Source organism: Nomascus leucogenys, chromosome 13, assembly GCF_006542625.1.
Source record: "Nomascus leucogenys isolate Asia chromosome 13, Asia_NLE_v1, whole genome shotgun sequence".
Taxonomy (NCBI): domain Eukaryota; kingdom Metazoa; phylum Chordata; class Mammalia; order Primates; family Hylobatidae; genus Nomascus; species Nomascus leucogenys.
The window spans coordinates 16,696,796-17,273,511 of record NC_044393.1 but is presented as its reverse complement, the minus strand read 5'-3'; the positions used below and the strand labels follow the sequence as shown (position 1 = coordinate 17,273,511).

Here is a 576,716-nt window from a genome sequence, read left to right as displayed (position 1 = left end):
AACAGAGAAGGAAACCAAGGCACAGAGTGATTCAGTGTCTGCCCAGGGTCCCATGGATAGCAAGTGGGGGAGCTGAGAGCTGAAGCCCAGTATTCCCAGTTGGGTATTGGTCCCAGGTCCGCATGAGACCAAACCCAATGTCCTTCCCTTTACGCAAAGCACCATCAGTGTGCTCTGGAGCCAAGAGAAATGAAGCACTTGCATTCGATCCTCCAGCATGGCTCTGCCAGGGACAGCGGCCGGGAGAGGACACTTACCTCTGGGGAAAGGAGAGGAACTGAGGCTCACAGACTAATGAATGTATAAGAGTCTTAGGTCTCTGCCAACCTCAGTGGTCAGAGTCCACGCTACCTCCCCTTACCAGATTACTGCCCTCTGTTAGAGTCATTCTTCGGGGGAGCTGCCAGGAGGCCTGTGTATTCCCACTAGGGTTCCCTCCCTGAGAGAAGCCAAACGTATAAACAACTCGTGATTTATGTGAATTTCCCATGATGTACCCAATCCAAGTTTGGCTATACCAGATAGATGAAAGCAGAGACTTCTAGAAATCCAACTCTGAGGTCAGGCGTGGTGGCTCACGCCTGTAATCCCCGAGGTAGGCAGATCACTTGAGGTCAGGAGTTCGAGACCAGCCTGGCCAACATGGTGAAACCCCGTCTCTACTAAAAACACAAAAATTAGCTAGGCATGGTGGCAGGCGCCTGTAATCCAAGCTACTGGGGAGGCTGTGGCAGGAGAATCGCTTGAACCTGGGAGGCGGGGGTTGCAGTGAGCCGAGATCGCACTGCACTCCAGCCTGGGCGACAGAGCAAGACTCCATCTCAAAGTAAATAAATAAATAAAATAAATCCAGCCCTGCAAGGCACTTGGAACCCATTTACCCACTCTCCCTTTCTCTCCCTCCATTCCACTCTCACTGCTGTTCCCATCACACCAGGTACGGACGTACCCTCCAGGCCTGTGCGCTTGCCCAGCCACCTACCCAGAACATGACTGCCCCCCCTCCTGCCCTGGCTCACACATCACCTTCTCAGTAAGGCCTTTCTTCACCTGTCACATCCTGACATAACAGGTGCTGCACTTATTTTCGCGTTTAATATTTGCTTCCACCTTCTGGGACGTCACCTTCACAGGGGTAGGGATTTCTGTTTCCTCGGGTTCCTGCAGTGTGTCAAATGCCAGGTGCCAGGAGATGCCTAACACACATTTGTTAATAAATTGATGTCCAAGAGCCTCTCCTTTTACAGGTGAGCAAATCAAGGACCAGCAGAGGGAGGGACTTGCCCATGTCCATCCAACAAACTAGAGCCTATAGTCATTGCTTAGGGCTGTCATGACAAATTGCCACAATCTTGGTGCCATAAATTCCTGCTAAAACAATAGAAATTTCTCCTCTCACAGTTCTGAAGGTCAGGAATCCCAGATCAAGCTATGGGCAGGGCCACACTCCCCTGCAAGGCTCTAGGGGAGAATTCATTGCTTGCCTCTTCCAGCGGCAGGTGATCCCTGGCTTGTGGCTGCACCTCTCTTAAGCTCTGCCTCTGTCTTCACAGGGCCTTCTCTGTGTCTCTGCGTCCCTCTCCCTCCTCTTATAAAGGCATCAGTCATTGGATTTAGGACCCATCCTATCTTCAGGCTGACTTCATTTCAAGATCCTTAGATAAATATGCCTGCAAAGATCCCATTTCCAAATAAGCTCACTTTCTGAATTTTGGGGGACAGTAGGCACCCTCCTACAGAGGCAGAGCTGGCAAGATTCCAGGTCTTCTCCCAACCGCAGCCCCTGTGGGGACTTCACAAGGAACTCTGCTTTCAGTGGGGGAGTTGGCGGCCGGCGGCTGTGGCTGTCAGTCTCCCACGTACTTGTCAAGAAGGAGATGAAAAAAATAAACTATAGGGTTAATGAAAGCGGCAAGATGACCTCAGCTGATCCCCGTAATCCCTTGCTCTAAGCCTGGCTTTCTATCACCAGTCAAGGGTTCTTTTTTATCTCCTTCTTCAGAAAGTTTCTCCAGAGAAGCAGCCCTTCCCAATTTAATAAATCTCCCCACCCTCAGCTTTTCCTGAAATAATGAACCGGCAGGATGATTTTCAAATGTCTGTCTCAACGCTGTGACGAAGAATCCCCAGGAAAAAACTGCAGGGGAGGGGGAGGTGTGGAGACTGGGGCTGTTTGTGTCTGAAGATGTGCACAGATGCCTGGAAGTGTGTGTGATGGTGTGTGCAGCGTGTGTGTGTGTGTGTGTGTGTGTAAGGAGCATCAGGCCCGTGGGAGGGGGATCTGACAGGGACTGCCTACATTGAAAGTGTGTGCATGTAGGTGGACACATGTGTGTGAACATGTGAGTGAAGAAATGAGCACGTGCGAATGTGCAGGTGTGTGTTTGCGACTGTGCATGTGTGTGTGCATGTGTGCGTGAGTATATGTCAGAGAGAACATGGGTATTGGAGTTTATGTGTCAGGCAAAGGTTTGGAGGTCCATGTGCAGTGTGAGGAAATGCCTGGATGCCTGGATGTGAGTGTGTGGGTGTGCAGGTGTGTTTATTGGATGTGAGTGTGTGGGTGTGCAGGTGTGTGTTTATTGGATGTGAGTGTGTGGGTGTGCAGGTGTGTGTTTATTGGAGGTGAGTGTGTGGGTGTGCAGGTGTGCGTTTATTGGAGGTGAGTGTGTGGGTGTGCAGGTGTGTGTTTATTGGATGTGAGTGTGTGGGTGTGCAGGTGTGTGTTTATTGGATGTGAGTGTGTGGGTGTGCAAGTGTGTGTTTATTGGATGTGAGTGTGTGGGTGTGCAGGTGTGTGTTTATTGGAGGTGAGTGTGTGGGTGTGCAGGTGTGTGTTTATTGGATGTGAGTGTGTGGGTGTGCCGGTGTGTGTTTATTGGAGATGAGTGTGTGGGTGTGCGGGTGTGTGTTTATTGGATGTGGGTGTGTGGGTGTGCAAGTGTGTGTTTATTGGATGTGAGTGTGTGGGTGTGCAGGTGTGTGTTTATTGGATGTGAGTGTGTGGGTGTGCAGGTGTGTGTTTATTGGATGTGAGTGTGTGGGTGTGCCGGCGTGTGTTTATTGGATGTGAGTGTGTGGGTGTGCAGGTGTGTGTTGATTGGATGTGGGTGTGTGGGTGTGCAAGTGTGTGTTTATTGGATGTGAGTGTGTGGGCGTGCAGGTGTGTGTTTATTGGAGGTGAGTGTGTGGGTGTGCAGGTGTGTGTTTATTGGATGTGAGTGTGTGGGTGTGCAGGTGTGTGTTTATTGGATGTGAGTGTGTGGGTGTGCAGGTGTGTGTTTATTGGATGTGAGTGTGTGGGTGTGCCGGCGTGTGTTTATTGGAGGTGAGTGTGTGGGTGTGCAGGTGTGTGTTTATTGGAGGTGAGTGTGTGGGTGTGCAGGTGTGTGTTTATTGGATGTGAGTGTGTGGGTATGCAGGTGTGTGTTTATTGGAGGTGAGTGTGTGGGTGTGCAGGTGTGTGTTTATTGGAGGTGAGTGTGTGGGTGTGCAGGTGTGTGTTTATTGGAGGTGAGTGTGTGGGTGTGCAGGTGTGTGTTTATTGGATGTGAGTGTGTGGGTGTGCAGGTGTGTGTTTATTGGATGTGGGTGTGTGGGTGTGCAGGTGTGTGTTTATTGGATGTGGGTGTGTGGGTGTGCAGGTGTGTGTTTATTGGAGGTGAGTGTGTGGGTGTGCAGGTGTGTGTTTATTGGATGTGAGTGGGTGTGCAGGTGTGTGTTTATTGGAGGTGAGTGTGTGGGTGTGCAGGTGTGTGTTTATTGGAGGTGAGTGTGTGGGTGTGCAGGTGTGTGTTTATTGGATGTGTGTGGGTGTGCAAGTGTGTGTTTATTGGATGTGAGTGGGTGTGCAGGTGTGTGTTTATTGGATGTGAGTGTGTGGGTGTGCAGGTGTGTGTTTATTGGATGTGGGTGTGTGGGTGTGCAGGTGTGTGTTTATTGGATGTGAGTGTGTGGGTGTGCGGGTGTGTGTTTATTGGAGGTGAGTGTGTGGGTGTGCAGGTGTGTGTTTATTGGATGTGTGTGGGTGTGCAGGTGTGTGTTTATTGGATGTGAGTGTGTGGGTGTGCAGGTGTGTGTTTATTGGATGTGAGTGTGTGGGTGTGCAGGTGTGTGTTTATTGGAGGTGAGTGTGTGGGTGTGCAGGTGTGTGTTTATTGGAGGTGAGTGTGTGGGTGTGCAGGTGTGTGTTTATTGGATGTGAGTGTGTGGGTGTGCAGGTGTGTGTTTATTGGATGTGAGTGTGTGGGTGTGCTGGTGTGTGTTTATTGGAGATGAGTGTCTGGGTGTGCAGGTGTGTGTTTATTGGATGTGAGTGTGTGGGTGTGCAGGTGTGTGTTTATTGGATGTGAGTGTGTGAGTGTGCAGGTGTGTGTTTATTGGATGTGAGTGTGTGGGTGTGCAGGTGTGTGTTTATTGGATGTGAGTGTGTGGGTGTGCAGGTGTGTGTTTATTGGATGTGAGTGGGTGTGCAGGTGTGTGTTTATTGGATGTGAGTGTGTGGGTGTGCAGGTGTGTGTTTATTGGATGTGAGTGTGTGGGTGTGCAGGTGTGTGTTTATTGGATGTGAGTGTGTGGGTGTGCAGGTGTGTGTTTATTGGATGTGAGTGTGTGGGTGTGCAGGTGTGTGTTTATTGGATGTGTGTGGGTGTGCAGGTGTGTGTTTATTGGATGTGAGTGTGTGGGTGTGCAGGTGTGTGTTTATTGGAGGTGAGTGTGTGGGTGTGCCGGCATGTGTTTATTGGATGTGAGTGTGTGGGTGTGCAGGTGTGTGTTTATTGGAGGTGAGTGTGTGGGTGTGCAAGTGTGTGTTTATTGGATGTGAGTGTGTGGGTGTGCAGGTGTGTGTTTATTGGATGTGAGTGTGTGGGTGTGCAGGTGTGTGTTTATTGGATGTGAGTGTGTGGGTGTGCCGGCGTGTGTTTATTGGAGGTGAGTGTGTGGGTGTGCAGGTGTGTGTTTATTGGAGGTGAGTGTGTGGGTGTGCAGGTGTGTGTTTATTGGATGTGAGTGTGTGGGTGTGCAGGTGTGTGTTTATTGGATGTGAGTGTGTGGGTGTGCTGGTGTGTGTTTATTGGAGATGAGTGTGTGGGTGTGCAGGTGTGTGTTTATTGGATGTGAGTGTGTGGGTGTGCAGGTGTGTGTTTATTGGATGTGAGTGTGTGAGTGTGCAGGTGTGTGTTTATTGGATGTGAGTGTGTGGGTGTGCAGGTGTGTGTTTATTGGAGGTGAGTGTGTGGGTGTGCGGGTGTGTGTTTATTGGATGTGAGTGTGTGGGTGTGCAGGTGTGTGTTTATTGGATGTGAGTGTGTGGGTGTGCAGGTGTGTGTTTATTGGATGTGAGTGTGTGGGTGTGCAGGTGTGTGTTTATTGGATGTGAGTGTGTGGGTGTGCGGGTGTGTGTTTATTGGAGGTGAGTGTGTGGGTGTGCAGGTGTGTGTTTATTGGATGTGTGTGGGTGTGCAGGTGTGTGTTTATTGGATGTGAGTGTGTGGGTGTGCAGGTGTGTGTTTATTGGATGTGAGTGTGTGGGTGTGCAGGTGTGTGTTTATTGGATGTGAGTGTGTGGGTGTGCAGGTGTGTGTTTATTGGAGGTGAGTGTGTGGGTGTGCAGGTGTGTGTTTATTGGATGTGAGTGTGTGGGTGTGCAGGTGTGTGTTTATTGGATGTGAGTGTGTGGGTGTGCAGGTGTGTGTTTATTGGATGTGAGTGTGTGGGTGTGCCGGCGTGTGTTTATTGGAGGTGAGTGTGTGGGTGTGCAGGTGTGTGTTTATTGGAGGTGAGTGTGTGGGTGTGCCGGCGTGTTTTTATTGGAGGTGAGTGTGTGGGTGTGCAGGTGTGTGTTTGTTGGATGTGAGTGTGTGGGTGTGCAGGTGTGTGTTTATTGGAGGTGAGAGTGTGGGTGTGCCAGTGTGTGTGTTGGATGTGAGTGTGTGAGTGTGCAGGTGTGTTTATTGGATGTGAGTGTGTGAGTGTGCAGGTGTGTTTATTGGATGTGAGTGTGTGAGTGTGCAGGTGTGTGTTTATTGGATGTGAGTGTGTGGGTGTGCCGGTGTGTGTTTATTGGATGTGAGTGTGTGGGTGTGCCAGTGTGTGTGTTGGATGTGAGTGTGTGAGTGTGCAGGTGTGTGTTTATTGGATGTGAGTGTGTGAGTGTGCAGGTGTGTGTTTATTGGATGTGAGTGTGTGAGTGTGCAGGTGTGTGTTTATTGGATGTGAGTGTGTGGGTGTGCCGGCGTGTGTTTATTGGATGTGGGTGTGTGGGTGTGCAGGTGTGTGTTTATTGGAGGTGAGTGTGTGGGTGTGCACGTGTGTGTTTATTGGATGTGAGTGTGTGGGTGTGCCGGTGTGTGTGTTGGATGTGAGTGTGTGAGTGTGCAGGTGTGTGTTTATTGGATGTGAGTGTGTGGGTGTGCCGGTGTGTGTGTTGGATGTGAGTGTGTGGGTGTGCAGGTGTGTGTTTATTGGAGGTGAGAGTGTGGGTGTGCCAGTGTGTGTGTTGGATGTGAGTGTGTGGGTGTGCAGGTGTGTGTTTATTGGATGTGAGTGTGTGGGTGTGCAGGTGTGTGTTTATTGGATGTGAGTGTGTGGGTGTGCAGGTGTGTGTTTATTGGATGTGGGTGTGTGGGTGTGCAGGTGTGTGTTTATTGGAGGTGAGTGTGTGGGTGTGCAGGTGTGTGTTTATTGGATGTGAGTGTGTGGGTGTGCAGGTGTGTTTATTGGATGTGAGTGTGTGAGTGTGCAGGTGTGTTTATTGGATGTGAGTGTGTGGGTGTGCAGGTGTGTGTTTATTGGATGTGAGTGTGTGGGTGTGCAGGTGTGTGTTTATTGGAGGTGAGTGTGTGGGTGTGCAAGTGTGTGTTTATTGGAGGTGAGTGTGTGGGTGTGCAGGTGTGTGTTTATTGGATGTGAGTGTTTTAGTTTGCAGGTGTGTGTTTATTGGAGGTGAGTGTGTGGGTGTGCAGGTGTGTGTTTATTGGAGGTGAGTGTGTGGGTGTGCAGGTGTGTGTTTATTGGATGTGAGTGTGTGGGTGTGCAGGTGTGTGTTTATTGGATGTATGTGGGTGTGTATGTGTGTGTTTATTGGATGTGAGTGTGTGGGTGTGCAGGTGTGTGTTTATTGGATGTGTGTGGGTGTGCAGGTGTGTGTTTATTGGATGTGTGTGTGGGTGTGCAGGTGTGTGTTTATTGGATGTGAGTGTGTGGGTGTGCAGGTGTGTGTTTATTGGATGTGGGTGTGTGGGTGTGCAGGTGTGTGTTTATTGGATGTGTGTGGGTGTGCAAGTGTGTGTTTATTGTATGTGAGTGTGTGGGTGTGCAGGTGTGTGTTTGTTGGATGTGGGTGTGTGGGTGTGCAGGTGTGTGTTTATTGAAGGTGAGTGTGTGGGTGTGCAGGTGTGTATTTGTTGGATGTGGGTGTGTGGGTGTGCCGGTGTGTGTTTATTGAATGTGAGTGTGTGGGTGTGCAGGTGTGTGTTTATTGGATGTGGGTGTGTGGGTGTGCAGGTGTGTGTTTATTGGAGGTGAGTGTGTGGGTGTGCAGGTGTGTGTTTATTGGATGTGAGTGTGTGGGTGTGCAGGTGTGTGTTTATTGGATGTGGGTGTGTGGGTGTGCTGGCGTGTGTTTATTGGATGTGAGTGAGTGGGTGTGCAGGTGTGTTTATTGGATGTGAGTGTGTGGGTGTGCAGGTGTGTGTTTGTTGGATGTGGGTGTGTGGGTGTGCAGGTGTGTGTTTATTGGATGTGAGTGTGTGGGTGTGCAGGTGTGTGTTTATTGGATGTGGGTGTGTGGGTGTGCTGGCGTGTGTTTATTGGATGTGAGTGAGTGGGTGTGCAGGTGTGTGTTTATTGGATGTGAGTGTGTCAGTGTGCAAGTGTGTGTTTCTGTGCATACAGGACAATGTGGGTGTAATGTGCATATATGGACCTGTGGGAGTTTGGGTATGTGAGTGTTTGGTGAGGGGGGAATATAACTCTGAACATTACATTAATATGAATCATTACAATACCCAAAGCCTTTCCAGTGGTCCAGGGTCCCTCACAGTCTGCGGCTTCCCTACTTCCCTTCTGACCTTATGGTACCACCTTCCCCTTCATCCTCTCTCCTCCAGCCGCACGGGCTCCCTAGTGCTCCTTGAACACAGCAGGTTCATCCCTGCCTGAGAGCCTCTCATGGCTTCCTCTCTCACCTTTTCCTGGCTCTGCTGCGTGTCATCTTACCAGAGCACCCTGCTGCAGCCACCGCTGCCCTCCTCCGGAATCCCCCATCCTCCTTCCCTGGGGTGTGGCAGGACAGAAAGGCAGACCAGGAGGTGGGAGTGCGGGTGCTGACCAAAGTTGGTAACTTCAGTAGAATCTCACTAGCTTGACAAGATAACCCAGGTCACATAAAATTATTTGCTGTTGAGAAGTCTTTTTAAAACGCTTGGCTAGAGAGGAGTTTAGAAATCATCTAGTTTCGTGCTTCTTTGCTGATTCATGGTCATGAGCTAGCATTCTTCTTCTTTGGGTAGCAAGTAACAAAAATATAAAACCTTAAACTGGCTGAAGCCAAAAAGTGTATTTGTTGGCTTATATAACTTCTGGGTAATGCATTTCCAGAAGTAGAACTAGCTTCAAGCTTGGCTGGACTCAGTGACTTAAACTGAATGCATGTCCATCAGGACGGGTCCTTCTCTATCTCTCAACTGTCTGCCTTTGTGTTGGCTTTAGACCTCTGGAGACCCTCTTTGCATGGTGGCCTTGAGTAGCATTGGGCATTTATCCAATTAGCTTAGCAACCCGAGTTCATATCACTGCAGCAAGAATTCTGAGACGACACTCATTGGCCTGGCTTGAGTCATCTGCTCACACCAGAAAGATGGCTCCAGGCACAGGGTGTAGTGAGCAGCTGCTATTTTTGGAATCCAGCACACTTTCACCATATAGGAGAGCCCTGAGTTTCCTGCAGCAATTCACCTCCCCAACTCGCAGTCCACAAACTGACCAGACAATCAGTGTCCCTGGCCCTAGCGACTGCTTCAGGGGAGTCCTATGGCTTCAGCCAAGCCAGACAAGCCAATTCAGGGGAACCCATGGCTTTTTCTTTCCACACGGCCAAAGGTGTTACAGTCTCTTCCTCTCTGGACTTGATGTTGCGAGGGTGTCAGGCCGAAGGTCAGTGCATTAGGCCATTCTTGCATTGTTATAAAGGAATACCTAAGGTGGGTAATTTATAAGAAAAGAAGTTTAATTGTCTCATGGTTCTGCAGACTGTACGGGGCACATAGTGCCAGCATTTGCTTCTGGTGGGGCCTCAGGAAACTTCCAATCATGGTGGAAGGTGAAGGGGGAGCAGGCATCTCACATGGCCAGACAGGGAACAAGAGAGAGAGCAAGAGGAGGGCCTGCATTCTTTCAAACAGTCAGATCTTTCGAGAACTCACTCACTACTGCAAGGACAGCACCAAGGGGATGGTGCTAAACCATTCGTGAGAAAACCCCCACCCCATGATCCAATCACCTCCCACCAGGCCCCACCTCCAACACTGGGGATTACATTGCAACATGAGATTTGGGTGGGACAGACATCCAAATCTTATCAGTGAGTCAGTCATCTTGACATCACAAAGGAAAAATCCCATGAGGGTCCCAGGGGAGGCGGCCCTGAAAGATGAAATCATGTGAGCATTTGCAACAAGTGGTACCTGGAGCCGGCCAATCCTTCTCGGCTTTTGCACTATAAAACCCAATCAATCCCTACGGGGATGGAGAGTGCTTGTTGAATGGGTACAGCATTTTTGTGTGGGATGATGAAACTGTTCTGGAGATGGATGGTGGTGATGGCTACACAATACCATAGATGCACTTAGTGCCATTGAAATAATTGTACATTGAAAAATGGTTAAAATGGTAAATTTTGTTATGTATTTCTTACCACATTTTTAAAAACTACAGAAAACTCTTAATAAATTCCTCTTTTGTTTAAGTCTGTTTGAATTGTGGTTTTACTCTTACAACCACAAATCCAGGTAACACTAAAGACATGACTTCAGCTTATTTATTTATTTTTTTTTAAATACCCAAGAATATTTAAATATATCTGCCCTGTGTCCTATCCCCTCATGGGTTCCACTGGCAACTAAAGAAACATCTGGACTAAGGTTTTGGCAGGCACCAATGCGCTACTCTTTTCTGGGTATCACTTTTGTGTATTTGTAGAGACTTCTGGAAGGAGTGCTTCGAATCCTGAAGCGTGCCTCTAGTGGTAGGTGCTGAGGCCCAGGCACACAGGAGACTTTCCCACAAATCCAGATAGATTCACTCAACAAACAAGCCCTCCCTGACACCCCACCTGCACCTGGGGGTGGCGGGGCTCCTGCACACTGGCCAGCAACCTCTAGGCATTCCCCATCCCATAGTAGAGGCTTCTCTTCCCCCTACAAGGAACCTGAGTGTGGCAGGGCCAGCCAGGCAAGTCCTACCCACCCACCCACTCTGCTTGGCCCTAAGCACCTAAAAATCCAACAAGAGTTTTATCCCTCTGCCAATCTCATGTGATTTCCCAGTGACAGGTGCTGTCAGATCCTGAGGCCACGGTGGGGCAGGCAGTCTGGGCTCCCCTCCCTCCTCACCTTATCTGGCTCCCTTCCCCACCTTCCAACCTCTAAATGGTTATTAACGTCACAAGCAGCATTCCTGAGCCAGCTGTAGCCTTTCTGATGGGTCACTGGTGCCATGAGAGACAGAGGATCCTCCTCTCCCTTCAGGGGCTGGGACATATCTGCCCACGATTCCCCCTCTCCAATGACCAAAGCTTTATGTTATCTGCTAATTCACTCATTCATTTATTTGTTCATTCATTTATTCATTGTGGCCCCTGCAACCTCTCTAACCTCACTGGGCCCTGTCACCTCCCTCCTTCCTGCACCTGCAAGCCCGCCCCCAGCCTTTGCCCTTGCTGTTCCCTCTGCCTGGAGCACCCTTCCTTCAGAGCTTCTCATGGCTACCTGCTTCCTGTCCTTCAGCTCTGGGTCAGACGTCACCACCTCAGAGAAGGCCTTGTTGACCACCTTGTCTAAGATGCACTTTGCCCCTCAGACATCTTCTAAATTTTCACTCTACTCATTTCCTCCATGGCATCAGCATTATCTGATCATTTTCTTGTCAGTTGCATCTGGCGTGCTTGTTCATGATCTGTCCACCCCAACCAGAGGAAAAAAAGTAAGAGGGGCCTGGATACTTCTATGTTTCTGGAGGTCAGAACCAGGTCCAGCTCCAAACTGGTGTTTAGAAAATAATTGTTGAGCGTCTTTGGTTGGGTCTCCCCAGAAGCAGACCCTGAGACCAGGATTAAGGCTCAGTAAGTTTATTTGGGAGGTGCAGGAAATATCAGCATAGGAGAGGGCAAGTGACATGGGGAAGGAAGGAAGCCCATGCAGGATGCCATCAAGCAGCTGGAGCTTAGTCCCACTGGGGCCCTCTGGGTGACTGTGTAGCTGGGTGACACATCTTGAAGCTACCCCATTTGGGCAGTGAAATAGCTGGCGTATTTATTTTCAAACTCCCTCAATCATCAGTGACCACTCTGGGTTGCTCCCTGGAAGGGAGGAGGCATTCTTTCCAGGTGCTTCCTGCCCTCCATAGGCACAGCAGGCTCATCTCAGAGGCCTGTGAAAGCCTGCGGGCAAAGGGATGCAGATGCTGCTGGCTGGAAGTCAGGCTGGGGTGCACTGGGGTAAAGACCAAGGGGGCACAGGTGGGAGCTGACAAGATCTGCCAGGTGAATAAACAAATGAATGAACAAATGCAGTCATTCATTCATTCCATCAGCCTGAACACCTACAACATAATGTGTTGCCAATGGAGTGATGATTTAGACACACACAGTTCTTGTCTTTGTGGAGCTGGAAGTCTGAGAAGGGGAACGGGAGGAACAAGCAAGAAACAGAATCACAAATGTAATTGTTTAATTTCAGTTGTGGCACGGGCTCGGGCTCCGAGATGAACAGGAGCTCTGAGTGTTTGCAAGGTGGGTGCCTGAGGCTGGCCAGGATGGTAGGAGCTCCCTGAGAAGCCCACATTGATCCTGAGCCGTGGTGAATAACTTGGAGGGACAGCACCACAGACAGAAGGAACAGCATTATGGAGGCTCTGGGGAGAGAGAAGTGATCTGTTGGTGAATCACTGCAGGAGAGTACATGTCTCTGCAGACTTCCGTTTCCAACTGCCTGCTCCACATCTCTACAAGACGTCTAATAAACGTCTCAAATTAACACAGCTGAAAATAAATTATTAGTTTTCCACTTGCAGACTTGCTTCCCTTCCACATTTTCCCTGTCCCAGTCCATGGCACCTGCACTCTTCCCAGCTTCTCAAATGTCACCCTGTCGAGAAGATCCCCCTGGCCACCCATAAGAACATGCAGTAATGCCCCACCGCAGCCTTCCATCTCCCCATCCTACTTTGCTTCTTCATGGCACTATCACCCCCTGACCAGTTGTCTGCTGTATTTATTGTTTGCCTCACTGAGATGGAAGGCCCCTGAGAGATCAAATGGTGCTCTGTTCCCTATGACATCCCCAGCCCCTAGAACAGCCAGTAGGACATAATTAATGTTCCATAAATGTTAGAATAAATGAACACATGAACAAAAATATGAATGAGTGAATGAATGACTCCGTCTCTGCCAGATGTGAGCAAAGGAAGATGAGGGCTCCGTGTGATTCTGGAGCTTGGACCTAGGCGTTGGAGGCCCGATGACCTTGGCCTGCCCTTGAGTTCTCGCCTCCCAGCACACTGCCCAGCCTGCCTTCTCCAGCTGCTCCCATGCCATCAGCCTCCTTCCATTTATTCCCTGAACGCCTACACCTGCAATGATGCCTCCTCACCACACAGGAAGTTCTCTCCTTCCTCCTTGGCCCAGCTTACATGCATGCCACCCAGCACAGGGACAAGGGAGGTAACACCAGCTCTACATCAGACAGGCCACGGCTGCATCTGAACTCTACCACTCGGGCACTGCACGGCCTTTAGCCCTGCGTGGACTGGTGGTTAAGGGGCTTCTCTTGGTGCTCATGGCCCTTGCCATCCCTTTTTCTGCAGCGAGGGTGCAACCTGCAACCCTGCTTCTAGGCAGTAGAATGCACCAAGTTGGTGGGACGTGTGTGACTGAGGGTTACGGAGGTGCTTACATGATGACGGTGCAGGAGAGGTTGCACTGCACCTACTTTATGGGTCTCCCTCTCCCTGGCTGGTTTTGAAGAGATGAGCTGCAGTAAGGAGGCAGTTGTGCTGGGGAAGCCCAGTTAGCAAGGAACCGTGCACCAACTCCTGACCAACAGAAACTGTGAGATCGTAGACAAGCGTTGTTCCAAGCTGCTAAATTTGTGGTGATTTGTTTGCAGCAGTCGATAACTAATATGGCTAACCACTTTTCAGAGTTGTCCTGAGGACGGAGGTAATATACGTATATACGTATGCATACGGACATACACGCATTACATTACATATATAATATACATGTAGGGCTAGGCGCCGTGACTGCAATCCCAGCACTTTGGGAGGCTGAGGTGGGAGAATCACAGGAGCCCTGGAGTTCAAGATGAATCTGGGCAACACAGCAAAACCCCGTCTCTACAAAAAATACAGAAATTAGCTGGATGACACATGCCTATAGTCCCAGCTACCCAGGGGGTTGAGGCAGGAGGATCACTGGAGCCCAGGAGTTGGAGGCTACAGTGAGCTATGATGACACCACTGCACTCCAGCCTAGGAAACAGAGCAAAATCCTGTCTCAAAATAAATAAATAAATAATAAAAATATACATGTACATACACATACACATGTACTGTATATACCATGATGCTTGGCTCAGTGCTTGGGATGTAACAAGTGTGTGTTGTCTCCCCCTCCCTTATCTTGCTTTTGGTTGCCATGATGAGTGGTGGCCGTAACTGAAATTCAGTGGGCACTGACCAGAGATGGTCAATGTCCTGCAATGCATGGACTGTCAGCGCACTAACAAATTGTTTCATCCAAAAGGCCAATGACGGCCCCATTGAGAAACCTATTGGTGGTTATAGTTAGATGCTGTAACCTGTAAATCCTCGTAACTGGGCACATGTACGGTGCAGGGTCTGAAAACAAACACACACGAGTGGACACCACTGCCAACCTCCCATGAGGTGTGATGTTTCTCTGAGCCTCAGATGCCTTGGGTAGGTTTGTGTTGCGTAGATTCTGACAAAGTGAGGGTGCCCCTGACGATCTATTATTAATAAATATAAATTAGGCTTAATTTCTTATTTATTAGACAAGAAATGTAAATCGAATTTTTAATATTTTCTTCCTGTGCCCCCAATGGACTATCTTGTGCTTCCCAGTTTGGGGGCCACAACTTTGGTACAGAAGTTATTGATCATAGCAGTTAGTAGAGACACAATTATATCATTTAACAAGATTTCTAGAGCAGTGGTCCCCAACCAGGCATGATTTGCCATACCAGGGGATGTTTGACAAAGTCTGGAGATATTTTTGTTACTGTCATGAGTGAAATGTGGGTGCTACTGGCATCTAGTCGGTAGAAACCAGAGATACTGCTCAACATTCTACGATGAAGAAAACAGCTTCCCACAACAATTATCTGGTCCGAAATGTCAATAGTGCTGAGGCTGGGAAAACTTGGTCTAAATGGAAGCAGTTTCAGGGTTGATTCAGCAGCTCAGGAATGTGTAGACTCTGAGTGCCCCTTTTTTGTTTTTGTTTTTGAGACAGAGTCTCACTCTTTTGCCCAGGCTAGAGTGCAGTGGCACTATCTCAGCTCACTGCAAGCTCCACCTCCCAGGTTCACGCCATTCTCCTGCCTCTGCCTCCCAAGTAGCTGGGACTACAGGCGCCCGCCACTGCTCCCGGCTAATTTTTTGTATTTTTAGTAGAGATGGGGTTTCACCGTGTTAGCCAGGATGGTCTCATTAGCCAGGATGGTCTCGGTCTCCTGACCTCGTGATCTGCCTGCCTCAGCCTCCCAAAGTGCTGGGATTACAGGCGTGACTGAGGGCCTCTTTGATTCTTTTGGGGTTTCCCCTCCTGTTGCAACATGGTTGTCATAGCTCCAGACATCACACTCATCATTCCAAAGAAAAACAAATATCTGGCTTTCTGTCTCCTTTTTCCTCCCCTTCTCCTTCTCCCTTTCCCTCTTTCTCTGTCAGAGAAAAATATGGCGAGTGACACATGCTGGGTCACATATTCACCCCTAGTCTAATCACTGTCTAAGAAAGACTGAGTGGCTCAGATTGGCTTGGATTGAGTGACTCACCTCAAGGGTCTAGACTCAGTACCTGGGAATAAAATCAGGATTATATGAGCAAAGAAGAGGGAGTGGCTGTTGGGTAGTCAACTTGACCAACAGTGTCTGACATTGAGAATTATTTCCTTTTTCTCTTCTTATGGTTTCTACCACCAAAACAAATCAGATGAATAAAAAAATTCCTTGCTCTTCCAATTTCTTCCCACCCCAAAATCCACCTTTGCTGATCTGACTCCACTTCTTCATCTTGCTGGAGAAAAGAGGGAAAGTCTTTCCACTGTCCCCCATCAGATTGCACTGGGTCCTAGGTGTGCTTTGGAACCCAGGTCCATAGGATTCCCCTTCCAGTGTCCCTTTAACAAACTGAGGCCCCCTCTCCTTCCCACCAGAAGTCTCTTGCTGGCCCTGCAGACCTAAGCTGCTTGTAGCAGCAGCGAACATCCAAGTTCAGTAAAGGGGCCTGACCCCAGCAAGGCAGGTGGGAGTTAAGCAACCTGAGCTGGTCCACAAATGCCAGACAGCTGTGCACATCTTTGGGGTGGAGACGAAAAACAGATACTTAATGTATCTGGTTAGAAATGAGGATTTTCTGGTTTGGTTATGCCTGTCATTTCGAATGTGTCTCTTCTAATATTTACAGCATCTATGCACCTGACCTTGTCAGTTTCACCGCTGAGAAGCAACATGGTAAACCATCCTCAGAGTATGACCCGGAGGCTTGGGGGTGTTCTCTGCCCAGCCTCAATCCCTCTTAAGCCTTTGTCGGGGGACAAGTCTGGGTGAAGATGTTTCTGCAGATAAAGGTTTGCCAAGCTGCAGATAACCCTTCCCATTTAGAGAAACTGCTCTCTTGATTCAGCCTTCCTCTGTATTCACCCCCAAACCTAGGACATCTGAGCAGTACCCAGTTCCATAATCTCAAGGCGATTCTTATTTCCTTTCTTTCTCTCATACCTCACATCTTTCTAGCAGTAAACCCTGTTGGCTCTTAATTAAAAATATATCAACTGGGCACGGTGGCCCTTGCCTGTAATCCCAGCACTTTCGGAGGCCAAGGTGAGAGGATCACTTGAATCTGGGGGTTCGAGACCAGCCTAGGCCACATAGCAAAACCCCATCTCTACAAAAAATATTTTAAAATTAAGCAGGCGGGGTAGTGCACACCCGTAGTCCCACCTACTTGGGAGGCTGAGGTGGGAGGATCACTTGGATCCAGAGGTCAAGGCTGCAGTGAGCTATGATTGCCACTGCCCTCCATCCTGGGCAACAGAGCAAGACCCTGTCTCAAAAAAATAAAAAAAAGAAAGAAAAATAAAATTAAAAAAATAAAATATATCTATCTCATCCACTTCTCAGTACCTTCATGGCCACTGCTCTTATCTAAGCCACCATCATCTCTAAATTAGTGCAATTGCCTCTTCGCTGGTCTTGTTTCTGTTCTTGCTTCCTTTTCAAGCCACTCTCCATACAGCAGCCAGAGGGATCTTCTAAAATAGAAATCAGATCAGGGCCCTAACTTGCTTCAAATCCACCAATGATGAATCATTGTGTTTAGGATAAAATCCGAATTCCTGGCAATGGCCTCTGGAGCCCTGTACTGCCTCGTTCCAGGGGATCTTACTAACCTCATCTCCTGCCCCCGCCTCTCTCTCAGCCCACTCCAGTCACATGGGCTCCCCCCTCCTCTCCCTAATCGCTGCAAACTCAGTCCCACCTCACAGCTGCAGAATTTGCCACCTCCTCCCTCACCCAGGGACCCTCTGTCCTCAGACCTTGTCATGGCTCACTCCTTGCCATTCACATCTTTGCTCAAATGCCACCTTCTCAAGGGCTTCCTGATCACCCCTGTCAAAGTAGCCAGCCCACCCCATCAGCCACCCTGGCACCATCCTGTTCTATTTTCTTCATTTCTTTACTTGATTACCACTTTCCTCCCCTCACACAATGTTTTGTGTGTGAGAACAGGCACCATTTCTAACTTATTTGATGCTGTATTCTCAGCACCTAGAATGATACTCGGCACATAGCAGGTGCTCAATAAATTGTCCTCAAATTAATGAAGCTCATTAGTGGCCCCTTCACCCAGGAGTCATCCCAACCTCCCCAGCCTCTGGGACTTCTGTCCTCTCTGGGTTCCCATCACCCTGACTGTCCCTGAGCCAGCTCTGAGGGGAGGAGAATGCTCTGGGAATGCCTGCCTCGTCAGCTAGACGCCAGACTCATCAAGGATGGAGCCTGACCTAGATCCTGCTGTCTCCCCCACAGCATGAGTGCTGGACATGCAGCAGATGGAGAACCCTGCCTCAGCATCAAAACACACCTGGCACAAAGGAAGACTCAGCTCTTCACTCCATGTGAACTCAAAGACATCACAGCGTCTATCAAACAGTGCAGCATCTCTGACACTGTCCTTCCATTTCTAGGACTTCATCCCATGGAAATATTAGCTCAAGTGTGAGGAAAAGATGCATATACAGAGTGTTTCCTGCTGCATTGTCTGTCCTGGGGGAAAATTGGAACCTACCTAAAAGCTAAATTTTAAGGGAATGGCTACATGTGCCATAGTCCTCCCAGTATTGTGAAATACTATGTGGCAATTTAAAATCATCAGAGGGCTGTGTGGGCTGACTTTCATGTTCTTGGATACTTTGTTATTTATTGAGCACCTACTATGTGCCAGGCAGTGTTCTAAATATTTGGGATTTAACAGGGAACAAAGAAGACAAAAATATCTGCTAGAGTCAAGGAAGACAAACAAAAAACTTAAAGAAACAACATGCCAGATGGTTGATAAGTGCTGTGGAGAAAAGGAAAACAGGAAAGGTATCAGGTGGAGATGAGGGTCTGGGAAGAGTTGGGAGCAGGGTTTGGGCTTCCAGGAGTGATGGATGTCACCGCATCAAAGAGCATGCTGAGATTAGTCCTGCTGGTCTCCATGCAGATCAAGTAGAGAAGAAGGGTCTCACTGCGACCTAGGCGGGGCTTACAGTGCAATATGGCTGTCTTCTGCTGCCTCCTCCAAGTCCAGCCTGGAAACTGGCTCATGGAAGTTAAGCTCCCCCTCCTCCAGCTTCCTGTAGGTTCAACTAGGGGGAGGCCCCAGCAGGAGACAGGTGCACAGTGAAGGCTTTATCCCCCTTTGCTGGCTCCCTGCCAGGCACCGAGGCTTCACCATGTCTCCAAGGAAGGCTCTCTCCACTCTGCACCCTTGTTGGTTCCCCAGGCCCACTGCACCATTCTTAGGGCCTTCCCACCAGCTACCCACAGCCCTGTAAATATTACATTCATTAAACTCCCTGTATTACCCGGGCTGACTGTGCCATCTGTTTCCTGAGGGGTCCTGTCACACACACAGAGTGTGATCTCATTAGCTAGAAAAAGTCAAATTACCCATGGATATACAGGCGTGGAGACTTGTTTAGAAGCAAACATCAAACTGTCAATAATCAGTACCCAAGGGAGGTAAAAGGGATGTCCTTGAAAGACAGTCTTATAGAAAAAGAGAAAGAGAGAGAGACAGAAGGGATGGAGGGAACTTCATTTGTACCTTCTACTTCTCCATGGGCTTTGTTGTATGTTTGGTTTTTTATAATGAATGTGTACTGGTTTTCTAATTTAGAAAATGCAGAACTGGAAACAAAATGCCACTAATCCCGCTGGCTCTGCAGTAGCCTGGACGGTGTATACACTCTCTGGACTGGCAGAGTTGACAGGTGTCCTTCTTGGGGAGTCTGTGTGGAGCCCAGGGACAGCTGACTCTGGACAGTGCTTGGGTCCCTCACCGTCCCCTCCCCAGTGCCTGGTGCAGACCAAACTCTACCCAAAAAGTCACCTAAATTTTGGTTGTTTTTTTTTGCAATAAACATATATTGTCTTTGTTCTCTCTACATATATATGTAGATATACACATACACATATACAATTAACATTATTATATATACAATTAACAAGTAATTAACACAGTTAACAACTTTGTGGTTGTGTGTGTTTACTCCTTGGTAAGGAAGAACAGGGGACACAGCACGAACCACAGACTGGACACTGTTCTCAGTGCTTTACACGTCTTAGCCCAATTCCTTTTTGCAACCGCTCTAAAGATGAGCCCCGTTACTGTTTGCGTGGATAGGTTGAGGGGTGGAGGCATATACACATATATGTAATGATCCAGCGTGTTAATTGTGCTACACAAGTCCCTCATATCTTCTCCTGTTGGTCACTTTTGAGCTTGTCATTTCTCGGATGCGGAGGGCACAGTGTGCTGTGCGCCTGCAGCCTAGGGGTTCTGAGCAGCAGCTCTGGTGCCATGCTGCCTACGCTTGAGCCCTGGGTTGACATTTGCGAGCTGTGTGCCCTTGGGGAAGACACTGACTTATCTCAATCCCTCAGTACCCCCAGCTTACAATGGGATCAATAATGGGGACCACCTTTAAAATTGTAAAAAGTAAACAGGGCAATGTGTAAGGTGCTTAGAATAGTGTCCAGTCTGCAGTGTGAGCTATGCCCCCCATTCTTCCTTGCTGATGGATCTTGTTAGTTGAGCAATGTTCCCCACTCTGAGTGACAGCTGGCTAGCTCATTACTCATCTGGGCCTGTCTTTGCAGTCTGTTGCTTCACTCCTACCTGAAAGTCACAGAGTGAGTCACTAGTCAATGGGTCCTTCAGGGAAAGTCAGATGGGGGAGGACTGGAAAAACATGTGCTTTCCTGACAAATGGTTTATATACAACTGTCCTTACTCTTCATTTCCTCCTGCTTTCTTTCTGCCTTGACATCAGGTGTGATGTTTGGAGTTGTAGCAGCCGCCTTATAACCATGAGGCAAGAAGCTGGAAAGACAAGCCAAGAGACTAAAACACTGTGACATCACATCGGACAACACTGAGCCACTGAACCAATGCCAGTAGCTGTCTCCTCCAGCTTTCCTCTTATGTGGGGCATGACCTTTATTATTTAAGCCACCAGTGGTCAGATAGTGTTACCTGAGGCCAAACGCACTCCTGATTGAAACGGTGTGTTTGTTTCCCACTTATCATTGAAGATTTGTCAATGTCTCCCTCTCTTTCTCTCTCTTTTTTTTATTATTATTATACTTTAGGTTTTAGGGTACATGTGCACAATGTGCAGGTTTGTTACGTATGTATCCATGTGCCATGTTGTTTTGCTTTTTAATCTCCAGGGCAGAATGACGAGTTAATCCTACTCTTCAGGTCCTGGCACATCATCATTGGTCCAATCTTGAGAGATTGATTAATTGGTTGATTCCCTTTTATTCCCTTTCCCTACTTTCTTTCCTTTCCCATTCATAGGCAGCCATTCTAATGCATGTAATATATTACATATTTCTGACTTGCAGACATTCATATGTGATTTGCATTGTCTTGTGTGAACATATATTTTTATCTTATGTAAATGGTATTGTGCTGTATATCTTTTGCTTCTTGCACTCTGCACTGTGTTCTTAGAATCCACTCATGTTGCAATGTGCGTGTCTCATCCATTGTTCTAACTGCTGCTCAGAGCTCCCAGACTGCATCCTCCTTATGGTGGACTCCCACGTAACTTCTCTCCCCTCACCACCACCACTAATGCTGGAATGATCATCATTGTACAAGTCTTCTTATGCACTCTAATGAGAACCCGTCTGGGGTTGATATCCAGAAGAGGAATTGTGGGGTCCCATACTTTTACATGTACTTAATTAGATTCAACTGTTCCTGCTGTTCTTTAGAATGGCTGCATCAGACTATCCTCCCATCAGAAAATTTTTCATCCGTTTTTTTATTACCTTTTGCATTTTGAGTTTCCCTTGTTAGGTAGACTAATATTCAAGGCTTTCTTTCGTGGGGTTTTCCTGCTGTTAACATGCAGTTTCTCTCTTTGTCCATTTCAAAGCTCTTCACCTTGAATTCCATTTAGTTAGGCCTCAGAGCCTGAGCGTTTCCCAATTTTTCATGCAGCCTTTCTGACTCAAAGCTCGTGCCTGCTAATCCTGTATGATCAAGATTTATGTCAATGCTTGCAGTTCACGCATGCCCATTGTTAAGATGGGATAATGCCTCATGATGGATTCTTCAAAACAACCGCCTTTGCCAGCAAAGAAAAAGAAATGGACTGTCCAAAAGGTAAAGTGAACATCTGTTGTTTACGTCTGCCCAGAATCCTTTCCTTCTTCTGCCCATGGCACCATAGTTTATTTCTGGGGATCCACCCCTCCCCCACTTCTACTCTGTGAAGCTCCGTCTCTCCACAAGTCCAGTCCTGGCTGATCAGAGTATCCACACTCCCAGCCACAGCAACTGGTTCAGCAGTGGAAAGTTGACCCAGGCCATTTGATAAAATGTTGAACCAGCATATTAGCTGTAACTCTTCATGAAGAGGTGTTCTCTTTTGCTAAGATTTCTAAGCTTGCAGAGTATAGCCTGGAACTCCCTGAAATGGGAGACAAGAGTTGAGAGAGAGAGCTAAAGGGAAAGAGTCAAAATTCCATTACATCATCATTGAGCTACTGGATTCAGCCATGGCTGAAGCCCAATTACCTGTTTGTTTCAACTACGTGGCTCAATAAAATCCCCTATTTGAATGAGACAGCTTGAGTTGGATTTCCATCCCATACCGCTGAACATGCAGCATGCATCGGTGAGTGGGTGGTAGAGAGCTTCAGTGATAATACAGTGAGTGATAGAAAGCTTCTCCCAGGGCCTGTGGGGAAAAAAAAAAAAATCCCTGTCCATCAATCATCTGTTAGGCAACTGCCCACTTCTTCAAACTCATATCCTACCATGCTTCCCCTCCCTGACTGTGTTCCAGCCACACCAGCCTCCTGGCTATTCTGGGAGCACACTAGCTTGTCCTGTGCACTTGCCATTGTTCCCTCTGCCTGGAGTGTCCCTCTGCCGAATTGCCGGATCATTTCCTTCTCATGCCTCAGGACTCAGCTCAAGTGTTACCCCCTCACAGGGACCTCCTTGGCAAGCCCCTCTCGACGCGACCATCAGTCTGCTCTGCAGCTCAGCACAGCAGCCACCTGGGCGATGCCTCCTTGTGCATTTGGTCCTTTACTTGGCTGTCGCTTGTCTCCTCTGCCAGAATTAAGCTGTTTTGTCACCACTGCAACCCCAGTGTTTACGCGGATGCCCGGTTCACGGAAGATACTCCATAAATATATGTGAAATAAATGAAGGAATGAAGAGGTTAGGAGGAAGAAAGAAAAGAAAGGAAGGCAGGAAGGAGGGCAGAAGGAAGAGAAGGAGGGGGAGAAAGGCAAAGGAGGAAGGGAGGAAAGTCGGGGACAGGGAAGGGAGGAGGAGGAGGACAGACTCACTTAAATGCTTCAGGTTTAAGGGTCACTTTTTTTTATTCGTACCCTCAGACTTGGTCCAAAAACAAACTCAGAAACAAGAGTCCTTGAAATCTCATCTCAAATGTCCCTCTGGCCTGCTACTTAATTAAGTGACCCCATAATGAAATTTCTTCCCATTGAGTCTGTATTTAATAATTAATTGACCTCTTCAGCCCAGCCAGGCTTGGAGGCTCATCAATTATACATCTTTCCCGTCTGCACTCAACACTCACCTCCCAGGAAAACACAGTCCAAAGGGGAGAGGCTGGGAATGACTGGAGGCGAGCACTGGCTCCTCTGCGGGGTGAAGTTACTCTCAGGATGGTGACCTGCTAGGGAGAGACGAAGAGGAATGAAAGGGGCTAGATTCAATCTTGGGCCTGAAGTTTATTCTATCTGAGGCATCATCTTGCAAAAGACAAAATTAGTAATAAAAAGTTAGGCATGAAAGTAAACATTTATCTAGAAAAACTAAATAAAAACCCATTTCTTTGTTATGACAAAAACCACAAAATCCCACAAAAATAACACAATATTTTTATTAATTAACTAACTGCCTGGCATACTTGAAGTGTCATCAATTTAGTGAGTATTTAAGACTAGTTATTCACACCTATAATCTCAGAACATTGGGAGGCCAAGGTAGGCAGATCACCTGAGGTCAGGAGTTCGAGAGCAGCCTGGACAACATGGTGAAACCCCATCACTACTAGAAATAGAAAAATTAGCTGGGTATGGTGGCACGTGCCTGTAATCCCAACTACTTGGGAGGCTGAGGCAAGAGCGAATCTCTTGAACCCAAGAGGTGGAAGTTGCAGTGAGCCGAGATTGCACCACTGCACTCGAGCCTGGGCAACAGAGCAAGACTCCGTCTCAAAAAACAAAAGAAAAAAAAAAAAACTAGTTACTTACTTCACACGAAAATTTGAAATGCCCTGAATGTGTTAGCTCCTGTAGGAAAAAACTTGATAGTCATTTTCCCTTTTTGGCCAGACTCTTTCATTGGCTTTTCTCATCAATATCATTTTCTACAGAGAGCAGAGAGAAAAGAAAGGTAATTCATTCTTTTCTTTAGAAAGATTGATCAGAAAAAAGAAAGAAAAGAAAAGCCTGACCATTTAGAAGTTTCTTTTGGCGTTGTAACCTGTCAGGGCTGTCACTATGAAGTACCACAGCCTGGGTGGCTTAAGAAATAGGAATTTATTTTCTTACAGTGCTGGAGGCTGGAGGCCTATGATCACGGTGCTGGCAGAGTTGGTTTCTTCTGAGGCCCCCTCCTTGGTCTGTAGATGGCCGCCTCCTCTTCACACAGTCTTCCCTCTGTGCATTTCTGTGTCCTGATTTCCTCTTCTTAAGGACACTGGTCATATTGGATTAGGGCCCGCCAATATGACCTGATTTACACTTAATCTTTAAAGACTCCCCCTATCTCCAAATACAGTCACATTCTAAGACACTAACTAGGGTTAGGACTTCAACATATAAATTTGGGGGAGGAACACATAATTCAGCTGACAGCACACATATTTACAGGACAGTTGTCAAATTTGGGGGAAACCACTATCAAGTTTCTTTCCTACATGAGCTAAAACATTTTAAGGCATTTCGAGTCTTCTAAGCACAGCAACTAACCTAAGATACCCGATGCGTTGGTAACTCTTCTCAACCAGTTTGTCAGTGACATCATTGTGCTGTGATGATGCATCGGGATCAGAGCAGGAAGGTGGCGTTTTCTAGACATCCATTCTCACACTTGAAGGACAGCAATGATTTACCCATAGAGACAACTGCAAGCCACATACAGTATGTCATGGTAGCCAAAGTGAATGCAATCCCAACCAAATCCCAACTTGACTAGCCCCCAACAGTGCCCGCGGCCACCCCAGCACCACTCCACACAAGGGAATGTGCAGGGAAAGTCAAAAGACAAAATTAGAAATAAAAGTTAGGTGGGGAAAGTCAAAAGACAAAATTCATTTTATTCAGCTTTGACTCCATAGTGCCCATTGCCATCTAACATAGTACATATTGGTTTGTTTGTGTTAGCAGAAAGAAACAGTGGTCTTAATGGGCTGCAGTTCAAATATCTTTCTTTTACAAATTTCACAAACATGTGCCTCATGAACATAGCGTTAGGGCCCTTCCCAGGGCTTTGGAATGTCCCTGGGCAGGCGATAGGCCCTGAAGCTTAAACTTTATAAACTTCCCAGGAAATCTGCCTCCAGGTGGGTCCAGATTATAAGCTTCCTCTCCTCCAACCCCATGCAACCCCTGGCCAGGCCAGAGTTCCAAAAAGAGAGAGGACAAACAAGGCTTTTTTGGCGGTGTGTTTCTTAAGGCCACTGCCCACCTGAACTGCAGCAAATAACCACAAAGTTGATGGGTTAAAACAACAGAAATGTATTATCTCACAGTTCTGGTGGCCAGAACTCCAAAATTAAGGTTTCATCAGGGCCGCACCCTCCAATGTTTCTAGAGGAGGCTGCTTTCTGGCCTCTTCCAGCTGCTGGGAGCTTTTGGTGTTCCTTGGCTGTGACCACATCACTCCCATCTCTGCCTCCATCTGCACGTGGCCTTCTCTCCGTGTCTCTGTGCGTCTTCTTCTCGTTCCTCTTATAAGGAGGCTGGTCATTGGATTTAGGGCCCACACTAATCCAGGATGATCTCATCTTGAGATCCTTACCTTAATTATATCTGCAAAGACCCTTATTCCAATTACGGGGTTAGGACCTCGGCATATCTTTTGGGGAAGACACTATTTAACCCACCACAGGGGAGTTAACAATATTCTCATCATTCGTGGCCATTAAGGAGAGCAGGCCTAGGCCTCAGTGGTTTAATAAAGGAAAGATCACCCCGTCATGCCTAAAAATCCCACCATTATGACTCCCCTCAAGGCTGCTTTTATCCATCACTTGCAGGCTCTGGAAGCAAATGCTCTGCAGACAGGTTTTTCTCCCACCCAGGAGTTGCCCAAACTTCAATCTATTTCTCAACTTCGTGGTGATTTTCATATCCACAAACCACTTCATTAATGTTTTACCATCCACTTAATGTTCTCCTTCCAATGGATTTATTTTTAAAAATTCAGCCTCATCCTAAGCAGTAATGCCCTTGAAATCAGGGCATTGATGTGTCACTTCTATTTTTTCCAATACAAACTTGAACAATTGGAGTTTGCACGTATTGATCTCTGCCTTTGTGTCATAGCTAAGTCCTGGTGATTTCATCCTCACGTAAACCCTGCAAGGAAGGAACTGTTTTTATCACCCCCATTTTACAGTTGAGAAAATGGAGGTAGAGAAAGGGTCGGTAACTTGAGCCAGGTAAGAAGGGACAAAATGCAGAGCCCCGGGGGAAGGGACAGAGGAAGGAGAAAACAGACTGCAGGCTGGTTCTTGGTGTGTAAGGGTGGATGGGGAAGCGGGAGGGAGACAACAGGCGGAGGAGAAGGGAACGGGGCAAGGAGAGAAGGGAAGTGGAGTTTCAAGGGATGAAATAAATCCTCAGCCCAGAAGTGGAGAAAGGTCACCAGGTCCTCACTTTGCAGAAGCCTTGACGTTTCCAGGCACTGTATTCCATCCATCACGATGAGACAGAGGTCTGTCCTATAGATCAGAGCTCCACTCCATTGTTTAACATAGAGATTAAAGATGAAGATGAAGGGATTTTATTGAGGGCAGAGGGGGTCACAGCCACCCTCTATTGCCCTGGGAAAGAACTCCTTTAGAGGCTGGTCCCTTAGCCCCTCCCCATCAGTGCTGACACAGCCTAGGTTGCCGCTGGCTGCCCACCTGAAATTCCCCTATCACCAACTTAGCTTCTCCCTGCCCCCATCCAAATTTCCCCTGCAGATCCCTCAGGCTCAATCGGATGCTACAGGTTGGCCCAGAAACTGAGTGGAACTGGAGCGTTCCTCACTCACCTCTTTCATCACAGCTGCTATGAACTGAGTGCCAGGCTCTGCGCTAGGCCCTGGGGATATGACAATGAACAAGCCAAAGTCCTAGCCTCCGAGAGGTGACATTCTCTGGAAAGTATTAGGGTGAGCCAGCTGCTGCCATCAACAAGCCTTGAATCTCAGCTGTTTAATTTTAAAAGGAAGAAAAAGTTTATTTCTCATTCACATCACAGCCCACTGCAGGTTGGCAGGTAAGGGCCTGAGGGACCCTACGAGTTCTTCCATTCAATGGCTCTGCCATCGTGAGCCTGGCATTCTTAACCCGTTGTGTGCTTCTGGACCTCTTTGTGGGATAGTATTTTAAAATCCTTCAATTGTCATTAAAAAATAAAACACCTAGGACTATGAAGAATACCAATTATATTGAAACATAATTATCCAGTATTTTTTCAATTCATCACTTAGTAATATGAATTCTTCTTTTTAACACGTTAAGTAACAAGACCTAGTGGCAGATCTGATAATTACTGTAATTTCAAAGTAGTAATGAGTGTAAATCTATGGTCAGCAAACTACTACAGATGGGCCAAATTGGGTAGACATGCCACCTGTTTTTGTAAAGTTTTATTGGCACACAACCATAGTCATTTATTTGTATAATGTTTGTGGCTGTGTTTGTTCTACAACAGCAGAATCAAATAGTTCCAACAGAAACTGTATGGCCTGAAATATTTACTATCTATGTCTTTACAGGAAAAGTTTGCAGTTAACAGTATTTTTGAGACATTTGCAGCAACTGTCATGTAATATGAAGGCATTTATGATTTCTAGGGAAAATGTCACAGGCCTCGCTGCCACCATTGTGGCTTGCTGGCTACATTCATTATTGAAGAAAACGATAATTTTCAGTTCAAGGTGAGTAAAAATAAAGACGCAATTTTTTAAAAATCCAAATTCAGAGATTCCTCCTCTGCCTTTTAGCCACAGATCTCTTGGGGGTCTCAGGACTGATCCCAGGTTAGAAAGTCCAGGTTAAAAAACCCTAATCTGGCCGCGTGCGGTGGCTCACACTTGTAATCCCAGCATTTTGGGAGGCTGAGCCAGGTGGATCACCTGAATTCAGGAGTTCGAGACCAGCCTGGCCAACAGGGTGAAACCCCGTCTCTACTAAAAATACAAAAATTAGCCACGTGTGGTGGTGCACGCTTATAGTCCCAGCTACTCGGGAGGCTGAGGCAGGAGAATTGCTTGAAGCTGGGAGACGGAGGTTGCAGTGAGCCAAGATCACACCATTGCACTCCAGCCTGGGTAACAGAGCAAGATTCTGTCAAAAAACAAACAAACAACAACGACAACAAAAACAAAAACAAAAAAACACCCTAATCCAGGGCCTCAGGGGTTCTCTCCCAGATCCTCTGCACCCATAAGTGACGAGGGAGGAGAGCAAGTATGGAGGATCCTGCAGGAGGTTTTCTAGCCCAGGACAAAAGGTGGCTTCCATCACTTCTACCGTTTTCAGAACTCAGTGACAGGGTCACGCCCACTTTCAAGGGATGCTGGAAAATGCAGTTAAGCGGTGTACTTAACACAAATACTTCGTAGAGCTAACAGAAACAAACCAATACGTACTATATTAGATGGGAATGGGCACTGTGGCGTCAAAGCTGAATAAAATGAATAGCTAATTCTAGCATGAACCATGATTTTAAATAGCATGGCCAGGAAAGTCACCCCTGAGAAGGCAACATTGAACAACGACCTGAAGATTCCAAGCCTGGGGGTTTCTGGGGAATGATGTCGCCGGCAGCAGGAATAGCATGTGGGAAGGGCCTGAGGGACAAAGCAACTATGATGATTTTGAAGGCCCGAGATTCAGCCACAGTATATATTTTAATTGTTTGTCTGTTTCTTGTCTGTCTCCCCCACGAGAATGCCAGCCCATGAAGAAGAAATTTTTGTCTATTTTGTTCACTGCTCTCTCCTAAGAGCCTAGAGACGTGTCTGGTACATAGTTCGCACCTGTTTGTCAAATGCTGCCGGAACATGGCAAGATCTGCCTGCTCTAGGGAGACAGGAGTATGGAATGAGAGCAGAGAAGTCTCCCTCCAGGGAGGTCGCTTAGGGCCATAGGCCATGGTGGGGATTTACATTTTATTCTTTAGGAATAGGAAATTATTGGAGAGTTTGCACCACCGAGGGATGAGCTCCAATTTTGATTTTGTGAAGATTATTCTGGCTGCTACAGTGGATGCTGCAGCAGGTGAAAGCTTGGCAAAGTGTCTGACACTAAGAAGGGGAGTTCAGTCCAACAGCCTCTGGGGCAGTGAGTGAGAAGGTGTTTTGAGAGGGGAAGGATGGGACCTGGAAGACCCCTTATCCTGGAGGTTCACTGCTGAGAAAGGCCTCACATTGGGCCTTTGGAAATTACATCTCAATGAGCTCTCTTCTCAGTCTCAAGGACTGAGGAGCTGCTGAGACACAGTAGGTTCGCCATGTACAGAGAGGAGAGGAGACTGATGGCCCCCCCTGCAGCCACACACTCTTTCCTCAGGGCTCTAGGCAGCTCTAATTGCACGAACTTGTCCTATAAACATCTTAGGCAAAAGCACAGTTTTATTGCGCCTTGATTTTTTTTTTTTTTTTGGGTGGAGAGTTGTTGAGAGGTCGATGCAGTCCACCTAAACATGTAAAACAGCCTAACATTTCAAAACCCCGCTATGTTTTGTTAGGTTGGTGCAAAAGTAATTGCGGGTTTTGCCATGAAAAGTAATGGCAAAAACCGCATATTACTTTTGCACCAACCTGATATATCCCTAACTGGAGCAGCGGAAAACAAACAGACAAACAAAATAGGTGGAAGGACTGGCTCCCCACAACTGAGAGCCTCGTGGGGACAGCCCTGGACTGGGAGTCGCTGGCGGAGCTGCCTCTAGCTGGTGTTCCTGGGTGCGGGGCTGGTCTTGCCTGGCCACAGTCTTCTCCAGTGAGAGCGATGACAGGAGCTAAGGGGCCCCCTGGCGCTCTAAGGTCCTGGCCAGTGGAGATCCTGGGGTGCGACAAAGGGGTGAGGGGGCTCCCCCCTCCCCGCCCCTCGCCCCCACCTTTCCCCTCTCGCTCTCTCTCCAACCCCACCCCAGCCCCAGGCTGGAAAGCCCTAGGGAGGCCGCCACGGTAATGACCCCTCGACAGCTGCGGTCCCCGCGAAGCAGCCGCCCCCACCCCCCGGGCCCCCGCCCTCCGCCCCGCCGCCTCGGGAGACAGGTTCGCACCTGCTCGGGGCCATTTCTCATCAATTAGGCCTTGGCAGCGCTTGAATGGGGCCCAGCTAGGGCGCGTCCCGGCTCCTCCCCGCGCCGCCCCCCGGTCTCCCCCCGCAGAGCCGCGCTCGCAGATGGCAGCTCGGGCGCAGCTGCCCGCCGGGCTAGCGGGGGCCACAATCAGCCCAGTGTTCGCAGCCCCCAGGTTGGACAGGGGGCCGGGCACACCTGCGCGGCGCAGATGGCGCGGGTGGCGGGGGCGGACATCAGGCACCAAAGGCTCCTGCGGGGACGCGGAGGCGGGAAGACAGCGGGGCCCCCTCACCGCAAGGCGGTTCCTGTTGGAACTTGGAACCTGTAGGGAAGGGGCCATCGAGAAAATGACCAGGGGCAGCGGGACCCAGCCATACCCTAGTCCTTCTCGTTTCGAAAGGAGGGAGTCCTTTTTGGATAGTAGCTTGGTAACCTAAATGCCCAACGATAGGGGATTGACTAGAAAACGTGTGCTGCGATTCTGCAGGGCACTGACTCAACCATTAAAAATATACTAAAGAAAAGCAAGTCGGGAAGAGGGATGTGTTGAGTGTAACTTTTTGTTGTTGTTGTTAAGTAGGGTCTCCCTCTGTCACCCAGGCTGGAATGCAGTGGCGCAATCACAGCTCACTGCAGCCTCTACCTCCCAGGCTCAAGTGATCCTCCCACCTCAGCCTCCCAAGTAGCTGGGTTTTTTATTTTTGTAGGCACGGGATCTCTCTATGTTGCCCAGGCTGGTCTTGAACTCCTGGACTCAAGCAATCCTCCTGCCTGGGCCTCCCAAAGTGCTGGAATTACAGCTATGAGCCACTGCGACACATCCAGTGTAATCTTAATTTGGGGAATCTGAGTTTGAGCTCTGGTGCCATCTCTTTTGAGCTTGATCAGGTCACTTCACCCTTGCCAACATCAGTTTTCTCATCTGTAGAATGGTGTAATAAGAGAGCTGTTGCAGGAGTTAAATGAGACAATGCGTGAAACTGCCTAGCCTAGGCGCTGCTGGCAAACAGGAAACACCTAGTAAGTATTTTTTCTTATTTCTTATTATACAAGTAATACATACTACTCACTGTTAAGAATCCACATTTTATCCAATTATGGAAGATTAAAAGCTAAATTGCTCTATAATTTCACCTCTACCTGAGATCACCATTGATAACAGTTTTGTGTCTTGCCCCATGATTTTTTTTTCTTTTTTTCTTTTTTTTTTTTTTGAGACAGGGTCTCACTCTGTCACCCAGGCTGGAGTGCAGCGGCACGATCTCGGCTCACTGCAACCTCCACCTCCTGGGTTCAAGCGGTTCTCCTGCCTCAGCCTCTTGAGTAGCTGAGATTACAGGCTCCTGCCACCACACCCGGCTAATTTTTATATTTTTAGTAGAGACGGGTTTTCACCATGTTGGCCAGGGTGGTCTCGAACTCCTGGCTGCAAGTGATCCACTCGCCTTGGCCTCCCAAAGTGCTGAGATTACAGGTGTGGGCCACCGCACCCAGCTGCCCCATGATTTTTTCTACACTATATGTATAATAAATAAATACAGATAGATCCATGCATAAATGTAGATTCCAGAATCAAATAGAAGCAGTTTCACTTACAGGCTGAAACCTTGGACTCTGGAGCTAGACTTCCTGCACTAAAAAACCTGACTCTTGTTTCCCTGCTGTGTGTCCCTGGGAAAACTACTTAACTTCTCTGGACCCCAGTTTCCTCATCTATAGCCTTGTAGGAAAGTTGTGAGATTAACATAAAACATTTCCAACAGTGCAAATAGAAATATGAGCTTTATTGTAGGTGTGGTTTTGTAACTTTCTTCCTTAATGTTTCTTAGATGTTTTTATGTGTTGGAAAATTTGAAATAATACTCTTTTTAACGGCTGTAGGATATGCCAACCTATGGCTCCATTTAAGCAGCCCTCTTCTAAGAAGGACTGGAGCTGGTTTCCCATGCTGCAGTGAGCACTCTTGAACACACTCTTTTGAGTGACAGTTCCCCTAGCGTCAAGCCCCAGGGATGGTATTTGCTGGATAAGGCCCCTTATGGTCTGGCACAAGCAGGATCAGGAGTAGGGTGAGGTGAGTGTAGCATTCAGGCACAAAATTTAAGAGGATGCCCCAAAAACTCAGTAATCAAGATAAATTGTATCTTAATGCAATATTTTTAAAAATCAAAATTAATGCTAAAAACTGTCCATAATGAGCAAAATATCAACATTTTAAAGACAGCATCTGACAGTGTCATACTGGCGTTGCTGAGCCTGTGGCCAAAGGAAAAATGTGCCTTCATCCTCATATTTTAATGTATTCTTTAATGGTAATTTTCTCCCAGATCATTGAAGTAGTTGAAAAATACACACTGAAAAGTTAAAAGTAAGTGTATTAAAACTCACAGCATTACTTATGTTTTATTTATACCCCAAACAGAATTTGTATCAATTTCACTTTGCTGGCTTTAATGGAAGCAAACTCATCGCTAATATTTTCAAGATCTACTCCTAGAAAGAATTTAACTGTGAAAAAATAGATTATTTATATATATGAGGCTAGCCGGGCGTGGTTGCGAATGTCTGTAGTCCCAGCTACTCAGGAGGCTGAGGCAGGAGGATCGCTTGAGCCTGGGAGCTTGAGGCTGCAGTGAGCGAAGATCGAGCCACTGCACTCCAGCCTACGTGGCACAGTGAGATCCTGTCTTAATAATAATAATAATAATAATAAGGCCGGGCGCGGTGGCTCATGCCTATAATCCTAGAACTTTAGGAGGCCAAGGAGGGCAGATCATGAAGTCAGGAGCCCAGGACGAGTCTGACCAACATGGTGAAACCCCGTCTCTACTAAAAAAAAAAAAAAAGTTAGCCAAGCATGGTGGTGAGTGCCTGTAATCTCAGCTACTCAGGAGGCAGAGGCAGGAGAATCACTTGAACTCGGGTGGCAGAGGTTGCAGTGAGCCGAGATCGCGCCACTGCACTCCAGCCTGGGCGACAGACTGAGACTCCGGCTCAAATAATAATAATAATAATAATAATAATAATTTTTTAAAGTCATATATATGAAGGCTGCACATTTTCCCTTGGACCTCAGGCTCCGAAATGACTCAACGAGGTGCTGGTATCGTTAATTTGCCTTTGCAGAGGGTGGCACCAATTGATGCTTCCACTGATAGCAGGCTCCTTTTTTTCAAGCACCTTTTGGGATTAAGCTGCTTTCAGCAGAGGGTCATTATCCCCACATTTGGGCCCTCATCTGGAAGGAGCCAGGAGCTGGTATGCCTACCTGGGCTGGCTTTCTGTCCTCCCTTTCTTATGAGAGCTTCCCAGATGCCTCTGCCAAGCCTGGGCAGCTCAGGTTACTGCAGACTCTGAGAGCTGCCTTATCTCAGATCTGCAAAGCCCCAGCACTTCATTCTCAGGAAAACCTTTTAACTCTGGGGTATAAAAACTCTAAAAACTCTAGAGCCGCCTTGGGGGCAATGACAGCAGCTCCTCGATGGACTAGATCTGGGACCCCTGCAGAAATAATCTCATGAATGTTCCCTTACCTGTGGCCAGCAAGACTTGCTCCATTCCTTCCTTTATTTACATCCTCAGTGGCTACCCTGAGTCACTGCTCTGAGCAGCCTTGAGTCAAACCCTGGGACCGACGCGAGTTAGTCATGGTCTCTGGAGCTCAAGGGGGCAGACAGACAGGTAAACAAAGAGTTTCCAAGACTCTTTCATGTCTGTTATTATCTCACCACATTGTCCCCAGAGACTTGGGAGCACTTGGGCCAGATATAATTGGATGTCAATGGGCATCTCAATCTTAACATGTCTAAAGCAGTAATACTAATAACAAAACTACTAGTAGTAATAATAACAGTGTTTACTGCACAAGGCACTGTTATAGGTGCTTTACGTATTGTAACTCACTCAGTCCTCATCAGGACCCTCTGAAGTACAGCTTTTAGTTCCATTTTACAGATGAAGAAATCGAGGCATTAAGGGATTCAGTGGCTTGCCTAAGTTCCTGCAGATGTTAAATGTGCTGGGATATGTACCCAAGGGTCTGGCTCCAGAGTCGTGCTCTTAACAATGACCCTGTGATCTTCAGTTCCTTCCCATTCCCCCTCCATCTTCCACATCTCAGAAAATGGCACCACACACAAAAAAAATAAATAAATAAAAACATCTATGCACCATTTTTATTCCACTCTTACCCAATTCTTTTCATACCTGACTTCTCGTCATCACTCAAATATCAGAGATATCTCACATTTCAGTTTTCCTGAAAGTAATCACTGAGAAAGGGATTTGAGGGTATGTAGTTTATTTAAGAGATGAGAGGTGAAGATTCAAGGAGAAGCAGTGAAGAAGACAGAGGAGAAAAGTCAGCAGATACAGTGTGCCTTATCCAGTCAGCCACCGCAACAGGTGACCACGACAGCTTCGTCCCTCCAACAAACTCTGGGAAAGAGTGCAAAGCACACAGCTCAGAATTATTCTGTCCACACTTCGAGGGAGCTAGGATATTGATACACTAACTCCTGAGAGTCATTGGTTGAGATGTACTGGGGAGGGGTGTGCAGTGTTAAATCGTGGGCACTTCTTCCAGCCAGCAGCAAGTCCTTCCAGTTTCAGGGAAAGAAACCCAGGTAAAGATGCAGATACTGGCAATTAGAAGTCACTAGAGCTTCTAGGGACAATTTCCTCATCCCTCACCTACTCCTCCTCATCTCTTTCTTCTTGTACATAAGACGCAGAAGAAAAGGAAACCAATACAGAGTATATTACCAAACAGGTTTTCACTGTGAGCAAATAGAGCTTAATCTCACTGGGGTGCTTGGGGAGGCAGCACAAAATATGTGCCTCAGAGTGATCCCACCTGTGGGAGAGGGAGTGGAGGTATTTATCCTCCACCTTCAATCTGAGATTGGTTGAGGGCTGTTTCTGGGGCATTAACCCAACAGCACTTCTGGCTTGCTCTGAACATGGGCCAAGCATGCTCCCAGGGCCAGAAAAAGAGCCTCAGGTAGAGAAGTGCAGGTGTTTGCAGTAAGCGTTTTCAGTGAGAGGAAGACGTACAAGAGGATGGAGAAGGAGCAGCACCAGTGGCTGCTTCAACTAGCTTACTCATCAGAAGGAGAACCAGATGACAGTGACCATTTAGTAAGCACCCACTGTTTGCCTGGCTTCACGCTGAGTGATTTCCTTATATAATTTCACTGCAAAACTTGCTTTTATATCATTATATTGAAAAAAAAAAAAAGAAGGCAAAGTTTAGAGAAAGTAGGACTTTACCTAAAGCCACATATCCAGCTAAACACGGTGGACTCAAGATTATAACCAGATCTGTCTGACTTGAAAGACCCAATATTTTTTGCCTCATGCTATTTCTCTGGATTTCTCTGCATCTCTTGAGATTCACGATTCCCACCAATCTGGCCTATCGGGTACATATTACCCAAGGCTATTATGAGCACCGAAGTGAATAAAATGCTAATCCTCATCAATAGATTAAACTGAGAAATGCTTAAACCAGAGATCTGCCTGCAATAAAAGCAATTGGGTTACTTCTTTGTAATTTGACTGCTCACATGAGCCCAGGAACCTGCGTTATAGCTTTACAAATCTGCGATAATTTCCTTCAACTTTTCCATTTTATTGCCGCCATTAAAATCCCATTGTGTTCTTTAAACAGGAAAAAAATGATTAAAACAGATGTGGCTCTTAAGGTTACAATATGAATTTTACAACCCCAGGTTTTATGATACTGAGAGAAACTTCAGCCACCAGGGTCAGAGGCAAGAAAAATGGGACCGGATTTCTGAAATGGGTCTGGGGAGGGGGGAAGGAGTAGGGTGAGAGGTTCAGAATGACAAAGACAGCCAACAGAGCCAATTTCCTGACATTTACTTTTCTCCCCAAACTCTGGGGATCAACTGCAGAATGTCACATTTGCAGCCGTCCCTCTGCACCATAGAGCCTGGTCCCCATAGCTACTGAGGTTTGACTCAACTGCTTTCCGTCCCTCCAACCTCACTTCCAACCCACTCCCACACCCCCACCAAATCATAATTTTCCAGTTAAGTAGTCCACAGTGATCATTGTTTTGTTTTTTGAAGCAGTGTTTTATAGTAAAGAGAGCGTTGAGATCCAAGTCCCAGATCTTCAACTAATTCACTATGTGACTTGGGCAAATCACTGGACTCTGGGCTTCCATTTTTTCATCTGCAAAACTAAGGAGTTGTACCAGATCTCTCCATTCTCCATTCTCTCTTAGCACTGCAAGTCTATGACCCCATCTGCGGGAACACAATGCCAGGCACAAAGGAAGCTCTGAATATTTGTTGCCAGAAGAAAGAAATGATTTCCTAAATTTGTCTGTATTTTTCTTTTGCAGGGAATGAAGGGGTTATTAACTTCTACAAATAACCAAAGAAAGAAGGAAAGCAACCATAAAGTTTGTTTCCTTTTTTATGTAAAAACAGTAATGGTGAGAATGACAAAAATTTTAAAGAGCCCATACACAGTGTTGGCAAAAATGTGCAGAAATAGGAAGTCTTCTATACTGCTGGTGGGAAGGTAAAATAGTACAATATTTCTGGAGGGTCACTATTAAAATGTTAAAAGGGCATGTCCTTTGAATCTGCAATGTCACTCTCAGGAAATCATCCTAAGGAAATAATCAGATATATTTAGAGCACAAAAAATATAATATAAAGTCCAAGGGAAGGAGAGAAAAAATATAAAAATTTATATACTGCATTATTGTAATTTTAAGTTTTTTTAAAAAAATAACTGCATAGAAAATAACTGAAAAGAAAACATCAAAATGTTGCATAGAAGTGGCCGGGCGTGGTGGCTCACGCCTGTAATCCCAACACTTTGAGAGGCCGAGGCAGGTGGATCACCTGAGGTCAGGAGTTTGAGACCAGCCTGGCCCACACAGTGAAACCCCATCGCTACTAAAAATACAAAAATTAGCCAGGCATGATGGTGGGCGCCTGTAATCCCAGCTACTCGGGAGGCTGAGGCAGAGAATCTGAACCCCTGAGGCAGAGGTTGCATTCACTGAGCCGAGACCACGCCGCTGCACTCCAGCCTGAGTGACAGAGCAAGACTCTGTCTCAAAAAAACAAACAAAAAAAACAAACAATTATCTCTGGTTAGTAAGACTATGGACTATTTCTATTTTCTTCTTTAGGTATTTGAACACTGCTCTCACTCCCTGTCTTCCTTCAGGTCTCTGCTCCAATGTCACCTTGTCATCAAGGTTTTCCTTGACCAGCTTATCTAAAAGAGCAAACTCCTGCTCCTTCTCTCCCATCACCCTCTTTTTCTTACCCACTTTTATTATTCTTCACTGCAGGACATAGTATTTATAAATATTTAGTTATATATTAAATTGTGCCTCACAGCATGAATGGCAATCCGTTGGGGGCTGTCTTCCCCTCACCTGGTATATAACAGGAACAAAATTGAATGATGATTTGAATGGATAGATGACATATGCAAAGATATATGGGCAAAGATAATCTAATGCACTATTGTTTATAAAAGTAAAAATTTGCAAATCAATTAAATGTCTAACAGTAGAAAATTGGCTAAATGCAATATACTACATTTACACATTGGAAGTTTATGCAACACTTATTTCAAGTTTTTTTTTTAACATATGTATGTGTGTAAGCATGTCTGTACGTATAACTGTATTTTTCTTCCTAGCAGCAAAAGAAATCCACATTGTTTGAAACAAATCAATCAACAGAGATTAGTTAAAACAACAATTCACACCTGAAGCTTTAATAGTTGGGTCAGAATCTTCCCATACACTTTTTTCCTTCCATGCTTATACAAATAAATGCCAACAAATAGTCACATAAATAAGTTTCTCACCCTTTCCAAAATCTGATTAATCATATACATTGTAGACATATATTGATCTAATTCAAACTACAACGGAGAAGTCATGATATGAATACAATATAATTTCTCAAATTGTTACACTATGTCCACCATGACATTCAGATGGTCCTCAATTTTTGTCTATATAATCAATGCTGCAATAAGTATCTTTGGTGATATATCCCATATTGATCATTTTATTTATGTAGGATGGATTTCCAAATGCGAGACTTCTGGGTCAAATGTTCCAAGCATTTATTTATTTATTTATTTATCCTTGAGGCAAAGTCTCACTCTGTCGTCCAGGCTGGAGTGCGGGCAGATCACTTGAGGTCAGGAGTTTGAGACTAGCATGGCCAGTATGGTGAAACTCCTTCTCAGCTGGGCGCTGTGGCTCACGCCTGTAATCCCAGCACTTTGGGAGGCAGAGGCGGGTGGATAACGAGGTCAGGAGTTTGAGACCAGCCTGACCAACATGGTGAAACCCCGTCTCTACTAAAAATACAAAAATTAGCCGGGCATGGTGGCATGCGCCTGTAATCTCAGCTACTCAGGAGGCTGAGGCAGGAGAATCGCTTGAACCCGGGTGGCGGAGTTTGCAGTGAGCCGAGATCGCGCCATTGCACTCCAGCCTGGGCGACAGAGCAAGACTCTGTCTCAAAAAAAAGAAAAAAAAGAAAGAAAGAAAAAGAAACTCTGTCTCTACTAAAAATACAAAAATTAGCCAAGCATTTTAAATTTAATAACACTTTCACAACACTTTTAATTTAACAATACTTTTTAACAATACATCAAGAATCATTGTAGCAATTCGCATTTCATCAGGAATGTATGACAGTTCCTTCCCGTCTTCACCAACCTGGGTTATGGTTAATCTTCTCAATTTTTATCAACAAAGGAGTATAAAATACTCTATTACCATGTAGATTTTTTTGACTATGAACAAGGTTACAAATATTTTCATGCGTATAGGTCATTCTGTGAATACACTTTGTCCATTTTGCTATTTAAATGTTTATCTTTTTCTTGTTAATTTCTAGGAGCTCTCTGTAGATTAGGGGCATTATATCTTTGCCTATCATTTTTTGTTCCAAATGCCCCCCGAGGTGATCCTGAGTACATATAAATATTCTATGAAGTATTATTCAAATGTTATAGTTGTATTTCTACATTTAGATATTGATCTATCTAGAATTATTTTGGTATATACAATAGTATGAGGTAGAGTTTAACCTACCTTCTTATTAATGATACCATTGTTAATGAAGCATTCTGTTTCTGTTGAATTTAAATGCCACCTATATATATTAAAAATATATATACATACATAAATTTATACATATAAATATGTATACATAAATTTCCCAAATATACTCAGATAAATTTATGGAGTGCCTATAATGTCCTATTAATCTATTTGTTCTTCTGTCTTTTTCTTTGAACTAACTTTCTAGTAATTCATCAGCTAGGGTCCTAGCAGGAAGCAAACCGTCTACTCAAGCGGTACAACAGAGAAGGGATGGATAAGCTTTATGGAAGTGAACAAGGAGTAGGGCAGTACACCAGGGCCAGTGACAAGGGGAGCTGTCCCTAGGGTGTGCTGAAGGTGGCTCACACTAGCTGGCAGGAGCCAGTTGTTAGCGACACGCAACTTCACATTAGTAGCTTGAAATCAGCCGTGGTGGGAATACTTACACCAAGGAAATGGGCAAATGCTGTACGTCAGAGCTTCATGCCCCCCTTTTTTCAGAGCTTGCCATTCAGCTGTTACCAGCACACCTCTGGGAGGAAGTGTTTTCTGGAATCTGGGGAGCAGAGTTCTATGGAGAGGGCTGTCTGCAAGGAACTGTGGTCTTCAGTAGGAAACAGGCAATTCACTGGAACCCCCCAAGGGAAGGAGCTGGGGAGGAAACATTCTGACTTGATCTGCCCCTCTATTCCTTACAGTACCTCCCACTGCCCAAATCCAACCAGGTATAAGAGGACGAGAGAGCTGGGGACGCAGTCACTGGGGTCAGCTTCGGAGCAGGGTAGAGAAGGGCAGAGATAGATGGAAACGTCCAGCCCAAGACCATTTTCCACCCCACCACCCAAGGCTTCATTTTTAAAATTTTCTTGGTGATTTTTATCCACATCCAGAAAAAAACCTCATTGAGGTAAGGATTGGAATTTTATACAATTGAAAAATTAATTTGGGAAAGATAGAAATTTTATGAAACTCCAAATTTCACAAATTTCAAACGATATAAAATTTTAAAAATCTAATGTCTTTTTCAAATTTCAAATTGGAAAGTACATGTCTTTCCACATATTCCTTTTATTTAGGCTTTTGTTTTTTATTCTCTAATTAAATCTTACAGTCATTTCCATATGGGTCTTGTACTTTTCTTGTTAAATTCCTTTGTATTTTATAGTGTTGATCACTGTTATAAATGAAATATTTTTCTGTGTTCATGCCTAACTGACTATTCCTAATAAAAAGAAAGCTATTGGTGTCTTCATATTTAGTACATATTCAAGCAATCTATAAATTGCCATTTACAAAGATCAAAAACTCATGTGAATACTATTTTGTAAGTAGGTTCTTTTGAATTTTCTATGTTTACAGTTATATCATCTGCAAAAAAGAATAATTTTGAATATTTATACTAATTTTATTTCCTTATATAATTGTATTAGCTATAAACTTTGAAAGGACAGTGTAGACGGCAGCCATCCTGTCTTACTTCTTATTTTATTGGGCCTGATTCATGTTTCATAGTAAAATATTAGGTTGGTGCAAAAGTAATTGCGATCTTTTCCATTAAAAGTAAGGACAAGAACTGCAATTACTTTTGCACCAATCTAACAGTATGTCTATGGTTAGCTTGTACTACATATTTTTATTTTATTCAAGTAGTTTCTTCCTAGAAACAGCTGTAGAATTTTATTAAATGCTGCTCCAGCATTTTTCAAATATAAAATCTGGCTTTTCTCACTCACTTTGCTGATGTAATGAATTCTGCCAGCTTTTGAAATGATGAGCCATTCTTGCCTCCCTGAAACACATGTTATTTGCTCATAATATATTATTCTTTTAATATGCCGCTGAAATATATTTGCTGACACTTTATTGAGATTTTTAGTATCTTTATTCATAAATGAACATGATCTTTATTCATAAGTGAACAATTAGTTTTCCTAATTGTATTAGGAATGACAAACCTTAGCATTAAGGTTGTTCTTTGTTTTGGATAAATGATGTGAGGAACTTTGCATCAAGTTTTGTAGACGAAAGCACTTTAAATAATATTTTCGTAAATTTTGTTTGTCAGTTTGTTTGTTGTTATTGTCTTGTTTTGGAGACAGAGCCTTGCTCTGTTGCCCAGGCTGGAGTTCAGTGGTATGAGCATAGTTCATGACAGCCTAAAACTCCCGAGCTCAAGCAATCCTTCCCACTCAGCCTCCCAAGTAGCTAGGACTACAGGCACACACCTCTATGCCCAGTTTGTTTATTTTGTTTGTTTGTTTTATGGAGACAGAGTCCCCTTATATTGCTCAGGCTGGTCTCAAACTCCTGGCCTCAAACAATCCTCCTGCCTCGGCCTCCCAAAGTGCTGGGATTATAGGCACGAGCCATCATGCCCAGCCCACTTTGGTAAATGTTTAATAAGGTTTTGCTGCTTCTTCTGGTTAGCTGTCTTTTTCTATTTCTCACTTCTTCTTGAGTCAACTCTGACCATTTATGCTTTGCTTAAAGATCGCTTATATTCCCTACATTTTCCATGGTTTTGTGTTGAAGTTCTGCAACTATTTTCTTATAATTACGTTACTCCTTTCTATATTTGTAATTATGTATCCTCTCACACACTGACGCACATGATTTCCTTTATTTTTCCTCACAAGGGATTTATCTAGGTCATTTTCCCCCTGCAAAGAACCGACTTTGGTTTCTCACTCCCAGAGTTTGGCTTTTTGCTTCCAGTATGGCAAGTTAGGAAGGGAATTTGGAGTCAAATATCAGTTCTGCTGCTCACCAGTCAGGGACATCGGCAAATCATTTACTGACCTTGGTGAGCCTCCAGTTCTTATCTATGAATAAGAACATGCCTCACTCCCAGGGTAGTGATGTAGTACAAAATAGGAAAAAGCCTATAAAGCACCCAGTACAACTCCTGACACACAGTAAGACCTCAGTGGTGTTAGTGGTGTTACTCAGGGCTCTCCAGAGGAACAGAACCAATAGGAGATATAAATATAGGCTCCTGTGATTATAAAGGCTGGCAAGTCCCCAGAGCTGCAAATTGAGTTACAAGCTACAGGCCCAAGAGGAGAGAGCCAATGGTGTAGTTCCAGTCCAAAGGCCGGCAGGCTCGTGATCCAGGAGGAGCCGACACTTCAGTTCAAGTCCAAAGGCAGGAAAAAGCCAATGTCCAAGTTCAAACGCAGTCAGGCATGACGAATTCTCTCTTATTTCAGAGAGAGTCAGTCTTTTTTATTCTATTGAGGCCCTCCACTGATTGGATGGGGCCCACCCACAATAGGGAGGACCATCTGCTTTGCTCAGTCTATAGAATTAAATGTAACTTCATTCAAAACTTCCTCACAGAAACACCCAGAATAATGTTTGATCAAATATCTAGGCACCCCTGGCCCAGTCAAGTTGGCACGTAAAATGAGCCATTACAATATTCACCACACACGTCACCCAGCCTGGACTGTGTGCCCCACAGGCACATGTGCCTCTCTACCTGAGCACCGCACATACTTTGTTTATTTTATTTGTATTCAATTTGTCTTATGTTATTATATTTGCTAGTTTGTTGTTAGTCTTCTCCCCTATAAATGCCCTAGTGGAAGCACATGGCTTGAGATAAGAAACTGAGAGACGGCCCAAAACTCCTCCAGCTGATAAACAACTTCAGCAAAGTTGAAGGATACAAAATAAATGTACAAAAATCACTAGCATTCTTATACACCAACAACAGCTAAACTGAGAGCCAAATCAGAAAGGCAATCTCATTCACAAATGCCACAAAAAGAATAAAATACTTGTGAATACAGCTAACCAGGGAGGTGAGAGATCTCTACAATAAGAAGGATAAAACACTACTCAAAGAAATTAAAGAAGACACAAACAAATGGAAAAACATCTATGCTCATGGATAGGAAGAATCAATATCATTAAAATGGCTATACTGCCCAAAGTGATTTACAGATTCAGTGCTATTCCTATCAAACTACCAATGACATTCTTCACAGAACTAGAAAAAACTATTTTAAAATTCATATGGAACCAAAAAAGAGCCTGAATAGCCAAGGCAATCCTAAGCAAAAAGAACAAAACTGGAGGCATCATGTGATTTCAAACTATACTACAGGGCTACAGCAAATAAACCAGCATGGCACTGGTACAAAAACAGATACATAGACCAATGGAACAGAATAGAGTACAGAAATAAGGCTTCACAAAGCTGATAAAAACAATGTGGAAAAGACTCCCTATTCAATAAATGGTGCTGGGTAACTGGCTAGCCATATACAGAAGATTGAACCTGGACCCCTTCTTTATGCCACACACAAAAATCAACTCAAGATGGATTAAAGACTTAAATGTAAAACCCAAAACTATAAAAAACCCTGGAAGAAACCAAGGCAATACCATCCTGGACATAGGAATGGGCAAAGATTTCATAACAAAGATACCAAAAGCAATCATGACAAAAGCAAAAATTGACAAGTGGGATCTAATTAAACTTAAGAGCCTCTGCACAGCAAAAGAAATTATCAACAGGATAAACAGACAACCTACAGAACGGGAGAAAATATTTGCAAATTATGCATCTGATAAAGTTCTAATATATAGCATCTACAAGGAACTTAAATTTACAAGAGAAAAACAAACAATCCCATTAAAAAGTGGGCAAAGGACATGAACAGACATTTCTCAAAAGAAGACATACAGGTGGCCAACAAGCATATGAAAAAAAGCTCAATATCTCTGATCATTAGAAAAATGCAAATCAAAACTACCATGAGATACCATCTCACACCAGTCAAAATGGCTATTATTAAAAAATCAAAAAATAACAGACACTGGCGAGGTTGCAGAGAAAAGGGAACACTTGTACACTGTTGGCAGGAGTGTAAATTAGTTCAACTCTTGTGTAAAACAGTATGGTGATTCCTCAAAGAGCAAAGAGTAGAACTACCATTCAATCCAGCAATGCCATTATTGGGTATACACCCAGAAGAATATAAAGCATTCTACCATAAAGACACAGCACGTGAATGTTCATTGCAGCACTGTTCACAATAGTGAAGACATGAAATCAACCTAAATGCTCATCAATGACAGACTGGATAAAGGAAATGTGGTACATATATGCCATGAAATACTCTGCAGCCATAAAAAATAACAAGATTATATCTTTGGTGGAAACATAGCTGGTGCTGGAGGCTATTATCCTTAGCAAACTAATGCAGGAACAGAAAACCAAATACCACATGTTCTCACTCATAAGTGGGAGCTAAATGGTAAGAAATTATGCACACAGAAAAGGAAACAACAGACACTGGGGTCTACTCGACGGGGGAAGATGGGAGGAGGGACAGGAGCAGAAAAGAAACTATCGGGTACTGGGCTTAATACCTGGGTGTTGAAGTAATAGGTACAACAAACCCCTGTGACATGTGTTCACGTATGTGACAAGTACATATACCCAGAACAAAAAAGTTAAAAAAAAGAAACTGAGAGAAGAATTTTAAATTTATATGTAACTCATACACGTCCAGGAGCCCCTGTATTTAACAATCAATGTTTCATTTAAAGAAGCATAACCCAAGCAGAAATATCAATCTTCCCTCATAACTCTAACAAATATTGGATGTGTGGAGGCAGTATTTAGCCACTGATAACTCTTACTACCAATTTCTTGTATTCTTCTATACTTCGGCACCCTGAAACTCTACCTCTCAGTTACTTTGTGCTGTTCCTACTATTGGTGTATGTGCCCCTCCACCACTCTGATAAATCACTCAAGCAGCACTGTCTTTTCTCCTCTTTGGAAAGCAGAAGAACAAACAGGAGGGTATATTTGCCACCTTTTGGTGGCAGCATCCTTCAGTGTAAAACTAACAGAGGATAGCAGAGCCATGTGATTTTGTGGGCCTGAACCCTGCCCAGATGCCCTCCTACTCTGGCTCTAAGGCTGAGCATGTGACTCAGGCAGGTCCAATCAGCATAGTTTATTCCCCTGGCCCCAGGGAGCATTTCAAGGATGGACACATGACTCAGCCAATGCAATGAGACTCAATGCTTGGAATTTGTCTGGATTTATTAAGGAAATAAAAGCTCTCTTTCCACTGGAGGGGTTCGGCTGGCAGGAAATAAGTCTGGAGCTTCTGGAGGCATCTTCCCACCACAAGCCTACCTGAGAATAAAGTCAATGAAGAGGTAAACAGATCAGAGAGATAGAGTGAGAGCAAGTCCTTAGGATTAAGCACCTAGATCCACGCAGGCCTGAAGCCCTTACCTCTGGATTTATCTGTTGTATGAACCACTACATGTCAGTTTTAGTTGAGTTTCTATCACTTATAACTCAAAGGGACCCAAGTAACTCTGAAGAGTAACCTATGAATTCATTGGTAGTTGATTTTTTGACCCAGAGATCCCCTCTCTGTTTCCATAGCCTGCAATGTTTCCATTACAGGGTCCCTAATCCTGGTGTACAGAAATTATCTCTTCTCTTGTCTGTCTTCTCCCAAATACTGCAGCTACTTGAGGCCAGAAACCTGGCTTTTTCATTTCCATGTCCTCTAAGTCTAGTCTAGAATCCAGAACATACAGTTCCTGGGATCTTACAATGTGGTAAGTTCCTTCTCAACATTAATGCTTCCCACCCCCTTAGGTATTGGAGATGGTAGGTATTGCCATCCCCAAGTTACAGGTTGGGAAACTGAGGCACATAGTAAACATTTCTTAGGAACTTAATAGGTGACAGACTCCAGATTTGAACCCAGGCCTCTCTGACTTTAAAGCAGCATTTGATAAACACTTGTTGAATAAATGAATAAACCCACAAGCTGACTTTGACATTGATCCTAATGAAATTTTAGCTTTAGTTCTTTCCCACAGATCTTGACGTTGGGGAGCCTTCAGAATTTTTCCAGAATGTACCGCATGCAGAACCTGGAACACCTTGGGTAGCTGGTCCAAAGCTGACCAGGGGCCTCCTTCTCATTTCTTCTTCCAGGACTTCAATCTGCAGCTGCCTGGCCTGCTGTTCTGAATAGCTGCCCCCTGCCCTAAACTCTGGGATGTCTTCCTAAAGCAGCTCTCAAGTTTTATTGTGTTTCGGGAGGTCTTCTTCCCAAATCCTCAGGGTCTTAATGCTACATTCTCCCCATCAAGGGCCCAGAAGACCTCAGCCTCTTTTCTCTGTCCCCACTCTTAACACTCCCTTGTCCCGAGTCCCATGCTCTCAGCTCCTGTTGGACGTCTTCCTCCTTCAGGTTACTCAGGACACACTAAACCTGCTTCAATCCCCACCTCAGGGTACATCGCCTCTCGCGCCAAAGTCTGCACGTGTCCTGTCATCCACCCAAAGTTCTCCTCCTCACCCCAAAGCTCTTGACCCTTGTAACCCCTACTCATCATGCAGATGGCTGGCCAAATACATCTCCACGGGGAATTCCCTGGGTACCCCCCACCTGGTACACCAGAATCCTCCGTTTTGTCTGCTCTTACTGTTCTGTACTTCTCTTTCATATCACCCAACACGCCTGTAATGACCCACCTTTTGAGTGCCTGAACACCTCTAGACTGTGCACACCACAAGGACAAAGACATGTCATGCTGGCTTCCAGCCATATCCTCACCCTACCCTGAACAGGCCTGACACACAGTAGAACTCCACAAATACTTACTGACCTACTGAATGAATAACATAAACTAATCTGTGCTCAGATTTGGAGGATTCTGATGGGTTGATGATCAGCCCCTCTCAGATTACAAATTCATTTGCACTTCTCTGAGCAAAGCCCACACTTCCTGTTTGTCCAAAAATCCATATGTAACCTTCGTTCTTTCTCCACTGAAAATCTCATCCTCTCCATGCCTTTAAAAGAATAATGAGGATAATAAAAGCCAAGATAATAATAACACATACCTGTGACTGCCAAGCACTGTGCTAAGCATTTAGCACATTTCAGCCCATGTAATGTTCCCGTAAACCCTAGAAAGTGGGCTACAGTTGTTATCTCCATTTTACAGACAAGGAGACTGAGGCTCAGAAAGATTAAGTCAGTTATTCAAGGTCATACAGCCAGTAAGCGATGGAGCCAGACAGTCTAACCCCAGAAAAACCTCATATAACCACTAAACTATATAATAATAACTTCCCAACATTTTTTACTGTGACTCATAGTAAAAAATACTTTTTATATCATGACGCAGTTCACACATATGCACTCACCCACAAAAGACTGAAACAAAAGTTTCATGAAGCAATACTTAGTTTTATTATGTGCTATGCATTCTATTTCCTTAGAAATAAATAATGGTCATGATCCAAGGCAGTTAATAGGCTATACATTCCAGTAGGTTAAAATTAGGTATGTATCACATTTGAGTTTACAGTACTGCTTTTTGTTAGGGTTTAAATGAAAATACATACTTGTACGTATAGATTGTCTCTTGAAAGATATGATGCAGGCAGAATAACAGCCCCCTAAAGATATCCATGTCCTGACCCCTGGAGCCTTCAAAAATGTTAGATTGTATGGCAAGGAGGAATTAAGGTTGCAGACGGAATTAAGGTTGGTAATCAGTTGACCTGCAGATCAGGAGATTATCCTGGGTTATGTAGGTGGGCTCAGTGTAATCACAAGGGTAACTGGAAGGATATATGGAAAACGGAGGTAGAAGAGAATGTCAGAGGGAGGCAACGTGAAGAAGACTCAATTGGCCAGGGCTGGCTTTGAAGATGGAAGCAGGTTATGAGCCCAGAAACGCCGGTGGACTCTAGAGACAGGGAAAGAGAAGGAAACGGGTCCTTCGCCGGGCTTCCACAGAGGAGCACAGCTCCGATGACACTTTGATTTTAGTCGGTGAGACCCAAGTCAGACATCTAATCTACAGAACTGAAAAATAATAGTCTGGGTGGCGTAGCTCATGCCTATAATCCTAGCACTTTGGGAGGCTGAGGCGGGTGGATTACCTGAGGTCAGGAGTTTGAGACCAGCCTGGCCAACATGGCGAAACCCCATCTCTACTAAACATACAAAAATTAACTGGGCATGGTGGCAAGTGCCTTTAATCCCAGCTACTTGGGAGGCTGAGGCGGGAGAATCACTTGAACCCAGGCAGTGGAGGCTGCAGTGAGCCGAGATGGTGCCACTGCAGTCCAGCCTGGGCGAAACAGCAAGACTCGTCTCAAGAAAAAAAAGAAAAAGAAAAATATATGTGGGTTGTTTTAAGCTACTAAATTTGTGGCAGTTTGTTACAGCAACAACAGAAAAATAACAGATTCCCAAGAAACTGGTAACAATATTGTCTCTGGGGAGGCGGAATAGTTACTTAGTTGGGGGATGGGGTAGGATGATAGAGAATAAAAAGAGCCTACTGTTTGAATTTTGAACCACTTGAATGTATTATTTTTAACATAAATAGAATGCTTTGAATATTTGGGGCTTCCTTTTTTTTTAGATGAAGTCTCACTCTGTCGCCCAGGCTGGAGTGCAGTGGTGCCATCTCAGCTCACTGCAACCTCCACCTGCTGGGTTCAAGCAATTCTCCTGCCTCAGCCTCCGAGTAGCTGGGACTACAGACATGCGCCACCATGCCCTGCTAATTTTTGTGTTTTTATTAGAGACAGGGTGTCACCATGTTAGCCAGGCGGGTCTCAAACTCCTGGCCTCAAGCGATACTTCTGCCTCAGTCTCCCAAAGTGCTGGGATTACAGGGGTGAACTACCATGCCCAGCCTAAGAAGTCTTTTAAGACTGTTTTTCCCCTAGTTTCACCTCCTCCCCCATGAAACTTTAATACCACAGATATACTGTATCTCATTTTATGAAATATATATCTGTGTTTTATACATAAAAAGAATATGTGTGTTTTTATGGCCCCAAGAATCAGCTTTTAACCCCTTGGGGGCCATACTCCCTTCCTGCCCCCACCCCCACACACACACCCCGAGTATGCGCAACTGGGGTAAAAAAAAATCACATCCTTTTATGTCTGAAGTACAGATATACATTCAGTACCTAAAGAGATATAAAAAATATTGGTGGATTAAGATTTCATGGTGGGAGGTGATTAAGAAAAAAAAAGCCTAAAAAACCTCCTTAGGAGAGCAATAAATTTTAAAAGATTATAGAAGGCTGAGAAACTGTGATCTAAACAGGTGGTTTGGAATTGCCCAGTGGGGCCCACATAGGATTGGAAGTGTGGCAAATGTCACGGCAGGGATGGGTAGTGTCTTAGAGGGGCATTAGTGGGAAACAGGGACCTTGTCTCCCACTGGCCCTGAACATAGCGGGTAACCCAGAACCACACTGTCACTAAAGCTGACACCTCAAAGTGGCTCACTGACTGCTTATTTGAAACACTAAACATTTTTTTTAAGAATTTGGAAACTTCACATAAAATATGGACTTATGGCTCTCTTGAAAAATCGGAAGACCTAACAACACAGGGGCCACATTTCTGCATATTAACAATTAAAATAGCCCCGTATGGTGGCCCACACCTGTAATCCCAGCACTTTGGGAGGCTGAGGCAGAGGGATCGCCTGAGGCCAGGAGTTTGAGACCAGCCTGGCCAATATGGTGAGGCCCTATCTCTAAAAAATATTTTAAAAATTAGCAGGGTGTGGTGGTGCATGCCTGTGGTCCCAGCTACTAGGGAGACAGAGGTGAGAGGATCACTTCAGTCCAGGAGTTGGAGGTTATAGTGAGCCATCACACCATTGCACTCCAGCCTGGGTGACAGAGCAAGACTGAGGAAGAAAGAGAGAGAGAGAGAGAGAGAAGGAAAGAAGGAAAGAAAGAAAAGAAGGAACGAAAGAAAGAAGGAAGGAAGGAAGGAAGGAAGGAAGGAAGGAAGGAAGGAAGGAAGGAAGGAAGGAAAGAAAGAAAGGAAAGAAGGAGAAAGAAAGAAAAAGAAAGAAAGAAAGAAAAAGAAAGAAGGAAGAAAGAAAGAAAGAAAGAAACAAGAAAGAAAGAAACAAGAAAGAAAGAAAGAAAGAAAGAAAGAAAGAAAGAAAGAAAGAAAGAAAGAAAGAAAAAGAAAGAAAGAAGAAAGAAAGAAGAAAGAAAGAAAGTGAAAGAAAGAAAGAAAGAAGAAAGAAAGAAAGAAAGAAAGAAGAAAGAAAGAAAGAAAGAAAGAAAGAAAGAAAGAAAGAAAGAAAGAAAGAAAGAAAGAGGCATATTTCACTTATTTACCTTCCCTGTCTGGGCCCAGCACTGGAGCAGAGCAGAAGGAAGGAACTATGGGATAGAATGCAATTTCTTTCCTATCCTTGTATCTATTTATCAAGGAGACTTCAACAAATAACAATAAAAACTTTATTGAACACTTGACTATGCACCAGTTACTGTACTGAGTTTCGTTGTCTAATCTAACTGTCCCCAGATCTCTCTGGAGTATACATAATCATCTTCATTTTCCTGATCAGCAACCCCAGACTCAGAAAGGTAAAGTAACTCACCCAAGGTCACACAGTGGCACACTTTAGTTATTATTTCTGTATAAAAACTACACCAAACTTAGTGACATAAAACAACCATTCCATTGTCCTCAAGTTTACTGTGAGTTGGGAATTCAGAAGGGACATAGTGGGGATGGCTTCTCTGTGCTCTGCAGTGTCTGGGACCTCACATGAGAAGACTTGAAAGCTAGAGATGAGCCAACAGCAAGAATCTAAAAATCACTCACAATTCTGGCACCTGAATAAAGATGACTCTAACACTAAACTCAACTGGGACTGCCAACCGACCAGATCACCTATATATGGCCTCCCCATATAGCCACAGCCTTTCCATGTGCTTGGGCTTCCTCACAGCATGGAAGCCTCAGGATACTTCTTACATGATGGCTCAAACTCCAGCAAGAATGTTCCAACAAACAAAGGGGAACAGCACTGCCTTTTCTGACCTAGCCTTGGAAGTCCCATAGTTCACTTCTGCCACATTCCATTGGTTACAAGCAAGTCTTCCAGATTCAAAAGAAGGGGACATAGACCCCAACTCTAGATGGAAGGAGGTTCCATTGCAGAAGAGCACATGGAATGGAAGATACTGTTGCAGCCATCCTGCAAAGTATGATCTGCCACATGGGAGAACCAGGACACAAACTCAGGCAGATGGCTCCGGAGACACTGTTGTTAACCACTAACTACATTCTACAGGTGGTTATGAGAATTAAGTGAGATAATACATGCAAAGTGCTCAGGACAGGGAATGGCACATCGTATCGATTCAATACATGTTGCTTTCCTGATTTCATGCACTCTCTTTGCCTCTACACCTGTGCATAACCTCACCTATGAAGTGCTTGGCTACGTGCATCTGGAAACCTGGCATCCAGTGAGCTAACTCAGGAGAAAGACTGAACTCAGCCTACCCCACACCATAGCTCTGGGTGAGAATTTCTCTGAGGACTCCATGGAGGAGGCCTTGTCTCGCCCACTCTGTGGCTTGGCCATGTCTCTAAAACCTAGGCAGGGCCAGAGAGCTGTGCCCCAGCCCCAGCAGACAACCCAGGGGACTGAAGTTCAGAGTTGAAGAGTTCAAGCCCTGCACAGTTCATGAATGTTCCTGGGCCCCAAAGAGTAACTGGAGAAATTGTTTGTATCAGTGAGGAATGACTTAACTCTTGGCAAATCCTAGAAAACAGCCTTTCTTCCTGTTTCTAGAGGCCTTCCAAAGAAAAGAAACAGTTTAGATTTTGCTCAGCTCTGTGGTTGACTACGGACTCCCACCCCATGGAGGACCCCTGGGTGAGGTCCCAGCTCCCAGGAGCAGGGGAGGGAGCATTCAAGGAGTGCAAACCAAACTATTTGGTTCTCTGGCCAATGGGGCCTCTAAGTTGGCTTCAGAGACCACTGAGGGATGGGAGTGTCATCAACACAGATCCCAGAATCTCTCCTCTAAGCTTTACCTTCCATTCAAGCTGGGCTGGGATCCTCACTACCCCAATTCACCTCACCCCATTCCCTCCCACCGCCTGCCCTTTGCAAGTGTTGAGCCGCCCTCCTGGAACACCTTCCTTCCCATGGCCAAGCAAACTCATCTGCACTTTCAATAGCCAGGTGGAGCTCTACCTCAACCATGAGAAACCTTCCCCGAAAACCACAGCTCAATAAAAGTTTTATTTCTCTCCCTGAACTTGCAACCCAATTTACTTCTTCATTCACGAATGCAATAGGTCATTTTCAGGGAAGGCATTCTTGAGGCCTTTGGCCTCATTACCCACCTGACGCTCTTAAAAATTATAGAAGACCTCAAAGAGTTTTTGTTTATGTGGCTTTTATCTGTTGCTTTTTACCATACTAGGAATTTACCCTGAGAAATTTTAAAACTATTTATTCATTCATTCACGTGAAAAGAACAAGAACAAACTCATTACATGTTAATATCGGGGGAATGACATCACCACATGTCATGAAGCCTCTGGAAAACCCCACTGCACACTTGTGAGAGATGAGAGTTTGAAAAGGCAAATCACATCTTGTGTTATATCAAAACAAAAATAGTTTTGATCTTGTGGATTCCCTGAAGGGTCACACAGCATATTTTGAGAATTACTGTCTCAGACTATTTAGAAGCATCAGGTTTTCTCTGTCTCCCTCTCATCTCTATCTCTTTCTCTCCCTTTTTTGATAACTTACTATCTCTGTCTCTATCTCTATCTTTGTCTGTCTCCACATAAGCTTTCTTCTCTTTCATCCATCATTGATTTTTTGGTATAACTTTAGTATTTACTTTACTGATACTTGTTAACATTTTTAAAAATTAAATAGATAAGGATAGGAAAGGAAAAGAAATTAGGAGGTCAAGGCAGGAGGTCTTGAGCCCAGCAGTTCAAGATCAGTCTGGGCAACACAGTAAGACCCTGTCTCTACAAAACAGAAAACAAAAATTTGGCGAGGCAAGGCGGTGGCGTGTGCCTGTAGTGCCAGCTACTCAGGAGGCTGAGGTGGGAGCATCGCTTGAACGTGGTAGGTCGAGGTTGCAGTGAGCCACAATTGTACCACTGCACTCCAGCCTAGGCAAAGGAGTAACACCCTGTCTCTAAAAAACATAAAGAAAAAAAGAAAGAAAAGGAAAGGAAAAATCAGTGTGCAAAGCACAGACTCTTAGTAAAGACTGTGCATATCACCATAAATATTTTTGTTATACATTGTTCCAGATACAGAGAAGGATGTAGATATAGGTGTAGATATAATTATGAATGTGAATGTGGGTATGTATTTGTTATTATAGGCTGTGGTCAGAAGATTTTGAAAACAGTATAATAGAAGACCTTTTATGGAGATTTCTCAGGGTAAGGCAATGTTTAGCAAAATGTGGGGCATTCTCTCCTAGTGGTATGGGAAACAATGTTTTGGTTGCATATGGCATATGCATATGATATTAAACAACAGTAGTATATTAACTTTAACATTAAATAACATCAATAATCCCTGTTCAGCTGTCTTTCAGCTACTCTGATTACATCCAGGAGGAAGTCTCGCTTGGTGAATAGGGTCTCTTTAACATTCTCTAATATTTGCTAATCTCCCTTGGTATTTGGGACAGACAAAGCCTGAAGTTCAGAGCTCTCAGCAGTCAGCAACATCTCGGTGGGCTCCAAAAACACTGTTTTGGATTTATATATATATATTATATATAGAGAGAGAGACGATTTATATATATATGAGTATATATGTATAAATCCAATACATAGATATCCAAATTCATATATATTGGATTTAGATATCATATATATTTGATATGTATACTCATATACAAATTCAAATATATATTTGATATGTAAATTCAAATGTATATACACATATATAAAAACACTGTTTTGGATTCATACATATATACATATATGTTTTCTTAAGTATTATATATACTTAAGTATCATATATACATATTTATGAATATATACGTATATATACAGAATCCAAATCAGGATTTTTTTATGTGTGTATATATATATACATATATATTTATGGGTTTATATATCATATATACGAACAAGAATAAGGATTATAAGAATATGAAATAAGAATATGGATTCATATATATGAATCAATACATATTTATACATACGTACATTTATAAAATGTTAGTTGCTATTTATGTGTCGCAATAATGCTATACGTCATCTTAAGTAGAGATGTAACATTTCTTATTTAAGTAAGTTTATTGCAATAATCAAATGAGTTGCTTTAAAGAAATACTTAAGAAAATAATATCACAGGTGGTGTGTGTATCTGGCAAAAAGTGTGAGATGAAGGTAGTTCCCAAGGGGTTAAGTTCCAGAAATACTCATGTTCTGGAATGAACACTCAATGGAGTCAAGCAAATGTGGATTCAAATTGCCGCTCTGCCACCCACTGTCTTTGTGACCTTGGGCAAGTGACTCAGCCAGTGTTGAGGACTCACTGCTCCTTGGGCTCTGAGAGTTTTCAAGGATCAAAGACATCTGAGGTAACACCAGATGACCTCAGGAGAAAGACCCCAATAACTCTGTCCCACACTCTCTGCTAAATAAACACATTGTGGGCATGATCTCATTTTAGGCTCACAACAATCTTGAAATAAGGACCTTTTTTTTTTTTTCTACAGATGAGGTAAGAAAGGCTGAGAGAAAGGGCAATGACCTGGTCTTCCTCTTAATAAATGTCAACTTCTTTTTTTTTGAGATAAGGTCTCACTTTCCATATTTGGAAAGTGCAGGAGCAGGGATTTGAACCCAGGTCCATCTGGGTGTGAATCTATTTTGTTTCTGGCTGCATTTACCCATCTTCATGAGGACAGGAAGGGAAGGAGTGGCCACTCGGACACCACTCCCATCATCTCACCTCCTCTTTGTAACTCCTCTGCTGATACTACTAAGCATGGTAGGAGAAATTGAGATTGTTTTAATTACTCATGTTTTAGCCATAATTTATTTTTACTAGCTTTGTAATTAACACATGGGAAAAAAGCAGGTTTCCCCTGCTAAGTCCAAGAGACTAAGAAGATCAATAAGTCATTGTCATTGAGTTAAACATTAAGAGGCTGATTTGTAAATTCAAACTCAAGTTTGCATTTTAAAAACATACCGTTGAATTTAATTTTATGAGAACAAGTTGTAGAAGATGCATAATTCTTTTCTGATAGAAAAAATCCATCTACCCAGCTTATGTTTATATTTTAGTTTTCAAAGTCTGACTTGTAAACACTCAACAGTTTTCACCCATATTTCGATAATCAAATGTAATGGTTGGCACAGGGCTTTGTAGTTTGAAATACTTGGGTCAACAATTCTACATTTCTTTCTCTTAACATGCTATTAAAATGCATGGCTTCTGATCACAAATTTACTTTCATTCAAGACTGAATTGAACAATTTCAGAATCATAATTTTAATTGCTCCCAATTGATCAATGGTCTTAGTTTCAAATTCAAATTCCCTCAAGGGATGATCATCGCTGGACATAGCTTTTATGCAGGGTCGTCCTATGGGGGAGGAGCATTCAGGCAGAGGGGACAGCAAGGATGAGGATGTAGAGATGAAAGTGACCCTCCTTAAGTGTCTGAGGGGCAGCAAGGAGGGAGCAGAACAAGATGAGTTCAGGGAGGTGATGGGAGTAGGGAAAGAAAGATCATTTGAGGCTCGTTCTCCATTGTCAGAACTTTGGATTTTTATTCTGTATAAGACCAGAAGCAGTTGGGGGGTTCCGGGCAAAGAAACAGCATGTTCTTTCTCACCTTGAATAGGATCCCTCATAAAGCTGAGTTGAAAATGGATAATAGTGGGGGAAGAGTGAGGACTGTATCCGATAAGCCATGTGAGTGATTATGCTGGCTTGGGTCAGGGTGGGGGTCCTGGGAGTGGTAAGAAGGCCAGGATTGGATGGTGGATTAAAGTGATGTGAGCGTGGGGAGAAGAGAGGAGCCAGGAATGATGGCAAAGTGTTTAGTCTGAGTGACTGAAAGAGTTGGCATTTATTAAGAGGAAGACCAAGGGAGGACTGTGTGTGTGTGTGCATGCATGCACGTGTGTGTGTGCACGTATGCACGTGTGAGTGTGCGTGTGTGTGAGTGTGTGTATGAGTGTGAAAGTATGTGTTTATGTGAGTGTGTGTATGAGTATGTGTGAGTGTGTGTGTGCGCGTGTGTGTGAGCCCATGAGTTAACTTGAGCTGTGTGGAGTTTGAAATGCCCATTTGGACACCCAATGGGAGATGTTAACTAGATGACAGGGATGCAGTGCGGAATGCAGGGAAAGTAAACCCTGAGAGCCGTTGTAGTAGAAATTATATTCAAAGTTCCAAAAGTGATTGCTCAATGACTAAAGGTTGCTGAGGGAAGGAAAACTTTTCACTAAAGGGCAATTTGAACATTAACACGTTAGAGTTTCTCAAGAAATTAAACGAGGCCGGGCACAGTGGCTCACGCCTGTAATCCCAACACTTTGGGAGGCCGAGGCAGGCGGATCACTTGAGGTAAGGAGTTCGAGACCAGCCTGGGCAACATGGAAAAACCCTGGCTCTACAAAAAATACAGAAATTAGCGGGGTGGGTGGGGTGGGGCACACGCCTGTAGTCCCAGCTACTCGGGAGGCTGAAGCAGAATAGCTTGGACCCAGGAGATGGAGTTTGCAGTGAGCCAAGATTGTGCCACTGCACTCTAGCCTGGGCAACAGAGCGACACTCTGTCTCAAAAGAAAAAAAAAAAGAAGAAAGAAAGGAATTCAAGGGGTCTTCTCAGGCCAGGCAAAGACAAAGTGGAGCCCAGGGGATATCACCCCACTCCACTGGGACCCTAGCCTGAGAGCAGGGATTGTGCACAGGCATCTAAACCAGGGCAAAACACCTGTTCTGGTTACAAAATTACACCCGATATGTCTTTCAGAACTGTAACCCAGGCACAAGCCTCTGCCTCTTCTGTAAAGTATTTTCCCCTGACTCTGCCTGCTTCCTGCTTTTATGTTCCTCTCTAAGTCTTTGTTGCAGGGGGCCCCAGTCAAAAGAGCTCACCTCACCTCTCCTGATAGATTGCTTAATGAGTGCACATCCCTCCCATCCAGTAGGCACGCCCCTTTGCGAGGTGACCCTGAGGCTCCTCCCCTCCAGAGGTGGGTTCTATTCCTCCAAACTTTTGATTCTGGGCTTGATCTCGTGACTTGATTTAACCAATATTATGTGGTAGAAATGCCAGTGTGTGAGTTCCAGAGCTTGAGTCTTAAAGGTTTGAAGCTTCTGCTTTCACCTTCTTGGAAACTCCAGACTACCATAGAAGGCAGCTGGTGCAGCCTCCTGGGGAATGAGACATTCCATGGAGGAGAATGGAAGCAACCCCTAGTCAACAACCAGCCAGACATAAGAGGCAGGCTATTAGGGCCTTTTCAGCCCCAAAAGCCATATTCCATTTGCAGAAGACTGGGGTTTTCCTACACGAAGAAGAAATGTCCCTGAATTGGGTAAAGAGAAGTGAGTTCTGTGGGTTCTGGAGCCCCGAAGCAGGCAGGGCTGGGGGGTGCAGTTGTTACTCCCTGTTCTCTGGCAGGATGTATTAGGGCTCATTGCAGGCTGCACCCCACCACCTTGCCCCAGTCACTTTAGTTTCTTGTCTCAGCCACGGTTTCCTGCCCCAGGCATGGAAGGGAACATCAGAGCTACCACATCTGAAGGGGCCCTGTGGACTGGGACAATGGGCTTCTCCTGGGTCACCGGTGAGTACCATTGACTGGTACTGCCTAAAACTGCAGAACTGAAAATCTTGGTACAGCCCAAAAGTAGGGCCCCAATGAGCCCTGAACCACGACAGTGGTTTGGGGCTCAGACTGGTAAGAAGGTAGATTTAGTAGAGCATTTCCAAATTTCCATTTTTTGCAAACTCCCTGCAAGTAGAGTGGCCAGATAAATGCAAAATACCCAGCTGTTCAGCCTGTCTTTTCTCCTGACCACCCCCACCTTTCCAGTATTTTGGACATTCTTATACTAAAAAATTATTTGTTGTTTATCTACAATTCAGATTTAACAGGATGTCTTGTATTTTTTATTTGCCAAGTCTGGCAGCCCTAGCTTCAAGATTTTTACCATAACCATACACTACCTCATATACTTGAGACTTTATGAGAACAAAACCAACTGTTCTAACATTTAGTTCATATTTTCTTTAAATCCATATGACTTTTTCATTTAGGTAAAGTTATTTTTAAGGAAATTTGATTCCACTAATAAAAATGGAAAACTGGCATTAATTGCCTTAAACAGAAGTAACTGTAAAAATGATATTTGATGAGAGCCAAGCAATGTTTTGAAGCTCTAGCTATGTTCTTTTGTCTCCCTGAGGCCCACACTCTCTCTTACAAAAAGATGGGAGTGTTAGAGAGATGCTAAAGAGAGGCTAGCAGTCTAGGGAGACTTTTTCTTTGAAGGACTGAAGGAGGATGGAAGTGGAAAGAATTTCTGTCGGTGTGAGTCAATGCTATATAACCTCAGGTCCATGTACTGCTCTCACCTAAAATCTTTTTTACTTTTTGTTTTTTAATTTTTAATATAGAGACAGGGTCTTGCTGTCCTGCCCAGGCTGGTCTTGAACTCCTGGCCTTAAGTGATCCTCCTACCTTGGCCTCTAAAATCATTTTAGCATCCTATGCTTTAGGACACCCTGATTTACAGAACATTAAGGAATGTGGCATTTGTTGCTCACCTCAGTTTGCAACTGGAGATTGGTATCAAAGTTCAAAATTGATAAAAAGAAATATCTGCACCAGACTTTGTTCTGGGCATCTTACCCATATGACCCTACTTATTTCTCCTGACCAACTAAGCAAAAAAATCCTATCATTTCCCCCACCCTTTTTTTTTTTTTTTAATGCAGCAATGGAGACATCACTTCCCATCAGGAGTGCAATCTGTGTTCTCAAGAACTTTGCTTATGTTGATCTCTCTGTACATACCTACAACTCCTCCCAAGCTCCAGAGATAGAGGTGAAGAAGGAAGCATCCAAAAAAAGCCTTTGGGGCTGTCTTGCCTGTCTGTCCTCCTGAACCTTCATGCTGCAGCCCTGCTCCCAGGTTATACTTGGGAAACTCAAATAACCTAATTTCAAGGCAATAAAAGTTTCCAAATTTCCCAGAGGACAGAAGATTTTGCCCTGACTGTTTCTCACAATTTGTAATAACTTTTCCTTTGAATTGCCCCGAATTCTTCTCTATCTTAACAAGTTAGTAAGATCTGGCTTGAAGTGCTGGTCCATGTTTTGCCTTTTGATCTACCTTCTGCTTAGACGGGTGTGTTACCCGAAAGACAATTTATTAAGCTGTACGCTTATGATCTGGGTACCATTCTGTATATTTTGACAAAGAGTTTTAAAAATTAAAAAATATCACTCTTGGGTTTATACCTAAAAGGATTGAAAGGAAAGATTCCAGCAGATATTGGTATACCCATGTTACTACAGCATTACTTACAAGAGCCAAAAGATGGAAACAACCAAAAGGACCACTGAATGGATGTTTAAAATGTAGCACACACAGACACTAGAATGTTCTTGAGCCTTACTAAGAAACCAAATTCCGGTATATGCTACATTATGGATGAACCTTGAAGATATTCTGTTAAGCCAGACACAAAAAGACAAATATTGTGTGATTCCACTTACATGAGGTACGTAGAATAGTCAAATTCATAGAGACAGAAAGTAGGGTGGCAGTTACTAGGGGCTGGGGAAGAGGAAAATGAGGAGTTATTACTTAATAATTGTGGAGTTTCAGTTTGGGAAGATGAAAAAGTTCTGAAGATAGATAGTAGTGATGGTTGTGCAACAATGTGGATATACTTAATACCGCTGAATTCTACATCAAGAAATTATTAAAATGGCAATTATATATAAAATAAATATATATATATATTTTTTTTTGATACAGAGTCTTGCTCTGTCATCCAGGCTAGAGTGATCTCGATCTCGAAGTGGCACAATCTCGGCTACTGCAACCTCCCTCTTCTAGGTTCAAGCAATTCTCTCGCCTCAGCCTCCTGAGTAGCTGGGATTACAGGCATGCACCACAAAGCTGGATTAATTTGTGTATTTTTAGTAGAGACGGGGTTTCACCATGTTGGCCAGGCTGGTCTCGAACTCCTGGCTTCAAATGATCTGCCCACCTTGGCTTCCCGAAGTGCTGGGATTACAGGCGTGAGCCACCACACCTGGCCTATTATATTTATTTTACCATAATAAAAAATTCTAAAAACAACAACAACACAAAAAAGAGCTGGCTGATCTCTCAGAATGGCTGGGTTTCAGTGTCCGGTAAACACCATTCAAATCACAGATGTTCTGATTTTGATTGCGGTTTTTAAAATATTCAATCAATTAACTTTTTAATTTAGAGTTTTGTTTATTATTAGAACAACTTTAGAACAACTCCCCATCCTTCAGAAAAAAAATCACATCTTTAATCTATTTGCTTAAACATATGCATATTTCTTTCTAGTCTTGTTTAACCATTAGCAGTGTTATGTTATTTTTAGGGAGGGTAGAGGGATACAATATAGTTACAGTTTTGGAGTTTGCTTTTTTACACTTCATAAAATATTGCATGTACCAGGGGTCAGCAAACTTTTCCTGTGGATGGCCAAATAGTAAATATTTGAGGCTTTGCAGGCTATATGGTTTCTGTTGCACTGCTTGTCTGTCACTGTAGCACAACAGCATCCAGAGATAGTATATTAATGAATGGGTGTGGCTGCGGACAAAGGAAAATTCTTACAAAAACAGGTGGCCCAGGGTCACAGTTTGCAGGCCTCTGGTATCCTATACCTGTATGCAACATAGCCCTGTGGTGAGGGGTTGAGGGCTTAGTATCAGGGGAGCCTTGGTTCCAATTTTGGACATTCCAGCACTAGTTGTAGGGTCTATTTGTGCAAATTGTAGAACATCTTTCTGCCTCAGTTTCCTCATCTGTATAATAGGACTAATAATAACCAGATCCCAGTGTTGGGATTAGATGAGCTAAGGTGTGTAACAAACACAGCCCAGGTCCTGTGCACGGCAGAATCTGTAAAAACAGTGGATGCTACGTTACTTGCTATCATGAGCCAAGTTTCTTGTTTGTCTTTCATCCTTCTGCATGTTAGTTGCTTGAGTAAATACACTTTAATCTGCTTCATTATTTCTCCCAGACTGTCTACTTTATAAATCATTCAACACCCTTGAAGAACTGAGGATGAAGAAAAGAAGCTGATTTTCATTTTTGGACTGTCTGAGTAAATGTATGTGTGTTTGGGGAGGGGAGGGTGTTTAAAGACATAATCAACAGTGAAATACTTGCTTGGGAAGAATTTTTCTCTCCTCCCCCAACCAAGAAGCCTACTCAAAGACATGAATGTATTTCAGAATTCTTTGAGAGCTGGGCTGGATTAGGTAGGCTCTTCACTGAAGGTAAGAGAAACTTAAAATTGCAATGGGGCACCTCTAAACAAAACAAAGGGATTTGTTACAGGGAAGTCAAGGGTGTTTTATGGAATGTAAAATCCAAAAATGCAGCCCGGCCTCAGCAGGTACAGAATAATGAATGAAAAGTGATTGGGATCACATGAAGTCAGGAGTTCAAGACCAGCCTGGCCAACATGGTGAAACCCCGTCTCTACAAAAATACAAAAATTAGTCGGGCATGATGGCGGGTGCCTGTAATCCCAGCTACTCGGGAGGCTAAGTGGGGAAATCACTTGAACCCAGGAGGCAGAGCTTGCAGTGAGCCGAGATAGCACCACTGCACTCCAGCTTGGGCAACAGAGCAAGACTCCGTCTCAAAAAAAAAGTGATTGGGGCAAGAGGTCAAGGTTCTACTGGGCCAAGACAATGGTATCTCTCATTTTCGTACAACACAGTCTCTCTCGTCTACAATTCCCTGCAGAAACAGGTTGATATAGTTTGGCTATTTGTCCCTGCCCAAATCTCATGTTGAATTTTAATCCCCAATGCTGGAGGTGGGGCCTGGTAGGAGGCATTTGCGCCTTGGGGATGGATTTCTCATGGCTTGGTGCTGTCTTCGTGATAGTGAGTTCTCATGGGATCTGGTCATTTAAAAGTGTCCTGTACCTCCCCCCAACTCTTTCTCTGGCTCCTTCATTTGCCATGTGACATGCCTTCTTGCCCTTTGCCTTCTGTTATGATTGGGGGCTTCCTGAGGCCTCCCCAGAAGATGAAGCTGCTACACTTCCTGTACAGCCTGCAGAACTGTGCATCAGTTAAACCTCTTTTTTGTGTATGAATTGCCCAGTATCAGATATTTCTTTGTAGCAATGCAAGAACAATGCAAGAACAAGGTCTAATACACAGGTACATTTTAATTTCACCCTTTAAATCTTGTTCTATGTGCAGCTTCCTTCCTTGGATCCCCGCCTTGAGACTTATTGTCACATGGTGGTGGCAAGCACTTACCTGACTGAGAGGAGGAAAGAAAAGCAGGCATGTGTTTGTGTCTTAACTTCCCACCTTGGCTATTGCCAGGAGATGGGGGTTTTGGCCAGGAGATGTGGCGATTGCATCAGACAGAGGTGGGGGAGCCCGAGGAAAGAGGAGTTCTCCACACCTTCATCACCACTGAAGGCTCTGGATCCTTCTCTCTGGCTGATTTGACCACACCCAGGAGCAGTGACATGGAAGTGAACTTGGAGTGGCAAGTTGATGAGACCAAGGGTGGCCTTGGCTTCCTGCTTTCCCCTGCTATTCCTGGTTCCTGTGCTGTAAGGATGCCACCTGACAGTTCCCATGGCTTCAGAAGGTGGGACTCAGAAGATGGCTAAATTGAAATCTAGTAGTGTCTAGCATGGGGCCTGCATTAATCCGTTCTCACACTACTATAAAGAAATACCTGGCCGGGCACAGTGGCTCACGCCTGTAATCCCAGCACTTTGGGAGGCCGAGGTGGGCAGATCACAAGGTCAGGAGATCGAGACCATCCTGGTTAACACGGTGAAACCCCGTGTCTACTAAAAATACAAACAATTAGCCAGGCGCAGTGGTGGGTGCCTGTAGTCCCAGCTACTCGGGAGGCTGAGGCAGGAGAATGGCATGAACCTGGGAGGCGGAGCTTGCAGTGAGCCGAGATCGCACCACTGCACTCCAGCCTGGGTGACAGAGCGAGACTCTGTCTCAAAAAAAAAAAAGAAATACCTGAGACCAGGTAATACATAAAGAAAAGAGGTTTAATTGGTTCACAGTTCTGCAGGTTATAGAGGAAGCATGAGGCTGGCATCTGCTCGGCTTTTGGGGAGGCCTCAGGAAGCTTACAGTGATGGTAGAAGGTGAAGGAAAAGCAGGCATGTCTTACACGGCTGGAGCAGGAGAGAAGGAGGAGGTACTACACACTTTTAAACAACCAGATCTCATGAGAACTCACTCACTATCATGAGAACAGCACCAAGAGGGAAATCCAGGCTTGTGATCCAATCACCTCCCACCAGGCCCCACCTTCAACACTGGGGATTACAATTCAACATGAGATTTGGGTGGGACACAGATTCAAACCGTATCAGGGCCCGTGGTGGTGAGGGCAGCATGACCTTTTGCAGAACCTGTGGTGGAAGATAGACTGCCCAGGCCAGAGGCTGGTGGAGGGTGTAGCAGCCACTTGGGGGAAGAGGGTTGGCTCAAAGAGTCCCAAAGCTAAGGAGAGAGGGAGCCAGTGGTCAAGTTCTGGCTGAGCTGAAGAGCAGAAGTCCAGTTAGCCATCAGCTTCCACCACAGGGGTGAGCAGCAACTCGAGGATCCATGATAGCAGGACAAGCTGCAGGTGCAAAGATACCTTCCCTTCAGGCCACCCAGGTCGCCCGAGCTCAACCACCCCCAAACCCACGGAGGTCATTTTGGCAGAGCAGACACAGAAATAGGAGACCCAATTGACCCACAGGCTGAGCATCACCCGGAAGAACTATTTGAATCACTAGATTAGACTTTTTTTTTTTTTTTTTTTAGACGGAGCCTCGCTCTGTCACCCAGGCTGGAGTGCAGTGGCACAATCTCAGCTCACTGCAAGCTCCACCTCCCAGGTTCACACCATTGTCCTGCCTCAGCCTCCCGAGTAGCTGGGACTACAGGCGCCCGCCACCAAGGCCGGCTAATGTTTTGTATTTTTAGTAGAGCCGGGGTTTCACCGTATTAGCCAGGCTGGCCTCAATCTCCTGACCTCGTGATCCACCCACCTCGGCCTTCCAAAGTGCTGGGATTACAGGCATGAGCCACCGCATCCTGCCAGACTCATTTTTAAAGATAGTTTAAAAAAAAAATTATTCAATGTAATAGTGAAAGGGTCAGTACGTTTTTCCATAAAGGGCCAAATTGTAAATGTTTTATGTTTTCCAGGCTATAGGGTTTCTGTTGTGAAAACTCAGTTGTGCTGCGATGGTGCAAAAACAGCTATAGACATTTGTAAACAAATGAGTGTGTTCTAGTAAGACTTTATTGACAGTGAAATTTGAATTTCATATTATGTTTATGCATCATGAAATGTCTTTTTATTTTTTTCAACCATTTCAAAATGTAAAAACCATTGTTAGTTCGTGGGTTGTACAAACATGGGCTACAGGCTCGATTTGGCCAATGAACTGCAGTTTGCTGGCCCCTAAAATATTTGATTCATACAAAAATTATGTCAGATATGTTATAAATCACAATAATAAATCAAAAACCTGTGAACCCAGCACCCAGCTTAAACTCCCAAATATTAATACCACTGACTCCATCCTCTCTCTCCCATCACTCTGCCTCCCCCATCACCCTGCCCCAAGGGGACCATGATTCTCAATTTTGTGCTTTCAGTTCAGCTTTTTCTTTTATAGTTTTGTCAAATACATATGCATCCCTAAGCAATATTTGGTAAAATTTTGCTTCTGTGGGGGCTTCGTAAAAATGGTATCATATTGTACACAATTTAAAGAGACAGGTGCTTTTTACACTCGGCATCATATTTCTAAGATTTCTCCATGTTGTTTCATGCAGCTGTGGTTCATTAATTCTCACTAGACATAGTTTTTGAGGTGACTCCACAGGTACGCTGCCTCTGAGGGTGCTGCTGATGGGAACAAGCTTTCTGAACAGGATTGGAAGCCACACGCCACTCCCCCAGCACCACCCGCCCCGCCTTGCCACCACTGCTGGTGCTGCTGTCATACTGTCAGAAGCATCACCAGGAGCTGAAGAAATGGCTTCTCCTTTCTTTTTTTTTTTTTTTTTTTTGAGACGGAGTCTCGCTCTGTCGCCCAGGCTGGAGTGCAGTGGCGCAATCTCGGCTCACTGCAAGCTCCGCCTCCCGGGTTCACGCCATTCTCCTGCCTCAGCCTCTCCGAGTAGCTGGGACTACAGGCGCCCGCCACCACGCCCGGCTAATTTTTTTGTATTTTTAGTAGAGACGGGGTTTCACCATGGTCTCGATCTCCTGACCTCGTGATCCGCCCGCCTCGGCCTCCCAAAGTGCTGGGATTACAAGCGTGAGCCACTGCGCCCGGCCAGCTTCTCCTTTCTTGCACCTTCCGTTATCCTACTAATGTCTCCCATTGGTAGAACCTACAGAATGTCAGTGCACAGGTATCTGGGAAATGTGGTTAGCAGCTTTCCAAAAGCCCTAGCAGTAAAGAAGAGTTGAGTGTGGGTAAGTAGAGCTGAGAGCCAGCCTACATTATCCAGCTCACTCACTGATGTCATTCCCAGGAATTCTTGAAGCCTGTTGTTTACTTCATGCTTAGGGAACTTTGCGACTCTTGATTGGAAGAGTTGTGCTGCTGAATGCCATAAAATAGCATGAACATTAAGTGGAAAAAGTAGGGAAAGGTGGCTATGCCTCTTTGTCTTTCCTAATACAGAAAATGAAAGGAGCAAATCCTGGCTCTTCCCTCACCGGGCCATGGAGAAATGGTGAGGCTGATTGGAAGGTTACAGCTGTGAAGTCTCCAGTTTTTCACTTTGAAGGAACATAGCCCTGTCTGCCAGCAAATGTTTACTGAGCACTTGGGTATCTGATGCAGAGAAAGTAGTAATGCTTGAAAAGTCAAAGATCTGGTCCATGCCTTCAAGGAGATTACAATCTAATTGAAGAGATAAGATAGTCACTCATGGAACAAACACAGAACAAAGAATTCAGTGGTAATAGACACCAAAGATGGTGAGCATGTGGCACACATACCACAACTCTCCATTCCCAGACCCATAGCGGGCATTACTAATCAATCAGAGCTTTTTTTTTTCTTGATGAATCTGGATTCAATCACAGAATTCTTAACACAGTGATTCAGACATTTACTCTTAATTTCTCAAAACTGATAGATGTAGCCCACTATATAGAGGTTCAGTAATTTTCGTTAACTAATTGGTCTAATCAATGAAAATTACTAACAGCCTACTATGCACCGTTCACAGACATCGGCACAGTGGTAATTACCACAGGAAGACTTGTGCTTGTGGCTCAGAGTATAGGCAGAGAATCAAAGAAGCAAACAGAAAATGACAGTGCAGTGGTTTAAGTGCTAATATGTGGAAAACAGAGGGTTCTGTGAACGCACAGAGGAGGGACCCAACCCAGATTTGGGAATCAGGGAGGACTCTAGGCTGATACCTGAAGGATAAACAAAAGTTAACCAAATAAAAGGGAAAGTGTATTCCTGAGGAAACTTTCAGTTGCAATTGACAGAAACCTAGCTCAAGTTGCCTTAAACAAACAGAGAGATACACGTGTTCATGTAACTGAAATACATTGGCTCATGTAACTGGAAAGTCCCAGCGTTGTTTGCTTCAGGAATGGCTGGATCTAGGCACTTGAGTGATGTCATTAGGAATCCATCTCTATCTCTTGAGTCTGTATGCCTCTCTGCAGCTTCATTTCAATCAGGGTGCACATTCATGGTGGCAAAGACATTCCTGTGCAGTTCCAGGCTGACATCCTGTCTGCTTAAAACCTCCACAGAAAGGCACCTCACAATAATGCCAGCAAAAGTCCTGAGGTTGACTCTACTTTGCCCAGGCTTGATCCTGTTCGACCCCATAGCTTGGTCATACCCACCCACAGTATGCGGAAACAGGAGACTCCCAAGGAGACCGAGGTGCTTTTACCAGGAAAAGAGGGAACTACGCCAGGCCAGGAAAAGGGAGATGAAAAACCTTGATCTCTGCTTGGAAGAAGGAATCAAAGGAGAGTTCCAGGCAGAGAAGCTGTGATGCATCCGAGGAAAAGTTTAGGATGTGATGTGCAGCATCTGAGTGTGGAGTAGAGAGATGAATCTGGAAGGCGGCAGGAGGCAGGTCAGATGGGGCCTCTTAACCACGTTAGGGATCAGCCTTTATCCCAAACACAGTGAGAAGCCATTTCAGGGCTTTAAGAAGGAGACTGAAGATTCTAAATTGCCTTCACTTTTGATGAGTTAACAGCATTATGGGAAGTGGGGAGAGAGGGAAGAGGCGTTAATTTTCAAGATCAGTCCTTAAAGTAACCCTGTCAAAGCAAACCATGTAATTTGGCAAATCAGTTTCCACTGAAACTCGTTCAGGTAATACGTGCTCCTCCAATTAGTATAACAGCCCAGAGATTCTTTTCCAGGACAAGATGGCCTTCGAGTCACCATGTTCTTTGCTGCAATTCACTCAAGTGATTTCATTCCTTAGTTGAAAGAAGTCGCTGCCTGTACCAAGGACCACGGAACACCAGCGGCTACAATTTTTTTAAATAGGGTTCTTGTAGCACTTACTGACCAACAGCCTCAAGCCTGAGGCTTTGAGAGAATGGGCAGAGTTAACCCTTCAGCAGCCTCAGCCCTCACCCAGCAGGAAGGCCACAGCCATCCTCCAGGGCAAGACGAATCCTGCCCTGGAAAAAAAACATACGGGGCAAGCCTTAGTTCCGCTCATAAATCAATGTCTGCAAGTCTGTTTCTACGTGTAGTTAAGTTACACGGAAAGTACAACTGGATTTGTCCCCGGTTTTCCCATTAGGGATAATATAAAGTGGAGGCGGAAGTTAATTGAGTTCAGAGTTCGCTGTGTGATGTCAGGGAAGCGGGGCTCTGGCAAGCAGGTCGTGTGTAGCATGTGTTCTGAGGGTGGTGTTTTCACACAACCTCCCTGGGGCAGAAAAGTGTTCTTTCACCAGGAGTGTGATCTTCAGAAAACAGGCTTCTGGGGTTCCAGAGGGGCTTTCACCTACGTTACAGGATAAAGGTCTCATTTTCCTTACAGAGACTTTCATGGAATGAGCATGCTTGTGATATTCAAGAAAGGGTAATAAAAACCCCTGCCTTTCAACAGGAGTCGTAAAGGTCGGTGGTTCAGAACAGAGACCCTGGAGCCAGACTGCCAGACCAGCCACAGGTAGGGAGACACGGCAAGGATCACTTCACTCTCTGGGCCTTGATTTTCTAATCTGTGAAATGGAGCATTCAATTAGAGCCTCTACCTCATAAATTCACTGTGAGGATTAAATACGTTACTGTACATAAAGTGCTTTAAACAGTGCCTGGCTTTCAGAAATTACTACCTATGGTAGGGCACGGCACTTAGTTCTTTACATGCATGATTGCATTGCATAATTTAAAAAATAAAGAAAAATGCTGTGAGTTGGCGGAGATGGATTTACCATGAGGCTGCTGAAATTTAAGTGTCAGGGTCTTCATTTTCACCACCTCTTCCAAAGCTCTGGAAGGGTCCCAGAAATAAGCTCACAAAGGCATGTGTTGTAATAATTGCAAAAGTAAGGTCCATTTCTTCTTTTTTTTTTTCAAGACAGAGTCTCACTCTATCACCCAGGCTAGAGTGCAGTGGCACAGTCTCTGCTCACCGCAACCTCAGCCTCCAGGATCAAGCAATTCTCCTGCCTCAGCCTCCAGAGTAGCTGGGACTACAGGTGTGCACCACCATGCCTGGCTAATTTTTGTATTTTTGTAGAGATGGGGTTTCACCATGCTGTCCATCCTGGTCTTGAACTCCTGACCTCAGATAATCTGCCCATCCTGGCCTCCCAAAGTGCTGGGATTACAAGTGTGAGCCACCGTGTCCGGCCAGTAAGACCTATTCCTATCTTTATTCTTATAAGGGACTCTAAAGTTGTGTAAGCCTCAGCCCCCACAAAAAATGGATTCTCTCTGGGAAGAAAGGCTTCTTATTCCCATCTTGAAGATGAGAAAACAGGCTCAGAGAGGCCCAAAGTCACACAGCTAGAGAGGAGCGGAGCCGGGACTCCAGCCCAAGTCTGTCTGTCTGGCATCCACTGCATTCCTCTGCCAGCCTTGAGGTGGGGACAAACTGAGACACAGGTCCTCAGCAGCTAGGGCTTGTCTCTTCTTGCCTTTCCTACCTGAGTCTGGCCAGTTGGCCATCACAAAGCGTGGCTTCCGGGAGGCACAAATATAAACATTTTTCTGGATGAATAATGAATGAATGAATGATTTTCCACCCTCTCCTCCCACATTCAATTCAAGAATTCCAGAACTTCTTTCCCCTATTGCATGCATCTTAGGGACCGCAGGGGGTTGTTACTGAGGTGGGACCTTCCTCTGGGCTGGGAGAGGACATGGGAGTGACCCAAGCTAGGATGACCTGGGGCTTCCTCTGTGGAATTTGAGCTCGGAGTGACCAAAAGACTGAAACACAGGTGAGCTCATTCCTCAGGGCTGCCTGTTTCTCTCCCTGGCTCTACAGCCTTCCTGACAATTCCGTGAGTCCTGATGTCCTACAAAGTCTCCTTTTCTGGAGACGGCCAAGAGTGGGTTTCCATGGCCCACAGTCAAAACTGCAATCAAATGACATGTGGCTCTCCCTGAGGCTTTATCGCTCACTCTGGCCACACATCTGAAAAAGTGATGATTCAGCTGTTCAGGGGGACGTTGGTGAAAGGGATCTTAAGCATTCTTTAGCTCAGGCACCTTTTGAGGACTCTTTCTCTCAACATCCCCCAACCAAATGGTCACCCAGCTTCTGTTTAAAACCTTTCAAGGAGGTTCATTTCGGCTTTGAATAATTCTCTTAGAATGGCTCCTCCTATTAGACGAAAATCCATATTCCTCCCTCTCACTGTCCTTTTTCTTCCTTCATTTCTTCCTTCCACCTTTCTTCCAAGTTTTCTTCCCTCTCTCCTCTCACTTCAGGAAGATTTCACTTGTCTACCCACCAGAGGCCAGGCACGTCCTGTGCCAGGCCATGCAACTACTAGGATAGATGTTACAAAGTCCTCGTTTTAAACACACCTCTCCCTGATGACGCAGCAATTTTGTTTCTAAATATTTACCCAAAAGAAACGAAAACATACATCCACCCAAAGACTTGCCCATGAAATATTCATAGCAGCATGATTCATAGTAATCAAAAAGTAGAACAAGCCCGATGTCCATCATCTAGTCAATGGACCAGCTCACCCTCACCATGGCAAAGGAGTCCCATCTTATCCCTGCGGGATACATTCCAAGATCCTCAGCAGATGCCTGAAACCTCAGTCAGTCCTGAACCCTATATACACTGTGTTTTCCTATACACGCCTATGATAAAGTTTAATTTACAAATTAGGCACAGTAAGATAACAATAACGGATAATCAAATAGAACAATTATAATAATATAATGTTCACCATTTCACATATCGAAGATCCATCCTTATCATAGATCTTAGCAATCTCGGCACACAATTTTTTTTTCTTTTCTTCCTAAGTCAAGAACTTTCGCATTTTTACTTAAAGGAAGCACTTTCTGGCTTCTCTTCTGCCTATCTGAATTGTTGTCATCACTACTACCCCTTATGCTTTGCGGCCATCATGAAGTAAAATGAGGGTTCTTTGAAAATAAGCACTGCGTTACTGCCACAGTTGAGCTCATAATCAACACAACTGCTAAGTGATTAACGTGCAGGGAGTGTCTACGGCGTGGACATGTTGGACAAAGGGATCATTCGCAACCTGGACGGGAAGGAGCAGGGCGGCGTGAGATTTCTATCACACTACACAAAGCAACGTGCAATTTAAAACTTAGAAACTGTTTATTTCTGGGATCTTCCATTTAGTATTTTTGGACCTCAGTTGGCCTCAGGTAACTGAGACTGCAGATAAAGGGGAACAGCTGTATATCCACACAATGGAATACCACTCAGCCATGAAAAGGAAAGAACTTCGGATCCATGCAATAACATGGGTGAATCTCAAAAGCATCCTGAACTGAAAAAGTCAGGCCCACGAGAGTAGATACTGTGTGATTCCTTTTCTATGAAGCTCTAGAAACGACAAACCCACGCCGTAGTGACAGAACCCAGACCATGATTTCTGTGGACCAGGAATGGCAGTAAGGATTGGCTGGGAGAGGCGCAGGTCACTTCTTGAGCTAAGGCAAACGTTCTGTATCTTAAGTGTGGTGGTGTTTTCACAGATGTAGGCATTTGTCAAAACTCATCGAACTGGCTGGGCGTGGTGGCCCACGCCTGTTAATTCCAGCACTTTGGGAGGCCGAGGCAGGCAGGTCACCTGAGGCCAGGAGTTTGAGACCACCCGCGCCATTGTGCTCCACCCTGGGCAACAAGAGTAAAACTCTGCCTCAAAAAAAAAAAAAAAAAAAAAAAAAAAAAGAAAAGAAAAAAGAAAACAAAGGCCAGGCACCATGGCTCATGCCTGTAATCCCAGCACTTTGGGCAGCGAAGGCAGGTGAATTGCCTGAGGTCAGGAGTTCAAGACCAACCTGGCGAACGTGGTGAAACCTCATCTCTATTAAAAATACACACAAAAAAATGAGCCGGGCTTGGTGGTGCCGCCTGTAGTCCCAGCTACTTGGGATGCTGAGGAAGGATATCTATTCAACCTGGGAGGTGGAGGTTGCAGTGAGCCAAGACCATGCCACTGTACTCCAGCCTGAGTGACAGAGCAAGACTCTGTCTCAAAACAAACAAACCTCATTGAACTATAACTTTAAATGTGCACATTTTATTATATGTAAGATTTTCAAAAACTGCCTACTTCGACAAGCTCTCAGCCTGATTAGGAGCATCATTCAATGACGTAATAAGCCCCGAATATTTTTAAAGGTAAGAATTTTGTGGGTTTTTTTAAACTTTAAGATTATCTTTTAATTCTAAAGTTATTCAATAATATAAAATAATCTATTTGACAATACCAAATATTCACAAGCATGTGGACTAAGAGCAGTTGTCACAAGCCACTGGTAGAAGATCAGCCTGTCATTATCTTATATCCAGGACCCAGCAGCTCCATTCCTAGTTCTGTCTTCTACGTGGGTCCCAGGATACCTGCATGAAGATGTTCATTGCAGTGTTGTTTATAATCGCAAAAAACTGAGGGTGGGAGGAGACTCTGAATGTCCAGGAGAATGGAAAAAATATACCACTGTATGTAAATGAACATTAACTGGCAGGGAAGGACCGTGTATCAAGAGAGACACGTCTCAAAATCAGTGGCAAATATAAAAAGCAAGTTTCAAAAGATACGTATTGGATAATATCATTTATAAAGTGTTTCTGAAACATGGAACATAGTATTATACATTCTGTACACTTGCATATTTAAGTAGTAAAATTATAAAAAAAAACAGGAATGGGAATAAGGAAGTTACCAGTATAAAGATTACATTATGGGACAGTGCTGTGATTTGGAGTTCAGGCTTTGGAATCAGATGGACTGGTTTGAATCCTGGCTTGGACTTAACTTCTCTGAGCTTTTGTTTCCTTATATGAAAAATGGGACCAATAATGGTATCAACCTCATAAGGTTTTTGTGAGGATTAAAGGAAATAATATGTATAAAACCCTGCACTCAGCAGTGTATTTATAATAAGATTTAGATGTACAGGATGTATAAAGAGGTGACAGTAAAACCACCAATCTCAGGACTGTCTTAAATTAATATTTTTTTCTAATGAAAAAATTAATTTTGGAATTATGCTTTATCATAGAGACCTTGAAAATTACAGATGTATATATATATATAGATATATATATTACAGATGTATATATATATAGCGAGAGAGAGAAAAGAAAATTAACATGTCCCCAAATCTCCCTACCCTGGAAAACACTATAACATTTTAATGACTTTCCTTCCAGTCTTCTTTTGGCAATACGCATTCACACATACTTGGGTGAGGGAGTTCAGAGGTGGGGCATGAATCTACACATCTCTCTGTCTCTCTGTCTATCTATGAGAAACATCTCCCAGCTTACTATTTGTATTCTGCCCTTTTCATTATCACTTGGGGCAGACTCTGTAAGTGTCTGAAGCAATTCCTTCTCCTTCTCTACCAACATAACCCATTTTTGTTTATGTATTGGCCAGAATTCTCCTGATCTCAGGGAAGATGTATAGGGTAGTCATGTGATCTAGCTATGGCCAATTAAAAGTAAAAATAGGCTGGACACGGTGGCTCACGCCTATAATCCCAACACTGAGAGGCTGAGGTGGGTGGATCACTTGAGGTCAGGAGTTCGAGACCAGCCTGGCCAACATGGTTAAACGCTGTCTCTAATGAAAACACAAAAATTAACCAGCATGGTGGTGCATGCCTGTAATTCCAGCTACTTGGGAGGCTGAGGCATGAGAATCGCTTGAACCTGGGAGGTTGCAGTGAGCTGAGATCTCGCCACTGCACTCCAGCCTGGGTGACAGAACGACACTGCATCTCAAAAATAAAAATTTAAAAAAAAAGGAAAATAAGTTTGATGTGGAAAGTTTTAGGACGGAGTTTTTGTATCCTGATAAAAAGCAAGACTGAAGTTCTGCCCCAGCCCTGGTCGCACATATCCTTCTTGTCTTTGAATGAGACCATGATGCCAGGAGCTGTGGCAGCCATTCCATGTTCATGAGACAAGCAGCCTGACGACAACTGCCAACACAATGAAGAGGATGGAGCAGAAAGACAGAAGAGCCTGGGTCCTTGATGACACTGTTGAGGGGCCAGACCAGCCCTGAGGCCACTAACCTTCAGATTCTTATAAATGAACAAAAATAGCCTCATGCTTGAAGGCACCAATGGTCTGACTTTCCATTACCTTGAGGCCAAGAGTATTGCAAATGCAGACTTATTGTAGAATTCTTGGAAATTACACAATGTTTCAAAGAAGAAAATTGACATCATCTAAAATCTCACTACCTGGAGATAAACACTATTAAATATTTTGATATATTTTCTTATTTTCTTCTAACCATAGAGAGAAGTCTTTCTTTTTTTAAAAGTGTATTGCTTGCTGTTTGGCTTACTATTAAATTAAGTGTTTCTTTCCTTGTTATTAAAGAGTCTTTGAAAAGTTTATTTTTAATATCTATTGCTTGGATGTATTGTTGCAACTGACACGTTTGGTTTGACTTCTGTCATGGAGATAAAACAAGAGGCTTTCTGTTTGTGGGTGTTTGTGCGTTTTCTTTTCCTGCTTCCTTTGTTGCCAGCTTTTGCTATGTGGATTTTTCACTGTGCCTGAAAAAGTTCCCTTCCTCTAGCATTGTGGAAGGTAATTCACTCTTCACAGGACTCTGGATTTCAGATTTATAGTTTAAGGCGCGTTTCCTTGATCCTTTTGAGAATCTCACATTGCTGAGTCCTGAATTTCAGCTCTTATAGGGGCGTTTCTTACCATTTGATGAGTAAATCTCACAAATGCCAGCTGTTGCTAGCTTATGAGGAATCAAGTACCGGAAGTTCTTTCTCCAAACTGGAGTGTGTTCCCAGCACATCCTATGGGGTCCAAATCCCCCCGTTTCATAATCTTTGTCAGGGAGAAGTGGTATAGAGAGGACAAAAGGAAAGAAGTTTTCTTTGCTAGATCATAAACATGCTAAAGGGCAAAATTAATACAGGTGGTACCCTTTTAGCAACACCTAAGGGAGTGAGCGAGGATAATTTCTGTGTGTTGCATCTTTGTGTCTAAAACATCATGTACAATTGTTTTATTTGGTTCTCTCTGAACAATTCTTCCTGGACGCACAGGAGCCAGATGTGGAAAGGTGAAGCCAGAGAAGGCATAACAGATCGGTTGGCAGACTCTGGACTCAGCCAAGGGTTATGTCTGAGTGCATTCAGCTCAAGTTGGGAGCCATCTGGTTTGATATTCCAAAAGTATTGGTGGCTGCTTTGCTAGAAATAGTTTTGTTTTGTTTCTGGTCCCCCTGTTGGAGTTCTGATGGCTAAATGTGCACTTTTCCTTCAGTTACAAACGTTTAGAAATTAAGCTTATTAGAATAAAATGCATCAAAATATAGGGCCTGTAAAGTCCATGTAATTTCCCCTGAGATCAATCTCGATGCACGTTATAGCCAAATGCAGATATATTAAAGACCCTTGGAGGCTAGATGTGGTGGTTTATGCTTGGAATCTCAGCACTTTGGGGCCTACCTAGGCAGGAGGATCACTTGAACCCAGGAGTTTGAGACCAGCTTGGGCAACACAGAGAGATCTTCTCTCCAAAACAAAATTAAAAATTTGACTGGGAATGCTGGTGTAGTCCCAGCTATTTGGGAGGCTGAGGCAGGAGGATCGCTTGAACCCGGGAGTTTGAGGATGCAGTGAGTTAAGGTCGTGTCACTGCACTGCAGCCTGGGTGACAGAGTGAGACCTCATCTTAAAAAAATAAAATAAAATAGTAAAATAAAATAAACCTACCCTTGGATTTAAGGGATTTGGCCACTTATTTATGCTTTTATTTATGCTGGAAGGGAGAAGCGGCAGGAAACATAAGTACATGGGCGGTGGTTTGGGTTTCAGGAAAGTTAGGATTTGTGTCCCACCCTTACCACTTCCTAACCGTGGGATCTTGGGCAAATTACCTAAACTCTCTAAGCCTCAGTTTCTTCACCTTGAAAATGATATATAATGCTACCTGTTTTATAGGTTTTAAACTTTAAGGCATGATTTATGTTGGTATATATTTATGTAATCAAATGCACAGTTCTTAAATGTTCTGTTCAACAAATTTTTACATTTATATACACATAACAAACCAGCACCTAAATAAGATATAGAACATTTCCAAGGCCCCACCTGGAAAGTTCTCCCATGCTTCTTTCAGTCAACGTCCCCCGGCCCCAGCCAACCACTATTTCTATCATCAAAGATGAGTTTTGCCTATTCTAGAATTTCACATAAATGTAATCATACAGATTACTATTTTGTATCTGGCATCTTTTACTCCACCTAATTTCAACCACGTGTGTGTCAATAGTTCATTCCTTTGTGCTGAATAGCATTCCACTTCATGGGCGTACCACCATTTTTTATCCATTAATCTGTTGATGGCCATTTGAAGTTGTTTCTAGTTTGGGGGTATTACAAATAAACATAAATTTTAAATTTTGATGTATTTCAATGTTTTTTTTTTTTTTTTTTTTTTGAGACGAGTCTCACTCTGTTGCCCAGGCTGGAGTGCAGTGGCACTATCTCGGCTCACTGCAAGCTCCGCCTCCCGGGTTCACACCATTCTCCAGCCTCAGCCTCCCGAGTTGCTGGGACTATAGGCACCCGCCACCACGCCCAGCTAATTTTTTGTATTTTTAGTAGAGACAGGGTTTCACTGTGTTAGCCAAGATGGTCTCGATCTCCTGACCTTGTGATCCGCCCACCTCGGCCTCCCAAAGTGCTGGGATTACAGGCGTGAGCCACCGCGCCCGGCTTCAATGTATCTATTTTTAAAATACAATTAGCACTTTTCATGTCCTGCACAAGAAATTAGTTTCCCAGATGTGAGGGTGATCTGGCTGTGAAATCTGTCACCTCATTGATTGGCAGGGTTGATTCGGCTGATCTGGCTGGCTAGGCAAGTGTCCCTTCCTCCCTCACCACTCCATGTGTGTCACTCCTAAAGCTGCACATTCAGTCGAAGAGGACGGCCATCCCTCATAGAGGAGGACCAGTCTTCGGTCAAGGGTATACGAGTAATTGTGCTCCTCTGCTAAAGCCTCCAAACAAGCTCTCAAGAAATCATTTTCCCTCCTCCCCAAGGTTTTCTTCCAGAAGCATTACGGTTATAAGTTTTGCATTGAGGTCTATGATGTAGGTGGAATTCAGTTTTGTGTATGGAGTGAGATAGAGCTCAAGGTTCCATTTGTTTCTTCCATACAGATGTTCAATTGTTCTGGCATCATTTGTCAAAAAGATGTTATTTTCCTCCATTGAATTGACTTGACAACTTGGTAAAAAGTTGATTGACCGTAAAAGTGTGAATCTATTTCTGGATTTTCTATTTTGTTTCATTAATCTATTTAGCCATCCTTGTGCCAATACTATACTGTCTTGATTACCACAGCTTTCTTTAAATTAAATCTTGAAACCCGTGTAAGTTCTCCAGCATTCTTCCTCCAGATTGTCTTAGTTATTCTAGAGCCTTTGTATTCCCATGTAAGTTGTAGAATCAGTCTCTCAGTTTCTCCAAAAAGGACTGTTGCAATTTTGTGTCTCAGTTTCTCCAAAAAGGACTGTTGCAATTTTGATAAGAATTGTGTTTACTCTACAGATCAATTTAGGAAGAATAAACAACTTAACAATATAGAGTGTTCCAATCCATGAATATTGTATATTTCTCTCCATTTAATTAGATATTCTTTAAGTTCTTTACAGTTTTAAGGGTAGACCTCTCACAAATCTGTTAGGCTTATTTCTAGATACTTTATGTTTTTTCATACTATTATAAATAGTATTTTAAATTTTTATTTTTCAGTTGTTGGTTGCTAGTATATTTTTCTATATTGACTTTTATCCTTTAAGCTTGCTAAGTTTACATTTTAGTCTTAGTAGCTCCTTTATAGATTCCATAAAGGTTTCCATGTAAACAATTGTTACTTATAAAGACAACAGTTTCCCTTCTTCCTTTCCAATCTCTATGCCTTTTTTTTCCTCTTCTTTTTATTGTCTTATTCCATTGCTTAGGGCATCTGATATGATGCCGATTAGAAGCAGTGAGAAGGGATATCTTTGCCTTGTTCCCAATCACAGAAGAAAGCATTCACTCTTTCACCACAAAGTGTGGTGAGTGTTGTAGGTTTTACATAGATAAATGCCCTTTATTAGACTGAGGAGTTTCCTTCTATTCGTAGTTTGCTGAGAGTTTTTATCATGGATGAGTATTGAATTAGCCAGATGATTTTTACATATATTGAGGTGATCATATGAATTTTCTCCTTGATTCTGTTAATGTGGCAAATTACACTGATTTTTCTAATGTGAAATCTACTTTTACATTCCCAAGTCAATCCCCATTTAGGCATGCTATGTCATCTTTTTTGTATATTACTTGATTTAATTTGAAAAATTTTATTAAGGATTTGCATCTTTATGAGGAATACTGTTCTGTAAGTTTCTTTTCTTGTGATATAATTTTCTCCTTTGGGATCAGGTAATACTAGCCCCATAAAATGAGTTGGGAGGTATTTTCTCCTCCTGTTTTCTGAAAGACTTTGTGAATCATGTGTATTATTTCTTCCTTAATTGTTTGATGAAATTCACCTGTGAAACCATCTGGGCCTAGAGTTTTCTTTAAAGAAGTGCTTTTGACTATGAATCCAATTTTCTGGTAGCTTGGAGCTATTTAGATTTTCTAGTTTTCTTGTGTCATTTTTGTTAACTTGCATTTTACAATAAATTTTTCCATTTCATATAAGTTGTCAAATGTATTAACATAAAGTTGATCAAATATCACATTAATATCTGCCAGATAATTCTGATGTCCTTGCTTTCATTTCTAATATTGACAATTTGTGTTTTCTTTTAAGATTTCTTGATCAGTCTTGCTAGAGGTTTGTCTCTTTATAAACTTTTGATTATGTCCATTTTCTCAATTATTTGTTTACTACTTCATTTATTTCTGCTCTTATTTTTAAATTTTCTTGTATTTTCTTTGATTTTATTGGCTCCTATTTTATTAGTTTCTTAAGTTAGGTGTTTAAATGACTGATTTTATCCCTTTTATAATATAATTTCTAATACATTTCAAGCTATAAATTTCTCTGTAAACATTTTTTAGCAAATCTCAGAAGTATGGTGTTTATTATCACTCATTTAAGAATATTTTCAAATATCTCTTGTTATTATTTATCTCATGACTAATTTAAAAGTGTGTTTCTTAATTTTGGAATATTTTGGTGTTTTGTGGATATCTTTTTGTAATTGATTAGTAATTTAATGCCTTGGTGGTTAAGAGAATATATTCTATGTAAACCAATCTTTTGATATTTATTGAGGCTTTTGTTTTATGGCCCAGGTTATAGTTCATTTTTGTGAATGTTCTGTGTGCACTTGAAAAGATACATAGTCTGCAGTTGTTGAGTGTTTGTTCTATAAATGTCAGGTCAAATTGGTTGATGTTTTTGACATCATCTACTTCCTTATTGACTTTTTTGCCCAGTTTTTCTATCGATTACTGAATGACTGTGTTAAAATATCTGCCATGATTGTGGATTTGTCTATTTCTCCCTTTCATTCTGTCAATTTTTGTTCCATGTATTTCACAGCTCTATTGTCAGGTGCCTACTCATTTGGAATTGTTATATCTTCTTCACTTGATCTCAGCCAATGGGCTAAGAAGTGATTGTTATATCTTCTTGATTAATTTGCCCTTTTATTGTGAAATATTCACTCAAGACTACAGCACTCTCATTGTGCTCTTTGTCTTCAAGTATATTTTGTGTGATACTAATATTGCCATATCAGCTTTCATTATCTTATGTTAGTATATGTCCTTTCCTACTTGTCTGTCTGTCTTCATAATTAAAGTGTGTCTTGTGAACAAATTATATTGAATCTTGTTTTCTGAATCCAGTATAACAATCTCTACCTTTTAATTGGAGTGGTTAGTTCATTTACTTTTAATGTAGTTATTGATATGATGGGGTTTAAATCTGCTACCTTGGTATTTGTTTTCTATTCATCTCATTTGTTCTTTGTTCCTCCTTCTCTACATTCTTTTGGGTAAATCACATATTTTTTGGCTTTCTCTTTTATTTCTACTATTGACTTTAATTATATTTCTTTGTGCTATTTTCAGTGACTGATCCACAATATACATTTTAAGGTATCTCAATCTATTTTTTAATAATATTAAACTATTTTGCTATTAGTATAATAAATTTACACCATAATTCCTTTTATACATGTGTGTTACTTGTATATATGATATCAACTCCACAATATCTTGCTATTTTTTAAATATTCAATTAACTTTTAAAAAATTATATAAAATAAGGACATTTATAAAGATATTTTACGTTTATCTGAATATTGAAACTTTCTGGTGCTCCATCATGTATCACTTTCCCTCAGCCTGAAAAGATTTTCTTTTAGTGTTTCTTTTGGCTAGTGCAGATATTTTGGAGATACATTATCTCAGCTTTTTTCTCTCTGAAAATGTCTTTATTTGACCTTCTTTTTTGAAACCTATTTTTACTGGACGTAGAATTCTAGGTTGGTAAACTTTCTTTTTAACTTTAAGCACTTTTAAGATGATCCACTTTTAACATTTCGCTGACTTTTGTTCTCCAGTGGTACAGTATTAGGTATTATTTGTGTTATTTTTCTCCTGTATGCAATGTGTCCTTTTTTCTCTAGTTGCTTTGAAGATTTGCTCTTTATCTTTGGTTTTTAGCAATTTGACTCTGATGGACCTACATGTAGTTTTCTTTGTGTTCATTTTGCTGGGGGCTCACTAAGCTTCTTAAACCTTTGGGTTAATGTCTTTCATTAATATGGGGAGAAAATTAGCTATTTCCTCTTTAAATATTTCTTCTGACACATTCACTCTCTTCTCATCTTCTGGGGTCTCTAGGGTCTCTACGTTTTTCTGTCTTTGTGTTTCAGTTTAGATATTTTTTCTTTACCTATCTTCAAGTTCACTTGGCTTTACCTTGGCTCTGCTCAGCTTTCAGTTAAGTATATCTGACAAATCTCTTCATTGCTGATATTGTATTTTTTTAATTTCCAGCATTTTCATTTGGGCATTGGTGTGGGCCATGTGAAGATTGGCAAATACTATGAAGTTCTTCTCTTCCTCAAAGATGGCTCTGGTTTTCTCCTTCTTGTAGACGTTCTGTATGGGCCTTAGTGTTCTTTTCAGTTGGGTGGCCAATTTGAACTCTTCACAGAACTGTCTCCCTTCTTGGGGCCCAAGGACTTCCTGGCAAAGAGGATAAGCTTACAGCAGTACTCCTTCAGCCATTGCACATTGGATACCGGGGACCCAGTGGACTTGTTCCACCTTCTTGGATCCATAGAGATGCCAATGGTCCAGTCTACCTTCTTATGGATGCCAGCCACCCTTAACTCTTCCAAGCTCAACGCCCTGCCAGCTCATACTTCAATGTGATACCTTATCGTGGGGCATCTTACTATGGGCTGGATGGGTCCAGATGCAGGGCATGCTTTTGCTTGCCTGGCTTTGAGTCTGCAGATCTTCTAGGCCAGCTGGTTGAACCAAGTAGCCACACACTGTGCCAATCCTTATGGAAGTGAGTCTTCAGGATCATGCCATCCAGCTGGGCATGATGGCTGCCTACAACCCTCCTCCACAGGAGACCTGCTGAGCAGAAACAATTCTTTTTGCTTCTTTTTAGAGTTTATATGTCTTAACCATCTCTTCATGCATACTGTCCACCTTTTCTGCTGTAACCTTCAGCATTTTTGTGTGATAATGCTCACTTCTGAGACATTGCTGGATCTGTTTTCATGTAATGTGTTATGTTTTAACTTTTTTTCCCTTGCTTTTTCATATGTCATATAATTTTCTTCTATATATCAGACATTTTGTATAAAAGAACAGTAGAGAAAAAAATAACCAATATTTGCCTCTAGAAAAGGGCATGTTTTTTTCTTCTATCCACTGCTGGAGTGGAAAGGGGTCTTAGTCTCTCTGATGCTAGTTGAACCATGTCTGGGCTTTATTGCAGTCTTAGCTTCATTCAGTTCACCATTGGTTTTAAATATGTTGAGGATAGGTCAGGACTTTGGGCTCTGAGCCCTGTTGAGATTCAGGAGATCTTATTATCATTTCAACAACATTCTACACTATGGGAGATTTCGGGTTTTTGTTTGTTTCTTTCTTTTTGTTTTTTTTTTGTTAGGCAGAGTCTCACTCTGTTGCCCAGGCTGGAATGCAGTGGTGTCATCTCGGCTCACTGCAACCTCCACTTCCTGGGTTCAAACGATTCTCTTGCCTCAGCCTCCCTAATAGCTGGGATTACAGGCACACACCACCATGTCTGGCTAATTTTTGTATTTTTCGTAGAGACGTGGTTTCACCACGTTGGCCAGGCTGGTCTCGAACTCCTGACCTCAAATGATCCACCCATCTCGGCCTCCCAAAGTGCTGGGATAACAGGCTTGAGTCACTGCACCCGACCAAGATTCGTCTTCTTTACAGCCCTCGTACAAGGTTTTCAGTTGCTGGGGAGTTCTCTTCACATTCCAGGACCTTTCCTGGGTTTCTGAGCCTCTAGAGCTGTCTCTCTGCCATGCCACCCACCCTTAAGACTTGGAGAGCTACTGCCTTACACACTCACTAAGGTCCAGAATGCCTTGGGAGAGTCTCTCTTAGCGCTCCTATCCAATTCTTAGCTTCGGGTGGCTAAATTACCTAATTTTTAAATACAAAATAATTAGTGTTTAATTAGCTTACATAGAAAGGGAAGTTTTTAAAGTTTTTCTTTTTTATTGTTGATGTATATTTTACATACAACAAAATTCACCCATTTTACATGTATATTTTCGTGAGTTTTGGCAATGATCTGTAGTCATGTAATTACTACCATAATTAAAAAACCTTTTTGGTCAGGCGCAGTGGCTCACGCCTGTAAACCCGGCACTTTGGGAGGCCGAAATGGGCGGATCATGAGGTCAGGAGATCAAGACCATCCTGGCTAACACAGTGAAACCCCGTCTCTACTAAAAATACAAAAAATTAGCCGGGCGTGGTGGCGGGCGCCTATAGTCCCAGCTACTCGGGAGGCTGAAGCAGGAGAATGGTGTGAACCCAGGAGGCACAACTTGCAGTGAGCTGAGATAGTGCCACTGCACTCCAGCCTGGGCAACAAAGTGAGACTCTGTCTCAAAAAAAAAAAAAAATAAATAAAAAAACAATAAAAAAACCTTTTTATCCCCCTAAAAATTTCTGTCATATCCCGCCTTTGCATTCAGTCCTTCCTGTAACCTCCAGACCCAGGCAGCTCTGATCTCTTTGTCACTATGATTTTATTTTTCCTAGAATTTCATATTCATTGGATCATAGTATTTGTCTTTTATGTTTGTCTTCTTTCACTTAGCATATTGTTCTTGAAACATACCCATGCTGGCGATATATCCCTGCTATTCATTTTTATTGCTGAGTAGTACTCAATGGTACATTTATCACAAAATGTCCAAAGGTTGATGGACATTTTGTGATATCCGTACCATAGAATACTACTCAGCAATAAAAATGAATAACATTTCAGTTGCTTCTGGTTTGGAGCTCTTATGAACAAGGCTGCAAAGAACATTTGAGGAGGAGTCTTTGTGCGGATATAGTTTTTCTTTCTCTTGGATAAATTCCTAGGAGTAGAATGATGGGGTTGTATGATAAGTGTCTGTTTGACTTTACGAGAAACTGTCAAATTTTTCCGTCTATAGTGGCTGGACCACTTTGCAGCTGTCTCAGAATTGTGTGTGAGCTCTCATAGCTCGATATTCTTGCCAATACTTGGTATTGTCAGTCTTTTTCATTTTAGCCATCCTAGTGTGTTATCTCATTGTGGTGTTAATTTGCATTTCCCTGGTGACTACAGACAGCATTATTTTACATCCTTAAAAAGAATTGGTATGTCTGTGTTTCCCGTTTTTAGTTGGTTTGTCCTCACGTTATTGATTTGTAAGATTTTTTTTTTTTTTTTTTTTTTTTGAGAGAGGATCTCGCTTTGTCACCCAGGCTGAGTGCAGTGGCATGAACTTGGCTCACTGCAGCCTCAACTTCCTCGGGCTCTAGCGATCTTCTCACCTCAGCCTCCCGAGTAGCTGGGACTTCAGGCGACTGCCACTAAACCCAGCTAATTTTTGTATTTTCGGTAGAGACGGGGTTTCACCATGTTGCCAAGGTTGGTCTCAAACTTCCTGGGCTCAAGCAGTCCTCCCACCTCCGCCTCCCAAAGTGCTGAGATTACAGGTGTGAGCCACTGCAGCCAGCCTCTATAACAATTCTTTATATATTCTAAATACATTTTGTCATATATGTTTTGAAAATATTGTCTTCCAGGATACAGGTTACCATTTCATTTTCTTTGTGATTCAAAGAGCAAAAGTTTTTAATTTTTATGAAGTCCATTTCATTAATTTGTTCCTTTCTGATTTGCACTTTTTAATGAGCTAAGTCCTCTTTGCTTAACTCCAGATCACAAAGATTTTTACCTATGATTTCTCCCAGAAGTTTTATCATTTCAGCTCTTACATTTAGATCTATGATTCACCTTGAGTTATTTTTATGCATAATGTGTGTGGTTTTGTTTGGTTTTGCTTTTGTTTTCTCATATACATACCCAGATCTTCCAGCACCATTTGTTGAAGTTGCTATCCTTTCCCATTGCATTTCCTTGGTACCTGTGTCAAAAATCCATTTACTACAAGTGTGAATCTACTGTTATATGCTGAATAGAAGTGGTGAAAGCAAAACGCCTTACTTTGTTCCTAATATGTGGGAAAAGTTTTTAGGATATGACCATAAAGTGATAATCTTAGCCAAAGCTTATCTTTTTTTTTAATTTTACTTTAAGTTCTGGGATACATGTACAGAATGTGCAGGTTTGTTACATAGGTATATATGTGCCATGGTGGTTTGCTGCACCTATCAACCCATCATCTAGGTTTTAAGCCCCCCATGCATTAGGTATTTGTCCTGATGCTCTCCTCCCTTTACCCCTCACCCACCGACAGGCCCCGGCGTGTGATGTTACCCTCCCTGTGTCCATGTGTTCCCATTGTTCAACTCCCACTTATGAGCGAGAACATGAGGTGTTTGGTTTTCTGTTCCTGTGTTAGTTTGCTGAAAATGATGGCTTCCAGCTCCATCCATGTCCCTGCAAAGACATGAACTCATTCTGTCAAATTTCACTCCATTTATTTTTCACTCCATTTACTTTGAAGCTCTGTTATTAGACACTTACACATTTATGATTGTCATATCTTTCTATTGAAGTCATCTTTCTATCATTTTGAAATGTTCCTCTTTTTTTTACTTGAAATCTATTTTATCTCATGTTAGTATAGTCAGTCCTGCTTTCTTATGCTTATGTTTTTTCCATCCTTTTATGCTCAACTTATTTGTGTCTTTATTTGTAAAGTGCATCTCTTATAGATAGGGCATCTTGGTTCTTGGTTTTTTATCTGAAAATCTCTGCCTTTTAATTAGAGCATTTACTTCATTACCATTTAATGTAATTAGTTATATGATTTGGTTTCAGCCTGCCCTGCCGTATTATTGTTTGTTTTCAATTAATCTCCTCTCAATTTTTGTTATTCTATTCCCTTCTCTTGCCTTTATAAAAGTATCAATTAATGTATTTGTTTGCTAGGGCTGCCATAACAAACTATCATGGACTGGGGTGGCTTAAACAATGAAAGTTTATTTTCTCATAATTCTGGAGGCTAGAAGTACAAGATCAAGGTGTCAGCAAGGCTGTTTTTTTCTGAGGCATCTCTCTTTGGATGGCCATGTTCTCCCTGTGTCTTTACATGGTCTTTCTTCTGTCTCCATCTGTGTCCAAATTTCTTTTTCTTATAAGGACACAAGTCATAATGTGAGGTACTGGAGTTTAGGACTTCAACAAATGAATTTTGAAGGAGGGGGCGGGATAATCCAGCCCATAACTATTGGTTTTATAATTGCATTTAAATTTTTCTATTAACCTTTAGCTATACTTCTTTGCACTTTTTTAGTGGTTGCTTTAGGAATTACAATATATATATCCCCAGCTTTCCATAGTCCACTTACAATTAGTCTTGTACTACTTCATGTAAAATATAGAAATATCATGTAAAATGTAGAAATACTGTATAGGTCCACACTCTCCCATATTTTATGTTATAATTGTTATATGTTTTCAGTCAACATACATTATAAACTGAAGAGTTACAGTTCTTTTAAACAGTCATATGTATTTTTTTAAAAAAAGGGAAAAAGTAAAAACATAGTCTTTCTTATTTATCCAGCTATTTAACATTTGCAGTGATTTTCATTCTTTTCTGAGGCATTAAGTTTTCATTTAGTGTCATTTCTCTTTAGCTTCCTTTAGTATTTCTCATAGTACAGGTCTGCTAAAACAAATTCGCTTTGTTTTCTTTTATCTGATAATATCCTTCACCCTTGAAGAATATTTTCATTGGATATAGAATTCTGGGTTGACAGGCTTTTTTTTTCTTCCAACATTTTAAAGATGTTCTGCTTTCTTCTGTCCTCTGTAGTTTCTCATGAGGTATCAGCCATTAACCAAATTATTGTTCCCTTATATGTAATATGTTGTTTTTTTCTTGTTGTTTTCAAGATGTTTTCTTGAGTCCAACTTCAGCATGACCTTTGCCATCTTTATTCTTCTTGGTGTTCATGGAGCATCCTGCGTCTGTGAATTTGTGTCTTTCATAAAATTTGAGACATGTTCAGCTATTAGTTCTTCAAAGTTTTTTTCTGCCTCATTTTTGCTCCCCTCTTATTCTGCCCTTTTCTCCTGCAAGATCAACTTCAAAGTGTCTTTTGAATTACTTGCAAGGGGAGGGCTAGGGAAGGCTTATCAAAGCCCAGATTCTTGGGCTCTGCCTCAGACTTATTGACTCAATGTCTGGAACTGAGACTCAGAACTCTGTGCTGTAGTAAGTTCCCCAGGTGACTTTTATGCACCACAAGTTTGAGAGCTCCTGCACAGGACTTTATGGGCTTCCAGAGCAAAGACCATATCTTATCTGTTGGATGCTCCTAAATTGCTCTGTAGTACCTCACTCCATGTCTTATACATGGAAGGTACTCAATATACATGTTGATATGCATGTGATATTTGCACTAATGCATAGGATTGTTTATCTTCCCTACTTCAAAAGCATCTTTTATGCTAGTCTTTACCTCATCAACAGGTCTTAAAGTTGAGGTGGTTGTAGTTCACATTCAAGTTAATTAGGACTCCTCTGGTTTCTTATTATAGAAATACAACTCAATGACTTAAACAAAACTAAGAAAATGTGTTGACCCATGCAACTGAAAAGTCCAATGATTGTACCAGCCTGGGTCACAGCTGAATCCAGGGCACCAACACAACATCCTAGTACCATCTCTCGCCATCTCTAAGCTCTGCTTTCCTTTAGGTTGGTTTTATTGTCAGGCAGGCATCTTCCCACTTTGAGATAAGCCCTGTTGTCAATAGTTCTGAGCTCACATGGTTCTTACACTTGTGTTCTCAAAGTAAATAGAGCAACACCTCCTGGGCAGCTCTAGCCAAAGCCCCAGAAAGGACCCTTATTGGCCTGGCTTTAGTCATGTGTCTATTCTTCAACCAATCACTATAACCAGGGAGATGACTTGCTCTGATTAGCCTTCTGGAGTCACGTGGTCAGCCCTGAGGTAGGAGAGGCAGGGCCATGAAATTGACAGCCCCTATGGATAAGGAAGGAAGGATTGCCAAGCACACAAAGCAACAGATGACTTCTACCACAATCTTCAACATAATGGATGTGAACTCCTTGTTCATGCCTTTCAACAGAGAAACTTTAGAACCATGTTTGTGAAATGGACCCTTTTTTACTCCAGGGAGGTTAGAGCAAATTCCATAAAGCCAGTCACTCCCAATCTTGGCTGTAAATCAAAATCCCCTTGGCGTGCTTCCTAAAAATACAGATGCCTGGACCCGTCCTAAGACCTAAAGAAGTAGAATCTGAGTGGTTGTGACTAGGGAGGGTGTATAAAATTTTAGGTGTAGAATGGTAATAATTTTGCCCAGTCAGCATATTTGCCCCCTTTCCATTTCCCACTCTTCCTTCTGAAACTCCTTTCACCAGGTTTCAATCCATGTGGTTGGGAGATAATACTATCCCCCTACCAAGAGTGAGCGCATAACCCAGACCTGATTGATCAGAGAATTTGATCCCTCTGTCCATAGCAATTGGTTCAGGGATGGGCATTCAGTGCAACCTGAGCCAGTGAGACCGAGACCCAGCATTTTGTTGGAAATTTTGGGAAACAGAAGCCCTCTTTTTTGTTGGAAGCACTAGCCATGAGGGTAATATGAGCCTACGGTGGCCCAGGGGCCACCACATGGTGATGGCCCTCCTAAGAGTAAAGCTCAGTAGGCAAGGTAGAGCCCAAGGGGAAAGAGATGATTCTAGAGATTCTTGAGGAAGAAGCCCAAGAATGGGCCATCAGACAGAAGACCCAGAAGGCAGACAGGACCACAGAGAAAGCAAGCCAGAGTCCTGAAAACATCCTCCGATAGCCTGACCCTCCTCTGGCCTTGCAGTTAGTTAGGAGACCCTCTAACCTCCCTCAAGAGAAAAGTCAGTTCGAGTTGTGTTTTTCTGTTCCTTACAAAGGTGGTGAGGCTTGCTAAGTCTTTCATGTGGTTGAACATGTTCCAAAATTTATTCATTCATTCAACAACAGTTAATTGAGTGTCTACTATGTGCTCAGCACTATCCTATACACTGAGGATACAGCAACGAACAAAACACACAAACTCCCTGTTCTCTTCATAGCCCACGTTTCTTTTAAAAAGCAATCATGTTCTCTCATTTTTAAAAGTATCACCTTTACTTTGAAGGCCCTGAGTAAGTATGTGGCTGACCAAGCCCTTGCACTTAGAGGAACATTAATGGCGCCTTCTTCCTGACCTGTGCATTATTCCTCCCAAGGAATCTCTTTGGCCACTTGTCCATTTCCATTTGGGAAGGCCTTTCCCTTGAGGGAGATGAGAGCCATGGCCAGATTCTGAGTAGAGGAGGGACGTGGAATTGGACCCTGGACAAGTCACTTCAGCTCCGTGAGCCTCATTTACCTCATCTATGAAATAGTGGTGAATCCTAGTAGGCAAACACCACAGTAATAATTGCTGCAGGCAAGATCCACCTATGAATGCTAAGATTAGTGAGTGAAAGTTTGTGTAAAAACAGGATATTCATGTAGTCTCAAAGTATCACCTCCAAGATATTTATTAATTACAAAAGACAACCAAGTAACTTTACACAAGAGACACCCAGTCGATGCCACCTTAACCAAGTGATCAAGGTTAACACTACCAGTAATAAGAAATATTGGCATCATGTAGCCCTCGATGTGATTTCCTGAGGATACAACATCACTTCTTGCCAAAAAATGCTCAACCCCAATCTAATCATGAGAAAACATCAGACTAGCCCAAATTGCAAGACATTCTATAAGATGACTGACCGCTACTTATCATAAGAGTCAAGGTCATGAAAAACAAAGAAGGCAGATAAGTTGTCACAGACTAGGGGACACTAAGGGACAAAACATCTCAACGCAAAGTGGAATCCAGGATTGGATTATGGTACAGAAAAAGGACATGAGTGGAAAAGCTGATGAAATATGAATAATGTCTGTAGTTTAGTTAATAGTATTGCACCAATGTTGATTTTCTTGGATTAATGTTTGTGCCATGGTTATATAAGTTGTTAAGACTGGGGAAGCTGAGTGAAGGGTAAATAAGAAAGCTCTGTACTATTCCTGCAACTTTTCTGAAAGTCTGAAATTATTTCAAAATACAAAATTGAAAATTGGACTGAATACCAGTTCTTACTGTGTAAGGATGGTGTGCAGATTAAGCATCCATCAAGTCCTCAGCGCAGTGCTGGATAAGTGTTCTGTAAACAATAGCAAGCATTGCTGAGAGCTTCATAGCAAGCATTGCTGAGAGCTTCATAGCAAGCATTGCTGCAAGCTTCTTTACATCTGTTATCAAACACTTACTTATGGAGCACCCACATGCTCACCGCTGCCCAGTGGCTTTCTCTGTCTCTTGCCCTCATCAGTGAGGTCTCTATTTGGGACGGAATAAACAGGATTCTGCAAATCAGTCCTGAAAACAAGAGTTTAAACAAAAGCAAATCGTACTACTCTGATTACAAAACAGAAACCAAGAGTGCTCTTGAGTGCTGAATGGAACAGACTCACGACCCCACCCCTCCACCCCCGGAAGCAGATGGCAGAATTTATTTGAACTGACTGCTGAATGGAACAGAATCACGACCCCGCCCCTCCACCCCCGGAAACAGATGGCAGAATTTACTTGAAAAGGTCTTAGAGGAAAACGAAGAAGGCATCTATTCTTGGATTGACCAGCCAAAGTGTCGATGTCAAAGGCGCCATTTTTGATTTTATCCAGGATCTCATTCTCCCCTAAATCAATGGTCTGCAAACTTCTGATCAGGCACACATATTAGGAAAATATTTTGAAACAATTCCTCTAAGGTTTATGCATTTACTTGCTAATTATATACATTTACCATGATATTAACCTATTATGTAGGTGTTAAAGCATATAAAAGGACAGCTATAAAGAGGAAGTGATAAAGAAGAAATAAGTGATACTTTGAAAAAATTTACTCAGTGATGTAAAAAATTTCCTTACTGTCACTTAAGGATTATTGCTATTTGGATATCGAATATCCTTTATTATTTTTAAATTCTTGGTTTATTTTATATGATTTGAAATTGTGCAGTATGGTTTACATCAATACTTGATTTTTATGATTGTCATAAATGAAAAACTAACCTCATAGAGATGTATCTTCCAACTGGATGAAGGGTATCATTTGCTATACCTATTTTTAAAAATGCTGTTTATCTTCCAATTCCATATACCAATTTTGCAAAGGTTTTTGTTGAAATTTGTCTAGTTATTTTTATCTTCCCTGAGGTTAAGCTGTTGTTAAAAACTAATTAAAAAGTGTTGAATTTTTGTACTTTTAGCATGAGTTTAAAATTCACTGACACTGAAATGCTAGGTTGAGATAATTTTAAGTTATATTAGAAAATTTGGTTTCCAGGACTTCAAAGTGTGTGCATATTAAAGTATTTATATAGGGAATTTACATAATTTTGAATAATGTAAATATGTCAACAATAATTCCTTAACAAGAATATTTCCAAACATTTGTTTTTAAAGTGTTTTCTCCAGGCTGGGCGCGGTGGCTCATGCCTGCAGTCTCAGCACTTTGGGAGGCCAAGGCAGGCAGATCACCTGAGGTCAGGAGTTCAAGATCAGCCTGGCCAACGTGGTAAAACACCGTCTCTACTAAAAATACAAAAATTATCTGGGCATGGTGGTGGGCGCCTGTAATCCCAGCTACTCGGGAGGCTGAGGCAGGAGAATCACTTGAACCCAGGAGGCGGAGGTTGCAGTGAGCTGAGATCATGCCATTGATCTCTGGCCTGGGTGACAAGAACAAAACTCTGTCTCAAAGAAAAGAAAAGAAAAGAAAAGAAAAGAAGAAAAGAAAAGAAAGAGAAAGGAAGGAAGGAAGGAAGGAAGGAAGAAATGTTCTCTCCATAGCCCAAGTTTCTTTTAAAAAGCAATCATGTTCTCTCATTTTTAAAAGTGTCACCTTTACTTTGAAGGCCCTGAGTGAGTATGTGGCTGACCAAGCATTTGAACTTAGAGGAACATTAATGGCGCCTTCTTCCTGACCTGTGCATTATTCTTGCCACCTCCTCCCAAGGAGTCTCTTTGGCCACTTGTCCATTACCATTTGGGAAGGGTTGGTTCTATTCAATGTAGCATGGCCACAAAGTTGTCATCTGGTCCTCCCTGGCTGCGCCCTCTCCATGGAGTCAGAGTCAGCAAGGCTAAGGGATTGTGCACATCCACAGCCCACATCCAATCTCCCAGACCATGCACCCTAAGATCCTGGAATTTTCTCCCAGAGCTGTGGGAGCCTCTTCCCCAAGGCTATTCTCTGTCCTCCCAAGAGCAGATTACATCCCCCACGTACACACCCTGCAGTCCAAGGAGAGGCCAAAGGGTGGTAAGAAGGCTTGGACATGAGCTGGCAAGTACAAACACTTGTGCACAAGACCTTCATGGTGTAGGATGGAGCTGGAGATGGAATAAAAAAGGGAAGTGGGCTATGGGCAAGATTCTAAAGAATTCTGAATCTGAGCCTGGCTCACCAGATCACTATGAAGCCATATTTGCAAAAGGAGAAGGCTAGCACATGTTTTATTGAATATTTAGATATTTAATCATATGGTAAGTGGACCTTTTGTACTCTTGCCCTGGGTCCTGCAAATTGATTGGGACAGGCTTGTCACCTGCTACTGTCTTTCAATTGCCTCCTCTCCGTGTGCAGCCACCTCTGAAGGTCATTTGATGAGCCTCTTCTTATCTCATGGAAGTGTCCAGCAAACTGTCATTTGAACTCTTCTTGCAAAGTCTCTAGGCAGCTCCTAGCTTGCAATAAGATGGTGCACCAGGATTTACACTCTCCCCGGTAGAGGCCACGGTGCTGACTGATCCAGTGAATGCTCAGCTGGGTGTGAATCTGAAAGTTCAGATCTACCAATAGGAGTTGATTTGCTCTGGGGAACTGGGAAAGGGAAACATTCTCAGCTCCTTCCAAAATCTAAAAACCCATTTCAAGGGCTGCTCTACTGACTTCCGCCTGCCAATGTGAAAGGTATTCCAAAAATGTGGAGGGGAAATGAAAAGCTGTCCTTAGAATGGAGAGGGTAGACCAGTCATTTCTAAGTAACATCAGTTAACTGATGTAAGTTCAGCGCATCACAGAAGTAAATTAATGAGGTAAAATGTTTTGTTTACAACCTCTCACCGTTGGAAAACTCCAGCTCTTCCTTCTGGATGTCTCAAACACCTTGAAAGCCCCAAGACTTGTGACACACAATCAGAGGGGGCCCCACTGCCAACTGGAATAGTAAATCTTAGTAAAGCTTAGTAAAGCTTAATGTCTTTTGTATTATTTTAGATTAACATAATACTCAGAAGTAAAAGTGCTTATGTTGTCTTCTTCGGTGTCAGTGGATAATCTGACTTACTCTACCTTGGCAATACTCCCCTAAATTATGAATTCCAATTAGGGGTAGCTAAAAAGCCTCGGAAAAGACTTTCTGCTAAAATAGATGCCAGACAATCAAGATTTTTCCAGGAAAAGAATAAAAGTTAATAGTACATGTTGGTCACATAGTTGAAATGAAATTTAGAGAAATTCAACTTCTGATAATAAATGTGGGGAAATAGAGGTAGGCTCACAGAAGAAAGAGGGATTGCTTAGAAGTCAGGAGACTGAGAGCCAGCTTCCCCCTCCATTCATTCCCTTCCTCCTCCGTTCATCCCCTTCCTAATTGTATGATTGCCTCAGTTTCCCTATTTGTAAAATCAGAGGGTTAGACTTGATTCTCTCCAAGTTGAAAACTCAGATATGCAACAAATTTAGGGCTGTACACTCAAATTCTTATCGGGGCTAGCGAGTAAAGATAAATGAGTGACAGGGGCCAGGTGTGACACAATAAGGAGTAGTGGAGACTGGGGCGAACTAGAGATATAGCCCCTACTCAGCTGCAGCCAGCTGATGCCATTTAGGCAGAAATATAAGCCTAGTGTTGTAGTGTTGACAGTTCTCCCACATTTTTTAGAAGTCAGGAATCCAGATATTATATAAAATTTCCATATTATTAATGATGGCATTTATTTTTTAAAAATCATTTTTGAAACACTATGCTAGACAAACAAAATCTCCCACGAAACCAGTTTGTGACCCATTGCTTCGGAAGACTTCAACGCATTAACTACATTTCAACTTCATTGGCAACGATTGCTGGAAAGTTCTTCATTTTGCCCTGTCCTCACACCTTTACATTTACTTCTGCCGAAGATGTTTATTTGCCTGGAAAGTGGTTCCCTAACAGAAACATTTGTTTTAACTGCTGTGGCAAATCATCCATTTGCTGGGAGAGGTGGAAAAGAACAGCTAAGCCTTTTCTCCCCCCACGAACCTTTCTTTAGGCCAGCTTATGAAAGCCTTTGCAGATCGGTTTTTCTCTGTAACAGGACCCAGCATTGTCTTGGGATGGGAAGATGCCCATCTGTGTGGATGGGGTACAAATTTCCATCCCAACACTGCAGATCCAGCACCTGATGAGGAGCCCTGGATAATCAGAGTGGAAGTTCCACTCAATACTAACACTTAGCAGCCATGTGAAGACTCATAACCCTCTCTTCCTCTTTCTCTCACTCATCTCCATTAGCTGGGCCTGCGTCTTGGTTGACTTTGCCATATTTATGAAGCAATATCAGGTTAATTCTTATCCTCTTTCCTTCACATGATTTCATGCAAATAATCGCTGCCTACGTGCACATTTCAAAAGGGACCCTTTTAAAAATTTGATCCTTCAAACTTGACTTTGCCCTCCAAGCATTCCAGACTCACCCAGGGCCTCAATTTTTAATATATTTGCACAGAAAATTATGAAAAAAATGGAATCTAAACAATGGACTTGACTTTTAAAAATAATCAGGGCGGAATTAATGTTTCAAAATAATTGTCTAGAGGTGATTCAATTTCACACGCTCTTTAAATATGTATTTTTCAGTGCACTATGGCTTGAAGGGATGATTTAAAATTAGTGTATATAGCAGGCTGTGAATCATAAAAACTCTTACAGTTAAGTTTTTCATTTCTTTGCTGCAAAACTTCATTTCAAAATTGAAATTCTACCTTCCTGGTAAATCTCCTTTCCTCCCCTGCCAAAATAATTTTATCAATACAAAAATAAAGGATTGGCTTTTAATAAGTACAACTTAGAGATTTTGTGGCAGGCAGCATTCAAAGATGCTGGTATTGGCCAGGCGTATAGCTCACAACCGTAATCTCAACACTTTGGCAGGCTGAGGTAGGAGGATCGCTTAAGCCCAAGAATTCAAGATCAGCCTGGGCAACATAGTGAGATCCCATCTCTACAAAAATTTTTAAAAATTAGCTGGATGTGCTGGTGTGCCCCTGTAGTCCCAGCTACTCAGGAGGGTGAGGTGGAAGACAGGAGGCTGATGTGGGAGGATCGCTTGAACCCGGGACGCAGAGACAGCAGTGAGCCACAATCACGCCACTGCCCTCCAGACTGGGTGACAAAGCAAGACCTTGTCTCAAAACAACAAAAACAAAAACAAAACATGTTAATATTAATGTCCTGGATAATTCCTTCTTCTCAAGTGTGGGTGACACTTCTGACTTGCTTCTGGCCAATAGAATTTGGCAAAGACGATAGGATGTCACACCTATGAGTATATGTATATACAATGTAAAACATTATATATGTGATTTTTTTTAATATTTAGGGACACGGTCTCACTATGTTGCCCAGGTTGGACTCCAACTCCTGGGCTCAAGCAGTCCTCCCACCTCAGCCTCTTGAGTAGCTGGGACTACAGGTGTCAGGCTTTTTAATATATAAACTTACGTGTGTGTGTGTGTGTGTGTGTGTGTGTGTGTGTGTATGAAATAATCTTGCACTAGAGTAAGAGAGAGAGTCTGGCCTTGAAAAAGCAACCAGCCATGTTATGAGTTGCTTCTAGGGAGGACCACGTGGCATTGGCAGGTGGCATCCAGGATCTGAGGGTAGCCTCCAGCTGATGGCCATGAAGAAGCAGGGCCCTCAGTCATACAACCACCTTTTGTACCTGCAGATTGGTAAACAGGAAAAGGTGAAACAAGGAAGCAAAGTATGCCAGCAACCTAAATGAGCTTCGAAATGGGTTCTTCCCTAGAGAATTCAGCCTGGCCGTACCCCGATTGCATTCTGGTGAGACCCCGAAGAGAAGGACCCAGTTAAGCCATGCGGGTGCTCCTGACCCATGACAACTGTGAGATACTCAATGTGTGTTGTTTTAAGCTACTTAGTTTGTGGTGATTTGCCACAACAGAAAATTAATACAAAATTTATTTGGAAGGACTATTGCAAAATTTATCAAATTATAGAATTTTAACAGAGAGAGACTTTTTAGCTCAACCCTTTTGTTTTACATGTGAACAACTGAGAATCAGAAATGGAAATAGTCACAGAGCAAGTTAGTGATAAAGCCAGGAACAAGTTTCTTTTGGCCCTTTCTCTAATATCAAGCTTCTTCCCTGTAAGGAACCACTGGTATTGACTTTTTCCCTTTTTCTCTCTCTTTCTCCATATATATATAACGATCACGCTGTCTCTTTTTCATACGAATACATTTATAAATATATAAATTTAAAATATAATATATGTAAATACATACATATATTATTATTGTTGAATCTTCCCATAAAAAAAGGTTGAACAATTTACATATCTCCCAATACTTGATGAGCAAATCCATTTCCTCACAATTTCACACAAATCGGTTATTATTCACCTTTTCCTGTTTACCAATCTGCAGGTACAAAAGGCTGTTTTGGTGTGTTTTGTTTTAGCCATTCCTAATATTTAAGCAGGCTGAACACCTTGCTTAATGTTTATTGGCCAATTCTATTTCATGGTTTATTAACTGCATGTTCATACTCCATTCACTGTTATACTGGGTTGTCTGTTTTCCCTATTGATTTGTAAGAATTCCTGATAAATGTGTCCTGAATTATTAGTAGTTTATGTGGAGTTAGGTGTCGTGGTTTATGCCTGTAGTCTCAGCACTTTGGGAGGCTGAAGTGGGAGGATCGTTTGAGGCCAGGAGTGGGAGGCTGCAGTGAGCGATGATCCTGCCACTGCACTCTAGCCTGGATGACAGATTGACATCCCATATGTTAAAAAAAAAAAAAAAACCTAATAAAGAAATAGTTTAGCTGTTTAAATTTAGCAACTGCTTCTTCTAAGTTGTTCCTTGCCTTTTTTTTTTTTTTTTTTTTTTGGTAGGATTCACTTGGACATGCAGGCCAGAGTGCAGTGGCGCAATCACAATCACAGCTCACTGCACACTTGATTTCCTGGGCTCAAGCCATCCTCTTACCTCAGCCTCCCAAGTAGCTGGGACTACTGGTGCACCACCATGCCCAGCTAAATTTTGTATTTTTGGTAGAGATAGGGCTTCACCATGTTGCCCAGGCTGGTCTCGAACTCCTGGGCTAGAGCAATGCACCTGCCTCGGCCTCCCAAAGTGCTGGGATTACAGCATGAGCCACTGCACCTGGTCTCCCTTGTCTTTTAATTTAGTTTCTGAGATTTTTTGCCATGGAAAAAGTTTTAAACCTTTTATAGTCACACTTATCAATCTCTTTCATTATGGATTTGGGTTTTTTGGTTGTCTGTTTCATTTCAGTTGTTGCTGCTTGATCTTGCTCAGAGGAGGCCTCCCTACCCTCGTGTTACAGAAATAGTTCCATGCTTTCTCCTAGTATATTTAGGTCTTCTTTCTTTTTTAAAATGTGTGCTGTTTATTCCACATGGAGTTTGTTTTTATGACTGAGGCGGGGTAAGAATTAACCTTTTCCAGGAGAGCCAATTGTTCCAACAGCATCGAATAATCCATGCCTTCCCCAACTAAGCAAAACAGATGTGCATAAAAACGTGCATACTCCTGGACTCATATTCTAGTACATTGCTCTATTCGTCTCTTTTTTTTTTTTTTTCCTCGAGATGGAGTCTCACTCTGTTGCCCAGGCTGGAGTGCAGTGGCACAATCTTGGCTCACTGCAACCTCTGCCTTCTGGGTTCAAGTGGTTCTCCTGCCCCAGCCTCCCGAGTAACTGGGACTACAGGCATGCGCCACCACACCCAGCTAATTTTTGTATCTTTAGTAGAGATGGGGTTTCGCCATGTTGACCAGGCTGGTCTCCAACTCCTAACCTCAGGTGACCCATCCGCCTCAGCCTCCCAAAGTGCTGAGATTACAGGAGTGAGCCACCATGCCCGGCCTATTTGTCTCTTTATGCCAACACTTTTCCATTTTAATTATCATAGCTCCCCTATCCATCTTGATATCTGGTCAGGTAATTTGTTATTCATTTTTAAAATGTCCTTGTCAGATATTTCCTCCTTCGGATAAATTATAGAATCAGCTTGTCACCCTTGAAAAATCATTTGGGGCTCTTCCTCTGCCATTTTTTTCCTTTTCCCCTTTGCCTTTCTTCTTTTCTCTTCCATTCCTGATCAATTCAACGCAAAAGCCATTCAAAAAATGATAGGCACCCATGGGGGGCAGTGTCCAACACAGAAAACCTGACGCCCCAGGCAGGAGGTGGCTTCCCCACAGGAGAAGCAGGAGTGGAGCCTGGCAGGGGAGTCAGAGTCCTAGGGAGTGAGGAGGGTGGCTTTGCAGGGATGGTACCCTGCGCAGGGTGGGTGCCCATTGCCTGAGAGTGAGGAGGTGGGTATGGCTGCTGGTGGGTGGCAGCTCCTGGACAAGGTGCCAGAACCCTGGCAGGGTGAGGTCAGCTTCTGAATGGAGGGTGGATTGCAAACAGGGGCAATGAGCAAATTAGTAAATATCTCAAGGATCCAGCTTTCTCACGTCTGGAAAAAGCAGTACTAATTACGTAAAGGGAGAAAACAGTGAACCCTGAAGCGTTGGATTGGTATTGAACTATCGGTCTAAGCCAGGGCTGACTTCATGGATGTGTGATCAGTGCATTTGCATAAGGCCCCGTGTCACGTCATACACTTGGGTGTTTATGCTGCACCATCACTGTCTTGAAATTCTTAATAACTTAATCTTTGAATTTGTATTTCATAAGTCAAGTCTAATGGGACAGTGGAGCATGCACAAGGACTTGGAGCCTGAGCTCAGCAGCGGCCCCATGTCCCACCATCGCCCTGCCTCCCCAGGATCAGGGTCTCAGCCACTTTTCTCAATTCCCGTGGTTCCTCAGACCCCTCTCAGCCTCCTTGTTCCCCTCCCCACCCAGCAACCACTGTCATCTTCTGCCTTCAGTGCCTACAGCGAGCACATCTATACCACCCCCACCCACAATCCAGGTACTTAGCCGTGTCCTGGCTCAGAAGTTGCAACACCCCTGGGGATGCCCACCTGCTATGGGTTAGAGAAGTAGGTCTAGGAGAAGAGTGGATGCTTTGCTTAATTTTCTTGCCCCAGCAGGGACACAGCACATCAGTCTGGTGACTGGCAGGAGAGACTGCAGCTGGTAGGCTGCACTTGCTCTGAGTCCCAGCGTGGGGTCCCTGGGCACCTGTGAGTGTCTGCCTTCACCCCAGGAGTATCCTCATGCACGATGTGAAATAGCAAATAAAAACCACCGTGACAAATCCAGAGAGAGACCATGAAAGTAAGTGAAGAGCTTGTATTTTATTACCTTTATTGGCTCTTCGTTCCTGCTTTTTGAACAAGGTCCCCCATATTTTCATTTTGCACTGGACCCTGGAAATTATGTGCCAGGCCTGGTATAAACTCATGATTTTCAATATATTTAAATTGATTCAGAAATAAATATTGATGTAGGTGTACGCATGCGTATATGTGTCTGTACATCTGCATGCATCTAGCTCTGTCCACGGAGAGATCCTGAGAGCAGCCGCACAGAAGGAACAATGAACACACTTAGCACCTGGACCTTGGCTTCTAAAAATTATTTTATTTATTTATTTATTTATTTAGACAAGGTTTCACTCTGTCACTCAGGCTGGAGTGCAGAGGCGCAAACACAGCTCACTGTAGCCTCAATCTCCTGGACTCAAGCAATCTTCCTACCTCAGCTTCCCATGTAGCTGGGACTACAGGTGTGCACCATCACACCCAGCTAATTATTTTTTGTAAAGATGGAGACTTGTTTTGTTGCCTAGGCTGGTCTCGAACTCCTGGGCTCAAGCGATCCTCTCATCTTGGCCTCCCAAAGTGCTGGGATTACAGGTATGAGCCGCCACACCTGGCCAGTTTCTAAAAATTATTTTCTGCTAAAAAGAACTGGAGATTTTTGGAGAAATGGCTAATTCCAGATCCGGGACAAGATGAGTAGAAGATAAACCTGAGTACCTGTTCAGCCAAAAAAGAAGGAAGTACTCAAAGAATGATGGGGACATGTCAAGAGGACACGGAAGCCGGCAGGAAGAGGCTCCTACTGGCCACACAAAACACTTTTTAATTACAAAGGAAGAAAGAGTAACTTGATAGTGGAGAAGGCTGGCAGACACCACCTTAACTAGAATCAGAGTTAATGTCACCATTAAGGGAACAAATTGAAAGCATGTGCTCTGAAGAACACAGCATCACTTCAATGGTCTTCCTGCCAAAGACGCATAACCTGAATCTAATCATGAGAGAATGTCAGATTAATCTAAATGAGGGGCATTCTGCAAAATAACTGGTATATCAATAATATATCATGTAATATGTAATACTATATAGTATACACATATATACTATACCAATACTATACTATAAACTACTGTAATAGTATAGTATTTAATAGTATAATAGTATAGTATTATATAGTATAATATACTATATAACTATATAATACTATAATAGTATAGTATTACATAGCATAATATGCTGTATAATTATATAGTTATACAGCATATTATGCTATGTGATACTATATATATTATAGTATTATATAGTATATACTATATAACAGTATAGCAGGATATTATACTTTATAGTATTATATATACTATATATTGAATATATAATTGTTTTCTTTTGAAATATGTATTTTATATGTATATATGTTTTCTTTTCTAAAATATATGTTTTTCCAGATATTTTTAATGTATAATTTATTTCAAATAGTCCTCTGAATTTTTTTTTTTTTAAGAGATAAGGTCTGGCTCTGTTGCCCAGGCTGCAGTACAGTAGGCTCGAGTGATCGTCCCTCCTCGGTCTCCCAAGTAGCTGGTACTACACACAGGCAACACGATACTTGGCTAATTGTTTTTATTATTTTTTGGAGAGGCAGGGTCTTGCTATGTTCCCCAGGCTGGTCTCAAACTCCTGGGCTCAAGTGATCCTCCCACCTTGGTCTCCCAAAGTGTTGGGATTATAGGCATGAGCCACTGCCCCCAGCCTAGTCTTCTGAATATTTACATGGGATCAAGTTTCAACATGAGTTTTGGAGGAGACAAACACTCAAACCAGAGCAATATAAAAGCCACTTTTTAAAGATGTCTTTCTGTCACAGTGGCCAAACTGATACCTTCATTAATTCAGTCACTGAATGCTGAAAGAGAATTCTAGGTAAAGAAAGAAATCATTCCGATTCGGGAGATCATAAAAAGATTATTTTGTTTGATCTTCCCAATAATCTTGCACGAAGGTAAATTTGCATGTTGGTATTTAACTGCCATTAATGTTGTAGGTTGCTAAAAAATGCTTACGGTACAGCTATTTTCCCCCCTTTGGGATTTGTCTGCGCTGTTGTAGAGGGCAGGCCAAGGGATTCAGTTCTGCTGAAGGAACCAGGGAAAAAATGCTGTGCAAACCAACTGGGGTTTTGGCAATGAATGCACATTTGTTCACCAGTTGAACATTTGTTTAGATTCCTCTGTTTTGAAAAATTAAGTGGTTCAGTATTTTAAATTTGTTCCTAAGCCCAGTATAATGAATGACCTTTCGTCTTCTTAGGTCACTGAAAAGAATTTTCTTGTGTTTGTGGCTAATTCCTCACTGGCAGAGGCCCAGAGAGGGGACAGGAGGGACGCTCAGGCTGCTTAGGTCAAAAATAAACACAGGAGGAGGGAAGGACCCCGAATGTCCCCTGTTTGTTCATTTTCAACCATCCACACTGTCATGTGTGAGTCTGGGTGGTTTTGTATGCAGAATAAGCTGCACACACATTCTAGGAAATAATTTTGAATGACTAAAGTTGCAATTTACCAAACCTAGTTTTCCTCTTGAGTTTTAATGTTTCCTTTTCAAATCTGTGGTTCCATTTATAAGAATAGAATAACAAAAATCAGTCACTGTGTTTGAGAACGTCATTGATTAATATTTGGTCTCATTTATAAACGTAGCCTTCAAACATTTAACATTTAAATGCTTTCAAATGCTTTAAACTGCATTTCTAAATTTGATATTCTGAACTTTGTTTTCAAGTACTTCAACTGTCCAACACTTCTGCTTTCTCAAGTAAGTACTTATAAGTCTAATAAATCACATTTCTACAAATCTTTTATTTTATTTTATTTTATTTTTTTGAGACGGAGTCTCGCTCTGTCGCCCAGGCTGGAGTGCAGTGGCGCAATCTCAGCTCACTGCAAGCTCCGCCTCCCGGGTTCACGCCATTCTCCCGCCTCAGCCTCCCGAGTAGCTGGGACTACAGGCGCCCGCCACTGCGCCCAGCTAATTTTTTGTATTTTTAGTAGAGACGGGGTTTCACCATGGTCTCGATCTCCTGACCTCGTGATCCGCCCGCCTCGGCCTCCCAAAGTGCTGGGATTACAGGCTTGAGCCACCGCACCCGGCACATTTCTACAAATCTTAAACTCTTAAATGTTCCAGTGGTTACATGTTAGCTTAGTACGATTTCTGTTTTAAAATGGCACATTTAAGCAATGGTTTGATTCCATTTTAAGTTACGATTAACAAGTTTGACCAACATTTTGTTCTTATAGACCGAAGCCTCCTAAACATAAGGCTCTTAAAGTATGTAAATTATTAAATATAAATTATTCCCTTTTAACAAAAAGAATAGTAATTCAGTGATGCTGAATTTGTCAAATATGTCCATGTTTATTTCTTAATCTTATCTCTGTTACACATGCTTACTAATAAAATCACTTTCCCATGTAGGACATTCCTATAAATAACTTTAAATATTCCTGGAGTTTAAAGATGCTTCCCTCCTGGGAGATTTTCATATTTCTGGGTACTCAAGTTTGCTTCCAACTAGACTTTTTAACCTGGGGTTTGTGAATAGAATTAAGGGGGTTCATGAACTTGGATGGAAAAAAAGTATCTCTATTCTCACCAACCTCTAACTGAAATTTGGCATTCTCTTCACATATGAACACAAACAACAAACCACAATTCTGTTAGCAGGACCTGTGACTCTGTCACCAATAGAAGTGATAGGTTTTTGTTTTGTTTTGTTTGTTTGTTTGTTTGTTTGTTTGTTTGTTTGTTTTTGAGACGGAATCTTGCTCTGTCCCCCAGGCTGGAGTGCAGGGGTGCAATCTTGACTCGCTGCAACCTCCACCTCCCAGGTTCAAGCGATTCTCCTGCCTCAGCTTCCCGAGTAGCTGGAATTACAGGTGTTTGCCACCATGTCCAGCTATTTTTTGTGTGTGTGTTTTTTGTAGAGCTAGAGTTTTGCCACATTGGCCAGGCTGTCCTCCAACTCCTGACCGCAGGTGATCCACCCGCCTCGGCCTCTCAAAGTGCTGGGATTACAGGTGATTTTTATATCACATCATGGTTGTTGTATCTCAAAATACCTTTTCTAGGCCGCACTAACTTTAAAATTAGCTTGCTGCTAGATCCTGTTATTTAATGCATTAATGAAGAAACTCATATGGCCATATCACGATATTTTCATATTTGTATTCATCATATAATGGAAGTACAATAAACTGGAAATACTTAAAGTGTTAAATTTTTTATCATTTTTGACACATACACCATGAAACCATCACCACAATCAAGACACTGGACTTTTCCATTACCCCCACCGGTTTCTCTGTGGCCCTCTGTAATCCATTCTTCCCTCCACTCCCACCCACAGGTGACCATTGATTTGCTTTGTGTCACTATACATTAGTTTACATGTTTAAGAAGTTTACATAAATGGGCCAGGCGTGGTGGCTCACACATGTAATCCCAGCACTTTGGGAGGCTGAGATGAACAGATCTCCTGATGTCAGAAGTTCAAGACCAGCCTGGCCAACATAGTGAAACCTGTCTCTACAAAACATACAAAAATTAGCCGGGTGTGGTGGCGCAAGCCTGTAGCCCCTGCTACTCGGGAGGCTGAGGTGGGAGAATTGTTGGAACCCAAAAGGCAGAGGTTGCAGTGAGCTCAGATCCTGAGATCACGCCACTGCACTCCAGCCTGGGTGACACAGTGAGACCTTGTCTCAAAAAAAAAAAAAAAAATTACATAAATGGAATCATGATTTTTTTTGGTAGGGAAGGTTCTGCCTTTTTCACTAAACATCATGGTTTTGACATCCATCCGTGTTATATGTGTATCGATAGTTCATTCTTTTTTATAATTTAATAGTCATCTATTGCGTGGATATACCACGATTTGTTTATTCATTTACCTGCTGATGGACATTTAGGCTGTTTCTAGATTTGGGCTGTTACAAACAAACTTGCTATTAACAATCGTGTACAAGTCAAGTCTTTGTGCGGATTTGTGTTTTCTTTCCTCTTGGGTGTCAAATAGGTGTGTCAGATGACAGAGGGATGTGTAACTTTTTAAGAAACTGCCAAACTGTTTTGCAAAGTGGTTACACCATTTGACATTCCCACCAGCAATGAATGAGAGTTCTAGTTACTCTACATTTTGCCAGCACTTGGTCTGGTCGATCTTTTTGTTAGCCAATATATTGAATACATGGTGGCATTTTATTAGTGTTTAATTTGCATTTCCTTGATTATTAATGTTGAGCATTTCTTTATGTGCCTATTGACCATTTGTATATCATCTTTTTGAAGTGCTGGTTTGAAATCTTTGCCCATTTTAAAAATTGAATTAATTGTCTTGTTAACTGTTGAGTTGTAAAAGTTCCTCATAGATCTGTTATAGATTCCTTATAGATTCAGAAGATATGTCTGATACATCACATGTCTTTGATACTCAGAACATGTACAACACATGTATCAGACACATCTTCATATATCTGTTATAGATTCTGTTATATGGATAGATTCCTTATAATATAGATTCCTTATATGTGTGTATATAATATATGTAGGTGTAATCTCAGCTACTCAGGAGGCTGAGGCAGGAGAATCGCTTGAACCCGGGAGCCCCGGAGGCAGAGATTGCAGTGAGCCAAGATTGCGCCACTGCACTCCAGCCTGGGCAAAAGAGCCAGACTCTGTCTTAAAAAAAAAAAAAATTATAAAACTTCTAGAAGAAAACATAAGAAGAAATCATTGCAACCTCGGGGTAGACAAAGGTTTCTTCAAACACAAAAAGTACAAACCATGAAAGAAAATATTGATAAGCTGGACGACATCAAAATTTAAAACTTTTGTTCTTCAGAAGACAAAATTGGGAAAATAAAAGGCAAGCCATAGATTGGCAGAAATCCACCACATATATCAGACACATTTTCTTATATCTGTTACAGATTCTGTTATAAGGATAGATTCCTTATAATAGAGATTCTTTATAACAGAATTGGAGGTTAGAAGCAAGATGGTTAGGTTAGATCTCTTTCACTGTCTCAGTCATAATTTTGCAAAGGTGGTTCCAGGCAGAGAGGCCATTTGTCCCAGTTTGCTGGGGACAATCTTAGTTTATGCTTTGTTATTAATGCTCCTTTCGCTCTCAAAAGTGTCCCACTCTCAAAAGGTCTCTAGACCTCTGACCTTGAGGGACTCCTATAGTCTCCTTCAGGTACTCCTTCAGGACCACAAAATCTTCTAGAATTTAGAACAATACCTGTTTGGGTTCTGGGGATCTCTGATGTCTCTCAGTCCTTGCTTCCGAGAGAATTCCACTGATGCACGCTGAGATCAGTTGACTCCATTCACCATCCAAGACATTATATCCAGCTAAAAAGTCAGCAAAAAGACAAGTCAAATATATTAAAAAGGCTTCTGGCTTCATTCTATTTGCTTTTACTCTCCTGGGAAAAGAGAATGCAAAAAGTGACAGATCTTGGAAGGAAATGGCCAGAAGGTGTAGAGATTCTTGTGCTTAGCTGAGAGGGCCAGCGTGCAGCTGGGTGAGGAGGACGCCAAGGAAGAACAGTTAGACGAGAATGCTGTTTTAAACAGGGTGGTCAGGGCCTCTCTGGGGTAGAGGCATTTCAGCAGAGACCTGAATGGAGTGAGGGTGAAAACCACAGGACTATGTCAGGAAGGGGTGGTGCAGGCAGAAGGAGCAGCATGCCTGGGTGTCTCAAAGGTCGCTCTTCACACGAGTGAATAAACCTCTCCCACCGAACACTGGTGATCCTGAAATTCTGATGCTCTGCCAGAAAATGCACCCAAGAGTTGATTTCCCATTGTTTTAAATGGGAAACATTATAATACATGACAGGTCAACCCGAGCCCCCAACACCCCAATCCTCACGGCCTAATCACCTCTTCAAGATCCTGGGATCAAGAGATCCTTCCGCCTTGGCCTCCCCAAGTGCTGGCCCACTTTTTTTTTTTTTTTTGAGACGGAGTCTTGCTCTGTCACCCAGGCTGGAGTGCAGTGACGCAATCTCGCTCACTGCAAGCTCCGCCTCCCGAGTTCATGCCATTCTCCTGCCTCAGCCTCCCAAGTAGCTGGGACTACAGGTGCCCGCCACCACGCCCGGCTGATTTTTTGTATTTTCAGTAGAGACGAGGTTTCACCATGTTAGCTGGGATGGTCTCGATCTCCTGACCTCGTGATCCACCTGCCTTGGCCTCCCAAAGTGCTAGGATTACAGGCATGAGCCACTGCGCCTGGCCCCCACTTTCTTGATAATGTTCTCTGCAGCAAAAAAGTTTTTAACTTTGATGAAGTCTAATTTATCTTTTTTCTTTTTTTTTTTTTTTTTTGAGACAGAATCTCACTCTGTTGCCCAGGCTGGAGTGCAGTGGCAAGATCTCAGCTCACTCTCTTAAAATAGAACTAAGCACTTAAAATGCTGTCTTAGTCTGTTTGCTCTGCCATAACAAAACACCTGAGATTCTGGTATTTTATAAAGAACAGAAACTTATTTCTTACGGTTCTGGAGGATGAAAAGTTCAAGATCAAGCTGCCAGCAGGTTTGGTAGTCTGGTGAGAGCTGCTGTTTGCTTGCAACATGGCGCCTTGTTGGTGTGTCCTCCAAAGGAGAAGAGGAAGCAAGCCTCTATTTAAGAAGGACCTGAATCTCATTCATAAGGGAGGAACCCTCATGACCTAATCACCTCTTCAAGGACTCACTTTTTTTTTTTTTGAGACAGAGTCTTGCTCTGACGCCCAAGCTGGAGTGCAGTGGCACAATCTCGGCTCACTGCAAGCTCTGCCTCCCAGGTTCATCCCATTCTCCTGCCTCAGCCTCTCGAGTAGCTGAGACTACAGGTGCCCACCACCACCCCTGGCTAATTTTTTGTATTTTTTAGTAGAGATGGGGTTTCACCGTATTAGCCAGGATGGTCTCGATCTCCTGACCTTGTGATCTGCCCACCTTGGCCTCCCAAAGTGCTGGGATTACAGGTATGAGCCACCATGCCCAGCCAGGACTCACTTCTTAATTCCATCACATTGGCCATTAAGTTTCAACTCCTGAATTTTGGAGGGGACACATTCAAACCACAGCAAATGTCTACCAGTAAGTATCAAAGCAGTGCGTTAGGATGTAAAATGTTTCAAACACAGCTTCCTGATCACCAAATCATCAGGAAAGTTTTCAACAAAAAATTGGTTTGTCTGTGGCAACACAGCCACATCTGATTGCAAGTCCCTTTCATTGCTTCTTAGTGCACTTTTCTAAATGTGATTCTGATGTTCTCTCAATGGTAGTTGACATGCTGCTTTTCCTGCATGATGTTTTGATGGAGATGCTGACTCTAATTTGGGGGATACAAATATCAGTTCTTCTTTGTAAATATTCATCTGATAATTGTGAGAAATGTGCCTTCTATGAAGTTTGAGTGTTAAAAACAAAGTCATTTTATTGGGAAACTACTTACTGAAGAGACACTTGAAGCATCCCTGTATTTGTTTTCTTGGGTTAGGAAGGATGTGAGATTTCTCTCTCTCTGTCTCTCTTTTTTTTTTTTAATGTTTGCAAAAAGCCCCTGCCCATCCCCACATACACACAGTATCATATACTGCCTTTATTGTAAAGACCCATGAGAAAATTTCTCTCCTGTATCAGTATCAGGCAAAACTCTGATTTGCCTAAGTCATTTGGTTTCTTTCTCATATAGGAATTAAGAATCATGAACACTGGCTGGGCACAGTGGCTCATGCCTGTAATCCCAGCACTTTGGGAGGCCAAAGCAGGCGGATCACCTGAGGTCGGGAGTTCAAGACCAGCCTGACCAACATGGAGAAACCCCGCCTCTACTAAAAATACAAAACTTAACTGGGCATGGTGGTACATGCCTGTAATCCCAGGTACTCGGGAAGCTGAGGCAGGAGAATCGCTTGAACCCAGGAGGCGGAGGTTGTGGTGAGCCGAGATTGCGTCACTGCACTCCAGCCTGGGCAACAAGAGTGAAACTCTGCCTCAGAAAAAATAAATAAATAAAAAGAACCATGAACACTATGGAGCACTTTGAAATCCATGATTCTTAATCTTGACTCTGCAGAGCTTTGGGGGTTCCTTCAAGACCTTTTCACATACCTACAGGAGAAAGGGGTGAGGCATAAAGCTATGGCTCGGATCCTTCACCTCCTTTTTCCATAGTGAACTTCTATACATGCTAGATTTTAAACAAAGGAAAGTTTGAAAGCCACTGATGTAATTGATCACATTTTTGTCCTTGCACTGGCTGCCTGGAAGCTCAGCATCTAATTCTCAGTTCTCCACTGACAAGTGTCCAGGACCTTCTAGCTCACATTTTGTGTGCAAACCTTACCTTGACTTTCTTTTGTTTTCTTTCCTGTTTCCCTGTTATCTGCTTTTCTGGTTTTCTTTATTCTGCTGCCATATATATGGTTTTATATGTTGCCTCAAATCCTTTTTGGAAAGAGCCAAGGTTTAAGTGAATGTATTTTTAAAAATTGAATGATTTTTCTGTAGAGGTGATCTTTGCAGGTGGGAAAGGAATACGTTTAGAAAAAAGGCATGATTTGTCACGTAGAATTCACATGTGTGTTTGTAGGATATGTATATACATATCCTACAGTGAATAGACACACATTGGATATATTGTGAGGTTCATAGTTTTCAAAATTAATGTGTTTTTCTGGCTTTAGAGGGCATTTACTTGGAAGACTGGAGGGGGGGAAATGTGTTTTACTCCAAGGTAGGCATGACTGTGGACTACACCACAAAGAATCTGCTTTATGGCTTAGCACTTTCAAATTTTGTTTGGGATTATTTTGCTGGTTGTTTTCAAATGAGGACAAATACTTAACAAGGAGATAGCAAGGGAAGAAAGAGACAGAAAGGGGGTGCTTCTACATAGGAAGGTGGCTGAATTTTCAGGGTCTTGAATAAGGATTGGGGGCCTTAAGTCCTATCAGCTTCTGCTCAACTGCTATGACTCTGTGGTCAAGGTCTCACTCTTCCAAAGATGGGGATTCTCTTCCTCTGCTGTATATTGGAATCACCTAGGGAGCTTTAAAAAAGGATGATGCCGGCCAAGTGCAGTGGCTCACGCCTGTAATCCTAGCACTTTGGGAGGCCAGGATGGGTGGGTCACCTGAGGTCAGGAGTTCAAAAGCAGCCTGGCCAACATGAAGAAACCTTGTCTCCACTAAAAATATAAAACTTAGCCGGGCGTGGTGGCACATGCCTGTAATCCCAGCTACTTGGGAGGCTGAGGCAGGAGAATTGCTTGAACCCAGGAGGCGAAGGTTGCAGTGAGCCAAGATCACACCATTGCACTCCAGCCTGGGTGACAGAGTAAGGCTCCTTCTCAAAAAAAAAAAAAAAAGGCAGATGCCACAGTTCCACCCCAGAGTCTGGTTTAATTGGTCTAGGATGGGGCCTTAGCATGGGGATTTTTAAGAGCTCTGCCTGGAGATTTTGTACACCCAGAGTTGAGAATCACAGCACTAAGAGAAGGAAAAATAAAATTAATAAGCACCTGCCTCCTGCTTATCTCTCAGGGGCATTGGGGTGTGTCTGCAATTTATGAAATAATGGGCCAGATTCTGGGGAAGGAATACAATGGTATGAAGGAAATAGACTAACCCTTTGCATTCTATAGGGTACCTTTGGTTAACAAGTGTTCAAGATTTTTCCCCATGAGCCACAGGAAGAAACATTTCACATCCCGGCCAAAGATATAGATATAGATATGGATATAGATATAGATACAGATATATGCGTGTATATATATGTATATATGATATATGTATACATATTTACGTATATATCTCTCCATTGTAAATTGAAAATATCCTAAGTTCAAAATGCATTTAATACGCCTAACCTACTGAACATCATAGCTCAGCCTAACCTACCTTAAATGCACTCAGAACACTTGCATTACCTTGCAATTGGGCAAAATCATCTCACACAAAGCCCTATTTTATAATACAGTTTTGAATATCTCACGAAATTTGTCAAATATTTTGCTGAAAGTGAAAAATAGAATGGTTGTATGGGTATCTCAATTGTGGTTTCTACTGAACACACATCACTTTCACATCATCATAAAGTCAAAAAAATCATTAAGTGAAACCATCATAAATTGGGGACCATATGTATACATGCAACTATATATAGGGGATCATATGTATATATATGACTATATATGTATAGGTATGTGTATATATGTATATTCTTACTGCATACAATTCACTTGATAGTTCCTATTCCAGTCTATTCCTTTAGGAAAAAAAAATTAAGGTCCACAGGCCAAGACAAATTAAACACCTCTGGAGATCATTAAGATGCTCAATTTATAACGGCTTGGAGCACTTAGCAAAGATACTATGGGAAGTGAAGCTGTGTGTACAGTAATAATATTTGTTGAGCAATTGCTAGTGCCAACTGCAGTCATAATAGAAAGTGTTTTATGAGCATGAGCTCAGTGAATTTTCACAATAACAGTATAAGATGAGTACTGTTATTTTCACTTTAGTGATGAGAAAATCAAGGCCAAGTACACATGTTCTAGAAGCCAGAAGCAGAGCCATCTCCAAGCCTACTGAGGCAGGCCCAAGGAAAAGAACTACTGTTTACTGAATACATTTGCTTCTGTCTGAAGTTTGAGGAGTAGAAAGCAGAGTACGCTATGACCAGAGGTGGGTCCAGGAATAGTGAGGCCTGATACATGTACAATTTGCAGCCCCTATTCAAGAAAAAGAGTACAAAATTATGAGTCCAAGATTAGATAAGAAAATGATTTCTTTAAATTAAGAAAAGAAATCACACCAAATTCAAATTTTAAGAAGCTGAAAATTACCACAAACATCACAAAATTCCCAACTCAACTTTCCTCCGAAATGCCAGCGGCCACCCGACACCACTCTACTCAAGGGCAAGTTGGGGATGGGGAATCGGAGTGGAAAGAGAGCAATCTCCACCGCCTGCAGCCAAATGTCCAAAGCAAAGGACTTTTGTAAACTTTACATCAGCAAGCAACCTTCTGAACACTTTTCGAAGTCCCCTTAGAAAGGGGTCCAAGCAAGTCAGGGGCCTAAGAACTTAACCTTCATCAGCTTCCCTGTAACCTTACAAATGGAATTGAAGACTGTTACAGCTCGAGAGCAAGGGCTTTGGAGTCAGCCAGGCCTGAATTTCATTCCTGGCTCAGCCACTTTCTGCCTTCTTTGAGCTTGGATCTGCTCGGTTGTGAAATGAGTGTGCCGACAGCAGTACCTTGGGGTCTATCTTGGGGATTACATGAGATAAGGAGGAGTTGGGCATTGGATGAGCTCAAGGTTGCAAATAAGGCCGGGAGCGGTGGCTCACGCTTGTAATCCCAGCACTTTGGGAGGCCAAGGCGGGCGGATCACGAGGTCAGGAGATCGAGACCACGGTGAAACCCCGTCTCGACTAAAAATACAAAAAAAATTAACCGGGCGTGGTGGCGGGCGCCTGTAGTCTCAGCTACTCGGAGAGGCTGAGGCAGGAGAATGGCGTGAACCCGGGAGGGGGAGCTTGCAGTGAGCCGAGATTGCGCCACTGCACTCCAGCCTGGGCCACAGAGCGAGCCTCCGTCTCAAAAAAAAAAAAAAAAAAAAAAAAAAAAAAAAAGGTTGCAAATAAAAATATAGGACACCCGGTTAAATTGGAATTTCAGAGAAACAAGAAATACTTTTTAAATATAAGTACGTACGACCTATCGCATAAGACATATACTGCGACTGATTCCTCGTTTCTCTGAAATTCAAATTCACCTGGGTGCCTGTCTTTTACTGCACTTAAGAAATGACAGTGGTTGATATTGCTTTTGGATTGAGGCATCCTGGGTGTCCCACAGTGGAATTCATAGACATTAGAGAGTGGGTGACGGGGTAGAAAAGGCTGCATAGACTCCAATTAACACAGTTCATTGCCAGGGAGACTAAAAGGGGGGTGGCTATGAGAGGATGGAGTAAGTGGGATGACTTGATTTGGGCATGTAGGTGGAGGGGGCTATACCTCTCACTTTCACTAAGTCAGTTAAGCTCTTGAGACCTGAGTTTCCTTAGCTGTAAAATGGGTGAAACATAGGGGAGACCCCTGAACCGTTCTCACCTAAATACCACACCAATGGCACTTCCTCATAATTCAGATGTCACCTCCTCAGAGAGGTCTTCCCTGACTGCTCTACCTAAAATTACCGCCTCTCCTCCACTCCCCAACAGCAGATATATATATATTTTTTCTCCCTGTAACTGTAACTTTCGGCAACTGTCTTGCTTCTTTACTTGGTTATTTGTTTATGGTTTGTCTCTCCATGAGAATGCAAGTTCCGGGAGGGCAGAAAACTAGTCTGTCTTGTTCTAGCTGAGTGTCTCAGGAGTGGTACCTGGCACAGTAGATGCTCAATATATTTTGAATGAATGAATGGGTGGTTGAGTGAATGAATGTTAGTGTCACTATTGAGGTCCTCTCCGAGCCGTCGTTCCTTTCACAGGGGTCATGCCTGGGTTGCAGGGAGGATGTGCTGCCCCGGGGAGGGAGGAGGTGCGGGGTGTCGGTGGGTGGGGAGGAGGCTGGGCCCTGGCCTCCAGGACCGGCGAGAGCGAGCGCGCTCTGCTCGGCTGCAGGCTCAGGAAGCGGCGCGGCGGCAGCTGCAGGGCCAGAGCCCCGCGCCCCGCGTCCAGCCGCCGGGTGTGTGCGCCCGCGGAGCCCAGCGTCGCGCCTCGGCGCCCCCACGCGCCCACGCAGCGGCGCGGGGACCCGGGCGGGGGCAGAGGGAGGGCCCGGCCCAGGGAGGGGAAGGGGCCGGTCCTCCCCGCGCAGGCAGCAGCCGCGGCAGCCCAGGAGGCGGAGGCAGCGGCAGCGGCAGAGACAGCAACGTGCCCGCCGCAGTCAGCCCGGCCTCGTCGGACCCGCACCGGCCCGCCCGCCCGCACCGCGTCGGGGCGCTCTCTCCACTGCGCGCGGTGAGTACCGCCCGCGGCGCCCACCCCAGGCCGCCCGCCGGGATTCGCCGGGCGCGGGGAGTTGTTCACCGGGACCCCCTCGCCCTGCGTCTCTTTCCGGCACTCGCCGAGCGGGGCCTCCGCAGCTGTCGGGACATTCTGGGGCGCACGGGCCTCCCAGGGCCACGCAGGCATAAGGGCAGAGGGGACAGCAGCAGAGCCGCCCTCGGGAAAGGCTCTCCCAGGCTCGGGGCCCCAGTTTCCCCATGCGCTTTGGGGCAACGACCCTGAAGTTTGCTCTCCCGCGCGCGGGACAAGTGCATGGCGCGCAGGCGGTGTAGACGCGGCTGGGTCCTTGGCGTTTTGTTCGATTTCTGGTCCCGGAGGTTCGCGATAAGGGGCGCTCCCCCAGTCCGCAACCTCAAGCCCTCAGGTAGTGTTTATGGAGTAACCAAGAAGCAGAGACAACCGCTGGAATCCCGGGATGGGGCTGGAACGGCCCGCTGAGCCTTTGCCTTCTAGCTATTGATACATTTCTTTTCAAAAGTCCGTTTGCGCTCGGCCCGCTCTGGTTCAGGTCTGGGGCTTTGAACCGGGGCAGGGAATCCTGGCGCCTGCTGCGGGTAGAGTTGAAACTTGGAAAAGTTTACATCCGAAGGGTGTTTAGAAGGCGGCAAGGGTTTCGTTGTAATGGGAGAAAGTGGGAAATGGAATTGTTTTTTAGACATGAAGTCTGGAGGTTAAATGGCCGTGCTGGCCCAAGCTCCTTCAATGTATTCCTGTCTCCCTCGCCACCCCCCACCCCCAGTAAATAGTTTATAAGCTCAAAGAATACTAGGAAAGCGTGACTGGTGAACGTACTCCTATCGCAAAATCCTCAGTGCGCTTTTTTCAGCTATTGAACTGGAAGCGCCTTTTGCAGTGCGAGGTTCCTGCTTCCCCGAAGCCGAGGCTGAGAGTTGACAGCGTGCACCCTGCCGCGGTCTGAATTCTTTTTAAAAAGCAAGACCGATGCTGCGTTTTTGTGGGTACCCTTTTCTTTTCTTTCCCCTTCCCCGAAATGCTATGTAATCTTTAATTACTTTTTTAAAATACAACGTGGAGGTATAAATCACCCCGGTAAGAGCTACCTTTTAATTACGAGGTGCAGTGTGAAGAGGTGAACATCGGAGTCTAGCTGTTAGCGAGGGCGGAGGCGCAGGAGGATGATTTACAAACATCATGTAAGAATTTGAGCACTGAATTATGTTTGAGTTAGGGAGATCCCTTACAAAGTAAATTATAACCAGTGGACAATTGTACTTCAAGCCGAATCTATTAATTTCATGAGCCGTTTCTTGATTGAGTGAAATGTTTGTGACCATAATAGATACAGAACTAGTAAGCATCTTACCAGACTATGACCCATTTGTTACCAAATAAGATACACATATAACCATCCTGCTTACGAAAAAAAAAAGGTACACAAAGAAAGAGAGGGAGGCGAGAGAGAACCTCTTTTTCAAAATAATCTTTGTGAAAGAATCTTTCACAGTTTTACTCGATAAATAAATGTTATCGAGTTCATTTTTTCCACTTTTCTTTCTTCATCACCTTAAGCCCCTTCATCCTTTACATATCTTTGCATTTAGACACTCTCAAACTTGGGCAAGTTCTTCTATAATTTATATAACAAATAACAAATGATAGTGGTTTGAATCTTGCTTTTGACTAAGCAAAGATGTTTGTATTTAAAAAATCTCCTTGCCTTCGTAGGAAACTCTTGACTTTTGCCATTGTGAAAAGACGAATGTGGTTAGATCCAAAAGAGCCTGAACTTTTTTTTACTTTAAAGCAGTTTATATGTCCCCATTCTCTTGTAACTTTAGCTTCACAATATTATTCACTATTTTATCTGAAAGGAATTGGCATTTTTCTTTTCTGTCTTAAAATAGCTCACCTGGTGTAGTCACCATGTGTATAAGAATATTCTATAAACACATAAATCACTTCCCCAATATCAAAAAAACTAAAGGAAGCATAAAATAAAATAAAAAGATGTGTATCTCAATACTTTAGGATTTTTTTAAAAGTTTTCATCGCGTAAGTTTTAGAATCTTCTTTTCATGTCTTTTGTGTTGCATTAAACACATCATAAAGAGGTATGATTTGTTGACTTGTTATAGGATTACCATTTGGCAAAAAACGCCCAAGACACGCTGTTTCAAATATGTGGTATTCTGCTTTAAATTGCATGTAAGAGAGTGCAAGCCTTGTTCCAGATGGATAAATTGATAAAATGCTAGCTGCTGTTGGGAGAATGAAAAAGCCCTCAGCAAAAAGGCTCTGTGGTGTAGCTAAGTACATTCTGAATTAGGGTGAGCAAGCTGTGGAGACCCCAGCCGTTTGTGAAAAAATATACACAGTCCAAGCACGTCCACTTTAAGACGTTGTTGGATCCTCCGTGACAAGATGACTCCTTTCCCACAAAGAAGAAACCGTTTCCTTATTTTTTCAGTTACTTTTCCAAAGACAACTTGCGTTGGGCGCAAGAGACCAGAGTTATGCAGAAATCCAACCGTAACCAGCTCAGAGCGAGGACTCATTCTCGCTCCTTCCACCAGATGTTTTTTAGGTGTCCTCAGCTGGAATGCCCAGTTTGAAACTAATTAGGCCAGCAGTAAACTCCTTGTATAATAAAATCGCAGGCCGTAATGGTGAATAAGTGAGGTTCCCACCCGCTTATGACAGATGCCTTTCTGGGCAGAGAAAGAAGAGAGCCTGTGGCTGTCAGGAGAAAATGAAGGGAGTGGAGGTGGCTTCTTTAGACACATGCCTTTCCTAAATATCCACACACATGATCTCAGTGTGGAGGAGTGGAAGTTACGACTGGGGTAGAGTTTTGTCTTTGCTGGGCAGGCCTCCTTCACACAAAGATGCTTGGGGGAGAATAAATTATAAGTATTAGGCAGTGTCTTCAGGTCTTAGGTGTATGCTGTGTGTGTGTGTGCAAAGGCTTGGGGAGAAGGATTGGTATCATGTGCGGGGCAGCCTAAAAAACTTAACTGCTTCCCACCTGGGCACAAGATGAAAAGAAAGACTGCCTGGCCTAACATAAATTCCTTGGGAGAGAGGAGAACCTGCTCCCCCAGAGACTTTTGATAAAGGGAGAATTCGCCTAATGATGTGCTTCTCCTAATCTGTGAGGCTTGTGAGGGTGAAGGAGTTGGTTAGTCCGTTACCTCCAAAGGCTGCACTTTCTGTTACTAAGCCTGGGTTTTGTTGGTGGAAGGAACCGGGATTTTGGGGGGTTTTTTGTTGTTGTTGTTTTTGTTTTTGTTTTTTTAGCTAACTGTTCTGAAAAAGGAGTTGGTAGACTCTGCTCAAAAGGAATCTCTTTACAAAGAATTAATCCCAGAGTTAAGAAAACACAGCCTGTTGACAGAAAACACACACATGCACACACACCACAATTCCTCACTCACTCCCAACCCTCTTCCCTGATCTCCATCCCCCAATATCATAACAGCTTCCTGAATGGCCCACTTCTCCCCACTATCATTTGTGGCAGTTCAAACACTCCTTAACGTACAAAACAAAAAGAAGATTCTGGTAAGAAAACAATTAGCAGAGAATTCGCTGGAGACAATGCTTCATTTTCACTGTTTGAAGATCGTAACTGGCCTAATGGTGTTTGACTAACACCCTCTTCTAGTCCGAGGAGGATAAACACCCCCTCCGTCAGGTGGTAAATACTTGAAGTGACAGTAACTGGGGCTGCAGACCCACTTGTGTTACTGTAAATGAATTAGAGGGGCAGGACCTTTTCTTTACGGCGTGTGATTTAAAATCAGTTTCAAGGTAACCGCCAGGTGTATTTAGAGGAAAAGGCATGAAGGAAGCCACAGGCTTATACATCTATTTTTAGTGCATATTTCTTTTTGTTCATTTTCATCCTGTTGGGTTCCTTTGTCATTTCTCTGGCTTGCAAATTATATCCTTCTGTTTAATAGTAATGATGAAAATAGCTGCTGTTTATTGAGAACTGGTATACCAGGCCTACAGTCAGCTCTTCACGTGTATTTTTAAAGTGGATTCTTGCCGCAACCCCTTGAGTATTATTATCATCATTTCAACTTTGTTAACAAGGAAACCGAGTCGCAGGTCAAATGACCAACACAGGGCCAGACTGAGTGGAAACGAAATCTAGGCTTTTGCTTCTCTGCAAAATATGCCTTATCCATGTGCAATACAAGCTTTGGCTCAGAACATTTCTGCTATCATTTTCTTTGGAGGAAGATGCTGAATTTGGATGGTTTTAAATGCGCAGAACACAGTTATTTTCTGAACCTGCCCTGACGTTTTTCGCCACTGTCATTTGAAATGGGGAAACAAATCATATTAAATATTTAGAAACACAAATATAAACCTCTGTGAGCCATGACCCTTAGCTGGTTGGGTATGGTTCTGTAAAGGAAAATTACGGTTTATTTAAGGGCTAATTTGATTTATTCCTTCGATACTAACACTACGCATTTCAGGTCCTAAAAAGAGTCAATAAATTTACCGGCAGTGGAGAGGCCCTAAAACATTACGGTAGGCACAGCCCAAGTCAAGTTTACCGGAAGGTGCTGGATCGCTATGGGTGGGTGTTGTTTCGGGGTTAGATTTTAAACATTTGGAGAGCAAAGAATAATTTGGAACAGGTGGTGCCGAGAGTCAGGTAGCTGGAATGATTTATCTTTGCCTCTTTGAACGTTAAGGGAGGCCATTGGTTGCCTGAATCTGGAACCAGCAGGCTGCGGGTCAGTGGGGGCTGAGAGACGCGTCTTTGGGACAAAATTTGGCAGGATCCAGGGGCTTCGTCAGTGCTGTCATCGCCTTTAGATGATAGTAGTCAGAACACAGTTGTGCCTGCTCGTACATTTTTGAAAAGTCTGCCTCTGCCTTCAGATATACGCAGAAATTTAAAACAGGGACTTAGATGTGCCACAATGCCAATTTAAACATCTTTAAAAATGAACAAAGTATGTAATAGAGGTTAGAAACTCTTTTGTCATTTGGTATCAATAGTGTTGTGTCAGTAACATGAAAATGTGTGTAATTTCAATGGCATTGGACTTTCTTCTTCTTTTTTCCTTTTGAGTAAAGTTACATTTTTTAAAAGTCTGTGTTCCCAGATGTAATAGATACGAACGTATCTACTTGCAGTCATTCAGAGGAGAATTGTCAACTCTCTGCTAATGTAACTAAAGGAAAAATGATAAAATCAACATATTTTTCCCAAAGAATGAGGAACTGGAGGGTTTGACTACTGTATATGGCAACTTACTTTTGTCTCGCATCAGCTAAATCTGTCAGTTCCCCTTTCTTTTCTATTCATCTCCCAAGAATGGCCTTTCATAACTGAAATATACGTGTAGTAGCCAAAAGACATTTTAATTTTGTAAAGAAAAATCATGCCAGAGACAGCCGAGTCTGTTTCAACCATTATTGTTTCTGCAGCGTGCATTCTTTGGGTTTCATGGTAAGATGTGGGTTTGTCAAGAAAGAAAATTACAGCAAGAAGCTATGCTGAAAACATATACACTTCTGTTTAAGAAATGAGAAAAACACAGAAAAATTCCACACAGTAATTGCTTTAACGTGAGTTTTAAATGTCATTGTTTGACTTATGTCAAAAAGCCCCCTTAGCCAGTTCTCTCATACTCCGTTACCACATATCCTACCTTAAAAACGGCAAATGTTGGACTTCATTTCGATGATCTTTGAGGCTTTTAGAGATATCCTTCGTCCTAGTGGAAACATTCCAAACTTTTAGATTGTGCAGACCATTTTTTTAAGGTTACTTAGATATCGATTTTATTTTCTTGACCCAAAATGAGAAAACACGGGGAATTCTCAGAAGCTTTTTACAGGCTGCTATTATGAGAAGAGAAGCCAAACCAACATGTATTAGGTCATGCGCTTGAAGTGCATAAATAAGCCCTATAAAGGTCACCAAAACAGGGTGAAAACCACTAGTTCTCGTTACCTTGGCCAACTCTAAATTCCTGCCTGTTAGACATGTTTGGTTGAAGTGGACACAGAAAGCGGGTTTCTGAGCCCATGGTTGAAAGATCTCAATTTGACTTGGGTCCTCAAGGCGTCCTTGTGGTAAAGGGAGATAGGAAGGCTGAAATTCTGGTCTCCTCCCCATGGCTCCCTCTCACGGTTCCGGAGAAAAAGCAGGTACCGGGGCCTTCTCTTACTCCAAAGCAGATGTTTCCTACCTGGTATTCGGATATGCGGAAGTCAGAAGCTGAAAATCAAATGAAATGAAAATGTTCCTTCTGGTCAGTTTCTTCACCTCCCATTCCCTTCCTGTAGTCACTTTGTGGTTAAGGTATTCATGGTTTCCAAAACAGTTTTTTGTTCCCACTATGTTTTCTAGCATTTAAGATGCAAGGTATAAGTACACACCTTTAAATCTTTATTGATTGGCAGCTTCCTGAAATACAGAGTTAGAGAGCGTGTCCACCGCGTCCTGAATTTGGTACCAACCCAGGTGCTGATGGAAATTCCATGTAGGGAGAAAATGTCCTCTTCAGAGAGGCAGGGTGTCAGCGCAGAGAGGTTATTTTCTTTTGTGGGTGTGTATTATTTGCACATATCAGGACTTTTGTTTCAGGGTATTCTAGAAACATTGATTTCTCCAGCGAAGGTCTGCGTGTCCTTCTTGGTTGGGAAGGGAGTGGAGAGGAAGGAGCCCGAGGAGAATCACGCACCTCTGGCCTTTTGTGTGACTCCTGGAGTAGAGGGAAGCCTCCACTGCTCGGAAGGTGTCACGTGGTATAACAAGTTGTGACTTGTGCCTGTGTTGTCAATAGAGTTGTAGCCCCATCCAGACATGAAAAAGAATGGAGCCCCGAAGATGATTCACCTCCGGTCTGCGATGGGCCCAAGCTGTCCAGTGCTCTCCTCTTGCTAAATAGACCATACTCCCTGGAGGAGTTAATGGCTGGGATGTGGAGAGAAGGGGGGTAGGAGGGGAGAAAGAATGCCTTAAACTCAGCAAATGTCTAAAATGCTCAAAATGTCTCAGCATTGCTCAGGCACCCACAAGAAAGACAAACTGATAAAAGGACATAGAATCAGGCTTTTTTTGAGGGGGAAGCACAGAGAGGTTGGGGATTGCTAGAGGTTTGATCTACAGCGGACGATTTTTCTAACACCTTGGGACCCCCGGGGCACCTTGAGGAACCCGATTTTGGAAATGTCCTCCTGTAGCCTTACTGTCATTCCTTTGTGCTTATTTTTAGTGAATTAGTTTTGAGGATTTTCTTTTGTTTTTAAGAAAACACAGAGTTGTAAGACTTGTTTGGAAATCACAGATTTTATTGAACACTTATTATTTATTGAATATTTATTATGTCCCAGGCACTGTGCTGTGGAAATACTTTATATGTTTTGTCTCCAAATGAAAGTAGATGGAACATGCTGTTATTATTATTTCTATTTTACAGATGTGGAAACTGAGTCTGGAAAGTAACTTGTCCAGGATTACATGGCTTGTGCCAGAGCCAGGATTAAACCCAGTTTTGATTCCTAACCACTAGGATGTCCAGCCTGCTCCCTTGGTATAACAAGAACTTCCCTTTCTCCATCTGTCTGCCCTGGAGAGCTAGATTTTAAAGTCATTTTCCACTGGCATTGCCTTATGGATATTTACCGATGGTTAGGTACAAAAATCAGGTTGAGAAAGTAAGAGACGCCAGCAGATTCTCACAAGATTTTGAATCTGCCCTTGTAGAAATGAATGAATGTTTCGAGCTGGACCTATGGAAATGGTCATAGCATCACTGCAGTTAGTGGCCTAAGCCATTGCCTACAGCTGCTCTTGCCCTATAACCTCAGAGTTGAACAGCCATACTACAAAGACCATACGGCTTGCAAAACCTAAATATTCACTATCTGGCCCTTTACAGAAAAAGTTTGCTGACCTCTAAGCTATTGCAATATGACAAGACAATCTTTGTAGACCAGAAATAACATGCACTTGGGACATTTCATATACCAGTTCAATGATTTATTATTTATCAAGTGCCTCCGATGTGCTTGACACATTGCACAGTGATAGGGGAAAAATACAAGTGCCTTCATTCCTTCATCCGTTTACTTAACAACACTTATTTAGCTGTGTTCTGGGCTATTTACTGGAAAGCCAGAGGTGAGAAGGACCAAATCCAGCATCTCCGGTAGGAGGATCCCAATGTGTTCTCACCAGTATCCCATGGCCTCTTCTTTCCTGAGGGTGCAGAGGGTGTTGACATGACTTTTTGAGCTTTCTAATGTTCGAGCAGCAGAATGGAGGCAACACCTCAGTCTGTAGACCCTCACCCACAGAAGCCATGCCTGGTTCAGTAAGAACAGTGCCTCGGCTTCTGCACCTGAAACCGCACTAGGCATATGGGACTTACCAGTGCCCCGGGCTCACTCGGCTGACAGCAACTCTCTGCTTCCCTCAATGCATTGTGCAGAATGAGGAAGAATGTAGAGAATCAGACTTCCCGAACCTCAGCCTGCGTACTGATTTTCAGCCTCGAGATTAAGAGCTTGAGTCCAGGAGCCAGGCTGCTCAGGTTACACTTCCCCTCAGTGTTAACCTACTCCTGCGTTTAACTTGGGGGTAACCAGACTTTTCGGTGCCTCAGTTTCTTCGTCTGTAAAGCAGGGTGAATAATAATCCACCTTCCTCAGAAAGCTATCGTGGAGATTGAGTTAATAAACATGAAGTGTTTGGAACTACGGCTGGCAAGTGGTATGAATTATATCAGTGCCAGCTACAGTTATTATTATTATTTATGAATTCGACTCGAAGCAAATTACTTAGACTCTTTGGGATGATAATAATAATAGTAACAACAATAATAAAATAACTTTCATAGTGCCATTGTGAGGATATAAATGAGGCGATACATGGAAAACCCTTGGCTTTGCTACACTGCCTGCCTCCGTTCAATGTTCAGTAAGCTAGCTATTGAGATTATGGGGAACCGCACACTGGATCAATGCGGTATCTATAAGCTATTGATCAGTTGAGTCTTTTTAGGTATCGAGAGAATGTTGGACAGTGGTCGATAGCACAGGCCCTGGACTCAGACAGATCTGGTCTGAGCCTGAGTCAGTCCATCACTCACGGACTGCCATCTCCCGCAGGGGTCTGACCCTCTCAACGTCCCAGACATCGGAGACAGCAGTTACTGTTCCTGGGGTGGTTGGCAGGCACAGAGTGGCTGGCACACACAGAGCACAGAGCAGGGTGTTTGGCACATAGTAAGCACTCAATAAATGGTAGCTTGTATTATTATCACCCCCATTTCTTGCTGTACCCCCACCCCCAAGAAAGCACTGAACATTAGTAAATTTTAATTTGAAAATAAAAGAACACATTTTAAAACTGCCAAACAGATTTAAAATAATATTCATTAAACAAAATTAAAATATTCTATTAAAGCCAGACTTTAGGCTCAGACCAAATTTTTATAACCCAAGCTTAAAGGCCAGGGAGTCCCCCAGCCACAATGGGGACATTGTGATTGAACTTGAGACTTCAACGCTGCTATTGAGCAGTCTTTGAAATGCACATTTCCCCTAAAATAAAAGGGAAGTAATGGGAAGGAAAAAAATGAGGTTCTTGCTCCCCTCAACAAGCCTTAATGAACTGGAAAAGAAAAACAAAATATTTCTCATTTTTCTCCTGCTACTCGATCCTGCCAAAGACGCATGGCCCCTCCTAACCCTGGCTTTGAATGGTGCCCACTCAGAACCTTCCAGATCTGATACGCTATACGAGCAAAACTAGTCTAAGTTATAACATTGTAGTCTTCACCAGGTTTTACAGATGGTGGAGTGTATCACTGGGAGTCCAGAATGGGGAGCCCAAATTCCTAGGTTCAAGTCCTAGTTCTGCCTCAGTTTCCCTATTCACAAAATAGAGACAATCCACCTGCTGCATAAAGTGGTGGTGGGAGTCTGGAAGGGTTAGCTCTCCCCATGGATGTTTTAATCTTCTGCTGTTATCTAATGAATGAAACTTGCCCTGAGTTCTGGGACTTTGCAAAACTAAAGTATACAGGTATGCCTCTGAGAGTTATAAATAAAAAAGAAATCTAAATATTCAGGGAGGAGAATGGAGGAGGGAAGAAGGAGACATAAAAATGGCTCACAGGAGTTATTATGTGACAGACACTTTAATAAAGCTCATTTAATCCTCTCAAAGAAAATCCATGATATAGATGTGTCCATTTAACAAATATGGAAACTGAGACTTGGACAGATCAAGTACTGCCCAGTGGCATTCCATTCCAGGTCTGTCTGACCCAAAGCATGGGCCTGTTGTACCACATGACCCACAGCCCTCCTGGAACAAGGTCACAAACAATCATGGTGGACTGGAGAGACTCCCCTGACCAACCAGTTATTTATGATCTATTCTTACATTTCAATAGCATCCTTCATCCTCAATGAGCCTGAGTTTCTGTGGCCTTTTACCCCACATTCCATTGAGAACCAGTAGATTTTTTCTTGAACAGCACATGGAAAAAGTAACGTAAGTGGGTTACAGAATCCTTTTCTGGATGAAATCCTTCAAGAATCCCTGCCATTTCTTGCCAACCGGAATGAAGTGACTTCCTCCTCAAACCAGGCCAGGCCCTTGGTTGTGATGCGGGACCATGAGACAGAGTTGTCTGAGGCTGAGCAGCTCCTGGAGAGGGTATAGGGTCCCCTCTGTCACCAACCTGCTGTGTGTCTTTGGGCAGATCACAAGAGCCCTCTGAGCCCTAATTTCCTCATCAGCCCATGAGGCAGACACCTTCTATATCGGATTTGTTATACAACTTAAATAAAATGACAGTGGAATTCTTAGGGTACTGTGGAATTGGACCCACTCCCAGGAGTAGTCAAAGAAAGGGGAGAAAATGAAAGTTACTTGCCCCTAGGCACATTCCTTACTGTTCTTCAGGTAGCTACCGTTTGGGGACTTTAGACATTCTGAAAGAATCTGTTCATCTCTGAAGGGCAGACTTCTTTTTAATGATGTGGGCACCCTTTCCACATTAACTTGAAATGTACATGAACTTCTTTTTCTTTAAAGTTCTGTCTCTATCTTATGCATTTGGAAAAGATATAAAAAGCATTTCAAACAAATGGTTTTATAATTTTTTACTGCTTAAGATAAAAATGGTTTAAAAACCAAGTCCATCAAGTAATTAATAGCACACAGCCATGGCAGAGTTCATGAGGGAAGTTTCAGAAACACGAATCTGATGATATGAAGTTTTCCCTGTGATCTATTCATTTAAAATAAAATATTTTAGTTTTAAAACTCATCCCCACAGGCTGCCTACGACAAATTCCACCCAAATACCCAGAACCTTTTACTAACCAGAATTGCAATGCTGCGTTGTTTTCAGGGGAATAAAATGAAACAAATGCAGTCTCTTAGGGACGTTGGTAAAGTCATCTCAGAGTACATTAGTGTCCGGGCACATCTAGTCTGTGTCTTGTATCTTTGAAAGAATAACTAACCTTTGGATGACTATAATGTTGATAAGAAAATAATCTCTGAGTGCTAACTTTATGCCGGGATATGTTCCAAAAGATTATAGGCATTAACTCATTTATTCCTCGCAATAATTCTACGATGAAAGCACTGCTACTATTCTCAGTTTAAGTGAGAAAAGTAAGACACAGAGAGGTTAAGTGACTTGTTCAAGGTCACCCAGCAAGTGCAGGGGTGGAGCTAGGCTTTGTATGTGGGAGTATGGTTCTAGAGTTTGTCTTCATAACCCCTGACTTCCCTGATTCTTTAACCACCATAAAAAAATTAAACTCTTTGACCTTCACTTACTTGCACAATGAATTAATTAAGGACAGGCATGAGAAGGGGCTAAAAGCGATGTTAAATCTCAGTTATAATTTTTCAGCTTCTTATGAGGATGTATTTGTGTATTCCATTATCTTTAGGGTACAGTACAGTACAGAAGCCAGTCTCTCCACGTTCAAATCCACAGTCTACCACTCACTAGCCTTGGGCTTCCTTCACCTCTCTCAGCCTCAGTTTCTCCATTGATGACATGAAAATAATGGACTCTGTGTAACAAATGCATCGAAGACCACGCGACACACACAGTGATTGTTAAAAGCTATTTATTACCTATGGAAGAAAAATTAAGTCTAGAAATCATATCTTCCTACAGGGCACAAATGCAGTTTGGTGTAGTTTGGAGTGAAAGAAAAGGGAAAACCGCCTGAGCTGTGAGGTTCAAGCTGGAAAATAGCTCAGGTTTTTCCAGATGCCTTAAGACTGAGCCAAAGAGACGGGCTTTCTACGTCTCCACGTGAGAAGTTACCGAGCTAAGTCCTCAACAGGTAGCCTACAAGCCATCGGTGTTAGAATCTGTCCAGGTGAGGAAGCAGCAGCCTGTGGGAGGGTCTTGCCCATGGCCACATGGCCAGTCTGTGGCAGAGTGGGGACTCCCCACCCTGTTTCAAGACGAGTGAGGGATCTTGGGTGGCATGGGTCAGAGGCGAAGAGGAACACATAAAAACAAGCATGAGGCCGGGCACAGTGGCTCACACCCATAACCCCAGCACTTTGGGAGGCCAAGGCAGGCAGATCACTTGAGGTCAGAAGTTCGAGACCAGCCTGGCCGACATGGTGAAATCCCATGTCTACTAAAAATAAAAAAAAATTAGCCAGGCATGGTGGCCCACGCCTGTAGTCCCAGCTACTTGAGAGGCTGAGGCAGGAGAGTTGCTTGAGCCCAGGAGGTGGAGGTTGCAGTGAGCCGAGATGGTGCCACTGTACTTCATTCAGCCTGGGTGACAAAGGGAGACTCCATCTGAAAAAAAAAACAAGCGTGCCTGGAGTGACTGTCCATGCAAACTCTGACGTCAGCTCTAGGCTCTGGTTTCATGATTTTCATTCTATTTCTTGTTCCCTTCTTTACATTGGGGAAAATGTGTTTTTCTGTAGAAGCGTCTACCTGGTTTTCAGCGGCAAGGTGTGCAGACTTTCTTGGTTTTTGTCCATTCATCTTTCTCCTCCACTGCACTTCCCACTTCCATTTCCTCTTCAGTATGGAAACTGCACTTACTTATTCATTCATTCAAAAATATGTATTGAGCACCTGCTATGTGCCAGGCCCTACTCTGGACGTGGGGAATGCAGTCAAGAACAAAAATGACCAAAGTCTCCTTCCTTGTGGAGCCACAGTTAAGTAGGAGAGAGAAAATAAACATATATGTATATAAGGTACGCAGAATATCAAATGATAAGTCCATGGAGAAAAAAGTCAAGAGAAGGTGACGAGAACATGCCCAGGGGAGGCGAGAGGAATGCAGCGCTGAAGGAATGTGGGAGAACATTCTAGAAAGAAGCGGTAGCAAGGACAAAAGTCCTGAGTTGGGAGCAGCCAGTGAACAAGGAGGGCGGGGAAGATGAGGCCAGTTCTGGTAGGGCCTTGCTCAGAATCCAGCTGCCGTTGTGCGTCAATCAGTCATATCCAGAGTCAAAATTATCGTAATTTAAAAATGATTTTTCAAAGTACATAGAGCCTAAATCTGAAATCAGTGACTGCAACTGCAGATACCCAGAGAACCCAAACAGGTAAGAATTAGTGGAGCAGGTATGCTAATAGCAGAGACTCCACCCGGTGCCATTCAGGAATGGTCTCCGTGTTGCCAGGTGTTCTGATTTTTCAAAATCTGAATTTTTAAGAGAAATGTCCCGCTTTTAAAATCACTGTGAGGAACCACCAGAAATATACCTCCAGGCTCATAGTGTACGACCCCTCTCCCAAGCATCCACACAGACCCTGGGAATCAAATTTCAGTGAAAAGGCATTAAGCCTTTTTCCCGCCCTTTTTTTTTTTTTTTTTTTTTTTTTTTTTACCAATTCCTGACCAGAAAGGATGCCAAGAGATGCTAAAAATTGTTTCCAGGAAAAAGTAGGACTTGAATCTCACGGGGATGAGGCTGAGACTTCTTCCAAGGAGCAATCAGCTTGCTTCATTTTTATGTCTTTCTCAGGACTTTTTCCTGATCTCCGCTCATCATGGGGAAAGGCAAGATGGTCCAAATCTATCCTCCTTCGGGTTTTCATTAGTTTCATGATGATGATGATTATGTCATCTGGGGTTGATTTAAGAGTGGTGAAATGTTTGCAGGTCTCATAAATGGTTGTCAGCCACTGTTTAGAATGGCAAAGAACTTCTTGTGTTGCTCCCATTGCAAGGAGTGGGGTGATAGTTTCCAATGGCTACAGACAAAAGGGGGAAAGTGGGCTCTGAAGCCTTTTACAAGAGGAGATTGGAAAGTTGAGTAATTCAGTGGGGGTGCAGGTGGGAGGCAGTAAGGCAAGCTCCAGGAGCTTTTTAAGACCTGAAATGCCTACATTGACACTGAAATCATCGTCAGCCTCCCCAGCTCCAAAGCTGGGCTTAAGCAAAATCCCAGCCAGTGGTCGCCTTAGCTGTGGAGATTGCTCCAGATGTAAGTGACAAAAGACTTACTTCTGAGTTGGTTTAAGAAAAAAGAAAATTTATTGCCTTGGGAAATGAAAAGTTTGAGGAGGGCTGGTTTCAGGTACAGCTGGTTCAAGAGCTCAGATGCAGGCCATGTGCCTATCTCTTAATCAATCTCTCTGTTCAGGAGGATTCTGTACTGTGCCACCTGTGGAGCTGTGGATGGAGTGAGAGAAAGGTAGATTTCCAAAGTGAAGTCGGCAGCATTTTCTGGAAGTGTGGGTAGACTGGTTCCTTAATCCCCCAAAACTGTACCTCTAGGTATGCCTTCTCCACCCCTCTCCTCCTGAACTACAGTGCTGTTTATGAAATTTGTGCTTTTTCCAGGCACGAGGTTATACTCTTTGTGTGCATGTTTTACTTTTCTCCTCAAACATTCTTACTAGGTCAGTATTTTTAAGACCTGCTACTATTCTGCCCTCCACGTGCTCTTCCCCATGGGCCTGGAAGATTATCTTTTATTTCAAGTAAGGGTGTTTGTCTTACTTATTTCAAGTAAGGATGTTCATCTTAAGGGTGGATCATCTGTATTTGTCTGTTCTTGCACTGCTGTAAAGAAATACCTGAGACTGGGTAATTTGTAAAGAAAAGAGTTTTAATTAGCTCACAGTTCCACAGGCTGTACAGGAAGCATGATACTGGCATCTGCTCAGCTTCTGGGGAGGCCTCAGGAAACTTACAATCATGGTGGGAGACGAAGAGGAAGCAGGCACGACTTACATGGTGGAGCAAGAGGAAGAGAGAGAAAGAGGCGGGAGGTGCCACAGTGTTGTAAACAACCAGGTCTTATGAGAACTCTGTCACGAGAACAGCACCAAAGGGGAAAATCCCATCCCCCTTGATCCAGTCACCTCCTAGCAGACCCCACCTACAACACTGGAGATTCCATTTCAACATGAGACTTGGTTGTGGACACGCATCCAAACTATCTCATCATCTCTTTTCATGGTCTCTGGTACAAAAGTTGAGGCACTCCAGCCAAGCATAGGACATGCACTGGGCTTCAGAGGATAAGTGGGAGATGAATCAGGACCACTACGAGTAGAAGGGTTACCTTGGCGATGCACACATTCCCAGGCCCCTGACGGTCAGCCTGGATTTCTTTTTCTGCTCTGAGCTTTTGCTCCCATTGCTGCCTGTATTGAACTTTCTCATGCTCCATCTAGGGGCATGGCAGTAACATCAGGTGCACACAGAGCTTGCACACTGGCAATCAAGATGTGTTTTGTTTGGTCTGCAGATCATTTAAAAAATAGAATGGAGCCAACTTTGAAGATCTGGATCTTTCACATAAAAATGTAGATTTCTGGCTCCCATTAAAACATCACAAGATCTGTCAACACTGTGCCCACATTTCCACATGACCGCAATTGACTGGGGCTGGGAAATGTCTGTCCCTTTTGGGTGGATAAGTTAGTTCAGCCAAGTCCTCACCTCTCCCTGTAGTCTCTCCAACACCGAGGTTCAGGTTAGTTACCATTTACCATTGGGACCATGCTGTTGGCTCTCCTAGAGTAGATTTAAGACAGAAAAGAAATCTTTCCTATATCTAGATCTCCATTAGAAGTATGAAAATGAAGTATAAACTGAGGTGGTCCTTGATGTTTACAAAAAGGAGAAAGCATCTGTCTTCAGGTAAAACAGGGTTTCTCAACTTTGGCACTATTAAGATTTGGAGCTGGATAATTTGTGTGTGTGTGTGTGTGTGTGTGTGTGTGTGTGTGTGTGTGTGTGTGTAGGTCCGCCCTGTATACTCTAGGATGGCATTTAACATGTCCATGTGGACATCATGCACCATCTAGAAGTAAATAGATCCCTGTGCTCCAGGCACTTACCACCAGGTTGGTACAAAGAGTTACCATAAGTGAGGAAAGCTGTTCTTCTGCATGGCACCCAGGCAGGCCCAGCCTTGGCAGTAGAGGTTATGAGTTGGCTGATTTTTGGTTTAGTCCTAAGTGGACTTGCCAACCATTGAGGCTGTTTATGACTGCCTGTTTGAGATGTTATAGAAGGAATTCAGTGTTGAATGAGAGGTTAAACTATTTTAAAGAGTCTTTGGAAAATTTCTTAACTCTAGCTGAGCGAGGCCATGGTGGATGCTACTTGCAAAAAGTTTGAAAGTAGCATGGATGGAACTGGAGGTCATTATGTTAAGTGAAATAAGCCAGATGCAGAAAGACAAATATCTCATGTTCCCATTTGTGTGTGGGAGCTGGAAAACTCAATCTCTTGGAGGTAGAGAGTAGAATGAGGGTTACCAGAGGCTGGGAAGGTGGGAGTGATGAAGAGAGGTTGGTTAATGGGTACAAACATACAGCTACATAGAAAGAAAAGCTCTAGTGTTCAAAAGCACAGTAGGGTGACTGTAGTTAACAATATGTTCTATATCAAAATAGCTGGAAGAGAAGATTGAAATGTTCCCAACACAAAGCAATGTTAAATGTTTGAGGTGACGGATATTCTAAATACCCTGATTTGTTCATCACGCATTGTATGCATGTATCAGAATATCACATGGACCACCCATAAATATATACAATTGTTATGTATCAATAAATAATCTTGCAAATAGAAGGTGGAGCATGGGCAGTGGTTGGGCTTGTTGGAGAGTGAGCAGAAGGACCAAATGACCTCTGGATGTCTCTTATGTCTCCTCCAGCTCTGGTTCTGTGAGCTGAGGCTTAGTGAGTTTCAAAATGTTGCCTACTACATGTTCACAACTGCTAACCGTGGTCTATCATGGAAACTCAAAGGCATGGATATTCAGGGAGGAATCTCATTTTTCCCTAGGCTAGTACTGTGTACAAGGTGAGACTTTTTTTTCTTTTTGGCCTTCCCTTGGTGTTACAAATCCTGTCGAGTGTCTGAAATACCATCCATGTGAAGGTTTCCCATAATAACTGTAACAGCTGCCATTCATCCGTTCAACACATATTTATTGAACACCTCTATGAGGCAGCCACTGTTCCAGGCACTTGGCAAGCAGCTATGTACAAAACTGACAAGTCCTTGCCCTCATGGAGCTTTTGTCTGGCGGGGAAAGAAGATAGACAATAAAAAAGCAAATAGTAAGACAGAGAGTCTTGGCATTTCTATAGGGAAAAAGTAAGCAGAGGGGAGGGAGGTTGATGGGAAACATTGAAGCAGAACAGGGAAGAGGAATTTTTAATTTTAATTTTAAATAGGGTGGCCAGTGTGATGGCATGCTGGTAAACTGGTTATCTGGAAATTAAAGGTCCTGATTTGTAGCCTCTGCCACTTACAGTGGTGTAAATACTCCCACCATGGTCACTTACAACCCAACAGTGATTTTAACAAGGAGTTCACAACATTCATGCACATTTAACAATTGTTTCTTGCAGGCTGGTACAGGCTGGCTGCAGCACATCACTGGCAGGCAAGGCCTCCCTGAAACGATCTGGCAGAAGAGCCCACACAGAAGCTCTGAGTGGGGTTGTGCCTGGTGTGTTCAGGAATGACCAGGAGTTCATTGTGGCTGGAGCTGAGTGAGAGGAGAGGGGCAGGAGATGTGGTCAAGGAAGTAGCCAGGGGCAGATAATGTAGGGTCTTTGAGGCCAGGGTCAGATTTTTGGCTTCTAAGCGGAGTGAGATGGGAGCCCCTGGAGGCACGGGATCTGAGCAGAGGAAGGAGAGGATCTGCCTTAAGTAGAGCAGAACCCCTCTGGCTGCCAAGAGAACAGACTGCAGGGGTCAGAGGGTGGGGCAGGAAAACCGTTAGGAGACTGTTCAGACAGGGAGGTGACGGTGACTTGGATCAGGGTGGTGGCAGTAGGATCAGGGAGAAGAGTTGGTTCTAGATATGTTTTGAAGATAGAGCCGATGGAATTTGCTGAGGGATTGGCTCTGGGAAGGGATATGAAGAGAGAAGTCCAAGGTGACTCCAAGGCCTCTGGCCTGGGCATTTGGGAGGATGGAGCTGCCCTTTGCTGAAATGGGGACGGCGGAGGGAGGAGCAGGTTGGGAAAGGAGATGGGAGCACCTCCTGTGGATCTGGCATTGAGCCAGGTGTTTGAATATATGATCATCTCCTTCTGTCCATTTTAGCATGCCCATTTTGGAGAGGATGTGACAGAGACTTGAGGTTAATTAGCATGCCCAAGGTGGCCCTGCTGGTACGTGGCCAGGCCAGGCCTCCCACCCCTTTACCACTCTGCTGTCCTACTGTGTTTTCTTGGCTTTCTCAGTCCCATTCCTCCTCTTCGTTTTGAGGAAATGACAATAGGAGAACTCTGCAGAAGAAGCCACCTGGGAGCTGAGACCTCTCCCTCGTTCCTAAAGAGCTGCCCAGTGGTTAACGCTGGGCACACGTCAGGTCTGCTCAGTGGATCTGTCCCCCGCATTTTTCCCTGACAAATCTGTGGGATTAACCTCATGAAGATGAGTATTCCACAGTAGAACTCACACTTAAAAAAATAGTAGTCAGTGGCATAAAGGCTTTGATTTTTCTGTGGACATAGGCTTAAATCCAGATTCCACTGCTTGATGGCTTCTCCATGGGAGCCTCGGTTTTCTCATCTGTGGAGTGGGAGTGTATTACTCCATTCTAACACTGCCAATAAAGACATACCCAACTGGGTAATTTTTAAAGGAAAGAGGTTTAATTGACTCACAGGTCAGCCTGTCTGGGGAGGCCTCAGAAAACTTACAATCATGGCGAAGGGGAATCAAACACATCCTTCTTCATATGGCGGCCAGAAGAAGAATCAGTGCCCAGGAAATGAGGAAGCCTCTTATAAAACCATCAGATCTTGTGAGAACTAACTCACTATCATGAGAACAGGGTGGGGGAAACCACCCCCATGATTCAATTATCTTCACCTAGTCCCTCCCACGGCACGTGGGGATTATGGGAACTACAATTCAAGATGAGATTTGTGTGGGGACACAGCCAAACCATATCAGGGAGTAAGAAGAGTTCCTCTCTCAGATTCAAGGAGACAATGCGCTGAGGGACTTAGCACTGTGCCAGCCCCATCGTCACACTCAGCACACAGAGGGAATCATGACCATGATTGTTTGAGAGAGGGAATTAGAAAGTTGGGTTCAGTTTTAGGCAAAGGCTGACCTGCCTTCAAAGCTGGAGTATGGGGACAGGGGGCCGTGCTTGGGATATCGTGCTTGAGAGCTTTGCAGTTTGGCCTTCTCTTTTCTCTACTGGAGATGGGAGGCCTCTATCTGTGTTTCTGCTGTGCTCACCAGGAGGCCAGTCTGGGGCAATTACTGCTCCCCGTCTCCCAAAGGAGCTACATCAGCCTTACAGCACTGTGTCTAGCTTCGAGCTGTTGTCTGTGGCAGGCAGAATAGTGTGTACTCGCAACAAGCAAATCCCCAGATGTGAGCCCATTCGGGCTGCCACGTTTTTCCTGATGAAATTCCTGACTTGGTGTGTTGTGTTTTTTTAAAAAACACGCCCACTGCCTCCAAAAACCTCAGCCAGGGAAGAGAAACATTTCTCGTTGAATTCCCGGTTTTTGAAACGGTGTCAAATTATGCCCCTTTCATGGCCTGGATACGCCATTCTTTCCACTTAGTGCTTTTCGGAGAGGCCTGGGTGGCAGAGCGTGGATGTTATCTAGGCCAGCCTTTGCATTATACAGGTGGGGAAACTGAGGCTCGGACAGGCCAAGGAGGAGCCCTACATGGGAAGTTGGTCTCAGAGCCTTGGTGATACCCAGATCTCTTGATTCCAGGCCCACTTTCTTCCTTCTTCATCAGAGGTCACAAATGGGCGGGCCGCGGCCACCTCTACCCCACAGATGTGCTTTCTTTGGCCTGAGATTGTTTTGATTTGAATGAGTTGCCGGCATTTAAAAATTAGGAGATTCCATATAAAAACCCAGATTTCTGGCTTCTCTGGGGCCATTGGGAGATCTGCCAAATGAGCTGTGCATTCCTGCATGGTGACAATTGAGGGTCTCAGTCACGGCCACTCCCTTTAGCCGGAGCATGTCTTCATCAGTTCACCACAGTCCCCGCCCCTCCCTCTAGTACCCCCGGACCTGGGGGCTCAATGTCACTTGTCGTCATGGCGCTTTCCCTCCCAGTTCTATGGGGGTGCAGTTAAGAGAAAAGTGAAGTATTTCTTGAAACTGCGTCTCTATCAAAAAGAAGGAAACAAAAGATCAACCGAAATGACCACTTGTTTAAACATTAATAGTACAGAGCATGATTGCTTTGTGGCAGAGCAAAAAATTTCTATGAATTTCATATGCAAAGAGAATACGTCAGTGTCGAAAATCGCTGGCCCCTTCACTCTCTGAGGTTACCTTCCCCTTCTCTGCCAGTGTTACAGTTGCCATCCCTGCGTGCCAAGGCCATAGTTTCCACTTATTTTTTTAAGGCAGCATTAAACTTATTTGACCTATATCTGCCCCCCTCCTGTGAAACTTGAAATGCTATTAAACCAAATTAAGAAGTTTTTAAAAGTTGAAATGGTCTTTAACTGCTCGAGAAAGGGTGTGTGTGAATATGTGAATGTATTGTGCAGTGTGTGTAGGTGTGCATGAACAAGTATGCTGTGTGTGAGTATATGAATGTGGGTGAGTGTGTCAGAGTCTGTGTTATATGTGTAGGTGCTTAAGTGTGTGAGTTTGTGTGTGTGTGTATCTGAGTATGAATGTATTATGTGTGTGTGTTTATCTGAGTAGGAATGTATTATGTGTGTGTGCATGTGTGATAGGTTCTTGATTTATAGACTTTGCACCAAGTAGAGTTGGACAAAAGTGTTTTTCTCTGGCTCTGGGATTGGCACTTCTGGGCTTTACCATACATTTAAGCCAAGGTGCAAAGCCAAGTTGGTTTTAACTCTAGTGCCATGTCAGTGAGCTGGGTTGAGGTTGAGTTAAGGTTGACTTTCCTTTCGTTTGGGATATAGTGGGGGGCTTTTGGAGGGAAGAGCTGGGGGTACGAGGCTTTACAAATGATGCTCACTTTCTTCCCAGAGCAGATGGCCAGAAGAGAGGGGGCTCACACTTTGAGAAGGCCTGCTGTGTGCCAGACATTCATGTGAAGATTAACTCTCTACTGTTCAAAGTGAGCTTTGGACCCTTCCTTATTTACTGATGTGTTCATTTTGGTGTATGTTAGGAAAAATATATAGAGAGATAACCTATAAAATACATAAATTAGTAGTATTTCTTAGAACAGGCTCAATTTATTTAAGGAGGAAAAAGTTCATTTATAGAAAAATATGTTAAATAATATAGTTTGTGGAGGTGAGAAAATCACAAATAATTGTTCCTTACCGTATGTAGGAGTGGTCAGGTGGGCAGCCTCCCCCCGAGTCAAAATCTTCCTAACATCTTGTACGTCCTCAAAGCACTTAAACTTGTTAAATACTTAATCATATATGCTTTTGCATAATTTTGTCTCTTTTCAACTAGGACTGTTTATGTCATTTCAAGGTTGCCTTTCCAGCATCTAGCAGAGTGCCAGGCATGCAGGAAGTGCTCAGGAAATATCAGCGAATGCATGCACAGACTCCCTGCCAAGAGAGGAATTACTGTCCCCATTTTGTAGATGAGGAAACTGAGGGTCAGAGTGACTTGCTTAAGATTTGGCAACTCAGATATGGCAAAACAAAGATTTGAACTCATGACTCTCAGGCTGCACAAAACTTTTTGCCAAACACCAATACGTGGGACTCAGGTCAGACTATGACCACTGGCCCATTGCAAAATGAGGAAAGCGAAGTGGGTGTGAAGAGTTTCATAAAGCTACAGGCATTCCTTGGAGATGCTGCGGGGTTGGTTCCAGAACACCACAATAAAGCCAATATCGCAGTAAAGCAAGTCACACGAATTTTTTGGTTTCCCAGTATGTAAGAAAGTTATGTTTACACTATTACTGTATGTAGGCCACTAAGTGTGCAATATTATTATGCCTAAAAGAATCTACGTACCTTAACTTAAAAATACTTCATTGCTAAAAAACGCTAATGATCATCTGAGCCTTTAGCGAGTTGTAGTCTTTTTGCTGGTGGAGGGTCTCGCCCCATTGTTGAAGGCTGCTGACTGATCAGGGTGGTGGTTGCTAAAGGCTGGGGTGGCTGTGGCAATCTCTTAAAATAAGACAAACACGAAGTTTGCTGCATTGATGAATCCATTCTCTTCCTTTTATGAAAGATTTCTCTGTAGCATGCAATGCCGTTTTATAGCATTTTACCCAAAGCAGAACATCTTTCAAAATTAGAGTCAGTTCTTGGCTGGGTGTGGTGGCTCACGCCTGTAATCCCAGCACTTTGGGAGGCCAAGGTGGGCAGATCATGAGGTCAGGAGATCGAGACCATCCTGGCTAACATGATGAAACCCCATCTCTACTAAAAATACAATTAGCTGGGTGTGGTGGCGGGTGCCTGTAGTCCCAGCTACTCAGGAGGCTGAGGCAGAAGAATGGTGTGAACACAGGAGGCGGAGCTTGCAGTGAGCTGAGATCGCGCCACTGCACTCCAGCCTGGGAGACAGAGCAAGACTCTGTCTCAAAAAACAAAACAAAACAAAAACAACATTAGAGTCAGTTCTGTCAAACCCTGCTGCTGCTTTATCAACTAAGTTTATATAATATTCTAAATCCCTTCTTGTCATTTCAACAATGTTCATAACATCTGTACCAGGAGTAGATTCCATCTCAAGAAACCATTTTCTTTGCTCATCTGTAAGAAGCAACTCCCCATCCATACAAGTTTTCTCATGAGATAGCAGCAATTCAGTCACATCTTCAGGCTGCACTTCTCTTGCTATTTCTGCCACTTTTTTTTTTTTTTTTTTTTGACAGAATCTCACTCTGTAGCCCAGGCTGAAGTGCAGTGGCATGATCTCGGCTCACTGCAACCTCTGCCTCTGGGGCTCAAGCAATTCTCATGCCTCAGCCTTCCGAGTAGCTGGGACTACAGGCATGTGTCACCACACCTGGTTAAATTTTTTTATTTTAGTAGAGACGGGTTTCACCAGGTTACCCAGAGTGGTCTCGAACTCCCACACTCAGGCGATCCATCCATCTTGGCCTCCCAAAGTGCTGGGATTACAGACGTGAGCCACCAGCACCTGGCCTATTTCCACCACATCTGCAGTGACTTCCTCCACTGAAATCTTGAACCTCTCAAAGTCATTGAGGAGGGCCAGAATCAACTTCTTCCAAACTCCTGCTAATGTTGATATTTTTACCTCCTCCTGTGAATCACGAATGTCCTTAATGGCATCTAGAATGGTGAATCTTTTCTAGAAGGTTTTCAATTTACTTTGCCCAAATGTATCAGAGGAATCAAGACCTTTGACAGCTATGGCCTTATGAAATGCATTTCTTAAATAATAAAATTTGAAAGTCAAAATTACTGCTTGATCCATGGGCTGCAGAATGGATGCTGTGTTAGTGGGCGTGAAGACAACATTTATCTCCTTGTATATCTCCATGAGAGCTCTTGGGTGACCACGTGGACTGTCGTGAGCAGTATTATTTTGAAAGAAACCTTTTTATCTGAGCAGCAGGTCTCAACAGTGAGCTTAAAATGTTCAGCAAACCATGCTGTAAGCAGACATGCTGTCATCCAGGCTTTATGTTATTCTATTCATAGAGCACAGGCAGAGTAGATTTAACATCATGCTTAAGGGTCCTAGGATTTTCAGAATGGTAAATGAGCATTGGCTTCAACTTAAAGTTGTCAGCTGCATTGGCCCTTAACCAGAGATTCAGCCTGTCGTTTGAGGCTTTGAAGTCAACCACTGACTTCTCCTCTCTAGCTATGAACGCCCTAGATGGGATCTTCTTCCAATCGAATGCTGTTTTGTCTGCATTAAGAATATATTGCTTAGTGTAGCCACCTTCATCATTGATCCCAGCTAGATCTTCTGGATAACTTACTGCAGTTTGTCCATCAGCACTTGCTGCTTCGCCTTGCACTTTTATGTTATAAAGATGGCTGCTTTCCTTAAACCTCCTGAACTCTTGGTAGCTTCAAACTTTTCTTCTGCAGCTTCCTCGCTTCTCTCAGCTTTCATGGAATTGAAGAGAGTTAGGGCCTTGCCCTGGATTAGCCTTTGGTGTATGGGAATGTTGTGGGTTTGATCTTCTATCCAGACCATTCAGACTTCTCTGTATTAGCAATAAGACTGTTTTGCTTTCTTATCATTCTTGTGTTCACGGGAGTAGCACTTTTAATTTCCTTCAAAAATTTTTCCTTTGCATTCACAACTTGGCTAAACATTTGTTGCAAGAGGCCTAGCTTTCATCCTGTCTCAGCTTTCGACATGCCTTCCTCACTAAGCTTAATCGTTTCTAGCTTTTGATTTAAAGTGAAAGCCATGCAACTCTTCCTTTCACTTGAACACTCAGAGGCCATTGTTGGATTGTGGATTGGCCCAATTTCAATACTCTTGTGTTTCAGGGAGTGGGGAGGCCTGAGCAGAGGGAGAGAGGTGGGGGAACAGTTGGTTGAGGTCAGAACACACAGAACATTTATACACTAAGTTCGCCATTTTATATGGGCACAGTTTGTGGTGCCCAAATCAATTATGAATAATATCAAAGATCACTGATCACAGATCTCCACAACAGATATAATAGCAATGAAAAAAGTTTGAAATATTGAGAGAATTACCAAACTGTGACACAGAGACATGAAAATGACGCTGATAAACTTGCTCAGTGTAGGATTGCCACAAACCTTTAATTTGTTTAAAAAAAAAAAAACAGTATCTGCAAAGTACAATAAAGCAAAGCAATAAAACGAAGTCTGCCTGTATTTGCTTTATTGTGGTGATCTGGAACCAAGCCCACGATATCTCCAAGGTGTGCCCGTATACTGTTCCAATTTACACAATGGTCTGTTATTTTTATTTTCTTCCTATTTTGAGGATGTGACATGTTATCTTTTTATGACTAAAATTTCTCATTTTTTGATTTTAAATGTTTCACTGGACAAATCAAAATGGCAGCCTCCTTTTGTGGGTTCTCCCAGTTTTTTTCTTTGTATTGCTTTTTTTCAGGAGGGAGATTTTCTAGTTGGTGGAATCCCAGAGTCTGAGAATCACAGACAACTTCAAGCTCCTCTGGAGATCTTATCAGATCCATTGGGGAAATCTCTGAGCACCCCTCTGACTTCTTTCCAAGTCACTTCACCATTTCCCCTTCATGGGGTGGGGCCAGTGTCTCTCCCTCATTCCAGGCCCCAGGGACACAAATGCAGAAACCAGAGCCACATCTCAAGGATGTGTCCTTAGACCTCTCCAGAGGGCCAGAGCCTGCCCCTACTGATTTTCCAGGGAGCTCAGGACTCATCATCTCTCTGGGAGAAACTGGTGCCACCCAGGATGCCCTGGGTTAGCACGGCGTCTCTTCATGGGCTCTGCTCACCTCTTTTGGTTTCAGCACAATGCAGCTTTCCTTTCCATTTGCTTAACACAAATCTCCATAACAGATATAATGGCAATGAAAAAAGTTTGAAATATTGAGAGAATTACCAAACTGTGACACAGAGACATGAAAATGCCCCTCATCTAACTGCTAATCATAGCTCCCTGTTGAGTGAGGTGTCACCTCTGAAAGTCTGCCCATTGTTGACCCTGCGGTCTCTTCTTCCAGGCTTGGAGGCTGGGTAGATGCCATTTCTCTAACCCTGCCAGAACTCCAGCTGTGCCCACACCTCCGCTGGCTCTTAGTAGGGGCGCCTTCTCAGTGGGGAGGCTGTCACAGGGCTGTGGAGACTTGGAGCCAGAAATGCCCCGGCCCTCGCCTCGGAGAGCTTGGAGCCTCATAGGTGAGACCAGGCAAGCACAGATGTTTCCTTGGGACTGGATTCTAGGCCCTGTTGAGGGCTGGAGGGTAACCTCTTAGGCTTGCATAGTATATTACAGTTTACAAACAGCCCCCACATTTATTTTCCTCATTTCCATTTGTAGTCCTCTGCAGTACGTGATGCTTATCTTGCCCACCTGGCATCCATTCATCTCCTGGTTTTCTTTTCTTTCTTCTCCTTTCTTGTTTCTACTGCACCTTCAGGCCATTACCCCACTCTCCAGTTCTAAGTGCAGACCTGTGACCTCCCCATGGGCAGTCACAACATGCTATCCTTCTGCCGTCAGGGTTCAGGCACAGGAACTGGACTCAGGTTGAGTGGGGCCCATTTCTGGGAACTTTGCTGGAATTGTTGAGGAATGATGCCCTTTTTTCTCTGGGTTGCTAAACTCATAGAATGTGGTCATGTTGCTTAGGGGAAGCCTGCTGAAACTAAAGGCAACTCCAAGGAAGACAGAGACAAGATATGGAGGGCAAAAGATTCCCAATGACCTCATTTGAGCACCTGGATCCAGCTGTTCCTGAAGCTAGATACCATGTGTTATTCCCTTATATTAGCCAATACATTATTTCTTGTTTACTTAAAGAAGTTTGAATGGAGTCTTCTCCCAATTGCTATAAACTAATACAGGTGGTTTTGCATTTACTAAGTTGCCCTGCTTCCTCTAATCACAATAAAACTTGCTTTCATGTATGAAGCACTCTTGTTAAGTGTTTTCGTAGCAATCGGATTCATGTCTACTAGACACAGCACTGGTCTAATTTCACTGAAGAGGGATTTGGGGCACAGAAGAGAAGGGAAGCAAGTTGAGGCTGGAACCTGGGTTTCCTAACACCTGTTCTAGTGCATTTTCCACTTGGAGCATCCTCACCACCTTTCAGTTTGGAGAACAGTTTTTAATACCCAGGACCTCATCACCCCAGAGGACAGGAGTGCTAACTGATTTAATGAACAACCCACACAAGGTCAGAGAAAACTCTAACTACATCACAGAGTAATCAGAAGAGTTATACTAATGGTAATTTTAGGTGCCTAGAAAATCTCTGGTAGATAAGAGAGGAAACAGTTAACTGTAGTTACCCAGGGGAAAGGAAATGGGGAAAAGGAGATTCTTACTTTTTTACTGTGTATACTCTACTGTACATTCCAAAATGTTTTACTAGGGGCACCGATTGTTTCATATTCAAGTAAACAGTGAATTTTGAAATGTGACAACAGCAGGCTTTCATCTGAGACAATTAGGGCTTCAAATAGTGAATTATAAACCATTGAAAAAATACAAACCTATGAATATATACCACTAATAAATAGGTAAATAAGTAAATAGGGAAGAGGGAGGTTTTGTGCTTACAGTCGAATGCCAAGGACCAGCTAGAATTGTCGGGGAGAGCTGGGTTAGAAACACACCATGTTGCAACCACTGTAATAAAGATTGGTTCAGTCAAGAATCATCATCAATAGATGCTAAATTCGGGGTGTGGGATGATAAGGAGTAGCATTTTGCATGGTCTTAAATGATCTCTTCACAGGTAGTTTATTAATTTTAAGAGAAAATAATAGTCACTATGCAGTAGAGAAATTGGTGATCTGTATCAATGTCATCACTGAGAGGCAGATAGACAGGCTGCCCTGAGAAGGACGCAGCATCGCCCACGCAGTATTCTGGGAGGATGCATGACCCGAATCTAATAAGAAAAGAGCAGACAAACCTAGAACGAGGATCATTCCATTTCAAAAAAAGGTACCTTATTCTTCAAAAATGCCGATGTTGCGAAGTACAGAAAAAGACTGAAGAAATGTTCTAGATGAGGCCAGGCACGGTGGCTCGTGCCTGTAATCCGAGCACTTTGGGAGGCTGAGGCGGGTGACTCACTTGAAGCCAGGAGTTCAAAACCAGCCTGGGCAACATGGTGAAACCCTGTCTCTACTAAAAATACAAATTAGCGAGGCGTGGTGGCAGACACCTGTAATACCAGCTACTCAGGCTGAGAAACGAGAATTGCTTGAACCTGGGAGGCAGAGGTTGCAGTAAGCCAAGATCATGCCACGGCACTCCAGCCTGGTGACAGAGTGAGACTCTGACTCAAAAAACAAACAAAAGAAATGTTCTAGACCAAAGGAATCTGAAGGGGTAGGACAACTAGATACAGTGCCCAGTTCTAGACTGGATTCTAGATAGAGGGGGAGATGTGATATAGGAAATTATTGGTCAATGGACAAATTGTACTATGGAGAGTGGGTTGGTTAAAATATTGTATCAGTGTTAAAGTGATTGAAGTGGGTAATAAACCCGAGATTCTATAAGAGAATGTTATTTTTCTTGAGAAGTACACATTGGAATATTTACGAGTAAAAGGCCATTATGCATGTAACTCTGAAATGATGCACAAAAGAAAAATAATACACATGTGTGCTGGGTGTGTGACACACGCGCGTGCGTGTGTGTGTAGAGAGAGAGAGAGAGGGAATTGGTAAGCACATGGGTGAAACATTAACAGCAGATACATCTGGGTAAAAGATCTGTGAGTATTCTTTGTACTACCATCACATAGGTCAGCCTCTCTCCAAAACCTGCAGTCTTGTTTACTAAACCAGAATTTCCCAAAACATGGAACGTCTTAGTGATTTTTTTTAAATCTCATTTTGCTAACTTTCAGCTCTTTTAATTAAGTCCAAAAGAAAATCTTAATTTGGTGCTGGATGGTTTTTAACACCAAACACTTGCTAATTCTCTTTGTATAACAAGGAGTCATCAGGCAAGCAGTGGCCTGTAGAAATATCTATCTTTCATGGGGGATTCCTCATATTTATTTTTCTAGTTATCTTCTATTTTTTGACAGTGATTTATATTTGTGATTTTTAAAAGTTCCTTTTTAGGTATATTAATTTAAGTTTATTTTTAACTTGTTTTAAGAAGTGAGTCAATTCAAAGAAAATATTAAGGCGATGACAGTGCACGGTATGGGTGGCACATGGAGATGGCAGAGGCTGGGAAGGACTAAAGTTTGAGCCACTGCAGCTGGAAACTCCTCTCAAGTTCAAAATGTTTGGGTCAAGGTGACACTTTCCCGTCTGTGGTCCTTGCTTTCTTAACACTATCAGTTAGAAAGGCCCCAAGTGTAGGCCGGGTGCGCTGGCTCACGCCTGTAATCCCAGCACTTTGGGAGGCCGAGGCAGGTGGATCACGAGGTCAGGAGATCGAGACCATCCTGGCTAACACGGTGAAAACCCATCTCTACTAAAAATACAAAAAATTAGCCAGGCGTAGTGGCAGGCGCCTGTAGTCCCAGCTACTCAGGAGGCTGAGGCAGGAGAATGGCACGAACCCAGGAGGCGGAGCTCGCAGTGAGCCGAGATCGCGCCACTGCACTCCAGCCTGGGCAATAGTGCAAGACTCCATCTCAAAAAAAAAAAGGCCCCAAGTGGGTCATTCCTTTCCTCTAAGGCAATAACCAGAATAAACCCTTCTCTATCACCAATGCATGATGCATCCGTTATGTTTCACCTCCCTAATCCTCAGAACTTGAAAGAATGAGTTTGGCAATGTTAGGCTGGAAATTCAGACGAAGGAGGCTGTGTTAGTTTCCTGGGACTGATGTAAAAAAAGTGCAGCAAACTTGGTGACTTTAAACAACAGAAATTTATTCTCTCTGGAGGTGGAAGTCTCCAGAGAGCCTGCAAGGTGTTAGCAGAGCCGTTCTCCCTGAGCCTAGGTGGAATTCTTCCTCACCTCCTCCTGGCTTTGGTGGTGGCCATCCGTCCTTGGCATTCTTTGGCTTGTAGCCATGTCACCCCAATCTCTGCCTCTGTCATCACATGGCCTTGTCCCTGTATGTCTTCATGCAGCCTTTTATAAGGACACCAGTCACATTGGATTGAGGACCCATATAATTCCAGTATGACCTCATCTTAACTAATCACATCCACAATGACCCTATTTCCAAATAAGGCCAGAGGGTGACAACTTTAATATGTCCTTTGGCGGAACACAATTCAATCCATAGCAGAAGTTTACTCAAACACTCAAGGGCTAGGAAAGAAAAGATTGATGACTGGCCCTATGTAAAAATAAAACACCTCAGCATAATGCAAATACCATATGCAACATCAAAAGACAAATGACAAACTGGGGGAAATCTTTGTGGTTCATATGACCAAAAAAGAGGCTGGTTTCTCTAGCATAGGAAAGAGAGTTCCTAGAAATTGATCAGAAAACAGTAACAATAATCCATTAGAGAAATGGATGGAAGGTATGAACAGGCAATTCACAGGAAAGGAAATACAAATGACTTTTAAATATGTGAAAATATGTTCGATCTCACTTAAAAAAGAGATACGCAATTAAAATCCACCCATAAAATCGAGAAAAATTTCAAATTTTATGAACATACTCTGCTGGTGAGGCTGTGGGGAAACAGACACTCTCATCTATTGTTAGGAGGAGTGTGTGTCACTACGGTCCTTTTGGAGGGCAGATTGGCATGGTCCATCCAGATTACAAGTGCACTCTCCTTTAATCTAGCAATCTGTTCCTAGGAATTTACTGCAATTGTATGTGTGCAAAGTAGCACTTGTAACTCAGTGTTTATCGTAGCCTTATTTGTAACAGCAGAAGTTTGGGAACTGTCCAGGTGCTCACAGATATAGAGAATTGGTCACATAACTTGGTATTTCCTTGCAATGGAAAATTATGCAGCTGTGAAACAAAATGACCATACTCTCCAGGCACCGATTTGATAAAACCCCCTGGAAAAATATTACTAAAAGGAGGTAATATAGTATGCTACTATTCGTTTAAGAAGCAAGTGTGGAGTGAATAAGAATATATATACATTCACATTTGCTTCTGTTTACATAAAGAAAATTTGAAAGGCTACACAAGAAATTAATTATTAGGACTAATTAACTATTAATTAGGATTTTTCCAGAGAAACAGAAAAAAATAGGAAATATATATGTACACACAGTGATACAGAGAGGGGGATTGATTTATTATAAAGGATTGGTTCATGCAATCATTCAATTATGGAGGCTGAGAAATCTCATGATCTGCCATTTGCAACCTGGAGAGCCAGGCAAGCCAGTGGTGTAATTCTGTCCCACTTCAAAGACCTGAGAACCAAAGAAACTAATGATACCAATCACAGTTCAAGGGCAGGGGAAGATGAGATGAGATGTCCCAGTTCAAGCAATGAGGCAGGAAAAGAAGGGAGACATTCCTTCTTCTTCTTCCTTTTGTTCTATTCATGTCCTCAGTGGATTGGATGGTGCCCACCCACTTTGGGGAGGGCCATGTACTTTACTGAGTCTGCTGATTCAAATGCTCATCTCATCCAGAAACACCCTCACAGGGATACCTAGAAATAATGTTTCATCTGGGCACCCTGTGGCCAATCAAACTGACATGTAAAATTAACCATCACACTAATGAAAGTGGCTGTGGAGGGTGGTAGGGATTGCAATGAGACTTTTCCACTGTATCTCTTTATAATTTTAATTTTTGAATTATGTGACTGCCGTGCCTAATTAAAAATAAATGCAACACCTTGGGTGTGGGAGCAGAGTTGCCATGGGCTCACTGGTTGCTGCACATGTTGCTCTGCATGTCCTGGGTTCCTTTTCCTCTGGGTGCTCCTTCTAGTTATTCTGGGAGAAAGCAGGTGCCATGGGATACCTGAGACTAATAAATAAATGCACGTCAGTTTGTGGCCCACAGCAGATGGCCAAGCAGGCATGGGGTGCTGTGTCATGGGCAAGGACATGGGCCATTCTTCAGTGGCAGTCATTTTCCTTGATGGGAGCCCAGAAGTGCTTTGGGAAGGTAGCCTCGTGCTGGGCGTGTCTGCCCTAAGTTGAGTTTACCAACACATAGGAAGGTCTGAAATTCATTTCGGCCCAAGAACAGAACTGACCCTATGTGCTTACATTGGAAACCACAGACACCCCTTCCCTCAGTCGGGAAAATTACCCAGGTCACCTCTGGTGAGCAGAAGGCCTTGCAGAACAAGTGCTCAGTGGACAGTGTAACATACGAGCCCCGCCAGGATCTCCCGCTGAATCGGTGAGGAAGTAGTGTGGCGCAGTGGTTACGTGTTGCATTTTCAGAGCTGAGTTCACAGCATGGCTGTATTAATCTGTTCTCACACTGCTAATAAAGACATACCTGAGACTAGGTAATTTATAAAGAAAAAGAGGTTTCATGGACTCACAGTTCCACGTGACTGGGGAGGCCTCACAATCATGGCAGAAGTCAAAAGACACATCTTACATGGTGGCATGCAAGAGAGAATGAGAGCCAAGCAAAAGGGGAAACCCCTATAAAACCATCAGATCTCGTGAGACTTATTCACTACCACGAGAACAGTATGGAGGAAACCACCCAGATGATTCAACTATCGCCCACCAGGCCCCTCCCACAACACGTGGGAATTATGGGAGCTACACTTCAAGATGAGATTTGGGTGGGGACACAGCCAAACCATATCAATGCCTGCCCTCTTACTAAACGTGTCACCTTGGGCAGGTCACTCAGCTCTTTAACCCTATAGGTTTTGTCACCTGTAAAATATGAGTCGCTAGTACCTGTCTCCGAAGGTGTATGAGGATCAGGTGAGGCAATGCTGTAAAGTGCACATAGTAACCCTAACCCTGACCCGAATCAATAGAACACTCACAATTACCACAAACAATAATAACAGGTAACAGTCATGTAGCATTTACTATGCTGCAGACACTGTTTTAAGCCCTCCAACTATATTTACTCTCCCTGCAACTCTGTGAAGTAGGTAATTATTCCCACTTTACAAGTGAGGAACGGAGACATAAAGGGTAAATGTCTTGCCCTACATTACTCAGCTCTGCACTGGAGGAGGTGGGATTTGAACCTAGGTGGTCTGGCTCAGAGACTGCTTTTACTGACTTCATCATTGTGTTCAGTGAGTTCCAGGACGTGAGTTTGAATAAATGGAAAAATGGGAACCCGAAACCCTCAGCAAAGTCTGCTGTGAGCATGTGTCTCTGATCTTTCAAGTACTGCTTTGGCCACTCTTAAGCTTCGTGAACCTTATTTTCCTCATACATAAATGGGAGGAGAGTAGTAATGACATCTAGTATTTATTAATCACCTGCTGAGCATCAGGGGCTGTGATGAGTGCCTTACAGGTCTCATTTTATCCTCACTGGAGCCCTATAAGTACTGTTATCCCCATTTTATAGACAAAGAGACTGAGGTTCAGAGAGGCCCAAAAATCTTAGGCAGCCAGTAAATGCCAGAAACAGAAGTTGAAGCCAAGTCAGTTTGATGCCAGAGCCTGGGCCCATCACCACCCCCTGGACTCTGTGCCCTTGGGGAGCTGTTGCAAAGATGAGAGTTATTTTTCTGTGTGGTGCCTGGCACACAGTGCCGGCGTGCAAAATCACCAACGCTTGGATTGTCGATGTAACATTTGCTCATGGAAAGCTGACCTCACCCATGTTGAAGCTCCTTTTCCTCATCTGCTGAGTCAGGATGCAGATGGGGCGGCTTTCAGGGACTGCTGTACGGACAGAGTTCTAGAAGGTTGTGTGGCCCGGAAGCGGTGCTGTGCCGATGTTAGGGGCCTCTACCTCTGAACTACAAGCAAATTCTCCCCTCCAACAAGAGCACATTGTGTTCTGGCCCCGGTCTCCCACCAAGGCTACTTTAAATGCAGATCCTTCTGCCAACAGCTACTTTTAGCAAGGGCAGACTATCATAAGGAGAGAAACTTGCAAGAAAATAGCAAAATGGAAGCATTGTTCCTGAGGGTTTGGAGCAGGCTCAGGGAACGGTGGGGTGGGAGAGCCCTGGAGACGTGCTTTGCCATCACAAATAAGTTGTGCAAAAAAAAAAGAAAAAGAAAAAAAGAAAATTCACTTAAAGTTTTTCCTGAAACCTGGAAGGAGGAGAGGGGCAGGCAAAACTAACTTTGGAAGGATTTAAAATGCCATAGTCCTGTGGAAGCTCCTCTGAAGGAACTGGGAACTGTTTATAGCAGGAGAATTGCATCTTGAGGCTGGAGGGAGCACAGGGCTATTGCTGGATGAGTCCCTAGTAACACGGGAAGATAGGAGGCAGGAGAAAAAGCTTGTGGACTGAGAAGGGGGTTTTTTTTTGAGGAAATTTGTGTTCTCAGAGATGAACTAGGGCCGTATGATAAAAGATTGCAAGGATGGTTTCAACTTCACAGCAGTTAGAGCCTCTGGCACTATGAGGAGGCTGGCTCATGCGGTAGTGAGTTGACTGTCCTCAGAAGCGTGCGGGCAGAGCCTGGGTGATGATACAGGGAATCCAGCTTTAAGACAGGACACAAGGACTTGAGCAGAGGCTCAGAAACACTGGGCCTTGTGCAGGGTCCGCTCTGTGCCAGCTCTCACACTCATCCATGATGAAATGAGAGCAAAGAGGACTGAGGCTGGGCACGGTGGCTCACATCTGTAATCCTAGTGCATTGAGAGACCGAGGTGAGAGGATTGTTTGAGCCCAGCCTGACCAACATAGTGAGACACTGTCTCTTAAAAAAAAAAAAAAAAGATTGAGTAGTGAGATTTTAATCCAAAAAGACTGTTCTTTGAGACTACACCCTTCCTAAACTTAGGTGTTCAAATGCTCTTTATAAAATGACCCGTCTGTAAAAGCCTGGAAATATTGGGATTAGATAATATCCAAGTCTTTTCCATTGCTAAGATTCTGTGATTCTAGGAAAATATGTTTCTGATTTGGATGAAACAGAATAGGAGGAGCGTAAAAGCAGGCCTAAAACTGACACATCAAGAAATGGCCATGTCAGCATACCAGTTAGAGATGCAGAGTTACTTACCAGGAGGAACAGTTACAGGTTGACTGTGGTCCTCCTGGAGAACAGAGCTGGAGGTGAGATTTTGCATAAGTATCAATTCTGCATTGGTATATGAATTTTAAAATGACATGCATGTACTATATGACCTTTGGTTAACACCAAAAGCTTTCAAAAAGTAAAAGACAGATAATAATTATAGCTGCCCTTTACTGGATTCTGTGTTAAAAGCTTTTTTTTATATTATTTCCTTTAACTAATCCCACTTAGGGATGAGCAAACAGGCTCAGAAAGGTGAAGTTACTTACTTTGCTGTACAGACAGAGCGAATTTCAGGTTTTTTTGACTTGAGAATCCAAACCAGATGCATATACACGAAGCTCAGTTGTCCTCTGCCAGGATGAGACTTCTGTGGGGCTTCAGGAGAGGAAGAGGATGGGGGGATGTGGGGATAATGCTATAGAAAGCACCAGAAGATAACTGGAAGAGAGATGATGACAAAAAAGGGGGTCCTGGTTAGGTTTCTGGATCAAACATCTTGAGGAATTCAGCAGCTTGTCATAAACTAAAAAAAGGCACACTTGCACATTAAAAGAGAAATGATTCAACAATTGCACAGGACACTTGTGTTCCTTTCACCCCACAATTTGGACTTGATGGGAGGGAGGCCACATGGGAGGAAGCAAGCTTTTTGGAAGCATTGACTCTGTGCCAGGCGCTGTGCCGGGAACCTTATGGAAATATCAGTCCATCTAGTCTTTACCTTGACTCTGAGAAATAATATTAACCAAGAAGGTCACTTAGGAATGCCTACCGCAGGGTCTCTCAGCTTCAGCCCTGCTGATATTTGGGACCAGACCATTATCTGTTGTGGGAGGCTGGCACCCATTAGATGCCAGTGTGATAACCAAAAATGTCTCCACACATTGTCAGGTGCCCTCAGGGAGTCAAACTCACCTCCAGTTGAGAACCACTGTCCTCAGATGACTAGGCATGTCATACATATTTTGAGTCACCCTGCCAACTAACTGTCATGATGCCCACTTTATAAATGAAGACACGGAGGCTAAGAGAAGGGTCACATCGTTGTCAGTAGCAGGGCTAAGAACTGTGCCACGTGTTTTCAATACTGAATTTAGAGAACCAGCAAATAAAGACCCTGGCCCAGTTAACCTTCGGTGAACACTAAAATATAGATCGTATCTTCTCTTTTTTAACCACAGTGAATGTCTTAGAGGAGGGGCTGGTGTTTCATTACGTATTGTTTGTTTGTTTGTTTGTTTGTTTTTTGTTTTTAAGTAAGCTGGTGACATGGCACAGGCTCTGGAACCAAGCACCTTCACTTACTATCTCTGAAACTCTGGCATGTCACTTAACCTCTCTGGCTGTCAGTTTTCTTCTCTGTAAAATGGAACTAATGATTATACCTCCTCATAGGGTTGTTTGGGGATGAAATGAGATCACGTGAGTGAAGCAGTGCCTGGCAGATAGAGACTCAGCATCAACAAATGTGAGCAAGTTTTTAAATCCATTTCACATACTCAGACCTGGAAGTGGCCCCAGTGGCATCATTCAGGGCACTGTCTCTGGGGTGGCTGACTCTGCTTCTTTGCAGTCAAGCCTTGGGGTTGTAATTCATGTCGGATTTTCGCTGACCACTGAGCAATCCCCTCTGGGCTGCAGGAGTAGCCGGATTTGGCTTGAACGTCCTGAGGAGAAGCCGTCCAAGCTGATCAAGCATTTGCCTTCTCCACCAATAGGAGTCTCAGGAGAATTATGGAACTGTCTTTGCACATGGAAGAGATTAATTCATGTGGCCACAAATAGCTTGAACACTGTGTCCTCAGCGCTGTGATCTAGTATCCCCTGAAATTTACACAGGGTGCCAGCCCGGCAGCCAGAAAAGCCACAGGGCCGTCTTAAGCTGCCCAGCGCTCCTAGCCGGGGGACCCGTCAGGAATTTCAGAGAGGGGGGACAAGATTAAGTAGTTTGTTTTTCATTTCATCTGCCTACCTCGCCCCCTGCCTGATAAGCCTGCTTTCTGACCTCCCATTTATCAGCCAAATGGAATGATTGTGCACCCCCCATCCCCAGGTTTGCACCTCCAGACTCAGTCCGTCTACTTCCTCCAACTGGCGTACCCTCTTTTATGGTCATGCTCACCTTCCAGTCTCTATATAGCTAAATGCCACCATCCTCCAAGCCTAGTGCCACCACCTCTGCTCCCCCCACCAAGTGGTACATGGCTTTAAAGGATATGGGCTCTGGAATAGTTTAAACCCCAGCTCTGTTAGATGTAGGTGAGGGGTGATATGGTTTGGCTCTGTGTCCCCACCCAAATCTCATCTTGAATTGTAATTCCCATGTGCCAAGGGAGGGACCTGGTGGGAGGTAATTGGATCTTGGGGGCGTTTTCTCCCATGCTGGTCTTGTGATTGTGAGTGAGTGTTCATGAGAGCTGATGCTTTTAAAGTGTTTGGCACTGGCCAGATGCGGTGGCTCAAGCCTGTAATCCCGGCACTTTGGGAGGCCGAGGTGGGTGAATCACCTGAGGTCAGGAGTTCGAGACCAGCCTGGCCAGTGTGGCAAAACCCTGTCTCTAGTAAAAATACAAAAAAATCAGTCAGGCATGGTGATGGGTGCCTGTATTCCCAGCTACTTGGATGACTGAGGCAGGAGAATCGCTTGAACCCAAGAGGCAGAGGTTGCAGTGAGCTGAGATCGAGCCACTGCACTCCAGCTGGGCGACAGAGTGAGCCTCTGTCTCAAAAAATATTAAAAAATAAAGTGTTTGGCAGTCTCCCTCACCACCACAACTGCCCCCTCTCTGTCCTGCCGCTATGTAAGACGTGTCTTGCTTCCCCTTTGCCTTCCGCCATGATTGTGTTTCCTGAGGCCTCCCCAGCCATGCAGAACTGTGAGTCAATTACACCTCCCTTGTTTATAAATTACTCAGTCTCAGGTATGTCTTTATAGCTGTGTGAGAACAGACTAATGCAAGGGGCTTACTTTCCTATGAACCTCAGTTTTTGCCCCTATAGGTGGGATACTAATGGCTGATTAATTCCTGCCTCATCAGATCATCTGAGATTTAAACCAGAAAAGGCAGACTAGGTGCTTGGCTCCCTGCTGAGAACATAGTAAGGACTCCCTCAATGTGAGCTCAGGGCAGATCAGGCAGGTAGCTGGCCTAGACAAGCTGGGGCAGGAGGAGAACATCCGTGCAAAGAGGCTGGAGTCCCTCAGCAGCAGCGTGGTGGCAGCTGTTGGGTCAGCCGGCCACACTTCCACAGATCTGGCCCATAAGGAGACAACACTCCAGATGGATGTAGGTGGGTTCTTACTTCACAGTGGGCAAGACCAGGTTGGTGTCGGCTCCCACACCCTAGTCCCACAGGGTGACCCCAAACTGGAAGGGCCAGACAACAGATGGCATCAGTGGTGGGTCACTCTGTTATTGAGGAAGCAACTCTGGACACAGCTAATTGGTTTTGTAGTCTTCATCTGTACCAAAGTGTGGCAAGACGGAAAGCGCCAAGTCTCACTAGAAGGAGGGAGGCCAATGAGAAATGACCCTGCTACAGCTCCTCACAGGACTGCTGTCTTGCAGCACCCCACGCAGGATCCCAGGGCCTTCCATCAAGATTTGGGTTGGACTGTGCTTGAGTCTTGCCTATGGGGCTTTTGCAGAAATACACAAGGTCACCGGCGCCCAGAGAGTAATGGGAGAGGCAGGAAGACATTCGTGCTCACCTAAAACAGTGCCTAGCACATGTATATGCTCAACTAAAAAGTGTTGGATGAATGAATGAATTTACCCCACAGTATTTAACAACCCCTGCCTGGAGCAGGCCCTGTGCTGGTTGCTGGGAATTTGGAGAGAAGTGAGGCTTAGCCCATGCTCTCAAGACCTCACATGAGTGTGCCAGAGATGCTTCAACTGATCATTAGCAAAGGGTTCTGAGATCTCTGAAAAAGCTAAGCATGGCTAGGAGGCACTGACAGTGGAATGCCTGCATGTATGAGAGCATTTTGGGTGGTAATTGGCAGAAATGTCAAAGCCATTGAAACAAACAAAAGAAAGAGACTTAATTGGCTCGTGAAACTGAAATGCTACCTGCAGGCATGGCTGTATCCAGGCACTCAAACAACATCAACATAGTCTCTCTGTCTCACCCCGTCCCCACTCACCCATGTCTCTTGGCTCTGTTTTCCTCTGTGTCACCAGTAGCTCTCTTGGCTGTGTTTTCCTCTGTGTCACTCAGTAGCTCTCCCAAAAGTCAAGGATTGACTCAAACTAGCCCATTTAGGTCATGGGCACATCCCTCCACAAATAGCACTGTGGGACGTGAAAGTGATCAGCTCCGCCCAAAGGATGTGGAGGGAGGGTGAAGCGGGAGAGGCTCTCCAAGGGAAAGAGAGGATGCTGCTAGGGAAGAGGAGATGGGTGCTGGGCAGGTACAGACAACAGATGTCCACTAGATCCACCTAGAAGACCATTCATTCAAACTTGATTATGCGCACTGGATGGAAATTTATTGGATGGGACAGGGGAAATAGAATGGGAGGAAGGGAATCTCTGGCAGAGAGAACAGCATGAGCAAAGGCCCAGAGGCAGAGAATGATTTGTTTGGGAAACAAAAGGAGCTGATGTGAGTGGATCACAAAGAATTGGACCAGGAGATGGGTAGGTGGTCAAAGTTGGAGGATTGAGCAGAGGCCAGATGACTGAAGTCCTTGAATGTCAAGTGATTCAAAGAGGAAAGAGCTATAGTTAGATTTGCATTTTGAAATTTATTCATCCAACAAGTATTTACTGAGCAACTACTATGTGAATAAGCAAAGTCCCTGATTATATTCTAATCATACCCTAGGGTAGTGCTAGGAAGCAAGACTGGAGACGCTGAGTCTGGAGGCAGGGAGAGGGAGGAGGCTGCACACCAGTCCAGACGGGAGTAGCTAAGACTTAGCTGGGGTGTGGAGCACATTTCCCCTGCATCAGCTCTACTCCGAGCCAAACCTTTGCTATGCAGAGTGAGTGCAGGAAGCAGATCTCCAGGCTCTTGTGTGATGCTCCATCAGGGCAGCCTGCTGGGAACATTTTTGTAGCATCTGTTTGCACAGGCTGTCACCAACAGAATTAGCCTAGATTTGAATCCTTGCTGTCCCATGCACTGGCTGTGTGACCTGCCTCACTTCTCTGGGCCTCAGTCTCCTCTGTTAAATGACTTTGTGCTGGCACCTACTTTGCAGAGTTGTCATGACGATTAAATGGGATAGTGTTTGGCGCCTAAGAAGTGCTCAATAAATGACGATGTTATTAATTACAGTTGTTACTGTGACTGTCTTCAAGGGACATCCACTCCTGAAACTCGTCTTCCTCTCTTGGAAACTGGGGACCATGATAGCAAGTGCCTTAGTGGAATGGTAATCCACTTAGTGGCCATGTGACCTTGGGCACATGACGTCACCTCTCTGTGCCTTGGACTCCTCATCGGAAAAAATGGGGCTAATATTAGTACCTGCTTACAGGGCTGTTATATGAATTAAATAAATCATGTTAAGTCCTGAGGAGAGTTCCTGGCACATAGTAAACTCTCAATAAATGTCAAATAAATAATTATTATTATGTATTTGTAATATTATGTTGCAATAGATTGTTATATTAATATGTTATAATAACATAGATTATATTATATTGCAACATAATAATAATAAGTATTATTATTCAGTAGTAGTAGTTTAGATTGACCATCTGCAATCTGAAAATCTGAAATGCAAAATACTCCAAAATCTGGAACTTTTTGAGTGCTGACATGCGGCTCAAGGGCAGTGCTCACGGGAGCATTTTGGATTTTGGATTTTCAGATTCAGAGTGCTCAGCTGCTGAGTGTATATATAATGCAAATATTCCAAAGTCTGAAAAAGTCTGAAATCCTAAACACTTCCAGTCCCACGCATTTCGGATAAGGGCTGCTCAGCCTATAGTATGTTATTAACGAGGAGGGGTTATGGTGACAGTGGAGATTATGACATTAAAAAAAAGCCTTATTAGGCCAGGCGCAGTGGCTAATGCCTGTAATCCCAGCACTTTGGGAGGCCTAGGCCGGCAGATCGCCTGAGGCCAGGAGTTCAAGACCATCCTGGTTAACATGGCAAAACCCTGCCTCTACTAAAAATACAAAAATTAGCTGGGCGTGGTGGCACACGCTTGTAGTCCCAGCTACTCGGAAGGCTGACGCAGGAAAATCGCTTGAACCTGGGAGGCAGAGGTTGCAGTGGGCCAAGATCACGCCAGGGCCCTCCAGCTTGGGTGACAGAGCAAGAATCCATCTCAATAAAAATAAATAAATAGCCCTTATTAAATGGCTGTTCTCAGAATCATCATCATTATCCATCAGACACTTAGAGGGATAATGACTGCATTTGGGTTTGGGGATAAAAGGGCCGCCATTTCCTCCCACAAAGGCAGGTGTCTTTCTCTCAGAACACGTAGTTATTAAATATTGCTGTTATTAATGTTGTGAAATGACATCAGACTCAAACCCTTCTCCCAGCAGAACAGGAGAAGGAGGCTGGCTCCCCTCCCCTGATCTGTTTCTCCTAGGCTGACCAGAGGGGTGTCCCGTCCCCCGCTTCCCCTTGACGGTTCTGTAACTCCCAGAAGGCCTTCCCAGCTGGCGCTTCAGTTTTGTGATTCGGGGATTTCTTTCCTCCCTCATGCCTGGAATAATTTGTGGCTCCATTTACAAGGGCAGAGCTCTTGTGATCAGGCCCGCTCGGGTCCCGGAAGCAGCGATGCCTGGAAAGCAGTTTGGAAAGGTCAGCTCAGGGCACAGTCCAAAGTGATTTTAAGTGCCCCAGCTAAGTGCCGGCCAGAATGGGGGGCGCTTTTAATCTACAAGCCTTGCCCTGTGAAGAAAGAGACAGCACTGCTCTGAAGCAGTTTGATTGCAAAGTAATAAATCCCTTTGTGTATATAAAAAGTACAGACATATCTAGCTCACATTTCAGAAGAAAAAAAAATCTCTGCAGTTCGGGCATTGGAGTTGAACTCCTGTACATGAATCTATGGGAGGAGCTTCATCGAGAAAAAGGAGTTTATAATCGTCATACATTTTTAATTTACAAGGATTTGTTCTGAGACTGCCTGAGATCACAGTTTCCTAAGCTGTGTGTGCTTGAGCCAGTTGCTTCACTTCTCTGTGTCTCATCTGTACAGTGGAAAGAGTGAGTACTCACTTTTGGGTTGTTGTAAAAATTAAATGAACTACTAGCTGTAATGCATTTAGAATAGTGCCTGGAACAGTGTACACACTTAATAAGGGTTAGTTACTATTATCTTATAGTACAGATTTTTGTTTTAGGGTTGGCGGCGATTTTCTGCCTGGCACACAGGAAAGCCAGTCTACAGAGTGGCCCTGTTGTTTGCAACAGAAACCTATAATTGTCTGTTTCTCCTTGGTTTTCTGGGTTGAGAGTCCAATGCACACATTTCATCATGCCTTGATTTTTTTTTTTTTGTCCTTTTTAAATCCAACCTTTCAGGACGTACTTCCAGCAAGGCAATTTGGAATTCTTGAATTCCAGAGAGACCTTTCTGGCCACATTAGCTAACAGAGAAACTTTTCAAAACCAAGAGAAGCTTGCAAACCACTGGTTAGAAAATCGACTCATTCATTCATTCATTCTACAAATATTTCTTGTGGGCTTACTATTTGCCAGGTCTCCGTGCCAGGCTCAGGGGTTTCAAAGAGAGTATGGCATATTAAAGGTGTATCCTATGGGGAGCCAGGCCCTGATTTAAGAGCTGTGTATACATCAGTCCACTCACCACAATCCTACGAGATCGATCTTATTTTATCCCCATTGCGCAGATGCAGAAACTGAGGCAAAGAGAGGTTAAGTATCCCTAAGGACACACAGCTGGTAAATAAAGTCCAGATTCAAATTGAGGCAGTTCAGCTCCAAAATTTGTACTCTTCTCTTTTTCTCCCCAGCTCTGTAATTTGGAAAATTTCAAACCTACAGAAAATGTACCAGGATGGCACAGTGGGCATCACACATTTGTGCCATTGACTTAGGCATTGTTTAAAGCTTCCCACGTTTTCTTTACCCTTTCCTTTCGCTGTAAATTTTTGTGAAACCGTTTGAGAGTTACTTGCAGACATGATGATTCTTTACCCCAAAATACTTCAGCGTGTGCAGTAGTATCTATTACTGCATAAGAAGTTACCCCAAACTTTAATAGATAAAAAAACAAGTATTTATTCTATCATATCTGTAGGTCAGGAATCTGAGAGCAGCTGAGCTTGTCCTCCACTCAGGGTTTCTCATGAGGCTATAATCAAAGTGTGAGCTGGGGCTGCCTTCACATCATGCATGGTGGAGCTCAGGCATGTGGCTGTTGACTGGAGGCCTCAGTTCCTCTCCACATAGGTCTCTTCATGGGGCTGGGGCTGTTCATGACACATTGGCTGACTTCCCTGAAAGCAAGTGGAGACAGGGAGAGAGAGAGAGAGAGAGGAAGAGAGAGAGCAAGAAGCCTAGATGGATGCCACAGTGTTTTATAACCTAATGTCAGAGTCGCATACCATCACTTCTGCCATATTCTGTTGGTCACACAGACCAACCCAGGTGCTGTATGGGAGGGGACTACACGGGGGTGTGAAGACCAGGGAGGCAGAGACCACTGGAGTATCTTGGATGCTGGTGACCACAGTGTGTTTCTCTGAATGATGAGGACGTTCTCCTACAAAACCACCGTACTATGACCACACATTAATACTGTACTACTACCTAACATTCACTCCGTATTCAAATCCTCCCAGTTGTCTCAATAATGTCTTTTTTAATCAGTCTACATCCATTCCACTTTCTTGACATAAGAACAGCTTGATTGTCCTTTTGGGAAACACTCCTTCCCCACTCTCAGTCCACCTAGGTCAGGAGGGGCCGATTCTGATGCCCCAGCCAGGGGTGGGCTTATGGCTCAGATCCAGCTAGTAAGCACTCAGCGTTGCCCTGATGACAGTGATTGGTTCAGGGATCGGCATGTGACCCAAGCTGGGCCAATCAGAATAATTCCTGAATTTTAGCTGGTACTATTAAGGAAAGGGCACCATCTCACCATTAGGGTTGCAGAGCTGGTGGGGTCAGATTAAAGGCACTGGGAGCCATCTTTTCTAGCAGCTTGCAGGAGAGGCTGCCTGAGAATGAAGTCAAGGTGGGAGAAAGCAAACCTGAGCGATAGAGATGGGGGGAGGGGAGACAGAGGTAATGACTATTTTTTTTTTCAAAAATCCCTTGATCAAGCTATGCCTGAAGCTAACTACCCCTAATGGTTCCAGTTATGTGAGTCAATGAGTTCCCCTTTTTATTTAAGCCAATTTGAGCTAAAGTTCTTGTTATTTGCAACAGAAAGGGTCCTGACTAATACATGCATCTTCCAGGGAAAGAAAATGACTTACTGTAAATCCTTAGCCCAGAAACTAATTTGCAGCAGAAGTGTGCTATGAGGAAGCAGGACTGATTTTCTTAGAAATTAGAGTCGTTTTGTCTCCTCTATTTGTAAGAGTCTAAGAGATGACACAGCAAAATCTCCAGCCCTCCTACCTTTCATAACGGGTTTGCTCATCCCTGGAAGTTCATGAAGTTCCAATTATGCCACTTATTACTGCTGTGACCTTGGCTAAGTCATTTAACCTCTCTAAGCCTCAGTTTACTCATCTATGAAAAGGATATATTATTAAGACATAAAATGAGGGGAGAGTAAAATAAGATAGGGCATGTTAAGCATAGGGACAGTACTGAGCATGTAGTAAGTGCTCAATAAAACATAGCCATTCATAGCAGTTCTAAGATGAAAAACCTATTACATGCGAGGATCTTGCAAAGATATACAAGAAATATAATAGGCCCACCTGAGTATGTCAGAAATCTTCATGGAGAAAGAAAGGCTCAATCTGGCCCTTCCAGGATTCACTCAAATTTAAAAACATAAGCAAATGAATAGAGGTGGGCTTCCTACAAAGAATGTGCAGGAACACAAGTCGATAATAAGAACAGCTGAGATGTATTGAGCACTTACCGTGTGCCAGGCATAGCTGTAAATGCTTTTCACACATCAACTCACATAATAGTTGAGGTCCTCCCAGCCCTTGAGGTGGGGATTGTGATGGACAGTTTTGCAGATAAGGACACAGAAGCCCAGAGAGGTCAAATCATTTGCTCAAGGTAACTCTCGTCCTGTGTGGAGAGCCAGGATTCAGACCCCAGGTGCCTGAATTCAGAGCCCACATCCTTAACTGCCCTGCCAACGCTACTATTGCTCATAAAACGTAAGTGATAACAACGACGGCAGTTACTGAGGCCACATAACTATGCCACAGATACAAAACCCAAATGATATGGATATCAAAGGAAAGGCACAAAGGCCACCATGCAGCCAGGACCAAGGCCCAGGTCTGTGGGCCTCTTGTCCCTGAGGGGTTAAATGTTCTGTTCTGTGAGAGTGGCCAGGACCAAGCACAGGACTCCGGGAGGGAAGGTGACGGGCCAGCTCAGGGCGGTGGCCAAAGCTCCAGGCAGCTGGTGGCATCGGGGGCTGTGGCCAGCTGCCTCCTGCTGACCAGGCCTGAGCACCCCCAGGCCTCTCACCAGCAAGACCTCGACAGCTGTCAGAAGGGAACAGTGCTTGCCATCCACGGGCAACCCGCGGAACAGGGCCAGTGACCCTGGGGTGAAAGGTTTGCCTGCCGGGCCCCTAGCCTCCTGACTCCATCTGTCTCGCCACCTGCAAGCACCATTTCTGACTTTTTCCTTTGGTAGAAATCGGGAGGCAACTATGAAATCAACAGTGGGAAAGGTGCAAGAGGCCCCATCTTCCCAGAGCCCGAGCCTGTTGGCTGTGGAGGCATATAGGCTGAGAAGGCTGGACAGGGGATGCTGACTAGGGGACCCCCGTGCTGGATGGTGCCATGGCAGGGCTGTCTTGGAATCCCACAGACCCACATTCAAATCCTGGCTCTGCCCCTAAGAGCTGCCTGAGCTCAGGTGAGCCATGCACCCTGTCGCATCTCTCCTTTGTAAAATGGGCACAGCCCACCTCACAGAGCTGGAAGGATGTAATGAGGTGCCTTCAGTTTCCCTCAAGGTCTAGGAGGGATGTTAAGTCTACCGGAAGTAGAACAAAACTCCTAAGTCGATTCCTGGCTCTCCTGCTCCTCAGCTGTGTGGCCTTTCATAGCCTCCTTCATCTCTCTGGGGCTCAGTTTCCAAATCCGCAAACCAAGGGGCATGATATCCATCTGACAGGGTTATTGTGAGAAATGCAATGCATTTCTACGTGTAAAGTGCCTGGACTTCAGTAAACACTATTAGGAGAAGCAGTAACAGAGTGGTTAAGGCTCTGACATTTACCTGTTGTGTGGTGTTGAGCAAGTTTCCTTCCCTCTCTGGGCCTCAGTTTCCTCACATCTATCATGGAGATACTCATGCCCTTATCTTAAAGGCTTGTCCTAAGGATTAGATGAGACATTATAAAGGCCTTTGGAGCGTAGCAGGTGGTGGGTACATGATAGACATGGGTATTTTTTCTTTTTTTTTCTTGAGACAAAGTCTCACTCTGTGATCCAAGCTGGAGTGCAGTGGTGCCATTATTAGTTCACTGTAGCCTCAAACTCCTGGGCTCAAGGAACCCTCCAACCTCAGCCTCCTGAGCAGCTGAGACTACAGGCACATGCCACCACCTAGCTAATTTTTAAATTTTTTTGTAGAGACAGGATCTCACTATGTTGCCCAGGCTGGTCTCAAACTCCTGGGTTCAAGTGATCCTCTTGCCTCAGCCTCCCAAAGTGTTGAGGTCACACGCATGAGCCCCTGTGCCTGGCCTAGACATGGGTTCTGAATGTTACAAAAGTGCTTGGCAACGAATGTTACTGAGTTCTTATTAGTAACATGTTTTCGGTTACTAGCCCTCCTCACCAAGGAGTGGGTGGTGGACAACCTAAGGAAAGGTACCTTTTAATTTTATTTTATTTTTTCCTTTTTTTTTTTTTGAGACAAAGTCTCACTCTGTCACCCAGGCTGGAGTACAGTCGTACAATTATAGCTCATTGCAGCCTTGACCTCCTGGGCTTAAGTGATCTTCCCACCTCAGCCTCCTGAGTAGTTGGAACTATAGGTGTGCACCACCACCCCTAGCTAATTTTTGTATTTTTTGTAAAGACAGGGTATTGCTATGTTGTACCATTTTTATGGGGGGAAAACTCTCTTAGAGAAAAGGTGGGGAATGGGGCAAGAGGTCCCCTGACATTTAGAGACATTTTTGTGTAGTTGTGTAGTGTGGGTGCCGTCCTAAAAGGGAACACCTCAAAAGCCTCCAATGAGTGTTATGCATTGTGACTTACCTACATGGCCCAGCTTTCGAGGGATCACACAGCTGGACTCTGGAGTGGATCTCTGTCCCTTCTCTGACTCTCCTGTGTGACCTGGGCAAGGCCAGCCACTTAACCTCACCAAGCCAGGTCCCATCATCTCTGAAATGTGGACACTGACAGACCTGCCTCATTGGGATGGTTCTCTGTTTTTTTGTTTGTTTGTTTGTTTGTTTGTTTTGACATGGAGTCTTGCTGTCGCCCAGGCTGGAGTGCAATGGTATGATCTTGGCTCACTACAACCTCCTCCTCCCCGGTTCAAGTGATTCAAGTGATTCTCCTGTCTCAGCCTCCTGAGTAGGTGGGATTACAGACATGTGCTACCACGCCCGGCTAATTTTTGTATTTTTAGTAGAGATGGGATTTCACCATGTTGGCCAGGCTGGTCTCAAACTCAAGAGATTCTCCTGCCTCAGCCTCCCAAGTAGCTGGGACTACAGGTGTACACCACCACACCTGGCTAATTTTTGCATTTTTAGTAGATACGGGGTTTCACCATGTTGGCCAGGCTGGTCTCAAACTCCTGACCTCAAGTGATCTGCCCGCCTCGGCCTCCCCAAGTGCTGGGATTACAGGCGTGAGCCACTGCTCCTGGCTGGTTCTCTGAATTAACCCGTGCAGAGCAGTGATTCCCAACCACGAGTGACTCTGCTCCGAGGGGACATTTGACAGCATCTGTAGACATTTGGCTGTCACATCTAGAGGGGAGGCGTGCTGCAGGCGCCTAGTGGGTAGAGGTCAGGGATGCTGCCAAACATCCTACAACGCACAGGACATCCCCCACCCCACCCCCAGCACCCACCAACAACAAAGGACCATCCACTCTGAATGTCAGTAATGTCGATAGACGTCCTCACATAGAGTATTGGCTTTAGCATAGTGCCAGTAAAAGGAAGTGCTTGTGTTTGTTGAATGACTAAATGAATTTGCTCACTCCAAGTCTCAGCTTCTCCTGGCATGGAGAAAATGTATCTCTCTCCCAGAGTTGCCGTGAGATTAATGAGAAATACGCCAGCCTGAGGGCCTCTCTGGGGCCCTGGGAACTGCTGTTGGATGTTGAATGAATATCGTAGCAAGGGAGCATACGGAGTCTCAGATCTGGGATTTGGGCAGGAGGATTCACCCAGGAGACCGGCTTGCCTGTGTGTAGCATGTAGTTCTTCCAGCTGAAACTGTTTCTCCCTGAAGGATTTCAGGCAGGACATATACCCAAACTAAAGAGGATGGCAGCAAAATGTGCAGAAGGAAGCTAGGTTAGATTCAGCCTCGGCGCTCCCGCCCTGCTCATCTCCAAAGCTGTAAGAATTTAAGGGAAACTTACTCCATGTTTTGTTGCCTCATTTGTGCATAATTCATCAAAATGCTCTTCTGTAAAAGAACTTCTCTGTGGCTTGAAACCCTTCGCACACTTTTATTTTTATCTTTTCCTGAGCTCTCTTTTTCTTTTATGTCTCTCCCTCTCTCTCTCCCCCTTTCTTTCTCAATAAAAAGATGCCTTTTCTCTCAAGTGCAAGAAGCTGACTTGTGCCAAAAACAAGCAGGGTGGATGCTGAAAGCTCCCAGGGTTAGCCTGGAGCCTCGCAACACTAGATCTTGAGCAGCCTCCCAGCTTAAGTAAAATCCTCCTCCCTGTTCTGTTCCCTCTGGATGGCTCTGGGGAGCCCCAGGAATGGCTGGGACAGAGGGAGACAGGTGAGGGCCTGGCTGCTCCCAGGAAAGAGAGGATGCCATGGTCCTGTTTTGGCCATGCAGGTCCTGTTTTGGCCAACCAGTGCTCCCGTGCGCAGATCCCTGTGGTGGTGGGAGACACTTGCAAGGGTCAGGGTTGGAGACAGGATGCTCAAAAGTCCCTTCCAGTGGTGGGCGTCTGACTCCGGGGCGGGTTCGTAAGGGCTGCACTAGCTTCAGGGCAGGTGCAGCCTCGGTCCCCTCACCTGGGCAGTGGGAATAAAGGGGTCTATTCAGATTGTTGGGATGAGCAGTCAGTGAGGAGGAGTATGTGAGATGTGTGGGTGCTGGGCACTACACCAAGCATTCAGGGCATGCAAGCCACCAGTGTCCCTGCACCTTCAGGGCACTTTCTGAACCTCAGCACCTTCCTCTCCAAAATGGGGAGAAAAATAGCACCCGCTCCGTAGTGTTGTTGGGAGGATTCAACAAGCTCCTTGCTACAAAGCCCCCAGTAGGACCTGGCATATAATTCCTGTTCTGAAAATGTTTGCGTATGTCTCACATCTTACCTAATTCATGCCCCTGCCTGCTCATATCAAGAACAGGTATCCAGTAAAAAGGGAGAAGAGTGTAAAAGGTGAAGATGCTACATTTATTTTTTCCTGGCAATTCATTTGATTTTTTAAAAAGAGGCCACGTGTTGGTGGCTCATTCCTACAATCCCAGCACTTTGTGAGGCCGAGGCGGACGGATCTCTTGAGCCCAGTAGTTTGAGACCAGCCCGGGCAACATGGCAAAAACCCGTCTCTACAAAAAATACAAAAATTAGCCCGGCGTAGTGGTGCATGCCTGTAGTCCTAGCTACTCAGGAGGCTAGAGCAGGAGGATCACGTGAGCCTGGGAGGTAGAGGTTGCAGTGAGCCTAGATCAAGCCACTCCACTCCAGCCTGAGTGACAGCCTGGGTGACACAGTGAGACTTTGTCTGAAAAAAAAAAAAAGTTGCAGTTCGCAGTAGGAAGGTCCTTTCTTTATTTGGGCAGCCTTAGCCTCGCTGGACCTCAGTTTCCTCATCTGTAAAATGGGGATAATTATAATACCTGCATGGCAGAGGTATTGTGGATTAAATGAGAGCTTCTATATAAAGTACTTAGGACAGTGCCTGGCAGTTCGTAAGTGCTGTTTTAAGAGTTCACCACATTCAGCCAGAGTGGACAGTAGACTGACCGATTTTTAGAAAGTCCAAATTCCCTGTGTTTAACCAGCTCTAAAACATCTCAGGAACCTGAGCAGCCTCTCTTGTACCTCAGGTGTTTCTGTCCTGTAAAAAAGGAATGATTTTGCTGGCCCCCTAGGGAGTTCCCACAAATGCACTGCTTAGTGTTTGCTAAGCCCTCGGAGCCCTGCGGAAATGCAGGCTGCTGTGAATGCTATTACCAGAATCCACATTCCCCAGAGCTCTTTGGAGATTTGGGAAACTTGGGTTTGTTTGGACTTTTCATGACTTGACTCTGGTCATCGTTAGGGTGTTTGATGATCTTAGACGGGATCTGCCTTCCACCTCTGTGGCCTGCTGGGCCCTTCTGGGCGTGTTGCAGGAAGGGAATGCATCATTGCTCCTATCTGCCTAGTCAGCTTTTGTAACAAGCTCTTGATATGATGATTTTGTGCTTGGGTAAGCTTTTCAGACCTTCTGCGGCACTTTGCTGCAGAAGATGGAGGTACTGGGACAATCGAATCAAGCCATCAGCTGTTGACAGTGGGCCTGGCAAGGTCTCACGGTGCAGAAGACACTGAGCCATCTCAGGCTGGCTTGCCGTTTGGCGTGTGGGATCTGGTGTGCTGGAATGAGAGCACACTCAGAACCCAAGAGGGTCTGAAACCCTAAGCACTCTTCGAGGGTCTTGAGAATAAGTACTGACCTCAGGATCTGGGTCCCTTTCCCAGTGGGGCTTAGAGTCTCAGTGGCCAAGGTTGTCCTCCTCCAGTGCCTGTTTTTATTTGAACTTCTTCCTCCTCTGGACCTCACCCATTGGATCCCTGCAGGATTGCTGGACCCTCTGCCAAGACTGGCCATCAGCGGGAGGGCTGCTTCCCTCCCTACTTCTAAGCTCAAAGCCCTAGGAGGTCTTGCCCGTGGAGACGAGGTACATGGCTTTGTGTTTTATTGACATTTATTGTTCTTGTTATTTTAACATTTATGGAGCACGTTTTAGCTGTGAACTCATTTCTTGAGCATCACTGCGGTCAAAATCTCCCCAGGGTGCAGGGCCAAGTGTTACTTTGATTCTTTTTTTGGCTGTTGCCCTATTTACTTTATTAAAAATATCATTGTGCGAGGGGCTCCCTTTGTTCTAAGAACTTTTCTGGACATGACCCTGGGTCCACCCTAAGCCCCTGATTACCATCATTTGAACATGAGCCTGGGTATGAGTAAGGCCATATAGGCCAGCGGTCAGCAAACATTTTCTGTAAAGGACCATGTCATAAATATTTTTGGCTTTGGGGGCCTCTGCTGTAACTACTCAACTCTGCTCTCATCGCATAAAAGCTGCCATAGACAGTATATAACTGAATAAAACTTTATATACAAAACCAGACAGCAGCCAGAATTTGGCCCATGGGCCATAGTTCACTGACTGCCCCCTCCCCACCCACCCAATGTAGATAATGGGCTTTGTTCTATGAACTCCCTTTTAGTTCTTCCACACATCTAAAGTGTAAGTTCTTCTTACTGCAGTTTTGGCCTGTTTCTACTTCTTTGTTTGATCCCCCAGAGCGTGAGTTGGCAAACTGAGGCCAACAGCTCAAATCTGGCCAGTTGCCTGTTTTGTAAATAAAGTTTTATTGGAACACAGCCACACCCATTCATTCTGTGTTATCTATGACTGCTTTCCCACTACAACAGCAGAGCTGAGAAGTGGCGTCAGAGACCTCTTGGCCCCCAAAGCCTAAAATATTTCCCATCTAGCTCTTCACAGAAAAGCTTGCTGACCTCTACTCTAAAGAGCTGAGGAATGGCTGGCTGAGAAGCAGACTTTTTTTCCATGTACATGAAGAGCATTACTAACCCTCCCAAACTCATCTGAGAACTTTTCTCCCAAGTTCTCTTGTCTAGTCTTTCAAACATTTTAGATGTTATTCTCTGGAATCTAAGTTTGGTTTTTTTTTTCCAAAGTTCCAGACCACTGTTTTTAAACAACTTTGGACTGCGATCCTCATAAAGGACATATTTTATATGACACCCCTGTAATGACATACGATAAACTGCATACACACAGATGTCCCCACCACACACACACAAACCACACAAAACACATACAGAAATGAAAATTTTAAGAAACAGTGCTTGCCTTACTATATGTGATAAGCTCTCGTATTTTCTATGAACACCAGTCAAGATCAGCTTGATGATGTTGTGGTAACAACCCCAAATCTGAGTGCCTTAAATCAACAGACGTTTATTTATTGCTCCTGCTCCACGTTTGCCCTGGATCACTGGGGATCCCGAAGGAGCAGAACATCACACACTGATCTCCAAGTGTCTGACAAGAGTGGTACTCACCATTTCCTTGAATATTTCTTTGGTCAAAGCAGCTCACATGACCATAACTTTAAATAGAGTGAAGAAGTGCAGCCCTACTGTGGACCCAGAAGGTGAATCTGAGATATTTGGTCAACAGCATTAATATAACTACCATATGGCCAGGCATGGTGGCTCCCACCTATAATCCCAGCACTTTTAGAGGCCGAGGTGGGAGGATCTCTTAAAGCTGGGAGTTCCAGACCAGCTTAGGCAACATAGTGAGATCTCATGTCTACTAAAAAGTTAAAAACTAGCCTTGCGTGGTGGTGCATGCCTGTAGTCCCAGCCACTCAGGAGGCTGACGTGGGAGGATCGCTTGAGCCCAGGAGGTCAAGGCTGTGATGAGCTATGAGCTGCACTCCAGTCTGGGCAACAGAGTGAGACCTTGTCTCAAAAAAAAAAAAAAGAAAGAAAGAAAGAAAAAATAAAAAAAAAGAATAAAATTACTACCATGTTGGTCTATCCCAGGAGTTGGCAAACCTTTTCCTGGAAAGGGCCAAATGCTAACTATTTTTGGCTTTGCGGGCCATACTGTCTCTGTCACAACTACTCAGTGCTGCAGTTGTCATGTAAAAACGGTCATAGACAACATGTAAACAAATGGGCTTATCTGTGTTCCAATAAAACTTTATTTATAAAAGCAGGCGGTGGGCTGGGTTTGGCCCATAGGCTGTGGGTTGCCAACCCTGGTCTACTCTATTTCATTTTTGAAAAACACTGGTCACAGCTCACTAAACTGATTTTATTAACCCATCTATGGGTGAGACTCTATAGTTTGAAAACCCCAAGTGACTATAAGCTGCACAAGATGAGGGACTAGTATTTCTTATCAGCTTTATCCTCAGTACAGGGTTAGTGCTGAGTAAACATTGTTGAAAGAACTCACTGAAAATCCTCTCCAACTTTTTTTCTGATGATAAATACTCTGTTCAAGATGCATACCTTATTGCGTTTCTCTCGTAAAGTTGCCTGGAAAAAAATAAAATAAAGCTGCACACATTATTGTCTAATTTGTAGAAGTTTGACCCTACTTTCAAGGTAACTGTCAGTTCCAAACTTACAGACACGAGTATTATGTTCACTTCTCTAAGAGCACTGTTTTTCATTCAAGTTTGAGATGATCGCTCCACAAATCTAGTGTTGAAATCTATACTTGTGGAAACTCAGGTCTTTGTATATCTGTTTTCTTCATATATATTTACTGTTTATTGTGTCAGGGGATTTACATGCACTATCTCATTTAATTTTCTCAAAAATTGCAGGAGGTGGGTGCTAATGTTATTCCCATTGTACAGACGAGGAAATTGCAGCTCAGAGGAATGTGCCCAGTGTCATGGAGCTCAAGACTGGTAGAGATGGGATTGGAGCAGGGTCTCTCACTCCAGAACATGGGTGTTTGATCACTAGGCTATGCTGTCTCTGGGATGTGCCACCACATACCAAGACCTACTCAAGTGCAAGGTCTTTGAATGCTATTGGCAGTTGAGGGCACGTTTTAAGTCTTCTTAGAAAGACATTATATTGTGCTTCATAAGATGATACCAAACTTACATGATCCAGTTTCTTTTATGGGAAAATCAGAAGTTAGCAGTGAGATTGGGGAGTGGGGAGGGTTTAACACTTTAACAGCTGTCCTGCTAAGTGTGAGAGTAAGTCAGGCCAAACCTAGTCTCACAGTCAAGACTTTTCAGGTAAAAGTAATAGAGAACCCAAGTCAAACTGGTTCAGCAAGTAAAGAGAATTTAGGGGATCAAGGAAGTGAGAGTCCAGGGTCAGAGCTCAGTTCAGGTATAGATGGATCAGGGTTGCTGATGCAGCCAGGATTTCAGTTGTTTTCTGACTCTTGACTTGTTTTGTTCTTCTCCACGTTTTGGTTCTAACCTCAGCCTGCACATGGAGCCAGATGGTGGGATAACTGAGCCACACCCTCTAAGGCACATAGTAGGTGCTCACTAAATATTTATTGAATGGATGGACTGCTCAAGATTGGCTTAAAAGCTTGATACTTTTATGTAGGTGTTAGGTTGGTATGCATTTTAAGATTTGTGTGTATCTGTCTGTGTGTAGCCCAGAGGTTAAGAGTGGAAGCACATTGCTTTGGTTGCAACCCTTGGCTATGCCACTTACCCACTATGTGACATTTGGCAAGGGTCCCAACCCCAGTTCTGCACCTGCAACTGCCCTATGAAGTAGGTACTATCATTTTGCACCTATGATGCACAAGGATAGCATGACACAAAGAGGCTGAGCTGCCTGCACAAGGTGATTGGTAGAGCTGGGTGTGCACCTGGGCATTCTGGTTCCATAGCCCGTGTTTTTCTCCACTGTGCGTGCAAAGTGCCCAACACAGTGCCTGGCACAGAGTAAGCTCCCAGTAATCGAAAGAGCCATCAATCCAGGCTCATTTAAAGGTGGTGCTGGACAGGGTAAGGGTTTCTCCCAGGAGAACATGTAATGAAGCATGAAGTTGAGTGATATAAAAGATAATCACTTTCTCAGAGTCTGGGAGAACTGAATTCTTACTTCCCAGCTGCTGCTAATCTGCAGTGGGACCTTGCAGTAATGTTCCCCTCTCAGACAGAGACTCAATTTTCACAACCATAAAATAATCTAAGGACCTTTCTAGCCCTGACATTCTAAGAGTCTGTGACTTGATGATGCCTGTGAGTTTGGAGGTCTCATGGCTGGGCTCCGAGTTTCCAAGATCGCACATGGTTTGGGGTGCTGGAGCTCTGGGGAAAGCGTGAGGAGTCACTCTGCAGCATCCGTTCCCTGCTCCTCCTTCTGGGCCCTCCTCCACCAAGGGGCAGGAAAGCCCAGACTCCCTTGCAGCTGGGTTTCTAGGAGTAATGGAATGTTAAGCAAGCACATGGGCTTCCATGAAATTCAGAAGGCGGAGGTCATACTCATACTGCCTCCGCTGCGTTGGTTGTTTCTGCCACTGTGCAGAGTCTGGAGTAGTTTGGCTTGCTGCACAGCTTTAGCAGAGGCCCCGGTGAGCAGGCACTAGCTTTATAGTGTCTTTATCTGGGTTCCCAAGAAGCTGACCTCAAGATCAGGGCTCCAGTGCAAGTAGTTCATTTAAGAGGTGACTCCAAGAAACACCAGAATGGGAATAAAGAAGGAAGGCATGAAGTGAAGGAAAGTAACAGAGGGTGTGTGATCCAGCAGGTTACTCCCTGAGCATCTAAGGCTACACCCTGATGGGAAAGGGCTTATAACACATGCTGCTGAGTTATCCCTCCTTAGGGGTGAGGGATCTGGGGTCTTTATACCCCACATATGCCAGAGAGAGCCTTCAGGCAAAACATTGCACTTGCTGCCATTTGGAAGTTGGATGGTTTTCATGGAAATGGTATTTGCCGAAGGGATTTGGGCAAGGTAGTGACGGCATCGGCCACACAGGGCACAGGGCATCCTTTTTGCTTGTGAGGATTCTGGCAAGTGTGATAAGGTCATGAGGCTGGCACGTTAATGGAATGTTTTCCTGATAGAGACATCCACAAGGTGCCTATCATGGAGGGATTTGTTCTGTAACCAGCAGCTTTCTGGTCACAGCACATGTAGCAGTAACCAGTTGTCTGGTGTCGCTTTGGCATCCCCTAAAGCTTATCCTAGCATCTGTGCCCCCAACCTCCCCAGAAATTCTCTAAGTCATTTGCTAGCCTGAATTAACCCCTTCCTGCTTAAGCTAGCTGTAGTGGGTTCTACTCTCTGCAACTAAACTCTGGTTGATACCAGTTATAACCTACATCTTGGGTCTCCTGGACTAGCAGAAGAATGCCAGTCACTGAAGATTAGAACAAAGTTCCCACAACAGCCTTGAAGGGCAACTGGGCTATGCACTTCTACATCATGAGCCACCAGGGAGCTGAGTAACAAAACCACTCTCAGGGGTCAGAGGACTCAGATTCTTGCCCCAGTTCCCCCACTAACCTGCTGTGGGACCTTATACAGGTAATTTTCATCATCTGAACTTCAAGTGACTAATCTTTGGCCCGGGCAGGAGAGGATGGGGGCGAGAGTGTGGATTTCAGAATCAGATGGGCCAGGTTCAACCTCTCAGAGCCTAAGTTCCTTCATTTGTGAAACGGGGATAACAGGGTTCACAGAGAAATGTTCAGAAGCATCAGAGCCTCTCTGAAGAAGTCTGCCACATCCTGATATTGTCGGTTTCCCTCTCTCTCTCTTCCTTCCTCTCTCTTAACAAATATTTATTATGCTCCTACTTATACCAGGCATGACTATTGGTGTTGAAAGCCCACAAGTCTCTATTTCCGTGGATCATAGTTTCTGGAGGATAGAGACAGACAAGAAACAGACAAAGGCACGTGGGTAATGAATGTGTCAGGGGGTGAGAAATGCAATGGAGAAGAACTCCGCTGAGCAATGGGGCAGGAGTAGTGAGGGACCCTCCTTCAGGTAGGGTGGTCAGGGAAGTCTCTCTGGCAGAGGCCTGAGAGGGGCAGGGAGAGCTGTGGGCATGTCTGAAAGGAGAGCATGCTTGGTGGGGGATGGGGCTTGAGGGATCACCACTAGGAGGCCAGTGTGAGAGATGGAGGGTGGCGGGAGCTGAGCTCCAGAAGTCAGGGGCCCTATCAGACAGGGCCTCATGGGTTGCGCTTGGCTCTTTGGATTTTACTCTGAGCAAGCCAGAATCTGGCCTCATTTAACCTCCTTTTAGAAATCGGTGTGATGAATCAATAGATTTGGCCGTTTGTTCATCAGTCATTCATTCATTCAAGAAGGATTTGTTGAGCACCTCCTTTGTGCAGCTCTGTGCTTTCCTAGTTCCCCTGCTGAACAGTGCAGGGCAGAGCAGGCACCCACCAGAATAAGGAAGGAGTTGGGCATTTTGCTAGAGCTCCTGTTTGGTCCAGAGGCTGCACACAATGGAAAAGTAAAGCCTGGTCCCCTCCACAGGCCACCGCGCACCCGGAGGCTTCACCTGGAGCTCTTCCTGGCAGGCTGAGGCCTGCAAGTTCAGCCCCACTGGCTTCCCTGGGGCAGGGGTTGCCCACACTTGCTGAATAAGAACCTCGTACCAGATCAGCCCCGCCTCCCAAGCAGGGCACCCTGAGGATGCTTTTATGTAAGAGGTTGCATTCCCAGTTATCTTAAGATGGAAAGTGAAGGCGTTTTGCCCAGGGAAACTCTCTCAGGAGTCGTTGTGCATCTAAACACATGGAAAATGAGACTTCCTGAAACATTTCTATTTCACCCTGTGGCAGTTTTGCACAGCTCATAGAGTTCAGTTTTCAAATGTCATCCCACTCTGAGAGACCCAGTACTTGAAGTCGTTGAAATCTATCTTTAAAAATACTTTTAACAACATTATTCCTAATATTAAAACTTGGAAAACACGAAAGGGAGATACTTGAGTTGTCATCATAGCAAATGTTCCTATAATATTTAGTGTGTGTCACTGATGCTTTACATATTCTAATTCATTTCATCTTCATGACACCTCTGAGGCAGGTGTACTGTTAACCCCACTTTACACATGGGGATGCTGGTGTCTGAGGGCTTGAGAACTCCACAGGTTAACCCAGGAGTTATGGGACCCGGTTATGGGACCTCAGTGCTAAGGAATGTGACACCATCATAGGTAGTGTCAGTACAAAATCTTGGGGAATGGTTATGTTTTCTATGCAGTGGAAAGGAAGCATCAACATAGAAGATTAGGTAGGAGCTCATGTACACTAAAAATGAAAGTAGATTAGAATGAGCAGGGTTGAAAGTGGGGGAAATGTCCCCAAACACAGGTTTAGAGTTGGGCTTGAGAACATCAGCGGTATGGACAGATGTATGGACATTGGGGCCTGATGATTCTTCCTTATGGGGCTGTCCTGTGCATTGTAGGATGGTTAGCAGCATCCCTGGCCTCTCCCTCCCCAGTTATGACAACCAGAAATGTCTCTGGACATTGCCAACTGTCCACAGGGAAGTAAAACACTGCCATTCAGAACCACCAGCACAGATTCTAAGATCATGGGCGGCATTTTTCTTTCCTTTTTCTGTTCTGTGGTTTCCAGCTTTCCTTGAATAGGCATTGCATGAGTAAATAGGAGCAAAGGAGCTCTCATTGGGATGACCATGCCACTCTCCTGTTCAGAACCTTCCAGTGAATTCCCAATACACTTAGCTTTCCCGGCGCCTACAAGGCCCTGTGTGAGCTGGCCCTTGGTTACTTCTTGAACGTGTTCTCCTCTCCCTGTGGTCCTTTCTCATCATGTTCCAACCACGTGATTCTTCTTTCTGACATTCAGACACATCCAGCTCATTTCCATCCCAGGGCCTTTGCATGTGCTGCTCTGTCCTGTTGCTCTTTCCTACCTCCTCTTCATATCACTTGCTCATCCACTTCAAGGGTCTGCTCAAACATCACCTCCTCCGAGAGGCCTTCCCTGATCACCCTGTCATGAATATTTAAGCGTCCCCTGTTTATTGTGGGTCACCCCTACTAGAGCATCATCTCCAGGGGGACTGAGACATTGTTTAATTTACTGTTCCATGCTTCACTCCTAGAACAACGATCGGCACATAGTAAAAGTTCAATAAATATTTGTGGAAGAAGGGAAAGAGACAGGGAGGAAGGAAGGGGGGCAAATAAGAAAAATAAAATCAGTAAATTTAGGAGCTTACAGTAAAGAAGCAATCTCTCAACCCACACAGCTGTGTTTCTCTCTAAATTCCAACTTATTTTGACTTGTGGTTTGTGGACAAAAGATTTGCGTAGCAGTCTCCTGGCAGCTCGCTCTCTTTGAGGGAACACATTAATACGGTTTTTATGCCGCCTCTCTCCACAAATACCATGCCGATGAGTGGCCAGTGTCAAAACAGCAGCAACAACATAAACAGATGCTCCTTCCTTTCAGCCGAGCAAGTGAAGAAACCCTGTGCGTCATTCCTCAAACACCAGGAAACGCCACCGATAGCCACTTCTCACAGTTTCATTCTGTTCGGGGCTGTGAGTTAATGTCAACCCTGAGCCGTGTCCCCAGGGAAATGGGTTCTGATAACAGTCAGTTCTTACTACAAGGCATTCTCAGAGCCAAGGGGAAGCTGGGTTGGTGGTCTGCAGCTGAAAATCTTTGGCAGAAAATTTACTCGAGGTTTTTCGTGTGTGTCATTTGCCTTGATTTTGGGAGTAGGGAGGAAGCACTGTCAGTATCTTTCGCCATCCCTAAGGTCAAAATGAATGTCGGCACGTCCTGCAGGCATTTTCTCAGCCTGAGTTGATTTCCTGGTGCTTGATGGGTGAGCAGAGGAAGGCAGGTTTTCGTTCTCTTTTCTCTTCTTTTTCATTCTTTTGCTGCATTATTCACTTCCTTCCACACTCGTTCATGCAGTCGTTTTTTTTTTTTTTTTGGAGATGGAGTTTCGCTCTCGTTGCCCAGGCTGGAGTGCAATGGCGCGATCTTGGCTCACCGCAGCCTCCGCCTCCTGGGTTCAAGCAATTCTCTTGCCTCAGCCTGTAGCTGGGATTACAGACGTGAGCCACCAGGCCCACCGGGCCCAACTGTCATTATTTATTTAATGAGCACCTACTGTGTGTCAGCCAGGCCTCACACCTGGCACTTAGAGAATCTGAATAAATATAAGAACCGTTTTTATATTCAAGAACAAAGGCCACCTCACCAGAAACCTCTACACACTTTTGGGTCCAGGTTTCTTGTGACTTTCTTTTCCTTTATTGGTTTCATTTTTAATTACAAAAGCAATTAACATGCTTATCATAGAGCAATAAAATGATGCTGAAGTATATAAAGTAAAAATAGATCTTTTCTGACATAACCCCTGTTATGTCAGATGTTGGGTATATACCCTTGCAGACATGTTTTAATAAATATAAAAATCATCCACAAATTCATAGAGTTTTCTTTTTACCAAAAGAGGATCAGACTTTACACACCACAATTTGCTATTCTCCACTTTCATAATCTCGACATTTTTTCACTGTTAGTACATCTAGATCTTATCTGCTTTGTTACTAATAGTAGTTCATGTTGCTTATATGTTACAATCTTAATCTTTCCTATGTTGATCACCGAGTACAGGCATTGGCAAACTTTTTCTGTAAAGGGCCAGATAGTAAATATTTATAGCTTTGCAGGCCATGCAGTCTCCATTTCAACTACTCAGTTCTGTCATCATAACATAAAAGCAGCCCTAGACAATATGTAAGCAAAGGGGTGTGTCTGTGTTCCAATAAAACTTTATTTACAAAATCAGGAAGTGCACCAGATTTGGCCTTCAGGCCATAACTTGCCAATCCCTGACCTTTTTGTCTTCCACATTTTTCTTCATACTTTTGTGTTCCTAAACAGATGTATTCAGATTTGGTATTTAGTTTGGTTTGGGTTTTTTGTGGGAGCAGGTGGCAGGAAGAATCACTGATTGTTTTTTAAAAATAATACATTACAACTGCTTAGCATCTGATATTTTGCCCATCAGTGATATTCATGGGATTGCTTCCAAAGCAATGGGTATAACCCTTACTTATTGTTTTTAACAGCTGCATAAAATTCCATCGAATGGATAGAGGATCTGTATTAGTTAAGGTAATGTTAGCTGCTGTAACAAATAAACCCTGTATTCTCAGGGCTTAACACAATCACAATGGATCTCTCACCTAAGGACTAATAACAGTGTTCCTGGTAGATGGGTGTCCTTCATGTGGTCAACCAAGGACCCAGGTCTCTTCCATTGCATAGGTCTTTCTCCCTGTAGTGTCTCAGAGGCAAGTCCAATCAGCAGGTAGGTGAGAAAAGAGAGGGAAGGGTCTGGTGTCCAAGGTCTTTAGGGCCAGCCCTACACATTACACACATCCTGCTCATGGTCCATTGGCCGGAACTCAGTCACTGGCTGCACCTAACTTCAAGGAGACTGAGAAATGCAGCATAGATCTTGTTCAGGAGGAAGAATATCTGGATTTGGTGGGCACATAAGCACCCCTGCCTGTATTAGTATGTTCTCACACTGCAAATAAAGACATGCCTGAGACTGGATAACTTATAAAGAAAAAGAGGTTCAGTGGACTCACAAGTTTACATGGCTGGGGAGGCCTCAGAATCATGAAAGGCAAAAGGCATGTCTTACATGGCAGCAGGCAAGAGAGAGCATGTGCAGGGAAACTCCCCTTTATAAAACCATCAGATCTTGTGAGACTTATTCATTATCACAAGAACAGCATGAGAAAAACCCGTCCCTATGATTTAATTACCTCCCACTGCGTCCCTCCTATGATATGGGGTGGGAAAGATTTGGGTGGGGACACAGAGCCAAACCATATCACTTTCTCTAAAATTAAATGACTTACTTGTGGTAAAGCAGTTACAACAGGGCCTGGTATGTAGGAAGCATTCAATAAATGCACCTCTGCTATTGCAAGCTTGTATTTTTTAAGTATTCTATGATACTGTCATGTCCTTGGGACCTCTGGTCAGCTCTTTACCCCTGTGGGTAGCTGTACCTCTTCCTCCTTCTTTACTGCTTCTAATAGCCTATCAATGGCAAGTCTATCAATTATACAAACTTGCTAAAATTTCACTCTAAAAACTAGTCAATACCAGGCTGAATAAGATATCAGGAAGATGCCAGGTCCTTATCACTGGAAACTGTACCTGTCACCTTATGTGGCAAAAATACTTTGCAGATGGGATTCAGTTAAGGATCTTGAGGTGGGGGATTATCTTGTATTATCCAGGTTGACCTCAAATGTGATCACAATTGTTCTTATAGGAGAGAGGCAGAAGAAGATTTCAGACACACACACACACACACACACACACACCAGATGACAATGTGAATACAGGACAGAGATTTGAAGATGTTGGCCTTGAAACTTGGAGTGATGCAGCCACAAACCAAGGTTTGCTGGTGGACACCAGAGGCTGGAATGGATTCTCACCTGGAGCCTCTGGATGGAATATGGCTCTGTGGACAGCTGGATTGTGGCCCAGCGATACTGAGTTTGGACTTCTGTCCTTCAGAATTGCAAGAGGATCATTTCTGTTGTAAGCCACCAAGTTTGTGCTTCTTTCTCACAGCAGCCACAAGAAATGAATCCACTGAGGTTTCTAGGGCTCTCTTGTGAATAAAATGTATAAGCTCCTCAATTGCAGTTTGTCCCAAACCACATTCCCTGCTCTCCCTACCAACTGCTTTCTCGATGGTCATGAGCTCTACCATCCACTCGGAGCTCACTCTGAAAGCCTGGAAGACCACTGGCCTCTTCCCAATCCCTCCCCTGCTGTATCAAAGTTCATCACTAAGACTTATCACCATGGCTCCGAAATAGCTCTTGAGCCACTGGAACACTTTATTCTCACCATCACAGCCTCGCTTGCAGTGTTGGCATTTTTTGCTTATGCTAGAACTCGAGTCTTACAAATGGGTTCAGCTGCACCGGTGTCTCCCTCTCTGCCTCCTGCCATGCTGCTGCCTGGGGACAGTTTTCCAAAGTCGTTCCTGTGCCCAGCATTCCCCACAGGCTCTCCTGCTCCTTTGAGAGAGAATGTAAACTTTAACCAAACCTTGAAAATGCCCTCGTTTCTCACCAACTCAGCCATGATGGGGATGACTTAGGCAGGGAGACAAAATATGCCTGGTTGCAATAAAATTTGGTGATTTTTTAAATGAATCTGAGCCCACGTTTTCTGTAATTATGAAAAAAAAATGAACATGTTTTGTAGTTTTTCATTGATGGCTGGTATGAAGATAGTAGCATTATAGAAATGAGAGACAACTTGTCCATGAGGACCCCTCATTTTTTTGACTGTTAAGTTCAGGGATACATGTGCAGGTTCATTCTATAGGTAAACTTGCGTCATGGAGGTTTGTAGTACAGATTATTTCGTTACCCAGGTATTAAGCCTTGTACCCATTAGTTATTTTTCCTAAGCCTCTCCCACCTCCCACCACCACCCTCCAATAGGCCCCAGTGTCTGTTGTACCCCTCTTGTGTCGATGTGTTCTCATCACTTAGCTCCCACCTATAAGTGAGAACATGCAGTACTTGGTTTTCTGTTCCTGTGATAGTTTGCTAAGGATAATGGCCTCCAGCTCCATCTATGTCCCTGCAAAGGACAGGATCTTGTTCCTTTTTATGGCTACATAATATTCCATGGTATATGTGTACCACATTTTCTTTATCCAGTATATCATTGATGGGCATTTAGGTTGATTCTATGTCTTTGCTATGGTGAATAGTGTTGCAGTGAACATACCCATGCATGTGTCTTTATAACAGAATGATTTCTATTCCTTTGGGTATATACCCAGTAATGGGGTTGTGGGTCAAATGTTATTTCTGTCTTTAGGACTTTGAAGAATCACCACACTGTCTGAGGAACCTTCGTTTGTTGGGAACCACCCAACACAGAGTAGATGCTCAGGAAATAAATATGCAATGGATGAGTAATATGTGCAGAATGACCTGACTGAGTCACAAAGACCTTTCTGGTTGCATTTGCATCTGTCATTGTGTACATGGAGCCCTTCCCCTTAGCTCAGAGTCTCTCCCCTTGGCACTATGGAGATTTGGGACTGGGCCATTCTTTTGTTGGGGGTGGTGGCTGGTGCTATGCATTGTAGCATTCGTTTAGCAGCATCCCTGGCCTCTACCCTCTGGAATTGTGACAACCAAAAAGGTTTCCAGACATTGCCAAGTGTTCTCCGTGGCAGGGGTGTGGAGTGAAGGGCAGAATCTCCTCTGTTACTGCTTTAGCTGATCATAGTGAGGCCCTGTCCCTTTGCAGAACTTTATTCCATTCCCGCCTCCCACGGCATCCTCCTCCGCTTCCTCCTGCATCACTCTGCCATTGGCATCCCCCCAACACATATGCACGCAAACACGCACACATGCATGCACACGCATGCACGTACTTTCCTTCAATTGCTCCCCGTCTGGCTTATGAAAGTGACAGAGAATAAAGCTTCTCTCTTACCCTCTCCCGACCCCCATGTTGTTGTCCTGCACCTGGCCGGCCATCCAGCGCTCATCTCTTCTCTCTGAAACTCTTCAAGTATCCACTGAAGTCAGCAGGAACTCCCAAAGCAGAAACATGCCGTGGGGGGAACGTGGGAACCTGTCGCCTGATTTTTCATGGCCTTCTGAAATCACGAGAAGGGGTTGCATGGAAACGGTTGAAAGAAAATGATTTTTTAAGTGCCCCTCTGGCCACATGGACCAGATTCAGGCTAGGTCTGGCAGCCAGAGCTCAGGCTGGGGGCACCACATCATACCTGAATTTTGTTTTGTTTTTCTATCCATTATTCGAAGGAATCATACTGACTTTGGCTATTAAGTGAGCACTTACTATGCACCAACAAAGCACTCGGCATGTATTCACTCATTTCATGCCACTGCAACCTGGGAGATGGACACTATTACTATCCCCATTTTACAGCATAGGAAATGAAGGCTTAGAGAGACACCTTACCCACGGGACACATCTAGTAGGAGGAGCAGCCAGGATTTGATCTCAGGACTGTCTGATTCCAGATAGTAATAATAAAAACAGCTAAGTTTACTGATGTATTTACTGAGTGCCAGGTGCTGCCTGGGGGGCTTTACATGAATTGATTTACTTAATCATCCCAGCAGCGCTATGGACTAGAAACCTTTGTGATTCCCACTGGTGGATGAGGAAACCGAGGCACAGCAAGGTTCTATGACTTGCCCAAGGTCGTGTGGCTGGGCTCCCGTAGTCTGGCTCTTAAACCCTCTGCTCTAGTCCAGGGGCGGGCAAACCATGTCTCATAGGCCAAATCCAATCCACTGCCTATTTTTGTAAATAAAGTCTTATTAGAACACAGTCATCGCATTCATTTATATGCAGCTGCTTTCACAGTTCAGTCGCAAAGTTCGGTAGTTCAACAGAGACAGCATGACCCACAAAGCCTGAAATCTTTACTGTCTGGCTGTTTACAGTAAATCTTTTCAACCCCTGCCCTAGGACCTTCCCTAACTATCATCTTGCCATCCAAGCTGTGGGGCCCCTTCCCTGCTGGAGCAGCAGCACATCGAAGAACGTAAACGAGTGGGCATTTCTGCAGCCCCCAGAAAGCAAGCCAGCATCCCAGGAGGTGCTTGGGAGGCTCTCTGAGAAGGCTGACTCCTCGCCTCCACCGTGTTTCCTGGAGGTTTGGCTGATAATTAGGCCTGTCCTATTATCAAAAAAGACCAAAATAAGGGCCGAGCACAGTGGCTCATGCCTGTAATCCCAGCACTCTGGGAGGCCGAGGCAGGCGGATCACGTGAAGTCAGGAATTCGAGACCAGCCTGCCCAACGCCGTGAAACCCCGTCTCTACTAAAAATACAAAAATTAGCTGGGCGTGGTGGCACATGCCAGCTATTCGGGAAGCTGAGGGAGGAGAATCACTTAAACCCAAGAGACGGAGGTTGCAGTGAGCCGAGATCATGCCACTGCACTCCAGTCTGGGCAACAGAGCGAGACTCTGTCTCAAAAATTAATTAATTAATTAATTAATTAATTTTTAAAAAAATAAAAATAAAAAGTGCTGGCAAGGATGCTGAGAAAGGGGAACTCTGACACCCTGTTGGTGGGAATGTAAATTAGCACCATAGTGGGAAACAATGTGGAGGTTTCTCAAAAAACTCAAAATATAGCTACCATATGATCCAGCGATCCCACTACTGGGTATTATTCGAAGGAAAGGAAATCGATGTTGAGGACATATCTGCACTCTCATGTTCATTGCAGCGCTATTCACAATAGCCCAGATATGGAATCAACCTAAGTGTCCATCAGCAATTAATGGATAAAGAAAATGTGGTAGGTACGTAGACACAATGGAGTACTATTCGGCCATAAAAAAGAACAAATCCTGCCATTCTCAGCGACATGCATGAGCTTGAGGGACATTGTGTTAAGTAAAATAAGCGAGAAACAGAAAGATAAATACCGCATGTTCTCACTCGTAGTTGGAAGCTTAAAAAGTTAATCTCATGGAAGCAGAGAGCAGACTGGTGGTTACTAGAGGCTGAGAATGGTGCAGGGGTGAACCAGAGACTGCTTAACAGATATGAAATTACAGCAAGAGAGTAGGAATAAGTTCCAGTGATCTATACCATAATAGGATGACTACAACTAACAACAATTGACTATATATTTTCAAATAGCTAGAAAAGCAGATTTGTTTTTCTTTCTTTTCTTTTTCTTTTTAAGACAGGATCTCGCTGTTTGTCCAGTCTGGAGTGCAGTAGCATGATCAAAGCTCACCACAGCCTCAATCTCCTGGGCTTAAGTGATCCTCCCACCTCAGCCTCTTGAGTAGCTGGGACTATAGGCACATGCCACCACACCCGGCTAATTTTTTTATTTTGTTAGAGATGGGGTCATGCTATGTTGCCCAGGCTGGTCTTGAGCTCTTGGTCTCAAGCGATCCTCCTGTCTCTGCCTCCCAAAGTGTTGGAATTACAGGCATGAACAACCGTGTCCAGTCAGAGCAGATTTTGAATGTCCCCAACACAAAGAAATGATAAATGTTTGAGGTGATAGGTATGCTAATTACCCCGATACATTGTATACCTGTATCAAAATATCACACCGTACCCTGCAAATATATACAATTATCAGGTGTCAATTAAAAGTTTTTTTTAAAAGATTGGGCCATTCCACATAGGCCCAGGCACCTGCCTCAGCCCTGGAGAAAGAGAGGGGCATAAAGAAATCTAAGATGCTTTCTCCTCGGTCTACTTAATCCCTGACGAAACCTGCTACGTCTTCCACAGTGAGATCATATGTCGCCTCTTCCATGAAACCTCCCCTGATTCCTTCAGGCAGAGTAGGTAGGACTTCCTCTGGGCTCCTCACTGCCTTGACTACCTTGTTGCATCCTACCACGTAACAGCGAAGTCTGATTTTCCTTTTACATGCCTGAAGCAGATGCTCTCAGGGCCTTGCCCACATCCCCACTCTTACTGCTTCAGTGCACAGCTGGACTGTGGATTTCTAGCTGCCAACACCTGCGTACCTTTACCCAAGGGCCTTCTCTTGCCACCAGAGAGCCCGCTTTGCCTGCCTGCATGGCAAGTCCAAAGCACCAGAGTGAATGCCTCTGTTCCCTGGCACCAGCCTTCAGCCAGTGCCTCGCAGGAGTCGGTGTATAAATACTACTGCTCCCTCGCTGTACCCCTCCACCCCATGGGATGACGGCGAGTGGCATTTTCTACACTGACTCACACAGTGCCTCAGCAGGACTAAGTCCCAGTTGCCCATGGTGGTAACTTGCTTGATGACACACCCTATATGGCTCCTTCTCTTTCTCTTATCACATCCCCAGTCCCCTACTGGTGTTTCTCAGGATCATCTCCCAAATAAACTGCTTGCCCTGGAATCCTTGTCTCAGTGTCTGCTCCTAGGGAGCCCTCATCAAGTCAGCATCCTCTCTCATCCCTCCTGTTGGCAAAAGCTGGGTCTGTCTCTGAACTGAACCCAGGGCCTGCTGTAGAGCAGATGCTCACATCAGTCAGTCGTCAAAAAAGAAATGTACTGAGTAGCTACTGTGTGCCAGGCACCATGCCAAGCCCTGGGGACACAGCAGCAGACAGAACTGACGAGGTCCCTGCCCTGGTGAGCTGAGATTCTAGGACAATCAAACACAAATAAATACATGAGCTAACTTTAGATGGTCTCAGTGCTCTGGAGGAAATAAAACAGGGTCTTGTGCAAGACCTAGGGGTCTTCCATACTCACTGGGGATTGTTTTTAATGACAATGTCCAGGCCTTATCCCCAGAAATGTCCGATTCATTTGGTCTGAAGTGGAACCTGAGCATTGATATTTAACCAAAAAAAACACCTCCCAAGGTGGTTCTAATGTGCAAAGAACACCTGAAGGTGGGCCGGGGGTGGTGGTGAGGACAGGCAGGTGGCCTCCCTGAGAAGGTAGCCTTTGGCTAAGCCAGGCGAACAAGCAGGAAAAGTGCTCTAGGCAGAGGCAGCTGCACATGCAAAGTCCCAGTGGCAAGAGGGACTATGGTGCAGGATGTTCAGCATGATGGGAACATGGGCTGCCAGGAGGAGACAGAGAGAGATGAGGCCCACAGGCTTCGGGTCCTTGGTCTTAGAGCTCTTGAACCATTGTGGCTCAGACTGCAGATCTTAACACATCAGCGGGTTATGAAATCAATTTGGTGAGCCACAGCCAGCATCGCGGGAAAAAAAGTAATAGAATCGAAAATACCAGAGTGTGTTGCACATGAGGTCAGTGTGGTTTTTTGAAACTTTTATTTGAAGTTTTATAAAGGTGTACACTGCACTGCATTGCAAAACGGGTTTCTTACTGTGAGTCTTGGTTGAAGAATTTGAAAGCCACTGTTTTTAGTCCTTGCGAAATTTGGAATTTAGCCCAAGGGGCAGTGGGGAGCAATTAAAGAGGTTTTAGTGGGGGGCATGACAAGGTCAGATGTATGTTTAAAAATCTCACTCCAGGAGTGTGGAGAACAGATTGGGAGGAGGTGGGCAGTGGAGGCTGGGAGGCCTCTTGGCAGGCTGTTGGAGGCAGTCACTGGGGTGTGACAAAGAGACCCAAGTAGCACCTGGCACACAGAGGTCCGCAGGTGGCTGTTGAAGGGATGCACACGTCTGCAACATGGATGGATCCTGGGAGGTTGAAAGGCAACATTTCAGGCTTTGTCTCCAACCCCTCCCTGGGATGACCCCCTACTTGTCACCTGTCCTGTGACGCAGGTATCCCAGGCATGGCAGATAATAGGCTCTGATTTTAACGGTTCCTGTTTGCCAGACACTCTGGTAAATGCTTTCAAAACTCATGTAATGACCTCAGAACAACCCCATTGGTAAGTACTGTTAGGATTCCCATTTCACAGATGAGGAAACTGAGACCCAGAAAGGATAAGTTACTTGCCCAAGGTCGCAGCGATCATCAAGCTGTGTAGCTGGCACTCCAGCCGGGCAGTGTGGCTCTAGAGTCTGTGCGCCCCAGCATCTGCTGCAGTCATGTGGGAGCCAAGCTGCCTGAGTTTGAATTTAGGGAGTAATACACTGAGTACACTCGTGAGGATTCAGTAAGCGACAGTCAGTGAGTAATACATTCAGGGCAGTGAGGGCCTGGAGCTTAGGACATGCTAGATAAATGAGAGGGAGTTGTGCCACTAGACGCCCAACTTGTAGAGTTGGATTCAAATTCACATAACTTGTGAACAGACGGAACTGCCAGGGTTCGAATCCACCTCTGACACTTACTGCCTGCATCGCAGGAGTGTGGTACCAGCATTGGCTCTTGTAATTAGGTGCTCTATGTCCAGTACTTAGAACTGAGCGCTGCCTTGGTGAACCCTAAGCATGAGCCATTGATCCTACTGCTCAAGGTCATACAGGAATACAAGTCCCAAGGCTGGGGTTCAAACCCACAGCCAGCTTGCTCCTGAGCAACTACAGCCCAGTGTAAAAAGGGCTTTAAACAGTCAAGTTTGGTTTTTCTCTGGCTCTTCAAATCCTTAATCCCTTCCCTCCATGTCTGCCCATCAGCAGTGTTCCCAAATTAGAGCTTCAGGCCCAGGCAGGCTGCCAGAGTCACCAGGCACCCCAGAGCACAGAGACCGATCCACAGCCTTGGGCAAAGGTAGGGGGTTGGAGGGAAGCCTCTGAGAGAGGGGGAAGGTCCCAGCCCCGCAGTGGCCACCAGGTGCCAGGGCCTGGGCCCCACGCCTCGTAGCTCCTGAGTCTGACCTATGCATGCCTTCTTCCCAGCGTGCAGAACTGTTTGCCTTGGCGTGGGTTGGAGACAGGTGACCCCACCTGGTTGGTTCGGGCCCAGGCTTGTTCAGCCTCCTAGACACTCTGAGTCTTGGCCTCCTGACTCCTCTAGGGTTGGCGCAACCTTGCCTGCCTTGGCTCCTGTCCGCCGGGCTGTTCCCTGCACGTACGAGTGGCCCTTTAGAATGTGTTTGTCTGGTCAAGGTTGACAAACTTCCTGAGCCCACGTCTGTTGACTTTTGTGGGATGTTCTGGCTACCTGGCTGCCACGGATGCTTTGCTCAAGCCCTGTCTTCTCTCTTGGGGTGTGGAGTCAGCTAAGAAGGCAGCAGAGCTGGCTGTGTTCACGGAATCCAGTGTCTGGAGAGAAAGCTGGTGCCCATAGCGGCTGGGACTGGCAAGTGAAAACTTGAAATTCCATGAATATAGCACCTGGTGATTCTTTGGAGAACTTTAAAATGCAACATGAGTATAAACTGTTCTTAACCAGGATATGAATGAGGCAACCTCTTACAGTCTTTTTTTCTTTTTCTTTTTTGGGATGGGATCTCCCTCTGTTACTCAGCTGGAGTGCAGTGGTGCCATCATAGCCTTGAGCTCCTGGGCTCACGTGATCCAGCCGCCTCCGCATCCCAAAGTGCTGGGATTACAGGGATGAGCCACTGTGCCCAGCATACCGTTCATTCATTTGTTAATTCAGCAGAATACTATTCATCACATATTCTGTGGCAGGCGCTGTTCTAAGCACAAGGATAGAGCAGGAACAATCTAGCTACATCCTCTGTTCTCATGGAGCGTGTTAAGGTCTCCACAACACTGTCCGAGAAAAATGTAACATGCTTTACCAGTGTAAGCCACATATGTAATTTCAAATTTTCTAGTAGCCTTGTTAAAAAAAAAATACATAAAACAGCAGGCCTGGTGCGGTGGCTCACACCTGTAATCCCAGTACTTTGGGGGGCCGAGGCGGGTGGATCACGAGGTCAGGAGATCAAGACCATCCTGGCTAACACGGTGAAACCCTGTCTCTACTAAAAATACAAAAAAATTAGCCGGGCATGGTGGCGGGTGCCTGTAGTCCCAGCTACTCAGGAGGCTGAGGCAGGAGAATGGTGTCAACCTGGGAGGCGGACCTTGCAGTGAGTCGATACCATATTGTGCCACTGCACTCCAGCCTGGGCGACAGAGCGAGACTCCGTCTCAAAAAAAAAAAATGTAAAACAATACATTTTATTTAATTCAAGATATCAAAAAATATTATCATTTCAATACATCATCAATACTTTTAAGATTACTAATGCATTATTTTACTTTTTGTATCAAGTCTTTGAGATCTGGTGTGTGGATACATCTCAATTTGTTTTTTGTTTATTTGTGTTTGTTTTTGTTCTGGGGACAGAGTCTTACTCTGTCACCCAGGCTGGAGTGCAGTGACGAAATCTCAGCTCACTGCAACGTCCACCTCCCAAGGTTCAAGCGATTCTCGTGCCTCAGACACCCAAGTAGCTGGGACTACAGGCACACAACACCACATCCAGCTACTTTTTGTTTTGTTTTGTTTTGTTTTTAGTTGAGATGGGGTTTCACCATGTTGGTCAGGCTGGTCTTGAACTGCTGACATCAAGTGATCCGCCCACCTCGGCCTCCCAAAGTGTTGGGATTACAAGCGTGAGCCACTGTGCCTGGCCCACATCTCAATTTAAACGAGCCACATTTCAAGCCACCTGTGGCTCATGGCTACTGATTAGAGTCTAAAGAGAGAGATAAGCATTATACAACTAAATACTCAGCTGTTAATTCCAATGGTAGTAAATGTCATGACTGACAAGTTCAGAGTGCAGTGGAAATTAATCCAGTCAGGGAGGATGGTGATAGCAGTAGTGGTATCAGGGAAGGCTTCCTGGAAGCAGTGACTTTGTGATTTTTATGCAGAAACCTAAAGTGGGGTGAAGGGGAAGGATGAGCATTAAGGACAGAGGGAACAGCTGTGAGCAGACCCCAAGGTGCCAAGGAGCTTGCTGCTTTTAAGGGATACCAGGTAAAATGCTGATATCACCAGAGAGTTGAGTAGGAAGGGATGCAACAGGAGAAGTTAGCAGGAGCCAGGCTGTGTGAAGCAGCTCACACGGCTCCTGATGCAGAGCAATGCTGCACTCACAATGACAATTGGCACTTGGAGAGACAGCTACTGCTTGCAGAGTTACATCACACATCGGGATGATTGGCTTGACCTTGTGTATTGGGGGCCTCCAGGACAACCCATGGTGGTGGCACAGACAGCAGCCATCATCCCTCCTTGCAGGCCAACAGACGCTTGATCTTGTCTGGCTGACCATGGGCTCCGCCCAGGGAGATGAAGGTGGTTAGAGCAAGCCCCTTGTGATTGGTCTGGATGAGATATGGGGGATGGCTGCTGGAGGATGCTGCTGGAGATGTTCCTCTGATATAAAATGAAGGGGGCACGTGAATGGAGCCTCTTTTCCCACTTTCTTCCTTCCTGCTTAGAGTAGGGCCATGTCCAGTTGTGTTTCTTAAAAATGTGGCCTCTGATGTCCTGTGACCCTAGGGGGAGGCCAAGAGACAGGCAAAGGTGCCCATCTAGGACCCTGATCTTGTTAACCCACCTGAACTCCCATCACCAGACATCTTAGCAATTGTGATCATGCATGTCTGCACATTTTACTGTAACATGCATTGTGTGGGATGAACCCAAGAATGGCAAACATTTACCTGGCACTTACTGTGCTGCAGGTGTTCTTCAAAGCCCGTCCTCTCACTTCATCCTCACAGCAACTCTCTGAGGTTGGCGCCTTTCTTATCCCCATTGTACAGATGAGCGGGGACTCACGCCCAAGGGTTGCGGCTGTATCTTTTAACCGTCACCCTATACTGCTCCTCCGTGTTTAAACATGTTGGTTTGGAAAGCTCACTCCCCTCCCCTTCACCACCCCCCAGAACATCATTCCTCTAAAACAGGTTTCTCATGCTCAGCACTTTTGACATTTTGGGTTGGATGATTGTTGTGGGGCTGTCCTGTGTGTTATGGGATTTTTAGCAGCACTTCTGACTTCTACCCACTGGATGCCAGTAGCACCCTCCCCATTGGTGATAACCAAAAATATATCCAGACATTGCCAGGTGTCCTCTAGGCAGCAAAATCCCGCCCCGCCACGCCCCCACCTGACCCCACTAAGAAACTCTACGCTAAAAGATGTTTTCCTGCCAGTCACCTGAGTAGCTCTGTGTCCTTGTTCAGGTTAACGTTTCTGAACCTCTGTTTCCTATTCTGTAAAATGAGGGGACAGTATTACTTATCTCATGGGTTATTTTAAGGATTAAATCAACCAATGTATGGAAAGCAGCTAACAGTGCTGAGTGCATAATGAGCACTTGGTTGGTGTGATGATTTGACCTCCACGGTTCTTTCTTGTCTGTTTTCAGCTAATAGGAACTGCTAGCTGGGATTTTTTTTTACCAGCAAAAGAGAATTCCTTGATCCAAGGTGAAATCTACCAGGGTGTTAGCTCTGGGAGTCAGAGGCTCCATCTGTCTTCCTCCGCCACTGGATTGCCAGGAATTTTTTTTTGTTTTTTGTGTTTTGTTTTTGTTTTTTTTGTTTTTTTGAGACAGAGTCCCTCTTAGTTGCCCACGCTGGAGTGCAGTGACGCAATCTTGGCTCACTGCAACCTCCATCTCCTGGGCTCAAGCCATCCTCCTGCCTCAGCCTCCCAAAGTGCTGGGATTACAGGCATGAGCCACCGTGCCCAGCCGATTGCCAGGAATTAAATCAGTGCTGGCACCTAGTAGGTTCTCTGTAGTATTTGTTGACTGAATAAGTGACTTAAATCCCTTTGATTAGCTGTATAACTTTTTTTATAGTTTTCTCTTGTTTCTTTCATTCTTGCCTGCCTTCCTCTGTCTTTGTTTCTCCTCTTTTGTTTTTGTTTGTTTACTTGTGTGTTTTTTTGTTGTTGTTTTTTATTTGTTTTTACTATGGCTTTGGTTTCGCTACCCAAGAAATCCCAGACTTCAGCACTGGAAGCTAAAGCTGAACTAAGCTAACTCAGGAGCCTCAAATCTATTTTAGGAGTTAATTCCCTTGGCTTGGTTCAGCCCCACAGTGCACTCTTTGGGGGTTCATTTAATTTTTCTTAGCAGGTTCTGGCTGGATGTTAAACCTGGCCAAGGGAATGTGCTTCAGGCTGTTGAGTTTAGGCTTTACTTAGAATCCGAAGTCCCTCCACCATTTGTGTACAAACATCATTATAATACAATTTACTATTAAATGTAGGGGGGTGAAGGGGCATACAGAGGTCACACATGTTCCCTGAAACATAATCCTATAATTAAAAGTGTGCTAGACCATAAAACTGAGGATATTCCCATCTCTAAGGCTACTTTTATAAAATGCATCTCATGTTCTTCCGTCGGATCCTCTGACCTGAGGCATAATGTTAAAAAATAGATCAACTCAAAGGATCTTTGATTTATATGCTACATTTGCAGACACCGACTGCAGTTCTTGGTGAAGAATCAGTTCTCAGATTGCCATAATTAAGCACGATTGAAGCACGGTGAAAGTGCTTCCTAAAATCCAGAGCGAATGTGATTTGATCTTTTTCTCAAATAGCCACCATTTTGAAAATTTCTCTGTTTCCATTTCACTACTGGCCTCTGCTATAGAAATTAGGGTTTTCTGCTTGTTTAAGTGTATATAAAAATACAGGAGAGGTTCTCAACCAGGGTTGATGTTGACCCCAGGGGACATTTTGCAATGTTTGGAGACATTTTTAGTTGTTACAACTCGGGGAGAGGGCAGCTACTGGTAACTGGTGAGGAGAGGGGCCAGGGATGCTGCTGAACAGGCTGCAATTCCCTTTACCACAAAGAATCACCCAGCCCAAAAACCTCAATAGTGCCAAGGCTGAGAATTTCTGAGATAGAGAGACGTTCGTTTCATCATTGATTAAAATAGGGGAAAAAAAACCCAAACCGTAAATAACCTGGATGCACATTAGTGGGAGGATGGTTAAATAATAAACTCTTCTACATCATTTCAGTGGAATACTATGCAGACGTTGAAGAAGAAGCAGGCGGCTCCATGTGTACTGATGTCGAAAACTGTCCAGGATATATTTTTAAATGGAAATAAAAACAAACACAACAGAGTTTTTGTTAAACTATTATCTGTTTTTGGTGATATTAAGGAATTTTGTGCCTTAGTGTTAAGGAATATTGTGGCTATGTTTTCAAAAAAAGAATCTTTTTTTAGAGAGAGACGTACACGGAAATATTGACAAATGAAATGATATTATGGGGTTTGCTTCAAAATACTATGACGGGGGAAGTAGATGGAGTGGAAATGGGGCAGGACTGGCCGTGAGTGCTGGGGCTGTGTGATGAGTTTAGGAAAGCTCATTAGATGAGTCTGAGTATTTTTGCAGTGTTTTTGGAATTCTCCATAATATAAAGTTGCTACACACACACACACACACATGCACACACATGTAAATGCACTGAAGAAGATCTGGTAGGAGATAAGAGATGGTGAGTAGATAGATAAATACAGACAGATGTAGATTTGACTCCGTGTAACAAAGAGCTGAATATAACAGTGGCATAAATAACCTAGGAGTTTATTTCTCTCTCATCTAAGAGTCTGAGATGATACAGCAGCTCTGCTCTGCAAAGTCATCAGCAGCCCGGATTCCTTTCATCTTGTTTCCTCATCCTTAAGGTGCTGCTCTTTTCCTCATTGTCCAAGATGGCACTCCATCACATGACGTTCTATCCAATAGGAATGGGAAAAAGAGGAAGGTCCACCCCATTCCTTTAAGGACCTAACCTACATGTTACTTGCATCACTTTTGATTTCACCCTAGTGACTGTGCTTAGTCACATGACCACAGCCTAACTGCAAGGGAACCTGGGAAATGTAGCCTTTATTCTGGGTGGCTGAGTGCCCTGCTAAGAATCAGTTGTTTTTTGGAGAAGAGAGAAGAGAAAGAATGTTGGGGATCACCTAACAATCTCTACCACGGTGTACTCAAATGTGAATGATAATTAGTACAGATTAGTGGGACTATGGGGAACTTATCTTTGCACATTATATGTTGCTCTGACTCTTTTACCATTAGCATGTGTATTTTCTCTTTTGTAAAGAGAATTAAATATAAAAAAGTTATGATAAGTGGTGCCTGCATGGTCCTTATATGTAACACTGTGAGGCTGTAGTGTCATTTTTCAATATTCATTTAGCTGGTGCTCATTGCCTGACTGTTTAGTGCTGATTACAATTACTTTATTAGATGCTAAGGACACAGGAGTGATAAGACAGACAAAGCCCCCAGCCTCCGATGGTGAACAGAGAAATATGCAGTATATTTTAAGATAGTGATCAGAATTAAGAAGGCAAATAAAACACAGTCATGGGATAGGAAGCAGGGGGTGATTAGGGGGATGTAGGAAGAGTTTGACAATATGATCAAGAAGGGAATCTCTGAGGAGGTGACATCTGAGAAAACACCACAGGTGGAAGAGGATTTGTTGCAGAAGGAACAGCAAGTGCAAAACCTATAAAGTGGGAACCAACACACTAGGTTTAAATAATAGCAAAAAGGATAATGTCCCTGCAGGAGAAGCTATAAGGACAGAACTTCCAGGAGGTGAGATTGGAGGGTGGGAAGGGTTTTGGATTAAGTGTTATATTAGGTCATTTGGGTATTAATTACTCCAAGTCATTATGGCCAAAAGGTGGTTTTCCTAATTATTTGCAATCATTTTCAAAATAATTAGGAAACACGGAATGTGAAAAAACACTCCACTGGCAGGGTGTCATGTGGTGAAATGAGATCTGCACCTTGTTCCAGCTCTGCCTGTCATTAGCTGTGGGACCTGAGGAAACTTACTTGATTTGTTGGCCTCTCAGTTTCTTCACCTCTAAGGATGCAGAAGAGCACTTACTCTGTATCCTATTCTGCTCTCAGAACTACACAAGTAGTAAGTCATCTTATCCCCACAGCAGCCCCAGGAGGTGAGGACCCTTTTTATCCCCACCTGGCAAGTGAGAAAATTGAAGCAGAGAAGTCAAGGAAGATCCCACACCATTAGCAAGTGGCAGAGCCAGGATTTGAACTCAGGCACCCGGGCACCTGAGGTAGCTGCTTAGTCACCACTGTACCAGGTTCCCGCCGGCTCTGCCTACCTCACAGTCTGGTTGGGAGTGTGTGATGAGGAAAGAATTTTGACAGCAACTTTCAAGAATGTCAATGCTGAACAAATGTATTAACCTTATTAGAATATTCTGGAATATCTCTCTTCTTTACAAAAAAATATTTTAAAGTTTCTAAACTCCTAATGAAAGAATTGATTCAGGCCACGAACATTAGTGGATGAAACCGTGAGATCGGAGGTTAATGGGGGACTTTATAATGGAGGAAGCAGGTGGTGCTACCTGAACACGAGGGCCCTCGTGGTGTCACTAGAAGGGAGACACCTGGGACGCCTGCTGAGATGCAATGGTGAAAGCCCAGCACAAATTCCAGAACGTTGCTACCCTCCCCCAAATTGCTCTGAACCTAATCACATTTCAAGCTAATTTATGGGAGATACAATGAAAAGAGAAATGCATTAACAACACCATGAAAAGGCAGACAGACAAATACAGAACGTGAGATATTCTACAACACAACTAACCTAGTTTCTCCAACACATGAAGAGTCTGTATAAAAAGGAGGGGGAGGCTATTCTAGATTAAATAAATGTAGGCGATACAATAAGCAAATCTACTGTGCAGACTTCGTTTACATCCCCTATCTTACAATCCACCCTTACAAAGGTGTGTGGAGACAACTGGGGAAGATTGAATGTAGACTGTGTTCACGACGGCACAAGGAATGAGTGTGAATTTTGTTAGATGTGATAATAGAAAATGTCCATAGTTTTAAGTGAAGTGTGGTGGAGAGAAGAGACTTCAAGTTTGAATTTGTTTTAAACACTTCAGCAAAGAGAAAAGTAAACAAACCAAAATTCTGAGAAGAGACACATTTAGTAAAAATCGTGAACATTGTTGCATCTAAGTAATGGGTGCACAGAAGTTCATTCCACTATTCCGTCTACTTTTGTATATGTTGGAAAATTTTCATTAAAAAAACTTCTAGCCCCACTATGAAGCCATCTGACCAAAAGAGAAGGAGGAAAAAAAAAACCCTCATCGTATGAAATTGCATAAAGTTCAGCCAACCTCAAAACAAGAATAAAAACATTTTTGAAAAAACTCATGAATCACTGCACGGCTCTTTCAATTTCGGGGTAATGATGTAATTAGAGGAGATCAGTCATTAGAAGAGATTAATTTTAAGACATCTGCTGCTGTCAGTGGCAGATGGCAGAAGAGTGGAACATTCAAAGCACGGGGCTCTCAATCCATCTCTGCTACTTACCGTTGATTTTAGGCAAATGTCTTCAATTTCTGTCCTCACTTTCCTTATCAGTAAAATGGGATTAAAGTTCTACAGGGGCTATTGGGAAGATTAAGGGGACTGAAATATGAAAGGGCACTTAAAACAATGTCTGGCTCGTAGACAGCAGTTAATGTACGTGAACTACTATTATATTCACTTTCATAGTGCTCAGCGTTTCGTGGGGGCACAATTAATAATTTGGACCAAGCGAAGATACTCTCATATTTGGTTTCCAATATTCAGTTTCTCTTACCCATTCTCCAACATTTCTCTCCCGCCTGATTCCCTTCCTGCAGTAAAAATGCCCTTGCTCTGTAGACTCAGAACAAAGCTCACCACAGTTTCAGTGGTTTCACTTGGGTCCAGGTCATTGCAATGGGCTATGGTTGGGGTGAAGGAAAGGAAGAGGAACAGTGAAGGGCAATGTTGCTGGTGTGGTATCTGAAAGCAAAATGCCTCTGCAACCTGAGGATTCTCTTTCCTCCCTGGATCTCCTGCCTGCCTCTTCGTAGGATACCAGGACTCCAGGACTCCCCCAGTGGCCTCAAGCACTCCGTGTTGTCCAGCCATCCTTGGCAGCCATCCTTGGTGTTTTGCTTTGTGCCTTGTTTTGGTGGTTGTGGATTGGGGTGTGGGTTTGGTTTGGCTTTTCTTTTTTTCTTTTTAATGGCTCTGCATGAGACATATTCTATAAAGTTCTACGTTTTGCTCCAGGGCCCTGCTGAACCCAACCAGGAATCAAGCAGAACGTGTGTGGTCCTGTCCCAGTCTGTCACTGCACGTTGGGTGCCTTTTTGAAGCTTGCGTCTTGTGGGCCCAGAGAATATTGGAACACGCATCGTAAAATGCAGGCATCTGAACTTGCATCATGTGTTTTTCTAAAAAGCCGATCTCAAGAGGTTGCATACTGCGTGATTCCATTTATATAACATTTTCAAAATGACATTTTAGAGATGGAGAACAGATTAGTGGTTGCCAGGGGTTAAGGGTTTTGGGTCGGGCGGGTCTGGGGTGGGTGTGCCTATGAAGGAGCAGCACAGGGAAATCTTTGTGGTGATGGAATCGTTCTCTAGATTGCAGTGGTGATTATGCAGAGCTGCACATGTGATAAAATGACACAGCACTACACACACACTGCACCAACCTCAGTTTCTTGGCTTTGACATTGTACTATGGTTATGTAAGCTGTAATCACAGGGGGGAAGACATTGGGTGAAGGGTACTCAGGACCTTTCTGTACTACGTTTTGCAACTTTTTGTGAATCTAAAACCATCTCAAAATAAAAAGTTTTGGCCGGGCACAGTGGCTCACGCCTGTAATCCCAGCACTTTGGGAGGCCAAGGCAGGAGGACTGCTGGAGCCCAGGAGTTCAGGACCAGCCTAGGCAACATAGTGAAATCCAGGCTCTTAAAAAATAAAATACATAAAATCAAATAAAATGAAAAAAGTTTTTAAAAATACCAGGGACAGCAAAATTGGATTGATTGACCAAACGATGGGCCCTTGTTTTACATGCGATCAAGAATGAGGGAAACAGGCCGGGCACGGTGGCTCATGCCTGTAATCCTAGCACTTTAGGAGGCTGAGGCGGGTGGATCACCTGAGGTCAGGTGTTCAAGACCAGCCTGGCCAACATGGTGAAACCCCATCTTTACTGAAAATACAAAAATTAGCCGGGCGTGGTGGTATGCGCCTGTAATCCCAGCTACTCGGGAGGCTGAGTCAGGAGAATCACTTGAACCCAGGAGGAAGTAGAGTAAAAGCTTTCCCACCAGCTGTTTTTACTTTTTATTCTATGCCAAGCTCTTATGAATGAGAATTCATCAAGCATAGGTGAGAGAATTTAGTCTGGAACTGAGATTCAAGACTCAAGCTGGTTTCCTTTCGTCATAGGACTCCCTAGGACTCAGTCTGCTTGGCTGAAGGATGGTGCTCTGAATAGGCTGCTGGGGAGGCATATTGCTTATGCGATTGCTTATGTAAGCTGAGTGCGGCCGCTCACACCTGTAATCCCAGCACCTCGGGAGGCCAAAGTAGGAGGATCACCTGAACCCAGGAGTTGGAGACCAGCCTGGGCAACAAAGTGAGATGCCTGTCTCTACAAAAAAATAAAAATGAAAACACTAGCCAGGTGTGATGGTGCACACCTGTGGTCCTAGCTACTCAGGAGGCTGAGGCAGGAGGATTGCTTGAGCCCGGGAGGTGGACACCAGGATTTCCTATGCAACACAACAAGGCCCTGTCTCTATAAAAATAGAATAACTGTTTATGTCTTCCTAAGAGAGTTTTTGGGGGTTTGTTTGTTTGTTAGTTTGTTTTGTTTTGTTTGAGACAGAGTCTCACTCTGTCGCCCAGGCTGGAGTGCAGTGGTGCGATCTCGGCTCACTGCAAACCCTGCCTCCCCAGTTCACGCCATTCTTCTGCCTCAGCCTCCCGAGTAGCTGGGACTACAGGTGCGTGCCACCATGCCCGGCTAATTTTTTGTATTTTTAGTAGAGACAGGGTTTCACCGTGTTAGCCAGGATGGTCTCAATCTCCTGACCTCGTGATCCACCCGCCTCGGCCTCCCAAAGTACTGGGATTACAGGCGTGAGCCACCATGCCCGGACCCTAAGAGAGTTTTTGGATAAATCTTTCTGATCAAGGAGTAAAAACAGCACAGTGGGTGAAGACTTGGGACATTCTACTGGGAATATAAGTTGGACTCACCGCTCTGAGGAGTGATATGCAAACGGGTTTTATAGTTTTAAACTGGGGGGCGCAGCAGTTTTTCCTTGGGGTATCACTTCTAGAGAACTCCAGGCACGTGCACCCAAGAAGACCTGCTCCAGTCATTGTAGAATTCGTTATCATAACAACAACGTGGGACCCCTGAGGACTGGACCGGTGGACTGTGGAATAGACATACCTGCAGATACCGTGCAGCAGTGAGAAAGAATAAACTAGATCTCTGTGTCATGGCATGGTATTTTATTATTAGAGTGAAAAAACATCCTGGAACAAGATGTACCAGATCAATAGCGGTAACAACACATTCACAAAACACATTTGCAAAAACAATACTGTGTATTTTAATGAATGTGTGTGGGTGTTTGTGTTTATAAGCTATTTATCTTATTAATTGTGGATACATCTGGTAGGAGGTAGTGCCCCAATGTGGCTCTAATCTTATCTGAAATTTTAAAATGTATTTACAAATGTTTTTAGATGTTATTTGGGTAACCAAGATTTTATTTTAAGAGAGAAAGGGCCATGCGGTTCTTATCTCAGCAGTAGGAGGCACAGGTGGACTAGTTGGCGTCACCCATTAAGGAATTCCTACTAAGTCAGATAGCAAATCCCACTCTGAAATGCCAACTTCAGGGGAGCGGGAACTTGTCTGTCTGGTTGGACACTGTATCCTCAATGTCTGAGACAGTCCCTGGTTCTTTGAAGGCCCTTAAAGGACAGGGGAAGGGGAAGAAAGATGATATCAATTAGTGAAGGAGTAGCAGCTTTGCTCTTTGGTGTGCTACGTAAACAGCATCAGTGATTCTAAATGATGGGCAGCCTGACTCAGTGAATGAATCAGTGAATGGCTTTAGTGTGAACTGTGTTCCTGATCCGTTTATCTGCCTTCTAGCCTTGGCAAAGGAAACTGAATTTGCCTTATTTATCTGGGGGGATGGTTCCCAACGCATTGCAGCCCTGCCCCGCAACTTCTATTCAATGACACTTCCCCATGTTAAGGGAGACAGGGTAGGGGAGGATGGAGGTGTGGACAGGAGGAGGGATTTGTGATCACATCCTTGTGGCTTGTGGAGTTCTTCCCCAAAGTTGTTGAAGTGACAACAGCCCCTGAATTTCACTGGCTGGACCCACAGCTGATTCCTACTCTAATTTTTCACACTGAACACCTGGGGCGTGATACCCCTATATCAAAACAGAAAGGCAGTCTGCAGTCCTGCAGGCAAGGGGCTGCCCACAGCTCCAGGTAGACATCTTCTAGGGCTTGTGTGCAGCAGGAGAGAGCATCTCTTCTCCAGCAGTTCATCTTGGGCCTCCTGTTGGCCCCGGGTGGCTCATGTGACCACCACCCTGGAGCCAATCACTGTAGACCGAGGAATGGGAGATGCTAATTGCCAGGCTCAGAGCTTGTTAGTAGGGGCAGTCCCAGCCAAGCCAGATGGACTGAGAGTCATGGGGAGACCTAGGGAAATTAAATAACTCACAAACACCTGTAAAAACTGTTACAGTGACTGGTGTGTGTGAGAGAGGGCCATGGGCCTGTGAAAGCTGCAGGAGAGGAATCGCTTGCTCAGGGAGAGCCTGGGGAAATCCTGCCGCAACTGAGGACTCTGCAGGGTGAGCAGGAGGGACTGGAGTTCCAGTCAGAGAGAACAGCATGTGCAAAGGCCCTGTGGCAAGAGGGAGTGTGGAGCGAGAGAAAGGCCAGGGTGCTGGAATCAGACATTGGGCAAGGAGAAGCCAGATCAAGGCTATGTTCGGAACTCTTTGCTTCATCTTAAGAGCAATGGAAAGCCATCGGAGGTTATAAGCAAGGATGAGGTGAGGGGGACAGGTTCAGATTTATGCTGTCATTTGCTGCACAGAGAACAAACTGGAGGGAGGCCACGGTGGCCCCAGGGAGGTGGGCAGGGGGTGCTGTGGTGGTCTTCCTGGGCAGAGAGGACAGTGGCTTGGACCTGGGCCATGGCCGTGGAGGTGAACTTTATAAGGCCTGGAGATGGATTGGATGTGAGCATTGAAGGAGAGGGAAAAGTAAGAGCAATCCTGAGCTTTTGGTGTGAGCAACTGCCCCCTGAAATGGGGGAAGCCAAATTGGTTTGTGATTCACAGATGTATTTTGAATGGAAATTGAATGAGGCTGGTGGAGGCTATCAGAGACGTCCAGGTTTGGGCCACAGCTGCTGTCTGTCCAGAAGCCTGTGATTGAAGTCAGCAGGCTTTGATTTCTCAGCCCGTGAAGGATGCTGGGAGTGGCCCTCTCCAAAGTCCCCTTAGCCGACTGGCCATCTGTCCTCTGCATCTAACAGGCAGGGCCACTGTCCTCAGCCAAGGTAGCTGGTGCACTCACGGGGGTGTGGAAAGGTGAGTGGCCCACCCGCCTGGGACCCTCCATCTGCTTTTGATCCCTCCCAGCCTTTGAAGCTACCCCTGCTCCCACCCTCCAGCTGTCATCTCTCGGGCTCCCCAACTTCTTCCCAGTCCCCAGGGACAGGAGTGGTGACAAGGGTAACAAATGGCACAAGCCGCAGGCAGCAGCAGGCCAAGGAGGCCAGAGGGTGGGGGCTCCTGAATGTCTCTTTCTTCCCGCTCCTTCAGGCTCTCTTCTGAAGTAGCCAGGCTATCAGGGTTTTGCAACAATGCAACAAAGGAAAATTTTTTTTTTTTTTGTAAATGAATTCCATGCTTTTGCTTCCTTTCCCTTTCCTGCCTTCGTGAAAGGGAAGCTAAGTCTTTCTCCTGCCCCAGATTCCTTGAAGGCTGAGTTCTCTCTTCCTTCCCCCGCATAGAGAATAAGCTGGTCTCCAATTTCAGGTAATTGTGAGGTGGGGAAGAGTGGGGAGAATGTGAAGGAAGCCTTCCCCCCCAAACTGCAGCAGTGCTCAACTCTGCCCCTCAAACCACAGTAGCAACCAATGGTTTCCGGGTGATCCTCATGACAGTTTCAGGTGTCTACCTGGAATGAAACAAATGGTGTGTTTTAAGCCTTTGTCTGTGTGAATGCAAATAATCTCAGCTGCCCTTTGTTGAATACCCACTCACTCATGCCTTCTCTGACTCATTTTTCTCAGAACAACCTGGCGGGGAGGGTAGTATTTTCTCCATCTTATAGAACTGAGGCTCAGATAAGTGAAATAACTTGCCCAAGGTTACACCGCTGATAACAACATAGCTGGGATTTGAACCCCCGGAGCAGAAAACAGGTCTGGTGCTCGGACTGGGTAGCTTAGTAGACTTTAGAGCTGAATAGGCCCTGAGTTGAAATTGTGATCCAGAGCTATTTGCAAGCGGTGGTTAAGAGCACAGATCTGGAGCCAGATCACCTGGTTGAGAATCCTGGCTCTACCACTAACTAGCCAGGTCAATCTCTGAACCTGTCTCTTTATCTCTACCTACTTCATAGGATGAAATGAGCCAGTGCGTGCAGAGAGATTTAAGCCTCAGAGTAAATGCTCTGTAAATGTGAGCTGTTTTTATTTCTAGTATCTATAAACTAAGCAATATAATCAGGGCCAGGTTGAGACCTTTAGCAGCCTCAAACACCAGAGACTGGCCTCCCTCCTGCATTGTATCATCCAGTTCAATAATAAAACAGCGTGGTTCATATGCCAAAAAACTCACTGTGTGCTGAAACTTTTTTACAATTTTGTTTAGTTTTATTTTTTATTGATACATAATAGAGGGACATATTTTCAGGGTGCCTGTGATTGTTTGATGCATTCACATAATGTGTACAGATCAAATCAGCATAATTGGGATTTCATCCCCTTAAATATGTATCTTTTCTTTATGTTAGCATCATTCAAATTACTCTATATTCCAGCTATTTTGAATGTACGATAAACTATTGTTAATTATAGTCACCCTACTGTTGTATTGAACACTAGCTCTTATTCCTTCTAACTGTATATTTGTACCCATTAATCAACCTCTCTTCATCCTCCCCACCACCCTTCCTGGCCTTTAGTAATCACAGTCTACTCTCTATCTTCATGAGATCTACTTTTTTAGCTCCCACTTGTGATTGAGAACATGCCATATTTGTCTTTCTGTCCTTGGCTTATTTCACTTAACATAATGACCTCCAATTCCATCCATATTGCTGCAAATGACAGGATTTCATTCTTTTTTATGGCTGAATAATATTCTACTGTATATGCATACCACATTTTCTTTATCCATCCATCAACTGGTGGAGTGCACTGATGTTTGAAAAGCTTCTTTTTAGATCCTCATGGCAGAAAAGGATAACTTCACCAAACAGGAATGATTTCACGTTTTCTTGGTGTCTACACTTTGCTCAGACTTAAATCTGTGTTTAGTCGGCCTTTGAGGAAATACAGGACAGATCCTTCTATCTCCCAGCGTGGTTGAGAGAATTAAAAGAGATAAAGTAAATGTGATCAGGAAAATTGCCTGGCATATAATAAGTGCTTGGGAAATGAGAACCAAGACTAGAATTTTTGGAAGGGTTTTACTAACTCTGGAAACCGAGTTGCCTTGAGTTGCTTGTTCACATTCCTATACTCTGTGGCTAATAGTTTGCTTCTGCAAGTCACCAGTGCCTGTAGCTGTAGCTGACAGCAAGAAAGAACAATTGTCAGGTTCTCAAGTCAGGGTCATGTTTACTTTGTGAAGATTAATATTTCTGTAGCTTTGGCTTTATTAGTGCTGTTCATTTATTTGCCTCCAAAGGATGGTGTGTTTTGATTGCTATAGGTATTTTAATTGGTATAGGTATTTTAGATTTTGCAGATCTAATTCTAGGCCTAACAGAGCCCTAGAATCAGTCAAGTCCGTTTCTTCATGCACATTAATTTTGGAAAAAATACACTTTTAAATTATCATATATTGGTGGATTATTTTATCATTATTGTATGTCCCTGTCAATCTCTAATAATGGTTTTTATTTTAAAATCTACTTGGGGTATTGTGTTGTATTCATATTATTGAATCCTTGCTTTGAATCTTGGTATGTCTTTATATTTAAAAGGGATCTCTTGTAATAAGCATGTAGTTAGGTTTTTAAAGTCAGTCTGGTGATCTTTGTCTTTCAAGTGTTGTATTTATTCTGTTTGCATTTACCGTAATTAATGTAATATAATACAAATGTACATGAAATGTTTACATTTATTATTATTCTTTAAGTGGTTACCCTAAATATTATAGGATACATTCTTGATATATCTAAAAGTTTACTATAAATTAGTACTTTTACCATTTCCAAGAAAATTCAAGGTTCTTAAAACATGTTAATTGTATTTATCTATCCTCCTCCTGCTCACATATTTACCCTTTTATGTTGTTCTTTATCTTTGCTGGATTTTCATGCTTCCAGAACATTCTTTTTTAGTGCAGGTTTACTGATGGCAAACAATCTTAATTTTGGTTTGTTTCATTTTGATTTTGTCTTCATTTTGAAGTATTTTTTTGCTGGCATAGAATTCCACAGTGGCAGATGAAATTCCACTGTTTTCTGGTTTCCATCAATTCTGCTGAGAAGCTGCTTCTCAGTCTTATTATACCTTCTTTAAAGATTATGTCTCTTATTCCCCCTCTGACTGCTTTTAAGATTACTTTGTGCATATGTGCAGTTTAACCATCACATACCCAAGAATGCTTTTCTCTGTATTTATCTTTGGGATTCACAGAACTTCTTGATTCCATGACTTGATGTCTGTCTTCCATCTGGGAAGGTCTTCTGTCAGTTTCTCTTTAAATATTGTTTCTGACTTGCTCTCTCTGTCCTCTCCTTCTGTGGCTCCTATTGCATGTGTGCTAGATCTTTTACCATGTTCCGTGTTTCTTTTATGCTCTTTTAAACCTGTTTTTCAACCTTATTCCTGAGATTTGTTTACTGACTTACCTTCCAGTTCACTAATTCTTTCATCTGCTATGTCCAGTCTGTAGTTCAACTGATCTATTGAGTTCTTAATTTTAATTATTTCATTTCTCAGTTCTGTAATTTCCTTTTTTTTTTTTGAGATAGAGTTTTGCTTGTGTCACCCAGGCTGGAGTGCAATGGTGCAATCTCAGCTCACTGCAACCTCTGCCTCCTGGGTTCAAGCAATTCTCCTGCCTCAGCCTCCTGAGTAGCTGAGATTACAGGCACCTGCCACCACAACTGGCTAATTTTTGTATTTTTAGTAGAGATGGGGTTTCACCATGTTGGCCAGGCTTGTCTCAAACTCCTGCTTTGGGTGATCCACCTGCCTTGGCCTCCCAAAGTGCTGGGATTACAGATGTGAGCCACCACGCCTGACCAGTAATTTCCATTTTTAAAGAGCCTAGTTTTTTTTAGCAGCATTCTCATCTTAAATCAATTTTTTATTATATTATCACAGTTGCTAGGGACTCCATGTTTGACAACTTCAATAGCTGAATCTCATGTGAGGTTTTTGTTTTTGTTTTTGTCTTGGTTTTTGATCATTTGGTTTTGTCTTTTTGCATGCCTCGTAATTTTGTTATTGTGTATAAAACATTGTGGAGACTCTGGAAGATGACATCTCCCCCAGAAGAAAAATTTTTCTTCTGGCTATTGATGATAGTAGAGGCAAATCACTTTGGTCCAATATGGGATTGAGATGACTCAAGGCAGGATCTATTTTGTTTGCCCTTACTCCAAGGAAGTAATCCTTTAGGGTCCCAGTTAAAAGCCTTGAGTGTTTTTCAAGGCTCCTCATCCTTATTGGCCACAAATTCCAATTTCTGCCTCCCTGTAATTAGGCAACTGCAAAAAAGCTCTGCTTTTAATTTCTTGCCTTCATAGCTACCCCTTTTTGCTTGGTTTCTCTGCCTCTCACCGCATCCAGCCTGGGTATGAGCAAATGCCTCAAGGCTAATAACTGTCAACAATATCAGACTCATACCTCTGTGGTTCTCATATTTCTACAATCTTTGCTCCTGTGTCCTAACTGCTTTAGTAATCCTGAACTCCAGTTTTTTTCTCCCCAGCTCCATAAGACTGGAAAACTCTAAGCTGTTGCTTTTTTTCTTCTTTGCTTATAAACTGGCAAATGTCTTGAGGGGAAAATTGATAGAGGTCAAACTTGGTCTGTTTTTCATCTCTCTGGGATCTTGTTCCCTCAGGACCTGCCTTGGTTGACTTCCAATCCCTTAAGACAATATTTTATAGCTTTTATTTTTGATCATGGTAGTGAGATTGACTAAAAATACAAGCTGTCCCATCATAGTTGGGAGGTGCACTCAGTTGGACAGTTTAATACATATTAGGAAAAATGGCTTATTTTTGTTCAATATAGAGAAAAATTAAACTTTAAACCACATAAAAAGGCAGACTCTAAATGAATTAAAGACAAATATGAAAGGTAAAATTCTAAGTGAATAGTTTAACATGTAGACAAATTTTAAAATCCCAAGAATAGAGAAAGGATTTTTACACCTACAAAAAGAAATTATTAGGTAAATATGTAAGGATTTTTTTGTCCTACAAAAGACAATAGAAATAAAGAAAGCAGACAAATGAAAGACTAAGAGAAGAAATTTACAGCATTCGAAAAACACAATGGATACCTAGACTCTGTAATGCACTCTAGCAAATCAGTAAGAAAAAAAAAAAATAGAAAACCCAGTAGAAAAATGGGCAAGCATAAAACATCTGAACAGACAATTTACAAACATTCATATGGCCCACAATTATGTGAATATATGCTCAAACTCACTAGTAATCCTAGAAATGAAAATCAAAATAACTATGAGTTATTGCTTTCCATGCATCAGTTTGGCAAAAAGTAGAAAGTGGGGCAGTGCCAAGTGTTAGCAGGAAATTGTGAAACTGGAACCCTTATGTACTTCTGTGGAATCTAGAATGGCACAGGAATTATGAAGAACAATCTGCTAGTACTTGTTCAAGTTCAGTTCACGTATACTCCATAACACAGAAATCCTCCACCTTGGATATAAATACATTTTAGGAATGTGTGTGTGTGTGTGTGTGTATATATATATATATATATATATATATATGGAGAGATACTGCATTTTAAAAAATGAAGATGAATGGAGATGTTCATTGCAGCATTGTTTATAAGGTGGCTGAGAGATAAAGGCTACCTAGCTGTTCACCACCAGGGCAATGCATAAATTCAGTAGAGTGGGTGTGCAGTATAGAATTATAGCTACAAGCTGATATGCATCCAGTAATATGCACATGTTTAAATCAGTGTAGACTGAAAATAAAAAGCCTTCTAAACAGAGTGAGATATCGTGCACATTATTCATTAAATTAAAACACATGCCACACATAAAACAACATGGCATCATTTATAAGGAAACATTTACATATTTAATATATCAGAACCATTGTCTAGGGTGTGGTGGAGAATAAGGATAAATGGGAACTTTTAAAAATCTTGTTGGAAGAAAGTGATGGTTCAAATAAGATTTCCTTCTGCCCTGTCCCTCTCTTCCTCTGCCCCTTCTTTCCTCCCTTCCTCCAACAGATGGTAACTGGATGACAGAATGAACAAGATTCTGTGTTAAGTGCTGTGGAGGAAATAAAGATGATTTCCCCATTGGCTTGGCCTTCAAGAATTTTAGGCAAGGGCCTAAGGTGAATACACCAGAAGCCTTAGTAGCAATACTCTGTCCCAGAGTTCAAACTCATAAACACATTCCTGCTCTGCTTAAAATCAACAAATGCTGTTTTGGATGTGTAAGAGCTCTTAAGGATGACAGCAACACTCAGTAAAGTAAATAAGCTACGTGACTGAGGCCAGAAGTGTCACACTGCCATCTCTTTCCTTAGCAGGCTTTTCTGATAATACATATGACATAGCTCTCAAATGCAAATGCCTATAGGAACCAGGAGGAAATACAAAGGGAAAAAGAGCGTCAAATGTAAGAGAGTAGGGAGTGGTGGGTACTGTGACAAAATGGAGCCCACATGCCTTGACTTAATTGGGCTGCCACTGTTCAGTGCCAGCTGGTTGCTGCCATGCAAGAATAAGGAAATACTCTTATATTTTCAAGAAAAGCCGAAAATCTAAATTTGTATGTGAAATTGTCTCATTTTTAAATATTGGCAACTACCTCAAATATTTTTAAACCCTGGGGAGTAGGGAAAACAATTCATTTTGTTTTTAACCACATTTGGTCAGTTGGCTAACAATTTGCTGCTTCTAATACTCTCATAGCATCTGGATATCTGGAGACTAGTGATATTTTTTAACCTCATTGTTTTTTTTTTAACCTTTAATTATTTGTACACACCAAAAAGAATGAAGGGAATGAGTTTAGATAAGATGCAAATTTCTGGCACCTGTAGCCAGATAAAAGATACAATGTGTACCGTTTGCTAAGCACCATACAATATGCTTTGATGTATTAGAGGGAGCAAGACACCTAGGCCTCTATCCTGGAGCGCCTGTGGCATTTGAGAAACAAGAAAACAGGCACCCAGCATGCATGTATACGTGGGGACATTTTAGGACTCAACATTTATATAAACATTAGATATATATAATATATATAATGTATATATAATGTGTACATATACATTAGATATATAGATATATATCTCCAAGATAAAGATATAAACAATAGAGCTGATTTGTGTGTGTATTAGCCCATTTTGCATTGCTATAAAGGAATACCTGATACTGAGTAATTTATTTTAAAAAGAGGTTTATTTGGCTCACGGTTCTGCAGGTGGTACTGGCATGGCATCAGTATCTGCTCAGCTTCTGGTGAGGCCTTGGGAAGCTTTTACTCATAGTGGAAGGTGGAGGGCCAGCAGGCACATCCCATGGTGACAGAAGGCGCAAGAGAGAAGCCCAGCTCTTTTAAACAACTAGTTCTCCTGTGCGCTAACAGAACAAGAACTCACTCATACCATGGAGAGGACACCAAGCCGTTTGTGAGGGATCCATCCCTATGACCCAAACCCCTCCCAGTAGCCCCACAACACTGGGGATCACGTCACATTTTAACATGAGAGTTGAAGGGGACAAAGCCCAAACCATATCAGGGTGGGATTCTGTCATCAGATCAAAAAGTCCATATACAGAAAGTACTTCCTATGTGCAAGCCTGAGATAAGGGCTTTCTTACTTAAAAATTATTGTTTCAGGCATACAAAGATGGGTAAAACATACAAAAGTAGGGTACCAAGCATCCTGCTTAACTGATACAGGGGTTGGCAAACTTTTGCTGCCAGATACTAAATACCTTTGGCTCTGCAGGCCACACATGGTCTCTGTTGAAACTACTCTGCTTAACACTGTGGTGTGAAAGTAACCACAGACAGGATAGTAAACCAGTGAGCAGGGCAGTGTTCCAATAAAACTTTACCTGTGGACACTGAAATATGAATTTCGTGTCATTTTCACATATTATGAAATAGTATCCTTCTTTTGATTATTTTGTAACCGTTTAAAAATGTGAAAGCTGTTCCTGACTCACGGGTCACACAAAAACAGTTGTGGGCTGGATTTGGCTTACGGGCCATAGGTAGTGTCAGCCCCTGAATTAAAACACTACACAGTCTGAGCCCCCCAGGTGCCACTTCCAAAATTACATCCCCTCCTACCCCCGCAGTTAGCCATTGTCTTGAAAACAGTGTTGATCATTCCTGAGTGTAATTTTCTTTTTGTGGAATGCATCTGTGTCCACTAACAGTACAGTTCGTTCCAATCTAAGGATTCAATTAACTACAGATCAAAAATATTCAGGGGGTGGGGTGAGCACAGTGGCTCACGCCCATAATCCCAACACTTTGGGAGGCTGAGGCAGGCAGATCACCTGAGGCCAGGAGTTCAAGGCCAGCCTGGCCAACATGGCAAAACCCCATCTCTACTAAAAATACAAAAATTAGCTGGGTGTGGTGGTGTGCACCTGAAATCCCAGCTACTTGGGAGGCTGAGGTAGGAGAATTGCTTGAACCTGGGAGGCAGAGGTTGCAGTGAGCCAAGATTGCACTACTGTACTCAAGCCTGGAAGACAGAGCAAGACTCCATTTATATATATATATATATATATATATATATATATATACATATACATACATACATACAGGGGCAAAAAAACAATAAAAAAACCAAGAATAAAATAATATATATTTTAAAACAGTGCATATAACAACTGTTTACATAGCATTTACATTGCATTGGACATTATAAGTAATCTAGAGATGATTTAAAGTATATGGGAGGATGCATGTGGGTTATATGCAAATACTCCACCATTTTTTATAAGGGACCTGAGCACCCGCAAATTTTGGTGTCCATGGTGGGAGGCGGGGGTGGGTCCTGGAAACAGCCCTCTTGGGATACTGAGGGGCGGCTGTATTTTTGAACTTTATTTTGAATAAGCATTTAAGTTGCTATTAAAATAGTGCTTTTTTTACATGAATCATCTTTTTTAATCTTCACCGTGACCATTTTCCAGATGAGAAAACTTTTGACTTAGAGCAGTTTGGTAACTTGCACAAAGTAGTGGGTAGCACACTGGGATTTGAATTCGCAACCTTTTTACAATGGGATCTGAGTTTATAAGCACCACACCACCGATCGCTACGTTGTGTTTCATTAGCAGAATAATGACTGATCTTGCCAAAGATGACCTTGTGATAACTATGTGCTCACAATAAATTTAGCCTTTCTCTGAAGACAACTGTGGATTAAATGTTACTGGTTGTAGTTTAGACCTTGGAAAATTGCTACGCCATGTACAGTGGTGTGTGCGTTAACCAGAAACCTCATTTTCTAAACCCAGTGGGTGGGAATTTATTAATATTTATTTTGAGACAGGGTCTCACTCTGTCACAGTGGCTGGAATGCAGTGGCACGATTACAGCTCACTGCACCCTCCATCTCCCCTGGCTCAGGTGATCCTCCCACCTCAGCCTCTTGAGTAGCTGGGACTACAGGCATATGCCACCCTGCCCAGCTAACTTTGTTGTATTTTTCTGTAAAGATAGGGTTTCGCCATGTTGCCTAGGCTGGTCTTGAATTCCTGGGCTCAAGTGATCTGCCCACCTCGGCCTCCCAAAGTGCTGGAATTGAAGGTGTGAGCCACTGCGCCTGGCCAGAATTTAGAAGGAGTGACTACCAACATGGTGCAAGGATTGGAAATGTTTTCAATTAAAAAATGAGAAAGACCAAAGGAGACTTCATCCCTACTCTCCCCTGCCCACCCCCTATAACATATTATAAAAATCATGGGTAATTCAGGAGCCAGTATGTTCTCTCTTGGTCAGGTCCACAGTGACGAGCTGTGGAGTGTTGCCACCTAGAGAGTTGTTAATGACACTTACGCCTTTTGAGCTTTTCTCCGTCCATGCAAGTAGTACCATGTTTGTTTGTTTGTTTGTTTGTTTTGAGATGGAGTCTCATTCTGTTGTGAGGCTGGAGTGCAGTGGCGCAATCTCGACTCGCTGCAACCTCTGCCTCCTGGGTTCAAGCGATTCTCCTGCCTCAGCCTCCCAAGTAGCTGGAACTACAGGCATACGCCACCACGCCCAACTAATTTTTGTATTTTTGTTAGTAGAGATGGCATTTCACCATGTTGGCCAGGATGGTCTCGATCTCTTGACCTCGTGATCCAACCGCCTCGTCGTCCCAAAGTGCTGGGATTACAGGCATAAGCCACCACGCCCGGCCTGTTTTTCTCTCTTAACCGCAGTCAACTCCATGTTCTCCCCAAGCCTCTGGCTTTTGGAAATCTAAATCCAAACGCTCCCTCTCTGCCTATCTGTCTCTTCCTCAGCTGGGAAGTTGCCCTAGTTTGCTCTGGCTCATTTATATGACATTGAAAAGAGACCAAAATATAATTTTTCTAATGGCAAAATACAGCAAGAAGGAGGGGAATGTTTTAATCAACTGGGTGTATTCTCCAGCGGGGAGCAAGAACTTCATTTTAATTTCTCATTTCCCTTTGATGAAAAGTTTAGTGAATTTTTATCATGTAGAATTTATAAGAAGGCTGGGTTTAGGTAATCAGCTTTAATATTTATACTCTTAGGGAAAGAAATAGGAATCATTAGTAAGCATGCATAATTAATGAATAAATTATATTTCCCTTTGTTTTCTTTCAGGTACAAGGAAATGCTAGAACTAGTGATCTCACCCAGCCTCACTGTAAACAGCGACTGTCTGGATAAACTGAAGTTTAACCGTGCTGACGCCGCTGTGTGGACTCTGAGTGACAGAGAAGGTAGGCTTCCTGCTGTGAGTTTGGGTCAACAGGTGTGGTGGTCCTAGGTCACCGTGAGAATGTTGTAAGCGACGGACATGCATCCTTTCCAAAGTACTGTCCTTAGGACAATTGTTCCCCCTGCCATTTAAATGCTTGCCTCTGAACCAAAACTTTGGCGTGCATCTCTAACAATTCTGTCTCATCGTTAGAGGTAAAAATGTGTTCGTTTGTGTCTTGAACTTCCTTTCTTGGTCTCCGATTCCAAGAAATGCTGACACCACCACAGATGATAGTCACTCTGGGGCGTGTCCCAGGCCCAGCCCTTGGATGTGTTTTGCAGTGTCTGTTTCTGGCTCTGAGCTCTGTCCTCTCTACTCTGCTCTGCCATCCCCTTGTCCAAGCAGGCGTCTTGCTTACAGGGGTTTGACATTAGGACAAGAACTCGTCTGCCTCTTGCTTTCAGGTCGGGTTGGAGTCAAGGAAGCAGAGAAGAATTAAAGTTGTTTAAAAAAGTATTGGCAAATGATGCAGTCGAACTAGTTTTCACTAGAACAATTCCAGCTATTGTTTGTTCTGTTTCGGATCTGTCAGCCTTCCTGGTAGAGCTTGGAGTTAGCAACAGGCATTAAGCTATTATGTTTAACCATTGGGCTTAACCCTTTCTTTGGCCAGCTTTGGGATTTGCTGCTGTTGTCCTGAGACCCCCTCGTTGTTTTTCCTTCATTATCTGTTTGACACCAGCTCATGGGGCACAAATGCTATGTAACTGTCATGGGAAACCAAAGTGACATGTCTAGTGGAATATAACATCGCAAGGAATTGGCTTTGAAGCCAGTCCAGGCTTCCATGAGTAGTTATTGCTGTCAGCAAGACAATGACATTTCTCCTTGCATGCCGGTTGCAGAGCTAGAACTGTGCTGATGAAAGTGCCACCAAGTGGCTTGGGCTCTCATGCCAATACTGGATGGTGAAGAACACACCCTCATTCTTCCTGGCACTTTGGACCATTCGTGTAAACCGCCCTAGGGCCTTTGAGAGTTGAGAAAATTTACTGAGCCCCGTTCAAAGACATTCATCATTTTCTTTCCAAATAGAGACACAAGTCAACTTCAGTAGAGACACAAGTCAACTTCAGTAGAGACACAAGTCAGCTGTCTTCATTTGAGAGCCGGTAGTAACAGGAAAGGGCATAGGCTGCTGAGGGGGGAATCCCAGCCCCACTGCTTCTCAGCCAAATGATCTCAGGCAAACTGTTTAACTTTTCTGAGCCTCAGTTTTCTCACCTGTCAAATGGGGGCATAATGGCATACTTCATAGGGTGCTGATTGCAAGAAGGAAGTGAGGTGATGGGATGTAAAGTGTCTGGCACACCTTGGGGGCGTGGTGCATGGTTAAATGTACCATTCCATTGTCGCTCTCCTCTGAACCAAATAACCACAGTAAATTCAAAACCATGGTTGCACACAGGGCAGCCCACAGCCACATCTGGCCCTGGAGTTTGTCTTTGTTTGGTTAACACTGTGTTTTAAGTAAAAGTGAATTTGTAAAAATTGGGAGCATTCACATAAAAATCTGGAGTTCTGGTTTATTTTAAAAGGCTGAAGGCTGGCTGGGAGTGGTGGCTCACACCTGTAATCCCAGCACTTTGGGAGGCCGAGGCAGGCAGATCACGAAGTCAGGAGTTCAAGACCAGCCTGACCAACATGGTGAAACCTCGTCTCTATTAAAAATGCAAAAATTAGACAGGCATGGTGGCACATGCCTGTAATCTCAGCTACTTGGGAAGCTGAGACAGGAGAATTGCTTGAACCCGAGAGGCGGAGGTTGCAGTGAGCCGAGATCGCACCATTGCACTCCAGCCTGGGCAACAGAGCGAGACTCCATCTCAAAAAAAAAAAAAAAAACCACTGAAAGCTTTAGCAACCCTGGGCCCCCACATTCCCCACTGGCGGCTGCCACTGGTAGGAGCTGAGAGGCTGCTGTCCTGTGGATGAATCCCTGCCTCTCCCTTTTGTCCTTAATTTTTATGAGCACATACTTTCTGCCAGGCACTATTCAAAGCAACATAAATCTAGATTCATTCTCCTCCCTCTCTATCACCATCAGAACAAACACTCGGCACTTGTCATGTGCCCAGCATTACTCTATTAACTCATTTAATCTCCACAACTCTAAAAAGTGGGTACTGTTATTATCCCCGTTTTACAGATGAGGAAACCAAAATGCAGAGAGGTTAAGCAGCTTGATTGAGATGGCACAGGTGATAGCCCAGATTTGAACCTAGATAGTCTGACTTCAGAGTTTATTCTCCTGATCAGTACTCTGTACTCTTTCTCATTTAATTATTATACAACTACTAGGCTATGAGCCCATTTTACAGACATGGAAGTTGGGGCATGGAGGAGTTACGTAACCAGGTTAAAGTCACACGAGAATCAAACCCAGGCACTCTGGTTCCAGAGTTCCCACTTGTAAACCACTTCTAACTCACTTTCTGCCAAGCTGTAAGAGTCTCTAGACCCTGGATCTTCAATTCTCCCACAGTGGTGAAATCCACAGACACACTCCTTTTTGTGACTTGGAGCTGTCAGCGCCCTTTCTACTGCCCTGGAACAATTTGGCTGCTATGGTGAAGGCTTTGAGGGTGGAAGCGATGGGGCAGAGAGAGGTTGCTCCCAAATTCAGAACAGGTAGCGCCAGTGAGGTCAGGTTACACACACACACTTTCTCATGGGGCATGTGGTGAACTCCAGAGACTCTGCAGGGGAAATTCCACCCTGGAGCGTGACCCCCAAGTGCCAGATTATTCCTCTCCCCCTGCCTGGCCTCCTGTTCTCCATCTTCCTGGGCCATTCCTTCTATTACAGGGTCTTTACTAGGTGGCTTCAAAGGTCCTACTCAAAGGAGGACCCCCGAGAGTCATGAGTCACAGGACCTGCACTCAGGGGGATTCTGGAGGGAGCGTGGAGCCAAGAAGCCCCCCAGTGGCTTCCATTGCATTCCCACCTCTGCTTCTTACCAGCCGTGGGACCCTGGCTAGTGGCCTAACCTCCTTGAGACCCATTTGCCCCATCGGTTTAATGGGAGTAATTATTCCACCGACTTCACAGACTCCGTGTGAGGATGAAATGAGTTGAAACAGGGAGTGAACTTAGTGTGCTTAAAAAGTATAGAATAAGATCTGAATTCCTTATCCTTGGCCACCAGGCCCTACTTGTCTATCCCTGGAAGCCTCCCAAACTCATCTCCCTATCGCCTTTGCTCCTTGGGCCCAGCCCCTGGCCCCTCTTCCTTTGCTTTAACTGAGAAGCATGATTCTGCCCTCTGAGCCTTTGCACCTGCTGTTTCCTCTGTCTGGACCAGTCTTCACCCAGGCTCTGCAGGACCAGCCCTCCCTCAGTTCTCATCAGAGAGGTCTTTCCTAATGAAAGGAACTGCCCCTTCCTTCATTCATTTGTTCATTCATTTATTGAACAAATGTTTAATCAGCCATGTGCCTGGCATGGTTTTAAGTACGAGGGAGACAGCATGGAAAACCCTATCCTCATGGAGCCCACACTAGGGTGCTGACAAAGCAAAAAGCTGACAATGACGATAAAGAACCAAAGTATATAGCACATTGCATAGTTATGCGTGCTGTGAAGGAAAAAAGCAGGGGAGGAGCATGAGGAATGCAAGGGTGGAGGGTTGCAGTTTTTGCTAGGGTGGCTAGAAAAGAGGTCCCTGAGAAGATAACACTTAAGACGTGTAGGAGATAAGGGAGGGTGCCACATGGCTACGCAGAACAAGAGCCTTACGCACAGCGAAGACAGCAAGTGCAAAGGCCCTGAGGCAGCAGCAGTGTGCTCAAAAAACTTTACATATATTAATACAAACGTATATACATATTTAAACTTCTGTTCCTGTTTAGCATGCAACTTAGTGCCTGACTCATGGTAGATCCTTAAAAATTATTTCTGGGTGAGTGAAGGGGTGGGTGGATGAAGACAGAGTGGTGCTGAAGAACCCAGATAACTTTAGGGAGATATTGGTTCTGAATCCTTAGTAAAGTTTCCTTCACTTCCCCCTGCCTCATTTTCTACATTGGCATCGTACTGATGATAATAATTTCCTTACCAGGTTGTTGTGGAGAATAAAGAGATCACGCTCATGCAGTCCTTGGCACAGTAACCCTGGTTTGTTTGTAGGAACCACTTGAGAAATATTACCTAGTATTCCTTATGATTCAAGGGAAAAATGGATTTGAATTGATTGTATCCTGTCTCTGGGAAGGGGTGGTGGGGAGTTCCCCTGAATACAGGAAAATTTTTCTTTTAAAATGCAAATGCATTTTTCAGAAACTGATGCTCTAATCTCATTAAGTGTTTCCAAGGAGAGGTGAAACCACCACCCTACGCTACAAGCTGGGCTGTCAGCTGCTCTCACTTCCTGCACCTCCTCTGCCCTGGGCATGACAAGACCTCATTTTCAGTTTCAGTCTTACCGGTTCCAACCTGGGGCTGATGGGTTTTGATTCATTTCATCCAAGCCAGGCTGAACTGCCCAGAGCTTTGCCCAGGTGCTGGCCTGGGGAACCACATATCAGCTTCATCCTTCTCACCTTTAAGGCTTTTGTAGCCGTTCACACCGAGAACAACCTCTACCTGTGCAGAACAGAAATCCCGCTTTGTGGGGGGAAAGGGTGCTATTAATCCCATCGTGGCCTCCACAGGTAAAGAGCTTCCACTGATGGCAGTAGCTCACAAATGTCATAGTCTCGAGCCACTTTCTGTCATATATTCAGACAACCTGTACTGCCACTTGGTACTAACTTTTTCTTTTTTGAGACCAAGTTTCGCTCTTGCCACCCAGGCTGGAGTGCAGTGGTACGATCTCAGCTCACTGCAACCTCTGCCTCCCAGGTTCAAGTGATTCTCCTGCCTCAGCCTCCCGAGTAGCTGGGATTACAAGTGCCCACCACCACACCCAGCTAATTTTTATATTTTTAGTAGAGGCAGGGTTTCGCCATGTTGGCCAGGCTGGTCTTGAACTCCTGACCTCAGGTGATCCACTCGCCTCAGCCTCCCAAAGTGCTGGCATTACAGGCATGAGCCACCATGCCTGGCCTGTTGTTTCTTTAAAACAACTCCTTTGAAATAAATTCATTTTAAAAGGATGACTTAAACCAGTTCCAGAAATGAAACGTTATGACTTTGATGGTCTTGTTGTGATTCTAATGTGCCTAAAATTAATTTGCAATGATTTCAGTCAAAGAGGGAGTATTTATAGACTCCCTAAAATCATCGCACTCTGGGACTTGCAGCCTCATTCCTTTCTGTCCTCAGCGGCACCTCCCACAAGAGACAAAGGGCTTGCTCATGGTCACAGAGCCTCTCAGTGACAGTCAGAATTGGGGCACACACTTCTGGATGCCTAGTGTGGTGTCTTTCCAGCTGTCCCTGTCCCTAGTATGGGAGTGATTTAAATCACCCACACAAGGAAGATGAACTGATACATTTTACAGACGTATACCTTTATAGCAGAGACTCGCCTCAAGACATCTTGCTGGCACTACAAATTGTCTCATCTCACTGGAGGATCCCTTAGAAGCCGGCCCCTGGGGTCCAATTAGGCAACATAACAGCGGTTGCTGCTTTCAGAATCATTAGCTTCTTAATCCTCCCAGTGAGAGGTGAAAAAAGTGTGAACATTCAAATTGGGCTCATGGATGTAAGTGGCTTAACCAAGGGCCCCCAGGAGAGCAGAAGCTAATAATAGCTCGTCTGTGCTGAGCACTTAACCATTTGCCAGGTACCTGCCCCATCTGCATATGTGCAAGATATTGCCCCAATTTGCAGATGAGAAAACTGAGACTCAGAGGGAAGAGGTGAAGGGCGCAAGGTCTCACGGCTGTATTGCAGCGCAGCCAGGATTTAAATTTGGATCTGACCCCTTAAGCCTATCTGTTTTCTTTGGAAAGAACATCAACAAATTATGAGAATGGGTTGTAGATTTGACCCACAGTAGGTGCATGATAAACACTTGTTGACTGCATGAATGAATGAAACATGGTGTGTGTCCTCAGGTAGGTTGCTTCACACAGTCACTCACATTACACAATTGCACATAAGTGTGCACTCAGTACGCACAGACTGAAGCTTTAATTTCCTCTCTTAAAACTGGATCTTTTGCTTTGCACATTTATATTGTCTTTGTGGCCCCAATATGCACTTGAGTTTGTGTCTTCTGGAATGGAGATTTCTTTTTATGAACCCCAAATTGTGATAATGCTTAGTGGTGTGTAGTTTTGTATTAGCCAGTGGTCTAAACTCTTACTCCTCAAAGTGTGGTTTGTGAACCTGCAGCGTCAGCATCACCTGGAGGCTTCCTTGACCAACAATCAGAGCCTGTGTTTTAACAAGATCCCCAGGTGAATCCTGGTTCCAGGTGCACTGGTCCCAAATGTCCATTGCTTCCTTCACACCTCGTTATAATTGCAGTTAAGTACTCATTTGTGTGATTGTTTGTTATCCATCTCACTCACTAGACAGGAGGCTTCAGGTCCATAAAGACAGGGACCCTGACTGCCTTGGCTCACTGTATTTGTCTGTTCTCACACTGCCATAAAGAAATACCTGAAACTGGGTAATTTATAAAGAAAAGAGATTTAATTGGCTTACAGGAAGCCTGGCTGTACAGGAAGCCTGGCTCAGGAGGCCTCAGGAAACTTACAATTGTGGTGGAAGGCGAAGGAGAAGCAGGCACATTTTCCATGGCTGAAGCAGAAGGAAGAGAGGGGGGTGGCAGGTGCCACACACTTTTAAACAACCGGATTTTGTGAGAACTCACTAACGTGAGAACATGATAGAACTTACTCACTATCATGAGAACATGATAGAACTTACTATCGTGAGAACATGAAGCCAGGGGAAAATACACCCCCATTCTTCAGTCACCTCCCACCAGGCCCATCCTCCAACACTGGGGATTACACTCACTGTTGTAACCCAGTTCTGAACTCATGCCTGGCAATGAATGAATGAATGAATGAGCTCAGCTGATCCCTCTCTCCTCACCCATAGGAAGCTTGGGAAGAAGAGGAGGCTTAGAGTTTACAGTTCAGAAGGAAATAGAGGAGGCACTCTGCCCTCCCTACCTGGCAGCCAGCTGGCCCATTATGCATCAGCCACAGCCCCTTCATCCCGTGGGTTCATTCTCATGCCCTGGGGGAGGATGAAGAAGGGGCAAAGCTCAGAGTAAACAGATTTGGTTCTGTTGGGTGCCAGGTCATTAGAGCTGCTTTCACTACCAGCAAAGTGGACCTAAGTTGCCATCAATGACTCCTCCATTGACCTTGACCTCATAGCCTACATGGTCCAATATGAATCCATCACGGCAAGTTCAATGGTACCAACAAGGTTGAGAACAGAAAGCTATGATGAGTGGGAAGTCCACCTTCATCTGCCAGGCACCAGATCCCAAAAGGGGCATTGCTGCCACTGAACAAGGTACCTTCATCACCCTAGAGATGCTTGGGGCTGATCTGAAGGGTGGCATCAAAGAGGCATCATCTCTGTCCCTTTTGCTGATGGCCTTTGTTTGAGATGGGGGTGACCTACTCCCTCTAGATTTCCAGCATGCCATCTGCTTGTCCCCCTAGAAGGATCTATGACAACCATGGCATCATAAAGGTGCTCATGACCACTGCCTGTGCCCTCTCTGCCCCTCTGGCAAGCTGTGGTGCGATGGCCATGGGACTGTTCAGAGTGTATTCAGTGGCACTGCCAAGGCTGTGGCAAGATCATTCCTGAGCTGAATGGGAAGCTTGCTGACACACCTCCTGCGTCCCTACCCTCAGTGTGTCTGTCCAGGATCTGACCTGCCATCTAGAAAAAGCTGTTGAGCACAGTGACATCAAGAAAATGGTGATGCAGGCACCTGGGGGTCATTGAAAGAAATTCTGGGCTACACTGAAGACCACGTTGTCACTTGCAACTGTAACAGTGATACCCACTTCTCCACCTGTCATACTGGGGCTGGCGTTGCCCACAGCCACCAGTTGGTCAAGCCTACTTCCTGGTACTGTGATGATGTTTGGCTACAACAACTGCAGGGTGGACTTCCTGGTCCACATGACCTCTGAGGACTAAGGGCTCTGGACCACTAGCAAGTGCATAAGAAGAAGAACGGCGTTCTCTGCTCCTGGGCAGTCCCTGCCCACCTCTGTGCCAAAGCAGAGAATCTCCACCCTTGATACTGTCCCATCCAAGGCTACCAAAGGAGGGAGGGAACTTAGAGAGCACTGCCTTATCATGTGTGTTAATGATAAGGATTATCAATGCAGTCCACACCACCCTAACCATGGAGAAAGGAAGCAGAAAGGGAGGCAGAAGATCATTCTACATAGAGTTTAATACACTCACTCTCCAGTTTCTCAATTCCCCCAAGGTGTCCTGGGATGAAAAGGTTAAATGTGATTGATACCAGCGGAAAACAGGAAAAAAGCCTGTGTTCTTTCAAAAATCACACAATTGCCAAAGGAAAATCTTTTTGCACTTAACAAATGCCTATTTCTCGCTTGCACAGTCTTCCTGAGGTTGCTGGGGTGGGAATGGGAGAGTATTACAAGTCTGCTTAGTGGGGGAGGGGAACCTGTCTGCCTGGGGAAGGCAGGTTGCTCAACAATTCAGAAGAACTGGGTGGAAGCTTGAAAAGGAGCTGGGTGAGGCAAACATGCAAATCATGCCATGGAGATTGGCAGAAAAGACGCTTGCCTCCAATTTATGGAATGCCAAGTTAATTCGAGCCCATAGGAATGTTGTTCCCATAGATTTAGATTTTTATGAATATATACATATTTATGAAAGAAAACATTCAAAATGTTTAATTCAGTAACTTATGCAGTACTAAATGCACTCAAGTATGGGCTTTTACCAGGAATGAGACTGTGGCTGCTTCAGAATGAGACAGTTCATTCTTGAGCCCTGTGGGAGGATTAAGAAGGAATGATGGGGTACAGGACACCCCGTCTAGGAACAAACCCAGGGTAGGGAAATCAGCATTGAGTGAGCGCCTACTGTGTGCCGGGGCTTTCCTTGACATTCGGCTACTGTTGTTCTAACCTTTTCTTTGAATGTGATACATAATGTGAAATATATTTCTGCATTGTTGAATGCACATGCATGCACACACAACACATTCTCACACCTGTACCTGCAACAAAAGTGTTACACAATTCCTTCTTACTATGGACAATACATGCTGCCATCATATATCACAAAATAGGCAATTCTCCTTTTCTTAATTCCAGTTATGACTCTCTAAATGAACTTCAAGACCACCACCCCCGTCCCGACCCCAGTGGTTTGGGACTTGAACAGAATTTGGCTCAGCCAGGGGGAGGGGATTAAGAGTGTTGACCTTGGACTCACACAGCTTTTGGGTTCAAGTCCCAGTTCCCTTGCCCACGGCTGTGTGACTTGAACAAGGCACTTGACCTTCGGAGCCCCGGTTTCTTCATCTATACAATGGAGTTAATGGTGTTGTGTGCTCGGAGCACTGTTTTGAGGACTCAACGAGAGCCTGTCTATAAGCAGTTAACAAGGGCCTGGCACATAGTCAACCTCTAAGTGAATGCCAGTTGCTCTTACGACAATGATTGTCATCGTCAGCTGTAGTGTCATGGTTGAGAAGACAGACTCTGGCGCCAGACCACCTGGGTTCAGATCACAGATCTATGCCGTTCTTCCTGTGTGGCCCTGGGTGAGTTACTTAAGCTCTCTGTGCCTACAGCTGTTCATCTGACAATGAGAATAGAACCTTTCTCATAGGGTGGTTATGAGGATTAAAATAATTAATCCAGGTAAAGAATTTAGAAGAGAGCTTGGCATGTAACAAGCACTGGGTAAATGATGGCTATCAGCATCATCTCATTTAACCCTTTCCTATCCTTGCAAGATAAGTATTTTCATCCCCATTGCACAGTGGGGAGCCCTGAGGCCCAGAGATCTAGGAACTTGCCTGAAGTCTCATAACTAGGAAGTGGCAGAGTTGCAAGTGCACGCTGGTCTCCTGAGCCTCCAGCGCAGAGGCCGAGACAGGCTCAGAGCTCCACGGCCTTAGGGCATGATGATGACGCAGCCACTGCCCTACAGAACAGGGAGTGGGCATTGGCAGGTTGATGCTGTTCCTATCAGTAGACACAATATCTAGAATTTGTCCAGGACTCTGCAGTGAGGACATCGAGTTGCATTGTTCAAGATGACAGAGCACAAAAATACTTCCCGGTGAACTGTCCCTATGTAAAATTATCCACTGGCAAATGTCTCTCCCAGCTTAACTCTGTCACCTTTTCGTCACCCCCTGCATATTGCCTCCCATCAATGATTGGACATTGCGTGCCGAGTGATTGGGTGTTAGGTACTTGCATCAGAAGCCCAGGCTTCATCCATCTCTCTGCTCCACCACCCTAGGTGGAGCTTAGGAGATGATCCAAGGGGTTTCCTTCCCCTAAAGTGTTGGGGCCAGCTGCACCTGCACTCCATGGACTGGAAGTGAGGAGGCAGGGGAAGAACATCAAAGCCATGTCATTAGAAGAAGGGAAATGGATGTTGGATGAGCAAAGCCGACCCATGTCTGCCATTCTGGGGTTCTTGGGGGTTACTTTTGGGGCAGGGAAGGGAGCAGTTTTCCATCCAGGAGTGGAAATGGCACCAGCTTGATTCACTTCCTAGTTGTGCTGCTGCCTGGTCATGTGACCTGGCTCAAGCCCATTCTTTCTGTCTCTTTGGCCTCAGTTTCTCCATCTGTACAATGGATGGAGAAATGGACTCTACTCTGATGTTTCAAGATGCTATGGATTCTTTATATGTCATTTTTCCTTAACTGCACAGAGACAAAGTGCACCCAGAAAGGGCTCTGAACCCCTCAAGAAGAGTGCTGAGATGTGGCGCCTCAGATAAGCATCTGTGGTGGAGAAAGCCACGGGCAGTGCCCCTCCAAGTCTGTTCCTGCTTAAGTGGTGTCTGAAGTCACCACCTCTGCAGAACATCACCCTAATCGCTAAAACTCTTCCAATTTTTCTTTTTCTCCTGCAGGCATTACCAAATCAGCCCCCCTGAGAGTGTCCCAGCTCTTCTCCAGGTGAGTGCCATTCACTTGTCTCCTGCTCACATGCCCTCGTTTTCTTCTCTCTTGGAAGGTAGAGGTTGAGAGAGAGGGCCCTGGAGCCAGATTCCCTGGATAGGAATCCCAGCCACAGCACTTCCTAGCTGAGTGAGCTTGAGCAAGTCGCTCCACCTCCCTGGGCCTGAGCCTTCCCATCTGGGAGAGGGGGACAGTCATGCTGCCTGCCCCCACGAAACCAGCAAAAGCAGGTAAAACACACTTAGAATGGGGCCTGGAGCAGAGTGTCCTCAGAGTCTTAGCTATTATTTTCTTCTTTCTTCTCTTCATTCTTTTTTTTTTTATTCTTTTCTTTCTCCCCTTCCTCTCCTTTCCCATGCATAGGGAATTTCTTAATTTTTCCCTCACTTTTCCCCACTGTCTTTCTCTCTCCTTTCCTCATTCCTTTCCTTTCCCTTCTTTTCAATCTCCCTTCTATTTTTTTTTCTCTGAGACAGAGTCTTGCTCTGTCACCCAGGCTGGAGTGCAGTGGCGCAATCTCAGCTCACTGCAACCTCTGCCTCCCAGGTTCAAGTAATTCTGCCTCAGCCTCCCAAGTAGCTGGGATTACAGGCTCCCTTCTTTCTATCCTTATTTTTCTCTCCCTTTTTCTCTTTCCCTTCCTCTCTTCCCTCCCCTTTTGTCCCCCATCCTTTTCTCTCCACCTCTCTCCCCCTTTTCCCCTCCCTCCTTTCATCATCTCTTTATTTTATTTTAAGTTCCAGTATACACATGCAGAACGTGCAGGTTTGTTACATAGGTAAACATGTGCCATGGTGGTTTGCTGCACCTGTCAACCCATCACCTAGGTATTAAACTCGACATGCATTAGCTATTCTTCCTGATGTTCTCCCTCTCCCCTACCCTTCCCTAACAGGCCACAGTGTGTGTTGTACCCCTCCCTGTGTCCATGTGTTCTCATTGTTCTGCTCTCACTTGCAAGTGAGAACATGCAGTGTTTGGTTTTCTGTTCCTGCGTTAGTTTGCTGAGGATAAGGGTTTCCAGCTTCATCTGTATCCCTGCAAAGGACATGATCTTGTTCCTTTTTATGGCTGCATAGTATTCTATGGTGTATCTGTACCACATTTTCTTTACCCAGTCTATCATTGATGGGCATTTGGGATGATTCCAAGTCTTGGCTATTGTAAATAGTGCTGCAATGAACATATGCATGCGTGCATCCTTTCTTCCTCCTCTACCATTCACACATCACTCCTCAGTACCTAACCCCACACTGAGCCCTAGAAACTCAGAGATGGATGAGATGCGGTCTCTGCCCCCGGAGAGCTAGTCCGGTGAGGGAGATAAACCAGTAAATCAGAGATCTCAACCTGGCGCCATAAATGCTCCACCACAGGCACACGCTGGGGCAGTCGGAGCTCAGTGCTGGGATAGCCTTGCCCAGAGCCCTCTGGGTGCTGCCCTTGGGAGAAGCCATCCTGAGCCCGCTGCTGCATGCCATGCCCTGGGTGCCCCTCAGGCTAGGTGGTGAGCTCCTCAGCATCTGGAAATCTTCCTTCCTCTCCAACACTGGAGCAGCTGTTGATAAGGAAGACATTTTCTTTGCCTTCCTTTCCCACCAGAAGATGTTTTGGGGAGTATTAGTAGCAACTGAGGACTGTTAAATCTACCTAACTTTTTTAAGGCCTCAGAGTTAGAAAGCTCCACCATCCTTCCTCTGGGTTTTAACTTTAGCCCCTGTTTAATCTGAGCCACTTGAATGGGTTTTGATGGCAAGCATTGTCTTGGGTCTCCAGCTTCTATTTCTCTTCTAAGGAAGGGTGTGAATTGGGAGCATTTTCAAATAAGGCTCTCTGCTCCGCAGGTTGCGTGCTTCTCAGGTGCCCCACAGAGCTGAAATATTGATGGATGAGACACCTTCCAGGACTGGGGCTGACATCTCCAGCTCAAATGAGTTTCTTACACATTTTGCAACAGGTTCCCCCAAATAACCCTTTATCGTGGCAGTAGTCAAAAAGAAAGAAGGGCATAGGGACATGTGTTTATAATTCCATAAACTTTTGCATTCACCTGCTATGAGGCCTCAGGTGGAGGAGGAACTCTGGAAGCAAACAGGCTTTAGCAAAAGTGATGTAACATAACCAAAATGGAATCAGATACAGATTGGGGAATCTCATCAACATTTACCTGTACGCTTAACCCAGTTGTGACAGTTAGAAACATGATAGTTGTGGTGTCTGGGGGAGGGTGGCATAGTGGAGGGGTTGAGGGTGTGGCCTCTGGAGCCAGCGTTCAAATTCTCTATCTGCCGTATGCTTGTGGCATGTTACTAAGTCTCTCTCTGCCTCTGTTTTCTTACCTGTAAAATGGGGATAGAAACAAAAATTACCTCCAAGGCTTGTCACAGTTGTGGTGGAGTTTAAATGAGCCAATTCACATGAAGTAAATAGGACAGTGCCTGGCACATAGGCATGAGAATTGACTACCTTTACCGCTAAGGGAAGTGGCTCTTGTAGGCATTGTTGCAGACAGGATGTGATTTGGTCTCAAGAGGTGGCTGCTGCTCAGATCCAGCTGATAGCACCACACAGGCATGCAGACCCAGGTACGCTGAAGCACCTGCTTTTCAGGAGAAGGGAGACAGAGCGAGTGTTTGTGTGCGTGCCTGCGTGTGTGCATGTGTGTGTGTACGTGTGCACGTAACCTCCTGGTTTTCAAATATTAACAATTTCAAATTAGGAAAGAAAATAACTTCACTGGCCAAAGAAATTATATCCATGGATCTGTGGATTGGATGTGGCCCCTGGGCCACCATTTTGCTCCCTTTGTGTTAGAACAACTGACCTTGACTTTATTTATTGCTATCTTCAGGGCTGGATGAATCCTAGTCCTGCGAGAAAAAGCAGATTCATGGTTCCAAGCATGGGCTCTGTAGTCAGACTCCTTTGTTTAAGCTCTATATTTACCACTTTGTAGCTGTGTTTTCAGCTCTCTGAGTTTTGGTTTCCTCATCTCTAAACCAGGAGAGATAAGAGCCTCCACCCCAGAGATTTGATAAGAGCATCCATGAGATATAATGTACATACCAGGTGCATGTGACACAATTCCCAACCGTTAGTAAAAAACACAATGCTTGGCAGCACCCATAGTACAATCTTAAGTAAGGAGCCCTGGTTCTCCATGGAGTAGAGAAGCCATTTGTGGTCTTTGGTTGCAAGCAACAGAAATCAATTCTGGCTGATATAAGTCTAAAAGAATTTTTGGGGGAATATCTGGAGCAGCTCACAACATAAATGAAATAATCAGGCCTCGAGAGAGATTAAGAACAGGACAGATTCGGGATTCAAGCAATATGGAGGATTTAAATTCCCAGGGCACAGTCTGATTGGATGATCTTGCCTCATGTCCCCACCCCTTAGCTAAGAGCAAGACATCTTGATTAACAGCCCTGTTAAAGCTGCAGTCAATTGAGAAGGTATCTAAATAAGGACAGTTGGGGTACGATAGGCTATGCTACAGTAATCAGTAAACCTCGACATCTCAGTGGCTTCACACAACAAAAGTTTGTTTCTTACTCACATAAAGTCCAATATGGATGGGGTGAAACCCTGCAAGGCAGCTCTCTCTCCTCCACAAGCTGACTCAGGGATCCAGGGTGTTTCCATATTATGGCTCTGCCATCTCAACCTGTGCCCTCCACAGTTGCTATCAAAAGAGGAGAAAGGACAGGAGGGTTGCAGGGGATGTGTTCATTGGCCAGGCCTGCGAGTGGCTTACAGCATATCTGCTTACATTCTACGGGGCTGAACCCAGTCACACGGCTGAATCTGACTGCACAGGAGACAGAAAATAAAATCTTCCTGCTGCCCAGGCAGAGGAAAATAAAATGGGATTTGGTGAACATGTATGTTGTCTCTGCTCTGGAAAGAGTAGAACCCCAAAGAAAAATGGGGGTGTTGATATCAGCATAGGGAAGAAGGGGTGCCAGACTGGGCTTGGAGATTTAATCTTCCCTCTTTCCACACAGATCTTGCCCACGTGTCCTCCCCAGCCAGCCTTCCACAGCCATGGCAGCCTACGGCCAGACACAGTACAGTGCGGGGATCCAGCAGGCTACCCCCTATACAGCTTACCCACCTCCAGCACAAGCCTATGGAATCCCTTCCTACAGTGAGTAGCAAACAAGTCCTTACTCCCCTCTTCAGGTCCCCAAATCATGGTCTTTGTTCTGCACTATTGTCTCAGCTAAATGTGGATTAATAAACACAACCAACCTGATTTTGGATTAGAGATAAAGTGAAAAGAGTAACACTTTAAATATGGTTCAAATTCTATAGACTATAATATCAAGATCCCTTTTGATGGCAAGAATTGGAAATCGAACCCAAGCTGGTTTAGGGAAAATTGGGACTGAATGATTTACATACCGAGAGATCTGTGGATACAACTGTCATCAGGTATGACTGGATCTAGGTGCTAAAGTGTCATCATGAGGAGTAAGTCTCTTTCCATCTTCAGATGTTCCCAGCAAGTTCTCCCTGCATGGCAGCAAAGATGGTGCCTGTCCACTCAAGGTTTGCCTCCTTTTAGCTCTGCATGCCCAGTGGAAAGAGAGCTCATCTTTCCCAGGAGTTCCAACAGAATCCCATATTGGCCCTCATTGGCCCAAGTTGGGCCATGTGGCAATGCTTATAGCAAGGCAAGGAGAACAGGGTGATGGAGATAAGGAAGCTGAAACCTATGGATTATCTATGAAGGAGGGGTGGTTTTCTTAAAGGAAAACAGAGTGGTCGTATCGGAAGAAGGAGAAATGGATGTGATGGGGGACGGGGCAGAAACAACAGACCTCCCGCCCTTGACTGTTCACATCTTACAGCTAAGGACTGAAGACTTGCGAACCTTGCTCACCATCCATGCCCACCTGCCCTTGCCTCTGGCGTTGAGTCATGCTATTCCCTGCCCTCCTGGCTGATATCTTAACCAAAGCCCTTTTAGTAGCAAGTGACAAAAACCCAAGCTAATAAGCTGGGGGAAACAGGGGAGTTTATTGCCTATGTAGCTGGAAAAACCTAGGGCACTGGCTTCAGGCAGGCCTGGGTCCGGGTCCTCAAGGGATAATATCAGGACTTAGCCTCTGCTTCCCTTTCTGTGGGCCTCAGGCTCAAGCAGGCTCTCCCACTGTGGTGGCAAAGACAGCCCTGGCAGTTTCAGGCTGCAGTGCCCCCCACAAAAGAGAGCCCCTCCTGTCTAGGAGTTCCTGCAGAGTCCCAGGAATTTCTCTACTAGACTCCCACTTCTGTCCAAGAAGATAGGTGCTGTGGGTGGCCATATTTGGCCACATGTCCACCTGCAGGACCAGGGGTCAGGTCAGCCTCACCCAAAACAACTGATCTGAAGGTGAGGAAGGGGTGGTTCACAAAGGAGGAGGCAGGAAGAAACTACAGATAGCCACTCCACATGACTTTACAGCCCATCCAAATCTGGGCTCTCCAGTGGAAAGGACACAGGGTTGGTGGGCAGGGACCTGCCTGCCTGACTTCACTGCCCCTGACCTCTCCAGGCCTCAGTTTCCTCAATTGTAAAATTAATGTGCTCATCTCGTCTTCCCACCTAGAGGGATCCTGCTTGAGTTGAGTGCAGAGGCTGACTCTTATATTTCTTTTCTCCCTCCTCTTCCTCCATTCCTCTGCCCTGTTTGTTCATTCATTCATTCATTTATTCATTCATTCAACATTGAGTCATGTGTGGGGCAGACAGTGGTCAATAAAGCAGAACGGGCCCTGTCTTCGTGGAGATTACTGCCTAAAACCGATGATCAGGCAGCACTAGACCCACAGTTTTGGTGTCGGGTCGGTGGCTCTGGGTGGACAAGAGCCCTACAGACATTTCCTTTTAGCTTTAGTTTGCCACAGTCCTCACCCAGCCCATGTTACTCCCTTGAATTATCTGCCTTTTCCATGAAGACACTTGAGTTTGCAAACTCTGGCCTAGAGATAGAAAAAAAAAGTTTTTTTAATTTTCTTTTTTTGAGACAGCATCTCACTCTGTTGCCCAACCAGAGTGCAGTGGCACCATCGCAGCTCACTGCAAGCTCACCATCACAGGCTCAAGTGATCCTCCCACCTCAGCCTCCCAAATAGCTCGGACTACAGGCATACGCTACTGCGCCCTGCTAATTTTGTGTGTTTTTTTGTAGAGATGGGGTTTTGCCATGTTGGCCAAGTGGGTCTCAAACTCCTGGCCTCAAGTGATCCACCGCCTTGGCCTCCCAAGGTGCTGAGATTACAAGTGGGAGCCACTGTACCTGGCCCCAGATATTTAAATCTGTATGTATAATTTCAAATTATGATGCACAGCATAAAGGAAGCAAAGACTTGTTTTAGGTTCTAGGGCTGGGAAAGGCCTGTTAAATAAGGAGCGAAATTCAGCTGAGAACTGAGAGATGGCCATGTGCAGGCACAGACAGGAGAGCATCCAGGCAGAGGGACAGCCCCTGGGAATGGGGAGGAACTTGGCAATTCTGAGAAGACTAATGGCTGGAGCACAATGGGAGATGAGGTGAATAAGGTGGGCGGGGCCTCCGAGGCCCAGGAAAGATTTGGGGTTCTGTTCCAAGTGAGACTGGAAGCCACTAGAGGGTTTATGAGCAGTGGGTAATAGGATGCAACTTAGGTGGGTTTTTTTTTTTATTTTATTCGTATTTTTATTATTTTTAGAGACTGGGTCTGGCTCTGTCTTCCAGGCTGGAGTGGCATGTGCAATCATAGCTCACTGCACCCTCCACCTCCCAGGCTCAAGCAATCCTCCTCCCTCACCCTCATGAGTAGCTGGGACTACAGGCACGCACTATCTCCCCTGGCTAATTTTTTTTTTTTTATTTTTTTGTAGAGACGGGGACGGGGGGTCTCACTTTGTTGCCCAGCCTGGTCTTGAACTTCTGACCTCAAGCAATCCTCCTATCTCTGCTTCCCAAAGTGCTATAATGACAGGCATGAGCTACCGTGCCCAGCCTAGGTTTTAAAGATCACACTGGCTGCTGTGGTGAGGCTGGCTCAGATGGAATCAGGAGGAGAAGCAGGAAGGCCCATTGGGAGACAGATGAAGCCTGGAGCAGGAAATGTTGGAGGCCTGGGGCGAGGCCATGGCAGCGGACAGACACATGTAGACAGAATCAAGAGCAACTCTAGAGGCAGAATTGACAGGTCCTGTCGAGGCATCAGGCCAGGCTTAGTAATAGTCACCATCGTTGACTTCCTGTCACTCACATTGGTTTATTTCCACTAATTCCTTTAATCCCCACCTCAACCCTATGAGGAAGGTCATCTCATTATCCTCCCTTGAGCGATAAAGAAACAGAGACTCAGAGAGGTTAAATAACTTACCCAAGGTCACCCAGCTGGTTGGTGGCAGAGGTGGAATTAAGCCCAGGCAGCCTGGCTCTGGACCCCGAGCCCTCACGCCTGGCTGTGCATTCTGTAAATCCCGGGGGATTACCTATGACAGACCTTGGCCAACAGGTGTGGGCATCTTTTCTAACTTTTTTCCCCTGCTGTGCTAGAAGGCTTAGAATACAGTCACACGTAAGTTACCCCGCTTGGCTGACAGCCAAGAAAAATGAAGCCATATTCTTTTTCACATAAAAGAGAAAACTAGCCCTGTTCCCAGACAAAACATGGCATCAGATGGAAATCAATTTGGTGCAAAGTTATTTTACTGTCTCAGTTACTTTTGGAGCGTCTGTTCCTGGATGATACAGTGTAGATGATAAGAGCACATGTCCTGGAATTCTGCTGCCCGGATTCACATCCCACCCTTGCCTGTTGCGGGCTGCAAGACCCTGAGGGAGCAGCCTCCCCTCCCTAAACCTCAGTTTTCACATTCATACAATGGGAGTAATACCAAGTCTACCCCTCTCATGATTGCTGGGAGGATTAAATGAGATCATCTACACCAGGGGTTGGCTAACTTCTTCTGTAAAGGTCCAGGTCATAAATATTTTCTACTTTATGATCCATATGGTCTTTATCACAACTACTCAGCTCTGCCATTGTGGCGTGAAAGTAGCCAGACCGAATGTAAACGAATGGGTGTGTCTGTGTTGCAATAAAACTTTATTTACACAAACAGGCAGTGGACCAGATTTGGTCCATGACCCTGATCTAGATGAAGGGCTTCCTCACCAGGGCCCACCCCAAGAGAAATGCTCAACAAATGTCACCTGTCCCAGTAGAAGCCAGGCTGCCACACACACACATGCACAGACACACACACACACACATACACACACATACACACATACACACAGAATGTCCATGTCACTGAACAATAACAGGTGGATGAAAAGCCGTTTCCCTTTACATCTGCCTGTGCCTGAGCAAGCCGTGTTTGCTCATTGTCTGGACAAACCTTGCTGAATCTTGTCAGGAAACTTTTTTCATTGCTCCTTGGCAAATAGTGCTATTTACTTTGTTTAAATAGCTGCAGGAAATAACACAATTGAGCAAACTAGAGACAAGGACAGTTACAGTATTGAGTATTTTTTTCTCAATTTATTATGCAATATTAAAGACATACATAATAGAGTAATACTACGACACTCAGGAACTGACCATTCAATTTAAAAAATAAAGGGAGGTGGCCTTCCTTTCCTCTCAAAGATTCCTGTGCCCCCAAATTTCACGTTTATCATTCCCTCGCGTTTTTTTATGTAGAAGAGATCAGCAAACTTTTTCTATAAAGAGCCACATAGTAAATATTTTTGTCTTAGCAGACCACACAGTCTCTATCTCAACCACTCAACTCTGCCATTGTAGCATGAAAGCAGCCGTAGACAAAGCATAAACGAATGGGCTGTCTATGTCTCAAAAAACTTTATTTACAAAAATAACAGCGGATCACATTTGGCCTGTGGGCTGGAGTTTGCTGACCCTTAATGTAGAGTATTTTAAGCATGTTTTAAAACTTTACCTACATTGCATCTTTTAGTACACATTCTTTTGCAACTTGCTTTTTCCACCCAACATTATGTCTGTAAAATGTACCCATATTCATACAAGTAGCTGTAGTTCATTCATTTTCACTACTGTATAATATTCCACTACTTGATGGCACCCTAATTTACTTACCCATTCTTTAGACAGTCTTTTAGGGCTTTGATTGTTTCTCATTACATAGGATGCTGCAATCAGCATCTTTGTGCATTTCTCAGGGGTGGAAACCTACGAGAGGAATTTCTGGGTCATGGGGTATATGCATTCTTCACTATCCTGGATAATGGCAAAGAATTTTTGTTATCTCTGGCTTTGTAAAAAGGCACTCCAGAACTTAGTGGCTTAAAACAACACTGACGTATTATTTCTGCGGGCTGGCCAGGTGGGCCTGCTGCTGGTCTCCCACAGTCCCTCTCATGCTGCTGTGGGCTGCCTAGATGGCACGGTGGGTCCTCTCTCTCATGTGGCCCTTCCTCCTGGGTTTCTTCAGGCATGGTGGGCTCAGGTTCCAGGAGGCTGAAGATAGAAGCTTCAAAGCCTCTGGGTGCTGAGTCTCGAGAACTACTGGGCGTGGTGGCACACACATGGTCCCAGCTACTAGAGAGGCTGAAGTGGGAGGATCACTTGACCCTGGGAGGTCGAGGCTGCAGTGAGCAGTGAGCATGCCACTGCACTCCAGCCTGGGTGACAGCGTGAAATACTGTCTCAAAAAATATGTGGTTACATATTTATTTTAATATGCATTTATATCTATATATATGTGTGTGTACAAATATATACAAATATATATTTTTATATATATATAATATGGAACCTGTGATTTCTTGGTCATTATTGCTTAAGGCAAGAAAATAGTTTCAAAATTGAGTTGTTTTTTTTTGTTTTTTTGTTTTTTTTGAGATATAGTCTCGCTCTGTCTCCCATGCTGGAGTGCAGTGGCATGATCTCGGCTCACTGCAACCTCTGCCTCCCACGTTCAAGTGATTCTCCTGCTTCGCCTCCTGAATAGCTGGGATTACATATGTGCACCACCACACCCAGTTAATTTTTGTATTTTTAGTAGAGACAGAGTTTCACCATGTTTCCCAGGCTGATCTTGAACTCCTGGCCTCAAATGATTGGCCTGCCTCGGCAACCCGAAGTGCTGGGGTTACAGACGTGAGCCACCACGCCCGGCCTGATGTTTAAAAATAACATGAAGTGAATCATTATATGGATGGTGCTGGGATATGGGAAAACCAAGCAAGTGGTGCACAACATTGAAGATGGGGAAGCGCTAATTTGGTCCAAAACCCTCATTGTAGTCACAAGGAAACAGGCTTGGAAAGCAGAGGGCACCTGCCTCAGTGATACCACAGAGCCAGGACAGGAAACGAGGGCTCTGGGCTGTGCCATGTGCCATGGGCTGATCCAGAATTCACATCACTGAGCACCTGCTCAGGGGGCTGTTGATATTTTAAATATGAACCATCTCCTGTCTCTCCTCTGCTCAGATCCCTCCAGGGCCCCTCTCAGGATCAAAGCCAAAGGTTTTCCACTGCAGTGTCTTTGCCCTGTCCCCACCTGGATGATCTTTCTGACCTCATCACTCACCCTCTCCCCAATCCTTACCCCACTCCAGCCTCACTGGCCTCCTTGCTGTTAGTTCATCCAACATACCAAGTACGCTCCTGCCTCAGGACCTCTGCACATGCCTTCCCTCTGCCTGGACAGGTATTCCTTCGGGTGTCCACAAGTCTTGCTCCTTTGCTTCCTTCAGGGCTTTGTTCAAATGTCTCTTCCTCCATGGGACCTCTTCCTCCTCCTCCAAGGGACCTTTCCGGATCACTCTGTTTGAAATTTCAAATCCCAACTCCCCTTAACCAACTTTGCTACCTCCTTCCCTGCTTCATTCTTCTTTTTAGCACCATAAGACTCTAAATGGAGTCCAAAAAATTTAATCATGTTTGGAGAATTGTGTTAGTGTGAGGTTCGTAAGATGGCAGGGAAAAGTGTGTGCCGCTGAGTGTGCCAGGGAGTCTGGGAGCCAATCGTGTTGTCTCTTGTGTTACCCAAAAAGTATTTTATATGCTTCTCCTCTACTGTGTGTTTTTACTGGTTTTTCTACTGTCATTCTCCTCCCACTAGCATATAAGCTCCAACCACTACAGTATCTGCAGCATCAAGATCTGTATCTCCTGACCTGTTGCAGGTGCTGAGCTAATAGTTGTGAATGAGTGAATGAATGCTTATTGGCTCTCTGTTGTTGACACCCTCTCTGAAATCCACACGCTCACTTTGGTGCTTCCATGAGCGGAAGCCAGTGGAACTTGCAGATAGTTCACAAGCATCTTTTCGGAGGCCTCTTTCTCTTTGCTGTGAAGATACTTATCAGAGATGCTTGGGGAGCAGCAGGTCTGATGAGGTCAGTCTGTCCCAGGGCCAAACCGTGACCAGATTTCCTTTGAACATAATCTCTTAGAGCAGTGTTTCTCTATCTGGTTTAAAAGACCAGTTTTCGGGTTTTTGCTTTTTAATTGCCATTCCACTACGGACTAATATTTTAGTAAAATAAAATGAATTACTAAAAAAATCAAATTAAAATTTTTATTTATTTATTTATTTGAGATGAAGTCTCACTCTGTAGCCCAGGCTGGAGTGCAGTGGCATGATCTCGGCTCACTGCAACCTCCACCTTCTGGTTTCAAGCAATTCTCGTGCCTCAGCCTCCTGAGTAGCTGGGATTAAAGGTGTGCACCACCACACCCAGTTAATTTTTGTATTTTTCATAGAGACAGGGTTTCGCCATGTTAGCCAGGCTGATCTCGAACTCCTGACCTCAAGTGATCCACCCACCTCGGCCTCCCAAAGTGCTGGGATTATAGGCGTGAGCCACCGTACCAGGCCAAATTAAAATGTTTTAAAAGCATACTAAATACAAATCTGGAGAAATGGCCTTAGATGTCAGAACAATGCCAAGTTGCTGCAAAAGTTTCGGGATGTTTACTTCTCGGTGTCTGACTTTCTCATTCTGAACTCGTGACTGATGCATGGACCACAGTCTGGACAACAGACTTACGACACGAAGGCCCTCATGTGCCTTTGCCATTTTCATATTCTCTTCTCTTTCTCATGGATTAGAATTTTATGATCCAACCCCTTCAGCAAACGAAAGAAGAGATGAAAAACTTTATTTTCTTTTCTTTCATAGTCGTTCATTCACCAGACAATTTTAGAACACCTACTATGTGCAAGACAGGGAGCCACATATGGGGAGACTGCAGGGTACAAGAGGGACCCAGCCCCGCCCGCCTGGAGCCTCCAGCCTAAACAGAGAGCAGAGGTTCAACAGTGATCTGGGATGAGTGCCAGGCAGGAGGACTGCATGCTACTCGGGGCTGAGTTAGGTCATAGAAGACCTTTGTAGGGAAACAACATTTGCCTGATAGAGAAGAGGGAGGTGTGGGTTCCAGGCAGAGGAAGCAACATATGCAAAGGCTTTGAGTCCAAAGACATGGTTGCAGTTTGTCTGTACCTGTTTAAAATGGACAATGTAGGTACCCTTAGAGGCAGCAATTTTTGTCTTGAATCCGACCAAGACAAACACTCCGACATTGCTTGAGGAAGTATGTACATTTCATCTTGGATTGTGATAGTAAAAACTGGAATCAACCTGGAGTTCATCATCAGGGAACTGGCTGAACAAGCAGTGATATTTCCGATTTTGGCTTTCTATCCAGTCACCAAAACAGAGTGTCTGAGTGTATGGCTTGAGCAGAGTGAGCAAAGGAGCCCAGGAAAGGCAGTGAGGTCGAAGGGATGGACAGAGTCCATGTAGGGCCTTGGGGGTCACTGCAGGGTTTAGATTTTACTTTAGGTGCACAGTGAGGCAGACTGTACCCAATGCAACGTTAACCATTCCTAGTTAACTGAGCAAAAAGAAGGTGCTGTATAAATACTGCTTATTTCTGCCATCATTGTTGTTACTAAAGTCTGGCACCATCGATGGAATAAAACCCCTTCACACCTGTTATTGAGAAGCATCAAGATAAGGAACCTTGACTTCAGAGTTATCTGCCAATTGCAAGACCCCAGTCCAATGGATTGGCAATTTCAATTCCCACATCTTTAAATTGAAGAAAGTAATATATTGCCTGTTTTGTGGGATCGATGTGAGGATAAAAGAGATGTGTGCTTTAATTACTTCATTCAGAGCCTTTATATGTTCATTCTTTCCTCTTACTTTAATTTCCTAACAACCCATCATTTTACAAGAAAGGAGGCCTCCAACCTGGGGTTGCAGGAGAGACTTTCCAGGTCACCAATCAATGACGCAAACCATCTAGGACTCCAGCCCAGATTTCCTGATGCAGAATCTCTCTGTTTTTACCTTACTAAACATTCTCTTATTTTATGGGGTTGACGGGATAAGAAGGAGGAAATTTCAATAAGAAAAACCATCAGCAGAACTAGAAATGTTCTGGAAAGAAATGAAATTGTAAACAGCAATGAGATACTGTTTTATACTCATAAGATAGAGATAAGCAATGTTTGATAACACAGTTGATGTGGTTGTGGAGAAGGAGGACTCACTCAGTGACTGGAGAGAATGTCACCTACAATCTAGGGAGCACCATTCAGCAACATCCAAGAAAATTTAAGATGCTCTTGCCCTGGACTCGGTGATTCCACCTACTGGGAATTTACCTAAAAGATAGACGTGCGCATGTGCACAAAATGTGTGTGTGTGTGCGTGTGTGTGTGTGTGTGGCGTGATGACTATAAGCTGCAGCAAATACATATGTATATGCATATAGGTACATCTATATGTTAAATATATTTTCTGCATGTATATATGTGTGTATATATACACATTTGTTGTGTGTGTGTGTTATGTGTGTATTTGCTGCAGCTTAAATTACCGTCATAAAATCTCAAAAATGCCCAAAAGTTAATGAATAGGAAACTGGTTAAATGATGAGGAAGCCACACATTAGAATGTCACACAGCCATCAATACAGAATAAGGAAGAACTTTATAAGCTCATGAGGAATGATCATTACCACATATTGTGAAGCAGTAAAAGGAAAAGAAGAAAATGAAGAACAGAATTTATAGAATATTCCTATTTATTTTTTAAAAGGTGGAATAGATATATACATTACATATGTATGTTATATACATAAGTTTGTATATGCACAGAACCTGTCTGGAAGTGAATTGTGTTCTGTAAAGCTGGTAATCGTGGTTGCCTTTAGGCAGAAGAGCTGGGGTTTGAGGTCAGGGATAGGAAGAGACACTTTGCTTTATGCCTTTTGTACTATTGGAATTTTCTACTATGCATTCATTACATTTTCAATAAAAATTAAGTGAATGAGCTGATGATGGTTAGCTTCTCCTCCTCAGCACAGTCCCTTTCTCAGCCAGTTGTTCATGGAATTAGTACCTATGCTTTAGGTAAGCATGCCGAGTTTTGCTGAAGCAGAAGGCAGATTTGTAACTGTGAACTTGGGATAAGCAGGTCCCCCCGTGAGACTGGAGAGTGTGTCTTACAGTTAAGTGACATCATCTTTGCAGAGGAAGGGTGGTTCATTTCACACCTTTGCCCAAAATCCTAATGGACATTTAAGCCATACACGGCACTACTCAGTGGAGTAGTGGGTTGCAGGCTTGCATACCTACCAAGATGGCAGGTGGCATGAAGCTGGCGGCATGTACAAAATATGAGACCTTCATACCTACCAAGCTGGCAGGTAGCATGAAGCTGGTGGCATGTACAAAATATGAGACCTTCGTGGCCTGCCTTTCCTTTCTCCACTTTTGATAGGGTCCTAGGATGTACCAAAACAAATCACAACTGCAATGAGAAAATAGCACCTTAAAACCAGCCTCAAAGTCCTGCAGATGGAATGGAATCTATGATGAACTGGGAAACACGTGAATTGGGAGCCCACAGGGGCAGTTTGTGGTCACATGGGTTGCAGACATGGTGTTACTAGACCATCTTGTCATTCAAAAAGAAGCCGTAAGTCCAGCTTTTTGTGTACGAAATGTCCTGACTTTTAACAAAATCAACTAATTCGGTTTTTCTTAAAAATATGCTGGCCAAGTCAAATGTCTATAGGCTCACTTTGGCTGACAAGCCACCAGTTTGCAGCTCCTCATTTGGAAGCTGATAAAATTGCATGCTGTCTTGACCCAGTAACTCTTTTGTGGGTGACAAGGACACATCCTAATCATGTGTCCTTCGTCCTTTTTTTTTCCCCTCTTCCTTCAAAGGCATCAAGACAGAAGACAGCTTGAACCATTCCCCTGGCCAGAGTGGATTCCTCAGCTATGGCTCCAGCTTCAGCACCCCACCCACTGGACAGAGCCCATACACCTACCAGATGCACGGTCAGTGTGGCTCCGTGGCCCCTTCCTGCCCATCTCTAAGAACCACCTAAGTTGGGTATCCATTCATTCATTCATTCAGCAGATTTTTTGAGCACCTACTATGTGCCAGGCTCTATCTCAAGGAGTGGAGAAAATAGATACAAGATCTGCCTTCATGGTCATTACCTGGCAGTGGGGAGAGACTAATGATAAAGTTTGCAAATAAGCCAGATGATTTGGGAAGAGGTTGAATGTAATAAGGCAAATAAACCTGGTCTTTGCATAAAGAGTGATGAGCACTTGGGAGGTCAGGAAAGGTGAGATTTGTGACTTTAGATCAAATCATCAGGGAAGGCTCTTTGAAGTGGTGACATAGGGCAGAAACCCAAAGGGTGAGGCAGAGCAGCCACATAGACACCTTAGGGAAGAGCATTCCAGGCAGAGGAAACAGCCTGTGCAAACGCTGCATGCAGGAAAATGTCTGGATGCATTTGAGGCACAGAGCTGAGACCAGTGAGACTGGAGCAAAGTCAGAAGGCATGTAGGAGGAAAGAATCTTGGAGAAAGAGCAAGGCACAATCACACATGGCCTTGAGGGATATGGGAAGGAGTTTGCTTGTATTTTAAGTGTGATGGGACAGGCAAGTCTATTGTGGAGACTCAGAAATGTCGGGTGGTGGAAATATTGGACAGTCAGGTGAAGAAGCTGTTATTCTAGGCAGGAGGATCAAGGCTCTGCAGCCCTAGAGGGTGGCCTTAAGGAAGAAAGAACTCCATTGTGTAACCCTCCACCCACATGCCATAAGGAACTGGCTTACTGGGTTCTCCCATGCTCATCTCCACTCTTTTACCATCCAAGAGCCCTTCTCTGTTCTGATGCCCCCTTGGGAGCATGCTGGAGTTGATGCATGGAGCAGGGGGCTGGTGGCTGTAATTATGGGGATCCCCATTCTGCTGTTTCCCTTTATATAAGCTGCTAAAAATTACCATCAAGGGTCTGAAAGAGTAAAATGATAAGATGGTGGGCTGATGAGTGATTGTACCTTTTTTTGAGACGGAGTCTTGCTATGTTGCCCAGACTGGGCTCAAGTGATTCTGCCACCTCAGCCTCCTGAGTATCTAGGACCACAGCTGTGCACTGCTGCACCCAGCTTTGATAGTACTTTTCTTTTAAAAGAAACTACTTGGAAGTACTATCACTTCATCTTTATTATTTTAATTTTTTATTAAGGAAGTAATAAAAATGATTGTCAAGGGCAGCATTTCAGGAAAAAAGAATTGTGAAAGGAGAACAAATAATCTTAGATATGTGTGTAGGGAAAGCAGGTAATAGGCATTCATGCCCAGCCCTGAGAATAGCTTCCTGGTAAGGTCTATGTGCAAGTTTGTCCGTGATGCCATGAGCTAGCCTTGACCAAACATGCTACGTGCCAGGTGATGCTCTGTGGGTCTCTCGTACAACCTTCATGACGCTCTCAAGCAATGGTAGTGTATTATTCCAATTTCACAGAAGAGGAAACTGAGGCATAGAAGGAATGACTGATTTGTCCAACACCAGGGCAAGGATTTTAGATTTTATTGTAAGCGTAATGGCAAAGGGACTGTGTCAGATCTCTTGGGGGCCTAGTGGAATCCCAACCCCCAGCCTCACTGCAAAGCCCGTCGCTGTAACCCCGGCACTTTCCTGCCTCCTCTGCTTCTGCTGTCATGTCTGTGTCCCCAGTCGGGGCCTTTCTGAGGCCCACTGAAGGGAGTAAACTGCTGAGACCCATCTCTCCAAGTGGGGAGTGAATGATGGCACTGGCCCTGATAATAGGAGGTGTGTGAAGGTACTGAACTTGAACTTGTGTTTGAGTCCATCTCAAGCCAGTTTCTTTCCAGCTCTTTAAATAGAAACTGGACTTACTGCCTCAGGGCTTCTGAGGCCACAGAGGTTGAAATGGAAACCCGGTTCCCGTATCCCATTTTGACACCCCCTCAGCCACACAATAAGTGATCTAAGTTATGTAGGAGAGGCCCCCATTCATTCATTCATTCCATATGTTGAGCACCAGCTTGACACCTGGCACCCTTCTAGGCACTGAGGACACAGCAGCCCACAAAGACAATCTCCTCATGGAGAAAGATGGACAGTAATCAATTGACAAATAGATAGATAATTATAGATTTTGATAAAGCCTGTGACAGACAAAAACATGGTGGCATGCTGGACCGTGAGCAGTGGTATGGACCAGGAGTGGTGATCGGCATTCAGCAGGTGGTCAGGGGCCTCCCGATGGAAAGGAGGCTGCCACAGGAGGGGCCGGAGCCGGGCCGGGCCTTGCAGGCAGCGGGAATGCAAGAGCGAAGGCCCCCGCGGCGGGAAAAGGCTCACAGTGTTCAAGGACTCCAGAGGAGCCTCATCCCATCCTCCCCAGAGCAGAATATGCAGAATAATGTTCTTTCTTCTCTGGTCCTTACAGCAAACGCTTGAGGTGGGCACCATCAGCCCTGCTTTCATAGATGGTGAAAGTGAGGCTCAGAGAGGGCAAGTGACTTGCCCAAAACCGCAGAGCCAATAAGTGTTCAGAGTTAGGATTCAGACTCCAGTTTCTCCGGTGCCACTTCCTCTAAATGTTGAGATTTCCTGGACTCCTTCAGGACTCCAGGCACTGTCCTAATGTCTGCACATAAGCATGCCGCTTAATCTCCCCCATAGCCCCGTGACATGGGCAGTATCACTGCCCTCATCTTACAGGTGGAGAAACTGAGGCATAAAATGTTTCAGTCACTTACCCAAGGTCACACAGCCATGGCAGTGGGAAATGAGCCAGGCAGTTGCCCAGGCACATAACCCTCACGCCATCCTGCCCTTCACACTCTCTTAGATCCATCTAGAAGATGATTCTCAGGGGTGAGCCTAGGGCCCCACCCCCCACCTCAATCCCCACCAGCCAATGTCTCCAGCTCTCTTCTCGCCCTACCATGGGAATCGTCCAGGTTATTTTCTTATCCTCCTCGCAGCCCAGATGACAGAAGGGCAGCGGCAGCAGCTGGGCTTCATCCCAATTAACTGCCTTCAGTCTGATGCTAATGGCTATAAACTGCTCTTGAGACAGCCCAGGCATTTTGCAAGCCTGACATATTCCTCCTTAAGTATTTTTTTCAAACACAAACACACAGAACGCTCACACACCATGCCCATGTGCTTCCTATTAACTTTTTTTTTTTTTTGAGTTGTTCCAGAGGAGAAATAAACTCTCAAACTACTGAGAGCATTTCGGAATGGAAGACATTGGTTGAGCTTAGTTTCTCAGAGGAAGAAGAAAATAAAGAAGATTGAGGCTTATGAACTTTTAGGCCTGAAAATGCTGATTTTGTGAAATTGGCCCATGGTGAGAAGCTAGCATGAGTCTTTTTCCTTTCTAAGAATTAAAACCATAATTTTGGCCCATAACCCCAGCACTTTGGGAGACCAAGGCAGGTACGTTTATTGCTTGAGTCCAGGAGTTCAAGTCCAGCCTGGGAAACCTGGTAAAACCCATCTCTACAAAAAAAAAAAAAAAAATTATCTGGGCATGGTGATGCACGCCTATAGTCCCAGCTACTCAATATGTTGAGGTAGGAGGATCACTTTTCAGCCTGGGAGGTCAAGGCTGCAGTAAGCTGTGATCATGCCATTGCACTCCAGCCTGAGCAATAGAGCAAGACCCTGTCTTTAAAAAAAAAAAAAATAATGCTGGGCATGGTGGTGTGCATCTGTAGTTCCAGCTACTCAGGAGGCTGAGGTGGAAGGATTGCTTGAGCCCAGGAGTTCAAGCTTGCAGTAAGCTATGCTCACCCCACTGCACTCCAGCCTGGGCAATACAGCATGACCCTGTCTCAAAAAAAAGAAAAAATACATAATTTTATAGAAGCAAAAAAGGACGCTCTTGGGGCTCACCTCGTCATTTTACAGATGAGTAAACTGAGGCACTGCAACAGAGCATCTTACGGAAGATCACAGAGCAAGCTTTAGGCAAGCCAGGATGCCTCCCACTAGGTCTTCTAGCTAATCTCATAAACTTCCTAAAACTTTAGCACAGCCATCACCCTGTAAGGCCCTGGTTTGAGATCTGTATCTGTTTGGATAACACTGCCCCACCATGGAATATACAATAAATGTAAAAGAAAAAAGTTCACAGCTCTTGTTCAGCCTTTGCATAGTTGTTTATTTTCTTTATTTTAAGTTCACCCTGGGGTTTTTATAGCTGAAGTGTATTTCTTATGGGTTTGATTTTTTTTCCTTTTGGCTTCTTCTGGTAAAACACTGCTATTCACAGAAATAACCACAAAGATTAAAAAGAGGGGGAAAAAATCTCCAGAGTGTGTTACAAGAAGTTTCTGGTGCCACAGAGGAGTTAAGAGTTCTGGACCTGGCCTGTGGTCAGTCCTGGCAGTACCCTACACACAATGGCATGAGTTGGGGAAGCACATGGACTTCTCTGTGCCTCAATTTCCTCACCTGTGAAACTGGTGTAGTGAGAGAGGTGACAACATGAGGCTTTGGGAGACTAAATAACATGATTCATGGGCACCTCAGATGAGATCCATAAAGGCTAGATTTTCTTTTTATTATCTCTGTTATTCCTTCCTTAGCATGGTAGTTAAAAACAACTAAAAGCAGGGACTCTGAAGTCAGGTTGAGTTAACATCCAAATACCGCTGCAAACCAGCCCTGTGACCTTGAGCTCAGTTACTTCTCAGTACTCCAGTTTCCTTCCCTATGAAATGGGGACACTAAGAGTACCTTACTCATGGGGCGCTATGATGACTAAATGAGTTAATGTATGTGAAGTGTTTAGAGCAGCACCTGGCACAAACTAACGCTCTCTAAAACGTTAATTATCATTATTATGATTGACATTGTTAGCCTCACTTCAGGTTTGATGGGCCATGTTCTTTCCAAGTTCACTTCTATTTCCTGAACTCTCAATTTTAGTAAGTGGTCAGGGTAAGAGAAAAGAGGAATACTAATTTGAGACTGTGGAACTGTCTACATCCACATAAACTCCCCTTCCAGTGAACTCTGTGTTGTAGGGAGACTTAAAAACAGGCCAAGTGCAGTGGTTCATGCCTATAATCCCAGCCCTTTGGGAGGCTGAGGCAGGCGGATCATCTGAGCTCAGGAGTTCAAGACCAGCCTGGCCACCATGGCAAAACCCCATCTCTACTTAAAATACAAAAATTAGCCGGGTGTGGTGGCACACGCCTGCAATTCCAGCTACTTGGGAGGGTGAGGCAGGAGAATCGCTTAAACCCAAGTAGTGGAGGTTGCAGTGAGCCGAGATCACGCCACTGCACTCCAGTCTGGGTGACAAAGCAAGACTCCATCTCAAAAAAAAAAAAGCAAGAAAACAGTGGGAGCCCTATCCAATGGAAACTCTTTTTGCATTTATGAAGGGCCAGGGAACATAAAGACTGAAGCTTAGAACCCCTCCAGCAGCCACTCAGGAGCAACATGGAAACGTGCAATTCAAGGAAGTGTAGGAAATGTAGGAAAGTTCAGTAAAGTGTAGGAAGTGTAGGAAAGTTCAGTAAAAGCACTTGTAACTCAGTGATCTCAGCTCGAGACCTCCGAGGCTGGATTGTGTTGGATTTAGGAAGTCTCTATGTCAGATTCATGAAATCTGCCACCAGTAAACTGTGTGACCTTGGACAGTCACAAAGCTTTCATGGTCTGTGTTCCATAGTTCTAGTGCTAACAAGTGTTCCAGGAAAAAATAAAGGGGTTGGGGCGGGTCATGGTCATATATACCAAATGCGTTTAGTAAATAGTGTGTGCCACAAAGTTAAAATAGACATCTTTTCTACAGGACTTTTCAGAGCCTTTGCAGGCTGTTGTGCCTTGTACTTCTCCAGGAATAGAATTCAGGAGGCAGTTTTCCCAGGCAGATGGGATGAGGGCCCCTCCGTCCAAACTCGTTCTGTGGTTGCTGAGAAGCCCTGAATGTCATGATCTTTTAGGACCCTTCTTTTATGAACGTTCTTTGAATTTCTATTGTTTTAAACAATGAACATGTATGCATTTCTTTTTCCTGTGTTTTAATTAAATTGTTTCTTGTTGAGATGGAGTCTCACTTTGTCGTCCAGGCTGGAGTGCAATGGCGTGATCTCGGCTTACTGCAACCTCCGCCTCCTGGATTCAAGCAATTCTCCAGCCTCGGTCTCCCAAGTAGCTGGGATTACAGGCGCCTGCCACCACACCTGGCTAATTTTTGTATTTTTAGTAGAGATGGGGTTTCGCCGTGTTGGTCAGGCTGGTCTCGAACTCCTTACCTCAAGTGATCCGCCCACCTCAGCCCCCCAAAGTGCTGGGATTACAGGCATGAGCCACTGTGCTCAGTCTTAATTTTTAACTGAGATATAACTCACATCCCTAAACTTCACCTTTTTTTTTTTTTTTTTTTTTTTTTGAGGCAGGGTCTCTCTCTGCCCCTGGGCTGGAGTGCAGTGGTGTGTTGTCAGCTCACTGCAACCTCTGCCTCCTGGGCTCAAGCGATTCTCCCACCTCAGCCTCCCGAGTAGCTGGGACTAGCAGGTGCCCGCCACCATGCCCAGCTAATTTTGTTTATTTTTTATAGAGACGGGGTTTCATTGTGTTGCATAGGCTGGTAAACTTCACCTTTTTAAAGTGTTCAATTTAGTGTTTTTAGTATGTTCACTAAAATTGTGCAACCATCACCACTATCTAGTTCCACAGCATTTTTGTCACCCCACAAAGAAACCCCATGCCCATTAGCGTCACTCCCTAGTTCCCCTCCCTCCAATATATTCCTTTTGTAATTAAAAAAAAAGACACATTAATTTTTTAAACAGGTTATGCATTTACCTAGTTGGGGCATCTGTGGAAATCTTTCTTCTACCCGCATGCTACATCCACCCCGTTTCCAAACCCCTAACAATTAACCACTGTAATAATTTCATGGGAACCCATCCAGAACGTCTTTTTGCAAACATAAGTAAAATATAAGCAGTCTATTATATTGTATGTTACTATTACAAGAATTAGTTCAGACGTGATTCATAAATAAGAAAACTATTTTAGTATAACTCAGAAGTTGCATTGTTTCATTGGCTTCTTAGAGTTTCTCTATCACTGTTGTTGTTATGTGCCTTGATGTAGTTTTCTTTAAGATTTGTGCTCTGTGTTCATTGAGACTCTTAGATCTGTGGATTTATCATTTCCATCAAATTTGGAAATTTTTCAGCCAATATTTCTTCCAATTTTTTTCTGATGTCCCACCACCACTACCTCCCACTCCTCAAGTTCATAAATCTTTTCTTCTGTAGTATCTGATCTGCTGCTAATTACATCCATGTCCTTTTTCGTCCCATACATCATTTTCATCTCCAGAAGTTTGATTTTGGGTGTTTGTTTTTTGAAGATGGAGCCTTGGTCTGTCACCCAGGCTGGAGTGCAGTGGCGTAATCTCGACTCATTGCAACCTCTACCTCCAGGGTTCAAGCGATTCTCATGCCTCAGCCACCCAAGTAGCTGGGATTACAGGTGCTCACCACCACTCCTGGCTAATTTTTGTATTTTAAGTGGAGACGGGGTTTTGCCATGTTGGCCAGGCTGGTCTCAAGCTTCTGAGCTCAGGCAGTCTGCCCACCTCAGCCCCCCAAAGTGCTAGTACAGGCATGAGCCACCGTGCCCAGCCTGGGTCTTTTTTTGATAACTTCCATGTCTCTGCTTAACATGTCCAATCTTTATTCTGGCTTCTTGAACAGATAGAATCCAGTTGTAGTAAACGTTTTAATGTCCGTGTCTAATTCTATCATTCCTGTCATTTCTGGGCTCATTTTCATTGATTTTTCTCTGCGTTAAAAATCATATTTTTCTGCTTTCCTGCATGCCTGATAAGTTTCAATTGGATGCCAAACATAAATTTTGCCTTGTCAGATGCTGGATATTTTTATATTCCAATAAATACTTTTGAGCTTTGTTCTGGGATGCAGTTAGGTTACTTAGAAACTGTTGGATTCTTTTGAGTCTTGCTTTCAGCCTTGCCAGTTGGGATCAGAGCAGCGTTTAGTCCAGGAGAAATTTTTTCCACTACTGAGGCAAACCCTTCTGAGTATTCTACACAATGCCCCATGAATTGTGAGGTTCTGCAATTCTGGCAGGTGGGAACAGGAACTATTCCCGGCTCCATTATGAGCTCTGAAGCTTGTTGCTTCTGATCTTTTCCAGTGGTTCTCTCTCAACCCTGGGCAATTTCCTTACACCCATGTGCTCATCAGTTCTCAGGTGGCCACTCAAGGGGAACTGTGAGCAAACCTCCAGAGCGCTCCCAGCGCAACTTTCTTTTTCTGGGAGTTCTGCTCTGCCAATTCCAGCCACATTAGCCTCCACTGACTTGCAGCTCCATCTCCCCAGCTCAGAGAGACCACGGGGCTCCACCTAGGTTTTCCCTTCCTGGAAACTCTATCCTGGGGCAATCATACAGCTCACCATCTGTTTCTCCTCTTGCAAGGATCACTGTCCATGCCTGATGCCCAACGTCTTGGAAACCTAGTTTTCAAACTGTTTCAGCTGGGAGGGTAAATCCAGACCTTGTTACTCAGCCTTGGCCAGAAGTGAAAATTCCACTGCATTGGTTCATTTGTAATTTTTCCAGAGCGTAGGCTAACAGCAGCTAATGTAAAATACCAAACACAAGCAAATGCAGCAAGCCTGGTATGAGTACAGTTCTGCTCAGAATGCCTTATGTTCTTCCTCTTCCTCAGTTTGGTTACATGTTCTATTTTGGGAGAACTAATTTTGCAATTCCCACCAATTTTTATGCATTTTGCCTTTGTTTCCATAATTCAGCACCTCCATCATCTCTTCATCACCTCCATCAAGATACTTTCACTTCCTTTTAAAAGCAAAGATCTCTTTTATAATGTAGTGCTTCTCAGTTTATTATTTACATTTTTATTTTTTCACCATGCTATCATTTTTACGAGGATTGTCACTGCTTTGGTTAATGCTCTGGTTACAAAGTGGCATTGCTTTGGGGCAGTCACCTCTAACCCTACTTCTTCCCATAAGCTCTCTGATTTTAGTGCACGGGTTTGCATAACTCATGGCCTTTCAAGAAAGCATTATCACATGATGGCAGAAACGCTTGCCTATATTCTTTTCACAGATAACATACTATACACACTCTTCTGCACTTCGTTTTCCTCATTTAGCTATATACCTTGGAGAGAACTTGCTAAGTCAATATATAGAAAGAGCTTCTTCATTCTTTTTCATAGATGCCTATTATTGCATTGAATGATGTGCTATAAATGATTGAGCCAGTTCCTTACTGGGGGCCATTTGGTCTGTTTCTGCTCTTTTACAACTGCCTCCAAAATGGTTATGAAAACCCCTATATGTGTATTATTTTTTATAAGTATATCTGAAGGGCAAATTTCCAAAAAGTAGGAGTTGGGGTCAAGGGGCAAGTCTATATTTAAATTTGGTAGATATCTTCAAGTTACCCTCCACAGGGATTCTACCCATTTACACTCCCGGCAACAGTGTCTGGGAGTAGTACCTGTTATCACAAAAACTCATCAAACCAGTGTCATCTAATGGTTGAAGTTTTTGCCAATCTGATGCATGAAAAAGTGGTGTCTCAGGGCAGTAGTAATTTCTAAGTCTTGTCACACAAGTGAGGTTGAGCATCTTTTCAGACCCTTGACTGATTTGTATTTCCTTTCCTGTGAACCAAGAGATTTGACTTTAAAAAGTATGTAAAAGAAAAGCAATTAAGTACTAGGCATACCGATATTGAAGCATATCATAAAGCTTCAATAATCAAAGCAACATGCTTCTAGTGTGAATATACTCACCGATCAATAGAGGAGAACAAATGGTCTCAGAGAGAGACCCACACATTTAGTACGTGGAGAAGGTGATGTCTTGAGTCAGTGGGAAAATATGAACTATTGAATGAATGGCATTGGAACAGCTAGTTAGCCATCTGGAGAAAAGTATCCGTTCCTACTACCAGAAAACAAATCCAAATGGATTGACGGTTTAAATGTTAAAAATAAAACCATAAAAATACTAGAACGAGAATAAGCACAATTTTTTATAACCTTGGAGTGGAAAAGGCTTTTCTAACCAGGACTCAGAAATCCAAAATCCATAAATGAAAAGATTGACAGGTTCAACTACAGAATTTTTTTTTCTTTTTTGGCACGGCAAAGAACACCAGAAGTCAAAACAACAACACAAATGACAAAAAACAAGCAAACAAAAAAGGAAACAAAATGACAAACTGAAAAGAAATATTTACATCTGAAATCACAAAGAAATGTTACTTTTTCAAAAATGATTCTACTAGTCTATGGATTGAACCTGCTCCAGAATGTGGTTCTTCTCAATCAGGATTTCAGACTCAGATAGTACAGGGCCAAGCAGTAATGTAAAAGGAGACATGAGCTAGGTATAGGGTTATAGGGAGTGGTGGGAACTGTAAAAAACTAGAGACTAAACCCCCCCACCAACGTTGGGGTTGGGGGGCGTTACTTGGCTTCAGCCCATTGCTGCCCCTCTAGAATGGATCCCAAGGAGACCACATCTTTCCATTTTTCAAAGTGATCCCTAAAACTCTATTTAATGTGAAATATCCTTATTTTTTTTCAATATGGACAATTGATAGAAACTCTCTTTGAAACACCTTGTGAAGCACACAAACACGTATGAGGCTGGCTTCATGCCCACATCTTGCAGTCTTTCTCCATATTTTCTTAACTGAACCACAGGTCCCGAGGTGACTGGATGGAGCAAATCACAAGCCAAGTGGTGACTTGGGGAACCACACAGATGACCTCCTTTGGGTTCCCCCACTCTGGCTTATTTCATCAGTGAGGTGTGTTCCAGAGAACTTGAGTGATAGGTGTGGCGATAGTTGAAAGTGGAGCCCAGTGGCCTCCTCATGGTGAAATGGAGTCATTTCCCTATTTCTCTCCGGCGATGGCAACTTTCAGACTGTCCCAGCCCAGCCAGTTTCAAGCAGTCTGAATCTTCCGGATCTCACTGCGTCGGTCAAGACAGGATCCAGGCTTGGCATCCTATGGGTTGTTGGACTGAGGCCGAGTTTCCTAATGTGAATCAGCAACTCTTCTGCACACAATGAAGTGGGTGAGGTTTCCCCATGCATGTCAGCATTCTCACCCTGTGCAACACCTCCAGCCTGGGGGTCACCCTCCCCTCCCCTTCATGTGTGCTGGCAGGCTTGCTGCATTTTGCTTGAGCTAAAAAGTCTTCTGAATTTAGAATGTATAGAGTTTAAATGGAGGGTCTCTCCTCTAGTTACGTAACAAGTTAGATTTGGTCACCCTTATCTCCAAAAGCCACTGGAGGTAACAGGTGGAAACAGCCGGAGAGATTGAGAATGAGTTTGGGATCAGAAGGGAGTTTAGTTTAACGGCAATTTGCTAAGGCAGTGCTGTCCAGTAGACCCTTCTGTGATGATGGAAATCCTCTGAGTGGCTGTGCAATGTGATAGCCGCTAGCCGCAGGTGGTGCTACTGAGCACTGAAATGTGGTTAGTGCAACTGAGGAATTGAATTTTTAATTTTGTTTAATTTTAATTAATTGTAAATGCACCGACTCTATTGGGCAGCACAGGTCTAAGGGATGTTTCAAAGCTAACTCTTAAGTTGTGTTATGGACTGAATTATTTCCCTCCCCTAAAATTCATATGTTGAAGCCGTTACCTCCGATGTGATGGGTTTTGGTGATGAGGCCTTTGGGAGGTGTTAGGGTTAGATGAGGTCATGAGGGTGGGGTCTTCAGAATGGGACTGCTGTTCTTTTAAGAAGAAAGAGAGAGAGAGATCTCGACCTCCTTGTCTGCACATACTTAGGACAGGCCATGCAAGGACACAGCGAGAAGGTGACCATCTGCAAGCCAGGAAGAAGACCTTCACCCGGAATCCAACCAGCTGGCCCGTTGACCTTGGACTTCTTGGACTCCAGAACTATGAGAAATAAATGTCTGCTGTTTAAGCCACCCAAGTGACAGCATTCTGTGACAGCAGCCTGTGCTAAGACAGTAGGTTTTTCCTAGACATGCAAAAGCAGAGATGGAAAAGCTAATATCCTGAGCATTTTGTTTGTTTCTCTTTTGAAGATGCTTCACCTTCTTCTCTGCTTGCCCCCACTGTCACATGGATTTTCAAAGCAAAGCAGGTCTATGCGTGGCGTCAGGAGCTGGTGAGTGACAGAAGCTGGTGCCTTCATACAGCCGTCATCCCAGTAGATATTAAGGGAGCATCTCCTCTGTGCCAGGCACTGTGCCAGGTACTGAGAAAGCAGAGGTGAGCAAGACAAATACAGTCCCTGCTCCCCTGGAGTTCACACCAGGGATGGGAGATGGACAGTAATCCAATGATGGCACAACACATGTAAAATTGCACCTGTAAAGCACTAGGATGCAGGGCCAAGGCAGAGTCTGCAACTGTCTGACTCCAAGCCTGTGCTCTTCACTCTGCCACTGGTCACAGACCCAGATGCCTCAGGAGCCAGCCCACAAGGTCAGTGTGTGAAGATGGCTGGGTGGGGCCTGTGACAAACTAAGGAGCCCCAGCCCCATATACTGAGGTAGCCCCACCCCATTAAAGCTGGTTATTGGGATGCCGTAGATTATTCAAAATTTAAATTTAAAAAACAAATGCCAGAAATATTTTATAAGAAATTTCCCAATTCAAAAGACTTAAATTGGTAGCAACAAATTTTTAAAACAAAATAAAATAAAACTCACTGTGCAAGCCAAAGCACATGTAGAGATTGGATTCGGCCCACAGGCTGCCATTTTGCTGTGCTCTCTATCATGACCATGGAGAGAACTGATGTGAAGGCAGGGGACTCTGAGCTCAGAAGGGGAAGAAATGGGGGTTAACATATTCAGGACGGGGTACAAGAAGGCAGAAGGGCCACAGGTTATGGATGTGTCTGGTCTCTCTCAGCCACATCAGCTGGAAGAATAATGATGATGTGGTTTATAGAATAAGAGTTGAAGTTGAACAAGGGCTCAACCCATAGAAGGAGCTTATTGAAGACATGCTGGGGCAGCTCTGCCTGGCCACCCTGTAGCTCACCAGTTACTTTGATGGGCAGCCGTGGCTTTTATCCATATTTTCAGGGCAGAAGACAGGTGGAACCAGAATGATGCCACAATGGTTGTAATCAGTGGGTGGCCAATTTGGGGTTGACATAACTTTATCTGCAGGGAAGCATGATCAGGTCCTTCTTCATATTTAAGGCTTACCTACTCCTTTTACCCCTTCCTCTATAAGTAGCACTGCTGTCTCTTACATCCTTTTCCTCATACCTCCCATTCATTCTGTCTACAAGGTTACTAACTTTTTTATTCTCTATACTTAACACATCTTTACATTTTGCCCATATCACCCAAGCTCCTTGCCGGCTCACTAAGTTTTTATAACACTTCTTCTGAGTTTCATTCACCTCATCTCTTTTTCTGTTTTCTACAACACATAATTGAACGTCGTTAAATATTCAATTAAGAATTATTGAATACAGTACAGTTACAAGTGAACACAGTACAATAGCATTCTTACAAAGTTCTATGTATGTTAAAGCCCTGAAAAAAAATTCTGCGTGTAAAATGGACTGATGTGCTAGAACAGAGGTTTGCAAACTTTCTGTAAAAGAGCTAGAGAGTAAATATTTTAGATTTTGAGGGTCATAGGTCTCTGTCCCAATTACTCGTAACTCTGTCATTGTAGCTTGAAAACAGCCATAGTCAATACGACAATGAATGGGCAAAGCTGTCTTCCAAGACAGTGTTATTTACAAAAGCAGGTGGTGGGTTGGATTTGGCTGAGCTCTGTGTTCTAGGGTCATATTATGAAAACCAGATCTTATCTGCCTGAATATTTGGTTGGATATTTGAAAGTCAGGTGGGACCTGGGAATGGTCTTCCTTTTGCTGGACTCTCCACGCATTGCAGAATGTCTGCACCTCTGTCACCTGCCCACTAAATGCCACTAGTTCCTCCAATAAAAGTGTCCCTATGAATTTCCAGGCACCCCCTAGGGGTACTGCAGCCACCCAACCACTGGTTTACACAGTGGCAGGTTCGGGCGTGGGGAGAGATGGCTGTGGTATAGGAATGAACATCTGTCATTCACTCAGCAAACATTCACCAGCATAGGCTCTGTTGCAGGCAGTATGCTAAGCATGGGCCACGGAGCCGCAAGCTGACAGTCAAGCCCCACCTTCATGGAATTTATATCCCAGGGAGAGGATACAGGTGGTGCATGAGTCTAGTTGACCTGCCATAACAAAATACCGTGGTCTGGGTGGCCTAGACAACAGAACTTTATTTTCTCACAGCTCTGGGGGCTAGAAGTCCCAGATGGTGGTGCCAGCAGATTCTCTTCCTTGTGAGGGCTTGCTTATATATGCTTTCTCTGTGAACACATGGCTTCTCCTCTTTGGGTTCACAGAGAGAGAAATCTCTGGTGTCTTCTTTTTTTGAAAGACGGGGTCTTGCTCTGTAGCCCAGGCTGGAGTGCAATGGTGCAATCATAGTCACTATAACCGCGAATGCCTGGACTCAAGTGATTCTCTCATCTCAGCCTCCTGAGTAGCTGAGACTACAGGTGCACACCAGGCTGCTGCTTCTTATAAGGACACCAGTTATGACCTTGTAACTCTTATGACCTCATTTAATCTTCATTACTTCCCTGGAGGCCCTATCTCCAAATACAGTCACGTTGGGGGTTGCAGCTTCAACATACGAATCTGGGGGCCACAATTCAGTTGACAACACACAGTGGGTAAGGAAATGAGCAAATGACAAGATGATGTCAACTGTGATGAGTGCTCCAAGGAGAACAAACAGGGAGATGTAACAAAGAGAAACCAGGAAGGACACCACGCTCTCTGAGGAAGTGACAGTGGAGCTGGCACTTGCAAATTCAGAAGAGCCAGCCATGGGTCACAAGTGTCACCAGCAGATAGGAGGCCAAGTGGCCGAGGAGCCAAGGGGAGAGGGGTGGGGAATGAGGTGGCCAGTGCTGAGGCACCAGGAAGCCATGGGGTTCTAAAACAGGGCAGGTGATCTGGTTTGCATCTCAGAAAGACCAGTTGACTGCTGGGATGAGTGGACTATGGGGGGATGGCAGGGGCTGCAAGGAGGCCAGGAGGGAGTTCTCTCCTGAGACAGCATCTGACGTGTCCCTGGCCCTGCCTTCCCCTCCCCTTCTCTAGGTCAGACACAGTGAAGCCAATATTCACAAGTGTACCTGTGACAATGCCTGCCAGATCTCAGTGACCCCATTCAGAAAATTCTAGAATTATCACAACTTATCCTTTTACTCCCAAAGGAACGAAGGCCCAGAGCATAGCTTTGATGTCATTGCTTTTGTGTCACTTGTTTATTATTTCATTTGTTTATCATTTTTATTTCTGACATTTCCATGAAATGAGAACTGGGCCCACAACCAAGGTCTGCACCTGCAAAATTTGTTGAAAAGGTCATAGAAGAAACCTCTCTGCCATCTGATCGTTGGCAGGGGCAGGGGTGGGGGTAGGGGAGTGGAATGAGAAAAAGGAAAAAAAATGCACCAAATTTTAAAAACCAGTACAAACACACAAAAAATGCAGAGTCCTATCCAAGGTACAAGTCCCTGCCCTGCTAATTCCTTAGAGATAAAAGGAGAGCAGCCTGCTCCCAGCCCCGGCAGCCCAGCCTTCTGTTCAGGAATTGAAAGGGGTAATTAAGGGATAGGGGAAATACAGCCTCAGGCAGGGAGCCATTTATTAGAGAGGCACAGACAGACACACAGACCCTGCAACTCCTCAGTTCAGAGAGGAGGCACATCCAGGACAGAAGCCAGGCTATGGGATGCTCAGTGTGCACCCTTAAAGCAAACCAGATTTTTGCTGCTCCTAAAAGTTCAGGTGGTAAAGCGGGGACCGGAGCCCAGATTCCACCTGCCTTTAAGTTCTGTGCTTCTTTCCCTGGGCCCAGGGAACATGCAGGGAATTCCTGATTTTTGCATTATTTCCCATTCAGTAGCTTACACATGTCCCAGGAAGGCAGCTTAGCCCCCAGTCCTGAATCCACCTGCCTTCTTACACTGCTTTTTATTTTTCATACGTTTATTTTAAACCACGTCAGTGCTATTAGTGCGTATCTTTCCAGAACATTCTCTATGTATGCATTTACGAGCTTCTTTTTCTTCTCACCAGTAGAAAATCCTGTTTTTTTAAAACATAAGTGATATCTTGGTGTGCATCTTGTTTTATAAGTTGTCTTTTATATTTTTCACCAATTAACATGTCTCGGAGATGTCTCAAAGTCGGTTCAAACAAACCCACTTTAGTCTCTTGTTTGGCCTCTGCAGACACTGCAGTACTGCATCGAGAAAGCCAGATGCCGGGGATGAATCTCCGCCTTTGCACTCACTGGCTGTGAGACTTGATTTTCTCATCTGTGAAATGGGGTTTATAGGAGTAGCTTTTGTGAAGCTGTATGGGATAATCTTCACATAGGGCTTAGGACAGGGCCTGCGACAAAGTCAGGTGCTTCCTTGCGTTGGCTATCATGGTTATTGTTATGGATCTACCACGGCATTTAGCCATTCCCCTTGAAATGGGCAAAACTTCCCACATGTTACTGTTTTCAGAGAAGCCTGCAGTCTCGAATTTTGGTTGCTGCAGCCATTTGCTGTCCCGGTATGTGTCTCCCTTTGTGGCAACCAGGGCCCCCTTCCAATTCCTGCAGCAGGCCTCTCCAGGTCTGGCCACGCTTTGCATCTCTGCTACTCCAGCCCTAAACTGCAGCCTGTAAGAACTGGCAGCTCAAAAAGATTGTGCAACCCCCAAGACCATAGCTCAGGGCCATCCCAGCTGCTGCTGCAGGCGAGCCCTAGCCAGCTGCCTGACCTTTAGGTCAGTGGAGTATTTTTGATCACTTAGGAGCAAGAGAAGAGAGCCAAGTGGAGGCAAATACCGAAGCCTACTAAAGACAACCCAGGATCCCAGAAGTGTATTTCTAGAAGGGGTGATAGGGATCGTCTAGGTCAGGAGTCAGTCCAAATAGGAAAAAACTTTAGGCTTTGCAAGCTATACAGTCTCTGTTGCAACTGCTCAACTCTGCCAATGCACTGTGAACATTGTTATAGATGACACAGAAACAAATGGCATGGCTGTGTTCCAATAAAACTTTATTTACAAAAACAGGTGACCAGCCCACAGACCATAGTTTGCCAACTCCTGATATGAGTTGGTCTAAGTCAATCCATCCCGGGGCCTGGGTGAGTTGCTATGGCTGCCTTTAGTGCTATTCCTGACACTGAATCATACACAATGACCCAGAGTGGCAGGATTGTATTTCTTGCCCTTCTTGCAGGCAAGGTGTCGGGGAGAGGCAGTCAACTAATCTAATAATTCATAGGCCAGATTCAATAAAATCTATTTCTAAGTCCTACTCCATACCATAACATCCTATTTTTTTTTTTTTTTTTTTTTTTTTACCATAACCTCTCCTGACTGATTTATTGGCACAAGAGATTATTTTACATGGAACATGAAAGTGGCACTGAAAGTCATTGAGTCACATAGTGAGGAAGCCATTCCCATTTCTGTCATCTTTCAGCCCTTCTGATTCAGTGACAAAGGGAGGAAGGAAGTCTCTATTTGATGCTGATATATCTTCAACATGTCTCTAATCCCTGCAAATATTTCTTTTTAACAAGATGAGAGCAAACCCCAGGTTTAAGGTCTTTGGCAGACAACAGTATTTAGCTAGAATTAAAAACATTTGTTCCCTACATATTTTTTATGTTTTATATTTATCATTAATGGCAAGTGGTATTGATTTTCTATTTACAGTAATAGTATAAAGTCTTCTCAGACAAATTTATTTAAGTAAAAACAATGAATGATTATACGGATAGGGCTTAGGACACAGGTAAGTTTCGCAAAAATGTGAGTCAACATTAAGCTGATATAAGGGAAATATTAAATAAAAGAATAGGCCAGGTAGTTTGAGGATATTGTAAAAACTGTGTGGGGGCAGGGAGATGAGTGGAGTCTGGATGCAGGAATCTTGTTCAATATCTTCCTTGCATAAGTGCAAGTGGAGGCTTAGAGAGGGGATGTGCTTTGCTGTGGGTGAACCAGCTTCCCAGGACCAAGGCGAGGAGGGATCCCCAACTTTGCAATTCAGAGGCCAGGCTATCCTTGTGCCCAAGGCCCTGTCCCCACCAAAGTTAAAAGGAAAACTGAGGAATGCCAGTAAGTCAACAAAATTGCCTGGATGTGTTTCCTAAGACTGTCATAACAAAGCACCACAATCTGGGTCGCTTTGAAGAATATAAGTTTATCGTCTCACAGTTCTGGAGGATAGAAGTCTGAAATCAAGGCATTGGCAAGGTTGGTACCTTCCGGAAGCTCAGAGGGAGACTGTCCCATGCCTCTCTCCTGGCTTCTGGTGGTGGCAGGCATTCCTTGGCAATCCTTGGCCTATAGATGCTTCACACCAATCTCTGCCCCCATCACCACATGGCATTCTCTCTGTGTGTCTGGGTCCAAATTTCCTTCTTCTTATGAGGACACCCTAATCCACTGTGACCTCATCTTAATTTTATTACATCTGCAAAAGACACTGTTTCCAAATAAGATCACATTTACAGCTACTGGGCCTTAGGAGATGAACATAGCCTTTCAAGGGACGCGACTCTACCCATGATATCACCCAACCAGGGTCCCTGGCTGAGCTGCAAGAGGCTTGGGGCCAAGAACTGCGTCCTGTCCCTGAGCTGGCTGGGCTTAGCAAAAATTGAAACCACCCAAGTGAAAGAGGTCGGTCAAGGATCCTGCTGCTCAGCTGGCTTGCATTAGTCTCAGTCTGAGACGGTGGCGGCAAAGATGGTCTAGGCCCCGGCAAGTGAGGCAGCAAGAGGCCAATGCCAGCAAAGGTCAGGGCTCCCTCTTTAAGTATAAATAGAACCTTCTTCCCGGCCACCCCCTCCCATAGCCACACAATATCTCTTTCAAAGATCTCAAAACACTGAAGCAGACCGTACCAAATTGACTTTATTGTTTTAAAACCAGCCCCTTCTGTCTGCCACCACCCACCACCCCTTCCCCAAGGGGAAGAAAAAATTCATAATAGATGTCTCTCCAGCGTGCACCTCTGTTCTCCTCTCTCTAATGGCAGCTCGGGACCCTGAGGCAGTGATGCTTAATAATGTATCCTAATAGTCAGCGTTTGTCTGACAAATACCTAGTGACCACAAGCCTAATCAGGGCTGCCATGAATTAATGGCCAGTGTAGTGATGGATGCTGAGTGATCATAAAAATAGCTAACACTGGGCCGGGCTTGGTGGCTCATACCTGTAACTTTGGGAAACGGAGGCAGGAGGATTCCTTGAAACTAGAAGTTCAAGACCAGCCTGGGCAACATGGCAAAACCCCGTCTCTGCAAAAAAAAAAAAAAAAAAAAAAGGGGGCCATGTGTGGTGGTGGTGTGCACCTGTAGTCTTAGCTACTTGGGAGGCTGAGGTGGGAGAATCACTTGAGCCTGGGCAGTCAAGGCTACAGTGAGCTGTAATTGTGCCACTGCACTCCAGCCTGGATGACAGAGTAAGACCCTATTTCAAAAGAAAGAAAAAACAATGCTCACACTGAATGAGGGCTTCTGGGGACCACGGACCAGGCTGAGCACTTGGCCAGTATTTACTCCCTTGGTCACCACTTCAGTGTTTGCAGCAAGCTGTTGCCATTTGACAGATGAGAAAACTGAGACTCCAAGGGAGGAAGCGAGAAAGCTGGGAGATGGCGTAACCGGGATCAGGGCTGGGACTCCATGTGCAAAATGTAACAGAGTGCCAGGAAATTCAATCATGGATAACTATTTTAAGGCACTATTTAAAATAGCCAAAGTTCGTGCAAAAACTCACTGATGAACTAAGTATCAAATTTTGAAATAAAGACAGACTCCTGCTGTTTGTTTTGTGACCCAGCAATATTGTGCAACAGGAATGGTCATTTCCAGTCAGCCCAGGGTTCTGGTGCACACGGGCATTATGGTCCTGCCATGGCAGGGCCAGGAGGGTAAGCAGACAGATTTGGCAACACAGAGATTGTTATAAAGTCATGCTTTTTGATAATAGTGTTTTTAACTTCTTCCACTTGCTTCATAATATTGGAGGATATTTTGGTAAATGCATATAAGAGCATACATTTTTCCTTTTGCCTCAGGCTTCAGTACAGCTTGGTTCAGTGCCGATCAGGACACTTCTCCAGGCAGCCGGACTCCAAAGTTCTTGCTTTATTTATTTCCTTCCTTCCGGTAGGTTCTACTGTTTTGCACACACCACCTATGTCACCTGCATAACCAAGTACAGGGGTTCAGAATGTGGGCACTGAACTCAGATCACCTAAATTCAAATCCCAGTTCTGCCAGTTACCAACTGTGTGACAGGCAAGGGGCTTTGTTTTTCTGGACCTCTGTTTCCACATTGGTAAGATGCAAATGATGGGTGTGTTAGTTTGTTTTCACACTGCTATAAATAACTGACCGAGACTGGGTAATTTATAAAGGAAAGAGTTTTTATTGACTCATACTTTAACATGGCTGGGGAGGCTTCAGGAAACTTACAATCATGGCGGAAGGTAAAGGGGAAGCAAAGCACCTTCTTCACAAGGTGGCAGGAAGGAGAAGTGCCAAGTGAAGTAAGGAGGAGCCCGTTATAAAACCATCAGATCTCGTGAGAACTCACTCACTATCATGAGAATAGTATGGGGGAAACCACCCCCATGGCTCAATTACCTCCACCAGGTCTCTCCCTTGACACCTGGGGATTATGGAGATTGAGGATTATAATTCAAGATGAGATTTGGGTGGGGACACAAAGCCTAACCATATCAATGGGAATTCCCCTACTTATCAGCAGGTTGTTGTAATGATTAAATGAGTCAAAACTCATGCAACACCGAGAACAGACATGGCGCAAAAGAAGCACTCCATGTTCATTGGCATTATTACGTGTTGCATTGTTATGTGTTGCATTGTATTATTAGTTTTCCATGACTTCTATAACAAATTACCACAAACTTCGTGGCTTAAAACAACATAAATTTGCTATCTTACCATTTTGGATGTCAGAAGTCTTACTGGGCTAAAATCAAGGCATCAGCAGAGCTTCTGGAGCCTCTAGGGGTGCATCTGTTCCCTTGCCTTTTCCAACCTCCCAAGGCTGCCCCTAGTCCTTGGCTTGTAGCCCCTTCCTCCAAGCCAGCTACAGTGGGTTGATCTTCTGTAGTCCCATCTCTCTGACACTTTCTGCTGCCTTTCTCTGCCACTTTTGAGGACCCTGGTGATTAAATTAGGTCCTCTCAGGTAATCCAGGATCACCTCCCAATCTTAAGCTCAGCTGCTTAGCAACCTTAATTCCATCTGAAACCCTAATTTCCCTTTGCCACACACGTAACCTAAATATCCACAGGTCCTGGGATTCGTATTGGATATCTTGGTGGGTAGGGGCATTTGTTCTCTCTACCACACGTTTATTATTCAATAAGTATTTATTCACAGCATCCACTGTGCAGCAGAATTAGGGGTTACAGTAGTGACAAAACAGATAAAAACTGCCCTTGCAGGGTTTACATTCTAACAGGGAGAGGTAGATGTATGTATATTTTTAATTTTAAGTAAAATTCATAGTGTTTCTGATGGTGATGGATTCATGTAGAAAAAATAATAGAGCAAGGGAGAGAATCAGGAAGCTGATGGTTTTAGGTAGGGGTGGGGCGGTCAGGGAAAAAAATCAACTACTGGCTGGGCTCAGTGGCTCATACCTGTAATCCCAGCACTTTGGGAGACCAAGCTGGGAGAATCACTTGAACCCAGGAGTTTGAGACCAGCCTGGGCAACATGGCAAGACCCCGTCTCTACAAAAATTACCCAGGCATGGTGGCATGTACCTATAGTCCCAGCTACTCAGGAGGCTGAGGTGGGAGGATTGCTTGAGCCCAGGAGATTGAGGCTGTAATGAACTGTGATCGCACCATAGCACTCCAGCCTGGGTGATAGAGTGAGACCTTGTCTCAAATAAATAAAAATATAAATATAAACTACTGCTTCTGCCCACAAGGATGCTCTGGGGACAGGTCCACATAGGGCAGAGGAAACCCTGAGGGGTCTGTGTGTGTGTGTGTGTGTGCACGCGCGTGTGTGTGTGTGCACACATGCACACACAATGTTCATTGTGATATAAAATTTACCATCTTAACCATTTTTAATTATACAGTAAGGAGTGTGAACTGTATGCACCACTTTGTGCAACAGATTTCTAGAACTTTTCCATCTTGCCAAACTGAAACTATATCCATTGAACAACTAATCCCCGTTCCCCGCACACAGCCCCTGGCAGCCACCGAGGACGTCCTGTTTCTAAGAGTGTGAGTACTTTAGATACCTCACGTAAGTGGAACCGCACAGTATTTGTCTCCTGAGGGGCTTTTGTGAAGAGAGTAGGGGCTTCTCGAAACAAGAGAAAAGCAAACAAACATTGATCTTTTTCACAGCTACTGGGCCTTAAGAGATGAACTTAGCCTTTCAGGGGATGCAACTCTACCACGACATCACCCAGCCGGGGTCCCTGGCTGAGCCGCAAGAGGCTTGGGGCCAAGAACTGTGTCCTGTCCCTGAAATGGCTGGGCTTAGCAAAAAATCAGAGCAGATGTCGAAAACACACACACAATTCTATAACAGTGAGTTTCTAACTATTTTGACCTAGACCAGGTGTAGGCTAACTAAAACCCTCAGGCCAAATCTGCCTGCTGTCTGTTTTTGTACCACCCATGAGCTTAAAATGGGTTCTACATTTTCAGATGGTTGAGGAAAAGAATCAAAAGAAGAATAATATTTCATGGCACATGAAAATGATATGAAATTCAAATTTCAGTGTCTACAAATAAAGTTTTATTGGCACACGGCCACATCCATTCATTATGTGTATTGTCTGTGGCTACTTTCCTATCACAAAGGCAGAACTGGGTCGTTGCAACCAGAGACCTTATGGCCAAAGTAGAAAATATTTACCTCTGTCCCTTTACAGAAAATGTTTTCCTGTCCCCTGATCTAGAACCACAGAAAGAAATGCACTTTATATTTTAACCCTGAGCTGGTACTTGGGCATGCATATACCTACAATTGAAACAAAGTATCAACAAAATCACACCCTCCCTGCCTGAGATCGGTGCAGTATTCTCAATTCTCTTTTTTCTATTCCTGAGGCAGCGCGTCTTGTAGTGATAAAAGACAGATGGTGGAGCCAGCCTGCCTGGATTCAAATCCTGATTTTGCTGTTAGCTGTGTGACTGTGGGATATTGTTTCGTTTCTCTGTTTCCCAGATTCTTCATCTCATAGGGTCATTGTGAAGATCAAATACTTTTTTTTTTTTTTTTTGAGATGGAGTCTTTCTCCGTCACCCAGGCTGGAATGCAATGGTGTGATCTCAGCTCACTGCAACCTCCATCTCCTGGGTTCAAGTGATTCTCCTGCCTCAGCCTCCCGAGTAGCTGGGATTACAGGCACCCGCCACCACACCCAGCTAATTTTTGTATGTTCAGTAGAGATGGGGTTTCACCATGTTGGCCAGGCTGGTCTCGAACTCCTGACCTCAGGTGACCCACCCACCCACCTCGGCCTCCCAAAGTGCTGGATTACAGGCCTGAGCTACCACACCCGGCAAAGATCAAATACTTAATAGATGCAATGTTTAGCCATGCTTGGTGCAGACTGCACCAGGTAAGTGTTTGCCATTTTAAGCACAGAAGGTCAGCTTTTCTACAGTATTGGTTCTATCTGCTAAATTCATTTCACACTAGCAGGTCTTACCCAGTTTGCAAATACTGTTCCATAAAGAAGTGGGAATGGTCTTTGCAGTCTTCGAAGAATGGTATGTTCCAGTTAGAGCCTGTCTCCGCATCTCCCTCAATGGCGGATCTTGGGCAAGCTCCTTCCACAGTCTGAGCCTCTGTTTTCTGGTCTGTCGAAGGGGAATTGCTGTACCTCTCCTGTAAAGCCAAACTGAGGACTAGTGAGAAAACGCAGAGTTGGGGCTCAGCACGGGGCCAGCCGTCAGGGACATTCAGCACTGCTTTCATTATTTCCTGTTCTGTGGTACGCTCTGCTGTTACACAAGAAAAATAACAACCATACAGCAGCAACTGTTCTAATCACATCACACGGGTAGCTCCTCTAATCACAGCCACACAACAGGTAAGGACTGAAACACAGAGACATCAAGCAAGTTGCTTGCGGTCACACAGGTGAGAAGCTTGGGTCTCAGCTCAGCCTTTCTGGCTGAAAGTCAATGCTGTTATCACTGTCACTACACTAGAACTTGTCTTGAACTGTCCCTAGAAATGGGAGTGTCTGGGGGTTAGGGGGGAGGTTAAAAAGCCAAAACCTGTAAACCACTGTGACTTAGGGCTTATGTAGCCAGCGTCTTATCACTGGACAGCACATGTTCTGAGGGTATGCCAAGGGTTCCACAGAATACGTGCGGCTCCGCTGTGTGCTCACAGCTGCGGGGGGCCAGAAGCACCCTGTGGGGTCCCAGCAGGTAAGGAGCTTAGGCCTGGCTGGAGGATAAACCACCCTCCACAGGGAAGTTAGATAACCAGCAGGTGGGTGCAGCCCCCAGCTCCCTGCTCCTCCTGCCAGCCTGCTGAAGCAGTCCCACCCCTGTGAGTTAGAATTCTACAGAAAAATCTGATTTCTGTTCTTAGTGTTTAAAGAACCCTCTGATCCTAAGGAAATCTAAAAACTTTGGCAACTGGCAACTCCAACCTGCCAGAAAATCCTCCCTCCCCATGCTCTTTCCTTTCATTTATCTTATGTTTTTTTGAATAGTTAATACCTGCTCATAGTACAGAGGTAGCCGTTAAGTCTGCCTCCCACTTTTAACCCACAGCCATCCAGATCTCTTCCCCAGAGGCAGCCCCCATCACCAGTTTCTTCTGTGTCCTTCAAGAGATAGTCTGTGCACGTCTAAGCATACATGTGTATTGAACACTTTTATACAAATGGTAAAAACCTAACCCTAAACCCACCAGGACTCATAAGCTTGTAGCAACTGCCAGTGGTCTGTTCTGGTCTGCTCTTTTGATCACTGAGCTGCAGTGCCAGGTTCTGAATTCTGTCTGAGAGAACTGGACCAATCAAGGAAGCCACTGGCAAATTTCATTCAATGAACATCTTGTTGGACTCGGTAGGAAGGTGTGCAGGGATCAATTAGTGATGCCTGCCATGACCACGGGAGGGAAGTTTTAGGATAGGTGCTCAGATTGTTCTCCCTCAGTCTAGTAAATGTTTCCTGTACTTTGAATATATTATACATGGCTTTGTCACATCAAAATTCCACCTCCACTATTATTTGATTTTTTTTTAATTTACAGACTTCTTTTGGTTCAAAAGTAAATTCATTTTAAAAGCCAAATTTATAGCACTACCTTAAATGGAAAGCCAGTATTCTTTGCCATAAATGGAAGGTAATTGGTAAGAATAAATTCACTAAAAATAAATTTATAAAATAAATATAAAATAAAATTGGTAAGAATATATTCACTAAAAATTAAATTATAGCCAAGTATCCAAATCTGAAGACTGTTCTCGCTTAGACACAAAGAGATTAGCGAGTGTGAGAGACGTTCTCCTTAACCCAGGAATAATTAATACTAATGTAATACTCAGTTCCAGGTGCTCCCTCATTAAGTGCTTACAACTACCATATAAAGTAGAAATTATTATCACGTCTATTTTATAGAGGAGGAAACTGAGGCATGGCAAGGGTCAGTGATAGGTGCAATGTTGCTCAGCTAATGAGTGGTAAAGCCAGGAGTTGGACCCAAGCTGTCTAACTCCAGACTCCAAGCTCTTCACTTCTGAGCTAGGCTGCCTATTAGATCAATTAAAAGACAATTAAAAGGAAAGTCATCTAAAATTATCTTTTGTATCATCACTGGTGGTTTCTGTCACACTTTGGCAGCCCTAGATTGGTAGAAAGAGCAAAACTGGACTTAAGACTTAAGTCTGGGTTCTAACCCTGTCTTTGTTACAAATTCATATATGATCCTGGTCATTCAGCCTCTGACCCTCCACTTCCCCATCTGTGAAGTACAGGAGTTAGGCTGTATTTGAGCTTCCAGATGGTGGGAACCATCCCTTATCTCAAAGAACCCACAGCACCTGGCACACATTATCAGTTAGAGTTCATTCAGCCACCAGCAACAGAGAACCGAGTGTCCCAGCTTCCCTCTGTCGGTCTACCCTGCTATACTTGGACTTAGCTTTTTCATCCTTATGCCTCTTATCACCTCATGGTCACAAGACAGCTGCTTCACCTCCAGCCGTCACCTCCGCATTACAGGAAGGCAGAAGAGAGAAGCAAGAAGGAGCAATGCCACAATCAGGAAAGCCGAAGTTTTCAGGTTTTGCTTTAATGGCTGGATTTGTGTTATGTGGCCACTCTTGGCTGCAAGGGAGATAGACAGGTGATCATTTTTACCTGGGTACATTGCCGCTCCAGTTGGATTTTCTTAACAAGAAAAGAGAGGAAACAGATATTGAGTAGGCACCCATTAGGTGACTATAAATACTTAAAGAAGGAAAGGAGAGAGGGAGGAAGGGGAGGGTTAATCCTTCAGACCCCTTCCAGCTCTATAGAGCTGTGATAAAAGAATGTTCGTCCTGCTCTCTTACAGAGCTCTGGGCCCAAGAGTATGAATGTTATATTTTTCCTTAAAAGGGTTTCTCTGTGAACTTCTGCATGTTGAGGCCACTTTTGTTTTTATTGGCAAACTTATTCCAGGGGAATGAGAGTTCATCGCAGTGCACATGTATATTTAAGTACGACAGGAGGCACAGGCAGGGGACCCACGGAAAGGGAATGTTTTAAAAGGGGGAGGCCAACATTCAGGCTGGAAAGAGTACACGGAAGTCTCAAGAAAGAGGTGTCAGGTGCCTTCCAACACAGCCAAGGACTGGAAGTAGCCCTGAAGCCAGTCCTGCTTCTCCCTGGCTGCCCGTGGTCATGGGTGCAGGCCGCATTCTTTTGTGGGGCCTCTCAGCATCCTTTCTGCAGTGCTGTCTTCGGAAGGTGGTGTTTATCCTTTCATTTATGACCTGGCCTGACTTTGCACGTTTTCCTGTCACTTTCTAGCTGGGTAGCCTTGGACAAGTTTCGTAACCTCTCTGTTCCACAGTATCCTTGTCTATAAAATGGACTGATGATAATGCGCATTTCATAGAATTGTTGTGAGGATTAAATAAGTTAATACGTACAAAGCTCACAGAAACTTTGCTGACACATAATAAGTTCTCAATCTTACTGCACCGTCATCATTATTGCCGTTATCATCATTGTCCTGTCTGAGTGGGTCAATAGAAGCTGACACCTTCCCAATCAATGTTGAGCAGTTTTTGAGTAGTTCTCTCACTTTTTTAGTGATCAAGAGGATATTGATAGGATATAGATATTGATAGTTCAACGTTATGAGGTGTTTGGATCCAAACAAAGTTGTCCAGGTTGTCCAGTAATAGACTATCCTTGTAACCACAGACTTAAGTCTGTGTTTTTGGAGACAGGGCACTAGGAAAGTGTTCATGGGGCATGCTGGTATGGACAAAGCTGGATACTGTTAATCAGCACAGCCTTTCCCACTGGGGCTCTGCTTTTGATTTTACACAACTCCAGGGGGCACCATTCACATCAAAGTCATCATAGACTCAGTCATCCATACCATTTTCAACATGTGGAGTTAAGGTGTCTTGAGAAAGTGAGAGGCCTTTTTCTAGTGAGGCTGCTTTCCATATGCTGTGGTCCACACTTCCAAGAACCACAGATAGCCCTTGAACCCTTCTTAGACTTATTCATTCATTCAACATATGTTGGGTGACACCCACTGTGTGCCGGGCATTGTTCCAGGCACTAGAGATGCATCCGTGGACAAAGTAGACAACAGTCAATACTCACAGTGAGAAAGACAGACAAAAATCAATATTTGTAATAGAATAAATAAGTACATTGTATTGTAGGGTGAAAAATGCTATGAATGAGGAACAAAGTAGAGTCTTTCGGGGGGGTGGGGGTGATAGCAAGTTGCACTGTTCAACCAGGTGGTCAGGCTAGGTCTCACTAAGAAGTTGGCATTGAGCACATGGTTCATTCAGCCATCACATTTTTGTAGAACGCTGTTCATTTTTTGATTCCTTCACTCAGCAAACATTTATTGAGGGCATGCCAAGTGCTTAACTAACATTCTCTCATTTCATCTCACAAAAATCCTATAATTACTGATATTTCTCCCATTTTGTAGATGAGAAATTTGAGTCACAGGGAGGCAGAGTGACTTGCTCAAGGTCATACAATCAGAGAACAGCAGAACCTAATTCTAAATCCAGGACTGAGACTGCCAAGGAAGCGTAAATACACTGCTTCTCACTGTACTCATCTAGAGAGGGAAAACAATACTAAACAGATCATCATATACCTAATTACATCATTGCAATTGTGGTAATTGCTATGAAGGAAGAGTACAAGGGGCTTTGAGGAACTGTAACTGGGCCTGGGGAAATACTAAGCCCAGTGTTTGGACTGGTGATTGCTGTGTAACAAAACAACCCAAAATGCAGTGGCTTAAAACAGCAATAATGGATCATTTCTCGTAATGCCTTGGGTTGGCTGGGCTCAGCTAGGTGGTTTTCCACTCTTCCTGGTGATACTTGGGGCCGCACATAACAGCTGCATTCAGCTGAGATGCCCAAGAAAGCTATCCTCATTCATCTGGCAGCTGGTGCTACTATAGGCTGGGGCACCTTGGTTCTCTTCCACATGGACTCTCTTCCTCCAGATATCCAACCAGCTTCCTCATAGCATAGTACTGGGTTCCAAGAAAAAGAAGGTGGAAACTGCCAGCTATTTTAAGGCCTTGGCTCAGAAGTCCCAGAACATCATTTCTGCCACATGCTATTGGTCAGAGCAAGTCGCAAGGCCAGCCCATATTCAAGGAAAGGGGAAGATGTGGGAACAGTATATGCATACAGGGATCAGAAGAATTCTTGGCAGCCATATTTGAAGTCAACCTACCACATCCTGTCTTTAAAATGTCTCACAAGTTTCTAGAGTAACTGGAGCACAGTGCTTCCATGGATTTGTTACTGTGAAGACGTTCTGCCTGAAGCTGCCCCTGTCTTCTTCCTCAACTCTTTTCATATCTGTCTACATGAACAATGGAATTGCTATGGAACCAAGAGAACTTTTGTTAGGAATTTGCAGGGGCCTGTTTTTGAGAACTTTTTTCAGCATCAATGGTTTATGCGGGTTTGGGAATAGTGTTAAGTTATATGTCCAGCTTCTATAACAAAGACCAAAACTAACAATGGTTTGATGAAGTAGCAGTTTATTTCTCTGTAACAGTTGGGTGTTACAGAGGAGGAGACCCAGACTCCTCTCATCTTGCTGTTCCACAAATCTGTGTTGCTGTCCTCTTCTGTACGACAGCTAATGTCTTAAGACTAATGTCTAAGTCCATTTGGGCTGCTATAACAAACAGAATATCATAGACTGGGCAGCTTATAAACAACAGACATTTACTTCTAACAGTTCTAGGGACTGGGAAGTCCAAGATCAGGCTGCCAGCATGGTCAGGTTCAGGTGGGGACTCTCTTCCTGGTTCGTAGACCGCTAACTATCTTTTTGTTGTGTCCTTACATGGCAGAAAGAAGAGAGCTTTCTGGGGCTTCTTTTATAAGGGTACTAATCCCCTTCATGAGGGCTCCACTTCCATGACCAAATCACCTCCCAAAGGTCTCGCCTCCAAATACTTTCATGTTAGGAATTAGCTTTCAACATGTGAATTTTGGAGGGACACAAACATTCAGTCTATGACACCATGATGTCTCATCATCATGTCCTAGTCCAGCCAGAGGGAAAGATGGGGTACACGTTCCTTTGAAGGGCAAAACCCACATGTTGCAGACAACACATCTACTGGTGTCATTGGCAAGATCTTAGACACTTGGCCACACCCACCTGCAAGGGAAGTTGGGAGATGTAGTATTTATTCAGGATGACCATGGACCCAGCTAAAACTTGTGAGCTTGATCACTATGAGAGAGAAGGAAAGAATGGACATTGTGGGCAGTTACCAGCCTCTACCACTCATGGCTAGTGGGGGAACCAGCATGTAGATACACCGAAGGATGAAGGTGTCTGCATCTCTCATCATCTCTGCACAGAGCAGTGTCAGCTGTGGGCTGCCCACCAGAATTCCCAGCCCTCATCCTAAAACAACAGCCCTCCCTTGGTATAAACATCCAGTGAGTGAGCTTTGATGGGAGGCTTGTGTAGCGGGGTGGACTGGGTCCAAGCCCTCCTAGCCAAGCGTATATGGATTTCATGCTAATCTGCCTTTCTGGACTAGTCCATTCATCTATTCAAAATGTGTTGCCAGGTGGCTGCAACCACAAAGGGTCCAAACTAGGGCCAGTTCTGGACCAGGTTTGACACCGTAAAATATGCCATGGTAAAATATGACTGTTAAGGTGAGTTCAAGAGTTCAGCAGCTTGGTGAACTCTTGTGTATCTGGGAAGGGTTCTGACAGATCTGAGCTGCCTCATGGAACAAGCACAACTCTTATTGCAGACAGCTTACTGCTTAGCTGGGTAACCTTAAACAGGTTACTTAACTTCTCTAAGCTTCAATATCCTTATTTTTAAGATGATCAGGCTGGGGTATGATATCTATCTCCCCTGGGTTATTGTGAAGACAAAAATAAGATCAGATTGGGGCAACTTGCTCATTGTCTAAAATGTATCATGTACATTTCTCAAAGAATGATTTTTTTCTCTTTTCAAAGTTTTAATGTTGTAGCGCATCCCTGTGAATATCCACTTACACTGTAAGATCCTGAAGGTCAGGGCCTGTGTCTTATTCCCCTCTGCATCCCTCAGTGGGTAATTCTGGGCCTGGGAGTGAGCAGTTCCCCATTAAACATGTGCATGCATGAATGAGTGCGTGGATGATCTGAGACTCCTAGGCGAGGGGCAGCAAACACAAATGCCCACAGGAGTAGCGCAGGACATGCAGAGGAGTAAAGTGGGCTAAGCCCAAGAAAAAAGATCGGCAGGCACTGCTTTATTTTTTGTCTTCTCTCTCTCTCTCTCTCTTTTTTTTTTTTTTTTTTTTTTTTTTTTTTTTTTTTTTTGAGACAAAGTCTCACTCTGTTGCCTGGGCTGGAGTGCAGTGGCACGATCTCAGCTCACTGCAACCTCTGCCTCCTGGTTCCAAGCGATTCTCCCACCTCAGCCTCCCAAGTAGCCAGAATTACAGGCATGTGCCACCATGCCTGGCTAATTTTTGTATTTTTAGTAGAGACGGGGTTTCACCATGTTGGCCAGGCTGGTCTTGAACACCTGATCTCAGATAATCCACCTGCCTTGGCCTCCCAAAGTGCTGGGATTTCAGGCGTGAGCCACCACGCCCAGCCTGTCTGTCATTTTTGTTCGGGACAAGGATATTGTCTTGTGTCCCACTGGTGCTGTAACAAAGTGCCACACACTTAATAGCTTAAAACAAATTTATGACCTTATCGTTATGGAAATCAGAATTCCGAAATCAAGGTGTTGGCAGGGCTGCTTCCTTCTGCAGGCTCCATGGGAGGATTCATTTTCCCTGCTGCCCACATTCCTTGGCTTGTAGCCCCTGTCTCCATCCATCTCCCTCCCAGCCTCCCAAAGTGCTAGGATTACAGGCGTGAGCCACCGCACCCCTGCCTCCCTCTTAATAAGACAATTGTGATTATATCGGGCTCACTGGATAATCCAGGATCATCTGCCCATCTCAAGGCCATTAACATAATCACATCTGAAAAGTCCCTTTTGTTGTACAAACTAACTTGACTTATTCACAAATTCCGAGGATTAGGACATGAACATCTTTGAAGGACCATTATTCCGCCTACCACAGATACACAGAAACATTTTTAACTGTAAGAAAGATATCAGGCCAAGGATGATGGCATTTCTCCGCGGTATTAAAGAGACCTCAGAGAGGGGAGGGGAGTGTGGTCACATGGAGAACACATGCTCCATCTAAAAGGGGCTGCTACCCACTTTTAGGGTATGGTTATTACATATGAGAAAGTGGGCCCGATTTGCCAGAACTTCCCCCACTTTTTTGTTCAAAGGGAAGCCCAAAATCTGGGTTTTCATGGGAAATTATTAAATTTTGTCAGTTTCAAAAATATTATGCAGGCCGGGTGCAGTGGCTCACACCTGTAATTCTAGCCGTTTGGGAGACCAAGGCAGGTGGATCACAAGGTCAGGAGTTTGAGACCAGCCTGGCCAACATGGTGAAACCCTGTCTCTACTAAAAATACAGAGATTAGCTGGGCGTGGTGGCATGCGCCTGTTAATCACAGCTACTCGGGAGGCTGAGGCAGGAGAATCGCTTGAACCTGGGAGGCAGAGGTTGCAGTGAGCCAAGATCACTCCATTGCACTCCAGTCTGGGCGACAAGAGTGAAACTCTGTCTCAAAAAAAATAAAATACTGTGCAGCAGTTCCCTGGCAGATATTATGAAATGTGCCAGGCTGGGAGGCTCAGGACTCTATGAATTGCTGGATCTGTGTCCCCTCCTTCACTCCCAGCAAGAGAGAAATAGCAGAGGTGAGAGTAAGAAGAAGAATGATACTAGTAGTGGGTGACATTTGTTCCAGCATTTCTGAGTTCCAACACGTTATGGTACTCAACACATTAAATGTATTAATTCATCTGGTTCTCCCAGTGGCCCTGGAAGATGGGTGCTATTTTAAGACCCATTTTGCAGATGGAGAAACTGAGGCACAGAGGCACTAAGTCACTTGCACAGGGTCACATAGCCAGTAAATAGCAGATTCAAACTCTGTCAGTCAGTCCCTATTCTGTTTCTTTTTAACTTTTTATTTTAAATTAAGTTTAGACTTACAGAGAAGTTGCAAAGATAGTACAGAGAGTTCCCTGAAGCCCTTCTCCCGCTTTCCCTGGTGTGAATCTCTTACATAACCATCAGGCAGAGATCAGAACTAGAAAAATGACATAGGTGCAATGCTTTTAACTAAACTACAGACTTTATTTGGATTTTACCAGTTTTTCCAGAAACATCCATTTTCTGTTGCAGGATCCAGTCAAGGGTCCCTGATATGGTTTGGGTGTGTGTCCTCTCCACATTGTTGGAGGTGGGGCCTGGTGGGAGGTGTTTGGGTCTTGGGGGCGAATCCCTCATGAATGGCTTGGGGCTCTCCTCGCGATAATGAACGAGTTCTCTCTGTTAATTCCCTTGCAGATCTGGTTGTTTCAAAGAGTCTGGGACCTCCCCCTTTCCCTTTCTCTTGCTCCGTCTCGTCATGTGACACCCCCTGCTCCGTGTTGTCATGTGACACACCTGTTCCAGCTTCGCCTTCCGCCATGAGTAAAAGCTCCCTGAGGCCCCCCTCCCCAGAAGCTGAGCAGATGCTGGCACCATGCTTGTACGCCTGCAGAACCATGAGCCAATTCAACCTCTTTGCTTTAAAAATTACCCGGCTTCGGGTGTTTATAGCATGCAAAAACTGATGACACACACAGTCCCACTTTGCATGTAGCTGTGCCTGTCTCTCTAGGCTCCCATCTGTGACAGATCCCCCCACCCCGCCGCCACCAGTCTGTCTTTGTCTTTCATGATTTTGACACTTTTGATGAATAGTAGCCGGACATTTTGGCAATTGTCCCTCAATATGGGCGTGTCTCATGTTTCCTGGTGATTAGCTTGAGATTGTGCACTTTTGTCAAGGAGATCACATAAGTGACGTTGCACCCTCAGTGCATCTTTCCAGGGGCTGCACAATGCTGATGTCTTGTTATTGGTGATGTTAACCTTGATCCTCATGCTTGAATGCCTTGTAAGATCACAAATCCTGTATCTGTCTGTCCCAGTGGGGCAAGGAGCCTCGTAGAAATCTGCAGGGTTCTCAGGTATGTCTGCCGGAGAGCTCAGCTTTCTCTCTTGTTGACCTTGATCATCAGAGTCTGGGTCCTAACCCCTTGGTTTAAATGCTTTCTGTGTGTAATGAGAGGGAAAAATAAAAAACAAACACAAAATATTCAGCAGGACACATCAGCAGACCTCACCCATCCCTTGGGCTGACCTAGTAAATACGTATGAAGTGCTCAGTAACTGTGAATACCCTCCAAATTTTAAGAAGGCTTAAAAACACCCACTAGTGATGGCAGGAATGGGAAAGAAAAGCACCCACATTCGGGGACTTTGGAAATAATTCAAGCAATGGAGATTGGAAGAGATGATCAGGGAAGGGGAAATAAATCCAGCAGAGATGAAAGCCAAGGTCCGCAGCTGCTCGGACCATCAAACCTTTATAAGCAATGTGAGGTTTTAAGGAAAGGAGTGAATTATAGCTGTTAGGACCAAGGACGAAAAGGCTTTGATCTAAAAGTGGGAGACATCTTAAAGGAAGCTGTGGCTTTTGCATAAGGTATTTCCACATCCTCCTGCGGTGCATTAGATGAACCCACTTGGAATTTACAGGTCTGCAGAAGGGCCCTTATTCCTAATGGTAAACACTTGAAACAAGCGACTTTGCAGGAGTGGAGTTGATGTTTGGAGAGAGAAAGCGCAGTGCTCCGGCAGGCATACCTGAGAACCTTGCAGCATTTTACGAGGCTCCTTGCCCCGCTGGGACAGACAGATACAGGATGTGTGATCTTACGAGGCATTCGAGCGTTGCCGTGGGAGGTCATTTGGTGAGCACTTGACCTCTCCATTTGAAAAAGTATCAGTTTGGAAAAGGTTGTCTTTACTGCCAGGAAACTTTAGAACAGAGGCTATAACATGGCTTTTTGGACAGTCACTCTGTCACTAACCAGATGTTGGCCTCTGTTTGCCCTGGGGTGAGACCCTAGCCTATGCCAGACTTTCCCTCTTGTTGAGCACTGGCTGCCAAGGACTCATCACAGCACATTCTGCACGGCTTCACCATTGCAGTGTATGCACGGTGCACGTGGCTGGCATTGCAGAACGCCATCAAAACAGCCCCACAGGCGGCCATCTGCTGTCGAGAAATCAGAAGTGTGTGCACCACATACGTCTAGGTGCATTGGGAGGAAGAAGTAGGGGGGCGGATTTTTAGCTGGGTTAAGTCAAACACCCACCAAAACTATGAATGAACCTTCCAGTAGGACCAAAAATTACAGCAGATTGGAAGTGGGAGAAAATTGAGATGAAGAACAAGCCCCTGAGGCAGACACTCCTGGGTTCTAATCCCAGTTTTGCTCATAATCTGTGAGTTTTGATTTGCAAGTTGCTTAACCTCAAGGATGAAAGTTTCAGTTTCTCACCTTCTGCAAGTCTGTTCTCAGATGTGGAGCCTTCTCTGATGACCCAACCCAGACCCCAGTGTTCCTGGGTCCCCTTCCGGCTTAGCTGGCTCCAGCACCTATGACCATGGGACACACTATTTTACATATTTATGCACCCTGAGCCCCTCCTGACTCATGTCAGCTCCACAGAGGCAGGGATTTCATCAGTATCCTGCTTAGGACAGACTGGCATAAGTAGGTGCTCAGGAAACATCAGTGAAATGATTGAAAGGAGGCACCGACCTTGCTCTGTTGTTTTCCTTTTTGGCGGAGGATAAGCTAGGATAACCACACCTCGGGGCTCGGCATAGTGCCCAGCACAGAGCAGATGCCCAGCAATCAGTAACTATTGCTAATGTCAACTCGTTCACTTGTTTCATTCAATGAATAGTTATCAAATGTTTGTCGTGTGCCAGGTTCCAGCTGGAAATAGTGCCGAGAACAAAACAGATAGTCCTTTTTTTTTCCCCAGAAATTATTTCTTGAGAGCCTACCACGTGCCTCCCACTCTCCCATGAACAAAAGACAAAGTCTCTGCTCCCATGGGGCTCATATTCCAGTGGGAATGTGATAAACAATAAAAGCGGCCCTGAAGAAATAAGATGATTTCAGAGGTGTGCTACGAAAAGAAAAAGCATTAGAACCAGGGACGTGTGCAAGGTGTGGCTGGAGTTGGGGGGCGTATGGGGGCTGTTTTAGCTGGAGTGGTCAGGGGAGGTCACATCTGAGCTGAGACTCAAATGAAGAGGAGGAGGAGCCAGCATGGGAGAGGCTAGGGCCCCCACCTGTGGTCCTGGCAGCATCAGCATCACGAGGGGCATGTTAGAAATCTCAGGCCTCATCGAGAACCTTCAGAGTCTGTGAACGGATTGCTCAGCTACTGCTGGGCATTTACCCCAAGCCGACCTTTGTTACTAAGGAATGTTTGGGGCTTGAGAGCGCCAGTCCTCTGCTGAGATTTGCAGTGCCTTTTTGTAAACTGCTACCAGGCAAAATAGGCCATTTTAGGAGTCCTGTTTCTTTCTTTTTTTTCTTTTTTTCTTTTTTTGAGACAGGTTCTCATTCTGTTGCCCAGGCTGGAGTGCAGTGGTGCGGTCACAGCTCACTGCAGCCTTGACCTCCGGGCTCAAGCAATCCTCCTGCCTCAGCCCCCAAGTAGCTGGGACTGTCACCATACACGTGTCACCATACCCGGTTATTATTCTATATTTTGTAGAGATGGGGTCTCACTGTATGGCCCAGGCTGATCTCAAACTCCTGGCCTCAAGTAATCCTGCTGTCTCAGCCTCCCAAACGGGCTTCTATTTCTTTTATCCACATTCACAGTATAAGACTGAGACATGAAATATTTCCAGCCACCATCTAGGTAGGACCTGGTGTCATTGAGTGTGTCCCCTACGTGGTCCTGGAAGTCAAGGACTGTGTCTGGGTCATCTTGGTCTCCCCAGCACTTAACCTGTTGCCTGTGGAGGACGTAGAATTGGCCACCCTCCGTGGTGGGCCTTACGTAGTTTCTCAACCTTTTTTTCATTATTGTCCCCCACCCCCACTCCCACCTCAAGGATCCTTTTTAGACATTTTTTCTTCTAGATGAAATTACAAAGAATAAGGGAGAATGGAAATTGGAGGCCACCCAGATCTCTCTCTCTCCACCCTTAGAGCCCTTATTGGTTTTGCAAGTTTCTCAGCAAGAAAGGCTTCTTTATGAAAAGCGAATGCCACGGACATGCTGTACATCTGTTTATGTGCTGAAGGTGTATCTCTACTTCATTCATAAAAAGAGTAACATTCGGCCGGGTGCAGCAGCTCGTGCCTGTAATCCCAGCACTTTGGAAAGCCAAGATGGGCAGATTGCTTGAACCCAGGAGTTCTCGACCAGCCTGGCGCAACATGACGAAACTCCATCTCTACTAGAAATACAAAAAATTAGCCGGGTATGGTGGCGCATGCCTGTACTCTCGGCTACTCAGGAGGCTGAGGTGGGAGAATCAACCGAGCCCAGGAAGTCAAGACTGCAGTGAGCTGAGATCATGCCACTGCACTCCAGCCTGGGGGACAGGAGTGAGACCTTGTCTCAAAAAAAAAAAAAAAAAAAAAAAGAGTAAGATTCTTCTATCTCCCAAGAACCAATTATCACCCAAGGAGGTGAATATTGGTTCTTGGGAGATAGAAGAATCTTACTTGCTTACAGGCAATCTCAAGGGTGGGGGGTGATATTGCCCCCTTGAGAACACATGGGCTAAAATTTCCACAAAGGAGGGGCTCAGGGTTGTCAAGCAGAGGCAGTCAGGTTAGGATCTGAGTAGAGTCATTAGGGTCATAGACTCAAGGCGGACTGCTGCAGTCTGCATCCCAGCTTGGAACTTTACTGAGTGATCTTGGGCCTCAGTTTCCCCATTTGTAAAATGGGGATGGTATTGATGATGATGACACTCACCTTATAATGTGGTCATGAGGATTAAATTAATTAATACAATTAACCTTAGAGAAGTACCTGTCACGCAGTAAGAATTTGATAAGTATAAGTGATTATTATAATTACGTTTGAGAAAACCTAAGTTGTCTGTATGACAGAATGGACGGAGTTTGTTCATGGAGATTGTGAGGCACTGAGCATTGCACTCCCCACTTCTCCAACTTGACCCTGATGCCACCCCTGGCTTGAGGTGTTCAGTGAATATTTATGGAATAAATGGCATCTCATTCACATCTCTGTCTCCACTTTGAATGAATGAATGACACTGAGGAAATAGATCATGTCTCATTCATCGCAGTTTCCCCTGAAATTCATATACTGTCAGCGTAGGGTTGGTGATGAAAAAATATTTGTCAAATTCATGAATCCATCAGTTTCACTAATTCCGTTCAGCAGATCAGCACTGAGTGTCTACCCTGCACCAGGTGTTTCTGTGCATGTGGAGGGGGGGATGCTTGAGATAAGCAAGGTGTACTGAGTAAAAGCCTCCTCCCCTCTCAGATCCTTTTCACTAACTCGGATGGACAGAAAACGAGTACATTCACCCCTCTTTGCCCAGCACCCAAAACCTGACACCTGGGCAGCCCAGGATTTGACCCCAGGACATCCCATACAGAGTTCTTTCTGCTGCTGTGCCCCACGTCCCTCAGGTGTGTGATTCCGGGACTCACTTGGGGGACATGCAGCCAGTCTCCTAGCTATGCCAGGCCCTGCTTCCGTCTCTCTCTTGCTGTTACCTGTGAACTTTTGATTCAGTTTGGATTCTCGCACACAAGTAAAATAAAACCCAGCCTAAACTGACTTAATATTTTTACAGGAATTTGTGGTAAACTGCAGCTGTTACGGGCTCCAGAAATAGATGGATCCAGAGCTCAAACATGTCAGCCAGATTTGGTTCCTCTTTCTCTCTCTCTTTTTCTGTGTTCTACAGCTGTGCTTTGACAGACTGTGCCCTCATGGTGGCCAAGAGGCTGCAGCAGCTCCAGCCTCTTTACCATACGTCATCTTGAGATTCCCTCTCATTGGACCTGCCTGTTAGTTCAGGAGCACACCCCTAAAGCAGTCATTGTGGTCAGGGGACTATGATGCACTGATTGATCCAGGCTCAGTCACGTGATGCATCCCTGCCAAATTCTCACCAGGGAAGTGTAAGCCATCTCGAACCTCATTGCCTTGCATGGGACTGTATCAGTGAAAATCTCTCTCCAACGTGTATAACTTGTTTCAGAAACTCTGGTCATTATGGGTTACCATTCCCAAGAATCCCTCCAGAGGAGATCCTCTGTAGGAAGAATAGGTATTTGGTCTTGGGATCCACTGTGATCCCCTGATCTGTTTCCACCACACTGGGTGAAGGCAGATGGTCTGTCCCTCCCTATATTGTATCAGATCATGTCACACCCCTATTTAAAAGCCTTCGTCTCTGGAGATTCCCACTCAAATCAGAAAAAAACCCCAATGCCTTGCTGCGACCGCCTTGCGTGGGCCCAGCACCGTGCAGTTCCTGATGACCTCTCTGACCTCCTGTCGCACACTTGCCCCCTTATCCTCTCCTGAATTTCACTCACTCTTGCTTATTTCAGATCCTCACACCTCAGGGTCTTTGCACTTTGCTCTTTCCCATAACCTAGAATGTTCTGTCCCCACGTCTTCATGATGTAACTGGCTCCTTCCTAAGCATTTAGCAAATGCCACCTCCTCTAAGAAGTCTTCCAAATGTATTGATCCCCTGTTTAACTGAAATCAACAAACATAAATATTCAGTCCAGCATGTGCTCAGAGCAGCTCCACTCTCCAGCAACTCGCCTTTTTTTCCACCCCACACTGCATTTTGGACATCTCTCCATACCAGCACATGTGGACCGACATGTGACAGCTTTCTCATCTGCAGCAGGATGGCTCTTCCCGCCCCCGCCGCCCCCGCCACCCCTGCTCCTGCCATGGCATTATCCCGACTTGTGTGGCAGAGACACAGTGACAGGGCAGCCTATCTGAAATGGCGTTCTCAGGCATGCGGATTGTTTTATTACCAGTTAAATATGCTTTATGCTACCTGCGAATGAGGCCATTGTGACATTTAGCAACTGATTTGATTAAACACAGATGTGGGCTGGACTCCACGTGGAGCAAAGATGCAGGAAGACAGGCTCCGGGTGTGGGTTTGGAGTTTTTAAGATGGTAAGAAGGTGTCGACGACTCAGCAGCAGCAAGGCAGATGTGGACCAGGCGTCCTGTTGGTCTCGGAGCTGAAAACCCAACATGGGTGCCCCAGGAGCCTTTGTCTGCTTTGGGTTCTGCTGTTTGGTCCTATCTAAATTGTTTTTTTTTTTTTTTAAGCTTCCCTGGATGTTTTTGTTCCTATGAATTTTTTTAAATGACAAATTGGTGAAATGCTAGCATTTTTGACATCTTCAGTGGTGATTATAAAGACACAAAGAATTATCACCGTAGCTCCCGTTTGTTGAACATGTACTCTATATGCTAGGCTCCGGCCCTTGTACCCCACATCTCACAGAACCACCATCATAAGCCAGATAAACAAATTATGCTTAGCTCCACTTTACAGATGAGGAAACTGAGGCTTAGAAGTTCAACCATGTGTCCATAGTTATCAGGGAAAATCATGAGTTATGCCCGAATTCTCTGTTGTCTTCCAGCCCCTTCCAGGCTCTGAGATCCAAGGAGACAGGACCCTGCTCTTTCTCAAAATAGAAATCTTGGGGCTGGGCACAGTGGCTCATACCTGTAATCTCAGCACTTTGGGAGGCCGAGGCGGGCAGATTGCTTGAGCCCAGAAGTTCAAGACCAGCCTAGGCAAGAGAGCAAAACCCTGTCTCTATAAAAAGTACAAAACTTAGCTGGGCATGTTGGTGCACACCTATAGTCCCAGCTGCTTGAGAGGCTGAGGTGGGAGGATCGCCTGAGCCCGGGGAGGTTGAGGCTGCAGTGAGCCAAGATCGCACATCTGCACTCCAGCCTGGGTGACAGAGTGAGGCACTGTTGAAAGAAAGAAAGAGAGAGAGAAGGGAGGGAGGGAGGAAGGAAGAAAGGAAGGAGGGAGGGAGAGAGGAAAGGAGGAAGACAGGAAGGAGGGAAGGGAGGGAGGAAGGAAGGAAGGAGGGAGGGAGGGAAGGAAGAAGACAGGAAGGGAGGGAGGAAGGAAGGAAGAAAAGGAAGGAAGGAAGGAGGGAGGGAAGGAGGAAGACAGGAAGGAGGGAGGGAAGGAGGAGGAAGGAAGAAGGAAGGAAGGAAGGAAGGAAGGAAGGAAGGAAGGAAGGAAGGAAGGAATCTCAGCACATACTAGGCACTCAACAAAGACGTGATGGCTGAAGGAAAATGAATGAGCAGCTGAGTGAATGAAAGGTTTGCCCAGGAGGTGAGGGGATGGGGCAGGGCTTGCCAGCTGCAGCCAGGTCTTTGCCTTCACCACTTTGTATTCTGGGTAAAGAAAAGAAACAGAGAAATAGACTATGAAGCCTGGGATTTGTCCCTTTCTGGAACTTGGGCTGTGGTCAGGGTGCTTGAGTGGGTGAGTTTTGTAACAGGCTCACACCTCTCTACCCACTTGTGGCTTTTCCATTCTATACATTATCTGCTGACTCCTTTTTATATCACCCCCCCATCTCGTACCTCCAGACCTCTTCCACTTGCAGTCCTGGTAGGTTTTCAGCAATTTTATTTTCACATCAGCATCAGTAAGACTTTATTAAGATGGAGAATACATGCTTTGAGGTGTCACTGTGGAACCGGTACAGAGGTCCCTTTGCTATGGGAAAAGAAATTGTAAGGTGGAAGGGGGGGATGTTTGTTCACTGGGATTATCCATGAGGCCTCCTTTGCACTGCCGGGGCTGGCATGTCAGATCCGTGGGTGACCATGAGTTTACTGTAGGTTGGCCCAAAAGAACTAAGGCAGGCAGTGGCCTGTGTGACTTCCCACAGGTGTGTGGAGGCAGGACAGCCTGCTGGCTGGGAGTCAGGCTGACCTGCGCTTGAACCCTGCTCCACCCTTTCCCAGGAGGGACTGCTTCCTAGGGCTGTGGTGAAGATTAAACAAGATAATGCATGCAAACTGATAAGCGGTGAGGAAGATAGTAAGTGCTCAATAAAGGGAGGCTATTATTACTAGTTCATTAGTATTTCTCCAGCTGCTAATGCCAATAACTGAAAGTCTTCCAAGAGCTTGGATTAAGTTAATACCGGGTTTGGCCCAGGAAAAGGAGGAAGGGTTTGCATGGTAACTGTCACCTCTCCTTAAAAAGAGGAGGAAATCCCAAAGACAACAAGCCCAAGGAGGGATGTTTAGAATCATCAGTCATCAGAGAAATGTAGATTAAAGACAACAAATGAGATGTTAGTCCCATAGGTTGGCAAAAATAGCAAGTGGGATTATGCCAAGTGCCTGTAGGGGTGTAGGATGTGAGAACCACCTATGGATGGGGCACCCAGCCATTCAGGAAATTAGGTCTGTGCAACCTTGGGACCCAGTGGTCCCACTCTATCCCAGGTCCCACTATATCCTGAGGAAACTCACACACAGGCTGTAAAGGGGATGGGTGCGAGGGCGTTTATGGCAGCCTTGTTGGTGATGGCAGGAGAGAGAGGCCACACTGGTGCTGACCCTGGGGGAGTCAGTAGGAGAGATGTGAAGGACACACCTGGAAGGCCGGGTGTGGTAGCTCATGTTTGTAATCCCAGTGCTTTGAGAGGTCAGGGTGGGGTGATCACTTGAGGCCAGGAGTTTGAGACCAACCTGGGCAATATAGCAAGATCCCAATCTCTAGAAAAATAAATAGCCAGGTATGGTGGTGCACACCTGTAGTCCTTGCTACTTGGGAGGCTGTGGGAGGAGAATCAATTGAGCCCAGGAATTCAAAGCTGCAGTGAGCTATGATCGCGCCACTGCACCCCAGCCTGGGCAACAGAGCAAGACCTAGTCTCTTAAAAAAGAATGCAAGTGGTGGAGGAGGAGACATGCCCACGGCAACATAGGTGGGTCTTAACAACTTAATGCTGGGAGAAAACAGAAACCCCACAAAACAATACACACAGAATTTACAGAAACAAATGCCTGCTCCCAAAACACTAGAGCACATTTTGCACTAATGCACAGACAAACAAGAGAATATGCAACAGGCACACCAGAATTAGTGCCTATGGAGTGATGGGGAATGACAGGAAACAAATAAATAACAAGAGGGGTCTTGGGTGGGCTCACGAGGAAAATGTACATGAACCGAATTAACTCTGCCTTAGCACCCGAGGTGCAGGATGGTGAGCAGGGAGGGACCAGCTTCTGAGGCTGTCCACATAGTTTCCCACGCTGGGAGGGCCACAGTTCCTGGGACATAAAGAATCCCTCTGTCCTTTGTATAGTAGGTATAAATCTCAGACTACAGGCTCAAGGGACCAGAAATAAAACTTTATTTTCAGCATTTCAATGTAATTTCTATTTCTTTTGTTTGTTTGTTTGTTTGTTTGTTGACATGGAGTCTCACTTTGTCTCCCAGGCTGGAGTGCAGTGACGTGATCTTGGCTCACTGCAACCTCCGCCTCCCGGGTTCAATTCTCCTGCCTCAGCCTCCCAAGTAGCTAGGATTACAGGCGCCCACCACCACACCCAGCTAATTTTTGTATTTTTAGTAGAGACAGGGTTTTGCCATATTGGCCAGGCTGGTCTCGAACTCCTGACCTCGTGATCCACCTGCCTCGGCCTCCCAAAGTGCTAGGATTATAGGCATGAGCCACTGTACCCGGCCCATAATTTCTATTTCAAGCCACCATTCTTCTGGGAAAGTGAGAAAGTTTCATCTTAGTCATTCGGGGATTTCCCCAAACTCTCCAGAATTTTGGCCACGGTTCTGGAATCTTAATCAGTGCTAGTCTATTTGTAGTGCTGAAGGCTCATCTGGTTCTCTGTCATCGGGACCCAGGCACTGTCTTGGTCTAGGAGGCCCCTTTGGGTATGGGACTCTTCACGTCTGTGTCTTTGCCACATTGAGGACACAGGAACCTTTCACTATTCTGTCTTCCTAGAGCAGAGACCACAACCTGGAAGCCCGCAGCCCCCTCCACACTACAAACACAGTTTTATTTATTTTGTTTTGTTTTGGGGTTTTTTTGGTCCAACTAATTTGTATTTGTTACCTGCATTTAAAACTCAGGAGATTTTTTATACAAATCCAGAAGCCCTGGCTACATTAGACTCACATTCTTATGGGGCAGAGGTTGGCTGGAGTTGAATAGTGTTCTATCAGTGAGGAATGCTTTTAGCTGCAAGTAGTAACAAGCCCAACTAATATTGGCTTAAACTATAATCACATTCATTGTGTATTTAACAAGAACTCTCTACCCCAAGGTTAGTTTGGCAGCTCAGTTATATAATCAAAAATCAGATTCATTTTATCCTTCTCCCATTTTGGCCTCAGCATATAAGCCTTTTGCTTCTACTCTTCATGGCTTCGTGGCCCAACATGGCCGCAGTCACTCCAGGAACATCCTCACATGACTCAGGGGAGGAGGTGTGGGGAGTGGAACCAAAAAAAAAATCTTTCCCAGAAGCCCCCTTGGCCAGAACTAGATAATATGGCCATTCTGAAGAAGGATCCAGCATCACATCCTGCAAGGGAGGCCAGGAACGCAAGACTCAGTCTTCATCAGCCTGGACAGAGGGAAGCTATCAGGGGAGCGAGGAATCAGGCATGCCTGCTGGGAGGCCAAGTGGTATGTGCCACAAACCGTTGCTCCCTAAATACAGCTTGGCATTCCAGTTTGCCACAGTCCCCACCATCCCCTGTTGTTCCCCAGCACTGAAGCCGTCTATCACTGTGCCTGCAGCACCTCCTTCCCTCACTGGTGTCACTTGCTGCGCCTGTAAGGTTTGGATGCTGCCGGCCTCAGACTTTTCATGCACAGAAGTGAAGGGTCCACAGCTGCTCATTTCATCAATCTCTTTCTTTTTTTTTTTTTGGAAATGGGGTTTTCCTCTTGTTGCCCAGGCTGGAGTGCAATGTTGTGATCTTGGCTCACTGCAACCTCTGCCTCCCAGGTTCAAGTGATTCTCCTGCCTCAGCCTCCCGAGTAGCTGAGATTACAGGTGCCCGCCACCATGCCCAGCTAATTTTGTATTTTTAGTAGAGATGGGGTTTCACCATGTTGGTCAGGCTGGTCTCAAACTCCTGACCTCAAGTGATCCACCCGCCTTGGCCTCCCAAACTGCTGGGATTACAGACGTGAGCCACCGCGCCCGGCCCATCTTCATCTCTTTACTCTCCTTCTTCCCTTGTCTCTTGTCCTACCCCATTTCCCTAGCCTTGAAGAATTGCCCTCCTTTAAGAAAACCAGGACTGGCATGGTGGCTCACGCCTGTAATCTCAGCACTTTGGGAGGCCTAGGCAGGAGGATCCCTTGAGTCCAGGAGTTTGACACCAGCCTCGGCAATATAGCAAGACCCCACCTCTGCAGAAAATACAAGAAAACATTAGCTGGGCATGGTGTCACGTGCCTGTAGTCCCAGCTACTCGGGCGGCCAAGGTGGGAGGATCACTTGAGCCCAGGAGTCAAGCCTGCATTGAACTATGATGGCACCACTGCATTCGGCCTGGGCGACAGAGTGAGACCCCGTCTCAACTAAAAAAAAAAAAAAAATCCCTCTTAATTCATGTTTCCTACTAAGCCGTTTTGCCTACCTCAGTCTAATTCACAGTTGGTTCACCAACGGCAGCCAGTCCACAAACAGTTGCTGGTCTACAGTAACATAAATATGGAACTGAGAGAAAAAGTGAGAAATGTTTACAGCAATTAGATATGGCCACAGCATCCAAGCACGTGAACCTGCGCTCATCTCATTGCACAGGGTGTAGGCAAGTTTGGGACTGTTGCATCACAGAGCCAATTGCCTGTGCTGTGAGTTGCATGCTAATCACGCGTTGTGAACCACATCTTAGTCCCCAAAGGGTTAGACATTTGAAAACGGATTCTTCCCCACAGAGCTGAGAAACACTGGCGTACACCTCAGGTCCTCCCAGACTCTCAGGAGGACTTGGGAACTCAAGAGCCAGGATAACTCGTTTCTGCTGTTCCTTCTTTCCACCTTGCTGTTACCCCAGCTTAGGCTCCATGATCCACGATGGGACTGTCTGGGAGGAAGAATCCCGAGGCAGCATCTCAAAACATCACCCTGACACATTTGCCTTCCTGCCTGAATCCTGGGCTCACCTGCCACCTCTCACACGTGACAACATGGTGAGGAATACCTGGTGCATCGTGGACGTCCAACTGTCCACCTTGGACCACCACCCCGGGAGCACTTCCTCAGCAGAAAAGTTGAGGAGAAATTTCCAGAAAACATACACATCCTCAGCATTTTCTTGAGTATCTGTCCGTTAAACATATCCATCTAGATATGATTTTTAAATGGTCTAATCCACCATGTAAAATGGGATCTGGAATTGAACAGGCCCCTCCGGAGTGCCCCGTTGGACTGCACAGCTGGGGCCGAGTTCGCAGGGAGGTCACCCCAGTATCGCAGGCAGGCGCTGGCTCTTTTATGCAATTATCTCCAGTTGTTGGGGAAACAGGAAGGCATGGCATCAGGCTCTGGGATCGGTGCAGAAAACATGTTTGCTTTCCAAGGTACACGTAGCTGCTCTCCTGGCACCTGTAATAAGGGAGGATGGCTCTTTCGAACTGAAAATATTTTGAAGATCCCAAGTCTCACCCAGATTCTGAGCAGCTCTGGCACATGAGCTGTTTTGTGATCTCAGATCTCAGGGGTTCGTGTTGCATGGGAGGGCCAGGCCCAGCTTGTCCTCCCTCTGTCCAGAAGAGCCTTCTGCAGTGAATCTCAGCAGCCTGGTTAACGTTGAGTCATAGTATTGCCAATAAAAGGAAAGAAGAATATGGAAAGGGGGTATGCAGTTGGTGCCAAAGGGAGAGGGAATTGTTCCCTCAACTTCGGAGTGGGGCTGAAGGCATCTTTGAACCTCAAATATAGTCCCTTCTCTTGGGCCTCAAGGTGTAGGTTGCCCAGGAGTGTGGCAGAAGGCAGGGGTTCTGATCTTTCTGGGCCTTTCTGTGCCCTTCCTTTTGCTGCCAAAGCCTGGGAGACAGGCCATGGGGACAGTGTGGGGAGGTAGTGGGAGCAGTTTTGTTTTTTAAATTAAGGTAAAATTCCCATAACATGGAATTAACTATTAACCATTTTAAAGTGTACAACGCAGTGGCGTTTAGTGCATTCACAATGTTATGCAGCCACCACCTCCAATTCCAACACATTTTCATCGCCCCAAAAGGAAACCCCATAACCTTTAAGCTGTCATTTCTAATACTCCATCCCCCAGCCCTGGCAATCACAAACCTACTTTTTTTGTCTCTGTAGACTATCTTATTCTGGATAGTTTATATGAATACAAATCCTTCAGTATGTGGCCTTGTATGTCTGGCTTATTTTATTTGGCATAATGTTTTTTGGGTTTATTTGTGTGTGTGCGTGTGTGTGTGTGCGCGTGTGCGTGTGTGTGCGTGTATGTGTGTGCGTGTGTGTGCATGTGTGTGTGCGTGTGTGTGTGCGTGTGCACGTGTGTGTGTGTGTGCGTGCGTGTGTGTGTGCGTGTGTGTGTGTGTGTTTTTTGAGACAGTGAGGCAGGAGAATAGGGTCTGGAGGCAGAGAACCTAAAGCCAATTCGTGCTGACTTCCTAGAACTGAATCAAAAGGAAAACCCCACCTCTGCATACCCAAGTAACAAAAGAATCAGAGGCTACTCCCTTCGCAACTCCCTGCCCCTTTTCCACTGTGTTGCAGATGAAAAGGAGAAAGTACCTCTGATTGTGGGCCAAGTCTTCATTTGCATAGGTTATAACTTTGTAATTTTACTTCAGCCTCTGGTCCTTCCTTGCAACCAATCAGACTGGCCGTGGGCCAAGTCTTCATTTACATAAGGTGTAACCAGATAACCAATGGGAAACCTCTAGAGGATATTTAAACCCCGGAAAACTCTGTAACCAGGACTCCTGAGATGCTCCCACTCTGTGGAGTGTAATTTGGTTTCAATACATCTGCGCTTTTGTTGCTTCATTCTTTCATTGTTTTTTTGTGCATTTTGTCCAGTCCTTTGTTCAAAATGTCAAGAACCTGGGCGACTAATAGTCAAGGCCCTCCACCGGTAACAACAGGGTCTCACTCCCATTGCCCAGGCTGGAGTGCAGTAGCGCCATCTGGGCTTGCTGCAGCTTCAACTTCCCAGGCTCAGATGATATTCCTACCTCAGCCTCCAGAAGAGCTGGGACTACAAGCGTGCACCACCATGCCCAGTTAATTTTTTGTGTTTTTAGTAAAGATGGGATTTCAACATGTTGCCCAGGCTGATCTCGAACTCCTGGGCTCAAGTGATCCACCCTCCTCAGCCTCCCAAAGTGCTGGGATTATAGGTGTGAGCCACCATGCCCAGCCTCATTTGGCATAATGTTTTCAAAGGTCATCCATGCTGTATGTAGCATGTATCAGAATTTCATTCCTCTTTATAGCGGAATAATATTCTATTGCATGGCTGAACCACATTCTGTTTATCTGTTCAGCCATCAGTGGACACTTGGGTCATTTCCACCTTTCAGCCACTATGAGTAGTGCTTCTGTGAACTTTTGCATACAAGTTTTTGCTTAAATACTTGTTTTCAATTATTTTCGATATAAACCCAGAAGTACAATTGCTGAGTCATATGGTAATTTTGCATGTACCTTTTTGAGGAATCATCCAATGTTTTCCACAGCTTTTTATGCACTGTTTTACATTCCGCCAGCATGTATGAGTGTTCCATTTCTCCATATCCTCACCAACACTTTTTTCTTTTTCTTTTTCTATCTTTATTATGGACAACCTAGCGAGCGTGAAGGAGCAGCAGTTTTCAGCCCAGACACTCGTGTTGGGTCATGGGACCTTTCCCATTCTGAGTTTCTGTAAACTGAAGGACAACGCCCATCTTAGAGAGTAGACAGCAGCATCACATAAGTCACTGTACATAGCATCCCCAGCACAGCGTCCAACATGAGCTATGCTGTTCACTGGGGCACTGTATTAGTCTGTTCTCATGCTGCTAGTAAAGACATACCTGAGACTGGGTCATTTATAAAGGAAAGTGGTTTAATTGACTCACAGTTCCACATGGCTGGGGAGGCCTCACAATCATGGTGGAAGGCAAAGGAGGAGCAAAGTACGTCTTACATGGTGGCAGGCAAGAGAGCATGTGCAGGAGAACTCCGCTTCATAAAACCATCAGATCTCATGAGACTTATTCACTATCACGAGAACAGCATGGGAAAGATCTGCCCCCATGATTCAATTACCTCCCACCAGGTCCCTCCCATGACATGTGGGAATTATGGGAACTACAATTCAAGATGAGATTTGGATGGGGACATAGCCAAACTGTATCAGGTACCAAGGCCACCTCCAGGCATCATATTACCCAGTGCTTCTCATTCTCACTGTCATGAAGGACAAGGGCTTCTTCCCTCATTTAGCATAAAATAAAGATGAATCACCAGAATATGTATTCTCAGTAGGGGAAATATCATCCCAAGAAGGGAAAAAGTGGTCCCTGGGAGTGGAGCAAAAACACATACACATACCAAAACAGATATATAGTCTAACTATAATAGTAAAATTTCATGGGAGGTGGGGCAATTAGAGGAGAAAAAAAAACTGTAAAAGAACCCTGGAGAAGGGTGGCAATAATGAAAAAAAGGTTGAGAAACAGTGAAGTTTAAAGCAAGTTAAATTTGTTTAATTTTTATTTTATAATTTTTAATAAATTAAAAGCCTGATTTTTGATTATTAGATTTAACAGGCATAAAGTACTGTATTAAATTGCTCTGGAGGTTTAAATTTCTCTATTTATCTCAGACTGGTAATAAACACAGTGCTTTCAATTTCTCTGTTTATCTCATCAAAGACTGGTAATAAACGGTTTGTGAGCAGGCGCCAATCTGCGGTCCACAGCTCAGTAGTGCTGTGCAGAAGCATCACTGCATATTCGTCTATCTGGAATTATCTCACTTCCTTATGTATCTGTTCATTTGACTGTTGTCTGTCTGTCTTACCTGAATGTCAGTGTCAACACCATATCTAAAACGGTGCCTGCCACACAGTGATATTTGGTACATCACTGGAAATGAGTTGTTGAGTGCCTGAGGGAATGAATGAACAAATGAATGAATGAATATCCACTTAAAAATTGTTTTGTTGGCTGGGCATGGTGACTTACACCTGTAATCCGAGCACTTAGGGAGGCCGAGGTGGGCAGATTGCTTGAGCCCAGGAGTTCAACACCAGCTTGGGCAACATGGCAAAACCCCATCTCTACAAAAAATTAGCCAGATGTGGTGGCATGCACCTGTAGTTTCAGCTACTCAGGAGGCTAAGGTAGGAGGGTCACCTGAGCCTGGGAGGTCAAGACTGCAGTGAGCCATGATCATGCCACTGCACTCCAGCCTGGGCAACAGAGTAAGACCTTGTCTCAAAAAAAAAAAATTATTTTATGGAGTCAAGCACTGGAGGCTACTTTTATTTAAAACCCAAGAAAACCAATCAACCAAAAATGGTAGCAGTTCTCTGCCTTTGACAGAGACTCAAAATAGCAATGTCTCCAACAAGAAAGAAGTGTATTTCTCTCTCACCTAAAAGTCCTAACTAATGTGGCTGTTCTAGTCTGCAAACATGATGGGAGTCCAAGCTCCTCATGTCTTGTTGCTCAGCTGCATGATCCAAGATGGCCCCATTCCATGGAGAAAGAGAAGCCGCCACTGCCCTTCAAAATTTACTCCTATCCCCTTGCCTAGAACTCATCATGTGGCCACATTTAGCCATAGGGACGCTGAGAATTGTAGTTTTTATTCTAATCAGCCATGTGCCCAGCTTAGAAACAGATTCTATTAATATGAGAGAGAAGGAGTGAATCAATATTAGGGGACCCTCCAGGAGACTTGCCACCATCACCTTAAGAGGATGTTTTTTTTTCATCTCATCCTTGCCTTCCCTCACTGGGCATTGTACCAGCCAGAAGGAAGAAAGAGGTCAGTGTTTCACATTCCAGCACCAAGCCAGGTCCGTTTGTCAAAACCCTCCAGAGACCACATCTTGTGGCACAAGACTTCCGGGGCCACATGCCCCCTTCTTCCTGGGTCCTCTCTGGCACAGGATGGATTTCTCACTGCAGGCACTCTGTGGCTGCCCTCACGCTGTAGTTTGTTCAGCTGTCCATTCTTCAGCTGACCCTGGGTCACAAAATGAAAATAAACAAGAGACTATTTTGGAGAAAGCATACCAAGGGACAAGACAATGGCCTGTTTATTTCCAAACCTGCCCTGAGTCATCATTCAGAAGGTTGATGCAAAAGAAAAGAGAAATCAGAAGAGAAAACACTGCAGTCAGGAGTCTTCTGAGACAGGTGGCTTCCTAAGCATTTGCAAGTAGGGTCACCATGGTAACCAGAACCAAACAGATGACCTCGAATGGAATAGACTGACCTAGACTTTCTGCTAAATGTGTCAAGACATTGAGGACAGAGTGGGATTCCCAGCCTGAAGTTTAAGCTGTGCTATAGTCAACAAAAATTTAATTGTACATTTTCAAATAACTAGAAGAGTATAATTGGGTTGTTTATAACACAAAGGATAAATGCTTGAGGTGATAGATACCCCATTTACCCTGATTCGATCATTACACATTGCATGTCTCTATCAAAATAGCTCATGTCACCCATAAATATATACACCTACTATGTACCCACAAAAATTAAAAATTTTTAAATTAAAAAAAATTTTTAATGTAACAAATGAACCAAATTGTATATTGAGCTGCTGGCACAACCACATAGAGAGGAACTATCTTAAATGACTTTATTTATACATATTTTTATTCTTTTCCTTTTTCTTTCTTCCTTCCTGATGTTTCCAGCTTTTTTATCCTTTCCTTTCTATGAGAAGAATTTCCTGTACCCATTCTTTCTGGGTAGAGCTGTTCTAACAAATTCTCTTTGTTTTCCTTCATTTGAGGATGTCTTGATTTTCCCTTCATTCCTGAAGGATATTGTCTCTGGATATAGCATTCTGAGTTGATGTTTCTTTTCCTTAATCCCTTGAAAAATGTTGTGCCATTTCCTTCTGGCCTCCATGGTTCCTGATGAGAAATCTGCAGTCATTCCTATTCTTTTTCCCTTATTCTGGGACATTTTGTTTGATTAATAAATGAATGAATAAAAGAATTAATCTCAGCTTCACAGCCTACCAGCTTTATGACTTGGGAAAAGCTCCATTCCTAAGCCTCAGTTTCTCTGTATAGAACATGGGAATGGCAATTATATACCTTCCTCTCAGGATCGATGTGAGGATTAAGTGCAGTTATATACAAAGTGCCTAATACAGTGCTTGGTGCATAAAGCACTCAATAATCTCAGTGGAGTGAATAAGTGAATGCATGCATGAATTAATGAACTAATTAATGAACTCAGTGTCTTTGTGTAGAGAAGCCATGTGCTGCCATGGAAAGGCCCTGAGCTGGGAAGCAGGAGACAGGCTCAAGGCCTTCTCTGCTGCCAAGACCAAAGCACAGGATCAGCACTGTTTGCCTTCCCTCTGTGTGCCTCAATCTCCCCATTTGGACCATAAAGAATTTGGCATGGACTATTGGTTCCCAATTCTCAGTATGTACTAGAATCTCCCAGGAAGGTTTGTTGTTGTTGTTGTTGTTGTTGTTTTCATATACTGATGCCTGGCCCAACTCTAGACTAACTCAGATCAGACTCTGTGGGAAGGGCCCTCAGACTGCATTTTTGTTTTGTTTTGTTTTTCATTTCAAGTTCTTTGGGAGATTCTGATGCAGAACAAGGGTTGAGATCCTATGGTCCCGATGGATCTATCATCTTGGATAATTTTAGAGGTGTTGTGGTTCCTTTATTGTCCTCTTATTTCCTCCTACCTCACCCCAGGAAGTAAGTTTCCTGGAGTCCACTGTGCTCATTTTAGCCGCTTTATAAAAAGTAGCGTGGGCTCTAGAAGCTTCTTGTTTGATGTAAGTCACCGCTCATTTGAGTAGCCATTTGTTTTCTAACCAGCAACTAGTGTGAATGTTTAGAGATGTGCCTGCAGTTGTGCGGTTGCTGCTTTAAAACCTCTGACAGCAGTCCATGCCCCTTCAGCAGATGCAAACCATGCTCCAGGCTTCCAGGTCCTGAAGCATCCAGCCCCAACTTTCTTAATCTGACCTCATCTTATAAAAGAAGTCTATTGATTCAGTCCCATTCCTACCAAAATCCCAGATGGTGTTTAGTAGAAACTGGCATGCAAAGTAACTAAAAGCCAAACAACCTTGAAAAAGAACAAAGTTGGAGAACTTATACTACCTGGTTTCAAAACTCATCATAGGCCGGGCACAGTGGCTCATGTCTGTAATCCCAGCACTTTGGGAGGCTGAGGCAGGTGGATCACCTGAGGTCAGGAGTTCAAGACCAGCCTGGCCAACACAATATAACCCCATCTCTACTAAAAATACAAAAAATTAGCTGGGCATAGTGGCAGGCACCTGTAATCCCAGCTACTTGGGAGGCTGAGGCAGGAGAATCACTTGAACCTGAGAGGCGGAGGTTGCAGTGAGCCGAGATTGTGCCACTGCACTCCAGCCTGGGTGAGAAGAGTGAGATTCTGTTTTTTTAAAAAAAAAAAAAATCACCATAAAGCTTCAGTAATAAGGATAGGATGGAATTGGTATAGGATAGATAAATCAGTGAAACAGAGTAAAGTCCAGAAGTAAGCCTTCTCATTTATTGTCGGTTTATCTTTGGCAAAGGTACCAACTAATTCAAGGGGGGAGGAAATGGGTACCCCCTTCTCCATGATGTGTTTATAACATATTTCATGCTTGTATCAAAACATCTTATGTACCCCATAAATATATACACCTACTGTGTACCCACAAAAATTTTAAAAAATAATAAAATCAGTGGGGGAAAGGATAGACTTTTTATAGTGGTCCTGGAACAACTGTGTGTGTGTGTATATATAAACATATATATATACATATATATATATATGAAAAGATGAATTTAAGCCCTTATTCCACACTGTACACAAAGATTAACTTAAATTGGATCATAGACCTAAATACAAGAACTAATACTGTGAAATTTCTAGAAGAAAACACAAGAGGAGATCTTTGTGACCTTGAATTAGGCAAAAAAAAGCAAAATGCATCAAAGAAAAAAAATCAACAACCTACAATTTTTTGCTCTTCAGAAGACACCATTTAGAAAAAGACAAGCCACAAACTGGGAGATAATATTCACAAATCATGTATCTGATCAAGGACTTGTGTCCAAGATATATAAAGAACTCTTATAACAGTAATAAGAGGTCAAAACTATTTTTAAAAAAGATTTGACTAGGGTTTGATGGGAAAAAGATTTGAGTAGATATTTCATCAAAGAAGATATGTGAATGGCTAAAAAGCACATGAAAAATGCCCAACACCATTAGTCATTAGAGAAATGCTACTTAAAACCACAATGAGATACAACCACATACTTAGTAGAGTGGCTGTAATCAAGAAGACGGAAATGACCAAGTGCCGGAGAATCGAGAACTCTCATGCATTACCAGTCAGAATGTAAAATGGCACAGCCACTTTGGAAAACAGTTTGGCCATTTCTTTTAAAAGGTAAACATATGCTTACCATACAACTCTGTAATTCTACTCTTAGGGATTTGCCCAAGAGAAATGAAAATATATATCCATACAAAGACTCGTATGTGAATGCTTATATTGCATTATCCGTAATAGCCCAATATTGGATGTTGTACATCTATGCCATTGTGCATTGTTGTTTAATGGGTACATAGTTCCAATTTTACAAGATGAAAAATGTTCTGAAGATGAATGATGGTGATGAGTACCCAATAATGTGGATGTAGTTAATGCCACTGAACTGTACACTTTAAAATGGTTAAGATGGTAAATTTTATGTGGTATATATACCACAATTTTTAAAATAAATAATTTTTATTTTTTATTTTATTTACTGTTTTCTAGAGACAGGGTCTTGCCCTGTTGCGCAGCCTGGAGTGCAGTGGTGAGATTGTAGTTTACTGCAGCCTTCAACTCCTAGGTTCAAGCAATCCCCCCACCTCAGCCTCCGAAGTAGCTGGAACTATAGGCATGCGCCACCACACCTGGCAATTTTTTTTTTTTTCCAAGACGGAGTCTTGCTCTGTCACCCAGAGCTGGAGTGCAGTGGCACAATCTCGGCTCACTGCAACCTCCGCCTCCCGAGTTCAAGCAGTTCTCCTGCCTCAGCCTCCTGAGTAGCTGGGATTACAGGCACACACCACCACGCCTGGCTAATTTTTGTATTTTTAGTAGAGACGGAATTTCACCATGTTGGCCAGGTTGGTCTCGAGCTCCTGACCTGATCCTCCCGCCTCAGGCTCCCAAAGTGCTGGGATTACAGGCGTGAGCCACTATGCCCAGCCAATGTTTTAATTTTTTGTAGAGACAACGTCTCACTACGTTGACCAGACTACTAGAGTGGCCATAATCAAGAAGACTGAAACTACGAAGTGCTGGAGAATCTAGAACTCTCGTGCATTCCTAGTAAGAATGCAAATGGCACAGCCACTTTGGAAAACGGTTTGGCCATTTCTTTAAAAAGTGAGACACTTAAATGACCAAACTCCAGGGCTAAAGTGATCCTCCCACCTCAGCCTCCCAAAGCATTGGAATTACAGAGGAATTTGAGGCCACCACACCTCGCCTCAAATTTTTAAAAAAATTATTAAGGACCAGGATCTGGGTAGTGGGCACTATCTCACTTATTTCTCACCACAGCCCTTTGAAAAGGACACCGTTTATTTTCCTCATCTATCCAGGAAATTGAGGTCCAGAGAAATTTGGTAACCAAAGTCACAGGTTCCATCCCAGCCTGACAGACCTCAAAGACCCCACCTGGCCACGGCACCCTCCTCCTGCATGTTCCTCTCCGACTGTAAGAAACCTAACCTGGCTCCTGGGTCTGGGCCGCCAACATGCCATCCAGATGGAGGAAGACCCAGAGACTTAGGGGCCACGTGAGCCATAGCCACAGCCGCATCAGCAAGCACTTGGAAGCACCCAGGAGGCCGTGGTGATGCTGGTGGTAGGCGTCGCCAGAGGATTAGTGTCAACAAGTCTCACCTGGGTTGCTTTGGGACTGCTGATGTGAGGCATTACCACTAGGAACCAGAGCTTCTGCCCAGCTGTCACCCTTGAAGCCACATGGAGGGAGGTTCATGAAATGCTAACAATTGCTTTAAAAAAAAAAGAAAGAAAGAAAAGAACCCTAACCTATACCCCTGTTCCTCCTTCCCACAGGCACGACAGGGTTCTATCAAGGAGGAAATGGACTGGGCAACGCAGCCGGATTCGGGAGTGTGCACCAGGTAGACATGGCTCCCTCCCGATTCTTTCCTCAGTTCTTTCTGGAACTATTCCCCTTACATCAGGGCACCCAGAGAGCCCACGACACACACAATTCCCACTGGGAACCTGTCTCTTATTCCCTGGGTTTGGAGACTACAGGGGTAGATTGTGCAAAAGGCTGCTGGAAGGACACAGTATACAGGCAGAGACGTAGGAATTGTTAGAAGATTCCTGAGATGCCATGGAGATCTACTAGTATGTTCCATCTTGACCTGGACTCAGGACACCCATTGACTGTTGAATCTCGTATATATCAGTACAAACGGGTGGGTTCTTTCACCAGACCATGGGGTTCTTTCACCAGACCATGGGCTTCTCAAGGGGGACCGTACATCTTGCTCACCTCTGCATCCCCAGTGGTGACAGCCCAGCGCACAGTGGGGGCTTTATAAATACTTGTTAAATCGAGCAAAGTCAACTCTATATAGGTAAATGTTCGCTAGTACTTTGATTCTCTTGGTGTCACTTAAAAAGTGAATTAAGAATTCGCATCTGCTAAAGGTGTACAGTAACTCTGCTGTGTGTACACCTTCCCTGTAAACCTAAAATTATTTCAAAACAAAAGGTTCACCTGATTTCAGGCTACCATTAAAACAGAACCACCCTGGGGTAGATGGGCTTTAGGAATATTTAACATATTTAGAGCTGAGGAATACACAAATTCTTTTCCAGTGAGAATCTAAATAATTTAAAACTTAGCAAATGTAAAAATTGTTTCATGTATTTTTGCATTATTTCTAATGTACTATGTACATAGATAAAATACTTGTAAATAAAACAGTACTTTTTAAGATGTGGTTCTTAACCCTCTATTTCACCATTAAATCTGTGTTTTTCAAAAACACTGACCACCCCCGCCTACCCCCAGGAACTCTGACTCCTAGCTCTGGGGTGGGGCCCAGGAAATAGAACGTTCCATGAGTTCCGTGCAGGGTTGAGAAGTGCAGGGTTTGGTGATAGTGGGGCAGGATATTTGAAACAATGACTGTTGGAGAATTGGAATCGCTGGTCTGCTTAAAGCTTGATCAAAGGTGATTGGCAGCTATTGAATTGATCTCCATGACTCCCTCATAGAATATTCTGGACCCCTAATGCTGTGTAGGTGCTGCTGTATTTGCACCTCCTCCCCATGAACATAAAATGTCACCTGGTCTCCTGGGTTTGTGTGTGTGTCGTGTGGGTGTGTGTGTGGTCTTCCAGGTTTGTGTGTGTGTCATGTGGGGGAGGGGGCAGTGTGGTCTTAATTGTTAATGCATTTGTTTATTAATTTAACCAGTATTTGTTGAGTTACTGCATATACCAGGCACTGTTTCAGGTGCAGAGGATACAATAGTGACCAGGACAGGTGCCGTCAGGGCCACGTCTATATCCCTTAGGGTGGCCTGCGGACCTCCAGGTGCCAGCATCTGCATGCCTGGGCCAAGGGGCTTTTCTAGAACCAGTGCACAGGGCAGGCAGGAAGTGCCTGGGAATTAAAGCCCCCTGGGAGCAGCTCTCGAAGACCAACAAGTTGATGTATAAACCCCTCCGCTCCCTTGACCCGTGGGAGAGGCAGTTCTGAGATGTGGATTTTAGACCATCTCAGCTTTTCCTCACAGGGCTCATCTCTGGTCACTATCATAGAAGCACCTGTGCAGGCTGCTGTCCTGCATGTCTCACTTCCTCGCTCCCCTGCTGGTGTCTCCTTCACCTTCCAAACAGCCTCCTTGCACTTGAATCCTTGCCCCGGGGTCTGCTTCAGGGAAACCAAAATGAAGACAGTTCCTGCCCACAGAGAGCTTTTATTCTAATGGAGAGACAGAGTGGCCAGGCTGACCAACGGCCCGAGCCCAGAAAGGCTTCCTCACGCATGTCCTTGGTTTGTTTTCTCTTCCCAGGACTATCCTTCCTACCCCGGCTTCCCCCAGAGCCAGTACCCCCAGTATTACGGCTCATCCTACAACCCTCCCTACGTCCCAGCCAGCAGCATCTGCCCTTCGCCCCTCTCCACGTCCACCTACGTCCTCCAGGAGGCATCTCACAACGTCCCCAACCAGAGTTCCGAGTCACTTGCTGGTAGGTGCAGTCACTGGTGGGGCCCTTCATGGCTGTGGTCTGAGAGCTTCTATGAAGGAGGGACCCGGACATGGGTCCCAGTTGTAACAAACAGGTTACTCAAGGGTCATTCATGGATGTGGCCTGAGAGCTTCTCTGAAGGAGGGACCCGGACATGGGTCCCGGTTGTAACAAACAGGCTCCGAAGGGCTAAATCTGTCTCTCAGACATGTTTTGTTGGCCTTTCTGTTTGTGCATGTGTTTAATTGCATTTATGTTTAAAAGTCAGAAAATTGTATAAATACCTAAAAATTCTATTTTCTGGCTTCTTTTGAAAGAAGATCTGGCCATAGTAGCCACATTCCCAAGGAACACTGCTTGGTTAAAACTAAGTGTGTCTGCTCTTTTTAGAAAGGACACACCCAATTCCACATCTAGCTAGCTTACCCCATGTTCATTACTGCCTGGCCCATGTAGGCCTTGGAGTTGATGAGTCCTGGTAGTATTTATAATATTACCAGCCGGGCACGGTGGCTCACACCTGTAATCCCAGCACTTTGGGAGGCTGAGGCAGGTGGATCACCTGAGGTCAGGAGTTTGAGACCAGCCTGGCCAACATGGTGAAACCCCATCTCTACTAAAAATACAGAAATTAGCCTGAGTCGTGGCAGGCACCTGCAATCCCAGCTACTAGGGAGGCTGAGGTAGGAGAATCGCTTGAACCTGGGAGGCGGAGGTTGCAGTGAGCCGAGATCGCGCCATTGCACTCCAGCCTGTGCAACAAGAGTGAAACTCCACCTCAAAAAATTAAATAAATAAAATATTACCCATCTGTTTCGTGCTGAGCACATACCTGTGTGGTCTTCTCTAATCATTTACTTATATATTTATTCAACAAATATTTGTTAAGCTCCCACTGCATTCCAGGCTCTCCCTTTAGTTTGCAAATAAAGTGCTGTGTAGAGTTAAGCTTTGCAGACAGGAATCAAATAATCATACAAATACCTCATTACAAACTGCGATAAGGAAAGGCATAATCCTCACGAAAACAGGTTTATATTATCCCCACCCTTTTTCTAGGTAAGAACAATGAAGATGAGAGTGATAAGGAGCTTGCTAGTAATTGGTGGAGCTGGGATCCAAACCCCAGTTTGTTGGCCCCCATAACCAGCACTCCTGCTATGTACCGGCCGTACACAGCCAAGAACTGTGTACACAGCCTGGCTGTGTATGGCCAGGAATATGTTATCTAAAACCCATTTGAGAACAGAAGGCCAGAGGCTTTCAAATGTTGATTCTTTGTCTAAGAGGGGTTCAAGTATAGCGACTCAGGGTCCTCAAGAAGTATACAATCCTTCAAAACATCCTTAAGCATGTTCATTATTTTTTCTTTCAACTTTTATTTTAGGTTCGGGGGTACACATGCAGGTTTGTTACATGGGTAAATTGCATGTCATGGAGGTTTAGTGTACAGATAATTTTGTCACCCAGGTAATCAGCATAATACCCACTAGGTAGTTTTCCAGTCTTCACCTTCCTTCCATCCTCCACCCTCAAGTAGGTCCTTGGGTCTATTGTTCCCGTCTTTGTATCCATGTGTACTCAATGTTTAGCTCCCACTTATAAGTAAGAACATGTGGTATTTGGTTTTCTGTTCCTGTGTTAATTCACTTAGGATAATGGCCTCCAGCCCCATCCATGTTGCTTCAAAGGACATGATCTTATTTTTTATGGCTGCTTAGTATTCTATGGTGTATATATACCACATTTTATCCAGTTCGCCATTGATGGGCATCTAGGTTGATTCCATGTCTTTGCTATTGTTAATAGTGCTGCAGTGAACATACACATGCATGTTTCTTTATGGTAGAAAAATTTATATTCCTTTGGATATATACCCAGTAATGGGATTGCTGGTATATATCCAAATGGTAGTTTCATTTTAAGTTCCTTCAGAAATCTTCAGGCTGCTTTCCACAGTGGCTGAACTAATTTACATTCCCATGAACAATGTATAAGCATTCCCTTTTCTCTGTAACCTTGCCAGCATCTGTTATTTTTTGACTTTTTTAATAATAGCCATTCTGATTGGTGTGAGATGGTATATCATTGCGGTTTTGATTTGCATTTCCCTAATGACTAGTGATATTATTTTTTCATATGCTTGTTGGCTGCACGTATGTCTTCTTTTGAGAAGTGTCTGTTCATGTCTTTTGCCCATTTTTTAATGGCGTTGTCTTTAAGAATGTTTGTTTCTGATGGCACAATAGTTTTAGCAAACCCTTTTGATTAGCCAAGATTTTTTGGGTTCAAAAGATATAGAAAATCCAATTCAAACGAGTTTAAGAAAAAACAAATGAATTTTTAGGCATATCTAACCAAGATGTACAAGGGTTTAGGGCTAGGTCCAGGTGTTCCAATGATAATGTTGAGACTTAGTTTCTCTCTTCCTTCTGGCTCTGGATTTTCCTGAGTTCATTTCATTCTCAGGCAAGCTCCTCCCCTCTGGTGACGAAGATGGCCACCAGCTACCCAGAGCTCAATCCTGTCTGCTAATCCATCCCAGCAAACATAGTTCCTCCTTCTTAGCCATTCCTGCAAAAGTCCCAAGTAAAGCTCCCATTGTCCCAGCTTAGGTCACATGTTCGTCCCCAAACCAATCTGTGTGGTCAGTGGAATGGAATGCTGGGATGAAGCAGCAGACTTTGGGCTCATGCCTGCAGCTGGAGCTAGAGTTGGGGTCAGCCTCACCTCAACCACCAGGGACTGAGAGTGAGGAAGAGGTGATCACCTCAAAAAACCCAGAGCACTGTAACTACAAGAAGACAGAAGAGACACTGGGTGAGCAAAAACAATAAATGTCCACAACCTTGATATGGATCCCACCTACACTATGAGCAACATGTGGCAGAGTCCATGTCCTGACCCCTCTGTGGTCACAGAACTTGGTATGTAACATCCCTGTGCAACTAACACACCAGCCTATGGATTCATTCATTCATTCTCCAGACCTGCTATGCACATCTCTTTTACAAGATGGTTTTGGCTTATCAACATTAAATAACATGGCAGCAATACATTAGAATGTCAGTAGATATCACAGAGTTTTGTTCCTTTGTCTTCTTTTCTGAGACCTATTGATGTTGTAGGGCTTTGCCGAAGCTAGGGTAGCACGATGGTGTGGAAACAGTCATCAACAAATATTAATTGGTTGATTGTTAGAAAAGGAAGAATAGGGAAGGCCCACCTGTTTTGTTCCTGGGATTCTTGGTGTGGCTACTGATTTTAGCCCTTAAATTTTCCATCACTGGGAATGAGTGAGTTATCCTTGGTTTGATGACAAATGGAGACAATATGGCAAAGCATGTTAAATAAAGTCAACTTTTTAAAAGGTTTAGAGCTTCAGCATTGATTTTGGTCATTGTGATCCCATCCCAGAATATTTAATGATGCATAGTACCTATTTAATAACTTTATTTGAAGAGTTTGAAGTTTAACAAAGTTTTTCTGTCATCATCTTGAATTATCTTTAGCCATCCTGATTTGCAGAATGTGGTTCTTCCAATCTCATTTCAACAAAGGAGAGAAAAACAAAACACTGATGAGAAATTAGGGCAGAGAGGAACTATAAGCAGGAAATCATCAAGTAGATGCCACTATCCATCTATAATTCAATGGTGAACTGAACAGCAAAAGAAAACCTTACTTCCCCAGAATTTGAGTTTTGTGGGAAGGTTCTCTTTATTCCCATCAGGAGTGAATATAAAGGCTCATTGTGTCTCTTTGAAATTTTTCTGTCTTGTTTCCCTCTGTTCTTCCTTTATTCCTTGATCAAAGATTCAACAATAAGTGGTTGAGATGGTTTTTACTGTGTGTCTAACAAGCTGACATAAAATCTAATGACGTAAATAATGGTCAGCTGTAACTGGGGTCTCCTGCCTCTTTTTCCTAGTGTTCACTGTAAAGGAAGGGAATTTAAGCATATGTGTGTGCACATGCGTATGTGCACACACACACACTCTCACACACACACACACACATTCATGCACTCTTTTTAAATTTCCCATAAAAACTCTACTTTTGAAATTATCCAGGATATCCTTGAGTGGTTGGTTCCAAACTCCAGAGACTCTAGAGGTTTACTGACAGATCACACTCACTCTGTGCACTGCCTGGATATAGTATTTTGGTGCTCTCACCACTCACATCCCCCACCCACCCCAGCCTCGCCACAGGACACTCTGCATTGACATGCATTAATGTGTGTGTGAAGTGCCAACAATTTGCAGATGATTACAGGGCAATTTGCTGATATAGAGAGCAGAATCTGAACATCTCATGTTACTTAAGAGAAAAACCAAATCATTGGTTCCTTAAGGATTTTTTTCTTTTTACATTTTTAAGTATGATATAAATTATCTAAAAAGAAGTTGAAGGATTTTTTAACTTCTAAGATCAACTTCCTTTGCCAAGAGAAGAAGAATTTTTTTAATCTCTCAAGAAGAAATTGGGAAGCCTCTAACCGTGCAATTTGCCAACATCTAACAAAATTTAAAATGCATAGACCTTTTAACTCAACTATTCGACATCTAAGAATTTATCCTAAAGATAAACTTTGACCTAGGTACACTTAAGTAAAAAGAATACTTATTTTTTTCACTCTGATTAAAAATTCATTAATATTATTATGCAAATAACTTTAGTGATAACCACAAGGGTTTTGTACTGTTAGTACATAAATACATACAAAAATGCATTTTGAAACTTCTTGTATCCCCTTTATCCTTTTCAGTTTCTGTTTATGTTTGCTCTACAATATATACGATGAATCTGTGCAGTGGAAAATTTTTTGCTGATGAGTGTGGTACAATCAGAAATGTTTGGAGACTGTATCAGTTTCTTCTTGCTGCTATAACAAATTATTATGACCTTTGTATCTTAAAACAACACAGTGATTATTTTACAGTTCTGGAGGTAAGAAATGCAACATGGCTCTCACTGGACTAAACTCGAGGGGTCAGCAGGGTTATAGTATTGGAGGCTCCAGAGGAGAATCACTTCCTTGCCCTTCTACCTGCAGAGGCCACCCGCCTTCCTTGGCTCATGACTCTGCATCATTCCAGTTTCTACTTACATTGTCTCATCTCCTTCTCTAACTCCTGCCCCCCACCCCTTATAAGGACTGTTGTGATTCCACTGGGCCCACTCAGAGAATCCAGGATCATCTCCCCATCTCAAAGTCCTTAAGTCAGTCACATCAAGAATATTTATTTTTTTTAAAAAGAATATTTATTGCAGCAGCATCATAGCAAAAGGCTGGAAACAACCTGGATACCATGCCATTAACAGGAAACAGGTTAAATCAATCATGGTGCATCCACCAGTAGCACACTATACAGCTGTTAAAAAGAATAAGGTAGATATATTTATGCTACTATGGGTTTCTCTTTGAGCTATTGTGATAGGTTAAAAAAAAAAAAGCAGGAGGCAGAATTACATGTGTAATGTGAGCCTGAGTTTTTTAAAAGTTTAAGTGTAGGTTAATACCCATATTTACTCATATTCGATAAGGAATTTCTAGAAAGATGGAATAAGAACTGTTAATAGTCATTTTCTCTGGAGAGGAAAACAAGATCTGGAGTGAAAGGAAAAGACTGTATGTAACAGGCAATCTGTAGAACACTCCACCCAACAGCAGCAAATACACATTCTTTTCAAGTGCACATGGGACATTTACCAAGATAAATATTAATATCTTCTGGGCCATAAAACAAGTTTCAGTACCTTTAAAAGAATCAAGGCATACAAAGCATGTTCTCTGACAGCAGTGGAATTAAATTAGAAATAAATTACAGAAAGATTTTTGGGAAGTTCCCAAATCTTCAGAATCTCAATAATATACATTTCAATGACCCATGGGTCAAAGAAGAAATCAATGGGAAATTAAAAAGCACTTTAAACTGAATGAAAATGAAAACAAATATATCAAAATTTATGGAATGTCATTAAAGCAGCACTTAAGGGAAATTTATAGCACGAAGTACCTGTATTAGAAAAGAAGACACACTTACCACAGGTATCAGGTGAAGGAAGGAAAGAAGGAAGAAAGGAAGGAAGGGAGGGTTGGAGGGAGGAGAGGGGAGTGGAGGGGAGGGAAGGTTGGTCAAAGGATACAAAATTTTAGTTAACAGGAATAAGTTCAGAAGAACTATTGTACAATATGGTGACTATAGTTAATAAATAAGGTATTTGTATTAGTCTATCTTCATGCTGCTGATAAAGACACACCTGAGACTGAGCAATTTACAAAGGAAAGAGGTTTAATGGAAAACTCAGTTCCATGTGGCTGGGGAAGCCTCACAGTCATGGCTGAAAACAAGGAGAAGCAAGTCACATATTACATGGATGGCAGCAGGCAAAGAGAGAGCTCATGCAGGCAAATTGCCGCTTTCTTAAAACCGTCAGATCTTGCGAGACTCATTCACTATCACGAGAACAGTGCAGGAAAGACCCTCCTTCTTAAAGAGACAAGGTCTTACTCTGTCACCCAGGCTGAAGTGCAGTGGTACGATCATAGTTCTCGGTAACCTCGAACTCCTGGGCTCAAGCAATCCTCCTCCCTCAGCCTCTCGAGTAGTTGGGACTACAGGTGTGTGCCACCATGCACAGCTAATTTTTAAATTTTTTGTAGAGATGGGACTTGCTCCTCCTTGTCTTCCGCCATGATTTTGAGGCTTCCCCAGCCACATGGAACTGAGTTCTCCATTAATCCTCTTTCCTTTGTAAATTGCTCAGTCTCGGGTATGTCTTTATCATAATTCAGTCACTTCCCACTGGGTTCCTCTCATGACATGTGGGAAGTGTGGGAGTTACAATTCAAGATGAGATTTGGTGGGGACACAGAGCCAAACACTAACAGTGTTATATACTTGAAACTTGCCAAGAGAGTAGATTTTAAGTGTTTTTAATAAAAAAAATAAAAAAGTGAACATTAATTAGCTTGATTTAACCATCCCCAATATATACATATATCAAAACATGTTGTACATCATAAATATACACAATTTTTATTTGTCCAATTAAAAAATCATCATCATCATCTACAGGGTTGCTGTGAACATTGAAATAAAAAGGCTGGGCATGGTGGCTCATGCCTATAATCCCAGCACTTTGGGAGGCTGAGGCGCATGGATCACCTGAGGTCAGGAGTTCAAGACCAGCCTGGCCAACATGGCGAAACCCTGTCTCTACTACAAATACAAAAATTAGCCAGGCGTGGTGCCACATGCCTGTGATCCCAGCTACTCAGGAGGCTAAGGCAGAGAATCACTTGAACCTGGGAGGCAGAGGTTGCAGCGAGCCAAGATTTCACCACTGCACTCCAGCCTGGGTGACAAAGCGAGACCTTGTCTCAAAAAAAAAAAAGAAAAAAATGTGCATTGCCAATTATTATTATTATTATACTATTATTATTATTTTGAGACAGAGTCTCAATCTGTCGCCCAGGCTGGAGTGCAATGGTGTGACCTTTGCTCACTGCAACCTCTGCCTCCCAGGTTCAAGTGATTCTCCCCCCTCAGCTTTCTGAGTAGTTGGGATTACAGGCGCCTACCACCATGCCCGGCTAATTTTTGTGTTTTTAGTAGAGACAGGGTTTTACCATGCTGGTCAGGCTGGTCTCAAACTCCTGACCTCAGGTAATCCGCCTGCCTCGGCCTCACAAAGTGCTGGGATTACAAGCGTGAGCCACTGTGCCCGGCCAACCCTGCCAATTATTAAGTAACATGCAAATGTAAATAATGATTAATGAAAATATATTTAAGAACTCACTTTAACCCAGACAGTTAAATATAATAATTTTCATCCAAAGATATGATTATTTAACTTAATTTAAAATTTTTTAAAAATAAGAAAATAAGTAAAACTTCATAAAGTAAAGAGATAAAATGACATGGTCACCTATGTAGAAAATCTGATAGAATCTATGAAAAAGCTACTAGATCTAAAAAGTGACCTTAGCAGTGTTGCAGGGTACTAGGTGAATATCTAAAAATCAACAAACAACAGGAAATAGAATATTTTAAATGCCATTTGAAATAGTATCAAAGATTTGAAATACTCAAGGTTAAATTTGGCAAAAGATATGCATGACTTTACACTAAAACCTATAAAACTGCTGAGAGAAGTTAAAGAAGGCATCAATAAATGGAGATAATCAGAAGACTTACTATTGTTAAAATGCCAACTCTCCCCAAATTGATCTGTAAGATTGATACAATCTCTATAAACATCTCAGGCTTTTTATTTTTTTAGAAATTGTCAAGCTGTTTCTGAACTTTAAATGGAAATGCAGAGGACCAAGCATTGGCATAAAGATAGACAAATCAATGGAACAGAATTGAGAGTTCAGAAACAGGTTGGGTGCCATGGCTGGTGCCTGTAATCCTAGCACTTTGAGAGGCCAAAGAGGGAGGATCACTTGAGGCCAGAAGTTTGAGACCAGCCTGAGCAACATAGCAAGACCCTGTCTCTGCAAAAAAATAAAAACAACCCAGGCAGTGGGTTGTGCCTGCAGTTCCATCTGCTCAGGAAGGTGAGGTTGGAGAATTGCTTCAGCCAGGGGTTTGAGGATCCAGTGAGCTATGATCACACCACTGTACTCCAGCCTGGATGACAGAGTGAGACCCTGTCTCCAGAGTAAATAAATGAATTAACCCACATGTATATGGTCACCTGATTTTTGACAAAAGACAATTCAATGGAGAAATGGAGAAAGGACAGTCTTTTCAACAAAAGATGCTGGAACGGCTGAGCACAGTGGCTCACGCCTGTAATCCCAGCATTTTGGGAGGCCAAGGCAGGTGGATCACCTGAGGTCAGGAGTTCAAGATCAGCCTGGCCAACATGATGAAACCCCGTCTCTACTAAAAATACAAAAAATAGCCAGGCATGGTGGTGCACACCTGTAATCCCAGCTACTTGGGACGCTGAGGCAGGAGAATCCCTTGAACCCGGGAAGCAGAGGTTGCGGTGAGCCAATATCATGTCACTGCACTGCAGCCTGGGTGACAGAGCAGGAGTCCGTCTCAAAAAAAAAAAAAAAAAATCCTGAAACAACTGAATATCTATACTTCATACCTTACATGACACACAAAAAAATGCAAAATAGATCATAGACTTAAATATAAAACTGTAATCTTCTACAAGAAAACATAGGAGACAGTTTTGTGACTTTGATTTAGGCAAAGATTTCTCATACGTAACACCAAAAATATGATCCAAAAAGAATATAAACTGGACTTCATACAAATTTAAAACTATTCAGAGAATGAAAAGAAATCCGTGGTCCAGGAGAAAAATAATTGCAAGGCATATCTCTAATAAAGCATGTGTACCCAGAATATAGGAGTGTTCAAAATCCAATAATAAAAAAGCAAACAATTTGTTAAAGAAATGTGCAGGGCCAGGTGCAGTGGTTCACGCCTGTAATCCCAGCACTTTGGGAGGCCAAGGCCGGCAGATTGCTTGAGCCCAAGAGTTCAAGACCAGCATGGGCAACATGGAGAAACCCTGTCTCTACAAAAAATACAAAAATTAGACAGGTGTTGTGGTGCAGGCTTGTAGTCCCAGCTACTCAGGAGGCTGAGGCAGGAGGATCGTGTGAGCCCGGGACGTCGACACTGCAGGGAGCTGTAATTGTGCCACTGCACTTCAGCCTGGGCAACAGAGTGAGACCCTGTCTCTAAAAATAAAGAAATAAAAATAAAGAAATGGACAAAATATTTGAACAGATGATAGGTGCCTCACCAAAGAAGATATAGGGATGGCCAAAAGCACATGATTAAGATGCCAAACATCATTAATCATTAGAGAAATGCAAATGAAGTTCACAATGAGACACCACTACATACTCACTGGAATGGCTTTAATCACAAAGACGGACCATACCAAGGGCTGGCAAGGATGTGGAGCAGCCAGAACCCTCATCCACTGCTGGAAAATGGTACAACCACTATGGAAAATAATTCATCTGTTTCTTTTTTTTTTTTTTTTTTTTGAGACAGGGTCTCACTCTGTTACCCAGGCTGGAGTGCAGTGGTGTGATCATAGCTCACTGCAGCCTCAACCTTCTGGGCTCAAGTGATTCTCTGGCCTCAGCCTCCTGAGTAGCTGGGACTACGAGCGTGTGCCACGAAACCCAGTTAATTTTTGTATTTTTTTGTAGAGACGGGGGTCTCATTATGTTGCCCAGGCTGGTCTCAAACTCCCAGGGTCAAGCAATCCTCTCACCTTGACCTCCCAAAGTGCTAGGATTACAGGCATGGGCCACCATGCCCAGCCTCATCCATTTTTTAAAAAGTTAAACACTACTTATTATATGACCTAGCAAACATGCTCAATAAAAATAAAAAGCTTACATCTAGACCAATGTGTGAATTAATGTTCATAACAGCCTTATTAGAACTGAAAACAAGAATCAACCCAAACGTCCACCCACAGGCGAATGGATAAGCAAATTCTGATGTATCCATACAATTGAATACTACTCAGCAATAGAAATGAAATATTGGGCTGGGCATGGTGGCTCATGCCTGTAATCCCAGCACTTTGGGAGGCTGAGGTGCGTGGATCATGAGGTCAAAAGATCGAGACCATCCTGGCCAACATGGTAAAATCCTGTCTCTACTAAAAATACAAAAATTAGCTGGGCGTGGTGGCGCATGCCTGTAATCCCAGCTATTCAGGAGGCTGAGGCAGGAGAATCGCTTGAACCCGGGAGGCGGAGGTTGTAGTGAGCCAAGATCTCGCCACTGCACTCCAGCCTGGTGACAGAGGGAGACTCTGTCTCAAAAAAAAAAAAAAGAAATGAAGTATCGATAAACACCACATGTACTGAATCTCAAAGCAATTATGCTGACCAAAACAAGCCAGAAAAAAGAATACATACTATGTGATTCCAATTGTTTAAACCTCTAGAAAATTCAAACTGAAGTCTATAGTGAAAGAAAGCAGATTAGTGGTTGCCTGGGGAGGGTAACTGGAGGAAGAGATTATCCAAAGGGATAACAAGGAAATTCTTGGGGTGCTGGATTTGTTTATTATGTTGATTGTGGCAATGGCTTCACAGATGCATACATACGTCAAAACTTAAGAAATTGTGTACTCTACATATGTCTAGTTTATTGTATGTCAATTGCGCCTCAGTAATGCTGTTAAATAAGTAAACACATTAAAAGAGAGAAAGAAAAAGAATGAAATGACTCCAAGAAAGGTTTACATAAATTGCTCTATCCTGTGGATCTCTGACTGTGACCTTGAACTTTTACTCTGTATTAGTCTGTTCTCTCATTGCTATAAAGAAATACCTGAGACTGGGTAATTTATAAAGAAAAGAGGTTTAATGGCTGGGCACAGTGGCTCATTCCTGTAATCCCAGCATTTTGGGAGGCTAAGGCAGGCAGATCACTTAAGGTCAGGAGTTCGAGACCAACCTGGCCAACATGGTGAAACCCCATCTCTACTAAAAATATAAAAATTAGCCAGGTATGGTGGTGTATGCCTGTAATCCCAGCTAAAGAAAAGAGGTGTAATTGTCTCATCGTTCCTCAGGCTGTACAGGAAGTATGGTGCTGGCTGGCATCTGCTCAGCTTCTAGGAAGGCCTCAGGAAATTTACAATCATGGCGGAAGGTAAAAGGGAAGCAGGCACGTCTTACATAGCCAGAGCAGGAGAAGGAGGGGGCGGGGGGAGGTGCCACACATTTTTAAACAATCAGATCTCGTGAGAACTCACTCACTGTGCAGTACCCAGGGGCGGGGGAGATGGTGCTAAACCATTCATGAGAACTCCATGCCCATGATCCAGTCACCTCCTACCAGGCCCCGCCTCTAACACTCAGGATTACAATTCGACAGGAAATTTGGGCGGGGACACAGATCCAAACCATATCACTCCTCATTCTCAATAATGTGTACATTTGGGTAAAGGCCTGCTTTTTTCGGTTTTTTGTTTGTTTGTTTTTGTTTGTTTGTTTTGGTACCCCTGCGAAATTGGTTTCACACAGACCTTATTTTAGACATTTCTTAGATAACTAGCATTTACCCCTCTTTTTAATATTTGCCTGTTTTAATGGGGGGCAACAAATGTTTTCTAAGTAGCCTTAAACTACCAAGTGAACCAGGAAGGACCTTATTTACATTGCTCTTCAGCATCTGTGAATTGAGAAGAAATTCTTTTTCCAGAGGAAAGTCTTTGCCCACTCAATGTTTGGGAATCTCTCACGCTGTATCCTGAAGAGTCCGAGGAGGTAGAAAACACCCAGCCATCCTGACAGCGCAAAATCATGTTTTGTCTCATTATGTCTTTAGTCTGTTAAGAAGCTTTTATAAATATTAAATAAACAAAGTTCAGTCCCTTGGGTTTTAAAGGGAAATCGTTCTTTCAGGGTAGAAGAAAACTCTCCCTAGCCAAGTATTTTTAGACAAAGGCATTGTCCCCTGATGATCCAAGAACTGGCAATTAGGGCAGGAAGGATGGGGTCTGTGCGACACATTTGGGAGCTAAACCAAGCAACTGTAAAGTGAGAAAATGGGATGGGATGTCCTCGAAGGTTCACGCTGTTTTACAGTTCTGTCACTCTCTAGTGACAAGGACAGGCCCAAATTTTAGTTCTGGCTCTGCCCCTCATTTGCAGACTCACAGGGTCCAGTAAGTCACCTCACTAAACCTGAGTTACCTCGTTAGCTAAATAAGGGTAGTAAAGTACAATCAAAAGCCATGCATTTAAAACATCTGTGCTTAAGCAGCAACACAGCTGTGATGCTTGCTTTAGGACCTGGGTGGGGGACAATGCTGCTTCACTCGTTTGAGACCGCTAGACAATCGCCAGAGGGCACAAGTGTGACAGCCTCTCAGTGGGGCCACACCCAGGAGCACCCCGAAGTGAGAAGCAGCAAGGACCCACATTCTGTGCTGCGTCTCTCACTAATCCACACATATCCGTGGGTTGAGTCCAGCCAGAACTCCATTCAAGTCACCTCCTAACTGCCAGGCTTGTGCTAGATGCTCTCGCCTATATAATCTCATTTACTTCTCAGTTTGACAGATCTCTCAGCAGGTAAAGCTTAAAAGGCTTGCATTTAATAGAGAAAGGGTGGGGCGCGGTGGCTCACGCCTGTAATCCCAGCACTTTGGGAGGCCGAGGCAGGTAGATCACCTGAGGTCAGGAGTTTGAGACCAGCCTGACCAACAGGGTGAAACCTCGTCTCCCTGTCTCTACTAAAAATACAAAAATTAGCTGGGCATGGTGGTGGGCACCTATAATCCCAGCTACTTGAGAGGCCAAGGCAGGAGAATTGCTGAACCCGGGAGGCAGAGTTTGCAGTGAGCCAGGATCACGCCATTGCACCCCAGCCTGAGCAACAGAGCGAGACTCCGTCTCAAAAAATATATAAAAATAAATAAAAATAGAGAATGGAGGGAGCCCAGTACGGACAGGAAGGTAGAGAATCCTTCCCATGCAGCCCCCATTTACCTCTGGGGCAGAGAGAGGGGAATCTCCTAAAGGCAGAAGAGTGTAATGCTCAGCTACAGATAAATATGTGTTGCCCTCCTTCTGTTTGTCTAGGCATTCTCAGGTTTTCAGATTGAGAGAGTTGTAAATGCATAACTCCTCCATCCTTACAGCACCCAGTAGCCCCTCCCTCACTCCCTGCACGAGGCTTTCCCTGACTAGCCCCATATAAATGAGTCACCTCTCAGCACTCCCTGCTGCCCCACCCTGATTGATTGAATACTCGATTGGTTGATTTTAGAGACGAGGCCTCGCTCTCTTGTCCAGGCTGGAGTGCAGTGGTGCTATCATAGCTCACTGCAACCTCTAACTCCTGGGCTCAAGCGACTCTCCTGCTCTGCCTCCCGAGTAGCTGGGACTATAGGCATGCACCACCACATGAGGTCAGCTTTTCTATACTTTGTAGAGACAGGGTCTTGCTATGTTGCCCAGGCTTGTCTCAAAGCAATCAAGCGATCCTCTCACCTTGGAGGTGCTGAGGTTACAGGCGTGAGCCACCACGCCAGGCCCCCTGACTTGTTAATTCTCTGTGGCACGTTTCCCTCCCGGGCTTGGTGTATGCTTACTTGTTAATGTGTCTGATGGCTATCTCCTCTCACTAGCGTGGAAGTGCTGTGAGAACCAGAACATGATCCCACTGCCTGGAGCAGTGCCCGCTGACCAAGTGTCTGCTGGATGGATGAAAGATAATGAAGGTCACCAATGGGCAATTTAAGGGACTTCCAAGAGCAGTTTTCATCCTACACGGCCTTTGCCTCTGGTGCTGCCTTGGAACCCACTGCTTTGGAGCTAGACAGTGCTGTTGGGATATTTCCCAGGAGGAGACGCCCAGCAAAGCTCATTTGTCCATCATTCCCTTTCTTACCCCAGGTGAATACAACACACACAATGGACCTTCCACACCAGCGAAAGAGGGAGACACAGACAGGCCGCACCGGGCCTCCGACGGCAAGCTCCGAGGCCGGTCTAAGAGGAGCAGTGACCCGTCCCCGGCAGGGGACAATGAGATTGAGGTAATCCAAAGGGGCTGTGTGTGAGCTGGTGAATGTAATCCCCATCTGAGGCCCAAACAAGAGTGGGGACAGAGTTTTCTCCAAGTACAAGGCGGAGAATCGCCCTTTGTGTTTACAAAGCACGAGCAGGGAATCATGAGGTTGTCCAAGCAGGTAGCCCTGGGGCCAGGACGGAAGAGAGGTTCTCAAACTGAAGCAGCATCAGAATCACCTGGGGGATGGAGGGGATGGTGCTTTTGAAATCAGGGATTGCTGGACCTCAGCCCTAGAGTTTCCAATTCAGTAAATCTGGGGCAGGGCATGAGAATTTGTGTTTCTGACAAGCCCCCAGGTGATTATGCTGCTCTGGGTTGAGGACCACACTCTGAGAGTCCTTGATAAAGAAGAGAATGGGCCTCCAACCTTCCAGCTGGGTTAGAGTGGTTCTCTACCCTGGTTACACAGCAGAATCATCTGGGATGCTCTTTAAAAAACAGATACCCTGGCCCCATCCCAGACCAACTGAGAAGACTCACTGGAGGAACTAGGGGGAGGAGGGGAGTTTTAAACATTCTCCGTGGGGACTCTAATAGGGCTTAGATATTGATCTGTGTGGAGGCTGGCTCTAATGAGTGTGCCTCTATTTCTGGGAGTCTGGGATTCTGGGATTCTGACTTCTCAGAAAGGGGCTCTCAACCTGGGCTGCACACGACAATCCCATGAGGACTTTGAGAAAGCTTCATTATCAAGCTGCTCCTCAGACCAATTAAATCCAGTTCCCTGAGGTTGGAGGCCAGGCATCAGTGTTTTTAAAGCTCCCTAGTGATTCCTGTTTGCAGCTCAGGCTGAGAACTAGTGGTCAGGGATGCTCCAGTCTTTTTTTTTTTTTTTTTTTGAGGCGGAGTCTTGCTCCGGCTCCCCCATCACCCAGGCTGGAGTGCAATGGCACAATCTCGGCTCACTGCAACCTCCACTTCCCAGATTCAAGCAATTCTCTTGCCTCAGCCTCCTGAATAGCTGAGATTACAGGCGCACGCCACCATGCTCAGCTAATTTTTGTATTTTTAGTAGAGACGGGGTTTTACCATGTTGGCCAGGCTGGTCTTGAACTCCTGCCCTCAACTGACCTACCCGCCTCGGCCTCCCAAAGTGCTGAGATTACAGGCATGAGCCACCGTGCCTGGACATTTTTTTTTTTTTAGATCAGGTATACATGAGGTTTTCAACAGGATGCTGTCGGATACATGCAGATAGTAAGATGATAATCATCCTGAAACAGATTACCAAGTCTACCATCTCACAAAGTTACTTTTTCTGTCTGACAAAAGCAGCTAAAATCTACTTATTTAACAAAAATCCCTAATACAATATAACTTTATTAACTTTAATTCTTGTGTTGCACATTAGATCTGTATACTTGTCATTTGTTATGCAAGTGTAGTATTATTGGCTGGGTACTGACATTTTCCCAAAAACAAAACATTATGCCTAGGGGAGGGTACCAGTAGAAATAGGCAAAATGGATGCCCCAAAACCAGAAGTAAGCTACTGTTGTCTTATCAAGGGAGGAAAATGAGCAAACTCACCGGTTTATACTTCTTTGGAAAAGGCAGTCAGTTGCTGGCCTGAGTGTGCTGGGTGTCTTGGTAGGATTGTCAGTGCCAGGCAGTTCAAGTGCACCAGCGTCACATCCCTATTTATAATCTGTATACTTTATGCGGCAGCTGCAGTGCTCAGCCACAAACTCAGACACACTCAGAAAGATCATCTTTGTCACTTCCTTAAAAAGCAATGTAATTTTAATTCTGAGTCCCCACCCCACCAGATGGTAAGAAATTTCATTTCATTATTAGGGACCCTCCACTCCCAGGATTAAATGAGAATCCAGGGGGTCAAGTGGTCTCAGAAACCAGACCAGCCTCTGACGTCCAGTGTGGCTGGGTGGGCACTGCCACCTTCATTGTCAAAGCCTGCAGTCGTCACTAAAAGTCCAGCCACTCTCTGGTGTTTCCATGCTATACTATGGATATGGAAATCATTGTTGAGCCTGAGAACCTTGAAATATTCACTACAATTCTTTGGTTGCAAGCAACAGAAACCAGTTCCGGGCCCAGCACAGTGGCTCACGCCTATAACCTTACCACTTTGGGAGGCCGAGGTGGGCAGATTGCTTGAGTCCAGAAATTTGAAACCAGCCTGGGCAACATGGCAAAACACCATCTCTACCCAAAAAAAAAAAAAAAAAAAAAGCCAGTCATGGTGGCACACACCTGTAGTCCCAGCTACTCAGGAGGCTGAAGTGGAAGGACCGATTGAGCCCAGGAGGTGGAGGCTGCAGTGAGCCATGACCACACCACTGCACTCCAGCCTGGGCAACAGATTGAGAACCTATCTCAAAAAAAAAAAAAAAGAAACCAGTTCTGGTTACTTAAGCAAAAATGAATTTAGTAGGAAAGGACAATGAGAGGAGGCCGTAAAACCAAGTTTAGAAAGAAAATAACAAAGACATTGTTGAGAAATCTAGGAATGCCAGAAAGCAAACATTTTAGAGTGCAGTGTCGTGTCCTTCAGTGTCTGATTCCAAGAAGACAGTATCCCAGTGGCCTAGCTTGGGACTTGCACTTACCCCTTAATTGACAGCCCCACCAAAATAGCACACAATGGGGAAGGAAAACTGGATGCTCTTTTCAGAAGCCCTGAGGTTGGAAGCTAGGGGTGGGGACCAGGACCTCCAAGCAACACATGCTGACTTCAGCATGTTCAGGGCATTTGATATTTAGCCAGTGGTCCCTAGTTCACTTGTTGCAGTTGTTTATAGCTGGGCTCGGTTCTGATCACCCTGGAAGATACTAAATATCCTGAACATCATGCTTGGTGCCCTATACTTTGAGGTCAGCCTCCTGAGGTCTACCAGCAGCCTTGATCCATGCTAGCGACCTGGTGCAGAGCAAGTGTTCCCACTGTTCCTGGGGCCATTCTTAGTCCAGGGAATTCTGTTCTTGCTTTTTGCCTTATTCTTGAAGCTTCGTCCTTCCCCCAAATAGAGGAGATTTTGCACAATCCCTTCAGTGGGTTTAGGCCTTTGCAAAAGACTGAAAGAAAATGTATTGGCGTCAGGTTGTACTTGCTGCCTGCCTTCCCATATTCCTAGGATCTCCTACCAGCTTGAAGATGCAGAGCTTCGAAAACACAGAGAGCCACACATACATAATATTCCCTCTCCACAAGAAAATCATTCAGTCACCTAACATGTTTTCTGCTCTCCGCAGGGGAACGGCGGGGGTAGAGAGAGATTTTTCCATTAAACTGAGAAAGAGGTGGAGAGGGTTATGGCATGGAAGTCAGGGATTATAGGGTGATATTATTCTGGAAACATCTGCTTCTTGATTTCAGCGTAAGTACCACTGGGCAAGAACCATTGAAAAGGTGTGAGCTGTGTTTCACTTCTGTGCTTAATGTCATCATAGAAGGTTTGCTTGGGTCACACCTCTTAAGTCTTTGGCTGTTTTGCTAATGACTGAAGCCCACGGGAGAGAAATTATGTAGAAGTGGAAAGGAGGAAAATTCTGAGCAGTATTAGTTAAAATCCTTCAGCTGCACGTGCCAGGGACCAACTTGGGCTACTTAGGTGAAAAAGCAGAATTTATTTTAAGGATACAGGGCCTCTCTTAGAACTTAAGGGCAGAAGTAAAGTAGAGTATCAGCAAGGTACTGGAACCAGCCAGGGAGACAGGGGCAAGAAACTGCATGTGTGCCTTCTCTTCCCATGTGCCACAATGAAGGTGACAGAACGCCCAAACCATAGTGTCCTGGCAATGCCCTCATGCACTAGTTACTGGGCACAGCTCTCCTCTGGGCCTCCTCACTCCTCCTCTCCCTCTGCTCCCAATGAAACCAGGTCCTGGTAAAGTGTTAGTTTCTTTGTATCTTTCACCCTCTGTTCTTGTCTCTGCAGACTGCCTGTCAGATCCCGGGGTCTGGTTGCAGCCCATGCTAAAGTCTGAGGGGAGTGGGTGGATGGGCAGAAAGAACACTCGGGGGGCCATAGGCAGGTGAAATGTAGTTTTATTTAGCAGCTTTCTCATCAGCAGCTTTCTCACATTAGCTATCTCACACTGTACACCTTTATCTTGGCTGTCTGCTTCGGCTCTGCAGCTCCTGCTGCCCTGACAGCTGCAGCTGCACAGCAGGCTCTCCCTTGCCTTCAGGGTCAGCAGCTTAACTCTTCCTCTCTCTGGGCACCAGCGCAAGCTGTGCCGTGGCTCCCGTCTGTCTATCTGCAAGACAGTCATTCTCCCTTACAGGGGCCAGTAGCTTCATTACCTCTCTGGGCACCAGCGCCTGCACAAGAGCCACATTGAGCCAAGCTGAGCCAAGAGCCATGCCCTGTGCACAGCGTCAGCAGGGCAATTATATCTTCTACAGACAATAGTGACTGCAAGCCAAGTATGAACTTACACAAACAGGTTATATAACAAGTGGAGGTGTGCACCTGCATGCCAAACTCGCTGAGTCACGCAGGCCTGGATATCCATCTCAGCCTAGTCCTTGACCAAAGCACATCCGTGTGCCTTATGCTGCCCTTGTCTCCCCTTCAGATCACATGGCTAAACTTGGCCACCAATAGCCCTCCCCAAAAGACAATTACTTTCTTCCTAGCCCCAGTTTTAAATTGCAAAAAAAAAAAAAGGTCTCTGACCCACCCAGGGTTAAGGACGCACCCTGGTCTGCACCATGATGGCCTAGGGAACAGGGTTACCTGCAGAATGGCCACCAGGAACTTAGCCACTAAGAATCTAGGATGGTGAGGTAGGAGAAAGGGTTGGATTTTTTTCAGAGGGGATTTAATGGATAAAGTAAGGGAGTCTGTTCTAAATTTGCAAATATTTGCTGATTTTTAAAAATTCTATTACTGAAATTTCTAAATTTAATTTCCTAAGTTCAACCCTAGTGAATGCAGATAAGTTAGGACTTGGCATATTTGAATCTCAGAAGGTCTTCTCAAACACTGATTTTCAAACATTTTTACCATGACCCGTAATAAGAAATATACTTACTATGATGGCCCAGCACATATATGCACATAAATATAACTGGTCCAAAAGATTTATGAAATAATGCTTAGCCTTACTAATTGCTTCAGAAATCCCTGTACTAGAGAATCTGGGATGCTAATACCTTTTTCATTCTAGATATTTCTCTTAAATTTCAAAGGCATGGCAAATGCCATTGTGTTAATACAGCCATTGACCTCCAGAGAGTTTTAAAAGGTGGCCCATTCAAGATTGCAGACTGGGGAGGGGCATTTGCCTCCCCTTCTCAACACCAGCTACAGAGTTAGTCAGGTCCTTTGTCCTTGAAAATAATGATCACCAGAAAAATAAAGAAAATCAACAGTATGAAAAATAAAGAACAAGATTAGCCAGGCATAGTGGCTCACCATGCCAGCACTGTGGGAGACCAAGTGGGGAGGATTGCTTGCATTCAGGGGTTCAAGAACAGCCTGAGCAACATAGCGAGACCCTGTCTCTACAAAAAGAAAAATCAAAAATTAGCCAGGCATGGTGCCACATGCCTGTAGTCCCACTACTCAGGAGGCTGAGGTAGGAGGATCGCTTGAGCCTGGAGAGTAGGTCTAGGCTACAGTGAGTGATGATTACGCCACTGCACACAGTGAGGCCCTATCTCAAAAAGAAATTTTTAATTAAAAGGCCAAGATAAATAAATGGGATAAGTTAGAAGTGAAGTAATTTAAGAAATATTAAATAACTTAGGAAAATTCTAATTGGTTTTCATGTAAAGACTCAAGATCTTGCATCCATAAAATAAGAAGTGGAGGCTACTGGGAAAAGAACACTCAGAGGGAAAAAAATTATTGGAAATTTTTTAATCACTGCAAAAATAAAAAATTTAATAAGGGTTGTAAGAGAAAGTTTAAGAAATCTCCCAGAATATAGATCAAAGAGACAGATTTATTAAAAAATATTGTTTACAAGGAAAGGCAATATCAACCCAAAAGGTTTGATTTGACTGTTGGGAATTTCACAAAAAGAAAACAGTAGAAGAGATGGGAGAAAATTATTAAAAGAAATAAGAAAATAAAAATTTTCAGATCTGTAGAAAGATGCAAGTCATTGGGTTGAAAATGCTCAAGTGCCAAACAGAATTCATTAAAAAGAAGACCATACCCAGATATATCTTCATGGAATTTGAGGATACCAAGTATAAAGAAAAGATTCTTTAAAATTCTAGAAAGAAAAAAAAAAGGTAAAACTACAAGGACTAAGGAACAGTGAAATACCAGATTTCTCATCAGTGACCCTGGACACTTAAAAAATAATGGAGAAAGAATTCTTTCAAATATCTATAGGATATTGTTTTCAAATTGGAATTCTGTACCCAGAGAAACTATGGAGAAAAATAAAGATATCATCAGATATTCGAGAATTCAGGAAGATTACTTTCCATGTACCATTTCGGGAAAAGCAATTTAAGGATGTATTCAAGCAAAACAAGGAAGAAAACCGAGGAAGAGAGACTTGGGATCCAGAAAACAGTGGATCCAACCCAGAAATACAATGAAGGGAAGTCTGCAGCAAGCCTAAGAATGATCCAGTCCACATTGGAGCTTTCTATCACTGAGGATAGATATCTCCAATATAGAGTGTGTGTCTGAATTTGACATTTTAATGAAGGTACATTGTTGCAAACAAAAAATAAATGTAATTAATAAATTCTGACAAAAACAAAAAAGTTACATCAGACAGGTATACATATATGAACAAACTGAGATATGACATGATTTTAATTATGATGGAGTACAAGTAAAGAGAATACATACAATGGTAGGGGCATTCTCCTCAAAGTCAATCTGGGGATATGATATTGGACACATAGAGAAGACAATGCAATCTTAGCATACTACTTGGCTCTGTAGTGAAAAATAATCACAAAATGTAAATGTATATTACTAGTTACCAACTTTTAAAATTAACATAGGCAGAGTGCAGAAAATTTAACTGTAGTTATAAAATCAATGTACAAACAAGTTTATCCTCATTGATAATATGAAAGTAAAGCTACAGCTGATAGACATTAGAGGGGGGAGGATGTATGGGAAAAGGTAGGGACTCCCATATCTATAGCTCCATATTTGTTTACCTTTTTAGCCAAGGGAGAATGTCCAAGGAGAATTGGAATAGAGGGATTCACATATGAGAATAATGTAAGTTTCCAGAGAAACAACAGAGATTTCCATGAGTTAAACCGTCATCTTTTAAGACTGCCCAGTCAAAAGACATTGTCTCGAGTTGAAAAATCAGTAAGTCAGGGTATAAATATGTTACTTAGAATTATAGAGGTGATCACCAGACTTGCTAAAAACAGAAATAGTTGAGTGTATGGTGAACAGTGAATTTAAAATGGTAGTATTTCATTTTATAAAATGAGTTATATGATTTTCGTTGTTGATTTTGGCCTGAATCCTCCTTTTTGAGCTTTCATACGGAAGGCAAGGACAGACTTCTTGATTCTGACATCTTTTGAGTTGATAAGAGCCCAAAAACTGGGTATCCGAATACACATGACACAGATAAGGTTGGATGGGGATTCATGACACATCAGTGAGTTACATGTTTTGTAACCTAAAGATAATGTTTTTCGAGACTTCTTTTCCTCCAAGGGAATGAATTTCTGTAGACATTAAGTCAGATGCACGTGAGTCCATTTGTCTCCATTCTCTTCCTCTCTTTCATCACAGCGTGTGTTCGTGTGGGACTTGGATGAGACAATAATTATTTTTCACTCCTTACTCACGGGGACTTTTGCATCCAGATACGGGAAGGTAAGAATCCATTTTGTCTCTCTCTTTGTGTGTTTTCAACATGACTGTCTGTCCAGCCAGTTTGTCCTGGGAATCGTGGGGACAGTTTATGAGGCAGCTTCTCCAACAAAAGCTGCCCTTTGGGGTCAGCCCAGGTTTAAAAATTCCTATGGCATTTTCCTTTCCCATGTGAAAATGTAATTAGCTTCCCCTTCTATTGTCTCCCATGCCTTTCCTTCCAACGTTTGAAGCAGTCAACATTTACGTGATAGGAAATACACTTGTTGTCTTCAGCTGTCTCCCTTCCTAAGACAGTGGGCTATGCTGCAGCCAAAGCCAGTAATTCTAGCTAGAAAACGAGGTAAAGTACTTTTCTTCTTCCCTGTTGTTTATCCTAGTGTCTCCGGCAGATGAATTTAATTTTCCTTCTGTTTTTTTGAGACAAGGGGGAGGCATCCTCAGCTCCAGTGTGGATCTTAGCAATCGTTTTGCAGATGTATCATCAACAAATTATGTCGGGGAACCATCTAGTTAGAATTCTAGGCAAATGCTATTGGCTGAATCGTGGTGGATGGAAGAGACCTTGAAACCACTTTAATAATGCAAAAATGAACTTAACTGCTAAAACCCAAACCTTGCCAATTATTTGGGTTCATCCCATGGGCTATTGAACAGACCACGAGTGGTTGCCCTAGACATCTGTCATCTCTTCAGGGGCACGCATGGGGTGGAGGGGCAGTACTTAAGACGACAGCCTAGTTTTCATCTCCTCAGAGGTGAGTGACCCACTGGCAGCTGCTTCCATGCATGGGTAGGAACCTTGAGACTTGCCAGCGCCTGGAAAATATTTCTGTTTCTGTTTAGAGACCAGGAATATGATTTGACATCACTTCATGGCTTTTCCAGCTGCTCATGTTTTTTATGGGGGTTATAACAAGCTGGATGTGTAATTAGCAAGATAGATTTATCGTCTGCCATTATGTTGTAAAGAATATAAAAATGGTGTTGGTGGTGCAGAAATCTCATGCCATGTAGGAATGCCGTTAATATGTCTAGCAGTGCCTGTGGGAAATCCGGCATGCATTTTTGGACCATGCACAGCTTAGGTAAAAGATGGCAGAGTCAAGAGCTGCTGAAAACACTGAAGAATGGGCTCCGCAGCCACTGCAAAAATTTGGGCTATCCCAAAGGGGCCACAGTAGTAAGTTGCCGGCTAAGTCGTGGTGTTTTATGGTTTTCCTAACCACTCCTGTAAAGTCACCTCCCCTGAGACACAGGCAGTCACTCATCTTGCCCTTAGAGGCAGCCTGCTGTGAAGTTCCATAGCTCCGTGCAACAACTCACTTAGTATGGATTGTGTAGGGATGTGTGATCTTGGGTATGATTTCTGTATGTGTGTCTCCCCAACATTCCTTAAACCAAACTGTGGGCTCTCTCAAGTCAGGGACAAAGCCCCGAGTTCCTTTCTGGGCCCCATGTCTCCTGGTGCATGCCATTCCTCACTGCCAGCCACCTCTCTCCCACCTCACCACCCAATTCCAGCCCCTTCACCTCTAACTCGGCTTCCTATCTGGTCTCCCAGCTTCCACTCTTGCCCACTGCAGCCCCCTGCATTGGAGTCATCCTGAAATACAAGCTTGGCCATATCACTCTCCAGCCAAAAAATCTTCAGTGGCTTCCCCATTGACAAGCCTACCCCTAGCCTCCAAGGCTCTTCATGAGTGGCCTCCTGCCCCATTCTCCAGCCTCCTTTCCTGCTCTTACCCTGAGTTGATTTTGGTGCTTGAACCTGCCACATTCTCTCCCATCGCTGCTGGGTTTCTCCCAGAAGATCTTGAGACAAAGAGTGAGTGTGAGTAATCTATCTGGGAGGTAATCCCCAGAAGTACCGGGCACAAGTGGGGAATTCAGGCAAGGAGGGAAAGGAAGCCAATACAAATTACACAAATATAATACTTACTGCCATGGGCAGCTGGGGCTCAGTCCCACCAGGGACAGTGTAACCCACCCAAGGAGTGAGGGAGCTGGGATATTTACCTGCAAATTCCCTTCCATCAAGGCTTGAAGGCTTTTCCTGGGAATTGTCTCCCTGCACTTCTGGCCTGTCCCCAAGAAGCCGCAGGGGCAGCCTTTGTGGCTCACACCTATAATCCTAGCACTTCGGGAGGCCGAAGTGGGAGGATTGCTTGAGGCCAGCCTGGGCAACATAGTGAGACCCCATCTCTTTAAAAAACTTAAAAATTAGCCTGGTGTGGTAGTGTGTACCTTTGGTCCCAGCTACTCAGGAAGCTGAGAAGGGAGGATCGCTTGAGCCTGTGGTGAGCTATGATCGCACCACTGCACTCCAGCCTGGGCAACAGAGCAAGACCCTGTCTCAATCAATCAATCAATAAAAAGAGAGCCCCAGGGTAGAGCATCACAAATGCTAACTGTGGAAGGTTTCTTCATTTATGTACAGAAATGGTGACAGTTGAGGGGACGTGGAGCTGGGGCACACTGGAAGCCTCTGCTATAATCTAAGATGTTCTAGAATGTTCTTTTATTAAGTTAAATCCTACTTATCTTTCAGTTCTCATTTAAAATGTAGCTTCTTCCAAAAGGGCTTTTCTCACTACTCCTCTCCATCTAAATTGCATCTGTCCTCAAAACTGTGTTTTCCATTCATGTCATAATTATGTTTATTGTATGTCTTCCTTCTAGGCTATAAGCACCATAAGGGCAGAGACCATGAACATTTTTTTTTTTATCTCCCCAACCACGCACAGTGCACAGGGCAGAATTGCTCAATAAATGTTGAATGAATGAATCAGGGTGATCCCCTAGAATGTTAAGCTGCATGAGGACGGGGACCTTTGGTTTGGTTTGGTTTTGTTCATAGCTTTGTCACCAGTGCATGGAACAGTGTCTCCCACTTAGTAGGTATCAAGTAAATATTTGTTAAATGAAGGAAGGAAGGAAGGAAAATAGTATCAAAACAGAAATTTTTAACTGGTGGCCACTGGCCAAATTCATACTGCAGATATTTCTCTTTGGCCCCCAGAGTGTTTGAAAAAATGTGAATGTGTCGCCAACATTTAAAAATCAGGAGATTGCACAGACCAAAACAATCTAGATTTCCAGCTCTTCTTGAAAAATTAAGAATCTGGCAATCCTGCATTCCCCTGGGGCCGCAATCAACAGGAGCAGAGGAGGACTGCCCTCTTAGAGGGGGTGGACATTCTCCAGCCCATCGCAGCCCCCACCTGGCCTGGTTAACCCATTCTTGGGACTCTCTGGCCCCATTGGTATCTGAGTTTCAACATCCCTCCTAGAATTACAGAATCATAGAAGATTAGAGTTGGAAGGACTTAAGAGACCATCATGTCCAGTTAGTCTCCATCGTCCATAAGGAGAAACTGAGGCTCAGAGGGAGTAAGATCATCCAAGAAAGTATGAGAAACAGACTCAAGCTCATCTGCCTTCCTGTGTGATCTCTGGATGTCCAGGGAAAACTGAGGTGAAAAGCTCTTGGAGCACCCAGATCACCTGTGCCATCTTCATGACTCTCCTAGAATTTTCCATTCCCTCCTCCAGCTCTCACTAAGGTGAGGAATGAGTATTATCATTTGCCAAATCTAGCAGCCTTCAGAGAGACCCAAAATAATTGTGACTTAAACAAGATGCAAGTTTATTTCAGTCCCCAGCAGTCCAGATGGAAGCAGTTCAAGCTGGGGAAACTGCTGTGCAGCACCAGAGACCACGGCCTCTACAGTCTTATTCCCTGCCAATTTTTGGAGTGTCACCTGCATTGGCAAGATAAATCATAGCTTACCCCCATGTCTACATTCCAGCCAGTAAGAAGCAAGGATAGGAAAAGGAGGACTTGCTGCTCTCTTTTGATATTTTTATTTTCTTGTCCCTCTTTTTTTATTATTTTTATTAATTTTTTTAGAGACAGGGTCTTGCCTGTTGCCCAGGCTGGAGTGCAGTAGCACAATCATAGCTCACTGTAACCTCAAACTCCTCACTCAAGCAGTCCTCCCACCTGAGCTTCCTGAGTAGCTGGGACTGCAGGCAAGTGCCACCATGCCCAGCTAATTGCTAAAAATTTCTTGTAGAGATGAGGTCTCACTGTGTTGCCCCTTACTGGTCTTGAACTCTTGGGCTCAAGTGATTCTCCCACCTCCGCCTCCCAAAGTTCTGGGATTACAGGCCTGAGCCACCACACCCAGCAAGCCCCACTTTTTTAAAGGCCAGACTCAGAAGTTGCAGGCATCACTTCTGCTCTTATCCTATTAGGCAGAACTTGGTCAGATGGCCTCATCTAGCTGCAAGCGAGTCTGTGAAATGTAGTCTTTATTTGAGGCAGTCATGGCCAGTTAAAATTTAGAGATTCTATTACTCTGAGAGGGAGAAAAGAAGAATGGATATTAGAGGACAACTAGCAATTTCTAGCCCAAAGTACTGTATAGTAAAAGGAAAAACAATTAAATAGAAAACTGATGAGAAAAAATAAAATTAGTTATATTTGAGAGGCCTAAGGGACAACGGGATTTGTAGGTCTGAAGCTCCAGAGAGAGATCTGCACTATGGCTCCAAGCTTGGATGTCAGAGAAGTAATAAGGATCTAGAGGAGAAGCGTGAGCCCCATTTTGCAGACAGAGTAACTGAGACCTGGAGAAGTTATGTAGTTGGTGAGATATTCATGACAGAACCAAAACTCATGGCCTCAGCTTCTGGCTCACAGTTCTTTCTCTCCGTACTTTCCCAGCACTGCAGCCATGTGAAACTTGTTATTAATAGCTGTCATCAAGTATGACATTCAGTTTGAAGTACAGTGTGTTTAAACTACAAAGAAAATTTATTGGAGCACAATAATTGAAAAACCCAAGGATACCTGGGATGCAGGTCTGGCTGGATCCAGATGTTTAAGCAATGTTCTTAGGTCATTCTGTATCTCTTAGCCAGTTTTCTCCATGTGGTAACTCCCTCTCAGCAATCCCAACTAAAAACTGGAAACTTCTAGTACCCACATTCCAGCACAACTTCTAGGCTTGAATCTCAGTGTCCCAAACTGGGTCACATGCCCATCCATATGCCAACCTCTGTAGCTCTGATTGGCCAGCCAAATCAAGAGCCCACTCCTGGCATGAGAAAGGAGGGGCAGATCAACTCCACCTCAACCAAATAGAGTGAGAGAGGGAGGATGGTCCCCCAAAAGAAACTGGAGTAATCCTTCTAGAAGAGTATGAAGGCCCATGGATGTCCAGTGAATGGGCACTGGATGCCAAGATCCCCTGAACATCCATGACAAGAACCAGCAGCACTTTGCTTGTGGCCATCATGCTGCATACCATGCAGGAAGCCAAAATCATTAATAGTACCAGCCAGAGGGGGGACTTGCTGTTTTTGGGGGGAACTAAGCCTAACAAAGCTAAAATGATTGGGGAATGATTCAAAATAGGGTGTTTGAATTTTAAGACAGAAACTGGGCTCCCTTTCTGTTCCCAATCAAGGGATGTGCTGCTTGAGGCTGTCATCTCTTCACTTCCTTTCCATTTCTTCCTCCCCAGTGCTCAGAGCCAGAACATCCCTTTGGTAGCTGTATCTCCCAGCATCTTGTGGATCCATTAGAAATTCCCTAGAGAGCTGGAGCAGCCAGTGACTGCTGCCTCTTTCCTAACCCCTCCCTTCCCCTACCACCCTCCTCCGCAGTCTCTGAACTCTGTTTTTTTCCAGCTGATATTAGGCAAATGCAAGGTGGTCAAGAGCCTTTGCCTGTGACCAGGAAGGGATTCTAAAAGGGATTAGTCAGCTTTCCTCCAGGGATTCACGGGGAGTCGCCCTGACTCCTCCTCTTCTACCTTGCCTTCTAGGCAGCCCACTACCAATATGAAGCTCAACTCCAGGACCTGTTGTTGTTGTTGTTGTTGATAACAGTTGTATTGAGATACAATCTACATATCATAATTTACCCTTTCGATGTGTACAATTCAGTAATTTTTAGTATATTCACAGAGTTGTACAACCATCACCACTCTAATTTTAAAATATTTTCATCACCCCAAAAAGAAACCCTATACTCATTAGCAGTCATCCCCCCATTTCCTCCTCCCCCTAGCCCCTGACAACCACTAATCTTTCTTTCTCTACAGATTTGCCTCTTCTGGATATTTCATATAAAGGGAATCACACAGTACATGTGATCATCCGTGTTGTAGCATGTATCAGTACTCCATTCCTTTTTATGGCCACACAATTTTCCATTGTGTATTAGTCCATTTTCACATGGCTATAAACAAATATTCAAGACTGGGTAATTTATAAAGGAAATAGGTTAAATCGACTCACAGTTCTGCATGGCTGGAGAGGCCTCAGGAAAGTTAACGAACATGGCAGAAGAGGAAGCAAACACTTCCTTCTTCACAAGGCGATAGGAGAGAGAAGGTGCAGAGTGTAGGAGGAGGAACCCCTTACAAAATGATCAGACATGGTGACAACCCACCCACCACAAGAACAGCATGGGGGAAACCACCCCCATGATCCAATCACCTCCCACGAGGTTCCTCCACCAACACATGGGGATTATGATTTGGATTGTGATTCAGGATGAGATTTGGGTGGGGACCCAGAGCCAGACCATATCACATTTCATGGATAAACTATATTTTGTCTATCCATTTATCAGTTGGATAGTTGAAGTTCGGGCCATTATGAATAATGCTGCTATGAACGTTGGCATACAAGTATTTGCATGTGCATATGTTTTTAATTCTCTTAGGTGTATGCCTAGGAATGGAATTGCTGGGCCACATGGCAACTCTAGGTTTAACACTTTTGAGGAACAGCCAGATTATTTTCCAAAGTGACTATATCATTTTACATTCCCATCAGCCATGTAAAATGGCTCCAATTTCTCCACCTCCTCATCAATATGTTATTGTCTGCCTTTTTTGGCTATAGTCCTAGTAAGTATGAAGTGGTATCTCATTGTGGGTTTGATTGGCATTTCCCTAATAATGTTGACAAATGACTAGTGATGTTTTTATGTGCTTATTGGCCATTTGTATATCTTCTTTGCAAAAATATTTATTCAAATCTTTTGCTCATTTTTAACTGGTTTGTCTTTATATCATTATAAGAGTTTTTATATATCTGGATACCAGTCTGTTATCAAATATGTGATTTGCAAATATTTTCTCTCTCATTCTGTGAGTTGCCTTTCCATTTTCTTTGTGGTATCCTTTGAAATACCAAGCTTTTTATTTTTATGAAGTGCAATTTATGTATATTTTCTTTGGTTACTTTTGCTTTTGGTGTCATATCTGAGACCCTATTGCCTAACCTAGGTCACAGAGATTTACTCCTGCACTTTTTTCTAAGAATTTTCTCACTTTAGCTCTTACATTTAGGTCTGTGATCCATTTTGAGTTAAGTTGTATGTATGATGTGAGGTAGGGGTGCAACCTCATTGTTTTACCTATGACTATCAAGTCGTCCCAGTAGCATTTGTTGAAAAGACTCTTCTTTCCCCCACTGAACTGTCTCAGCATCCTGTCAGAAAATCAATTGGCAGCCAGATGCAGTGGCTCACACCTGTAATCCCAGCACTCTGGGAGGTCCAGGCAGGTGGATTACATGAGGCCAGGAGTTCAAGACCAGCCTGGCCAACATGGTGAAACTCCATCTCTACTAAAAATACAAAAATTAGCCAGATGAGATGGTGCACGTCTGTAATCCCAGCTACTTGGGAGGCTTGGGCATGAGAATTCCTTGAACCCGGGAGGTGGAGTCTGCAGTGAACCAAGATCATGCCATTGCACTCCAGCCTGGGCGACAGAGCCAGACTCTATCTCAAAAATTTAAAAAAATCAATTGGCCATAAATATGTTTATTTCTTGACTCTTAATTTTATCCCATAGATCTGTATGTATGCCCTTATGCCAGTACCACTGTCTTGATTACTATAGCTTTGTAGTAAGTTTCCAAAATGGAAAGTAGGAGTCCTCCACCTTTGTCCTTATGACCAGTCTTAACCTTTATAATTGGCATCTCCATTGGTTTTATTTTTTGTGGTTTCAACACAGCCTTTGCACTTGCTGTTGTTCCCTGTGCCAGGAATGCCTATCTCCCCATTTTCTACTGGCTCCTTTATTCACGAATCTGCCCAGTGGCTGGACACAGTGGCCCACGCCTGTAATCCCAGCACTTTGGGAAGCTGAGGCAGGCAGATCACTTGAGGCCGGGAGTTCGAAACCAGCCTGTCCAACATGGTGAAACCCTGTCTCTACTAAAAATACAAAAATTAGCTGGGCATGATGGCAGGCGCCTGTAATCCCAGCTACTCGGGAGGCTGAGACAGGAGAATCACTTGAACCTGGGAGGCGGAGGTTGCAGTGAGCCAAGATCACACCACTGAACTCCAGCCTGGGCAACAGACCAAGACTCTGTCTCAAAAAAAATAAGAAACCTGCCCAAATGTTTCCTCATCAAACCACCCGATGCGTTAAATATGTATTATTTATTACCTGCCCTCTCCAACACACACACATTTGAATGTAAACTCTATGAAAACAAGCACCAGGGCCAGGATTAGCATTTTGTAGCCACGAAATTTAAGTGGGTACTGAGAAACAAAGTAATCAAGCTCAATCATATTTTAATGCGATATTTTAAAAATCAAAATTGATGCCAAAAAATCCATCATGAAAGAAAATCAAAATGTAAACAAAGACAGATGGTTGTGTGTGTTACAGCCCTGCGTTATTGTGCAATAGGAACCGTTTCCAATCAGCCCCCGACTCCCTGGCCTGAGTGGCTGTTACCTCTCCACAGGGCAGGTTTATGAGCCTTGGCAATGGTAGGAACAGATTGGCCAACAAGGGGCTTTAATATATAGTCATCTTTTGTGTTTTTTGTTTTTTTTGTTGTTTTTTTTTTTACTGTAGAGCTTTTATTAACTTTTTCCACTTGAGTCAAAATACAGAAAAATGTTTTGATAAGTGTATGTAGGGGCCACATTTTTCCTTTTGCCTTGGGCCCTGAGGCTTGGCCTGGAATGGCAAGCACCAGGGTGGTCTGCCTCCCAGCTGTAGCCCCCAGACCTAGCACAGGGCCTGGCACATGGTAGGAGTTCAGTAAACGTTTGTTGATTACATGACTGTAATCAAGGGAATATTTTAAGTGTTAGTAGCAGGGAGAGATCTCAACCCATGCAGCATGCATGAAATAGAATTTTGGTTTTCTGTAATACAGTGGAATTCCTAGTTCCAGCCTTTGTTCTGCTGGGTTCTTTTTCCTTCCTCCCCAGTTTATATCAGACTTCCAGGGAGCTCACAAAGCACCCAGGGATTGGGTGAGAGTCCATGGACCACGAGTCCTCTGTCCACTTACGACACTGATGACATGTGTCTGGTTCCTGTCCCTAGGGGTGCTTCAGGTCTGGTGGGATCTGGAATCTCAGTGGGGCTGGCTATGGTCATATCTGCCTGACCCCCTGGCCCAGACTGTCACCCTCTTAGGTTTTGCTTCCTGGCACACGTGGCAGGGTAGGGAGGCCTCTGAAAACCCCCTTCCATCCTTTAGCTGTTGGAAGTCAGGACAAGAAACCAATGCCACTCGCTCACCACCCCAAGGCCGAAAAGCTCAAAATCTGCTACCTTATGAATTGGCGGCTGGAAGACAGGGAACTGAGGGAGCAAACAGAGAGTAACAACTCACGTCTCGCCCATGACCTTGTTGGCGGATACATCAGATCCTTCAGGGAGCAAACTGGAGTAGAAGGGAGTGTTTGGAAAAGGGAGGCATTTGCAGTTGTCACAGTGATTGGGGGCACAACAAATCCATGAATCAACCCACCAAGATACCATTAGTGGTCTCCATAGAAATGTATGCATTTTCTCATTTTATTCAACAAATATTTATCAAGTGCCCCCTGCATGCTAGGTTTACTGTTCTAGACCCTGGGGATGCAGCAGGGAACAAAGTCATTAAAAACTCTGCACTCATGAAGCTGATATCCTTGGGGAGAGGAGGGAAGATGATAAGCAAGATACATAGAAATGCAAGCGGCCAGGCACAGTGGCACACGCCTGTAATCCCAGCACTTTGGGAGGCTGAGGCGAGCAGATGACTTGAGGCCAGGAGTTCGAGACCAGCCTGCTCATTATGGTGAAACCCCATTTCTACTAAAGATACAAAAATTAGCCAGGCGTGGTGGCACGCACCTGTAGTCTCAGCTATCTGGGAGGCTTGAGGCATGAGAATTACTTAAACCCAGGTGGTAGAGGTTGCAGTGAGCCTAGATCATGCCACTGTACTCCAGCCTGGACAACAAAGTGAGACTTTGTTTTTTGTTTTTTGTTTTTTTGTTTTTTTGTTTTTTTCAAAAAAGAAATGCAAGGCCAGGCATGGTGGTGTACCCCTGTAATCCCAGCACTTTGGGAGGTTGAGGCAGGAGGATTGCTTGAGGCCAGAACTTCAAGACCAGCCTGGACAACATGAGACCCTGTCTCTAAAAAAGAAAGAGAGAAAGAAAAAAGAGAAGAAGGAAGAAGAAAAAGAAAAAGAAGAAGAGAGAAGGAAAAAGGAGAAGAAAAGAGGAGGAGGAAGAGGAGGAGGAAGAAGGAAGGGAAGGGGAAAGAAGAAGAAATAATAATCCAGAGAAAAAGAGAAGTTTAAATTAAATTTGAGAAAAGTGTGGCCAGGGAAGGAGGCCACACAGAGAAGCTAAATTTTGAATAAGGCCTGAAGGAAGTGGAGAAACAGAAATCTGGTGGAAGGGCAGAGGGAATGGCACATGCAAAGGCCCTGCAGCAGAAGTTTGCCTGGGGAGTTTGAGGGACAGCAAGGAGGCCAGTGTGGCTGGAGCACAGCAGACTGACTCTGAAGTGGGAGCTGGTAGAGATTTGGAGTAGAAGGACAGAGTCTGCCCTGGTTTCAATATGGTTTGTTGAGCCCCACAAAGTCTCATGTTGAAATTTCATCCCCATTGTTAAAGGTGTGGCCTAAAGGGAGGTGTTTGGATCCTGGAGGTGGATCCCTCATTAATGGCTTGCTGCCATTCTTGCAGGAGTGAGTGAGTTCTCTTAGCTCCCGTGAGAACTCGTTGTTGAAAAGAGCCTGGCAGCTCCCTCCGCTCTCTCTCTTCCTCTCTCTCCACATGTGATCTGCACATGCTGGCTCCCTTTTGCTTTCCACCATGAGTGGAAGCAGCCTGAGGCCTCACCAGATGCAGATGCTGGTGCCATGCTTCTTGTACAGCCTGCCGAACTGTGAGCCAAATAAACCTCTTTTCTTTATCAATTCCCTAGCCTCAGATATTCCTTTATAGCAACACAAATGGATGAAGATGGAATCTGAGTTCCATTCTTATTTATCTTTATTTTTTATTTATTTATTTTAGAGACAGGGTCTTGCACTGTCACCCAGGCTGGAGTGCAGTGGCATGATCATAGTTCACTGCAACCTCAACCTCCTAGGCTCAAGCAGTCCTCTCACCTCAGCCTCCCAAGTAGCTGGGACTACAGGTGCACACCACTGTGCCCAGCTAATTTTTTTTAAGAGACGAGGGTCTCACTGGCTGGTCTCAACTCCTGGGCTCAAGTGATCCTCCCACCTCAGCCTTCTAAAGTGCTGGGATTACAGGCGTGAGCTACTACATCCAGCCTGAGCTCCATTCTGAAGGAACCCCTCTGGCTGCTCCCCGGGGAGAGGAGAGTGAAAAGTGGCCAGGTTGGAATCCTGGTGATGGGTGAGGAGGCTACTGCACCAGTTTATCTGAAAGACTGAACTGTTTTTCTCAGTTTATCCTTCCCTCCACCCAGGGAGTAGAGATGCAGGCGGTGGGGAGCACAGTGGGCTGGGTATATTTTGAAGGCAGACCAGCCACAGATAAAGAAGGTAAAGGGAGTCCTAATTCTCACCACCAAGCTGCAAAGATGCCCTGTTTTCCATCCAGGGTCTCTGCCTGAAGAGACCTGATTGCATCTACCCCTATTGGCAACCAGCCAATTCCTCCTGAACAAATTCCTCAAGCTTTACTGCACATTTCCTATACACCAAGCACTCACTATCAATTTTATTATTTTCTTAAGTTAAGCCTCAAATGCACAGCTTGAGTTATTCATATTCTTTGTCCACACAAGGCCCCTTTCTTATTTCACGCAGGTACCAATGTGTTTCCTTTTAAACCTATTTGTGCTCCTTTCCCTCCCCTCCCTTTATAGCTCAATGTATAGCCTTTTGTTTGTTCCCTGTAAAATATACATTCTCTTTTTGTGTGCATTTATTTCTTATGTGTCTAGGTGGCATTGTTTAAATACCCTGTGTTTCTTACCTTTCTCCCTCTGTGCTATGGTTTCACTTATTTATTTCTGAGACAGGGGTCTCGTCATGTTGTCCAGGCTAGTCTCGAACTCCAGGGCTCAAGTAATCCTCCTGCCTCAGCCCCCCAAAGTGCTGGAATTACAAGTATGAGGCACCACACCCTGCCTGCACCATGGTTTTAGATCCTCCCACATTGCCATACATACAACTCTATCACTCTAACACAATAGTTTTCAACCAGAGGAAGTTTTGGCCCCCAGGGGACATTTGACATTCCCCATTTTTGGGGAATGGGGTACTACTGGCATCTAGTGGGTAGAGGCCAGGGATGCTGCTACACGTCCCACAATGCACAGGACAGCCCCACAACAAAGGATGATTGGGCCCTCCAGGTCCATAGTGCTGTGGAGGGGGGCCTGCATCTGACCACCACACCACACACGTCTGTGGTGCTCCAGGTCTTCCTCATGCCCCCTCTCTTCAGGGAGGACACTCGGGCTTCCTCAGCTCCACATCAGCACAGACAGAGCTGTGACAAGCAACCTTTATGGACTGCTCTGAGCTTTACACCCTCTCTCTCATTTAATCCCCACCATGAATCTATAAGGCCCAGCTGCTCCCTTTATACTCATTTCCAGAGAAACTGAGGCCCAGAGAGATGATGTGACTCAGTCAAGGTCACCCAGCTTAGGAGGGATGAAAGCCAGGAAGTGCCCCACTGCTCTTTATTTTTTATTTTATTTTTCTGAGACAGGGTCTCACTCTGTTACTCATGCTGAAGTGCAGTGATGCAAACATGGCTCACTGCAGCCTCAACCTCCTGGGATCAAGCGATCCTCTCAGCTCAGCCTCTTGTGTAGCTGGGACCACAGACATGCAGTATCATGCCCAGCTAATTTTTTATGTTTTTTGTGAGACAGGGATCTCACTTTCCCTAGGCTGGTCTCGAACTCCTGGGCTTAAGTCCCAAAGTGCTGTGATTACAGGTGTGAGCCACCGTGTCCAGCCACCCCACTGCTCTTAAGCACGTAACATGTCCCTAGTGATCCATGTGACTGCCTCGAGGGTAAAAATTAAAAGCCTCGAATGAACTCTTCTGCTGCCTCTTAGCTCATGGAGCACAGGGACTGGGTCTGATGTGTTCACAGCTTTATCCCAATATCCAGCACAGTGCCTGGCACCTCCACTGGACAAATATTTGTTGAATAAACAAACAAACGGTTTCCAGGTAGGGAGTTTTCACTTGTGTGATGGCAAATACAGCAGAAATAAGATTCCAGGGCATTCACCCACAAGGGAGCAGACAGCCATGTGTGTGACAAGCAGGGGCCTGGCAGCCTCTGTCTCAGACTGAGATGTTCCATGCCCACCTAGCCTGGCCTCACCCAGAGCCAGGCCCACAGCAGGGTCTCAGCAAAGGCTTCACAATTTTGTTTTCAGACATTGCATCCATCTCCTCCTTCCTGAAAATGTCTTTGTTCTACTGTCCTTCATGACAGTTTGGCTGGGTATAGAATTTTTGTTTGGAAATAGTAATTTTCCTTCATAGTTTTAAGGCATTTTCCCATTGACTCTGGCTTCCAGAGAATAAATGACAGGTGCAGTTGGTCCTGATTGAAGTAGGCCAAAGGGTGCTGAGAGAGACATCTTGAAGAAGTGAAATTGATAAAATACCTGGTACATCTGAATGTATTGAGAGGATTTTTTAAAAGATCATTATTAACTCCAGGGGAAAACAAAAGGCATGAAAAGTCATCGTAGTTTACTACCTGGCTTAGCTGTGTTATCAGTTAGCTACATAACTAATCACCCCAAGACTTAGTGGCATAAAACAATAAGCATGTATTCGGCCCATAAGGTTGTTAGTCGGCAGAGAGGTTCTACTGAGCTAGCCTGGTCTCTTGTAGGGTCAGCTGGCAGATCAGCTGGTAGAGAATGGCCTCAGCTGGGACAACCTGTCTCTGCTCCATGGGGTCTCTCATCCTCCAGCAGGCATGTCCAGGCTTTTTCTTGTGGCCTAAGCAGTGTTCCTTTCAAGGAGAGAGACCTGTCTTTAGTCCTCCATTTGGAACTGGCGTGCCATTTGGAACTGGCATGCTGTGAAAGATGGGCAGCACTGTACCCTGGGGCTTAGAAACGAGCCCAGATCATTGCTGCTGCATTCTGTCAGCAAAAGTAAACATAAGCCAGCCCAGATTTAAATAGAGCAGTAACCCCACCTCTTGAAGGGAGAAGCTTTACTATTACACTTCAGAGGGTGAAGATGTAAGGACATTGAGTCTTCAAGCAGTCAGCCTATGCAGTAATCACAGCAGCATGAACTCTGACTACTACTAACCCAATAAAAATCATTCACTCTTGGGAAGCCGAGGTGGGCAGATCACTTGAGCCCAGGAGTTTGAGACTAGCCTGGGCAAAATGGCAAAGCCCCATCTGTACAAAAAAAAAAATGCTTTTTCAAAAATTAGCCAGGTGTGGTGGTGTGCACCTGTAGTCCTAGCTACTCTGGAGGCTGAGGTTGAAGTATCCCTTGAGCCCAGGAGTTAGAGGCTGCAGTGAGCCGAGGTAGCACCACTGCACTCGAGTCTGGCCAACAGAGCAAGACCGCTGTCTCAAGCAAACAAAGCTATGACTCTATTTAGGAGGAAAAGGGAACGAGAAGGATGCATATGTGCAGTAAAGGTAGCAAGAAGAAAATCCACATTGCCCATAGTGGGATCAAGTAATGCCTCAAAGTGAAAAATCAAAAGCTGTGTAATTATAACCATGCAATTTAGAGACAGGGCAGTGAGTATCAAGATAATGAATGAAGGGAAGAGTTGAAAGTGGTGACAAAGGGAGAATGAGAGGGCGTGGCTGGGAAACTACAGTCTTATAACAAGCCTTGTGGAACTTTTTGAGTATTTAATTTGATAAAAATTAAAAAGTAAATGATTTAACTTGATTATATTATGCATATAAAAGAATGAGTTATGCGAGACTACATCTGATCAGCTCCTTGCTGAGAGTAGAGATTAGGCATAGATTGGAGAAAGAAGGTATCCACGTGGCTCAGATAGTCAAGGAAGACTTCCTATAAGAGGAAGCATCAGCTGAGACTTCAAAACTAGGCCAAAAAAAAAACACTTAGGCACGTTTGGGAGTTTACAGTTCACTCTTACATTATTTGACTTAATTCCACAACCGCCTTCTTGAGGTGAATAAATCAGGAATTATTGTTACTCTTCTTATTTTACAAATGAGAAAACAGTTCCGGGGAAGTTGAGGGACTTGCCTGAGGCTCCAGAAGCAGGAAGTGGCTCCAAAAGTTAGATTTCATGTTCACGCTCTTTTTTTTTTTTTTTTTTTGAAACAGAGTCTTGTTCTGTCGCCTGGGCTGGAGTGCAGTGGTGCCGTCTTGGCTCACTGCAACCTCTGCCTCCCAGGTTCAAGTGATCCTCCTGCCTCAGCCTCCCTAGTAGCTGGGATTACAAGCATGCACCACCACGCCCGACTAATTTTTGTATTTTTAGTAGAGACGGGGGTTTCACCATGTTGACCGGGCTAGTCTCGAACCCCTGACCTCAAGTGATCCACCCGCCTCAGCCTCCCAAAGTGCTGGGATTACAGGTGCGAGCCACCTTGCCTGGCCAGATTTTATGTCCAAATGCAACAAAGGCTAGCTTGTGGCTAACTTAACCACAAGGAAATTGATTGGGAGGGTATGAGGAAGTTTTCAGGATCCAGGAGAAGAATGGAGGAAAAGTTGGGGCTCCCAAGAAGGAGGAGCTGATGAGGTGGCACCTTTAGGCCTTACAGCTACTGTTTCATCCTTGAATTGCTCCAGTCACAGGAGAGGGGCTGATCGGCTGTGCCTGGGACCTGTGCCCGCCTCTCAGCTAGGCAGGGTTAGACACCTTGATGGACGGCCCACCAAGCCACCTGCAGTGGGGGCAGGCAGTTCCCCATGAGGAACCCAAGGAGCTGTTAGCAGAAAGAATGAGAATGAATGAGAGGCAGAAACCATGGGTGCTCACACCAGGAGCAGAGCCAGCCTCCACATCCACACTCGGGACTGTCTGCTGTGAAAGGTGGGCAGCGCTATAGCCTGGAGCTTAGAAATGAACCCAGATCACACACTTTGTATTCACCTACTGCAAAGGTCATTCCCAGGGTGAGGTTTCTCTAGAGAGAGAAATGCCCAGCATCTGCCACCAGCACACCCCTCTTTAAGGGAAACCCACTCTCCTGAGACACACAGACCATAATGCTGCTGCTTTTCAGAGCGAATCACTGCCTCAAACACAGCTGATCCCACATCAAATTCCTAGATGGGTTTTTTTTGTGGATACGCTGTGATTTCAAGGGGGACATCACTGTGCTTCTGGGGTTTCTTATTTAAATGGAACTGGATGTCATTCAAAGTAGCAGTGGCTGGGGTCACCACATGTTCCCTGACTTGCCTTTTTAGTGATCATCCACACAGATATCTGTTTGTTCCATGACTTTGGGACTCATGAGTCAGCTCTTCTGTCGGGGGAGAATGGGCAGAACTCACCGGGAGCCTCACAGGCTCTCTGGAAGACACCTGTTGGTGTGATGGCTACAGAAACATACCATCCTCTCATCCCTGGGGGCAGGGGCAGGTGAATGCCCATGTCACAGATGAGAACCCTGAGGCTTACCTCGCTGAAATGCCTGCACTAAAAGCCTCTGGAAAAGGTCTTTCGCACAGGGTTTTCTGTCCTTCTTTAAGGGTGACGTTTTTAGCCTTTCCTCTTCAGAAGGCATGAAAAGCTTCAGCCTTGGCTGGGCACGGTGGCTCATGCCTGTAATCCCAGCACTTGGGAAGCTGAGGCTGGTGGATCACCTGAGGTCAGGAGTTCGAGACCAGCCTGGCCGACATGGTGAAACCCCGTCTCTACTAAAAGTACAAAAATTAGCCGAGAGTGGTGGTGTGGCACCTGTAATCCCAGCTACTCAGGAGGCTGAGGCAGGAGAATCGCTTGAACCCAGGAGGTGGATATGGCAGTGAGCCGAAAACGTGCCATTGCACTCCAGCCTGGGCCACAAGAGCAAGACTCCTTCAAAAAATAATAATAATAATAATAAAAGCCTCGGCCTTTATCAAAGACACTGAGAGAGTTTGGATATTTGATCCCTGCCCCAGTCTTATGTTAAATTGTAATCCCCAGTGCTGGAAGTGGGGCCTGGTGGGAGGTGTTGGGATCATGGGCGCGGATCCCTCGTGGCTTGGTGCTGTCTTCACAATAGTGAGTTCTTGTGAGATCTGGTCATTTAAAAGTGTGTGGCACTTCTCCGCCACTCTCCCCCTCTTCCCCCTGCTTTTGCCAGGTGAAGTACCTGCTCCCGCTTGGCTTTCTGCCATGTATAAAAGCTCCCTGAGGCCTCCCCAGAAGCTCAGCAGTTGCCTGTGCTGTGCTTATACAGCCTGCAGAACTGTGGGCCAATTAAACCTCTTTTCTTTATAGATTACCCAGGCTCAGGTATTTCTTTATAGCAATGCAAGAATGGACTCACAAAGATACTTTCGGGCATGCCGAGGCAAGCAGCTGAAGGGTCTTCATAGCCGAATTTGCTCACAGGTGGGGCCTCCTGCCCACCTCCCAACTGCCCACCACCTTACCCTTCTCCCACCTGCCAGAGGGATTGCTTGAAAATGCAAATCAGGCCCTGCAATGATCCCCTCTTGCTGCCAGGGAAGCAGACTGCTCCCAGGGACCCCTTGCCCAGCTCATGGCTGCCGTCTTCAGCCGTCTTCCCTGGCCATACAGGTGCCTTTACTTACCCAGGGCATCAAATTCCCATCTGTCTGGGCCCCTGCATATGCTATTCTGAATTCTTAGAATATTCTTCATCCTTCTTTTTTACTCCTGTTATTCACTGGGAGGCTCAGCTTTTCTTTCATAACACAGTTCAGAAGTCACTTCCTCGGGGGTCCCCCAGAGTAAGTCAGGTCACCCATTTTATGCTCACGTAACTCTCTGATCCATACACCAACCATCATCATTGCTGTGCCTGTCTCTTGAATCCCATACCCTTCTCTCCAGCTCCCCCACCACCTCCTTCATTTCAGCCTCCTCTGCCCTCTCCATGGGTCTGGACGCCTGTCTCCCTGCTTCCCCTCTGCCTCACCCACCCTCAACCTATTGGGCAGCCGAACAGCTGCTTCAAGGAGCAAGTGGGATTGTGCCACCTTCTCCATCCTCACCCGGTGGAAAACCCTGCAGTGGTGCTCACTGCCCTTAAGGTAAACTCTTTGCCATGACTTTCCAGGCCCCGGGCGGTCCAGCCCCTGCCAACCTTGCCAACCTGATCTCTCTCACCCACCCCCAGCACTGCTGCAGCCTCCTGCTCACATGCACTTCCCACCACAGGGACTTTGCACACACTGTTGCTCTGCCCAGAACACTCTTCCTACCCTCCCTTAGCCTAACCAGTGCTGCCTGTCCGGTGTGGTATCCTTAGGGATGCTTCCCAATCTTTCCAAGTTGGTTAAAAACCTCCTACTGATGGTTCATAGCACCACAGGGCTCATAGTAGCACAGTTGCAGTTACTTATTTCTGGGTGTGATTATTTGATTATAGAATAACATCATCATCCTTCTATTTTTTTTTTTTTTTTTTGAGAAGGAATTTTGCTCTTATTGCCCAGGCTGGAGTGCAGTGGTGCAAGCTTGGCTCACTGCAACCTCCGCCTCGCTGGTTCAAGTGATTCTCCTGCCTCAGCCTCCTGAGTAGCTGGGATGACAGGTGCCCGCCAATACGCCTCGCTAATTTTTGTATTTTTAGTAGAGACTGGGTTTCACCATGTTGGCCAGGCTGGTCTCGAACTCCCGACCTCAGGTGATCCACCCACCTCAACCTCTCAAAGTGCTGGGATTATAGGCATGAGCCACCGCGCCCGGCCCACCATCCTTCTTAAAAGGCTAGAATTGAAACCTCATTATAACAGATTCTGTCAATTCCCCTCCCCCATTATTCCTGTAGCACTCTGCTCCTTTGGGTGTGACGGCGTCCCTCTGCAGGCACCTGTGACCCTCTGCAGTGTGTTGGGCAGTGTCCCAGAGGGACAGAGCCCCAGTGGCCCAGGCATTGACCTGCTCATTGACCCCCCCTTCCTTCCCCTCCACTGTCACGCTCCCACTGTGTCAACAGCCCTTCCTGAGATCACCTCCCAGAAAAACCACCCGCATGTGAACCTTTGGCTCTGGGTCAGCATCCAGGGAGACCCAAACTAAGACATGGAGGATGTATGAATGCTGGGACTCCATGATTGCTGCTGCAGGGATGGAAACTCCTCCTAGTAGAGCCCTGCAGTAACATAAGCCTCCTGGCTACTGAAGGGCGGTCTGGCGTCACCAGGTAGCTGGCAGAAATGCACAGTCTCAGACCCCGCTGTAGACTCACTGAACATGCATCTGCATTTTTTTTTCTTTTTTGGGGGCAGAGTCCTGCTCTGTCACCCAGGCTGGAGTGCAGTGGTGCAGTGGTGCTATCTCGGCTCACTGCAACCTCTGCCCCCTGGGTTCAAGCCATTCTCCTGCCTCAGCCTCCCCAGTAGCTGGGACCACAGGCGCACGCCACCACACCCAGCTAATTTTTGTATTTTTAGTAAAGACGGGTTTTACGATGGCCAGGCTGGTCTCGAACTCCTGGTCTCAAATGATCCGCCCATCTGGGCCTTCCAAATTGCTGGGATTACAGGCATGAGCCACCGCACACAGCCAAGCATCTGCATTTAACTCCATCCCCAGGCCATCCTTTCTCGTCTGTGAGGCGAGATGGAAGCCCCAAATTCACCTGGTATTGGCTTTTCTTGCAGATCCAGAGGCCAGGTCGAGAGAGCATGACTTGATCTCCACAGCTCCTCGACCAGCTCCTCTGCCCTCTCCGTTCCACCACAGTCCTCCCCCATTCCTGAGCGGGTGTTATTACGTGATTCCGGCTTGGATTCTGGAATCCAGAACCCAGCACAGGGCTGTCGGGATTCAATCAGATCCAGTTGGCGATAGGCGGCTTGGCCTGTCTGTTACTGCTTTACAAACTGAGAAGAAATAAAAAAAAAAAAAGAAGAAAGAAAAAGAAAGAAAACCTGGTTTTATGACCCAGCAGTTAAAAACTATTTGTAGAAGTTGCTAAGGTTCAAATCAAAAGTGCCCTCCCTCGAGGACTATTAGTTAATTCAGAGGACCACAGATTCTTTCCTTTTCTTCCTTTTCCCCCTTCTACCTTGAAATGTAGCTGTAATTCATTTCTACCGTTCATACAGCTAGAGCTTTCCATCCTGTGACAAACACAAGCCAAAGTGCTTAAGGACATCTGTTTATTTTATTTCTTTAACGAGAAAACCTTCCAATTTCTCCTGAGCTCAGCTGTGTTTATTTACATTTTCTTGGTCATGTGAGGCGAGCACCTTGGAAGTTTAAAGGCCTAGCCAGACCCTTGCAGCAGCCTGTAGCTCTGAAACAGAGAGGAAGCCCTGCCCAAGGAAAACAGAGTCCTTGGAACTCTATAAAATAGATTCTCAAAATAAATACTGCCTAATTCACTTGGTAGATGTGGATTAAGTCAAGATGAATACAATTTGAAAAGGATTTTCTGAGGAAGTCGGAGATTTCTTTCCCCCACTGGGGGTTAAACCTTGTATTTAAATCTCTCTTCCCCCTTCCCTCTCTCTTTTCAGTTGAGTAAAAGGTGTTTAGTCTTTGTGGCTAATAAAGAAAGGATGACTTTGATTGGGCTCCTCCAGCAGTGATTATTTTCTTTGCAGCACGGCTGGGAGAAGGAGAGTGACCTCACTAGTCACTCTGTCCCATCCTGTAAGGAGTGAGGGCAAGAAGCAAACATCTGCAGTTGTCATTTTGGCGGGGGTGGGTGAGGAAGAAGCTGGAACAGCCTTGAGAGATGTCGCGGAGGTGAATGACATTGTTTGAGGGGTGTTGGGTGGGGGTGGTACCCTTTGTTGGCTTAATCCCTTATAATGGTGCTTTCCTAAGCCAGGGACCTTCATGCCAAGTGCCCCTGCTTATGTATTTTACAGCATTAGAGGATTATTTCCAACATAAAATATATTTTAAAGATGGTTTGAGGTTGTCAGAAAAGTGCTCATTAGCAGAGACTTTCTTTAAAGCCCTGTACTCTCGGCCACTTTGAGAGAGACCATTTCCTTATAGAATCACTCAACTTGGGTTGAGTTTCTGAGCAAGTTAAGTCTCCTGACTATGCCTAATTTTCCGCCCACAAATTTAACAAACACAGACTGCTTCCCCAGACTTCCTTCGCCAACCTCCCCCCCTTTCTTGCTCCACCTCTCAATGAATGCTGAAGGGCATCTGAAAGGAAAAAAAAAGGAGAGGGATTTAAATCCTCCATGCAAAACCTACAACAAATTGTCAGTTGGGTTGGAGTAAGAAGCTCTTTTGTCTTCTGTAAATATAGGGGTTGCTGCTCACAATGATAAGTGGTGAAAAAAAAATCCCAGGCACCCTGGGAACCTACATAATGGGAACAATCTTCCTTTGCACTTAACTAGCAGGTTGAGAAGCTGTCTCCCCTCCAACCACTCACCTGCACTTTTTACACTACTTATTTCCCAACAATAGGGTTCTTCCAGCGTCCAAAGATTGCCGGTGATGAGGTGTCACCTGCTAAATGGCAGGAAGGTGTCAACGCCGTTGTATTTGGGGTTGACTTTGACAGGGAAATAGGAGGTGTCCCCTCACCATGCCTGCTTCCCACACTTCCTCTGTGAATTCGTGAACTTTCAGGCCCCTCCGATGGCAGATGGGGGAAAGCTCCAATGGACGTCTCCCAGTGGGGCCTAATTCAGCGCAGAAATATGCAGTCTCAGAGTCTCATTGGAAATGACCATCAATGGATGAATGGATAAATCATAGGATAGTCACACTCGTGGAATATGGTTCAGCTATGAAAAGGAATGGGGTACTGATACATGCTACAACACGCTTATGCCAAGTGAAAGAAGCCAGATACAGAAGGTCATATTTGTGTGAATATTTATATGAAATACCCAGAAGAGGTCAATCCTTAGAGTCAGAATGAAGACTGTTGGTTACCAGGGGCTGGGGGGAGTAGGGGATGGGGAGTAAGTGCTTCTTGGGTACAGAGTTTCCTTTTAGGGTGATGAAAATGTTTTAGACCTAGGTGGAAGTGGTGGGTGCACAACATTGTACCCTAGATTCCACTGAAGTGTTCACTTTTAAATGGTTCATTTTCACACCTGTAATCCCGGCATTTCAGGAGGCTGAAGTGGGAGGATAGCTTGAGCTTAGGAGTTTGAGACCAGCCTGGGCAACATAGTGAGAGCCCGTCGCTACAAAAAAAAAAAAAAAAAATCAAGTAAAGTAGGCCGGGCACAGTGGCTCATGCCTGTAATCCCAGCACTTTGGGAGGCCGAGGCGGGTGGATCACCTGAGGTCAGGAGTTGAGACCAGCCTGGCCAACATGGTGAAACCTCGTCTATACTAAAAGTACAAAAATTAGCCAGGCATGGTGGCACACACCTGTAGACCCAGCTACTCAGGAGACTGAGGCAGAAGAATTGTTTGAATCCAGTAGGCAGAGGTTGCAGTGAGCCAAGATTGTGCCATTGCACTCCAGCCTGGGTGACAGAGCAAGACTCTGCCTCAAAAAAAAATTTAAATAAAATAGCCAAGCATGGTGGTGTGTGCCTGTGGTCCCAGCTACTCAGGAGGCTGAGGTGGGAGGATCGCTTGAGCCCAGGAGTTCAAGGCTGTGGTGACCTATGATCGCACCACTGCACTCCAGCCTGGGCAACAGAGTGAGACCCCATCTCAAAAAAAGGGTGTATTTTCAGTTTCGTGGATTTTACCTAAATTTTTTTAAAAAGAAAGACTCTCCTCGGGTAGTCGCGTTTTGTTAGACCGCTGAGCCCAGGCTTGGTCTTGGTGTGTGCTGCCACAGCCCATGTGCCCAATGCAATGGGGAAGTCGCTTCTTGCCGTGGTGTCTGTTGTGACATTTCTGACTAGAATCCTGTCGGGTGATGTGACACTGTGGAGTCTAAAGGTCCCAGATCAAATCCCATCCCCACCACTTCCTGGATCCAAGACCTGGAGCAAGTCACTTTTTTCCTAAGATCTCGGTCTACATGTCTGTAAAATTGGAACAGCAGTTCTTGCCCTACTGACCTCATAAGACAAGCCTGAGAATCATTCTGTTTCCCAAAGGGCACTGAGAGTGCTCTGGAAGGAACGCACACGGCCTGGAGATAGCTTAAGATAAATATTTTTTACTTGGAAATTCAGATAGGACTTTTTGTCGGTTCTTGAGTTTGAATTTTATACTGTCATCATCTGGTTTTGGTGTCTGGATAATACTGGCCTCATCGAATGGGTTGGAAGTGTTCCCTCCTCATTAGTTTCTTGAAGAGATTGTGGAGAATTGGTGCTAATTCTTTTGGAATATTTGATAGCATTCTCCCCTGGGACCATCTAGCCCTAGCAGTTCTTTTTTGTTTTTTGTTTTCTGGGAGGTTTTTAATTAGGAATTCAAGTTTGTTTTTGTTATTGTTGTTGTTGTTGTTCGGTTTTCTTTGAGGCAGAGTCTTTCTCTGTCGCCCAGGTTGGAGTGCAGTGGCACAATCTCAGCACACTGCAACCTCCGCCTCCTGGGTTCAAGCTATTCTCCTGCCTCAGCCTGCAGAGTAGCTGGGTCTACAGGCACCTGCCACCACACTCAGCTAATTTTTGTGTTTTTAGTAGAGACAGAGTTTCACCATGTTTGGCCAGGCTTGTCTCGAACTCCTGACCCACCTTGGCCTCCCAAAGTGCTGGAATTACACATATGAGCCACCATGCCCCGCCAGAATTCAATGTTTTCATAGGGGTAGTTATTTCATCTTGGGTGAGTTTGGGTAGTTTATGGGCTTCAAGGAATTGATTCATTTCATTCATTGTCAAATTTGTGTGTGTAGAGCTAAAAAACAAAATCGAAGTATCTACTTTTATGATGACTTTCCGTTTGTAGCATATAATCCATAATCAGAAACCTGCAGTAGGCAGGAGGATCACTTGAGCCCAGGAGTTTGAGACTACCCTGGACAACATAGATCCTGTCTCTACAATTAAAAATAAAATAAATCTCTCTCCCCATGCATAGCACTGGGTCAGATCCTTTACATGGGTCACCTCCTTGGTCTTCAACACGAACCTGCAAGCTAAACATAGTGATCCCCATTCAACCCAGAAGGACACAAGCCCTGCCCAAGACTACCATGCTGGGAAGCAGCAGAGAAGGGATCAGACCCAGAACTCCAAAGGCCATTCTGAACCCAGCTGAGCTGACCACGGCCCCAAGTTCCCTGGCCAGCCCTCAAACTTGGCCTCCAACCCCAGCTCTTTCCTCGGCCAGACATCACAATGAGGGCATCTGCAGGCCTCACCTGGCCCTTAAACATATCCTTTTTATCACTTTTTAAAAGTTGTTGCCAGCATTTAAAATCAGGATATTTCACATAAAATTCCAGCTTTCTGGTTTCTTTTGAAAAATCAGAAGATCTGGGCATGCCGCACCCACAATCCCAAATGGCATCACTTGGTTGCAGCTGCCCAGAAACCACCCCCTGTAAATGGCTCAGGTGTTCAGTTTGCCACAGTCCCTCATTCCGTATCATCTCCCTAACATTAATGTCATCATGTTTCATTTTCTTCATAACATTTGTCACTCTCTGAAATGAAATGTTTCTTAGTTTTTTGTGTGTGTTTTTTTGTTTGTTTGTTTGTTTGTTTGAGACAGAGTCTTGCTCTGTCACCGAGGCTGGAGTGCAGTGGCACGATCTCAGCTCACTGCAAGCTCTGCCTCACAGGTTCATGCCATTCTCCTGCCTCAGCCTCCCAAGTAGCTGGGACTACAGGCGCCCGCCACCACGCCCAGTTAATTTTTTTTTTTGTATTTTTTAGTAGAGACGGGGTTTCACCGGTGTTAGCCAGGATGGTCTCGTTCTCCTGACCTCGTGATCCACCCATCTCAGCCTCCCAAAATGCTGGGATTACGGGCATGTTTCTTAGTTTTTTATAGCCCTTCTCTGCCATTAGAATATAAGCTCCTTGAGGCAAGGGACTTTCAATGTCTGAGAGCAAGGAGACAGCATTGCAAAGTGGTCAAGAGCAGAGGTCAGCAAACTACATCCATCCTGTGGGCCAAATCTGCTCCCTCCCCACTCCCCCAGCTTGTTTTTTTAAAATAAAGTTTTATTGTAACACAGTCACACCCATTCGTTTACATCTTGTCGATGTCTGCTTTTGTGCTACTGCAGCAGAGTTGAATAGTTATGATGGAAACCATATGGGCCACAGAGCCTAAAATATATGCTTTCCAAACCTTTACAGAAAAAGTTCACCACCCCTGGTCTCAAGAGCCAGACTGCTCAAATCTAAAGACAGCTCCACTTCCTAGCCATGTGACCTCAGACAAGTCACTTTGCCCTCCTGTGCCTCAGTTTTCGCCTCTGTAGCATGGATGTAATAAAAATAATACTTACCTTATAGGGTCACGGGGGAGGATTACATGAGTTAATACATGTCAAGTATTTGGAGCTGTACCTCCTATATAGTAAAGAGTTTTTGTAGATAAGCAAATTACACTGTCTTTTTTATTTTTTTAATTGACAGATAGTAATTGTACACATTCATGGGGTACATGGTGATGTTTCAATGCATATAAAGTATAATGATCAGATCAGGGTAATTAACATATCCACCATCGCCAACATTTATCATTTCTTTGTGTTGGGAATGTTTAATGTCCTCCTCCTAGCTATTTGAAACTATATATTATTATTAAAATATTGTCATGAGTGGGGCAAGGTCAGATATAACCAGGTCCACTCACGTTTATGTCTTTCCACAAGTTCAGGCTTTCATTGATGCTATTTCAATTACGAAAGCCACTAGCTAGAGGAAGACAAGAAAATGACCTGTCTGGAGTTTCCAAGGAGGCAATTTTCCTTACTATTACCCTTTCACTTGGTAGTCAGGGCCATGAGCACAAAAGGCTGAAACCACTCCACAAGTCAGTCAATATTGCAAACCATACGTAATAGTATACTTAATTGATATATAAATGTTATAGATTAGAATTTCATGCCAAACAGCAACATTAGGCATCAAGAATAAAGGGGATATGAAAAGGGACTAATGGGCTGGGTACGGTGGCTCACGCCTGTAATCCCAGCACTTTGGAAGGCCGAGGCAGGCAGATCACTTGAGGTCAAGAGATCAAGACTAGCCTGGCCAACATGATGAAATCCCCTCTCTACTAAAAATACAAAAATTAGACAGGCGTGGTGGCACACACCTGTAATCCCAGCTACTTGGGAGGCTGAGGCAGGAGAATCACTTGAACCCAAGAGGCGGAGGTTGCAGTGAGCCAAGTGCACTCCAGCCTGGGTGACAGAGTGAGATTCCATCTCACAAAAAAAAAGGCGGGGGTGGGGGGCCTAATGAACCAGTCCAAGGAGAGTGACATGTACAAGGAGAGAGTCCTGATCTGGGCAGTTGCCAATATCTTCCAAGAGTCCTTTATTTGGGCAGAGCCTTCAGCTGCAAATTCTGGGTGCTGATGACAAGTGACAGCGAGACAGAATTTGTTAAGATGTCAAGCTGGTGAGGTCCTGCTCATTTTATGACCCTTGAGTCCTCTGGTGAGGACTGGTGGTAAAGGGTTACACCCTTATCTGGTTGGGTGTTGTCTCTATTGATTAGGCAGACATCTGGACTCTTGTTGACTTGATGACTTTTAAAATGTAAGATAGAGTCTTTTTCTAAGATGGAGTCACATATGTCAAGGGCGTGCTATACATATAGTATCTTTTAAAGAGCTGCATCTTTAGAAGCACGTTGCTGGTTGTGTAAGATGTTCTATCTGAGGAAGGTGTGCTGAAGTGTGACTACTAGTAATAATAAGCAGAAAGCACGTGGTGTTGATGGGGATGTTGTCAGTGCTGATGGAAGCAGCAGGCACTTGCTGGGCGTCAAGCCCTGTTCTGAGTCCTTGGCATGACCTTCCATAAACAAACCCATCTCCCATGTCACCACATGCCCCTCGGTCCTGGGCAGTGACTCCTGTTAGGGTGATCATCTCATCCAGGTTTGTCTGTGACTTTCCCACTTGTAGCACTGGAAGTCACAAGGCCCGGGAAACCCTCCAATCCCAGGCAAATCAGGAGAGTTGGTCACTCTACTCCATATCCACAATCCATTTTATCTATTTATTTGTGATTTTTGCCTTTAAATTTATATCCTAGAAAAATACTTTAAAAGCTGCTAGACATATCCAGCTGAGAGAACATTCTTCAAAGATAAAAAAAAAAAAAAAAAAATTCTAAGAGGCTGAATAGTCGCACAAAACCCCAAAAGAGGAACCGGTTTCAACATCTTTCTTTGTTCTCTTAAATTTGACCATGATTTCATCATTTGTCGTGAGTTTGACTCTTGTGATTCAGCGATGACGGAATGTATCCTACAGTCTTTTGGTTACGTTCCTTTTTTTTTTGAGGTGGAGTCTCGCTCTGTTGCCCAGGCTGGAGTGCAGTGGCACTATCTCAGCTCACTGCAAGCTCTGCTTCCCGGGTTCATGCCATTCTCCTGCTTCAGCCTCCCGAGTAGCTGGGACTACAGACACCTGCCACCACGCCCGGCTAATTTTTTTTGTACTTTTAGTAGAGAAGGGGTTTCACTGTGTTAGCCAGGATGGTCTTGATCTCCTGACCTCGTGATCTGCCCGCCTCGGCCTCCCAAAGTGCTGGGATTACAGGCATGAGCCGCCACGCCCAGCTGGTTAAGTTCTTGTTAGTACGAATAGACCCATTATCTTTTCTATTTTTGGTGTTCTCCTACAAAACTGTCGAAGAAGCCAAGTTTTTTTTTTTTAACTTTACTGTTTAAACAAGTGAATCAACTTATTTTTTCTTTATGAGCATCATTTTCTTGTCTTCCTCTAAAAAAAATTGTTTTAAACAAGCTGATCTGCCTTCCAAAAGTTTCCAAGTAATTAAACCCAATTAAAACCATTAAATTCTGTCTTTTAATGACAACTTTATTATTAAAAGCTAACCGCAAGGAGGAGATTTAACTGGCAAAGCTCTCCGTTGTGTGTTAATCCGTTCCTAACCTCTGGCTGACACTTCCAAGAGATAAACCCCACAGAATAGGGAGCTGGTTTAATGAACAGCTTTAATTAATACTTTTCTTCCTTGTGGCAGAGTAATTATTTGTTCAACTTGTAAACAGCTCCTTGGCGGTGATTTTTTAAAGACCCAGTTGGCTTGGATAGTGTGATGGTTTTGATGGGTTTTGTGTGTTTGTGTGTTTTTTTTTTCTTTAAAAGAGAGAGCGGAGGAGATCTCCATTCTAGGATAGGTGCTGAAGCACATTGTCCTGAAGTTCGGGACATCAGGGTAATTGACACAGAAGAAAAGTGAGGCGAAGGCAGGCAGCAAGCTGCCTGTATTTTTGAGACATCTCCAGAGCGGGCAGGTCTGCAGACGGGCAGGTCTGCCCTTTGCAGCGACAGTCTGCAAGCCCAGACAAGGCCCCCATGGAGACACAAGCCCGGCCCAAAGGCAGTCTGAGTGTTAAGAAAGGAAAGGGCCTGGGATTGCAAAGTGTGAGGCCAAATGCCTCCCCCGACCTTCCCTTCACATGGCACCTGAGAAAGGGGCAGCCCAGTGCAAATGCTAGGTGTGACCAACCAGGCCCCGGAGAAGCGATTCTGTGAACAAGGATGACTAGCCCGCTAGTAGTGCTTGCCGCAAGTCGCCCATGCATCCCAAGTGCTTTCCGCCGATCACCTCCCTAACCTATCTCAGGGAGGTAGATGCCGTGGGTTTTCGTGAGGTTAAGTGGCCTGTCCCAAGTCATGTACCTTCTAGCAATAAGAGCAGAGCGCAGATTGCAGCCAGCTGTCTGGCTGCAGGAGTCAGTCCTAACTACTGAGCGGAGCTGCCCCTTGAGACAAGAAAAGTGGCACCTCCCACTCAGCTGGCGGGGAGAGACTTAGGTTTGTTTTTTTTTTTTCATTTAGTTCATCTCTTAGTTAGAAAGCTAGTTTCATTAACAAGTTAGAAAGTTAGTTTCATTGCCCACTCTGTAATTCCAAAGTTAATTTACTAACACTAAGGACCAAGCTTTTTCATTATTTCAAAAATCATTTGGAGGAGTGATTCTCAACTAGGGGTGATCTTGTCCCTCAGAGGACATTTGATGATGTCTGGAGACATTTTCGATTGTCACAACTGGGTGGGGGTGCTACTGAATTTAGTGGGTAGAGGCCACGGATACTGCTCAATATCCTACAACCCACAGGATGAAACTACAACGTGGAATTATCTGGCTCCAAATGCCAACAGTGCCAAAGCTGAAAAACCCTGATTTGTAGAATCCTCAAATGTTTCATTCTTATAGAATTACTCAGATTTTTCATTCTTGTAGAATGCTCCAATGCTCACTCTAGAGGCATTTTGTAAACACACAAAAGCAATGTTAATGCACCCATCAGTCCCCACCCCACCACCTCAAAATTAGGCTGAATCTCTTACTAAAAAAAAAGTTAATTAATTAACTTAGTGAATTTGTTAACCAGGCCACCAGAAACTCTTCAGAAACACATCTAAAGTGCCACTAACTGTTCTCAACTGAACAGTTAGTTATGGATGAAATTGTTAGTACCAGAATATTTGAAGACAGTCCCCAAATTCCCAAACATCTACCTCTACTTGTTATGCAAGTTTCCTTAAGAAAATGCTTGTGTGGCCAAGCTCGGAGGCTCATGCTTGTAATCCCAGCACTTTAGAAGGCCGAGGCGGGAGGATCACTTGAGGTCAGGAGTTCGAGACCAGCCCAACCAACATGGTGAAATCCCATCTCTACTAAAAATACCAAAATTAGCCAGCTGTAGTGTCACACACCTGTAATCCCAGCTACTCAGGAGGCTGAGGCAGGAGAATCACTTGAACCCGGGAAGCCGAGGTTACAGTAAGCCAAGATAACAAAAAAGAAAAGAAAACGTGTATGAAGAGCACAAAGCAGATTAATTTCATCCTCTGAGCCTCCTTGGGCTGGGGAATGTGTTCAGAGATCTCTGATGCCTCTTTGGGGCTCCCAAGACTATCCTCCCCAAGGGCTCAGAGCTGTGTCTGAAGCTGGAAAGATAAGCAGACAGTCCTGGAGGGCTTAATCCTGGGACTGGGTTGAGTCCAATGCTTAAAATGTCAGAATTCAAGCATCTTGGAGCAAGGTCCATAGGCTTCATGTTTCTATCTGGAAGGACTGACCATGGCATCCCACCTGCAAGACCCTTGACAAGAGCGAAACAGACAGCTGGTGTTGCTGACAGACCAAGACATTATTCAGAGAGTGTTGCTGTTTTCTGAAAATTATCTTTGGATATGTTGCATTTGATAAGATTAATTGGATCTAAAGAGGCCCTAAAGTTAATCTTTTCACAACACACCTCTTTTTGACTCCTAGGGTGACATCCTAAAAAGACATGGGCTACAAGTAAGTGAGGGGAAAGGCTGGGAGCAGAGAGAGATGGTTCTGAGCCCTTTGGTGGCAGCTAAAATGAGCTGATTCCCAATTGCGGCTGAGGTGTCTGGTTCCCGCAGAGCCATTCCTGGCCTTTGGCGGGGAAGCGAATGGCAGCTGACAAGGAAGGGATTTTCCAGTTAGCTTTGCTTTTTCATATCAAGTCCAGGAAATTAAAGACACACATACTCCACAGCAATAAAGGGAGAAGGTTTCCCACCCTGTGGGCTCTCCTTTTGTCCCCTCCAAAGACCAGCATTGCAGTTATCAGAGAGGAAAGCCAGCCTGAGACCTGAGAAAAGAATCAGGGCTGATTTTTAGGTGGCAGCTGCCTGCCGTTTCTCCTGACTTTGGAAGTGTAATTGTCGTTAAACACATTGTTTATTTCATTAAAAGTAGACATCAACAGTTACAAATCAGGCATTTACAAACAAAAAAAAATCTGATGGTTATCTGCCCTAAGCTTTTTTTTCCTAATAAATCATTTCATTTTATGTTATTATTTCCCATGAAGATATATTTATGAGTAAAATCATTAAGATTTCGGATTCTTGAGTTAGACAGTCCTAGATTTGAATCCCAGCTCTGCCACTTATTGGCAGCGTGACCTTGGACAAGTCACTTCATCACTCTGAGTTTTGATTTATCTGTAAAACAGGGAAAAGGTATTTTGAGGAGGAAATGGGATAGTGTACACAAAGTTCACACTTATTCATATATTCATTTAAAAAAAAAAAACGGCCAGGTGCGGCGGCTCATGCCCCTAATCCAAGCACTTTGGGAGGCCGAGGTGGGTGGATCACTTGAGGTCAGAAGTTTGAGACAAGCCTGGCCAACATGATGAAACCCTGTCTTCATTAAAAAATACAAAAATTAGCCAAGCATGGTGGTGTGTGCCCATAGTCCCAGCTACTCAGGAGGCTGAGGCAGGAGAATCACTTGAACCCAGGAGGCAGAGGTTGCAGTGAGCCAAGATCATGCCACTGCACTCCAGCCTGGGTAACACAGCAAGACTCTTGTCTCAAAAAAAGAAAGAAAATAAATTAACCAAGCATCTGCCATTCAGATGATCTAGGTATGAGGGACACAGTAATAGCTCCCATGGAGTTTGCCTCCCACTTAGAGGATAAGCACAACAAATTATAAATAAATAAGAGCATTTCAGTCAATGATAAATACTGTTTAAAACTGCAACAGAGTAATGGGATGTGGAGTGAGTGGGGAGGAGCATGTTAGTTTATTTCATAGGGAATGGTCAGAGAAGACCTTTCTGGCATTGAGAGTGGGAATGGAATGTTACAAAGCATCTAGCCGTGAAAGAGCCTGGGAAGAGGGGATTGCAGGCTGAGGAACAGCATGTGCAAAGGCCCTGAGGCAGGAGCAAGTTTGGCAGATTCAAGGCAGAGTGGAAGAGTAGGTGCTTACTAGAGCACATGAGGCCACTGAAAGACGGTGGCTTTACTCAGAGGGCCAGGGGAAGCCAGTGGGTTTTAAATGAAAAGCACAGCTCTGATTGTTGTTTTAAAAAGAGTGCTCTGGCTGCTGTGTGGACAACAGACATATGGGGGACAAGGGAGGCTAGCTGCCTTTATAGTGGCCCAGCACACAGAGGGGCTCCTTGTCTTCTTCCCTCACCACCCCCCCTCTCCCGGTGATGGACTAAAGGTGCCTTGGAAATAAGATAAATGACAACATGCAAATAAAGTGCAGAGCGCAGGAGCAGGTGCATAGTAGACCATCCAACCAGCAAAGCTCTGATAAGAATTATCATTTTGGGGAACTATCTCTTAATCCCTTGCTCCTTGGAAAACCTGGAAGAAATCAGGCAATTGGGATACAAGGACCAGGTGAAGTGCTAGAGCCCTCAGGTCAGGGGAGCAGTTGGTGCCCCCACCCCAGTCACATGCGTGTCCCCCTCCAACCCCCACCACGGATCAGATCAAATGATGATGGCCAGCATCGGGGTCTGAGTCACTGCCTTAGCTGCCAGTTTTTCCTAAAGCAGATTTCAACCTTAAAATAAATCTCTAAAAATGCCCCTTTTATGATCCTGAAATGAAAACCCCAAATAATATAGCTGACCACTCACTACTTTAAAAAAATGAACATAGTATCCTAACTGTAACTTAAAGGAAAGAAATAAAAGAAGGTTTATTTTCTAAAAACATGTATTTCAGTATGTAAATGCTCAGGCATGACCACAATAGAAGACATGACAAAGGAATCTGATACTACCACCCACTTCTCATTTAAAAGGTTGCATTTCAGAGAACTAGGAAGATCTGGGGCCATTCTCTACTAGAAGTAAAGGAAAATGGAAGAACAGAGATGGGTTGGACCATCGGATACAAACAAGTATATTCGGTATTTATCAAAACCATGCAAAGCCCGGGCGTGGTGGCTCACGCCTATAATCCCAACACTTGGGAGACCAAGGTAGGCAGATCACCTGAGGTCAGGAGTTCAAGACCAGCCTGGCCAACATGGTGAAACCTCATCTCTACTAAAAATGCAAGAATTAGTCGGTGTAGTGGTGGGAGCCTGTAATCCCAGCTACTCGGGGGGCTGAGGCAGAAGAATCACTTGAGCCTGGGAGGCGGAGGTTGCAGTGAGTCAAGATCGCACCATTGCACTCCAGCCTGGGCTACAAGAGCGAAACTCTCAAGAAAAAAAAAATTGAAAAATACTCTATGTTTACTTCTATAAAGTAGTTAGATTCTAGGCTCAGATAATTAGAAACAGGCTTTTCACAATGTGAGTGTTCGTCAGGAGATATGAAAGTCACATGGCTTGCGGGACAATTTTTCTTTATGTACAATGTCCTACAGTGCATTATAAGACATTAATATCCTTGGCACCCCCAAATACCACTATCCCTCCCAACTATTACAACAAACAAAATGCTTCCCCTACAAATTTCCAAACCACTGTCTAGGCGGAGGCGCCACACCTGCTGAGAACCAATGCCCTAAAACAGGTTCATGAGATGATATACTCAAAATAACCGCATTTGGCAATTTTATAATTGTATGCTGTGGTGGGCAGACAAGTGCCACCCCAAAGATGTCCACATCCTCGTCCCCAGAACCTGTGGCTGTTAACCTTCTATGGTCAAGGAACTTTGCAGCTGTGATTATGTGTCCCCAATGTAATCACAAGAGTTTTTATAAAAGGGAGAGTGGTCAAAGTGGGTGGTAGGAGATGTGAGGCCAGAAGCAAGATGTTGGAGTGACATGAGGAAGGGGCCACAAGCCCAGGAATGCAGGTGGCCTCTAGCAGCTAAAACAAGCAAGGAAACAGGCTTCTCTGAAGCCCTCAAAGGAACACAGCCCTGCAGACACCTCTCATCTCTAGAACTATTAGAGAATAAATGTACATTGTTTAAAGCCACTAAGTTTGTGCTAATGTGTTATGGCAGCCACAGGAAACTATATTACATGTGTTTATATTCATGGTGACTTTCCATTTATGGTGACTACACCAGGTTTTCTATTTATGATCGTGACAACAAGTTTCTTTCTAAACTAAAATGCACTTAGATTTTGTTTTTGTTTTTGTCTTTGAGACAGGGTCTCACTCTGTTGCCCAGGCTGGAGTGCAGTAGTGCAATCATAGTTCACTGTCACCTCAAAACTCCCAGGCTTGAGCAATCCTCCTGCTAGGACTGCAGGCACACACCACCATGCCCAGCTAATTTTTTAATTTTTTGTAGAGATGAAGTCTTACTATGTTGTCCAGGCTGGTCTTCAGTTCCTGGGCTCAAGCAATCCTCCTGCCTCAGCCTCCCAAAGCACTAGGATTACAAGCGTGAGCCACCACACCCCCAGTGAGGTTTTTTAAAAGGAGGGAGTAGCCAAATTAAAGGAAAATATTAAGTTAATAATAACACAGCTACTCTGTAGCTTGGCAGAACTGGCAAAGGTGTTCCAAGAATGGCCCTAGTTTGGAAAATAACAGGTTAAACTATCGCATGGGAATTTCTCAGCGGGAGAAGTCTTCTGTTGGAAGCTTCTGAATGCTGCTGCTTTTTGTTAGTAATACCTAGGCACCAGGTGTTTGGCAAGACACATCACACACAAATCCTCAGGAGCCTTGGAAAGGACTCACTGCTTATGTTTAGCTGAAGAAACTGAGGCCCAGGGAGGGTAAACATCTCCTTCAAGATGATGTACTTGGGGAATGGCAGCCCCAGGATTTGAACCTGGGTCCTACCAACTCCATGGGTGATGCTGTCAACCACTTTGCTTCATGGAGATTCTTGTCTATGGCCACATTCATGGATACCTTGTGAATGATGGAGGCAATTTGTGGTGGCCGTTCGGGTGAGTCCCTTGCCCCATTAGGCAATGCATGTATAAGGAGGGAGAGGTTACTTTTTTCAGACTAGGTAATAACCCAGACCCTTCCATGGACTTGGCTTAAATCGCCTTGGGGTGGGGGTAGCAGGAGGTGCCATCAGAAGAGAAGACAGTCTTTCCAAAGTGCTTCCTGGCAAAGCTCGACCATTGCTAAGATGTAAAGAAACACTTGGGCTTGCTCAGCAGGCCTTTTTTATGCTACAAACACCCATTTTTGCTGGGAATTGGCAGGTTGCATGCTGAGTTAAGAATCTTTTGATTATAAGCAACAGAAATTCAATGCACATCAGCTTAGGCCAAAAAGGAAAATGTCTTTGTTCATGTCACCAAGATGTCCAAACGTAGACCTAAGACAAGGTGGGATCCAGGTCCCTAAATATTTTCATATGAATCTGTGTGCATTGTCAGGAAGGCTCTGCCTGTAGGGTGACAGAGATGGCTGCCAGCATCCTTGAGCCTAGTTCTACCAGCTCAGCCACCCCAGGAGAAAAAAGATGCCTCTCCCAGGAGTCATAGCTAAAGTCCTCAGGGCAATGCCCATTGGCTCATAATCATCCTTGAATCAATCACTATGATTCTGGCCAGGGATGGGTTATGAGATCGCCCTGAAAGACCCATAATGGGTGTTAATTTTACTAAAAATTATTAACTGCTAATTTACAGATATGAATGCTCATTCTCAGAGAGGTTGGGTATCTCCACAATAGCATGCTGCCTCCTTTGCTAACCAGTTGTTTTTTAAAGGTGTCTAATAAAGACACTGTGTTGGAAATCCCCAAGACCACCTTCGGCCTCAGTGACTGGCTAGAACTCTCAAGGCTCAGGGAAGCTGTTAGACTCACAGTTACAGTTTATTACAGTAAAAGGACACAGATTAAAATCAGCAAAAGGAAAAGGCACATGGGGTGAAATCCAGGAAAGACCAGGCACAATCTTCCAGGAGTCCTCTCCTAGGGGAGCACGGACACTCCCCCTAATTCTCCCAGCAACAGTGTGTGCCAACACATGCCAAGTGTTGCCAACCGGGGAAGCCCACTTGAGCCTTGATGTCCAGGGTCATATTGGGGATCAGTGATGTAGGCATGCGGCACCTGAGTAACTGACGTCAGCCACTCAGACACCAGCCCCCCAGAGCAAAAATAGGCATTCACCATAAACTACATTCTTAGCCTAAACTGTCTGATCAGCTGGAAGTGTGTGGCGTGGCCCAAGGGCTTGGAGCTCAAGCACCAGGAACTGGCCAAGGGCCAGCCCTGAAGACAGACATTTCTTAAGGAATGTGCAGGGTTTGAGCAACCCAGGCCTGCTGATTTAACCCTTTCTGCACAGCCAGCCTCTAAATCTTTATAGCAGACCCCAAATGAAATCAACTAAATGGCTCTTCCCAAGTAAAGACCACCAGATAACATAGATGTCTGGTGCACTTGGAGATTCTACAGATGGGACAGCACATCCCTTCTGCCCAGTGATGCAGCTGAGCCATGGAAGGCAGATGCTCCCTCAGAGCAAAAGAGCCATGACAGGCATGGTGGCCTAACCAGAGGATCATGGAGTCTGAAGTCAGATTAGACCTGAGTTTGGTGCCAATACTGCCTCTTACAAGCTGAGTGACATTGAACAAGCTACACAGTAATAATAGTAACAGTAATAGCAATATAAACATTAGCTATCATTAAGCTAACATTTATTCAGACCTTGCTATGTTCCAGGCATGGTTCTAAGCTCTTAAACAGTCATTAACTTTCTGTTTTTAATTTTTTTTTGCATGGTCACAGTAAGAAATACATTTTACACTATGACCCATCATACACACACACACACACACACACCACAAACACACACACACACTCCAACTGAAGTAGGTGTTCACCATTGCTATGTATGATAGATTCTGATATTTTGTTGTCTATTCTAGGGATTAACAAACTTTTCTTATAAAGGGATAATAAATATTTTAGGGTTTCAGCTAGGTTCTGTGGTGACTACTCAACTATGCCATTGTACCATGAAAACAGCCATAAAGAAACATTAACTGAACAAATGGGCACTGCTGGGTTCCAACAAAACTTTATTTACAAAAATAGACAACAGGCCATAGTTTGCTGACTCCTGGATTCTATTATATTTCTTCCTGTCTTTTTTTTAATGCTGGTCATTAAACTTTCACTAAAGGGATTATAACCTGCACTTTTACAAAAACATATTTAATCTTTACAACAATCCTATCAGGTACATAAGCCCATTTTACAGATGAGAAACGGAGACACACTGAAGTTAAGTAACTTGTGAGAAGTGGAACTGGCCTTGATCACAGGCAATCTGGCTTAGAGCCCACCTTCTTCACCTGTACAACAAAGCACTGACTAGAGATTGGCCATTATCATTATCAACATTAATATTATTATTCAGCCAGGAGTTCAGTTATGAAGGAACTCATATTTGAATTATGAAGGAACTCAAAATCCCACAGTCACATAAACCAGTTTCAGGATGAAATCGGCATGCCTTCCTTTTGTTCAAAGGGTTGTGCAGCTAATTAGTGTATAAATCTCACTTCTTTGAATTGAACACATTTTAGAGTCATCTATTACGAAAGTGCTGCATGCTTAAAACAGAAAGCTTGCAAAATCTGTAATCTCAGCACTTTGAGAAGCTGAGGTAGGAGGATCGCTTGAGGCCAAGAGTTCAATACCAGCCTGGGCAACATAAGGAGACTCTGTCTCTACTAAAAAAAAAAATTAATTAATTATCTAGGTGTGGCAGTGCAAGCCTATAATCCTAGCTACTCAGGAGGCTGAGGTGTGAGGATCAAGAAGGTTAAGGCTGCAGTGAGCTATGGTCATGCCACTGCACTCCAGCCTGGGTGACATAGGTAGACCCTGTCTCAAAAAAAAAAAAAAAGAAAAATAAACAGAAAACTTGGAAAATCCAGGAAAAAAGTCTTTAATGGATAGAGTTCTGATTCATTAAAACGATTTTTTGGTAAAAATCATTGTATGTGTTATTTTGAAATGAGAACAGTTGCCTCCTAATCTATGTGGACTGAGAAGTAGACTTCCAATATGGCATAAATTGGAGAGCTGATAAATTTGGGGATGGTGGAGACACTTGATAGAAAACAACTGTTTAGTCTTAATTAACTATGAATAACTTTGGCATTCACATTTTGAAACTTCCGAGAACCAACATGCCATTTTCCTCATTCATCTTTGCTTTACATCAGATTAATTTTATTTTAAGAAAGATTTTTTTTATACTCTTATCCTCTCCCTTTCACCCAAGAAATACAACCATACATCCCAAGATAGTGATCCATAAGGCAGATCTTTGGGCCGCCTACATGGTAAAAGGCCCCACCGTCCTCCTCTAATTAAGAGAACTTTGCCTGTAATTCCAGCACTTTGGGAGGCTGAGGCAAGAGGATCACTTGAACCAAGGAGTTTGAGATTACCCTGGGCCACATAGCAAGACCCTGTCTCTACACAAAATAAAATATAAGTCAGGTGTGCTAGCACACGTCTCTAGTCCTAGCTACTTGGGAGGCTGAGGCAGGAGGACTGTTTGAGTCCAGGAGTTCAAGGCTGCAGTGAGCTATGATCACACCACTGCACTCCAGCCTGGGTGACAGGGGAGACCCTGTCTCAAAAAAAAAAAAAAAAAAAAAAAAAGAACTTCATCAAGAATGCATAATAATTAGTTACTGAGCTGCCATCCAGGTCCATAGCCTCTCTCCTGAAGGGCAGTTCCAACTCAAAACCTCTTCACCAGCCTCCCACACAAGTATGCAGAGCCTACCACACCATCATAAAAACTGAACCCAGAGAAATCTGTAGAACATTAGGGCACGCTAAGAAAATCTACAGCATCTTTGTCTGATCCGTACCTTCGCTGCAAGAGAACCACCCACAAGTTCTCTAGTCAAACAAAGATGACATTCCATCCACCCCCACCCCTTAGCCCCCAGCATGGTCCTTCCCAGGATGAGTTACACACTGAAGCCTGTTTTGGAAAAACTGCCTCCTCTCAGTTCATTCTGGTTTAAATTGATTTTTTTTTTTTTAAGTAATCCACTTATGGTGTTGCTTGTTTAGGAAATTAACCACTGTTGTTGTTGTTTTTTTTAATCCAAAGAATATGTAATGCGTCAGAAAATGGGTTTCATGTAAGTGGCATGTTAAGAGCTTTTGTACCAGTTGATTTGGGGTCTTCCTGCTGGGTTTGCAGAAACCGATTCTTTGGTTAAAGGCTCAAGGAAGGGGACTGGGGGATTTTGACAATAACCAATGTTTGTGGAGTGCCTGCTGCAGCCCAGGCCCTGGGCTAGGTGCTTCCACACATGCTATCTGATTTAATCCTCACTGCAGTGTTAGGTGATAGAGGGATCAGGCTGGACTTGAAGGGGTCAGTGGCCTGAAAGAGCATGGTGTGAAAGCTGTCATATTTTAGGCTTTATTTGACTGGGAGAACTTCTGGGTCAGACAGAGAGTTCCCTCCAAGCTGTCCTCTATGACTAAAGTCAAGACACCAGGATGGAATATTTATGGTGTATAGTAGGGCTGCATTCAGCAGGCAGCCCAGGATGAAACTGATGGCTTTTGTCTTGTCTTCACTCCAGATGTATTTCACATAAATTAATACTGAGTCCCCACCAAATTATTTTTTCTTTTAGTTTCTTGCTCTCTGCAACCCTGGAAAAACATTTCCTACTTGGATAAAGTGTTCTGACCCAGGGCAACACAGTGTTACTTAACTCCTGAGTTAGCCATGCTTTTCTGAGGCTATTCCAGACTTTTCTGCCTCTGTGCAACTAGTTTTTATCGTGTTTTTTGAAAAGAGGTACCACCTACATAGCTTAAAACAATCTTAGGAAAATCTGAAATAATAAGAATGCTCCACCAGTAGGTGGGTATTCTAAAGGCTCATCATATAAACATTTGGGTGTCTTCAGTTTTTAGAAAAATGTTTAAGTATTTGAATCCCTTCTCCTTTCTCCTTTAAAAAATTCTAGAAGGCTGGGCATGGTGGCTCACGCCTGTAATCCTAGCACTTTGGGAGGCCGAGGTGGGTGGATCACTTGAGCTCAGGAGTTTGAGACCAGCCTGGTCAACATGGTGAAACCCCTGTCTCTACAAAAAAAATACAAAAAAATTAGCCAGGCGTGGTGGCGCACACCTGTAGTCCCAATTACTTGGGGGCTGAGGCAGGAGGATCACTTGAACCTGGGAGGTCAAGGCTGCAGTGAGCCAAGATTGTGCCACTCTACCCTGGATGACAAAGTGAGACCCTGTCTCAAAAAAACAAATCTAGAATATTCTAAATAATGCTAAAGTTCACTTTGACCGTCACTTTTAATTCCTGTTCCCTCCTCTCCGCCTTCTAGAAGTAACTGCCTTTCTTTTTGTGTATAGTCTTTCAGATATGTATAAATATATAAGTTCACATGGAAAATATAGTAACATTTTATGTGTCTCTAATAAATGGTAATAACATACAGTACATAGTACATACTGCAGTCAGAAAACTTTTTTCACTCCAATGTATTTTTTGATGTGTCCCTGTTAATTCATGGAGATCTAGTACATTTCCTTCCATTGAAATTTCATTTCCCATTGTATGAATAGACCACATTTCATTTTTCAAGTCTCCTTTGAAGTGATAGCTCAATTATTCCCAATCTTTTGCTATTTACTAACAATTCTGTAATGAACATCTTTGATATGTCCCCTTGCTCATGTGTATGAGATTTTCTGTAGGATAGATAATGAAAAGTGGAATTACTGAGTATGTTGCCTGTTATTTTTAAATTTTTAATCCAAGAAATATATGCCTATAGTTTAATATTCATAGTTCTACAAAGGAATATATATGAAAACAGCAGTCCTCAGTGACTGCCCACCACCCTTTTTTCCTGCCCAGGGGCAACAACTTTCAACTCTTGCTGCTGCTTTTGAAAATGTAACCTCCAAATTATTTTTATTTTATTTTATTTTTTTGGTACGGAGTTTCACTGTTGTTGCCCAGGCTGGAGTACAGTGGCGCAATCTCGGCTCACCGCAACCTCCGCCTCCTGGGTTCAAGCGATTCTCCTGCCTCAGCCTCCCGAATAGCTGGGATTACAGGCATGCACCACCACACCTGGCTAATTTTTGTACTTTTGGTGGAGACAGGGTTTCTCCATGTTGGTCAGGCTGGTCTCAAACTCCTGACCTCAAATGATCTACCCGCCTCGGGCCTCCCAAAGCACTGGATTACAGGTGTGAGCCACTGCACCCAGCCTCACCCCCAAATTTCTAAGTAACATCCTTAGGTGCTACTTCTTGATTCTCTTTTTTTCCCCCATTGTAGGCATGACCTCTGGCTTCCCAAAATATACTAATTGAGCTCTCTTTTCTCACCCTTGACCCCATCACACACATGCAAACTTTCTCTTCATGTCTTCCCAGTATCAATCAATCATAACTTGAGCTTTATCAATATGCAGTATTTGCCTTCTTACAACTATATAAATACTTTTCACAGAGAAGTCATTTGGTATACAATAATTACTTTTCCTTCTCTGTGTGCTGGCCTGGGAGGTGGCATCTTTCAGAATAAATCCTTTCAGCAAACCAGTCTGGGTGGCAGCTCCTTCTTGCTTCTTGTCCAGTACATGGAGGGTTGGTAATCCGTGATTAGGTGCACGAATTGCTCTGTCAAAGAGGAGTGTGTGATTGTGCAGAGGTGAAATGCTTTGGATATGAGTAATGCAAAACCTTTTCCCAGGTCACACACTGATTCCCTCCTAGGCCCTGGGAAGTTTGTTTTCCTCATTTGCTCTTCATTTTTCACTGAGTACCCTGCCCCGTCGACTTCCAGCCAGGACCAAGAGTGCTAAGCTTTGGCTCTCAGGGCCTTGATGAAGTGTTTTGCCTAATGGCTGTGTTCCTGGGCCTGATTCTTCACAGTTGTGTATGTGAAGCTGAGATCACCAGCTGCATTTTTTTCTTTCTTTTTTTTTAAGGGTCAAGAAGGGTTTATGTCCTTAATTATTTATTTTTATAATAGAAATAATACAGCCTCCAGTGAAAAATTTAAACAGGAAAAGGACTGTATGGAGCAAGGGGACAAGGCCCCTGTCTCTCCTCTCCCAACTCAGTGCCTTTGAGTCCTCAGAAGCACTGTTGTTCCAGCACCAGATTACCTACGTTCCAATCTCAGCATTTGTTAGCTTGTATGGCCTTGAACAAGTTGCCCAACCTTTGTGTGCCTGCATTTTCTCATCTATAAAATGGGTGTTTTAGTCCATTTAGTGTTGCTATAATAGAATACCTGAGGCTGGATAATTTATAAAGAAAAGGAGTTTATTTGACTTATGATTCTGGGAGTCGGCAAGTTCAAGATTGGGCAGCTGTACCTGGTGAGGGCCTCAAGCTGCTTCCACTCATGGTGGAAAGTGGAAGGGGAGTCAACGTGTGCAGAGATCACATGGGGAGAGAGGAAGTCAACTCTTTTAACAACTCACACTCTTGGAAACTAATCCATTCCTGAGAGAGTGAGAATCCACTGACTCTCCTGGGAAGGCATTAATCTATTCATGACCCAAACACCTCCTACTAGGCCTTACCTCCCAACACCGCCACATTGGAGATCAAATTTCAACACAAGTTGTGGCAGGGACAAACCACATCCAAACCATAGCAATGGAAAAATAATAGTGTTCACCTTACAGAGTTTTGTGGGGATTAAATGAGTTAATACTTATAAAGTGGCACAGAGAAAGCACTTCATAGATATTAGCCAGGAATATTATTAACAGTGTGTATTATATCCTTCTAGACTAGTGGTTCTTAACCTTGACTGCATATTGAAATCTAGACTAGTGGTTCTTAACCTTGACTGCATATTGAAATCACCTGGGGAGCATTAAACTTCTTGGTGCCTGGACCCTGCTCTCAGCAATTCTGATTTTATTGGTCTGGAGAGCAGCCTGGGCATCAGGATTTTTTTTTTTTTTTTTTTTTTTTTTTTTTTTTTTTTTTTTTTTTTTTTTTTTTTTGAGATGGAGTCTTGCTCTGTCGCCCAGGCTGGAGTGCAGTGGTGCAATCTCGGCTCACTGCAAGCTCTGCCTCCCGGGTTCACGCCATTCTCCTGCCTCAGCCTCTCCGAGTAGCTGAGACTACAGGTGCCCACCACCACGCCCGGCTAATTTTTTTGTATTTTTAGTAGAGACAGGGTTTCACCATGGTCTCGATCTCCTGACCTCGTGATCCACAAGGCTCGGCCTCCCAAAGTGCTGGGATTACAAGCGTGAGCCACCATGCCCGGCCTAGGCATCAGGATTTTTAAAGGCTTCTCAGAGCATTACAATATGCATCCAGGGGTGGAAACCATTGTGCTGCATATTTTCCATGTGTATCGGTTAGGATAGGTGAGGGTATTGCTGCAGTAACAAACATCCCCAAAATCTCATCTACTTCTCATTTATGATACATATCCATTGTGGGTCAGCTGTATCTCTGATCCACATCATCTTTATTCTGGAACCCAGGCCAACAGAATATGTGTGGGCATTGGTGAACATAGCTGCCTTCCAGGCTAACAGAATAAATATCCAGAATATTTACAGCCTTGTGAAGTGAGAAAAGAGAGTGCATGGAGAAGTGTGCACTGGCTCCTAAAAACTTCTGATCAAAAGTGAAACATAACTTTTGCCCACATATCACTGGCCAAAGCAAGTTGCATGGTCCAATTTCTAAGTAACATGCGTATGTGCTCCTTCTTGTAGCACATACAAGAAGTATGTTTTTTCAGGTGTACGTATGATCTCTTGCTTCCCAAAATATAAGAATCGAGCTCTCTTTTCTCACCCTTGACCCCATCACACATATGCAAACGTTCTCTTCATGTCCTCCCAATATTAATCAATCATAACCTGAATTGAACAGGGAGGGTATGTGTCAGCAGCTGGATGGTAAGTATTTTAGGCTTTGTGGGACACACAGTCTACTCACCTCTGACTTTGTAGTACAGTGTAGACAATACACTGATTTTTTTAAAAATGTAAAAACCATTCTTAACTCATTAGTCATACAAAAACAAGCAGCAGACCAGGTTTGGCGTGGGGGCTGCAGTTTGTCAGCCCCTGCTACATGTCATCATTTTGCAGGAAGAAGCACCTCAGGGAGGGACCCCAAATATGGGTGAACAGCGATATAGTCTACCACACTATGTATACAGAAAGGAGGCACTTTCATTGCACAAGTGTGCAAATGCATACGTTATACTGTGTTGCAGCTTGCTTTTGTTACTTAGTACTGTATCTCTTGATGACAGTTTCATATCAGTAACTCCAGAATGACTTCATTTGTATAATGGCTGCCTAGTTTTCCCTCCTATGAATGTACCATAGTGCCTTTGTGTTTGTGTGTTTCTATCATTAACCTTCTATTGTTGGATAACGGGGATTTTTCTAAATATCAAGAGCAGGGAGTAAGGCAGTGTGCATAGAGGGATTGTTGGAAAGAGAGACTCGACATCCCAACTCTCCCAGTAGTTTATACTGAAATCTTCCAGACCTCCCTGAAAACAAAAATATGTTGGAGGGAACCCCTGAAAACATGCATTTGCCAGGAGGCCCTTTTTTATTACAGCCATATCATATCTGTGATAAACGTCCTTGCAACACTGAACACTGTTCAGTGCAATCCCACGGTCATTTTCCAGGAGATTTAAATACTGGAGAGGGTAAAAAGAAATGGTGAAAACTAGAAGTGAGATCCCGGAAGCTGTACAACATGATCATCACACCAGCCTCACACAGAGACACATTTTAGGCCACGCATGAGCCGAGCAGATGACGAAAAACCAAAACTGCTTTTCAGCAGTGGGATGGGACCAAATGGGTAGCTAAGATTCCTCAGGCTCCGCTCGCATGTGATTTTCCCCTTCTCTGCCTCACAGGACACCACGACGTCCGTGCGCATCGGCCTTATGATGGAAGAAATGATCTTCAACCTTGCAGATACACATCTGTTCTTCAATGACCTGGAGGTTTGTGGTTGCTGATTTCATTTAATATTTGCCATGTTTAATCACCTGCATCTAGTTTATGGGAAGAAGGATGCTGCCCTTCCTTTCTTTTTTTTTTTTTTTCCCCCTTTTTCTTTTAGAAGCTTAAAACTTTTGCTAACAACCCCCCAAAAGGCCCAAAACTGTGGCTGGTGATGGTTTATTGGAAACACACTTAGCTCAATTATCTCCCTAGCTTTCCTGTGCAGTTAACGGGCTCTTCTCTGCTCCAGTGGTAGCGTCCACTGGCAGTTTTACTAATCCAATAATGGCTATGTCGTTTCTTCCTCCTGAAATTTGCTATATAATAAGTTTATTAAGGCAAATTAGTACAGATCCTCCTGGGTCAGTAATAATTAGCAGTGGCCCAGGATGGAAGCTTTTAAAAACAATTTACATTCCCCTGAAAGCATGTTTTATAAGGAGAAAGAGTGAGAGTGAGCAGTGGGAATATGCTTACTTACAGTATCTGCTCCTGAGCCCATAAGCAAGATCCAAGGGAGGTAGGGAAAAAAGCAGGAGAGCAGCTTCAAAAATAAATTGAATTCATTTGTTTATACCCAGCCTATGTCAGAAAGGATTTCGAATGGGAAACATATTTAAACTAGAACTAGTAACACAAAGGCAAAGGGAAGCAAAGCTATGTCATGAATAAGGGTAAGACATTGTACAAAAAACATCCAGGCTCAGGCTAACTATTGCAATCAAGTTCAGAGTGTATCACTTCCTGGTAGCCAAAGTAAAGAGGGAAATACAATGAGTTACTTCCCTCTAATGAAAGAGCAAGCAACTTTCTCCAACGTGAAGAAGGGGTTTTGGCTGATAAAAGGATCAGTATGGAAATCTTCTGGCTTTGTAAATTATGTTCACCTTATTGGTTCAACAGATTGAAAAAGAAAGGCAACCAGCTGGGTGCGGTGGCTCATGCCTGTAATCCCAGCACTTTGGGAGGCCGAGGCGGGTGGATCACAAGATCAGGAGATTGAGACCATCCTGGCTAACATGGCGAAACCCTGTCTCTACTAAAAATACAAAAATTAGCCAGGCATGGTGGCGGGCACCTTTAGTCCCAGCTACTCGGGAGGCTGAGGCAGGAGAATGGCATGAACCCGGGAGGCGGAGCTTGCAGTGAGCAGAGATCGTGCCACTGCACTCCAGCCTGGCAACAGAGCAAGACTCCGTCAAAAAAAAAAGAAAAGAAAAGAAAAATAAAGGCAACCTAAAATAAAACTTTACAAAAGAGCAATTCTATTTCTCTTAGTAGGAATATTTTTTCCTGAAATCTAGAATATCCCTGGGGACTAAACTGTGAAGTAGAAGTATAAAGGTTATGGATTTCAAATCCATCCTGGCTAGCCCAAGGCACTACGAATATTTATCATTAGGAAAGCATACAGATTTTTCTTTCTAGTCTGCAGGCTAGAGTTCCAGAGAGAGGAATCCTTGCTGAAATAATCAATCTTGTGTTTTATCCAATCTTTGTAAGCCTCTTGGGCCTCAGTCTTCACATCTATAAAATGGAATTGGTATTCTCTGCCCGACATCTGTTTCAAAGAGCAGAACTAGGTAGAAACTTGAGGAAGAAAGAGAGCTTTGGAGCAATGGAGGATAAATACCATTGGCTTCAAGGCTTGGGACTGTCTCTATTCAAAAGCAAAGTTCAGGCTCGCTTCATGATGACATCTATGGCTCGAAGGACACAAGAGAGAAAAAACAAACAAAAAAAAAAACTATGGCCGTTGAATTCAGTGAGTATTTATGGAGCCTAATGCAGTAAAGACTCAGCCAATTGCAAAGATCAAAACCCAACTCACTTTAACCAAAAGTGGAAATTATTGGCCCTTGTAGTTGAAAAGTCCAGGGTTGTTTTCATTCTTGTTTATTGCCCCCAGTTCTGTGAGAACAGGGAACCCTCTGTCTGATTGACCCTGAATCTCCAGGGCCCAGGCAGTACACAACCAAACAAATCCATAAACAAGACCATTTATGATAATGAAAAGGATATGAAGAAAATAAAATAATCAGATGTGAGAGCAAGTGACAGGAGATGGAGGAGGGTTGGGGGGTAGCCTTCTTGAGGGTGCTGGTCCAGGGAAGGCCTCTTAAGTCAGTAACACTTGAACCAAAGGATGACAAGCAGGCAGCCAGATGGAGATCGGGGGCAGTGGGGCGGGAACAGCAAGTGCAAAGGTCCTGAGTGAAAACAAGCATGAAGCCCTGTGGGATCAGAGAGAAGGCATGGGGGCCGTAGTGCAGGAGTAAAAGTATGGAGGCGGCCAGGGTAGATGAGCCTGGGGCAGGAGATATTACAGCAATCCAAGCTCATTCTAAGTGCCTTGGACATCCCTGGGGCAAGCTAGTGTTAAGCAGGAAAAGCCACATGGTCTGGGTTGTGTGTTAAAAAGACCTCTCTGGCTGCTGTGTGGAGAATGTGCAGTCAGAGGAGAAATGTGGGCTGGGCGTGGTGGCTCACACCTGTAATCCCAGCACTTTGGGAGGCCGAGGCGGGCAGATCACTTGAAGTCAGGAGTTCAAGACCAGCCTGGCCAACATGATGAAACCCCGTCTCTACTAAAAATACAAAAATATTAGCCAGGTGTGGTGGCGGGCGCCTGTAATCCCAGCTACTCAGGAGGCTGAGGCAGGAGAATCACTTGAACCCAGGAGGCAGAGGTTGCAGTGAGCTGAGATCAAGCCACTGTACTCCAGCCTGGGCGACAGAGTGAAACTCCATCTTAAAAAAAAAAAAAAAAAAAAAAAAAAGTAAAGAAAGAAATGTGGAGGCGGGGAGGCCAGCCAAGAGGCTACTGCAGTAGTCCAAGCAAGAGAAGAAAATGGACTGGATCCAGGTGGTAGGAAGACGCAGACTTGAGGGTGAGATGAAGCCAAGAGGACTTGCTGATAGACTAGATGTGGAGGTTGGGGGAGAGACGGGTGGCAAGGACTCCTGGGCTTGATCTGACCAGGATGTGTTGTCCTTCACTGAGATGGGCAAAACAGAGGAGGTGTTTGGTATGCAGTGGAGGATCCCATCCCCCTGTCTGGGGTACATGGGGTTTGAGATGTCTGAGACACCCTGGTGAAGATGCCAGATCGGCCAGCAGATACATGAGTTTGAACCTCCACTGCAGTAACAACACCAGGCATGGAATAGGCGCCTTGTGGATCTTGGTTGAACCTGCGGCTCAAAGCCAGGTATTCTGCGGGATTTGTGTGTATTTCAGGATAATGTCTTCAGAGTCTTGCCCCACTCTGCTGTTTCTCTCTGGCCCCCGAAATCGAAGTTGCACCTCTGGAAGGAGGATCTTAATTACCAGCTGGAGCTACTTAGGGAAGCCAGTTTGTTTTTATTTTCTAAATTTATTTGGAAAGTGTCCCAGTGCCAGAAGCCCCCAGGGCACCTCAGCAGAATTGAAACCATGTTATACGATGATGAGGTTAAAATTCACACAAGTGAAAGCATATTGTTTGTTGGTGCAAGGCAGTCCCTGTCAAAATCTAAAGCACAGCCTTCTGTAGCTGCCCAGGGAAGCTGTGTGGACCAGGAAGAGGCGTGCTCAAGGCCGGGCAAAGCCAGAAGCCTTTGTTCTCCAAGCCTGTAGTACCACCCGTAAGGGAGTTCCTTCCCGCGTCCAGCAGCGCTTCATGAAGAGCTTACCATTTGCCAGGCCCTAATGGAATGCTGTGGACTCAGCAGCAAACCAAACACAGCAAGACTCATGCCTACAAGGCATTGACCTTCCAGTTCTGGAGGCTGACCATAAACAATGGAATGCAAAGTATAATGTCAGAGCAAAGTGCTCTGAAGAGAGACCAAGAGAGTCAGGGAGGAGGCTGTCACCGGGACTTTTGTTTTGTGGTTTTTACTTGTTATATCCAGGAGAGGCTCCTCTGACTTTTTTTTTTTTTTTTTTTTTTTTGAGACAGTCTCACTCTGTTGTCCAGGCTAGAGGTGCCGTGGTACGATCTTGTCTCACTGCAACCTCTGCCTCCTGGGTTCAAGTGATTCTCCTGCCTCAGCCTCCCAAGTAGTTGAGATTACAGGCACACGCCACCATGTCCAGCTAATTTTTGTATTTTTAGTAGAGACAGGGCTTCACCTTGTTGGGCAGGGTGGTCTCGAACTCCTGACTTCAAGTGATCCACCCTCCTCAACCTCCCAAAGTACCAAAGTACTGGGATTACAGGTGTGAGCCACTGCGCCCAGGCTCTTCTGACTTTTGAGCAAAGACCTGAAGGAGGTGGAGGAGGAGGCCATGCCGATAACTGGGTGAAGAGTGTTCCAGATAGAGAGAAGCACTGTGCAAAGGCCAAGGCAGCATTAGAGTTGGTGGGCTCCAGAAACTGGGAGGAAACCAGCAAGACCGAAGCAGAGGGAACAGGAAGAATTGCGGCGGGCAATGAGGGTGACGCCTTTGGGCCATCGTAAGGCTTTGGGTAACAGCCAAGGGTGACAAAAGCCATCGGAGGGTTTGGAACAACATGATGTGACTTTGGTTCAGAAGCTGCCTCTGGCTGCCTGGTGGAGAACAGACTTCAGAGGACAAGGATTGAAGCAGGTATCCGCATTAAATCAGCAACTTCCAGACTCCCAGGGGAAAGAATCCGTGGGGTTTAAAGAATGGTCCAGGATTGGCCTGGTGCAGTGGCTCACGCCTGTAGTCCTAACACTTTGGGAGGCCAAGGCAGGTGGATCACTTGAGGTCAGGAGTTCGAGACCAGCCTGGCCAACAGGGTGAAACCCCATCTTTACTAAAAATACAAAAATTAGCCAGGTGTGGTAGCAGGCACCTGTAATCCCAGCTACCCAGGAGGCTAGGGCAGGAGAATCGCTGGAACCCAGGAGGCAGAAGCTGCAGTGAGCAGAAATCGCCCCCACTGCACTCCAGCCTGGGCGACAGCGAGACTCTGTCTCAAAAAAATAATAATAATAATAATGGTCCGGGACACAGAAGGTGCCACATGCAGCTGTGTCTTAGGATATTCTGCATGCATGTCCCAAGTTGAGGACAAAAGCCTTCTAATCAGTTCCATCTGCTGTTGAGTCCTGGCTCCACCATCTCCTAACCTGGGCAAGTCTCTCCATCCCTCTGAGCCTCAGTTTGCTCATCTGTTAAATGGGTGGAAGAAAATCCCCCACCGTCTAGGGTTGTAAGGATGGAGCTATGTGAAAGCAGTCAGCACAGAGCCTGGCATACCTGCCCAATGTGGGGGCCTTTCCACCAGGGGGCTATGGGGGCTATGTGTGTCCCTGGGGATAGACAAGTGGGGGTTCTATGGTACCAGGGCAAATTGTTTAATTGCTACATATTTATTTTACTGTGAATTAGAAAACTATAACTAGCTTGCCAACCCCTAATTTTACAATCATTTTATAAAAGTATAGGCAACACAGAAATATGACAAAGATGATGACAGTCATGAGCAGACCAGGCCTGGGTCCCAGCCAACTGCTGCAGCTTGGGCATAAATATCGACAGCTCCTTCCCCTGCTCCCTGCCACCTTGCCTTTGTGCAAGAGCTGCTGATTTTGCAGCTCTTACTTTGCAGGGCAGGTGAACCCTCCTCTGAAATGTCACCTGGGTCATGGGTAAGGGTGGAAGTTCGGTTAAAATTCAAGCACCTGCTCAAGATCTGTCAAAGCTGTCCTCCGGCCCCACGCTGCTGCGCTCACTCTGAAAGCCGTTCATGGGAAGCCCCCAAGCTCCACTTCCCAGGGCTGTGCCACTGTCAAGTCAGAGCTGGACCTAGGTCTGCGGCCTCTGTCCCAGCCAAGCGGGGACTCCTCAGGTTTTGACTTCTGGGCTCGGATGCAGCCAGGAGGAGATACTGTTCAGCCCTGCCCTGTGAGAAGAAGAGAATGGGGAGGCCTGGCAGCCGAGACTGTGCTACTGCACTCCAGCCTGGGCGATAGAGGGAGACTCCATCTCCAAAAAACAAAAAAAAAAAAACAAGTATTATTTATGTTTTGAGATGTCACAACTTTAATTGAAAATACATTTAAAACCTAGACTCATGTTGAATGGCTGAAATTTTATAGGCAGTGTGATTAAAGATGATTCCAAATTTCAGCAAGGGGACATTTAGTTCAGGCATGAAAAAGAAGTTAACAAGCAAAGGTAACTATAAACAAAGGCATCATAAATAGATATAAAGCCAGAAGAAAAGGGGTCTAAAGTAGACAGAGAAGATAGGCTGACTCTCCAGTTGCAGATTTTCATTATCAGCTCATAACACCACTGAAACTCTCTGGCGATTTGCTATCCACATCCATGGCGTTTGGTGGCCCTAAAGATTGTAACAGCCCCCATCCTCTTGGTTTAAAATGGCAGGTGTGTTGACAAGAACTGTCTTAGGTACCCCCTGCCTGCTGGGCATCCCATTCTTCTTGGTGTATATTAAAAGAACACAAGTTTGGGCCAGGCACGATGGCTCATGCCTGTAATCCTAGCACTTTGGGAGGCTGAGACAGTGGATCATTTGTGGTCAGGAGTTCAAGACCAGCCTCGCCAACATGGCAAAACCCCATCTCTACTAAAAATACAAAAAAAAAAAAAGTTAGCCGAGCAGGGTGGCATGCACCTGTAATCTCAGTTACTTGGGAGGCTGAGGCAGCAGAATTGCTTGAAACCAGGAGGCAGAGGTTGCAGTGAGCCAAGATCACACCACTGCAGTCCAGACTGGGCAACAGAGCGAGACTCCATCTCAAAATAAGTAAATAAATACATACATACACACACACACACACACACACACACACACACACACACACACACACAAGATTTGCAGGCAAGATGCAGCAGGACTGAGGAGGGGGCCTTCCTTGCTCTCCCTTGCCTTAGCAGGCAATCTGTCAATGTCAGCATGTCCTCTGGAAGCCAGGAGGTGTGCCTGAGTGAGGTGCTGGCCCCTGAAGATGTCCAGGGGCTGGCATAGTGAGGGCAGTAGTAAGAGGGAGGCAAACAGTTTGGCCCCAGGAGGGTGGAATTAATGCTTCTGGCCAGGAAGTCAATGGTCGTACAGCAGTGGCTGAGGTTGGAGGCACCTGGCGTCATCCTGCCTTCCCTGCATTTCTGCTGCATTCTCTGGTCCTGGCCCCTGTCCGCTTCTCTTCACTCCCCTTGCCATTACCTCTGTGGTCTAAGTCCCCATCATCTTTCTCCTGGATTCCGTCACCGCCTTCTCACTGACTCCCTGCTGTCTATGAATTAGGATACAAGCTCATCAAAATAAAGAGGCTTAAGTACAACACAAATCTGTTTCTCTCTCATGAGGAAATGTGAAATGTGAACAGTTTGGGGCCAGAAAGGCAACTCTTCCATGCCAGAAGCCCAGGCACAGCGGCTTCCTTTCCCCCCACCCCCCAAAAGACAGGGTCTTACTTTGTCACCTCTGTCACCCAAGCTGGAGTGCACTAGCATGATCATGGCTCACTGCAGCCTCAACCTCCCGGGCTCAAGCCATCCTCCCACCTCAGCCTCCTGAGTAGCTGGGACTATAGGCAGGCGTCACCACGCTCTGCTAATATTTTTATTTTCTGTAGAGATGGAGTCTCCTATGCTACCCAGGCTGGTCTCAAGGAATCCTCCCGCCTTGGGCTATCAAAGTGCTGGGATTACAGGCATGAGCCACCGATTCCAGGCACATTCCAGGCAGCAGGGGAAAGAAGGAGGCAGAGACAGAGAAGGGCACCACCCAGCGGTTGCAGTTATCTCTTCTGCTCACACCCCATTGGCCTTAACGTAGTCACTTGGCCACACCTTCCTGCAAGGGAGCCTGGGAAATGTAGTCTTTATTCTGGGCAGTCACGTGCCAATAAAAACTGCTACTATAGATAAAGAGGGGAAGTGAAGTGAGTATTGAGGGTCAGCTGGCAGTCTCAGCCTGACACCTTTCCTCAGTTTTCATCACAGTAGCCAGAGAGGTGAAAAGGAAAGCTGAACATGTCACCTTCTGCTTAAAACTCTTCAGTAGGCTGGGCACAGTGGTTCACGCCTGTAATCCCAGCACTTTGGAAGGTCGAAGCAGGTGTATCACTTGAGGTCAGGAGTTCATGACCAGCCTGGCCAACATGGCAAAACCCTGTCTCTACTAAAAATACAAAAACTAGCAGGTCATCATGGTGGGCACCTGTAATCCCAGCTACTCGGGAGGCTGAGGCAGGAAAATCGATTGAAACCAGGAGGCAGAGGTTGCAGTGAGACAAGATCACACCTCTGCACTCCAGCCTGGGCAACAGAGTGAGACTCCATCTCAAAAAAAAAAGCTCTTCAGTGAACTATTATGGACTGACCCCACCTGCCTCTCCAGACTCTTTTTCTCCTGCTCTTTTCATCATTTGCTCCACTCCAGATCCAATGGGTTTTTTTAAATTCCTTGAACATCCATGCTCCCCACTACCTTAAGATTCTGCCCACGCCATGCCCTCTGTATAGAACACACTTCCCCACACCATTCTCCCCTCCTCTTGTTCTCAAGGTCCAAGGCCTCGCCAGTTCCTATGCACCTCTTAAATCTCTGAACCAGTGCCATGTCCTTAGTGAAGTCTTACCTGATTCCCCTCAAAAGGTTAGATTCTGCCATCGTATGCTCCCAGGATGCCTCATACTTACGCGGTACATTTTGTACTCTTTGTAACCATTTCATTAATTATTTGAAAGAATTTATGTGAATTCTGTGTTCCCTGCCAGCTGTGTGTTCCAGGAGGGCAGAGAACGTGTCCGCTGTGCTCACCGCTATAACTGGCATGTATTAGGTGATCAGTAAATCGTTGTTTCTTGACTGTTGATGATCTTGCCCTACAACCCCATCCATGGTAACAATTGCCTTCTGGAATTTCTAACTTTCAGGAAACTGACTTTGTTTATGTGCCTTTGACTTTATTAGAAATTAAGTAGGTTAATGTGGTCCACACGGAACAGGATGTTTATCCCTTATCTGCAGAACTCTAGAGGTTAGCAATCCAGGGACCTCTTCTCGACGAACAGCTCAGATTCCTGCCAGCTTGCACCTTCACCAACCCTCAAGTGTCTCTCTTGCCCTCATGGTCCAAGATAGTGACATTTCAGTTCCAGGTATCAGAATGGAGGAAGGGGCAAAGAGGAACTGCCTTTTCCCTTTTCAGACAGCACCTGGAGGCTCTCAAAGACTGTCCCAGAAGCACCACACAGTACTTGCACTTACATCCCATTGGCCAGCAAGGGAGGCTGGGAATTGTAGTCTTCATTCTGGGCATCATGCCTTACTAAAAATTCCATCACTGTGGAAGCAGGGAGAACAGGTACTGGATGAAAAACTAGCAATCTGCCACAGCACTTAATTCTCACCTCCTGTTTTACAGACCTCAATTTCTATTTACTGCATTTTCTTCTCCTCAAATCCTGGTCTCTTGTTCTGCAACCTCAGCCGGGTGCCTGGACCCTGACCCATTCTCCTCATTTGCTAGATCCTCTAGTCTGGCATGTTTGCCCTGGATTATTCCTCCACACTGTACACATACCTCCTACCACCTGTATTGTGAATTACCAGCCCTGCTCCTTAGCAGTGTCATTTGTGTGTTGGCAGGACAGGGGAGTGTACCATTTTTTTTTTCTCAGAGAGACGGCATTCTGAATGTTCTCATCCACATTAGTGTCAGTGTGTTTAACTAGAGCAGCATTCCCACCCGAGGGCAGCCCCACCCTTAGAAACTAGTGGTGGGGCCAGGAGTGGTAGCTCACGCCTGTAATCCCAGCACTTTGGGAGGCTGAGATGGGCAGATCACTTGAGGTCAGGGCTTTGAGACCAGCCTGGCCAACACGGTGAAACCCCATCTCTACTAAAAATACAAAAATTAGATGGGTGTGGTAGCAGGTGCCTGTAATCCCATCTACTCAGGAGGCTGAGGCACGAGAATCACTTGAACCTGGGAGGCAGTGGTTGCAGTGAGCCGAGATCACACCACTGCACTCCAGCGTGGGTGATGGAGCAAGACTCAGTCTCAAAAAAAAAGAAAAGAAAAGATAAAAAGAAACTGGGGGTGGGCGGGAGGCAGAGATTGCATTGAGCCAAAATCGCACCACTTCACTCCAGCCTGGGTGACACAGTTGAGACTCTGTCTCAAAAACAAAAAGAAAGAAATTGAGGGTTGGGGTAGTTGGTTGTCACATGAAGGGAAAGCACTGTTTGCTTTTAGAGGCAGGGCCAGCAATACCACTCAACCCAATATGTTGGACGGTCTTGTACAAAGTTTTAGGGGAAAAATGACCAGTACATCAGACCAGTGATGTCATAGGTAGTGATGCCCAGGATGAAGCAAAGGTTTATGAAGGAGCATCAGTGTAAAGATAAATGAGGAGGCCAAGCGCAGTGGCTCATGCCTGTAATCCCAGCACTTTGGGAGGCTGAGGTGGGAGGATCACTTGAGCACAGGAGTTTAAGACCAGCCTGGGCAACATGACAAAACCCCACATCTTCAAAAAATACAACAACAAAAAAAAAATTAGCCGGGCATCGTGATGAGTGCCTATAGTCCCAGCTACTTGGGAGGCTGAGGTAGAGGATCGATTGAGCCTGGGAGGTTGAAGCTGCAGTGAGCTAGCTGTGATCACACCATTGCACCCCAGCCTGGGTGACAGAGCAAGAGTCTATCTCAAAAAAAAAAAGACCGAGAAGTTAGTGAAAGGGGGGACTCCTCTATGGCTAAATCCGTGAAGGTGCGGCATAAAGGAGCACGGCTCTACCGGGGTGACTGCCATCCACTAAGAGGCCTGGCACCGTGGAAGGAGTGGGATGCTATTTGGGATCAGAGGACCTAAGTTCCAATTCTGACTCCGATTCTTCTGAGCTCTAAGACCTTGAAAGGGAGGTATTTAACTTGGCTGACTTTCCACTTCTTCCTCTGAACCAGATCTCAATAATAACTGACATTTACTGAGCACTCACTACATACCAGGCACTGTTCTAGTTGGCTTGTATGTTTTACTTTATTTAATCCTATTATTATCCCCATTATACTAGTCTGCTCGGTCTGTCATAAAAAAATACCACAGAGCGGGTGGCTTACACAACAGAAATTTCCTTTCTCACAGTTCTGCAAGCTGGAAGTCCATGATCCAGGTGCTGGCAAAGTTGGTTTCTGGTGAGGGCCCTCTTCTTGGCTTGCAGATGGCTGCATTTTTGCTGCGTCTTCACCCAGCCTTTCCTCAGTGCGTGTACATGGAGACAGAGCCAGAGAGAAACAGCTGTCTGGTGTCTCCTCTAACAAAGACACCAATCCCCTTGGGTTAGGGCCCCACCCTGTGACCTCACTTAACCTTAATTACTTCCTTAGAGGCCCTACCTCCAAATACAGCCACATCGGGAGGTTAGATTTTCAGCATATGAATTTTGGGAGGAGACACAAACGTTCAGTTCATAACGCCCATTTTACAAATGGGGAAACTGAGGCAGAGAGTGGCTAAGTGAACAGCCCAAGTCACATAGTTGGCCGTGGCAATATTCAGACCCAGGTGGCCTGGCTCCAGAGACCCTGCCCTTACCCATGGTGCTGTGCTGCCTCTGCCAGGGACAGTGAAGTCTGTCTGGTTTGAGAAAAAGGATTCCCAGTAAGAATCTAGGAACTCGTGCAGTGCCGCAGACAGTGGACTCAAAGGAAGAAAAGGAAGTGCAAGGGAGGGCTGGAGTCACTGAGAAAGGTGGTGGCAGAAAGCCAAGATCTGACACCAAGAGGAGGAGAAAGTCCCAGTGTTCATGGAGAAGACAAATGTTTTTCATCTCTTTGGATTTTTCTGATTTTGTTTTTGTTTATTTTGGTGTGTGTGTGTGTGTGTGTGTGTGTGTGTGTGTTTTGAGATGGAGTCTTGCTCTGTCTCTCAGGCTGGAGTGTAGTGCTACGATCTCAGCTCACTGCAACCTCCACCTCCCTGGTTCAAGCGATTCTCATGCCTCAGCCTCCCGAGTAGCTGGGACCACCAGCTAATAGCTCCTAAAGCCACCATGCCTGGCTAATTGTTGTATTTTTAGTAGAGACAGGGTTTCACCATGTTGGCCAGGCTGGTCTCAAACTCCTGACCTCAAGTGATCCACCCACTTCAGCCTCCCAAAGTGCTGGGATTACAGGCGTGAGCCACCGCGCCTGGCCAAGATTTTTCATGTCTTTGTAAGATGAAAAATCGAATTATTAGATCCTCTGCTATGAGTTTGCATAGCACCTTATGCAAAGTAAAACTCACACAAACAGCAACAAGCAACCACATGAACATGGCAGCATCCTTTACTCCCCGCTGAGGGGATGAATCGCCTGGAGGTGATCAAAGCAATGTGCAAGGGATCTGAATGTACCTTCTAGAAAGGACATGTGACTCCCACATGCTGAGTGCACATGTGAGAGTAACAAGCACAAGCCCGATGGGAGCTAGTGTGTCCTGCATGCGACTGTGTGCCTGGCAGTGACTGAAAGGCTTGTCTGTACCCATTCATTAACCCTTACAACAACCACAGAAGGCAGGTACTGTTATGTATCCCCATGTTAGAGATGGGGAAACTGAGGCACAGAACGGTTCACTTGCCCGACAGCTGACACATATCAAGCTCTTCTTTTGCACCAGGCATTGCGCATGAACCATCTCACCGTATCCTCACAGCAGCCCTGCAAAGGAGATGGTTTTTTTCAATCTCCATTTTACAGATGAGGAAACTGAGGCCCAGAAAGATCCCTTTCCCAGGGTCACACAGCTAGTAAGAAGAATGTGGAGATTTGATCCCAGGCCAAATGACTTCTCTGCTAGGATGTTTATCTTTCATGGAGAATAGAGTTTGAGATGAACTAGGAAGTGGAGAACATGGATCAACTGAATGGATGGAAGAAAAGAGTCTTTCAGGGGGCCAGCCATCATGGTGGCTCATGCCTGTAATCCCAGCACTTTGGGAGACCAAGACGGGTGGATCACTTGAGGTCAGGAGTTCAAGACCAGCCCAGCCAATGTGGCGAAATCCCGTCTCTACTTAAAAATATATATATATTAGCCAGGCATGGTGGTGCATGCCTGTAGTCCCAGCTACTAGGGAGGCTAAGGCAGGAGAATTGCCTGAGCCTGGGAGACAGAGGTTGCAGTGAGCCAAGATAGCGCCACTGCACTCCAGCCTGGGCAACGGAGCAAGACTCCATCTCAAAAAATAAAATAAGGAAAGAGCCTTTCAGGAGAAACAAGATGACCCTAAAGATCTTTGGCAAAAGGTATCCCTAGCCCGACACAGGAATGGCCAGGCATTCTGGCAGGCTGGAAGGGGAGCGTTTCAAGATGCAGCCAGGGCTTTAGGAAAGACCATGCTGGAGAGACTCAGAAGTTGCTGAAATCAGGGCAGCCATGGCTGCTTGCCTGACACATGAGCCTGGTTGCTAAACGTCTGATTTATGGTCTTTAGGAGCTATCAGGAAAATAATATGTCACTGTGTTAACACCGAACTCTCTCCAAAGCATCCTGCCCAACGGTCATTAATACAATTCAGGCCACAGCCTCTTTAGCGCTCTTAAGGTTAGTTAAACACTTAGCACAAGAGATGTGGCCAAGGTTTCCCTCCCAGGGAGTATACTCCTCTCTGGCTAGTCTGGAGGCAGCATTAAGCAATCTCACTTAAAAAATATACCTGCCTCAGAGGAGAAGGAGCAGCCAGGGAGTTCATGGGGGCCCTGATGAAAGTCATTTTTCTAACGCAAGTTTGTCAACAATTTCTGCATTCATGTCTCCAAGCAGCCAAAAACAAAAAGTAATGGGATCAAACCACAGCAGGAGAGTTTGAGAAACCCCAGCTGTCACCAGCTTAATCAGAACAGGTTTTGATAAGTATTTGTCACTGAGTTTACTGATCAGCAATGTGCAACAACAGTAATACTAAGTATCGGCTGGGGATGGTGGCTCATGCCTGTAATCCCAGCACTTTGGGAGGCTGAGGGGGGCAGATCACTTGAGGTCAGGAGTTCGAGACCAGACCGGCCAAGATGGTGAAACCTCATCTCTACTAAAAATACAAAAATTAGCCAGGCATAGTGGTGCACACTGTAGTCCCAGCTACTCAGGAGGCTGAGGCAGAACAATCACTTGAACCCAGGAGGCGGAGGTTGCCGTGAGCCGAGATTGCACAACTGCACTCCAGCCTTGGTGTCAGAGCAAGACTCCAACTCAAAAAAAAAAAAAAAAAAAGAATACTAAGTATCATACCTGTGGGATGCAGAAGGGCAGTCCAGATTGGCATTTACAGTCCTAAATGACATTTGTTAGAAAAACAGGAAAATTCATAAGAATAATTGGAAAGACCATTAAAATAGATAAGGCTTTAGCAAGCTTAATCAAAGGGGAAAAGAGAGAGAGATCAATAAACAACATCCAGAATGAAAGGGTGGACATTACTAAAATTCAGGGGAGGTTGTTTCTTTTAATTACAAGAATGCCAGGTACACTGTTTTACCAATGAATTTGAAAATCTAGGTGAGATTGACACTTTTCAAGAAGACACAAATTACTGAAATTAGCCCAAGTGGAAATAAAAAATAAATACAACAAACCAAATATCATGAAAATTTGTTAAATCATTAAGGAGGAAGTGCGTTTTTAGTGCCCCCACCAAAAAAGGCACCAGGTCCCGCTGGTTTTAAACAAGAGTTCCAACAAACCTTCAAGGAAAGGATAAATCTCATCCAGCATACACTACAGAGCAAAGAAAAAGATGGAATGCTATCCCACACATTTTGCAAGACTAACATCACCCTAAAGCTGACACTGGAGTTACAGAGCATATGACAAAGGACAAATTGCGGTCGTCGCTGCTGGAGTTGGAAGACCCCCGCAATCCCAGCACCTACCTTCATCCATGCCCTGTGACTCTTTACAGAAGTTTTCTGCAGATCCAGTCTGAGCTTTAGTTTCCACGGTGGTGAAAAGAGGGGTTTGGACTATAATTGGTATCATGTACTTGGCACCTGCCCCTTGCCTTGTAACACACCTGCAAGCAGATGGAATAGCCATATTTTATAATTTTTAAAAAAACACTGAAGATGCTGGGTGCAGTGGCTTATGCCTGTAATCCCAGCACTTTGGAAGGCCCAGGTGGGCGGATTACCTGAGATCTGGAGTTTGAGACCAGCCTGGCCAACATAATGAAACCCCATCTCTACTAAAAATACAAAAAATTAGCCAGATGTGGTGGCAGGCACCTGTAATGCCAGCTACTTGGGAGACTGAGGCAGGAGAATCGCTTGAACCTGGGAGACGGAGGTTGCAGTGAGCTGAGATTACCCCATTGCAGTCCAGCCTGGGTGACAAGAGTGAAACTCTGTCTCAAAAAAAAAAGGAAACTGAAGACCTTGCTGTGTTACCTGAGCCCAGGAACGATGACACCCTTGTAGCAATGAGGATACTCAGATAATAGTTTCTAATACCACGCTGCAAGAAAAAGGAACCAGAGCTCCATGGAGAAATGGCTGATTCTAGGGCTGGGCCAAGAACTGTATGATTATCCCAGAGCATCTTTTAGCACCATAAAGGAATTGCTCAGGAAACGCCCAAAGTGATGGGTTATGCCAGAGGAACACAAGATCCAACTAAAGAGTTCCCAATGGCCAAATCCAGAAAAATAAAATAAAAAGAACAACGAAATAAAAGCTGGAGTAATAAAATAAATAATTTAATATTGGATCCCAATGGCCCAATCTGGAACAATAAATAAAAAGAGCAAAATAAAAGCTGGAATAATAAAATAAATAGTGTAATATCAGATTCTAACCCAAAGCATAAAATAAGTATGTATGAGTCTATACTGATGTAGATAAACGATTGCATAAATAAATAAGTGGGAAGACTAAACAAATCTCCCATGCAGAAAAGTTCCAGGTAACTTATGTAGATACTACACCCATAGTGTGAGCCACGCATAGTGACTTCTTTCCAAAGAGTACAATATAGACGGAGGGACTAGTAACTTTGGAGTGGAGAACCCTGATGAAGACCACCTGAGCCAGGTGATCAAGGTCAACATCAACAGTGATTAGTCATGTTGATAATATTTACCCTTGATGTGATGTGAAGAGAACGGCACTCTCCGTCTGTGACCTTCCCAAAACCCAGGAACCCGGTGTAATCATGAGAAAAACATCAGAAAAGTCCCAGTTGACAAACATTTTCCAAAATACCTGACCAGTTCTCCTTCACACTGTCCTCAAAAGCAAGGAAAGCCTGAGAAACTGTCACAACCCAGAGAAGCCTAAGGAGACAGGACAACTACACGTCACGTGGTATCCACCTTGGGATCCTGGAACTGTCAAAGAACAGTAGGGGGAAAGCCTTAAGAATCTGAATAAGTAATTGACAGTAGTTAACACAGCACTATCTGCTTATTAGTTTTGACAAATGCAGCATACTAATGTAAGATATTAACAAAAGGAGAAAGTGGGTGTGGGGTGTATGGGAACTCTCTGTACTATCTTTGCAACTTTTCTGTAAATCTAAAACTATTCCAGGCCGGCCACGGTGGCTCACGCCTGGAATCCCAGCACTTTGGGAGGCCGAGGTGGGCGAATCACTTGTGGTCAGGAGTTCGAGACCAGCCTGGCCAACATGGTGAAAACCTGTCTCTACTAAAAATACAAAAATTAGCCAGGTGTGGTGGCTCATGCCTGTAATTCCAGCTACTCGGGAGGCTGAGGCAGGAGAATCACTGACCCAGGAGGTGGAGGCTGCAGTGAGCTGCAGGAGGCCACTGTGTGGGCAGTGTAGTGAGGGGAGGGTAGGAGATGAGGTCAGGGGGCTGATGAACCTGAGGGTGGGCAGACCACCTGGAGCCAGAGTCCATAGTGAGGACTGTGCTTTTAGTTGGAGGGAGGTGGGATCCATTGTGGGGATTTGAGCAGGAGCGGGACATGATCCAGCTTAGGGTTGAACAGGATCCCTCTGGCTGCTGGATGGAGACTAGGCTGGGAGGATAGGGGGTAGATAAGGATAGGAGGAGGAAGAGTGAGGAGGTGACTGTAGTAGCCTACACCAGGGGTCAATAAACTTCTGTAAAGGGCCAGATAGTAAATATTTTCAGCTTTGCACATCGTACTGGACCTGTCTCAGCTACTCAGTTCTCCTGCAGTAGCACAAAAGCAGCAGCAGACAAGATGTAAATGCATGAACATAGATGTGTTCTAATAAAACTTTATTTACACAAACAGGCGACAGGCCAGATTTGTCCCCTGGGTTATAGCTTACTAACCTCTGATCTAGGTGGGAGATGATGGTGGTTTGGACCACGGGGGAGCGGGGGGCAATGCAGGCAGTGGAGGAGGTGAGAATGGTCAGATTGTGGGTATATGTCGAAGGGAAGGCCAACAGGATTTGGTGATGGATGGGTGGCAGAATGTCAGAGAGAGGAAACGGGGATAACTCCAAGACACATGCAGTGCCCAGGCCAGTGTTGGGCACATAGAAGGTGATCAGTGTGTACACATCTTGAATCAGCAATTTGGTATTTCATGCCTCTTTGCCTTGTCTTTTCCAGTGACACGATAGGCACTGTGAGGGCAATAGCCAGATTTCATCCTTGAAGCCTCCCCTCTCTTTTTTTTTTTCAAGCTTAATTCACTTTATTTTTCTTGTATAAAAACCCTATGTTGTAGCCACAGCTGGAACCTGAGGCCTCTGCACAGAGACTCTGATGGGGTCTTGACAAGGTAGACCTGAATTCCTGAATTCTAGGGAGACTTGGTGAATACAGTCTCCTTCCAGAGGTTGGGGGTCGGGTAGCTGTAGGTCTTAGAGATAGCATCAAAGGTGGCCTTGGCAAAGTTTCCCAGGGTGGCAGTGCAGCTGCGGCGTAGCAGTTATAGATACCAGCCATCAGCAGCAGCTTCTTGGGCATGGGGGCCGAGACGATGCCAGTGCCCCTGGGTGCAGGGATGAAGTGCACCAGCACAGAGCCACAGCGGCCTGTCACCTTACAAGGGACGGTGTGGGGCTTGCCGATCTTGCTCCCCCAGTAGCCTCTGCACATGGGGACAATGGAGAGCTAGCCCAGGATGATGGCCCCGCGGATGGCAGTGGCCACCTCCTTGGAGCACTTAACACCCAGACCGACATGCCACTGTAGTCACCGATGGTAATAAATCCCTTGAACCTGGTGCGCTGGCCGGTGCGGGTCTGCTTTTGCACTGGCATGATCTTCAAAACCTCATCCTTGAGAGAGGCCCCCAGGAAAAAGTCAATGATCTCAAACTCTTTGATGGCCAGGAAGAAGAGATAGATCTCCTCCAGGGACTTGATCTTCATGTCCTTGACCAGGTGGCCCAGCTTGGGGATGGACGTCCACTCCTTGTCCTTGGTCTTGCCTCTGCGAGCTCCTCAGCCTTGGCCCGGGCCCTGTCCGCAGCTATGACCCCAGCCCTGGACGCCACTGCTGAAGCCTCCACAGAAGCCACCGTGGTTCCCCATCCCAGGGTCCCCAGGGCCTCCAGCACCCGCATCCCCCAAAACCGGATGTTTTCTTGGAGAACAAAGAAGCTTCCCCTCTCTTGACCCATCATTGTCTGATGCGGTGCCAGGCCCATAGTAGGTGTTTGTATAGTCTTGGGATAGACAGATCTTCTCGAGCACAGGCTCTGAAAGGAGATGGGTCTGGGTGCTGGCTCCTCTTCCCCTCACCTTGGGCACATCTGAGTTTGCTTGGGCTGCCATTACAAAGTCCCACAGACTGGGTGCCTTAAACAAGAGAAACTTACTGTCCCACAGTTCCTGAGACAAAAAGTCCAAGATCAAGGTTGGTTGCTTCTGAGGGCTGCAAGGGAGAATCTGTTCCTTGCCTCTCTCCTAGCTCCTGGTGGTCTCAGATGTCCTCTGACTCATAGAGAACATGTCACCCGGTCTCTGTCGATCATCACCTGGCATTCTTCGTCTGTCTGTCTCTGTGTCCAAATACCCCCTTTATAAGGACACAGACATATTGGATGAAAGCCCACTCTAAGGTCCTCATCTTAATGTGATCATCTGTAAAGAACCTATTTCCAAATAAGGTCACATTCAACATCTTGTAGGGGACACAGTTCAACCCATAACAGGCATGTTCCCACACTCCTCTCTGCCTCGTTTTCTCCTAGTTTCCCACTACATATATAGAAAGTGCTGGCCATCGTCCCTGGCACATTGAAAGCTTTTAATAAATACTAGTTTCTATCCCTAGTCCAATACTAGTTTCTGGCCAGTGATAGAGATTTTTGTCACTATCTCAGATATTTGTAATATTTTTCAAAAGCAATACATACACACATTATTCTTTTTTTTTTTTTTTTTTTTTTGAGACACAGTCTCACCCTGTCACCCAGGCTGAAGTACAGTGGTGCGATCATAACTCACTCCAGCCTCGACCTCCCCAGGCTCAGGTGATCCTCCCACCTCAGCCTCCCAAGTAGCTACAACTATAGGTACATGTCACCAGACCTGGCTAATTTTTGTATTTTTGGTAGAAACAGAGTCTCACCATGTTGTCCAGGATGGTCTCAAACTCTTGGGCTCAGGAGATCCAGCCTCCTTGGCCTCCCAAAGTGCTAGGATTACAGGCATGAGCCACCACACCTGGCCCTCATTTTTTTTAATGAAAGTATTTCAATAAGCTAAAACCACCTTTGACCACCAGCCCAATCCCAGTAACTCCCCATATGAAACTGCTGCTTCCAGCTAGATGTATGGGCTTCCAGATCTTTCTTTTTCCAATTATGTACAATACATCCATATAAAAAATCATATTTTAATGGGATTTTATAAATATATACATGGCATCATACTGGGTGTATCACTCTTTTTTTTTTTTTTTAAACAGTCTTGCTCTGTCACCCAGGCTAGGGTACAGTGGTGCAATCTCGGCTCACTGTAACCTCCACCTCCTGGGCTCAAGCAATCCTCCTTTCTCAGCCTCCCAAGTAGCTGAGATTACAGGTGTATACCACCATGCCTAGCTAACTTTTTGTATTTTTAATAGAGACAGGGTTTCACTATGTTGACCAGGCTGGTCTCCAACTCCTGACCTCAAGTTATCTGCCCGCCTCGGCCTCCCAGAGTGCTGGGATTACAGATGTGAGCCACAGCGCCCAGCCAGATGTGTGATTCTTTAACCTGCATTTTTCACACTCTAGGATGTCTTGGAACGATTTCCATGTGCTAGCATAAAAATTAACCTACTTGGCTGGGGCCGTGGCTCACGCCTGTGCTCCCCGCACTTCAGGAGGCTGAGGCGGGCGGGGGCGGGGGGGATCATCTGAGGTCGGGAGTTCAAGACCAGCCTGACCAACATGGAGAAACCCCATCTCTACTAAAAATACAAAATTAGCCAGGCGTGGTGGTGCATGCCTGTAATCCCAGCTACTCAGGAGGCTGAGGCAGGAGAATTGCTTGAACCTGGGAGGCGGAGGTTACAGTGAGCCAAGATTGCACCATTGCACTCCAGCCTGGGCAACAAGAGGGCTAGCCCAAAAAAAAAAAAAAAAAAAAAATCCCCCTCCTTTTTCTGCACTGCTGGGTAGGATTCCACTGAATGGATATACCACATTTTCTTTAGCTACGACCTCATCAAGGGAACGTTAGGTGTTTTCCAGTTTCTCACCAGGATGATGGACATTTTTACACAAGGCTCTTTGCAGGTGTTACTCTGGGTCAGAAAGTAAAAATCCCTCGAGACAGGGATTGCACCAGGGCCCAGTCCTCAGCCCCACTGCAATTCACCTGTGTCAAGGCCATGGGAACCCTTCCACTGTCTCTGCCAGCAGATCCCATTCAGCACCACCCCTCCAAGATACTCACACTTTGACCCGGAAGAGACCAGAAGCACCCTGCAGTTCGTGTGGACAAGTCTCCCCTCTGACTTACAGTCTCCTCTCCCTCGTACCTAGGAGAGGGATGGCAGCACTAAGGGTCTTGGGATTCTCTTCCCCGGAGGCTCCCCCATCCTCATGGCCTCTGCGCGGTCCAGCTCCCCTCCGAGCTGGCTCAAGGGGTAACTCGATCCAGGTCAGCTGGTGGAGTATGAGGTAGCGTCTAGCTGAGCGTCACGGTATTTTATTAAGACCGAAATGCGATCGCTACTGTTGTCACACTTTAGCGCCCCCAACAATCCCCTTACAAATGAGAAAAACAGAGCCTCCCCAGATGCCTTTCCCCTGACATCAAGGAAAGCGCATGGAACCCTGCCCAGGGGCCTGAGCCCGGGTGACCCCAGAAGTGGCTCCAGAGCTTGAGGGAAGGCCTGGGGGGTGGAGGGGGTGTTTTTCGAATTTCAGGCAAAGCAGTGAACTTGGGGATATCTGTTCATTTTGTTTCCTCTGCGCCTGGGTCTGTAAAGTCAGCGGTTGCCATTTAAATCTCATTTTCCTTAACATGTCAGGATTGCTCGTCCTAGGCCATCCATTTATATGGCCATGGGTCAGAGGTCTCAGACTCACATGCCTAGGGGGGCCAAGGATCCAGGTAATGTAAACTGAAGCAAGCCCAGTAGAGATGGTGGGAAACTGTAAATGGATGCTCTGGCTGAAGGAGGTAGCTGAAAATCTGGAGAGAGAGCAAGAACAAGAAGAGAAAGGGAAGAGGAGGCAGAGAGAAAAGAGAGAGGATATCCCCCAAGTTTACATATTGCCCATTGCTTCAAAAAAATTTAAGCATGCGATGGGCTAAGTAGATATGTCTCCAGGCCAGTTTGCAGGCTCTTCCCTAACTGAACTTATCAACACAGTAGACAAGCTGCCAGCCTGGCTCCCTCACCCGTCTAGAGCAGCGCTGTCCAATAGAGATTTCTGCGATGATAAAATATCTGCACCGTTCACTACAATAACCGCTGGCTACAGGTAGCTCTTGAGCACTTGAAGTAGGACCAAAGAACTGAACCTTTAATGTTATTTAACTTTACTGAATTTCAATATAACTATAAATAGCCACAGGCAGCTAATTGCTACATATCAGACAACATGGCTCTAGATTCTTTCAATGTAGAGAGTATCATCGTGCTTGACTACTGCAAAAAAGATCACTCCTTCTTGGGGAGAGGGGGTAGGTTATACCTGAGACCACCAAGCATTGATCAGAGTCCTGGGTAAATGGAAAGAAAGGAAATACACGGTAATGAGCAGTAAAAGCTTAGGTGTTACCAGATGTCTGCTGGCTCAAGAGCAGTCACTCAGTGTCCTTCCAGTCCCCCACTTCCCAAAGAGCTTCTCATTCAGGGTTACCCTTTAGCATCCACCATGTTCTTCGCCATCTGCTTACTCCCATTTGCCCAGAGCTGACCCCTGGGAAGCCACCTGGGGGGACTTCCCTGCTGCCGTTGGTCTCCAGGCCTTAAGAGCACACCACTGTCCAAACCCAGGGTGCTGCCCGTGGGTCACAGAGGTGCAAGGTCCTATGCAGAGGCGAGAATGGCAGTCACACTTTGTCACCTGCCACAAAGTTGCTGTGCCTGGGCCCATGTGTGTGAAGGACTCTGGAAACAAGCCTCACCTTCCAGCAAAATCCTTTCTAATCTGAAGCCCATTCAAGGGGCCGGAGAGGGACCAGCAGCCACACTTGCCAACCCCTCTCTCAGATTCCAGCCCAGCTCCCCACAAGGCAACCCAGGCTGCCCCAGATGCCACTGACCCCTCCCTTGCCTCTGTAAACATCACCATAACAACAAGACTACCTTATGTATCTTTAAAAAGTTAATGAGGAGGCCTATAATCCTACCACTTTGGGAGGCCACAGCGGGAGGATCATTTGAGCCCAGAAGTTCAAGACCAGCCTGGGCAACATATTGAGACTCTATCTCTATTTTTTAAAAAAAGAAAAAAAATGAATGAGGGAGGGGCTTCCCACCATCCCCCTGCAAAGCTTATATTCTCAAAGATAAATTCAAGCCTTTTGGCCAGGTGCGGTGGCTTGCGCCTGCAATCTTAACACTTTGGGAGGCCAAGACTAGAGGATCTCTTGAGGCCAGGAGTTTGAGACCAGCCTGGCCAACATTAGCAAAACCTCATCTCTACTCAAAATACAAAAATTAGCTAGGCATGGTGGCACACACCTGTAGTCCCAACTACTCGAGAGGCTGAGGCTTGAGAATCACCTAAACCTGGGAGGTGGTGGCAGTGAGCTGAGATTGTGCCACTGCACTCCAGCCTGGGTGAGAGAGCAAGACTCAGTTTCAAAAAAAAAAAAAAAAAAAAAAAGCTTTTTGCTTGTCCAATTGTCTAAAAAGAGATCTGTTCAAAATGTTGAAAATACCCTTTCTTCCAACTTCTCTCTCCCGTCAAGGTTCCAGAGATATTACAACCAATTTTTTCTCAGTAGTCAAGCTCAGAGTCCCACGTGCTTCTCCTCCTCCAGCAGCCTTTGTAAGGAGGCAGCTGCCTCCAGAAATCTCCTTGCAGCTAAAATGTGGGAAAATGTGTAAGATCTTAACACAGTGGTAGAAACTAACATGTACGCAGCGCTCACTGTGCACCCAACACTGTTATTGGTGCTCTCATGCAGCATCTTGCTTCTCCTCACTTCATCTGGAAGTGGGTTCAAACCCGTTATCAGGTCCATTTATCAGGTCTCTGGGGTTCACAAGGGTCATGCCCCTCACTCAAGGTCACACACTGGGAAGTGGTTGGATCCAGGATCCAGGCCCAGGTGGTCAGATTCCAGAGCCTGCACCCTGAACCAGTACCGCAAGGGCTGGTACCCCCGCACATTTTTTGCCCCATCAACATATCATCATATCACTGTGCCTGCATCACGAAGTGCACTCATGATATGTTTGCCCCATCAGCGTGTCACAAGGGCACTTCATGATGCAGGCGGAGCTGGCAGGTGTGCATCGTGTAGGCTCCATGTGGGACATGGCATCCCTTATGACTCTTGGCTGCAAAGTGCCAGAAACCCAGCTCCACTCACTTAATCTGAAAAGTGGGTGTATTTGTTCGCCAGGGCTGCTGTAACTTACTGGCTTCAGACAACACACCTGTGTCCTCTTACAGTTCTGGAGGTCAGGAGTCCCCAGCAGTGTCACTGGGGTTCCTTCTGGAGGCTCTGAGAGGAGAATCGCTTTTTTTACCTTTTTTTTTTTTTTTGAGAGAGTCTCGCTCTGTTGCCCAGGCTGGAGTGCAGTGGTGTGATCTCAGCTCACTGCAGCCTCCTGCCTCCCAGGTTCAAGCTATTCTCGTGCCTCAGCCTCCCAAGTAGCTGGGACCACAGATGTGCACCACCATGCCCAGCTAATTTTTTGTATTTTTAGTAGAGGTGGGGTTTCTCCATGTTGGCCAGGCTGGTCTCGAACTCCTGGCCTCAAGTGATCCACCCACCTCAGCCTCCCAAAATGCTGGGATTACAGGTTTGAGCCACCACACCTGGCCCTTTGGTTTTTTGTTTGTTTTAGTTTTTCTTCCAGTGGCCACTTGTATATGTTGACTGTGGTCTCTTCTTCCATCTTCAAAGCACAACACTCCAGTCACCCTCTCCTTTCTGTCATCAGATCACTCTCTCTCTTACAGGGACCCATGTGATTCCATTTAGGGCCCACCCCGACAGCCAGGGAAAAACTTCCCACCTCAAGATCTCTAACTGAACTAAAGTACTGATTGCCATTTAATGTAACAGATTTGCAGATTCCGAGATAAGAATGTGGGCATCTTTGGGGGTTCGTTATTCAGCCCAGCACAGTCAGGGATGGCTCAGCTTCAGTCTTGACTGGATCCAGGGGATGAGATCACATGGTCGTGGCATCCCCCTCTCCAGCTCGCAGCCCTGCTTTCCTCAGCAGCTCCCGATTTAATCCACCATTCAGCAGCCCCAGGGAAGAGACAGCACCTCTTCCAAAAGTCTCAGCCAACGTCACAGGGCTGGTTCACTGGCCCACCTTAGACCACATGTTCATCCTTGAAGGAATCACTGTAGCCAGGGGGACCTTGGGTCCCTCTGATTGGTTTTGATTGTCCCCACCCCATGGTCTTTTTTTTTTTTTGAGACAGAGTCTTGCTCTGTCATCCAGGCTGGAGCACAGTGGCGCGATCTCGGCTCACTACAACCTCCACCTCCCGGGTTCAAGCAATTCTCCTGCCTCAGCCTCCCGAGTAGCTGGGATTACAGGCACCTGCCACCACACCCAGCTAATGTTTGTATTTTAGTAGAGACAGGGTTTCATCATGTTGGCCAGGCTGGTCTCGAACTCCTGACCTCAAACAATCCACCCGCCTCAGTCTCCCAAAGTGCTGGGATTACAGGCATGAGCCACCATGCCCAGCCTCCACCCCATGGTCTTGTCCCACAGAGAGAGGTGTTTCCCCAAGGAAACTGAGTGGGAAACAGCATGGCATTGGAGTTTGTTGAATGGCAAGCCCTGGGGATAGTGCCTGGCACATAGTAAGTGCTCAGTAAATGATGATCACAGATCATGGGGCACAGCAGGTGTCCCTCCAGGAGCCAATACTTGAAGAGCACAGGGTTTACTAAGCAGATGAAGGCAAGAGAGCATTTCAAGCAGGGGGAACACCTTTAGCGAGGCAAAGGTGTCTACCATATGGCCAGGGTGACCAAATGTCTGACCATACTTGGGAAGCTGGGGACCTAGGGGAGTCCTGGTTTGCACCTATCCCTCTAGTATAATACCAGCCCCCTTTACTGCAAAACTCTCTGTTTGGAGAGTAAATGTATGGTCACTTTCCTTGCAGTCAACCTGCTCATTTATAAGGAAACCAAACAGACAAAGAGGATGAGATTGAACCCAAGGACCTCTAACCTTGAGTGGTCAAACCCAGACTAGAACCCGAGCCTGATGACCCCCAGTGCAGTGCTCATCCCAGCCCTCAGCGTATGAAGCCAACCCTTAAAGGCTACATCAGATTAACCAGGCACGTTCTCTCTCTCTGTCTTTCTCTTTTTGTCAAATTTTCCCTAGGACTGTGACCAGATCCACGTTGATGACGTCTCATCAGATGACAATGGCCAAGATTTAAGGTGGGAATTTGGGGAGTCAAAAATGCCCATTGATTGATTGATTAGCAAGTTCTCCTTCTACTAGGAAGTGCGGTGGGAGAGGAGGGCTGCTTATAAGGACAAGGTGTGCCGGCCTCCAGCCAGAACTGGGACTTTTGTGTCTCAGACTCAAAAATCACAACTAGCTGGGTGTGGTGGCTCATACTTGTAATCCCAGCACTTGGGGAGGTCTTAGCTGGAGGATCACTTGAGCTCAGGAGTTCAAAACCAGTCTGAGCAACATAGTGAGACCCCCATCTCTACTGTAATAAATAAATGAGTAAAAATTTGTTTAAAAAATCACAACCTCACCCCTCAACCCTACAGTCTCTTGCTCATCACCTCAAATCACTAAACTCTGCTCATTTATTGCTATTTTTTTCCTGCTCAAGTAACGCATGCATAACAGAAAAAATTCAAACACTTAACCTGACCTCACCTCCCAAAATCACCACCATTAAGAGTTTAGTATATATTCTTCGAAGATCTGCTCAAAATGTTGAAAATACCCTTTCTTTCAGCTTCTCTCCTCCCATCAAGGGTCCGGAGATGTTATAACCAATTTTTTCTCAGTAGTCAAGCTCAGAGTTTCATGTGCTTCTCCTCCTCCAGCAGTCTTCATAAGGAGGCAGCTGCCTCCAAATATTTGGTTGTATTCATTAGCATACATATATATATATATATATATATATATATATATATATATATTTTTTTTTTTTTTTGAGGCTGACTTTCACTCTTGTCACCCAGGCTGGAGTGCAGTGGTGTGATCTTGGCTCACTGCAACCTCCACCTCCCAGGCTCAAGCAATTCTCCTGCCTCAGCCTCTTGAGTAGCTGGGATTACAGGCGTGCACCACCACACCCAGCTAATTTTTTTATATTTTTAGTAGAGGCGGGGTTTCACCATACTGGCCAGGCTGGTCTCAAACTCCTAACCTCAAGTGATCTACCTGCATCAGCCTCCCAAAGTGCTGGGGTTACAGGCGTGAGCCACCACACCCGACCAGCATGCATATATTTTTAATATAACAATTGATACAGCCAATACTTAAAAAACGCTTCTCAAATGAATAAGTGGTGTGTCTGGTTTCTAGGGGAAAACACTCCCAGGACATGGCTTCCAGGAATCAGGTAACCCATTGCTTAATATGAGACAGCTTCAGGCCGGGTGTGGTAGCTCACACCTGTAATCCCAGCACTTTGGGAGGCCAAGGCGCAAGGATCACCTGAGGTCAGGAGTTCGAGACCAGCCTGGCCAACATGGTGAAACCCCATCTCTACTAAAAATATAAAAATTAGCCGGGCGTGGTGGCAGGCGCCTGTAATCCCAGCTACTCGGGAGGCTGAGGCAGGAGAATCGCTTGAACCCAGGAGGCGAAGGTTGCAGTGAGCCAAGATGGTGCCACTGCACTCCAGCCTGGGGTACAGAGCGAGACTCCATCTCAAAAAAAAAAGAGAGACAGCTTCCAGAGGAATGTGGGCTGGAATGTTCCAAGCCTACCCCTGGGAAAACTTTATAAAGACGGAACCATAGTTAATCTGTGCTTATCCAAAATTACCACAATTCAATGGCTTTAGGCTCATCAGATATATTATTAGACTAAATAATGTTTTGGTTATGGGATCAGTCGTTGTAACTTTATTTAGTAGCTGCTTCCAAGGCGTCTCTCCCAACTTACTGCAAAAACAAAAATCAAGGTTTCTCTTCCTGAGCCCTGCAAGTCTTTTCAAAGCCCAGCACAATCGGAAGTGATCAGCAGGCAGATGCCTGCTTCATTTTAATCAGCCGTTCGGAAAATCCCTTCTGCAATCAGGACTGGCAAGGAGCAAAGCTCCAGCCCCACCAGGACTTCTCACCTGATGGAATAAATAAACCCCAGATCAAGGTTAATTGGTCCTTTCCATGAAGTCATCGTTGGGAAGCACTCTTCCTGTCAAGGCAGTGAGCAGCACCGTTCTGTTTCTGTGGTTTCCCCTGTAGCCAGCTGGCTTGGAATTGAGAGCAACAGTCCTCTGAACCCTGTCGCATGCTGAGCTGTTCGGTACCTCACTTTGAGAATTCTCAGCCCAAGGGTGTTTTCTTCCTTAGAGACCAAATTCTCCACTTACTCATTCAAGAAATATTTATGGAGTACCTACTATACGCTAGGTTCCAAATATGAAATGCCTGTTGTTTGTTTTTTTTGTTTTGTTTTGTTTTGTTTTCAGTTAGCAGTAAGAACCAACCTTCAGAGATGCCTCGTTTTGTGCCATGTTCTATTCTAAATGCATTACATGGGATAACTCATTGCATATCCACAGTAACCCTAGGAGAGAGAGATGCTTTTATCCTCATCCTCATTTTACAGCTGGGGAATGTGAGGCATAGAGAGATTGAGCAATCGGCCCAAACTCACATGGCCGGTCAGCAGGGAAGGCAGGATTCAAATCCAGGCAGCCTGGCTCTAGGACCCAAGCTCTTTACAGATCCTCTGTCCATCCTGGACGCTGGTTCCTGCCCTCCCCAAGGGCCTCCATCTCTTAATATCTAGACATCTCCCCATGGTAATCTCCGCATCTGAGTTAATGGTCAGTGTTCACTTTTTCAAGAATAAATCTCTGGCCGGGCACAGTGGCTCACGCCTGTAATCCCAGCACTTTGGGAGCCCGAGGCAGGTGGATCACTTGAGGTCAGGAGTGTGAGACCAGCCTGGCCAACATGGTGAAACCTGTCTCTACTGAAAATACAAAAAATTACCTGGGTGCGGTGGAGGGCACCTGTAATCCCAGCTACTTGGGAGGGGGAGGCTGAGGCAGGAGAATCACTGGAACCTGGGAGGCGGAGGTTGCAGTGAGCTGAGATCGTGCCTTTGCACTCCAGCCTGGGCAACAGAGCAAGACTCCATCTCAAAATAAAAAAAAATAAAAAAAATAAAAAGTCAAAATAAGGGGCCAGGCACGGTGGTGCATGTCTATAATCCCAGCACTTTGGGAATCCAAGATAGGAGGATCCCTTGAGCCCAGGAGTTCAAGACCAGCCCAGGCAACATAGAGAGACCCCATCTCTCCAAAAAATAAAAATAAGTTAGCCAAGTGTGGTGGCGCACACCTGCAGTCCCAGCTCCTCAGAAGGCTGAGGTGAAAGGATCCCTTGTGCTGGGAGGTTGAGGCTGCAATGAGCTGTGATGACACCACTGCACTCCAACCTGGGCAACAGCACAAGACCCTGTCTCAAAAAAATAAAAATTAAAAAACAAAAGAAAGGCAAATGGATGTGGATCAGGTAAGAGCAAAAGACACCACTTTTCTTGGGGAAGCTAATGAAAACTGTGGTCCTGCTGCCCCCCAAATGCACACTCGCAGCACCCTGTGCATTTCGAGGGGCTCATGGACACCCAAAAGCCCACCCGTGGGTGCCACAGAGCCTGTGGTCTCCCAGTGAAGATGCCCTGCACCCCCCTGCACTAACACTGTCCCTCCCCTCCTCTCTCCGCAGCACGTACAACTTCTCCGCTGACGGCTTCCACAGTTCGGCCCCAGGAGCCAACCTGTGCCTGGGCTCTGGTGTGCACGGCGGCGTGGACTGGATGAGGAAGCTGGCCTTCCGCTACCGGCGGGTGAAGGAGATGTACAATACTTACAGGAACAACGTCGGTGGTGAGTACCGTGAGCCTCGGGCCTCCGAGGAAGGGAAGCTCATTGGAATGGATGCTGTCAATCTGTGTCTCTGCTGTGCCCCGAGCCAGGCAGAGAGGTTCACAAATTCAGTACCAGCCCACTTAATGCAACCCTGACGACACCCTTCAGAATAGAGCACTGGGATTTTGTCACCTTCACTTTGGGGGTGGGAAAGCTGAGGGATGGAGGCTGCATCTGGTTCAAGATCCTTCAGGCCACAAATGGTGCAGGGTGGGCGTGGGGGCGGAATTCTCTTACCCACAGCCAGAGGCTCTCACAATGTGGTCCTCCAAATAGCAGCGACAGCATCACCTGCGGATGTGTTGAAAATGCAGATTCTCTGGCCCTACCTCAGGCCTAGCAAATCTGAAACTCTGCGCTGGGGCCCAGAATCTGTGTTTTCACAGCCCTGGAATCCCCCCTTGGATTCTGGAATTCCAGAATCCCCCTGGAATCAGGGGTCCTGTACCTTGAGTCTCTGCAGCTCAGATTGTTGTCCGCCGACCAACCACATCAGCATCCCCCTGGAGCTGGTTAGAAGTGCAGGGTCACCAGGAGGCAGAGTCTGCAGTGACCCAAGATTACACCACCGCACCCCAGCCTGGGTGACAAAATGAGACCCCGTCAAAAAAAAAAAAAAGTGCAGGGTCTCAGGCCTCATCCTGGGCAACTGACTCAGAATCTGCTTTAAAAAAATCTTTTTATATTTTTGAGACAAGTCTTGCTATGCTGCCCAGGCTGGTCTCAAACTACTTCTGGCCTCAAGTGATCCTCGGCCTCCCAAGTAGCTGGGATTAGAGGCATGCACCACCTGCCTGGCCCACAATCTGCATTTTTAACAAGCCCGTCAGGTGACTATGGAGGCATTAAAGTTGAAGAAGCCCTAGAAGTCACTGGTTCTCACACTTGGCTCTCATTGGAATCATCCAAGGAGTTTCCGTTTCTGATGGTCTTGGCATCACTGCAGCCGGACATCAGGAGTCAAAAAGATCCCTGGGGAATTCTAAGTGCAGCCAAGGAGAGACCTGCCCCCCGGCTTCAGGTACTAGGAGCATTTGCTCATTGCCCCAAACAAGAAGTCTGAAGGCACTAAAGGCGAGGCTGGCTCAGCCGTAGTCTAGAGAATTCTGGAGTTCTCTAGAACAGAGGATTTTAACTGGGGGTGATACTGCGCCCTCCCCAGGAGATATCTGGGAGTCTTCCTGGTTGCCACAGTACCTGGAACCAGCCACCGGCCCATAAGGGCAGGGTTTGAGTAGGTGGCTAATAGTGTCTGCAATATACACATTGGCCCCAAAAGCTTCTAGGGCCCTCTCCCTCCATTCCTAGAAAGAATAGAGTCTCGGTTCTCAAACTGGACAGAACCCACTTCCAGTCCCAGCTCTACAATTTTCTAGCTATGTGGCCTCAGGCAACGTACATACACGGTCATCTTAATGAGCCTCAGTCTTTAAATCTATGAAATGGAGAATACAAATACTTCTGCTTCCCCGGATTATTGAGAGATTTATTGTTAACGCATACAAAAGGCATGACTCCATGCCTGGAACACAGCAGTCACTCAATAAATGGTGGCATTTGTCACGAGTTGCTCTCAGTTTTGCTTGGGAGCCTTGGATTCCCCTGTGTCTTCCACTGTCCCTGATAGCTTTCCCATCCGTTCTTTGGGACAGACTTCCTGTCGTGTTCATGGCTGCGGTGCTAATGTAGGCCACGTGCTAAGCGCAGTCCTGGCAGTAGCTAATGTTTAAGGAGCACTCACTCTGCCAGTTTTGCCACCATTTCCATGGAATAGCTCCTTTACTCTTCACAGCATCCCTGTAAGGTAAATGTTTTTATCAACGGTGTTGCTCAAAAGCAGAAACTGAGATTACGGAGGTTAAGTAACCTGCCCAGCGTCACACAGCCCGGGCAGAAGAGCCACAGTGGAGTCCCAGGCTGGACGACTCCACCACCTCTGCCCTTCAGGGCCACACTTGGTGGCCTCTCAGCTGTGAGGGTGTTGATTGCAGGAGTGAAGCAGCAAGCTCTGGTCAGGTCCCAACCTTTGTACCCAGCCCTGCACAGAGGGAGGAGGGCAGCAGGAGGGCTCACTTAGGGGAGACAGGGATGGGGTTGGCCAACAGAGAGCATCTGCTCCCCATCCATGTTAAGGCCCAGGAAATGCCAGGGCTTTGTCAGGCTGCTCTGCTCACCCATAGCTGAGGGGAGAGCACCCAAGGCGTTAGCCGGTGAGGAGCCCACAGCCAGCAGCATGCCGGTCCCCTTCCCCAACCCAGCTGTTCCTGCATCACAGAACTAGCCAGGTGCATGGCCGTGGCTTCCAGCCCAGGGATCACCACAGATCCCCACGATTCCAAGTGTTTTAGAAGGTGCACTCAGAAGAAGGACATCTGCAAAATACAGGATAGATAAAATACTTAGTAAATCACCATCTAGGAGGCAAGGGTTGGAATCAGGGGCCTTAGCCTGATGTCATTCCTCCGTCTACCACTTCTCATGTAGCTCTGAGCAGGTTATTTGACCTCCCTGTGCCTCAGTTTCCTCTTCGTGTGTAAAACGGGGCCAATGATGCTGCCCAGCATCATTGGTATACCGGTGGCTAATAGTGTCTGCAATATACACAATATACTCGAGGATTCATGCCAGGATGTTGTGAATTCACACAGGAAAGGTGCTCAGAACGGCGTCTGACACACATAAGCTCTCATTAAGTGGCACTGTTGTTACCTGGGGAAGGTGGGAAGGAGGCGAAGCCTGGAGGAAAATGCCAAGCAAACAGCTTGAAGCACACTTCCCGGCATGGAGCAAAGTAGGGGTGGTTGGGCAGCTAGCTACACAAGACAGCACGTCGGGAAGCCCTTTGTTAACTGAAAAGTGCTGAGCCTTGTGAGTTTGTATTGTTACTGAGGGTTCCAGCTAAGGGTTTGTGGGGAAGGTGCAAAGAGGGAGGAAAACCAGAGGCCATGTGTTCTCCTAGAGTTGATAGACTAATGAGAAGATGGGACATGTAGCAGTAAGAAGATCATTCATTCATTCATTCATTCGTCCATGTGTCCATCGTCAAAGGCCTAGGTTGTGGATTCAGCGGTGAACAAAAGAAACAAGGTCCCTGTTTTCAAAGAGTTTATATTCAATGAGTGGAGGAAACAGACCATCAACAAGTGAGCAAATCACTTAAATTTTTTTTTTTTTTTTTTTTTGTGAGATGGAGTCTTGCTCTGTCACCCAGGCTGGAATACAGTAGCATGATCTTGGCTCACTTCTACCTCTACCTCCCAGGTTCAAGTGACTCTCCTGCCTCAGCCTCCCGAGTAGCTGGAATTACAGGCACATGCCACCATGCCCGGCTAATTTTTGTATTTTTAATAGAGATGGGGTTTCACCATGTTGGCCAGGCTGGTCTTGAACTCCTGAGCTCAGGTGATCCACCCGTCTCAGCCTCCCAAAGTACTGGGATTACAGGTGTAAGCCACCATGCCCGGCTTTAAATTCTTAATTCAGTCATTTCAGACAATGGTCACACCTATTGAAGAAACCGAGGAATATAGCAGAGAGCCCGGCATGGGCAGTGGTGGCCAGGGGATACTTGGAATAGTAGACCCAGAGTCCATCTCTCAGGAAGGGCTATTTGAACTCAGTATTCTAAATATTCTAGATGAGATTCTAATAATGATAACCAGATGCCCAGAGCTGAGGAATGACCAATACAAACAAAGAGTCAATCAGTTCAGCTACATTCAACTGCATAAGTAAGAGAACCAAAGGTAAAAAAGTGAGCAAAAGTAAAAGAACCAAAAAATAACACAAAAAACAACAATGGCTTAAACCAGATAGAAATGTATTTTTTTCGTTATATACAAGAGCTGTAGGCATTCCAAGCTGGCCGAGTTCTACAGTGTTAGGAGCCCAGGATCCCAGGATCCTTCTTTTTTTTTTTTTTTTTTTGAGACAGAGTCTCACTCTGTCACCTAGGCTGGAGTGTAGTGGCACAATCTCGGCTCACTGCAACCTCCGCCTCCCGAGTTCAAGCGATTCTCCTGCCTCAGCCTCCCAAGTAGCTGGGAATACAGGCGCCTGCCACCACACCCGGCTAATTTTTGTATTTATAGTAGAGATAGAGATGGAGTTTCACCACATTGGCCAAGCTGATCTCGAACTCCTGACCTCAGACGATCTGCCCGCCTCAGCCTCCAAAAGTGCTGGGATTACAGGCATGAGCCACCCTGCCTGGCCCCTTCTATCTTTGTATTTATTTATTTATTTATTTATTGAGACTGGGTCTCACTGTGTTTCTCAGGCTGGAGTGCAGTGGCATGATCTCGGCTCACTGCACCCTCGACTTCCTAGGCTCAAGCAATCCTCCCACCTCAGCCTCCAGAATAGCTGGGACCACAGGCACATGCCACCATGCCTGGCTAATTTTTAAATTTTTTGTAAAGACGGGGCCTTCCCATCTTGCCCAGGCTGGTCTCAAACCCCTGGCTCAAGCGATCCTCCCACCTCAGCCTCCCAAAGTGCTGGGGTTACAGGTGCGAGCCACCTCACCCAGCCAAAATCAGGATTCTTATTACCAATGAGAAGATCCTTTTCTATTTATATTTTTACTAATTACAAGTGAGAAAAATGGATAGTGGATGGCAACTCAGTGTCTACCACAAACAGCAAATGAAAAGTTTCTGAGACAAAAGGAGTTTGACACTTTTCAGGAAGATAAAGAAGGCCAGCATGGCTGGATAGCTGGAGTGAGGGGGCACGTGGTCCGGGACAGGATGAGACAGCTGGCAGTGTCCAGATGACGTAGGGCCCAGTTTGGACACTGGGGTCTTCTATGTAGAGAAGACGATGTCTCCATAGCACAGGCAGCATTTTGTCCTAATATAATTCATTCCTCCTTCAACAGATACTGATTGAGCACCAAGCACAGGCCAGCCCCTGCTACAGAAACTGCTGTTATGGTGGCGAACAAGACCGACTTGGTCCCTGCCCTCTGCCCTAGAGTGAATAGCCTAATGGCCAAGGCAGATGCCAAACACATTGTCACACAGATACACTTAAAATTAGAGTTGTGAGAAGTGCTGTGAAGAAGAGCTACCGTGTGTTGGGAGAATATAAACTAAAGGGACCTGACCCAGCCTGGAGAGATCAGGTTAGACCTTCCAGAACAAACGACATTTAAGATGAGGCCATAAGGCAGGATGCAGAGGTTCACACCTGTAATTCCAGCACTTTGGGAGGCCAAGGCAGGATTGCTTGAGGCCAGGAGTTCAAGACCAGTTTGGGCAACATAGCAAGACCCCACCTCTATGAAAAATACAAAATTTAGCTGGACATAGTGGCAGGCATCTGTAGTTCCAACTACTCAGGAGGCTAAGGTAGAAGGATTGCAGGATTGCTTGAGCCTAGGAGACTGAGGCTGCAGTGAGCCTTGATCACACCACTGCACTCCAGCCGGGGTGACAGAGCAAGACCTTGTCTCAAAACAAAACAAAACAAAACAAAACAAAACAAAACAAAACAAAAGACAAGGCCCAAATGCAGAGTGTGAAGGATTTAGCCAGGCAAAAGCAGAAGATGAGATAAAAGAGTGGTCCAGGTTCTGAAATGAGGTGTGCAAAGGTCCTGGGGCAGGAGTCCACTTGGTGTTTCGGGGAACAAACAAGAGGCCTCCAGGCTGGAACGGAAAGACAGCGGCAGGAGATGAAACTCAGCAGGGAGAGGATCATGCTGCTGGGGGTTTTGAACTTTATCTTAAAGCTACTGAAGGCTGAGAGAATGGCAGGTTGAGAAATACCCACAGGGTGGCTCTGGAAGCCAGCTGCCTGAGTGCCGAACCTGTGTCCATTTTTGTTCATATCTGTACATTCGGTGCCTATTACAATATCAAGCACCTAGAAGGCACTCCTGAATTTTTTGTTGGATGCATGGATGGATGGATGTGGGGGTAGATGGGTGGATGGGTGGATGGGTGGGTGGGTAGACTGGTGGATGGGTGGATGGATGGATGGATATTGGGTGGATGGATGGATATTGGGTGGATGGATGGGTAGATACGTGGGTAGGTAGATGGACGGGTGGATAGGTGTCCATTATTTTCTCCCTATGGTGAGCAAGTCAGTCAACATCACAAAGCCTGTTTCTTTACCTAAAATATAGAACTAAAAATGGTGTCCACCTCTAGGGTCATTGTGAGAATGAAATAAATCATGTTAAAAGCAGAGGCCTACACATAAGCACTCAAAAATGTTCATCATTTTTTTATGTTATTATTAATTCCCTGTCTCCACCATAACAATATAAGCTCTATAATCTGCATATTTTTGTTCATATCTGTACATTCAGTGCCTATTACAATATCAAGCACCTAGAAAGCACTCCCGAATTTTTTGTTGGATGCATGGATGGATGGATATGGGGGTAGACGGGTGGATGGGTGGATAGGTGGGTGGGTAGATGGGTGGATGGGTGTGTGGGTGGATGGGTGGGTGGGTAGGTAGATTAATGGGTGAGTGGGTGTGTGGGTAGATTGATGAGTGGGTGGGTGGATGGATAGATGGATGGATGGATATTGTGTGGATGGATGGATGGATGGATGGGTGGATGGATAGATATTGGGTGGATGGATGGGTAGATAGGTGGGTAGGTAGATGGATGGGTGGATAGGTGGGTGGGTGAGTGGATGGATGGATGGATGGATGGATGGATGGATGGATGGATGGATGGATGGATATTGGGTGGATGGATGGGTGGATAGGTGGGTAGGTAGATGGGTGGATATGTGGGTGGATGGATGGATGGATGAATGGATGGATGGATGGATGGATGGATGGATGAATGGATGGATGGATGGATGGATGGATGGATGGATGGATGGATGGATATTGGGTGGATGGATGGGTAGATAGGTGGGGTAGGTAGATGGATGGGTAGATAGGTGGGTGGGTGAGTGGATGGATGGATGGTTGGATGGATGGATGGATGGATGGATGGATGGATGGATGGATGGGTGGATGAATGGATGGATGGATGGGTGAATCAGTCAGTGGATGGATTAATCTATCAATCTGTTGATCTCAGGATAAAATTAAGAGAAGCCACTGGATTGAAGTTTACTTTGGGTGTCATCTGATTTTAACCCTCAGGGTATAGTAGCTAGATTCCTGTTCCCTACCTTCATCCCCCGGATCTTTCTAATACGATGACTACATCTTTATTTCCTTTGTCCACAGGGTTGATAGGCGCTCCCAAAAGGGAGACCTGGCTACAGCTCCGAGCTGAGCTGGAAGCTCTCACAGACCTCTGGCTGACCCACTCCCTGAAGGCACTAAACCTCATCAACTCCCGGCAAGTGGCAGCCCTCGTTTTCCTCTGTGCCAATGAACTTTCTCGCAGTAGACAGTGGTGGCTCCTGCATGTCCACACTTGGGAGAATTGGACTCCTCAAACTCTCACTTGCACACTTTCCAAATTTTTTTTTTTTTTGAGACAGAGTCTCACTCTGTCACCCAGGCTGGAATGCAGTGGCGTGATCTTGGCTCACCACAACCTCTCCCTCCCATGTTCAAGCAATTCTCTGGCCTCAGCCTCCTGAGTAGCTGGGATTGCAGGTGTGCGCCACCATGCCTAGCTAATTTTTGTATATTTAGTAGAGACGGGGGATTTCACCATGTTGGCCAAGCTTGTCTCGAACTCCTGACCTCAGGTGATCCACCCACCTCGGCCTCCCAAAGTGCTGGGATTGCAGGCACGAGCCACCACTCCCAGCCCAAATATTTAATAAAGCTTAAGTGCACAAGGCTCAGTGGATACCTTGGAGCATAGCTGAGCTAATAGCAGCAGAGACTTTTCAGGGCCCAACAGGTTTCCAGGTTTCTGGATTCTCCCAAAAGATGAGAACTGGCATGCAGCCTCCAGCTTACTCCAGTCCCCACCTTTCCCTGTTGTCCTACACTTGTTCCATATCGCTCATTTACATTACCTGCAACTATTTAAGTGTATGGCCCTTGCAATAAACATTTGCTTTTTATATAAGAAAAGTATTCCCGCCATACTACATTTCACTATGTCAGGCAGCTTCAGGCTTAAAAGAGAGGAAGAGCCTGAGAATCCTTAGGCCCTAACATAGCTGAAGATGACAGCCACAGCCTCCAAGCCTACCAGATTTCCTGCCAACTGCAGGCTCATGCAGCAGGAGGAGGCCTGGCCTTGTGGTCCCTCCAAGTTCTGATCCACAGTCTCCTTTGTCCTTAGGCCCAACTGTGTCAATGTGCTGGTCACCACCACTCAACTAATTCCTGCCCTGGCCAAAGTCCTGCTATATGGCCTGGGGTCTGTGTTTCCTATTGAGAACATCTACAGTGCAACCAAGACAGGTAGGGAGAAGCCACACCTCGGCGGGTATACAGGGTTGGAGGGTGGGGTTAGCTTTCCATCCTGGGAATGGGATGTTTAAGGAACATGACACTGGGGAAATTGATGGAATGTGCCTATGGCCATGACTCAGATCCCCAAAACAGCCCCCATAGGCCACATGCCTTAACCTCTGCTTCTGAAGAAATTGGTTAGGACCACAGTTTTCCAAAGTGTCTGTATGAGTTCAGATACAGGCAAAGCTGCTGTAACAAACACACCCCAAATGCAAGGGCTTGCAAAAGAGTCAAAGCTGATTTCTCCCTAGTAGAACAGACAGAGGTGAGTGATCCAGGCTGGTGGGGTGACCCTGTCCTCAAAGACATCCAGAAACCCAGGTCTCTCCCATTTTATTTTTCCACCATTTCTTATGGTTTTATTCTCATGTATGTGGTCAAATCAGAGTCCTAGCCCATTGTCATTCTAGCAGGTCTGATATTTGAAGGCCAAGCTCAGAAGGCTATGCACATTACATTCTACTCGCTTCCTGTTAGCCCCAGCTTAGTCACATGGCCACAAGTAGCTGCCAGGGAAGCTGGGAAATGTAGTCCATAGCTGAGTGACTCATACTGTCACTTAGTCTGGAATGCAGTGGCGAGATCATAGCTCACTACAGCCTCAAACTCCCAGCCTCAAGCAATCCTCCCACCTCAGCCCCCAAAGTACTGGGACTACAGGCATGAGCCACCGTGCCAAAATATTTTTAATTAGAAACCTTTTCCATTGTTTTTTCTCTAGAGCAAAAAATAAAAAAATAAATAACTTATAGTACTTTGGCAGCATTTTCTTGAAGCAATTTTGGTTTTACTGAAGTTCTAGGTCCAAACATTATATGAAAGTGCCTTTTAATTTTAAAATTATAGTAGTAAGGGCCGAAATGGTTATTGAAGATTTTTCAACAAGATCCTGTCTTTTCATTTTTCCCATTTTTCCTGCATACCTCAAGTACCTTTGCAGGTTTATTTCGAATCTCTTTTTTAAATAATATTTTTATTTTTAATTGTGGTAAAATTAAATAATGTAAAATTTTCACCATCTTAACCTTTTTTCTTTTTTTTAAGATGGAGTTTCGCTCTTGTTGCCCAGGCTGGAGGGCAATGGTGCAATCTCGGCTCACTACAACCTCCGCCTCCTGGGTTCAAGCGGTTCTCCTGCCTCAGCCTCCTGATTAGCAAGGACTACAGGCGTGCACCACTACACCCAGCTAATTTTGTATTTTTAGTAGAGACGGGGTTTCACCATGTTGGCCAGGCTAGTCTCGAACTCCTGACCTCAGGTGATCCATCTGCCTCGGCCTCCCAAAGTGCTGGGATTACAGGCATGAACCACCGCACCTGGCCATGCACTATATACTTAAAAATGGTTAAGATGGGCCAGGCACGGTGGCTCACGCCTGTAATCCCAGCACTTTGGGAGGCCAAGACGGGCAGATCACAAGGTCAGGAGATCGAGACCATCCTGGCTAACACGGCGAAACCCCGTCTCTACTAAAAATACAAAACAAAATTAGCCAGGCGTGGTGGCGGGCGCCTGTAGTCCCAGCTACTTGGGAGGCTGAGGCAGGAGAATGGCGTGAACCCAGGAGGCGGAGCTTGCAGTGAGCCAAGATCGCGCCACTGCACTCCAGCCTAGGTGACAGGCGAGACTCTGTCTCAAAAAAAAAAAAAGTTAAGATGGCCAGGCGTGGTGGCTCACACCTATAATCCCAGCACTTTGGGAGACCGAGGCAGGCGGACTGCCTGAGTTCAGGCAGTTCAAGACCAGCCTGACTAACATGGTGAAAACTCATCTCTACTAAAAATAAAAAAATTAGCAGGGTGTGGTGGCGGGTACCTGTAGTCCCAGGTACTCGGAGGGCTGAGGCAGGAGAGTCGCTTGAACCCAGGAGGCAGAGATTGCAGTGAGCCGAGACCAGGCCATTGCACTCCAGCCTGGGCAACAAGAGCGAGACTCCGTCTCAGAAAAAAAAAAACGGTTAAGATGGCTGGGTGCAGTGACTCACGCCTGTAATCCCAGTACTTTGAGAGGCCGAGGCGAGCAGATCACTTGAGGCCAGGAGTTTGAGACCAGCCTGGCCGACACAGTGAAACCCCATCTCTACTAAAAAATACAAAAATTAGCCAGGTGTGGTGATGCGTGCCTATAGTCCCAGTTACTCAGGAGGCCGAGGCAGGAGAAACACTTGAACCCAGAAGGTGAAGGTGGCAGTGAGCCGAGATAGCACCACTGCACTCCAGCCTGGGCGACAGAGCAAGACTGTGTCTCAAAGCAAAACAAAACAAAACAAAACAGTGTCCAGTGCAGTGGCATCAAGTGCATTCAAATGGTTGTGCATCCATTGCCACTTCTACATCGGACAGCTGCAGAGACTTGGGAGCCTGCTCTAACCCCTGCACTTTCTCCTCCTGCTGTGTTGCCCTGGGCAAGCTACTGACTCTCGCTGTGTTTCTGGCTGTCATCATCCTTCATGTGGGGATGATAACAGTGCTCACCTCAGAAGTTTGCTCAAGAACAAAATGATGAATACCGGGCCTTTGGGATCACAGCTGCAGGCATCGAGCTCTTAATGAGCGGGTATCGGCTGCAATCCGGGGTCCTCACAGAGCGTTTTTCCTTTCCTTCCTGTGTGCGTACAGGGAAGGAGAGCTGCTTCGAGAGGATAATGCAGCGATTCGGCAGAAAAGCTGTGTACGTGGTGATCGGCGATGGTGTGGAAGAGGAGCAAGGAGCGAAAAAGGTACTTCTTCCGCCTCTCAGACTGCATTTTCCTGCTCTTTTGAGCACCCCTCGTGGTCTTCAAGGGCTCCTTCCATGATTTCCTCCACTCCCCGTGGCTGGCTGGGTCCTCCTTCCCAGGCTCCTTACTTGCCAGTCCATTCCATTTGCAAATTGCAGAAGCATCCTGAGTAATTTCCTTCTACAAATCCCCCTCTCTGCCTCTGGCTGCTGCCCCTGGTAGCCCTGGATTGTTTCTGGGACAACTGGTCGGGAGCCTAGAGACACTCCGGCGGGGCAGGCTGGTGGGGGGCCGGTGCACGTGCATATGTTTTATTTAATACTTACTGATCATATGTTCCAGGAACCCTTCCCAGTTAATAAAGACAGCATTAAGCTAATGAAAAAGAAAATCCTGCATTTGTGATCTCGGGCCCGTGAGGAGAGGCCAGGGGGTTCTGGTGGCCACATCTCTGTTCTTGGAAAAGAAACAGCTGCCAAAGTCCTGGGTCTGGAACTGTCAACAGCGCCCCAGAGAGGCTGCCACCCCCCCACCCGGAGGCCTGGGAAGTGGATTGTTAATGTCACAGAGCTTAATTAGGGGGACCTGGTTTCCCCCATCTCTGCCTGGCAGCAAATCCCAAGGAAATGCAAAAATGTTTGGGGTCTCAGCAGATGAAACCCAGAAGAAGAGGGAAGCCCTAGGGTCCTGGGAGAGGGCCCCGGGAGAGAGGAGCTTGGAAGGCTTTGCAGGCACTGTCCCCTCCACCTGGAAGGCTCCTCCCCTTTCCTGGGAGATGTAGTCTCTGTTCTCAGCTGCCATGAGCCCCGCTAAGAAATGGGAGCTGCTTCTGAGAGAGAAGGGGAGAAGTGAGATTGAGGGGCAGCTGCCAGGGTCATTGCACTGGTGTGTGGCCAGGCTGTGGCTGGCATCTTGAGGTGCTGACCTAACCCCATGCCCTTCACCACCGTAACTTTATTGCTAACATCATCATTGTATTCAATCCTCAAAAAACTCCTACAAAGTGGGTATCATTGCATCCCTTTTTTTGTTTGTTTCTTTTGTTTTGTTTTGTTTTTAGAGATAGGGTCTCACTCTGGCACCTAGGCTGGAGAGCAGTGGCACAATCTCAGCTTACTGCAGCCTCTACCTCCCGGACTCGAGCGATCCTCCCACTTCTGCTTCTAGGTAGCTGGGACTATGGACAGGCACCACCATACCTGTTTTATTTTTTGTATTTTTTTTTTTTTTTTTTTTTTTGTAGAGATGGGGTTTCACCATGTTGCCTGGGCTGGCCTCAAACTCCTAAACTCAAACAATCTGCCCACTTTGGCCTCCCAGAAAGCTGGGATTAGAGGCATGTGCCCGGCCACACCCCATTTTATAGATGACAGAATTTGAGACTCAGAGAGGTTAATTAATTTGCCTAAGGTCACACATCTAGCGCATGCAAACCTACCTGTGTCATGCTCCAAACACCTGGCAGGGAGGAGATGGACTTATGGGTTTCAAACACAGTTGGTTTTCACCCCTGAGCTAGTCAGGCAAGAGGAGAGTCAGCCAAAGAAGACTAGGCACACACCCGCCACACACAGAACTCCCATAAAAGTCCCAGTGTCTGAGGCAGAAGCCCCAGAACGTTAGTGAGAAACACTGTCCACCAGCAGCTCTCTCAGCCAGACAAATGGAAGTCATTAGCCCAGGCCACCGGACATCTGAGCGGTGTAAAATATGGCCGCAGGACCAGGGGCTTTGACTGTTTCTGCTGACAGTGTTGTTAATATCTCCATTTTAGTGGGTGATTTGTCTCCACTTCTCCACGAGTGATAAATCTACTGGCACTCTGAAGCCTTTAAGCCTGGAGTAAAGGCGGCTAGAACATTCTCTTTCTTCCACCTTTGCTCATTCTCTCCCAGAAAAATGAATCACACTCTTTTTTTTTTTTTTTTTTTTTTTTTTTTTTTTTTTTTTTTTTTTGAGACAGAGTCTCGCTCTGTCGCCGAGGCTGGAGTGCAATAGCGTGATCTCGGCTCACTGCAACCTCCACCTCCCAGGTTCAAGCGATTCTCGTGCCTCAGCCTCCTGAGTAGCTGGGATTACAGGCATGAGCCACCACATCTGGCTCATTTTTTGTAATTTTAGTAGAGACGGGGTTTTGCCATGTTGGCCAGGCTGGTCTCGAACTCTTGACCTCAGGTGATCCGGCCACCTCAGCCTCCCAAAGTACTGAGATTAGAGGTGTGAGCCACCGTGCCCAGCCAAATTACACTCTTTAAAGAGGGCAGGATTGGCCAGGTGGCAACCAGAATCTATCTTTGCAAAGAAAGGAAGGCTTGGCTGGGATGAGGGCAGGGTGGGAATGCTAGGGCAGTGAGAAGGCGTTGAAGAGATGAGAGCTGTTCCCATAGGAGATGGTTTTCTGCTTCCCTTGAGCTGGGAATTGTTTAGAAGCTACAGAACATTCAGAGGACTTTGCTTGAGAAACTTACCTTCTTTTTTTCCCTCCCTCTCTTCCTCTTTTTATTCCTTCTACAAATATTTCTTGAGCACCTACTATGTGCCAAGAGCCATGCGGTGCAGCAATGAGCATTGCATTCCAAGCTCAACCTTCCTGGGGCCTTTGCACTTGCTGTGTCTTCTACCTGCCCCCACGTTCCCCCACATCTTTGCCAGGGCCTGCTTAAATGACACTCCCTGGAGAGGCCTTTCCTGACCCAGCTCTCTAAAGTAGACAGACAACGCTGGTTTCTACCCTATCTCATTCTGTTTCCTTCCTAGCACTTACCAGGAGATGAACTTATCTTGTTTATTTCTTATCTGTGGGTTTATCTGAGCCTCCAGTGAAAGCCCCTTAAGTGTTTGTGACCTGTGCAGAAGGCCCCACTGGGGTCTGCCCTGGCATTTTTATAGATCTTCCTTTGCTCACCCAGGGATTCTTCTCAATCTGGGATGCCCTTCCTTTCAGTGACCTGCTAACTATGAAGCACTCATTCTTTTTTTCTTTTTTTTTTTTTTTTTTTTGAGATGAAGTTTCACTCTTGTTGCCCAGGTTGGAGTGCAGCGGCATGATCTCAGCTCACTGCATCCTCTGCCTCCCATGTTCAAGCGATTCTCCTGCCCCAGCCTCCCAAGTAGCTGGGATTACAGGTGCCCACCACCACCCCAGCTAATTTTTGTATTTTAGTAGAGACGGGGTTTCACCATGTTGGCCAGGCTGGTCTCAAACTCCTGACTTCAGGTGATCCGCCCGCCTTGGCCTCCCAAAGTCCTAGGATTACAGGTGTGAGCCACCACGCCCGGCCTCCTTATTCATTCTTCAAGGTCTGGGTCTCATGCGCCTCTTGTCCCCTGAGACACCCCCATCCCATTCACTTCTACCAAAAAAGAGGCTGCTTCCTCCGGCTGGCCCCCATGACATTTTATTTACACCTGCCTTAATGATTTCTTTACATCCTTCCTAAGGTAGTCTCATTTATTATCTTTTAAACTCTGAGAAACGCCAGCATTCTTTCTTCCATATACATGCACATATATATATACATTTTGGCCTGCATCCTTCCTTTTTCCTATTTACCTAGATACATCCCTAGCCACTCAGGAGGCTGAGTCAGGAAGATCAGTTGAGCCCAAGAGATCAAGGCTGCAATGAGCCATGATCTGCATTCCAGCATGGACAACAAACTGGGACTCCATCTCTAAAATTTAAAAAAAAAATTAATGAAACGAAATTCACCTGGGCACAATGGCTCATGCCTGTAATCCCAACACTTTGGGAGGCTGAGGTGGGTGGATCGCTTGAGCCCAGGAGTTTGAGACCAGCCTGGTCACCATGGTGAAACCCTATCTCTACAAAAAATACAAAAATTAGCCAGATGTGGCAGCATGCATCTGTTGTCCCAGATACCCGGGAGGCTGAGGTAGGAGGATCACTTGAGCCTGGGAGGTTGAGGCTACAGTGAGCGGAGATCATGTCACTGCACTCTTAGCCTGTCTCAAAAGAAAGAAAAAAAAAAAAAAAACTCTACATCATGACAATAACTTGAAGCAAGTATCACCTGCTGCAAAGAAAAGGAAAAGATAAAAACAAAAGCTGTAAAGAAAACAGATTAGTGTCATCCTGACCTGGATAGCTACAGTGGCCTGCTCAAGACTCTCCAAGACCAGCTCTGTTTGTTCACAGTGGAGATTGTCAAATGTTGGGGAGGGGTTCCAGCACCGAGCTGTGACTTTCTTCTTGAAGTAACAGGATTCAGAGCACTGCAGCCTCCAATTCCTGGCCTCAAGCAATCCTCCCGCCTCAGCCTCCCAAAGTACTGGGATTACAAGCGTGGGCCACAGTGCCCAGGCAAGAACAAATTTTTAAAAAGGAATCGCTTTCCCACTGTGCAATTTAACACCATGTCAGTGCACCGCCTAAGACCACGCTGGTACCAACAGAGGCGAGAGGGTCAAACAGCGAACACGCTGGGCAGTGCTGGATAAGCCCGTCAGAGCAGGCTCTGAGTGAATAGAAATGGTTGGCCATAGTGGTGGGTACTGGCCAGATGTGGGTCTGCCAGCAACGTCAAGTTCCTCATAGTTTGGGAAGTCCCCACATGCTAGACTTAACTGGGTTGACTTCTCACATGCCCTCTAACCACAGGCGTGGGATCCGGGGGCAGGGGTGGGGCCATAACCTTGTGGCTGGTGTTCTGTGTTTCAGCACAACATGCCTTTCTGGCGGATATCCTGCCACGCGGACCTGGAGGCACTGAGGCACGCCCTGGAGCTGGAGTATTTATAGCAGGATCAGCAGCATCTCCACCTGCCATCTCACCCTCAGACCCCCTCGCCTTCCCCACCTCCCCACCGAGAACTCCAGAGACCCAGATGTTGGACACCAGGAAGGGGCCCCACAGCTGAGACGACGTGTCCAGTGACCATCTCAGAAGCCGTCCATCAGTCCAAATGGGGGTTCTGAGAAGGAAAGTACCCAACATTGGCTTCGGAGTATTTGACTTTGGGGAAAAGGGCTGGCTCAGAGTCTAGACTCTTCTATAAGACTCACAGAACAAAAGCAAGGAATTGCCGATTTGGGGGTTGCCTGGTGATGAGGAGGGGACGGGTTTGTCTTGTCTTCTTTTTAATTTATGGACTAGTCTCATTACTCCAGAATTATGCTCTTGTACCTGTGTGGCTGGGTTTCTTAGTCGTTGGTTTGGTTTTGTTTTTTGAACTGGTATGTGGGGTGGTTCACAGTTCTAATGTAAGCACTCTCTTCTCCAAATTGTGCTTTGTGGGGACAATCATTCTTTGAACATTAGAGAGGGAGGCAGTTCGAGCTGTTGAAAAGACTATTGCTTATTTTTGTTTTTAAAGACCCTACTTGACGTCATGTGGACAGTGCACGTGCCTTACGCTGCATCTTGTTTTCTAGGAAGAGGGGGATGCTGGGAAGGAATGGGTGCTTTGTGATGGACAAAACGGCATTAAATAAAACCACGTTTACATTTTGAAGTGGGGTAGGATGTGGTTACTTTATTACCACTCTTGAGGCTTCCAACTGTGTTGGCCTTTTTAAGGACTTGATCAGTTGCAAAAGAATAAAATCCAACTCACACTGGCTTAAGCCAAGAAAAATGGGGTGGGGGGGAGGGAGGAAGGAGAAGAGGGAGAAAAAGAGGGAGGGAGAAAGGGAGGGGAAGAAGGACAAAGGGACAAGTGTCTCCAGGAACTTTAGGTGGTATCTGTCTGGATCCAGGTGATCAAATGAATTTCTCTCATGTGGCCTTAATTCTCAGGCAGGCTCTTCCCTGTGTGGCAAAGACGGCTCTACGAGTCCTTCGGCAAAACCACACAGACAGAAAGAGACCACGTTCTTCACAGTGGGGCAGCGAAAGCCTCAGGACTGTAAATCACTGGCCAAATCTGAGGCTTAGGCAACTCATGGAGCTGGATTTAGGGTTGGATCCTGTCACGAACAGCAAGTTGAAGAAGCTGATCCTCCAAGGGAAAGAAAATCAGTGAGCTGTTATTAAAAGAATTGGGGGAATTGAGGGTCGGGCTGGAAAACGCAACTGACTTCCATTCCAGTGGTAGGACTTCATTTTCCAGTGGATGGGACATGAGTGAAGGATCCAGTGTAAGGGGCAAGGAGGGACATCTGGAGAAGTTCTGAAGACATCTGGAGCACTGCCACTACCCACAGAGGACCAGGCAGGACCTGGGTCTATCTGATTGGATGCTAAGCAGGAATATAGGCTCCTTCCGTATTAATGTTGGTAAAATCCTGGATTATCAGTCAGTTGACCCATGTCACGGGAGATGGAGATCTCTGCCCCTGGAGTCTCAGAGCTAGAATCTCTGATAATTAGAAAACTATCGCCGGCCAGGCATGATGGCGTATGCCTGTAATCCCAACACTTTGGGAGGCCAAGGCATGTGGGTCGCTTGAGCCCGGGAGTTTGAGACCAACCTAGGCGACATGGTGAAACCCCGTCTTTACAAAAAATATAAAAATTAGCCAGGCATATGGCATGCGCCTGTAGTCCCAACTACTCAGGAGGCAGAGGTGGGAAGAGCTCTTGAGCCCAGGAGGTTGAGGCTGCAGTGAGCCAGGATCACACTGCTGCACTCCAGCCCAGGTGACAGAGCAAGACCCTGTCTCAAAAAAAAAAAAAAAAAAAAGGCATCACCAAGGGTCAGATAGACTCCCTTACTAGACTCTGAGCTTCTCAGGGAGTGGGTACTGTTGGTTTCATCTCTATATCCACAGAATCAAGCACAGAGCCTGACACAAAATAGAATCCCATTATGGATGGCACAGAATGAAGGATGGAAATATAAATGGAACCACAGCCAGATGGATGATAATACGAGTGAATGGCCATTTGGACAAATGGATAAAATGGAGGGTTAAATAGTTGAGCACATGGGTAGATGAATGGTTGGTTAGGTGATTAGATGATTAATTGGAAGGTGGGTGGGTAATTGGGTGATTGGAAGATGGATAGATGAATAAATGGATACCTACTTGGGATGACTAGATGGATAGTTGGATAAATCATGGGTATATGGATGAACAGATAGATTATTGGATAGATGACCAGATCTATCCAAGATCTGTGTGGTGAGATGAATGAATAGATGGTGGTTTGGATGAGTGAATGGTTGGGTGGTTTTACAGAAATATGGATAGATGGTTAGGTGGGTGAGTTAGTGGATAAATGAGTGGGCTGTTTGGATAGGTAGATGGATGGAATGATTGATGGTTGTTGGTGGTTGACAGTAATATTATGATGGATATGTGGACAGTTTAATGGGCAGGTGGATGGAAAGTTAAATGGAAATGCAGTGTGATGGTTAGATGGATAGAGAGTGGAATGGAAGTGAAGGATCTTTAATGTTGCCTAAAATATCTGAGTCAGCCTCACTATTATCTGCCAGCTTAGGTTTCTTCTAGAATGAATGGAGGAGCTTTACTGGATAAGCTGACTTCTAGCTGGAGTGGATAACGAGACTGGAGTAGAGCCACCCAGTCACCAACCATCCACTGGGAGTCAATGATGTGAATACTCCTGAATCCCCCTGACTCCCCATTGTTTAGCACCCTTGCCACACAGGAACCCACTTATAATCATGATCTACCCATCTCTCCCTTCCTGCTACCATCAAAACCTGCTGTCGGGGAAAATTCTGTTCAGGGTCCAACAAAGGGTAAATTACTTCTTAAGAAAATTTTTTCTTTTAGTAGGATTTCATTAGAAACACAAGTAGAATTTCAGCCATGCACATAGGAGTTTTTGGGTGAAACAGATCTTCCCCTTGACCCTGAAATTAAACTACCTAGGTGATCAACTACTTTTTTGTTGTGATGAGTAAATGTCAAAGACTAGTTCTGACAAAAGTTAACAGTCCACAGTCTTTAAGGTAAGTGTTTTAACTTGAATTCCTTCTGGATGACTCAGAGCTTCTGCTGAGTAAGGATAGTGTTTTTCTCATCTCTGTATGCTCATTGCCCATCACAGAGCCTGGCACAGATATGCCACTTAATGAATGTTGGATGTCTGAATGGATGGGTGAATGAGTAGATAAATGGTGGATGGATGGATGGATGGAGAGATAGGTGAATAGATGGATGGATGGATGGATGGATCGATTAGTGGATGGTGGATGGATGGAGGGATGGGTGAATGAGTGGATGGATGGATGGATGGATGGATGATAGGTGGACAGATGGGTGGTTAGGTGGATAGATGGATAGATGGATGACTGGGATTTCATGGTCCCAGGCTTCTTGACTTCACTGTTTCCCCAGCAGTGTCTTGCTGCTCTCCAGCCCATTCTTAGAAGTAGAGTAACAGGACTATTCAAGACTCACATACAAAAGCTCTTGGACTCTCAGAAGTCCAACCTTGACTCCAGAACTTCCTGAGCAGCCCAGAAGAAGGATAGAGACCCACAAAAGTGCCCAGGTTGACCTCAAGGATGAAAGAATTTGCATATCCAAGGGATTTAGAAGTCAGAGAGCTACCATTTGGATTTTTTCCATTGCAAATGACAGAAACACTATCAAAATGGCTTAAACAAAACAGAATTCATCTGCTCACTTGAGTAAAAGATTCAAGAATGTGTGACCTCAGACCCCTTCAAATGCAAAACTCAAGACTCATCTTTAAAATTCAATTTATTTCTCTGAATCCCTGGACTCTGTTTCCTCTCATTTGGCTTCGTTTGTAGGCAACATCCACATTCTTAGAGTGGAAGCTGTGGAAGGCATAATCCAACAAAAATTTCCATGAGTAAAGCGTTGCAAGGATTGGGCTGATGCAGTGCAGACTCCCCTGAACAGCATGGGGGTTGCTGTGGACTCGCTGGTCACCTCTAAGGAGGTGACACTTGAGCTCAGACCAGTACGACAAGAAAGGCCAGGGACAGCATTCCAGGGAGAGGTGCAGGAAATACACAGTTCCAGGCAGGACAAAGGAAAGAAAGGAAGCCGGTGTGGCTGGAGGCCAAGGCCAAGGTCAGAGGGGGCGAGCATGATAGGCTGCAAGGGCAAGGCCAGGCCAGATCTGGTGGGACCCTATTCATTTTGGATTTTAAACTGTATTCTAAATCCAGTGAAAAGACATCAGAAGGTTTTAAGCATCCTGCTTAAAACCAATCAGGTTTTAAACAGGAGGGTGCTGTGATATGATTGATATTCTCAAAATCACCCTGGCTGCTGTGGAAAAAATGGTTAGAAGGGGCTGGATGAAGCGTCTGGGCAAGGGATTCCTTCACACATTTTAATTTTTTTTAATTTTATAATTAATATAAAGTTTATTGCAGAAATCTCAAATTTCAAGTATTTTTACATATGATTATGCTGGGATAATTACAGCACCCAGATCAAGATGGAAAATGTTTCCAGGCAAAAGGCTGGCTCCCTCGCACCCCTGCCCAGTCTATATCCGTATTCCATGACTGTTCTGGTTCCTGTAGCTAAGATAGTTTGACCTGATCTAGAACTTCATATAAATGGAGTCAGAGCGTAATCTTTGATGCCTGGCTTCTTGACTCAGAATGTTTTTGAGATGTACCCATGTTGTTGCACGGACCTGTGGTTCATTCTGGCAAGAGGAGAATTCGCGTTAAAAACGATGGACCATTTTTCCCTAGTATTTTGAGCCCCACGATGCAAGCTCAGCGCCCGAGAAGCTGTGCTCATCTGCAACCACCAGGGGGCAGTGCGGCCCCACAGCTGGCCCAGCCGCCCGCAGGTGCCACTTGAAGTGGGACCGAGAAAGAGCAACAACGCAAGCCTTCCCAGAAAGGATTCCCAAGGCGTCTGCTCTGGGCTGCGCCGGGCTACAGGGATTGCTCTGATGATACTGCAGCACCGTCGACAATATGTTAGGCCCAAGAGGTCATGGTAAGGTGACCTTCTACAGTGACCATAGTGGTGGCCTCAGCTGCCCAATGTCTATGCAGGAGGCAGATGGACGCTGTGGTGGCCTCGAGAGTGGTCCAGCCACCTACAGGGCTGGGAAATGCTGTTCCTGCACTCTGCCCAGCTTTAGACATGGGCCGCGCCAGTGTTTACTAATGTAACTGTAACAATGGCTTCAATTGTCTGGGAGAAATGTTAGGTTGGTAGGTTGGTAGGTTGGTTGGTTGGTTGGTTGGTTGGTTTGAGATAGGGTCTCACTTTGTTGCCCAGGCTGGAGTCAAGTGATGCGATCACAGCAGCCTCGACCTCCCAGGCTCAAGTGATCCTCCTACCTCAGCCTCCTGAGTAGCTGGGACTACAGCCATGCACCACCACACCTGGCTGATTTTTGTATTTTTAGTAGAGATGGGGTTTTGCCATGTTGGCCAGGCTAGTCTTGAACTCCTGGCCTCAAGTGATCCTCCCGCCTCAGCCTCCCAAAGTTCTGCGATTACAGGCGTGAGCCACAGCACCCAGCCAAGTATTTGGTGTTTGGTAAACTCCAGCTCTAGGTGACGGGGGAGCCTCTTTGCCCTTGCATCCCTACCCAACTTCGTGGGGATCTGGGCCCACAGAGACCTACCCACCTCTCCCTCAGCCCCTGAAGTCTACTGGCCCCCTTGTGGGGTAATAAGAAATGCATATTACATCAAGACCCAGTACAGCACATACATATGTGTGTGTGTATAAATAGGAGTGTATGTATATCATCTATGTGTGTATAACTAAGTTTCACAAAGCAATGCTTACCAAACAACTGTGACACATTCTATAATTTTTCCATCCTGCTGTTTTTCAATTTTGCAGGTTCCAATCTGCAAAATCAATTTCACAACCCATGCATTGGAAAACACTGGTTTAGAACAAGGATTGGCAAATAAGCTCATCCAAGTGATTGTTTTTATAAGCCCCATTTAACAGAGGGTGAAACTGAGACTCAGGAGGTGTCATGGCTTGCCCGTGATTCACAGCTGGAGGCGGGCAGAGCTGAGACTCTGATCCTGCACTCTCTGACTCAGATTGCAAACTCTGGTCCACAGATACATTTTATTACTCTTCACATGATTTTTTTCAAACTTTGACCCGATTATATAAAACTTGGGTGATTTCACTCGAAATGTAAATTTTCAACTTCTCTAAAATTCAAGTGGATCCCTTGGCCTGCATTTGCACATGAGCAGCTAAAGCCATCCCATAGCCACCCCTGTGAGCTGACTCGGGGGCTGTCCAGGTTGACCCGTTCGCCACAGTCCTCACCATGCTGTGTTTTTTGTTTTTTGTCTTTTTAATTTTTTTTTTTTTTTTTTTTTTGAGACAGAGTCTCGCTCTGTTGCCGAGGCTGGAGTGCAGTGGCACGAGCTTGGCTCACTACAACCTCCAACTCCTAGGTTCAAGCAATTCTCCTGTTTCAGCCTCCCGAGTAGCTGAGATTACAGACAGGCGCCACCACGCCTGGCTAATTTTTTGTATTTTTGGTAGAGATGGAGTTTCACCATGTTGGCCAGGCTGGTCTCGAACTCCTAACCTCAGGTGATCCACACGCCTCAGCCTCCCAAAGTGCTGGGATTACAGGCGTGAGCCACCGTGCCCAGCCACCATGCTGTGTTTTCCCTGACACCCCGAAGTCAAGCATCGGTTGCCATCGATCCACACACCGGCCAGCTGTTATTCTCATAGTGGAGAAATATTTTTTCTATCAAAAGTGGAAAAATAAAAACTCAACCAAAGGGCTTACATATTTCAAGAAAAGCAATAGTGGAACACGGTGGCTCACACCTGCAATCACAGTGCTTTGGGAGACTGAGGTGGGAGAATCATTTGAGCCCAGGAGTTTGAGACCAGGCTGGGCAACGTAGTGAGACCCCATCTCTACAAAAATGAGTAAGTAACTGGGCATAGTGCATGCACTTGTGGTCCCAGCTACTCGGGAGGCTGAGGCAGGAGGATGGCTTGAGCCCAGGAGGTCAAGGTTGTAGTGAGCTATGATTGTGCCACTTTGCAGTGAGCTATGATTGTGTCACTGCACTCCAGCCTGGGCAACAGAGGAAGACCCTGTCTCAAAAAAAAAAAAAAAAAAAAAAAAATAGATTAAAAAATGCACAGATTATTCAAACACGTGTTTTTGTTGTTGTTGTTGTTGTTTGTTTTTTTGGTTTTTTGAGACAGAGTTTCACTCTTTCTCCCAGGCTGTGGTGAAGTGGCGCGATCTCGGCTCACTGCAACCTCCACCTCCCAGGTTCAAACAATTTTCCTGCCTCAGCCTCTCAAGTAGCTGGAATTACAGGCACTCACCACCACGCCCGGCTAATTTTTGTATTTTTAGTAGAGACTGTAATGCCAAACCTTGTTTTTACTAACCTTGTTTTTAGACTCTCCCTCTTTCCTTTAATCACCTAGCCTTAGTTCCACCTGAGTTGACTCTCCCTTAGCTAAGAGAGCCAGATAGACACTATCTTGGCTCTTTCGCTGGCAGCCCCTTCCTCAAGGACTTAACTTGTGCAAGCTGACTCCCAGCACATCCAAGAATGCAATTAACTGATAAAATACTGTGGCAAGCAATATCCGCAGTTCCCAGGAATTTGTCTGATTGATAACGCCCAAAAAAAGCCCCGCATCTATCACCTTGTAATACTCTTAAAGCCTCAGCACCTAGAACTGTTTACTTTCCTGTAACCATTTATCCTTTTAACTTTTTTGCCTACTTTATTTCTGTAAAATTGTTTTAACTAGACCCCCCCCCTTTCTAAACCAAAGTATGAAAGAAAATCTAGCCCCTTCTTCAAGGCCAAAAGAACTTTAAGCATTAGCCGTCTCTTAGCCGCCGGCTAAATAAACAGACTCTTAATTTGTCTCACAGTGTGGCGTTTTCTCTAACTCGCTCACGTGCAACAAGACGGGGTTTCACCATGTTGGCCAGGCTGGTCTCGAACTCCTGACCTTAGGTGATCCACCCACCTCGGCCTCCTAAAGTGCTAGGATTATAGGTGTGAGCCACTGTGCCTGGCCTCTAACATGTTTACCATACAAAGAAAGCATATCTATGTCAATGTTACCCCAGCCTGTTTCCCTAGCTTATATCCCCCGCCTGGGTCCTGGGAGCAAACCCCAGCTGAACTCACTACCCTATGTCCAAGTCTTGTCTCTTTTGTCCACAGTTGTGTCCCCAGCACCTGAAACAGGGCTCAGTGAAGAATAAGTCCCTAGTTAATAATTAACTTGTGGCTTTTATACAAAAGTCTCTCCAATGATGACAAAGATATAGTCATGGTTAAAAGCAGGCATTTTTTTGTGTCATTAGACTGGGTTCAAGTCCCGCTTCGGCTACGCACAAGCTGTGTAGCCTCACTCCCTCTGGACCTGATGTCCTTTGCTGCAAAATGCAGGTCATTAGGATGCAATGTGCATAAATTGCCTGGAGCACAACAGGTGCTGTGTATGTAAATGAAGTTTCCTTCTCCTCGGGTTCATCAAAGTGAACCAAGGTCAGTACTCAGCTGTCTTAATAAAGCTTGTAGTACCCAACTGGCCCAGGCTTATGCTATCTGTGGGACCAGGAAGGCCGCAGTTTTCCATTAACACCACAATCTGAAATGAGTGCCCTGGGCAGATTAGAGCCCTAGACCAGGTGGCAAAGCATGGGTTTGATCCCCGGTCACATGTATAAGAACTGGCTTGTTCAACATCTGATCATCCTTCTGGTGTAGTTTTCTGAACTAAATTAAAAATCAGCTGGGTCCAATGGCTCACACCTGTAACCACATTACTTTAGGAGGCCGAGATGGGAGGCTCACTTGAGGCCAGAAGTTCTAGATCAGCCTGGCTTATATGGTGAAAACCTGTCTTTACTGCAATTACCAAAATTAGCCGAGCGTGATGGCACACTCCTATAATCCCAGCTACTCAGGAGGCTGAGGCACGGGAATCGCTTGAACCCAGGAGGCGGAGGTTGCAGTGAGCCGAGATCACGCCACCGCACTCCAGCCTGGGTAACAGAATGAGACTCTGTCTCAAAAAAAAAACAAAAAAACAACTTATTCCTCAGGCTGTATTCAGCCAAGCATCTGATATGTTCAAGGTTCCACCCATCGGCTGCATTTGGTACGGATTAAGTGGGGAGAAAGGTGACTGCACGTGTCGGTGTGGACCAGCCCAGGGCCAGCGTGGTTCTGGCCTCGGTGCATCTGTTTCTTTGCAGCCCAGTCCTGCACGGTGGCTTCGGTGGCTTCCTGGAAGCTCAGACCTGATAGGTTTCTTCAGCCCTCCATGTAAGTCTGGAAATACTGTTTTGGGTTTTTGTTTGTTTGTTTTTGTTGTTTTGTGTTTGTTTGTTTTTTGAGACAGAGTCTAGCTCTGTTGCCCAGGCTGGGGTGCCATGGCACGATCTCGGTTCACTGAAACCTCCGCCTCCTAGGTTCAAGCGATTCTCCTGCCTCAGCCTCCCGAGTAGCTGGGATTACAGGTGCCTGCCACCACGCCCGGCTAATTTTTGTATTTTAGTAGAGAGGGGGTTTCACCATGTTGGCCAAGTTGGTCTTGAACTTCTGACCTCAAGTGATCCGCCTGCCTCGGCCTCCCAACGTGCTGGGATTACAGGCATGAGCCACCGTGCCTGGCTTGTAAATACTGTTAATGCTTCAGTGAGATCGAGCCCATGAGTTTGGGAGAAGTCATGCACAGATGATGGGTATTAGACCTTACACAATTGTCGGAGGAGCTGGGGAAGCAGGGGTCTGAGGAGGGATCTGGAGTCACCAAGAAGGTGATTTGAGAAGCTGTGGGGCAAGTTCAGAGGACTCAATGGGGATCTGTGGCCTCTGCAGCCCAGCGGCTGGTGACAGGCCAGGTGCTGACATGCAGGAGTCAGGAAGATGACCTGGACGCAGAGTGAAGGAGAGCAAGGGCAAGCTGGAGCCTGCTGGTGCCGCTGCAGTTGTCTGTCCCACATCTAACCACAGCTGCCTTGCAACAGTGGAGGCTGTGGCTTCCTTACAGCCCTGGAAATCTCACACAGCTCCTCTTTTGGTCAGCTCTAACTGGGAACCACTCGAGAGCCAGGATTCTGGGAACTGTGGTTCCAGCCTAGCCAGGTTGGCACGGAACTGACCAGTGCACTTACTAATGCCTTGTGCTTAAACTGGTTGGGTGAATTCTGCTCTCTACAACTGACCTGGCTGACAGAGACCCTGGACAGTTCTGCAGTGGGTACTGTCATCGTTTTGTCCACACGAGACCTTTTGTTTGAACACTTTCCCAGCTTATGAGTCTGCATCAGAAGAGGCTTAAATCTCACTTTCCCAGCCTCCCTTGCGGTTAGAAGGTTAGCTATGTGGCCTAGGCTCAACCAATCACATACACCCAGGTGGCACCCAGGCTCAGCAATCAAATACCCCTGATATGGTTTGGCCCTGTGTCCCCACCCAAATCTCATCTCGAATTGTAAGCCCCATGTGTCAGAGGAGGTGCCTGGTGGGAGGTGATTGAACTGTGAGGGCGGATCTCCCCCTTGCTGTTCTCATGATAGTGAGTTCTCACAAGATCTGACGTTTAAAAGTAAGGCACTTCCCCCTTTGAACTCTCTCTCCTGCCACCATGTAAGACATGCTTTGCTTCCCCTTTGCCTTCTGCCATGATTCTAAGTTTCCTGAGGCTTCCCCAGCCCTGCAGAAGTGTGAGTCAATTATACCTCTTTTCTTTATAAATTACCCAGTCTCAGGTAGTTCCTTATAGCCATGTGAAAATGGACTAATACAACACCTAAATGGTGCTTAGGGTCAGTCAATCAGATGCACCCACATGGGACCTGGGCTCAGCCAATCCAGATGCATCCGCATGTGAAAGCAATGGAAGTGGATTCTGATGCATGGAATCCAATCTGGCAGGGAGGCAGAAGGGTTGTGCCCAGCGTCACTAGAGAAAGTCACAGTGTTTCAGCCCAATGGGACCGTGATGTGGGAAGTCTTTTTTTTTTTTTTTTTTTTTTTTCCAGACGGAGTCTTGCTCTGTCACCCAGGATGGAGTGCAGTGGTACAATCAAAGCTCACTGCAGCTTCCACCTCCTGGGTTCAAGTGATTCTCCTACCTCAGCCTCCTGAGTAGCTGGGACTACAGGCGTACACCACCATGCCCCCTCTAATTTTTGTATTTGTAATAGAGACAGGGTTTCGCCATGTTGGCCAGGCTGATCTCAAACTCCTGACTTCAGGTGATCTGCCTGCCTCAGCTTCCCAAAGTGCTGGGATTACATGCGTTAGCCACCATACCTGGCCAATGTGGGAAGTCTTAACACAAAGGTCCTGCAATGTAATCTGGACATTGTTGGTGGCTGTGCAATCTCCTAACCCATCTCTCTGGCCCTCCCAGGGATTTGTGAGCCACTCAATATCCTTTAACAAATGCCTTTTCTGCTCAAATTAGCTGGAGTGCATTCTGTTATTTGCAACTAAAAACCTGACCCCTCCCAATTCATGTATTCCCCAAGTCTCCATTTCCCAAGCTGCACAGAGTGCAATAACCACCCCAGTGGGCAGCTAAGAGAAGCCTGGGGAGTCATTTTGTAAACTCACCACAGTGTCACACACAAAGGGCTAGTTGTGACTGGGGCAGTGTTGTCTGATGACTCACTGAACTGGCTTGGGAAGTAAGCAGACTGGTTTGAGTCCCGGCTCCACAGTGACATTTTGTGTGATCTTGAGCAAGTCACTTTTTTCTCTCTGAACCTCAGCTGCCTCATTGGGAGAATGGGCCCATTACGAGGGCCTGCTCCATGTAGGGAGTTATTACAAAACCCAAAGGATTACAGCATGGAAAGCCTCAGCACAGAGCCCCACGTGGGGCAGGCCCACATCAGCGACACTTGGAGGAATATAGGTGACCTTTGCTTCTCTAAAGAAAATAAGAATATAGATGGGGTTCTGATGTACCCTGATACGAAGGTGGCAGCTAAATGCTGACCTTTGGAAAACTCAACTCTGATTAATACCACTCGATTGTATAGTTTAAAATGGACAGTCGGCTGGGTGTGGTGGCTCATGCCTGTAATACTAACACTTTGGGAGGCCAAGGCAGGTGGATCATTGAGGTCAGGAGTTCGAGACCAGCCAGGCCAACATGGTGAAACCCCGTCTCTACAAAAAATACAAAAGTTAGCCAGAAATTGCTTGAACCTGGGAGGTGGAAGTTGCAGTGAGCCGAGATCGTGCCACTGCACTCCAGCCTGAGCAACAGAGCAAGACTCTGTCTCAAAATAAATAAAATAGGCACGCTGGCTCACACTTATAATCCCAGCACTTTAGGAGGCCAAGGCGGGTGAATCACTTGAGCTCACGAGTTCAAGACCAGCCTGGGCAACATTGTGAAACCCCATCTCTACAAAAAAATTAAAAAATTAGTTGGGCATGGTGGCATGTGCCTGTAGTCCCAGCTCCTCGGGAGGCTGAGGTGGGAGGATCGCGTGAGCCTGGGAGGCAGAGGTTGCTGTGAGCAGAGATGTCGCCACAGCACTCAAGCCTGGGCGACAGAGCAAGACCTTGTCTCAAAAAATAAATAAATAAAATAATTGGGCTCAGTCCCCTCAGTAAGAAACCCCCTTCAGGTTCTACTGAACGGTGAGCCCCTCAGAGAGGGCTCCCAATCACATCATCTCCCTACCCGCCTAGCTTTATTTACCTTCAGCGCATCTAGCCCACCTGGGATTATCTTACATGCATACAGGTATCAAATTGCTTCCCAGTGAGAGTGTCAGATCAATAGGGACAGAGACCGAACCTGTTTTGTTCACTACTGTGTCACTACTGAGGACTTGACTCAGAGAGAGAGCTCAGTGAACACCTGTCTCCAGAATGCCGGGTTTTGGCCCACACGCTCGCTGTCCCCAGTGGGCCAGAGCTCTCTGCAGGCTGCAGTTCTGCCTATGGCCACCAGATGGCAAGCTTGCTGGACTGCATGAAAAGGTCTGAGCCAGTTCCTGTCCCGGTCATTGCCAAAGGAAACCATCAAGGACCTGGTAGCTTCTGCCAGGTTCACCAGACCCCACTGCATCTCCCTCTTCTTCTCCTCATTCTGAAAACGCTCAACCCAAACTGGAACCTTCAAGCCCTTCCCCTCCTACCTGGCCTCTCACTGACCCACTGGTGTGGCCTGAGAAGTAAGCAGATTAGAGAGTGTTCTAATTAGGTGGAGTGGATTCTGTTATTTGCAACTAAAAACCTGACCCCTCCAAATTCATGTAACCGCTGAGTATCAGTTTTCCAAGCTGCACAAAGAGTGGAATAACCACCCCAGTGGGCAGCTAAGAGGAGCCTGGGGAGTCATTTCGTAATGGTGCTCACTGCAGGGCTGTTTGCCATGGCCAGAGTTTGGGGACAATCTGAATGTCCACCAGCTGGGGGCTGGCCACATGCATTATCCAGTGTCCACATAGCAGACATCACACCCCTAAAAATGGATGGAGGTGCTCTTGAACTGCACCGATATGGATCAATACTCAAGGCTTCAGATTAAGTTTAAAAAAAAAAAAAACAGGGCGAGGGGACAGGGCAGAAGAGTGTGTATCAAATGCTATCATTTATGTAGAAAAAGGGGGCTGGGAGCAGTGGTTCATGCCTATAATCCCAGCACTTTAGGAGGCTGAAGCGGGCAGATCACCTGAGGTCAGGAGTTCAAGACCAGCCTGGCCAACATGGTGGAACCCTGTCTCTACTAAAAATACAGAACTCAGCTGGGCATGGTGGCGGGTGCCCTTAATCCCAGCTACTTGGTAGGCTGAAGCAGAAAAATTGCTTGAATCGGGGAGGTGGATGTTGTAGTGAGCTGAGATTGTGTGTCCGGAATTAGTGGGTTCTTGGTCTCACTGACTTCAAGAATGAAGCCGCAGACCCTCGCAGTGAGTGTTACAGCTCTTAAGGTGGCGCGTCTGGAGTTGTTCGTTCCTTCTGATGTTCAGATGTGTTCGTAGTTTCTTCCTTCTGGTGGGTTCGTGGTGTCGCTGGCTCAGGAGTGAAGCTGCAGACCTTTGTGGTGAGTGTTTAACAGCTCTTAAGGCGGCGCGTCTGGAGTTGTTCGTTCCTCCCGGTGGGCTCGTGGTGTCTCTGGCTTCAGGAGTGAAGCCGCAGACCTTGCCGGTGAGTGTTACAGCTCATAAAAGCAGTGTGGACCCAAAGAGTGCCCAGTAGCAAGATTTATTGCAAAGAGCGAAAGAACAGTGTGGAAGGGGACCCCAGCGGGTTGCCACTGCTGGCGCGGGCAGCCTGCTTTTGTTCTCTTATCTGGCCCCACCCACGTCCTGCTGATTGGTAGAGCCGAGTGGTCTGTTTTGACAGGGTGCTGATTGGTGCGTTTACAATCCCTGAGCTAGACACAAAGGTTCTCCACCTCCCCACTAGATTAACTAGATACAGAGTGTCAACACAAAGGTTCTTCAAGGCCCCACCAGAGTAGCTAGATACAGAGTGTCCATTGGGGCATTCACAAACCCTGAGCTAGACACAGAGTGCTGATTGGTGTATTTATAATCCCTGAGCTAGACATAAAGGTTCTCCACATCTCCACCAGACTCAGGAGCCCAGCTGGCTTCACCCAGTGGATCCTGCACCAGGGCTGCAGGTGGAGCTGCCCGCCAGTCCTGCGCCGTGCGCTGGCACTCCTCAGCCCTTGGGTGGTCGATGGGACTGGGCGCCGTGGAGCAGGGGGTGGCGCTCGTCGGGGAGGCTCAGGCCACACAGGAGCCCATGGAGGGGGTGGGAGGCTCAGGCATGGCGGGCTGCAGGTCCCGAGCCCTGCCCCGCGGGAAGGCAGCTAAGGCCTGGTGAGAAATCGAGCGCAGTGCCGGTGGGCTGGCACTGCTGGGGGACCCAGTACACCCTCCGCAGCCGCTGGCCCGGGTGCTAAGCCCCTCATTGCCCGGGGCCGGCAGGGCCGGCTGGCTGCTCCGAGTGCCGGCCCGCCAAGCCCACGCCAACCCGGAACTCCAGCTGGCCCGCAAGCACCGCGCAGCCCCGGTTCCTGCTCGCACCTCTCCCTCCACACCTCCCTGCAAGCTGAGGGAGACGGCTCTGGCCTTGGCCAGCCCAGAAAGGGGCTCCCACAGTGCAGCGGTGGGCTGAAGGGCTCCTCAGGTGCCACCGAAGTGGGAGCCCAGGCAGAGCAGGCGCCGAGAGCGAGCGAGGGCTGTGAGAACTGCCAGCACGCTGTCACCTCTCAATTGCACCACTGCACTCCAGCTTGGGCGACAGAGCGAGACTCCATCTCAAAAAAAAAAAAAAAAAAAAAAAGGAACAGAGAAAAATGTCTCTGCATTTGTTTGTAAATGCAGACTCTCCCTGAGGACTATGTGGGAAGGGGGATTGGAGGGGACCAGGGTAGCAGGGAGGGAGACGCTTTATACTATGGGCCCTTGCGTATCTTCAGATTTGAGTCATGTGGCTGTTTTACCTGGTCAGATGAATGGTAAAACTAAAAGCAACCATTTCTCTATCCTCGAGTAAGCAAGCCACTTCCCTGGATGTCTTTGTTTCTAAGGGAGGTTGAGGCAGAGGCTGGATGGGGGTGCAGTGGGACACCTCAAGGTGGCCTCCGCATTTGAATGCTGCGCTGCTGGCTACTCGCTGCTTAAGATCCCAGCTGCTGGCTGCTCGCTACTTAGGAGCCGCATGACCTTCATTGTGTCCAAGCCCTGGGGACACAGCAGGGAACAGAGATAGCACCTCCCTCACCCAGCTCACATTCAATTGGGACACATAGGAGAAGTTATAAAACCCCACACCCTTTGCTCAGGGATATGAAGAAAACATTGAGGGCATGATGGGCCAGTGGGCAGGTGGCTATTTCAGAAGTGACATCTGAAGAATCAGGTGCCAGCCACAGAAGAGGGTGTCAGGTCAAAGGAGCAGAGAGTGCAGTCCAGACAAGAAAGGCAGGAGCTGAAAGAAGACAATGGATGAGCCCTCGTAGCTGTGGCCCCTCCTCTCTCTGGTCTTCAGGATGAAATGAGACAACAGAGGGAAGGTGCACACACATGCCCAGGAACGGGAAGCTAACATTCTTCTCACTTAAAAAAATGACTTGGAGGCTGGGCGCGGTGGCTCACCCCTGTAATCCCAGCACTTTGGGAGGCCGAGGCAGGCGATCACCTGGGGTTGGGAGTTCTAGACCAGCCTGACCAACATGGAGAAACCTCATCTCTACTAAAAATACAAAATTAGCTGGGCATGGTGGTGGATGCCCATAACCCCAACTACTCGGGAGGCTGAAGCAGGAGAATCGCTTGAACCCGGGAGGCAGAGGTTGAGGTGAGCCAAGATCGCGCCATTGCACTCCAGCCTGGGCAACAAGAGCAAAACTCCGTCTCAAAAAAAAAAAAAGACTTGGGAGGCCAAGGTGGGTGGATCACCTGAGACAAGGAGTTCGAGACCAGCCTGGCCAACATGGCGAAAACCCCATCTCTACTAAAAATACAAAAATTAGCCGGGTATGGGTGGTGGGCGCCTGTAATCCCAGCTACTCGAGAGGCTGAGGCAGAATTGCTTCAACACGGGAGGCTGAGTTTGCAGCGAGCTATCGCACCACTGCACTCCAGCCTGGGCAATGGAGACTCTCTGTCCCAAAAAAGGCGAAAGTCCAGGTGCCATAGCTTACACCTGTAATCCCAGCACTTTGGGAGTCTGAGGCAGGCAGATCACTTCAAGTCAGGAGTTCAAGACCAGCCTGGGGAATATGTGAAACCCTCGTCTCTGACTAAAAATACAAAAAAATGAGCCAGGCATGGTGGTGCACGTCTGAATCCCCAGCTACTCGGGAGGCTGAGGCACCAGAATTGCTTGAACCCAGGGGGCGGAGGTTGCAGTGAGCTGAGATTGCGTCACTGCACCCCAGCCTGGGCAACGGTGCGAGACTCCGTCTCAAAAAAAACAAAAAATAAAAATAATTTGTAGACAGTCTGTCTTCCTGTAAAGAATGAGAGGCCCACCCTGACAGGGCTCCTGGGCCCTGCTCACCATCTGTCCCCAGTAATTGAAATTGTGCATGGCTCATGACAGGTCCCCTATAATACTTGAGTAACTGAGCGATTGTTGTCCCCATTAGGATGCAAGTTTGAAGGCAGGGACCTGACTCCTTGATGGCACCATGGGATCCTCAGTGCCTGGGCAGTGCCTGACACGATGCGTGTTTGCTGACTGGCACAAATGAATTTATACCCATGCAGGCCAACCCCCCCTGCCAAGACATGTCATGTCTTGGCCCTTGGCACAGGAAGGGGTTTGTGGAGATCTTTTCTGGGGAGTTACTGGATTGCAGAGAAGGAACACTGCTGCCCAGGAAACCAAACCTCAGCCTTTCAAGCCGGCTTCATTCTACTCATACCCTGTGCACCTCCAGCCAGGCCCAGAGCCATGGACCAGGGCACCTGCGAGGGGCTGGGATCCTTGCTGCCCATGCAAGGCCTGTTAGCTCGGCCTCCCTACGGGCTTCAAGAAGACAACTCCCTCCTCTCCCAACTGTTTGACGAGGACTGGCTTGGGAAGCACCCACTAGGGCCCATTTTCTCCAGTGTGCCCACCACCTGGCTGTGGGGGGTGCTCGTGACCTTTCACGGCCCCTTCTGGGTTTGGTCGTGCAAACCTGACACAGCCATCCCGACCAAATGGAAAACTGCAAATTCGAGGACGACCACGGCATTTTTCCAAAACAGTTTAATTAAAAAAAGGTAAAGAAATCTGAAAAAACTGGGGGAGGGGGGAAGGAACGGGCAAACCCAAAAAAGCATATAGTGTGAGTCTACTGGCTCAGTCACAAAGAAACACCACCATCAAAAAGATATTTAAGTTTAATACAAATTTTATACAAAGAAAATGTGAAAAAATACTTCCATATGCTAAAAGCAATTATGCTTCACAAATAAGGCCAGCTAGGCTATTTTTTTTTTTTTTGACAACTGCAATTCACAAATGTTCTTTCTCTCCTGTTTTCTTCTAATACTCTCTTCTTATTTCTTCTCTAATATGGGTAACTAGCTGGAAACTGTACAGTTCGCATCCTCTTATCAACAATGAAGAGAAAGTAAACAAGACTAAAATGTACAACAAAACGTACTGGAATGATATCGTACAATTAATTTTCTCATATACATACATCACCTTTTGCTTTTTCATCAATGCTTTTTGTTTTACACAACATACAAAATGGCTCTACAGCATACGTAGTGTACGGACAGCATGATGGGCCTTGCTTTCTCTCATACTGCCTGTGTTTCATGCTTACATAAAAACGTGAAATTCCGTCATATAAATAATACGTACATGCTTCATCCCAGACTCAAACGTCCTCTGCGTGCACCTTGCCTTTGAGTCCTTGCTTCCAAGAAGCACAGCATCTCTGACCAAGTGTGTGAGTGTGTTTAAAGGAACCACAAAGCAAAAATTAGATTTCTTTTTTTTTTTTTTTTTTTTTTTTCCAGAGTTCATGATCCTAAGACTTTCTATGTTCTCTCCTGTGACTGAGCTGAGTGGGGCTTGTTTCTGTTTCTCTTCTGTAAACAAGGATATTGTTTTTTCCCTTTTAGGAGTAGAGTCATCATTTCAATCACATGAAATAAACTAGCTTCTCCCTGTGTCTATCTGGTCCGGAGAGCTTGCGTTTTAGGAACGTCGTAACGCAGTAGCTGAAAGGAGTCAACGGCTTGATGGGATAGAGTCCGTGCCGAAACTCCCGATCCCAACATGCTGTCTACAGACACACGAGTGAAAACGGTTCGCCCTCCCCTGGATATCCAAGGATGAGGACGTGAGTGTGAAAGTGGTCCCCGGGCCCAGCATCCATTCCATCGTGTGACAGACAGGCTAACTGACCATCCCTTCTCCAATACCAAAACATTCTTTTTGTTGTTGGGGTTGGTTGGTGTTTTTTTTTTTTAATTGTTTTTCTTTTTTTTTTTTTTTATAAGTTAATACAAATATAAAAAGGGGAAGGTCCTCTAGGTTCAATGACATCCACAAATTGTACATTATTTACACCAAAAGCACAGGGCTCGTGTGGGTGAACAGTCTGCAGTCAAAGCCGGGTGTCCTGTAGTGTAGCAGCCCCCGCGCCGGGGGCGCAGGCTCAACTGAGGGTTCTGTCATTCTCAAGTCTGAAAGTGGCTGTTCTCCTGCCTTTGTTGTTTCTTCTTTTCCTGGCGTCTGGGTTTTTCTCCCAATGGGGTGGGTGGTTTGTGTCCCGATTCACTGCTAGTCCCAGAAGGTGTCCAGCCGAGACTCTTTCGGGAGGAGGCTCTTCGTGCTGGTACTGGTGTTGTGCTCGGAACGTGTCGATCCCCTCTTCTCATCGCTGCCGCTCCAACTGGATTTATTACTCCGCGAATGGTCTGAGGAGGAAAACCAATGTGTTCAGCACGCCTGCACACCTGCGCCTGAGCATAACTATCCTGCAATCTGACCTGCCCCTCCTGCACAGGAAGCCACCTTCCCCTCCCCACTGACGGTTCAAACACTGCCACCGCTGACTGCCCTACATCTGTGGGTCTGTAGAACAGAAAGGTAGAACAACTTATTTTTTAGGATTTAACAACAGCCGGTTGAAAAAACAGTAGGGTGTCATGCTCACGGAGAATAAAGATTTGTGGAAAAGGTACTGAACTGCCAAGGAAGGCATTTCTTGTGCCGTGTCTGGAACCGTGTACCCTTACTACATCACTGAACGACACCAAGCACCCCATGCACTTCTGGGTCCAACCTTGGCCCCTGGAGAAAGACACTGAAATTTGGCATGCAGTCTACTTCCGTTAGTGGGATTTCTTTTATCAATGTATAGGCAACTTGAAAAATGGACTTACAACCAAATCACACTTGTCCACCCAAGGGAGAGGATCATAAAGGAGAAGAATGGTTAAGTCCACCTGGGAACACACACCCACTGACTCCCGGTAAGGACAACCTTATGGGTGACTGAAGGATTCAGAATCAGAGTAAGACCTAGGATGGCTTCAAGGACACATGGACAAGGAGCTGAGTAGTGACTGAGTCAGAAATAAGTGAAGAAGCTGAAGGAAGAGCCGAATGAGGTGTCTGAAGAGCACTTTAGCCAACAGCCCAGGTCTGCAGGCTCTGCTAGATGGCTGACTGGAGAAACCTTCCAGCCAAGCCCTAAGATCCCATCACATCCTGGATCATTTACTAAGTTCAGACAGACTGGGACAGAATTATTTTTTAATTTCTTAAGGTGGGTGATAATGTTTGGTTGAAAGAGGTTGAGGGCAAGAGTGGAGTGGGCCAAGGAGGGGACCATGCTACTACCTAGGGGGGCTGCATTTCTTACTGCCTGGTAAGAAGGCATGCGTGGGTAATCATGAGTTCTGGAAGATAAGCAGTGAAGAGAATGACAAAGATCTCCAAAGTCATGTAGTTACTCAGGAGAGAACTCTTCTTAGTCACGTGCATCAGTGACCAAAAGGGAGCAATACTATGGTAGGCAGAGCTGGGGGCAAGGGCGGAGTCTTCTTAACAATCCTCAATCTGCCTTCTTATGCCTTCTTCCCTTAGCCCCCACACCTATGCTTTTAGTTCTTCGGAAGGACTCTGGGAAGTGATGCAGTTGGTCATCCCCGTCCGGGAGAAAATCCTACAGTGATGTCGTCAAACCCCATCAAGTCCTTCCAGCTCTGGTGAGGGCAGAGACCACCAGCGGGTACTGGAAGAAATAGGACCAGGGGCAAGCTGAGTTCAGTATCTCTCTCCCAGAACCAGGCTGGCCAATGGAGGGATCTGCAGGTCCTCACTCCTCATATGGAGAGGACACGGGACATTGGCTGCCATAGCCAATCACCACAGGAGGGAATCGGTGTTCATCTAGGACCCTTTATGAAAAGAGCGAGGACGATCTCCGTCAAGAAGCCAGGCCACATGCTCCCTCTCATTTCCTAATGCGGTTTGTGATGGCGACCAGAGGCACAGCAAAGAAGAAACGTTGCAAAGGAAGACCCACGACTCAAAAGAACAGGAGAAGACACACCCACAAGAAAAACACACACGGACACACACAGAACAAGCCTTCTGCATGCCAGGAAGCAGCCCCGGCAGCTTTCGTAAGACAGGGTCATACTTACACTTCTGGGCGGGGTAGTTGGGGTGCGGCTGGTGGTCTGTGGTGGTTGGGGCATAGGCAGGTTGCTTGTCACACCTTTTGCTAACTGAAGAGATAGCACAGGTAGCCTCAGAGTCTGTCAGAGAGCTGCAATTCCGCACAACCCCAAGTGCTTACTATTTTTGTTCATCAACAGGCTACTGTTATTAGAACCAGATGGCACCTTCATTCATGTCACCATTGTCCAACTTTAATGCAAGCACAGGAGACTAAGTATCTTTAAAAATGCATATCAAACCACAAACAGCATCACTGGACACAGCACAGCATTACAGGTAGGAAATAAGGTATACAATGACATAAAAGCAACTCAACATTTTGTAAGCCACAAATTCTCAGAACCACTAGCTCTGCCAATAGCCTAATTCAACCATAGGAAACAGAGGCAGGCACTAGAAACATGCTAAGGTTGAAGGCAGCACCCGAGAAAGCCAGACGATTTGAGGCAATAACTCATCAACTGCCCACAGTGATAACAGAATAGGGAGGAGAGGATGGAGAAGGCACACGTGATGAGGAGGACTAAGGAAGGGGCTCCAGATGAGGTGGCAAGTAAGCTAAATTTTCAGCTATGATGGTAGCACACCAACAAATCACCTCTGAAATCAAAGAGATGATACAGTGAGAAGTTTCATAGGAAAACAATTGAAAGTAAGATCAAAAGAAAAAATAGAAACTCCAGGAAAAAGTAAGGCTATAAAAGAATGGAAATATAATCACAGTACACTATGTGACTCTGCCATGAATGATATGGTCATAATCATATAAGTAAGAATTGTCACACTGCAACTTTTTGGACTAAGCCAACAGACAAGAGTGAGGCTTAACTGCAATTATGGAACAGAATGCACATGTTCTCAACCTTGACAATGGGAAACTCACAGGACAGGTGGGAAGCCTGGCTATGACAGGGGTGGGAGAGGTAAGGAGAAGATGGGCTGCCAAAAGAGGGGTCAAGAGATACTGTCTGTAGCAGACAGAACAAAAGAGCTAAGGAGGCAAGTGTTTCACTGGAGCAAGGTAGCACATAAAATAGTAACCTCAGTAGTGTGGGAAGAGGAAGAGGAGAATAACTCTCATCTTTTAAAGCTGGAAGTCAACAAACAATATCCAAAGATAAAGTCAAGAAACAGAGGTATAGGCAAGTACATTATTTATTAGTAAGGAGGTAACAGGAGGACCAGAATGAGCAGTGTAAACTGGAACTAGGAAGAGTTTTCCCCTGAACTATTTTCTTCTCTGCAACTCTATGCATATATAGCTTTAACTAAAAGCTTAAAATGAAAAGACGAACAGGAGAGAACCATGCCCACACACTAAGGGAGCTCATACCCCTAACTAAAATTCTCTCTCTTCCAACTAAACTTAGATGTACTGTCCTAGTACCTGATGCACATAAATAGCTCAGAAGCCTTGATGTTTTTAAAACCCATGTTCCTTCTAGATATGTCACGTGCGCTGTCACCAGAAAGCAAGTGCTGGCAGAAGTAAAGTGAGATGGATGAGGAATTAATTAGAAGGGGATCAAAACTAAGTAAGTCTTTCTGCTTTGACGTGACCTGTCAACACAAACTGCTTTGGTGAGAAAATCAGGAAGACTGAAAAGACTGAAGGCTGCATTCCCGCACAGACCCCTGCAGCCTCCCTGCAGCTTCTCACTCACACTCTCAGAATCACTGCGGCACTGACTACAAAACGCACTTTTTCTGCCATTTTCTGACCATGGGCTCCATGGTGCTCTCACTGTGCTGATGTGACTCTGCTCAGCCTCTTTCCAAGTCCTAAATGTCGGACTAAATCTCTTGTTTTTGAGACACGGTCTCACTCTGTCGCTCAGACTGGAATGCAGTGGCGCAATCTCAACTCACTGTAACCTCCGCCTCCTGGGTTCAAGCAATTCTCATGCCTCAGCCCCCTGAGTAGCTGGGATTACAGGGGTGTGTCACCACGCCTAGCTAATTTTTTGTACTTTTAGTAGAGACGGGGTTTCACCATGTTGGTCAGGCTGGTCTTCAACTCCTGACCTCAAATGATCCGCCCACCTTGGCCTCTCAAAGTGCTGGGATTATAGGCATGAGCCACCATGCCTGACCTAAATGCAGGGCTAAATCTCTTTTAGTGTAGCCCTGGGTGCACCTCAATCTTTATCCAAACCCTGGAGAGGAGGCCCTTTCTGACATGAAGATACCATGATTCTAGCCAATCTGGTCGTCTTTTAAGAAAAAAGTCTCCGCTGCTGACCACGGTGGCACATGCCTGTGATCCCAGCTACTCAAGAGGCTGAAGTGGGAGAATTGCTTGAGCTCAGGCCAAGTTCAAGGCCAGCCTCGGCAACAAGGCAAGATCCTGTCTATTAGGTTTCAAAACAACATTTAGAATTAAAAATGTCAGCCAGACCTGGTGGCTCATGCCTGTAATCCAAGCACTCTGGGAGGCCGAGGCGGGTGGACTGCCTGAGCTCAGGAGTTTGAGACCAACCTGGGCAACATGGTGAAACCCCATCTCTACTAAAATACAAAAAATTAGCTGGGCGTGGTGGCGTATTCCTGTAATCTCAGCTACTCAGGAGGCTGAGGCAGGAGAATCACTTGAACCTGGGAGGCAGAGGTTGCAGTGAGCCAAGATTGCACCACTGCACTCCAGCCTGGGCAACAGTGTAAGACTCTATCTCAAATAATAATAATAATAATAATAATAATAATAATAATAATAATAATGTCCATGACTGTTAATGGCTTAGGGGGATGGTGGAGTATCAGAATAGAAACTGTATCATATCAGCAGCGGAGTGTGTAAAGAAAGGGAAATGGAGACAAAAATGAAACAACTTTTTTTTTTTTTTTTAAATATGAGGTCTCACTCTGTTGCCCAGCTGGAGTGCAGTGGCTATTCACAGGCATTCACTGCAGCCTCAAAACTCCTAGGCTCAATAACCCCCTGCCTTGGCCTCTCCAAGTAACTGGGACTACAGGTGCACCCTAGCTCTAAAATAACAACCCTTGAAGAGACATCTAACTGGGTTGAGGAAGGAGACAGGACAGGTCTTAAGCTGTGCCATTGAATATGGTAACCACTACAATAAGATACAATGTTAAATTCCATTCCTCAGTCGCCCTAGCCACAGTTCAAGGCTCCAGCAGCGACATGTGGCTAGTGGCTACCATAGTGGACAATGCAAATGTAAGAACATGGCCATTGTCACAGAACGTTCTATTGGAGATGCAAGGTGTCAAGGAAAGCACTTGGAGATAGATAAGGATATTTAAGTGCCTAGGAAGAAAAGCAGTACAGAGTGAAAAATCTGGCTGCTGAAAGAATGCAGATGCCTTTGAATGGCAGGAGGGAAGGACAGAGCACACCATGGAGGCCCTGCAAAGGGCAGAGGAGCAGCCCTGAGCGCCCAGGGGTGGTGACACAGGCAGAGATACAGGGAGGTCCAAAACAGAGCAGAGAACTTGAGAAATCGCCATCATGGACGATGGAATCCTGATGAAAAAAAAAAAAAATTGAGGTCACAACACAGGCCTCTGGCTAGGCACGGTGGCTCATGCCTGTAATGCAGCACTTTGGGAAGCCAAGGCGGGTGAATCACTTGAGGTCACGAGTTCAAGACCAGCCTGGCCAACACAGTGAAACCTTGTCTCTATTAAAAATACAAAAAATTAGTTGGGCATGGTGATGCACACCTGTAATCCCAGCTACTCAGGAGGCTGAGGCAGGAGAATCACTTGAATTGAGGAGGCAAAGGTTGTAGTGAGCCAAGATCACGCACCTGCACTCCAGTCTGGGTGACAGAGCAAAGACTCTGTCTCAAAAAAAAAGGAACACAGGGCCGGGCCGGGCACAGTGGCTCAAGCTTGTAATCCCAGCTATTTGGGAGGCTAAGGCACGTGGCTCACCTGAGGTCAGGGGTTCAAGACCAGCCTGGCCAACATGGTGAAACCCCATCTCTACTAAAAATACAAAAATTAGCCAGGTGTGGTGGTGCATGCCTATAATCCCAGCTACTCAGGAGGCTGAGGCAGGAGAATCACTTGAACCCAGGAGGTGGAGGCTGCAGTGAGCCGAGATCATGCCACTGCACTCCAGCCTGGGCGACAGAGTGAAGACCCTGTCTCAAAAAAGTAAAATTAAAAAAGAACACAGGTCTCTGAGGACAAAAAGTATTAATAAAAGAAAAACAGATATTGGAAAGATGATCAGGTAGAAGAGAATCTTTGCTTCTAAGGTTAGTGACCCAGATTTGCGTGTGTGATGAGACAAGTTTGTGTTCTTGTGTAACATTCTCCAGTTAAGCACTGAGGCTCAGGTGCAGGTAAATCAAAGGTGGAAAGCTGAGGTTCATCCAAGGTGGGGTGTTTTGCCAAATGGACATGCTAGGAAAACAGGAAGGGCCTGGGAGACTGGGTTGTATTAGCAATGGTACTGCATGGAAATTAAGCTGGGTAAGGAGGTGGGAAGGAGGGAGGTATAGAAACAAGAGAGTTAGAAGAATTGGATGAGGAAAAAAAGGCCACATCTGCACCCTGAAGTTTCCTAGAGATCAGTGCCTTATTAGCAGAGCCACACACAAGTGCCATTACTCAGTCATTGAGTTACAAAAGCAATTTTATAGGGGTCCGCCCAAGTATACCTGACATATGGTTGCAAGCATGAGTCTGGATTGCAAAGCTCAGTTGGTTGCATATGGTTGCAAAGCTCAGTCCTTGTTAAAAAGAGAATCAAGAAATATGAGAGATGCTAAAGACATCTCAGTATCAAACTGAGCCTGTTCAAAGGGGAAGTGGAGAGAGTTGCTTTTTCAGTAGGTGCTTTCGTCATATTTAATGCCAAGTTCATATCCTCCCTAAAGTCAGCTCATGTTACTCCCTCTGACTGTGCCCCCAAATCCCACCCAGCCATCTTTCAAAGCATGAGTCTGGAGAGATCTGAACTTAAGTCTTGGCTCTCATAATTACTCATTGAGTTACTTGGGCATCTGAGTTAATGTCTCTGGACCTCAACTTGCTCATTTGTATAATGGAAATACTAACTATGCTCTCACAGACATTGGGAATAAACATGATAAGGTGTGTAAGTGCTTCATGCTCTTCAGTAGCACCAACAGCTGCTCTTCTGACTTCCTTTGAAACTCCACGAAAACAGGCATTTATCTGCCTTATTCAGAAAAACTGCCCCTTCTTCCCCCTGCTCGCCCCCCTCTTCCTCCCACCATTTACTGGGGCTTCTTGCCTCCTCTCCTTTCCACTCCCTGGGACGGTGTGCCTCAGGTCAGGAGTCAGCAAACTATGGCCAGATCAATGCCTGTTTTTGCAATTCAAGTTTCATTGGCACAAGGCATACGTTTGTTTATATATTATCTATGTCTACTTTCACACTACAACGGCAGGGCGAGCAGCTATGACAGGGACCATGTGGCCTGCAAAACCTAAAATACTTACTGAATGGCCCTCTATGGAAAAAGTTTCTTGACCCTGGTCTAGGTAATACTCCTGCAGCTCGGAATGGAATACGATGCCTCTCCCAACTACCTTCCCGTATGCCACCCTCCTGACACCGCCAACAGACTCCTGCCAGATTCATCCTACCATGGCATCATTCATCTTCTCAGATGCCATTTCAATCAAGCCACTTTGAGGCTCCAAAACCTTAACAGCACCCCTCTGTCTGAAATGGTGTTTCCTTAACTTGGACCTTCCTCACACCACTTGTGCCATTTCGACACATCCATGGTCCTCTTACGTATTGCTTAGTTCATGTTTTTATTTTAAACTTATGTAACTTAGGTAAATAAATAAACTTTGTTAACCAACAAAAAACACAAAACCAATAAAATCTGCTGTTAAGTCAAAGGCAACTCTAAAAATGAATGTAATGAAAACCTTAAATTAAAAGTTCTAGGGTGGGGAGCATGCTGCTAAAATCTAGAGTCTGCTCAGTCTTTATTAAAAAGAGAATCAGGAAATATGAGAGATGCTAAAGACATCTTAGCACTAAACTGAGCCTGTTACAAGGGGAAGTGAAGAGGGAGTTGCTTTTTCAATAGGTGGTTCAGTCATATTTAATGCCAAGTTAACATCCTCCCTCCTAAAGCAAGCTCATATTACTCCCTCTGACTATGCCCCCAAATCCCATCCAACTTTCAAGGCCTAGCCCCTTCGGGAAACTGTCCCAGCCCCTAACAATGGACATCACTTCTTCCTCCATGCACTCAATATGCAGAAGTGGAATGAAATGTTTGCTTTTCAGCTCAAGAGAATCATCAGTGGCTCACGCTTGTAATCCCAGCACTTCCGGAGGCAGAGGCGGGAGGATCACTTGAGGTCAAGAGATCAAGACCAAACTGGCCAACATGGCAAAACCCTGTTTCTACAATTTTTTTCTTTTGAGACAGAGTCTCGCTCTGTCTCCCAGGCTGGAGTGCAGTGGCACGATCTCGGCTCACTGCAACCTCCACCTCCTGGGTTCATGTGATTCTCCTGCCTCAGCCTCCCAAGTAGCTGGGATTACAGGCACATGTCACCACGCCCAGCTAATTTTTTATTTTTAGTAGAGACGGGGTTTCACCATGTTGGTCAGGCTGGTCTCGAACTCCTGACCTCGTGATCCACCCGCCTCAGCTTCCCAAAGTGCTGGGATTACAGGCATGAGCCATTGCGCCCGGCCTATAAAAAATTTTTTAAAAAATTAGCCGAGTATGTGTCCCTGTAGTCCCAGCTACTTGGGAGGCTGAGGCAGGAGAATCACTTGAGCTTTGGAGGCGGAGGTTGCAGTGAGCTGAGATCACACTCCTGCACTCCAGCCTGGGCGACAGGGCAAGACTCTGTCTCAAAAAAAAAAAAAAAAAAAAAAATCATCAGGCAGAAAGGTCCTGGAGCTGTGGTGCCAGGCAAAAACCTTGAATGAAGTAAAACTGTCTTCCACCAGGAAGGCAACTTCTCCGAACCCTTCTGGAATGACCCAAAACTGCTTTAAGAAAGTGCAGGAAAAAGATTCTTTGGGCTAGGGAAGGAAGACAGCTCAAACCCCACAGAAGAAAAACCCTAGATGTCAAGTCTCAGAAAATTTCCCCAAATCTGCTTGCCAGGTTATTCTCCAAAAGGAAAGGATTTAACAGAAGGATCATCCACCTAAGCACTGCCTTCAATTCTCAAAGGCTTGAGTGCCTTCATCCACCATATGCAGGTGTCAGAACCTCAGAATAAAATCTTACACAGTGTCATTTACCGTTCTCATTTCCCTGAGACAGAAAAAAAAAAAAACAACTTCCCAATCCAAATGCACTTCTACCCTACCCCAGGTCAGCAACAGAACTCTCTGTCCAAATGGAGTTTTATGTGGATCCCCAGTAAATACAATAGGTAATACCAATCAGTTTGAAGAGGTACCTGAAAGTTAACATGCTCAGCTACCCCCTCACCCCCACTGACCCACCCCAGGCACCCCTAAGGATCCATAATCGTTTGGAAACCATTGGAATAAACCCTTCGAATTCTCCCTGACAAAATGGCTCCCCATCTGCCCATCTGAAATGTGAAAGCACCGTTCGCCCACCAGGGGGCAACATACCAGAGCCTTGGTTGGAGCCTAAGAGAATGGAGGAGGGCGTCTCTCTGGAGCCAGAAAGGTCAAGGGTCTAGAAATACAAAAAGAAAAAGATGGACTCAAGGCACTGAGGCTAATGTTGTCCCAACAGGGAAATCCAGGGAGTCATGGGGGTGCTCATCGCTGCCCCCAAAGCATCTCAGTGTCCTCTGCCTGGCACGGTCAGGTGGGAGTGATGGGCACAGGGCGGCCAGGTAGCCAAACCCCAGGTACCATCTCCCACACTGAACAGGCTGGAATGCAGCACCAGGATGGCCCCTCACTCTACCCTAGAACATTCACTGTTTCCTAAACTCCACTCACTAACAGACCCCCCCTCCAGATTTTTGCCATATCCAAGGAGAAAGTACATTACTTCAAAATTCTATCAGTCCACTTTTAATTCATGCTAGCCTCTGACTAGGTAATACTATCAGTTAAACCAACGTGTTTTAACTGACAGTCTAATGATTTTTTTCCTAATACGCAATTACAATGACTAAAAATGTAAAAAACTATATACTCATGAAAATAGTCTTTGCATACCATTAATGTCACATACATCACACCCTGGCAAACAAGGAGGTGAAACCTTCGTGGCCCAATAGGACAGCCACTAGCCACATGTGGCTACTGAAATCTCAATTAATTAAAATTAAATAAAACTGTAAAATCAGGTCCTCGGTCACACTAACTGCATTTCAAGTGCTCAAAAGTTGCATGTAGCTAGCAGCTACCATTCTGGACGGGAGGTACAGAACATTTCCATCATCGCAGAAAGTTCTCCTGGGCAACACTATTCTACACTTTTGAGGGTCCCCAGGAGAGAGTACTGGGGAGCAGTTGCCAGGTCCCACACACACCGGCTCAGGATACATGTTCCCACACATCCACTGGAAATTCTGGCACACTGTTAAGCCTCCCACAACATGGAACTTTCAGGGCGGCAGACAGGGGGTCCTAAGTCCACTTGACACAAAGGGTAGATGTCACTAGCCAAAGGCACGGGGGGATCCTCACCGAGCCACTGTCCTTGCTTTTCTCAGCTGACGTCTCCTTCTCTTTGGAGGCGCTGGCCGTTTCTGAAGGTGCTGACTGTGTGCTCGAGGAGCTCCCCTGGGACGACTTATTTAGTGTTTCTGTGTTCACCTCAGCATCCGCTTCCTGCTGAGGAGCAGTAGCTGGGGACAAAGGAGAGAGAGACGCCACATATACACAGAGTACGATGATTTTGAAACACGCATGGAGCCCCGCCCTGCACCCAGTGGCACCCAAGGCTCAGCCCTACCCAGGGTGTAAAAATGCAGGCTCAAAGGGGCCGGATCGCCAGTTTTCCAGAAGCTGGAATTCCAAATTTTAACGTAAACATGCTGAGACGGAGTCTCGCTCTGTCACCCAGGCTGGAGTGCAGTGGCACGATCTCAGCTCACTGCAACCTCTGTCTCCCGGGTTCAAGTGATTCTCTTGTCTCAGCCCACCAAGTAGCTGGGACTCAGGTGCACGCCACCACGTCGGGCTAATTTTTGTATTTTTAGTACAGATGGGGTTTCACCATTTTGGTCAAGCTGGTATTGAACTCCTGACCTTAGGTGATCCACCCACCTCGGCCTCCCAAAGTGCTGGGATTACAGGCTTGAGCCACCGCGCCTAGCCAACATGTTGATTTTTAATGGTTAGCAATTCAAGTTTTATTAAATCATTCTGGAGATGAAAGTATATTCTTGGAACAAACAAAGCCCATCAACAAGAGCCAACCTGTAACTGCTGATTTAGAGTTACTCTATCTAGTCATTTCTAGGTGGGGACCTGTATTTTTAGCCCCAGAGACTTTCTTCCTTCTAAGGTGGGACAGGAAAACCACGTGAAAGACAACATGCTGTCAGAGGCCCAGAGAATCTGGAGATGGCAGAAACTTGGACACATAGAAACACAGGGCATTTGGGGCCGGGCGCGGTGGCTCATGCCTGTAATCCCAGCACTTTGGGAGGCCGAGGCAGGCAGATCATGAGGTCAGGAGATCAAGACCATCCTGGCTAACACGGTAAAACCCCGTCTCTACTAAAAAACACAAAAAATTAGCCGGGCGTGGTGGCGGGCGCCTGTAGTCCCAGCTACTAGGGAAGCTGAGGCAGGAGAACGGCATGAACCCAGAAGGCGGAGCTTGCAGTGAGCTGAGATCGCGCCATTGCACTCCAGCCTGAGAGAAAGAGCGAGACTCCGCCTCAAAGAAAAAAAAAAAAGAAAAACAGGGCGTCTGGGAGGAATTTAGGAAGAACAGATGTAATTATGTCACAAAAAAAGGAAAGCTGAAGGACATTTTGGCCATCTTGGCAAAACAGCAAAGGCTCATCAGACACATTCCAGAACAGAGGGAAAACACAAAGAGACTTTACTCCAGTAAGAGACCAAAAGTCTCTACAAAGAAGACATCTCCCTACGGACTAAAGAACAGGGCAAGGTATTCTCCAATTTTGCCTTTTAAAAAATAATAAAATAACAGATTTGTCTAGAGCAAGAGCTGGCAAGCTAGTGCTGCCTGTTTCATTGGCAGACAGCCACATCCATCCATTTACATATCATCTAAGACTGCTCCTGCACTGCAACAGCAGAGTTAAGTAGTAGCAACAGAAACCACATGGCGTACAAAGCCTAAAATATTCACTCTCGCCCTTCACAGAAAAAGTTTACCAACCCCTGGTCAAGCTTCTCATACTTGAGTCATTTACATACCACCTTTGCAAATTTTGCCAATCCGCAGACATACTACCTTATTGTATTTTTTTTTTTTTGAGACGGAGTCTTTCTCTATCCCCCAGGCTGGAGTGCAGTGGCGCGATCTCGGCTCACTGCAAGCTCCGCCTCCCGGGTTCATGCCATTCTCCTGCCTCAGCCTCCCGAGTAGCTGGGACTACAGGCACCCGCCAACACACCCGGCTAATTTTTTTTGTATTTTTAGTAGAGACGGGGTTTCACCGTGTTAGCCAGGATGGTCTCGATCTCCTGACCTCGTGAGCCGCCCGCCTCGGCCTCCCAAAGTGCTGGGATTACAGGCTTGAGCCACCGCGCCCGGCCACCTTATTGTATTATTTATGTGACACTTGAAATTCTTTAAAATGGAAGTGTTTAATTCCAACCATACAAAGCTAGTATCATTTGCCATAAATAAAAGCTAATGGTAAAAAATAACTTACAGGCTGGGCGTGGTGGCTCACGCCTGTAATCCCAGTACTTTGGGAGGCCAAGAAGGGCAGATCACTTGAGGTCAGGAGTTCAAGACCAGCCTGGCCAACATGGTGAAACCCTGTCTCTACTAATAATACAAAAATTAGCTGGCCATGGTGATGTGTGCCTGTAATACCAGCCAATTGGGAGGCTGAGGCAGAAGAATCAGTGGAACCCAGGAGGTGGGTGAACCCAGTGAGCCAAGATCGTGTCACTGCACTCCAGCCTGGGGGACAAGAGCAAAATTCTGTCTCAAAATAATAATAATTTATAAAATATTATTGATGCCAGGCGCAGTGGCTCATGCCTGTAATCCCAGCACTTTGGGAGGCCAAGGTAGGTGGATCACCTGAGGTCAGGAGTTAAAAGACCAGCCTGACCAACATGGAAAAACCCCGTTTCTACTAAAAATACAAAACATTAGCCGGGCATGGTGGCGTATTTCTGTAATCCCAGCTACTCGGGAGGCTGAGGCAGGAGAATCGTTTGAACCCAGGAGGCAGAGGTTGCATTGAGCCGAGATCACGCCACTGCACTCCAGCCTGGGCAACAAGAGCGAAACTCTGTCTCAAAAAAAAAAAAAAAAAAGGATAAATTCTAACTAGATAGTGCTTCCTGCTGGAAGCTCTAGGCCTGGGGACTGCTTGTTCTATGTTGGAAAGGGTGATTACAAATATTACAGCAGTGTCAAAGACAGGTTAGTTCCAAACCAACACTTTTTACTTAACAAAGAAATTGGGAATCCATATTATCTAAAGCCACAAATCCATTACTGCCAAAAAAAAAAACACAGTGTCTCAACTTCAGTACTACTGACATTTTAGGCCTGAGAAGAGATCAAGGGTTCTGCAAAGATCAAAGGTTCAAAATGCCCATGGCTCAAGTTTTAGCTACGTGCCTGCACGCTGCTCACCTGTGTGTAAGAGACACAGTTGTTTTTGAGTGAAAGTGACCAGAAGCCAGGCAAGCTCCCTTGTCAATTAGCCCTGAGACCCCTGAGGTCCACAGGGGAGACCAATGCCAAGCCACTGCAGCCCAGGACGGGAGGCAGCCCCACAGGGCATTACCTGACTGGGTGCAGGACTTCATGTGCTCAGGCCAGTGGGCTTGCTGGCAGGGGTAGTCACAGTAGCTGGTGTTCCAACAGCAGTAAAAGATGGCCTCCTTCTTGCAATTGGCACACCACTGCTTCTTCTTGGTCTCATCCACCGCCTGCTGCTTCTCCAGCTCCAGCTGCTTCTTCACCTCGGCGATGAGCCGGTCCCGCTCCTGCTCCAGGCTCTGCCGCATCTCCGCCATGGTCAGCTCTGGTGGAGGAGGCGAAGAACACTGCTCATCACCTGACCCCAGCCCGGGGTGTGGGATTATTCCTGCCCCCAGATTCAGGCAGATGTGGATGCAAGACCTGGCTGGGAGAAGCCCTGGCTGTGTGCCCGTGGGCAATAACCTAGCCCGAGTCTTCATCTGTAAATAGGGCATTCATCATAGCGACCAGATGGTGCTGCCTGTTGAAAGTGGACAAGAGGTGCCCAGCGTGGACATAACTGCAGCCCCAGAGGATTTTCAACACCAGACTACATTCTGGGAATTCCTCAAAGTAACCCTTGAAACAACGGCCACCAAAACTCACTTTCCATCCTATTATTCATTAACATAAGCCTTTTCCCCCCTATCAATCAAATACCTATACAGCACCCACTACATGAAGGCACTGTTCTAAGAACTTTGTAAATATTAACTCATATAACCCTCATCCTAATAATCCTACGGGGTAAGTATTACTATTCTACCCCTTTCACAGATGAGGAAACTGAGGCAAACAGCTAGCTGGGCCTAGAACTCAGGCATGCTTTCTTGTAGGCATCTCCTGTGGCACTGGATCCAGATGGGACTGTGGTTGATGATTATACTAACAGGACAACTATGAACCTACTCAGTCTACCAAGATTTCTCTAATTTTACTTCAGACAGTTAAGTCCACTGGTAATTCATTTAGGAGTGACCTGCAGGCTGTAATAAAAGAAAAACAGGCCGAGTGCGATGGCTCATGCCTGTAATCCCAGCACTTTGGGAGGCTGAGGCGGATGGATCACCTGAGGACAGGAGTTCGAGACCAGCCTGGCCAACATGGTGAAACCCCGTCTCTGCTAAAAATACGAAAATTAGCTAGGCGCGATGGTGTAATCCCAGCTACTTGGGAAGCCGAGGCAGGAGAATTGCTTGAACCCAGGAGGCAGAGGTTGCAGTGAGCCGAGATCATGCCATTGCACTCCAGCCTGGACAACAAGAGTGAAACTCCATTGACAAGGGAGGGGAAGGGAGGGAAGGAGGGGAGGGGAGGGGAGGAGGGGGGAGGGGGAGGGAGCGGAGGGGGGGGGGGGGGGAGCGGAGTGGAGGCGGGGAGGGGATGGGAGGGGAACGGTCCCTCAATTCCTCCAAATACTCTTCCTGAACTTTATGAAGTAAAATTAACCCCTCATATAAAGAAGTTAACTACTTGCGGCCAGACAGAACCTTTGAGTCAATCTAACTACCTTTAACTAGGGGCCTGCAAACCATAGCTAAGTTTTGGCCAGCCCACAGGTAATTTTTTCAAATGTGCAGTCAACACATAAAAAGAAAAGGATTTTATGAAAGTAAGATTCCCTGATTTTATTAGAAAAACAAGAAGTGGTGGCAGGGGCAGTGGATCACATCTGTAATCCCAGCACTTTGGGAGGCTGAGGTGGGTGGATCGCTTGAGGCCAGGAGTTTGAGACTAGCCTGGCCAACATGCTGAAACCCCGTCTCTACTAAAAGTACAAAACTTAGCAAGGCATGGTGGTGCACGCCTGTAATCCCAGCTACTCGGGAGGCTGAGGCATGAGAATCACTTGAACCTGGGAGGCAGAGGCTGCAGTGAGCTGAGATTACATCACTGTACTCCAAACATGGGAAACAAGAGTGAGTCTCTGTCTTAAAAAAAAAAAAAAAAAGGAAAACGAGAAGAAGCAACAACACCCAAATCAGCATCCAGAAAGAATGAACCAAGGGCTCCTCTCCAGGGGCTCTGAAAGGATTCATGTCTGCAAGGTGTGACTTAGATGCAGACCACAAGTGAGCAGGTAGGCATACCTGGGCATGGGTCCTCAACCTAAGAGTTCTCCTGGCTGCCAGCAGCCTATCTGATCTGATACTACATGAGGGGCTGAAGCAATCGCTTCTACCTTTGGGGAAAAGCTTATCTCTACAGAACGACAGGCCAAAACATCTGTCAATCCAATCCAGGGACCAATAAAATATCTTTCTCTGCACTGAGCCGTGCACAGGAAGCAACCAGATATTGTTAAAGTGCCCAGCATTCCATGATGAACAGGGTGAAGAGTGCCCAGACTTGAACTGTGGCCGTTGACTTGAGTAACTTCCTCAACATCTCAGTTTCTTCCCTTGAAAACTGGGGATATGTCCACGGCATGCGAGTGTGAAAAAAAGAGAAGGAAAACCAGGGATATAACAGATCCCTTTATCACAACAGTTTGTGTAATGAAATTAGTTAAGTTCACTGCAGCCTCAACTTCTCAGGCTCAGGTGATCCTCCTTCCTCAGCCTCCGGAGAAGGTGGGACCACAGGAGCGCACCACCAGGCCCAGCTAATGGTTTAAAATTTTGTGTAGAGATAGGGTTTTGCCAGATTACCCAGGCTGGTCTTGAACTCCTGGGCTCAGGTGATCCTCCCATCTGGGCCTCCCAAAGGGCTGGAATTACAGGTGTGAGCTGCCGTGCCTGACCAATCCTCATTATTTTATTGTTGAGGCTGGTGTTCTGAACAGAGGAAAGGGGGGCTCCCACCAACACCCACTTACACCTGGTTTCTCCAGGCCCAGACTCTCAGGATTCTGTGGTCTCCCTACAAGTCATACAATTCAAGCCTAGTTTTAATTGCACTCACATCTCGGCTTGACTCCAGAGGTGCAAAGAAGTTCACACCCAAAACCCTCCTCAGTCCAGACCAGTGTTCCAGGCCTTACCCAAGTTGTGTTTCATTTCGGAGAGCTCTTGCTGGTGCAGCCACTGGAGCTTCTCTATCTCGATCCTCAGCCTGCGAATCTGGAAGAGGGAGAGTGAGCGTCTTCAAAAGCTGTCTCATGCAGTTCACCAGCAGGGCTCAGAAGCTCAACCATGGCTGGCTGTGAGGGGTATGGGAATCATGCTAACCTTCCCACAGCTATAGTCCAGAGAGGTGATCACCGGTGGGTGAACCCAAATTCACCAGAAACACTAGTTCAGAAAACCAAGTATAAACAGGCCATCAATTCCAAGAAATACTGGCATGAGGGAAAGCCACTTAAAGTGACAAGGACCAGACTTTCATATAAATAATATATTAAGGGTTATTTAGGATTTTGGTCTATAAATATGAAACAAATACAAAGATAGCTGGATTTTCACTCTTACATAACAACTTTTAGGTGGTGGGATCCACACTTATTCACCTGAAATTCTAAAGCCTGACATCTCTGGAAACCAAAGGGTATTTCTGGGCAGGGGAAATGTAACTTTGGAGCCAAACTCATTTGGAAGGGAAAATAAACAAACAAACTCGACCTGATCTGATAGGAAACTAATTAAACAGTGTTTTGGCCAGGTGCGGTGGCTCAGGCCTGTAATGCTAGCACTTTGGGAGGCCAAGGTGGGCAGATCACCTGAGGTCAGGAGTTTAATCAAGCCTAGCCAACAGAGAGAAACCCTATCTCTACTAAAAATACAAAAATTAACCAGGCATGGCGGTGCACGCCTGTAATCCCAGCTACTTGGGAGGCTGAGGCATGAGAATCATTTGAACCCGGGAGGCAGAGGTTGCAGTGAGCCAAGATCATGCCACTGTGCTGCAACCTGGGTGACAGAGCAAGACTCTTCTCAAAAAAAAAAAAAAATTTAATTTAAAAAATAATAATAAACAGTGTTTAATTATCATAGTAGTTCTTAATTGGGGCAATTTCAAGTACTCTCCCCTGTCATGAGACTGTCTGGAGTCATTTGTGGTTGTCACAATTGAGCAATGTTGCTGGCAGGGATACTGCTCAACATCCTACAATGCACAGGGCAGCCCCACAACAGAAATTATCTGGTGAAAACGTCAGTATAGCTAAGGCCGAGAAAACCTGATTTATTCACGTAGTGTGAACAATCACATTTCATTGCAGAAATGGTGTCTCTAATTGTGGGGGGCTGCATATTATAACCTCTCTAAAATCCAAAAAAAATTCTGGCATACATCCGGACCCCAGGTTTCAGGTGAGATATTATGAACCCGTATTTTCAACCACACACCAATTCTTACAACATATACAAAGAAGAATGAAGCTGTTTCTAAAGCATTATTTTTCCCTTCTTATTTGATGGCCAAAGCATAATCATAAAGGTCATACTTGCAAAACTATTCAAGGGGATTCACTGATTTTTCTTGGGGCCTCTCTTAAATCTTTGTATTCATTCACATTGTCTTCTGTTGAAGGGACCACCAGGTTGCCTTCCTGAAGATCTTCTCCTCTTCGTCTGAGCACCAGCCTAATGCTGCCAAGTCCTAAAAGGTCAATAGCTCTGCAAAGGATTCCCACAGTTCTCCAACGTCACCTTAAATGACCTCTGTAAGTCCTGCCACTTGTCATTTCACCTGATAACCCGTTTGCATCTGGCCTACACTGTACCATCCACAGACAGCCGGCAAGTGGCCCACTTTCCAAGCCCTGATAGAGAATTAGCCTAAAAGGGAAGTTCAGGGAGGTATATTTTTATAAGTGGACGCTTTATAAGTGGATAGCTTAATTTTTTTTTTTTTCCTTAAGAGACAGGGTCTCATTCTGTCTCCCACGGTAGAGTATAGTGGCACAATCACGACTTACTGCAGCCTCAAACTCCTGGGCTCAGGCAATCCTCCCGCCTCAGCTTCCTACAGGAACACACCACCATCTCCTGCTTGTTTTTTTAAAAGTTTTGTAGAAACGGGGTTTCACTATGTTGTGCAGGCTGGTCTCAGACTCCTGGCCTCAAGCAATCCTCAGGATTCCCAAAGCGCTGGGATTACAGCCACCATGCCCAGCCAGTGAAATGTCTTAACCACTTTCTTCTCTACACAATCACATAATTACGGAGACTCCAGTACACAAATTATTGAACAACAGGAAGCACTTGTATTAAAAAGTCCAAACTTACAGAGAAGATTCAGGAGCCAGTTTTACACGAAGCAAAAAGAACCAGTGTCCAGTTTCACCAGTAGATTAACTGAAGCTCTGATTTTGGCTGTTTTATTAGAAATGAATTGATCACACAAAGCAGGGCATGTCTCCACAGCCCCAGCCATCTGGCTAAAGGAAAAAATACCCCCATCAACAATCACAATCAGTAGAGCCAGCTTAGTGACCAAGCCAGGACCCAAGAGGGGTTTCCAGAGAAGCTTCTTCATGGTACCACCTTTAAAGCAGCCCATAAAACACTCTGAGCAAATAAGAAATTCATGTGTCATCTCTGACCTCAGCTATTGTGCTTCCAGTAGTGTTTTTAGAAAGATCGTTGTATATTTCTGTCATTGTTCCTTTTATTGCGTCCATCATCTGAAAGATAAAAACAGAAACAATTCAGCTGATCACTTCTTGGAGGCTTTTCCTGGTGACAAATACTTAAAATCTATCTGTATAAGGCAGAGGTTCTCAACTCAGGGCAACTTTGTCCCGCATGAGACACTGGGCATTTCTGGTTGCCATGACAGGTGCAGGAGCGAGGAGAAGGAGTTGCTACTGGCATCTAGAGGGTGGAGGCAGAGACGCTGCTATACTTCCTACCTAAACCATGCTAAATTCACAGAAGGACCCACACACAAAAACAATGACCTAGGCCAGGCGCAGTGGCTCACGCCTGTAATCCCAGCACTTTGGGAGGCCGAGGCGGGTGGATCACAGGGTCAGGAGATCGAGACCATCCTGGCTAACACAGTGAAACCCCGTCTCTACTAAAAATACAAAAATTAGCCGGGCGTGGTGGCGGGCGCCTGTAGTCCCAGCTACTCAGGAGGCTGAGGCAGGAGAATGGCGTGAACGCGGGAGGCAGAGCTTGCAGTGAGCCGAGATCACTTCACTGCACTCCAGCCTGGGTGACAGAGCAAGACTCCATCTCCAAAAAAAATAAATAAATAAAAAATAAAAATGACCTATGAGCCCAAAATGTCACTAGCACTGAGGTTAAGAAACCCCAGCATTAACGGGGTAAAAATTTCCAACAAATTTCATGTATCGTATTGTGGTGCCACTTCATAACCATAAAGCTAGTTTCCATACCCACATAAGGCTAGTTTCCATACCACAGTTTGGCTGAAACTGGAGAGGCCAAATTTGGCCCCCAGATATGTGGTGTTTTTGTTTTTTGTTTTTTTTTTAAGATGGAGCCTCGCTCTGTTGCCCAGGCTGGAGTGCAGTGGCGTGATCTTGGCTCACTGCTACCTCCGCCTCCAGGTTCAAGCGATTCTCCTGCCTCAGCCTCCCAAGTAGTTGGGATTACAAGCGCACACTACCACACCCAGGTAATTTTTTTTCTATTTTTGGCAAAGACGGGGTTTCACCATGTTGGTCAGGCTGGTCTTGAACTCCTTGACCTCAAGTAATCCACCCACCTCGGCCTCCCAAAGTGCTGAAGCCACCGTGCCCGACCCTCAGATGTCTTTTATTTGGCCAGCACAGTAGGTTCGAGAGAGGGATTACTTCGTTTTGGTTTTCATTATTTCCCCTCAAAAAACCAGCACTGCTTTATTGAGGTATATGCATATACTATACCGTTCATTCATTTAAAGTATACAATTCAATGGCTTTTAGTACCTCAGAGTTGTGTATCTATCACCACAATCATTTCATTAACCCGAAAACAAAATCCCCCCCCCGGCCTCAAGTCTTCACCTCCCGGTATCCCATCCCCCCTTCCCCCAGCCCAACAACTACTGATCTGCCTTCTGTCTCTCCACATTTGTCCAGTCTGGACATGTCATATAAATGGAATCACACAACTCAAGGTCCTCTGTGACTTGCACATCCGTGCTGCAGCAGGCAGCGGAACTTCATTCCTTTTTATAGTCCATTTTATAGATATGGCTGGTTTGTCATTTTAATGCCTTCAGTCAGGACACGGTCTTTGCGGCTCATTTCCCATCTTCTTTTTCTTTAACTATCTGACCCCTGAAGGCATCAGCCAGTTGGTGACATCAGCTAAGGTCCCCGCAGCAGGCACCCAGGGATTTTTGCTGACTGAATATGTTCGTAGGAGGAATTTCTCTTCTACCTCCTACATGCCAGCTGACGCTTCCCCCATCACAGCAGAAAGAGGAGGGGACAAGAGATCAGGCTCTGTCTCAGGCCTAGCTTGACTGGTGCTGGGTCTCTCCAGTGCTTTCTAGATGCCCCAATTCGGGGAGAAGGGGAGACAAAGAGCAGCCTCGTATCTGATGCCTCACTATCCATTGCCTCTAAGCCTCGGTTTCCCCACAAAAAAACAAGAACTGCATGCCCCCCTGGCAGGGTGTGCACGAGGATTAAATGAAAAAAACCACGCAAAGACTGTGGCTCACTACCTGCCACAGAGTAAGTGTTCATAAAGAAATACCCATTCATCTTGTTTTTAAAGAAAAAGAAATTCATGTAAGTATGCAATTGCGTTAATTGCTGACAACCTCCAAAATAGTAGGCCCAAATTCGCCCCAAAATGGAGTAAAATGAATAAAATCTCTGTTGAGATTTCCGCTCCCGGCTTGCTGCAGAGCCCACACCAGGCCGTTGCCAGCAAAAACACTCTGCGCTTTCCACGGCTTTGCAGCCCTCCTGCGCTTGCCTCCTTGCTCTGTTGCACCCACCGTGTCCATTTGAAAAATTACAACTAAATGGCTTTACAAGAAAACTTTAAAAAGTGGGTGAAATTCAATACATTGCTAATGTAATGGTCACATTCCATTTCAAAGATATCATGCATTCGTGGACTGCCTTTTACTCTTAACTTCCAAATACAGCAAAGACTTCAACATCGGTAAAGAACATCACTTTGCCAAAACACACAGAACTGCGTCTTCCATTCCAGGTCAACTCAGAGACAGGAAAAGTTCATCAGCTCCCAAAAAATGTCACTGTGTTCATTTTTTTTTTAACTTCAAAGAAAACACCTATCAAAAAAGTCATCCCCAGATAGGCACAGTGGCTCACGCCTATAATCCCAGCACTTTTGGGAGGCCGAGGCAGGCGAATCACCTGAGGTCAGGAGTTCGAGACCAGCTTGGCCAATATGGTGAAACCCTGTCTCTACTAAAAATACAAAAATTAGTCAGGTGTGGTGGTGGGCACCTGTAATCCCAGCTACTTGGGAAGCTGAGGCGAGAGAATCGCTTGAACCTGGGAGGCAGAGTTTGCAGTGAGCTGAGATCACACCGGTGCATTCCAGCTAAGAGTGAGACCTTGTCTCAAAATAAATAAATAAATAAATAAAGTTTTGCTGGAAGTGTCAAGGGGAGCTGGGGGCTGTGCTGCATGCCTGAAGTCCCAGCTACCTGGGGAAGCCAAGGTGGGAGGGTCGCCTGAACCCAGGAGTGGCCAGCCTGGGCACCTGGGTTAGACCCTACCTCTAAAAAAAAAAATTTTCTTTTAGTAATTTTTTAAAGAACAAAGGGGATGCAGAAGGTAACAGAATTAAACTTGCTGCAGGAGCTGAGAAAACAGCCTTCCTGTGAACCACTAATCAGATTCACTCAGCAAGTCTCAGCTTTCCCATTCATAAGCAAACAGCTGGGACCAAATCAAGGGAAGGTGATGTAAGGACAACCGAAGGTAGAACAAGAGATCATTCAGGCAAAACCAGACACCTACTTAAATCGCTAACAAAAAAAATTACCCGCTTTCAATTCTCTAATAATCCTACAGATTGCTTCAGCAAGAAGTCTCAGTTGGGTGCTGTTATGCCTTTAATACTTTCATGACAACCTCCCCCATGTTTTGTTTTGTTTTGTTTTGTTTTGTTTTTTGAGACAGGAATTTCGCTCTGTCCCCCAGGCTGGAGTGAAGTGGTGCAATCTCAGCTCACTGCAACCTCCATCCCCTGGGTGCAAGCAATTCTCCTGCTTCAGCCTCCTGAGTAGCTGGGATTATAGGTGCCTGCTACCACGCCAGGCCAATTTTTGTATTTTTAGTAGAGACAGGGTTTCGCCATGCTGGCCAGGCTGGTCTCGAACTCCCGACCTCAGGTGATCCACCTGCCTGGGCCTCCCTAAGTGCTAGGATTCCAGGTATGAGCCACTGCAGCAGGCTTCTTTTTTTTTTTTTTGAGACAGGGTCCCACTCTGTCCACCCAGGCTGGAGTGCAATGGTGCAATCACAGCTCAATGCAGCTTCAAACTTCTGGGCTCAAGTAATCCTCCCATCTCAGCCTCCCGAATAGCTGAGACTACCGGCATGTGCCACCAGGCCCGGCTAATTTTTTTTTATATGTAAAGAGAAGATCTCAGTGTGTTGCTCAGGCTGGTCTTAAAACTCCTGGCCTCAAGTGATCCTCCCACTTAAGCCTCCCAAAGTGCTGCAGTTACAGCCATTGGCTCAAACAGCCACACTGAATCCTAAGAGGAGTTGCTTATAAAAGTCGTGTGGCAACACTTTGTGGACCATGAACATTTGTGGTCAGCAGGCTTGTCTGAAATGCACAAAGCAGCTCAAAGCCAGGTTAAGTGCACACTCTCTAGGGCCTGGCTGCTATCATTCAAAGTCCAGCTTTGCCGTTCACTAGCTTGTGACCCTAAACACACCGTGTAACCTCACTGGGCTTCAGTTTTCTCATCTATAAAATTAGGGTGATAACAGTACCTACACTTCATCAATTTGTCAAGAAGACTGAGTAAGTAACATACAAAAAGTGCTTAGGACAGCATTTAGCCTAGAGTAAATGCTATGCAGACATACTGCTACCTTATGTGGTGGGAAGGCAAACTCTAAGTGGGCTCCCGATGATCCCAACCTACTAATATTTTGTGCCCATCTGTAATCCCCTCCCTCTGACCTAGCAACTTGCTTCTACCCAATGGAATACAGCAAAGGTAATGGGGTGTCACTTCTGTGATTGGCCTAAGTAAGCCTGTGACTTCCGTCTTGCCAGCAGGCTCTCTCCATTGCTGGCTTTTGAGACAGTTTCGCTTTGTCGCACAGGCTAGAGTGCAGTGGCAAGATCTTGGCTCACTGCAACCTCCACCTCCCAGGTTCAAGCAAGTCTTGTGTACCAGCCTCCTGAGTAGCTGGGACTACAGGTGCACGCCATCATGCCAGGCTGATTTTTTGTATTTTAGTAGAGACGGGGTTTTACGATGTTGCCCAGGCTGGTCCTGAACTCCTGAGCTCATGCAATCCATCCACCTCAGCCTCCCAAAGTGCTGGGATTACAGGTGTGAGCCACCATGCCCAGCCCCCATTGCTGGTTTTGATGAAGCAAGCTGCCATGCTGGGGAGGCCCACATGGCAGGGAACTGACGGTGGACCAGGCCACCGGCCCTCAAGAAGTGAATCTTGCCCGCCACCACCTAAATGACCTTGAGAGTGGATCCTTTCCCAGTTGAGCCTTTGTGTAAGTCCCAAACCCTGCAGATACCATGACTGCAACTGCAAGAGATCCTGAAGCAGAGAGCCCCGTGGAGCCGTGCCCAGATTCCTGACCCACAAACACTGTAGGATAATAAAGGTGTGTGCTGTTTAAAGCTACTAAGTTTTGTGGTAATTTGTTCTGCAGCAATAGATAACAATTACAACTACATAGAAGAAATAAAAAGAAACATGACCAATGAAAACTCATTTGTGTAAAAAAAGATTCATATGTATTTCTGTCACCATTCAGAATTTTAAAAGATTCTTCTTCCCTTAACTCAACATAATAAAGCTAATTCTTTATCATTAAGACTGTAAGAATTTTAGAAACAGGCTGGGTGTGGTGGCTCACACCTGTAATCCCAACACTTTGGGAGAACTAGGCAGGAAGATCACTTGAGGCCAGGAGTTTGAGACCAGCCTGGGCAACAAAATGAGACCTGTTTCTGTTTTTTAAAAAGAAAGAATAATAGAAACAACCATCCTCAATTATTTTCATCTATTCTAAAAACTAGAACTGTTTACTCATCAGTATTAGTAATCTACTCATCAGTAAAGAATAAATTATTACCTACTTGCTAATTTACTAAATAATCTCAGTAGATTATAAATCAATAGCTATTATTAAGTTATTGATAATAATTGAAGCCAATAAAAAGAAAGCCCAACTATGGGTCAAGCACTCACTGCATGCCAGGCATTGTTCTAGGCCTTGGCAGTGAGCAAAACAGACAAAAATCCCTGCCTTTGTGGAGCTGACATTCTGGTGGTGATTATTACTACCGTGGTCTAATGACAAGATACACAGCACATCTGTCCAGCGCACTCTCACATGACGCTGAGAACTGTAGATGGTATCTACCTGAATTCAACAATGACCATAAAAGCACTTGGCAGGCCAGGCATGGTGGCTCACACCTGTAATCCCAGCACTTTGAGAGGAAGAGGTGGGTGGATCACCCAAGGTCAGGAGTTTGAGACCAGCCTGGTCAACATGGCGAAACCCCATCTCTACTAAAAAAAATACAAAGATTAGCCAGGCATGGCGGCGCATGCCTGTAGTCCCAGCTACTTGGGAGGCTGAGGCAGAAGAATCGCTTGAACCCAGGAGGCGGAGGTTGCAGCAAGACGAGATTGTGTCACTGCACTCCAGCCCGAGGGACAGAGTGAGACTCCATCTCAAAAAAAAAAAAAAAAGCACTTGGCAAATTAAGAGAAAAAAAGAAAGGGCCTGTGCTGAGACAGTGCCCATGAGTTCACCCACAACAGGCAATCCTGCCCACCATGCCACTTAATGGGGACTGTGCCCCAGAGGGCAGGAGACGGGGGAGAGGGAGTCCCCTTGGTCCCCCTCCCCATCCATATTGATTCCTGGAAAAATCAAAGTGTGGGCATCTCACCCTGCCAGTCTCATGTTTAAGTCTCTGTCACTTCTGCTCCACATGCAAAGCTCTAAATGCAAACCAAACCCCTGGTCGGCTGTTCACTGAAGGATCAGTCATGTGTTCCGCTGCCTTAATGAGTGATTTGAATTCTCGAAGGTAATTCTGATTATACGTCATTTGCACTTTATGAACTGACTTTAGAATCTAAGCCCACTTGGAGTAAGATTCAGTCCATTCTACGTCTCTCTGTTAGACCCAAATTAAACAATGTGGTCTTGGAGATTCTGTTTTAAGAAAAAAGGGTCTTCCCTCCTAACCACTCCCTAAAGCCTGCAAGGTTAATATGCTCACGCTTCCCCTCGGGAGACCAAGGTTCTGGCATCCTGCCAGGTGTCTGCCGTCTCCGCAGTAGCTCTCCCATCCACTCACTTTGCTAGTGTACTTGGCAATATCAGCGGCGACATCAGCTGAGGCAGTGGCGATGGGCAGGTCAGCGTTGACTGAGGACACAAGGGTGCTCATGGACCCCGAGCTGGTGACCAGGGGCGATGACTGTGTGCTGGTCACCAGGGTGATGGTGGACGTGGATGGGCTCTGTGTGATCTCCTTCTGCTGGACAGCTAGGAAGGCAAAGCATCCTGATTACCCCAAGTGGGAAGGACCCGTCCCAGCTCAAAGCTGTGGTGTAGAAGCAAAGCCCCTAACAGACGTCCTGAGAGCTTTTCTACTTTTAAATGACAAAGATGCTCCCCTTGACCAAACTCTATCCAGGTTTCTCAACTAGGCCCTAACATGGCCTAGAAAGACTTGAGCAAACATTGACAGTTTCTAAAAGCTCAAGAGTGCATGCTAGGATGACCCCAACCCCCTCTTAAAGCACCTGCCTGGGAAAACTCAATGATGGCAAAATAACTGACAGTTTTGTTCCAGCCAACACCTGAAGACAGGACCTCAGCATCCCAGTCTCTATGGGAGAGTAGGGGCCCGACTTCATGAAGTGCCCATTAGCAAATCAAGATGTTTAACTTCCCTGACTCTACTGAGGCCCAACTTGCCCCCATCCCTACTCCCTCATTCTCCCTTTAAAATGTCCAGTCACCCCTGTACAAATCAAAGTTAATTTCAGTTTATGCTAGACTCTTGCCCCTATTACAGTAGCATATTACCGATTTAAATCTGTCTTTACCCCTTTAACTAGGCTCCACTTTGGTGTAAGACAATCTGAAGCAATGAGCCACTTTTTGGCAGCACTTTTTTTTTTTTTTTTCCCGACACAGTCTCACTCTGTCGTCCAGGCTGGAGTGCAAAGGCGCAATCTTAGCTCACTGCAACCTCTACCTCCGAGGTTCAAGGGATTCTCATGCCTCAGCCTCCTGAGTAGCCAGGGTTACAGGCATGTGCCATCATGCCCGGCTAGTTTTTTGCTTTTTTTTTTTTTTTTTTTTTTTTTCCATTTTAGTAGAGATGGGGTTTCACCACGTTGGCTGGGCCAGTCTTGAACTCCTGGCCTCAAGTGATCTGCTTGCCTTGGCCTCCCAAAGTGCTGGGATCAGAGGCGTGAGCCACCGTGCCCGACCCTCTTCCTGGTAGCAATTAAACTCCCCTGGGGAAGCCTCCTGCTTACGAGATATGAAGACAGAAGACAGGAAGCTGCAATCCCAATCTCAAATATCCTAGACTCGGCTTTGCCCCACCAACTTTTTAAACAGCAAGATTAATCCAACTGTACTCTCAATTGTGCCTGGCCAGTTTTTCAGGACCCCACTCCCCTTGCCATCTTTGAAGGGTTTCACTGGGGGCCAATTCAAGACCTGGCCACCTTTCAACCTCACATCCTGCTGCTCACGAGCCCCACTCACAGGGGCGCACTCACTATGAGTTTCAGTTGAAGAACCCAGCCTTTGAGGATCTAGATGCAGGTTTCCTGGTAGAAAGAGATCTACATCAATGCTCACAAAAGCCAGGCAAACTGGTACCAACCAGTCAGATCAGCACTGTGTTTGGCCTAATTTCAGCTCCAGATGGAGCCTCCTGCAGGACTGGTGGGAATTCTGATTCTGCAACTTCAGCAAGTGGTTCTTGAGGCTGGCTCATCTTTTGTGTGTGACGAATCTCTAGTTATTAAGGTAACCTTCGCTATCAACTTCTCGCACTGTACTTTTTCCAAAATAATTCCAAGAGATTCCCTCATGTGCACAAGGAAATTTATACAAAGATATTCATTGCAGCACTGCTCACAGTAGAAAAAAAACAAAGCAACCTAAATGCCCATTAGCTATGGAATACTATGCAGCAGTCCAAAAGAACAAGGCAGGGCTGGCTGTTATGTGCTGATATGGATGGACCTTCAAAACATGCTGATGGGTAAAAAAAAAAAAAAGCAAGTATGGTACCATTTTTATGTTTTAAAAAAGAAAAAAGGGGAAAAAAAGGACTAATTTTATGGCATCATATACATGACGCGCACATATATACATAGATATGTATATATACATATACATGCATACATGCATAGAAAAGCTTTTACAACGGTTGATACTGGCCACTGTGGAAGGGAAGAGAATGAAATGGAAGGTAAACGGGATAACAGACTTTTATGTAAAACTTTCTGCCCCCTTTTTAAGGAGAATATATGCATGTATCATTTATAAAATGAACAAAAAAAAAACTTTTTGAAAGTAAAAAAGCAAGTAGCAAAACAATTTTTAAAAATAATGCCAAACGGAATGTGCAAGGCCTTCAAGATAATACAATGGCCAGGAAACAAACGAGAACTAAAAAAAAATAAAAGAGCAATGACTTTCTCCTGTCGATGTGGCAAAATGGGAGCGGGCGCCACGGAGAACAGAAGGGGAGGCTCGGTACCTTTCACAGCCTGTCTGGTCTGATATCTCGTCCCCTGGGAAGACTGAGGCTGCTGCTGCTGGTTTTGTTGCTGCTGCTGCTGCTGCTGCTGACGCTGCATCTTCTGCATGTGCCACTTTTGGGAGGACGTTTGAAACTTACTTGATGAGTTCCACACGACCCGCTGCACGGCCGGGGCAGTCTCCTTCGGTAAAAGCGGCCTCTGCTTTTTCACCGGGCTTCCTGTGGCGGCCGGGGCCGGCGCCGTGACGGTGACGGTGGAGGACGTGCTGGTGGTGGCTGTGGCGCCAGCCGCGGAAGTTTGGGCGGAAGAGCGGGTGAGCACCGGCGTTTCCGGGGGAGAATGGCTGCCCGCCGTCGTGGATGGTGGAGTTTTACCTACAACTAGCCAATGCATGAAGAAAAAACAAACAAAAACCGGATTTCACTCAGGTTCGCCTGCAGGGTCTTGACGCCAGCAAGCTCTGGGTAAAACCTACGAAAGCCAGGAATGCCGAACCAGTTCGACGTGCCAAGCACACCGCGGTGGAGGAATACATTCTCACCTAACGCTGAGGCCACTTCTGCTGCGTCTTCCATCTCCGCGAGCAGCGGCCTCCTTTACTGAGCGCCGGCCCACATCTGAGATACAAGTCAAGACCTCTGGAGGAGAATGAGGCAAACAAGACCCAGCTCCTGCGCTCAAGCTCCCCTACCCCTAGTGGACAATGCGGTGGGCGAACAGATGCAATGTTCACGCCCTTTTCGCAAAGTTAAAATCTAGTCCGCTCCTTGAGAAAGGCCCAGCGGAAGTCAATCCAGAGACAAAGAGCAACTCTTTGGCTAGGGAACGTAGAAAGCAATACCTCCAAAGAACCAGATGGCCTCCCAATGGCCAAAGCAGTAACACTAAATCACCCAGAAAGAAAAGAATTCTTTTCATCTCTTCTGATTCCCTCCAGGACAAAGTTTGAAGGCGGTACTGATAGCCATGACAATACCAGGAAAACAAATTCTGCCCCAAGGCCAGAAACTTCCCCCAACGCAATGGTACTGATCTAGGAATGAGTAGCATTGCTTTGGTTTTGATTGGATTTATTCCTATCACCAGCTTTTATGTATACTGTGCGCTACTGTTCTTACTGGGTGGTGTTCAAGTCTAAAATGAGTTTATACTTGCAGATGGTTTTTTCAGGGGAAATTTTTTTTAATACAAAAATGAGGCCAAGCACGGTGGCTCACGCCTGTAATCCCAGCGCTTCGGGAGGCTGAGGCAGGCGGATCACTTGAGGTCAGGATTTTGAGACCAGCCTGACCAACATGGGGAAACCCCGTCTCTACTAAAAATACAAAAAAATTAGCCGGACGTGGTGGGAAACTGAGGCAGGAGAACTGCTTGAACCCAGGAGGCGGAAGTTGCAGTGAGCCGAGATCGCGCCACTAAACTCCAGCCTGTGAGAAAGAGTGAGTGAGACTCCGTCTCAAAAAATATTACTAATAGGCCGGGCGCAGTGGCTCACACCTGTAATCCCAACACTTTAGAAGGCTGAGGTGGGCAGGTCACTTGTGGTCAGGAGTTCAAGACCAGCCTGGCCAACATAGTGAAACCCCGTCTCTACTGAAAATACAAAAATAGCCGGGCGTGGTGGCACGCGCCTGTAGTCCCAGCTACTCGGGAGGCTGAGGCAGAAAAATCGCTTGAACCTGGGACACGGACGTTGCAGGGAGCCGAGACCATGCCATTGCACTCCAGCCTGGGTGACAGGGTGAGACTCTGTCTCAAAATGATAATAATAAAAAATGAGAAGTAAATAAAATGAGTTTATTTTATTTATTTATTTATTGAGATGGAGTCTCACTCTGTCACCCAGGCTGGAGTGCAGGGGCGCCAACTTGGCTCACTGCAACCTCCACCCTCTGAGTTCAAGCAATTCTCCTGCCTCAGCCTCCCGACTACCTGGGATTACAGGTGCCTGCCACCGCACCCAGCTAATTTTTTTTCTTTTTAGTAGAGACGGGGTTTTGCCATCTTGCCCAGGCTGGTCTTGAACTCCTGACCTCATGATCCATCCACCTCGGCCTCCTAAAGTGCTGGAATTGCAGGCGTGAGCCACCGTGCCCGGCCCATTTTATTTTATTTTTTAAAGAGATAGAGTTTTGCTATATCACCCCGGCTGGCCTCAAGCGAGCCACTTCAGCCTCCCGAGTAGCTGGGACTATATGGGACGTGCTACCGTGTCCCACTTTAAATGGCTTAAATATATTTCTAAAGAATGAGATTCTTGGCTGGGTGCAGTGGCTCACGCCTGTAATCCCAGCACTTTGGGAGGCTGAGGCGGGCGGATCACGAGGTCAGGAGTTCGAAACCAGCCTGGCCAACATGGTGAAACCCCATCCCTACTAAAGATACAAAAAATTAGCCGGGTGTGGTGGTGTGTGCCTATAATCCCAGCTACTTGGGAGGCTGAGGCAGGAGAATCGCTTGAACCCATGAGGCAGAGGTTGCAGTGAGCCAAAATCGCCCCACTGCACTCCAGCCTGGGTGACAGGGCGAGACTCCGTCTTAAAAAAAAAAAATTCTTTAAATAAAAATATTAAGTCAAAAATTATACAAGCAGGACTTGAGAACGGGAAAGACAATGAATGTGAATGATTCAAGTTTGAAAAACACTGCCATATGGAGTATGTCATCTTGGAGGAGCTGGGCTGGTGGGGAATAAAGGGTAGGATTTCAACAGGCGGAAAGTGAGAATCTGGAGGGAACAGCATCAGCCAAGATATGTCTAGGAATAGAGAGCATTTGGGTAAGTGAGGGCAGGCAGGGAGGAGGGGCTGGAAGGCAGGTTAGAGCCAGAAGCACGGAGCAGCAGGTAGAGGCGATGACCACACGGGTGCTCATTTGTAAAGGTGGCTCAGTTATGGATGCACAGGCCTCAGCCCTCGGTTAGATGAGCCTGTGCCCCAGAGAGGATATCTGGGGAACACACACCACACCCAGGTACAAGCCAGCACCCCAATCTTGGACTGTGCTCCTGACATCAAACTCCTTTAAATAAGGATTATGTCTGCCTTTTTTTTTTTTTTTTTTTGAGACAGAGTCTCACTCTGTCGCCCAGGCTGGAGTGCAGTGGCACGATCTCGGCTCACTGCAAGCTCTGCCTCCCAGGTTCACACCATTCTCCTGCCTCAGCCTCCCGAGTAGCTGGGACTGCAGGCGCCCGCCACCACGCCCAGCTAACTTTTGGTATTCTCAGTAGAGGCAGGGTTTCACTGTGTTAGCCAGGATGGTCTCAATCTCCTGACCTCGCGATCCGCCCACCTCGGCCTCCCAAAGTGCTGGGATTACAGGCGTGAGCCACCACGCCCAGCCTATGTCTGTCTTTTTAAGATCAGTATTACCCAGAAAAAGACACTAGCTTGATTACTCCAGCAAGGATTTTCATTCAGTAAGCTGTGGGTTTTAAGAAGCCAAGGAGGGGAAGAGACAAGCTGACTATTCTGACTTCAGGGGGCGTTCTCGATGGTTATCGAGATGTTGCTAGCCCTCCTACTTCCCCAGAGAGGAGAATCCAGCCAAGCTGGTCGGCAAGAGCCTGGGGTGGGTCCAGAAGGAGAGCTTCCTGCAGGGAAGAACTCTGATGCTTCCGGGGCCACCTGCCAGATATGGGGCACAGTCCCTGCCTCTTCCAGGTGCAGATGAGGTGTAGAACTGAGCCCTTCTAAGAGAAGGGCAGGGGGCAGTGCCTTAGCAGAGCTTCTAACCCACATAAGTGCCTTCAATGCCTTCCTTTCCTGCCACATCACCAAAAAATATACTGTTATTGTTGATTAGCTAGCCTGTCTCCCCACCGTAAGGGCAACCGCAAAATGGTCGTTTCTCCCTCCTGATTTGCAAAAGCAAACAGCCAGCGGGGCAGAGGGGTTATTGCTCTGCAGTGATCACAGCTGGCTCTCTGCCAAATAAAGAACTGGAGTATACAATCCGATAAGATTCTAGGCTCAAAATTGTTTGAAGTTATTTAGATACCAAAATATTTAAATTTCCAGGAATCCTGATGGTTTATGGAGACAAAATGAGGCTATAGGAAATTTCATTTGTCCCAGAAATTTGGAGTACATAATCAATCACCTGTAGCGGAAAAAAAGGGTGAATTTTTTTTAAAGGGTCAGCACCTGAGAAGCTGCCCTATCAAATTAACCTACCTAATTCCTGAATTTGTCACTGGTCACTGTTTTTCATTTATAAAACAAGGACTTTTTAAGAGAAAAATTAGCATCCCCTTTGTAGAAGGATGGAAATTACTGATGTGCCAGTGAAAGCACAGCAAAGAGTCTAAGTGCGCTCTTTGCTTCTGTTCTGAGGTTATTAGCTATAAAAGCTGTTTTGCCATCTGAAGATTCATATTCTACTCATAAGCTGCATCCCTAGTGGAAGGTAAGCTGGAGGTCACAACAGCGCAATCCAAAATGCCCTTCACTTACTAAACTCTTAAGTGAAAACCCATCATTGAAAAGATGCTCTCTAGCGGAGTCTGACACAAGAATTTTTCAAGACCCAAACCACCATCAGCTCTGAATTTAAGATCAATTGGTTTTGCCCCAAGCCTTAGGAATCTGCTCTAACTGAATTGTGTTTTAGAATCATCTTCAGCTTAATTGTCCACCGTCTACTAAAGCTTCCTGGAGAAATTTCCTTCAGACATCAATGTGAGGAAGAGTTCTACTTCTTTTAATCAACTAGAATGGTTTTTTGTTTTTTGGAAAGTATGAGATCTTCTAAGGTACTGTGTTTCCCATTCTGCTTTCAGAGCCAACTTCCCTAACTCTGAAGGTTGAAATAGTACAGATTTCTGTATAAAACCTTTCCCCAGACCACTTGCTATTCGCTATTCTACCTTCATTTTCCTTTTACATGGATGTCTTTATTTTCATCTTGTTTCATATGGTTATGTATCCTTGTCAATCTGTTGCAAATTCTTTCTGGAAGAGGTAGGGGCATAAAACCAATCAATCAAAAGATCTGTTCCAGAAAGAAGGAACAGTATAAATATGTCATTCATAGGAGCACTGCCATCTGCACCCAAATATTCCTACGATCCTCATGAAATAAATGCTACTCCTATTGTTCTCTGCAACAAGAGACAGTCTCTCAAACCCCAATCCACAACATGCTCATATTTTTCAGAGGCCATCTATAAATCTAACAGATGGGTCGGGATGGTTTGATGGCCTATCCTCCCTCCCTTATGTAATTGTATCTCTCACAGACATTCTCTTTAGCTGAACTGCAGGAATCCTCTCTCACTCTGACAGCTAAGGTTCCAGAGCAGCCCAGGTTGACCATAACCACAGCAGAAAGATTTTCAAGGCCCATCCCTGACTTGCTTTAAGCCACCAGACAACGGAAACCCCAAAGGACATGGAGTTACATCTTATTCAAGGGTTTGATTGACAAGTTAGCTCCTGATAGAAGTTAGGCACAGTCAAGATTTAAACCGGGCTATCCCTTAAGTCACTCGCCACATACATAAGGTTTTATGGCTACAACCTGTAATTTGTCCTTGGGCAATGTTTCTTCTGGGCCCTCAGCTAATTCTTCAGTATCTTATTGAGCATGTTGAATCCTCTAACCTACTTGCCAAGCCAACTGAAAAATGTGCTGAATACTTTGTCAGTGGGAAGGACATCCTTCCAATCATTCCCACACCCCTTCTGGAGGGCTTGTTAACATGCCCAGGTTGCACTAGGCTGTGGGGTAGTCACTGCTGGTTCAGAATATAACAGTAGCCTCTGAGACTCAGGGGATATTTGGCAATATTTGATTGCCACATTTGTGACTGCCACAACTGAGCAGGTAAGGCTGCCATCTGGCTGGTAGAGGCCAGGGATGCTGGAAAACATCCTCCAATACACAGGACTAAGAATTACCCAGGGCAAACTGTCAGGAGTGCAAGGCTGTGAAACTCTGGGCTCAGTTAAGTTAAATGCAAATAAGATTAAAAGCCAATAAGGCCAGATGCAGTAGCTCATGCCTGTAATCCCAGCACTTTGGGAGGCCGAGCCGGGTGGCTCACCTGAGGTCAGGAGTTTGAGACCAGCCTGGCCAACATGGTGAAACCCTGTTTCTACTAAAAATACAAAAATTAAGCCAGGCGTGGTGGCAGGTGCCTGTAATCCCAGTTACTTGGGAGGCTGAGGCAGGAGAATCACTTGAACCTGGGAGGCGGAGGTTGCAGTCAGCCGAGATTGCACCATTGCACTCCAGCCTGGGCAACAAGAGCCAAATTCTGTCTGCCCCCCGCAAAAAAGCCAATACACATATCCACCATACTCCATTTTCTAGTCCCTAAGAAGCACTCAGTATTCTGGCACCAATCACCCAAATACTGTCCTACTACTGTAAGAAAATACACTTGGAGATGCCTAGGTGGCACGAGGGGAGGAAAGCAAAGCTGAAATCATCAAAACCTTTGAAATGAACACTTCTTTTTTTTTTTTTTTTTTTTTTGGAGAGGGAGTCTTGCTCTGCCACCCGGACTGGAGTGCAGTGGTGCAATCTCAGCTCACTGCAACCTCCGCCTCCTGGGTTCAAGCGATTATCCTGCCTCGGCCTCACAAGTAGCTGGGATTACAGGCGCCTGCTACGACGCCCGGCTAATTTTTGTTATTTTAGTAGAGACAGGGTTTCACTATGTAGGTCAAGCTGGATTTTAACTCCTGACCTCAAATGATCCACTCGCCTCGGCCTCCCAAAGTGCTGGGATTACAGGCGTGAGCCACCATGCCCAGCTTGAAATGAACACTCCTAACCATTTGAGACTTGTCAAAAGAGAACGAGATGTCTGTGGAATGGAGCACTGAAGGACCATTTGACAAGATCCAAATGTTAACACTTTGGGGAAATAAATGAGCATATTGGAAAAGAAGCTGCTCAGACTAAAAATGACTCGGTCACTAAAAGTAGCCATCATTTTCTAAGAGACTTCTCTTTCTGTACTCAAAATCAATCATATTGGATACCGAGCAGGTTAAAGGTAGGTAGGCCCATGTTTGAGTCCAGGTCCTGTTCTGTGACTAGCTAGGTAACCTTAAACCAAACACAGCTTCACTGTGCCTCTCTGTGTGTTAGAGGGTCACGTAACTTCTGATTTGTTTCTTTAAGGGTCACACAACTTTTGATAGTAAGTGTACGAGGTAGGATTCTAAACCAAATTAAGAAAACTGGAAACAGATACAATCACTTACCATCCTGTTTGGGAGACGGTTCTTTGGGTTCCTTCTTATTTTTTCGACCCTCCCGCCCAGAATGGTCTTCTCCTAAATCTATGACAAGTTCGCTCTCTGAATCAGAGTCCAGGCCCAAATGAACTGTCGGGGAATCCGTCTCATCTTTTCCCTTCAGTTTATCCTTTGTGGGGTGAGGTGAAGGTTTTGCCTTTTCGGAAAAGTCCTTCTCAGGCTCAGGGCTGGCCTTGTCCTTGACTGCTCCAGGGTCTGCCTTCTCGCTGGCTGGTGATGTGCTTTTCAGCTCCTCTTTAATCTCCACCGGGTTTGTAGGCTTGGGCTTTTTTTTAACAGCAGATGGCTCTTTGTCCATCCGACAACCCTCTTTGTCCTCTGTGTCTTCTGGCTCGTTCTTAGACTTCTGCTCATCATCACTGATATACTCACTATCGCTACTATCTGACTTCTCAGAATCCTCCGAATCGCTGTGCTCTACGGCCGTATAGACATCTTCCGAGATTTCATTTATGCCTAAATTCAAAAAGAAAACCCAGCATGTGGCGTAGTCACAAAATAAAGAGCAGGACGAAAAATGCAAACATTTTCCACACCAAATGCTGGAATAAGAAAAGCACGTTTCAAATCACATCACATTGGCCTAAATGGGGCCAGTAATAAACTCAAGTGGCAACTGGCTACAGCTGCCAAGTGGTACTTGCCTTGGGAGAGGGTTTTGGTTGTTAACATTCAAAGAAGACATGGGACCTACCAAAAGAAATTTTAAATTTATATGGCGCTAAATATGTGGTGCCAAATTTTTGCAACGTTGATAACTAATTGGGATTATTGAGAATGAGAGGGCTGGAAGGGAACAGCAGGGACAAGCTGTTCAAACTGATCCAATTTACAGATTAGAAAACAGAGGCCCAGGGATATCACCTGCCCTAGGACACAAGACAGAGGCCAGACCAGAACCCCGGGTTCCTGGCTCCCCACCAACACTCTTCCCTTGGGTTTCCAAAGTGTTAAAGTTCTTGATCCTTTGTGTCTAGGCCAAAGAAAATAAGCCAAAGCCTTAAAGCAGAGGTTGCAAACAGCCCACAAGCCACATCTAGCTTGCAGACATGTTTCATGGGAGAGACACTGGTTTGGCCCGCAGGGTATCTTGTCTGCTTTTAATTTATAAATGTGTTGTCCAACTCACAAATCAGGAAATTTCATATAGAAATCAAAGCAGGGGCTTCTGATGAAAGAGCGGAAAATCTAGCCACTCTGGGTCACCAGCCTGCCAGGCATTGGCTGGGACAGGAAAGCCACTGGCTCCTCTAGGCGGGGGACACACTTGTCTCCAGGTGACCCGGGTGCCCAGCCCTCCCTCTTGTTCCCTGCACTCGTGGAAAGTCAACTGCCACTCGGTGTGCATTGCTCTTCCACTGGTAAAGGAGTCAGGAGAAAAGTCACATACTTCTGTCTCTTTCAAAAGGGAGAGGCACAAACTAGCAGGTGGTTCATACAAACAAAAATGGGCAAAAGCTCATTTCTAACAATAGTTCCATTTAACCCATTTACGGCTCCTGCTCCCAACCATATGTTATGCCATCATACTGTAGGTAATAATACTATATCCTAAACTTTTAGAAAGAGGAAAGAAAACCCAATCAAGTTTGTGCAATCTCTTCATTCTAGAGCAATGGCCACTGTGAATGGTGCCACTGTCCGACCCGGACACACCAAAAAGAAACCTGCAGAAGTACCAGAGCCATGAACAGCCCAGGGCGTGGGGGATCAACAGGATCACTGGGGAATGTATCTGCCTCCACCAGGGCTCAATCAAAAACACAAGTCGAGCCAGGCACAGTGGTGCACACCTGTGGTCCCAGCTACTCAGGAGTCTGAAGAAAAAGAACTGCTCGAACCCAGGAGTTCAAGGCTAGCCAGGGCAACACAGGAAGAACACAAGCCAAAATACAAACACCCAGATCTGGTATAATTCTGGGATCCTAGGCTTGTGCTACTGTTAGGTAATGATTGGAAACAAGAAGGAAAAGTGTAACCACATACGTGATAGGAAAAGCTTGGGTACTGGAGTCCAAAGGATATGAATTCAAATCCTGCTTTTCTGTTTTTATTACTGGTGTGACCCTGAACAAGTTATTTATCTCTCCAAGCCTCAGTTTCTCTATCCGCAAAATGGGACTGATAAAAGTATCAACCTCCCAAGACGATCTATATGCAGTGCTTAGCATAGTGTCCAAGGAAACACTCAGTACATGGAAATAATAAAATTCTTATTAGCAATAAAAACAAATCGAGAGTTGGGCTAGCTGCATGGAAGGACCCAAGAGGATTATTTAAATGGCATATGCCAAATTTCACCCATGCCACCCAGTGTCCTCACCAAACAGGCACCCCAACGGGAACTGTTGTCCTCTGGACAGCCCCAGATGCGTCCCTAACTCTAGCTGCTTTCTCACCTGAAGATGCAGAGCACCCACTGACACTCAGAGGAGCTTGCTCTCCAGAGGCCCAGCCATCCCCCACTTCTTTACAAATGCCCTCCTAGCTTTACTTACTTATTCAACAAACATTCCAGAGCATCTACCATGTGCACAGACCAAGTACCATGGAGAAGGCAAATCCTCATAAAACGGCCTCCCTTCCCTCAAGGAGCTTCCAGTCTAGATTGGGAGGGACACCCCCACACAAAGGGACCATTGCTACTTCCGAGCAATAAAGTACCAAACGAGGAGGGCAGATGGGGAGGGCAGTCAGGGGAGACTTCCTGGGGGAGGTGAGATCTGAGCTCAGTCTCACAGAAGGCAGGATTCAGGTAGGCAGTGTGAAGGCAGGCAGCACAGGGAAGAGGAAGGAAGGCAACAGCTACAGAAGCAGGGTTTGCCCAGTGGGGAGGAGACCAGTCTGGAGGGAAAGGGTTTCGTGTCGGACACCTACAGAACACACTCGCTACTCGTGTGGAGACACTGATGTGTACTGAGAAGGAGAGCAGAGGCAAACTCAGAGGATCCTCATTCTGCTTGCAAACCTTGATGAGTCAAACCTGAATCTCGAGTTTCCAGGCTGCTTTCACCAAAGAATAAACTGATGAGTTCAAACAGCCCTGAATTAACTAGCAAGTCGGAAATCTTTTGCCATGAGTGGAAATATATTTTAGCTGAGCAAATAGTTCAAAGTTAAAGCAGCTGCTAAAAGCAGCCAGGATTCAACCTTGATTTCATCCAGGTGGTATCGCTACCAGTAATGATAACAATAATACTGCTGGAAAAAAAAAACAAAACCAAAGATATACCTAATTGTGCTTTGCAACTCTCTATGGTCTTGTCAAGATTCAGCTGGAACCGGCTACGAATCTGGCGCTTGGGAGAGATGAGAGGAACAGGGGTGGACTGTTGCTGGACCGACTCGCTCAGCTCCTTCAAATCCATCTCAGCTTTGCTTCGATCTGAAAGAGACCATCACACCCTCGTAAGACCAGGCACACACCATGCTCATCACGGAGCTTCATCCTTGCAAAGTCAGAGCAAAACACACATTTTAGAACATGGGGGAGGGGGAGATACTTCTTTTGTCATTCATCCCAACAATATCATCTGCTCAACCAAATGGGGTGACATGAAGATAATGGCCCGCGTGAACACGTTTGGCAGGTTTAAATAGTCCATTGAACAATCGTCTGGGTGACTTTCAATATTTAAAATGGACAATCCCAGCCAGATGGCTCAGTGTGTGGAAGTCAACATCATTAGGGACCCTCCAAAGACAAAGGTTATGGGCAGATATTCAATCTCAATTTCAGTGAACAAAGCAACACTGAGCCTGGTCAAGGTGTACTTGTAACTTCAGGTCCAGATTGAAGAGGACTTGTATCCAAGAAAGATGGCGACCCCCTTGAAAACACCCTGATAATTGGGGGCCCTAAATGCCTATTTGCCACAGAGGCTTCATTTTTCATTCTCAGTGGACCTAGTCTGGGGCGGAAACTAGAAAGGGCGGGGAACATAAGATAGGCAGACCTTCCAGCCAGTGTGCTGTGGCTCACAGCATCTATGTGAGGCAAGGGGAACAGATTAGCCCTGGATACTCAACCTCTGTCTAACAGGTCTCGCTCAAGTAAGAGTCCAAGGTCCTGGGAGGTGACTCAGGCCAGAGGTCCTGTCCCCTCACTTCTGCGAGGGCTCTTTGTAGGACCAGCAGGACAGATTACAAAGTCAGTGAGCTTACATTTCTTGGATTCCTCTCCCATCGACTCCAGCGCCCCCCAAATATTAAGAGTTTCAGTGGCTGCAAAGGTCCAGAAAGCAACAAGCAACCCTGCAGGTGGGGCCTACTGTCCTCCACTGTGCCTGCCACCCTCTGGCATCCCCTCCAACCCACCCAAAGCAGAGTGTGGGGTATCTGTCCTACTCCGGCCGATCCCAAAAAATAGGTCAGAAAGCAGGTGGAATCCAATCGACCCACAAAGAGGAGAAGCCACCTCTGAGCCTGTTCCCAACAGCTATCAGCTTGCTCCCTGGACTTCATGCTTCATCTCCCTGCTCCCTCCACACCTCAGGCCACCTCCGTTCATTGGGCTGTGAAAGAGGTCCCGGAATCTAGTCTGAGAGCTGGGCTGGAAGCGCTGTTTAAAGCCATCACTCTCTCCTACCTTTTTCTTTTGGTTGTCCCCAACCACTTTCCTGTTCACGCAGTAAGGGAGAGTTCTCAAACACTGCATACCCAGAAATCAGCTCCTTCAAAGTAACCAGAAGCAGCCTCCCAAAGCCCCACTCAATCCACTCACAGGTGACCAGAAGCAATAAATTGCTCCAGCTTAATTTTATCAGCCCTCAGGATAAGATTAGAAAGGGGTCTTTTCCCAGCCAGGTGTGGTGGAATGCACCTGTAGTCCCAGTTACTCAGGAGGCTGAGGCAGGAGGATGGCTTGAGCCAGGAGTTAGTGGCTGTACTGCGCTATGATCACACCACTGCACTCTAGACTGGGAGACAGAGCAAGACTTTTTTTTTTTTTTTTTTTTTTTTTTGAAGAAAAAAAAAGGAGGGAAGAGATGGGTCTTTTCCTAAATCACACTTACAGACTGCCCCTCCCAGACCCAGGGAGATTCCAGAAGTGAGTGCTCAAAGCAAGCAGAGACACTATCCCTGTAATTCAAGAAAAATACCAAAAACAGTATCTGTGTGCATGCATGTGTGTGTGCACATTGATCAGGGCTTTAAAGACAGGCTACTAGAGACAGGACTGCAGACATTCACACAGCCACCTCTGAGAGGGTGAACAATGTGCAAATTTACTGCAGTGGGGCCGGGCACAGTGATTCACACCTCTCCCAGCACTTTGGGAGGCAGAGGCAGGAGGATTGCTTGAGGCCAGGAGTTCAAGACCAGGCTGGGCAACATAGCAAGACTCCCATCTCTCTACAAAAAATACAAAAAGTAGCTGGGCTTGGTGGTGCATGCCTGTAAACCTAGATACTTGGGAGGCCGAGGTAGGAGGACTGCTTGATCCCAGGAGTTTGAGGCTGCAGTGAGCCATGATTGCGTCACTGCACTCCAGCCTGGGTGAGAGCAAGATCTTGTCTCCAAAAAAAAAAAAAAATTTACTGGAGAAAGAACTAGAAAACTCTTTATACCTGTCTCTGTCCGGCAAGAAATCTGAAGTAGCTTAACAAAAAGAAATTATAGGGTAAAATAATTTAAAAAATAAGGAATGGGGAACATTAAAAGAAAAGGGAGGAGCGCCTCTGCCCAGTCACCCCACCATCTGGGAAGCAAGGAGTGCGCCTCTGCCCGGCCGCCGCACCGTCTAGGAAGCAAGGAGCGCCTCCGCCCGGCCCCCGCACCCTCTGGGAAGCGAGGGGCACCTCTGTCTGGCCGCTGTGCAAGCCTCCAGGTGTAAAGTGGCAGCCTTGTGTGTGATCTATCTGCCCTCCCCAAGTTTGCATTTTTGACATTAAAGTTTACTTTTAAAGTTTATTAAAAAAAAAAAAAAAAGAAAGAAAGAAAGAAAAGAGAAATGCCAGGCGCGGCAGCTCATGCCTGTAATCCAGCACTGTGGAAGGCCAAGGCGGGAGGATCACTTGAGGTCGGGGGTTCAAGGTCAGCCTGGCTAACATGGTGAAATCCCGTCTCTACTAAAAATAAAAAAATTAGCCAGGCATGGTGGTGGGTGCCTGTAATCCCAGGTACTCAGGAGGCTGAGGCAGGAGAACACTTGAACCCAGGAGGCGAAGGTTGCAGTGAGCCGAGATCGCACTACACTCCAGCCTGGGCGACAGAGCAAGACTGTCTCAAAAAAAAAAAAAAAAAAAGCAAAAAAAAAAAAAGCCCAGATTAAAGAGTTCCAGTAGGCAGGACTCAAGGACTTAACAGCTGAGTTGCATGCAAATGTGACAGCAAAGCGGGAGGGATTTGAGGCCTCCCTCGGAATTTCCACTTTCAGAAATGAAGAAGCATGCTAGATTCCAGAGGGAAAAGCCAGCCTTTTCAAGAATAAAGATGGAAACGTATCTCACAAAAATACTCTCCATGGCTACCCAAGTGACACATTCATCAGTGTCCTCAATATTCCTATATACTACTAGAATACACAGTTAACGAAAAAATTTACAAAAGAGACCAACAAACTTTCTTTGTAAAAGCCTGGAGAGAACCAGGAACAGTGACTCACACTTGTAATCCCTGCAATTGGGAGGCTGAGGTGGGCAGTTCCCTTGAGCTCACATTTGAGACCAGCCTGGGCAACATGGTGAAACCCTGTCTCTACTAAAAATATGAAAATTAGCCAGCCATGGTGGCATACACCTGTAATCCCAGCTACTCAGGAGGCTAAGGTGGGAGGATCACTTGAGCCCAGGAGGCAGAGGTTGCAGTGAGCTGAGATAAAGCCACTGCACTCCAGACTGGGCAAAAGAGCCAGACCTTATCTCAAAAAGTAAAATAAAAGCCCAGAGAGTAAATATTTCAGGCTTTGCAGGCCATACAGGCTCTGTTGCAAAAGCAGCCATGAACACTACATAAACAGATGGGTGTGGATGTGTTCCAGTAAACTTTATTTGCAAACACAGGTGGGGGCCAGATTTGGCCTGAAAGCTGTAAAATCTGCCATCTTCTATACTAGTCCAGTGACTGCCAACCCTGGCTGCACACCAAAATTGCCTGTAAAGTTTTAGAAAATCCTGAGGCCTGAGCCCCATCCTCAGAGACTCTGACTCAATTGGCTGGGGGGAAGGCCTGGGCATCAGCCTTTTACAAACTTGCCAGGAGGTTGAACGCAGTGGCTCATGCCTTTAGTAACCCCAGGAGGTCGAACGCAGTGGCTCATGGCTTCAGCACTTTAGTAACCCCAGCACTAAGGAGGCCAAAGCAGGTGGATCACCTGAGGTCAGGAGTTCAAGACCAACCTGACCAACATGGTGAAATGCCATCTCTATTAAATATACAAAAATTAGCCAGGGGTGATGGCACATGCCTGTAATCCCAGCTACTTTGGAGGCTGAGGCAAGAGAATCACTTGAACCCAGGAGGAGGAGCCTGCAGTGAGCCGAGATCACACCACTGCACTCCAGCCTGGGCAATACAATGACACTCCATCTCAAAAAAAAAAAAAAACACCAACAATAAACTTGCCAAGTGATCCTAATTGGCAGCTAAGGCTGAGAACCCCTGTATCAGACCAATTTTCCATGTGAGTAAAGAAAATTCACTATTTGCCTTAACTCCTGTGTGTCTATGTTAACAGGACAACCTTTCTAAACCTTTCTAGGGTCCATAAGAAGAGACCTAGACCTCACCTGAATAACTGAGCTCTGTGTGTGTGCACCTGCATGTCTACACGTATGCCTACAGTAAATGCAACCCATTAACTTTAGCCTAAAAAGATTGAGCACTGGAATGTTCATAATCAAGAAAAATGCAAAGAAGGTAAATTACCTCATTTTAAAAACTGAGGTTTCTCTGGTCAATAAGCTGCTGTTATGTTTACGGTTGTTAGAATAAACCACCAAATGGCTAGGGGCTGGGCCCAGGCCCTGGAAGCTGACCTTCAGGAGTTTAGCCAAATGTAATGATCTTTATCCAAACCTGCAGCTGCATTTGACTCTCCTCTCCTCCACAGAGAAAAGAAGAGCTTCACTTTCTCATTTAGCTCATGTAGCTTATCGAGACTTCTTCCACCCCTGCCCTTCTATATCGGGAATATCTTCAGAATCCACCCTTGCTGCCAACATTTTGAACTTTTCAGCTGATATGAAGACAGCTTAGGCTATAAATGGAAACCAGGGATGAAAAATACTCACGCTAGAGAAAAAGGCACGATCTTATATTTCTGGAGGGAGCATAAATCAGAACCACCTCTTTAGAGGGCAGTTGGGCGATACCTCTCAAAATGTCGCCGCATGTGGCCTCTGATGCTCAATTCCACTTCTAGGAATTTATCCTATGGATTACCCTCCCACGTGGGCAAAAGGGTTCTTCATTGCAGTTGTCTTCAATAGCAAAAATGGAAAGAAGCGTAGCGTCAGTAAGTAAGGCGCCTGAATAAATGTTACAGTTTACCTTTAAATGGAATTAAATACAGCTGCTAAAATGAAATGAAGGCCGATTTCTGTGTGTTGATATGAAAAGCCAACCTGTTTCATGAAAAAGCAAAGACTGGTGGAGCACCTTAGCACTGCTGTAGGGGAGCCAAGAAGGAAATGGAAAATCGCTGAGAATACTATATATTCTCAGGGTTTCTCAACAGTGGCACTATTGATATTTGGGTCCTGAATAAGTCTTTGTGGTGGGGGTGAGGTGGGGTGGAGGGTCTGTCCCGTGTGTTGTAGGATGTTCAGCAGCACCCTGGCCTCTACCCCCTAGATGCTATTAGCACCTACATACCAGTTGTGACAATAAAAATATCTCCAGGCCGGGCACAGTGGCTCATGCCTGTAATCCCAGCATTTTGGGAGGCTGAGGTGGACAGATCACTTGAGGTCAGGAGTTTGAGACAAGCCTGGCCAACATGGTGAAGCCCTGTCTCTACTAAAACCTCATCTCTGCTAAAAATACAAAAATTAGCCGGATGTAGTGGCACGCTCCTGTAATCCCAGCTACTCAGGAGGCAGAATCAGGCAAAGGTTGCGGGGAGCCGAGATTGCGCCACTGCACACCAGCCTGGGCAAACACAGCGATGCTCCTTCTCAAAAAAATAAATAAAAGAAAAATAAAAATATCTCCAGACACTGCCAAATGTCACCTGGGAGACAAAAATCACTCAGAACTCATGCTATATATCTAGAAGGGCTCTAGAAACTAAAAACTTGCAACAGTGGTGACATGCAGGAAGAGGGGTATACAGACAGGCGGTTGGAGGTTATAGACATGCTGGGCCTTTCATGAAATGTCCTTCTGTGCTTTGAAATTTTTGTTACCATATGTACTCATTACTTATAAAAACAAACTCTATAAGAGAAAAATTTAAGAACTTCTTTTTCCATTTAAAAAAAGAGAGGGCCGGGCGTGGTAGCTCACACCCTGTAATCCCAACACTTTGGGACGCCGAGGTGGAGATATAGATAGATAGATAGATAGATAGATAGATAGATAGATAGATAGAGATAGAGATATAGATATATCATATACACATACTCAGTATATATATATATACCATATACATATACTCAGTATATATATATATATATATATATATATATATATATATATATATACCATATACATATACTCAGTATGTGTATATATGTATGTATACCATATACTGAGGTCAGGAGTTCAAGACCAGCCTGGCCAACATGGTGAAACTCCATCTCTACTAAATACAAAAAATTAACCAGGCATGGTGGTGCATGCCTGTTATCTCAGCTGCTTGGGAGGCTGAGGCAGGAGAATCACCTGAACCCAGGAGGTGGAGGTTGCAGTGAGCCGAGATTGTACCATTGCACTCCAGCCTGGGCAACAAGAGCAAAGCTCTGTCTCAAAAAAAAAAAGACAGATTTTTGTTCTAAAGCTGAACGCAAACTACAATGGATGGACTTCCAGGAACTACAAAATGGCAGTTCCTTCAAGGGAACAATATCACTTAGACAAGAGACTCTAGCTGGCCAGGCCTGGTGGCTCATGCCTCTAATCCCAGCACTTTGGAAGGCTGAGGCAGAAGGATTGCTTGAGGCCAGAAGTTTGAGACCAGCCTGGGAAACATAGTGAGACCCTGTCTCTATATTATTTTTTTAAAAAAGAGAGGCCAGGCACAGTGGCTCACGCCTGTAATCCCAGCACTTTGGGAGGCCGAGGCAAGTGGATCACGAGGTCAGAAGATCGAGACCATCCTGGCTAACACAGTGAAACCCCGTCTCTACTAAAAAATACAAAAAATTAGCCAGGCGTGGTGGCGGGCACCTGTAGTCCCAGCTACTTGGGAGGCTGAGGCAGGAGAATGGTGTGAACCCAGGAGGCGGAGCTTACAGTGAGCCGAGATCGCGCCACTGCACTCCAGCGTGGGCGACAGAGCAAGACCCCATCTCAAAAAAAAAAAAAAAAAGAGAGAGAGAGAGAGAGACCCTGGCAGACACTATCTTTCAGTCAAAGCCAAACAGAGATCTTCCCCATCTCACTCACTCTAAAGAAAATCAAGACAACATCTGAAAAATCTGGGCCCAGGCACTCCATGTATGCTCTCAAAGAAAGCCCGATTTCCAAGATACCGCTTTATGCACAAAAAGAAAGGATGCCTCCTGTCATTAACAGTGGAGAAATAAACAGAAAGGCTCGGGGTGTGACGACGTTCCCTGGCCCTGCCTGCATCTTCAACAGAGCATCAAGGCGCATTTCTGTCACTAACAGGACTACTGACTGCTGAGTTTGTTCAGCTCAAAGTAAACACCCTCTGTGAAATAAGAGGAGATGGGATCATCAGAGAAAGCAAACAGGAGTCTGGAAGAAGAAAAGGACCGGGCCCACCTCTTCTCTCCTAGTCTCAGAAACTCATTCCTATTTATGACTTATTTATAATCACTGCTGAGTCATACAGGGGGCTTGTAATAATCCACTGGGCTCAGCTCCTTGCTTTTTAGTGAGGAGAGGAGAGGCCCCAGACAAAAAATGAGGGGAAACAGTGAATTAGCAACCTGGACAAGAACCAGGTCTCTGTACAAACCTTCCCATCTTATACCATATAGTCATATACCATACACACACACAAATACCATATACTCATATACCACATATACATATACTCATATGCCATATACACAAATACACATACACTCACCATATACACACATACATACACACAAATACCATATATTCATATACCATATACACATTTACCATATACTCATATGCCATACACACACAAATATATACCCATATACCATATGCTCACCATATACACACACGCAAATACAATACACACATACATACTTATATACCATACACACACATACATATACTCACATATACCCAATATACACACATACCCATATACCATAAAGTCATCATATACCATACACACATACATATACTCAAATATACCGAATATACCCATATACCATATACTCTCATACCATATACACACATACATATACTCATACCATATACCCAATATACATACATATACCATATACACACATACATATACTAAAATGCCATATACTTATATACCATATATTCTTAATTATAGTATAACAGTATAATATAATTATAGTGTAGTATAAATAAAAACTGACAACCTATGGACTGTTTTTGTATTGTTGGTTGTAAGTGTTTGTCTGGCCCAAATAGAGTTTTGGGGTTTTGTTTTTGTTTTTGTACCACAGGGTCTCACTCTGTCACCCAGGCTGGAGTGCAGTGATGCAGTCATAGCTCACTGCAACCTTGAACTCCTGGGCTCAAGCAATCCCCCTGCCTCAGCCTCCCAACGTGCGGGAATTACAGACATAAGCCACCAAGCCTAGCCAGTTTTTGTTTTTAATGAAATTGATTGTCAGCTTTTAAAAACTAGGAGAGTTCCTGTAATAATCTAGAGTTCTGTTTTTCTTGACAATTCAGTCCGACAATGCAGGTTAAGCTGGCAAGAGCCACATCCTTTACAAATTCCAAAACTTCACCTTACCCCCTGACCCCCTATCCAATAGGCACAGGAGACATTCAGGTATCTCAGCTAAGAGCTCAGGCTTTGCAGCAGACAGGCCTGGGCCTGAAGGCCAAACTCTACCACAAACCATGGTTGATCCTTGGGTAGGTAACTTGCTTCTCTGTGCCCCAGTTTACACTTCTGTGAAACAGATATATTACCTACTTTAAAGGTTGTTGTAATTTTAAAAAAGTTTTAATTTACAGAGAATAAAATTCACTTTTGGGGAATACAGTCCTATGAGTCGTAACACCTGCATAGATTCCTGTAACCACCACCACAACCGAAACACAGAGCAGGTCCATCTCCCGAACAGTCCCTCCCAATGTGTAGGCAAACCCTCCTGCACTCCAACCCCCAGCCATCACTCATCTGTTCCCCATCTCTGTAATTCTGCCTTTTCTGATATATTTTTTAAGGAAATCCAGTTTTGTTAGCTACAATAATTTCTTCATTATCCAGGGTGCTCCCTTTCATTGTCCCTGTCTGCGGAAAGTCGTTCCACGGCTGACAGACAGAATCAAGCCCCATAAAGCATTTGCTCAGTCCCTGGGCAGTCACTGGAGAATTCCTTAACATTGCCCTGTTTGTTCTGATCTCCTCCCCACCCACAGCACTTCCATCGGTCCCTAGCTGATCCTCTTCCCGTTAGGTCATTGCAATCCCAGCCCACAAAACGCCCACATCCCCAAAGCTCTTGTTCCTGCTGACGAAGATAAGTGTGTCCTGAACCGGAAGAGCTGCCAGGGGAGACACAAGAGGGCCTCGGTTCCCCTGGTGCCCACCCACCACCATGCCCGCCCACTAAGACACACGACAGGAAGAAACCTTTCACTCCCACAACAGATCAAGCCAAACTGAAAGACCCACAGTGTCACGAGGAAGCCCAATGACCACCCAGTTTCAGGAAAGAGCTATTCTTGACAAGCATGACTGGCAGAGAGGAAATGTCACCGTGAGAACGCCTCCAAACAGCGTTTCTTTTCGGGGTGTGGAGGTGGAAGGAGGGTGTGAGAAAGCAAACCACAGATTTGGGAACAATGAATGTTCCCAAGGAAGCACGTGTGTCCCTTTTCACTCAAGTGAGGAACCAACCAGTTGGTCTGAATGGGAGCCCCAAAAGCAACTGCCCTGACCATCCTATTACATCAGGGCTGTACTCACAGGTGAGCCAGGATTGGAGCCAGGCTGTGCTCCAGCCCTGCTGCCTCTGGGATCCTGAGTACCCCGTGCCTCCTCTCCAGACCTCCCTCAGTTTCTCCATTTGAAAATGGCACTGTAGGACAAGATGGACCTGGAAGGCGCCAACCACCAAAGGTGTGGAATTCACACATGAGCGTCACTGGGCACAGGTGGCTGCCCTCTCTTTCTGAAACCCCCACACTGGAGGCTCCAGGGCAACACACTCCCCTGGTGTGGCTCTTCCACCCCTTGCTTCTCCTCTTCAACCAGAACTCCACGTCCTCAATGTCCCAGGGGCCTCACTCCTCAATGCTCTACCCCTGACTCGCAACCTCAGTAAAGCAATGGGGCTGCAGTCTTTGTTGAGTGAGGCTGTCCTATGCACTGGGGGATGTTTAGCAGCAACTCTGGCCACCAATCATTAGATGCCAGCAGTGTCCCCATCACCCCCTCAAAGTCATTTTGAGAACTATGACTCTCACCCAATCCCACGTACACATCAAGATTCCCAGAATTACACCCCCTGCCTGAACCTGGCCACAGGGCACCCTAATTCCTGCCTCCAGCTGCCCTACTGACCTCTCCACCTAGGGGTGTAACAGCTGCTCAAATTTACGGAATCTAAACTGGACGCTTGGCTTCTCCTGCCATACCCAGATCTGTCAGCACAATTACTGACACAATCTAGGAAGTCTCTGTTGGGGGGCCTGTTCTACATGTTGTAGGATGTTCGGTGGTATCTCCCTGGCCTCTCTCCATTAGGTGCCAGGAGCACCCCAACCCCAGGTGTGACAACAAAAACGTCTCCAAACATTGCCAGGGGGTGGGGAAGTGTTACAAAATTGCCCCCAGATGAGAATGGTTGACTGATACGGACTATTTGAAACACAGCACCGAGGGCTTCTTCTGAGATGTGAATCCATTCACATCCCTCCTGCACTGAACCCTCCACACCAGGGTCTACGAGGCCCCTGTACTGTCTCCGACTCCATGGACTGGCCTCATCCTCACTCACTGGGATACAGCCACCCTGGCCTCCTTGCTAATCCTACAACACACCCAGTTACTCCTATAGCTTACCAACTTAATCCTTACCCTAGAGCCTTTAAAATCTCTTATTCCTTCTAGAATCTTTTTCCTCCTGACACTGGCATGGCTGATTTTTCTTGTCACGTAAACTTCGGCTCAAATATCGCCTCTCAAAGAGGCCCTGTTTAACCCCTCCATGTAAGTGAACTGTGACGTCTGCCTCACCACTTGCCCATCTCTCACCTCACCACGTTCTTCCAGACATCCATCATGGTATGAACTATCTTGGTGTGAACTGCCTCTCATGGTGTGAACTGCCTCTCATGGTGTGAACTGCCTTGTTATTTGCCTTTATTATTTTCTCTATCTTTCTAAAAACCCAACCTCTACAAGAGCAGGTCCTTAGCTGACTTGCTTTCCACCCTATCTCCATGCCTAGAATAGTGCACAGCACATAATAGATGTTCAACAAGAATCAGTAGTGAGGATGCAATGAATCAATCAATAATGAATCAATAGCAGCCGGGCACAGTGGCTCATGCCTGTAATCCCAGCACTTTGGGAGGCTGAGGCAGGCAGATCACCTGAGGTCAGGAGTTCGAGACCAGCCTGACCAACGTGGACAAACCCCATCTCTACTAAAAATACAAAATTAGCCAGGCTTGGTGGCGCATGCCTGTAATCCCAGCTACTCAGGAGGCTCAGGCAGGAGAATCGCTTGAACCTGGGAAGCAGAAGTTTGCAGTGAGCCGAGATCACGTCATTGCATTCCAGCCTGGGCAACAAGAGCAAAACTCCATCTCAAAAAAAATAATAATAATAAGGAATCAATAATGGGCCAGGTGCGGTGACTCATGCCTGTAATCTCAGTACTTTGGGAGGCTAAGGTGGGAGAACTCCTTGAAGCCAAGAGTTCAAGACCAGCCTGGGCAACATAGAAAGACCCAATCACTACAAAAAATTAGCTGAGTATGTAGCTAAAAACTAGCTAGGCCGGTAGTCCTAGCTACTCAGGGAGGGTGAGGCAGGAAATAGCTTGAGCCCAGGAGTTCAAGGTTGCAGTGAACTATGATTATACCACTGCACTCCAGCCTGGGTGACAGAGTGAGACCCCATCTCTAAAAAAATTAGTTATCATCATCATCATCATCATCATCATCATCATCATCATAATTCAGGGAATAAAGACCAAAGTGTAAGAATTAGAAGAAGAGAATTAAGGAATATCAGAGTATACTGCACGTAGGAAAGGTAAGTACTGATTCCTCCTACTTGCTTCTGTGCCATGGGTATAATTTACAAATAGAACTGGGTTAATGTGGTCAAGGGCAACTGAGGTGGAAACACTGGCCTGGATAAAAGCACTTTGGGCCAGGCATGGTGGTTTATGCCCGTCATCCCATTACTTTTGGAGGCAGAGGTGGGTGGATCACCTGAGGTCGGGGTTTGAGACCAGCCTGGCCAACATGGTGAAACTCTGTCTCTACTAAAAATAGAAAACTTAGCCAGGTGTGGTGGCATACTCCTGTAATCTTAGCTACTCGGGAGGCTGAGGCAGGAGAATCGCTTCAACCCGGGAGGCGGAGGTTGCAGGGAGCAAAGACCACACCCTTGCACTCCAGCCTGGGCAACAAGAGCGAAATTCCGTCTCAGAAAAAAAAAGTAATTTGTATGTCAATAAGCCCCAGGAAATCCCTTACTTGTTCTTTTCACAGATCTTTTTTCACCTTCATCCACTGAAACTTTTGCATTTTTTGCATAGAGAAAAGAGTTGAAGGTTCAAGAACCACATACAAAAGAGGATACGTCATTTGCAAAAATATCCACAGTTGCCACAGAAAGATACTGGCAAAAATTCTGACTGACCAAGGTTAAGATTCAGGATGCTGCCGGTGGTGGAGGTTTTGTCCGTTTTCGTCGTGATAGGAGTTGACAGTTGAGGAGAGAAGGGCTTTGGGCTGCCGGATAAACTCCCTGCTTGTCCCGTCTTGGTGGAGGCTGGTGAAGCTGAAAAAGTATGGCATTGTTAAAAGACAGGTTTACAAATAAACAAATAAAACATGTAGGTGTGGTGTAGGGAGAGAATGGAGAGATTATGAAATTGTGTTTCATTTCAACAAGGCCGCTACAGCATCACAAATGGGGTGGGGTGGGGCATGGCAGGTTGACCACTTATTTTCAGCAAAGGGCTTTAACCGGACATGAAACTGTTAAAGCCACAAATGAAGAAGGTCTCCCCAGTTACCCTATTAAGCACAAAGCTCTAAGACAAATCGGCTAAGCTGCCACTGAAATTGGTTTGGCCCATTCACGGATATAAATCTCAACATAAATAGCGATTAAACCAACCCCCACATGGTCCAGATGCAGAGAACGGGAGCCAGGCTTACAAATGCGTATCATCCGTTTGTGGAAAGACACCATGGCCAGCTCACACACAGCCACTGCACCTGCCAGGGACCAACTTGGCCCCTTGGGAAATCTCCAGCTCCCATTTCAAAGGTTCTTGAGGCTATGTAAAGCCAAACCCAGTACCAGATGGAGTGAGGGAGACGTTGGTAAATTATGTACTTCTTCACTGTATTTCAAACTTTTACAGGAGGAGAGAGAACTGTACCTATGCCTAAGGCTTTTAAAAATACCTTAAAATGACCTACAACCTGCTTCTCCTCTGCCTCATTTCACAGGGTTAGGACAATAAACCACTTACATTTAAAAAAGCAAGCATTCATAGGGGCCAACGAGCATCCTAAAGATCCTTCAAATCCTGCCCCTTTGTCCTCGCCCCTCCATGGTACTGGGACTGTCCTGTTAATGCCTCTTGGGCCCATTTAAAAACTGCCGGGACTAAAGGCATCACTGACAACAATGACAGCCAACTCTTCCAAGACGAGCAAGAAACATTCTGAGTTGATCTGGTGCTTGAAAGAAATTTGTGGATGGCAAATTGGAGTTAGGAACTGAGGCTCCCCAGGGGCTTCGAAAGTGCTGGGACACTTGCATGGGCAGCACTTGCGTCAGTTTCCTCACCTGACAAATTAGAAAACTCAAGAACAAGGCTTCAGTGTGTTAAAACTCACATACCACTAGGCTGGTGAATACAAGTGAGTTAGGCAGCTCTGGTGCCAGGACCTGCCTGCATTACTGTTAATGTAATATAGTGGGAAGGACTCCAGACGTAAAGAGGCCTGGATTTGAGCACGGATTAGAAGCCAGACACTGTGGATTCAAGCCCCGGCTCAGCTGTTGCCCTGCTGTGTAACCCTGGGCCAGTTACTGGCACCTCTGCCTCCCTCTTCCTGGCAGCAGCAAAGAGAGACACTAATAATAGGATACAAAGGGACGATAACAGTAGCTACATCTCATCAGGCTGCTGTGAGGATTAAATCAATCATCTGAACAGTGCCTGGCATGCAGTAAGTACTCTGTTACTGTTTGCTATTAGAGCGGTTTTATTTTCTATTTCCCATTAACCTCTAGGGCTTTGGGGTTATCCTCTGAACCACTGATTCTCGGCTATGAGCAATTCTTCTCTCCAGGGCACACTAGGCGTTGCATCCAGACATTTTAGGAGAGTGGGGGGTTGCTACTGGCATCTAGGAGCTAGAGACCAAAATGCTGCTAAATCTTCTGCAATGCACAGAGCTGCCCCCCACAAGAAAGAGTTATCTGGCCCCAAACGTCAAAAGTGCTGAAACTGACACGCCACATGGGGATGGAGTAGGCATGCAGCTGGGAATCCTTTTCCTCATCCGGAAATGAGAAGGGAGTGAGGATCAATGTCCTCGATCTATGTCAATTGGTGCCCAGCAAGTGCTCAATAAATATTAGAAATTGTTTTAAGAAATAAGTTTTCTTTGCTTTTGTTTTTTTGAGATGGAGTCTCGCTCTGTCACCCAGGCTGGAGTGCAGTTGTGCAATCTCGGCTCACTGCAACCTCCCTCTGCCTCCTGGATTCAAGCAATTCTCCTGCCTCAGCCTCCCAAATAGCTAGAATTTCAGGCTCCTGTTACCACACCCGGCTATTTTTTGTATTTTTAGTAGAGACAGGGTTTCACCATGTTGGCCAGGCTGGTCTGGAACTCCTGGCCTCAAGGGATCCGCCCACCTCAGCCTCCCAAAGTGCTGGGATTACAGGCATGAGTCACTGTGCCCAGCCTATAATTAAGTTTTTAAAACAATAAATCTGTTTTACTGCAAGAATTAATAGAATTGGCCTAGCACGTGGCATGTCACATTCCTTCACTGGGGGGGCTGCTATATTATTACTAGTCCTATTACTGGTACTGTAAGACATAGAACTGAAGTGTTTGTTACACGAAGAAACAAGAATAGGCCAGGTGCGGTGGTTCACCCCTGTAATCCCAGCACCTTGGGAGGCTGAGGTGGGAGGATTACTTGAGCTCGGAAGTTCGAGACCAGCCTGGGTAACATGGCGAAACCTCATCTCTACTAAAAATACAAAAAATTTAGCCAGGCATGGTGGCACACGCCCATAGTCTCAGGTACTTGGGAGACTGAGATGGGAGGATCCATTGAGCCTGGGAGGTCAAGACTGCAGTGAGCTGTGATCATGCCACTGCACTCCAGCCTGGGACACAGAGGGAGACCCTGTTTCAAAAAAAAAAAAAAAAAAGAATATATAAAAATAAAGGCATTTTAACAGAAGTATTACCAATAAAATCTTTAGTGTTAGAATTTTTAACCTTATTAATTCATTTATGTTCTACCTCATTCCAAAAGCAATTTGCAGCTGCTCAAATATCTGTGTAATAGATTCCCCTTGAGGATTAATTGTATTAATCTAATTGTATTCCTGTAAGCAAACTAGCAAGGTCTAACAGCGAGGGCCTTACTATACTATCAAATACCCTGCTTGGGACTGCAGAGAACTTTGACAAGGACGTCAAACCCTAAAGGGTAGCAGGAACAAACAAACGCAAAGATGCTGTTGCACGTAGAACACAGCCAAGTGAATCCACATTTTCCTGCTCGACAGGTCAAGTTTGTTTGTTTGTTTGTTTGTTTTCAGACAAAGTCTTGCTCTCTTGCTCAAGATGGAATGCAATGGGGTGATCTCAGCTCACTGCAACCTCTGCCTGCCAGGTTCAAGCAATTCTCCTGCCTCAGCCTCCCGAGTAGCTGGGGTTACAGGTGTGTGCCACCATGCCCAGCTAATCTTTTTGTATTTTTAGTAGAGACGGGGTTTTGCCATGTTGGCCAGGCTGATCTCGAACTCCTGACCTCAGGTGATCCACCCACCTTAGCCTCCCAAAGTGCTGGGATTACAGGTGTGAGCCACCACACCCAGCCTATTTTCCTAATTCTGTATATACATTCATGTGTGCTAAAAACTAGTGTTAGTAACTAGAACAAGCCTTTAATTTGATAGATATATTTCCTTTGTTAATAAATAAACAAGTGTTGAGATTGAAGAGGTAGGTTCTAAATATTAAAAAATGGTTTTAAGCATAGCACTTAGATATGGCAAGAACAAGAGTGGCGGGAAAACATTGGTTTCCCATGGAGATGGGTCTGGTTCACACTCTACCCAGCCAGTGAAGGGCAGGGCCCATCCTCCTAAGGCATCTGGGACTGAAAGCTTCATGGAGTCAGGAAAAGGACATACATGAGAGTCGCTGCAACCCACAAGCCTCACGCTGCAAAACCCTCCTCTGCATCTCCCTGAGAAACAGGTCTCCTATGTCCACCTCCTAGTGCCACCAATCCTACCTCCCCAGACTGTGAAATACCCTGCACCTGCCTTGTCCTCCCAATATCATGAATGCCACGGCCACCCACCCGGTGGCTCAAGGCCAAACACACCTGGATCATTCTTTTTTTTGGGGGGGAGGGCGCAGGGAGAGAGACGGAGTTTCACTCTTGTTGCCCAGGCTGCAGTGCAATGGTGCGATCTCAGCTCACAGCAACCTCCACCTCCTAGGTTCAAGCGATTCTTCTGCCTCAGCCTCACAAGTAGCTGGGATTACAGGTGCCCACCACCACACCCAGCTAATTTTTGTATTTTTAGTAGAGATGGGGGTTTCACCATGTTGACCAGGCTGATCTCGAACTGCTGACCTCAGGTGATCTACCCACTTCGGCCTCCCAAAGTGCTGGGATTACAGGTGTTTGAGCCACTACACTCAGCCCATTCTTAATTCCTCCTTTGCTCTCATGCCTGAACTTACCCAACTCTTCAGGAAGGCCTCTGCATGCCTCTTCTTAAACATATACCAAATCTCTGCACTCATCTCCACCTCCACTACTATCACCGTAGTCCATGCATCTCAACAGGGACTGTGTGGCCCCCAACGGGGCAAAAATAATTTTTAGGGGGTGAAAAAATCTTATCTTACTATTCCTTTTACGTACAAAGCGTGTGTGTGTGTGTGTGTGTGTGTGTGTGTGTGTGTGGTGTGTATAGACAGTACATAAACAGATCTACAATATTTTCAAATTTCATGAAAGTCCACTCTTAGGTAAGTACCTATCCAAAACTGAAAATAGGTACACAAACAAATCCTTGGATATGAATGTGCACAGCAGCACTATTCACAATAGGCAAGAGGTAGAAACAACCGATCGTCCATCAATGGACAAACTGAGGTATCCCCACAATAGAATGTTACTGAGTCATAAAAGGAATGAATTTCTGATACATGCTGCAGTGTGGCTGACTTGAAAACATGATGCTAAGTTAAAGAAGCCAGACACAAAAGGCCCCATATTCTTTCATTTCACTGAAACAAAATACCCAGAATAGCAAAGTCAGTTCAAATAGAACACAAATTGGTGGTTGTTAGGGGCAGGCTGTGGGGTGAGAGGTAGGGGTGGAAGTTTGTGGGGGACGGGGAGTGGCTGTTTAGTGGGTACAGGGTTTTATTTTGGAGTGACGGAAATGTTTTAGAACTAGGTAAGTGGTGGTGGCTGAACAGCACTGTGAATGCACTAAATGCCACTGATCTGTTCAAAATGGTAAATTTTATGTTATGTGAATTTGACCTCAATTTTTTAAAAGATCTCAGGGGGAGTAAATAGGAAGAAAATGTCTAAAATGGTTCAGGGCCGGGGCCGGGGGGGGCGGCAATTAAAAGACTGGGCAACACTGCCCTGCCCATCAGTTCCCACGGAGACCCCGTAAGCACTTCCCACAGGTCTCCCCACATGTGCACAGCACCCTTCTCCCAGGGCGCTCTTCACACAGCAGCCAGGGCAGAACCCCTGAAATGAGGGCATATTGCTCCATCACCTAAAACCATCCAGAGGCACCTCATTCCCCAGAATAAAATCCAACGTCCTCTCCAACCTCAAACCCAACCTTTCCTTTCTACCTTCTGGAATGTCCGGCCACAGTTACCTACGGGCCACCCTGGAAGAGCAAGTCTGTTTACACCTCAAGCTTTTGTGCCTGAGGTTCCCAAGGGAAGGCTTTCACGCCCACCCTAGATCACACTGGCTCGAATTCCTCCATGGTCAGGTCCCAGCTCAAACATCACCTCCTCAAAGGCCTCCCTTGTTGGCCACCTAAAGTGGCCCAAGTGTCTCGGGCCTACTGTCTTGCTTTTGCCGTGAAAATATTGGCCCTGAAAGAGCAGGATCTGCACTGGCCAGCAGGCATCCAGGATACCTCTGAGTGCTTATCAGGTGCCTAATACATTTACTGAATGAGCAGTGCATAAAATAATTGAAGAAGGAGGTTTCCATTTCTCTTCTCACTGCTATAGTCATGATAAGCAATAAACAAACAATGACGAGGCCGGTCGTGGTGAGTCTTGACTGGTCCAGCACTTTGGGAGGCTGAGGCAGATGAATCACTCGAGGTCAGGAGCTTGAGATCAGCCTGGCCAACACGGTGAAACCCCGTCTCTACTAAAAATACAACAATTAGTCAGGCGTGGTGGTGCATGCCTGTAACCCCAGCTGTTCAAGAGGCTGAGGCAGGAGAATCGCCTGAACCTGGGATGCGGAGGTGGCAGTGAGCCGAGATTGCACCACTACACTCCAGCCTGAGTGACAGAGACTCCATCGCAAAAAAAAAAAAAAAAGGAAAGAAAGAAAGAAAAAGAAACAATGACAACCAGATAAAACCTTTTTCATACAAAAATATCAAACAAGCTCCCCAATGTTATACACCTACTAAAAACAAGGTGCTTGCTAAAAGAGTGATTAACAATCCAAAGAAGAGATATGACAAGGCCGGGCGCAGTGGCTCACACCTGTAATCCCAGCACTTTGGGAGGCCAAGGCGGGCAGATCACCTGAGGTCAGGAGTTCGAGACCAGCCTGGCCAACATGGCAAAACCCCTCTCTACTAAAAATACGAAAATCAGCCATGTGTGGTGGCACATGCCTGTAATCCCAGCTACTTGGGGGGCTGAAACAAGAGAACTGCTTAAACCTGGGAGGCAGAGGTTGCAGTGAGCCGAGATCACGCCACTGCACTCCAGCCTGGGCAACAGAGTGGGACTCCATCTCGAAAAAAAGTAAATAAATAAAAATAAAAAAACAGGTATGACTAAGCAGATCACAAAAAAATCCAAGTCAATATACATGAGGGTGTGGGTGGTACTGGCATGGAGGCCATCCCAGGTGCACAGAACAGCCTCACAATACAGAATTATCTGGCCCTAAATGTCAATGGTCCTGAGGTTGAGAAAAACCTGCTTCGAATCACTCCAGACATTTCAAAAGCAAAAAGACTTGGAAATGCTTGTTTCAATTAAAACTTTGAAACAGATGCCAATCCTTTTATAGAGCCATACATCTTGCCCAAAGGAAGAACTAATTGCCTTTGAAGTCACAAATAATTTAACCAGATTTCATGTTTTGATGTACAATTTGCAAGTGTGGGCTAAAACACATCATTTGTTATCTACATTTACAAAATCCTAGCCTGCGTGAAGGGCTGTTCTGACTACAGTAGGAAACATGAGCCTTGGAAATAAATTAGGAAAAAAATGCCCCTTCCCTCCCATGCACCCCAGCACTCTGGGCAGGGTGGAGAGGTGGAGTGAATGATTCATGCTAAATGTCCTCCAGTTATAAAACCTCAGAAACAACCTGTATGTTCAAAGTGCCGCACCTTGCACAACTCCTATGGTGCCACGTACAGATGAGCAGAGCATGGCCAGATGGTCTAGGATGGGTCAGGAGGTGTTGGTAAAAATGCTGTTTTGAAGGGTTATTCAGTAACACGGAAACACATATTCAGAATATAAGGTTATGGACCAGGCATGGTGCCTCATGCCTATCATCCCAGCATTTTGGGAGGCTGAGGCAGGCAGATCGTTTGAGCCCAGGAGTTTGAGACTAGCCTGGGTAACATAGCAAGACATCGTCTATACTAGGTGTATAGGTAGGTGTGGTGGTGCACACTTGTACTCCTAGCTACTCAGGAGGCTGAGGCAGCGGGGACTGCTTGAGCCCAGGAGTTGAAGGCTACAGTGAGCCATGATCACACCACTGAACTCCAGCCTCAGTGACAGAGTGTGACCCTGTCTCTTAAAAAAAAATCCCAGCTACTCGGGAGGCTGAGGCAGGAGAATCACTTGAACCCAGGTGGTAGAGTTTACAGTGAGCCAAGATCGCACCATTGCACTCCAGCCTGGAAGACAAGAGTGAAACTCCATCTCAAAAAAAAAAAAAAATTTTTTTTAATGTATAAAAATAAAAAATAAAAAAAGAATACAAAGTTAAGCTTTAAAAAAATAAACCCTACAGTCTACACCAGACATTGCAAACAGGTGATCCATGAACCAGGAGTTCACAGATGCATTTAATGTGATGTAGCTTTTATTTATTTAAAAATGTGAGCCAGTACATAAAAGTTGATAGCTGGGTGTGGTGGTATGTGCCTGTAGCCCCAGCTACTCAGGAGGCTAAGGCGGGAGGATCGCTTAAGCCCAAGAGTCTGAGACCAGCCTGGGGCAACATAGTGAGGACCCTGTCTCTTTAAAAAAATAAAAATAAAAATAAAAGCTGGAGTAGTTCCCATTTTTTTAATTTGAGGGTTCTCTTGAAAAAACAGAAATCGGCCGGGTGTGGTGGCTCACGCCTGTAATCCCAGCACTTTGGGGGGCGGAGGCAGGCAGATCACAAGGTCAGGAGATCGAGACCATCCTGGCTAACATGGTGAAACCCTGTCTCTACTAAAACTACAAAAAACTAGCTGGGCGTGGTGGCGGGCGCCTGTAGTCCCAGCTACTCGGGAGGCTGAGGCAGGAGAATGGCATGAACCCGGGAGGCAGAGCTTGCAGTGAGCCGAGATCGCGCCACTGTACTCCAGCCTGGGCGACAGAGTGAGACTCCGTCTACAAAAAAAAAAAAAAAGAAAGAAAAACTAGAAATCTCTAAATACAGAGCCCATACTCCTATGTGGCAAGAACCAGCAGGAGGAAAAGGTCCCTGTTCTCTTTCAGAAAGGCACAACTCTAGCTCAGCGTCTTGGGAGCTCATGACCTATTAGCCGTGTGTAACACTTATGGGTAACATGGGTGTTTAAAACTTACCCAAGAGCTACTGACTCTTCTGATACATGGTGCATGCTAGCATTTGCCCTGTTGTATTCCCTTATGAAAGAGCTGCTTATCATTGTAGCACTAAAGTAGCTCCAAGCTGCTGTAGTACCTCTAGCATGCACTATGTATCAGAAGAGCCCGTACCCCTTGGGTTAAGTGTTATACACCCATGTGCACACACAAGCACACGATGTGTAACAGGTATGGTAAGAAACGTATGTCTGCTTTCATTCATCCCAGTCTCTACCTACCACTCCCCAACCTCACTCACTGCCGTATCTGCCTGATCCCTGTATTTGAGCTTTCGGCTTAACAGTAGGACTTATAACCACACATAAAAAGCTCTGGAAACACAATCTAAGGGCTGGCTGTGGGAGGTAGGATTATCAGTGACTTTATTTCATTGACTGATTGATTGAGATGGAGTCTCACTCTGTCTCCCAGGCTGGAGTGCAGTGGTGCGATCTCAAGCTCACTGCAACCTCCGCCTCCCGGGTTCAAGTGATTCTCCTGCCTCAGCCTCCGGTGTAGTTGGAACTACAGGCATGTGCCACCAAGCCTGGCTACGTTTTTGTATTTTTAGTAGAGACGGGATTTCACCATGTTGGCCAGGCTGGTCTCAAACTCCTGACCTCAAGTGATCCGCCCGCCTCGGCCTCCCAAAGTGCTGGAATTACAGGCATGAGCCACTGCACCCAGCCATCAGTGACTTTAAATTCTGTAATAAAGAACTATTTTATGACAAAAACATATTGATTTCACAATTATAAAGAAAAAAAGGGAGTATATGAAACCTCTTTCTTTTTTTTTTTTTGAGACAAAGTCTGACTCTGTTGCCCAGGCTGGAGTGCAGTGGTGAGATCTCAGCTCACTGCAAGCTCTGCCTCCCGGATTCAAGCAATTCTCCTGCCTCAGCCTCCCAAGTAGCTGGGATTATAGGCACATGCCACCACGCCCAGCTAATTTTTTGTATTTTTAGTAGAGACAGGGTTTCACTGTGTTAGCCAGGATGGTCTCAATCTCCTGATCTTGTTGTGATCCGCTTTGTCTCGACCTCCCAAAGTGCTGAGATTACAGGCGTGAGCCACCGCACACGGACCCTCTTTCCTTTCTTAAATGGTAGCCCACAGTGTAGCTACCAGATCAAAGGACCATTAACCCAGAGGGTGGTGAATGTCAGGCCCCCCGACTCTGACCCTAATACACATTAATAACTTACATTGAGATCGCGCAAACAAATACTGGTGAAGGTAACCATTCTGGCCAGGAGGTCTATATAAAGGGGGAACTACAAAAATCACTGAGAATATTAACCACTTAGGCCATCTAGCTAGCAAGATTATAGGACACTGTGAGTTAAAGCCTTCTGGCTGAGCAAAGTGCTTCTTAGAAAGCTAAATATCCAGTTCTAAGGATTATAGGCACACAGCTCTGAGTTCTCCAATCTTCTAACAAAAAGAAGATTTCTACACTGTTGTAAAAGCTTTATGCAATAACATTTCAATTTGTAGTTTTATGTTGCTGGTTACAAAACTTTCACTGGTGAGGCTACTATATTATTTTCTATTCTATAACATGGCAATTTTTTTACACGATTGTGGGTGAACTACTGTCTTATCTCAATTATATTATTCTGACTGTGGAAGCATTTTAATACAAATTTCCCATCTCCCTCCACTGAATGCTATTATCACTGCTAACAGCAGATGGCAGTAGGGTGCAGAGAAAGGGAACAGGTATGGATACAGAATCTGGCTGCGGGCACTTTCGCACCTCTCTTACTCTCTGCATGGCTCTCAATTTGCCTTCTGTAAAATGTGGAGACTGACTCAGTTTCTTCTAATCCTCTTAGTCTGTAATAGTGCTTGGCAAACTATAGCTCAAGGGTCAAATTGGGCATACCACCTGTTCCTGCGGGGCCTGCAAGCAAAGAAAGGTATTTTAACATTTTTTTAATGGTTGGGGGGAAAAGAATTAATAGCTCATGAAACATGCACCTTATATGAAATTTAAATTCCAGTGTCCGGACACCTTGGGAGACCGAGGCGGGCGGATTACCTGAGGTCAGGAGTTTCAGACCAGCCTGGCCAACATGGTGAAACCCTGTCTCTACTAAAAATACAAAGAACAGCTGGGCATGGTAGCGCACGCCTGTAATTCCGGCTACTCAGGAGGCTGAGGTGGGAGGATTACTTGAACTCAGGAGGTAGAGATTGCAGTGAGCCGAGATCGTGGCACTGCGCTCTAGCCTGGGCAACAGAGCAAGACTTCATCTCAAAAAATATAAAAATTTAAATAAATAAATAAATTCCAGTGTCCGTTAAAAAAGTTTTAACTGTCTATGGCTGCTCTATTTTCTTCTATCTAGCTAGCTATCTGTTTACTGAGCTAGGATCTCACTCTATTGTCCAGGCTGGAGTGCAGTGGCACAATCATAGGTCATTGTGGCCTCAAACTCCTAGGCTCAATTGATCCTCCCAGCTCAGCCTCCTCAGTAGCTGGGACTACTGCAGCTTGTGGCTACGTTAGTGCAACAATGACTAAATAGTTGCAGAGTTGGAAAAAAGACCCAAAAAGCCTAAAATACATACTATCTGGCCTCTGACAGAAAAGGGGCCAATTTGTAAGAGTAAAATAATCATCAATATCACTCTCTCTTCCTACACTACACATTGGCTAATTCACGATTAGTAAAATGACCTAAGCACATACTAGCAAGGAGATTATATTTTAGGAAAGGGACTTTAAAGTCTACTCAAATGGGGGATTCTACTAACTTCTCACCTAAAAAGCCACTCAAAGAATGAGGTATTTTTCCAGGAAGTCTGATGTCATTTATCTTTCTCCTTTTGTACCTCCCAAGGGAAGAGAGAAGCTAAATTAAACACATTATCCCTGTTCTTATATTCCTATAAAACTGAATTTTTTGAAATGTGGTGCAGGAGAACCAATGATCGTATATATGCCACGTTTCATTTTACTAGTTATGCATTAATTTCACATATATTAGGAAAAGCCACAACAAGCAATTTAAACACACGAGCCTATACATTGTGTTTAGCTTAGGACAAAGCTGTGTTACAATTTTCATATTTAAGTATGTAATAAAATACGGCAGAAAACCATGGCAATGAAAGTTCAGGCAACACTAATTCACAAAGTCGCTGCCAAGGTTAAAATTTAAAACATTTCCTGAAAAGCATGCTCTGTATGGTAATTAATGTGCCGAAGGGTTTGTGTAATTAAGTACCATGTTTTGTGAACTTGGCTTAAATGGAACCGTGTCATGGAACAAAGTAAGCTTTTAAGGACTCTGGTCAGAAACAAGGGGGTAAAAAGGAAGACTTTTCTGAAACTGTGTCAACACAAATTATGTCAATTCCAAAACAAAACTCTACGACTCAACCATGAGTGTCTAGGACCATACGGCTATGAATCAGAACTAGAGAAAGATAGACTGCAGCTTTTATTTTACAAAACCAAAAGCCACAGGCTCTCTCTACCCCTCCTACCACCATCTGGGGAGCAGCTAGAAGCAGTTCTTGAAAATAACCCAAGGAAAAGAAAAAAGAAAAAAAATTTCCCAAGAAACAACACGAGCAAAGTCAGTAGAATTATTTGAGTTCACAACTGACTAAGTCCTCATTATTTTAACTTTTGGGGACATTCATGGTATCTTGAAGAACTGATGCTTGTTCCTTAAAGAATTCCTGTGTGAAGGAAGGGAGTGAGGGACAGAGGGAGGGAGAGAGAGAGACTAAGGAAGGAAGCGAGTGTGAAAGGCTGTCCAAGGTTAAGTCTTTGGCCAGAAGCCTAAAGCTGGTACTCCAACCTGCTTTATTCATTCTAGAAAATCTTCTAAGACATTTTAACCTGACATTTAATAATTGGAGATTTTACTTAAAAAACTGACATTTAAGAATTGGAGGTTTTACTTAAAAACTCAGACTTTGGGCCAGGCGCAGTGGCTCACACCTGTAATCCCAGCACTTTGGGAGCCCAAGGCGGGTGGATCACTTGAAGTCAGGAGTTCGAGACCAGCCAGGCCAACATGGTGAAACCCCGTCTCTACTAAAAAATACAAAAATTAGCTGGACATAATGGTGCACACTTGTAATCCCAGCTACTCGGGAGGCTGAGGAGCGACAATCGCTTGAACCCACGAGGTGGAGGTTGCAGTGAGCTGAGATGGTCCCACTGCACTGCAGTCTGGGTGACAGAGCGAGACTATGTCTCAAAAACAAAAAAAACACACACACAACACAATCATTAAAGAATATGACCTTTAAGGGAATGGGATCACACTGGGAAGACAGAGTACTATTATTATTTTTTACCTTTTTTTGTTTTTGTTTTTTGAGACAGGGTCTCACAAGGGGTCACACTTCGCCCAGGCTGGAATACAATAGCGCAATCATAGCTCACTGCAGCCTCAACCTCCCAGGCTCCGGCAATCCTCCCACCTCAACTATAGTCCCAGAGCAGCTAGGACTATAGACACACGCCACCATGACCAGCTAATTTTTGTATTTTTGGTAGAGACAAGGTTTTTGCCATGTTGCCCAGGTTGGTCTGGAACTCCTGAGCTAAAGCAATCTGACTGCCTCACCCTCCCAAAGTGCTGGGACTACAGGCATGAGCCACGGCGCCTGGTCAAGTATTATTTTTTATCATATGTGTTTCTCTAAGATTTGCACTGTTTAGTATGAATGTAGGGTTTTGACAGAAAAATACAATTTCAACTAAAACAAAATTATTTGTGCTACAGAAAGTCGATAATCCAAAATGCAGTGACATCTGAACAGAATTCCACAGGATTTCTGGCCATCTCCATCTACTTCTAGGTATAACCTCCAGGTGGCCTTTTGGGGACACTTTTCTCATTTCTGGGTTACTAGCAGCAAGAATTCCACCGGTGACTTCTTGAAAATCTGCTCTGTGGCCCCCTACAGTTCCCCATGATTGCTTGATGCTCACCTGCTTGGGCCCACCAGGTGTGCACGCATGGGAAACCCCCGTGTCCGAGGGGCCTCCTCCCCGCTCCCCCACACGGAGCTGACCTGTGCTCTTATCCAGGAAGTCCATGGACTCCTCGCTCGCGCTGAAGTGGCTCGATGTGGCCTTCTTCTCGGCATCCTGCTCCACGTCGGAGCCCGTGTGCACAGAAGAGTTTGTGCTCATGGGGGAGCGCGGCATATCCGACAAGGAAATCCGACGGCCTGTGCCCCCACTCAGCACGGGCTTGCTCATCAGGATCTTGGGGGACGCCGTCATGTCAAAGTTGAGCTTGACCTTCTCCTGCTTGTCTATCTTGGCAGTGCCGGCGCTGGGGTTGGTGGGATCGAGCAGCATTTGGTACTGGCTGTTGGGTGTGTAGGGTGTCCTAAATGGAGAGTAATTAAAAACCCCAAACTTCCTGCGGATGTTCTCCACGTAAACCTCCATCTCTTGCATGGCACTGTTGAAGATGCTCTTAGTCTTTTTCACAGAAAAAGGAATTTCTTTAGACATGAGGTAGCAATTATTTATTGGAACCCAGGCCCTAGAAGGGCAAAAGATAAAGAGAGTTTAAGTCAACTTCGTTAATTTCCAAGATTGCTTTTTTCTTGATGTGAACAAATTTGCCAAGCATGTTTGCCAAGATTCTTATTCCATTAAAAAAAAAAAAAAAAAACTTAGTTTGAAGGATTAATTAATGATCCATTTAACAAGCATGTTCTACCATAACAGAACATGAACAACAAAACTTCAGCTAAAACATTTAGAAGTGCAATAGACTTAGTCATTGTGAGCCACCAAAGAAACAATCCTCTTTGGTTTTCTCTTGGTAGAGAAAAATAAATCAGCCACTGCATCCGACAACACCTCTGAGAAGAGACTTATTCTTAGGTCACACTCAGACATAAAAAGCTTCCTTTTCCCATTGCCATTCGAAATAGGACCAGAAGGAAACTTTGATACTGCATCCCTAAAAGGAGGTACATGTTTTTGAATGTGAGATAATTCACATAGAAAATCACTGAAAACGGAGCCCATTAGCCTCCAGGCGTGCACTTTCCACCTCCCATCCCAGGCCAGTTCCATCTTCCTAACATCCATACCCCACGTTCCAATTTTGCTCTGCAAAGACCCATGACAGCATGTCTTTGCAGAATAAACAATGCCAGCAGCAGCTTTTCTGGAACCAGAGCCAGTGGCCCCCCGGGGAGGTGGAAACACCACAACCGCTGCTGTGGGTGACCACGCAGCTGATACAGGGACATCCCAGACATAACTTGGCTACCATGTATGATCTGCTGGCCTCAACCCAGTTTCTGGCTGGGAAAACTGGTGAGAATAAGCTTTCCAAGGAAGGCTTTTGTAGGATATTTTTTGTTTGTTTAATTAATTAATTAATTTTATTTATTTATTTGAGACAGAGTCTCGCTCTGTTGACCAGGCTGGAGTGCAGTGGCATGATCTCAGCTCACCACAACCTCCGCCTCTCAGGTTCAAGCAATTCTCCTGCCTCAGCTTCCCAAGTAGCTGGAACTGCAGGTGTGTGCCACCACGCCCAGCTAATTTTTGTATTTTTAGTAGAGACGGTGTTTCACTATATGTTAGCCAGGCTGGTCTTGAACTCCTGACCTCGTGATCCACCCACCTCGGCCTCCCAAAGTGCTGGGATTATAGGTGTGAGCCACCGCGCCCGGTCTTTTTTGCTTGTTTTTTTAAGAGACAGGGTTTCCCTCTGTCACCCAAGCTGGAGAGCAGAAGTATGATCAAGGCTCACTACAGCCTCAAACTCCTGGACTCAAGGAATCCTCCCAGATCAGCCTTCCAAGTAGCGGAAGTACAGGCATGCACCACAACACACCCAGATAATTTTTTAATTTTTGTATACTTTTGTAGAGATGGGGTCTCGCTACATTACCCAGGATGGTCTTGAACTCCTGAACTCAAGCAATCCTCCCACCTTGGCCTCCCCAAGAGCTGGGATTATAGGTGTGAGCCACCGCACCCAATCTCCAAGGTGGCCTTTTAGATTTCACAGACCACAAACTCAAGCCCGGTAGAAAGCAGTGGGGAACAAAGGGGACTTTGCAGAAGTAGAAAACTCACGTCTGGTGGAAAGCGAGAAAGCAGTATCTACTCAGTTGCTATCGAAAGCAACCATGTAGGAATCTGGACCCAACACTGCCACGTTTTCCAATATTTTAAAGAGAAGAAGAAAAAATAGACTTCTTATGTTACATTTTACCCCCATTTCAACAGCTGGCATCTAAGAGAAAACAACCCAGGAGAAATAAAGCATATCCCTGGGACAGAATTCAGAATACAGGCGGATTGTTTGCAAGTCCTGGTGATACCAGATCACAACACAAACTAAAACTAAACACCCCAAAAATATCGATCTGCTCTATCAGAGTGCTGGAAATCACCAGCTTCTCATCCATTCTAACTGCGTCTTTCTCCTGAGACCTGAAGAACCATATCTCCAGCAAGAGGGGCAGAGCGGAACAGAAGGCAGATGCCCTCAAGGTAAGAGTCTGCCTCACAGTGAGATTCTGCGTTCAAAGTGAGCAGGCACAGATCAGAACTACCAGACAGGACAGATGTGAGAAGGCTTCGGGGTCTCCAGGGCTGTCCCAGGGCAAATGACTCCCCCTTCCTAAGCTAGCCTCAGCTCTGTCACCGAGAAAAAGAGAGTGAGTCCTTCTCTGGAGAATCAAGAGGCAGGGCCACCAGGAGCTTATCACCAGTTGGTCCTGGTCTCATAGCCTTGGCCCCCCCACCTGTTCCACACCCACCTCACCCACATACTTTTGTCCGGTATCCAAGGCCCTCAGCGTTCCCTTCCCCCAAGTATTTTCCATGAAATTGGAAGGAAAAGAGTCTCTTTTCTTTAAAACAAGTCCAAGGCTGGGCATGGTGACTCACAGCTATAATCCCAGCACTTTGGGAGGCGGAGGCAGGAGGATCACGTGAGGTCAGGAGTTTGAGACCAGCCTGGCCAACACGGTGAAACCCCATCTCTACTAAAAATGGAAAAATTAGCCGGATGTGGTGGCACGCCCCTGTAATCCCAGCTACTCAGGAGGCAGAGGTGGGAGAATTGCTTGAACGAGCCACTGCACTCCAGCCTGGGCAACAAAGTGAGACCCCGCCTGAAATAAATAAATAAATAAATAAAACAAGCCTGGGTGACAGAGCAAGACTCCCTCTTAAATAAATACATAAATAAATAATAAAACAAGCCCAGGAAGTATTTCAAGGGAAATTAGATTTGCTTGACAAAATAAGAGTCTCTTCGGGGGACACTATCTAGCTTCACATTATCTCACATCTAACCCCATGGTGGCTTCTCCCTAGCTATGTGACCCTAGGCACTCTCTGACCTTAAGTTTTCTTATTGATAAAATAGACATAAAAGCAGCTTCTACAAAAAAGCACTTAAAACACTGCCCAGTACATAAAAGGCAATTGGTTGGTGTCCACTTTTTTTTTTTTAACTCTGCAGGCATTTAATAAAATATTTCCTATATTTTTACATAACTGTGCATCTGTAAAACAAAACCAGGCCAGGCATGGTGGCTTACATCTATAATCCCAGCACTCTGGAAGGCCAAGGCAGATGGATCGGTTGAATCCAGGAGTTCAAGACCAGCCTGGGCAACATGGCGAAACCCCATCTCTACTGAAAATACAAAAAGTTGGCTGGGCATAGTGGCACATGCCTGTAGACCCAGCTACTTGGGAGTGTGAGGCAGGAGAATGGCTTGAATCTAGGAGGGGGAGGCTGCAGTGAGCCGAGAGCTTGCCACTGCACACACCACCCTAGGTGAGAAACCAAGACTCTGCTCCAAAAAAAAAAAAGAATGGTGGTCAGAGATTCCCTGCCCAAAGCCTACTAAAACATCCCAAGACCTCCAAAGTTGTTTCTCTACCACTGTGGAAGGTCCTGAACAACTCCCTCCAGGGGATCCCCTCACCCAAAACAAGCCCAACAACACGGTGCACTCCCTTAAAGCAGGTGCTAAGAGGGGCTACAAAACTGGTGACCATCAGACCCATGCTGCTTTCTTTTTCACAAACAGAAGGGGGCCAGCGTCCACGACAGCTCTCATCCAGAACCAAGACCTAAACACATAAAAGCTTTTGGGAAACAGCTTCTGCACACAGAACAGGCCAACTCACACGCTGTTCTTCATGCTCTGTAAGCCACCTTCAGTGGCTGTCTGACAGGTGAGAGATGGAGGTCCCTGCAGAGCAGTCACAGCTGAGAGACTACAGCCATCAACCATAAGGGTCTGGGAATATTGGGTGCAAGGGAGTAGGTATTGTTTTCTCCCATCCTGCCTGTGTCCTAAGTATATCTACTCATACTGTATTAGTGTATGAACCTATAGAGTAAGAATCGCAAATCATCAAGATGGTTCACATTTGTCATGCTCTGATGAAGAGGAGGGATGTACAGCCTGTCACCAATTCCTCCTGCTCTTCAAATAAAAAACAAACTCCTGCCCACCCCTCTGACTCCAGCTCCGAGCATCCTCTCCTCCCCAACCGTGTTTAAACCCCACTATCCTCCCAGCATTTCCTGAACCCTCTCAGCCTCAGCCCTTCCCCTCCCGACCTCTGATCTTCTTGGTCCCTCATCCCAGATCTTCACATCGGCCCCCACCACTACCTCCTGATCTGAGATTATCTTGCCTATTAGTTCACTTGTATATCATCCTTCTTCCCCGCTAGGATGTCAGCCTTCACATGGGCAGGAACATTTGAATCACCAGCTTCCACTACACAGGCTGGCACGCAGCAGGCATCAAATATGTATTTCTTTGAATGAAGGAATAAAGGAATTAAAGTCAAGGTCCAATACTTCCTACCAAATCCAGCACCATCTCAATAATTTCCATTTTGTCTTCTGACAGTGGACTGTTGGGATTCCTAGTAAATGAGTTTGCATATGACTTGGGAATTCACTCTTTTGGTCTGCAAGACAACTAGCACAATTTAACAGGGGAAACAAATTTTCAGCTTCTGGACACTGTGTGTGTGTACATAATTTGTAGTATATGTATTTTAAGTAGTCTCCTCTACATACTAACACACTTTCTCAAACTGATCGGTAGGGCTTCAAAAGGGTCTTTGCCTTACTTAATCATAACTTGATAAAAGAGAACTAAGATATTAACCACTGCTCATCTCTGCCTACCTGTTGTTCTCAAGCACGCAGCAGGCTCCGCTCTACAGGGAACTGCTATTAGCTGGAATAATTCACTCTGCCGTGTGCAGAGGGAAAGGGGAGGGCAGGAAGGCTGGGAGGGAGGGCTCACATCTGTCAAAACAGCAACCCCTTATAACTTCCCATTGTAGCTTCAGAGGAAAGGGAACAGGAAAGAACTACTCAGCGTGATGATAAGAGATTCATTTACTGGCAATCTAGGAAACTACTTCTAATCTTTGAAAGAATGATTTGGAAAGCAGTTTCCATGGAGGTTTAATTTACTTCAGAAACCCCCTCCCAAAAACCAAACCAAAACAAAAAAGAACAGCAGCACTTCAAGCAGCCACAGAACCCATTCCAATGTTGGTTTCATCAATAGACCCAGTAAAGTAAGATGATTTTCTAACACACCTGAGCAAACTGTAGCCCATGCCATTACCAAGCTTAACATACCACAGGAAATTTATTTCAACAACAACATCAATGGTTGGTATCATGACAATAATCAGAATAATAGCTACACCCTCCACTTCTTTTCTTATCTAATAACAGTATCAAAGTTCAGTGAAAGCTACATGTTCCAAGCCTGTTATTAACTCCCACCTGTCATGTTGTCCAAAGAATCGGGCATCGACCTGCCCGTCTTTATCCCTCAGAGCTTTTGCAGGCCAGAATGGAAACCCCTTCAGTTTGGCCCAGACCAAAGGATGTGGATTGCTCTAGGAAAAGAAAAACAAGATCCAGAGTTTGTACATATTTGACAGCAAGATACCCACTAAAGTTTGGTATGTGAGGATGAAGCAGGATTGTGAGACACACGCCATGAGTGGAAAAAGAGTTTCAAGTAGGGTTGGCCCGTGTGGTATTCCCTAAAAGGTGTATGGCCAAGACACCTGGACAAAACTGCAAATGGAGTTCAATGGTGAAATCAAAAGCTGAACGAAGTCCAGGCACGGTGGCTCACGCCTGTAATCCCAGCACTTTGGAAAGCCAATGTGGGTGGATCACCTGAGGTCAGGAGTTCGAGACCAGCCTGGCCAAAATGGTGAAATCCCGTCTCTACTAAAAACAGAAACATTAGCCAGGCGTGGTAGCACACGCCTGTAGTCCCAGTTACTCAAGAGGCTGAGGCAGGAGAATCACTTGAATCCAGGAGGTGGAGGTTGCAGTGAGCCAAGATCACACCACTGCACTCCAGCCAGGGCGACAGATCGAAACTCCGTCTCAAAAAAAAAAAAAAAAGAATGGTGACAAAACTAGGGTTGGATCCTAGCTGTACCATTATTATCTGGGCAGGCACGAGCAAGACATTTCACCTTTCTGTGCAACATACACAGAGACAATGACACCAATACCTTCTGTTACATTTGGATTAAATGTGCATCATACCTAGCATTTAATAAGGGGCAGCATTTTGCTACCTTTACCCTTTATTGAAGGCTATGCAGAGCCTTCTCTATTCCGGTGTTAATCTCCAAAGGCATGAAGAAATTCAAAGTATATTTTCTCAACTTTCCTTGCCTAATCTTGCCTCCGAACCCACTCCAACCCGCCAACCCCACCCCCAACACACACACCAGTGCATCCCAACAATGTACTTCTCTCTGCAGAACCCCAGCTTGGAAAAGGCAGATCCACAGGGAAACTAGGGTGACTTTATTTCCCCCAAGAACCATGTTTCGGAGGGACTATGGAGTTAATCCAGGGAAGTATTTTCAAACCTCTTAAAATAGAACCAACATGATTTGTAAATCACACACTGATTTAAGCTCATCTTATTATCTGAACAGCTTTGCTGCATCCCACATCTCTGATGAGCTCCCTTTTATGCTGCATCTTGCAGTCTGCCCAGGCTAATCAACCCAGGAAACCATGATGCTATCTCTGGCACGTGAACTTTCAGCCTAAGAGGTTTATCCTACCTGGATTACTTTCTTTCTGCCATAACTTTATCAGCAAAAAATTATCTTAAAACTCCATCCAAAGTTTCATCTAATAAGCCACCTGGAAAAAGCTGTCTCGGGGTAGTCATCCAAGGCACAGGGTTCAGTAAATGAAATAAGCAAAGTAAATCCAACTTACACAAGGCTCACAAAACCAGTTATCTCGTTTTTGGCAAGCAGCTAGATAACATTCTGGACATACTTCGATTTCATTCATCTGTAAAGCAAAAATACATTAGAATGTGTCACCCCAGGGGTGGATATCTTGTGGACCTCAATCAATGCTTGATGATTTTGAAGGTTAAGATGTTTTAAAGTCCCAAAGAGGGAACACCTTGGAGATGAATCCAACCACTATGCATCACTCCCAATGCTTCCACCCAGTCCAAGCCACCGTTCTTTCTCTCTGGACCAATGCAACAGCTAACTCCCCACGTCACCCACTTCCACTCTTACCCCCATTATAGACATTCCCTGCAGAGCAGCCACAGCCACCTTTTTTTTTTTCCCTCCAGAGTCTCACTCTGCTGCCCAGGCTGGACTGCAGTGGCCTGATCTGGGCTCATTGCAACTTTCGCTTCCCGGGTTCAAGCAGTTCTCGTGCCTCAGCCTCCCGAGTAGCAGAGATTACAGGCGTGCATCACCACGCCCAGCTTATTTTTGTATTTTTAGTAAAGACAGGGTTTTGCCATGTTAGCCAGGCTGGTCTCAAACTCCTGACCTCAAGTGATCCACCCACCTCAGCCTCCCAAACTGCTAGGATTACAGATGTGAGCCACTGCGCCCAACCCAGAGCCACCTTTTATAGACATAAATCTGTTCTTGTCCTTCCCCTGCTTAAAAGCCCCCACTGACTTCCCATTATACCCAGTAGTTCTCTGTCAGAGCACTTTAACCATTCCCCCCACCCACAGGGATCACATAGCAATGTCTGGAGACATTTTTGATTGTCACACGTGGGCCAAAAGAGGGATAGGGGACTACTGGAATCTAAGAGGTACACGATAGTCCCTGCAACAAAGAATTCTCCAGCCCTAAGTGTCAGCAGTACCAAGCTGAGAAACTAACAATGAAGTCTAATGACCTGACAGGTTCCTTCAAAGCCACATGTGATCTGGCCTCAGCCCACGTGTCTTGGCTCACCTTGCAGCAGCTCCGCTCCCCAACCCCTTCCAGCCACTCTGGCCTACTCTGCTTGCCAAGCTCAATTCTATGTCCAGAGTAGCTAATTAATACCATGTTGCCCTATTTCATCTCCACTGACAACAATCTGAAAATTCAATTAACTTATTTACTGTCCTTTTCTCTCGTAAGAAAGTACACTCCCCTAAAGTAACATTATGGCTTAGAGCCAAAGACCCAGAAGCTTCCTTCTAGGATCTCAAGTCAGATTCCACCATTTACTAGCTCTGTGACTTTAGGGTAAGCTGCTTCTCTTCTCAGAGCCCCCACGTGTTGATCTATTGAAGAGAAAAAAAAGCAGCACCCACCACAAAGGGCTGTTATAAGAAATTAAATGAGATAAATGTAAAGTGCTTCAAGTAACAGAGTAATCAATATTGCCCATTAACATTTATTGAAGACTTAGAGTGTGCTGGTATCATTCTAAGAATTCTGTAAGTATTAACTCATGTATTCCTTACACCTCATGAGATTAAAAAAAAAAAAAAATGAGGCCCCAAAAAGTTGAGTAACCTGCCCAAGGTCTTACAGCAACAAAGTGGCATGGTCAGGATTTGAACCCAGGTAGTCGGGCTCCAAAGCCCATGCAGGTCACCACTGCACTGATATTTGTTATTCCTTTCTACCACTATCTGCCTTATTTTTCTCTTTAACTCTTATCATCATGCAAGGTGCCACATATTTAACAGGTGCTCAATAATTGTAAGACTAACAGATTTCACAGGTCCAGTGAGTAAGTAAGTGAATGAATGTGCAAACAAACGCATGGATGGCAGAGTGTACCTCCTGCTTCTAGCCCACTCTACTTCTGGGCTATTCCAAAGGAACATATCCAAAACAGCCTGCATGACTTGTCATCAAGGAAATGCAAACTAAAATCACAGTAAGATGCCTACTGTTTTTACAGATCACATCGTTGGGGCAGGGGGGCACATATTTACATATAGTTTTGTAATTACAACTCCCAATATTGGAAAGGACATAGCTTCATTGTAATTGGAACATCTGACATGTTCACAGCCTCATAGTAATTTTATTTCTAAAAATTAAACTAAGGAAATCATCAAATGTGCAATGATATTTATCACCTTGTTACTTAAGATGTTGATAAAACTGGGTACTATTTAATGACAAGAGGAGTAATCAAATGAACGTCCATGAGTTGTACGTAATACTATACATGAAAAATTCTGTTCTTCCTACGAGTTTAATTACCTAGGAAACAGAAAATACATAAAATAAACTAAGCGAGAAAGCAGTTTATAAAACTCTCTCTATATAAATATACAGACATAAGCCGGGCTTGGTGGCTGACGCCTATATTCCCAGTGTCTTCGGAGGCTGGGGCAGAAGGATCGCTTGAGCCCAGGAGTTTGAGACCAGCCTGGGCAACATGGCAAAACCCCATTTCTACAAAAAAAAAAAAAAAAATTAATTAAAAAAATTTTTTTAAATAGCCAGGCTAATTAATTAGCTGGGTGTGATGGTGCACCCAGTCCATTTTGAGACCCTGCCTCAAAAAATACATAGATAACTATATCTATATATAGATATAAATTTATAACGATAGATTTTTTTTTTTTTTCTCAAAGACACAGTCTCACTCTATCACCCAGTCTGGAGTATAGTGGTGCTATCTTGGCTCACTGCAACCTCTGCCTCCCAGGTTCAAGCGATTCTTCTGCCTCAGCCTCCCAGTTTAGCTAGGATTACAGGCGTGTTCCACCATACCCAGCTAATTTTTGTATTTTTAGTGGAGATGGGGTTTTGCCATGTTGGCCAGGCTGGTCTTGAACTCCTGGACTCAAGTGATCTGCCTGCCTCAGCCTCCCAAAGTGCTGGGATTACAGGTGTGAGCCACTGCCCCTGGCCAGGTATCTATGTATCTATCTATCTATCTATATGGATATATTTAGATCTAGATCTATATATCCATATATAAAAAGACATGGATGGGTCCCAGTGCTATCTGAACAGTTTTTCTTTATGAATGAATGTGAGCACACTGACAGGTTGAAGGTCATTCCATCTCATTTTTTTATTCTCACAATGAGATCTAATAAAGAAAGCCTCCCTCATACCATTTTGGCTGCCAGCCTGTCCCACAACCACCAGAGCCTCACAGCTCACATGCCTAAGAGGTCTGTTCCATCCACGCCATCACAATTATGGGCATTTGCAAGAAAACAAGTTCTCCTGGACACTTGGGCCACTCTCCCAGAAGCAGTCAAGGCCATGCCCCTAGATATCAAATCCTCTTCTACAAGAGGACCAAAAGGGACCTGATGCAATACCAGGCTGTGGGGCCAAGGTCAGAAATTACGAATTCTATCTAGGCAATCAGGAAAATACAGGAGGCCCAGTGCTTACTGGTGACTCAAGGGTAAAAAACAAAAAATCCTTTCCATCTCCCTTAGATCACTGCTACAGTAACGGTGTTTTATAATATATTGAGGCCCCTCTTTGTTCTTTTTACTTTCCTTGAAGAGTAGGGGTGTGGCCTCAACAAATTCCAAAATCACCTCGGCTACCTAATAGGAGATTCTGCAAATGGAAACTTCAGTTGCCCCATCCCCTCCCTCTGGGTGCATCTAAAACAGGCCAGTGGGAAACACATACCTCATGCTCACAGATTTTGATGACTACTTTCGCTATTTGCGTCAATTTGTGATTTCCTAAGGGAATAAGAAAACAGGATTAATCCTAATGGAAATACTGCAACACCCGGCCTGGGGATTTTGCTTCCACTAACAACGTGTTTACTTGCTTTTCCCCCAGGATTAAGCTTTTAAAGGCTAAAACCAGAGGTTCCTGGCTTCTAATAGTAATTCACATTATGTGATTCCTCCCATCAATGTCGACGACTCTTTGGCGCCTCGATGTCATCTTCTCTGCAACTGAGCAATTTATGTGGGTTTCCCTAGAGATCATGGATTAATATTCTTAAAATGCTTTGACATTCTAAAGGCTCGAATTAATGAAAAAAGGCCTTATTCTACCCATTGTCCCAGACACCAACCCAAGAAGAATACAAGAGAAAGACGACATTTTCTTGAATAGCTCTGGTGTGGCTAGTGCTTCAAAACCCATTTTCTTCTTGGGCCAGGTGTGGTGGCTCATGCCTGTAATCTCAACACCTTTGGAGGCCGAGGCAGAGAGATCACTTGAGCCCAGGAGTTGAAGACCAGCCTGGGCAACATAGCGAGACCCCACCTCTAGAAAAAAACAACACACACCCACACACACACACATTTTCTTCTCAGCTCCTCAAGAAGTCATATTAGGAAGCAGGAACAAAATGTGCCCATTTAATGAATGAGTAAGCTAAAGTTCAGGAGTTACTTACATTACTTAGCTAATAAAGTAACCATCTAGCCCCAGGTCTAACTCTACACTAAACCAGAGGACAAGATGGTCCAAAAGTCATGTTTTCTTTGAACTTTATGGTATTTTTAGAAATTGTAAATTTGTAGACATGAAGATTTCACACACACAAACACACAATATACCTACATTTCTGGTTTGCCTTGAAAACTCAGAAGATCCAATAACTATAATCAATGGAACACTGGAGCTGCCAACAGCGACCTTTCTAGGTCAGGTAGGAGTTTTCTGTTCTCCATGATCCACAGCACATCACCTGACCTGCAGCCTTCTTGGCTTGTGCTAATGTTTTTGTTCTTCTACCTGACCTCATCCACTTGTTTATATAATTTGATAGGCGGGGCCTTTCTATATATTTGAGTTTATAATCTTTACACAAAATTTTTTTTTTTTTTTTTGAGACAGAGTCTCGTTCTGTCACCCAGGTTGGAGTGCAGGGGCGCAGATCTCAGCTCACTGCAACCTCTGCCTCCTGGGTTGAAGCAATTCTTGTGCCTCAGCCTCCACAGTAGCTGGGATTACAGGCATGTGCCACCGCACCCAACTAATTTTTGTATTTTTAGGAGAGACAGGGTTTCACCATGTTGGCCAAGCTGGTCTCAAACCCCTGACTCAAGTGATCCACCCGCCTCAGCTTCCCAAAGTGCTGTGATTATAGGCATGAGCCACTGCACCTGACCCACACATTCTTGATGCCTAGTGCCTCTCCTTTTTCCCCTCCTTGCACTCTCAGCCCTGCTATACTTAATAATGCAATATGTGTGCGTAAAGCAGATATACATATATCTTTCCTTAAACACTAGCAAACAGGCTGGTGTGGTCTCTCAAGCCTGTAATCCCAACACTTTGGGAGGCCAAGGTGGGCAAATCACTTGAGGTCAGGAGTTCGAGACCAGCCTGGCCAACATGGCGAAACCCCACCTCTACTAGAAATACAAAAATTAGCCAGGTGTGGTGGCACACGCCTGTAATCCCAGCTACTCGGGAGGCTGAGGAATGAGAATCGCTTCAACCCAGGAGGCAGAGGTTTCAGTGAGCTGAGATCACACCATTGCACTCCAGCCTGGGTGATTGAGTGAGACTCTGTCTCTAAATAAATAAATAAATAAATAATCCGATTTTTGCAATGAACAAAATATCTGAATAGATGTTTACAAAAAATGACATACAAGTCACTAATAAGCATAGGAAAAGATACGCAATACCACTGATCATTAGGAAAAGGCAAATTAAAACCATCATGACATAATACTTTACACCTTCAAGAACAGGTAAAAGTTAAAAGGCAGACAATATCAAGTGTTCGCCTTATAGTGTGTGGAGCAAAAGAGAACTCTAATATACCCTGCTGGTAGAATGTAAAATGATAGAACCACTTTGCAAAAACTGTTTGGTGAAATGTACTAAGTTAAATAAAAACCTACTCACTGAGCTGGCAACACCACTCCTACGTATTTACCCAAGAGAAAGAAAAACCTATGCCCATGCAAAGACTTGCACAAGCAGGTTCACAGCAGCTTATTCCTAACAGCCCAAAGCTGAAAACAACCCAAATATCCATCAGCATCAACGAGGTAAATGGATGAATGGTGGCATATTGATCGAGTGAAAAAAAAATCAGCAACAAAAAAAAGGAACCACTAATAACACCACACATAACACAGATGACTCCTCAAAATATTACACTGCATGAGAGCAGCCAGACACACAAGAGCACTAACTCTGACTCCATTTATATGAAATTCTACAAGAAGCAAAACTAATCTATCCTAACACAAAGCAGAAAGTGGTTCCTGTTGAGAGTGGATTTCCTAGAAAACGGCATGTATGAGAATCCAACAGGCTGATAGGAATGTTCTGGATCTTGTGGTTACATATTTGTCAAATTCAGTGAATGTAAACATAAAATCTGTATGTTTTATTTTATGCAATTATACTTCCATTAAAACAAGGTTTGTAGAAACAATACTAAAAGGCAGCAGCACCATGCAGCCGCGAGCCACTTTAGATGTCAGCTCATACCTTAAAATGAACTTGGTCACTGCCTCCTATTCACATATATTAGCACAATCTATACGCAAGTATTCTCAGTATGAATTAAGAGCCTGATTTTTCATGAAGGACAGGAATTTGTGCAACACATACACAGCATACTCTTTCTTAGGAGTCATCTAAGCCACTCACCCCCATTATAAATGATGCAGTTGTGCAAAATCCACTTTGCATCAGCCAGGAAGGCTTCTGTGCAGCCATACATTTTCTTTTTTGCGTTCTGGGAAGAAAAGCGATGGAGCATAATCACAGTGAGTCTAGACAAGCCACAGTCAGTGATTCTTGTGTCCCCACATAATTTTTGTAGCGGTCATTTGCCAAATCAATTAGTGTTCTTCTACTCATTTCCCAAGAGGCTTCTTTTTAACCTACAACACACCGACTAAAGAATGCTTTTATTTTTGAGATCTATAACCCTAGAAAAATGAACTCTTTGAATTTATCACAGTAACTGGAATTTTCTCATCTTATAGTAGCTGTCATTTATCATGCAGCTTCTTCCAATAAACAGGGTAGTTTATTTATTCACTTTTTTTTTTGGAGGCGGAGTTTTGCTCTTATTGCCCAGGTTGGAGTGCAATGGTGCGAGCTCGGCTCACTGCAACCTCCGCCTCCCGGGTTCAAGCAATTCCCCTGCCTCAGCCTCCTGAGTAGCTGGCATTACAGGCATGTGCTACCATGCCCAGCTCATTTTGTATTTTTAGTAGAGACAGGGTTTCTCCACGTTGGTCAGGCTGGTCTCGAACTCCTGACCTCAGGTGATCCGCCTGCCTCGGCCTCCCAAACTGCTGGGATTACAGGCTTGAGCCACCACACCCAGCCAAACAGGACATTTCATACATTTATACATCATTTATTATTAGTCATATGGTCTCACACAAACCTCACAATAATTTAATGAAGTACTTATTATCATACTCATTTTACAGAAAGGCAAACTGAGATACAGTAATGTTAAGGAACGTATCTAAAATTCCACAGCTCTCAACTGAATATAAAGTTAGGTTTCCAACTCCATCTCTTTTGAATGCCTCCTTTTTCCACCACACCATGAAGGTATGTGCAATTTCCTAAAAACAGACTGGATTTATGGTTTGGGAGTTATCAGGGAAGACAATATGAAGCAATGTTTCTTCCTTGTGGATGCATTTAACTGCCCATATTTTGCTGCAAACAGTTTGAAAATCAGCATCAGAATGATATGCAATCTACAGTGTTCCAAGTGTAATTTTCAGCATGGAATTTCAGCATGAACTTTTAAAACCTCCAGGCATTCAAGAAAAAACCTAATCAGTACAGTAAGTCAAATTCTAAGAAGCTTCATCTTTATTGCTAATCTGGAGGCTTCCCAGACACTTAATTTTCTCTTCTTCCTTCCTGCTGCTCTCATTAGCACCTCCGAAAGAAAGAGGAGGTAACGCTCAACTCAATCAAATCACTAACTCTTAGAAGCTATGGCTTTTGCAGGTAAAAAGCTAGAATCATCGCGAAAGTATTACCGAAGAATTTCAACATTCCACAGCAATCTTGGAAGAATGTTACAAAGGAAAGACGTTAGAGAATCAAGAGTTCTTCTATCCAAATAAAGGAGCAATGAAAATGTAGAGAAACAATTTAAGATTGTTATGTCCAACTTGTGATAGAGCATGGCAGTGAGGGAAGAGCCTTAGGAGTCTCAACTGTGGGCTAGAATGGTGAGGTTCTTTGACGGAGGCCAACCTTTTCCAATGTACAAAGGTCCATTGGATGGAAGATGTATTCCGCATAGTCAGGGTGCTGTTCCAATGGAACGGGCTTCTGGAATGCATCTGTCTATAAAAGAGAAGATATGCAGAGGAACGAACCCATCATTACTATGGAAAACCAAGCATTAATGCTAACAAAAGGCTTGAAAACTGGAGACAACTTTTCAGATAATATAGTTCTAAAGGTTTCCATGAAGGATGACCTTGGGGAGCTCCAAATTGATCTACCTTCTAATTCTGCCTGGTTATTGATAATTATGAGCCCAATTGTGATCCGATTTTATTCTTGGTTTTCAATACACACTCAAGAAACAGATCCTGTCCTCTTAAACATTAAGATTGACAATTACAATACGCACTGTAAGTTAAAAAGACGCTTTAACGAAATCAGCAACTTTCTCCCCTGACTGATTTCACGTTCAATGATTTACTTGAGAAATTAATGCCTTCTTCAATTTTTATTCTTGGTTTTTAATTCTATGGGGCTGACAAGTCTACATGACTCATTCTTTTTGTAAATAGTCATTAGCACATATAATTTAGCCTATGAAAATCGAAGATAATTCCTTGCCACACTCAACATAAAAATCATACCATAGCAAAAAAAAAAAAAACAAAAAAATTGTGAAAACCAAACTAAAGCTACACCTTTTGCTTCCACTGATTGAGATTTTGTTTAAAAGAGCCCAATTTGTTAAAGGTTCTCAATTGAAGGGTATTCAATCAGCATGCTCTAAATTTTTTTATCATCTCTTCAAAATTTCAGAATATAATCTCAAAGCAAAAGCTTCTTTTTTCTCACAGATATAAAACCACAGTGATTAGCCCCAAGAATCTAAATTTAGCACCAAGAATCTACATTTCTGTACAGTACTCTCAGGAGTTGTACAAAGGGTCACCACTAGCCCCTATGGTGCCTTTGTGCAAATCAGGTAGGGGGCACCACGTCCGCAAGTTTCTCTTCATCTGTAGGGGCCAGGTGCCGTGACTCATGCCTGTGATCCCAGCACTTTGGGAGGCTGAGGCAGGAGGATCATTTAAGGCCAGATGTTCAAGACCAGCCTGGGCAACATAGCGAGACCCTGTCATTACAAAAAATAGTAATAAAAAAGTTAGCTGGGTGTGGCGGTGTGTCCATCTATAGTTCCAGCTACTTGAGATGCTGAGGTAGGAGGATCGCCTGAGCCCAGGAGGTTGACACTGCAGTAAGCTATGATTGCGCTCCAGCCTGGGCAACAAAGCAACAGTCTGCCTCCAAAAAAAAGAAAGGAAGGAAGGGAGGGAGACAGGGAGGGAGGGAGGGACAAGGAAAGAAGGAAGGAAGGAAGGGAGGGAGGGAGGGAGGGAGGGAGGGAGGGAGGGAGGGAGGGAGGGAGGGAAAATATTCATCTATAGAAAAAATGTCATAATATGCTTATTATATTGTCAAAATAATATTATCTTCAAAAACAAGTTATTTTTCTGCCATTTTCCTGAAAAGTATTGTGATAAATATACAAACTACAGTGGCTAAGGTATGACCTGGAACTCACAGGTGAGGCACCACAGTGAGGTACACAACTGGCCAGCCCTGCCCCGACATGCAGATTTTCCTCAAGGGGCAAAGGCTGTATATCAAATCCCATCTCAAAATTGAAGGAACTAACCAAATTCTCACCCTCTGCAGAAAAGTCACTGGTTGAGTTTTCCTTGAAGGTTCCATCATCAGATCTGGGACATAAATAAACTGTGTTGTGCTCAGCTTCCCCATTGAAATGGATTTTCCTAACTCCCATGGGAAGGAGCACAAAGCTCCCCTTGCTGGGTGTTGTAGGAGGTTTCACTTTGCAACCAGTCAGAATTTTCAATCCCCCTCAACGTTTTACTATGTCATTGCCCAATTGATAGGGTTTGGCCCTGTGTCCCCACCCAACCTCATCTCGAATTTTAATCCCTATATGTCAAGGGAGGAGCCTGGTGGGAGGGGACTGGATTATGGGGGTGGTTTCTCCCATCCTGTTCTCGTGATAGTGAGTGAGTTCTCACAAGATCTTGTAGTTTAAAAGTGTTTGGCGCTTCCCACCCCCCCTTCTCCTGCTGCAATGTAAGACGTGCCTTGCTTCCCCTTCGCCTTCCACCATCATTTTAAGTTTCCTGAGGGCTCCCCAGCCATGCAGAACTGTGAGTCAATAAAACCTCTTTTCTGGCGAGCCACAGTGGCTCATGCCTGTAATCCCACCACTTTGGGAGGCCGAGGCTGGAGGATCACTTGAGGTCAGGAGTTTGAGACCAGCCTGGCCAACATGGTAAAACCCCGTCTCTACTAAAAATACAAAAAAAAAAAAAAAAAAAAAAAATAGCTGGTGCAGTGGCAGGAGCCTATAATCCCAGCTACTGGGGAGGCAGAGGCACGAGAATCACTTGAACCTGGGAGGCGGAGGTTGCAGTGAGCCAACATCACACCACCGCACTCCAGCCTGGGTGACAGAGCAACTCTCCATCTAAAAAACAAAAAACAAAACAAAAAAAAAACCTCTTTTCTTCATAAATTACTCAGTCTCAGGTAATATCTTTACAACAGTGTGAAAACAGACTAATGTACCAATTAAACACCTTTGGGACATACAGTGCTTACTACTACAGAGAATTAACTGAATGGCATCATACCTCATGTGTGATTTACACATACTTGAATTTGGGGACGCAAGGAGGCCCAAAGAATACCTAAAAAGCTAAGCTATTAACAGAACAAAACATATGTCATTACGTTCATTTACACTTATACCAAGAGGAACTTTCTTCTTACCCCTGGCTGTTTCATTTTCTGAATGGCAAACTTGAGCAGGTAGGATAACTGTTCAATGGTGAGCATTGTCATGGCTTTACTCTGGGTCTCGATGCATTCTGCTACTGTAATTTTCTACAAGTCAAAGTCATACACAAACGTCCGGTTAGAAAAAAGAAATTACCATCCATGTACTGATTTCTATTTTTTCAGTCAACTGACAAGACAAAAAGCAATTCTCATCCAAATGAGACTTGTTGTTTCACTTAGCAAAGACTCCTGGAACAAAATGTACCAGATCAGTGGGTAACTACTAAAAAGCATATTAATCTATTTCCTTATCAGGAAGCATTTTTAGCTCAGGAAGACGACATGATCTGAGAAAAGATGTGGGTAAACAGGGGCCTGAAAAATCATCACTATTATAACCTTTAGGTTTCAAGAATGGGATATGAAAGCAAAGGCCGGGTGGGCGTGGTGGCTCACACCTGTAATCCCAGCACTTGGGAAGGCTGAGATGGGTGGATTGCTTGAGCCCTGGTGTTGGAGACCAGCCTGGCAACATGATGAAACTCCATCTCTACAAAAAATACAAAAACTAGCCAGGCATGGTGGCACGCGTCCGTAGTCCCAGCTACTTGGGAGGCTGAGGTGAGAGGATGGCTTGAGCCTGGGAGGCGGAGGCTGCAGTGAGCCATGATTGCATCACTGCACTCTAGCCTGGGTGACAGAGCGAGACCCTGTCTCAAAAATATATATGTATAAAAAAAGAAAGTAAAGGCCGCGGATGATTTCAGGGTGATTACTTCACAGGATGGATACTTATCAACCATTTATCCTGATTCTCTTAAGGTTCTGGGCTGCCATTCAGGAAACTGACAAGGCATTAATTCAGTGACATCACTGATGGAAAGGGACAGACTTCCCTGCAGAAAGATTACAAGGGAAAGCAGTAGACTAATAATACATATGACTTCATTGTCCGTCTCCCTTACTTTGAACCCACCTAAGGCACTGTGTCAAAGTACACAAGGAGCACAACCTAACCTAACTGTCTATCTCCATGGGCAATAGATATCAGCTCCTAAGGGAAATTCCCATCAAAGAAGAGACCCAAAGGAACGTCTGAAACCAGATTCTGCTATGTAAATCTGGTACTATATCTTAAGGCTTCAGAATCCTTATGTAGCAGCAACAACAAAAATAGCAAATTCTGATCATGTCAGGAAACACTCTTTAACCATCTGTGTAGGGAGAGCTGAGAAAAGTTTTCTCCAATTAATTTGGATTCAGTTTCCATTTTTCACATCTCTGGGGCCTCCAAAAGGAACTCTCAGATGTGTCTCGTTGGTTGTCGAGGAAAAGGCCAACACAAGAGTCACTCAGAAGCTGAAAACAGTGCATGACGCACGCATCTATTTGCTTAGCTACCACAGCCTCCAACGTTCAGTCTTCCCAGTTGCCTGCCGTAACAACTCATCCCTGGAAGAAATTCAGGGCCCCGAATCTTAGACACAGAGCACCTGTTTGTTTGATTCTGGTTTGTTTCCAGGTAACTTATCCATGGCAAACACTTGGGCTGCCTGCCCAACTATCATTCATTCCCTCTCACCCCCAACTCCTTCTTCCTGGCTGGCAGTGCCTGGTTCCCACAACACAAAAAGCACCACATATGCAATTTTCAAGGCTTTTTTGTATAAGGACTGGTGATGCAATACTGACCAATGAGCCCAGGGGCAAATCAGCTGGGGGATGACAGACAAAATCTTTCTGCTTGATAAAAAGAGATGCAAGGAGAGACACCCTCCTTTTGGGAGAATTTTTGTCTATCCACACATAATACCTGAACCCTAGCAGTCAACTTATGGCCATGGAGAACATGTCACCTCAACAATGAGATGGAAAGAGTCTGGCTCTGAATAAACTCTGGCCTGGCCCTGCCTCTTGGTTCTGATGATAATAAATCCATATTGTTTCAGCCCCCTTCTATCAGGAACTAGTGCTTGCATTAACAACTATATTTTGTTGGCCGGGCACAGTGGCTCACACCTGTAATCCCAACAATTTGGGAGGTCGAGGTGGGAGGCTCGCTTGAGCCTAGGAGTTCAAGACCAGCCTAAGTAACACAGCAAGACCCTGTCTCTACAAAAAACTTAGTAAGTAGCTAGGTGTGGTGGTGTGTACCTGTGGTCCCAGGTACTCAGGAGGCTCAGGTGGGAGGATCGCTTGAGCCCAGGTGGTCAGGGCTGCAGTGAGCATGATCTTGTTACTGCACTCCAGCCTGGGCAACAGAACAAGACCGTGTCTCAAATAAAAATAAAAGAACTATTATGTGCAGCAAAAGCATCCTATCAGAGCTGCTGTCATCTTTGCAATATCATTAAACAATTGGGAAAAGCTGGCCAAGACTAAAGAAAGTTGGTGAAGGTTCCAGATCCCATGACAAATGTAGTAGAATGAGGTCAGCCTCTGGGTGCAGAGGAGGGCGCCGCTGTACAATGCAAACCCTACATATTTCTCCATCTAGAGTAACCCAAAGAGAATGGCAGCTGCCTTTTGCCATATTAGAGAGGACACCATTACAATATCATCGTCATCATATTGATTTCATGTCTACTTTCTTTTTGTGTATTTCTTATTTTTCTCCTCTCCTTACACAAAAGTATGACAGACACTGTCCTATAGCTTTTTTCCCTACTAAAGACATCTGGATGATCTTTCCATTTCACACATAGAAAGCTTCCACATTTGAGATCAAACTTCAATGTACCTTTTTTTTTCTTTTTTTGAGACATGTTCTTGCTTTATTGCCCAGGATAGAATGCAGTGGCATGATTACAGCTCACTGCAGCCTCAACCATCTCAGCTCAAGTGATCCTCCAAGCTCACCCTCCCAAGTAACTGGGACTACAGGCACATACCACCATGCCTGGCTAATTTCTTTAAACTTTCTGTAGAGATGGGGGTCTCCCTATGTTGCCCAGACAGGTCTTGAACTCCTGGGATCAAGCAATTCTCCTGCCTCAGCCTCCCAAAGTGCTGGGATTACAGTCATGAGCCACCACGCTCAGGCTCCAATGTATCTTTGAATCCAAGAGACATTCCACATTAAATAATTGTGGAAATGACATTTTTATTTTCAGCAATTCAAAAAAAATACCAGAGTTAGGGGTCTCCAAGAATAGGAGCCACCTCCGAACAGTGAAAACCCTAATAGCTGGCTTAATAAAGGTTGCCTGGGCTTTGCTACATAGGAGGTATACGCACTGCCCTGACTAGGCCCATGAACTGCTGCCTCCTGCCATCTGCCTGGAAGGTGTCCCCCAAATGGCTGCATGGCTCACTCCTCTCCTTCATCAAGTCTTTCTCAAATTTTAGTGAGGCTTTCCCAGACCACCACATTCAAAATGAAAACAGCTTGCCCCACCTTGGACCTCCTATTCCCATCCCGAATTTGTTTTCTTCACAGCACTTTTCTTTTAACTCATTATATGGAACTTTATTTATTTTGGTTTTTGTCCTTTTCTGCTGGAAAAAAAAAATGATTCATGCCTGTTTTTGTGCACTGTCAAATCCCCAGCACCTAATAGGCACTCAAGAAATACTTGTTGCACAAAAGAAAGCATCAGACGGCCACCACAGGGAACGTGCAACCAAACGTGGTCTTCTCAGCTTGGCTACTGCTGATGATTCGATGATGTGGCAGGCAACAACATCCAAGATGGAGAAAACAGCAGGAGATCTTTTCAAAATGTGTGAGCCATTCATGATTTGGGAGTTAATTTTCAAAAAGTTCATCACAGAAGATGCAGAGACGACGACTACAGATCTCCAAGGAAGCCAAGGTCTCATGAGAAATTAGAAATAATATTCCGTGCAATTGTCTTTCCAAGAGCTGCAGTACTGCAGCCACCGCCGGTGTTGGTCAAGAAGGGGGTGACCAGGATAGAACAGGTGGAAAGCAAGAAATTTCTCTTTTCCATCTATCTGGATTATTTGTAAATTTAAAAATAAAAGGAAGAAAGAGAAAGGAGAGGAAACGAGGCAGGTAATGCATTCATTCATCAGGAACTAACCTCACATTCAGGACAAAACCAGTCCCCCTCTGGTTCCGATGTCAGTCTCAGACACTTAGCGTGATAAACCCGGGGACAGAGCTCACAGCAAAGGACTTGGCCTTCCCGGTGACAAACCCAGCAGTAGAAATCATTCCGTCCATCCTGCGGTACAACATCAACAGGGTCTGTGGTGAGTGGCTGCTTCATATAGTAAAACGGACCATGTCTTAGTTCTGACTGAAATGTAGGCAAGAAAGACAGGTTTGGTTTCAAAACAAATGTGCATTCTCAAAAGGAATTTGAACAAGTACATCAATAACAACAAAAGAAAATTACAGCATTTCACAAATTCATTAAAAAGCCAAACTAATCTTAGGTTATTCTACTAAATACATAATTAGCAAGTTGTTAAAATTATGAAGATTTTTCTGTTTTCTATTTTAAGAGGCCACGACTAAAAGCTGGTATCTAAGAGTTACAAGGCAGCCCTAGCGGAATGGCACATTGCCTATAACCCAGATCTACCTAGGTTCACATTTTAACTCTACCATTAACCAGGTGCATGATCTTGGACAAGTCTCTTAACCTCTCACCTTCAATTTTCTCATCTGTAAAATGGAGATGATAATGCCTAACACTTCATGGTACTGTGTTGCTATTAAATGGGGTGATATGTATGCCTGTTTATCAAAATGCCACCATACTAACAATGCTAATGTGGTTGGAAGCCCAACTTACGGAAGTCCCAATTTACAAAGCCAATAAAACCATAGTAGTTTGCCCTGGGATTCTTTAAATGGAAGACATTTAGAGAATAGATCAATAGAGTTTGAGTCACCAGAAAATGATTGTCTAATTTTCTTTTTCTTTTTCTTTTTTTTCAGAGACAGAGTCTCACTCTGTTGCCCAGGCTAGAGTGCAGTGGCGCAATCCTGGCTCCACTGCAACCTCTGCCTCCCGGGTTCAAGCCATTCTCCTGCCTCAGCCTCCTGAGTAGCTGGGACTACAGGCGTGTGCCACCATGCCCGGCTAATTTTCATATTTTTAGTAGAGATGGGGTTTCACCATGTTAGCCAGGCTGGTCTCGATCTCCTGACCTCGTGATCTGCCCGCCTCAGCCTCCCAAAGTGCTGGGATTACAGGCGTGAGCCACTGCACCCGGCCAGTTATCTAATTTTTAAGTTTACCCCCAATACATAAAGCATTTATGAGCCAACAAGAGGCTTCCTAAAGCCGTAATTCTTGAACATGGTAGGTCCTTGTTTTTGCTAGGGAGCCATATCTCTTATTTGACATCAGCGATGGCAGAAAGATGAGATGGGTGGCCAACTCATAGGAGGTCGACCTCTTCCTGGTAAATTATGGAATATTATGGTATATTACGGAACCCAGCAAAGCCACACTTGAACAGAAAAACTCACTCAGGAGAAACTCATAATGAAAATGTCTATCAGAAACAAATATGAAATCCTATTTAGGAAGTACACGTGTAAGTCCAGTGGGAAGGTTCAAAAAGACCTGGTAACTAGCTATGTGACCTTAAGAAAGTGACTCAACCCACTTTGAGCCTCAATTCCCTGGCAATAAAACCATGGAGAATAGTTCAGCCACAACCATATTCCCTACCCTCGAATAAATGTCACTGTATAACACATTTCTTTTCTGTCCTTCAGTAAAACATGATGGTTTCCTCCATAAGTATCTTCTATGTTGGTGAGATCCTGCATACTTTTTGATGATACTACAAATGGGGATTTACTAAACGGTTATCATTGACACACAGAAATGCTGTCAGATTTCTAATACCGACCTCATATACAGACAGTTCCAATATTGATTGAAAATCATATTACTCTAAGTAACATCAGTTTTGTCTTTTCCTATCAAATACTTTAACATTACTTTTCTTTTTAATGGCTAGGACCTCCAAAATAATGTGCAAGAGTTGCCAAGAAGGCAGGCACCCATATCTTGTTTCCAGATTTATTATGAGGTTTTGTTTAGTATTTCAGACAGGGTCTTGCTCTGTCACCCAGGCTGGAGTGCAGTGGCATGATCTCGGCTCACTGCAACCTCCACCTCTGAGGCTCCAGTAATCCTCCAGCCTCAACCTCCCAAGTAGCTGGGACTACAGGTAAGCGCCACCATGCACAATTAATTTTGTGTGTGTGTGTGTGTGTGTGTGTGGTTTGTTTTTTTGTTTTTTGTTTTTTTTTTTGTAGAGACAGGGTTTCACCATGTTACCCAGGCTGGTATTAAGAGGTTTTACTGTTCCCAAATGCCTGGTATTTCCACAATCCTTGATGAAGAGCCTTGTAGATGCTTGTTTAGCAGACCTTTGTAAACCAATGTTTCTAAGCCTCTCTATTGTCATTTCTGCAAAGTAAGTAGCTAATACTTATAAATGTGATTGCATAATTCTTTTTTTTTTTTTTGAGATGATGTTTCACTCTTGTTGCCCAGGATAGAGTGCAATGGTGCGATCTCGGCTCACTGCAACCTCCGCCTCCCAGGTTCAAGCGATTCTCCTGCCTCGGCCTCCCGAGTAAGTGGGATAACAGGCACCCACCACCACACCCAGGTAATTTTTTGTATTTTTAGTAGAGACAGGGTTTCACCATGTTGGCCAGGATGGTCTCGAACTCCTGACCTCAGGTGATCTGTCCATCTCTGCCTCCCAAAGTGCTGGGATTACAGGTGTTAGCCACTGCTCCCAGCCGCATAATTCTTTAGCCCAGTTATTTCCCTGTGTCAGATCAACTTTTACGATAGAGCTCTACTTGGTTTCCAGAGAATATCACTGCTACAATATTTTTTCATGTTACATTTTCAGCATGCCGTTACACACACCATCTTCATTTTATCCTGACAACCACCCAGAAAGGTACTAAGAGCACTCCCTAATGAGAAAATCAGAAATCAAAAATGCTCCAAAATCCCTAAGTTTTTGAGCACTAACGTGAAGCCACAAGTGATCTCTTGTGATGAGTCACATTTATTATTTAAAATGTTGTATAAAATTACCTTCAGGCTATGTGTATAAGGTATGTGATATGGTTTGGCTGTGTCCCCACCCAAGTCTCATCTTGAATTGTAATTCCCATAATCCCCGTGTCATGGGAGGTACCCAGTGGGAGGTAATTGAATCATGGAAGTGGTTACCTCCATCATGTTCTGGTGATAGTAAGTTCTCACAACATCTGATGGTTCTATAAGGAGCTTTTTCCCCTCTTCGCTCTGCACTTCTTGAAGCAGCCATGTGAAGAAGGGCATGTTTGCTTCCCCTCCCCACCTTGATTGTAAGTTTACTGAGGCCTCCCCAGCCATGCTGAACTGTGAGTCAATTAAACTGCTTTCCTTTATACATTACCCAGTCTTGGGTATGTCTTTATTAGCAGCATGAGAACAAACTAATACAGTATGTATGAAACATAAATGAATTTTATGTTTAGGCCAGGCGCAGCGGCTCACACCTGTAATGTCAGCACTTTGGGAGGCCGAGGCGGGTGGATCACCTGGGGTCAGGAGTTCCAGACCAGCCTAGGCAACATGGTGAAACTCCATCTCTACAAAAAATACAAAAATTAGCTGGGCATGGTGGCACATGCCTGCTACTCAGGAAGCTGGGGCAGGAGAATCACTTCAACCCAGGAGATTGCAGTGAGCCAAGATTATGCTACTGCACTCCAGCCTGAGCGACAGAGCGAGACATCATCTCAAAAAAATATGTATCTATGTGTTTAGGCTTGGGTCCCATCCCCGAGACATCTCACTATGTATATGCAAATATTCCAAATTAAAAAATAAAAAAATAGAAAATAAAAAACACTTCTGGTCCCAAGCATGAATAAGGGATACTCAACCCGTACTAGTCTTACTTGACATGTAGAAAAACTTGGTTACTTGGTTAAAGAGATTTATCTGACCTTGGAGCCCAGAGCAAAGACTCAAACCTTGGTCTCCCAGCACACTCTCTCTTCCCTACAGCCCTCATAAGACAATGCTGAATCCAGGAGAGTGTGTGTTGACTTAGAGACCCCCCTCAGAGAACATTATCTGTAATGCAAACTAAGTTCAGATTAATGCACAAAGCTAGAGGGAAAAAGCGTCTGAAAAAGAAGACGACTACTAAAAACCTGACAGAAGGGGACACGAACAGCATCCAGAGCACAGGCTCTCAATCTTGGTACTGGTGACACTGGGGACCAGAAAAGTCTTTGTTGTGGGAGACGTCCCGTGCATTGCAGGGCAGGTAGAAGCATACCTGGCTAGACTCCAGTAATACCCTCTAACACTCTCACACACATAAAATTAGGACAACCAAAAATGTCTCCAGACTTTGCCCAATGTCCCTTCGAGGGCAAAACTGTCCCTAGCTGAGAACCACTAATGTAGAGGGTCTGCTCTCTGCCTAGGAAAATGGTTGCTTTGAATTTATTGTAGGGGTATGGGGGTGCTAAAGAGGCGATGGGGGAGGAGCAGCAGGAAGGCGAAGAGAGGGCGGGGAATTCCTGTTGAAAGATGAACTATACATACCAAGCAAGCAGAACTATTTCCCCTTTTTCTTTTTCTTTTTTTTTTAGAACTATTTCTACCCTGAGTGGGGTCTTCTAGAATGCTACTGTGGTTTTTGTAAGATAACAGTAAGCCGTATTTTCAGTATCTGACTTCTTTTCAATAAGTTAATAATAGGATAGGAAGAGTTGTTAAGAAGCTAGAAGAATTGGCTGGGCACAGTGGCTCACACCTGTAATCCCAGCACTTTGGGAGGCCAAGGCAGGTGGATCACCTGAGGTCAGGAGTTCGAGACCAGCCTGGCCAACATGGCGAAACCCCATCTCTACTAAAACTATAGGTGGGTGCCTGTAGTCCAGCTACTCAGGAGGCTGAGGCAGGAAGAAGTGCTTGAACCCGGGAGGTGGAGGTTGTGGTGAGCCAAGATCGCACCATTGCACTCCAGCCTGTGCAACAGAGTGAGACTCTGTCTCAAAAAAAAAAAAGAAGCTGGAAGAATCACATATGACTGCATATCTCCCTAACCAGCAACTCAAGTCCTCTCTGTCTGATAGTAGCCGAGGTACTGATCCTTCAAAATTAAGTTTCTCCTGGTGCTCCCCTCCCAACCCCACCACCCCCTGGCTGGGGCTGGCTGCCCCTAGGAGGATCCCGAGGACTGCCTGGCTGCTCCGTACTCTTTTCAGAAGATTTTCTCCTTTCCTGAAACAGCAGCAGTTGCTGAGAGCTAGATGCCTGGTTAATCTCCTTATCAATCAGATATTTTCCTTATCTGCTGCTTGTAAGTGTTTCCTGTACCATAAAAATAATCTGGTAACAAATATGGAACCTTTTAAAAAGGGAAAGCAAATCATTTCTGAGATATGATTTTTCTCCCCTACATGTATAATGTGTGTTACCAGTCTGATAACTAGGGAAACAAGTTGCAACCTGTGTTATCATGGAATATTTGCAGGTTATTACAGGATACTGCAGGAGAGAAAATATTCTTATTTCCCTGCTTCCATAGGCTGGCTAACAAGAAAGCAGAAAAGGCCCTATCTATTTGCTTCTGGAATACCTTCAATGATACCAGGAGCCGGCAAACTTTTCCTATAAAGGCTTCTATAAGGATAGTAAATACTTGAGGCTTTGCAGGCCATAAGGCCTCTATTGCAAATACTCAATTTGGCCACTGTAGTGCAAAAGCACGCACAGACGGTACATACATGAATGACTGCAGCTGTGTGCCAATAAAACTTTATAAACACAGGCTTCAGGCAGCATCTGGCCCACAGGCTGTAATTGTAGACACCTGGTCTACATAAACCAGAGTATGGGTGCTCTGGCTGTGTGTAAACACAAGGTCCATGTGTGGACGACGAGGACCATAGACTCCAGTTCCTACAGAGGCCACACAGGGAACATACCTGAGTGAAAAAAACCGTAGCTTCACCTCTCACTCTCCTACATCTGGTAAAAGCATGAATACTGCGAAGTATGTAAGAAAAAACCACCTAGCCCTGGAGTGTGGGGATGCACTGGCATTCAACCTCGCAGTGGGGGAGACAGCAGGGCTGGGCAGAGCTCAGACCCATCTTACAGAGGCAGCCCCCACTCAGCTCCAGTGATCCAGGGAGTTGGGCAGACACAAACTCCTAGTGTTGCCTGACCTTAGGGAGAAACTGCCAATCCCTGCACTCCCCTGAACTGTCTCAACTGTTAATACACTGTCTCAGCCCAACAAAAGACTTCTGTGGGCCTAATGCAGTGGTTCACACCTGTAATCCCAGCAATTTGGGAGAATGAGGTGGGAGAATAGCTTGAGCCCAGGAGTTCGCGACCAGCCTGGGCAACAAGACCCTATCTCTACAAAAAGTTAAAAAGAAAAAAAATTAGCCAGGCATGTTGGGGCACACCTGTAGACCCAGCTACTTGGGAGGCTGAGGTGGGAGGATTGCTTGAGCCCAGGAGGTCAAGGCTGTAGTGAGCCACAATGACACCACTGTACTCCAGCCTGGACAACAGAGCAAAGCCCTGCCTCTTTTTTTTTTCTTTTTTTTTTTTTTCCTGAGACAGAGTCTCACTCTGTCACCCAGGCTGTAGTGGAGTAGTGAGATATTGGTTCACTACAACCTCCGAGGTTCAAGCCATTCTCATGTCTCAGCCTCCCGAGTAGCTGGGATTACAGGTGCGCACCATCATGCCTGGCTAATTTTTGTATTTTTAGTAGAGATGAGGTTTCACCATTTTGTCCAGGCCTCAGGTGATCCGCCCACCTTAGCCTCCCAAAGTGCTGGGATTACAGGCATGAGCCACCAGGCCTAGGCCTGCAAAGCCTTGTCTCTTTAAAAAAAAAAAAAATGAAATGAAAGACTTCTGTGAAATATCCCAGTTTTTAGGGCAACATGTGGGCCCAAGAAAATAAGTACTAGCCACTCATTCATGATATGTAGACACCCTGTCCTCAGAGAAGGTGAAGAGGGGCCCCATCATTTCTTTGCTGTATTTGATCAAAGATACACCTAAGGCCATTCTGTACAAATCTGCTGGCACATTATTTCTCAATCCTTTAATGCAAGGGAAAAAAAACAAAATACCTCCCAAAAGGACGTTTGAACTCAAATGTGTCAGAACTAAAGAGCAGAGTGGTACTTATCTGTAAAGACCCTGACGTCATTTTGGGCAAGGCATTTCTTGCCCCATATACTACAGGACATCCATTTAGCAACCTGACCCTTCTCCACAAAACGCCGAGAGCATCTTCCCAGGCATTCTCAAACCTTCCTAAGGGGTGAAAACACCGGACCAAAGGTCTTTAGAAAATGCATGGTAAACCTTAGGATGCTTTTAAACCCTGAAAATAAAATGTGTTTTAAAGCTCTTCTTTAAACTTTTGGTTCAGTGCAGTGGTTCATGCCTGTAATCCCAACACTTTGGGAGGTTGAAGCAGGAGAATCACTTCAGCCCAGGAGTTCGAGACCAACCTGGGCAAGAAAGAAAGTGAGACCCCATCTCTATAACAAAATCAAAAAACTAGCTGACATGCGCCGATAGTCCCAGCTACTTGGGAGGCTGAGGGAAGAGAATTGCTTGAGCCGGAGAGGTCGAGGCTGCAGAGCCGGGGAGGTTGAGGTTGCAGTAAGCTGTGATCATGTCACTGCACTCCAGCCTGGGCAGCAGAGTGAGACCCTATCTCAAAAACTAAAAATAAAAATAAATTTCTCTAAAATGAATTCCTAATATATGATAAATGGGTGGAATAGGGACCAAACTTAAAACTCATCCCATATTTCTACATGGTAATAAAACATCTCTACCAAAAATGGAAATATATGGATTATTTGCCTTTTTTTTTTTTTTTTGAGACAGAATCTCACTCTGTCGCCCAGGCTGCAGTGCAGTGACACGATCTCAGCTCACTGCAACCGCTGCCCCCCGGGTTCAAGAGATTCTCCTGCCTCAGCCTCCCAAGTAGCTGGGATTACAGTCCTGAGCCACCACGCCCAGCCTATTTGCTCTTTATGAGGTGAGAATGGCTTACTTTCTACAACAATGGAACAAAGAAGAGAAACTAAAGTGAAGAAAAAGAAGAAGACAGTGGAGAATCTTCATATATGCCAAAGTCAAAAGAACATGGACACGGAAAGAAATTCAGAGGTGGATGAAATGAGCAGAGCAGGCTGAGTATGAGACGACAAGGAAGGGTGGGGAGTGTGGCAAACAAGCAAGCACAGGCCTGTGTCTAAAGGGGCAGGCTTGACTCAGCTCCAGCTGTTGCTAGATTTTGCTGAGTGCTATGGTCTGAATGCTTATGTGCCTCCCAAATTTCTGTGTTGACATTCTAACCCCAAGGTGATGGCATTAGAGAAGTGGGGCCTTGAGAGGTGATCAGGGCCCTGCCCTCATGAATGGGATTAATGCCCTTATAAAAACGGACCCCAGAACTTGGCCAGGGGCAGTGGCTCATGCCTATAATACCAGCACTTTGGGAGGCCGAGGCGTGTGGATTACCTGAGGTCAGGAGTTTGACAGCAGCCTGGCCAACATGGTGAAACCCCATCTCTACTAAAAATACAAAAAAAAAAAAAAAAAAAATTAGCCAGGTGTGGTGGCGCATGCCTGTAATCCCAGCTACTCAGGAGGCTGAGGCAGGAGAATCGCTTGAACCCAGGAGGTGGAGGTTGCAGTCAGCTAAGATTGTACCACTGCACTCCAGCCTGGGCAACGAGAGAGAAACTCTGTCTCGAAACATAAATAAATAAAAAATAAATAAATAAATAAAGGGACCCCGGAGAGCCCAGGTACTCAGGAGGCTGAGGCAGGAGGATAACTTGAGTGTCCAGCTTGAGCAATATAGCAAGACCCCATAGGCCGGGCACAGTGGCTCATGCCTGAGGTCAGGAGTTCAAGACCAGCCTGGCCAGCATGGTGAAACCCCATCTCTACTAAAAATACAAAAATTAGCTGGGCGTGGTGGCAGGCGCCTATAATCCCAGCTACGTGGAGGCTGAGACACAAGAATCTCTTGAACCTGGGAGGTAGAGATTGCAGAGAGCCAAGATCGCGCCATTGCACTCCACCCTCAGCAACAAGAGTGAAACTCCGTCTCAAATAAATAAATAAGGCCAGGTGCGGTGGCTCATGCCTGTAATCCCATCACTTTGGGAGGTTGAGGCAGGTGAATCACAAGGTCAGGAGTTCGAGACCAGCCTGGCCAAAATGGCAAAACCCCATCTCTACTAAAAATAAAAAAATTAACTGGGCGCAGTGGCGGGTGCCTGTAATCCCAGCTACTCAGGAGGCTGAGGCAGGAGAATCACTTGAACCTGAGAGGTGGAGTTTGCAGTGAGCCAAGATCACACCATTGCACTCCAGCCTGGGTGACAGAGCGAGACTCTGTCTCAAAAAAAAAAAAAAAAAAATTGAAAAAAAAATTGAAAAAAAAATTGAAAAAAAAATTGAAAAACTCGGTTCCTCAGTCACTTGCCATTTTCAAGTACTGAAGAACCACATCATGTGACCTGTGGCTACCATCTTGGATGTGATTTTTTTTTTTTTTTTTTTTTGGAGACAGAGTCTTGCTCTGTCGCCCAGGCTGGAGTGCAATGATGTGATCTCAGCTCACTGCAACCTCCACCTCCCAGGTTCAAGCAATTCTCATGCCTCAGCCTCCTGAGTAGCTGGGATTACAGGCATGCACCACCATGCCCGGCTAATTTTTTGTATTTTTAGTAGGGACAGGGTTTTTGCCACATTGGCCAGGCTGGTCTCGAACTCCTGACCTCAGGCGATCCATTTGCCTCGGCCTCCCAAAGTGCTGGGATTACAGGAATGAGCCATCGTGCCTGGCCAGACATGAGCATTTTTATAGGAATTGTCTATTTCATATATAGATTGTATGATTATTTTACTTAGCAGAGAAACTGACTTTATGTTTCATTTTTAATACTACTATTTATGGCATTTAGCTCAATGTTCACAACCCTGTGAAATTCGTGGTAATAGTATCTTTCATGCGCGTTTCATGTGCGTCCGTGTGAAGAGACCACCAAACAGGCTTTGTGTGAGCATCATGGCTGTTTATTTCACCTGGGTGCAGGTGGGCTGAGTCCGAAAAGAGAGTCAGCGAAGGGAGATAAGGGTGGGGCCGTTTTATAGGATTTGGGTAGATAAAGGAAAATTACAGTCAAAGGGGGGTTGTTCTCTGGCGGGCAGAGTCGGGGTCACAAGATACTCAGTGGGGGAGCTTTTGAGCCAGTATGAGCCAGGAGAAGGAATTTCACAAGACAGTGTCATCAGTTAAGGCAGGAACAGGCCATTTTCACTTCTTTTGTGGTGGAATGTCATCAGTTAAGGCAGGAACCGGCCATCTGGATGTGTACGTGCAGGTCACAGGGGATATGATGGCTTAGCTTGGGCTCAGAGGCCTGACAGTATCATTATCCCCATTTCAGTAGATGAGAAAACTAGGCACAAAAGAGGTTAACTTGCCCACAGCCACACAGCAAAAGCAGGGCTGGCATTTCACTATGTAATTTTGAGAGTGAAAATAGATTCATGCTCAGAAACACACACCTCTCACGGGCCTGGGTATTTAACCGTTGCTAGGTCTCCTTCCATGAAAGCGACAATCTTGTTTAATTCAACTTTCCATCCCCAGGGCCCACTCCTCTACTCAATAATGCACAAAGTGGATGAATGCATCCCTAGGAACCACTGCTGAAGAACAAGTGGCATCAGAACCAATGGGACACTGTTTCCTTCATGCTATGAGATCCCACCTCAGTCCAGGGGGATAGATACAATCCACCAGTAAGTCCACTAAAGTGCCTCTCCATTTTTGTAATCTGAAGAGTATCCAGCCTGCCCCAGAGAATTCTAAAGCTAGAAGGTCCCTCAGAAAAGATCCAAACGGTGAACGGATTTTTCCTAGCTAGCTGACTGGTGCTAGATGCCAAGGGAGGGTGGGCTCTGGAAAGAATCCTGTGTGCTTCCACGAAAAGGAACTGTGACCAATTACCTAAGCCTGCCCCTGGCAATGCCTCTTACCAGAGAACTAAACCCTTAATTTTTTTTTTTTTTTCTGAGATAGAGTCTGGCTCTGTCACCAGGCTGGAGTGCAGTGGCACGATCTCGGCTCACTGCAACCTCCGCCTCCCAGGTTCAAGCGATTCTCCTGCCTCAGCCTCCCGAGTAGCTAGGACTACAGGCGCATGCCACCACGGCCAGCTAATTTTTTTTTTGTATTTTTAGTAAAGGCGGGGTTTCACCAGGTTGGCCAGGATGGTCTCAATCTCTTGACCTCATGATCGACCCGCCTCGGCCTCCCAAAGTGCTGGGGTTACACGCGTGAGTCACCAGGCCCAGCCTCTAAACCCTTCATTTTACAGATGAGAAAACTGAGGCCAGAAGGGAACTTGCCTCAGCCAAGCAACCGCTTCCAGACAGAGCTGAGAACTAGTCCTATGGGCATGGACCAGGAGGGGAAAACTCCTCAGGCCACGTGGGGAAAACAGTCCTAAAAGCATGAAAAAAAAACTAATACAAGGAAACGCCCCAAACCCTAAAGAATTATATACCCTCATCTCATCTGGGTCCCTGCTCTGTCCCCAAAACAGATCTGAAAACTCACTGGAAATTTCTACACAGGCCCATTTTGAGCCACCTTTTTTTTGTCCAAGGCAAGACAGCCAGCACAAGGCAGCTAGCTAAATGCCAAGAAAGCCGGCGCTTACAAGGACCCAGAGAGGCTCAGCGCTACTAGCTGGCCTCTGTCCCGCCAGTGAGGACACCGTTCCCAGCGGCTGCTTTACCTGTTCCTTATTGTTACTGTTCAGTAAGCCAGGTTTCTTTTTCTTTTTAATGGGGCTTGTTGATGTGTCCTGCGGCGAGTGGCCATTGGAAGAATGTGGAGGGCTGGGGAACTTTCTTTTCTGGGCTGCTCTCTCTGCAGAGCCAGGATCTGAAAGAGATACAGGACCACAGGTTTTAAAGCAGTCAGGGAGGCCTGGGCCCCACAGGGAGGAGGTGTGGAGGAACAGAGTGTGGGAACAGAGTGCATTCTGTCCCCCAACTCCCGAAGCCACTTCAGTGTTCTTCCTCCCAGAATATACGTGCCCCCTTCTTCGCTGTCTGCCTCAACAGTCAGACAAGTATTTCTTTGACCTATGTAACATTTTTGTAAAATCTTAGTTTGTTGCCAAGATACAAAAATTAGGAAATTTCACGTAATAACCTAGATTTTTCACTTTTCTTAAAAAAACAGATTAGGAGGGCCGGGCATGGTGGCTCATGCCTGTAATCCCAGCACTTTGGGAGGCCAAAGTGGGCAGATCACAAGGTCAAGAGTTCAAGACCAGCCTGGCCAACATGATGAAACCCCATCTCTACTAAGAGTACAAAAATTAGCTGGGTGTGGTGGCACATGCCTTTAATCCCAGCTACTCGGGAGGCTGAGGCAGGAGAACTGCCTGAACCCAGGAGGTGGAGGTTTCAGTGAGCCAAGATTGCGCCACTGCACTCCAGCCTGGGGGACAGGGCAAGCCTCCAACGTGAAAAAAAAAAAAAACAAACAGATTAGGACCTGCAGGCCCCTATAGCACCAGATACAGCTGAGTAACAGCTACCCCACTTTTAGATGGAAACGTGCAATCGCCATTCTTCCCCACTACGTCCCTGCTAATGAGACCGAGGCCAACCTGCCAAGAGTCATCACACAGGCACCAGTATTGTTCTTACCCCAAAGAAATACGACTTCTCCATGCCCATGCCTGATTGCAAAAGCAGGAAACCAAAGAATATAGACCAGGAAGGCCATACTTCAAGGAAATGAAGGCACACATTCTCCTTTGTGGAAAACAACATCATTTATTCGTGTTTAATAGGCTATGAACTGTAACTGTGTGGAAAGAACACACCCCACCCACCGGGAAGTTCCCATGGCCCCACTGCCACTGGGCCTCCTGTTTGAGACCCTCCTCCAAAAAGAGCAATACAAATTACATCCTTGTGGATTCTCACCAGCCCCACTCTTGTGCATGTACCCCTTGTTTTCATCTTTCAGCATCTCATTTAAACACATGTACACTTCAGCCAGGCACGGTGGCTCACACCTGTAAACCCCAGCACCTTGGGGGGCCAAGGCAGGCGGATCACCTGAGGTCACAAGATCAAGACCAGCCTGGCCAACATGGTAAAACCATGTTAACGAGATCAAGACCAGCTGGGCCAACATGGTAAAACCAGTCCTCTGTTTGCAGACCTTTGTTTCAAGTGCTTTGGGTATAGCCCACAGTGCTGCAATGCAGTCATCTTGCCTTTGTTCCTTTTCCACTGTATTTGTGGAATATGTTTCTAGAGGAGATTGTTGGGTCAAAGGCTAAGTGGAGAAGAAGTTTTCATGAACAATGGCGGGAGGTCATGAGATCAAGACCAGCCTGGCCAACAAGGTAAAACCCTGTCTCTACTAAAAATACAAAAAAAATTAGCTGGGTGTGGTGGCACACACCTGTAATCCCAGCTACTTGGGAGACTGAGGCAGGAGAATCGCTTGAACCTGGGAGGCAGAGGTTGCTGTGAGCCGAGATCACACCACTGCACTCAAGCCTGGGTGACAAAAGTGAGACTCTGTCTCAAAAATAATAATAAAAATACATAAACACATGTACACTTCCACTACCATCCATTCAATCTTCACCTCCAAGGACTTGAATCCACTCCATGCCCAATGGTGGTCTTCTTAACTTAGGGACGACGTAATGACACAGCCTGGTGCACCTGACATCCTGAGGAATGAAAGCTACGAATACCACAAGAGGGGTGAGCTGTGCCAAGACCATAGGGGGATGGGGTGGGATGGGATGTGAAATCCGGAAAGATGTCAATGACCAAAGATGCTCCTGCCCCAGTTTTACCACTCAGCATGTAGGCTGCATGGTGCATCTGTCTCCCTGTCTGCAGGAGGGTCACTGACAGCAGATTAACAGCATCCAATGTGGTCCACGCAAGGCCTCCTAGTGGTTGACTTTCATGAAAAGGCAAAGTATCTTCCAATAGATTCACAAAGGAAGACAATGAACACTTTCCCAAAACCCAGCCCACAGCATGGAACCCTCCAGCCTCACCGTGCAAGCTTCTGGACAATCCTGAACAAATATTCAGGGTGCTGCGTGGAGACCCAGTCGTGAGTGGAAATTAAATGCTAGCAACAGGTACCTTGAGGGTGAACAGACCTGAGAGTCCAGAGATCAAACCGCAGACATCAAAAGGGAGGCCCAGAGAGCCCAAAGCACTGGACCAAAGGCACACAGCAGCTAGTTAGTGGGAAAACTCACGAAAGAGACGCAGAGGTCAGCCTAGCCAACATGGTGAAACCCTGTACTTTTGTACTAAAAATATAAAAATTAGCTAGGCATGGTAGCGCACACCCATAATCCCAGCAACTTGGGAGGCTGGGGCAAGATAATCACTTGAATCCAGGAGTCAGAGGTTGCTGTGAGCGGAGATCATGCCGCTGCACTCCAGTCTGGGCGACAGAGCGAGACTCCGTCTCAAAAAAAAAAAAAAAAAAAAAAAAAAAAGCGAGAAGTGCAGCCTGGGGTGAGCACATTCCCCCAGAGAAACCTCCCCTCCCTCCCACATGGGTCCTCACCCGACTCTCGCCACTGTTCCTGAAAACTTTTTCTCCACTTGGCCTTTGACCCAACAATCTCCTCTAGAAACACATTCTACAAATATAGTGGAAAAGGAGCAAAGGCAAGATGACTGCACTGCAGCACTGTGGGCTGTACCCAAAGCACTTGAAACAAACGTCTGCAAACAGAGGACTGCTCTAAGATTACAGTCACATGGCCAGACACGGCGCTCACACCGGTAATCCCAGCGCTTTGAGAGGCCGAGGGGGAAGGATTGCTTGAGCCCAGGAGTTTGAGGGTATTGTGAACTATGATCACGTCAGAGCCTGGGTAAAAAGGAGAGAGACTGTCTCTGAAAAAAAAAAAATTTTAATTAAAAAAATTTTTAAGTTCTTTAAAAAGATTAAAAAACACCTGGGCAACATGGTGAAACCCCGTATCTACAAAAAATATAAAAATTAGGCTGGGGGCCGGGTGCGGTGGCTCACGCCTGTAATCCCAGCACTTTGGGAGGCCGAGGCAAGCAAATCATCTGAGGTCAGGAGTTCGAGACCAGACTGGCCAACATGGTGAAACCCCATCTCTACTAAAAATACAAAAAACTAGCTGGGTGTGGTGGCACACGCCTATAGTCCCAGCTACTTGGGAAGCTGAGGCAGGATAATCGATTGAGCCCAGGAGGTTGCAGTGGGCCGAGATCTCACGACTGCACTCCAGCCTGAGCAACAGAGCGAGACCCGTCTCAAAAAAATAAATAATAAATAAAGTGTATCTAGCACCATTAATGGACCAATATTCCTCCCAAAAAAAGATTTAATATACACATCAATGTTTGCATAAACCTAGAATATTCCTGGATGAACACAAAAGTACAACAAAGCTCGACTTGGGGACTACTGGTTGCCTTGGGAGGGGTGCCTGCAGGGAGTCCGGGGGAAGGGGAGTCCGGGGAAGGATTATTTTTCACTCTATACCCTTGTGTACTGTATTTATCATGTGCCTGGATGACGTTAGGAAAATAAAGAAAATTGGCCAGGCGCGGTGGCTCACGCCTGTAATCCTAGCACCTTGGGAGGCTGAGGCGAGCAGATCGCTTGAGGTCAGGAGTTCGTGACCAGACTGGCCAAAATGGTGAAATCCTGTCTCTACTAAAAATACAAAAATCAGCCAGGTGTGGTGGTGCGTGCCAGTAATCCCAACTACTAGGGAGGCTGAAGCGGGAGAATCACTTGGAGCCAGGAGGCAGAGGTTGCAGTGAGCCAAGATTGCACCACTGCACTTCAGCCTGGGCGAAAGAGAGAGACTCCATCTTTAAAAACAAAACAAAACAAAAGAATGCAAATTATCAGGCCCCACCGCAGATCTACAGAATCAGAAACTCTGGGGTAGGGCCCAGCAATCTGTTTTAATAAGTCCTCCCAAAGACTCGGCGGTACACTAGTTTGAGGAACGCTAGGGTATGTGTATGTGTTTAGGAGATGGGGTCTGAGTTCTCAACTCTACACAATCCTGTTCCACACTGGCGAGCCAGAGCCAACGGCCTCTACTTCCAGACATTATTTGAGGGGTTGGTTCAGGACTCAGGATAGAAGCTAAGCAAGGGGGCCAGGCTAGAGAATGGGGCAAAACAGGAAACAACCCCAGGCAAGTCTCCACCTCTCAGGGCCTCAGGGCCTCACCTGCAAAATGGGAAGAGATGGGGAGAAAGGGACTAGACTAGAAGTTCTTGTTTAGGGCCTGGAGTGGTGGCTCACGCCTGTAATCTCAGCACTTTGGGAGGCGGAGCCAGGCGGATCACGAGGTCAGGAGATCGAGACCATCCTGGGAAACCCCGTCTCTACTAAAAATACAAAAAATTAGCCGGGTGAGGTGGCGAGCGCCTGTAGTCCCAGCTACGCAGGAGGCTGAGGCAGGAGAATGGCATGAACTCGGGCGGCGGAGTCTGCAGTGAGCCGAGATCGCGCCACTGCACTCCAGCCTGGGTGAAAGAGCGAGAGTCCTTCTCAAAAAAAAAAAAAAAAAAAAAAAGAAATTCTTGTTTAAAGACCAGACAGTGCTCCAGGGACCCTTGAACAGGCCATCACTGTATACAGGAGTGCAATTTCTAGGGACATGGAGCCATAGCTTACTTCCCCTTTGCAAAGATGTCCTCAGCTCCAATGATTAAAAACTTCAGGGCCCCCAGAGGATGTTAAAGTCCCTCTTTAACATTACTTAATTTAATGAGAAAGAGGGGGAAAAAATCACTAGAAATTAATATACTGGTAAGCGATTTAGAGTTGGCAAGGGACTATCACCCAAGCCCACCAGGAAACAAAGGGGGAAACTGAGGTTCTGCTCAGCAAGAGGTAGGGGGAGGTGGGTCCTAGCCCAAGGACGCCCACATCTGAGAGTATTCCAAACCTTCTAGTTTCAGTGAAACATAAAAACCCCAATTCTGTTTGCTGTTACAAACACACCAATTCCCCCTGGAGTTGATGAGAGTTCAGTGACTGTATCTAAGGGGTCGAAATTTGATAGGTTCCAAACAACAGACACATCAGTCAACAGCAGGGGATTTCAATGAAGGCTTGTAGGGAGAAGAATTAGGAAATGCCTGCTGGATTCAGTATCCTTCGGAGGGATGAGACAGCAGGGTGGCATTATGACTTAAATGCCCCCACTCCAGTGGGGGCTGGGCCTCTGGTGATGATGGACTGGTGGGTGTACACCTCACTGTAGCCGTGGTAACCAGGCTCCATAAGGACCCTTTCCAGAAAGCTGAGTCAATTTTTTCTTCTTTAATGATTTAATTCTGACAAGGATGTATTGCCCAGCGCATTTCATCTATAAACTTGGAACAATGACAAACAGCCACTGTCGACTGACTCACTGGTTCACCTTGGATCTGAAAGACTTTTCTGCTGCCTTTTCTGAGGGAGTAGGACCTGTGACCCCACTGGGCTGGCTCACTCACAACCCTCTGCTTCCCACCCATCCCCCAAAAATGAGTGGTTCTGAATGAGTTAACGTGGGTGAGGAAGGAATGCAGCCATGTGGACAGGACAGAGCAGTGACTCAGGAAAACAGCTTGGCATGGAGCAGAAAGCAGCAGAATTTTCCTCTCCTTGTGACATTTTGCTGAAATTGTAACAATATGGGAAGGTCTACTGGGTATTAAGAACCAGGCATGAGGCCGGGCATGGTGGCTCACGCCTGTAATCGCAGCACTTTGGGAGGCCAAGATGGGCAGATCATAAGGTCAGGAGTTCGAGACCAGCTTGACCAACATGGTGAAACCCCGTCTCTACTAAAAATACAAAAATCAGCTGAATGTGATGGTGAGCACCTATAATCCCAGCTACTCAGGAAGCTGAGGCAGGAAAATTGCTTGAACCCAGGAGGCGGAGGTTGCAGTAAGCAGAGATCATGCCATTGTACTCTAGCCTGGGCAACAGAACGAGACTTTGTCTCAAAAAAAAAAAAAAAAAAAAAAAAAAAGGAACAAAGCATGTGAGGAGATCCTTCCCAAGCCTGTGTCTTGTGATCCACCAGAAATCATCCTGGAGCTCAGCACTTCCTGGATGTCTTTTGATTTAAGGGGCATCTTAATTCAAGATAACTCAGGCTCATAGCTTTCCTCAGCCAAGAGTATGAAGAGCTAAGGTGTGGTGGCTCACGCCTATAATCCCAGCACTTTGGGAGGCCGAGGCAGGCAGATTGCCTGAGGTCAGGAGTTCAAGACCAGTCTGGCCAAGATGGTGAAACCCCATCTCTACTAAAAATACAAAAAAAATAGCCAGGAGTGGTGGCGTGCGCCTGTAATCCCAGCTACTTGGGAGGCTGAGGCAGGAAAATTGCTTGAACTAGGGAGGTGGAAGATGCGGTGAGCTGAGATCACACCACTGCACTCCAGCCTGGGCAACAGAGCAAGACTCGGTCTCAAAAAAAAAAAAAAAAGCTAAGAGTTTCTTTTATTATATGCGATATTCTAGGCACTGTTCAAAATGCATTTCCTGTAGTTCCCACTAAGTCACCTGCCTGAGATCACAAAGCTACCAAGGAGCAGTGCTGGGATTTGAACCCAGGCAGTGAGACTCCGAGGGCCAGAGCAGTACTGGGATTTGAACGCAGGCAGTGGGACTCCGAGGGCCAGAGCAGTACTGGGATTTGAACCCAGACGTGAGACTCCGAGGGCCAGAGCAGTACTGAGATTTGAACCCAGGCAGTGGGACTCCGAGGGCCAGAGCAGTACTGGGATTTGAACCCAGGCGTGAGACTCCATGGGCCAGAGCAGTACTGGGATTTGAACCCAGGCAGTGGGACTCCGAGGGCCAGAGCAGTACTGGGATTTGAACCCAGGCAGTGGGACTCCAAGGGCCAGCTTCTAACCTCTGCACCACATGGCCTTGCACCAGGAGGGGCTCATCCTCAGCCCCGTAGCAAGAGGACTCCCTAATTTAGGGTCTATGATTAAAGAGTACACTCTCATTTTGCCTTTTTTCCCCTGAACTGCAGATGGAAATATGGGGCAGGGAAGGTCCAACAAACAGTTCCAGGAACTGGGAGAAGGTGGAAAGTAGTGTCATTCACTGATGACACCGTTCTCTCAAAGGCAGTCCCCAGAAAGCACATTCACCTTCCAAACGGTGGCACCAGTCCCTGAAATAGGCTGGGGGCTCCAGGGCCATCTCACCTCCCCTTTTCCAGCCTCCATCAAGGCTCGCCTCCCCAGCAGGCCACATCAGGTACCCGCCCCCCACCCCACTCCTGCCCCCACATCCGGCGCCTGAGTCACAGCACATGCTGTTCTCTAGGGGCTAGGAAATGACACACCATTACAGGGAATTGTCTCCTCCCTCAAGGGAAAGGGCCGCAGCTGAAAGGCCGGGAGCTTCTTGTGTTTTTGTGGGTGTTTAATTTCCTTAATGATGTCGACAGCAAGCCTGCTGGGGCCGGAACGAAAAAAGAAGCTTGGTCCACAGGCTGAGACAGGCATGACAGGCCACAGGAGTAGGGCAACCAACCATGTGCTTAGCTGGGTCCCGGGCAAACCAGGACACATAGATCAAGGCATATGTTCTGATGGGCCAGGTTGCAAACGACAGAGAGGCAGGATGCCACAGTGGTGGGGAATCAGCTTTCTGGCATCAAAATGCATGCAGAACCTGGCTGTGCTCTCCCCTACAGTGTGACCTTAAAAAGGCGACTTAACCTCTCTCTGTGCCTCTGTTCTGTAAGATGGAGATAATGGTACCTTGTAAAGTTATCGAAGAAGTCAACGAGTTAATTCACGTAAAGCTCTTAGTATAATACCTGGCAAATAGTAAGCACCCATTCAATGGTAACTAATGGGTAACTATTTTTTTTAACCAATCACTCTTCCTCCTTTTCTTGCTTCTCTTCCACCTCCTCCCCAACTACTGCCCCCACTCCAGAAACACAGCTTGCTTTCTAGAAGAAGCATGTTAAATCAATTCCACAAGTTCAAAGCTATGGAAAACACTGGCCTGTGTAGACCGGAGACCAGAATCAGCCCAGGACAGGATTTCTGCATTTCAATCAGACTGAAAATGCCAGGTTTCCTCCAGTAACTGTGAAGGCAGGGTCAGAAGCAGAGGCCTGCTCTGCAGCCCTTTTCGTAATCACCAGTCCTCCCCTTGGTCTACTTCAAACATGACCACACACTGCTGCCCCACCAGAAGCAGCAAAGCAGAGCACGGTTAACCACTTCAAAGCGTTTCCCAAAGACACAGAGCAGGTACCCAAACAGGCCTCCCTTCCCCAGGAATATTTGGGGCCCTCCCCAACCAGTAATTACATCATAAACAGACAAAAGTCCGGAATTTCCTCCTGGCAGAGAACAGACATAAGAAATCAGGAGCAAAGGTTGGGGGTGGGGAGGAAGCAAAATTGTCCTCCCAGCAGAGAATGCCTAAGCCAGGAGGAACTTGTAAATGAAAATCGCTCGCATTAGCAAATGATTATTTCCTCCAACGGGGACCTTCTCTTAGACCCACAGAAATTCGAGGACCGGTCTGCACCCCGGCTGACTTGGGCCCGTCAGAGCTGCCGGGCTGAGCCCGCTCCTCCAGAGGACTGCACTGGCCTGCACTGTGCTTATAAAGAATCCTGCAAATCAACAGGAACTTCTCATCCAGAGCCGGGATAGGGAGGGCTGGAATGGAAATGAGGCCGTGGAATGAAAGGTCACTCCCAACTTGGGGAAAATGGCATTTCACCAGGAACATCAAGTACCTCGGAGGCAGAACATGCGAGGGGCAGGGAACGCCGAGAGGAGGCACTTACCTGCCATTGAGAAAGTGCGGCTGCTCAGAGGGCCTAGCCTCTCTTGTTCAAAAGAGAACAGAGGCTCACCCACAGCAGACATTCCTGCTTCCGGATCCTCAGCGGCCTCTCCCAGGGGGAGGAGGAAGAAGCAAAGAGAACAGGCTAAGAGTCACCACTTACCAGGCCAGCCCCGGTCTTGTACGCATTAGGTCGCCCGGCGGGGCAAGGACACTGTCACCTCTTTGCAATCAGGCAGTCTGAAGCCCAGCGACTTGCCTTCATGTCCCCGGGCTTTCGCCTATAATTTATCACCCTCAACAGCAGCTCGGCTGAGCTGAAAGTCTCCGGTGAAGTGCACCAAAGAGCCATTTATTTCATGGGATTGTGAATAAATACGAGGAACTGCAGTTGTTCTGCTGGCCGAGGTGACAATATCAGAAGGGAGCCTGGGGGGAGGGAAACAGCTGTGGTTTGCATTTTGAAGGTGTTTTTAATATTTCTAGTAATTGTTTCAGATTCTCCAGTTCTGATGTCCCTCTCCTAGAAATGAGAAAACCCATCTTTTATACTCAAGGTATAATCCTTTCCCACTAGACACAGCCTCCTCCACCCCTCTCTCAATAATGCAGAAGTGGTGATTAAAGGGCACATTCATATGTAAAAGGAGAACTTCCAAACTCGCCTGGCAGGACAGAAATTGCTTCAATCTACGGAAAAGAGGCTGATTTACAAATGAATTCAGTGTTTAGCCCTCAACAACTAGAGGCAATTGCAACCGCGGCCCTTTCTCCTCCCCAGCTGGGATGAGGCCCTCTGGAAAAACGACAACATCGCAACAGGAATTTCCTGGATCAAGAATGCCAGGTTCTTTCCAATTTTACTGAGGCAGGACCCAACTCCCTGTGAGAACACACTGCCCACCACCCACCCCCTCAGCAGGCCCAGGCCCCAAAGGCTCCCTCCAACATGTGTACATGAGGCCCTTCAAACTCGACCGGAACACCACAAAGAATGTGGAGAAACCGGTTGCCTCTGGCCTTTACATTGTGGCTGGCTGAGGAGCTGGTTCTGGTGGCTGACACCCGTTGGCACTATTTATCCAGCCCCTGCCTGGCTTGGGTTCTGGAAATCTCTGGTGGTGGTGGCTTCCAAACTGCAATGGGGAATCGCGGCATCAGAGGGCAATTCAGAAACAAAAAGACAGTTCTGTGCTGGCAGCAGTTGAAGCACAGAAGTGGGTTGGGAGAAGCAAAGGGAAATTAGCTTCAGAAAGGGGGCTGATGAAGGAAGAGGCGCCACTGCTAACCAACCAAGGTCCCCACCTGCCCTGGGTGGTATCTCTAAAAGCCACCTAAAGAAGGCAAAATTCTCTACTGAAACGCCAGGGATGAAGGGACAGGCCCTCCACAGTCACCTTGTCACATTCCTTTCGGAAAGCAAAGACAAAGAGTTCAGACCCAACATGTCACCCAAATTACCCTGGCCAGCCACCACGTAAAGATGCCGTAGTGCATGCATGGTGGCTCACGCCTGTAATCCCAACACGTTGGGAGGCCAAGGCGGGCGGATCATCTGAGGTCAGGAGTTCGAGACCAGCCTGGCCAACATGGCGAAATCCTGTCTCTATTAAAAATATAAAAATTAGCCGGGTGTGGTGGCGCACACCTGTGGTACCAGCTACTCCTACTGGGGAGGCTGAGGCAGGAGAACCGCTTGACCCCAGGAGGCTGGAGTGCAGTGAGCCGAGATCAGGCCACTGCACTCCAGCCGGGGTGACAGAGCGAGATGCCATCTCAAAAATAAATAAAAATGCTTAACATCACTCAGTTGTAGGGTGATTCTAAGAACATGTCCTATTGTCTACAGGGCTCATGGGTACACAGAAGGACAGAAGAGGCAGCCACTGCAACAGGGCTTTGTAGAAAAGCCAGACAGGAAGCAACATTGATGCCCATATGCGAACTGTCATGATGCACCCATAAAATGGAATAAAGATGGAATCCCGTCTGCATAGACGGGCATGGTCCAAAATCCAAGTGAAAGGAGACCAGAAATAGAACCAGGGTAAAAGCTTGGTCTCTGAGGCTTCTGGGTTTGCAGAGACATGAAGGAACACCCAGGAAACCCAGTAAACGCTGGACTCCTCTGAATTATTTCTGATCATGTTTACATATTTAACGAAGGTATTTATTAATGGCTTTGGGGAAACTGGGTGATAATGACAATATTTATGGAACACTCACTGCATCTTGGGCACTGCCCAGCCAGGGATCACGTCTGTATCCCTTGTACCCAGCATACAGCAGGAGCTCAGTACATGCCCCCATCATCAAACAAACACTTTTACGGGGCTCAGGTGTTTAGAAGAGTGGAAAGCAGTATCAGCACACCCAGGGGACATCTGGCAATGTCTGGGGACATTTTTGGTTGTCACAACTGGGCAGGAAAAGGGGTTGCGACAGGGTAGAGGTGAGGGATGCTGCTAAACATTCTACAATGCATAGGACAGCCCCAAGACAAAGAATGATCAGGCCCAAAGTCAACAGTGCCAAGGCTGAGAAATCCTGGTGGAAAGAAACTTTAGTGAGCTATCAGGCAGGTCTCACCTTGTGTAAACACACCACCCACAGAGGCGCATGTATTCATTAAGAAGGAAAATGATTCTTAATGTTTCACCTGGTGGCCCTGACTTCGGACTTCAAAGAAAACAATGGGACCAGTCAGTCAACAAATAGTCACTAGGCAACAACTAGATATCTGGGCTACCAGGAAAACTGTCCCAGGAAGGCCTCTGCCCTGATGGAAGGACAGCTAGAAACAGTCATAACAGCTACCTTTAGGCCGGGCGCAGTGGCTCACGCTTGTAATCCCAGCACTTTGGGAGGCCGAGGTGGGCGGATCACGAGGTCAGGAGATTGAGACCACGGTGAAACCCCATCTCTACTAAAAATACAAAAAATTAGCCAGGCGTGGTGGCGGGCGCCTGTAGTCCCAGCTACTCGGAGAGGCTGAGGCAGGAGAATGGCGTGAACCCGGGAGGCGGAGCTTGCAGTGAGCCGAGATTGCGCCACTGCACTCCAGCCTGGGCAACAGAGCGAGACTCCGTCTCAAAAAAAAAAAAAAAAAAAAAAACAGCTACCTTTTATTGAACACTTATTATCTGGGAGGCACTGTTATAAGTACAAATATCAATTTATTTAAAAGTCGACACACTTTTTTTTTTTTTGAAAGAGTCTCACTCTGTCACCCAGGCTGGAGTGCAGTGGCACAATCTTGGCTCATTGCAACCTCAGCCTCCCAGGCTCAGGAGATCCTCCTGTCTCAGCCTCCCAAGTAGCTAGGACTATAGGCACAGGCCACCATGCCCAGCTAATTTTTGTAGAGACAGGGTCTCGCCATGTTGCCCAGACTGGTCTCAAACTCCAGGGCTCAAGCAACCCTTCTGCCTCAGCCACCCAAAGTGCTGGGATTACAGGTGTGACCCACCTCACCCAGCCTCCCCGTTTCATTGATAAGGTAACTAAAGCCCAGAGAAAAACAGGCCCATGGTAAAGCGGCTATTAAGTATAAAATGATTGAGAAACTGATTACAGATGGACAAACCACTGAACAGGAAAAATATCAGGAGTTTGTGAATACACCTAGCGGGTGTGAGGGTAGACAGGGAAATACTCCTCTATTTCCTTTGCAGAAGGGTTTCAAGTGGTTCACAGCTATTGTTTACTAAGAAGCTACAAACTGTCCCAAGAATCCCAAGAGGCTGGGATGGCATTTTTTTTTTTTTTTTTTTTTGGCACAGAGTCTCACTCTGTCTCCAGGCTGGAGTGCAGTAGCGCGATCTTGGCTCACTGCGACCTCCGCCTCCTGGGTTCAAGCGATTCCCCTCCCTCAGTCTCCCAAGGAGCTGGGACTACAGGCACGCACCACCATACCCGTTTCACCATGTTGGCCAGGATGGTCTCGATCTCCTGACCTCGTGATCCACCTGCCTCGGCCTCCCAAAGTGCTGGGATTACAGGCATGAGCCACCACACCCAGCCAGGATGGCATTTCTGTACCCATTTTATAGGTGAGGCTGAGAGAGGCAAAGTCAGTTATGTGTTTTAAGACAAGCAGATCGACGCAGCATGCCCCACCTCCATCACGGCTGGGTTCTACTCTAAAGCCCTTCACTGTACAGGTCAACTGTCTCTCCTAGGCTTGTAAGTGCCACCTGGTAATCCTCCATCACAAAGAGCATGCTTGGCATTGGCCAATGTCAACACAGCATTGTCGTTCAGTGTGTGGGCTCTGGAGCCAGACTACTAGGTCTGAATCCAAGTGCTGGCACCTGCCAGCTGTGTGACCTTGGGCAAGTTTCTTAGCCTCTCTGTGACTCAGTCACTCAGCTGGAACTATTAGGCTCTTCCCAAAAGGGTTGTTAGGATTAAATGAGATAATGCATACAAAGTGAAAGGCATCTGGCACATCAAAGCACCATACTTTATTACCATTATTCTCCTGGGGGGAAGAGGGGGCCAGGGCACAGAAAAAGGCAATAACTGAGAAATTTCAAACTCATTTCCCCCAATTTTTCTCTTTTTTTGGGGAGACAGGGTCTCACTCTGTCAGCCAGCCTGCAGAACAGTGGCACAATCATGGCTCACTGCAGCCTCAACCTCCCAGGTTCAAGCGATCCTCCCACCTCAGCCTCCCAAGTAGCTAAGACCACAGGCGTGCAATACCACGCCCACTTAATTTTTTATTTTTCGTAGAGATGAGATCTCCTAGTCTCAAACTTCTGGGCTCAAGTGATCCTCCCACCTTAGCCTCTCAAAGTGCTAGGACTACAGGCATTGCACCTGGCCCCCAAATCTTTCTGTACCTTCACGAGACTACCTCTTCCAAGCCTGTTTTTAAAAAGGGTTCACTGATGAGAAACACAAACATTCACAGTAAACCCCCTCAGGCTGTCAGGAGTTCAAGGAAGCCAGGCTCAAAATCCCTCCAGGGCTCAGAACTTCCTTGAAAATCAAAGCAGAATTCTCCAGATGGCCCACAATCCCAGCCCCACCCCACCTCCACTGACCTTCCCCCAGGACTCCTCCAACTGCACTCCTCCAACTGCACTCCCCTCTCCACTCAAATGAGGCTCATCAAGCTAGGGAGAGAGAGCTGGTCCTGGCTCACATGGCTGTGTGTCGCAACAGGTTACTTCACCTCTCTGAGCCTCAGAGTCCTAGTCATCTGCCAAGTGTTATTAAGAATGCCAAACCTGGCTGGGCATGGTGGCTCATGCCTGTAATCCCAGCACTTTGGGAGGCCGAGGCTGATGGATCACAAAGTCAACAGATGGAGACCATCCTGGCCAACATGGTGAAACCCCATCTCCACTACAAATACAAAAATTAGCTGGGTGTGGTGGTGGACGCCTGTAATCCCAGCTACTCGGGAGGCTGAGGCAGGAGAATCACTTGAACCCGGGAGGCGGAGGTTGCCGTGAGCCGAAATCGTGCCACTGCACTCCAACCTGGGTGCCAGAGCAAGACTCTCTCTCAAAAAAAAAAAAACAAAAACAAAAAAAGAATGCCAAACCTTTACCGGTCGTGGTGTCTCACATCTGTAATCACAGCACTTTGGGAGGCCAAGGCAGGCGGATCACCTGAAGTCAGGAGTTTGAGACCAGCCAGGCCAACATGGTGAAACCCCGTCTCTACTAAAAAATACAAAAAATTAGCCAGGCATGGTGGCGGGTGCCTGTAATCCCAGCTACTCAGGAGGCTGAGGCAGGAGAATCGCTTGAACCTGGGAGGCGGAGGCTGCAGTGAGCCAAGATCAAGCCACTGAACTCCAGCCTGGGCAACAAGAAACTGTCTCAAAAAATAAGATAAATAAAAACCTAAATAAGACAGTGCACTCCCTGCTTAAAACCCTCAAAGAGCTTACTGTAGACACCTAAGGTCTTATGAAGGCCTACGGTGCCCCTGGTGACCTGGTCCTGCCCACCTTCTCTCCTTCATTCACTCAGCTCCAACCCCAATGGCCTCCTTTCCGCTCCTTAGATAAGCCAAGCGCCTTCGCATGTGGCTGGCCCCTTCATCTATAATGTTCTGTGCCCAGTCCTCTCCATAGCTGCCACTTCATCTTTTGGCTTACTGCCCTAGAGAGGCCTTCTCTGACCACCCCAGCCTCCAGCCTCCAGACTCCTCATTATACAATCCTGAAGTTATTTTTCTCCCTTCATTATAGTCATACATAGGTGAAAATTATTTTTTATTTTTATTTTATTTTTTGAGAAGGAGTTATCGCTCTATTGCCCAAGCTGGAGTACAATGGTGTGATCTTGGCTCACTGCAACCTCCACCTCCCGGGTTCAAGCCATTCTCCTGCCTCAGCCTCTCGAGTAGCTGGGACTACAGGCATGTGCCACCATATCCAGTTAATTTTTGTATTTTTGGTAGAGACGGGGTTTCACCATGTTTGCCAGGCTGGTCTCAAACTCCCGACCTCAGGTGATTCACCCACCTCAGCCTCCCAAAGTACTGGGATTACAAGCGTGAGCCACCACACGTAGCCCATAGTTGGAAATTATCAAAAATTATTTTCCTCTTTTGCTGGTTCACTGGTTTATTGTGTCTCTCCTCCAGAGCGTGAGCTCAATCTCAGCTTGACAAGCTCGATCTCAGCTTGTCCATCCTTCTTTGCTGTAGCCCAGTGCCAGGCACATGGCCTGGCTCAGAAGTGCCCCAAAGTACATATCGGACCAACTAACTGAGCGACTGTACAGGGTTAACAAAGCCCTAAGGTGGGCCAGCCAACCTGACTCACAGCAAACTCCAGTTTTTCTTCCCCAGTCTAAGAATTTCTTCCAGCAAATCAGGAAGGCAGCAGGGTGGCGAAGTCAACAGGGAAGATTACACAAATGGGAGCCTGGTCATGTCGGCCTCTGAAAGGGACCCCAGAACAGGACATTCCCCTTTCAACAGGTACTCAGCCATTCTCTTGGCTAAAGAACCCATTGCCCCCAAAAGCAGGGGAGTAAGTAAAGACTTATAACTTGAATGGGATGGGGCCATTCAGATAAATGCAATTACTGAAAAATCAAAGGGGGATATCTCAGGAGGTTTTTCTAAGACAACCAATTTCCTTGTTCTCTCCATTATTCTTTTTACATTTTGTTTTGTTTTGTTTCTGAGATGGAGTTTCGTTCTTGTTGCCCAGGCTGGAGTGCACAATTTCCACCTCCTGGTTCAAGCAATTCTCCTGCCGCAGCCTCCTGAGTAACTGCGATTACAGGCACATGCCACCACACCCAGCTAATTTTATTTTATTTATTTATTTTTTTTTTTTTTTTGAGACGGAGTCTTGCATGTGGCCCAGGTTGGAGTGCAATGGTGCAGTCTCGGCTCACTGAAACCTCTGCCTCCCAAATTCAAGCGATTCTCCTGCCTCTGCCTCTTGAGTAGCTGGGATTACAGGTGCCTGCTACTATGCCCGGCTAATTCTTTGTATTTCTTAGTAGAGACGGGGTTTCACCATGTTGGCCAGGCTGGTCTTGAACTCCTGACCTCGTGATCCTCCTGCCTCGGCCTCCCAAAATGCTGGGATTACAGGCATGAGCCACCACATCCGGCCTACCAGCTAATTTTTGTATTTTTTAGTAGAGACGGGGTTTCGCCACGTTGCCCAGGCTGGTCTCGAACTCCTGACCTCAGGTGATCCATCTACCTCGGCCTCCCAAAAAGCTGGGATTCCAGGCGTGAGCCAACATGCCCGGCCTCCCAGTTGTTCTTGAGGAGAGCTATTGTTTCAGAATTATTTAGCAGTTCAAAAAATAAAAATAAAAGAGGCATGACTTTCTCCAGGGAAAACATATTCCCTTCTAGGAGACCCGCCACTGAGATGGCCATTTAACCACATCTTCGGTCTTGGTTCTGGGCCCTTTTTCTTATACGTCTGAGTCTGAGGATCTCTTTTTCCAAAACCTCCGTCGATCCTCAGTCTCCCTCTGGGTTCTCCAAGTCTGCCCCTGCTATGAGAAGCAGGGATCAGATACAGGTACTGATCTATGTGCAGACAGGCTCAGCCTCGACTGGGAAAAGCAAAAAATTATTTTTCAAGTTCATCTTCCCTGCATCCCATGGACATGAGTCAAGAGAAATTCAATCTGCTCCTTCCTGTCTCCATCTAGTTCCCTCGAGCTTCTCAGAGTGTCAGCATCACACCAGGCATAAGATGGGTCTAGATTTTCAAGATACATATTTGTCTTACAACACAGTCCCTCAGCTCTTATCAACTGCTACTGTATCTGGTCCCAAGTCAAGAAATAGCAACCTGGTTTGAAGTGACTGTACCCAAACTTGAGGTCTGGGGATGGGGAGTTATGGGAGGGTCATTAAGGAGGTGGGGCCCAAAACCAGGTCAGCCTTATTAGGAAGAGAGCACTACTTACAGCTGATGCGATGAACCAGTGATCTGGAAAAGGAGCAATCAGTGGCCAGGAAACCAGTCAGCCTCCCCAGTAGCTGGAATTACAGGCATGTACCACCACACCTGGCTAATTTTGTATTTTTAGTAGAGATGGGGTTTCACCATGTTGGCCAGGCTGGTCTCCAACTCCTGACCACCCGCCTCAGCCTCCCAAAGTGCTGGGATTACAGACGTGAGCCACCGCCTTTAAAGAGAAGCTCTAGCGTCTCTTTTAAAATAAGGTCATTCACAGATGAAACAAGGGGTTAAAGAAAAAATAGGCCGGGTGCGGTGGCTCACACCTGTAATCCCAGCACTTTGGGAGGCCAAGGCAGGCAGATCATTTGAAGTCAGGGGTTTCAGAGCAGCCTGGCCAACATGGTGAAACCCTGTCTCTACTAAAAATACAAAAAATTAGCCAGGCGTGGTGGCACACACCTGTAGTTCCAGCTACTCGGGAGGCTGAGGCAGGAGAATTGCTTGAACCCAGGAGGCAAAGGTTGCACTGAGCAGAGATTGTGCCACTGCACGCCAGCCTGGGCAGTAGAGTTAGACTCAAAAAAGAAAGAAAAAATCACAAGATCCCTCCACAGTAGGGCCCCCTATTTCCACATGGAACAATCCTCCCGCCTGCCCCCTTTAGGTAGAACTCTAGAATCCCTGTTTGCCAAGGTCTCCATTATTCTTAACTTTCAGATAATTAAACCTATAACTTATTGTTTTTTTGTTTATTTTTCTGGAAACAGGTCTTGCTCTGTCGCCCAGCCTGGAGTGCAGTGGTGCAATCACGGCTCACTGCAACCTTGACCTCCTGGGCTCAAGTGATCCTCTGGCCTCAGCCTCCCACGTAGCTGAGGCTACAGGTGCATGCCACCAAGCTCAGCAATTTTTTTTTTATTTCAGAGATGAGGTCTCACTATGTTGCCCAGGCTGGTCTTGAACTCCTGGGCTCAAGTGAGTCTCCTGCCTTGGCCTCCCAAAATGCTGGGACTACAGGCATGAGCTACCATGCCTACCCTAGATCATTAAATCTAACCTTGAAAGGCCCTTAAAGGGTGTAACAGGACAGGGGAAGCAGAGAAGGATAATAAGGTTAAGAGAGGGATCAGAGACAAGGGATGTTTTGCTAGGATGGCCAGGTCCTAGAAAGTTCAACCCCATTATAGGTATTCCATAAGTTTTTTGACATTTTTATAAGCATGGAGATGGTAGTATAGACAAAAACATACCAGACTCTTATCACTGGTTACCTGTGGCAGGAGAAGATTTTTAGCTTTTTCTTTGTATACTTTGGCTTGTTGTCAAGGAGATACACTGATTTTTATCATTTGAAAGGAAAATCCAATAAACCTTAACCCCCTGCCACCCCACAAAAAGTTAATTCGTTTCTTTTTTTTTTTTTGAGACAGAGTCTGTTGTCCAAGCTGGAGTGCAGTGGCATGATCTCAGCTCACTACAACCTCTACCTCCCAGGTTCAAGTGATTCTCCTGCCTCAGCCTCCCGAGTAGCTGGGATTACAGGCGCGTGCCACCACACCCAGCTAATTTTTGTATTTTTAGTAGAGACAGGGTTTTACCATCTTGGCCAGGCTGGTCTTGAACTCCTGACCTCAGGTAATGTACCGGCCTCCCAAAGTGCTGGGATTCCAGGCATGAGCCACCGTGCCTGGCCAAGTTAGTTTCCAGTTTTTGGAAGAGATCCTTCATTCACAAAGCATTTAATGGGCAACTAACATGAAATGCCAGTCCCTTGTTAGTCTAAAGAGGTGAGAGTTATTTGGTCTATCAGTCTAGAAGAGACACACAGAGAAATCAATAATTACGGTAAAGCATGTTGAAGGCTAGAGGGAGGACCGCCCAGCTCCCTGGCATATCCTGTGGAACTTTACCCCAGTCAGGCCTAGGTGCCAAGGGGCCTGGCAAAGGGGATTCAGCGGGGCCTGGACAAAAAACACCAACTTGCAAAGACAGAAAGAGGATTGTGTTCTCCGCAAAACTTTTCAAAGAATAGGCAAGCTCAGGAGGCAATGACCAAGCAAAACTTAAACTCAATAATCATGCATGGAACATGTTCAGTGCTGTGTCCCCTGGCGACGTAGCATCACCTACAGCATTCAGCACAGCATGCACAACAAATCCATTAATCTACTAAGGCTATAGAACAGTGTGATCCAATCAAGCTTGCGCGAATGATGGCAATGTTCTCGATCTGTTCTCTATCAGTGCTGTCTAATAACAGCAGCCCCTAATCACCTGTGGCTGTCAGGCACTTGACACGTGGCCAGGGCAGCTGAGGAATGAATTTTATTTTGTAAATGTAATTTTTTTTTTTTTTTTGGAGACGGAGTTTCACTCTTATTGCCCAGGCTGGAGTGCAATGGTGTGATCTCGGCTCACCGCAACCTCCTTCTCCTGAGTTCAAGCGGTTCTCCAGCCTCATCCTCCTGAGTAGCTGGGATTACAGGCATGCACCACCATGCCTGGCTAATTTTGTATTTTTAGTAGAGATGGGGTTGCTCCATGTTGGTCAGGCTGGTCTCGAACTCCCGACCTCAAGTGATCCACCTGCCTTGCCCTCCCAAAGTGCTGGGATTACAGGCGTGAGCCACCGCGCCCAGCTTGTTAATGTAAATTTAAAGAGCCATGTACAGCTAGTGGCTACTGTGTTGGACGGCACAGCTGCAGAAGCTTAATATTAAGACAAAGAAGCACGCCTGGCAGGCAAGCAGGACACTGCAGAATCATCCACCCATCCCAAGTTGCCTCTAGGGACTGAGTAGTTGAATTCAAGGCACCGGATGCACAGAAATGTGAATATGGATTCGCCTTTCACTCCTTTAGTCTAGCCTGGCAATTGTTAACTCTTTAGTATGCATACGAATTTCTGATCAAAGCTGAATACTTTCATGGGCAATTTAAGGTACTTTGAAGAGTGATTTTTGACTTTGGAACCTAAAAGAACTTCTCTGTGGGAGACTGTAAATAAAGGGTTCAGGCCAAGAGAGGGCCTGGGTCTCCATGGACACGGTGAGGATGGTCCTCACGAAGGTCAGTCTGGAAGGCAATGCCAAGTGTGTCTCAGCAAGGTGCACATCACAGGACTCTCACAAGGCCATGCAGTCTGCCCAAGAGAGGCAGATGCTGCAGGGCCCCCTGCAGTGCAGTGGCAAGATCATAGCTCACTGCAGCCTCCACCTTCTGGGCTCAAGCTATCCTCCCACCTCAGCCTCCCAAGTAGCTAGGTCTGCAGAGACAAGCCACCGTGCCTGGCTTTTTTTTTTTTTTTTTTTTTGTAGGAACAGGGTCTTGCCACTTTACCCAGGCTGGTCTCAAACTCCTGGGCTTAAGCTATCCTCCTGCCTCGGCCTCCCAAAGCGCTGGGATTACAGGCATGAGACACCATGCCCTTAAGGCTGTGTTCTTAAGGGAGCCACTGCAAATTTAAAGGAGAGTGGGACAATCTGACTTGTGTTTTAGAAGGCGCCCATTAGAAGTTTTACTAATATGTCAGAAAGCAAAGAAACCAGGGGGAAGGGGCCATTTCAAAGAGTACTATGTCCCTAGAGGGAAAAGGAAGACAGGCCACCAGTCGCTTTGCAGAGAACAGACACTTGAGCTGGATAATTATCTCCAGGCACTGGATTAATGCTGAAAACAAAGCCATCCTCTCTAGCCGAAAGGCTGCTTTTACTTCAGTCTCTAGAAGTTCTACCCATCTGATAGAGCTAAATCATTTGTTCATTCAAAAAAATATTTATTATACATTCACCAGCAGCAGGCAAGGTGGTAGTAAAACAGGATGAGCAAAAACAAAAGGCAGAACTCATCCTCGTTTTGAGCCTTAAAATTGATGGGGAATAAGGAGAGGAAGGCGAGGAGGGGACCTTCAAGGCATGAGCAAAGGCCCTGAGGCCAGAGATGGCTCTTTGATGGATCTGCACAGTCAGTGTGGCTGGAGTAGACAGAAGTGGAACACGGAGAGAATGGAACATGGAGAGAATGGAACACGGAGAGAACAGAGACTAGCAAGATGGGCAGAGGCCAGCACAGAGGGTTTTGGAATTGTGAATCTAAAAGCCAAGGAGGAAACACTTAAGAGTTTAAAGTAGAAAGGGATAGCCAGGAAGATGTTCCTTGCAAAAGACTGGGAGGGTGCGGCAGATAGAGATAGTGAGAACAACTACAAGGCCACTGTAGTTCAATGGTGATAGGTTGGTTGAAGTGGAGTGACATTTAGGATATGATATTGTAAGAAAATGACACAAAAGTGCAAAGAACAGAAGAGCATGGGGAATGAGTCCATATCTCTGGGGGTGAAGATGTGAAATCTCTCGTGGACATCTTGAGTTTGAGACGCCCATGAACAGGCAGGGAGGTCAGGTAGGCAGCTGGCCCTCTGCACCATGACTCAGAAGCAATCTAGGTTGGAAACATAAATGTCTGAGTCATAAAGCTCCAGATGTGGCCAAGATTACCCAGAGAAGGAACATGCTAGGGGAGACAAGGACAGAGCTAAGCTTTCAGCGACTCCAGCATTTAATGGCCAGAGAGAGGAGGAGAAGGTGCCAGGGAAACAGAAGGAAAATCAGCACTGTGGTGGCAAAGAAGGCAAAGGAAGAGAGAGTGTCCACAAGAATAATCAGCATCTCCAGTACTGCAGAGACAGCGCAGCAGATGAGGATGGAAAACCTCCCCTGGGAAAGGCAACACAGAGTCTCCAGGAAGCTCAGTGGGGACGTGAATGTGGAAGGTCAGGGTGGAAGCCACATTGGAGTTGGCAGGACAAAGACAGGAATACAGACGCTTCTAAGAAGTTTGGCTTGCTGGACGCGGTGGTTCACACCTGTAATCCCAGCACTTTGGGAGGCTGAGGCGGGCGGATCACGAGGTCAGGAGTTCAAGACCAGCCTGACCAACATGGTGAAACCCCGTCTCTATTAAAAATATAAAAATTAGCCGGGCATGGTGACGTGCGCCTATAATCCCAGCTATTCAGGAGGCTGAGACAGGAGAATCGCTTGAACCCGGGAAGCAGAGGTTGCAGTGAGCCAAGATTGTGCCACTGCACTCCAGCCTGGGCAACAGAGCAAGACTCCATCTCAAAAAAAAAAAAAAGGTTTGGCTTTGAAGAAGAGGACAGAAATACGGCAGTTGCTAGTAGGAAAGATGTGGGGGTCAAGACAGCAGAGAGAGGAGACAAGTGCCTTTAAAAGTCTGTGAGTCCAAGCACGGTGGCTGACACCTATAATCCCAGTATGTTGGCAGGCCAAGGCAGGAGGATCACTTGAGTCCAAGGATCACTTGAGCCCATGAGTTGGAGACCAGCCTGGGCAACATAGCAAGACTCTGTCGCTACAAAAAAATTAAAGAATTAGTCAGGCATGGTGGCATGTACAGGTGGTCCCAGCTACTTAAGAGGCTGAGATGGGAGGATTGCTTGAGCCCAGGAGTTCATGGCTGCAGTGAGCCAGGATCATGCCACTGCACTCCCGTCTGGGGAACAGAGCAAGCCCCCATCTCAAAAAAATAAATAAAGACAACACAAAAAATTTAAATGTGTATATTCTTCAAAAGGTTAAGAGTTACCCTATGACCCCACAATTTCACTCCTAAATCTATACCCAAGAGAAATGATAATGTGTCGTGTCTGCACAAAAACTCAGACATGAACACTCACCGCAGCGCTATCCCTAGTAGCCAGAAAGTGGACACAACTCAAACGTCCATCAACACATACATAGATAAACAAAGTGTAGCATATCCATCCAATGCAGCATTATTCAGTCATAAAAGGAAATGAACTACAGACGCTCCTCAACTCACGATGCAGTTACAGATGATAAACCCATAAAATGAAAGTACCAGAAGTCAAAAATGAGGCCACGCACAGTGGCTCATGCCTGTAATCCCAACACTTCAGTAGGCTAAGGCCAGAGGATTACTTGAGCCCAAGAGTTCCAGACCAGCCTGGGCAACACAGTGAGACCCCTGTGTCTACAAAACATATATATATGAGAGAGAGAGAGAGATAAAAATACAAACGCATTTAAGCCAGACATAGTGGTACACTCCTGTAGTCCCAGCTACGCCAGAGGATCCCTTGAGGCCACCATTGCACTCCAGCCTGGGCAACATCGTGAGACCCCATCAGAAAGTAAGGCAGGCAGCACTTTGGGAGACTGAGGGAGGCAGATCACTTGAGGTCAGGAGTTCAAGACCAGCCTGGCCAACACGGTGAAACCTCATCTCTACTAAAAATACACGGCAGGGCATGGTGGCTCACGCCTGTAATCCCAACACTTTGGGAGGCCGAGGTGGGTGGATCACATCAAGAGATTGAGACCATCCTGGCCAACATGGTGAAACCCAGTCTCTACTAAAAATACAAAAATTAGCTGGGCGTGGTGGCATATGCCTGTAGTCCCAGCTCCTTGGGAGACTAAGGCAGGAGAATCGCTTGAACCTGGGAGGCAAAGGTTGCAGTGACCCGAGATAGTGCCACTGCACTCCAGCCTGGTGACAGAGCGAGACTCCGTCTCAAAAAAAAAGACAAAATACAAACATTAGCTGGGCATGATGGTGCTCACCTGTAGTCCCAGCTACTCAGGAGGCTGAGGCAGGAGAATCGCTTGAACCAGGAGGCAGAGGGGTGCAGTGAGCTGAGATTGCGCCACTGCACTCCAGCCTGGGTGACAAAGTGAGACTCCGTCTCAAAAAAAAAGAAAAAAAAGGAAATTAAGAAAGGGAAGGAGGGAGGGAGGAATGAATAAATTAATAAATAAATAAATAAGCATCGAATATACCTAACCTAGGGAACATCATAGCTTAGCCTAGCCTACCTTAAATGTACTCAGAACACTTACAGTTGGGCAAAACCATCTAATGCAAAGCCTATTGTATAATAGTGTTGACTCTCTCATGTAATTTATGGAATACCATAATGAAAGTGAAAACAGAATGGTCGTATAGATTGTTTGTTTACCCTGATGATCATGTGGCTGACTGGGAGGTGCCTGGCACCCCAAGAGAGTCTCATACTGATGCTAGCCAGAGAAAAGATCAAAAATCCAAAATGCCAAGTACTGTTTGTACTGAACTATCACTTCCGCACCACTGTAAGTCAGGGACTGTCTGTACTGATGATCTATGCTACAAGAATGTGGATGAGCCTTGAAAACATTATTCTAAGTGAACGAACTCAGACCAAAAGGTCACATACTGTATGATTCCATTTATATGAAATGTCTAGCATAAGCAAATCCACAGGCACAGAAAGTAGACTGGTACTTGCCAGGCACGGGGGTAAGGGGGGAATGGGAAGTGACTGCTAATGAATATGAAGTTTCTTATTGGGGGTGACAAAAATCTACAACTGATTGTGGTGTTGGCTGCACAACTCTGTGAAAAAAAATATATATATATATGTATTTTTTAGACAGTCTTGCTCTGTCACCCGGGCTGGAGTGCAGTGGCACGATCTTAGCTCACTGCAACCTCCCCGTCCCATGTTCAAGCAATTCTCCCACCTCAGCCTCCTGAGTAGCTGGGATTACAGGCACACTCCACCACACTCAGCTAATTTTTTGTATTTTTAGTAGAGACAGGGTTTCACCATGTTGGCCAGGCTGGTCGGAACTCCTGACCTCAGGTGATCCACCCGCCTCGGCCTCCCAAAGTGCTGGGATTACAGGCATCAGCCACCACACCCAGACTCTGTGAAAATATATTAAAACCCATCAAACTATTCACTTTAAATGGAGAACTGGGCCAGGAGTGGTGGCTCACACCAGCAATCCCAGCACTTTGGGAGGCCAAGACAGGAGGATCGCTTGAGCCCGGGAGTTCAAGACCAGCCTGGGCAACATGGTGAAACCTCATCTCTACAAAAAAATACAAAAATTAGCCAGGGGTGGTAGTGCACACCTGTAATCCCAGCTGCTCAGGAGGCTGCAGTGGGAGGATCGCTTGAGCCCAGGAAATCAAAGCTGCAGTGAGCCAAGATCGCCCCACTGCACTCCAGCTTGGGCGACAGAGAGAGACCCTGTCTCAAACAAACAAAAATAAAGGAGAATTGTATGGTATGTGAATTATATATCAATAAAGCTATTTTTTTTTAAGTCTGTAAAGTGCTGGATCTCTAGGTTCCCAGGAAAGCCCAGGATAGGTGAGGGGAGTCACATGAAGTTGAAGGGGGCTTATTATCATTCCACTCACCCGCCCCCCCGCCCACCACAGCCATGACACCTGGTCTTTCCAAACTGATCACCTCAAGTCATCGGTAAAGGATCCACTATCAATAGAGAACAATGAAGTAAAGGATCCACTATCAATAGAGAACAACGAAGGAATGACGACTTGTAAACTCTCAGGCAATAAAAAGTACCCAGATCTCTAAAAGTCCTCAGCCCTGATATGCTTATTCTACAGGCATTCAGAGAGGAAAAAGAAGAGATAGTTCTTTTTAAACTAAACTTGGTCGATTTTAGATCACAGTCTTCTAGAATAATAATAGTCACATAAACATATAACGTGGGTCATGCTTCAAAAATGGGGCAAACGCAAGGTTTGCATGAGTGAACCACAAAGCTAAATTGCACAGACACTGCCGACAGGATTCCATGAACAGATGCACAGTAGAGACGATGCTGGCCAAGAGAAGGTAGAAGATTTCTCATTTGCAAAACCATAATCAGACATCTTCAGAGTTCTGGGATATTTTAGACCTTGTTAGGAGAGGAACAATCTGGTAGTCATCTAACTCACAAATAAATTCTTTCCACTGCACAGTACATGGATGGCACTTCTTGGGCTGTCAGAGATAGAGAGGAGCCAAAATACGGTTAAAAATACTGATGCTCATTTTTTGAAAGAAAAATTCTCAGCACTTCTGCATCGCGCTGTGATTTAAAAGTGTTTGTGGTTATATTTTCTGAAAGAGTTTCCTTGAAAAATGACAGAAGGTCTCTATCTCACAGCCGTCCTCATAAACAATCCCTTTGTGAAAGTCTTAATTTACATACAACAGTGAGAACAAGGATCCTGTGCTAATTAAGGTCTGGGGCTGGTTAGCAAATTGCTATAATTGTATATTCTCTAGCATCCTGTCTCTGAAAACACATCCATACCCCCAGCAAATCTCAGCAAGAATGATACTGTTCAAGATTTTAATATCTTGGGCTTCCGCTGCATCTGTGCATGTTTCCAAGTCGTTCATTCCCTTGTGCCGGTGACATTACACAGACATTTTTAAAAATGGTTTCAGCTTTGGCAGGCTGGCATCCACACACCACAAGCATTACCACAAAACGCACACATGGCAGGATCAAGACGCAAGCAGCCCAAACAGGGGAGCCTTTGTATGGAGACGTGAATTCAACCCATGGAGTACATCATTTCTCAGGCTGCAAATCCCTGGCCTTCAAGGCACTTGTTCTGACTCACGCATGGTGAGGCCAAATTCTGCAATGAATTGTGCCATGGCCAGTCTCGCACACGGAATGCAAAATGACAGCCCTTGGCTTCTTCTGACCCGGAAATGTGTTTTCTTGGGTTCACGCATGATCTTTAGAGAAGCCAGTCTACATAGACCACATTTCTAAATCAGGCAGTTTTACAGGGGAAAAGAAAATCCCAGCTGGCCACAGCGGGTGAGCCATATTCCTGCTGGTCAGCAATCAGATGGAGGCACCCTCCCCACTTTGGCACACTCTCCCATTCACCAAAGCTCCCCTTCCCCCTGCATCCCCAGATGCCAGCCACAATCACTGATCTACCTGCTGGGCCCTTCGGGTATTTGACTTGCAACCGTTGGAATACAGGTCATGGTTAAGCACAAAGGTTTAAAATCTAGGGACCTCAAACACTCTAATCAAAAAAAAAAGGTTTAAAAATCAAAGGGCCAGCCGGGCACAGTGGCTCACGCCTGTAATCCCAGCACTTTGGGAGGCCAAGGCGGGTGGATCATCGAGACCAGCCTGGCCAACATGGTGAAACCCTATCTCTACTAAAAATACAAAAATTAGCCGGGCGTGGTGGCAGGCGCCTGTAACCCCAGCTACACTGGAGGCTGAGACACGAGAATCAATTGAATCCAGGAGGCAGAGGCTGCAGCAAGCTGAGATCGGCACTCCAGCCTGGGCGACAGAGGGAGACTCTGTCTCAAAAAAATAAATAAAAAAAATAAAATAAAATAAATCAAAGGGCCGGGAGTGGTGGCTCACGCTTGTAACCCTAGCACTTTGGAAAGCCAAGGTAGGTGGATCCCTTGAGCCCACGAGTTCAAGACCAGCCTGGGCAACACGGCAATAACCCTCTACATAATTAATAAATAAATAAAGATAAAACCTGATCCTAGTTCCATCCCTACTTTGACACTTCGTTAATTCATCTGAGCCTCAGTTTCCTTAACTGTAAAATGGGAATGACACACCCACATCATGGAATTAGTATGAGAATTAAATGAAGTAATTTGCATATCATGCCATGAAGTACTCAGAAAATATTAGCCACGCAAACACACCTGGCATCGAGATGGCACTTCCCATTGATGTAGGAGCATCTTTCAGCAGGATCATTACCCTCGGACACAAATGTCAACCTGACATCTTGAAAGCTCGAAAGCTTTGTCTCCTGAGAGCTAAAATGCCCTACTAAATGCCAAGGCTGGCATAATGGCAATGACTGGCTTGGAAATTACTCAGTTAATAAGTGAGTACATGTCAAGGGGAGAGGGGCATAAAAATTGAAATTCAGTTAGAGAACCTGAAAGGTCACATGGACTAGATGTAGGAATAGGACTGAGGAATTCCGCACCAATTATTGTCAGAGTTTCTAAGTTTCCCAAGAAGAGGACGGCTCAGCACCTGTTTTCTAACTGCAAGCAGAGAAAAACACGTTGCCAGGTTCATAAGGTGGTAGAGTGGTCACCTTATCCCCTTTTGAGGACCCATCTCTTTCCCAGTGGGACGGCGTTGGTGGGTCCAGGTGTCCAGGATATTAGCCCTTCCCTGGCCAGAGACATGCACGGGGACTTTGCGCTATTGTCCCTGAGGAGGCTCCGGGCTGGCTCTACTCCCGAGAGCGGCCTGGACCTCTAGCCTTCCCACCAATGCAGTGAGAGCAGCTTCACACCAACAGACCACCTGCAGTCCATCCCTTTCTTGCTCAGAACCCAGGTCATGTCACAGGGGAACAGAGTCCCTAAACTTAAGCAGGCTGGAGGAAAAAAAAAAAACATGTTCACTGAGCCTGGAGATCCCACTGTGGACGCTGAGATCATTGGGACTGAACAAGAGATAAGGCTTCATCCTGGTCAGCTTCACAGACATATTTTCACCATGCAGACTTCAGCTCTGGGAACCTCAGCAACCCCGATCTTAACCCCAGAACTTTGCATATTAAGCCAAGTGGCTCCGGCACAAAGGTGCTCTGGAAACAGAAGCTACCACCACCGCCACTCACTCTGGGGCACGAGAGCTCAGTTTCACATAACGACGACCACCCCAGGAATCCTTGGGGAAAGTTCTCCCTCAAAACAAGGTGATCCCTTCCCCTCAATGATTCCCTACCAAAGCAAGAATTCCGAAGCACCCGAGAAAATCCTTCCAAACACCTGTAGAATGGCTTCTTCAAATGTCACAGAGGCCAACAGGACAGGAAGCTTGCAGGGCGGTGCAAAGCACCAGACTCCTAGATGGAGAGAAGCAAATTCCTATCTGGTCCCGAGCCTGCCTGCTGGGCAACCCTACACAATTCTTTCTTTTTTTTTTTTTTTTTTTTTTGTGAGACAGAGTCTTGCTGTGTCACCCAGGCTGGAATGCAGTGGCGTGATCTTGGCTCACTGCAAGCTCTGCCTCCTGGGTTCACGCCATTCTGCTGCCTCAACCTCCCAAGCAGCTGGGACTACAAGCGCCCATCACCACGCCCGGCTAATTTTTTGTATTTTTAGTAGAGACAGGGTTTCACCGTGTTGGTCAAGATGGTCTCGATCTCCTGACCTCGTGATCCACCCGCCTCGGCCTCCCAAAGTGCTGGGATTACAGGCGTGAGCCACCGCGCCCGGCCCACAGTTCTTCGCTGTGCCCCCTCTGAGCAGGGGGTCTTCCAGGCATGGTTTCCTCATCTGCCTCCAGACCTTCTTCCTAGAGGCTGCAAGTGGGGGAAACGGCAGAACACAGTCATTCTCACCACCTGACAGACCTAGCAATAAAAATTCACTGTCTCTAAGTTGAGGCAAATCATAGCTAACATTTTTGAGCAGCCACCCTGTCCCAAGAACCATTCTTTTTTGAGACGGAGTCTCACTCTTGTCGCCCAGGCTGGAGTGCAGTGGCGCGATCTCTGCTCACTGCAAGCTCCGCCTCCCAGGTTTATGCCATTCTCCTGCCTCAGCCTCCTGAGTAGGTGGGACTATAGGTGCCCGCGACCACGCCCGGCTAATTTTTTGTATTTTTAGTAGAGACGGCGTTTCACCTTGTTAGCCAGGATGGTCTCGATCTCCTGACCTCATGATCTGCCCGCCTCGGCTTCCCAAAGTGCTGGGATCACAGGCGTGAGCAACCACACCCGGCCCGAAGAACCATTCTGAGCATTCCATCTGTGTGAGCAAAGTTCATCTTAGCCACAACCTTCTATCTTTATCATCCCCATTTACAAAAGGAAACTTAGCCATAAGGAATAACTCAGTTAGAAAGGGGGCAAGACAGAACCAGGAAATCTGGCTCTAGAAGCCAGGTGGTTTTTGTTTTTTTTGAGACGGAGTCTCACTCTGTCACCCAGGCTGGAGTGCAGGGGTGCGATCTCAGCTCACTGCCACCTCTGCCTCCTGGTTTCCAGCGATTCCCCTGCCTCAGCCTCCTGAGTAGCTGAGATTACAGGTGCCTGCCACCACGCCCAGCTAATTTTCTATTTTTAGTGGAGACAGGGTTTCACCATATTGGCCAGGCTGGTCTCAAACTCCTGACCTCATGATCCGCCTCTCAAAGTGCTTGGCCTCCCAAAGTGCTGGGATTACAGGTGTGAGCCACCCAGCCAGAAGCCAGGTGTTTTAAATCTCAACAGCACCCTGCGCCTCTCAAATCAATGGGGTAAGTAAGCATGGTGGTCCAGGGGTGCTTAAAGTGGGAACTTGAAACCATGCTGCGCACTTACAGTCCCAGCTACTCAGGAGGCTGAAGGAGGAGAATCACTCCAGCCCAGGAGTTAGAGGCTGTAGTGTACTATGATGGCAACTGTGAATAGCCACTGCACTGCACTGCAGCCTGGGCAACACAATGAGATTCCACGTCTTAAAAAAAAAAAAAAAAAAAAAAAAAGGCCGGGTGTGTGGTGGCTCACACCTATAATCCCACCACTTTGGGAGGCTGAGGCCAGCGGATCACTTGAGATCAGGAGTTCGAGACCAGCCTGGTCAACATGGTGAGAACCCATCTCTACTAAAAATTAAAAAATTAGCTGGGTGTGATGGCGCATGCCCCAGCTACTCAGGAGGCTGAGGCAGGAGAATCACTTGAACCCGGGAAATGAAGGTTGCAGCGAGCCAAGGTCAAGCCACTGCACTCCAGCCTGGGCAACAGAGCAAGACTCTGTCTCAAAAAATATTTTTTTAATGTAAAAAAAAAAAATACAGCAGCCAGCATTCTAGCAGAGTAACAAATAAGAAAATACAAAGTGAGGACAAAGGCTATAAACAAAATCAGAGTAATAGAGGAACGCTCTGGATGCTGGAAATGTTTAATTATCTTGATCTGGGTCAGGGCCCCATGAGTGCGAACGTGTGTTAAAGTTCATCAGACTGTACACTGTAGATCAGGTTAAAATGTACCAGAAAATAGTAAACGAACAGTGGACAGTAGAAGCCAGCCTTCTCACTGTTGGAGCAGGAGGTTACAGAGAAACCAGGGAAGAAGGCTAGAATGATCCATGTGGTAATGGGAAAAGGTCGAACTAGAGAATGAACTCATGTTTAGCTGATACAGACACAGATGGACACATGTAAAAATGTTTACACAGTATGTGTATATATCCTTCCTTGTCCACTGAGAGAATCTAGAAGCAAGGTGGCTCACACCTGTAATCCCAGCACTTCGGGAGGCCGAGGCGGGCAGATCACTTGAGGTAAGGAGTTTGAGACCAGCCTGGCTAACATGGCGAAACCCCATCTCTACTAAAAATTAAAAAATTAGCCAGGCATGGTGGTGCAGACCTATAGTCCCAGCTACTTGGAAGGCTGGGGCAGAAGAATTGCTTGAACCTGGGAGACAGGGGTTGCAGTTAGCTGAGAGTACATCACTGCACTCCAGCCTGGGTGACAGAGCGAGACTCCATCTCAAAAAAAAAAAAAAAAGAATCTAGAACAAAGACATTCCAGTAGCAATGAGCACACTTGGCCGGGTGCAGTGGTTCATGCCTATAATCCCAGCACTTTGGGAGGCCGAGGTGGGAGGATCACAAGGTCAGGAGTTCGAGACCAGCCTGGCCAACATAGTGAAACCCCATCTCTACTAAAAATACAAAAATTAGCCAGGCGTGGTGCTGCGTGCCTGTAGTCCCAGCTGCTTGGGAGGCTGAGGCAGGAGAATCATTTGAAACCAGGAGGCAGAGGTTGCAATGAGCCGAGATCGTGCCACTGCACTCCAGCCTGGGCAACAGAGGGAAACTCCATCTCAAAAACAAACAAACAAACAAAAATGAGCACACTTAGTGCCCACATCTTGGTTTCTAATACTATTCTCCAATAAAAGAAACCAAGATCCTCTGGGTGCAGTGGCTCACACCTGTAATCCCAACACTTTGGGAGGCCGAGGCCGGCAGATTGCCTGAGGTCAGGAGTTCAAGACTAGCCTGGCCAACATGGTGAAACCCCGCCTCTACTTAAAATACAAAAAAATTAGCCAGGCGTGGTGGTGCACTCCTGTAATCCCAGTTACTCGGGAGGCTGAGGCAGGGGAATTGCTTGAACCAGGGAAGTGGAGGTTGCAGTGAGCCAAGATCACGCCACTGCACTCCAGCCTGGGCGACAGAGCGAGAGCGACAGAGCGAGACTCCGTCTCAAAGAAAAAAAAAAAGCCAGGCACGGAGGCTCACTCCTGTAATCCCAGCACTTTGGGAGGCTGAGGCAGGTGGATTGCCTGAGGTCAGGAGTTCGAGACCAGTCTGGCCAACATGGTGAAACCCCGACTCTACTAAAAATACAAAAAAATTAGCCGGGCATGGTGACATGTGCCTGTAATCCCAGCTACTAAGGAGGCTGGGGCAGAGGAATTGCTTGAACTAGGAGGTGGAGGTTGCAGTAAGCTGAGATCACGCCACTGCACTCCAGCCTCAGCAACAGAGCAAGACTATATCTCAAAAAAAAAAAGAAAGAAACCAGTATCCATAGAGAAATGGATGATTTCGGGGCTGAGGCAAAGACATACAAAATGAGCCTGGAACATCTTATAGTGCCAGAAGGCAAGAAAGTGCTCAATAAATAAATAGGCCAGCCGGGCATGGTGGTTCACACCTGTAACCCAAGCACTTTGGGAGGCCAAAGTGGTAGGATCACTCGAGCCTGGGAAATTCAAAACCAGCCTGGGCAACACAGCGAGACTCCATCTCTACAAATAAAAAGAACAAAAATTAGCCAACTGTGGTGATGCATGCCTGTGGTCCCAGCTACCTGGGAGGCTGAGGCAAGAGGACTGCTTGAGCCCAGCAGGTCAAGGCTGCAATGAGCTGTGATTGTACCACTGCACTCCAGCCTGGGCAGCAGAACGAGGCTGTCTCAAACGAACAAATAAGCAAACCCCACAACGATGGAGTCTGTCAAGGAGACACAAGAGCCAACAGAAAGAGCTCCCAACTGCCAAAGCTGGAATGATTTGAGCAATAAAATAAATAAGTAGTATTGGATTACAACCCACAGTATAAAGTAACCATCCCAGAGTCCACACTGATAGAGATAAATGACTGAATAAATACATGAGGGAGAAGAGACCAATACCCCATACAGAAGAATTCTAAATTTTTTTTTGAGACACAGTGTCACTGTCACCCAGGCTGGAGTGCAGTGGTGGAATCTTGGCTCACTGCAACCTCCACCTCTCGGGTTCAAGTGATTTTTCTGCTTCAGTCTCCCAAGTAGCTGGGATTATAGGCATACAATGTTTGTTATTTTTAGTAGAGATGGGATTTTGCCATGTTGGCCAGGCTGGTCTCGAACTCCTGGCCTCAAGTGATCTGCCCGCCTTGGCCTCCCAAACTGCTGGGATTACAGGCATGAGCCACCACACCCGGCCCCCAAATAATTTATGTCAAGCCTCTGCTTTCGAGGAGGTGGAGCATAGCTCTTCACTCCTTAAGTGTGGGTGACGCCTTGTGACTTCCTTCCAAAGAGCAGAGGATGGAAAGAGAAGAAAGCTCTACCACAGCCAGATGGTCATGGTCAACATCAACAGTGATAAATCTTTTTTTTTTTTTCTCTTTGAGGCAGTCTCATTCTATCTCCCAGACTGGAGCGCAGTGGCACGGTCTCGGCTAACTACAACCTCCGCCTCCACCCCCTCCACCCTGGGTTCAAGTGATTCTCCTGCCTCAGCCTCCCAAGTAGTTGGGACTAGAGGTGCCTGCCACCACACCCAGCTAATTTTTGTATTTTTAATAGAGGCAGGGTTTCACCATGTTGGCCAGGATGGTCTCGAACTCTTGACCTCAGATGATCCCCCCACCTTGGCCTCCCAAAGTGCTGGGATTACAGGTGTGAGCCACTGCGCCAGGCCAACAGCGATAGATCTTATTAATAATACATACCCTTGATGTGATATGATGAAAATGGCATTTTACCCTCTGTAGTCTTCTTCCTCCCCAAAACCCATAACCACAGTTTACCAGAGTCTAATCACGAGAAACACATCATACAAATCCCAATTGAGAGGACAATCTACAAAATACCCAACCAGTATTCCTGAAAACCGGTAAGTTCAAGAAAAACAAGAAAAGTCTAAGAAACTGTCACAGCCAACAGGAGCCCAGGCAGATAACTAAATGTAATGAGGAATCCTGAGTGGGATTCTAAAACAGAAAAGGGACTTCTGTGGAAAACCGAAGGAAATCTGAATAAGGGATGGCCTTTAGTTGGTAATAACATATCAAAATTGATGCATTATTTGTAACAATTACACCACACTAGTGTATGATGTTAATAATAGAAGAAATTGTGTGTGTGGAGCCAGGGGCTAACATGGGAACTCTTGGCACTATCCTCAAAACTTTTCTGGAAATCTAATACTACTCTTAAATTAAAAGTTCATTTTAAAAATGTAATAGAAAATTGGCCAGGCATGGTGGCACATGCCTATAATCCCAGCACGTTGGGAGGTGGAAGAGGGAGGATCACTTGGGGCCAAGGGTTTCAGACCAGCCTGGGGAACCCACCGTGACCTCATCCCTGCAAAAAAAATTTTTTTTAATTAGCCAGTTGAGGTGGTGTGCACCTGTAGTCCCAGCTACTCAGGAGATTGAGGCTACAGTGAGCTTTGAGCCCAGGAGATCAAGGATACAGTGCGCTATGATCATACCAGTGCACTCTAGCCAGGACAATGGAGTGAGACGTTGTCTTTTATATATATATTTAAAACAGAAAATGACGAAATGACTCCTTCAGACTAGGTGGTCACCAAAAGCATCTTTGACGAGCCACCATCTGAGATAAGTCTGAGATCACAATGAGAAATGGGCAGCCTGCTCCCGGCAAAAGACACACAGGGGCCCCAAGGAAGGAACCAAGAGGAAGAAGGCCAAGGAGCTCAAGTGAAGTCGGGGGAGAAATGGCACAAGGTGAACAGAACGTCACAAAGGAAACAAAGGTAAACAGGGCCGGCCCAGGTAGGCAGGTCACGGTGACTTCAGACCTGAGTGGAAGGGTACTGGAAAGTCATCAGAAGGAGTTAGCAAAATGAGACAGAACCTGACCCACTTTTTTTTTTTTTTTTTTGAGACAGAGTCTCGCTCTGTCCCCCACGCTGGAGTGCAAAGGCGCGATCTTGGCTCACTGCAACCTCCACCTCCTGGGTTCAAGCAATTCTCCTGCTTCAGCCTCCCAAGTAACTGGGATTATAGGCACATGCTGCCATGCCCAGATAATTTTTTTGTATAGTAGAGACGGGGTTTCACCGTGTTGCCCAGGCTGGTCTCAAACTCCTGAGCTCAGGCAATCTACCCGCCTCGGCCTCCCAAAGTGCTTAGATTACAGGCGTGAACCACCGCACTCGGTCCACTTATTTTTTTTTAATAGAGATGGGGGGGGGGGGTCTCATTAAGTTGCCCAGGCTGGTTTCGAACTCCTGGCCTCAACTGATCCTCCCCCCTCAGTCTCTCAAGTAGCTGGGATGATTGGCATGCGCCACTGTGCCTGACCCCAATCCACGTTTTTGAAGCACGTTCTGGCTGCTGAAGGGAGAGGATGGAAGTAGGAGAAAAGAGAGAAAGAGACAATGGTCACTCAGCTTGGTCATGCTTGGATAGAATCTAATCCAACACCCCACTTCACAAATACAAAAATGAAGGGACAGAGCCAGTGTCCAAGCCCCCTGGGGAAGGCAAGCAGCAGAACAGGGACAAGACCCCCACCTCCTGGCCCCCTCTCTTCAGTCTCTCTCCACTTTGCCCCGTCTCCTGCTGGACCACATCTGATTCTGACCACAACAAGGGGGCTGAGAAGTGGCTGAGAGGCACGTGCTCCTACAACATCAAAAACACCTCTGCGAGAAGGTATCTTCCTTGCTCTGAAGTCCCTGGTGGCTCAGCTCTCTTCACCATCAATGGCACTGAAACCTCCTGCCACCCAGCACAGGCTGGGTCATGCTGTGATGAGGGGGCAGCAGCCCTCTGCCTCCGCCCAGCCTCCTCCTGCTGCTCCCCAGCACACAGCACCCACCCAGTAAGCCAGGCCTTTCCACCCGGGGTGCCTCCCCTCATGTGGCCCCTGCCAGAGATCAGCAGCCAGCTCCCAATTCCTAGGTCCTAGCCTTGACTACTGGGCCCTCAACTTTGCTCCAAAATGACATGCTTTTTTTTTTTTGAGATGGAGTCTTGCTCTGTCGCCCAGGCTGGAGTGCAGTGGTGAGATCTCAGCTCACTGCAACCTCCGCCTCCTGGGTTCAAGTGATTCTCCTGCCTCAACCTCCTAAGTAGCTAGGATTACAGGCACGTGCCACCATGGCTGACTAATTTTTGTATTTTTAGCAGAGACGGGGGTTTCACCATGTTGGCCAGGCTGGTCTCGAACGCCTGACCTCGTGATCGCTGGCCTCGGCCTCCCAAAGTGCTGGGATTACAGGCATGAGCCACCACGCCTGGCGACACGCTGTCTTATAACAATCTTCAAAATGCTTTTGGTTTCAGACACCTTTAGGGAGTGACTTTGTGCGACACTCTGCAGCCAAATGAGACTCTCCTTCCGGTAGTATGCAGTAACCCTGTCCAGCCTCTTCCTCCCTCCCCATAACCCCCAGTGCAAGGCCATGTGTTCCAAGAAAGCACTCAGTGACTTGTTGAAGGAATGAAAACACCTTGGTACAACCATTAAGTTTGGAGATGAGCCTTTTCATCAACCAAAGATACGAAAAATACTCCAGTAGCTCATTTGTAAAAGCACCCTGAAGGTAAAAGTGAATAACTGCTTCATTTTGGGAAGCCTCATAAAATCTCTTTCACACAGACCAAATGAAAAGTACCAATCCCTCAGTTAGAAGATATTCAGGAGTCTACTCCAGGCTTGTGAATAAACGCATAAATTGTTTGTCCTAATTTGCTAAATTTTGAACTAAATGCAAACACTGGCCCCGGCATCCCAGCAAGCTCTACATTTCCTTTTTATCTCTAACCCAAGCCCACCACTTTCCAATGAAGCGGGCTGACTTCATCCCACTTCAGGGATTCCAAAGAGGTCTGTTGTTAAAATCAGAAAACAAGCAGCAGCTAGAGGCTCTGGTGGCTTCCAGGACATGCTTTATTTAAACCGTGGCTCCTGAAAGTCACCCTGCGGAGAGGTAGCCAGCCACCCTCAGTCATGACACACAGGTAAAATTCACTGTCAGGACACCTACACAGGCACCAGGGAAAGAAAACCAAAAGGAGGAGAGCTCTCCATAAATTAGGTTCATCCATCAAAAAATCTTATATCTGAAAATCCAAGAAGAGTTACAACGTCAGCTCAGAGAGCCACACTTCACTGCCCTACAACAACAAAAAGAAATTCCAATTTCCTCCTTAGCTCTAGAATAGATAATACAAGATTTTTACTCACCTTTGGAGCGAGTAGAGATATCCATGCCCTCTACCACCTCCTGTTCTGTTTTTATTTCCTCTTCAGCCAAGCTGAAACAGAGCAAATTATGTTCATGTTTAGGAAGGCTGAGAACTTGCCCCATGGGGGCAGCTATTTGGAAGTTCTAGCAACAAACCCACCTTAAAGACATTCCCTCATCCTTATCCAGGGCTGGGGGGAGGAAACCCACACCTGATTTCAACAAAGTGTGAAGAGTCCTAAAGGAGTTTTTTAAAACACTAGGTTGTTCTTTTTTTTTTTTTTTAAGTCAAATTACTATTCCAGTTGTCATGCTATTGGGGAATGCAAAAGGCAATTTTTTAGACACACAATTACAACCTACCCCTGTGGGCCAATGAGAACCCAGCCTTCAAATAAACAAGCTTCTCATTGTTAACACAGGGTTCAAAGGCAGGGAGGTTGGAGGTGTTTTGCAGGGTATCCAGAATTCTGATCTCTGAATACTTCAGGGCAAAGAGTAAGATTTCCCACACCTCCCCCTAAATCTTACAATTCCCTGATGAGGCAGGAACACGGGGAAAAAAGGATATAGGTTAAATTACAAAGCAGAAAAATATGCCCAGCTAGAAGCTAAAGACCTGGTCTCAAAACACCGAACCGAGGAGCACTGATTCCAGGAATCAGACCAGGGTCTCCACACTTCCAACCCCCTGAATGCTTCCTCTCTACAGCAGGCACGGCTTACTACTGAGTTGTGACTAATTATCCCCCACCAGAAAAGTGGAATGAGGAAGGATTATTCAAAAGACAAAGGCTAAGAGTGGAGGGTTGGGGAGAGTAGCAAATAAAGCAAGCCCCTTTGCTGGGAGGGTCTGTCACCCAGAACATTCTCTCTCTCTCTCTCTCTCTGCTGGAACTGGGGTTGAAAGAGAGCCGGCCATATCAGATCTTCCTCCTACACAGAACTCACAAGCTAAACCAAAGGAAAAAAAGAGTTCTGCTTTCATAGATGCAAATGGTTTCAGGTGCTAGAACTTTCCAAACATTCGGGCTGACACCGAAGTGGTAAGAAGCTGGGCATTTACTCCAGAAGCAGTTCCATCGGACTGTGGTTCCACAGGAAGAAATGGGTGCATCACCAATTGATATGGCTGGAATTTTCCATTTGGAAGACTCAAAGCCAGGACAGGAAGGAGGCTGGGGAAGAGAGAATGTCCTGTGTTCCGTGGTCTGGGACTGTGACAACGCAAAAGGCCCAAAAAGACAGCCTCATGTCTCGAACCCTAGTATAAGGAGAAGATTTTAGGAGAGTTCCGTGTTAGGATGAGAGGACTTAGGATGGGAGCTAGATAGAATGGAAAAGATTATAGTTCAGAGTTAAATTATAGGGGCTTGGAGACGAAGAAAGGTAGTTGGGTTTAAATGAGAATATTAACAAATTTAGCAATCTGATTTTGAACCCCGTTAACAATTTCATTTACACCGCATCTGTAAAGAAAGCCTGTGACACAAATCACCAAAGAAACAACTGACATGTTGTCACAAATGGTTTTCATCAGGAGAAAGCAGCCTGCTAAATTCAAACACATCGCTTATATGCAATAATACAACGGTGATTTATTGAAGGTTATTTCAGCACTAATGCTTTCTGTTCCAACTTAAGGAGAAAACATTCTCAACTCAGAAACACACTCCGCCTGAAACATACACAGGTTGTCCAACTGGATGCTGTTGAAGGGTTCTGGCTTGGGGTGACTGGAAATACATCTTAACGAAAAGCCCCATGCAGCCCTCGGAGATGGGTAGACAGTTAACTTCAAAGGAACAAATAGCAACCTTGATCTTTTCTAGCAAATAGAATTCTGTTTCCCTCTCTAGCATGAAGTATGTGAAATTCTAAACTTCTTGAAACCGATCCCATATTTTGAGTAATAGAGAAAACGCTAATCTGTGATCCAACTGAAATCTACAGTGGTGAGGGAAACAATTATGCAGAACTAAGCCAAAAAAACCCACTTGAAGGATTTCTGCAGCGATGAAAACATTCAAAGGTGTATTGATCATGGAGGAAGGCTGCATTCAAGGGAACCATTATTTGGCTTGTAACAGCCTAGAGGAGCTGAATACTTCAGGCAGGAATGCTGCTGAGAGACGAGGAAAATGCAAACTAGTTATGTGGTGGCTATTTGCTTCTGAGTTTTAAGATAATCAATGCTGGAGCAGAAGAGAGAGGGAAAAAAAAGTTAAGCTGTTTTATCTTTCCAAGTATTACAAGTGGGCACCATAATCACCCAACTTTAGCAATAGCACCACCAGCTTTAGCACAGGATTTCAAGCATAACAATTTAAGAAAACCATCTTTTTCACAGATCAGCAAACCATCCTTTCAAAAGGAACCCATGCACACACATGCACACACACTCACACACACAATAACTTGTATTTGACTAAAGGAAACTGCAGTGTCTATGCATTAAAAGGAGGGGGAAAAAAAAAAAAAACTTCATTTACAAAAGCAAAGACCAGAATGCAAAATTAGTCATTTTGAATAGCCACATCTAAAGGGACTTCCTTTTTCCTACACCACTGATTTCGGTTTTTTTGTGTTTTTTTTTCTTTTTTTGGGGTTTAGTGTTAAGAACTAGTATGTTATTAGGAAAAAAAAAAAAAAAACATGAATATTACATCAAAAGTAGTGGCAAGAAAAGATCTGTACCTGTCTGAATTGCCCCACTGATGTTGGTCAATTTAGGTTAAGAACTGTTCAGTCATTTGGGGTAAAAAAAACAGTCAAATAATTGTTAAAAAGAAAAGGCAGCTGCATCTGGAGAAAATACTTTGAACTTCTGTCATTAACACATTAACGTCTTAGAACATAGACAGCTTATTTCCTTCCATATCTGCTAGCTTCCAGCAACCCTGATGATTTAAATCAAAAACAATGGGACAACAAGCTCTTGTTTCAAACTGACATTACTTTTTTCCCTTTAAAGGTCTGTTGAGGAAACTGGGGGCCGGCTAAAGAAAAGGGTAAAATTAGCTGAAAAGCAAACAACAATTTCTCACTCCAATAGGAAAATACACCATCAACTAGTTAGATACATTGTATACACCATCACCTCTTACACTCACATTTACCCAAGTCATTTGCCTGCAGATTTCACAAACTGATACATTTCAGGCAATTCAAAGAAATAACAGTACCTGCAAAGATAACCAAGACCACCCCATCCCATCCCAAAAAGAATAAAAGATTTCTCCCCCAGTGCCTGAGCAAGAAAACCTATGCTTACTTCTTAACCTGCATGCACTGAAAAAAGAGCAATTAAAAGTTGCAGATGAACTACTGCACCTCCAGGATGCTTTAAGCCTTCTGATTATTAATTCTGAGGACTCAGGGATGGTCCGTAATTCCCAGGAATCTCATCTCCTCAACACTTCCAAGAGAGAGAAAAAAGAAAGCATCTAGTTTTGACAGAAAAATGCCTGGATACACAATGCCCACATATTTCTTTTCCCCAAGTGCCCCTACTATTTGACTTTTAAAGAAGAATATCTAAGCCATCTAGAATATATAACCAACATGCATAAGACTCTGGTTCTACAGATGAGGATCATCGCACAGCAATTCAAGAATCATGCATCATTCGAAAGGACTTTTCCTGGTTTTTACTTTCATTCAAAATACCAAAATGGTCCAGGCTGTAAGAAATATTTAATCCCCAAGGCATAACATCTTCCTCTTCTAGATTACAAAATAGTGAACATCAAAATTTAAAACCATGCTTCCCTAAATCTGCAATTAATTTTTTAAGAAATTGGGGTGGGGGGGAATGGTTAGCAGAGCAGCTTTATATAAGCACTCACCTAAAACAGGCAGAGTCATCGGTAGCTAAGCTATTTATGCAGGATTCTTAAAATGGCGTCTGGCAACACTGCCTCATTCCTGTGTTGAAGCTAAAATGGTAGCAGTTTGTTCAATAGCTGTAGCTCTTGTTTAAGCAGCCCTGCTAGTTTCAAAGCCACCTTCCTAAATACCAGAACTAGGAAAAGCTGAACCAAAGGACACCAACAACCCAACGTTTAGAGGCTTAAAAAAAACTCTGCAATGACAGGGAGAGTTTGTGAAGTCACAGGTTCCTAAGGAAAAGCCTTCTCTTGTAGATCCTGAGCCTTCAACATGAGGCTCTGTGATGAGGCCCCCTTGCCCTCGAATTAGGTGGGTAGAAGGTTAGGAATTGTGCAGTCCCGTGGCACAAACTGCAGACGGACAGGTGTCTGTGCAAACACAAAAATGTTCCCAGGGAGCAGCCTGGGGGAAGGCGAGGAGGAAGCCCGGTCCCCCTTCTCTTCTCAGTCTATTAGAAACCAGCTTTGCATCCATACCAAAAAGGCGCTAGGTAAAATGAAAGTGTTTCAAGGACAGCAGGCATCTGAAAAGCCAAGCTAAAGAGCTGCACCTCAGCCTACAGCAAAGGTAAAATAAAAAGGCTGTTTATAAGCCTGCAAACAGCCACCAAATACCCAGCCCTCTGAAGCAGCCAGTCCTAAGACAGTTAACATCAAGGAAAGACAATCCGAGTCTGCAGAGGAGAAACACAAGGAAAACATTCCCTTATCCAATGCACAGGATACTCACAAATTAGATTTCTGACCACCCCCAACAGAGCCTGAGAATTAACAATGGGTTTTGCAAAACCCGCTTTCAGAGGCCGAACTAACAGCCTGAGTGGATAACGTCATTTACTGTTACAGGTCTGAGCATTGGCCTCAGAACTCCTCTGGTGCTGGGAGTGAGGAGTTTCAAGGTGACTGCTTTTTAACTCCAGGGGAGAAAGGAGGGCACAGTGCCCAAGGCCATGCCAGGGCAAGGACGGGCCACTGGCCTCCGCCGGCCGGTAGGTAGGTAATCGGGATGGGGGGGGTGCAGGCTGGCAGTACACTGGCTGCAGAGCTGGCATGGCCACTGCCTGCTTGTTTGTCTGCAAGGAGAGTGGGAAGTAGGGGGGAGGGCGACCATAACCTTAGCAACCTGAAGCCAAGGGTGAACCCTTGCTCAGATTTTGCATTTTAAGAGTAACCAAAGGGCTCCGAAACATATTCCCTTTTTAAATCTCTGCTGTGAGTAGCGAAGGCCCCTTTGAATGTATCTTTCTTTCCAGAGTCAACCAGAGGCAAAGCCAGATTGAGGGTTCCCAGGCTGACAAATGTCTGCTGCCTCTGCCACAGGAGAGAGAAGGGGAAAGAGGGCAAAACAAACAAAGACATCATGCATTGCAAGTGGCTGGACTTTTAAAAACCTACCTTTGCCTCCAGGGTTTTCTAGGTTACTGTCACCCCACTTCCTACAAAGTGTCTCCCCCCTCATTCCTATTTAAGACCTGATGCAGTCTCCCCACTGGTTCTCCCAGGGAAAGAAAAGGGGGAATGTTTTGTTTAAAATAAAAGGGGTTACAAGAAAGAAAGGAAAAAAAGCTATTGTTTTCATCCCTAATTTATAATCCAAGAGGCCCCCAATTGTTTCTTTCTTTCTGACTCAAATCTTTGAGCTGTTAATTATAAAAGTAACTGGACTTGGCGCCAACGGGCTAACTATGATCAGGCTCAGCAATTAGAAAAACTCTGCAGAAAGTTTACTGAGTGATTATATATAATTAATTCCTAGTTACAGACTGAACACTGACCATTTTCTGGACCTAATAAAAGCAGTTACTCCCCCTCCCCCACGTGAATGCCACTTAATTTCCCAAAGCAGAAAGTGAATCCATCCTGGAGGGTCTTGAAGGAAAAAAAAGGAGAGGAATCAAAAGCTTCAGTGTGTCTGTGTTTGCTCCTTGCAGCTGTGTATCCTCTTTGGGGACTGAGGAGGCAGAAGGAAAAAGGAAAACAGCCCAACATTCTGTTCCTCCTTCTGCAATTTACAAACGTGGCAGAGAGAACATTCTACCTTGATGAGAAAAAGAAGGGGGTTTGGGGGGAAGCAGGGAAGGGAGATGACCTAGGAATGGAAGGCAGGAGACTCTTCTGCTTGGCAGATCTGCTTTTCCTAAAAGGAACAAAGATGGTAGAAATTTCCAGAAGGCCCGTTCTTAGTTCGGCCACTGCAATTGTCAATCTTTAACCTTTCCTCCAAGTCTATTGGTTTAAAAGCTAGAGTAGAAGAACCCCATTGGGCTGCTCTGGGAGCCAGTACTGCCGTCCCTACCTAGTCCTGCTGCAATGCAGACATTTATTTTTTTCCCCTTTCCTGAAACTGGAAAATAATGCTACTTTGAAAGCAATTAACTTTTTACAGACTCATGCTTGGTAGGGGTCACAGTACCAGAGGAAAAGTGGCTAGCTTGGTCCAGGGTTGGGAACTTGCTGGGGGCTGTACATATGAAAACAGATCTTGGCTCTCCAAACCTGTGGGAGCCATTTTAATGCAAGCTTTTAGAGGACAAATGCCTTGCCCTTAAGTTCCCTTCCAGCCCAACAAACACGGTATTATGCAAACGTTGAAGGCACCAAACCAGGAGTCTTATGATTAGATATTGCTTCTAGGGAGGCCACAAGAACCTCGATATGTAATTTCCATTTACAGCAAGGAGATAAGAACAAAGAAAATAGCTGAGTGTCTGAACTTACTTGTTTGGGGCAGTGGCAACTGTTCAGTTTTAAGTATATAACATTATTAACTGCCTGCAGTTTTACTCTAAGAAGCTAAGCTGGCCTGCCTTGCACTGACTTTTCTCAACTTAGAATGTGGTACGTTTCTCCTGATTAAATGAACCTTTTTCCAATTTGGTGTCAGAAAGTGGGCTACTGGACACTCATTTGAAAGAAAAAAGATTACTGACTCCATAAAGTTGACATAACACAGCAACTGAATATATTTCCTGCATTTACAGTCATGTCGGATTGGTCTCCAAGCTGAAAATTTACGTACTGAACTTCTAGGGAAATTCTGAAGGTACTGCTAAACAAGACTCTCCTTTTCCCACTTAACTTCTAGCTGCAACCTTAAGTGGTCAAGGGAAATGTAAAAAGTGAGAAATCTTATGTGGGGCCAGCATGCATACAGATGCGTGGATGAGACCTGAAAAAAGGCCAAAATGTGTTGGTCAGTGAGTCCTGAATCAAACCCAGTCTGGTGGTAGATGAGATTTTGCACTATATATAAGTCCTAAAACATGAGCACACTGACACCACCCTTCCAACACACATACCACCACCACCACCAGCTTCTTACCCCACCAATGTTTTTAGGGCTCTGCACCTCTAAGAACAAGCAGTTTCATTACATTTCACAAGCACATCACCTACTCACAGTTTGAATATCCAAACAAACCCCATTAAAGGTCTAGAGTCAAGTCACAATGAACTGAACATTTCTCCCCTGACTCTGGGTAAACAGGAAGTATAATCTTCAATCCTAGCTGCAGGTTATCAGGAAAAACAGTGGATTCAAACAATCACCTAAAATCAAGACACTCTTTAAAAAGCCCTTATTTTGTACCTGCTAATGAAGCCCCCAACTCCTGTAGCCAAGACCCCCATTACAAACAGACCCCAAATGTTCGCAAAACTCTTCAAACATGGTCACAGAGGAAATGGATTGCTTTACTTACCCAACAAATGTTCAAGCAACCGTCTCATTTTTCCACAGTTAGGAAGAGAGAACAGGCTGGCAGATTTGGGACTTGATCAAAAAGGAAATTTTTTTAAACAGTTACATGGTATTATTAAAAACACACAACAACAACAACACAACCCAACAACTGAATATGGAATGCTGTCATGAGCCACAGACATGATTTTATTTCCTCTACACTCCATCACACAGGAGAAGAGAGGAGGATACAATGTATAAAAGGGACAGGAAAATGAAAACAAGGATAAAAGGTAACATTAGTTCCTTGAAAATCAGGCAAGAGTAGAAAGCTAAGGGATTCAGAATCCTTGCAGATTTTTTCTTTTTTTTTTTTTTGCAGGATGTTGTCCAAGATCTCTCTCCCCCCACCCCCCAGTCCCCATCCCTACTCCAAAAACTTCCTCCAAAGCCTAGAAAACACTTTCAGAAACATTTGCTGGCTGTAGGCTGGCTTGCAGAACACTCTGTAGCAACCTAAGTCAGGAAAACAGGCTGAACAATGTAGTTTCAAGTGCAGAAGCTCTGTAGAATAAGAGAAGACCGTGTACAGACACCACCACCCACCTAGGCCCCAGGAGCTAGACTCTCCTTAGCACTGCTCTGCTGAGGGCACAATTCTTTTGCAAACACGCTCCTCTCGTCAAAACTTATCCAGCCTTCCCAGAACCTCTTTGGAGAGGCAAACTTGCCTGCTCTGCTGTCTGCCATGAGCTCTCCTTGGAGAGGAGCCTGTTTGCTTACCTTCCATTTTCTTCCCCCAGCAGGGCATGTGGCAAAAGAGAAGACAATAGTGCAGGGGTGGGAGGGGGGGAACTGCTCAGAGAGACAGAGAGGGGAAGAGAGAGGGAAGAGGGAAAGAAAAAAAAAAAAAGAAGGAAAAAAAAAAAGCTTCTTTTTTGGCATACCAGGATCTAGCTTCAAACTCTTCCAGAAACACCATGCCCTGATGGAAGGAAAGGTGTGCCAGGCCCTTGCCAGTTTGCAAAATCAAGCTATGGCTAATGGCTACTGAGCCATGTGACCCAAGAAAGCAAAAAAATTCTCTCTAAACAGTTCCAAGTTAACATAAGTGCTCTGGGGGTGAGTGTGGCACGGCCAGCCACAGAGAAATCACACTGCTCGCCCACAATTCGGATGTCTCAGAGGGAGGGGGAAAAAAGATGGTTAAAAAGTCGAGCTTACCTCTGTGGATGCATTGTTAACACTGTGTAATGTCAATACTTATAAAACATGGAGGACAGGCTCCTAGTTCTCACAGAAAAAGGGTTTGGCACTTCGGCTGATGATCTGGCCGCCTAATAAGAGCTCATCCCCGATTGGCTGCCCCGGCAAATCGGAGTGTAAAGCCGCCCCGGATTGGCTGAAACACTTCCTGAGCGATTATCTTTGTGAGGCTCGGGTGAGCAAGAGCCATCCTGTGCATAGAAAAAGACAGGCTAAGCTAGGCCTTTTGCAGCAAGAAAAACTTGGGAAAGGGGCCCCCACACGCACTTCTCCTGCACCCTGGCTAGATTTCCCGGCACGGGCCAGCCAGGGCAGCCAGCCTGACCTGCTCCAGGAAAGCCTGAGGCCCGGAGGTCCCTGGGAAGGGAGTTTCTTGGAGTGGGCTGGAAGGGCTCACCCTCACCTGCCCCCAGAGAAACGGCCCTTGTCCAGGGAGGAAGGCCAGCCCTTTTCTAGAACAGTCCAGCAGGGTGGCTCTCCAAGGGGAAGGGGAAGCTGGGGAGTGGGGAGTCCCGGGGAAACAGCCAAGGGGCCAGAAAAAGGGGCTTGAGGCAGGCCTCTGAGAAGCTGGGGGAAGCAGGCAGCCCGGGGGAGCCCCGAAAAATCAGCAGAGAGCAGCCCTGGCTTCTCAGAGGAGCGAGGAGTAGCTGCTGAGGGGAGGAGGGGAGCAGAGTGGTCAAGTCTGCATAGTCATTGTCCCCATGCCTCCTTGCAAGGCAGGCCAGAGAGCCGTGGGCCTCTCGCGCCCTGCTTAGCCAGTCCTACAGGCAAAATCAACGTGGGTTCCTGTCGCCCTGCCACGATGCCAAGGGGGACCCCTCTCGGTCCTTACCCTAAGAAAAACCCAAAGCCCTCCTCGCAGGCCACATGTCTGGATCTACAAACTTCCCTTCCCTCCCGGCCCCTCCCCCACGGCCGAGGCCTGCTAAACCTGTCAGTTAAACACAAATCTGACTTCCGTATTAGCCTGCGATGCCTTCGGCTTCCTGCCTGTTAACCCTCTCTCGGACTTGGGGCCTGGCTGGGAAAAACTAGGCCTTGAGATCGCAGCAAAGGCCTGTGGAAAAATACCAGCTGCAGCTCTCCCGGCAGATGCAGAAAGAGAGAGAGAGAGCCGCTGTCTGTCAGCCTTTGCTTCCCAGGGAGGCGTGTACCTTGTGAATCCAGGGCACAGGCAGTGCCTCTCGGGCTGAGAAGCCATTTCAATCCAGAGGGAGACAGAAAGATGGCACGCTCAGCCCGGAAACAAGAGCCCCTATTATGCGTCAGGCCTACCCCCGTAGGTCAGCCCTTCCTGCCACAATCATCCCTGTATGTGTGTGCCTGGGGGAGTTGGGCCCTCCTCGGTGGGCAGACAAATCCCCTGGGCTTCCTAAGGATTCTTGCTTCCATTTATTTGCACAGAGAACGGCTTCTTTTCGTCCCCCAAGGCAGATGGAGCAGCGATTTCACACACAGCCCTCCATTTGGCAGCCCCCCCACCCCCCCATCTCTGGCACCGCTCCCCAGTAAAATATTAACTGGTTGTTCAGAGCTGCTTATAATTCTACCCACTTCAATTGCGTTAGGAGGTCTTTGCCGGTCTCCTCCCTAAAGCTGCCTTCGCAGTTGGTCTGTACCCAGAGATCGAAAAGGACCGTAAAATGTCCCCAGCTTTCTCGCTCTCTTTCCTTCTTCGGCATTTTAAATGACAAGGTGCTTAATTAACAGGATTTTTTAAAACAGCAAGCTGGAACCACAGAAGCTAAATAAACACCATTCTTTAGAGGCTGGAGAAAGCTTCCAGAGTTAACGCAGCCATATGCCAGGAGGCATAACTCTGGAGCAATAAAGTCTCCCTTCTCCTCCTAAAATTAGGACTTGCGGGCTTTCTTGTCCCACACGGTTCCCACAAAGAAAACGAAGAGCTGGTGGCTTGCTTTCCCTGCCCCCCCCAACCCCCACATGGACAACAGATGCCCACTGCTTGTACATAAATTCTTCCTGGCCGGGAATCTCATATCAAACAGGCTCAGGAACGAGCTGGGAATCGAAACTCACTGTACTGCAGTGCAGGACCCAGGCTTTATAAAAACGGACAGGATGTTGCTGCTGTTACAGTTTTAGGCTGCTGAGGCCAAGCTGCAGGGAGGGACAGCTCCATGGCCACCCAACCTGACAAAGCTCCAGCGCTCAGGACAGCAGGCCTGGGCCTCACCAGAAGGGAGGGGCCTGCTCTTCCTGGAGGTAGAAAGCTGCATGGGGAGACCAAATGGGAGGAGGCGAGAGGTGGAGGCCACAGTGAAGCAGTGTGTGCTCGCCCTCCTAGCTGTGTGGGCAGCGGCCCTCCACCACCATCCCATATGGAATGCTGTTTGTTTCTGCGGGTGCTGCTTTGAGGGGAACAAACAGGACTGTGGGGTTGGTGGCAGATCTCCCATGCAGCTAAGTCCACGAACCAATGAGGAAATAAAATATGCCGCTGGTGTGCGTGGTGGATTTTAACCTGGGATTAAAGCTTGTTGCATAAGCAGCTACAGCATCCTCCCCGCCTCCCTCCCTCTCTCTGATCACTTGATCACTTGAAATGTTTTCTGGGGCAAAGAGCAGGAAGCTGCTGGCTTATTCTGGCAGCTCTGCTCTGTTTGAGGAATGCTGTTGGCATTCGGGTAGGTCTGAGGTTATCTGGAAAACAGCAATTCGGCTGGGGACAGACACAAAAGTATGGTGGCAGATGGAATCCTGGGAGGAACACAGATTGAAAAGAAAGCCTGGGGCAGGCCTATGAAGGGCTGGTCCTGGGCTTGATGGAATGTGGCTGATAAGCAGGATATAAAACCAAATGTTGCCGGTCTCAATCTAGAAATCCCTTCAGCAGCTCCTCTTAAAGCCCTACTGCAGTGAGTATCCCAGCAGCTACTTCTAAATTAGTGCTTTACATAGACTGATTCCTGAAGTAGGTGGCATTGTTAGAAATCTGGAACTAAGCCCAGAGAGGTGAAGTGAGCTGCCCAAGGTCACACAGCTAGGAAGTGCCAGAGATCAGACGTCCATGCCAGTTAGCACTTCACATCCCTAAACTCTGTACCTTCACCTGCCTCTAAAGAAAGAAGCAAAAGCAAAGCCGAACCAAGCACAGCAGAAACAATGAGGCTGAAACCTACGAACAGCAACCGCATAATCTGTGTTTTCTTTTAGGAGGTAGACCGGTTTTTTGCTTTTCTGTTTTTTGATACAGTGTGTTGCTCTGTCGCCCAGACTGGAGTGCAGTGGTGTCATCACAACTCAGTGCTGCAACCTGAAGAAGACCAACCCTTTTGAGGTGGGTTTTCAGTACTGACTGATGGCGCTGAAGGAAACTTTTAGATTAGACTCATTCAAATGCCCCTCATTACAGATTGAGGCCCAGAGGAAGCGACCCGCTCCCTCCCAACCTCCAGCAAGGGGGAACACTTTGCCATCTCTAAAATTAGGCTTTTATATTCCATGAAACCAGTGGTTCTCAACCATGGGGGGTTTTGCCCTCCAGGGGACATTTGGCAATGCCTGGAGACGTGTGGGTTGTCACAGCTAGGGAGGTTGTATTACTGGTATCTAGTGGGTAGAGGCCAGGGATGATGCAAAACATCCTATAGTACACAGGACCAGCCCCCCACAACGAGGAAGTATCTGATCCAAAATGTCCAAGGTTGGGAAACCCTGGCTTTAAGCCCTTTAAGGAAAGGGAAGAAAACAGTCCAATCATTCTGCCTCTGGCTAGAAAAGCCAGCACAGGCCTAAGCAAGCAGGTTCCTTGGTGATATTAATAAGCAACGAGCTAATGAAAATAGATCAAAATGTGTCTCTCTTAATATTCGCAGGGTACAGAGAGGATTGGGGGTGCAGAATCAGGCTGTAGGGAGCCAGGCAGAGTGTCACGGTAACAACACTGGTCTTGAGGGAGAGGAAGGGCTGGCCCAAGCTCCCTTCCCCCAGCACCTTATGAGCTGAGGCCTGGCCTCCCTGAAATGGCTCGCCCGTTCCGCTGGCCTCCAGCCAGGCGAGCAGCGGCAGGAGCGGCCCCACAAGCTGCATCCCGAGATAGCCTGTTCGGCTGCCTACGAAAATAAGCACACTTGCAGTTATCAGCCTCCAGCTACAGCAGGCCTCTCTGACCGTTACGCGAAATGGACAGGATTGAGGCAGGGAAGTGTTTTAAATATCTTGTTTTGTTTTGTTCCTTTCTGGCCAATTAGAACCAAGGCCAACTTCGGGCATGGTGACAGAAGGGCTCACCTTCAGAGCCGGGAGCTGACTGCATCATGTTACAGCCACAAAGAGGCAGATAGGAGCCTCCCTCCCTTGGAGAAGATGCCTACTAGGCGACGGGTGTGGGGTTTTTTGGTTTTGTTTTGTTTTTTTGCCTCTTTCTAGGAGGGACTGGTAGGATTAGGCAAATGGCGGGAGGGAAAACAAAAAGGGCTAGGGGAAAGGGCAGGGGGTGGATGACCGCGCCTCATCAGGCAGATGGCCACAGCACGGGTGGGGCGCTGAGCAAGGGATGCAGGAGCAGAAGGAAAATGAAAAGCAGGAAAATTCAGGCCCTACTCTTTTTTCTTCCTAGCAATTACTTTTATGGGCAGAAGACTATAGATTCATTCGCTCTGTTTCTCCCTCCAACTAGACCAGTGGTTTTGCCCCC

The 576,716-nt window shown here is 45.3% G+C and overlaps 2 protein-coding genes, 1 long non-coding RNA gene and 2 pseudogenes across 38 annotated transcripts; 3 read left to right on the top strand and 2 right to left on the bottom strand.

Annotated features, from left to right (window-relative positions):
- The first annotated feature begins 112,985 nt into the window (after window positions 1-112,985).
- On the top strand, window positions 112,986-406,904 carry EYA2 (EYA transcriptional coactivator and phosphatase 2). Of its 2 annotated transcripts, XM_030826397.1 has the most exons (16): window positions 112,986-113,128; window positions 207,966-208,084; window positions 219,142-219,187; window positions 223,198-223,340; window positions 234,419-234,535; window positions 290,837-290,904; window positions 292,822-292,999; window positions 307,422-307,564; window positions 315,303-315,386; window positions 360,537-360,626; window positions 386,548-386,606; window positions 390,102-390,262; window positions 397,513-397,627; window positions 398,534-398,655; window positions 401,329-401,429; window positions 406,111-406,904. In XM_030826397.1, the coding sequence occupies exons 2-16, from the start codon at window positions 207,976-207,978 to the stop codon at window positions 406,189-406,191; spliced, it is 1,617 nt and encodes a 538-aa protein (XP_030682257.1). In that variant the 5' UTR covers window positions 112,986-113,128; window positions 207,966-207,975; the 3' UTR covers window positions 406,192-406,904. The 2 variants fall into 2 exon arrangements, with proteins under 2 accessions (XP_030682257.1, XP_030682258.1); XM_030826398.1 differs by lacking the exons at window positions 290,837-290,904; window positions 292,822-292,999.
- Window positions 378,219-379,331, bottom strand: LOC105740658 (annotated as a pseudogene).
- A 17,258-nt stretch (window positions 406,905-424,162) lies between the features above and the next one.
- Window positions 424,163-573,254, bottom strand: ZMYND8 (zinc finger MYND-type containing 8). 34 transcript variants are annotated; one of them, XM_030826663.1, is made up of 24 exons: window positions 572,015-572,242; window positions 570,810-570,880; window positions 563,218-563,288; window positions 525,396-525,544; window positions 513,604-513,822; window positions 509,549-509,662; window positions 506,738-506,830; window positions 505,151-505,238; window positions 502,202-502,257; window positions 498,540-498,617; window positions 497,061-497,176; window positions 491,308-491,789; window positions 477,594-477,734; window positions 464,682-464,834; window positions 461,396-461,905; window positions 454,172-454,555; window positions 451,736-451,926; window positions 444,807-444,887; window positions 442,305-442,383; window positions 439,365-439,604; window positions 436,096-436,256; window positions 435,061-435,127; window positions 427,454-427,537; window positions 424,163-425,716 (listed from the first exon to the last, which is right to left on the bottom strand). In XM_030826663.1, exons 3-24 carry the CDS (start codon window positions 563,240-563,242, stop codon window positions 425,580-425,582), a joined length of 3,648 nt encoding a protein of 1,215 aa, XP_030682523.1. In that variant the 5' UTR covers window positions 563,243-563,288; window positions 570,810-570,880; window positions 572,015-572,242; the 3' UTR covers window positions 424,163-425,579. The 34 variants fall into 34 exon arrangements, with proteins under 34 accessions (XP_030682523.1, XP_030682544.1, XP_030682535.1 ...); XM_030826684.1 differs by having other exon boundaries at window positions 454,313-454,555; window positions 572,015-572,181; XM_030826675.1 differs by having other exon boundaries at window positions 513,604-513,747; window positions 572,015-572,088.
- Window positions 532,963-535,561, top strand: LOC100596214 (annotated as a pseudogene). Its single transcript, XR_004033090.1, has one exon. The product of XR_004033090.1 is annotated as an uncharacterized LOC100596214 (transcript).
- Window positions 567,918-569,995, top strand: LOC105740704. The gene is made up of 2 exons (XR_001116791.1): window positions 567,918-568,097; window positions 568,362-569,995. It is a non-coding gene; the product is annotated as an uncharacterized LOC105740704 (long non-coding RNA).
- Window positions 573,255-576,716: the final 3,462 nt, after the last annotated feature.

Coding starts and splice junctions, on each gene's coding strand:
- EYA2 (XM_030826397.1), top strand. CDS start 207,976: ATGCTAGAACTAGTGATCTCACCCAGCCTCACTGTAAACAGCGACTGT. Junction 386,607..390,101: donor GACAATGGCCAAGATTTAAG/GTGGGAATTTGG, acceptor CTCTCTCCGCAG/CACGTACAACTTCTCCGCTG. Junction 397,628..398,533: donor CTAAACCTCATCAACTCCCG/GCAAGTGGCAGC, acceptor CTTTGTCCTTAG/GCCCAACTGTGTCAATGTGC.
- ZMYND8 (XM_030826657.1), bottom strand. CDS start 571,772: ATGGTGTTTCTGGAAGAGTTTGAAGCTAGATCCTG. Junction 435,128..436,095: donor AAAGCAAGGACAGTGGCTCG/GTGAGGATCCCC, acceptor TTGTATTTCTAG/ACCCTTGACCTTTCTGGCTC. Junction 425,717..427,453: donor CAACTACCCCGCCCAGAAGT/GTAAGTATGACC, acceptor TTTCCTCCTCAG/ACCATTCGCGGAGTAATAAA.